Here is a 562917-nt window from a genome sequence, read left to right as displayed (position 1 = left end):
CCCCAGAGCTGATGAGCTCATTGATCGGCTAGGGGCTGCCCGGTTCCTCAGCACGTTTGATTTAACGTCTGGGTACTGGCAGATCGCCTTGACCGATGGGGCAAAGGAGAGGTCAGCATTCTCCACACCAGATGGGCATTTCCAGTTCCGGGTTATGCCATTTGGGATGAAGAATGCCCCTGCCACCTTCCAGAGGTTGGTCAACCAGGTGTTGGTTGGGCTGGATGAGTTCAGTGCCGCCTACCTGGATGACATCGCAGTGTTCAGTGGCACCTGGCCAGAACACCTGCGACACCTCTGGGAAGTGTTGATGGCGCTGCGCAAGGCAGGCCTCACAATCAAGGCAAGCAAGTGCCAGATTGGGCAGGGTTCAGTGGTGTACTTGGGACACCAAGTGGGGAGTGGCAAGGTGGCACCCTTGCAACCCAAAATTGAGACCATCCTGGCTTGGGAACCCCCCAAGACCCAGACTGCAGTGAGAGCCTTCCTGGGGCTCACTGGGTATTACAGGAGGTTTGTCAAGGGCTATGGCACTATTGTGACCCCCTTGACAGAACTGACTTCTAAGAAGCAGCCCAGGAATGTGATTTGGACTGACACCTGTCAGAAGGCTTTTGACACCCTGAAGACTGCCATGTGCACGGCGCCCGTGCTCCTGGCTCCTGATTTCTCCAAGGAATTCATAGTGCAAACAGACGCTTCAGAGCATGGTGTAGGGGCTGTTCTCTCACAGATGACTGAGGAGGGCTGGGACCAACCCGTAGCCTTCATCAGTAGGAGGTTACTTCCACGGGAAAGTAGGTGGAGTGCAATAGAGCGAGAAGCATTTGCTGTGGTCTGGGCGCTGAAGAAGCTAAGACCCTACTTGTTTGGGTCTCACTTCCGGGTTCAGACGGACCACAGGCCCCTCAGATGGTTGATGCAAATGAGGGGTGAGAACCCAAAGCTGTTGAGGTGGTCCATCTCCCTACAGGGTATGGACTTCACGGTGGAACACCGCCCTGGCACAGATCACGCCAACGCTGATGGTCTGTCCAGATTTTTCCGCCTTAGTGATGAGGAACTCCCTGGGGAAGGGTAGTTCTCCCCACATTTCAGCTGGAGGGGACACGTGTTAGACCTGGCACCTTGGCGTGGGTTTCCCTTCCACTTTTTGCTGTTGTGCCTCAAAGGTTTTGCTGGTGTCTGCTACTCAGGGCACTGCGCCACGGCCAACCCGTGCCGCAGTGCAAGTGCTCCCTACTGTAAAGTGTACATGTGATTGATGTCCATGATTGGTTAATTGGATTTACTGTTAGTCCCTAGTAAAGTGCACCAGGAGTGCCAGGGCTTGTGAATGCCAACACTGCTAGTGGGCCTGCAGCGCTGGTTGCGCCACCCACAGAAGCAGCCTTAAAATGTGTCTAAGGGTCTGCCATTGCAGAACCTACGTGCAGTCTGGTACTGTCACCCTGGCTGGGCAAGTGCACACACTTGCCAGCCCCTAAAACCTTCCCTTAACTTCATATTAGTCACCCCTATGGTAGGCCTGAGGGCAGGGTGCATTGTAAGTATAAGGTAGAACATGCCCTGATGTGTGTGGCATGTTCTAATAGTGAATTACTGCCAAATTCGTTTTTCACTATTGTAAGGCTACCAGTTCCCTTCTAGGCCAGATGGGCTGCTGGAATTATTACACTCTATAATCCCCGCAGGCTCAGGGAACATGGTAGAAATTCATGTTTAGTATGCCTGAACTCAGAATAATAAAATACTTCTTTTAGTAAAGTTTATTTTAATATCCTGTGTTTGCAAATGCTACTTTTAGAAAGTTAGCATTTGCTTGCCTAACCATTTCAGCCCGCCTCTGCTTGGATGTGGATCTGACTGTCTGGTGTGTGTGAGTGACAGGGCTGGGAGTTGACAGGTAGTGATTAGCAGGAGGACCCCTTAGTGGGTGGTGGGAGTTTCCCCTGAATGATGCATCAGGCTGTGCCCCTGCCTCCACAATGCTGGCTCCGCCCTCCTGGGGAGCGACTGATGACTCAGCCTGCACCTGGCCCAGGAAGGACCGAAGCTTGTCAACAAAGTGCTCAGGCCACTCCTGTCCTCACAAAGCCGGCTCCGCCCCCCTGGGGAGCGGCTGATGTGCCTGCCCTCACACTGAATACAGAAGTCATAAGTACCCCCAACAAGTGCTCAGAGACTGGAGCAGTTATGCAGAGGCCCCCCTGGCTTGCTAGAACAAAAGAAACTGGGTATAAAAGAAGGAGCCCTGCTCCTTGTAAATTAGATCCTGTTTGTGCTACAGAAGAAACTCTGCCCGAAGAGAAGGACCTGGAAGGACAAGGAGGAGTGCTGTCTCTGGCCTGTGTCTGGTGCCTTGCTGCCAAAGGAGAGGAAAGAAAAGACTACCAAAGACTTTTGCTTATTGGAACTTTGTGCCAAACTCTGCTGAAAGATCTCCAAGGGCTTGCCTGTGAACTTGCCCCCTGACCAGCGCCCCAGGAACAGTGGGCGCTACCCTTCTGAAGAAAAGCTGCTGCTGGCGTGTGCTGTGTGTCGCTACCGCGCCAAGGAAAGGAGAGTTGAGAGCGCTGTGCCTGCCGCCACGCTCTCTGACAATTTGTGCAGCTGTGCCCCTTTCCCGACCACCGTGACTGTGGCCTGTTCGTGTGCCAGCCGCAAAGTAAGGATCAGCCCCGCGCTGGTTCGAGCGCCGTGACTGTCCGCGCTGAGCCGCCCTTGCAACGGAAAGGGAGGACCTGCCCGGTCCAAGCATCGCCGCCTGTGTGACCCCCGAGGTACAGGCTGCTCCGCAAAGACCGGCACTGCCAAGATTGTGCCCCTCGTGACTTGGGCGCTGAGACCCCCTGGCCCCCGCAGCTGGGAGTGACTCGCTGCTGAGCCGTGCCTGAATTGTGCCCCGCGCTCCGTGGAGTGCACCCCCCTCAGCCCCGCCTGCCTGCAGCTTCCCCCTTCAGTGCGAGTGAACCGGACTCCGGAGAATCCTGCCACGCATCTGCACCGTCAGCCCGGGTGCCCTGTGACCTGCGCTGAGACTCGCAGGCCGCCGCACCCTCCAGGAAGACAACGCGACGTGGGACAGATCCACGGACAGCCGTCCGCTCCAAGACCTACAAGAAAACCAAGGTACTGTGTTCTTTGTCCTTGCGGTGCGAGCGTCCTACGTCCTGAGCTCGCACCGCGCTACCTGCTTCCCAGCGTGAGCCGCCCCTGAAACCGAGGCTCGCACTGTGCCGGGTCCGCGAGGCCCACGCGGGAAGCGTGAGCTTTAGCCGGCCGGGCCCGTTCTCCTCTCTGAAGCGAGCGGAGACAGCGGAACGCGCATTGAGGCGCTACAAGACACTGAACCTTGCTGGAACCTGGGCAGAAGGCCCAAAAGATTGCTTATTGCTAAGAAAGAACTGTGGCAACTTGAAACTAAGTAAACTGGAACCGCTATTGAAAGTTTGACAACTGTATTTACAAGCCTGCTTGAGATTTATATAAAGAACATATATTTTTACAAATACAGTTTGGTGTCATTGTGTGGTGGGTTGGTGGTGATGGTGTAATATTGCAAATGTTTAACCCTACATGCCCCAGAGATTAGCCAAAGACTGCTTAAGCCACACTACCTAGAGGGTAAGCAGAGGTTGTCTTGAAGGTAACCCTCAGCCCTGACGAGGAAGAGAGAGGCCCTGATTGTCGCCAGTGTTGCACTGCGCCAACCAGAGACTCCCCCTTCCTACAGTGATACCTTGCGTTTAAATCAATTTTTGAAAACCATTTGGATCCGTTGACAACCGCAATGATGTCATCCATTGTTGGCGTTATATGGCCTTCCCATTTGATTGCTTTATTGAGCAGCCGCATGTCGATACATAGGCGGATGGCTCCTGGCTGCTTGGGTTTTTCCGCGATGACCATCGGGGTTACCCATGGTTGAGGATTACCTTCTACCATCCTATCTGACCCCAGGAACCTGATAGGAACTTCGAGTTTGTTATGTTTATTCTCAGGACATTGAGAGACACCTTTTAGTAAGGACCGTTTATATATCCTCTGTTTGGAAATGCCTCTTCTGAAAATGTGGTAGTTTGTTGCCTAAGCTTTGCTGTAGGCTTCGCTAGTGTGTGTATTGGCCGCCTGGTTTTGGAGCAGCTGGGTCAGATATGGCTGCAGTATTCAGAGCATGGGGAGGGGTGACTCTTTGATCTGAGCAAGGCCGTGCCTGGCAAGGTGAATGATGGCTCCACCTCCCACGGGGCGTATGATAGCAGACCCCCTCATTCTGAACGGGCAGAATGTCACTTCGTAAACCAAGTGCTCCCCGACCCCGCCGAACTTACCGAATAAACTACCAGAGTGCCTGAATTGAGAGCACCTCCTGCAGAAGTCTCAGGGACATTAGAATACACCCCGTCAGCTGTCGGAATTCCTGTGCGAGGAATTCTGCTTGCAGGTGATGCCCTCGTCGAGTAATCCGGAGCCTCTAGTTCTACTGTAAGGACTGTGGACTGAACCTTTGACACTTGTGCTGAATCTGTGTCTCGGCCGTTTCAGCTAAGAGAGAGCTGCTGCACTGAGAGCCCGCCCGAATCAGAACCTTTGAAACTGGAGCTCAATCTGTGTGGGCTGCTACAGCTAAGAGAGAGCTGCCGCAGCTGAGAGCCCGCTTAAATTTGAACCTGTGAAACCTCTGCTGAATCTGTATGGGCCGCTGCAGCTAAGAGAGAGCTGCGGCCGCTGAGAGCCCACCTGAATCTGCAGTTTTGAAGCCTTTGCTGAAGCTGTGTGGGCCGCTGCAGCTAAGAGAGCTGCCTCCGCTGGGTGCCCGCACCTTTGCCAACTTTGCATCACCCTTCGTCCTGTGGGTCGGTGCAACTCAGAGAGAGCTGCTGCCGCTGAGCGCCCACACCTTTGCCAACTTGGCATCATCCTTTGTCCCATGGGTCGTCACAGCTAAGAGAGAGCTGCTGCCGCTGAGTGTCCACACCTTTGCTAACCGTGCCTCATTGTGATTTGTTCCATGGGCCATCGCAGCTAAGAGAGAGAGCTGCTGCCGCCGAGTGCCTGCACCTTTGCTAACTTTGCCTCATTGTGATTTGTCCCGTGGGCTGTCGCAGCTAAAAGAGAGCAGCTGCCGCTGAGTGCCCACACCTTTGCTATTTTTGCCTCATTGTGATTTGTCCCGTGGGCCGTCGCAGCTAAGGGAGAGATGCTGCTGCTGCTGAGTGCCCGCACCTTTGCTAACTTTGCCTCATTGTGATTTGTCCTGTGGGCCGTCGCAGCTAAGGGAGAGCTGCTGCCGCTGAGTGCCCACACCTTTGCTAACTTTGCCTCATTGTGATTTGAGGCACATCTGTTTAAAAGGCTCCCTTGACCCAGCAAGCTGACAAGCTTTGGAGATGCACCTGTGTGCATGTGAGTGGTACTGTGACCTGAGAGGAACTTGGCAGCATTTCCAGCAACCCCAGATGATTTTTCTTTGCTCTCTAATACTGCTGCTCTCTACTGATGACGGGCTCAACCCAGAAACACGTGTCTAGAGATATACAGCAATGTCTGCACCAACTTTGGTGAAAACCTCCAGCTAATTTTGAAGTAAGTTTGAACTGTGTACTGCATTTGCCAGGTTGCAAAGGGGCGAACTGTGCTGGGACTGTGAGGCAGTGTGCTCCCAACCCCCTTTCTATTTAAAAGGCTCCCTTGAGCCAGCAAGCCGACGAGCTTTGGAGATGCACCTGTGTGTCTGTGAGTGGTACTGTGACTTGAGAGGAACTTGGCAGCATTTCCGGCAACCCCAGATGATTTTTCTTTGCTCTCTAATACTGCTGCTCTCTACTGATGATGGGCTCAACCCAGGAACACGTGTCTAGAGATATAGAGCAATGTCTGCACCAACTTTGGTGAAAAACTCCAGCTAATTTTGAAGAAAGTTTGAACTGTGTACTGCATTTACCAGGATGCAGAGGGGTGAACTGTGCTGGGACTGTGAGGCAGTGTGCTCCCAACCCCCTATCAGAAACTTTTGAGCAGTTGTATAGTTTGTTTGCGTGGGAGCATTTTTCTAGTAACTGTTTTCCAGAGCTATGCCAGGACATGAGTGATAGCAAGTTGACTAACCCTAGGAAGCTTGCTGAGGAGGTGGACCGCTGGGTGAGCACCTGGGTCTGCAAAGGTTTTGTGGGAGACTTCGCCATACGTGGCCAGGGTCCCCAGCAGAGAGGTGAGGGGGACAAGTGTAAGCAGAGGGAGTTCCAGAGGGCCCCAGAGTAATTCCCCAAGGAACCAAGCAGTGGTGTCCCAGCCTCCCCCGGATAAGAAGCCAGTGCCCCCGACAGGTAGGCCTGTTCAGAGGGGGCCACTCACTTGTTTCAAGTGTGGTCCAGTGGGCCACCGGTATTATGATCCCCAGTGTCCCCAGAGGGACCCCAATGCATCTCTGCGTGCACCACCCCGTGCACCAGGCCCTCAGATTGCCAGTGTAGCCCTGGGGGGAGGAGATGGAGGTCCAAGGGGGGGTGGGATCCTGTAGAGTTAACCCTTGTCTCGCTAGGAGACTTTGAGAAGGTCCCTAACCCCACACTGCCTAATAACACCAAGAAGTACCGGCAGTGGGTGACCATCAATGGCCATAGGGTGGAGGCTCTCAGGGACACGTGAGCTAGTGTGACTGCTGTCAGCTCCAGGTTGGTGTCCAAAGAGCAGGTTGTCCCCCATGCATTCAGCCCCATAGTGTCAGCAGACAACTCAGAGCCAGTGTGAGGTGGCTCAGGTTCCCTTTGAGTGGGGGGGGGATCTCAGGAACTCTTCAAGTCGCTGTTAGGCCCGCCATGCCTGTAGTCTGTCTGTTGTGCAATGATCTAGAGAACTCCCCATGGGCTACGGTGGAGAGAAAGTCTCATTTGGAGATGTTGGGCCTGCCTGACTGGGCGTGCGCAACCACTCTGTCCATGACAGCTCAGAAGAATGTTCAGGAGGGCCTTGAGCCTGAAATTATGGCCCAGACCCCTGCCTTAAAGAGAAGGGGTATGGGACGTGGGAAACCGTCCACCGCGGTTCCCATGGTCCTGGAGGAAGCAGACCCTGAGGGGAATGCCCTGGAACCTACAGGGGAACAAGTGGCTGAACTGGGGGACCTACCAGAGCTGACCCATTGGCAGCAGGAAGGGGGACCCTACAAGGAGGAATTTTATGAACAACAAAGAACCTGCCCTTCTCTTGAGGGGGTGCGGTGACAGGCCCGCCGCCCAGGCAGCAGGTGACCACACAGGGTCACATTGGATCTATTGGGAGAATGACCTCCTTTAGAGCGAGCCTAAGGTTGCTGAGCCTGGGTCAGCCCGTGTGCTGGTGGTACCCTAGCGCATCAGGACCAAGATCTTTGAGAGGCTGGTCAACCACTTCTATTGGCCCCAGATGCGCAGGAGCTCAGCTGATCACTGCAGGACATGTGAGACTTTCCAGGCAAGTGGGAAAAGTGGGGGGAAGCTTAAGGCCCCACTACAGCCCTTTCCGGGTGTGAGTATCCCATTCAAGTGAGTGGGTATTGATATTGTGGGGCCTCTGCATCCCAAGACAGCCATGGGCAACAGGTTCATCCTGGTCTTGGTGGACCATGCCACCAGGTACCCTGAGGCCATCCCACTCAGAACAGTGACGGCCCCCATGGTGGGACGGGCACTGATGGGGATTTTCTCCCGCGTGGGATTCCCCAGAGAGGTGGTGTCCGATAGGGGAACTAATTTAATCTCAAAGTACATGAAGTCTCTGTGGGAGGAGTGTGGAGTAACATAAGTTCACCACTCCTTACCACCCCCAGGGCAATGGGCTGGTTGAGATATTCAAACGGATCCTGAAGGGCATGATTATGGGCCTAGGTGAGCCCATGAGGCATAGGTGGGATGTCCTCTTGCTATGCCTGTTGTTTGCTTACCGTGTGGTGCCACAGAAGTCCATAGGGTTCAGTCCCTTTGAGCTGCTCTATGGTCACCCGGTACGAGGGCCTCTGAGTCTGGTCAACGAAGGCTGGGAGCAATCTCCCAGGAAACCTCCCCAGGAACTGTTTAGTTACATGCTGGCCTTCAGAAACCAAACTCAGCATTTCAGGAAACTTTCTGAGGCAAACCTGGAAGCCATCCAGGAAGAGATGAAACGCCGGCACGATCAGAATGCCACTCTGATCGAGTTTCAGCCTGGACAAAAATGTTTGGGTCATGGCCTCAGTGGAGCCATGTGCGCTCCAGGATAAGTGGACTGGCCCCTCTGAGGTGGTAGAGCTCAAGAGTCCAGTTACCTACATGGAGGACTTGCAGTCTCCCAGGAACCCCCTGAGGGTCCTGCATGTTAACCACCTAAAGCCCCACTTTGAGAGGTCTGAAGTGGGCATGCTTATAGCCACAGATGTTGGGATGGAGGAGGAGAGCGAACCCCTTCCTGACCTCCTGTGTGCGGGGAAGCGAGAGGGGTCAGTAGAGGGTGTGGTCCTCTCCACCACCCTGACTCCTGAACAGCAGAGTGATTGTCACCAACTGTTGGTACAAAATTCAGTGACATGTTCTCCGTGGTGCCCAGTGTCACTGACTGGTGTGTCTATGACGTGGTCACCTGGGACAGTCCTGCCATTAAGCACAAGGCTTACCAAGTTGACCCTAACACACATCTAGACAATTTGTAATGTCTTGATTGCCTCTGACTACTTTTTAATATTGGCATAGTGGGGAACAACAGAATAGTTATCAGTGCCCACTAATCCAATTTTAATGCACATTTTTCTCTTTTTTTACACACTTTTTTGCACTGCAACATGAGTCCCGGTCACTTCTACATTCTCACAATGAGTTATAAGACCACATAAAATCTGTCTGAACAACTGCAGACTTGTTCTAACATCTGGGCCCTCGTCGTGCAAGACGAGTGGTACCCGTGGTGGTGGTCTTAAAAGAAACCCAAATGATGAAGGGCGGTTTCGTGTGGTGACTGATGGGCATCCTTTCCTGACCACCATGAGGGTCGTGGTGAAGAGTGACTGTGGGTGGACCGTACACGAGGGATGATAAGTTGATTTCCTGTTCTTTACTGTCTTGCATTCATTTAGACCCTCAAGTACCTTTGTAGTTTATTACCAAGGGACTGACCGGGTAAGGGCCTACATTAAGGATGAGGTTACCAAAATATTTGCCCTTGAGGTGATTGAGTCCTCCAGCAGCCCGTGGGCCAGCCCAGTGGTCCTAGTCCTGAAAGCTGCAGCACCTGGTGCCACCCCAGAACTTCGGTTCTGCGTGGACTATCGGGGCATCAATTCAGTCACAAAGACTGATGTGCACCCCATCCCCAGAGCGGATGAGCTCATAGATCGGTTGGGGGCTTCCAAATACCTCAGCACATTTGATTTGACATCTGGGTATTGGCAAATCGCCTTGACCGAGGGAGCAAAAGAGAGGTCAGCATTTTCCACCCCGATGGGCACTACCAGTTCCGGGTAATGCCCTTTGGAATGAAGAATGCCCCTGTCACCTTTCAGAGGTTGGTCAACAGGGTGTTGGTAGGGCTAGAAGACTTCAGTGCAGCCTACCTGGATGACATTGCAGTGTTTAGCTCCTCTTGGGAGGACCACCTGCGCCACCTCTGGGAGGTATTGATGGCATTGCGGAGGGCAGGTCTCACAATCAAAGCCAGTAAGTTCCAGATTGGGCAGGGTTCTGTAGTATATTTGGGTTACCAGGTGGGGAGCAGCCAGGTGGCACCCCTTCAGCCCAAAATTGAAACTATCCTGGCATGGAACCCCCCAAGACTCAGACGCAGGTGAGGGCCTTCTTAGGACTCACGGGGTACTACAGGAGCTTCTGAAAACGCAGCAGTTGCTTGCCTAAGCTTTGCTGTAAGCTTCGCTAGTGTGTGTATAGGCAATCTGGTTTTGGAGCTGCTGGGTCAGACCTGGCTGGAGAGAGAGATCGGTATTCAGAGCATGGGGAGGAGTGACTCTTTGATCTGAGCAAGGCCGTGTCTGGCAAGGTGAATGATGGCTCCACCTCCCACGGGGCGTCTGATAGCACACACCCTCATTCTGAAAGGGCAGGATGTGGCCTTGTAAACCAAGTGCTCCCCGACCCCACCAAACTGGTTCTGACTGGATTGAGTGATTTGTGACTTCAGAGAACAAAGACTTTTTAGGTATAAAACGCTGCGCTGGAACTTTGTCCAAGTGTGTTCCTTCTGGATTTTAAGACGAAACTCTGTCCGAGTGAACAGAGGAAAGGACTTTGAAAGTTTCACCAAGCTTGCCGAATAAACTACCCGAGGGCCTGAAACGAGAGCGCCTCCTGCAGAAGTCTCAGGGACATTAGACTTCACCCCGTCAGCCATCAAAATTCCTGTGCGAGGAATTCTGCTTGCAGGTGAGGTCCCCGTCGATTAATCCAGAGCCTCTAATTCTACTGTAAGTACTGCAGACTGAACCTTTGAAACTTGCGCTGAATCTGTGTGGGCAGCTGCTGCTAAGACAGAGCTGCCGCCGCTGAGAGCCCGCCTGAATTCGAACCTTTGAAACTTGCGCTGAATCTGTGTGGGCCGTTGTAGCTAAGAGAGCTGCCTCCGCTGAGAGCCCACCCGAATCGGAACCTTTGAAACTTGCGCTGAATCTGTGTGGGCTGCTGCAGCTAAGAGAGCTGCCGCCGCTGAGAGCCCGCCTGAATTTGAACCTGTGAAACCTGTGCTGAATCTGTATGGGCCGCTGCAGCTAAGAGAGCTGCTGCCGCTGAGAGCCCGCCTGAATCTGTACTTTTGAAGCCTTTGCTGAACCTGTGTGGGCCGCTGCAGCTAAGAGAGAGCTGCCGCCGCTGAGTGCCCGCACCTTTGCCAACTTTGCATCACCCTTTTTTCCTGTGGGTCGCTGCAACTCAGAGAGAGCTAATGCCACTGAGTACCTGCACCTTTGCCAACTTTGCAGCACCCTTCATCCTGTGGGCTGCCGCAGCTAAGAGAAAGCTGCTGCCGCTGAGCGCCCGCACCTTTGCCAACTTGGCATTATCCTTTATCCCATGGGCCGTCGCAGATAAGAGAGCTGCTGTCGCTGAGTGCCCGCACCTTTGCTAACTTTACCTCACTGTGCTTTGTCCCGTGGGCCTTCGCAGCTAAGATAGAGCTGCTGCCGCTGAGTGCCCGCACCTTTGCTAACTTTGCCTCATTGTGATTTGTCCCGTGGGCCGTCGCAGCTAAGAGAGAGCTGCTGCCGCTGAGTGCCCGCACCTTTGTTAACTTTGCCTCATTGTGATTTGTTCCGTGGGCCGTCGCAGCTAAGAGAGAGCTGCTGCCGCGGAGTGCCCCCACCTTTGCTAACTTTGCCTCATTGTGATTTGTCCCGTGGGCCGTCGCAGCTAAGGGAGAGCTGCTGCCGCTGAGTGCCCGCACCTTTGCTAACTTTGCCTCATTGTGATTTGTCCCGTGGGCTGTCGCTGCTAAGGGAGAGCTGCTGCCACTGAGTGCCTGCACCTTTGCTAACTTTGCCACATTGTGATTTGTCCTGTGGGCTGTCGCAGCTAAGGGAGAGCTGCTGCCGCTGAGTGCCCGCATCTTGTTCACCATTGTCGAGGATTGATGCTATTGTCTCGTGGGCCACCGCAGCTAAGAGAGCTGCTGCCACTGTAAGCCAACCACGGAGCTGCAAGATGAGTCATCGCCACCACCAGCCCTAGCCGCCGCAGCCGCGTGCTTCTGCCGCTGAGAGCCCGCCTGTCCCCAAGTGCCCAAATCAGTGTGGGTGCACGCTGCGGACCTCTGCAGCCCAGTCTTGTGATCGCTGAGAGCCTGTCATCGTCTCCGCTTCTTCGAGAAGCTGCGTGCTGTGTCCTCTCTCAACGGCAGGTATCTGCTTCGCAACGGGTCGCGTATGCCCCGGCCCTGAACTCATTGTCACGTTCTGGTGAATACGTTATTGCCTTGTTTGAGTCCCTACTAGTTTACGTGCATTGTAGCTTGTTGAAACGCTTTGAGAGTTTTGAGTTAAACTGTTAAATAAAGATATTATTTTTCTATACCTACCTGAGTTGTGTCCTTTTGTGGGGTCGTTACTGCCTTATTGTACATGGTCATAAGTGCTTCACAAACTGCCTCTAAGATAGGCCTAACTGCTCGTGCTACGTTACCACAGGGTTGAGCAGGGGTTGTCAAAAAGGGTAGCCCACTTGCCCTGACGTAGGAAGAAGGGTCCCTGTTTGGACATTGGCGCCAGCCATTGCCAAGTAGAGACCCCCATTTCTAACACAGGTAATCTGGAAAAAAACATAAATTAAAGCAATAACATATTTCTGATTCTCTCCAATGGGGCCTGTGATATCTATGGCCACAGTTTCCCAAGGACCATACGGAACACCAGGCTTGCACATGCTTGGTTTTAATGTCCTTAATGAAATGACTCGTCTGAATTGGCACAAGCAACACAATCTGTCATACATCTTTCCAGTATAAATCTAATCCTAGCCATCATTGTTTCACCTTCTGTTTGGTTTTGACAATTCCAGTCCTTCATGACATAGTGTGACCAGTTTTTTTTTTAAGGTTCTTCGGGGGAATTACTCTCTCGCCCCTTTTGGTTATATTATCCTCAACCTTCAATTAATTTCTTCTCTCCCAAAACTGCTTTAAACCTTCAGTAAGGTTAGATTTACTTGGCCAACCAGATCTAATGTACTCCCTTAGTTTCACTAACACAGGGTCGCAAGTACGTTCCTCAATCCATTCTTCTTTCTTAACACAAGCTATTCCTTGATCAAAAATATACGCTATTCTAAAATCATCCCATTCAGATTCCTCACTTTCCTTTATCTCCAAAGGCATTCTGGAAAGGAAATCTGCAGTAACATTGCTCCTACCTGGAACATACTCCACAGAATAAATGAAGTCCTGAAGTATCATGGACATCCTAGCAATTCTAGCTGATGCCCTGATCATACCTTCATTGGTCAACAATTTGACAAGAGGTTTGTGATCTGTCCTCACCACACATGCTTTACCCCATACAAATGGTCTAAAATGTTCTAGGGCCCAAGTGCACGCCAAAGTTTCTTTTTCTGTTACAGAAAAGTTTTCTTCAATGGGTGACCCTGCACAGAATCAACAACTTGGAATAAATCAGAAGCAGCAGAGTCTATGTTTTCTGAAATATTAACTAATATTTGTAGTCTTGTCAGAGCATAGTTCCATGAGTCTGCAAGGATTACCGTATCAGAATATGAGTCAATGGGAGCCCTCTGACAACCAACCGGCAAGGCTTGTTCAGAAAGATATTCCTTTAACGTTTTATTCAGGTAGTCAACCTAGGGTGACCAGATGTCCCGAATTTACCCGAACAGTACTGGCTTTCAGAGGACTGTCCCGGCGTTTTTCTGAATTTTAAATACATGTCCCAGGATTTGGGACAAGAGTCGAGTAACTCTGCAAAGCAGAATTCATGTTTGTGCTATAAGTTCCAACGGTACCTATATTTTCCAAATAAGTAAAACTTGATTGCCTGTATTTCAGTGTACTTTCATTCAATTTGTATTTTTTTAGCAAAACATATTCTGGGAAATAGACATTTATATGAAGAAAAAGACCGTTTTTTTTACACACAGTCCTTCAGTATTACTCAATAACTCTGTGTTAAAAAGCAAACTTTGTCTTTTCCAGAATATGTTTTTGGCAGAATATGTTTTGAATACAAAGATACGAATTGAATGCAAATACACTGGAATACAAGGATATAGACTTTTTTTGTTAAGATATTATAGAGAGCAAAATTTACAAGGGATGTCATTAAAAATTGCCTTGCACTTGAACACCATGATAGGATTCCTTGGCTGATGTATATTGTACTAATGTGTAGAATGTTTTATATGTCATCTACAGAACACTGCCTGTTGCTTAGTGCTGCAGAATGCTTATATTGGCTGTTGGTCTTGGGCTGCTGAGCCTGGTGGAGCCTCTGCCTACTGGCTCCAAGACCATGAAGTTACCATTAAACTCAACTTATCCTGTTCCTCTGTCCAGCTCAATCACTACAGGAATTTGTCGACGAGCTTGAAAACGACATGGTCACAACCTGCGTGCAACAACCTTCACCTTATTTTGTGATGAACTTCCTGTTCTTTAGAGCAGCAAGAAGTTTCTGCTTATTCAAGGAAGGAAACTGCTACACCAACAAATTCATTGTGTGGATCGGCCTCTCCTTGTGTGGACTCTACGAAAGCTGTTACATTCCACACCAACGATCCCATCCTGTGGAGCGGTGTCTCCCCTTGTGTGGTCTCTACTGATTGATCGTGTGGATCTGTGTCTCCCTTTGCGTGGACTCAACATTTTATGGTCGGGCACTAGCGTTCCTATTTTAGCCACAGAGTGACTTTCTCTTTCCTTCACTCCAGCACGCCTCTGCCTTGTTTGGCTCAGCTTATATTGTCCCATAAATTTGCCGCCTTCTAAACTTTGTCTCACGCTCGCTCCTCAATCCCAACGCTTCACCAAGTCCTTGCGCTTACCCTGCCAGATGCTCACGTCTTTCAAACTCTCTCCTGCTAGCAACCGAGGCATTCCATGGCATTTCTCCTCCTTGGCAGCTGCGGACTCAGCAACATGTATCTCTCCGTCACTCAGGTTCTTCGCTTCTCTGCCACACTGTGTTACGCTACGCCACGCAATGCCACGCCACACCACGTCATCACGCCACGTCACGCTTTGGCGGCCATCTTTGTTTTGGGAATTTCTATCTCCAAACCCACAGCATCTCCCGATGTTCGTGGGATTGATTTCTTCTAAAAAAAAAAACTAAAAAAAAAAAATTGTGTTGTGTCACCCGGTGATACACACCCCCCGTTTCTTGTTTTTTCAACGACACACTCGTCATTTCTCCACCACGCCAAGCTCAATTTTGAAGGTACTTATTTTCCTCATTTCTGTGTGCCACACGGTGATATACACACATCATTGTCATATTCCGCTACCTTGTATCTTACTTTACAATAGCATTAGACATTTGTAATTTTATACACCTTGAGTCTATTGTTTTTTGTGTGTCACACAGTGGTACACATACCACCCTTCTCTTCTTTTGCATTGTGTAGGTCTTTTTTTTTCTCCCTTTTTAGGTCTCGCTGATCCAGCGCGAATGCGCTGTCAGCGAGACATTTAGTAAGTGGCTTTTGGAAGTGCTTCCAAAGCAGTGACCAGCTTACTCTCACGCGCACAAGCTTGCACGATCTCTTTCACTTTCGCGCGCGCTCACAACTCCCGTTCGCATTCGTGTCTTAAAAGCGTCGCCCACTCTTGTTGCTTCATATCCTCTGTGAGCGATCTCTTTCACTTGTTGTTATCACCTTTTCATTAAAATCTATCTAAATGACATGGCGGCCATTTAACTATTTTCTCTTTATTTTCCATCAATCTGAAGACTCCCTATTTTAAATAATCGCCCGGAATAAGAAAATGCTACTTTTCTACTTCTAATCACCAAAAACCCCTGCTTTTAAACTCCGTTTAATAGGCATGGCACGCAGCTCTGCTGCCTGCATGCGCGCGAGCACACTATTAGATCACACGGACAGCTTTACCTCATTAAATACCTGCGCGGGGCACTGCCTCCATGACAAGTGAAGCATTCCTTGAGCCATTCCTCACAACTGGCCAGGCCTCTATGAGCAACAGCAGTGCTATCCCTGGCTTCTGGGCACAGTACTGTTGTGCTGCACGTGTGCCCTGATTAACTCATTCTGCATTTTCTCGACCGGTCGCATTACTAATTCTGCTGCTGTATAGAGTCGGTGGGTCTGAAGCTGAGCCCTTCTTAATATTTACTGTCTGAAGAAGAGAATTTCTTAAGTATGAATGAGAACTTCGTTTCCACAGTAGGAGGATGGCGCACCCTGGTGGATGGTGTTAGTTACGTGCTATTCTGGCTCAAGCTGGGCTTTAAACCCCCACCTGTTCCACACTTGAACATAAATACTCAGTTATTGAAAAGGAGCTTTTGGCTTGTTGTTGGGCCATAGAGAAGTTCCGCCCCGATGTTTGGGGTTGGTGTTTTTCACTCCTCACTGACCACAAACCTCTTGTGAATATTCTGGATGACAACATGAGTAAGTGCTGTACCCCCAGGATTCTAAGAATGGTTACTAGACTGTTAAAATATCAGTTTGACGTCAAGCACATTTCTGGGGGAAGGAATTTCATGGCAGATTTTCTGTCTCGATTACCAGTTGGTAGCAATGAACAAGAGGAAATTAAACTTAAATACCTTGTTGATGAGGACTGTGAAGATTGTTTTATCGCCACTTTGGATGTTCCTGAACTCAGGGTCGGTTCTGAAGAAGAATGGAGGTCTGCTTTCCTTGCCGATTCTGTTCTCCAAGATGTTTGTAAATTGGTAATTAAAGGTTGGTCACGCGAAAAGGCTCTCTCTCCTTTGTTGCAACCCTTTTGCAAGGTTGGAAGCAAAATATCCTTAGAGGATGGTTTATTGTTGAGAGGGGAGAAGCTCATACCTCCGTCTTCCCTCAGGTTGAACATTATGAGTAAGGCTCAAGAAGGACATCTGGGTGCCACACTTACCAAACATCACATTTGTGACGCCTTTTGGTGGCCACATATGGACGCTGATGTGGCGAACATGGTCTTTGAGTGTTGCGTCTGCAGTGCCTCTGACAAGAGTATGAAAGTGTTTACCCCTCCTTTACTTCCTATTGAATGCCCTGATGATCCATGGGTTAAGGTGGGGATTGACGTCCAGGGACCATATGCTGTTTTAAGTGGACAGAATAAGTACGTCCTAGTTCTTATGGATTACGCTTCCAATTGGCCTGAGAGAAGACTTGTCAAGGAGGTCGATACTAAAGTCATCATTAACTTTCTCACTGATGTGTTCTTGAGGGAAGGGTTTCCAGAAGTCATTGTGTCTGATAATGGCAAGCAATTTGTGAGCAGTGAATTTCAGTTTTTTCTGCAGTCTTCAGGTGTCAAACATGTGAGAAGCTCATTCTATCCTCCCCAAACAAATGGTCTTGTAGAGAGAATGAATCATGTCTTTGGGGAGTGTGTCAAATGGGCTAGAGCTGACAATCACGATGTAGAGCGTGCCCTCAACAACATGATTTGGTTCTATAGGACCATGCCTCACTCCTCCACTAAGGGTGCACCTTTTGTGCTCATAAGGGGAAGTAAGGCAAACACCACCTTTAGACCTGGGTGGATGACTAAAGTGTTGAGATCTGACTCTAGTATTGATAGACTGATGCCTCTAGTTAAAGAAAATGTTTTTGAGACCCAGTCTAAACAAAAGGAATGGTTTGACACTAAGAAAGGTGTTAAGTTGTTATATCTTAACTTTGGTGATTTTGTCAAAATTAAGTCTCCAGTCTATGCAAAGAAAGGGGAAAGCAAATTTTGCAAGCCACTCTGTGTTATTAACATTCATGAGAATGCTGTTCAAGTGAAGGGCGGACATTGGTGGAATTTGTCCACGGTGTCCAAAGTTGTTCATGGTTCTAATGTTTCTCGTAATCGTGACGACTTGTCAAATGTGGTTCCAAATTCTAATGTTTCAAGTTCATGTGTTCAACAAAATTCGTTGCCTCATGTTATTATTCGGAGTGCCAGATCTTGTGCAAAAACTGCTCGTTTCAGGTAAATGTTTTTTTATTATTGTGTTTATTTTTGTTTTGGGAAGAAGGGAAGGTGTGTAGTAATGTGTAGAATGTTTTTTATGTCATCTACATACATCTGCCTGTTGCTTAGTGCTATAGAATGTTTATATTGTCTGTTGGTCTTGGCTGCTGAGCCTGGTGGAGTCTCTGCCTACTGGCTCCACAACCATGTCGTTACCAGTAAACTGAACTTATCCTGTTCCTGTGTCCAACTCAATTACTACATATATAGATAAAAGAAACTATAAAAATCAAGAGCCCTGCCAGTTTTGGTTCAGTAAGTAGGAACTGAGAAAGACATTCCTCAAAACAGAAAGATATGATAGAGAAAGAAGCGAAAGTAAAAACAAATTTATGTGACAAGATATATAGCAGGCCCGGTAAGGACTACGAGGGTATTTAATAAGGGTAACACATGTCCAAATGCTATTTTATCTGACCAGACTGCGGTGGGCATTTTGCATCATTCACTCGTATTTCCCCTAAAATAGGCAAGGACAAAAAACATTTCTAAGTGTCCTTGCGATGGAAAGGCTACCCAATCAAATGTACATTTTATCTTGTTTTGTAAGTTTTATACTGTCATTAGAAGATTCCTTATACGTCCACTTTTGTTAGATGAAAGATTTTTAGTTTATCAGGATAGAATGCTTTGAATTTTTTATGTAAACTTGCGAGTGATATTATTTGTCGATCTGTTTCTGTTTTTGTCTCCCGAGCACTGAATAGAAGAAAGTCACTTCATCACTTTGATGAGATCCATTATGAAAAAGACTAACCAGTAAAGTTCTGTTACGGATGCCAACCCTGTTTGTTGTCAAAATATGTATTTGGTTCCCTTTCTTGTGTGTGTATATATATATATATATATATATATATATATATATATATATATATATATATATCGCGTTAAGCTCCAAACTGCTTCTCAGACAACCACGGAGAAAACAGACACTTCAATGCGCTCAAAGTTGCAGGTGATATTTATTTTATTTGTTTCAATGAATTGCTATGTGCAAAGTGGAAAGACGTGTTTCGGGGATCCCAGTCACCTTGTTCACAAAAAATATCAGTTTAAAAAATGTCTATGATGTTCTTGAGATCCTTTGCACCTTAAGTTTGTACCATAGGTATTGAATATGTAGTCTTGGGACGCAAGAATTTCTGAAGAAGTTTGCATATACCTTGTTTGATATAATTTAAATTACGTTTTCATGCAAAAAATGAATACATTAATTACTGTAGGATTTTATATATTTGTATTGCTTTATGTACTTAATGGATTCAAATGTAATCAGAATAAATTTTGATTTGATAAATATGTATATCTGTGTGTGTGTGTATATTACATACTGGCGGTCGCCAGTAGGTAGTTATAGTTAGGACCTATTTTCCATAGGAAATCCGCAACATTCTATTTGGAATAACTTTAGCACCGATTGACGAATCTTTGCGAAATTTTCAAAACTTATGGCCGCTCCGGTCTGCTCCTATCCTGAAAGTCTCGGGGTGATTCGTCAAGCGGGGGCCGAGAAAAAAGGGGGGTCCCAAAACATGTTATCTCCATGCAATTTTCTATAGGGACCGTTAATCGCAGCTACAGCCCGAACTGCTGAACGGAATTACACCAAATTTGGCAAAGAGGTAGTCCTTGGTTCACACTCGTGCCTTTTGGTTAAATGGTGTATATCTGTTCAGTAGTTTTTTAGATATTAAAGGAAAAAAATACATGAATATCTGGCCCGAGCCTAATGACACATCTCATTGTGGGATCTGATTGGCTGTCAGCACTTCATCCAAGAAGTGTTGGCAGCCATCTTGGGACCAATATACATGACAGCACCTCGTTAAAAAGCATTGCAGTTAATAGAAGATTTTAAGACTTTAGTTACATTATAAATCATTTGTTGATGGTACCATACTCATTTTAGGAATTGTGGTGTGTTCTAAGGTTATTTTTACCATGTGAAAAAGTCTTCTGCTGGGATATCACGAATCATGTTTGAGAGAACTATTTTCTCATGCTTCCCACAGAGGTTTGGAAGGTGATCTATAAGCCTAACTGAGAGCATATTTTCTGTAAATTCACATTATGTTTCTCAGCCATGTGAGAATGAAGTCTGACAGTCTCAGTAAACCATGTATATCCAACAAGGGCAGAGACTGTCAGTTGATTCCTTTGTGTTTTACTGCAGCTTCCCAGAGTGTTCTAAAGAACAACTAAAGTGCTAACAGCCTTATGACTTAAGACAAAAGTACAGCACACCTGAAGCCATCTTGATTGAAATAAAGTGGTAACTCTTAAAATATTTAATTTTAAAAAGGAACGCAATGAGGGGGTTCATTTTGTCATAAAAAGTATGATTAGTGCTGCATAAAGAAAAATTAGAGCACATTTTGAGTGACTTCTCAAATCCTCTTCTATTTCATTAGAAAAAATTCTGACATGCAGACTGAAACATGTACTTTCAATACCAGCAGCAGACTTCCCTGGTGAGCAGTAGCTTTACTACAGTGATCTAATGAGCAACTAGAGTACTAACATTCAGAATTTATGGCAAATGTGTGACACATCTGAATGTCTTCTTGATGGAACCAAAGTAAAACACTGAAAGTATTTCCTACTGAGGAGACTGTAGTAAATGAGGAAATTAGGAAACTTCATAACAAAATAAGTCTTCCAAGATGGCCTCCAGAGACAAAAGGGCCCAAATGTAGCACAGCTATCACCCAGATGTAGCCCAAGTACAGCCCAATGACAGAATGTCCCAGAGTGTTCTAAAGAACAACTAGAGCGCTAAGTCTTACTTATGACAAAAGTATGGAACACCTGAAGCCATCTTGATTGGAATAAAGAGGTAACACTAAAAACATTTAATTTGCGAAGGAACAAAATGAGGGGCTTCATTTTGCCATAGAAATTATGATTAGTGCTGCAGAAAGAAAAATTAGGGCACATTTTGACTTCTCAAATCCTCTTCTATTTCATTAAAAAATTCTAACATGCAGACTGAAACAAGCACTTTGAATACCAGCAGCAGAATTCCCTGGTGAGCAGTATCTTTACTACAGTGATCTAATGAGCAACTAGAGTGCCTACATTCAGAATTTATGACAAATGTGTGACACATCTGAATGCCCTCTTGATGGAACCAAAGTAAACAAGCATTGAAAATGCAATAGGTCTCGCCCTCATTTAAGTTAAAGCAATTCTGTTTGTAATTAGGTGGCTTTTTAGCTTTGCTTTTATTCATGTTTTTCAAACTTTCATGTACTTAACATGCATATGTATATATGTATGCATGCATTTATATTTATATAGATATGCAGATTATATATATGTGTATATTTATATATACACATACATAGATATAAATGCATATATATGCATATATATATATATATATATATATTTACATATGTGTGCGTGTAGAGCGAGGTAGAGAGAGGTAGAGAGGCTAAAGGTGTAGAGGTAGAGTCTAGAGAGGTAGAGAGTAGTAGAGAGAGAGGTAGAGAGTAGAGAGTGAGTAGTAGAGAGTGAGTAGTAGAGAGTGAGTAGTAGAGAGTGAGTAGTAGAGAGTAGCAGAGAGTGAGTAGCAGAGAGTGAGTAGCAGAGAGTGAGTAGCAGAGAGTGAGTAGTAGAGTGAGAAGTAGAGTAGTAGAGTGGGTAGTAGAGAGTGAGTAGTGGAGAGTGAGTAGTGGAGAGTGAGTAGTGGAGAGTGAGTAGTGGAGAGTGAGTAGCGGAGAGTGAGTAGCAGAGAGTGAGTAGCAGAGAGTGAGTAGTAGAGTGAGAAGTAGAGTAGTAGAGTGGGTAGTGGAGAGTGAGTAGTGGAGAGTGAGTAGTGGGGAGTGAGTAGTGGAGAGTGAGTAGTGGAGAGTGAGTACTAGAGAAGTAGAGAGTAGTCAGTGTCAGCCAGTGTCAGCTAGAGCAGCTCTGCTGACCTGGTTCTCTGGCTCTAAAGCAGATCTGCTGACCTGGTTCTCTGGCTCTAAAGCAGCTCTGCTGACCTGGTTCTCTGGCTCTAAAGCAGCTCTGCTGACCTGGTTCTCTGGCTCTAGAGCAGCTCTGCTGACCTGGTTCTCTGGCTCTAGAGCAGCTCTGCTGACCTGGATCTCTGGCTCTAAAGCAGCTCTGCTGACCTGGTTCTATGGCTCTATATCAGCTCTGCTGGCCTGGTTTCTGTGGCTCTAGAGCAGCTCTGCTGACCTGGTCCTCTGGCTCTAAAGCAGCTCTGCTGACTTGGTTCTCTCCCTCTGAAGCAGCCCTGCAGACCTGGTTCTCTCCCTCTGAAGCAGATGTGCTGACCTGGTTCTCTGCCTCTAGAGCAGCTCTGCTGACCTGGTTCTCTGCCTCTAGAGCAGCTCTGCTGACCTGGTTCTCTTGCTCTAAAGCAGCTCTGCTGACCTGGTTTTCTGGCTCTAAAGCAGCTCTGCTGTCCTGGTTCTCTGGCTCTAGAGCACCTCTGCTGACCTGGTTCTCTGGCTCTGAAGCAGCTCTGCTGACCTGGTTCTCTCCCTCTAAAGATCTCTCCTGACCTGGTTCTCTCCCTCTAAAGCAGTTCTGCTGACCTGGTCCTCTCCCTCTAAAGAAGCTCTGCTGGCCTGGTTTCTCTGGCTCTACAGCAGCTCTGCTGGCCTGGGTCTCTGGTTCTAGAGCAGCTCTGTTGACCTGCTTCTTAGGCTCTAGAGCAGCTCTGCTGACCTGGTTCTCTGGCTCCAAAGAGGGTCTGTTGACCTGGTTTCTCTGGCTTTACAGCAGCTCTGCTGACCTGGTTTCTCCGGCATTACAACAGCTCTGCTGACCTGGTTTCTCTGCCTTTACAGCAGCTCTGCTGACCTGGTTCTATGACTGTAAAGCAGCTCTGCTGACCTGGTCCTCTGGCTCGACAGCAGCTCTGCTGACCCGGGTCTCTGGCTCTACAACGGCTCTGCTGACCTGGTTCTCTGGCTCTACAACGGCTCTGCTGACCTGGTTCTCTGGCTCTACAACGGCTCTGCTGACCTGGTTCTCTGGCTCTACAACGGCTCTGCTGACCTGGTTCTCTGGCTCTACAACGGCTCTGCTGACCTGGTTCTACAACGGCTCTGCTGACCTGGTTCTCTGGCTCTAAAGCAGCTCTGTCAACTCCTACAATCATCGTGACAGAAGCATGTCCTTATCTAATCACTCTGCTGAAACATAAGTGCTTATAAACGTATCCTACTGTCAACTACTAGCACTCTAGGAACCCAGTCACTATCTATGCACTTGCAGAATGACTCAGGCATTGAGACAAGCAGTGGTACAGTCAAATGTGCACAATATATGCGGTCCCTTAACCCCTTGCTGACTACTGAGTCAGTCCTGCAAAAGTCCAGGTAATAGTCATGCGTGTCTGGAATCACACTGTGAGTCTGTGTCCACTCCTACAATTATCCTGACAGAAGTATGTCCTTATCTAATCGCTCTGCTGAAACATAAGTGCCTATAAACTTATCCTGCTGTCAACTACTAGCCCTCTAGGAACCCAGTCAATGTCTATGCACTTGCACAACGACTTGGGCATTGAGACAAGCAGTGGCACAGTCAAATGTGCACAATATATGCGGTCCCTTAACCCCTTGCAGACTACAGAGTCAGTCTTGCAAAAGTCCAGGTAATAGTTATGCTTGTCTTCACTATATCAAACGAAAGGAGAAAATAGGAATTAAAGGGGTCATAAGTCCTGATGAAAGCTTTAAGTCCTGTGTAGGGCTTAAAAGAATCAGCTGAAACATGTTGACAAACATGCAGAGTGGGGGGGTGTGGAGTCATTAATATTCCCCGACAATACCATCCTGCAGTTATATTTTTTAATCCTGATCAGGTAGTCCAGGAATAAAAGTGCAATAGGACACTCCTGAGCCAGTTTAACATTTTTCATTTGTGCACCATGACTTTTTCAGATCCCTATTATTGTTTTATGTTTGTATTATCTTCCCCCTCACCTATTGCTCTAATACAAGGTGTTGGTCTGCACAGGGGTGTTGCAGCAGGCCCTATGATAAAGAATGCCACAATTGTGAGTGAGCGCAGTTTTCACAAATTAAGTGTGTGCCACAAATCAGACTGGTTGCAGGTTTCCTGGCACTCCTATCCCTTTTGTCTGTTGTTGGATGTTTACTGGGGAGGGTGCAGTAGGAGTGTAACCTCTCCCTCCTCTTTTATGTGTGATTCATTGCCCTGCAAACATTAACTGAAGGACTGTGGCTCCAGCTGAAGCTAGTTCTATAATAGGTCTCTCCTGGGCGAGTGGCACTGGCCTCTTATGCCCCCTGAGGAACAGTTGAGGGAAATGGACCAGCTGGGAGACCCTGGATGGTTCCGCTGGATCCTTTGTGGATTAGCCCTTGGCCCCTCTGACATACAGTTGTTTCAAAAAGCTGAGTGCATGGGTTCTGAGGAGGGACGGAGGGTGTTTTGGAGCTTGTTTGTAGAGTGGCTGCTATTGAAGCCCCCACCTGCAGGCAGTGGTGGTTGGTGACAAAACAAAACAGTAGGGCGGTATATACATTAAAGCATACATACATAAAAAAGTCTGCATTAAAACATACATTAAAATAAACATCTAAGATAGAAAAATAAAAGTTACTTACCTTATCCTGCAGCACTTCCTTGTTGCTCTACTGTCCCTGGCTCCAGACTCCTCTGAGCGCGAGGTGACATCGCACAGCTAGCTACTTTATCTAATCCAGATGCTGCTCTCATGTTGTTAAGCAGTATGAGTGAAGCGTCTGGAGACCTCATCTGGGACAGCTCTCGCCACCAGGTAGCCATAAAAAGCTTTACCTATCTACAGACCGAGGAGATCTAGTGGCACCAAACATGGAACAATATTATCTAGCGGCACAGCTGCAATGGGTGGCCAGATCTGCAACATGGCAACCACACAACCACCCTTGTCTCTAGCTACCCTAATCCACCTATTTGACCCAGGACAAAGACCAAAGTGCCAGAGCCTCTGCTACTCAATGTATGGTACAGATGCTATCACAGGTGCTTGTATATCACCTGGAACACGACGCACACGCACCCACAGTACCACTCCAGGGTATGCCTAGGGAGCACGCTGTAACCACAACAGCTGGACCACGCGGTTGGTGGGAGGTGGGGATCCAGGAAATGGGAGACTAGTATCGAGACGGCGTACTAAAACCATATGCCACATTAGTCGAGGAGGACATGTTACACCCAGGCCAGTTCCTGCTACACTGTTCGCTGCTGGCAGCTCTGCCCACTGAATGGGAAGACATAACTAACGAACCACCAACACACCTTCCGATCCAGTACCTGCATGTGATGGGATGCAGTGGGCACCTCATACAGTGTTTTGTCTCTTCCCTTAGGCAACACACCGCAATCACACTGGCCCTATTGAGGCACCACTGGGAGGGAGACCTGAACCGCCCATTCACAGACCCCGAATGGGCTGCTGTATTAAAGGGTCTCCCACGCTTCCTGAGAAATATGCGCTGCCGCCAGATACAATACTACATCACACCGCGAGCATATCTCACCCCAGCCAAGATTAACAGATATTTCCATTGTTTTGATGCCGCCTGCCCTCGCTGTCGCCTTGTTGACACGGCACTACTACACATGTTGTGAGAATGCCCCTGCAGACGCCCTCTTCTGCTGCACGGAGCGTGACATTCCTTTTGAAAGGGAGACTTACCTCCTACACCTCTTTAGTAGAAGTAAAAAGCATAAAAGACCTCTAGCTTCCAAGATGTAGCACTGGCAGTAGCTATGAAGCTGGTCACTAGGAGCTGGAAAGACCCTGAGCAACCACATGTGTTGGCCTGGAGGCGCTCCCTATTAACATGGGCTAAAGAAGAGCGCTGCACCGGGAGGACATACTGGGCGTCCGTCAGACCCCAATCTCTACAAGCTGGGTGTTTCAATACTGGCTGAGCTACAAAACACTCGAGTTAGACATACCCGCCTCGACCGACAACACCACCTCTGAACGTGTTTTGGGGGAGGAATATGGGGTCTGAAACGATTGTAGCCAAGGGTTCCTGGCTGGTGGGCGCGCTCACGCAACGCTTGAAGTGGATCTCAGAGCAAGCCCCAAAATAATCTAACACACAAAAAGCAGAGGGGAAGCGTGGACATGGGGGAATCAAAAAGAGCTCTAGTTTGACACACAATCCCGGTATGTTTTACTTTGTCCTGGTTCATTACTACCCGTCTCCTCTGTTAAAAGACCACCACACAGTAGACACTCACTAAAATTAACAAAAAGATGTACTTGGTCGCTCAGAGACTGCAGATAGCACCTGAAGTCAGCCTGTGATACGTTATTAAGTTAGGCATGAATACATGATTATTGAAAACGCAGACATGTCTTCGTTGTATTTGTAACAATTTATATTGTCTACCAAAGTAACTAACCTATACTGGCTGGTGCAGAACTTGAGTTACACTGTATAGCTATGATGTTATTCGAAAAATTAATAAAAACAAAAAATGAGTGAAGCATCTGGATTGGCTAGAGCAGGCTACCTCAGTGCTCCGAAAGGCACTGGAGGCCTGTGCCTGCACTCCATCCCAGCTCAGGCCTCGAAAAACTCTTAGGCTGGAAAGGAACAGGTTTTCTGTTCATTCAGAAAGTGAATGAGCAAAACAAAGATGCCATTAAATCTTGTTTTTATCTTGACACATTTGCTGTCTGTTCAAGGAAAGAGGTCAAATGTCAGTTTGTCTTTTAACTATTTGCTGCTTGGAAAATGAGGTTTATTCTTCTCTCTCTTACAAGAGTTAGAGGTTTTTGTCAAGTGAGCTGTCTATAGATGTCAGTTATTTTTGCTATGTGTGCATATAGGCCAAACCTATATGCACACATATCATTTACATAAATAGGCTGTAAATTAACATTACAAATATTTCAAAATATATCAAGAATTACAAAAGCTAATTTTTTGTAATTAAGAAGTGTGATGCAACAGCTTGCTGCCCACCTCATGCGTTTGGGTCAGATTGTCACACCTGCCTCCTTCCTTCCTGCTCATGCACCTCATGGGCAGGGGAATTGACATTGCTAACTTCCGGGTGGGAGCCAAGAAGAAAGGCTTCTCACACCCGGCGAGAGCAGTGAAAAATGGTGCATCCCTGGAAGGCATAGGGAGTCGGCAAGCCTCAGGGGCTCCCTCTGGGGCCCCCAAGACCCCTGCTACTCATGGGTGCACCTAATAAAAAGAAACAAGAAAGAAAAAGGATTGCAGCTTCCTGCCTAAGGCATCAGGAAGCCGTTCATTAGAAATTCATAATGCCGAGCTGGAGCACCCATAATTCTCTGTGAGGGGTCTAAAATGTGCCTAGTGTTGCATCTGTGGTGCCCCAAAATGTGCATGGACACGACTCATGTATGGTAAATACATTGTTGTAGGCTGCAGGTGCAGCAAGCAGCACCCCAAGAATGCTTTTCTGCATAACTCATGATCCCTTTCCCAAGGAATTTAATCCCTGGCCCGGGAGAGATGTATACCCATATTTTTTAGCAATCCCAGAGCTGGAGCTTTTGCTTTTGGGTCTGGAGTCCGACCAACCCTATTGGTTGGTCCTATGACTGCAGTCAATCCATCAATCAAATAAGATTTGTAAAGCGCTACTTATCACCCCTGAGGGTATCGAGTAGCAGAGGGAAGGTGCTGCTGCTGTGCTTAAGTAGTCGTAGAGCCAGGTCTTCAGGTATTTCTTGAACTCCTGCAGGGTGGGTGATGTGCAGAGGGGGGAGATGCTGCTGCTGTACCGAAGAAGTCGAAGAGCCAGGTCCTTAGGTCGTTCTTGAACTCTTGCAAGGTGGAGGATTTCATGATTTGGCTGCCTGGTGTGAGAAGACATGGCCACCGTTACTGCTACTGTTGATGCGGGGGGTGAACATGGGGCCAGTAAGAGAGGTGAGGAGTGCTGTTTCCAGGTGGGTTGGTTGAAGCTCACCCTGAGGTTGAGGTAAACCAGGCCCTTGTTATGAAGAGCTTTGTAGACGTGGGTGAGCATTTTTAACTGGCAACATTTGCCGACGGGGAGCCAGTGTAGGACTTTGAGATGTGGGCCCTCCTCGGGAGCTCGTCGATGAGCATGGATGGCGCATTCTTGATGAGGGCCTGGGTGATGGTGCGTGTGAGGTCGAAAGGTAGCCATTTGAAGATTTTTCTAAGCAGGCGCGATGGCAGTCAAAGTATAGTAAAAGAAAGACTCTAAGACACATGTTTTGTATAGAAATGCTTTATTGATAATGTTGGTGATGAGTAACACCATGTTTACCATTATAACAAATGAATTTGAATATGGTTACTGTCCTCATTTATTTTTATGCTGATACAATGGTGAATTATCACATGTGGCTACTTTTACTAAGGCTGTGATACTCTGACAAAACTAGTAGGCCTGCCTTATTAAAAAATGCCACCCCCTTATATTGTGATGTTGCATATGGTATAGGTGGGGGTATTGTAGTTATATGGTTTAGGACCCATTTGGTGTGTAATGTGACATGGGGGTGTGTGAGCGTGGCGCTGGCCTGCGGCTCCGCAGTAAAGGGCAAGAGGCGGGTCTTTGTGATAGAGGGCTTTATTGTGGTTAACAAAAAGTCAGAACAGGTCTTTCTTGGTACTGGATTACGCCTGGGGGACCGGCTTCTGGACCGTCGTTTCCTCCGTGAGTCTAGGCGTGACGTCCTCCGGTCGTCCGCCAGGCTCCGTCGGGCGGCGGGGTCTCCCGGTTCCGTCGTGACCCTTTTCGCCTCTCGGGCTCAGTGAATATGTAAAAGAAAATAAACACAAGAGACTCTCTTGAGAGTGTATCCGGCAATGCAGCGGCCGTTTTACAGGGAAAAGGAGTGAGGGATTTAACACCAACCACGCGTGCTCCCCTTCTTCCCTCTTGAGCTATTGCTTCGGTTGTCAGGGTGTAGGCGGACTCGTGTGAGGGGTAGGGCTCGTGAGCAGAGTACGGGAAGTCAGGGTGACCTGTCATACATTCGGTGCACCTCCCCGGTGTCCCATCAAACCCCGTAGACGGTTACGCACCTGCGTGAGCCACGCACCTCCCCTGGGTGAGTGGCTGGGCGATACGTGGAGTCGTTGGCCACCTGGCGTTTGTCCTCCTGGTCCGGTCGTTCTTCCTCCTGCCGAGTCTCCGAACTCCTCCGTCTCTCCGTCTCTCGCGTCGGATCCGCCCTGGGTGTACAAGCACACCGGGTTGTTGTGGTCGGCCTCTTTTGACGTGGTCCAGTCGCTCCAGGACTCCGCCCAGTCTTCCTCCTCTCGTGATTTAAAGGGCCAGTACTGCTCTGCCTCCTGAACACCGGCACAGTCATCCCCAATGCCGTGAATGTCAGTCTGTTGAGGGATAGAAGAGCGGTTACTAGGGACAGAGTGAGGGGGCACAAGGGCAGGTGGGGGAACGGAGTCCAGGACAGGCACCCCGGACCGGGACGCCCCGCTACAGGGTGTCACCAGCGTTATCTCCATCTACCTGATAAACATATTTGTAATTTAATGCATAGTATTTAGCAGTGTGTTAATAAAAGCACTCTTCATTTTAACAGAAAAGCACTGCCTGGACAATGATTTATTAAGTGTTGTTTTGTAACAGTGAACCTAGGTTACTTGCCCCTTCACCTCCCCAGAGTAGATCTTGGACTACTCTACTTTGCAACCCTGAGAGAGTCAAGTGTTACAATGGGATACTCGGTTCCCAGTAAAAATACAAATGCAGACTTTTTAGCTGTGAAAGGACTCCCATCTTTCGCAACAAATAACCCAATTTCTAACCCACTGCGGGTAGCTGTGCACCTTATGAGTTTAAAATAAATAAATAAATAAATAACACTGTCTTCCAACTTTAGAGCCACAGAATCTTTCTTAATTGCTTGTTGTCATTCAGGGGCAGATGTATCAAGGGATTTTTTAGTCGCAAACACTGCGATTCGCAAAAAAGCAGCGCTTGCAACTAAAAATGTGCATAATGGTATGTATGATGCAAAAATTAAGGAATCGCAAAATTTGCGATTCCTTAATTTTGCGTTAGCATTTAAGGAATCGCAAATTGCGATTCCTTAAATGCTATGCATCAAGCATTCTATTTATGCGATTTCTCATAAAGAAATCGCAAATTACCACCAACTTGAAGGTGGTGGTAATTTGCGATTTCTTTCACAAATGCACTTTTTTGCATTTGTGAAGGTGCAATGTGGCGCACATACATGCCCTTAGGGCATGAATGGGCGCCATATGCGCACACATGTGAATTTCAGGGGTGCAGCAGGGAGTCCTTATGACACCCTTGCACCCTTGAAATTATTCTCAATTTGCGATTCTCAAATTGCGAATCGCAAATTGAGAATAACTTCCCATTCATTCCTATGGGCCTCCTGGCCCATAGAAATGAATGTGAAATTATTCTCAATTTGCGAATTCCCAATTTGCTATTCGCAAATAAGGAATAATAAGAAATCGTTATATTGAGATTTTTTTAGATACATATCATTTTGCAATTCTTAAATAGCGATTCTCAAAAAATCGCTATTTGAGAATTGCAAATAGGTATTTTGATACATCTGCCCCTCAGTCTCTTATTTCTTCCGTTTGCAGTTTTTAGGTCGAGGACCGTAGGCTGCGCTTGCGCAGTCTCGGGGAGAGATTTAATGTTTTGGAGTATGGGGGCTTGAACCCGCCTCTCTCCTCCATTGGCTGGCTTCCTAAACGGAGGCCAGCCATTGGAGGAGAGGGGCATCATGCCATTCAAGCCCCGTCTCTTTCGGATTCGGGGGGGTGTTTTTGGCGTTCTTTCGCCCTGTGATATCATCCATCACTCAGAACGCCAAAAACACGCCCCCGAATCCGAAATTTTCGGAGCTTTGCGGCCGCCATTTTGGTTAAATCCCGGTTACTAAATGCTGCGTGTCTGCTGTTGCGCGTCCCTTGTTATTCCTTCTGGAGCCGGAAGCAGGCAACCTTCAACTGTTGGGAAACGGTCATCTCTTCTGCTGAGGGACTTCGGCACAGCGGAGGAGCAAGTAGCTGGACCGGCACGGGATTGGTGATCGGCGTTTGCAAGCGGTGTGCACGACCAGTGCTGGTGGGTGGATCAAGATCGGAGAGGGGGATACCGGAGTTGGGAGCACACCGCTGACCTCTTCCGCAGTATCGCCCCACTGCATCGTGGTCTGTGCAGTTCAAGTAATTTCGAGAACAGTTCAATGTTCAAATTTCAAAGTATTTCACCTCAATCGGTGCAAGCAAGTACTTGTATTGTGGTCATCTCTAGACAGGAGCCTAGCTCGTGTTTCGGGATTGATTCCCTCATCAGTAAAGATATATTCGGGGTTGCAGAACAGGTCGCCAAACATCCGTCACAGGCCTCGTTGCCCCTCTGGCGCGCAGGTGCATCTCCAACAAGCTCGTCAGCTTACATGGCTACCGGGAGCCAAGAAAAAGTGGATACCGGAGTTGGGAGCACACCGCTGACCTCTTCCGCAGTATCGCCCCACTGCATCGTGGTCTGTGCAGTTCAAGTAATTTCAAGAACAGTTCAATGTTCAAATGTCAAAGTATTTCACCTCAATCGGTGCAAGCAAGTACTTGTATTGTGGTCATCTCTAGACACGAGCCTAGCTCGTGTTTCGGGATTGATTCCCTCATCAGTAGAGATATATTCGGGGTTGCAGAACAGGTCGCCAAACATCCGTCACGGGCCTCGTTGCCCCTCTGGCGCGCAGGTGCATCTCCAACAAGCTCGTCAGCTTACATGGCTACCGGGAGCCAAGAAAAAGTGGATACCGGAGTTGGGAGCACACCGCTGACCTCTTCCGCAGTATCGCCCCACTGCATCGTGGTCTGTGCAGTTCAAGTAATTTCAAGAACAGTTCAATGTTCAAATTTCAAAGTATTTCACCTCAATCGGTTCAAGCAAGTACTTGTATTGTGGTCATCTCTAGACACGAGCCTAGCTCGTGTTTCGGGATTGATTCCCTCATCAGTAGAGATATATTCGGGGTTGCAGAACAGGTCGCCAAACATCCGTCACGGGCCTCGTTGCCCCTCTGGCGCGCAGGTGCATCTCCAACAAGCTCGTCAGCTTACATGCCTGCCGGGAGCCAAGAAAAAGTGGATACCGGAGTTGGGAGCACACCGCTGACCTCTTCCGCAGTATCACCCCACTGCATCGTGGTCTGTGCAGTTCAAGTAATTTCAAGAACAGTTCAATGTTCAAATTTCAAAGTATTTCACCTCAATCGGTGCAAGCAAGTACTTGTATTGTGGTCATCTCTAGACACGAGCCTAGCTCGTGTTTCGGGATTGATTCCCTCATCAGTAGAGATATATTCAGGGTTGCAGAACAGGTCGCCAAACATCAGTCACGGGCCTCGTTGCCCCTCTGGCGCGCAGGTGCATCTCCAACAAGCTCTTCAGCTTACATGGCTACCGGGAGCCAAGAAAAAGTGGATACCGGAGTTGGGAGCACACCGCTAACCTCTTCCACAGTATCGCCCCACTGCATCGTGGTCTGTGCAGTTCAAGTAATTTCAAGAACAGTTCAATGTTCAAATTTCAAAGTATTTCACCTCAATCGGTGCAAGCAAGTACTTGTATTGTGGTCATCTCTAGACACGAGCCTAGCTCGTGTTTCGGGATTGATTCCCTCATCAGTAGAGATATATTCGGGGTTGCAGAACAGGTCGCCAAACATCCGTCACGGGCCTCGTTGCCCCTCTGGCGCGCAGGTGCATCTCCAACAAGCTCGTCAGCTTACATGCCTGCCGGGAGCCAAGAAAAAGTGGATACCGGAGTTGGGAGCACACCGCTGACCTCTTCCGCAGTATCGCCCCACTGCATCGTGGTCTGTGCAGTTCAAGTAATTTCAAGAACAGTTCAATGTTCAAATTTCAAAGTATTTCACCTCAATCGGTGCAAGCAAGTACTTGTATTGTGGTCATCTCTAGACACGAGCCTAGCTCGTGTTTCGGGATTGATTCCCTCATCAGTAGAGATATATTCAGGGTTGCAGAACAGGTCGCCAAACATCAGTCACGGGCCTCGTTGCCCCTCTGGCGCGCAGGTGCATCTCCAACAAGCTCGTCAGCTTACATGGCTACCGGGAGCCAAGAAAAAGTGGATACCGGAGTTGGGAGCACACCGCTAACCTCTTCCACAGTATCGCCCCACTGCATCGTGGTCTGTGCAGTTCAAGTAATTTCAAGAACAGTTCAATGTTCAAATTTCAAAGTATTTCACCTCAATCGGTGCAAGCAAGTACTTGTATTGTGGTCATCTCTAGACACGAGCCTAGCTCGTGTTTCGGGATTGATTCCCTCATCAGTAGAGATATATTCGGGGTTGCAGAACAGGTCGCCAAACATCCGTCATGGGCCTCGTTGCCCCTCTGGCGCGCAGGTGCATCTCCAACAAGCTCGTCAGCTTACATGGCTACCGGGAGCCAAGAAAAAGTGGATACCGGAGTTGGGAGCACACCGCTGACCTCTTCCGCAGTATCGCCCCACTGCATCGTGGTCTGTGCAGTTCAAGTAATTTCAAGAACAGTTCAATGTTCAAATTTCAAAGTATTTCACCTCAATCGGTGCAAGCAAGTACTTGTATTGTGGTCATCTCTAGACACAAGCCTAGCTCGTGTTTCGGGACTGATTCCCTCATCAGTAGAGATATATTCGGGGTTGCAGAACAGGTCGCCAAACATCCGTCACGGGCCTCGTTGCCCCTCTGGCGCGCAGGTGCATCTCCAACAAGCTCGTCAGCTTACATGGCTTTCGGGAGCCAAGAAAAAGTGGATACCGGAGATGGGAGCACACCGCTGACCTCTTCTGCAGTATCGCCCCACTGCATCGTGGTCTGTGCAGTTCAAGTAATTTCAAAAACAGTTCAATGTTCAAATTTCAAAGTATTTCACCTCAATCGATGCAAGCAAGTACTTGTATTGTGGTCATCTCTAGACACGAGCCTAGCTCGTGTTTCGGGATTGATTCCCTCATCAGTAGAGATATATTCGGGGTTGCAGAACAGGTCGCCAAACATCCGTCACGGGCCTCGTTGCCCCTCTGGCACGCAGGTGCATCTCCAACAAGCTCGTCAGCTTACATGGCTACCGGGAGCCAAGAAAAAGTGGATACCGGAGTTGGGAGCACACCGCTGACCTCTTCCGCAGTATCGCCCCACTGCATCGTGGTCTGTGCAGTTCAAGTAATTTCAAGAAAAGTTCAATGTTCAAATTTCAAAGTATTTCACCTCAATCGGTGCAAGCAAGTACTTGTATTGTGGTCATCTCTAGACACGAGCCTAGCTCGTGTTTCGGGATTGATTCCCTCATCAGTAGAGATATATTCGGGGTTGCAGAACAGGTTGCCAAACATCCGTCACGGGCCTCGTTGCCCCTCTGGCGCGCAGGTGCATCTCCAACAAGCTCGTCAGCTTACATGGCTACCGGGAGCCAAGAAAAAGTGGATACCGGAGTTGGGAGCACATCGCTGACCTCTTCCGCAGTATCGCCCCACTGCATCGTGGTCTGTGCAGTTCAAGTAATTTCAAGAACAGTTCAATGTTCAAATTTCAAAGTATTTCACCTCAATCGGTGCAAGCAAGTACTTGTATTGTGGTCATCTCTAGACACGAGCCTAGCTCATGTTTCGGGATTGATTCCCTCATCAGTAGAGATATATTCGGGGTTGCAGAACAGGTCGCCAAACATCCGTCACGGGCCTCGTTGCCCCTCTGGCGCGCAGGTGCATCTCCAACAAGCTCGTCAGCTTACATGGCTTTCGGGAGCCAAGAAAAAGTGGATACCGGAGATGGGAGCACACCGCTGACCTCTTCTGCAGTATCGCCCCACTGCATCGTGGTCTGTGCAGTTCAAGTAATTTCAAGAACAGTTCAATGTTCAAATTTCAAAGTATTTCACCTCAATCGGTGCAAGCAAGTACTTGTATTGTGGTCATCTCTAGACACGAGCCTAGCTCGTGTTTCGGGATTGATTCCCTCATCAGTAGAGATATATTCAGGGTTGCAGAACAGGTCGCCAAACATCAGTCACGGGCCTCGTTGCCCCTCTGGCGCGCAGGTGCATCTCCAAGAAGCTCGTCAGCTTACATGGCTACCGGGAGCCAAGAAAAAGTGGATACCGGAGTTGGGAGCACACCGCTAACCTCTTCCACAGTATCGCCCCACTGCATCGTGGTCTGTGCAGTTCAAGTAATTTCAAGAACAGTTCAATGTTCAAATTTCAAAGTATTTCACCTCAATCGGTGCAAGCAAGTACTTGTATTGTGGTCATCTCTAGACACGAGCCTAGCTCGTGTTTCGGGATTGATTCCCTCATCAGTAGAGATATATTCGGGGTTGCAGAACAGGTCGCCAAACATCCGTCACGGGCCTCGTTGCCCCTCTGGCGCGCAGGTGCATCTCCCACAAGCTCGTCAGCTTACATGGCTACCGGGAGCCAAGAAAAAGTGGATACCGGAGTTGGGAGCCCACCGCTGACCTCTTCCGCAGTATCGCCCCACTACATCGTGGTCTGTGCAGTTCAAGTAATTTCAAGAACAGTTCAATGTTCAAATTTCAAAGTATTTCACTTCAATCGGTACAAGCAAATACTTGTATTGTGGTCATCTCTAGACACGAGCCTAGCTCGTGCTTCGGGATTGATTCCCTCATCAGTAGAGATATATTCGGGGTTGCAGAACAGGTCGCCAAACATCCGTCACGGGCCTCGTTGCCCCTCTGGCGCGCAGGTGCATCTCCAACAAGCACGGCAGCTTACATGGCTACCGGGAGCCAAGAAAAAGTGGATACCGGAGTTGGGAGCACATCGCTGACCTCTTCCGCAGTATCGCCCCACTGAATCGTGGTCTGTGCAGTTCAAGTAATTTCAAGAACAGTTCAATGTTCAAATTTCAAAGTATTTCACCTCAATCGGTGCAAGCAAGTACTTGTATTGTGGTCATCTCTAGACACGAGCCTAGCTCGTGTTTCGGGATTGATTCCCTCATCAGTAGAGATATATTCGGGGTTGCAGAACAGGTCGCCAAACATCCGTCATGGGCCTCGTTGCCCCTCTGGCGCGCAGGTGCATCTCCAACAAGCTCGTCAGCTTACATGGCTACCGGGAGCCAAGAAAAAGTGGATACCGGAGTTGGGAGCACACCGCTGACCTCTTCTGCAGTATCGCCCCACTGCATCGTGGTCTGTGCAGTTCAAGTAATTTCAAAAACAGTTCAATGTTCAAATTTCAAAGTATTTCACCTCAATCGGTGCAAGCAAGTACTTGTATTGTGGTCATCTCTAGACACGAGCCTAGCTCGTGTTTCGGGATTGATTCCCTCATCAGTAGAGATATATTCGGGGTTGCAGAACAGGTCGCCAAACATCCGTCACGGGCCTCGTTGCCCCTCTGGCGCGCAGGTGCATCTCCAACAAGCTCGTCAGCTTACATGGCTACCGGGAGCCAAGAAAAAGTGGATACCGGAGTTGGGAGCACACCGCTGACCTCTTCCGTAGTATCGCCCCACTGCATCGTGGTCTGTGCAGTTCAAGTAATTTCAAGAACAGTTCAATGTTCAAATTTCAAAGTATTTCACCTCAATCGGTGCAAGCAAGTACTTGTATTGTGGTCATCTCTAGACACAAGCCTAGCTCGTGTTTCGGGACTGATTCCCTCATCAGTAGAGATATATTCGGGGTTGCAGAACAGGTCGCCAAACATCCGTCACGGGCCTCGTTGCCCCTCTGGCGCGCAGGTGCATCTCCAACAAGCTCGTCAGCTTACATGGCTTTCGGGAGCCAAGAAAAAGTGGATACCGGAGATGGGAGCACACCGCTGACCTCTTCTGCAGTATCGCCCCACTGCATCGTGGTCTGTGCAGTTAAAGTAATTTCAAGAACAGTTCAATGTTCAAATTTCAAAGTATTTCACCTCAATCGGTGCAAGCAAGTACTTGTATTGTGGTCATCTCTAGACACGAGCCTAGCTCGTGTTTCGGGATTGATTCCCTCATCAGTAGAGATATATTCGGGGTTGCAGAACAGGTCGCCAAACATCCGTCACGGGCCTCGTTGCCCCTCTGGCGCGCAGGTGCATCTCCAACAAGCTCGTCAGCTTACATGGCTACCGGGAGCCAAGAAAAAGTGGATACCGGAGTTGGGAGCACACCGCTGACCTCTTCCGCAGTATCGCCCCACTACATCGTGGTCTGTGCAGTTCAAGTAATTTCAAGAACAGTTCAATGTTCAAATTTCAAAGTATTTCACCTCAATCGGTGCAAGCAAGTACTTGTATTGTGGTCATCTCTAGACACGAGCCTAGCTCGTGTTTCGGGATTGATTCCCTCATCAGTAGAGATATATTCGGGGTTGCAGAACAGGTCGCCAAACATCCGTCATGGGCCTCGTTGCCCCTCTGGCGCGCAGGTGCATCTCCAACAAGCTCGTCAGCTTACATGGCTACCGGGAGCCAAGAAAAAGTGGATACCGGAGTTGGGAGCACACCGCTGACCTCTTCCGCAGTATCGCCCCACTGCATCGTGGTCTGTGCAGTTCAAGTAATTTCAAGAACAGTTCAATGTTCAAATTTCAAAGTATTTCACCTCAATCGGTGCAAGCAAGTACTTGTATTGTGGTCATCTCTAGACACAAGCCTAGCTCGTGTTTCGGGACTGATTCCCTCATCAGTAGAGATATATTCGGGGTTGCAGAACAGGTCGCCAAACATCCGTCACGGGCCTCGTTGCCCCTCTGGCGCGCAGGTGCATCTCCAACAAGCTCGTCAGCTTACATGGCTTTCGGGAGCCAAGAAAAAGTGGATACCGGAGATGGGAGCACACCGCTGACCTCTTCTGCAGTATCGCCCCACTGCATCGTGGTCTGTGCAGTTCAAGTAATTTCAAAAACAGTTCAATGTTCAAATTTCAAAGTATTTCACCTCAATTGGTGCAAGCAAGTACTTGTATTGTGGTCATCTCTAGACACGAGCCTAGCTCGTGTTTCGGGATTGATTCCCTCATCAGTAGAGATATATTCGGGGTTGCAGAACAGGTCGCCAAACATCCGTCACGGGCCTCGTTGCCCCTCTGGCACGCAGGTGCATCTCCAACAAGCTCGTCAGCTTACATGGCTACCGGGAGCCAAGAAAAAGTGGATACCGGAGTTGGGAGCACACCGCTGACCTCTTCCGCAGTATCGCCCCACTGCATCGTGGTCTGTGCAGTTCAAGTAATTTCAAGAACAGTTCAATGTTCAAATTTCAAAGTATTTCACCTCAATCGGTGCAAGCAAGTACTTGTATTGTGGTCATCTCTAGACACAAGCCTAGCTCGTGTTTCGGGACTGATTCCCTCATCAGTAGAGATATATTCGGGGTTGCAGAACAGGTCGCCAAACATCCGTCACGGGCCTCGTTGCCCCTCTGGCGCGCAGGTGCATCTCCAACAAGCTCGTCAGCTTACATGGCTTTCGGGAGCCAAGAAAAAGTGGATACCGGAGATGGGAGCACACCGCTGACCTCTTCTGCAGTATCGCCCCACTGCATCGTGGTCTGTGCAGTTCAAGTAATTTCAAAAACAGTTCAATGTTCAAATTTCAAAGTATTTCACCTCAATCGGTGCAAGCAAGTACTTGTATTGTGGTCATCTCTAGACACGAGCCTAGCTCGTGTTTCGGGATTGATTCCCTCATCAGTAGAGATATATTCGGGGTTGCAGAACAGGTCGCCAAACATCCGTCACGGGCCTCGTTGCCCCTCTGGCACGCAGGTGCATCTCCAACAAGCTCGTCAGCTTACATGGCTACCGGGAGCCAAGAAAAAGTGGATACCGGAGTTGGGAGCACACCGCTGACCTCTTCCGCAGTATCGCCCCACTGCATCGTGGTCTGTGCAGTTTAAGTAATTTCAAGAACAGTTCAATGTTCAAATTTCAAAGTATTTCACCTCAATCGGTGCAAGCAAGTACTTGTATAGTGGTCATCTCTAGACACGAGCCTAGCTCGTGTTTCGGGATTGATTCCCTCATCAGTAGAGATATATTCGGGGTTGCAGAACAGGTCGCCAAACATCCGTCACGGGCCTCGTTGCCCCTCTGGCGCGCAGGTGCATCTCCAACAAGCTCGTCAGCTTACATGGCTACCGGGAGCCAAGAAAAAGTGGATACCGGAGTTGGGAGCACACCGCTGACCTCTTCCGCAGTATCGCCCCACTGCTTCGTGGTCTGTGCAGTTCAAGTAATTTCAAGAACAGTTCAATGTTCAAATTTCAAAGTATTTCACCTCAATCGGTGCAAGCAAGTACTTGTATTGTGGTCATCTCTAGACACAAGCCTAGCTCGTGTTTCGGGATTGATTCCCTCATCAGTAGAGATATATTCGGGGTTGCAGAACAGGTCGCCAAACATCCGTCACGGGCCTCGTTGCCCCTCTGGCGCGCAGGTGCATCTCCAACAAGCTCGTCAGCTTACATGTCTACCGGGAGCCAAGAAAAAGTGGATACCGGAGTTGGGAGCACACCGCTGACCTCTTCCGCAGTATCGCCCCACTGCATCGTGGTCTGTGCAGTTCAAGTAATTTCAAGAACAGTTCAATGTTCAAATTTCAAAGTATTTCACCTCAATCGGTGCAAGCAAGTACTTGTATTGTGGTCATCTCTAGACACGAGCCTAGCTCGTGTTTCGGGATTGATTCCCTCATCAGTAGAGATATATTCGGGGTTGCAGAACAGGTCGCCAAACATCCGTCACGGGCCTCGTTGCCCCTCTGGCGCGCAGGTGCATCTCCAACAAGCTCGTCAGCTTACATGGCTACCGGGAGCCAAGAAAAAGTGGATACCGGAGTTGGGAGCACACCGCTGACCTCTTCCGTAGTATCGCCCCACTGCATCGTGGTCTGTGCAGTTCAAGTAATTTCAAGAACAGTTCAATGTTCAAATTTCAAAGTATTTCACCTCAATCGGTGCAAGCAAGTACTTGTATTGTGGTCATCTCTAGACACAAGCCTAGCTCGTGTTTCGGGACTGATTCCCTCATCAGTAGAGATATATTCGGGGTTGCAGAACAGGTCGCCAAACATCCGTCACGGGCCTCGTTGCCCCTCTGGCACGCAGGTGCATCTCCAACAAGCTCGTCAGCTTACATGGCTACCGGGAGCCAAGAAAAAGTGGATACCGGAGTTGGGAGCACACCGCTGACCTCTTCCGCAGTATCGCCCCACTGCATCGTGGTCTGTGCAGTTTAAGTAATTTCAAGAACAGTTCAATGTTCAAATTTCAAAGTATTTCACCTCAATCGGTGCAAGCAAGTACTTGTATAGTGGTCATCTCTAGACACGAGCCTAGCTCGTGTTTCGGGATTGATTCCCTCATCAGTAGAGATATATTCGGGGTTGCAGAACAGGTCGCCAAACATCCGTCACGGGCCTCGTTGCCCCTCTGGCGCGCAGGTGCATCTCCAACAAGCTCGTCAGCTTACATGGCTACCGGGAGCCAAGAAAAAGTGGATACCGGAGTTGGGAGCACACCGCTGACCTCTTCCGCAGTATCGCCCCACTGCTTCGTGGTCTGTGCAGTTCAAGTAATTTCAAGAACAGTTCAATGTTCAAATTTCAAAGTATTTCACCTCAATCGGTGCAAGCAAGTACTTGTATTGTGGTCATCTCTAGACACAAGCCTAGCTCGTGTTTCGGGATTGATTCCCTCATCAGTAGAGATATATTCGGGGTTGCAGAACAGGTCGCCAAACATCCGTCACGGGCCTCGTTGCCCCTCTGGCGCGCAGGTGCATCTCCAACAAGCTCGTCAGCTTACATGTCTACCGGGAGCCAAGAAAAAGTGGATACCGGAGTTGGGAGCACACCGCTGACCTCTTCCGCAGTATCGCCCCACTGCATCGTGGTCTGTGCAGTTCAAGTAATTTCAAGAACAGTTCAATGTTCAAATTTCAAAGTATTTCACCTCAATCGGTGCAAGCAAGTACTTGTATTGTGGTCATCTCTAGACACGAGCCTAGCTCGTGTTTCGGGATTGATTCCCTCATCAGTAGAGATATATTCGGGGTTGCAGAACAGGTCGCCAAACATCCGTCACGGGCCTCGTTGCCCCTCTGGCGCGCAGGTGCATCTCCAACAAGCTCGTCAGCTTACATGGCTACCGGGAGCCAAGAAAAAGTGGATACCGGAGTTGGGAGCACACCGCTGACCTCTTCCGTAGTATCGCCCCACTGCATCGTGGTCTGTGCAGTTCAAGTAATTTCAAGAACAGTTCAATGTTCAAATTTCAAAGTATTTCACCTCAATCGGTGCAAGCAAGTACTTGTATTGTGGTCATCTCTAGACACAAGCCTAGCTCGTGTTTCGGGACTGATTCCCTCATCAGTAGAGATATATTCGGGGTTGCAGAACAGGTCGCCAAACATCCGTCACGGGCCTCGTTGCCCCTCTGGCGCGCAGGTGCATCTCCAACAAGCTCGTCAGCTTACATGGCTTTCGGGAGCCAAGAAAAAGTGGATACCGGAGATGGGAGCACACCGCTGACCTCTTCTGCAGTATCGCCCCACTGCATCGTGGTCTGTGCAGTTAAAGTAATTTCAAGAACAGTTCAATGTTCAAATTTCAAAGTATTTCACCTCAATCGGTGCAAGCAAGTACTTGTATTGTGGTCATCTCTAGACACGAGCCTAGCTCGTGTTTCGGGATTGATTCCCTCATCAGTAGAGATATATTCGGGGTTGCAGAACAGGTCGCCAAACATCCGTCACGGGCCTCGTTGCCCCTCTGGCGCGCAGGTGCATCTCCAACAAGCTCGTCAGCTTACATGGCTACCGGGAGCCAAGAAAAAGTGGATACCGGAGTTGGGAGCACACCGCTGACCTCTTCCGCAGTATCGCCCCACTACATCGTGGTCTGTGCAGTTCAAGTAATTTCAAGAACAGTTCAATGTTCAAATTTCAAAGTATTTCACCTCAATCGGTGCAAGCAAGTACTTGTATTGTGGTCATCTCTAGACACGAGCCTAGCTCGTGTTTCGGGATTGATTCCCTCATCAGTAGAGATATATTCGGGGTTGCAGAACAGGTCGCCAAACATCCGTCATGGGCCTCGTTGCCCCTCTGGCGCGCAGGTGCATCTCCAACAAGCTCGTCAGCTTACATGGCTACCGGGAGCCAAGAAAAAGTGGATACCGGAGTTGGGAGCACACCGCTGACCTCTTCCGCAGTATCGCCCCACTGCATCGTGGTCTGTGCAGTTCAAGTAATTTCAAGAACAGTTCAATGTTCAAATTTCAAAGTATTTCACCTCAATCGGTGCAAGCAAGTACTTGTATTGTGGTCATCTCTAGACACAAGCCTAGCTCGTGTTTCGGGACTGATTCCCTCATCAGTAGAGATATATTCGGGGTTGCAGAACAGGTCGCCAAACATCCGTCACGGGCCTCGTTGCCCCTCTGGCGCGCAGGTGCATCTCCAACAAGCTCGTCAGCTTACATGGCTTTCGGGAGCCAAGAAAAAGTGGATACCGGAGATGGGAGCACACCGCTGACCTCTTCTGCAGTATCGCCCCACTGCATCGTGGTCTGTGCAGTTCAAGTAATTTCAAAAACAGTTCAATGTTCAAATTTCAAAGTATTTCACCTCAATTGGTGCAAGCAAGTACTTGTATTGTGGTCATCTCTAGACACGAGCCTAGCTCGTGTTTCGGGATTGATTCCCTCATCAGTAGAGATATATTCGGGGTTGCAGAACAGGTCGCCAAACATCCGTCACGGGCCTCGTTGCCCCTCTGGCACGCAGGTGCATCTCCAACAAGCTCGTCAGCTTACATGGCTACCGGGAGCCAAGAAAAAGTGGATACCGGAGTTGGGAGCACACCGCTGACCTCTTCCGCAGTATCGCCCCACTGCATCGTGGTCTGTGCAGTTCAAGTAATTTCAAGAACAGTTCAATGTTCAAATTTCAAAGTATTTCACCTCAATCGGTGCAAGCAAGTACTTGTATTGTGGTCATCTCTAGACACAAGCCTAGCTCGTGTTTCGGGACTGATTCCCTCATCAGTAGAGATATATTCGGGGTTGCAGAACAGGTCGCCAAACATCCGTCACGGGCCTCGTTGCCCCTCTGGCGCGCAGGTGCATCTCCAACAAGCTCGTCAGCTTACATGGCTTTCGGGAGCCAAGAAAAAGTGGATACCGGAGATGGGAGCACACCGCTGACCTCTTCTGCAGTATCGCCCCACTGCATCGTGGTCTGTGCAGTTCAAGTAATTTCAAAAACAGTTCAATGTTCAAATTTCAAAGTATTTCACCTCAATCGGTGCAAGCAAGTACTTGTATTGTGGTCATCTCTAGACACGAGCCTAGCTCGTGTTTCGGGATTGATTCCCTCATCAGTAGAGATATATTCGGGGTTGCAGAACAGGTCGCCAAACATCCGTCACGGGCCTCGTTGCCCCTCTGGCACGCAGGTGCATCTCCAACAAGCTCGTCAGCTTACATGGCTACCGGGAGCCAAGAAAAAGTGGATACCGGAGTTGGGAGCACACCGCTGACCTCTTCCGCAGTATCGCCCCACTGCATCGTGGTCTGTGCAGTTTAAGTAATTTCAAGAACAGTTCAATGTTCAAATTTCAAAGTATTTCACCTCAATCGGTGCAAGCAAGTACTTGTATAGTGGTCATCTCTAGACACGAGCCTAGCTCGTGTTTCGGGATTGATTCCCTCATCAGTAGAGATATATTCGGGGTTGCAGAACAGGTCGCCAAACATCCGTCACGGGCCTCGTTGCCCCTCTGGCGCGCAGGTGCATCTCCAACAAGCTCGTCAGCTTACATGGCTACCGGGAGCCAAGAAAAAGTGGATACCGGAGTTGGGAGCACACCGCTGACCTCTTCCGCAGTATCGCCCCACTGCTTCGTGGTCTGTGCAGTTCAAGTAATTTCAAGAACAGTTCAATGTTCAAATTTCAAAGTATTTCACCTCAATCGGTGCAAGCAAGTACTTGTATTGTGGTCATCTCTAGACACAAGCCTAGCTCGTGTTTCGGGATTGATTCCCTCATCAGTAGAGATATATTCGGGGTTGCAGAACAGGTCGCCAAACATCCGTCACGGGCCTCGTTGCCCCTCTGGCGCGCAGGTGCATCTCCAACAAGCTCGTCAGCTTACATGTCTACCGGGAGCCAAGAAAAAGTGGATACCGGAGTTGGGAGCACACCGCTGACCTCTTCCGCAGTATCGCCCCACTGCATCGTGGTCTGTGCAGTTCAAGTAATTTCAAGAACAGTTCAATGTTCAAATTTCAAAGTATTTCACCTCAATCTGTGCAAGCAAGTACTTGTATTGTGGTCATCTATAGACACGAGCCTAGCTCGTGTTTCGGGATTGATTCCCTCATCAGTAGAGATATATTTGGGGGTTGCAGAACAGGTCGCCAAACATCCGTCACGGGCCTCGTTGCCCCTCTGGCGCGCAGGTGCATCTCCAACAAGCTCGTCAGCTTACATGGCTACCGGGAGCCAAGAAAAAGTGGATACCGGAGTTGGGAGCACACCGCTGACCTCTTCCGCAGTATCGCCCCACTGCATCGTGGTCTGTGCAGTTCAAGTAATTTCAAGAACAGTTCAATGTTCAAATTTCAAAGTATTTCACCTCAATCGGTGCAAGCAAGTACTTGTATAGTGGTCATCTCTAGACACGAGCATTAGCTCGTGTTTCGGGATTGATTCCCTCATCAGTAGAGATATATTCCGGGTTGCAGAACAGGTCGCCAAACATCCGTCACGGGCCTCGTTGCCCCTCTGGCGCGCAGGTGCATCTCCAACAAGCTCGTCAGCTTACATGGCTACCGGGAGCCAAGAAAAAGTGGATACCGGAGTTGGGAGCACACAGCTGACCTCTTCCGCAGTATCGCCCCACTACATCGTGGTCTGTGCAGTTCAAGTAATTTCAAGAGCAGTTCAATGTTCAAATTTCAAAGTATTTCACCTCAATCGGTACAAGCAAGTACTTGTATTGTGGTCATCTCTAGACACGAGCCTAGCTCGTGTTTCGGGATAGATTCCCTCATCAGTAGAGATATATTCGGGGTTGCAGAACAGGTCGCCAAACATCCGTCACGGGCATCGTTGCCCCTCTGGCGCGCAGGTGCATCTCCAACAAGCTCGTCAGCTTACATGGCTACCGGGAGCCAAGAAAAAGTGGATACCGGAGTTGGGAGCACACCGCTGACCTCTTCCGCAGTATCGCCCCACTGCATCGTGGTCTGTGCAGTTCAAGTAATTTCAAGAACAGTTCAATGTTCAAATTTCAAAGTATTTCACCTCAATCGGTGCAAGCAAGTACTTGTATTGTGGTCATCTCTAGACACGAGCCTAGCTCGTGTTTCGGGATTGATTCCCTCATCAGTAGAGATATATTCGGGGTTGCAGAACAGGTTGCCAAACATCCGTCACGGGCCTCGTTGCCCCTCTGGCGAGCAGGTGCATCTCCAACAAGCTCGTCAGCTTATATGGCTACCGGGAGCCAAGAAAAAGTGGATACCGGAGTTGGGAGCACATCGCTGACCTCTTCCGCAGTATCGCCCCACTGCATCGTGGTCTGTGCAGTTCAAGTAATTTCAAGAACAGTTCAATGTTCAAATTTCAAAGTATTTCACCTCAATCGATGCAAGCAAGTACTTGTATTGTGGTCATCTCTAGACACGAGCCTAGCTCATGTTTCGGGATTGATTCCCTCATCAGTAGAGATATATTCGGGGTTGCAGAACAGGTCGCCAAACATCCGTCACGGGCCTCGTTGCCCCTCTGGCGCGCAGGTGCATCTCCAACAAGCTCGTCAGCTTACATGGCTACCGGGAGCCAAGAAAAAGTGGATACCGGAGTTGGGAGCACACCGCTGACCTCTTCCGCAGTATCGCCCCACTGCTTCGTGGTCTGTGCAGTTCAAGTAATTTCAAGAACAGTTCAATGTTCAAATTTCAAAGTATTTCACCTCAATCGGTGCAAGCAAGTACTTGTATTGTGGTCATCTCTAGACACGAGCCTAGCTCGTGTTTCGGGATTGATTCCCTCATCAGTAGAGATATATTCGGGGTTGCAGAACAGGTCGCCAAACATCCGTCACGGGCCTCGTTGCCCCTCTGGCGCGCAGGTGCATCTCCAACAAGCTCGTCAGCTTACATGTCTACCGGGAGCCAAGAAAAAGTGGATACCGGAGTTGGGAGCACACCGCTGACCTCTTCCGCAGTATCGCCCCACTGCATCGTGGTCTGTGCAGTTCAAGTAATTTCAAGAACAGTTCAATGTTCAAATTTCAAAGTATTTCACCTCAATCTGTGCAAGCAAGTACTTGTATTGTGGTCATCTATAGACACGAGCCTAGCTCGTGTTTCGGGATTGATTCCCTCATCAGTAGAGATATTTTCGGGGGTTGCAGAACAGGTCGCCAAACATCCGTCACGGGCTTCGTTGCCCCTCTGGCGCGCAGGTGCATCTCCAACAAGCTCGTCAGCTTACATGGCTACCGGGAGCCAAGAAAAAGTGGATACCGGAGTTGGGAGCACACCGCTGACCTCTTCCGCAGTATCGCCCCACTACATCGTGGTCTGTGCAGTTCAAGTAATTTCAAGAGCAGTTCAATGTTCAAATTTCAAAGTATTTCACCTCAATCGGTACAAGCAAGTACTTGTATTGTGGTCATCTCTAGACACGAGCCTAGCTCGTGTTTCGGGATTGATTCCCTCATCAGTAGAGATATATTCGGGGTTGCAGAACAGGTCGCCAAACATCCGTCACGGGCCTCGTGGCCCCTCTGGCGCGCAGGTGCATCTCCAACAAGCTCGTCAGCTTACATGGCTACCGGGAGCCAAGAAAAAGTGGATACCGGAGTTGGGAGCACACCGCTGACCTCTTCCGCAGTATCGCCCCACTGCATCGTGGGCTGTGCAGTTCAAGTAATTTCAAGAACAGTTCAATGTTCAAATTTTAAAGTATTTTACCTCAATCGGTGCAAGCAAGTACTTGTATTGTGGTCATCTCTAGACACGAGCCTAGCTCGTGTTTCGGGATTGATTCCCTCATCAGTAGAGATATATTCGGGGTTGCAGAACAGGTCGCCAAACATCCGTCACGGGCATCGTTGCCCCTCTGGCGCGCAGGTGCATCTCCAACAAGCTCGTCAGCTTACATGGCTACAGGGAGCCAAGAAAAAGTGGATACCGGAGTTGGGAGCACACCGCTGACCTCTTCCGCAGTATCGCCCCAGTGCATCGTGGTCTGTGCAGTTCAAGTAATTTCAAGAACAGTTCAATGTTCAAATTTCAAAGTATTTCACCTCAATCGGTGCAAGCAAGTACTTGTATTGTGGTCATCTCTAGACACGAGCCTAGCTCGTGTTTCGGGATTGATTCCCTCATCAGTAGAGATATATTCGGGGTTGCAGAACAGGTCGCCAAACATCTGTCACGGGCCTCGTTGCCCCTCTGGCGCGCAGGTGCATCTCCAACAAGCTCGTCAGCTTACATGGCTACCGGGAGCCAAGAAAAAGTGGATGCCGGAGTTGGGAGCACACCGCTGACCTCTTCCGCAGTATCGCCCCACTGCATCGTGGTCTGTGCAGTTCAAGTAATTTCAAGAACAGTTCAATGTTCAAATTTCAAAGTATTTCACCTCAATCGGTGCAAGCAAGTACTTGTATTGTGGTCATCTCTAGACCCGAGCATTAGCTCGTGTTTCGGGATTGATTCCCTCATCAGTAGAGATATATTCGGGGTTGCAGAACAGGTCGCCAAACATCCGTCACGGGCCTCGTTGCCCCTCTGGCGCGCAGGTGCATCTCCAACAAGCTCGTCAGCTTACATGGCTATCCTAGTAGCATGGATACGAGCAGTCTAAGGGTAAGACTCTAGAGGGCGTGTTAAGCCAGCTGTTTTACCATCACATTACCCCTTGAACACCCAGTGAAAGGACACCACACAAGTGTTATGAAAATAAACAGTGTATTTATTAGAATCACAACAACCCTGTACTCTTTATGAGGACAGGGTGCTAGGCACACAACAAAACTCTTACGAAAATACTTAAGTTAGCACGTTATACACAAATGCCCGAGGGGCACGAAAAACCATATACTTTAAAAGTGGAATGCGAAATTACTAGCAGGTAAGTACAGTACTAATAGGCTTTGGACTCGCTAGGACTTGACTATAGAATCATTAGATTACTTCTAGGAGGCCTAGGGGACTCGGGTGCAGAGTGTGCACTCTCACGCGGGATGCGGGACAAAGTCTATGGGAGCTAGTAAAGGCAAAGTTAGTGTTCACGGGCGAACCCGACCTGGTAGGAAGAAAACGACAGTGGATCCTGACCCTAGGGTAGTGAGGCTATGCTGGGACACCGAAGTGCCGAAGTTACCTAGCCCAGGGGCTGCAGCTGCATAGGTCTGAAAAGACGTCGGGGATCTCGTTGCCGGACCAGGAGCCTGGAAGAAGGAAGTTGCTGGCAGGCGACCAGTGAAGGAAAGTTCGTTGGATCCAAGCCTGGATCGAGGAAGAAGAAACCTGAAAGCAGAGGGGACCAAGTTCTTGAATCACTAGCCAGTGATTAAGTGGGCACCAGGATGGCACCGGGCGAAGTCACCTCGACTAGGTGAGTGGGCGACGCTGGCTCTGCAGATCTCACGGACCAGGAGGCGTTGTCGGCGACCAGGATGGAGAGGCGAGCTGTCCCACGATGGATGAAGCTGTCCGCGTCGAAGTTACCCAGGATTGGGCAACAAGCCTTGGCTAATTCAAGCCCACGCGGTGGACTCAAAATGGCGTCTTGAGTGGACCAGGAGGGTCCGGGGTGCTCCTCTTTTGGAAGGGAGCAAGGGCCAGCCTGGAGCAACCAGACCAGCAGCAGAAATGTCGTCGGGCGTCGTTCAGAAGGCCACAAGCCAGCGGGCTAGTAGCCAAACAACGCGGTGAGCAGCAAAAAGCAGAAGGGCCCCACGCAGATCGGGGAGATGCTGGGAGGCTGCACTTCGGTGCTGGAGCTGCTCAGGGTCGGGGCTTCTCGGACCCCAAAGCACTCACCAGGAAATTACTCGGCGGGCTTGCTGGAAAGAAGTCGTGCAGTCTTGAAGATGGCCGGTCCCTCGAGGTCTCGTCACACCCACGAATCTCAGCGTGACTGATGATGCAGGTAGAGGTCAGAGGTGCCAGGGAAGCCGGTTCTCGTCGAGCTGGGCAGTCTTGATCCGGAGGAGAGACTTGCAGCAGACCGCAGTGTTCTTAAGATGGTGCCTGCGGATGCAGGGTGACTACTCCTTAGTCACAAGGGAGAAATCTTAGGAAGAAGTCTTGAGTTCCTTTCGTGGAAAGTAGTTTCAGGATTCAAAGATGATCTGATTTGGAAGGGGGCCAGTTCCTACCTTTATCCTGTAAAAAGGGGCTGGCACGCGACTAAGTCCTGCCCTAGGGGTGGGACTAGGAGGGGGGTGGTTACACCCACTTCCTTGGCGGGCTTTTCCCCAGCACAGGGTCTGGAGTGACCCTGGAACTGGTTCCAGCCAGCCTATGCACAGTGAGCACCGGGGTGCCACGTGCAGTCACCTTCCTCTAAAGCCCTGCCTACCTACAATACACAAAACCCTGTCTGGGACGGTGCTGGCACCGCCCCTGGCAGGAAACCCTTTGTCCTTATCTCCTGCTCTGGGAGGACTCCCAGCAGCAGGAGGGCAGACTTGTGTCTCGGTGGCAGCATCCATTTTGTGGAGCTGAGGCCCTGTTTGACTTTAACCGGGGTTAGGGGTTACATACATGTCGTGTCCCTCTGGAAGGGTGGAATGCTAACCCCGTCGCCAGAATTGGCGAGGGGTTAGTATTCCAATTCGTATGACACCTTACTCGACATGTTTTGATAAAGCGATACCAGAGTTGGCATATAACCGCGAGGATTATAATGCACTTAAGAGTATATGGTATGCGATATCATGGAAACGGCTAAGGGATGGATCCCGAAAGCCGCAGACAGGCTCAGCTCATGCCAGAGCACCATCTCACACGATTCCAAGCACTCTGCCTTCAGGATTGTTAAGGCCTGCCATAGGAGTGACTGATAGGAGATCTGTGTGTCCATTTAGGGTTAGATATAGGTATACTATATCTAAAGCAAAGGGTGAGTACACCACCTTGCCCCAGCTGTCGTGCAGCCAGTTGTGTCAGATTTGGATGGCCAGCCAGGGGTGGCATAATACATGCTGCAGCCCCTGGTAGGCCCTGGGTACACCTATGCCCTGGGTACCTAAGGTACACTGTACAGGGACTGATAAGGTGACTCAGTATCCAATTTAGATATGTACCTAAGGTACATGGAATCCATTTTACAGAGAGAGCAGTAGGCCTGGGGTCCTGAATAGCAGGGCCCCAGGTCAACTAAGTCAGAAAACCAGCAAAACACCAGGCAAAAAGTTGGGGGCAACCATAGTCAGGGATCTACCTTCCTACATAACCCCCCCCAAACGAAAGGAGATAAGGCTAGCCTTGCCAGGTAAGCCTATATTGCCTGAGTGGCCATTTAAGGAAGTACCAGCACTGGCATGGTTACCCCCTATCTCATGGTCCACTAAGCAATCCCTCACCCTAAGGGTGTCTGAGGGTCTCCACCATAGGGAATCTCTACCTGTGGTGTGTTTTGGCAAAGTAAAAGGCTGGTGCTGAAATGGAGTACTGAAGTGAGGCTCCACTAATTTTGGGCTCAGCTTCCTCCAATCATTTTCCACCATAGAGGCCTTTCTTTCCAAGACTGAGTTGTTTTGGGCTCTCATGGTCAACCTCTGGCTACCTACAGCTGGGGGTTGGGTCCCTCTGTTTTGCTTACTGGAGGGACAGGTCAGGTCTGGGGCCCTCAGGTCCCAAGTTTGGCTGTGCCCAACAGTGTCCATCTGTGGGAGGTCCCTACCTAATTTTAAGGGGGATCCCTCAGGAGTATGTTTTATTTTCACTTGGCTAGGACTACTAGCTTCAGTGCCCTTAATCTGCTGATTGGGGAATTCTTTTGGACAGGGGGCCCTTTGGGGTCCAACACTGGCCTCCCTGACCTCTACAGCCCTGGGCTGACTGAGGCAGGGTAGAGAGGGGCAGGTTACCTGCTCCAGACTGGGTCCCACCTTGGAAGGGTCCACTGACATCAGGGGTTCTGCCAGGCTAGGCCTGACTACCTCTGTGGCAGTTTCTTCACAAGGGGTCAGATCAGTTCCCTGAGGAGGCTGATCCTTTCCTAAAGTCTGGTGGGAGGGAGATTTCTCTTCCTCCTCAATACTCTCTGTCTGAGTGGAGTGATCCATAGTTTCAGGCTTCACAACACTGTCATCTGTCTGAGTTTGAGCTGTGGCCATCACAACTCTCCCAACCTTTTCAGGAGGGGGCTCAGTTTGGGTGTGGGCTGTTACCATTACAGCCTTGACAACCTGTTCTGGGAAGGAAGTTGCCTGAGATTGGGTTGTGACTGGCACAACCCTCCTGACCTGTTCAGGGAGGATATCTTGGACTGGGGCTGTGGCTATCACTGCCCCACTAACCTTACCATGGATGTTTACCATTCTAGAATGGGTTTCTTGCTCTACTTCAGCCCAGGCTGAGAGCTCTAAATCATTCCCCAGTAGGCAATCTACAGGCAAGTTTGGTGACACTGCCACTCTCTTGTGGCCAGTGACACCTCCCCAGCTGAGATTGACCACTGCCATGGGATGATCTCTCTGTACTCCATCAATATTGGTCACCTGGTATGTGGCACCAGGTAAAAGTTGCCTTGAGGGGACTAGACTCTCAGTCACCATAGTGATGCTAGCCCCTGTATCTCTATAGGCCTCAACTTTTATACCATTGATGAGGGGCTCCTGTCTGTACTTGCCCAAAGTGTTGGGACAAGTTGTGAAGTTGGCAAACCCCATGCCAGTCTCACAGACAAGAGTATCTAAGTTTGGGGACCTGGTTAGGCCAGAGTCCCCAGGAACTCCCAAAGTAAATGCACCCAAATTCTTGGGGGCACTCCCACCACCTGGGGGATTACTACTAGTAGTAACAGGAGGTTTGGGAATGTTACTTGGGGGTATGTTTTCCTTATTGTTATTCTTTGGGCAACTGCTGTCAGTTTTTAAATGACCCACCTGTTTACAGGGATAACAATAAGGTTTCTTCTGGTTATTGGAAGGATTCTGGGACCCACCCCCCTCAGAGGATTTTTGGGGCCCTGATGTGGTTTGATCTGGAGATTTATTCCCACCCTTCTCTTGAGGCTTGGTTGATTCCTTTTTCTGGTCACCACCTTGGTTCTTGGGCCTAATCCTGGTTCTGACCCATTTGTCTGCCCTCTTACCCAATTCTTGTGGAGAGGTCAGATCAGAGTCTACCAGGTGCTGGTGTAATAACTGGTTCTGACAATTATTTAAGACTTGCTCTCTCATAATAAGATTATACAATCCTGTGAAGTCAGTAACCTTGCTACCCAGTAGCCAGCCTTCCAAAGCCTTAGTGGCACAATCAACAAAGTCAGACCAGTCCTGAGACTGAGTTTTCTGGGTGTCTCTGAACAGCAACCTGTACTGCTCAGTGGTTAAGCCAAACCCATCAACCAGTGCATTTTTCAGGACCTGGTAATTGTTAGCATCCTCTACTCTTGTAGTGAGGAGCTTATCTCTACCTTTACCATCAAAGGAGAGCCACAGTATAGCTGCCCACTGACTCTGGGGAATGCACTGCACAGTGCAGGCCCTCTCCAGAGCAGCCATCCATTTCTGGATATCATCCCCTTGCTTAAAGGGGGGCACTATCTTAGTCAGGTGTTTAGTATCTAAACCCTTCTCTCTATCTCTTGGGAGATTGCTGCCACCAGTGGGAGCTAACCCACTCATCTGCTGCTCTCTTGCCAGGGCAAGCTTCTCTTTGGCCAGGGCAATTTCTTCCCTTTCAATCCTCAGTTCAGCTTGTCTCATCCTAGCTTCATGCTCCCTTCTCTGAGGGGAAGTAAATCTCCTCTGTGGAGGATTCCTTCTCCCCTGAGAAGAGGCATTAGAGTGCAGAGATCTATTGGAGTCCCTAGAAAGAGATCTATCTCTCCTAACTCCAAGGTTAGGCCCACTTCGGGTTAGTACTGGGGGTCCCCCAGATCCTAGCCCAAGTAAGTCTAAGTTGGCCCTGGTTAGCCTTCTGACTACCTCAAGACCTTTGTCTACCTCATCCCCAGAGAGTTCCTCTTGATCCTCCTCCTCAACTGCAGTAGCAATGTTGGGGAGATCTGGATCCCCAGAGGTTCCCTCTAAGGCTGGCATGTTCTCATGTAACTGAGAAAGCTTTCTGGCATCATATGTCTCTAAGAGACCTATCAGAAAGGGAATGGTGGGGTTAGACCCCTGCTTCAGTTTTCTGGAGACACAGATCTGTCTCATCTCCTGGAAACTGAGAGCTGCATATCTTGAAGTGACCTGTGGAGGGTCAACACTGACCAGGGGAGTCTCAGTAGAATCTCCCTGGGTAGACATGCTTTTCTAGTGAGGTGTAAGTGGTGCACTTACCTACACTATATGTTTGCCTACTGATCCCTTGCTAGAGTTGTAGTTTAGGGTGTGCTAGGCCCTAGGAGCTACAACAGCTGGTTCAGTAGAACTCAGAGTATTCTAAGCTAAGTTATATGTACCTTTAGTACTTATGTGATCTTTCACAAGATATTCTTAGGGCATGTGTGGCAAAACAACAGCAAGCTCAAATCCCAACCGCTGCTCACCAATGTGAGAAGTTGGCCTGATGTGCAGTGTTCACTATTCTAGTGATCACTATATATCAGTCCAAACAACCCTTATTGATGATTGGTTGTAAGTCAACCTTATAGACCAGCTATCCTAGTAGCATGGATACGAGCAGTCTAAGGCTAAGACTCTAGAGGGCGTGTTAAGCCAGCTGTTTTACCATCACATTACCCCTTGAACACCCAGTGAAAGGACACCACACAAGTGTTATGAAAATAAACAGTGTATTTATTAGAATCACAACAACCCTGTACTCTTTATGAGGACAGGGTGCTAGGCACACAACAAAACTCTTACGAAAATACTTAAGTTAGCACGTTATACACAAATGCCCGAGGGGCACGAAAAACCATATACTTTAAAAGTGGAATGCGAAATTACTAGCAGGTAAGTACAGTACTAATAGGCTTTGGACTCGCTAGGACTTGACTATAGAATCGTTAGATTACTTCTAGGAGGCCTAGGGGACTCGGGTGCAGAGTGTGCACTCTCACGCGGGATGCGGGACAAAGTCTATGGGAGCTAGTAAAGGCAAAGTTAGTGTTCACGGGCGAACCCGACCTGGTAGGAAGAAAACGACAGTGGATCCTGACCCTAGGGTAGTGAGGCTATGCTGGGACACCGAAGTGCCGAAGTTACCTAGCCCAGGGGCTGCAGCTGCATAGGTCTGAAAAGACGTCGGGGATCTCGTTGCCGGACCAGGAGCCTGGAAGAAGGAAGTTGCTGGCAGGCGACCAGTGAAGGAAAGTTCGTTGGATCCAAGCCTGGATCGAGGAAGAAGAAACCTGAAAGCAGAGGGGACCAAGTTCTTGAATCACTAGCCAGTGATTAAGTGGGCACCAGGATGGCACCGGGCGAAGTCACCTCGACTAGGTGAGTGGGCGACGCTGGCTCTGCAGATCTCACGGACCAGGAGGCGTTGTCGGCGACCAGGATGGAGAGGCGAGCTGTCCCACGATGGATGAAGCTGTCGGCGTCGAAGTTACCCAGGATTGGGCAACAAGCCTTGGCTAATTCAAGCCCACGCGGTGGACTCAAAATGGCGTCTTGAGTGGACCAGGAGGGTCCGGGGTGCTCCTCTTTTGGAAGGGAGCAAGGGCCAGCCTGGAGCAACCAGACCAGCAGCAGAAATGTCGTCGGGCGTCGTTCAGAAGGCCACAAGCCAGCGGGCTAGTAGCCAAACAACGTGGTGAGCAGCAAAAAGCAGAAGGGCCCCACGCAGATCGGGGAGATGCTGGGAGGCTGCACTTCGGTGCTGGAGCTGCTCAGGGTCGGGGCTTCTCGGACCCCAAAGCACTCACCAGGAAATTACTCGGCGGGCTTGCTGGAAAGAAGTCGTGCAGTCTTGAAGATGGCCGGTCCCTCGAGGTCTCGTCACACCCACGAATCTCAGCGTGACTGATGATGCAGGTAGAGGTCAGAGGTGCCAGGGAAGCCGGTTCTCGTCGAGCTGGGCAGTCTTGATCCGGAGGAGAGACTTGCAGCAGACCGCAGTGTTCTTAAGATGGTGCCTGCGGATGCAGGGTGACTACTCCTTAGTCACAAGGGAGAAATCTTAGGAAGAAGTCTTGAGTTCCTTTCGTGGAAAGTAGTTTCAGGATTCAAAGATGATCTGATTTGGAAGGGGGCCAGTTCCTACCTTTATCCTGTAAAAAGGGGCTGGCACGCGACTAAGTCCTGCCCTAGGGGTGGGACTAGGAGGGGGGTGGTTACACCCACTTCCTTGGCGGGCTTTTCCCCAGCACAGGGTCTGGAGTGACCCTGGAACTGGTTCCAGCCAGCCTATGCACAGTGAGCACCGAGGTGCCACGTGCAGTCACCTTCCTCTAAAGCCCTGCCTACCTACAATACACAAAACCCTGTCTGGGACGGTGCTGGCACCGCCCCTGGCAGGAAACCCTTTGTCCTTATCTCCTGCTCTGGGAGGACTCCCAGCAGCAGGAGGGCAGACTTGTGTCTCGGTGGCAGCATCCATTTTGTGGAGCTGAGGCCCTGTTTGACTTTAACCGGGGTTAGGGGTTACATACATGTCGTGTCCCTCTGGAAGGGTGGAATGCTAACCCCGTCGCCAGAATTGGCGAGGGGTTAGTATTCCAATTCGTATGACACCTTACTCGACATGTTTTGATAAAGCGATACCAGAGTTGGCATATAACCGCGAGGATTATAATGCACTTAAGAGTATATGGTATGCGATATCATGGAAACGGCTAAGGGATGGATCCCGAAAGCCGCAGACAGGCTCAGCTCATGCCAGAGCACCATCTCACACGATTCCAAGCACTCTGCCTTCAGGATTGTTAAGGCCTGCCATAGGAGTGACTGATAGGAGATCTGTGTGTCCATTTAGGGTTAGATATAGGTATACTATATCTAAAGCAAAGGGTGAGTACACCACCTTGCCCCAGCTGTCGTGCAGCCAGCTGTGTCAGATTTGGATGGCCAGCCAGGGGTGGCATAATACATGCTGCAGCCCCTGGTAGGCCCTGGGTACACCTATGCCCTGGGTACCTAAGGTACACTGTACAGGGACTGATAAGGTGACTCAGTATCCAATTTAGATATGTACCTAAGGTACATGGAATCCATTTTACAGAGAGAGCAGTAGGCCTGGGGTCCTGAATAGCAGGGCCCCAGGTCAACTAAGTCAGAAAACCAGCAAAACACCAGGCAAAAAGTTGGGGGCAACCATAGTCAGGGATCTACCTTCCTACACTCGTGTTTCGGGATTGATTCCCTCATCAGTAGAGATATATTCGGGGGTTGCAGAACAGGTCGCCAAACATCCGTCACGGGCCTCGTTGCCCCTCTGGCGCGCAGGTGCATCTCCAACAAGCTCGTCAGCTTACATGGCTACCGGGAGCCAAGAAAAAGTGGATACCGGAGTTGGGAGCACACCGCTGACCTCTTCCGCAGTATCGCCCCACTGCATCGTGGTCTGTGCAGTTCAAGTAATTTCAAGAACAGTTCAATGTTCAAATTTCAAAGTATTTCACCTCAATCGGTGCAAGCAAGTACTTGTATAGTGGTCATCTCTAGACACGAGCATTAGCTCGTGTTTCGGGATTGATTCCCTCATCAGTAGAGATATATTCGGGGTTGCAGAACAGGTCGCCAAACATCCGTCACGGGCCTCGTTGCCCCTCTGGCGCGCAGGTGCATCTCCAACAAGCTCGTCAGCTTACATGGCTACCGGGAGCCAAGAAAAAGTGGATACCGGAGTTGAGAGCACACCGCTGACCTCTTCCGCAGTATCGCCCCACTACATCGTGGTCTGTGCAGTTCAAGTAATTTCAAGAGCAGTTCAATGTTCAAATTTCAAAGTATTTCACCTCAATCGGTACAAGCAAGTACTTGTATTGTGGTCATCTCTAGACACGAGCCTAGCTCGTGTTTCGGGATTGATTCCCTCATCAGTAGAGATATATTCGGGGTTGCAGAACAGGTCGCCAAACATCCGTCACGGGCCTCGTTGCCCCTCTGGCGCGCAGGTGCATCTCCAACAAGCTCGTCAGCTTACATGGCTACCGGAAGCCAAGAAAAAGTGGATACCGGAGTTGGGAGCACACCGCTGACCTCTTCCGCAGTATCGCCCCACTGCATCGTGGTCTGTGCAGTTCAAGTAATTTCAAGAATAGTTCAATGTTCAAATTTCAAAGTATTTTACCTCAATCGGTGCAAGCAAGTACTTGTATTGTGGTCATCTCTAGACACGAACCTAGCTCGTGTTTCGGGATTGATTCCCTCATCAGTAGAGATATATTCGGGGTTGCAGAACAGGTCGCCAAACATCCGTCACGGGCATCGTTGCCCCTCTGGCGCGCAGGTGCATCTCCAACAAGCTCGTCAGCTTACATGGCTACCGGGAGCCAAGAAAAAGTGGATACCGGAGTTGGGAGCACACCGCTGACCTCTTCGGCAGTATCGCCCCACTGCATCGTGGTCTGTGCAGTTCAAGTAATTTCAAGAACAGTTCAATGTTCAAATTTCAAAGTATTTCACCTCAATCGGTGCAAGCAAGTACTTGTATTGTGGTCATCTCTAGACACGAGCCTAGCTCGTGTTTCGGGATTGATTCCCTCATCAGTAGAGATATATTCGGGGTTGCAGAACAGGTCGCCAAACATCCGTCACGGGCCTCGTTGCCCCTCTGGCGCGCAGGTGCATCTCCAACAAGCTCGTCAGCTTACATGGCTACCGGGAGCCAAGAAAAAGTGGATGCCGGAGTTGGGAGCACACCGCTGACCTCTTCCGCAGTATCGCCCCACTGCATCGTGGTCTGTGCAGTTCAAGTAATTTCAAGAACAGTTCAATGTTCAAATTTCAAAGTATTTCACCTCAATCGGTACAAGCAAGTACTTGTATTGTGGTCATCTCTAGACACGAGCCTAGCTCGTGTTTCGGGATTGATTCCCTCATCAGTAGAGATATATTCGGGGTTGCAGAACAGGTCGCCAAACATCCGTCACGGGCCTCGTTGCCCCTCTGGCGCGCAGGTGCATCTCCAACAAGCTCGTCAGCTTACATGGCTACCGGGAGCCAAGAAAAAGTGGATACCGGAGTTGGGAGCACACCGCTGACCTCTTCCGCAGTATCGCCCCACTGCATCGTGGTCTGTGCAGTTCAAGTAATTTCAAGAACAGTTCAATGTTCAAATTTCAAAGTATTTTACCTCAATCGGTGCAAGCAAGTACTTGTATTGTGGTCATCTCTAGACACGAGCCTAGCTCGTGTTTCGGGATTGATTCCCTCATCAGTAGAGATATATTCGGGGTTGCAGAACAGGTCGCCAAACATCCGTCACAGGCCTCGTTGCCCCTCTGGCGCGCAGGTGCATCTCCAACAAGCTCGTCAGCTTACATGGCTACCGGGAGCCAAGAAAAAGTGGATGCCGGAGTTGGGAGCACACCGCTGACCTCTTCCGCAGTATCTCCCCACTGCATCGTGGTCTTTGCAGTTCAAGTAATTTCAAGAACAGTTCAATGTTCAAATTTCAAAGTATTTCACCTCAATCGGTGCAAGCAAGTACTTGTATTGTGGTCATCTCTAGACACGAGCCTAGCTCGTGTTTCGGGATTGATTCCCTCATCAGTAGAGATATATTCGGGGTTGCAGAACAGGTCGCCAAACATCCGTCACGGGCCTCGTTGCCCCTCTGGCGCGCAATTGCATCTCCAACAAGCTTGTCAGCTTACATGGCTACCGGGAGCCAAGAAAAAGTGGATACCGGAGTTGGGAGCACACCGCTGACCTCTTCCGCAGTATCGCCCCACTGCATCGTGGTCTGTGCAGTTCAAGTAATTTCAAGAACAGTTCAATGTTCAAATTTCAAAGTATTTCACCTCAATCGGTGCAAGCAAGTACTTGTATTGTGGTCATCTCTAGACACGAGCCTAGCTCGTGTTTCGGGATTGATTCCCTTATCAGTAGAGATATATTCGGGGTTGCAGAACAGGTCGCCAAACATCCGTCACGGGCCTCGTTGCCCCTCTGGCGCGCAGGTGCATCTCCAACAAGCTCGTCAGCTTACATGGCAACCGGGAGCCAAGAAAAAGTGGATACCGGAGTTGGGAGCACACCGCTGACCTCTTCCGCAGTATCGCCCCACTGCATTGTGGTCTGTGCAGTTCAAGTAATTTCAAGAACAGTTCAATGTTCAAATTTCAAAGTATTTCACCTCAATCGGTGCAAGCAAGTACTTGTATTGTGGTCATCTCTAGACACGAGCCTAGCTCGTGTTTCGGGATTGATTCCCTCATCAGTAGAGATATATTCGGGGTTGCAGAACAGGTCGCCAAACATCCGTCACGGGCCTCGTTGCCCCTCTGGCGCGCAATTGCATCTCCAACAAGCTTGTCAGCTTACATGGCTACCGGGAGCCAAGAAAAAGTGGATACCGGAGTTGGGAGCACACCGCTGACCTCTTCCGCAGTATCGCCCCACTGCATCGTGGTCTGTGCAGTTCAAGTAATTTCAAGAACAGTTCAATGTTCAAATTTCAAAGTATTTCACCTCAATCGGTGCAAGCAAGTACTTGTATTGTGGTCATCTCTAGACACGAGCCTAGCTCGTGTTTCGGGATTGATTCCCTTATCAGTAGAGATATATTCGGGGTTGCAGAACAGGTCGCCAAACATCCGTCACGGGCCTCGTTGCCCCTCTGGCGCGCAGGTGCATCTCCAACAAGCTCGTCAGCTTACATGGCAACCGGGAGCCAAGAAAAAGTGGATACCGGAGTTGGGAGCACACCGCTGACCTCTTCCGCAGTATCGCCCCACTGCATTGTGGTCTGTGCAGTTCAAGTAATTTCAAGAACAGTTCAATGTTCAAATTTCAAAGTATTTCACCTCAATCGGTGCAAGCAAGTACTTGTATTGTGGTCATCTCTAGACACGAGCCTAGCTCGTGTTTCGGGATTGATTCCCTCATCAGTAGAGATATATTCGGGGTTGCAGAACAGGTCGCCAAACATCCGTCACGGGCCTCGTTGCCCCTCTGGCGCGCAGGTGCATCTCCAACAAGCTCGTCAGCTTACATGGCTACCGGGAGCCAAGAAAAAGTGGATACCGGAGTTGGGAGCACACCGCTGACCTCTTCCGCAGTATCGCCCCACTGCATCGTGGTCTGTGCAGTTCAAGTAATTTCAAGAACAGTTCAATGTTCAAATTTCAAAGTATTTCACCTCAATCGGTGCAAGCAAGTACTTGTATTGTGGTCATCTCTAGACACGAGCCTAGCTCGTGTTTCGGGATTGATTCCCTCATCAGTAGAGATATATTCGGGGTTGCAGAACAGGTCGCCAAACATCCATCACGGGCCTCGTTGCCCCTCTGGCGCGCAGGTGCATCTCCAACAAGCTCGTCAGCTTACATGGCTACCGGGAGCCAAGAAAAAGTGGATACCGGAGTTGGGAGCACACCGCTGACCTCTTCCGCAGTATCGCCCCACTGCATCGTGGTCTGTGCAGTTGAAGTAATTTCAAGAACAGTTCAATGTTCAAATTTCAAAGTATTTCACCTCAATCGGTGCAAGCAAGTACTTGTATTGTGGTCATCTCTAGACACGAGCCTAGCTCGTGTTTCGGGATTGATTCCCTCATCAGTAGAGATATATTCGGGGTTGCAGAACAGGTTGCCAAACATCCGTCACGGGCCTCGTTGCCCCTCTGGCGCGCAGGTGCATCTCCAACAAGCTCGTCAGCTTACATGGCTACCGGGAGCCAAGAAAAAGTGGATACCGGAGTTGGGAGCACACCGCTGACCTCTTCCGCAGTATCGCCCCACTGCATCGTGGTCTGTGCAGTGCAAGTAATTTCAAGAACAGTTCAATGTTCAAATTTCAAAGTAATTCACCTCAATCGGTGCAAGCAAGTACTTGTATTGTGCTCATCTCTAGACACGAGCCTAGCTGGTGTTTCGGGATTGATTCTCTCATCAGTAGAGATATATTCGGGGTTGCAGAACAGGTCGCCAAACATCCGTCACGGGCCTCGTTGCCCCTCTGGCGCGCAGGTGCATCTCCAACAAGCTCGTCAGCTTACATGGCTACCGGGAGCCATGAAAAAGTGGATACCGGAGTTGGGAGCACACCGCTGACCTCTTCCGCAGTATCGCCCCACTGCATCGTGGTCTGTGCAGTTCAAGTAATTTCAAGAACAGTTCAATGTTCAAATTTCAAAGTATTTCACCTCAATCGGTGCAAGCAAGTACTTGTATTGTGGTCATCTCTAGACACGAGCCTAGCTCGTGTACCGGGAGCCAAGAAAAAGTGGATACCGGAGTTGGGAGCACACCGCTGACCTCTTCCGCAGTATCGCCCCACTGCATCGTGGTCTGTGCAGTTCAAGTAATTTCAAGAACAGTTCAATGTTCAAATTTCAAAGTATTTCACCTCAATCGGTGCAAGCAAGTACTTGTATTGTTGTCATCTCTAGACACGAGCCTAGCTCGTGTTTCGGGATTGATTCCCTCATCAGTAGAGATATATTCAGGGTTGCAGAACAGGTCGCCAAACATCAGTCACGGGCCTCGTTGCCCCTCTGGCGCGCAGGTGCATCTCCAACAAGCTCGTCAGCTTACATGGCTACCGGGAGCCAAGAAAAAGTGGATACCGGAGTTGGGAGCACACCGCTAACCTCTTCCACAGTATCGCCCCACTGCATCGTGGTCTGTGCAGTTCAAGTAATTTCAAGAACAGTTCAATGTTCAAATTTCAAAGTATTTCACCTCAATCGGTGCAAGCAAGTACTTGTATTGTGGTCATCTCTAGACACGAGCCTATCTCGTGTTTCGGGATTGATTCCCTCATCAGTAGAGATATATTCGGGGTTGCAGAACAGGTCGCCAAACATCCGTCACGGGCCTCGTTGCCCCTCTGGCGCGCAGGTGCATCTCCAACAAGCTCGTCAGCTTACATGCCTGCCGGCAGCCAAGAAAAAGTGGATACCGGAGTTGGGAGCACACCGCTGACCTCTTCCGCAGTATCGCCCCACTGCATCGTGGTCTGTGCAGTTCAAGTAATTTCAAGAACAGTTCAATGTTCAAATTTCAAAGTATTTCACCTCAATCGGTGCAAGCAAGTACTTGTATTGTGGTCATCTCTAGACACGAGCCTAGCTCGTGTTTCGGGATTGATTCCCTCATCAGTAGAGATATATTCAGGGTTGCAGAACAGGTCGCCAAACATCAGTCACGGGCCTCGTTGCCCCTCTGGCGCGCAGGTGCATCTCCAACAAGCTCGTCAGCTTACATGGCTACCGGGAGCCAAGAAAAAGTGGATACCGGAGTTGGGAGCACACAGCTAACCTCTTCCACAGTATCGCCCCACTGCATCGTGGTCTGTGCAGTTCAAGTAATTTCAAGAACAGTTCAATGTTCAAATTTCAAAGTATTTCACCTCAATCGGTGCAAGCAAGTACTTGTATTGTGGTCATCTCTAGACACGAGCCTAGCTCGTGTTTCGGGATTGATTCCCTCATCAGTAGAGATATATTCGGGGTTGCAGAACAGGTCGCCAAACATCCGTCATGGGCCTCGTTGCCCCTCTGGCGCGCAGGTGCATCTCCAACAAGCTCGTCAGCTTACATGGCTACCGGGAGCCAAGAAAAAGTGGATAACGGAGTTGGGAGCACACCGCTGACCTCTTCCGTAGTATCGCCCCACTGCATCGTGGTCTGTGCAGTTCAAGTAATTTCAAGAACAGTTCAATGTTCAAATTTCAAAGTATTTCACCTCAATCGGTGCAAGCAAGTACTTGTATTGTGGTCATCTCTAGACACAAGCCTAGCTCGTGTTTCGGGACTGATTCCCTCATCAGTAGAGATATATTCGGGGTTGCAGAACAGGTCGCCAAACATCCGTCACGGGCCTCGTTGCCCCTCTGGCGCGCAGGTGCATCTCCAACAAGCTCGTCAGCTTACATGGCTTTCGGGAGCCAAGAAATAGTGGATACCGGAGATGGGAGCACACCGCTGACCTCTTCTGCAGTATCGCCCCACTGCATCGTGGTCTGTGCAGTTCAAGTAATTTCAAAAACAGTTCAATGTTCAAATTTCAAAGTATTTCACCTCAATCGGTGCAAGCAAGTACTTGTATTGTGGTCATCTCTAGACACGAGCCTAGCTCGTGTTTCGGGATTGATTCCCTCATCAGTAGAGATATATTCGGGGTTGCAGAACAGGTCGCCAAACATCCGTCACGGGCCTCGTTGCCCCTCTGGCACGCAGGTGCATCTCCAACAAGCTCGTCAGCTTACATGGCTACCGGGAGCCAAGAAAAAGTGGATACCGGAGTTGGGAGCACACCGCTGACCTCTTCCGCAGTATCGCCCCACTGCATCGTGGTCTGTGCAGTTCAAGTAATTTCAAGAACAGTTCAATGTTCAAATTTCAAAGTATTTCACCTCAATCGGTGCAAGCAAGTACTTGTATTGTGGTCATCTCTAGACACGAGCCTAGCTCGTGTTTCGGGATTGATTCCCTCATCAGTAGAGATATATTCGGGGTTGCAGAACAGGTTGCCAAACATCCGTCACGGGCCTCGTTGCCCCTCTGGCGCGCAGGTGCATCTCCAACAAGCTCGTCAGCTTACATGGCTACCGGGAGCCAAGAAAAAGTGGATACCGGAGTTGGGAGCACATCGCTGACCTCTTCCGCAGTATCGCCCCACTGCATCGTGGTCTGTGCAGTTCAAGTAATTTCAAGAACAGTTCAATGTTCAAATTTCAAAGTATTTCACCTCAATCGGTGCAAGCAAGTACTTGTATTGTGGTCATCTCTAGACACGAGCCTAGCTCGTGTTTCGGGATTGATTCCCTCATCAGTAGAGATATATTCTGGGTTGCAGAACAGGTCGCCAAACATCCGTCACGGGCCTCGTTGCCCCTCTGGCGCGCAGGTGCATCTCCAACAAGCTCGTCAGCTTACATGGCTACCGGGAGCCAAGAAAAAGTGGATACCGGAGTTGGGAGCACACCGCTGACCTCTTCCGCAGTATCGCCCCACTACATCGTGGTCTGTGCAGTTCAAGTAATTTCAAGAACAGTTCAATGTTCAAATTTCAAAGTATTTCACTTCAATCGGTACAAGCAAGTACTTGTATTGTGGTCATCTCTAGACACGAGCCTAGCTCGTGCTTCGGGATTGATTCCCTCATCAGTAGAGATATATTCGGAGTTGCAGAACAGGTCGCCAAACATCCGTCACGGGCCTCGTTGCCCCTCTGGCGCGCAGGTGCATCTCCAACAAGCTCGGCAGCTTACATGGCTACCGGGAGCCAAGAAAAAGTGGATGCCGGAGTTGGGAGCACACCGCTGACCTCTTCCGCAGTATCGCCCCACTGCATCGTGGTCTGTGCAGTTCAAGTAATTTCAAGAACAGTTCAATGTTCAAATTTCAAAGTATTTCACCTCAATCGGTGCAAGCAAGTACTTGTAATGTGGTCATCTCTAGACCCGAGCATTAGCTCGTGTTTCGGGATTGATTCCCTCATCAGTAGAGATATATTCGGGGTTGCAGAACAGGTCGCCAAACATCCGTCACGGGCCTCGTTGCCCCTCTGGCGCGCAGGTGCATCTCCAACAAGCTCGTCAGCTTACATGGCTACCGGGAGCCAAGAAAAAGTGGATGCCGGAGTTGGGAGCACACCGCTGACCTCTTACGCAGTATCTCCCCACTGCATCGTGGTCTTTGCAGTTCAAGTAATTTCAAGAACAGTTCAATGTTCAAATTTCAAAGTATTTCACCTCAATCGGTGCAAGCAAGTACTTGTATTGTGGTCATCTCTAGACACGAGCCTAGCTCGTGTTTCGGGATTGATTCCCTCATCAGTAGAGATATATTCGGGGTTGCAGAACAGGTCGCCAAACATCCGTCACGGGCCTCGTTGCCCCTCTGGCGCGCAATTGCATCTCCAACAAGCTTGTCAGCTTACATGGCTACCGGGAGCCAAGAAAAAGTGGATACCGGAGTTGGGAGCACACCGCTGACCTCTTCCGCAGTATCGCCCCACTGCATCGTGGTCTGTGCAGTTCAAGTAATTTCAAGAACAGTTCAATGTTCAAATTTCAAAGTATTTCACCTCAATCGGTGCAAGCAAGTACTTGTATTGTGGTCATCTCTAGACACGAGCCTAGCTCGTGTTTCGGGATTGATTCCCTTATCAGTAGAGATATATTCGGGGTTGCAGAACAGGTCGCCAAACATCCGTCACGGGCCTCGTTGCCCCTCTGGCGCGCAGGTGCATCTCCAACAAGCTCGTCAGCTTACATGGCAACCGGGAGCCAAGAAAAAGTGGATACCGGAGTTGGGAGCACACCGCTGACCTCTTCCGCAGTATCGCCCCACTGCATTGTGGTCTGTGCAGTTCAAGTAATTTCAAGAACAGTTCAATGTTCAAATTTCAAAGTATTTCACCTCAATCGGTGCAAGCAAGTACTTGTATTGTGGTCATCTCTAGACACGAGCCTAGCTCGTGTTTCGGGATTGATTCCCTCATCAGTAGAGATATATTCGGGGTTGCAGAACAGGTCGCCAAACATCCGTCACGGGCCTCGTTGCCCCTCTGGCGCGCAATTGCATCTCCAACAAGCTTGTCAGCTTACATGGCTACCGGGAGCCAAGAAAAAGTGGATACCGGAGTTGGGAGCACACCGCTGACCTCTTCCGCAGTATCGCCCCACTGCATCGTGGTCTGTGCAGTTCAAGTAATTTCAAGAACAGTTCAATGTTCAAATTTCAAAGTATTTCACCTCAATCGGTGCAAGCAAGTACTTGTATTGTGGTCATCTCTAGACACGAGCCTAGCTCGTGTTTCGGGATTGATTCCCTTATCAGTAGAGATATATTCGGGGTTGCAGAACAGGTCGCCAAACATCCGTCACGGGCCTCGTTGCCCCTCTGGCGCGCAGGTGCATCTCCAACAAGCTCGTCAGCTTACATGGCAACCGGGAGCCAAGAAAAAGTGGATACCGGAGTTGGGAGCACACCGCTGACCTCTTCCGCAGTATCGCCCCACTGCATTGTGGTCTGTGCAGTTCAAGTAATTTCAAGAACAGTTCAATGTTCAAATTTCAAAGTATTTCACCTCAATCGGTGCAAGCAAGTACTTGTATTGTGGTCATCTCTAGACACGAGCCTAGCTCGTGTTTCGGGATTGATTCCCTCATCAGTAGAGATATATTCGGGGTTGCAGAACAGGTCGCCAAACATCCGTCACGGGCCTCGTTGCCCCTCTGGCGCGCAGGTGCATCTCCAACAAGCTCGTCAGCTTACATGGCTACCGGGAGCCAAGAAAAAGTGGATACCGGAGTTGGGAGCACACCGCTGACCTCTTCCGCAGTATCGCCCCACTGCATCGTGGTCTGTGCAGTTCAAGTAATTTCAAGAACAGTTCAATGTTCAAATTTCAAAGTATTTCACCTCAATCGGTGCAAGCAAGTACTTGTATTGTGGTCATCTCTAGACACGAGCCTAGCTCGTGTTTCGGGATTGATTCCCTCATCAGTAGAGATATATTCGGGGTTGCAGAACAGGTCGCCAAACATCCATCACGGGCCTCGTTGCCCCTCTGGCGCGCAGGTGCATCTCCAACAAGCTCGTCAGCTTACATGGCTACCGGGAGCCAAGAAAAAGTGGATACCGGAGTTGGGAGCACACCGCTGACCTCTTCCGCAGTATCGCCCCACTGCATCGTGGTCTGTGCAGTTCAAGTAATTTCAAGAACAGTTCAATGTTCAAATTTCAAAGTATTTCACCTCAATCGGTGCAAGCAAGTACTTGTATTGTGGTCATCTCTAGACACGAGCCTAGCTCGTGTTTCGGGACTGATTCCCTCATCAGTAGAGATATATTCGGGGTTGCAGAACAGGTTGCCAAACATCCGTCACGGGCCTCGTTGCCCCTCTGGCGCGCAGGTGCATCTCCAACAAGCTCGTCAGCTTACATGGCTACCGGGAGCCAAGAAAAAGTGGATACCGGAGTTGGGAGCACACCGCTGACCTCTTCCGCAGTATCGCCCCACTGCATCGTGGTCTGTGCAGTGCAAGTAATTTCAAGAACAGTTCAATGTTCAAATTTCAAAGTAATTCACCTCAATCGGTGCAAGCAAGTACTTGTATTGTGCTCATCTCTAGACACGAGCCTAGCTGGTGTTTCGGGATTGATTCTCTCATCAGTAGAGATATATTCGGGGTTGCATAACAGGTCGCCAAACATCCGTCACGGGCCTCGTTGCCCCTCTGGCGCGCAGGTGCATCTCCAACAAGCTCGTCAGCTTACATGGCTACCGGGAGCCATGAAAAAGTGGATACCGGAGTTGGGAGCACACCGCTGACCTCTTCCGCAGTATCGCCCCACTGCATCGTGGTCTGTGCAGTTCAAGTAATTTCAAGAACAGTTCAATGTTCAAATTTCAAAGTATTTCACCTCAATCGGTGCAAGCAAGTACTTGTATTGTGGTCATCTCTAGACACGAGCCTAGCTCGTGTACCGGGAGCCAAGAAAAAGTGGATACCGGAGTTGGGAGCACACCGCTGACCTCTTCCGCAGTATCGCCCCACTGCATCGTGGTCTGTGCAGTTCAAGTAATTTCAAGAACAGTTCAATGTTCAAATTTCAAAGTATTTCACCTCAATCGGTGCAAGCAAGTACTTGTATTGTTGTCATCTCTAGACACGAGCCTAGCTCGTGTTTCGGGATTGATTCCCTCATCAGTAGAGATATATTCAGGGTTGCAGAACAGGTCGCCAAACATCAGTCACGGGCCTCGTTGCCCCTCTGGCGCGCAGGTGCATCTCCAACAAGCTCGTCAGCTTACATGGCTACCGGGAGCCAAGAAAAAGTGGATACTGGAGTTGGGAGCACACCGCTAACCTCTTCCACAGTATCGCCCCACTGCATCGTGGTCTGTGCAGTTCAAGTAATTTCAAGAACAGTTCAATGTTCAAATTTCAAAGTATTTCACCTCAATCGGTGCAAGCAAGTACTTGTATTGTGGTCATCTCTAGACACGAGCCTATCTCGTGTTTCGGGATTGATTCCCTCATCAGTAGAGATATATTCGGGGTTGCAGAACAGGTCGCCAAACATCCGTCACGGGCCTCGTTGCCCCTCTGGCGCGCAGGTGCATCTCCAACAAGCTCGTCAGCTTACATGCCTGCCGGCAGCCAAGAAAAAGTGGATACCGGAGTTGGGAGCACACCGCTGACCTCTTCCGCAGTATCGCCCCACTGCATCGTGGTCTGTGCAGTTCAAGTAATTTCAAGAACAGTTCAATGTTCAAATTTCAAAGTATTTCACCTCAATCGGTGCAAGCAAGTACTTGTATTGTGGTCATCTCTAGACACGAGCCTAGCTCGTGTTTCGGGATTGATTCCCTCATCAGTAGAGATATATTCAGGGTTGCAGAACAGGTCGCCAAACATCAGTCACGGGCCTCGTTGCCCCTCTGGCGCGCAGGTGCATCTCCAACAAGCTCGTCAGCTTACATGGCTACCGGGAGCCAAGAAAAAGTGGATACCGGAGTTGGGAGCACACAGCTAACCTCTTCCACAGTATCGCCCCACTGCATCGTGGTCTGTGCAGTTCAAGTAATTTCAAGAACAGTTCAATGTTCAAATTTCAAAGTATTTCACCTCAATCGGTGCAAGCAAGTACTTGTATTGTGGTCATCTCTAGACACGAGCCTAGCTCGTGTTTCGGGATTGATTCCCTCATCAGTAGAGATATATTCGGGGTTGCAGAACAGGTCGCCAAACATCCGTCATGGGCCTCGTTGCCCCTCTGGCGCGCAGGTGCATCTCCAACAAGCTCGTCAGCTTACATGGCTACCGGGAGCCAAGAAAAAGTGGATAACGGAGTTGGGAGCACACCGCTGACCTCTTCCGTAGTATCGCCCCACTGCATCGTGGTCTGTGCAGTTCAAGTAATTTCAAGAACAGTTCAATGTTCAAATTTCAAAGTATTTCACCTCAATCGGTGCAAGCAAGTACTTGTATTGTGGTCATCTCTAGACACAAGCCTAGCTCGTGTTTCGGGACTGATTCCCTCATCAGTAGAGATATATTCGGGGTTGCAGAACAGGTCGCCAAACATCCGTCACGGGCCTCGTTGCCCCTCTGGCGCGCAGGTGCATCTCCAACAAGCTCGTCAGCTTACATGGCTTTCGGGAGCCAAGAAATAGTGGATACCGGAGATGGGAGCACACCGCTGACCTCTTCTGCAGTATCGCCCCACTGCATCGTGGTCTGTGCAGTTCAAGTAATTTCAAAAACAGTTCAATGTTCAAATTTCAAAGTATTTCACCTCAATCGGTGCAAGCAAGTACTTGTATTGTGGTCATCTCTAGACACGAGCCTAGCTCGTGTTTCGGGATTGATTCCCTCATCAGTAGAGATATATTCGGGGTTGCAGAACAGGTCGCCAAACATCCGTCACGGGCCTCGTTGCCCCTCTGGCACGCAGGTGCATCTCCAACAAGCTCGTCAGCTTACATGGCTACCGGGAGCCAAGAAAAAGTGGATACCGGAGTTGGGAGCACACCGCTGACCTCTTCCGCAGTATCGCCCCACTGCATCGTGGTCTGTGCAGTTCAAGTAATTTCAAGAACAGTTCAATGTTCAAATTTCAAAGTATTTCACCTCAATCGGTGCAAGCAAGTACTTGTATTGTGGTCATCTCTAGACACGAGCCTAGCTCGTGTTTCGGGATTGATTCCCTCATCAGTAGAGATATATTCGGGGTTGCAGAACAGGTTGCCAAACATCCGTCACGGGCCTCGTTGCCCCTCTGGCGCGCAGGTGCATCTCCAACAAGCTCGTCAGCTTACATGGCTACCGGGAGCCAAGAAAAAGTGGATACCGGAGTTGGGAGCACATCGCTGACCTCTTCCGCAGTATCGCCCCACTGCATCGTGGTCTGTGCAGTTCAAGTAATTTCAAGAACAGTTCAATGTTCAAATTTCAAAGTATTTCACCTCAATCGGTGCAAGCAAGTACTTGTATTGTGGTCATCTCTAGACACGAGCCTAGCTCGTGTTTCGGGATTGATTCCCTCATCAGTAGAGATATATTCTGGGTTGCAGAACAGGTCGCCAAACATCCGTCACGGGCCTCATTGCCCCTCTGGCGCGCAGGTGCATCTCCAACAAGCTCGTCAGCTTACATGGCTACCGGGAGCCAAGAAAAAGTGGATACCGGAGTTGGGAGCACACCGCTGACCTCTTCCGCAGTATCGCCCCACTACATCGTGGTCTGTGCAGTTCAAGTAATTTCAAGAACAGTTCAATGTTCAAATTTCAAAGTATTTCACCTCAATCGGTGCAAGCAAGTACTTGTATTGTGGTCATCTCTAGACACGAGCCTAGCTCGTGTTTCGGGATTGATTCCCTCATCAGTAGAGATATATTCGGGGTTGCAGAACAGGTTGCCAAACATCCGTCACGGGCCTCGTTGCCCCTCTGGCGCGCAGGTGCATCTCCAACAAGCTCGGCAGCTTACATGGCTACCGGGAGCCAAGAAAAAGTGGATACCGGAGTTGGGAGCACATCGCTGACCTCTTCCGCAGTATCGCCCCACTGCATCGTGGTCTGTGCAGTTCAAGTAATTTCAAGAACAGTTCAATGTTCAAATTTCAAAGTATTTCACCTCAATCGGTGCAAGCAAGTACTTGTATTGTGGTCATCTCTAGGCACGAGCCTAGCTCGTGTTTCGGGATTGATTCCCTCATCAGTAGAGATATATTCGGGGTTGCAGAACAGGTCGCCAAACATCCGTCATGGGCCTCGTTGCCCCTCTGGCGCGCAGGTGCATCTCCAACAAGCTCGTCAGCTTACATGGCTACCGGGAGCCAAGAAAAAGTGGATACCGGAGTTGGGAGCACACCGCTGACCTCTTCCGCAGTATCGCCCCACTGCATCGTGGTCTGTGCAGTTCAAGGAATTTCAAGAACAGTTCAATGTTCAAATTTCAAAGTATTTCACCTCAATCGGTGCAAGCAAGTACTTATATTGTGGTCATCTCTAGACACAAGCCTAGCTCGTGTTTCGGGACTGATTCCCTCATCAGTAGAGATATATTCGGGGTTGCAGAACAGGTCGCCAAACATCCGTCACGGGCCTCGTTGCCCCTCTGGCGCGCAGGTGCATCTCCAACAAGCTCGTCAGCTTACATGGCTTTCGGGAGCCAAGAAATAGTGGATACCGGAGATGGGAGCACACCGCTGACCTCTTCTGCAGTATCGCCCCACTGCATCGTGGTCTGTGCAGTTCAAGTAATTTCAAAAACAGTTCAATGTTCAAATTTCAAAGTATTTCACCTCAATCGGTGCAAGCAAGTACTTGTATTGTGGTCATCTCTAGACACGAGCCTAGCTCGTGTTTCGGGATTGATTCCCTCATCAGTAGAGATATATTCGGGGTTGCAGAACAGGTCGCCAAACATCCGTCACGGGCCTCGTTGCCCCTCTGGCACGCAGGTGCATCTCCAACAAGCTCGTCAGCTTACATGGCTACCGGGAGCCAAGAAAAAGTGGATACCGGAGTTGGGAGCACACCGCTGACCTCTTCCGCAGTATCGCCCCACTGCATCGTGGTCTGTGCAGTTCAAGTAATTTCAAGAACAGTTCAATGTTCAAATTTCAAAGTATTTCACCTCAATCGGTGCAAGCAAGTACTTGTATTGTGGTCATCTCTAGACACGAGCCTAGCTCGTGTTTCGGGATTGATTCCCTCATCAGTAGAGATATATTCGGGGTTGCAGAACAGGTTGCCAAACATCCGTCACGGGCCTCGTTGCCCCTCTGGCGCGCAGGTGCATCTCCAACAAGCTCGTCAGCTTACATGGCTACCGGGAGCCAAGAAAAAGTGGATACCGGAGTTGGGAGCACATCGCTGACCTCTTCCGCAGTATCGCCCCACTGCATCGTGGTCTGTGCAGTTCAAGTAATTTCAAGAACAGTTCAATGTTCAAATTTCAAAGTATTTCACCTCAATCGGTGCAAGCAAGTACTTGTATTGTGGTCATCTCTAGACACGAGCCTAGCTCGTGTTTCGGGATTGATTCCCTCATCAGTAGAGATATATTCTGGGTTGCAGAACAGGTCGCCAAACATCCGTCACGGGCCTCGTTGCCCCTCTGGCGCGCAGGTGCATCTCCAACAAGCTCGTCAGCTTACATGGCTACCGGGAGCCAAGAAAAAGTGGATACCGGAGTTGGGAGCACACCGCTGACCTCTTCCGCAGTATCGCCCCACTACATCGTGGTCTGTGCAGTTCAAGTAATTTCAAGAACAGTTCAATGTTCAAATTTCAAAGTATTTCACCTCAATCGGTGCAAGCAAGTACTTGTATTGTGGTCATCTCTAGACACGAGCCTAGCTCGTGTTTCGGGATTGATTCCCTCATCAGTAGAGATATATTCGGGGTTGCAGAACAGGTTGCCAAACATCCGTCACGGGCCTCGTTGCCCCTCTGGCGCGCAGGTGCATCTCCAACAAGCTCGGCAGCTTACATGGCTACCGGGAGCCAAGAAAAAGTGGATACCGGAGTTGGGAGCACATCGCTGACCTCTTCCGCAGTATCGCCCCACTGCATCGTGGTCTGTGCAGTTCAAGTAATTTCAAGAACAGTTCAATGTTCAAATTTCAAAGTATTTCACCTCAATCGGTGCAAGCAAGTACTTGTATTGTGGTCATCTCTAGGCACGAGCCTAGCTCGTGTTTCGGGATTGATTCCCTCATCAGTAGAGATATATTCGGGGTTGCAGAACAGGTCGCCAAACATCCGTCATGGGCCTCGTTGCCCCTCTGGCGCGCAGGTGCATCTCCAACAAGCTCGTCAGCTTACATGGCTACCGGGAGCCAAGAAAAAGTGGATACCGGAGTTGGGAGCACACCGCTGACCTCTTCCGCAGTATCGCCCCACTGCATCGTGGTCTGTGCAGTTCAAGGAATTTCAAGAACAGTTCAATGTTCAAATTTCAAAGTATTTCACCTCAATCGGTGCAAGCAAGTACTTATATTGTGGTCATCTCTAGACACAAGCCTAGCTCGTGTTTCGGGACTGATTCCCTCATCAGTAGAGATATATTCGGGGTTGCAGAACAGGTCGCCAAACATCCGTCACGGGCCTCGTTGCCCCTCTGGCGCGCAGGTGCATCTCCAACAAGCTCGTCAGCTTACATGGCTTTCGGGAGCCAAGAAAAAGTGGATACCGGAGATGGGAGCACACCGCTGACCTCTTCTGCAGTATCGCCCCACTGCATCGTGGTCTGTGCAGTTCAAGTAATTTCAAAAACAGTTCAATGTTCAAATTTCAAAGTATTTCACCTCAATCGGTGCAAGCAAGTACTTGTATTGTGGTCATCTCTAGACACGAGCCTAGCTCGTGTTTCGGGATTGATTCCCTCATCAGTAGAGATATATTCGGGGTTGCAGAACAGGTCGCCAAACATCCGTCACGGGCCTCGTTGCCCCTCTGGCACGCAGGTGTATCTCCAACAAGCTCGTCAGCTTACATGGCTACAGGGAGCCAAGAAAAAGTGGATACCGGAGTTGGGAGCACACCGCTGACCTCTTCCGCAGTATCGCCCCACTGCATCGTGGTCTGTGCAGTTCAAGTAATTTCAAGAACAGTTCAATGTTCAAATTTCAAAGTATTTCACTTCAATCGGTACAAGCAAGTACTTGTATTGTGGTCATCTCTAGACACGAGCCTAGCTCGTGCTTCGGGATTGATTCCCTCATCAGTAGAGATATATTCGGAGTTGCAGAACAGGTCGCCAAACATCCGTCACGGGCCTCGTTGCCCCTCTGGCGCGCAGGTGCATCTCCAACAAGCTCGGCAGCTTACATGGCTACCGGGAGCCAAGAAAAAGTGGATGCCGGAGTTGGGAGCACACCGCTGACCTCTTCCGCAGTATCGCCCCACTGCATCGTGGTCTGTGCAGTTCAAGTAATTTCAAGAACAGTTCAATGTTCAAATTTCAAAGTATTTCACCTCAATCGGTGCAAGCAAGTACTTGTAATGTGGTCATCTCTAGACCCGAGCATTAGCTCGTGTTTCGGGATTGATTCCCTCATCAGTAGAGATATATTCGGGGTTGCAGAACAGGTCGCCAAACATCCGTCACGGGCCTCGTTGCCCCTCTGGCGCGCAGGTGCATCTCCAACAAGCTCGTCAGCTTACATGGCTACCGGGAGCCAAGAAAAAGTGGATACCGGAGTTGGGAGCACACCGCTGACCTCTTCCGCAGTATCGCCCCACTGCATCGTGGTCTGTGCAGTTCAAGTAATTTCAAGAACAGTTCAATGTTCAAATTTCAAAGTATTTCACCTCAATCGGTGCAAGCAAGTACTTGTAATGTGGTCATCTCTAGACCCGAGCATTAGCTCGTGTTTCGGGATTGATTCCCTCATCAGTAGAGATATATTCGGGGTTGCAGAACAGGTCGCCAAACATCCGTCACGGGCCTCGTTGCCCCTCTGGCGCGCAGGTGCATCTCCAACAAGCTCGTCAGCTTACATGGCTACCGGGAGCCAAGAAAAAGTGGATGCCGGAGTTGGGAGCACACCGCTGACCTCTTCCGCAGTATCTCCCCACTGCATCGTGGTCTTTGCAGTTCAAGTAATTTCAAGAACAGTTCAATGTTCAAATTTCAAAGTATTTCACCTCAATCGGTGCAAGCAAGTACTTGTATTGTGGTCATCTCTAGACACGAGCCTAGCTCGTGTTTCGGGATTGATTCCCTCATCAGTAGAGATATATTCGGGGTTGCAGAACAGGTCGCCAAACATCCGTCACGGGCCTCGTTGCCCCTCTGGCGCGCAATTGCATCTCCAACAAGCTTGTCAGCTTACATGGCTACCGGGAGCCAAGAAAAAGTGGATACCGGAGTTGGGAGCACACCGCTGACCTCTTCCGCAGTATCGCCCCACTGCATCGTGGTCTGTGCAGTTCAAGTAATTTCAAGAACAGTTCAATGTTCAAATTTCAAAGTATTTCACCTCAATCGGTGCAAGCAAGTACTTGTATTGTGGTCATCTCTAGACACGAGCCTAGCTCGTGTTTCGGGATTGATTCCCTTATCAGTAGAGATATATTCGGGGTTGCAGAACAGGTCGCCAAACATCCGTCACGGGCCTCGTTGCCCCTCTGGCGCGCAGGTGCATCTCCAACAAGCTCGTCAGCTTACATGGCAACCGGGAGCCAAGAAAAAGTGGATACCGGAGTTGGGAGCACACCGCTGACCTCTTCCGCAGTATCGCCCCACTGCATTGTGGTCTGTGCAGTTCAAGTAATTTCAAGAACAGTTCAATGTTCAAATTTCAAAGTATTTCACCTCAATCGGTGCAAGCAAGTACTTGTATTGTGGTCATCTCTAGACACGAGCCTAGCTCGTGTTTCGGGATTGATTCCCTCATCAGTAGAGATATATTCGGGGTTGCAGAACAGGTCGCCAAACATCCGTCACGGGCCTCGTTGCCCCTCTGGCGCGCAATTGCATCTCCAACAAGCTTGTCAGCTTACATGGCTACCGGGAGCCAAGAAAAAGTGGATACCGGAGTTGGGAGCACACCGCTGACCTCTTCCGCAGTATCGCCCCACTGCATCGTGGTCTGTGCAGTTCAAGTAATTTCAAGAACAGTTCAATGTTCAAATTTCAAAGTATTTCACCTCAATCGGTGCAAGCAAGTACTTGTATTGTGGTCATCTCTAGACACGAGCCTAGCTCGTGTTTCGGGATTGATTCCCTTATCAGTAGAGATATATTCGGGGTTGCAGAACAGGTCGCCAAACATCCGTCACGGGCCTCGTTGCCCCTCTGGCGCGCAGGTGCATCTCCAACAAGCTCGTCAGCTTACATGGCAACCGGGAGCCAAGAAAAAGTGGATACCGGAGTTGGGAGCACACCGCTGACCTCTTCCGCAGTATCGCCCCACTGCATTGTGGTCTGTGCAGTTCAAGTAATTTCAAGAACAGTTCAATGTTCAAATTTCAAAGTATTTCACCTCAATCGGTGCAAGCAAGTACTTGTATTGTGGTCATCTCTAGACACGAGCCTAGCTCGTGTTTCGGGATTGATTCCCTCATCAGTAGAGATATATTCGGGGTTGCAGAACAGGTCGCCAAACATCCGTCACGGGCCTCGTTGCCCCTCTGGCGCGCAGGTGCATCTCCAACAAGCTCGTCAGCTTACATGGCTACCGGGAGCCAAGAAAAAGTGGATACCGGAGTTGGGAGCACACCGCTGACCTCTTCCGCAGTATCGCCCCACTGCATCGTGGTCTGTGCAGTTCAAGTAATTTCAAGAACAGTTCAATGTTCAAATTTCAAAGTATTTCACCTCAATCGGTGCAAGCAAGTACTTGTATTGTGGTCATCTCTAGACACGAGCCTAGCTCGTGTTTCGGGATTGATTCCCTCATCAGTAGAGATATATTCGGGGTTGCAGAACAGGTCGCCAAACATCCATCACGGGCCTCGTTGCCCCTCTGGCGCGCAGGTGCATCTCCAACAAGCTCGTCAGCTTACATGGCTACCGGGAGCCAAGAAAAAGTGGATACCGGAGTTGGGAGCACACCGCTGACCTCTTCCGCAGTATCGCCCCACTGCATCGTGGTCTGTGCAGTTCAAGTAATTTCAAGAACAGTTCAATGTTCAAATTTCAAAGTATTTCACCTCAATCGGTGCAAGCAAGTACTTGTATTGTGGTCATCTCTAGACACGAGCCTAGCTCGTGTTTCGGGACTGATTCCCTCATCAGTAGAGATATATTCGGGGTTGCAGAACAGGTTGCCAAACATCCGTCACGGGCCTCGTTGCCCCTCTGGCGCGCAGGTGCATCTCCAACAAGCTCGTCAGCTTACATGGCTACCGGGAGCCAAGAAAAAGTGGATACCGGAGTTGGGAGCACACCGCTGACCTCTTCCGCAGTATCGCCCCACTGCATCGTGGTCTGTGCAGTGCAAGTAATTTCAAGAACAGTTCAATGTTCAAATTTCAAAGTAATTCACCTCAATCGGTGCAAGCAAGTACTTGTATTGTGCTCATCTCTAGACACGAGCCTAGCTGGTGTTTCGGGATTGATTCTCTCATCAGTAGAGATATATTCGGGGTTGCATAACAGGTCGCCAAACATCCGTCACGGGCCTCGTTGCCCCTCTGGCGCGCAGGTGCATCTCCAACAAGCTCGTCAGCTTACATGGCTACCGGGAGCCATGAAAAAGTGGATACCGGAGTTGGGAGCACACCGCTGACCTCTTCCGCAGTATCGCCCCACTGCATCGTGGTCTGTGCAGTTCAAGTAATTTCAAGAACAGTTCAATGTTCAAATTTCAAAGTATTTCACCTCAATCGGTGCAAGCAAGTACTTGTATTGTGGTCATCTCTAGACACGAGCCTAGCTCGTGTACCGGGAGCCAAGAAAAAGTGGATACCGGAGTTGGGAGCACACCGCTGACCTCTTCCGCAGTATCGCCCCACTGCATCGTGGTCTGTGCAGTTCAAGTAATTTCAAGAACAGTTCAATGTTCAAATTTCAAAGTATTTCACCTCAATCGGTGCAAGCAAGTACTTGTATTGTTGTCATCTCTAGACACGAGCCTAGCTCGTGTTTCGGGATTGATTCCCTCATCAGTAGAGATATATTCAGGGTTGCAGAACAGGTCGCCAAACATCAGTCACGGGCCTCGTTGCCCCTCTGGCGCGCAGGTGCATCTCCAACAAGCTCGTCAGCTTACATGGCTACCGGGAGCCAAGAAAAAGTGGATACTGGAGTTGGGAGCACACCGCTAACCTCTTCCACAGTATCGCCCCACTGCATCGTGGTCTGTGCAGTTCAAGTAATTTCAAGAACAGTTCAATGTTCAAATTTCAAAGTATTTCACCTCAATCGGTGCAAGCAAGTACTTGTATTGTGGTCATCTCTAGACACGAGCCTATCTCGTGTTTCGGGATTGATTCCCTCATCAGTAGAGATATATTCGGGGTTGCAGAACAGGTCGCCAAACATCCGTCACGGGCCTCGTTGCCCCTCTGGCGCGCAGGTGCATCTCCAACAAGCTCGTCAGCTTACATGCCTGCCGGCAGCCAAGAAAAAGTGGATACCGGAGTTGGGAGCACACCGCTGACCTCTTCCGCAGTATCGCCCCACTGCATCGTGGTCTGTGCAGTTCAAGTAATTTCAAGAACAGTTCAATGTTCAAATTTCAAAGTATTTCACCTCAATCGGTGCAAGCAAGTACTTGTATTGTGGTCATCTCTAGACACGAGCCTAGCTCGTGTTTCGGGATTGATTCCCTCATCAGTAGAGATATATTCAGGGTTGCAGAACAGGTCGCCAAACATCAGTCACGGGCCTCGTTGCCCCTCTGGCGCGCAGGTGCATCTCCAACAAGCTCGTCAGCTTACATGGCTACCGGGAGCCAAGAAAAAGTGGATACCGGAGTTGGGAGCACACAGCTAACCTCTTCCACAGTATCGCCCCACTGCATCGTGGTCTGTGCAGTTCAAGTAATTTCAAGAACAGTTCAATGTTCAAATTTCAAAGTATTTCACCTCAATCGGTGCAAGCAAGTACTTGTATTGTGGTCATCTCTAGACACGAGCCTAGCTCGTGTTTCGGGATTGATTCCCTCATCAGTAGAGATATATTCGGGGTTGCAGAACAGGTCGCCAAACATCCGTCATGGGCCTCGTTGCCCCTCTGGCGCGCAGGTGCATCTCCAACAAGCTCGTCAGCTTACATGGCTACCGGGAGCCAAGAAAAAGTGGATAACGGAGTTGGGAGCACACCGCTGACCTCTTCCGTAGTATCGCCCCACTGCATCGTGGTCTGTGCAGTTCAAGTAATTTCAAGAACAGTTCAATGTTCAAATTTCAAAGTATTTCACCTCAATCGGTGCAAGCAAGTACTTGTATTGTGGTCATCTCTAGACACAAGCCTAGCTCGTGTTTCGGGACTGATTCCCTCATCAGTAGAGATATATTCGGGGTTGCAGAACAGGTCGCCAAACATCCGTCACGGGCCTCGTTGCCCCTCTGGCGCGCAGGTGCATCTCCAACAAGCTCGTCAGCTTACATGGCTTTCGGGAGCCAAGAAATAGTGGATACCGGAGATGGGAGCACACCGCTGACCTCTTCTGCAGTATCGCCCCACTGCATCGTGGTCTGTGCAGTTCAAGTAATTTCAAAAACAGTTCAATGTTCAAATTTCAAAGTATTTCACCTCAATCGGTGCAAGCAAGTACTTGTATTGTGGTCATCTCTAGACACGAGCCTAGCTCGTGTTTCGGGATTGATTCCCTCATCAGTAGAGATATATTCGGGGTTGCAGAACAGGTCGCCAAACATCCGTCACGGGCCTCGTTGCCCCTCTGGCACGCAGGTGCATCTCCAACAAGCTCGTCAGCTTACATGGCTACCGGGAGCCAAGAAAAAGTGGATACCGGAGTTGGGAGCACACCGCTGACCTCTTCCGCAGTATCGCCCCACTGCATCGTGGTCTGTGCAGTTCAAGTAATTTCAAGAACAGTTCAATGTTCAAATTTCAAAGTATTTCACCTCAATCGGTGCAAGCAAGTACTTGTATTGTGGTCATCTCTAGACACGAGCCTAGCTCGTGTTTCGGGATTGATTCCCTCATCAGTAGAGATATATTCGGGGTTGCAGAACAGGTTGCCAAACATCCGTCACGGGCCTCGTTGCCCCTCTGGCGCGCAGGTGCATCTCCAACAAGCTCGTCAGCTTACATGGCTACCGGGAGCCAAGAAAAAGTGGATACCGGAGTTGGGAGCACATCGCTGACCTCTTCCGCAGTATCGCCCCACTGCATCGTGGTCTGTGCAGTTCAAGTAATTTCAAGAACAGTTCAATGTTCAAATTTCAAAGTATTTCACCTCAATCGGTGCAAGCAAGTACTTGTATTGTGGTCATCTCTAGACACGAGCCTAGCTCGTGTTTCGGGATTGATTCCCTCATCAGTAGAGATATATTCTGGGTTGCAGAACAGGTCGCCAAACATCCGTCACGGGCCTCGTTGCCCCTCTGGCGCGCAGGTGCATCTCCAACAAGCTCGTCAGCTTACATGGCTACCGGGAGCCAAGAAAAAGTGGATACCGGAGTTGGGAGCACACCGCTGACCTCTTCCGCAGTATCGCCCCACTACATCGTGGTCTGTGCAGTTCAAGTAATTTCAAGAACAGTTCAATGTTCAAATTTCAAAGTATTTCACCTCAATCGGTGCAAGCAAGTACTTGTATTGTGGTCATCTCTAGACACGAGCCTAGCTCGTGTTTCGGGATTGATTCCCTCATCAGTAGAGATATATTCGGGGTTGCAGAACAGGTTGCCAAACATCCGTCACGGGCCTCGTTGCCCCTCTGGCGCGCAGGTGCATCTCCAACAAGCTCGGCAGCTTACATGGCTACCGGGAGCCAAGAAAAAGTGGATACCGGAGTTGGGAGCACATCGCTGACCTCTTCCGCAGTATCGCCCCACTGCATCGTGGTCTGTGCAGTTCAAGTAATTTCAAGAACAGTTCAATGTTCAAATTTCAAAGTATTTCACCTCAATCGGTGCAAGCAAGTACTTGTATTGTGGTCATCTCTAGGCACGAGCCTAGCTCGTGTTTCGGGATTGATTCCCTCATCAGTAGAGATATATTCGGGGTTGCAGAACAGGTCGCCAAACATCCGTCATGGGCCTCGTTGCCCCTCTGGCGCGCAGGTGCATCTCCAACAAGCTCGTCAGCTTACATGGCTACCGGGAGCCAAGAAAAAGTGGATACCGGAGTTGGGAGCACACCGCTGACCTCTTCCGCAGTATCGCCCCACTGCATCGTGGTCTGTGCAGTTCAAGGAATTTCAAGAACAGTTCAATGTTCAAATTTCAAAGTATTTCACCTCAATCGGTGCAAGCAAGTACTTATATTGTGGTCATCTCTAGACACAAGCCTAGCTCGTGTTTCGGGACTGATTCCCTCATCAGTAGAGATATATTCGGGGTTGCAGAACAGGTCGCCAAACATCCGTCACGGGCCTCGTTGCCCCTCTGGCGCGCAGGTGCATCTCCAACAAGCTCGTCAGCTTACATGGCTTTCGGGAGCCAAGAAAAAGTGGATACCGGAGATGGGAGCACACCGCTGACCTCTTCTGCAGTATCGCCCCACTGCATCGTGGTCTGTGCAGTTCAAGTAATTTCAAAAACAGTTCAATGTTCAAATTTCAAAGTATTTCACCTCAATCGGTGCAAGCAAGTACTTGTATTGTGGTCATCTCTAGACACGAGCCTAGCTCGTGTTTCGGGATTGATTCCCTCATCAGTAGAGATATATTCGGGGTTGCAGAACAGGTCGCCAAACATCCGTCACGGGCCTCGTTGCCCCTCTGGCACGCAGGTGTATCTCCAACAAGCTCGTCAGCTTACATGGCTACAGGGAGCCAAGAAAAAGTGGATATCGGAGTTGGGAGCACACCGCTGACCTCTTCCGCAGTATCGCCCCACTGCATCGTGGTCTGTGCAGTTCAAGTAATTTCAAGAACAGTTCAATGTTCAAATTTCAAAGTATTTCACTTCAATCGGTACAAGCAAGTACTTGTATTGTGGTCATCTCTAGACACGAGCCTATCTCGTGTTTCGGGATTGATTCCCTCATCAGTAGAGATATATTCGGGGTTGCAGAACAGGTCGCCAAACATCCGTCACGGGCCTCGTTGCCCCTCTGGCGCGCAGGTGCATCTCCAACAAGCTCGTCAGCTTACATGCCTGCCGGCAGCCAAGAAAAAGTGGATACCGGAGTTGGGAGCACACCGCTGACCTCTTCCGCAGTATCGCCCCACTGCATCGTGGTCTGTGCAGTTCAAGTAATTTCAAGAACAGTTCAATGTTCAAATTTCAAAGTATTTCACCTCAATCGGTGCAAGCAAGTACTTGTATTGTGGTCATCTCTAGACACGAGCCTAGCTCGTGTTTCGGGATTGATTCCCTCATCAGTAGAGATATATTCAGGGTTGCAGAACAGGTCGCCAAACATCAGTCACGGGCCTCGTTGCCCCTCTGGCGCGCAGGTGCATCTCCAACAAGCTCGTCAGCTTACATGGCTACCGGGAGCCAAGAAAAAGTGGATACCGGAGTTGGGAGCACACAGCTAACCTCTTCCACAGTATCGCCCCACTGCATCGTGGTCTGTGCAGTTCAAGTAATTTCAAGAACAGTTCAATGTTCAAATTTCAAAGTATTTCACCTCAATCGGTGCAAGCAAGTACTTGTATTGTGGTCATCTCTAGACACGAGCCTAGCTCGTGTTTCGGGATTGATTCCCTCATCAGTAGAGATATATTCGGGGTTGCAGAACAGGTCGCCAAACATCCGTCATGGGCCTCGTTGCCCCTCTGGCGCGCAGGTGCATCTCCAACAAGCTCGTCAGCTTACATGGCTACCGGGAGCCAAGAAAAAGTGGATAACGGAGTTGGGAGCACACCGCTGACCTCTTCCGTAGTATCGCCCCACTGCATCGTGGTCTGTGCAGTTCAAGTAATTTCAAGAACAGTTCAATGTTCAAATTTCAAAGTATTTCACCTCAATCGGTGCAAGCAAGTACTTGTATTGTGGTCATCTCTAGACACAAGCCTAGCTCGTGTTTCGGGACTGATTCCCTCATCAGTAGAGATATATTCGGGGTTGCAGAACAGGTCGCCAAACATCCGTCACGGGCCTCGTTGCCCCTCTGGCGCGCAGGTGCATCTCCAACAAGCTCGTCAGCTTACATGGCTTTCGGGAGCCAAGAAATAGTGGATACCGGAGATGGGAGCACACCGCTGACCTCTTCTGCAGTATCGCCCCACTGCATCGTGGTCTGTGCAGTTCAAGTAATTTCAAAAACAGTTCAATGTTCAAATTTCAAAGTATTTCACCTCAATCGGTGCAAGCAAGTACTTGTATTGTGGTCATCTCTAGACACGAGCCTAGCTCGTGTTTCGGGATTGATTCCCTCATCAGTAGAGATATATTCGGGGTTGCAGAACAGGTCGCCAAACATCCGTCACGGGCCTCGTTGCCCCTCTGGCACGCAGGTGCATCTCCAACAAGCTCGTCAGCTTACATGGCTACCGGGAGCCAAGAAAAAGTGGATACCGGAGTTGGGAGCACACCGCTGACCTCTTCCGCAGTATCGCCCCACTGCATCGTGGTCTGTGCAGTTCAAGTAATTTCAAGAACAGTTCAATGTTCAAATTTCAAAGTATTTCACCTCAATCGGTGCAAGCAAGTACTTGTATTGTGGTCATCTCTAGACACGAGCCTAGCTCGTGTTTCGGGATTGATTCCCTCATCAGTAGAGATATATTCGGGGTTGCAGAACAGGTTGCCAAACATCCGTCACGGGCCTCGTTGCCCCTCTGGCGCGCAGGTGCATCTCCAACAAGCTCGTCAGCTTACATGGCTACCGGGAGCCAAGAAAAAGTGGATACCGGAGTTGGGAGCACATCGCTGACCTCTTCCGCAGTATCGCCCCACTGCATCGTGGTCTGTGCAGTTCAAGTAATTTCAAGAACAGTTCAATGTTCAAATTTCAAAGTATTTCACCTCAATCGGTGCAAGCAAGTACTTGTATTGTGGTCATCTCTAGACACGAGCCTAGCTCGTGTTTCGGGATTGATTCCCTCATCAGTAGAGATATATTCTGGGTTGCAGAACAGGTCGCCAAACATCCGTCACGGGCCTCGTTGCCCCTCTGGCGCGCAGGTGCATCTCCAACAAGCTCGTCAGCTTACATGGCTACCGGGAGCCAAGAAAAAGTGGATACCGGAGTTGGGAGCACACCGCTGACCTCTTCCGCAGTATCGCCCCACTACATCGTGGTCTGTGCAGTTCAAGTAATTTCAAGAACAGTTCAATGTTCAAATTTCAAAGTATTTCACCTCAATCGGTGCAAGCAAGTACTTGTATTGTGGTCATCTCTAGACACGAGCCTAGCTCGTGTTTCGGGATTGATTCCCTCATCAGTAGAGATATATTCGGGGTTGCAGAACAGGTTGCCAAACATCCGTCACGGGCCTCGTTGCCCCTCTGGCGCGCAGGTGCATCTCCAACAAGCTCGGCAGCTTACATGGCTACCGGGAGCCAAGAAAAAGTGGATACCGGAGTTGGGAGCACATCGCTGACCTCTTCCGCAGTATCGCCCCACTGCATCGTGGTCTGTGCAGTTCAAGTAATTTCAAGAACAGTTCAATGTTCAAATTTCAAAGTATTTCACCTCAATCGGTGCAAGCAAGTACTTGTATTGTGGTCATCTCTAGGCACGAGCCTAGCTCGTGTTTCGGGATTGATTCCCTCATCAGTAGAGATATATTCGGGGTTGCAGAACAGGTCGCCAAACATCCGTCATGGGCCTCGTTGCCCCTCTGGCGCGCAGGTGCATCTCCAACAAGCTCGTCAGCTTACATGGCTACCGGGAGCCAAGAAAAAGTGGATACCGGAGTTGGGAGCACACCGCTGACCTCTTCCGCAGTATCGCCCCACTGCATCGTGGTCTGTGCAGTTCAAGGAATTTCAAGAACAGTTCAATGTTCAAATTTCAAAGTATTTCACCTCAATCGGTGCAAGCAAGTACTTATATTGTGGTCATCTCTAGACACAAGCCTAGCTCGTGTTTCGGGACTGATTCCCTCATCAGTAGAGATATATTCGGGGTTGCAGAACAGGTCGCCAAACATCCGTCACGGGCCTCGTTGCCCCTCTGGCGCGCAGGTGCATCTCCAACAAGCTCGTCAGCTTACATGGCTTTCGGGAGCCAAGAAAAAGTGGATACCGGAGATGGGAGCACACCGCTGACCTCTTCTGCAGTATCGCCCCACTGCATCGTGGTCTGTGCAGTTCAAGTAATTTCAAAAACAGTTCAATGTTCAAATTTCAAAGTATTTCACCTCAATCGGTGCAAGCAAGTACTTGTATTGTGGTCATCTCTAGACACGAGCCTAGCTCGTGTTTCGGGATTGATTCCCTCATCAGTAGAGATATATTCGGGGTTGCAGAACAGGTCGCCAAACATCCGTCACGGGCCTCGTTGCCCCTCTGGCACGCAGGTGTATCTCCAACAAGCTCGTCAGCTTACATGGCTACAGGGAGCCAAGAAAAAGTGGATACCGGAGTTGGGAGCACACCGCTGACCTCTTCCGCAGTATCGCCCCACTGCATCGTGGTCTGTGCAGTTCAAGTAATTTCAAGAACAGTTCAATGTTCAAATTTCAAAGTATTTCACTTCAATCGGTACAAGCAAGTACTTGTATTGTGGTCATCTCTAGACACGAGCCTAGCTCGTGCTTCGGGATTGATTCCCTCATCAGTAGAGATATATTCGGAGTTGCAGAACAGGTCGCCAAACATCCGTCACGGGCCTCGTTGCCCCTCTGGCGCGCAGGTGCATCTCCAACAAGCTCGGCAGCTTACATGGCTACCGGGAGCCAAGAAAAAGTGGATGCCGGAGTTGGGAGCACACCGCTGACCTCTTCCGCAGTATCGCCCCACTGCATCGTGGTCTGTGCAGTTCAAGTAATTTCAAGAACAGTTCAATGTTCAAATTTCAAAGTATTTCACCTCAATCGGTGCAAGCAAGTACTTGTAATGTGGTCATCTCTAGACCCGAGCATTAGCTCGTGTTTCGGGATTGATTCCCTCATCAGTAGAGATATATTCGGGGTTGCAGAACAGGTCGCCAAACATCCGTCACGGGCCTCGTTGCCCCTCTGGCGCGCAGGTGCATCTCCAACAAGCTCGTCAGCTTACATGGCTACCGGGAGCCAAGAAAAAGTGGATACCGGAGTTGGGAGCACACCGCTGACCTCTTCCGCAGTATCGCCCCACTGCATCGTGGTCTGTGCAGTTCAAGTAATTTCAAGAACAGTTCAATGTTCAAATTTCAAAGTATTTTACCTCAATCGGTGCAAGCAAGTACTTGTATTGTGGTCATCTCTAGACACGAGCCTAGCTCGTGTTTCGGGATTGATTCCCTCATCAGTAGAGATATATTCGGGGTTGCAGAACAGGTCGCCAAACATCCGTCACAGGCCTCGTTGCCCCTCTGGCGCGCAGGTGCATCTCCAACAAGCTCGTCAGCTTACATGGCTACCGGGAGCCAAGAAAAAGTGGATGCCGGAGTTGGGAGCACACCGCTGACCTCTTCCGCAGTATCTCCCCACTGCATCGTGGTCTTTGCAGTTCAAGTAATTTCAAGAACAGTTCAATGTTCAAATTTCAAAGTATTTCACCTCAATCGGTGCAAGCAAGTACTTGTATTGTGGTCATCTCTAGACACGAGCCTAGCTCGTGTTTCGGGATTGATTCCCTCATCAGTAGAGATATATTCGGGGTTGCAGAACAGGTCGCCAAACATCCGTCACGGGCCTCGTTGCCCCTCTGGCGCGCAATTGCATCTCCAACAAGCTTGTCAGCTTACATGGCTACCGGGAGCCAAGAAAAAGTGGATACCGGAGTTGGGAGCACACCGCTGACCTCTTCCGCAGTATCGCCCCACTGCATCGTGGTCTGTGCAGTTCAAGTAATTTCAAGAACAGTTCAATGTTCAAATTTCTAAGTATTTCACCTCAATCGGTGCAAGCAAGTACTTGTATTGTGGTCATCTCTAGACACGAGCCTAGCTCGTGTTTCGGGATTGATTCCCTTATCAGTAGAGATATATTCGGGGTTGCAGAACAGGTCGCCAAACATCCGTCACGGGCCTCGTTGCCCCTCTGGCGCGCAGGTGCATCTCCAACAAGCTCGTCAGCTTACATGGCAACCGGGAGCCAAGAAAAAGTGGATACCGGAGTTGGGAGCACACCGCTGACCTCTTCCGCAGTATCGCCCCACTGCATTGTGGTCTGTGCAGTTCAAGTAATTTCAAGAACAGTTCAATGTTCAAATTTCAAAGTATTTCACCTCAATCGGTGCAAGCAAGTACTTGTATTGTGGTCATCTCTAGACACGAGCCTAGCTCGTGTTTCGGGATTGATTCCCTCATCAGTAGAGATATATTCGGGGTTGCAGAACAGGTCGCCAAACATCCGTCACGGGCCTCGTTGCCCCTCTGGCGCGCAATTGCATCTCCAACAAGCTTGTCAGCTTACATGGCTACCGGGAGCCAAGAAAAAGTGGATACCGGAGTTGGGAGCACACCGCTGACCTCTTCCGCAGTATCGCCCCACTGCATCGTGGTCTGTGCAGTTCAAGTAATTTCAAGAACAGTTCAATGTTCAAATTTCAAAGTATTTCACCTCAATCGGTGCAAGCAAGTACTTGTATTGTGGTCATCTCTAGACACGAGCCTAGCTCGTGTTTCGGGATTGATTCCCTCATCAGTAGAGATATATTCGGGGTTGCAGAACAGGTCGCCAAACATCCGTCACGGGCCTCGTTGCCCCTCTGGCACGCAGGTGCATCTCCAACAAGCTCGTCAGCTTACATGGCTACCGGGAGCCAAGAAAAAGTGGATACCGGAGTTGGGAGCACACCGCTGACCTCTTCCGCAGTATCGCCCCACTGCATCGTGGTCTGTGCAGTTTAAGTAATTTCAAGAACAGTTCAATGTTCAAATTTCAAAGTATTTCACCTCAATCGGAGCAAGCAAGTACTTGTATTGTGGCCATCTCTAGACACGAGCCTAGCTCGTGTTTCGGGATTGATTCCCTCATCAGTAGAGATATATTCAGGGTTGCAGAACAGGTCGCCAAACATCAGTCACGGGCCTCGTTGCCCCTCTGGCGCGCAGGTGCATCTCCAACAAGCTCGTCAGCTTACATGGCTACCGGGAGCCAAGAAAAAGTGGATACCGGAGTTGGGAGCACACCGCTAACCTCTTCCACAGTATCGCCCCACTGCATCGTGGTCTGTGCAGTTCAAGTAATTTCAAGAACAGTTCAATGTTCAAATTTCAAAGTATTTCACCTCAATCGGTGCAAGCAAGTACTTGTATTGTGGTCATCTCTAGACACGAGCCTAGCTCGTGTTTCGGGATTGATTCCCTCATCAGTAGAGATATATTCGGGGTTGCAGAACAGGTCGCCAAACATCCGTCATAGGCCTCGTTGCCCCTCTGGCGCGCAGGTGCATCTCCAACAAGCTCGTCAGCTTACATGGCTACCGGGAGCCAAGAAAAAGTGGATACCGGAGTTGGGAGCACACCGCTGACCTCTTCCGTAGTATCGCCCCACTGCATCGTGGTCTGTGCAGTTCAAGTAATTTCAAGAACAGTTCAATGTTCAAATTTCAAAGTATTTCACCTCAATCGGTGCAAGCAAGTACTTGTATTGTGGTCATCTCTAGACACAAGCCTAGCTCGTGTTTCGGGACTGATTCCCTCATCAGTAGAGATATATTCGGGGTTGCAGAACAGGTCGCCAAACATCCGTCACGGGCCTCGTTGCCCCTCTGGCGCGCAGGTGCATCTCCAACAAGCTCGTCAGCTTACATGGCTACCGGGAGCCAAGAAAAAGCGGATACCGGAGTTGGGAGCACATCGCTGACCTCTTCCGCAGTATCGCCCCACTGCATCGTGGTCTGTGCAGTTCAAGTAATTTCAAGAACAGTTCAATGTTCAAATTTCAAAGTATTTCACCTCAATCGGTGCAAGCAAGTACTTGTATTGTGGTCATCTCTAGACACGAGCCTAGCTCATGTTTCGGGATTGATTCCCTCATCAGTAGAGATATATTCGGGGTTGCAGAACAGGTCGCCAAACATCCGTCACGGGCCTCGTTGCCCCTCTGGCGCGCAGGTGCATCTCCAACAAGCTCGTCAGCTTACATGGCTTTCGGGAGCCAAGAAAAAGTGGATACCGGAGATGGGAGCACACCGCTGACCTCTTCTGCAGTATCGCCCCACTGCATCGTGGTCTGTGCAGTTCAAGTAATTTCAAGAACAGTTCAATGTTCAAATTTCAAAGTATTTCACCTCAATCGGTGCATGCAAGTACTTGTATTGTGGTCATCTCTAGACACGAGCCTAGCTCGTGTTTCGGGATTGATTCCCTCATCAGTAGAGATATATTCGGGGTTGCAGAACAGGTCGCCAAACATCCGTCACGGGCCTCGTTGCCCCTCTGGCACGCAGGTGCATCTCCAACAAGCTCGTCAGCTTACATGGCTACCGGGAGCCAAGAAAAAGTGGATACCGGAGTTGGGAGCACACCGCTGACCTCTTCCGCAGTATCGCCCCACTGCATCGTGGTCTGTGCAGTTCAAGTAATTTCAAGAACAGTTCAATGTTCAAATTTCAAAGTATTTCACCTCAATCGGTGCAAGCAAGTACTTGTATTGTGGTCATCTCTAGACACAAGCCTAGCTCGTGTTTCGGGACTGATTCCCTCATCAGTAGAGATATATTCTGGGTTGCAGAACAGGTCGCCAAACATCCGTCACGGGCCTCGTTGCCCCTCTGGCGCGCAGGTGCATCTCCAACAAGCTCGTCAGCTTACATGGCTTTCGGGAGCCAAGAAAAAGTGGATACCGGAGATGAGAGCACACCGCTGACCTCTTCTGCAGTATCGCCCCACTGCATCGTGGTCTGTGCAGTTCAAGTAATTTCAAAAACAGTTCAATGTTCAAATTTCAAAGTATTTCACCTCAATCGGTGCAAGCAAGTACTTGTATTGTGGTCATCTCTAGACACGAGCCTAGCTCGTGTTTCGGGATTGATTCCCTCATCAGTAGAGATATATTCGGGGTTGCAGAACAGGTCGCCAAACATCCGTCACGGGCCTCGTTGCCCCTCTGGCACGCAGGTGCATCTCCAACAAGCTCGTCAGCTTACATGGCCACCGGGAGCCAAGAAAAAGTGGATACCGGAGTTGGGAGCACACCGCTGACCTCTTCCGCAGTATCGCCCCACTGCATCGTGGTCTGTGCAGTTTAAGTAATTTCAAGAACAGTTCAATGTTCAAATTTCAAAGTATTTCACCTCAATCGGTGCAAGCAAGTACTTGTATTGTGGTCATCTCTAGACACGAGCCTAGCTCGTGTTTCGGGATTGATTCCCTCATCAGTAGAGATATATTCAGGGTTGCAGAACAGGTCGCCAAACATCAGTCACGGGCCTCGTTGCCCCTCTGGCGCGCAGGTGCATCTCCAACAAGCTCGTCAGCTTACATGGCTACCGGGAGCCAAGAAAAAGTGGATACCGGAGTTGGGAGCACACCGCTAACCTCTTCCACAGTATCGCCCCACTGCATCGTGGTCTGTGCAGTTCAAGTAATTTCAAGAACAGTTCAATGTTCAAATTTCAAAGTATTTCACCTCAATCGGTGCAAGCAAGTACTTGTATTGTGGTCATCTCTAGACACGAGCCTAGCTCGTGTTTCGGGATTGATTCCCTCATCAGTAGAGATATATTCGGGGTTGCAGAACAGGTCGCCAAACATCCGTCATGGGCCTCGTTGCCCCTCTGGCGCGCAGGTGCATCTCCAACAAGCTCGTCAGCTTACATGGCTACCGGGAGCCAAGAAAAAGTGGATACCGGAGTTGGGAGCACACCGCTGACCTCTTCCGTAGTATCGCCCCACTGCATCGTGGTCTGTGCAGTTCAAGTAATTTCAAGAACAGTTCAATGTTCAAATTTCAAAGTATTTCACCTCAATCGGTGCAAGCAAGTACTTGTATTGTGGTCATCTCTAGACACGAGCCTAGCTCGTGTTTCGGGATTGATTCCCTCATCAGTAGAGATATATTCAGGGTTGCAGAACAGGTCGCCAAACATCAGTCACGGGCCTCGTTGCCCCTCTGGCGCGCAGGTGCATCTCCAACAAGCTCGTCAGCTTACATGGCTACCGGGAGCCAACAAAAAGTGGATACCGGAGTTGGGAGCACACCGCTAACCTCTTCCACAGTATCGCCCCACTGCATCGTGGTCTGTGCAGTTCAAGTAATTTCAAGAACAGTTCAATGTTCAAATTTCAAAGTATTTCACCTCAATCGGTGCAAGCAAGTACTTGTATTGTGGTCATCTCTAGACACGAGCCTAGCTCGTGTTTCGGGATTGATTCCCTCATCAGTAGAGATATATTCGGGGTTGCAGAACAGGTCGCCAAACATCCGTCATGGGCCTCGTTGCCCCTCTGGCGCGCAGGTGCATCTCCAACAAGCTCGTCAGCTTACATGGCTACCGGGAGCCAAGAAAAAGTGGATACCGGAGTTGGGAGCACACCGCTGACCTCTTCCGTAGTATCGCCCCACTGCATCGTGGTCTGTGCAGTTCAAGTAATTTCAAGAACAGTTCAATGTTCAAATTTCAAAGTATTTCACCTCAATCGGTGCAAGCAAGTACTTGTATTGTGGTCATCTCTAGACACAAGCCTAGCTCGTGTTTCGGGACTGATTCCCTCATCAGTAGAGATATATTCGGGGTTGCAGAACAGGTCGCCAAACATCCGTCACGGGCCTCGTTGCCCCTCTGGCGCGCAGGTGCATCTCCAACAAGCTCGTCAGCTTACATGGCTACCGGGAGCCAAGAAAAAGCGGATACCGGAGTTGGGAGCACATCGCTGACCTCTTCCGCAGTGTCGCCCCACTGCATCGTGGTCTGTGCAGTTCAAGTAATTTCAAGAACAGTTCAATGTTCAAATTTCAAAGTATTTCACCTCAATCGGTGCAAGCAAGTACTTGTATTGTGGTCATCTCTAGACACGAGCCTAGCTCATGTTTCGGGATTGATTCCCTCATCAGTAGAGATATATTCGGGGTTGCAGAACAGGTCGCCAAACATCCGTCACGGGCCTCGTTGCCCCTCTGGCGCGCAGGTGCATCTCCAACAAGCTCGTCAGCTTACATGGCTTTCGGGAGCCAAGAAAAAGTGGATACCGGAGATGGGAGCACACCGCTGACCTCTTCTGCAGTATCGCCCCACTGCATCGTGGTCTGTGCAGTTCAAGTAATTTCAAGAACAGTTCAATGTTCAAATTTCAAAGTATTTCACCTCAATCGGTGCATGCAAGTACTTGTATTGTGGTCATCTCTAGACACGAGCCTAGCTCGTGTTTCGGGATTGATTCCCTCATCAGTAGAGATATATTCGGGGTTGCAGAACAGGTCGCCAAACATCCGTCACGGGCCTCGTTGCCCCTCTGGCACGCAGGTGCATCTCCAACAAGCTCGTCAGCTTACATGGCTACCGGGAGCCAAGAAAAAGTGGATACCGGAGTTGGGAGCACACCGCTGACCTCTTCCGCAGTATCGCCCCACTGCATCGTGGTCTGTGCAGTTCAAGTAATTTCAAGAACAGTTCAATGTTCAAATTTTAAAGTATTTCACCTCAATCGGTGCAAGCAAGTACTTGTATTGTGGTCATCTCTAGACACAAGCCTAGCTCGTGTTTCGGGACTGATTCCCTCATCAGTAGAGATATATTCGGGGTTGCAGAACAGGTCGCCAAACATCCGTCACGGGCCTCGTTGCCCCTCTGGCGCGCAGTTGCATCTCCAACAAGCTCGTCAGCTTACATGGCTTTCGGGAGCCAAGAAAAAGTGGATACCGGAGATGGGAGCACACCGCTGACCTCTTCTGCAGTATCGCCCCACTGCATCGTGGTCTGTGCAGTTCAAGTAATTTCAAAAACAGTTCAATGTTCAAATTTCAAAGTATTTCACCTCAATCGGTGCAAGCAAGTACTTGTATTGTGGTCATCTCTAGACACGAGCCTAGCTCGTGTTTCGGGATTGATTCCCTCATCAGTAGAGATATATTCGGGGTTGCAGAACAGGTCGCCAAACATCCGTCACGGGCCTCGTTGCCCCTCTGGCACGCAGGTGCATCTCCAACAAGCTCGTCAGCTTACATGGCCACCGGGAGCCAAGAAAAAGTGGATACCGGAGTTGGGAGCACACCGCTGACCTCTTCCGCAGTATCGCCCCACTGCATCGTGGTCTGTGCAGTTTAAGTAATTTCAAGAACAGTTCAATGTTCAAATTTCAAAGTATTTCACCTCAATCGGTGCAAGCAAGTACTTGTATTGTGGTCATCTCTAGACACGAGCCTAGCTCGTGTTTCGGGATTGATTCCCTCATCAGTAGAGATATATTCGGGGTTGCAGAACAGGTCGCCAAACATCCGTCATGGGCCTCGTTGCCCCTCTGGCGCGCAGGTGCATCTCCAACAAGCTCGTCAGCTTACATGGCTACCGGGAGCCAAGAAAAAGTGGATACCGGAGTTGGGAGCACACCGCTGACCTCTTCCGTAGTATCGCCCCACTGCATCGTGGTCTGTGCAGTTCAAGTAATTTCAAGAACAGTTCAATGTTCAAATTTCAAAGTATTTCACCTCAATCGGTGCAAGCAAGTACTTGTATTGTGGTCATCTCTAGACACAAGCCTAGCTCGTGTTTCGGGACTGATTCCCTCATCAGTAGAGATATATTCGGGGTTGCAGAACAGGTCGCCAAACATCCGTCACGGGCCTCGTTGCCCCTCTGGCGCGCAGGTGCATCTCCAACAAGCTCGTCAGCTTACATGGCTTTCGGGAGCCAAGAAAAAGTGGATACCGGAGATGGGAGCACACCGCTGACCTCTTCTGCAGTATCGCCCCACTGCATCGTGGTCTGTGCAGTTCAAGTAATTTCAAAAACAGTTCAATGTTCAAATTTCAAAGTATTTCACCTCAATCGGTGCAAGCAAGTACTTGTATTGTGGTCATCTCTAGACACGAGCCTAGCTCGTGTTTCGGGATTGATTCCCTCATCAGTAGAGATATATTCGGGGTTGCAGAACAGGTCGCCAAACATCCGTCACGGGCCTCGTTGCCCCTCTGGCACGCAGGTGCATCTCCAACAAGCTCGTCAGCTTACATGGCTATCGGGAGCCAAGAAAAAGTGGATACCGGAGTTGGGAGCACACCGCTGACCTCTTCCGCAGTATCGCCCCACTGCATCGTGGTCTGTGCAGTTCAAGTAATTTCAAGAACAGTTCAATGTTCAAATTTCAAAGTATTTCACCTCAATCGGTGCAAGCAAGTACTTGTATTGTGGTCATCTCTAGACACGAGCCTAACTCGTGTTTCGGGATTGATTCCCTCATCAGTAGAGATATATTCGGGGTTGCAGAACAGGTCGCCAAACATCCGTCACGGGCCTCGTTGCCCCTCTGGCACGCAGGTGCATCTCCAACAAGCTCGTCAGCTTACATGGCTTTCGGGAGCCAAGAAAAAGTGGATACCGGAGATGGGAGCACACCGCTGACCTCTTCTGCAGTATCGCCCCACTGCATCGTGGTCTGTGCAGTTCAAGTAATTTCAAGAACAGTTCAATGTTCAAATTTCAAAGTATTTCACCTCAATCGGTGCAAGCAAGTACTTGTATTGTGGTCATCTCTAGACACGAGCCTAGCTCGTGTTTCGGGATTGATTCCCTCATCAGTAGAGATATATTCTGGGTTGCAGAACAGGTCGCCAAACATCCGTCACGGGCCTCGTTGCCCCTCTGGCGCGCAGGTGCATCTCCAACAAGCTCGTCAGCTTACATGGCTACCGGGAGCCAAGAAAAAGTGGATACCGGAGTTGGGAGCACACCGCTGACCTCTTCCGCAGTATCGCCCCACTACATCGTGGTCTGTGCAGTTCAAGTAATTTCAAGAACAGTTCAATGTTCAAATTTCAAAGTATTTCACTTCAATCGGTACAAGCAAGTACTTGTATTGTGGTCATCTCTAGACACGAGCCTAGCTCGTGCTTCGGGATTGATTCCCTCATCAGTAGAGATATATTCGGGGTTGCAGAACAGGTCGCCAAACATCCGTCACGGGCCTCGTTGCCCCTCTGGAGCGCAGGTGCATCTCCAACAAGCTCGTCAGCTTACATGGCTACCGGGAGCCAAGAAAAAGTGGATACCGGAGTTGGGAGCACATCGCTGACCTCTTCCGCAGTATCGCCCCACTGCATCGTGGTCTGTGCAGTTCAAGTAATTTCAAGAACAGTTCAATGTTCAAATTTCAAAGTATTTCACCTCAATCGGTGCAAGCAAGTACTTGTATTGTGGTCATCTCTAGACACGAGCCTAGCTCGTGTTTCGGGATTGATTCCCTCATCAGTAGAGATATATTCTGGGTTGCAGAACAGGTCGCCAAACATCCGTCACGGGCCTCGTTGCCCCTCTGGCGCGCAGGTGCATCTCCAACAAGCTCGTCAGCTTACATGGCTACCGGGAGCCAAGAAAAAGTGGATACCGGAGTTGGGAGCACACCGCTGACCTCTTCCGCAGTATCGCCCCACTACATCGTGGTCTGTGCAGTTCAAGTAATTTCAAGAACAGTTCAATGTTCAAATTTCAAAGTATTTCACTTCAATCGGTACAAGCAAGTACTTGTATTGTGGTCATCTCTAGACACGAGCCTAGCTCGTGCTTCGGGATTGATTCCCTCATCAGTAGAGATATATTCGGGGTTGCAGAACAGGTCGCCAAACATCCGTCACGGGCCTCGTTGCCCCTCTGGCGCGCAGGTGCATCTCCAACAAGCTCGGCAGCTTACATGGCTACCGGGAGCCAAGAAAAAGTGGATACCGGAGTTGGGAGCACATCGCTGACCTCTTCCGCAGTATCGCCCCACTGCATCGTGGTCTGTGCAGTTCAAGTAATTTCAAGAACAGTTCAATGTTCAAATTTCAAAGTATTTCACCTCAATCGGTGCAAGCAAGTACTTGTATTGTGGTCATCTCTAGACACGAGCCTAGCTCGTGTTTCGGGATTGATTCCCTCATCAGTAGAGATATATTCGGGGTTGCAGAACAGGTCGCCAAACATCCGTCATGGGCCTCGTTGCCCCTCTGGCGCGCAGGTGCATCTCCAATAAGCTCGTCAGCTTACATGGCTACCGGGAGCCAAGAAAAAGTGGATACCGGAGTTGGGAGCACACCGCTGACCTCTTCCGCAGTATCGCCCCACTGCATCGTGGTCTGTGCAGTTCAAGGAATTTCAAGAACAGTTCAATGTTCAAATTTCAAAGTATTTCACCTCAATCGGTGCAAGCAAGTACTTGTATTGTGGTCATCTCTAGACACAAGCCTAGCTCGTGTTTCGGGACTGATTCCCTCATCAGTAGAGATATATTCGGGGTTGCAGAACAGGTCGCCAAACATCCGTCACGGGCCTCGTTGCCCCTCTGGCGCGCAGGTGCATCTCCAACAAGCTCGTCAGCTTACATGGCTTTCGGGAGCCAAGAAAAAGTGGATACCGGAGATGGGAGCACACCGCTGACCTCTTCTGCAGTATCGCCCCACTGCATCGTGGTCTGTGCAGTTCAAGTAATTTCAAAAACAGTTCAATGTTCAAATTTCAAAGTATTTCACCTCAATCGGTGCAAGCAAGTACTTGTATTGTGGTCATCTCTAGACACGAGCCTAGCTCGTGTTTCGGGATTGATTCCCTCATCAGTAGAGATATATTCGGGGTTGCAGAACAGGTCGCCAAACATCCGTCACGGGCCTCGTTGCCCCTCTGGCACGCAGGTGCATCTCCAACAAGCTCGTCAGCTTACATGGCTACCGGGAGCCAAGAAAAAGTGGATACCGGAGTTGGGAGCACACCGCTGACCTCTTCCGCAGTATCGCCCCACTGCATCGTGGTCTGTGCAGTTCAAGTAATTTCAAGAACAGTTCAATGTTCAAATTTCAAAGTATTTCACCTCAATCGGTGCAAGCAAGTACTTGTATTGTGGTCATCTCTAGACACAAGCCTAGCTCGTGTTTCAGGACTGATTCCCTCATCAGTAGAGATATATTCGGGGTTGCAGAACAGGTCGCCAAACATCCGTCACGGGCCTCGTTGCCCCTCTGGCGCGCAGGTGCATCTCCAACAAGCTCGTCAGCTTACATGGCTTTCGGGAGCCAAGAAAAAGTGGATACCGGAGATGGGAGCACACCGCTGACCTCTTCTGCAGTATCGCCCCACTGCATCGTGGTCTGTGCAGTTCAAGTAATTTCAAAAACAGTTCAATGTTCAAATTTCAAAGTATTTCACCTCAATCGGTGCAAGCAAGTACTTGTATTGTGGTCATCTCTAGACACGAGCCTAGCTCGTGTTTCGGGATTGATTCCCTCATCAGTAGAGATATATTCGGGGTTGCAGAACAGGTCGCCAAACATCCGTCACGGGCCTCGTTGCCCCTCTGGCACGCAGGTGCATCTCCAACAAGCTTGTCAGCTTACATGGCTACCGGGAGCCAAGAAAAAGTGGATACCGGAGTTGGGAGCACACCGCTGACCTCTTCCGCAGTATCGCCCCACTGCATCGTGGTCTGTGCAGTTTAAGTAATTTCAAGAACAGTTCAATGTTCAAATTTCAAAGTATTTCACCTCAATCGGTGCAAGCAAGTACTTGTATTGTGGTCATCTCTAGACACGAGCCTAGCTCGTGTTTCGGGATTGATTCCCTCATCAGTAGAGGTATATTCGGGGTTGCAGAACAGGTTGCCAAACATCCGTCACGGGCCTCGTTGCCCCTCTGGCGCGCAGGTGCATCTCCAACAAGCTCGTCAGCTTACATGGCTACCGGGAGCCAAGAAAAAGTGGATACCGGAGTTGGGAGCACATCGCTGACCTCTTCCGCAGTATCGCCCCACTGCATCGTGGTCTGTGCAGTTCAAGTAATTTCAAGAACAGTTCAATGTTCAAATTTCAAAGTATTTCACCTCAATCGGTGCAAGCAAGTACTTGTATTGTGGTCATCTCTAGACACGAGCCTAGCTCGTGTTTCGGGATTGATTCTCTCATCAGTAGAGATATATTCGGGGTTGCAGAACAGGTCGCCAAACATCCATCACGGGCCTCGTTGCCCCTCTGGCGCGCAGGTGCATCTCCAACAAGCTCGTCAGCTTACATGGCTACCGGGAGCCATGAAAAAGTGGATACCGGAGTTGGGAGCACACCGCTGACCTCTTCCGCAGTATCGCCCCACTGCATCGTGGTCTGTGCAGTTCAAGTAATTTCAAGAACAGTTCAATGTTCAAATTTCAAAGTATTTCACCTCAATCGGTGCAAGCAAGTACTTGTATTGTGGTCATCTCTAGACACGAGCCTAGCTCGTGTACCGGGAGCCAAGAAAAAGTGGATACCGGAGTTGGGAGCACACCGCTGACCTCTTCCGCAGTATCGCCCCACTGCATCGTGGTCTGTGCAGTTCAAGTAATTTCAAGAACAGTTCAATGTTCAAATTTCAAAGTATTTCACCTCAATACAAGTACTTGCTTGCACCGATTGAGGTGAAATACTTTGAAATTTGAACATTGAACTGTGATTCTGCCGCCTTTGGGGGTTGGGCTAAAGTTCAAAGCATCTGTTCCTATTCTTTCGGTCATTACGGCAGACGCCGCCCCTCACTGGTGCAGCTTTCTTTTCGCACATCCTTCCTATCACTTACTTGAGGTTTCGTTCGTGCGACAAAGTGTGATTCCGGCTAGGAGGGAATGTAAGGGTGTTTTTCTTGTTACAAACGGGTTTTTATGGGCGGTGTCATTTTAAGGGACACACATGGGTGAAAGGTACAATACGACAGCATGTTACGAAAATATATAGTAGAGGGTGCCTGTGGGGAAAAATAGGTTTACATTCCTCTAGTCCCACACTTGCAGCAGTTTTTCAGTGATTTATGGTCCGGCAATTTTGTCCGTTAATGCAGATGTTCCCTTAGTAAGAATGTGGCAGAAAACAGGTATTGCTAATATGTTAAGTATAGGCTCAGGGAGAACCAATTTTTAAAATGTCTGTTAACTGATACAAAGGTAATCTGCGCATCAGCGCTGAGCATGGGAAAGGGCTTGTGATGAGGGGCATACATCACGTACATGCACCAGCAGAAAACTAATGTGTTGCAGGCTCGTATTGTTCATGATAGAACCTTAGTTGCTCTCTTTCCCCCGCTCATATCTCTTTCACAGACACATACAATGCTTTGAAGCCATCATTAGGTACAGGAGGAGCGGCAATGATCTGAGATGCAACATGTGTGGGTATGACAGTCAGCAGTTAGACACATGCTAGGCTGGTGAATAAGGGTGGAATTCAACTGTCTTCAGATAAAGTAGTCAGCAGCCTGCACACTGTAAACAGGTACAGGTACTCTCCGTGCTTGCCCAGAGGTCCCCGGCCCCTCCTTTACAGCTCTGCTCTTTTCTCTGTACCGGGCCTGCATAAGGAGCCTGGACTGCCTCTGAAGTTTAACTCCACAAACATCAAGAAGGCTTGGGAAATATAAGGTGCATTACAAATTTAGAAGTACCTAAATATGTTCATATGTGGATGCACACAGAACCGTCACTGAACCACAGCCACACACAACCACACGCAACCACACACACAACTACACACCCATCACACATACCACACACACACACAACCACACACACAACCACACACATAACCACACATATAACCGCACACACAACCACACACATAACAGCACACACAACCACACACCCAATCACACACACAACCACAAGCACACACACAACCACACACACAAGCACAAACACACACAACCACACACACACATACACACACAACCACATACACACACACAACCACACACACACACACAACCACGCTGTCAGTGCACACTTTCACCAGACACAGACACGTGTGTGTGGGGCTCTGTGTTTGTGTGGGGCTCTGTGTGTGTGTGTGTGTGGGGGGGGTTCCGTGTGGGTGGCTCTCTATGTGTGTGTGGGTGGCTTTGTGTGTGTGGCTCTGTGTGGGTGTAAATGCAATCGGTCATGCATTTGCGAGCGATTAAGCTATTGGCATTGTAAATGACAATGCCATTTAGTTAACGATTAAGCGATTGGCAATGTAAATGACAATGCCATTTATTTATGATTTAAAAAAATAAAAAAATGTCATGAGCAATGCCAATAGCTCTACCTTTAATAATGCCGAGACCATTGCATTGTAAATGTTTGTTCATATTCTTACCAATCATATTAGCTGCTCCTTATTCTGATATGGTCACTAAATTAAAAAACATCAGGCAGGTGTCTTGCTAAGCAGCACTCACCTGCCTATACTTCAGCTCCGCAGGAGTGATGAGTGCCCACCCGCTTCCTTCATGGACAGCTACCAACATGTATTGGCCACTCAGTACTGGACTTCTGCCCTACAAGGGAAGGGGGAATTGGAAAGGAAAAGAAAAAGCCAGGCTTCTTTGTCTACTCTCGAGCTGTAGAGTTTTAGATGTAGCCCTCTCTGATCCTCAGGGCGTACTTTGATTAAGCAAACTCAGTAACCTTGTAAATTCTAACAGCAGTGTCAAAACAATAACATATCTTAATACAATTCATTGCAATGTCACTCACCGTGGGATTGTTTTAGGCATTCATGCAGGATTAAGAACATGAGTCTCTTTGCAATAGATTCCTAATTTCACAATTTAGTCCCTTGCGAGGCCTTTCCAAAATCCTTGAATTAGAAATTAGGAGATTAATATTAGCAAAATTGATGGTATCGGTTTCGAGGCAATGCGTAGTCTTACATTTCTTGGTAAAGTGCACTAACCTGATGCAGTGCTGTTAATCTTGTCTTTGTTTCTCATTTCCAAAGGTGTCCAGGTGGCCAAAGATGAGATCACAGAGGAAGGCGGGTCCCGAAGGATGCAGGTTTTCAGAGGGAGCCACATCTTGAGCCGGGTTCTAGCAGGTAAGTCCCAGTGCTTTAAGTGGAAGGCTCCTCCACTCACAGCCAACTGAAGACAAGAATCAACCTTGTAGTTGGGGCATGGTATTTATACCCACTTGAGTTAAAATGGTTGCCGATCATGTGATTCTGCTGAATCCTCGCAAACTCTTGTGAGAATTCTCTGGATTTCCTCTTGAAGGAAACGCACACTGGAAGGGCTTCAGAGGGAAGGAACAATGGGTTTGTTCTTTTCTCTGACTTCGTGGCCTTAGAGGCCTTTAACTTCTCGGCCTGAGGTGCTGGACTAGTCTGGGCTCATGGAATAAATTGTACTTTTGGTGGAGATATGTTAAATTACAGTGACATAGTTAAAATACTCAGTGTGACACAGGACGCATGGTGACATGGTTAAAATATTCAGAGTGACGCAGAGTGCAGGGAATACATGTAGAAACAGTTGCACCCTCCCCCTGCCAAAAGGGCAATGTAGGGAATGTGACTTGGTAGGATGTTGCATGTAAAAGTTGCAAACAAGGCTAGGGGCAGAAACAGCTGTCGCTGGTTCCCAGGATTGAGCAGATAGTAGAGCACACCATGGACTCGTTTTGGCATCCAATACCTTTCATACTTCACATTCACAGTGATTCTGAATTTTAATAGGGGGCAGGGTTTTTTTTGGTGTGGTTTGCAGGCGATACGGTTGTAATAAGGATACATAGAATACTGGGAGTACTATGTATTAATTTGGCATGGAGAATTTCTTAGCTACTGGAGTAAGTATTTATGAGACTGGAAAATGGCCCATATATCTTGGATGAAAGTGTTAAGGCCTTTGAACTTCAGGGTTTTTGGGAACAACCATACCAAATCTCCTACTTCATAGTCAGGTTGAACAGTGCAGTGTTTGTTTGCTTTTTGTTTCATGTGATCTTGATAATTGGAGAGGTTTTGTTCAGGGGCGGCTCCTACGTAATGGCGGAGGAGTGCTGCCCCCCTGCTAAAAGTGGAAAAATAAAATAATAAAATGCTTTGAAAATCATTTTAATGAAGACTCGCATCATCAGCTGCCAGACACAGAAAAATAAAATGATATTAAAATGCTTTTATTATCTTTTTTTTTTTAACTGCTTGGCAGTACACGATGCGAGTCTTCAGCAGGCCAGGCAATCCTGTGTGACAAGCATGGCAGGGGGAGGAGTGGCGGGCACCTTTGAGATCACATGTCTGTTTGGCCTGCCGTTTTAGCCTGGCCAAACAGATATGTGCACTTGGGTTCCTCCAACCCAGCTGTGTGGCACAGCTGGGTTGGAGAACCGCCACAAGCTCTCAGGTGCTTTCTGAGTGGCAACCAAAGCCGCTCAGACCAATCCCAGTGCTTCTCCCATGCTGGGAACAGTATTTCCCAACATGAGAGAAGCAATGGGATTGTCATCTGGGATCCTGCGCAGTGTGCAGCTGGAGTCCAGAATCAGAGGAGAGAAGCAAAGTGGCGGCTGTCAGAGCAGCAGGTAAATGTATTTTTAATAATTGTTATTATGCGTTTAGTTTTGATTGTTTTTCCTCCGCCCCACCCCTAAGCAATGATAGCAGCGACCACTGGATTGGTTGCAATTCCTTCAAAGATTACGCTAATCGTGAATGATGTTCACATACTGATGGGGGCGCAGTAAGACAGCATGACACTTCTAAAGGAAAAATTCTGGGATGATATCCAGTTATGCAAAAGAAAGGCAAATAACCAGTTCCTACTAGAGTGTGCTATTGTGATATACACATTCTGCCAAGGGAATGGCTTTATTACACTTGCTAGTTAGGGTGGTCAGGAGACCTCATACAATTTGTTCCAAAGACTGGTTGACAGGCTTCATTTTTCCAACTGTCTGCTGGTGGTAAGCAGAAGACAAACAGAGATCCATATCCAAAGATGCACACAAATCTTCGCCAGACACATATTATGCTTCTCAATCTGAACTTATGGATGTGGGTAAACCGTAAAGTCTCTGGGTATGTTGTATGAACAGGTCAGCCAAGACGTTTGCATATGGTATTTTTTTAAGAGTCTGAAATATGCCATTTTGCTCAATAAATCTACTACCACCCAGAAGGTTGTGAAACCTTTGGATTTGGGTTGGTCAGTGATAAAATCCATACTGATGTTATGGCAGGGAAATGGGGTTATGGGTAAGGACTGTATCAGACCTACAGCACCTTGTCTTGAAACTTTATTTTTAGCACATATTGGACACGTTTGTACGTAGGCTTTGGCATCTTTCGACAGGGCTGGCTACCAAAACCAACATTTACAAGTGTATATGGTTTTATCTTCAGGATACCTGGCAATTTTTGAACTGTGCCCCCAATGCAGTGCCTTTTGGACTAATTCCTGAGTGGGTACAAAATTTTTCGTTTGTGGTAAAATAAACTATTGGAAATGGTATGGGTTTCACCTTTTAACCATTTTTTTGATTATGTATCTCATAAGTTTTTTTCAATTTGTGTTGGAGTTTATCAATGAAACAAGTGGCTATAATTTTATACCCTGGGATTTTTTCAGGTGGTGCCTTGGCTGCTATTGACCTAGAGGGACTGCCTCAGGGCTCGAAAACTCCCAAAAATTGTACTAGTCCTGCAGGACTAGTACCTTAATATATGTCCTCGACCTAACTGCAACCTACTTGACCTCCGTCTCTGAAAGCGGAGCAAATGTGACAAGATAACAAGATTTAAAGGCATCTTTATTGCTCATTAACTTTGTGAGCAATAAAAATGCCTTTAAATCTTGTTATCTTGTTCCGTTTTCACAGATAGAGGACAAAAGATGGTTTGTTTTGGCGAGTAGGACCTAAAACAGCTCGACCTTGTTAAATCTAGCTCGACTATGCGAGCGGTTGAGTGCAATTTTCGAGCCCTGTGCCTATTCGAGAAAGGCTGCCAGCTGTCACTTGCTTGGTGCCTGGTCTATAAGTAATCACAAAATCAAATTTTATAAGGAATAATAACCAACGCATTTGTCTGGGTGTCAGTGCTATAGCAGAGAAAAAAAACTGCACATTTTTGTGATCAGTATAAATGGTCATGGTGTGCCTGGCCCCTAGAAAGTATTGCCTACACTTTTGAAAGGAGCTTTTAATAGGCAACAACTCGTGCTCTGCAATTGTATAATTTTGCTCTGCCTGTTGTAACTTTTTAGCCAGGAGCTCTATGGGATGTCATGGTGTCCCATTGATGGAGAATTCCCCCTATAGCCACATGTGAGGCATCAGCCTCCACAAAACATTGTTGCAATAGAACTGGGTGCAGTAATGCAGGTGCAGAGGTACATTTTTCTTTTAGGGCTCGAAGGCCTTTTGTGTGTCCTAGAACTTGAAAGAAATGTTCTTCCTCAACAACTTAGTGATAGGTGTGACTAGGTCTGAGAAGTGTGTAATGAAGTGCCTGTACAAAATTGGCAAAACCTAGGAAGGTCTGCACTTGTTTTACAGAGGTCGGGGAAGGCCATTCCAGAATTGCTTAGACTTATTTTTTGTCCATCATAATTCACACAGATGACACGTTATATCAAATAAGCTCTATGCTAGAACCATGGGAGGTACACTTTCCACCTTAGCATAGAGTTTGTGTTCCTGAAGGCATTGAAAAACAGTTCGTACATAGTGCACATGTTCACCTAGGCTTTAAGAATAAATAAGAATATTGTGAATATAGATGATAACTGTTGCATCTAGGAGATCTTAGAGCACATCATTTATAAAGAATTGAAAAGCCGCCAGGGCAGTACAGAGCCTAAAAGGCATAATGGTGTATTCGAACACACCAAACTTGGTTCTTCGACTTGTCACCCTCTCGGACACTGATCAGATGGAATGCTCCTCACAGATCAATTTTAGTGTACACAGTGCACTGGCATATGTGGTATAAAAGTACTGAGATCAAAGTAAGAGGGTAATTGTTTCTGATGGTCGCCTTGGTAAACACAGGATAGACCATACATGCCTGCAATTCCCCATTTTGTTGGGGGGGAAATAGATAATGTAGAGGATGTGGGCTAGGTTAAATAATGGATGAACCCTTTTGCTACTAAATCATATAAGTACTGACGAAGGTGTTTGTTCTCAGGTTCTGTCAGAGCATAAACCCTACTATTGGGTAAGGAGGTCCCGGGATTCAAATTTATATGACAGTCATACGGCCTGTGGGGGAGGTTATTGTGTTGCTACTTGTTCATTGTAAATGGGCTGAAAATCCTTACATCATTCTAGTAAGGACGGTAAACGATTCATGATTCAGGTTACAAAGTAAGGGAGTTGTGAGGTCAGGGGCTTCTCAGTAGCAATTGTGGATGCAGTGATCGGAATCAAATGTTACCATTCCCAAGAGACCATACATTTTTGGGTTATGCTGCTGTAGCCATGGAACCCTAATTTCCCCCCGAAGACAGGTGTATTGATTAGATTAAATGGCACAGTCTCGGTATGCCCATTAGCACAGACAACAGCTAAGGGCTCAGTTTGGAACGTAATGTGCCCAGAAGAAAAGGTCGACTCATGGGCTGCTCATATAGGTTTGGTTACTGGTTTCTGCATTCTGCGGATTCCCCTCTCAGATGCCAGGGAGAGGTCTAAAAAGTTCCAGATGGCTCCAGAATCAAGCAATATAAAAAAATTCTTATTTTGGGGACCTATGATTACTGTTACACTGATGGTTAGATGTCTGGGTGCACTTGCTACGGAATTTAGTAGGTGTTGTGAGATAGGTAGGTGTGAGCGCTCTTTTGAGTCGATCTCTTTACTCTTAGAGCTGGTTAGATTTTTATGGTAGGGTCCCAAGTGCTTCAAATGTTAATCCTTTCTTGGGCCCCTTTGGTTTTGCTAGGCAGTCTTTTGCTAAATGTCCTGATTTTCTACAATTAATTTGCACCTCTGCTCTTTCTCTGAATGGGTTGGCAGAGGTCTTAACTCCCAATTTGCATGTGTTCTGGACCCTTAGTTTTGTTTACAATCCCCTTTTTTCTGGTTTTGAGAAAATGACTTTGGGAATCCCTCGGGGGAGGGGTTCCACCTTAAGTTCTCCTGAATGATAGTCAACCTTTACTATAAATCAATAAACTCAAAACATTCTTCTGGGTAGTCGACATTCTGGGTGAAAACATCCTTCAAGTCATCCCTGAATCCTCAGTAAAAGAGAGAGGTTTTCTATTCCTCCAGCCATTTAGTCTCAGATACTAGACCATTAAACGTAAGATATATCAGGAGGTCTTTGTTCCCTTGATGCAAACTTAGGAGCCCATAGTCACTAGCCTGTACAAGCACATGCTTAGCAAACAACTTTCTCATTGCTTCTAAATTTATGAAAGTTGTGCAGTACTGGGTCAGCAGCAGTTCCCCCAAAGGTACAAGATAGTGAAGGCCACCTGCCTGCATCTTTTGGGAATGCACAGGATTTACATAAAAATTGGAGCTGGCATTGGTACATAAAAACATACTTATTTGGTTCACTGATGAAGCATTCTGATGGGGCTAACATAACAGGGTTTAGTGTTGTCATGGTTACTTTTACCGGAAGGGACATTGGGGGGCGGCTTTCCTGGATAATCACCCAATTTGAGCAGTTGAATAAATCCGCGGGATTCTCCTCTGAAGACCAAGGATTTTTACATGGTTTATACCATTGCAACTCTCCTTTCAAATCAGTATTCTCCTGTCTCAATGCCTGCACTTCTTCTTGAAGTGCTACTAGTGTCCTGGCTAAATCAAAACCTTTGGGGAACCATCGCCAGGGCCTAGGCCAGGCACTGGGTGTTAATGCGATCAGGATTTATCACTCAGGTGGGATTAGATATGTGGCTTGGCTTTCTGTCAGGCTGAGCACCCACCTACCTATTCTTTACCTTTGCAGAAGCAATGAATCCCCACCCGCTACCTTCGTGGATAGCTGTCAGTACGTATTGACCTTAAGGTACTGGCACTGCCTTCAAGGTAAGAGGGGTTGGAAAGGAAAAGAGAAAACCAGGCGTCTTCATCTTCTCTCGGGGTGTAGACTTTTCAGTAACACACTCTTATCCTCAGGGCATCATTTGGTTCTACAGTGCAAGGCATTCGCATTCATTAAAGCAAACTCAGCAATCTTGTAAGTTCTAAGAGCATTGACAAAACATTAAAATTTGGTAATACAGTTAATCGTTAGCTCACTGTAGGAAAGTGGGTTTCTGTTGCAGTAAAACCCCCACACTTTCTGCCAGGTTTCTGGGGCACTTTGACTTGATTTGCCCTCGGTCCCTGCCAATCAGGTTCCCAGGGCCTATGTTCTTTCCCAAAACTGTACCTTTGTACCCACAATTGTCACATCTCTGGCCACAGGTAAGTCCCTTGTACAGGTACAAAAAGGCGCTATGACCAAGGAAGGCCTCTAAGGGCTGCAGCACCTATTGTGCCACGGTTAGAAATCCTGCCCCTTAAAACCCACCCACTGCTATTGCAGGCTGCTTGTTTTGGTGCAGAGAAAAGTGAAGAGTTGATGTGTGCCATGCCTGCAACCCATGGCCTGGGGCCTAGGTAAGTCACTTCTCTAACACGATAAACTAAACCACAGGTGAGGGTAGAGTTGCATGAAAGCTGTACTCTTACAGTATCTAAGTCAATTCTTAGACATTGGAAGTGCAGTAAAGCCATAAAGAGTATATGATCTGGGAGTTGGTCATTACGAACTCCACAGATCCATAGTAGCTTTACTTAAATCTGGGAAGTTTGTTAGCAAACGTCTCAGAACATGAAACCCACACTGATGCCAATGTGGGTTTTAATGTAAAAAGCACCAGTGGGCACTTTAGAGATGCCCCCAGAAAAATGACCATCCCTGGTGTGATTCCTGAATGGCTAACCGCCATTTACCACAACCAGACAGGTTTCTGGACCTTTGAGTAAAGGGCTTCTGCTCACCGGGTCCAGAGGAGTCATGTCTCTTTCCCCAGGATGGGCTGGGTCCAAGAAAGGGAAGCTTCAAAGGTCTGCTGCTTTTGTTAACTGACCCTGCCTTTTGCTGTCCCCAGCAACTGGCTCCCACTTTGGGCGATAGAATCAGCGTGAAAACCAAGTTAGGAAGAGAAGTGTGCCCACCTTTGCCAACCCCACCCCTCAGGTGGGGGAGGCAAGGTGAAGCAACTTTTCAGTCTCCTCCATCTTGAAGATGAGGGAACATACCCAATCATAGAGAGGCTCATGCCCCCCACCCACTGGAGGGTGGCATAAAAGAGGGTGTACTCACCCCAAGGAAGGGACCTATTGGTCCCAACCTGCACACCCCGGTAACACCCCTAAATATAGCATGAAGGGGCGGCCCTGAAACTTGCCTCCACAGATTCCTGCAACCTATGAAGAAGAAGGAAGGAAGACGTCGTACAGCAGAGGATACTGTAGAGAAGACTTGGCCCCATCCCTACCGGCCCGTCTGCAGTTTTCAACAATCTTGCACGAAAAGTCGTCTTTTCTACAGCCAGTGACCTCCAGAACCCCTGGGAGGGCTGACTGCCTTCAATAAAGACCCTATCTCATGCGAACAGCAGCTCTGTTCAAAAGAAACTCCAAAGAAAGCTCTGAGCCTGCTGAGGATAAAGTAACTCAACGCCTGGAACCACCACTGCACCCGTCGCCTACGGCCTGAGTTCAAGTGGCCGACCGGTCCCAGTGAGGTCCCCCAGCACTCTAGAGTCGGAGTCCACAGTGGGTTGACCCCTCCATCACTCCCCAACATTGCCTCCAGCCTCTGCATAGAGACCACCCTAACCGCGAATGGCCCGGTAAAGTGAAATCTGAGCTCAAAAGGCACCCGTGCATCTGGCCGCCCTGGAGAAGAGGACTGGAGGTGCACCTATGTCCCTGAGCCCTTCAACTTATCTGCCCTGCTGTTGGTTGCTCCCGGAAGACTGGACAAGCCTGTAGCCTGCAGAAAAAATCCCAAGCCGGCAACCTCCATTAGGATTGCACTGGGCTCCCGACACCTCCTAAGCACCCAGTTCTGCTGGTGGTGTGGACTTGGTGCTGACCTGGAACCCCCTTTGCCCTGACCTTATCCTTAGGAGCTTGGCTACCACAACCGAGTGGCCTGCCCGTTACAGCTCCCAAATGAGGTGCCCCCTAGCCTCATTGGCTAACATTGCCACCATGCACTCAGCACCCGGCCGCCCTTGTGCCGCTGGTTGTGTACTTTGTGTGCCAACTTGAACCTTGAGGAACCTTGCTTCTAACCCCCAACACCCAACATTGTAAGTCGTTTACTTACCTGCAGATCGATAACATTCTTTTTCTCTATAGGAACCCGTGTTGTGGTTTTTCCTCTGAAAATGTTCTAAGTTTATACCTGCTTTTTGTATGGAACAAATTTAATTGTGTTTTGAAAATTAAATTGTCTTACTTACTTTTATATTGTAGGACCCACAGTGTGATATCTAGTCATATCACCCTGAGTAGTCGATGTAACTAAACAGTAATCCAAAAGTAATCCCAAGGTATTTTGAACTGTTCTAAACGCAAATACAAACCTGTAACCCTTCCAATTTCACCTACAATTGTGTTTTCTTGTAAAGTTTGGCATTAGAAGCATATTCTTACCTGTGCCAAGTCCTGCTTGGTTCTAGAAATAAAACATAAGTATACCTTTTTTATATTTACCTAATTGGTCTAGATTCAGTGTCTGAGTGTGTGCCATCAGTTCTTGCCTGAATCATACAATAAATGCTTAAAACGCTCTGCTGATAGACCTAACTGGTCGCCCACACTACCACAAAGTGAGCTGTTAGTACCTACCTAATTTAGCCTCTGTTATACCTCTTGGGACTCCCTGGACTCTGTGCACACTATGCCTTACTTTGGTATAGTATATACAGAGCCAGCTTCCTACATTCACTAACTGTAAGATTCTTTCAGGCATTCATGCAGGATTAAGAACATAAGTCTCTGTGCAATAGATTGTTGATTTCACAACGTAGTCCCACGCGCAATCTTTCCAAAATCCTTGAATTAGAAATTCGGGGATTCTTCCCCTGCGGAAGTTGTTTAATATGAGCTCAACTCTGGAGCTAGGTGACCCGGCAAGGTGTACTCCCAAAGTTCTTGGTAAAGTGCACTAAAACTTGTTGCAGTGCTGTTACTCATGGTTTTGTTTCTCATTTCCAGAGGGGCTCAGGTGGCTGAAGACGAGATTACCGAGAATGGCAGGTCCAGGCGGACGCAGCTTTAAAGAGGCAGCAGCCTCCTGAGCCGATTCCTAGCAGGTAAGTCCCAGCACTGCATGGGAGACTCCTCTGCTCAAAGCCAACTGAAGCCAAGCATCAGCCTCGTGTCTGGGGGGGGGTGATATTTATACCAGCCCCATTGAATTGCCACTGCAGGCCTGGTGGGCCCATGCATGGCCATTGTAGCGGATTACTACACCATGATGAGAGGGTCAGGGAACTGATGCATGCTAAGGGTGAAACCTGCACCCGTGACCATCCTCTTTTGTATTGGAGGCAGGTGAGGCACAAGAGGGAGTCGGTGCCTCAAGGGGAAGTGCTGAAGAGCATGCCAGGTGTATCCTGCCTTCTTGTTCCCCAAACTGCTATGATTGAATGCCATAAAATCCACTGTTTTAGGACTGTCTTTAACAGAGACATTATTGCACCGAAGGATTAGAGATTGAGGCAGGGGATACATTTTTGAATGGTAGAAGCCAATATGATGCATTTATAGAAACCCTAAACTCTTTGACTAAGTCACAAGGGGGGGAGGGAGCACACTACCTCTCATGACAGCACAGTTTACTCCATTGCATTCTGGTAAATGCAGTGTGCTTACTTCAAAGTTGCTGTAGGTTTTCACCAAAGTTGGTGGAACTAGTGCTGTTATCTCTAGAAACGTTTCTGGGTTTAGCCCTTCGTCATTGAAGAGCAGAAGTAGTAGAGAGCAGAGAAAAGTAATCTGGGGTTGCTGAAATACTTCCCAAGTCTTCACAGGTCACAGTACCACTCCACAGGCAGACAGGTGCATCCATGGTGAGTGTTAGCTCGATGGCTCAAGGGAACCTTTTATACACAAGGGGGAGGTAGGACACTGCCTCTCATCTCAGCACAGTTCACCCCATTGCATGCTGGTAAATGCAATGTGCTTACTTCAAAGTTGCTGTAGTTTTTCAGCAAAGTTGGTGGAAGTAGTGCTGTTATTTCTAGACACATTTCTGGGTTTAGCTCTTAGTCAGTAGAGAGCACAAATAGCTACACAGTGTTGAAGGCTGCCGAGAGGTTGAGCAAGAGTAGAGCGGCAGTTTCACCTCTGTCCATGATGGACTGGATTTTGTCTGTTGGTGCCAGGAGGGCAGTTTCTGTGCTGTTTGTTTCTGTGCTGTTTGTTGCGTAAACCGGAATAGGTGAGTTAAGGACCGGGTGCTGTTCTAGATGGGCGGAGAGTAGCTTATTGATCACTTTCTCCATGACTTTGGAAAGGAGAGGAAGGAGTGAGATGGGTCTGCAGTTGTTGAGTTCTTGTGGGTTTGCTGAGGGTTTCTTCAGAAGAGCTGTGACTTCTGCATGTTTCCCGCTATCTGGGATGGTTCCTCTAAGAAAGGAGGAGTTGATGATGGTAGTTAGGTTTGCTCTGATCAGTGTTCTTCCCAGATTGTACATATGGTAAGGGCAGGGGTCAGTGGGGGACCCCCAATAGATGGTCTGCATGATTTTGGCAGTATTTTCTGTAGTGAGTGGTCTCTAGTTTGTAAGATGGGTGTTCCTGGTGGTGGTGGGAGGATGCCTGATATCTTCTACGGTGGGTTGGGGTCCAAAGTTGGTGTAGATATTGAGTGCTTTATTGTGGTGGAAGTCAGAGAGATCGTTGCAAAGGCCCTGTAAGGGGGTGATGTGTTGGTGGCTGCAGTTGGATTGGTGAAATCTCTGATGATGTTCAAAAGTTCTTTGCTGAAGCTGGAGCAGGATTCTAGTCCTAGCACAAGGGAGGAGTTCATGGCTTCTTTGATCTGGTATGGTGTGGTACCTTCTGAGTGCGGATTGTATGAGTCACTATAGTTGTTAATGTGGCTGGCTTCTCATCTTCTTTCTTGTTCTTTGCAATAGCGTTTGGAGTCTCTTAGGTTTTCCATGAACCAGCATTCTTTAGCGTGAGTTACTGTTTGCCTGATTTTTTCTTGGGAGCTAAGGTGTTGGTGTAGTATGAGATCCAGTTGTTGAAAGTGGTTAGGTCGTTCTATAGGTCGCCTGTGAGGATAGGCTGGTTGGATCTCAGGATGTGGGTCCAGTCTGTCTCTGCTTTGTGGTGCCATTAGTGACTGATGTTAATGGCTGGCTTTATTTTGCTGCAGTGGGGCACGTTGAAGAAGTGTACTGTTTTTTTCCATGTGAGGGGGGTGTGTTGGCTGAAGGTGATCTTGTTGCTGGTTGTAAAAACCTAGTTGAATAAGCAAATTCAGCAATCAAACCAGACTTTGGTAAAACATTCTTCCTATCTGACCCCTCTCTAAGCTTTCTTAGCACCATAATGTCTATCTAAGTTTCTTTGATGGATTGTAGCCCGGATACCTTAGCTTAACAACAGAATTGTTTTCAGTTAGATTGTGTACTTTTAGAAACTGCTCTTGTCTCAGTATGTGTTCTCGAGCTACTACACGCCGATGGCCTCCACCAGGGATGTTTGCAACATAACCCACATGTATCTCCCAGGATCAGCTGAAGATGCTTCTGAACCAAATGTATGTCAATACCAGGACTAAATACACTTAATGATAGTTACAAAAAGATCAGACCTCGTGATAAATTATGTAAAATGTGAGAATTAGAATAAAAATTCATATCAATTCTATTGCGGATTTACTAAAACACATTACTCATTATAAAAGACATTTGCATATTTATTTGAATAATTGATGCACTATTAATCTATATGTCAGCTGTTGAGATGCTGAGACGCCTAAAAAACGCTATAAGGGTTGTTAAAGTCCTTTGTTTCTTTATTTCACCAACAAAATAAATTCCTTCTTTTAGGATTCAACAGTGTCAATAGGAGGAGGTCCACAACACAAGTTAAAGTAGTCTTCTTTCTTTGCAGGGTCCGGGAGTGAACATAAGAGAGAAGAGGCTTCTTTGGGTCTGAGAAGTAAAGCAAAGGAGGATTGTGTCTTGTTTTTCTTTTTAAAACAAAAGAGAGTCCCAAAACAAGGGTTGAGGTATATGAACTCTCGCATATGCTTCGTCTTGTTTAATTTCAACTTTCTTATTTTCCTATCTGCCAGGTTTTGGTTTTCCCATTTTATTATCATCCCTTTTCTACCCCTTTCACCCAGAACTGCCCTCCAGCCTTTAAACATGAATTTTTCATCCACCTGCTGCAGCCACGTCCCTCCAGGGGTGTGGTGGGATTGGTGTGACTCCAAGCGGACAGGAGGCTCCTCTCTTCTTCTAGGGTCTCGAGCCGCAGTCTCCCACATCACGGCTGTGCAGGTCCTTCTCCCGGGTGACTCCTCTTCCTCCTCACTGGATAGGCGTCGGCAGCTTCGTTCTTCTTCACCTGCCATACTGGGACTTTCCCCTCTTCCGTCTTTTCTTCTTTGCGCGTCCCAGACGACGCTGGTAGAGTGTCCTCTTCCGGTTTTACGGGCTCACGCAAGGTTCCTTGACTCCTCCCTTCCGCCGGGTCAGTTCCTGTCTTCTGAGCGTCGGGCATATCAGGTAGGTGACACTATAATAAAGCAAAATGTTATATGTCGTACTGAAAAATATGTGCTGAGATATATAAATTTATAAATTGCAATGGATGTACATATGTAAAAAAACACAAAGTACTCGCCAAACCTGAAATGATAGAGCAACCGTTATAGTGATCATATGTGTGCATGTATTTATGTACATTGATAAATAAAAAAAAATCCAGGGATAGCCTTCTGCCTAATACAGCTGTGTGTCATGATAGAAAAACCAAAAATGAATTTAAAAGGGATTACAAATTAAAACTTGGCTTATAATGGCTGTAAGAAATTGGGGTTATTGGTTGAGGATGGTGTCAACTTTTCTCAAACAATAGCCACAATCCTTGTGAGGGTCAATCACTAAAGTCTTTAAATTAACCTGTGCTAAACCCTCTGGTAGCTTGGCACAAATGCAATAGGGTGAACTTAGAGCCAATGTGTAAAGTATTTATGCAGCACCCAAACAGTAATAAAGTGAAAATAAAACACAAGAAAAATCCCACACCAATTTAGATAATTAGAGAAAATTTCAATGAAATAATACCAGAATAGCAAAAATCCAATCAGTGGAACCAGAGATATTCAATTGTAAAGATTTAGGTAGCTATAGCACAAAAGCACAAAACACCACTTGCGGTCATCTCATCATGCTAGACTGTGGGAAGTCTCTCAAGTTCAGGCTGACCACGATTTCAGCTTGGGCCCTATTCAGGGATCAAGTTGGTCGGAGTGAAAAAGTTACTTTCTCAAAGTCCAGCGTGAAGAGTTCCATTCACGCTGGTGGAGTCCGCGGGAAGCAGTTAGAGCATTGAGGATTGTCATCATTGTAGCGGGAAGAGCACACCAGGCATCGTGGATGGTTGTATCTTTAGTGAGAGGTTCTGGTCATTGCTGCGTCCTTGCGGTGGCAGTCACTATTAGCTATTGGCTATATAAAGTGCAGATCGCATGTTGTTGGTCGTCGCTGGCAGTTGCTGTAGCACAAAGAATCTGGTACACCTGAGCTTTGCATTGGCAATGGTGACCTACCTATACTCCTCTATGCGGATCATTCAGTCCTCCTGGCAAGGACACCAGTGACGCTACAAAAGCTAATGGAGGACTATACAAGATTTATGGCTGGTCTAGACCTATGTGTGAATGTGTCCAAATCTTTGTTTTAATTGGAGGAACGCATCCAAAGAAACGTTTTTAGCTTCCATATAGGGGAGAGAATGATGGAAATGGTGGACCGTTTCTCTTATTTGGGGGTATTATTCGACAATAATTTATCCTGGAAAAATGTGGTACTAAGCAGAAAGAGCCTCTTGGAAAATGATATCATGGCCCTTGCAAAGCTCTCAAAAAACTGGGATCCAAACCGATCCCAGAAATTTTAAATATCTACCACACAAAAGCAACGGCAAACATAATTTATGGAGCAGCAATATGGGGCATGATTGATTTAAAGACACTTCAGTATGTGAAGGATGACTTTTGTAAGAACATCCTGTCGCTACCTCGATCTTGTGCAAACTATTCTGCACACATGGAGATGGACTTAACAATATCTTTAGAATGAAATTAGATTAGCCCCGCTAATATTATGGCTATCAATATGGAAAAGAGAGTGTCTACCGCATAATTAGGTAATCCTGAGGAACTGTTTAAAACTGGATCATGCCCAGAGGAGTCCGTGGATAAAGTATGTGAAGGATGCTTTCTCTGCATTGGGACTTTGTGCTTTATTTGATACTCTGAACGTCTGTGCTAATTTCCCTAAAACAAAAATAACATGTATCTTTTTTGCAAAAGCCATAGGGGCCAGATGGGAAAGGAATAAAACAAAACCTTCAGTACTTCCCTATGGCTTGCTCCCACCAGTCATAGACATACTAAAATCATATTTGTCTTTTGTACAGAATGCTCAGCACCGGTATATTTTTTTTTTCAGAACAAAATTTTATTTTTTCAAGTACTGACATTGCACAGAGTATAAGGACATCGTCCCGCATCACAACGCAGGACCAATGAGCATAAGCATATAGAAAAAAGGATATGCATTCAGTACAAGCATTATTGCATTAAACACCCAACCCCCCAACTCCCCTGACCCAACCCCGCCCTCCACCCAGTGTCTGCTAATCTCAAGGCATAGAAAATAATAATAGCCAGTGTGCGTACTCCCTGTCGCCCCGGGTACAGTAGTTAAAGGTCTTCCCCAGTGTCCTGGGCCATCGGTGGTTCCAGCCACAGTCCCCTGTATTCCGCCCATCTTTTCCATATCTTAAAATGTTTCCGGGGGCATCCCCTGGCCTCAAAGATCGGGCGCTCAAGTCCCATGCAAAAGTCCAATCCTCGTCTCCAAACCTCCAACAAAGGGGCCCTGGGGTCCTTCCAGGCCCTGGCTATGTCCCGCTTGGCTACAGTAAGGCCCAGGACCAGTAAGTGACGCTTGTAAATGTTGCCCCCCACCTGTTCCATAACATGAAGCAAGCCAAGCTGCGGTGTTCGGGGAAGGTCCCAGCCCAGAACCTCAGCCAAACAGTCCCAGACCCCCACCCAGTACCTGGCCAGGTTCGCACATGACCACACAGTATGGACAAACGTTCCAACCGCCCGGCCACATCTCAAGCATTCGGGGGAGGCAATCAAACCTGCTTTCCACAACCGCTCTCTGGTAAAGTAGGCCCTATGTAAGTATTTAAACTGAATAAAGCGGAGGCGCATCGCAATGGCTGCCCCCTTAGGGGCCTCCAGGGCCTCTCTCCAGTCCTCTTCCTCGAACGCACCAAGATCTCTCTCCCATGCAGTACGTAACCCATCAAGAGAGGAGGAACAGTGCGTGACCAGAGTTCGGTATATATTGGAAATCTTTTTCTCCTCTAGTTCCCCCATGAACACCTTGGCCTCCAGGGGGCTGAACTCGGGCAGAGATTCCAAGCCCACCAGGGAGGGAGATAGTGCATGGCGTAGTTGCAAATATTTAAAGAATTGAGTTTTGGGCATGTCGTATTCCTCCCGCAACATCTGGAAAGACTTAAGGGTGGTGCCCCTCAGGACGCTGCCGAGCGTGGAGATACCGATATCATCCCAGCCCCTGAATCCCCGTAGGGACGCCAGTTCCGGGAGACGGCCGTTCTGCCACAGCGGGGTCTCCCCCGTCAATCTATTCCACCATCCCATGCGGCGCAAGGCAGCGCGCCACACCCGGAAGACCACCTGAGTGACCATGGGGAGTCGTTTCCTGATAGCTGCCGAATAAAGAATGGTGTGGACCGTATCTGGATCCATCAGGTACCGCTCCAGGGCATAAGTCGGGTCGCCCCGATCCCCATACCACCAGTCGTTGAGCACCAGCAGGTGCGCCGCCTGATAGTATGATAAAATGTCTGAGGTGGCCAGGCCCCCGCAGTACGTAGAAAGAAAGCAGGTGCGGAGAGCCACTCTCGCCACTCCCCCAGCCCAAAGGAACTGACTTAGGGCGGCGTTCACTTGGCGAAACCACTGCGGGGCAATGGGGTACGGGTGGTTCTGCAAGTGGTATAGAAGGCGCGGCAGGGCCACCATTTTAAAGATCGCCGACCGGCCATATATGTTCAGCGGCATTCTGGACCAGGTTTTTATGTCCGAACGCACCCTGTCCCACACAGGCACCACATTGCGCTCCCATGCCAAGTCTGGAACATCTGTAAGAAAGATACCCAGGTACTTGAGGCCCCCCACCGCGCTATGCAGTGTCAAGGCCCAATCACCCGGCCCGTCCCCGCCGCCCAGAGCCCACAGCTTGGACTTCTGCACATTCAGATACAATCCCGAAACCTCCCCGAAGATTTTCATTATCTCCAGGACCCTGGGTCCGGACCTATTAAGGTCCGTGAGGAAGAACAGGACATCGTCGGCGTAGAGCGCAATGCGGTCGGAGGGGCCCATGTCCCATTCCAGTCCCCGGAGTTGCGCATCCATCCTCACCCACGCCGCCAGAGGCTCCATGGCCAGGGCGAATAGGTAGGGGGAGAAAGGGCATCCCTGCCTGGTGCCCCGTCCGATGGGGAAGGACTCGGACGCCGCTCCCGCCACCCGCACCGACGCGGTCAGGTCCGTATAGAGCAAGCTCAAGTACGAGAGGAAGACCGGCCCGAGATTGAGGCGGGACAGCAGTGCCCTAAGGTACACCCAGCTGAGCGAGTCAAAGGCTCGGTCGATATCTGCCAGGAGGAGCGCCGTTGGGATCCCGGCGGCCCGGGCTGTCTCTACCACCACCTGCGCCCGGCGAATGTTGTGCCGAGTTGCTCTATGGGGCATGAACCCCGCCTGGTCAGGGTGTACTAAGTCAGTGATGTACGGGAGAAGGCGGTTGGCCAAGGCCTTGGCCAATATTTTCGCCTCGAAATTTAAGAGGGAAATCGGTCTGTACGAAGAATGCTGTTCCGGGGGCCTCCCTGGCTTACAGAAAACAACAATTTCTGCGTGTCGCCAATCCGCTGGTAGGAGTCCACTCTCCCTGGCCGCCTCCAGTGCCAACTGGTAGCGCCCCTCCAGCTGGATGTGAAAGGTCTTCATAAACTCGCACGGAAATCCGTTCGGTCCCGGGGCTTTGCCGGTGTTCAATTCCCCAAGCGCCGTGCCCAGTTCCTCCAAAGAGAGGGGAAGGTCCAGCCGATCGCTGGCCTCCTCTGGGAGGGCGCGCGGCGGGAGATCTGCCAAAAATTTGTCTATATCCTCCGCAGAGAGGACCTCGCGGGGGGCATAAAGATCGGCATAATACCTCGCGAAGCTGGCAGCTATGGCCTCAGGGGCCGCCAACTGGACACCTTGGACATCCCTAATGCCCGGCAGAGCCTGGGGCCGGAAGGTGTGTGCACCGGTATATTTTGATTAGATTTCTTTATAATTATATCCCTCTAACGTTTGGTTTCCTAGCTAATATTTACTCGGCAAATGACCTACCACCTTATCCGTGTGATGGGAGAGCAGCACAACTTTACATATTTTATTATTCTGTACATTTTATTGTCCTTAAAGGAAAACCTTTTTAGTCCCTTTGCTTCGCAAACACAAATTTGTCCAATATAGACCTGCACTGCACTTTATTCAACAGCTACCAGATCCCTTTGTATGTTATGCAGTTGCATCCTTTTTATGGGTGGGGGGAAAGTACAGACGTTTATTGCCTTAGATGTTTTCATACTTGTGTTACTTTGGTTATCATTTTAAACATATGAATGTAAAATTAACTTCTTTTAAAATGATGTATGTTTTTAGAGGGATTTTAATGGAATAACATATTTTAATTCATGACTGTTTGTACTTTTATGCATTGAAATATTGTGAAAAAAAGTAAAGGACTGCAGCGTTTCATCGCAAACAGTTACGTTTGTTGCAAAGAGTCCAAAACATCAGCATTTCATCTTACTCTACAGGTGGAGATCAACTGATGCTAGCCAATGGTCCAGGACCTAGGGAGGCACCTCTTGGGGAGTAGGAGCGTACTCCAGCAGAGGCCAGCAGGGCTCAGGCAGGCCTAGTTGTAGGTGCAGGCAGGTCCAGTTCAACAGGTTAGCTGGCCATTTCCAGGGAGATTTCTGCAGCTCGTTTTGTCCCTGTAGCTCAGTCAGTAGGTCAGCCAACTGACCCTTTGAGTCACTCAGGTTAGCCTGGGATGAAGGTAGCAGGTCTTGTCTCTGTTCTCAGAGAACATGGCAGTCCTCAAGCAGCAGGACAGTCCCCCAAGGGGGAAGGCAATTCTTCTGTAATGTCCACAGGTTCAGGAGTGCTCTGAAGAGTGATGTGAAGGTCCAATATTTATACCTGGTGGCAGCCTTTGAAGTGGTGAGATTCTTTATGCTCCTCCCACAACTTGTTCTGAAACATTCTTCCCTACCCCTGTCAACGCTCCTAGAAGTCTGGAGTGACAAATGACTAGTGTCAGGTTCCTTTGGTTGTGTTGGAGGCAAGCCCTTTGAGATGTAAATGGGGCAAGGCACAGTTCCAATCCAAGCCATCCTGGCTGAATGGCCCATCCTGTCCACTCTGGTCACTTTTTGAGTCACTATCTGGAAGGAATACACAAACCCTAACAGCAGAGGCATTCACAATTATGTAACCCAGAACACTGCCAAAAGAGACAAATGGTTGAGACAGGAAATGCTAACTTTCTAAAAGACTTTACCATTAAAGAGAATTTTAAATTACTATTCGTGTGAACACCGTATATTTATTGACTCCCAATCAAACGTTATCGCTTATTAAATGTAATAAGATAACCCAGTGTTAGTCAATGGGAGAGATAGGCCTTAGAAAAGTGACAAATGAGTTCAAGAGGTTTTGTAAAACTTAAACCCACATGTATGTCCAACTTTTTAAATACAATGTACTTTGCCCTATGAGCCTTTATGGCCAACTTTAGGGGTGACTTTTATGTAAAAGAAGTTAGGTTTAGGAGTGGCAAAAGGTTTATTTTGCCAAGTCGAAATGGCAGTTTAAAAATCCACTACAGACTGCAGTGACAGGTCTGAGACATCTTTAAACCGGTACTTCAGTGGTTGGCAAAATGACTAATGCAGGTTCACTATTAGCATTTACTTTACAGGCCCTGGGTACATATAGTTTGATTTACTAGGGACTTACTGATAAATTAAATGTGCCAATTAATTGTAGGCCAATTTCACCACGTGTAAAGGAGAGAGCATAAGCACTTCAGCATTGATTAGCAGTGGTAAAGTGCGCAAAGTATTAAACTCAACAAAAAAATTCAGCAAAACAGGAGGGGTGAAGCCAAAAAGTGTGCAAATACCAGGTCTAACAATGGCTGTATATGCAAAGAGCATTAGCTACTTATCATCCTTCTCTTATTTTACTGAGGGAATTTCATTAGGAAATGGATAGAAAATTTCAAATCTGCAGCGATGAAGAGCGAATGCATAGGTGGAAACAATGGTATTCAACATGTCTCGCATGTATAAGGAAGGTTGAGGATGTTGGACCTAGTTACGTTGTGGAAATCACAAATAATCTCTGTTAGCATAAGCTGAAACCATCTTGTTTGTGGCATCCATTGTGTCAGCTATGTAATTCTCCTATCCTAAGCTGCTCGTCTTTTTCCCTGCCTATGCTGTCTATTTTAGTTGACTTTCTGACTCAGCTAAAAGCAATATGCATGCGAAAGAGTTTGTAGCTGCCATAACACCTGGTTTAAGAGGATCACTGACATAATATAGAATGACAAAATATAGACTTACCAAAATAGTCACCAAAATATAGAATGCCAAAATATCGAATTCCTATCTACAAACAGGTAAGTACAAAAATATCGAATCCAAAATATAGTCTGTAAAAAATATAGTCAGTCAAAATATCGAATTTTTTTAAATGTCTTAAAAGTAATTTAAAATTAATGAAATAATAAATATAATTAACTAAAACATACTTAAAAATACTCAGCCTTAAAATTAAGATATAAATAATTTAAGTTATTAATAAAAAATGTACAATATTTTACCGTAGGATAGCAGGAGGGTAACATTTAATATTACCACTCCAGTGAGTGCAACAGTAGGGAAAGCGTTGGATAGCGTTGGATAGCGTAGGGGTAAAAAATACTATTCCCACTCCAGTGAGTGCAACTGTAGGGAAAGCGTTGGATAGCGTAGGGGTAAAAAATACTATTCCCACTCCAGAGGGTGCAACAGTAGGGAAAGCTTTGGATAGCGTAGGGGTAAAAATTACTATTCCCACTCCAGAGAGTGCAACAGTAGGGAAAGCATTGGATAGCGTAGGGGTAAAAAATACTATTCCCACTCCAGTGAGTGCAACAGTAGGGAAAGCGTTGGATAGCGTAGGGGTAAAAAATACTATTCCCACTCCAGAGAGTGCAACAGTAGGGAAAGCTTTGGATAGCGTAGGGGTAAAAATTACTATTCCCACTCCAGAGAGTGCAACAGTAGGGAAAGCGTTGGATAGCGTAGGGGTAAAAAATACTATTCCCACTCCAGTGAGTGCAGCAGTAGGGAAAGCGTTGGATAGCGTAAGGGTAAAAATTACTATTCCCACTCCAGAGTGCAACAGTAGGGAAAGCGTTGGCTAGCGGGAGGGTAAAAAATACTATTCCCACTCCAGAGAGTGCAACAGTAGGGAAAGTGTTGGATAGCGTAGGGGTAAAAAATACTATTCCCACTCCAGTGGGTGCAACAGTAGGGAAAGCGTTGGATAGCATAAGGGTAAAAATTACTATTCACACTCCAGAGAGTGCAACAGTCCATTCGATATTTTGTCCATTCTATATTTTTACTTCGATATTATGTCCATTCTATATTTTGGAATCGATATTATGACTGTTTACCGGTTTCAGACTCAACTGTCAATCTTAGTGCTGCCATAAGCACTCCTGCTTCCCCTCCCACTTTGCTGACTAAGTGATTTCCTATCTGCCCATGTCTGTCGGAAACAATTCCTGTGCTTGTACCTTCTATTTGTAACTACATGCTTACCAGTGCAGAACACTCTGTATATAAGCACCATGGTCTGTGTATTCAAGCCACTACCTCCTGAAACACTTGAGGTGTTGTACGAACATGGTCTCACTCATGAGTAAATAAACTTGTTATTTTGAATTTCAGCTTTAGTGTCAATCTCTATTTTGTAAGTCTTATGACCCGTGGACAGAGAAGGGTGAACTTTGCACGGGTGTGCCTCTTAAAAAGGCACATTTCCAAAGTTTGGCGCCCGACGAGGGTCCTTATCGGAGACACCGCCGCCCAAAGGAGTGGTCTTGACAGAATATTGGAATTCTACTGAGGAGAGGTCCTGCTTGAGCAGGCCCTTGTCTCTGCAGCCAAAGTGATTTTTCCGGTTTTCTTGATCTGACCCTCCAGGTGGTGGCCGGTCCCAACTGAGCTTTCCTTTGGTACAAGTATTTGAAGTGACCATTAGGTCGACCAAGAGATTGGCAGTTGGAGGTTGGAGACTTTTGTTTGGTAAGGTCGCTGAAGCGGCACTCTTGATTTGCTTGGCCAAGATGCTGGTTTTGTTTGTTTGTTTTATTTTTTGCAAAAAAAATAAAGGCAGGTAATGTGGAAATTTTTCTCTACTTTTGAATATATTTGATAGGTAATATTTTACCCAAAATTGGTAACATGCCTGTTCCCAGCACACTCCATAGGCTGTGTTGCTGTCTTGGAGGTACCAAAATGAATTTAGAAAGAAGTCAACCGGCTCCCCCAGAGGGGACACCTAATAGGCATATGTACATGAAATACGCTATTTCTTCCATAATGTATAGTACACTGTGGAGCAAATATACACGAAAAAGGATCCTGATTTACGATGGCCTGTGAATGGGTCATTTGATTTTAAAGAGATTCAGTATGTAGAGCAGTGTTTGTTTAAACGTAAAAGTCAGCAAGATATGTTTGTGTACGAATGTGGAAGAAAGCAGTGCAAGAGAGAGTGAGGAAAGAAGAAGCTGTAGCAGAAAAAGAACAGCGAAAACGATATATCAAAAAGCATTGGAATTGAAAAATAAGGAAATGAAGGTAATAAAAGAAAAAGAGGAAAGGGAGCGTTGTTTAGAGGTAACTGGTCAGTACCCTATTAGGCGCCCTTGTTAGATAGACCTCCACCCCGTATAAATTCCCTAGTGCCCCTGAGAATGAGGTTTCTGATGAGGAGCATTTGTCCTCAGATGAGAAAGATCACTGCGCCCTCGGCCTGGTCGCCCCCACGCTCCTCACCTCTCCTTCTGCCTCCTGCTGCCTGTCTCCTCTGCCGCATAGCGCCGACGCCGATCCGCGCCCCAGCCGCCGCAGGGCCGCCCGCCCAGCCTGCCTGCTCCCGCTTTCCCGCCGCTGCCTGCCTGTGGCCCCGCCCCCACGCCTGCCGATTGGTCAGCAAGCTCCCGCCTCCCAGCGGACCCTCCCTCCCGGCTCCCTTCTTATGACGCCCCCAGAGCGACCGCGCGCAGCGGGAGCACCGAATGAGCGCCGAAGGTGCGCCAAAGGTAAGCCCGTCTGCGCAGGTCCGCGCCTGGTCCGCGCCCAGTGCCAGGACCCCTGCCTCCCGCAGACACCAGCCCACCCGCCGGACCTACGACGCCACCAAACTCAACGCACTCAACACCGGCCGATCGCCCGGATGCTACCGAGCCACTCCGAGACGCACCCACGGACCCTTCGACTGCCACTCCTGCAAGTTCACCTGCATCCGGACCTGCACCTCTCCAGCACCGACCAAGACCAAGACGAGCAACAGCAGCAGCCACCTGAAATGCTTCCTGCTCAACACCAGCTCCGTCCACAGACACGCCGTCGAGCTCTGGAACCTGCTCGACACAACTTCACCAGACGTCGCCTTCCTCACGGAAACCTGGATGAACGCCTCTTCAGCGCCCGACATCGCCATCGCCATCCCAAAGGGCTACAAGATCATCCGTAGGGACCGTATCAACCAGACCGGAGGAGGCATCGCCATCATCCACAAGAACACGATCCGCATCACGACCGACACCGACGACTCCCTCGCACCCGCCGAACACCTGCACTTCCAGGTCCACATCAACCCTAAGACCACCCTCAGAGGCACCCTCATCTACAGACCCCCGGGACCACGCACACAATTCAGCGAGGACATTGCCGACTTCGTCAGCCCTCACGCCCTCCTCTCCGCTGACTACATCCTCCTCGGGGACCTCAACTTCCACCTGGAGAACAACAACGACCACAACACCGCCACCCTGCTGGACAACCTCGCTAACCTCGGACTCAAGCAACTGGTGACCACCCCCACCCACTACGCCGGACACACACTCGACCCCGTCTTCTCATCCAGCAAGGACATCACCTTCAGCCACGCCACTGGACTCCACTGGACAGACCACAGCTGCGTCCACTTCAGCTTCAAAAGGACCATGATCCACCACCACCAACAACAGGTCCCAAGCAGAAGCTGGAACAAGATCACAGCCGACCAGCTCACGTCTTCCCTGAGCAAGAACCGACCCACCAGCGCAACGAACCCCAGCCAAGCGGCCACCAACCTCACCAAGTGGATCAGCAACTGCGCAGACGACCTCGCCCCCCTGAGGACCCCGCCCAGCAGACCCGGCAGCAAGAAAGCTCCATGGTTCACCGACGGACTCAAGAGCTCCAAGAAGAACTGCCGAGAGCTCGAGAGAACCTGGCGCAGAGACCCAACGCCGGACAACATGACTGCCCTCAAGCTCGCCACCCGAAAACACCACCAACTCATCCGTGCCACCAAGAAAACTGCCTTCAAGGAACGACTGGACTACAACGCACACAACAGCAAGGAACTCTTCAACATCGTCAAAGAGCTCTCCAACCCCAACGCCGGAAACAACGACATCACCCCTTCGCAAGACCTCCACTCCCTCGCCACCTACTTCCACAACAAGATCGCGGACATACACAACAGCTTCAGCACTCAACCAACGCACGCCATGACCGAACCACCACACCCCACCACCACCCTTCGCGCCTGGACCCCGATCAGCACCGAAGACACCGTCCGCACGATGAACTCCATCCACTCCGGATCTCCGACCGACCCCTGCCCCCACCACATCTTCAACAAGGCGGACACTGTCATCACACCCCACCTGCGGGACATCATCAACACCTCCTTCGACACCGCTACCTTCCCGGAGAGCTGGAAGCACGCCGAACTCAGCGCTCTTCTCAAGAAGCCATCAGCCGACCCCACCGACCTCAAAAACTACCGCCCCATCTCGCTGCTCCCGTTCCCTGCAAAAGTAATTGAGAAGACCGTCAACAAGCAGCTGGCCGCCTTCCTCGAGACGAACGGATCCCTCGACCTCTCGCAGTCTGGCTTCCGGGCCAACCACAGCACCGAGACCGCCCTGATCGCAGCCACCGATGACATCCGAGCACTGCTCGATAACGGAGAAACTGCAGCCCTCATCCTCCTAGACCTCTCCGCGGCCTTCGACACTGTCTGCCACCGTACACTAGTACAGCGTCTCAGCAACGTCGGAATCCAGGAGAAGGCACTGGAGTGGATCACCTCCTTCCTCGCCGGAAGGACACAGAGAGTCCGCCTCCCACCGTTCAGATCTGAAGCCACCGAAGTCATCTGCGGTGTTCCCCAAGGCTCCTCGCTCAGCCCTACCCTCTTCAACGTCTACATGAGCCCCCTCGCAACCATCGCACGCCAGCACAACCTCAACATCATGTCCTACGCCGATGACACCCAGCTGATCCTCTCCCTCACCAACGACCCCGCCACCGCCAGAGCCAACCTTCACGAAGGGATGAAAGAGGTAGCCGAATGGATGAAGAACAGTCGCCTGAAACTGAACTCGGACAAGACGGAAGTCCTCATCCTGGGATCCTCACCCTCCGCCTGGGACGACTCCTGGTGGCCCCCCGCCCTGGACAGCGCACCCAAACCAACAGACCACGCACGCAACCTGGGATTCATCCTGGACTCCTCCCTCTCCATGACCAGACAAGTCAACGCCGTCTCCTCGTCGTGCTTCAACACCCTGCGCATGCTACGTAAGATCTTCCGGTGGATCCCCACCGAGACCAGGAAGACGGTCACCCAGGCCCTCGTCACCAGCCGCCTGGACTACGGCAACTCCCTCTACGCCGGAACCACTGCCAAACTCCAGAAGAGAAACCAGCGGATCCAGAACGCCTCAGCACGACTCATCCTGGACATCCCCCGTCGCAGCCACATATCCGGACACCTGAGAGACCTGCACTGGCTCCCGGTCAACAAGAGAATCACCTTCCGTCTCCTCACCCACGCACACAAAGCCCTACACAACCAAGGCCCAGGTTACCTCAACAGTCGCCTCAACTTCTACGCTCCCAATCGCCTGCTCCGATCGACCGGCCACGCCCTCGCTGCCTTCCCCGCATTCGAAGAGCCACCACAGGGGGACGGTCCTTCTCCTACCTCGCCGCCAAGACATGGAACTCCCTCCCGACCAACCTCCGCCAGACCCAGGACCACCTCGCCTTCAGGAAGCAACTCAAAACCTGGCTGTTCGAGCAGTAGCGGACCCCCCTCCCCCAGCGCCTTGAGACCCTCTGGGTGAGTAGTGCGCCATATAAAAAATGCTTTGATTGATCTAGATAAGCAAGATGGGCTGCACACTCGCTCTTCTTTGACTATTAACGAAAAAGCCGATATCAGATCCATTGCTCGCAAAAAAACTTGTGGGACTACTTCTGCTTCAGATCTTGTAGCGGTGGTACAGCAGTGGAAGGATTTAGAGCAGTTATATTTTGCAGAGAAGTTTACCTGGGAAGTAATACTTGGTTTTAAACACGTTTCTAACAACTTAGAACCCAAGGATATTAATTCTGATTATAAACAACTAAATGATGGAACTTTCCTTTTGCCAATATATCTGATCTAATTAGGCGAGAAGTTAAATTAAGACATGATACACTATGTTTAAAAGCGAAGCAAAATTCAGCTAGTAAAGTTAAACCTCCGCAAACAGTTCAGGCCCCAGCGCAACACGAAGGAGCTACGGGGACAGATAAAGACCCTAGTGATACTGTAGTTACTATGAAACCAAGGCACTAAGCTGCGCCTCTGAACGGTCCTCCGAAGGGTACAGGCACAAAAGACGATAAAACCTCAGATAATGCAAAGGGATATTTTATTTATAATTGGATCTATACCCCTTGGAGTAGAGCCGATGTTATGGCTCTTAAAGCTGCTTTGCCTGATCCGTGGAAAAATCCGGCCGCTTTTTATGAAGAACTGGAAGGAGATGTTAGCTCCTGCACTATTACCCTACCAGATATCAATATGTTTTTTGGACTTATTTTGCCTCCTGATATGTGGAGAACAATTTGGAAGGTAGACGATATTGCAGCTTATGGTGATACTTGGGTGCATATAGAGGAAATAGATGTGGCTAGAGAGCCTACGCAGAAACAGCAACAGGTTATATTAGATCTTCCCAAAGCTATTGTAACTAAGTTGAAAACTCTTATACCCCCTAAGAAAATAGATTTGACAAAGTTAGCGTCTTGTAAACAGAAAGCAGATGAGTCAGTTTCTGATTTCTTTACATGATTTGAAGGGACATTCCATGACTTTAGTGGGCAGTCATTGATAGATGACACGGGTAAGCATCTGTTCGTCGTTATTGCTAACATATTGCCAGAAATAGCTAGTGGCCTAAAGGCCAGTATCCCTTTTGACTATGACCCAGTATTATGAGCGTCAGGAATTGGAAGCAAAAGGCAAAGAGGATAAGAAGGTTAAGGATTTAAAGACAAATGTTATGTTGGCTCAAGTATATGGTCCACCATTCAGAGGTAGTGTTAGAGGCGGACGTGCAGTATATATTCCTAGTGTACCCCCTTTCTCTTCAGCAAATTTGTCTTCTGATCAGTGTGCTTATTTTAAAGAGATTGGACATTGGCTTTCTGAGTGCCCCCTTTTGCGAAGTCAGCAATATCAAGGGGTAGAGGAAGCATGAGAGGACGCCCAGGGAATTCAGGACAAATGGGAGGAATAGGAAATTGTACTAGATTTGAGGCAGTTGAACATGACTAAACTATTCTAATACTTTTGACAGACGAAATCAATATCAAATGACACGTTATTCGACTGATGGTCTTGGGGATTCTAATTATGCATAGGAATTCCTAGGATGGGGTAACGAACCGGTTGAGGTGCCAGTAGATCAGAAAGGCCCTTATGTTGACGCAAATGTCTTGGGCTCTACTGATCAGTTTCTGGTTGATAAGGAGCTACTCGTAGTGCTCTGTCTAAAGAATTGGTTCCTAGGGCTTCCCTGTCTGGCGCAATGATAACATTGATAGGATTCGATGGGACACCCACACTTAGCCCACTGTCACAGCCACTTGCATTTAGTCTTGATACATTCACTGCAGCATGTCCATTTTTGCTCTCCCCTAATACGCCGGTTAACATTGTGGGTATCGATATGCTTAAACATTTCCGTGCTACAATACGTTGTTCCCCAGAAGGTGTGCGTGTTATTTGAAATGATAACTATCCCATGGTTGAGAGGTCTTGTCTCATTGAAGAGGATGTTGCTCTTGCATCATTACCTAGTACTTTGTGGGCTACATCAGATACTGATGTGGGACAAATGGTTGTCCCACCAGTACATATTCAAGTAAAGGAAGGTGCTTTGTTGCCTCAACTGCCCCAATAAAAATTATCTTGGGAAGGCAAAGAAGCATTAATTCACATTGTTCAGGATTTGATCAGAGTGGGGGTTGTGGAATAAGTCCCTTATAACATTTGTAATAGCCCTAAAAAAATGGTAGTGCCCCAATACCCGGTAGTCTCTGACATCACAACACTTCTTACTATGGTTCATCCTACTGCCACTACATTTAGTGCCATTGATTTGAAGAATGCATGTTTCTCAATACCTATTCACCCTGACAGCCGTTATTAGTTCGGCTTTACTTTGAATAATCGATCCCTCAGATTCTGTAGCGCTCCACAAGCGTATATAGAAAGTCCTAGCATTTATAGCCAGGCATTGAACAGGCAGCTTGATTCTTTTCAAGGGGTGGCTCTTATTCAGTATGTCGATGACATCTTGTTGGCTGCCGATACCCCTGAACAGTGTGAAGAAGGAACACTGTCCCCCTTATTATTCCTGGTGTCTCATCATCACAAAGTCTCTCAGAATAAATTGCAATATTGTAGACAGCAGGTTACCTACTTAGGTCACCTCTTGTCTAAGGAGGGACGTGCACTCACACCAGATCGCATTCAAGCTATTTTGGACACGCCTGTCCCCCGTACTCAGAAGGATGTTCGTGCATTGATTGGCCTTATTTCTTTCTGTAGGCAGTGAATCCCTAGTTTTTCTCACATTATTAAACCTTTGTTGGCCCTTTTGACTAAAGACACTCCGATGCCTCTCTCATGAACCACTGAATGCCAAATGCCTTTCAACAGTTACGTCACGGCCTTTGTTCAAACTACACTAAGGCCTTCACACTCTATGTACACGAGATGGACGGTTGCGTTCTCTCAGTTTTAACACAGACACACGGTGATAAGCAACGTCCTTGTGCATATTTCTCAGCTGTCCTTGATCCAGTTGCTCGTGCGTTGCCTGGGTGTTTTTGAACGGTGGCAGCGACGGCTGTGTCCATACGTCAGAGTAAGGGAATAGTCTTGTCACATAGATTGCTTGTGCTAGTACCCCATTCAATTGATGCTTTTTAAACCAAGCAAAAACACAACATTTGTCTAGTGCTTGTTTGCCAGGCTCTAAATTGACACTTTTGGCTCTTCATATCACACTGAAAAGATGTTTGGCTTTGAATCCTGCTACATTATTGCCATTCCCAGCTACTCAGTCTCAGTCACAAGAGCTACATGACTGTATATCCCTTACTGAAGAACAAACAAAGGGTTGTGTTGACCTACAAGATACACCTCTTTCTAGTGTTGATGGGGACTTGTGGGTTGATGGGTCTTGCCTGAAGTTGCCGGATAGTACTACATCTGCTGCTTATGCAATTACAACGCTTCAGACAGTATTTGAGACAGCTCGCATCCCACAGAAGTCAGCTCAAGCTGCTGAGTTGAAAGCACTGACAAGAATATGTGAGCTTAGTACAGATTTTCTTGTTAACATTTACACTGATAGCCAATACACCTTTGGCGTGGTACATAGCTTTGCCTAACTCTGGAAAGAAAGAGGCTTTCTCACTTTACATGGGACACAAATAGTGCTTGGGGAATCAGTACATAATCTCTTTACTGCCTTTACTTATCCTAAGAAAGTGGCAATTGTTAAGTGTTGCGAACACAAGAAAGTGACCGACAAAATAGGAACAGGAAATGCCTTTGCAGACTACACAGCTTGTGAGACTGCAATGCAACGAAGTACCACATCTATGTATGTAGTTAAATCACAAGCGGAAAGATGGCATGATGCCAGGCATTAAGTGCTGGACAAGCAACAATTTGCCTCTGTCGATGAATTAGACCAATGGTCCAAGGAGGGAGCATTGGACAATGAGGGCTGTTGGAGGAATAAAGAAATGACCAAATGAAAGTTACCCTCAGCTTATTTATACCCTATGATTCACATGGCACATGGGCCGGCACATGGAGCATCTTCAATAGCAATAGCAAAGCAACTTATGCAAGTTTGGGATCATCCAGAGAAACTAGTCCAGAGCGGTCTGATTTGTCTTCAGTATAATCCTGGAAAGGAAACACAAACTCCTATGGGAGGGTTTGCAATACCTACTGCACCTTTTGAGGTTCTGCAAATCGATTATATCCAGCTTGAATGCTGTAATATTACGAAGTATGTTCTGGTAGTGGTTTGTGCTTTTAGTAAATGGGTGGAGGCATACGCCACAAAAGATAATACAGCTCTTACTACAGCAAAGGTGCTCTTAAAGGAGTTTTTCCCTAGATTTGGAATTTGTCGAGTTTTGTGGAGTGACAACGGACCCCATATCATTGGGCAAGTTGTTGAGTATCGCATGAAAGGGTTAGGAATTAAGAAGAAGTTTCATGCTGCTTTTTACCCACAATCAGCAGGACTAGTGGAACGTTACAACTCTACCCTCAAATTAAAACTGGCCAAAATACCAGCTTCCACATCTTTGAAATGGCCTGATGCACTGCCCTTGGCATTGCTATCTATTAGATCGATACCACATACACGATCTGGCCTCACAACGTATGAGGTGGTTTTTGGAAGGCCAATGAATATTTGGGGGAATCCCTAAGCCACGCCCTATACGTGATGTACCCTATGTATTGATGAATCACTATTTGTCTCAGTTGACTGACAGTTTGTCTTCTATTTATCAACAGGTTCAGGAGACTCTTCCAGACAGGTCGCAAGGTGAGGGCCACTGCTTGCGCCTTGGTGACTTTGTCATCACAAAGACCTTCCAGAGAGCCGGCTCCCTAGCACCGAAATGGCGAGCCTCTGAGCAAGTGCTGCTGGCTACCAGGACTGCAGTTCGAGTGACGAATCGGAAGAACTGGGTCCATGCAACACATTGCCGGAAAGTGTTGCAAGACCTAGTGAGCCCAGCTGCATTGGCAGATCACCTCGACATCCTGTCTGCAGAGAAAGGACAGGCTAAGTCACCTGAAGGACCTGAGGAAGTCTTCCCGGACCACATAATCCCTGGTAAATCTCGATATCAGCTGCAACCCCGGAAGAAAGACACTTTGTTGCTGAAAATGACTGTTTGAGTCACTGTCCTGGGTGGAAACTAGAGAAGAAATGGCACAGTGAACAAACTCCGGACAGCCACGCAGCACACAAGGACGCCATCCGCAACCACCACCACCTCATCAGGGCAGTCAAGAGGACCTCCTTCAAAGACTGCCTCGACAACAATGCACACAATAGCAAGGAGCTCTTCAACATCGTGAAGGAACTCTCCAACCCCAGCTCCAACGGCAGCCCGCCGTTGCAAGCCCTGTGCGACTCCCTCGCCACCTTCTTCCACCGCAAGATAGCAGACATCCACGACAGCTTCACACCCAGACAGCCCCAACAGACAGCAACACAACAGACTCTCCGTACACCATCGAACATGACCCCATGCTAGCCTGGGCCAGCGTGAGCATCGATGACACAATTAAGACCATGCACTCAATCCACTCCAGCTCTCCGTCGGACCCATTCCCGCACCACGTCTTCAACAGAGCAAGCAGCACCATCACATCCCACCTGCGCAACATCATTATTCTCTCCCTCGAGACCGTGACCTTCCCAGAGATCTGGAAACTCGCCGAGATAAACGCCCTACTCAAAAAACCTAAGGCAGACCCAAGAGACCTCAAGAACTTCCAGCCCATCTCTCTGCTCCCCTTCCCGGCCAAGGTCATCGAGAAAACCGTCAACAAACAGCTAACCCAATACCTCGAAGAAAACAGAATCCTGGACCATTCCCAGTCAGGGTTCCGCAGCAACCACAGCACTGAGACTGCCCTCATCGCCGCCACCGACGACATCAGGATCTTGCTGGACAACGGCAAGACCGCAGCACTCATCCTCTTAGACCTCTCTGCCGCCTTCGACACCGTCTGCCAACGCACACTACATGCATGCCTCGACGCCGCAGGGATCCGAGACAAGGCTCTGGATTGGACCACCTCCTTCCTCTCAAAAACCCAGAGCATCCGCCTCCACATTCCGTTCCAAAGCCCCCGAGATCATCTGCGGCGTACCCCAGGGATCCTCCCTCTGCCCGACGCTGTTCAACAATTACATGGGCCCGCTCGCACACGTAGCCCAATAGCACGACCTCAACAGAATCTCCTACGCTGATGACACTCAGCTGATCCTCTCCCTCACCAAGGACCCCATCACAGCCAAAGCCAACCTCCACAAAGGAATGAAGTCCGTCGCCGACTGGATGCAGACTAGTCGTCTGAAGCTGAACTCGGACAAGACGGAGGTCCTCATCCTCGGCTCCAACCCTTCAGCCTGGGACGACTCCTGGTGGCCCAGCCTACCTCAACAGACGGCTCTCCTTCTACATCCCCAACCGCCAGCTACGCTCCACCGACCTCTCTCTCCCCACCGTCCCGCGTATCGGAAGAACAAACACCAGTGGGAGATCCTTCTCCCACCTCGCCGCCAAGACATGGAACACCCTCCCACTGAGCCTACGACAGACCCAAGACCTGCTGACCTTCAGGAGGATACTCAAGACCTGGCTGTTCAATCAGTAGGGCCCCCCCCCAGCGCCTTGAGACCCTCGCGGGGATGTAGTGCACTTTACAAATGATTGATTGAAGAAACCAATGTCTGCCCAGAACCTTAGGGCACCATCTGTTTTATTGTTCAATGACGAGATGAACATTCCTAAGGAGAAGAAGCAAACTGCTACAAGAGTCTGTGATCGAAAGAGTATGTTCATTATTGGACTCACTTTGATTGTTGTTATTATTGCTACAATAACATGGGTTGTAGAGGGAGTAGCTCCTGCTCGAAATCTGCTGTCTGCTACTACTCCTGTCTCTATTGAATACCATTACTTTACTCTTCCTTATCATGAACAGAAGCACAGAATGTCCTACCTCAATAACACTTTTATTCAGATATTGCACCATACACACAATGCTATAAATGTTACCAACTGCCGGGTATGTGGAATGATGCCAGCACATCAGAAAAAGGGTGGCACGCCTTTTATTCCCTTGCCGTTTTCACATAATGGCTCATGCAAAGCCTAGTTTGCATTGTTGTGGGCTTCTGAAGTCTGAAGTTGCTAACATTACTTATGCTGATGTAGGAAGAATAAACATTCAATTGAATAGTGTTACTCTGATGAGGAAGCAGATCCACAAGCTAAAGGAACTGTATGGGAAATGGAATTACTCTGCGCGCTGTGTTTTCCCTAACATTCGAACAATCAAGGGAAAGGGGCCCTGTTATTGCTGTTACTAGAGCTCGAAAGGATCTCTGTGTGAGCAGTATTGGCAGTGTTCCTGTGGGAAAAAGTGACTGCACTTTAGTATTGAACATTACTGGAATAAACAATAGAAGTTGTTGGTCCTCACACAACACCTATTTTATTTGTGGAAGTAAAGGTTATTACCACCTACCTATTGGGTGGCCTGGAAGCTGCTATGTGTCCTTTTTGCTTCCACCTTCATCCTGCCATAAAGAAAATAAACTGTATAATGACATTTCTAAGAGCCGATTCAAGAGGACAATAAACAATGATGAGATAGATCAAACTAATACTGCACTGCAGCAGTATATTGACTTTAACTTGGGACTGGGACTATTCTTCTTTGTTGGTGCAGCTTTAAACAGAAAGATCAGGCGCTTGACACGTGTTGTAGAGGCTGTAACCAATCAGACAGCCATGGCACTTGGAAATATCACAGAAGAAGTACAAATTGTGAGAACTGTGGCGCCTCAAAACAGGATGGTCCTCGATGTCATCCTGGCTGACCGTGGTGGAGCATGTCGCATCATTGGGAGCAGTTGCTGTGTATACATCCCTGACCACGCCCCTTCAGTTTTTGAAGCGATTTCCAAGATGCACAAAATAGCCACTGAAATCCACCAGGATTCAGGGACATGGACTTTGATTGGATGGCTATGGAATATGTTTACTGTATGGGGCTGGAAATTACTGTCAGCTCTATGTATATTTGCTGCTATACTTTTCATTTCTTGCCTATGTATTCAATGTGGCCCAATGCTCTGTTCCCTATGTATTTCTACTTGTACGTCATGTATACCGACTAAACGAAACGTTACAAATGTAAATCCTCGCTTGGCACGGACCAAAAAATTACTGAATTAATGCAGATAGATGTGCACAATATTTTCCGTACCCCCTCAAAAGTATAGGATAATGTCTTCAGCTTATGCTAAAAGGGCTGTCTGTGGAAATCGCAAATATTCTCTGTTAGCATAAGCTGAAACCATCTTGTTTGTGGCATCCATTTTGTCAGCTATGTAATTCTCCCATCCTCTGCTGCTCGTCTTTTTCCCTGCCTGTGCTGTCTATTTTAGTTGACTTCCTGACTCAGCTAAAAGCAATATACATGCTACAGAGTTTGTAGCTGCCAGGACATCTGGTCTCAGACTCAACTGTCAATCTCTCCTGGCACTCCTGCTGCCCCTCCCACTTTGCTGACTAAGTGATTTCCCATCTGCCATGTCTTTCGGTAACTATTCCTGTGTATGCATGTACCCTCTATTTGTAACTACAGGCTTCCCAGTGCAGAAAACTCTGTATGTAAGCACCATGGTCTGTGTATTCAAGCCACTACTTCCTGGAACACTTGAGGGTGTTGTATAGACATGGTCTCACTCATGAGTGAATAAACTTGTTATTTTGAATATCAGCTTCAGTGTCAATCTCTATTTTGTTAGTCTAGGAACCCGTGGACAGAGAAGGGTGAGCCCTGCATCGGCGTGCCTCTTAAATAAACACATTTCCACAACGTGGATACTGCTACTTGTCAATTTTAGATGATGATCATTAGGGGTGTGCAGAATTTTTAATTGCACTGGTGGAATTTGAAGAATTTAGTAATTCTGCATTACTCTTATAATGTGGAATTACTAATAAATTCCGCTCCTCTGCATGGCGGAATTAATCAGCACTAGTTTTCTTTTTATTCATGTAGTAATATGGTGCCCTTCGATGCCGCCTCTCTTTCACCCTTTCTTTAAAAGTGGACAGTTAGCTCTTTAGTTGCATCAACTCTGTGGCTTTGCTACGGCTAACTTTCATTTTGAGAATGGTGGGAGGGAGGTTGTGCTTCGAATAGACACCACCCACTACTTTTGAATGAAGTAAACAGTCCAGCCTCCAGCTTTGTTAATGTGGTAGAGAGATTCACTGCGCTGGACGCTTGGCAGCTATGAGGTCAGGCTGTCTCGAGCCTTTGTTCGTGGTTGGTTGGCAGGGACTGGGGGCTCGAGCCCTTCTACATGCAGCAGCGGTTGAGGTGAGAGGCATTGGCGTTGGTGGATATGCAACATAAAAGGGAGAGGGGACCTAGGGAAGGGGGATGGATTGTTAGCATGGCTGGGCCAAACCGACTCTGGTGCAAGGGCACAGAGGGGAGTACACAGATATATTAGCTCAAAGCAAGGGTGAGGGGACAAGGTGCGGGCGAGAGAACATGCACGGGAGGGTAATGAAAGAAATGAGCAATGAAGTACCATGGAGTAACTTCAGTTGGTGAAGGAAGCAGACAGCGCGAGGTGCTGAAAAGCAGGAGTGTATGTCATTTTTCATGGTCCACCCAACCTCCATTCATCGTGGGTTAGGCTGGCAGGGGCATAGATGGGCTCAATATACCTTGACTATTGCAGTCTTTTATAGCTGAAACTGAAATCAAGGGGTCCATTTCCTTCCTTTCACAAGGCCCATGACACACTGGCTACTTTACTGGGGTTAGACCCGTTTTCTGCAGAGCCCATTTGGAGCCAGCATTTCGCGCACGGAAGGTCGTCCGCCTTGTTCTTTTAAACATCGATGGGAAATATTACCCAAGTAGACCATCGTGGCAGCCTCCATCTGCAACATACAATATTCGGTGGCCATCATTAATCGGTCACGTTAGATACATCCACAATTTAGACTATGAAGTTCGACCTCTCACAAATCTCCCGTTCTCTCTTCTCGTGATACACCACGGAATCTGGCTCCTCCATCCAATTAAAGCTCTTACCAGAAGAGTGCCTTATATTTTCATCTATACCGCGGACACACATGGGCCTGCTGTTTGTTCTTTAAAAACGAATAGAAACAGAGCCAATTTGATATCGATCTTACGAATAATTTCTTCATGCATCTCTACAGAGCTCTATCACATTTATCTTGAATTGTTACCTGAGTAGAAACCACAGTATATCTGAGTTCTTCATAGCTACTGTGAATAGTGGACGGCTACCTGATGAAGGCATGTATGCCGAAACGCGCGTTGTAAGACATCTGCCGCACTGCCTAAGTCAACGTTTTCGTCTATCGCATGAATTACACATATCTTTTGATGGTGTATGAATTTATTCACATGTTATGTATTCTCTGTTCTTCAAATGCACTATTATGTCATTGTTCTATTTATCTATATATAAATTTTGTATGAACCAAAAAAAGTAAAAATAATCTAAATAAACTAATCAAAATAAGTATAAAAAATATTTTTTTTGTATATTGGGATGTTATAGAGTGTCTATCTCACACATGTCTATATTTGAGACATAAAAAGGTATTCTCTCTGTGAATCATCGTTCAGTACCTGTTCTAGCTTTAACTTCCTTCCACTTGTTAGGCCTGGTCTGCCCAGATCATGATTTTGTTCAGCTTCCGTATCCTCTCCTCCAACAATAAAAAGCTCTGCCACTTCAGCCCCGACCACTCAAAGCAGCCAAGAGGCCCACCGCAGATTTGGATGTTAGTCTGCCTTTGTAGTGACACCATATCTTGCTGATGAGGGTGGGGAGCAACAGTAAGGCCAGGCTCAGAGTTGAGAATTGATGAGGAAGATCAATGTGGAGTGCACAGACTACAGAGAAGATGCAGTTAGTTTGCTACTTCCTCAAGTGCACCAGCCCAGGGGACATCAGGAGCACGAATGGGCTCCTAAAGGGCCCGGCCCTTCACAGCCCCATCCTATGATTAAAACAAGTGCTAGTTAGCTATCTCCTGCAATAGAAATTGGATCCTCTTATATGTTACATGCTTACATCTTCTGGAACTGTGTATCAGTACTCCACTATGCCCTACTCACTTGGCGCATTTATGCCTCTTACAACAGCAGTGACATGTGGCTGTTCCCTGCCAAGGACAGCAGAGATGCGGAGAGTGGCGGAATCGTGTTTACTGAATTATATTTTAAAGAACTACACACAGGTCCCTTCCAGTGACTGCCTTATTGCACGGTATTTAGACTCCCTTTAACAGCCAAGACCGAGCTATGCACTTCTCACAGACCTCACTAGGGGTGGGTGGAACTTCGGGGAATCTGAGAATATAGATGAGAGGTACCCCTTAAGTAACTGAAGGGAAATGAGGTTATCTAACCTGAGAAAAGGTAAATCTCCTTGAGAGTATCATAGGAATTAGTTAACACATAGCCTAAAAAAATCACAATGACATGAAATCTATTATAAACACCAATGTAAATTGTACAAATTATTTATTGTACATAAATAGTTAAAAACAATTCATAATACTATTGAACAAATTTCAATTCTAAAAGAAAAGGACTCAACATAACACACAATCAACTATGACCTGCATAATTGGCAAGACAGACATAAACTGTAAAACATAAAATACAATTTGTACATTTGTTGCTCACAGATATTATCTCCTATGTTTTATCATTACAGCATTCATATATAAACATAAGTGATAGAGACACGAATTGTACTCCAAGTGCGTTGACGCGTTTCGGTGGTGTTAACTGATTTATTCCACCTTTTTCAAGACTGTTCTTAGTTGTCTGTCGTGGCTGGGGGGTCTGATACAACACCCTGTTGGTAGTCGCAAAGGTGACCTGGGGTTAATTACAATAATATTCGTCTTGTCTCTGAAGATTCAGCTTCCTATTTATCTGTATAAAGGAGTCTTGAGCCCTGCATAACTGAGGCTAGACTACAAAATCCTCAGCGTATTAGTCCCCGGCGGGAATAGATAGGTCTTGAATATATTTTGTGTAATCTAAAGGGAGAGAAACCCAAATATCTCCTCGCCAGGTGTACAGATTGTGTTTTGGGGGATGGATTGTAGAAGGTTCCAGGTCAATAGATGGCCTCCACTGAGAGTTGTATATAACGTCTTGGTACGGGGAAGTTCAGGAGATTCAGGTATGAATTCATCCAGGTCAATAATATGGCCTTCAAGTACGGATCGTGTCTCGCATCTGCAATGGTAGATTGAATACAGAACCTTAGCAGATGCGAGACACGATCCGTACTTGAAGGCCATATTATTGACCTGATCTGCAATCCATTTTAAGAGGCTTCTAAGCATATCTCAGGCCTGGCACTGCCGCTTGGGTGTGCAGCTTTAAAAAGCCATTTCAACCTGGCAAAATAAACCTTTTGTCTGCCACCCTAGTGCACCAAACAATAGTACACATAATTTTTTTGCAAAAACAGTTTCTTCTTATCGCAAAACACTTTGTACCAACACTGGTCAATGCTCGGTATACACTGATATTTTATCACATTACATTGAGAATTTTAACCCCTTTGCCGCGGAGTGAATTCGGCCTCAGCGGGGAGGGGGGCGGGGGTGCGAGGGCAGCGGTCCCTTACTCATGGTGGCTAAACGTCGTCATAAGTCACGGGCAGCGTGTGCTCATTACGGCGTGGAGCCGTCATGACCCCCCCCACTCACTAATTCACCCTCACAGGAGGAGAATTAGTGCCGCGTTGGCAGAGCGACAGTTGGATGATGGCTCCAAGCCGTCCTGAGCACACCCCAACCGTGGCCCAGGACGACGTGGAGCTGTCATGAGCACGGAAGCGGTTAAATGCATTCTCACTACATTCTTTATTTTAAAATCTGTTTATCACAATGGCAAAACACAGCTTATATCTAAATCCCAATGCATTTTGGATGATTCCACCGTTGCTCAGGGGAGTCTGGAAATCAAATAATTTTAAATTTCCAATATTTATTTTGGAACGTGACTCTTTTTTTATACCACATGAAAAGGAAAATGAGAATGAAACCTATTGCTGAGTCCCCAAGAGTAAGTAGGAAACCTGTTTTCTAATCATATGCTGTAAATGTGCGATACCACACAAGTACTTGTGCCTAATTTCCAAACCGTGGCCAAAATCTTCATGCACCAGCTCGAAATTGAAGCAAATCAACAAACGTCTTCATTAATACAACTCTATTGTGCATAGGAAAACAAGTGCAGTTCCACTATAAAAAGATGCCATTCGAAAACTACCCGATCCATCATGCATCTGCAAACTTACTTGTGCAATACCTTTTTCAAACATGAGTCTCAATTAAAAATTTGACGTATCCTAAGCAACTAAAAATTAAATAAAATAACATACAAAAATTCCCTATTCAGTATTACACAATAATCCCTAATGTGTCAACTTCCATGTAATTTTCACAAGAAAGTACTTACAAATTCCAGTGATACCGTAAAGATTCCTACAGCTCCATTGATTTTACGTCAATGCTCAAGCTCAAAATCTGTGAATAAAAGGACAGCATGAGTCGACGTCCAGTGTAATCAACCCGAATCCACCACCACACACTTGTGCTACTGTTACCTCCATGAGGATACTTCAAAACAGCAACCACGCTCCACGTCCCACCGTGTCAAAATGCCTGTTGGAATATGTATTACCCATCTCGCACTGATCTCTCATGCTAAGCTGCTCGGGAAATCACCTTCTCGCTGCTTTAATTAACATTATTCATGTCCTGCTGCTGTGCCATGTTACGCGTTGCCCTTGTATTTAAATGGGCAAATCACATGTTATGTTTCCCCGCTAGATACTAAAAACAAACTGCCCGACTCAAATCCGACTTCTTTAATCCTAAAACGATCTTTACTCTAAAAACAGTTTGTGTGTGCTATCAAAATTCCAGGAAAAATCAATCATAACTATAAAATAAACAAAGGAAAATATATAAAAGAGTGCAAAGATCAAATGGGCAAATCACATGTTATGTTTCCCCGCTAGATACTAAAAACAAACTGCCCGACTCAAATCCGACTTCTTTAATCCTAAAACGATCTTTACTCTAAAAACAGTTTGTGTGTGCTATCAAAATTCCAGGAAAAATCAATCATAACTATAAAATAAACAAAGGAAAATATATAAAAGAGTGCAAAGATCAAAGCCCCATCACCAAGTGCTATAGTGTGTTTACACATTTCATTGTTATTGGTATTTTTGCAGCGTTCTGGTTACTTGAGAATTAATCTGCGATAACTTTGACATGACCCTGGTTTCAAAAGGACATCATACTCAGCTATTAAGACTCCTGGACGCTTTGTCAGGTTTAAATTGGCCTACTTATAATATTTTAAATCATGATTGTAAAGTTGTGATCATAGGAAACATGACATTTCAGTTTTATCATTTAACCCTTTGGGGACCAAACTGTCCAAAAATTTAATCCAAAAGGTCTCGCTTTGTGCCTATGTTTTTTTAATGTTGGTGTCAGGGTGAATAATGATCCTCTCAGTAACCATGAATCGTAGTTGTGGTATATTGTGATTGTGGTCTGGACAGTGTGTTACTAAACTAGAATTGTGATTTTTCGTTCTTATCTTGCTCTTATGTTCTGTGATTCTGAGTTAAATTTTTCGTTCTTTCTTACCCACATATAGTTGGCCACAAGGGCATTTAATGGCATAAATGAGTGTGTCTTAATTGCAATCTATGTATGATGCAGTTTAATCTTGTGCCCTGTTTGTGGGTGAGATAATGATTTCCCAGTGATCACGTTACTACAATGAATGCAGTTAAAACATTTGTGCATTCCACTGTGTTTGATTGATTGTGCTGAAAGAGGCTTTTTTAAACATTTCTTTCAAATACATGAAATCGGCATGCGCACAAAGGGATATCTCTTAAAATAGTCCCTGGAAATCTGACTCGGTTTGAATCTAGTTCCAACGTTTGTTAATGATACGTTTGATTTCTTCACACTTTGTTGAAAATTTTACTACGAAAACCTTTCTGGATGAATTTGATTTCTTGAATTGGTGCAATGTGGTCTTCAGTTTCATTGATTGAACTTTGTGTAAAGCCTTGTCCAATACTTTGGTTGGGTATCCCTGGTTTTTGATATTGTGCATAAAACTCCTGAATTGAAGAGTTGGAATTTTCTTCTTGAGACGTAATTCTTTTAGTGCTGATAAATTGAGATAAAGGTAAATATTGTTTTAAAGAAAGCAGATAAAAGCTTTGGTAATGTAAAGTGTTATTTCTGTCTGTTAGCTCCTTAAATACCCTGGTCATTAAACCTGTTGATGTCACCTCCATTAAAATGTCCAAAAAAGGAATGTTCTTTTGACTCATATTATTCTATTGTAATTGTATTGTAAATGCATTTATATAGCGCTTACTACCCCATACGAGATGTCAACACGCTTTTTTCAGCAAGTAGCACGCTACTCCTGAACCCATAAAGGATTAGTCGTGAATTAGTATAGTGAAATATGAAAGTAATTTGAGTGGTGGATCTGTTAGTCAGTTATTTTGATTGAGAAGGATAGTGGAGGGATAGAAGAGGGGAAAAGGTTTGCATTTATATAGCGCTTGCTCTCCCAAATGGGGTGTTGAATCGCTTTTTCCGCGAGTAGCGCACTACTCCGGAACCCATAAAGGTTTAGTGGTGTATTAGTATAGTGAAATATGAAAGTAATTTGAGTGGTGGATATGTTAGTCAGCTATTTGGATTGAGAAGGATAGTGGAGGGACACAAGTGGGAAAAAGGTGTGCATTTAGATAGCTCTTGCTACCCCGATGGGTGTTGAAGCTCTTTTTTTCGGAGAGCAGCACGCTACTCAGGAACCCAAAAAGGATTAGTGGTGAATAAGTACAGTGAAATATGAAATTAATTTAAGCTATCGACATGTTAGTCTGTTTTTTGGATTGAAAAGGGTAGTGGAGGGATAGAAGAGGGAAGGATTTAGAATGTATTTATTTTTGTTTCTTTTGGAGCTCATAGCAGTAGGAGGAGGCTTGGGATAAGTAAAAGGGAGGGGGAGGGGGAAGAGTCAGAGGGAAGGGTTTAGAAAGTACTTGTTTTGGGGATCGGAATAGTAAAAGAGGTATGAGATGATGCATGGAGGGGTAGACTAGGGAAGAGTCTAGAAAGGGTTATTTTGGGGATCATAGTAGTGAAATGGGGTTTGGGATGAATGTGAGATCAGAGGTAAAGGATATATTGATAGAGGTATGGGGTGATAAAAAAGGTTTGAGATGAGTCAGAGAGTTGAGGTAGAGGCTATATTGAGAGCGGTATAGGGGGTGAAATTGGGTAGTGCATTGGATATACTGAATTAGAAGAAAAGTAATGAATATATAGATCCATAAGTACATGGAAGGTATGTAGATGCATAAAGGTAGGTAGTATACATAGATTAAAGATGCATTAAATAAACTCTGGCTTTCAAATGTTGTTTTATTTATATATATATATATATATATATATATATATATATATTTGTAATTCACTAGTAAAGGAATTGTAGATAAGTAGTTATGATACAAGATTTACTTATTTTTGCAGTCACTGATGTTGAAAACATAGAATAATGTAACTAACAGTAATATGTACATTTGTTAAGCAGAACAAATGAATATCTATCTATCTATCTATCTATCTATCTATCTATCTATCTATCTATCTATCCCTTTCCACATTTGTCCAAAAAAATATATATATATATTTTTAACATAATGATTCTACACATTTATACAACGCAATACACATATACAGGTACATTTCTATAGTACAAATAAATGCTTATATACAGAGGGACAAGCTATATATTTCTGTTTGCTATTGTGGTTATGTAGGAAAGAGTCAACGCTTGAGTAGTTTTCGGAAGATAAGGTGTTTATCAGTGGATCTTATGTTGGAGGGTAAAGAGTTCCATAGTTTGGCTGCTTGATCAGAGAAGGATATGCCCCCCCCCATGGTTTTTTTCTTGTACGTTGGGATTTTGAGGCGAGGTTCCACTGTAGAGCAGAAGTTCCTTTGTTAAATGTGTTTGGTGATTTTATTCCTGATGAAGAGCGGTCCCATTCCCTGTATTGCTTTCTGGGTTATACAAAGCAGCTTGAAAGTGGATCTTCTGGAAACAGGTAACCAATGCAGGGCTTTTAAGGCAGATGAGATATGGTCTTGCGGTTTAATATGTAAGAGTAGTCTGGCAGCCAAGTTCTGAATCAGTTGCAGTCTTTTCATGGTCGTTAAAGGTGATCTGTGGTAGAGGTTATTAACTTAATCGAGTTTGGACAGAACAAGGGAGATGGTTCCCTGGACCTTGTGTGGAAATCCCAAATGTGGGAAGCTTTGTCACAGAGTTTTTATAGTAACAAAGCTTGATCTTGCTAGTTTGTCCACTTGGGCATTCATTGATAGCTTGGAGTTCATGGGCATTCCGAGGTTTCTTACTTCCTTCGATACTTTAGGCAGTGTTTCCAGATCATCAGGCCACTCGACGAGCGGTTTATAATGAGTGAACTGAATTCGCGGATTCTGCTGGTTCAACTCCATGGTGTTTTGCTCCAATTGTTCCCGAGTGCTTTTCCAACCTACAAAAATGTAATCAATGTACCTCATGTATATTAATATGTTATCCAACCATTTGTGTTTTCATACATGTACTGTTGCTCATATTTTGCAATGAATATATTGGCATATGACGGTGCCCTCGAAAAAAAGATGGATGTCCCAGTATTTGCAAAAAAAAGAATCGTTCCATTAAAATAACAGTGAAATAGTAGAAATATCTTATTGGCTTTGATCCCTTCATTTTGCAGTAACATCCATTGCACAGTCTCTAACCCCTCTACATGGGGAATCGATGTATAAAGCAATACAACGTGAATGGTGCACAGCTAAAACTTTTTGCCTGTTCTCCATTTCCCTGAGCCAGTTTAAGCAATCTGTAGTATCTCGGATGTACATTTCCATGTTTGTACCAGTGGTTGAAAGAAATAATCCAAATATTTTCCAATGGGTTCTGTCAAGAATTCCAAACTGGTTCCAATACAGACTGTTTGCCGGACAACTAAAAGACTTCTCATCAAGAGAAGTTCGCAATAACCCATCAGTTACCTTATTTATAAAAACGGAGTCTGGATCCTTGAAAGAATTGATCTATTTATAAAAACTGAGTCTGGATCCTTGAAAGAATTGATCTCACAATAAAGTAACCACCAATGCAAAGTTTTTTTTGTATGGCGGCAGCCATGTTTTAAACATTTAGGTTAACATTCTAGTTTTGTTCAACACAAACACGTTGAAGCTTCCAATGCACTCGCGCATTGCAGAAACAGCGCACTTCGACTATTTTCTTGACGGGAGCACTGTCTCCGCTTCGCGCTCCCTCTCACAGGAATTTTCTGAAGGGAAATTCCTTTTCTTAGTATACACCCACAGTTTTATTTGGTGTGCACGCCTGGGCATGCTCATTATAGCTGTGTTCTAATAGGAGCATCTAGTTTAAAAAGAAACATATGCCACAATTTCAAATGCCTTGAATTTCTGAGAAAACTTGCTGTCACAGAAAGAAGAAATTCAACTATGACAAGGAGAAATACTCAAGTAAGGTGTCAATGGCACATGTTAACGACTATTGGCATGACAAGTGTATGAAGAAAACATTTTAAACATTCAGTTCATAAAGAGAGAAACTAGCAAAACATAGAGACTGTCCAGTGTACCAAGGAAACAATACACACTATCCTATCACTGAGAGAAGTCCAATGGAGAGAAGCAAAATCCCTAGGAGTTATAGGTAAAAGGAATATTAAAGATCTAGGAATAATCGGGTATTACAGAGAGAGAGAGTAAATAGTAATAGAGTGTTGAGTGTTGTTTTAAAGTGTGAGAAGGAAGATAACTAAATCAGTATATTGCTATTTACAAATTTATGTCAGCAGAATACCCAGCCCTACCAAAAACATAATAGAAGGTGTGGACAGATGATGTTTTGAAGGCAACATAGTTGACGACGAGGCAGTCTTCGCTTATATCTCAATCCTTACCCCTGTGGCGACTTGGCACAGTGAATGACATTATTCCTTTGCTGGTTGACATAGAGGGATATTGTGGACCGTTCATCTGCTCCTGTGGTTTTCTGGCACAAGGTTAGTGAAGTTTTTGACAGGATCCTGCAACTATGGGCCTAAAAGGTGGATCTTGTGCTTTTTTGTGCATTTAGGCAGCAAATAAAGATATGGGGCCCGATTCACAGAACTAACTTAAGACTCAATCCTAAACTTACTACTATTTTGGTATTCACAAAATGCACTTACTACTTTTGGTATTCACAGAAGTTAGGATTTTGTCTTAAGTCTGTCTTAAGTCTGTCTTAAGACAAACTTAAAACAAAATCCTAACTTCTGTGAATACCAAAAGTAGTAAGTTCATTCTGTGAATACCAAAATAGTAGTAAGTGTAGGATTGAGTCTTAAGTTCATTCTGTGAATCGGGCCACTGAACTCTTTGGGTAATCCGCCATTAAAAAATCTCTGTGTGTTCTCCGTGATCCAACCCTGTTCTTGTGCCTTATCCAAAGTGGTAGCCGATGTTTTGACCAATGCCATAGTAGGATAATTCTCCAACTTTATGTATGTATCTTCATTCATTACGTGAGCTTGTACCTTTTATTCATAGTATGACTAAATCCCTGCATTTATCTGTTTACTGGAATACAATACTCTGGTTTCTCCGCAGTTGGTTCAACTCCCTTCGTTCCACTTGTGTCATGTTGCTTTGTCGAATGGATTGAAAATGTAGTTGTTGTAAATCATGTTGAACTAATGTCTCAAATGCATCTATAGCTTTTAGGCTCAAACATTGATGTATAATCAATGGAACCATAGGAATCTTTATGGTATCACTGGCATTTGTAAGTACTTTCTTGTAAGAATTACGTGGAGGTTAACACATTTGGGGTTATTGTGTAATACTGAATAGGGTATTTTTGTATTTAATTTAATTTCTAGTTGATTAGGACACAGTGAGTTTTTAATTGAGACTCAGGTTTGAAAACGGCATCACACAAGTACATTTTCAGATGCATGCTGGGTTGAGTATTGTATTCAAATAGCATCTTTTTCTAGTGGAACAGCACTTTTTTCACTATGCACAATAGCGGTTGTATTAATGAAGAAGTTCATTGATTAGCTTCAATTTCGAGCTGGTGCATCAAGATTTTGGAAACGGTTTGGGAATTAAGCACACGTATTGGTGTGGTGTCGCACATTTACAGTGTATGATTACGGTGACTGGGGCATCAGGTTTCCTACTTACTCTTGGGGACTCAGTTATAGGATTTTTCTTATTTTCCTTTTCCTTTTAATTTTGTAGTCACGCGACTAAATATATAATAGTGATTGAGATATTTAATTTCCAGCTTCCTCTGAAGTAGGGTGGAATCACCCCAATTGTGTTGAGAATTAGTTATCAGCTGTGTTTTGCCATTGTGTTAAACAGTTTTTGTAAAAAAAGAATGTATTGAGAATACATTAAAAATTCTCAATGTAATGTGATAAAAGATCATTGTATAGTGAGCATTGACCAATCTATGTACAAACATTTATGTGTATTATTGTTTGAATTTGTAATAACAACATTAAGTACTAAAGTACCCGCAGGCTTTGGGAGTAGTGAGCTTTGTGTCTAGTACACCTTCAGCTGCACTAGGGTGGCAGACAGACAGTTACGGGACAAGCAGGCTTCATCAGCAAGCAGCACAGACATCAAAGATTTTTTTTTAGAATAACTTTTAAATAAACTAGATTACTTTGGAGTGCAGGATAGCTCTTGAAAGTAAAAATAAACATTTTGCCAAACTTAAACCTTCCTACACATAAGTCACCCCCTTTTGTAGGCCCTAAAAAGCCCATACGGCAGGGTGCCGTGTATTTAAAAAATTGGACATGTACTTTTAACTTGTACATGTCCAGGTAGAGGCCTACCTCTCCCGTAGGATACCATTGCGTTACCTTATTACATTTAATAAGTGATGATTTTCAATTGGGAGCACAAAAGGACATGATCAAGTCATTACAACAACAATAAAATGTGGGACAAGAAGGGAACTTGCAGACCAGCAGAGATTCAGGATGCTTGTTCCTGGTATGTCTATAGCACAAATCTAGCCAAAGGAAGCCGAGTGCTGCACAGGGTCAAAGACAAGCATCAAGTCAACCAGTGTATGAGAGATAGCTGAGTTATTCATAGTGCATTGTGATGTAGTGTTCTTTACAGAGGTGAGTTTTCAACTCTTTCCTAAATCGGAGTAGCATTTCGGGTGGCCCTGGGTGATACGGGGATGTAATAACAGCTCTTGGGTGCTTAGATGAAAATGGACTGCTGTGTTGTTTTGTTTCAGTTTTTATACTTCTTAGTCTGCAGTTTGACGGTGTTCTCGCTGTGGATGTACCAAGATCCATACGAGATGGTGAGCTTGTGAGCAAGATAAGTGTGGGTGTATTTCATGTGTTTTTGTAAATTTTGCAGTTTGTTTTGAAAATGGTCCAAGCTGGCAAGGGGAGACCATAAAGTTCCAGCAGGCTATGGGTGGTATTTATTCAAGCTGTGGATAAAAGTGCTGTGGCATGTAGGATGCCCATAAGTGGTGTCAGTGTGGGCACCATATACAGAGGTTTTCAGCTGTGTTTCTTGCAGTACTCTTGCCGATGACCCCTGCTTGCTCATCACATGAAGACCATCTGCAGAAGCCTCAGAGCCACGCAGGGTAAGAAGATGAGAATGTAATTAGGCAGCATGAGAGGCAAGCAATAAACACTCAACAATGTCAAAAAGAGAAGAGTTCTTGTGATGCAATCTCTCACCTGACTTGACATATGGAGACCACAGCAGCAGGGCAAAGTGGCGAAATCCATAGAGGAAAGGCCGAAGGAATGTAATAAGTTACTTCCTAAATGCCCAATAGGTGCTTGATGGGCACAGTTAATACAGTGGAATATCCTCAGAGCACAAACAGTGGACTCCAGTGGCATCAGGAAAGGTAATCTTATTGGGGCCCAACACCATGAAAACACTACAGGCTGGCAAGGGGCTGGAAGGGGAGCCAATGAAGTTCCATCAGGCTATGGGTGGTCTTTCTACAGGCTGTGGATGAGAAGTGCAGTGGCATGTGGGATGCCCTTAAGTTGTGTCAGTGCGGAGTCTGGGAGACCATGGATTAGGTCATTACTGTCATCCAGATACAAGAGTACAATGGCTTGAAGAGCAGTTCTAAAGTGGCTTTGAAGAAGAAACTGGTTGACTTTCTTTAGAACAGAGATCTTGTAACAGGTTGTATTTGTTTTTTTCCAATATGTTCCTTCATGGTAAGGTTTGTGTCCAGAGTGAATGCAAGTGAGTTGGTATTCAGTGAGCATTGGGATTCGAAGCCATCAAAGTTCATGTCATTGAATCAGATTATTTTTTATTTTTTGGTTGTAAGATCTTTATTGATGATTTCCAGCTTTAAACGGCGTTAAGCCTACAACCCTGCGGGCCGGCTGCGATGATTCTTATCCATGCTAATTTCCAGTCCTGTTTACACAGCCTTAAAGCTGACAGCCACAGGCCCAGCGGCGTACTTCAGGATGTATACGGAAATCATACCATTACTGCTGAGGATATGACATTGACTTACAGTTTCCTGTGTAATTTCGGTTAGTCCTGTTTTCCCCTCCCCACCCTTTTGTCCCAAAAGACCTATATTACATCTTTAGAGCACTGTATGTCAATGCCATGAGCTCAAGCAACTGTGTGTCAGATAGAATACAAATAACTTGCATATTCCCATGCTGCGTTTACCACATAAATCGGTGAGGTCTTGTAAAGGACAATGAACATTAAACAATTTCCCCAATAAAACATTTAATCCATGAATTCAATTGTAGAATGTAGTCCTGAGACAAGTGACACATCAATATTGTAGTGCACAGTTGTAAAGTGATCTCAATCGAGATTGGTGAAATCAGGTCGACCCAGCAGTATGTACCATCTGGAATTACATGCGCCATGTGAGGCTGGTGTGCAAGCGCTAAACAGTTTCAAACATATGTTATGTTATGTTATGTTATTCAGTTTTTGTATAGCGTACAGCTACTCACAGGGAGTGTCCCGACGCTTTCCACCCTCAACTCATAGGAAATAACACAACACAGCTAAAAACCAACAACAAACAACGCAGAAACAGTGAAAAATTAAAAACCAGACTAAGAGTTAAAAAGCCAGGTCTTCAGGCCCCTCCTAAACTGGAGCAGATTGACAGTACTCCGAAGAGAAAAAGGAAGCAGATTCCAGAGCTGGGGGGCTCTGCAGCCAAAAGACCGCCCTCCCGCACGGGCCTTTCTCACCCGTGGGACCACCGCTTTAAAAAGAGCTTCCGAGCGGAGGGAACGAGCTGGACGATAGAAAGATAATCTCTGCTGCAGATAGCCCGCTCCTGAACCATGCAGAGCTTTATGCATCAGGGTCAAGGATTTAAACTGGATCCTCTTCCTGATGGGGAGCCAGTGAAGCGTCTGGAGCAGGCCAGAAGCTCGTGCTCGTCTCCCTAAGCCAAAGATCGCCCGGGCAGCAGAGTTCTGCACCACCTGTAGGCGCTGGACCAGATAGTCAGGGAGGCCGAGAAAGAGAGCGTTGGCATAATCTAGCCTCGAGCCGACCAGAGCCTGCACAGTAATCCTCCTGTGCTCCTCAGATAACAAAGGCAAAAATTTGCGGAGCATTTTCAGTAATCCGTAGCAAGTGCCGGCCAGGCCAAGAATGTGAGTTCGGAGCGACAGCTGATTGTCTAGCTTGACGCCCAAATTTTTGGCCACCACGGAGGACTGTGCCGGAGGACTCATGTCGGGCGGCCACCAATGCTGCCACTCTGGATCGGCAACGCAACCAAAAAATAAAATCTCGGATTTGCCTGAGTTGGCCCTCAGACCGTTCCGTTGGAACCAGTCGAAGACCAGCGCCAGGCAGTCCCGGATTCTCTCTCCCACAAACTCTTGATCTTTCCCGCATGTGAAGAGGAGTTGCGTGTCGTCGGCATAGGAGACGATCTGGGCCCCATACGCCTCCACCAAGGCGGCCAAAGGGGACATAAAGATGTTGAATAATGTGGGGCTCAACACAGAACCCTGTGGAACCCCAACTCCCAATGGCGGCATCTCGGCGGAGCTCTGGGAAACCCAGACCGTCTGGCGGCGGCCTTCCAGGAAAGAAGTAAACCACCTGAACACCGTCCCCCTCAGGCCGATGTCATAAAGCCTGGCTAGAAGCGCCTTATGGGGAACGGTGTCGAAAGCCGCCGAAAGGTCTAGCATGACCAACATGGCCCTTCCGCCGACATCCAGAGTCTCCCTAATGGTCTCAGTCACCTCTAACAAGGCTGTTTCCGTACTAAAATTAGGACGGAAGCCCGACTGAGATGGATGGAGCAGATTATTAGCTTCCAAAAAACTAGAGAGAACCCCATGGGCATGCTTTTCCGTCAGCTTCGCCAGTGCAGGTAGCAACGAGATTGGCCTGTAGTTCGCCAAAACTTCGGTGTCAAGGCCCGGTTTTTTTAGGAGGGGGATCACCATCGCTCTTTTCCAAGAGCTGGGGACCCGTCCCTCCCTCAGGGAGGCATTGAGGATGAAGTTGACCAGAGGGTTCACCACTGCCGCCATCCCGGCCAAAAATTTAGCAGGGCAGGGGTCAAGTGGCGAACCAGATTTAAGGTTGGCCAACAACGTAAAAGAGGCCTCACTGGAAACAGTGGGGAAGTCGGACAGCACCGCCACCGAAATCTGCGGCAGTCCACAATCCAGCCTCACACCACTACCTCCATCCGGTTCCTCCGCAAAGGTGGCCTGAATGGCCTTGATCTTATTTGTGAAGAAACCAGCGAGATCGCATGCCCAAGCATCCGCCGAAGCTGGTGGGGGCGGATGGGAGCTGGGGATCGTAAACTCCCTCACAATATTAAAGATCTCTTTGCAGGAGTTCGCAGATGCCTCTATCCTCCTAGCCAGATAATCCCTCTCGGCACCGAGAATGTCCCGACATATAGGCCCGGCGTGTATTCTGGGGGGGGGGGGGGGCAGTGGGGCCCCGAATCCCACCCAATGGGACGATGTAGCGGTCAGACACGGGGGGGGGTCGGCCAGGAAATGCGAACCCAGCGCAAGTGACTTCTCAGATCAGGAGACTCAAGGTACACCGGCATTATCTGTAGGAGTTGCATCTTGTGCGTCCTCCCCCTCCGACTGCCGGCTAAGTAGGAAGGACACAAAGGGAGCCCAGATGTCTTTGGGTTTAGATCGCACAGGCATTAGTTCGGCATAGTCATCTAAGCGTTCCTGCCATGTGGACATTATCCGAAGCCAGCATTTAAACTTAGGAGCACGTCCTCTCCCCCAGCGACATGCCACCAGTCTTTTTGCCAGCAGAAGTCCGATCGGCAGGAGTTTTTTGTGTACAGTAGTCACCTGTTGCGTCAGGCCAAGCAGGGCGATCAGGGGGCAAGGGACTAGTGGAACGCCCAGCATCGTAGAGAGTCCCTCAAACACCTGAGTCCAGTATGTGGCTACCTGGCGGAAAGACCAAGCCAAATGAAAGAAGTCCGCACCAGCGGAACCACAACGCAGGCAACGATCAGAGTCTCTGAGCCGGAACCTGTGCAGCCTCACAGGCGTGTGGTATAAGCGATGCAGGAATTTATAGTGGAGGAGACGCAGCCTATTGTTGCCAGTGATGACTTTCGTTTGTGTGCAGCTGGTTTCCCACTGTTCGTCTGTCAGTGGTTCTGTGAGGTCTCTATCCCATTCCAACCAGGCTCTTGCAGGGGGGGGGGGGCTGTGGTGTGTCTTGGACGTGCTTATAAAGCAGGGAAACAACATGTCGTGGAGCGCCTGCGTGAACTATGGCATGGAGAGGTGCAAAGGTGTCCGGTTCTGTGGGGAAATCGGGAGTGATAGCGCAAACGTTTTGACGCAGGCGGGTGAATATAAATGTGTCCATAATCGAGGGCGTCCTATCTTTAAAAAACTGCTCAGTAGTAAGGAAGGTCCCATTCAGATAAAGGTCGCCCCAGTGAACATATCCCAGTTCTGAAAGGAGTTTGCGGCCTATCGCTTCGCACGTAATCTGGAGTCTGGAGTCATTTACAAGAGGCAGTTTGGGTGAATAAAGGAACGCACAGTCGAGGAGCTGCGCCATCCGGCGCCATGCAGCCACCGCGCAGTCTACTGTGGAGGGGTCACGCTCTCTGGGCCCCAGTTTGGCATGAATATAGCTCGTACTAGCCATGGGAGCCATGTAACCATCTTCCACGGCGAGGTGCTCCATGAACGGAGGTGGGAAATACCAGTAAGCAGCGAAGTGCGCCTGAGCACAGTCATAGTATCTTTCAAAGTTGGGGACATCGAAGTCGCCTGTTAGAAGCGGCTGTCTCTAGTTGGCAGAGGTATACACTTCTGACAAATAGGGACACACCTTTTCTAGTCAGGGCAAGGGGATCACACACTTAGATAACCCCTGCTCACCCCCTTGGTAGCTTGGCAAAGCAGACAGGCTTATCTCAGAGGCAGTGCGTTAAGCATTTATGACCACATAGAGTAATAAAGTGAATACACTACAAATGGACACGACACAGTAGTATTATAAAAATAAGTATGTTTATATAAGGCTTAGCACAAGACCAAATAACGACAAAAATATACCACAATCTTAATAAATATTCTTGGAAGGAAAAATAACAGTTCAAATGTAGTTTCTTCTTAGCACAAAGTCTTTAGTAACGAAAGCAACTCTTCTTCTTTAAAACACAGTTCTTGGCAACATTGTAACCCACACGGGAGTCACACGACGTCGAGGCAAAATTAATCCAAAGGTTCGACGTCGACCACGAGGAGCGCTACGTCGAGCCCGGAGTCGCACAGACCCCCACAACACAGTACCTTGGAAAAGTGAAGCACACGATGATCAGCGGCGTCGAGATGTCCGGCGTCGCGTCTTCGGCATCGGTCGAGCCTCGGAGACGGGGCGATCTGCAGCGGCGTCGACAGATGTCAGGCAGGAGCAGCGCTCACGAGGCGAAGCAGGATACGGCGTCGTCGTCGTCGATGTCGATGGTGATGTTGCAAGAGTGAGCAGCACTCACGGCGTCGAGAGGGCTCAGTGTCGATGCGATCAGCGGCGGCGCCGACACGGGGTCACTTGGAGCTGGAGCCGAACTCGCTACTCACTGGCGTCGATCGGGCCCGGCGGCCGGCGTCGAAGGTGCGGGACACGGGAGCTGCACTCACGATGTCGAGCTGTTTTCGGCGGCGTCCGTCGGGATTGCTGGATTCTTCGGAGGTGCTGGATTTTCAGGTTCCAGCAACAAGCACTTTCAGCAAATAAATGTAGTCCTTTGACCCTGTGACTTCAACAGGAGACTGGCACTCTTCCAGTCCTTGGAGATTTTCCTTGGCAAAGCTTGAGAGTACACACTCAGTTCCTCTCTCCTGGTTCCTTGGCAAAAATAAAGAAGCACTGCAGGATTCCCCCAACAAACAGCACACTGGCAGAAGGGGTAGGCAAGTCCTTGGATCACCAGGCTCCTTGTCCTTGGTACAGCTTTCCTTGTCAGAAGTGATCTAAATTCTTGGTTCAGGGGTCCTTCTCTTATACCCCTTTTTGGCTTTGATCCCTTTGTCCATGCAGGGGAATTTCCCCCCATCCTGGGTTTGTTGTGGGTGTTGCCAGGCCGAGGCACCTGGCCTATTCACTGTGCAGGGCAGAGTCTTCAGCCGCCCAGCAGGAGTGGAGCCAGCATTGTCACTGGCAGGGGCAGGGCCATCAGTCGCCCGGTAGGAGGTGGGGCCAGGATCGTCCCTGGCAGGCACAGAGCCATCAGTCGCCTGGCAGGAGGTGGAACCAGCATTGTGTCAGGCAGGGCAGGCTATCAAGAGCTACTCTTCCCCTACTCTCAATGCAAATGCCCCACTCACCCCACACTGACTCATTCAGACCTCTGGAGCCACCCAGCTCCTGTCACACGCACACCAAACCAGCAGAGACCAGTAGACAGTCAGACAAGAAAATAGCCACTTTCTAAAAGTGCTATTTTCAAACACAGAGTCCAAAAACCATCCACACAAACGGATGCGTTATTAAACCCTGAGTTCAGGGATACCAAACTCGACTTTGCACCATGCTCCCCGAGCCCGCTAGGATTATAGCATTAATAATCCTGGCAGCCCATTCTAACTGATGGAGAGCAGGTTACCTTACAATAGTGAAAAACGAATATGGCTGTAATTCACTATTAAGACATGCCAACCTTGTCAGACTTGTCCTACCTTATGCTTACAATGCACCCTGCCCGTGGGCCTACCATAGGGGTGACTAACATGAAGTTAAGGGAAGGTTTAGGGACTGGCAAGTAGGTGTACTTGCGCACGTAGGTCTAGCAATGGCTTACCTTTAGACATAATTTACCAGGCCGCTCTTGTGGGTGGCACAACACGTGCTGCAGGCCCACTAGCAGCATTTGCATTTACAAGCCCTGGCACTCCTGGTGCACGCTACTAGGGACTGACAGTAAACCAAATAAGCCAAACATGGAATCCAATCAATACATCAATTTCACATAGGGAGCACTTGCACTGTGGCACTGATTAGCAGTGGCACAGTGCCCAAAGCAATATACCAGCAAAAACATCGTAAACAGCGGAGGCAAACAGAAAAAAATGGAGGAGAGACTCATGCCAATGATGCCAGGTCTAACACGTGTCCCCTCCAGCTGAAATGTGGGGAGAACTACCCTTACCCTAGGGAGTCCTCATCACTAAGGCGGAAAAATCTGGACAGACCATCAGCATTGGCGTGATCTGTACCAGGGCGGTGTTCCACTGTGAAGTCCATCCCCTGTAGGGAAATGGACCACCTCAATAGCTTTGGATTCTCACCCCTCATCTGCATCAACCATCTGACGGGCCGGTGGTCTGTCTGAACCCGGAAGTGAGTCCCAAACAGGTAGGGTCTTAGCTTTTTCAGCGCCCAGACCACAGCAAATGCTTCTCGCTCTATCGCACTCCACCTCTGTTCCCTGGGAAGTAGCCTCCTACTGATGAAGGCTACAGGTAAGTCTCGGCCCTCTTCATTCACCTGAGCTAGAACAGCCCCCACGCCATGCTCTGAAGCGTCCGTCTGGACAACAAATTCTTTAGAAAAGTCGGGTGCCTGGAGTATGGGTGCTGTGCACATTGCAGTTTTCAGGGTGTCAAAGGCCGTCTGACAGGCGTCAGTCCAGATCACAAGTCTTGGCTGCTTCCTGGAAGTCAGCGAAGTCAAGGGGTGCACAATGTTACCATAATCCTTGACAAACCTCCTGTAGTAACCCGTGAGACCTAAGAAGGCTCTCACCTGAGTCTGGGTTTTGGGCGGTGCCCAAGCCAGGATGGTATCAATCTTAGGTTGTAGGGGGGCCTCCATGCCGCTCCCTACTTGGTGCCCCAAGTACACCACTGAACCCTGCCCAATCTGGCACTTACTGGCTTTGATTGTGAAACCTGCTCTGCGCAGGACAAACAACACTTCCTGGAGGTGGCGCAAGTGTTCCTCCCAGCTGGCGCTGAACACTGCTATGTCGTCCAGGTAGGCGGCACTGAAATCCTCCAGTCCAGCCAAGACCTGGTTGACCAACCTCTGGAAGGTGGCAGGGGCATTCTTCATCCCAAAGGGCATATCCAGGAACTGGTGGTGCCCATCTGGTGTGGAGAATGCTGACCTCTCCTTTGCCCCATCAGTCAAGGCGATCTGCCAGTACCCAGACGTTAGATCAAACGTACTAAGGTACCGAGCAGCCCCTAACCGATCTATGAGCTCATCAGCTCTGGGGATGGGGTGCGCGTCAGTCTTGGTGACTGAATTGAGTCCTCGGTAATCCACACAGAACCGAAGTTCTGGTGAAGCACCAGGCGCTGCAGCCTTCGGGACCAAGACCACTGGGCTGGCCCAAGGACTGCTAGAGGACTCAACCACCCCTAAGGCAAACATTTTGGGGATCTCCTCCTTGATGTATGCTCTGACCTTGTCAGTCGCTCTGTAGGCCTTGTGCTTCACAGGAGTGCTGTCCCCGGTGTCCACATCATGGACACACCACTGAGTGACACCAGGAATCAAGGAGAACAGATCAGGGAATTGTCCCAACAGTTGGGGACAATCTTGCTGCTGCTCAGGGGTCAGTGTGTCAGAGAGGACAACACCATCCACTGACCCATCTTGCTCTTTTGCGTACAGGAGGTCAGGAAGAGGCTCACTCTCCTCCTCCATTCCAGCATCTGTAGCTAGGAGCATGCCCACTTCGGACCTTTCTAAGTGGGGCTTTAAACGGTTGACATGCAGGACCCGCAAGGGGTTCCTGGGAGACTTCAAGTCCACCATGTAGGTGACATCGCTCTTTTTCTCCACAACCTCAAATGGTCCAGTCCACCTGTCCTTGAGCGCACAAGGTTCAACAGGGGACATGACCCACACTTTCTGACCAGGCTGAAGCTCCACCAGAGTGGCCTTCTGGTCGTACCACCGCTTCATCTCTTCCTGGCTGGCCTCCAGATTTGCCTGAGCAAGATCTCTGAAGCGCCTAGTCTGGTTCCTAAAGGCCAGCATGTAACTGTATACATCCTGGGGAGGTTTCCTGGGAGATTGCTCCCAGCCTTCTTTGACCAGACTCAAAGGTCCTCTTACCGGGTGTCCATACAAAAGCTCAAAGGGGCTGAACCCTAGAGACTTCTGTGGCACCTCACGGTAAGCAAACAGCAGGCATGGCAAGAGGACGTCCCATTTACGCCTCATTGGTTCTTCAAGACCCATAATCATGCCTTTAAGGCTACGGTTGAATCTCTCAACCAACCCATTACCTGGAGGGTGGTAAGGAGTGGTGAACTTGTAGGTTACCCCACACTCCTTCCACAGAGACTTCATATAATTGGAAATGAAGCTGGTGCCCCGGTCTGACACCACCTCTCTGGGGAACCCCATTCGGGAGAAAACACCCATCAGTGCCCGTCCCACCACGGGGCCGTCACTGTTCTGAGAGGGATGGCTTCCGGGTACCGTGTGGCATGGTCCACCAAGACCAGGATGAACCTGTTGCCCATGGCTGTCTTGGGGTCCAGGGGCCCAACAATGTCAATCCCCACCCGGTCAAAGGGGGTACTGACGACGGGAAAAGGTTGGAGGGGAGCCTTCTGCTTCCGCCCGCTTTTCCCACTTGCCTGGCAAGTTTGACAGGTTTTGCAATGGATATCTGTATCCCTTCTCATCTGAGGCCAATAAAAATGGGCGACAAGCCTGTCATAGGTCTTGTCCTGCCCCAGATGTCCAGCTAAAGGAACGTCATGAGCCAAACCCAGTAGGAAGGCTCTGAAGCGCTGGGGTACCACCAGCACACGGGCTGACCCAGGCCCAGCAGCCTTAGGCTTGCTATACAGGAGATCGTTCTCCCAGTAGACCAAATGTGACCCTGACTGATCACCTGTTGTCTGGGCTGAGGCCTGCTGCCTCATACCCACAAGAGAAGGGCACACTTTCTGTTCAGCACACAATTCTTCCCTGGAGGGACCACCATCCTGCTGCCAGTGGGTCAGCTCGGGCAGGTCTCCCAGTTCAGCTACTTGTTCACCGGTAGGTTCCAGGGCATCCCCCTCAGGGTCTGCCTCCTCCTGGACCACGGGAACTATGGGGGACGGTTTCCCGCGCCCCCTGCCTCTTCTCTTCACAGCTGGGTCCTGGGCCCTACTTTCAGGCTCCAGAACCCCATCAACACCCTTACTTGCTGTCATCGATCGAGTGGTTGCACACACCCACTCTGGCACACCCAACATTTTCAAATGGGTCTCTCGCTCCACCTTAGCCCAAGGGGAGTCTTCCAAATCATTGCCCAGGAGACAATCAACAGGCATGGCGGGCCTCACAGCAACCTGAAGAGTACCTGAAACTCCCCCCCATTCAAAGGGAACCTGAGCTACCTCACACTCTCTCTGGGAGTTGTCAGCAGCTATCACAGGGTAGAATGCGTGGGGAACCACCTGCTCTCTGGACACCAAGTGACACTTGACAGCTGTCACACTTGCTCCGGTGTCTCTGAGAGCTTCCACTCTATGGCCATTAATGGTCATCCACTGTCTATATTTCTTAGTGTTACTAGGCAGAGGGGGTGGAGGGACCATTTCCATGTCTCCTAAAGAGACCAGGGACATCTCTGCGGGACCCTCCCGACCAGGGGCAACCATCTCCTCCCCTCCCAGAGCTACACTCGCCAACTGACGGGGGGGTGCACGTGGTGGTGCATTAGAGTTCTTCAGGGGACACTGGGGATCATAAAAACGGTGTCCCACCTGCTTACAAGCGTAGCAGGTTATTGGGCCCCTATGAACAGGTTTACCTGTCGGGGCCTCTGACTTCTTTACAGGGGGAGGCTGGGAACCCTTCCCTTGGTTCCCTTGGGGATTACTTTGGGGCCCTTTCTGGAACTCCCTCTGTTTACCCTTGTCCCCCCACTCTTCTGCTGGGGACCCTGCCCACCTTTGGCTGAGTCACCCACTGGACCTTTGAGGACCCTGGTACTGACCCAGCGGTCCGCCTCCTCAGCAAGTTTTCTAGGGTTAGATATCTTGCTTTCAATAAGGTGCCGGCGCAGCTCTGGAAAACAGTTATTAGACAAGTGCTCCCAAGCAAACAAATCATAAAGAGCATCATAACTTTCCACTTTGCTGCCCTTTACCCAACCATCCATGGCTCTGCAAAACAATGACACATATTCAACCCACGTAGGACCAGGCAACTTCTTACATTCTCTAAAGGTTTGTCTGTACTTTTCTGGGGTTAGGCCATACCTTAACATTAAAGCATCTTTCATATGAGTATAAGACATCCTATCCTCCACAGGAATGTCCAACAGGGTATCTCTTCCCCTCATTCACAAAGCGACCCCACAACCCCGCTCCCCAATCCTTTTCAGGGACCCGGTGGGCCAACAATGCTAACTCATATGCTTTAAACCATTGACCAATATCCTCATGCTTCTGAAAATCTTTGATCATATCTTTGGGAAAATAAAACCTACTTTCTGCAGGCACAGATGGGATGCTGCCACCAGAGGGATTCAATTCTAAATTCTTAGCCTTGAGCTCCATGTCCCTCACCATTTTCTCACGCTCAAAAGCTAACTTTTCTCTTTCAAACTCCAACCTTTTGATCTCCATATCAGCTTCTCTCCTGCCTCTTGCATTTTCTAACTCCAACTGCCCATCTATCTTAAGTTTTGCCATTTCCATGTTGTATGCTCGCTCCTTCGCCCTTTCTTCTCTTTCTTCAGGAGAAAGACCTTTGGAGGAAACACTGCTGCCGGGAGGGGATAAAGGCCCATTCACGGGCACTTCCTCTTCCCCTGTCGGTACCACCACCGGATCAGAGGGATCTCTGGCTTCTAACCAGGCCTCCAAAGCTTTAAGAAATTCCCCTTTATTCTTAGGCCTGTTGTGGGAACTTTCAACTGCTCGCAAAAGTGCTCCAGTTGCTTTCTGTTGTATTTCTTTATCTTCTTCCTATCAAACTCCTCCACAACAACAGGGGTAGTGACTCCGGCATCACTCATGGTCAAAACTGGCATTTTCAAAAATCACGTTCCAGGAAAGCGGAGAATCAAAAATAGAATATTCAACCAAAACAGATTGTGGCTGCGCTATGGTCTGCTTTCACTATGTAGCGCACACTAATCACTGCACATGGGTCATAAATGCAAAGTTCAAATCCTCACCGCTGACCCACCAATGTTAGAAGAGGCTGTCTCTAGTTGGCAGAGGTATACACTTCTGACAAATAGGGACACACCTTTTCTAGTCAGGGCAAGGAGATCACACACTTAGATAACCCCTGCTCACCCCCTTGGTAGCTTGGCAAAGCAGACAGGCTTATCTCAGAGGCAGTGCGTTAAGCATTTATGACCACATACAGTAATAAAGTGAATACACTACAAATGGACACGACACAGTAGTATTATAAAAATAAGTATGTTTATATAAGGCTTAGCACAAGACCAAATAACGACAAAAATATACCACAATCTTAATAAATACTCTTGGAAGGAAAAATAACAGTTCAAATGTAGTTTCTTCTTAGCACAAAGTCTTTAGTAACAAAAGCAACTCTTCTTCTTTAAAACACAGTTCTTGGCAACAATGTAACCCACACGGGAGTCACACGACGTCGAGGCAAAATTAATCCAAAGGTTCGGCGTCGACCACGAGGAGCGCTACATCGAGCCCGGAGTCGCACAGACCCCCACAACACAGTACCTTGGAAAAGTGAAGCACGCGATGATCAGCGGCGTCGAGATGTCCGGCGTCGCGTCTTCGGCGTCGGTCGAGCCTCGGAGTCGGGGCGATCTGCAGCGGCGTCGACAGATGTCAGGCAGGAGCAGCGCTCACGAGGCGAAGCAGGATACGGCGTCGTCGTCGATGGTGATGTTGCAAGAGTGAGCAGCGCTCACGGCGTCGAGAGGGCTCAGTGTCGATGCGATCAGCGGCGGCGCCGACACGGGGTCACTTGGAGCTGGAGCCGAACTCGCTACTCACTGGCGTCGCTACTGGCGTCGATCGGACCCGGCGGCCGGCGTCGAAGGTGCGGGACACGGGAGCTGCACTCACGATGTCGAGCTGGATTCGTCGGCGTCCGTCGGCGTCGGGATTGCTGGATTCTTCAGAGGTGCTGGATTTTCAGGTTCCAGCAACAAGCACTTTCAGCAAATAAATGAAGTCCTTTGACCCTGTGACTTCAACAGGAGACTGGCACTCTTCCAGTCCTTGGAGATTTTCCTTGGCAAAGCTTGAGAGTACACACTCAGTTCCTCTCTCCTGGTTCCTTGGCAAAAATAAAGAAGCACTGCAGGATTCCCCCAACAAACAGCACACTGGCAGAAGGGGTAGGCAAGTCCTTGGATCAGCAGGCTTCTTGTCCTTGGTTCAGGTTTCCTTGTCAGAAGTGATCTAAATTCTTGGTTCAGGGGTCCTTCTCTTATACCCCTTTTTGGCTTTGATCCCTTTGTCCATGCAGGGGAATTTCCCCCCATCCTGGGTTTGTTGTGGGTGTTGCCAGGCCGAGGCACCTGGCCTATTCACTGTGCAGGGCAGAGTCTTCAGCCGCCTAGCAGGAGTGGAGCCAGCATTGTCACTGGTAGGGGCAGGGCCATCAGTCGCCCGGTAGGAGGTGGGGCCAGGATCGTCCCTGGCAGGCACAGAGCCATCAGTCGCCTGGCAGGAGGTGGAACCAGCATTGTGTCAGGCAGGGCAGGCTATCAAGAGCTACTCTTCCCCTACTCTCAATGCAAATGCCCCACTCACCCCACACTGACTCATTCAGACCTCTGGAGCCACCCAGCTCCTGTCACACGCACACCAAACCAGCAGAGACCAGTAGACAGTCAGACAAGAAAATAGCCACTTTCTAAAAGTGCTACTTTCAAACACAGAGTCTAAAAACCATCCACCCAAACGGATGCGTTATTAAACCCTGAGTTCAGGGATACCAAACTCGACTTTGCACCATGCTCCTCGAGCCCGCTAGGATTATAGCATTAATAATCCTGGCAGCCCATTCTAACTGATGGAGAGCAGGTTACCTTACAATAGTGAAAAACGAATATGGCAGTAATTCACTATTAGGACATGCCAACCTTGTCAGGCTTGTCCTACCTTATGCTTACAATGCACCCTGCCCGTGGGCCTACCATAGGGGTGACTAACATGAAGTTAAGGGAAGGTTTAGGGACTGGCAAGTAGGTGTACTTGCTCACGTAGGTCTAGCAATGGCAGACCTTTAGACATAATTTACCAGGCCGCTCTTGTGGGTGGCACAACACGTGCTGCAGGCCCACTAGCAGCATTTGCATTTACAAGCCCTGGCACTCCTGGTGCACGCTACTAGGGACTGACCGTAAACCAAATAAGCCAAACATGGAATCCAATCAATACATCAATTTCACATAGGGAGCACTTGCACTGTGGCACTGATCAGCAGTGGCACAGTGCCCAAAGCAATATACCAGCAAAAACATCGTAAACAGCGGAGGCAAACAGAAACAAGCACTGGCGTTGCCAATAGGTTTCGCATTTGGAAAGTTGGAGTACGATGGATTTAGGCCCAGATCTCTGTACTGGGGTGAATGTATGACATTGTTCTGCATTCTGTCCATCAACTGTTGTTTTTGCATTTGTAAACATAATGTGAGCAGGCCAGGATTGGTCTAGGGAGTTTGCTGGGGCCTGCACTGCAGTCTCAGCAGAAGAGGTCTGGAGTGCGGTGGATGCCGTCTTGTCACGATCGTAAGTGTTTTCTTTTTTATGTATTTTTTTTTATTTTATTTACCCGAGCGTACACGCACCCATTTGTCTGCCCTACTCCTCTCCCCCCCCCCCATCCCCCACCCCTAAGTAGATGCCAGCCTCTACTGGGCTTTAGAGTCCGAATGCATAGGGAAGCACTTTCCGGGATCCTTCAGCCACACCAGTTCCTGAAAGAAGCTCAGCTGCATGCAGAATTGAAGAGCCCACTTTTCAGCAGTTTTCTAAAATAGATTAATTTGGTTCAGCTCACAGCATTGGGCTTAATGTGTTCCAAAGATGAAGGACCTGCTTCCATACTTTAGCCATTTTAAAGTGTGTTGAGCTGTGAAGTATGTGGTCGTAGAGCATAGGACATTGAGCATAGATACATACAGCGAGTCTTTCCCCGAGCAGGCTTTGTGAGCAATGGAGAAGACCATTAACTTAATCCTCACACCCGCTGACAGCCAATGGGGAGTTTTAAGGGTTGGGCCAATATGGTCACACTTGTAGAGGATCATGAAGAACCTGGTTTCTATTCTGTGAAAGGGGCTGCCCTATGGTAAGCCCAGCCTAGGGAACTTATCATATCCTACACCATTTGGTTTTCTTGTAATAGGGCTAAAACCTCGTCCTTTTAACAAGCAGTCAAGTGTGACAATGCCCAGTAACACTTAAAACTGAAGAGAGGGGACACAAAAAGGACCTTGTTCAGTGACATAAAAATAAAGTATACAGATGCCTAAAAGCTGGGTAAGATGCTCTCAAGATCCGTCCCTCATATGCAGATCCCCAAGACCCTTTTCCTATCTGCTCCTCTGATACTTTGTGTTGTGCCAGCCCCCCATCCTACCCCACTCCCAACACCCTTCACCACCCAAAAAAGGGTTCAAGCCGAAGACCGAGTTCTCAAGCTTCTCAGCTTCATGCTTTAGTAACTGACAAAACTCAGGGTTCTTTTTTTCATTCAGGTACCTGTTGTGTTACGTTTATTATGAGAGAAACAGGACGACAGGCATAAGAATGCAAAGAAAAAAACGTAACTGGTTGAGTTTCTCATACCTGGAGCTGGGAAGCTTGAAAGCGCTGCTCAGCGACTAACTAACTACATCGGGTGACCAGATCAACGCTTGGCAGCACTAAAGGTGTTATTTTGCATCTCTAGCCAAGAAATATCACCACAGCGAATCACACTGTGTCAAAAAGCGAAATGGCCCGTTATCTGGTGTCATCATGCATGTGCGTGTTGTTTCTGCCGCAGTCTTCAGCACCATCACCTGCCCGGCTTGTTTGCAAAAGCAGGCTCTCCGCTGAAGTCGACTGCAGTGGTGAAAAAGCTCTAAAACCACAAACACACAATGACATCAAAACGAGGCTGGCCAGGTATTCAAACAGCTGCGACGGTACCTGCTAATAGACGGTTTACTGTTCGTCAACATCATGCTCGGCTTCACAGCAGCCCGCCCGTGGGCGCGCGCGCGCTTATGACTCCGCCATTTGTTTCCAATTGACCCGAGACACTTTGGTATGACTGACGGACAAAGTATATAATCAGCGCGCGCTTGATGTTTTTCGATAACATGCCATCCGTGGAGGTTTAATGAAAGATATGAGCGTCGACTGCAGGCGGCTCTCGCTGGGAGGTCTGCGGCGGGGCCCGCCCCACCCCCTCCCACGCATCACTCACTCCATGAACACGGGATGGCAAGACGCAGATGAGAACATATGACTGTCCGTGTCTTTTGAAGAAAAATTATACCCCAAGGACCCGGCTGTCATACACCGGAGCTAAGGAGCAGAGAGAGAAATACACCCCGGCTATCCTGTTGCCTGCACACGACTGTGAAATGTGTGTTCACGTGGGTGCTACCGAGGACCTGGGTAAGAAGGTCTGGGAAATACTGCACCTCAGACCCCACTAGCATTGTCTGAGCCTGATCAGTGAGGTGCAGCTTGACTTCAGGGCACAAGTATTTTTTAAATGTATGTATTTATTGAGCAATAATAACTGCCCATTTCCAATACCCTGATAATATTATGCGCATCGTGTCCCTAGCGTAGCGACCCCCACCATAACGCTATCACTTAAAAGATAAAGTAAAAGAAGGGCTGCCTTACAAGGGGGGAAGGGTAGGGAGCAAACTGGAACAAGTCAGGTCCCGGGCCGTGCTGTGATTGGCTGACGTCACGGGGGTGTCCCGGGCCGGCAGCCAATCACAGCGCGGCCCGGGAATGACGTCACGGGGGTGTCTCGGGCCGGCAGCCAATCGCAGCGCGGCCCGGGACAAAGGGGCGGGGCTTAAAAAAAGCACCAGAAACGCCCCCGAATCGCGTTTTCAAGAGAAAGCGCGATTGACAGCCTCTGTCTCCCAATGGCTAATCTCCATTTATGGAGCTAGCCAATTGGAAACAGAGGCGGTCCAAACATCCCTACTGAAAACAAAAGTTTTCGATCTGGGAGGGGCTTTGCCCCTCGCCAGGTCGAAACCTAAAAAATGGAGGAGAGACTTATGCCAATGATGCCAGGTCTAACACCGCCCAAATGAAAAGGGAGCATAAGAGTATCCAGGTTAAGGCGCGCTTGTTTCCCGCCCCATATCAGCCTTGTGAGTTGAGATCTCAGGGTGCTAAAAAAAACTCTCCCTGGATTATATGGGATATTAACAAAAAGGCAAATTAATGTGGTTAACAATGCAGAAAGTCGGGATGCACTCCGTTTTTTCATTTTTTCAAACTTGTCCAATACTATATGTAAATGCGTGCAACTTGGTAAAGTGCCTTGCCCTGGTGGCACTTGAATTCATGACAAAATCGAGAGATGAGGCTTAAGTTTGCCCCAAACCAGTGCACTGCAATGTAACGCCAACATGGCTGATATGTTCAACTATTCATCCATCATCTCATCCATCTTTTCCGGTTACTCCAATTTTTATGCTCATGTTTGTTCATTTACTTAATCAATGCTCCACATACGGGGTTCAGTAAAGGCTCAAGAAGGTGTGGTCAAAAACAGATTACACTCATTATTAAGCAAGAAAGCTGTACAGCACAGTGGGAGGTATATTACGAATAATAAATCATTACCCATTGAATTAATCTAGTTGCTGCTTGTATAAATTCAATAGCATAACATTGACAATGGATTCCATGAGCATAGATTTCTCTTAAACGTTATATTGTATTCTATGAGCGTAACCATAATATTCAGTTGTGTAACGCTGTTATGTTTTTATTGCTATTTTATAGTGTCCCCTGACGAAGGGCGTATCCCGCCCGAAATGCATTGGGTGATAAATAAACACTGCTTGGAACGAACCTTTGGCATCTGTCGTGTTTAAACAAGAGGCTCGGATGGGCACAGTTTCTACATGAGAAACATGGGAAAACGTCAATGTGGAGCATTGATTAAGTAAACGAACAAACATGAGCATAAAAATTGGAGTAACCGGAAAAGATGGATGAGATGATGGATGAATAGTTGAACATATCAGCCATGTTGGCGTTACATTGCAGTGCACTGGTTTGGGGCAAACTTAAGCCTCATCTCTCGATTTTGTCATATTAACAAAAAGGTACAGTAGTTTGGGAAGAAGCACCATCTTGATCATGGCTATCCTGCCTGCCATTGATAATGGGAGGTGGATCCATTTGGTGACATTGTCAGTAATTTTATCAATAGCAGTGCCATAGTTAGCTCGCATCATTTCTTCCTTCCGTCTAGAAATGTGTATTCCCAGGTATTTCAGGTCGTCCTGCTCCCACACCAGAGGGTAGTCGAGTGGGTGCGGATGGGTGTTATCAGTTAGTGGGAAAATGGCAGACTTCCCCCAATTGATTTGCACTCCGGCAATTCCTCCAAATTTAGTGATTTCGCGCAGGGTAATGTCGTCCGCGTATAGGGATACTAGTAGCGGACGGGAGGGGTAGTTGAAGGCACGGTGATTGTGATGTTGGCGAAGTTTAGCGGCTAGGGGTTCACCAGCGATGGTGAAAAGGATAGGGGAAAGGGGGCATCCTTGACGCGTCCCCCGCTGAACATTAAAGGGGTCAGATCTAGCGCCATTGAGTAGCACAGTGGCAGTCGGCTGGTTATATAGTAAGCGGACCCAATCAATGAAGCGGAATCGCAATCCCATGTGACGTAGTGTGCCAAGAAGGTAGTCCCATTCAAGTGAATCGAAAGCCTTGGTGGCATCAAGGAATACCGCCACGGCCTCGCATTTAGGGGTGATATCCTGCAGGACAGCGTGCGAAGATTGTGCGCGGTGGCACGGTTGGGGACAAAACCAGCCTGGTCCGGTAGGACCAAGCGTTCCATAAGGAGATTGAGTCGAGTCGCCAGTGTTTTAGCCAGGATTTTTGTGTCGCAGTTTAAAAGCGAAAGGGGCCTGTATGAGTCGCAAAGTGTGGGGGGTTTGCCCGGTTTCAATAGGGAGGTAATAAGTGCTTCGCGCATGGTGCGGGGGAGGGTGCCTTCCTCAAGTGCTGCGTAATATACCTTTTTTAGAATTGGGGCTAGGATAGGAGCAAACAATTTGTAAAAGTCGATGGGTAGGCCATCCGACCCAGGCGCCTTACCGGACTGCATACTCATGATGGCGTCGGTTATCTCATCAAGCTCCAATTTGTGATGTAGGAATTTCTGCTGGGCTTCGCCCAACCATGCCAGAGCTGTGTCAGCAAAGTAAGTAGTGAGGTCTAGGGGGTCAGATCTCTGAGAAGAGTATAGTGCCCGATAGTGTTCCTGAAAGGTGTGGAGTTGCTCAGGGAGGGTTCTGTGTATGGTTCCGACTGGGTCCTGTATTTCAGAGACTTAGGGCCAGATGTAGGTAAATGTCATTTACCGATTCTTAAATACCGAATTTTACCGATTCGGTATTCAAAAATCGGTAAATGAGATGTAGGAAAAAAATCGGTATTTTTTTACCGAATCGGTAAAATTCGGTATCTGACTTTCGGAAATTACCGAATCAGTATTTACCGAATCGGTATTTACCGATTCGGTATTTACCATTCATCCCTATGGGCCAAAAGGCCCATAGGAATGCATTGGAAATACCGAATCGGTAAATACCGAATCAGTAAATACCGAATCGGAAAGCAAGCAAAAGTGAAACTTAAGAAAACAGCCAATCAGGTGCTACCACCCTCCCCCTCCCTACCAGGAAGTGGCTACCCAGGCAGCTGCAACTAATTAGAAGGTTCTGGAGAGGCAGTCAGAGCTGAGCAGAGACACAGAGCTGCAGGGAGACTTGTTTTTGAAGATTTAAAACCAGAAAACATGGCAAGCAGCAGTGAAAGTCAGAAGGCAGAAAGAAAGAGGAAAATAAAGTTCAGCAGGATGGAGCTGCAGGTACTAGTGGAGGAGGTAGTGCGAGTGCACAACCAACTTTTTGGCAGGCACTCCCTCACTGTTCCTGAGTCTGCCAAACGAAAAATGTGGCTGGCAATAGCAGAAAAAGTTAATGCAGTAGGAGTCACACCCAGGAATATTGAGGATCTTAAAAAAAGATTTTACGACATCAGGAGCCTCACCAAGAAGAAGATGTCTGAGATACACAAGCAGGCTGGCGTCACCGGTGGAGGCAGGAACCCTGCGCCCCCCCTGACAGACCTGGAGGAGTTAGTGGCCTGAACCATTGAGGGAGACAGCGTCCTGGGACTTGGAGATGTCGACAGCTCAGCCAGAGCAACAAAAAAAGGTAAGACGCAAGCGTAGCATGACACCCCATACCAACATGCTTCCCTTCACCCTTTGTGCACAAGCCAACCCCAGTCCAGTACTGCCAGCACTATACAGGAGCAATGCATTATGGGAAATGTAGTCAGCCAATGTAAGACCATGTGTAACTGCGCAGACATCAGCAAGTCACTGAAAGTAATGCAGATAAATGAAAGTGAAATGTGTAAAGCATTTATTGTAGTGACTGTGACACAGTATCACTCAGTTGATATACGCTTATTTATACCTAGGGGCAACATCAGGCAGTCAACCCACAGACACAGAAGGGACTGCACCAGCGAGGGAGGCGAGTGATAAAGCAGGGCCAAGCCAAGTACAAGCCTCGCAGGAGGAGGGTGACACCACTGGCAGCGCCAATGAAGATGACACAGTACAGACCCAGAGTTGCCGCACTCCCCACACCTTTCACAATCCCCTCCATTGGTATTCTCACCAGAAACCTCCCCATCACTGTTCCTGTTCGCTCCTGCAACCCCACCAGCCAGGAGGCGTGTCGCGGCCCCACTACCAGTAATGGAGGCAGCAGAGGGTGAGGCTCAAGTCACTGTAGATGTGAGTCCTGCTGCACTGCAGTCCACCAATGAGCCAGTCACCTCGCGCAGAAGGCAACGCAGACCCAGCAGTGCAGGTGGACGTGGAGATGGCACTGTGTTCCGTGGGCTGGAGGGGAGCATGGTGCGCATACAACGGATGCAGGGAAAATCCATTCAAGCCTGCCATCGCCAATTCCGAGTCCTGAATGACCAAATAGGAGACATGGGGAAGGGCATCAGAGACATCGTTGAGTCTAATAAGGAGGTTGCAAAAACAAATGCGGACATTGCAGCAGGGATGCAGCAGATGAGCAACTCCATTACCCAGCTCTGCTCAAAACTAGACAGCCTGGAACACACAAGGCGCAGGGAGGCCCGTGTCCACAATACGGCCATAAATCGTCTGGCCACTGCCACATCCCAGCTATGCCGTAGAGGCATTAATATGCAGGAGAGCCTGGCACAGAACACGGCCGAGGTCACCAGGGGCATGGCCAGAATCACAAGTGCACTAGAGGCTATGCTGATTTCACACACTGCACAGAATCCTGCCCTGGATGTGGCAGAGGCAGAAGACAGTAGTAGCCGCAGCAGCAATGCAAGCGCTGTAGTGGAGCCACGGAGGAGTAGAAGGCGCCCAGCTGAGGCTGCAGGGCATGCTGAAAGCAGCGACCAACATCCCAGTGGCTCAGGGAAGCGCGGGCGCAAGTGACATTGCCAGTCATGGGTGAAGTAATCCGGGACATATCCCACGTTTATAATGTTTATTCTGTTGCACTTCAGTGCTTGAACGTTGTGGCAACATTAAATTACGTTGTTCTCATACATAACCTGTCTGTGTCTCATTACTTACTCAGAAATAGTTGCGTGTAATGTCCTCACGTCTGTATCTGCCATCACTTGGTGTTGACACTCCAGCAGGTTGTGTTTCTGGCACAGCAATGTTATCGTCATGATCCTCATAGTCTGACAACTCCACCTCAGTACCCTTCTTCACAGCAAGGTTGTGCAACATAGCACACGCAGCAATGATCTTACAGCAGGTGATGGGGGTATACTGCCTTGCACCTCCGCTCTTGTGCAAGCATCTGAACCTGCGTTTCCAGATACCAAAACGTACGCTCCATGACATTCCTTGTGCTCTTGTGGGCCCGGTTATATCTCCTTTGGCTGGGTGTTGAGGAGTTGAGGTAGGGGGTGAGTATGAAAGAGCAGAGGGCATATGCACTGTCTCCTAAAATGAAATGGGAATACATTATTCACATGCATACTTGTACTTCTTACTGCAATAGGTGTTATGGGGGTCGCACACTGTGTCTCACTTAGGAGGTATCCTTCTCCAAATTCCCCTGCAGTCAGCCGTGCATAGATGCTGCTGTTTTGAAATATATAGGAGTCGTGGGTACTCCCTGGGAATTTTGCCACAAGGTCAGTGATGGCGCATTTTGCTTTGCAAATCACTTGCACATTGATGGTGTGCGTTGACTTCCTATTCCTGTATATATATTCTGTGGCAGCAGGGGGACAAATGGGAATGTGCGTGCCATCAATGCAGCCAATTATATTGGGGAATCGTGCCATCTGGTAAAAGTCAGATTTTGTTTGGACCAGTTCAGCATGGGTTGCAGGAAAAGATATATAATGCTCCATCCTCTGTAACATGGCGTCAAGGAATTTGTGGAAAAACCTTGACAGGCTGCTCTGGGTCACCCCACCTACCGCAGCAACCACACTCTGGTAGCTCCCAGACGCAAGCAGGTGTAGGCTGCACAGCACCTGCACGTGGGGTGGAATAGCGTGTGCCCTTGGGGTAGTATGCTCCAACAGTGGGTGGAGGTCCCTGATGAGTTCCGTGATGGTGTCTGGGGCCAACCTGTACCTCTGGAGTATCTCTGCATCTGTGAGCATGAACAGGGTGATCCTCTGTCTGTAGACCTGCTCCTCTCTCTGCCATTCCCTCTCTCCTTCCTCCTGTAGCCGTAGCCGTCTTGCAATGACATAAAATGCCGCCATTGTGCAAGTAGAATTGCATTTTGGGTCAATTTTTATAGTTTGCTCCTGGTTACCACCTGATGTCAATCCATGGTAAATACCGACTCTTAAATACCGAATTTCAAGCAAATTCGGTATTTAAGAGCTTCCCTACATCTCAATATTCATTTTTACCACTTCTTTTTTACCGAATCGGTATTTTACCGATTCGGTAATTTTTCCGATTCGGTATTTTACCGATTCGGTAACTTTACCGATTCGGTAAATTTACCAAATCTGACGATTTTCGCTTTCCTACATCCCAATTGCTCAATACCGGTCGGTAACGGCCGAAAATACCAATTTTCGGTCATTACCGACCGGTATTGGGCTACCTACATCTGGCCCATAGTTCTGGAATCTTGGGGGCTTAATTGAATTCGCAAGTGCCTTACCGGGTCTATCCCCTTCTCCATATATGCGGGCCATATGCGGTCGCCCCAGAAATTTGCACACTCTATCCGCCGTCAATGTGTATTCAGTTAGTTTGTCCCGCATCTGGGCTTGTCGAGCATTGTCGTCAGGGCGTTGTGTGAAGGCCCGCTCTAGCTGGCGTAAATCTAGTTCTAGAGAATGGAGTTCAGTGCGCAATGATTTGAGTATGCCCCCGCCTTTGGCGATACACCAGCCCCTGACGGTCACCTTAAAGGCCTCCCAGACGGTCGTGATGCTATCCACCGAGGTCATGTTACGCTCCAAAAATTCGCGAATATCCTGTTCCAACTCAGCCTTGAAGACTGTGTCCCTGAGGTGTGCCGAATTGAGGCGCCAGTTTAAGTAGGGCGAGCAAGCCAGTGGGATCCGGAGTACCAGAAGCACCGGCGAGTGGTCCGAGTGGGTGTGGGCTAAGTGTTGCGTCCGAGCAATCCATGGTGCCAGTCCGGCCGATACAAAGATATAGTCTAAGCACGCCCAGGAGGAGTGTCCTGAGGAGTGGTGTGTGCCTTCCTTAATAGAGGGGTGAGCAAGTCTCCAGGCATCCAATAGGCCATTTTCTTGGACTATGTCATTAAGGGTCCTTTGCGTGTTCGTGTAGTGTGAGGGGAGTACTCTCGACCTGTCCATCAGAGGGTGGAGTGCAGTGTTAAAATCACCCCCCCAGACAACGTGAATGATGCCCAAGGTGAGGATCTTACCCCATAATGTGAGAATGATAGAGGGGTCATCCACATTGGGACCGTAATAGTTTGCAAACAGGACATCATGAGCGTGTAAGCGACCCCACACCAAGCAGAATCTGCCTCCCGAGTCCAGGTCCACCCCCCCCCCGGTTGAAAAGCCACCCCTCTCTTAACAAGAATAGTGACCCCTCTGGAATAGCTGGAGTAGGAAGAGAAGGTGGGACTAGCGGCCCATTTGGAAGCGAAGTGAGTGGAGCCGTTTGGGGCCAAGTGTGTTTCCCGTAGAAGGGCGATTTGTATTCTATGTCGGTCTAAATAACCCAGCACTTGTCTACGTTTTCTGGGGTCATTAAGCCCTCGCACGTTCCAGGTGGCAATAGTGATGTTCTGGTATGTGCTGTCTTCGCTAGGGGTGACCATATCTACTGCCAATCCGTATCATTGATGGTGTGGGTGTGGTGTGTGCACGTAAGGGCAATAAAAGGTGCCTTAAATCTGCCATGGAGTGTAAAATGGGTGCAGGACATGCATATATTCGCAGTGTGGTAAATTCTTCTAACATTCCCTCCCCCCTCCCACACCGGCTTCCCCAACTCGCCGGGTAGATTGCCCCTTCCCATGAAACCTGTAACTTAGACAAGGAACAAAGAATTCACAAACCAAATTGTAGTGGAGGAATAAAACGGGGGTTCGCCCTGAGTAGGGGGAAAAATCACCAGGGGCACCGGGCCCGCCCATACCTCTCCCTACTTGCACCCACCGGTCTCTCAGCAGTTAGCCGAGGACACGAGCGTGGGACGGAGAGGTAAGTCCGAGCATCAGATTGAGTGCGGTTAAAGAAAAAGAACAAGGAGTACAAACAATACGCTCTAGGCATACATCACCAGATAGTGCAGGACCCAGTCTCAGTATGTAGACGAGAGAGATTCCGTCTGCCCTAGCCCAGGTCTCTGGGTTCAGCTCGGTTGGGAAAGAGGGGAGGGCGATCTGGAGCGCCCTCCCGAAGCCGCCGCCTCGTGAGTTGACCTTTTCTGCCTCCTGAGGTAGTCCTCTGCCTGTTGGGGGGAGCCAAAGATGTGTTGCTTTCCATTGTGCATAACCTTGAGTTTGGCAGTGTACAACATTGCGTAGGGGACTTCCAGCTTCTGAAGCTTTTTCTTCACATCTGTGAATTTGTGGCGCGCCTCCTGCACGGCGTTAGTAAAGTCTGAATAAAAGGATAGTGAAGTGTTCTCGTATGGGACATGTTGTTTCTCTCTGGCTAGCCTAATGACCGTGTCCCTGTCACGATAATTAAGAAACCTTGCTATAATAGGACGTGGTGAGGCTCCGGGTGGAGGGCGGGCGGCAAGGGATCGATGCGCTCTCTCCACTATGAAGTGAGCGGAGAAGGAGTCCCTGCCAAACAGGTCGACCATGAGTTTTTCAATGAAGTCCTCCATGCGCCCAGTGTTGGTCGTCTCCGCAAGGCCCAAAATTCGGACATTGTTTCGTCGCGATCTGGCTTCGAGGTCCTCATTTTTGTCCGCAATGATTTTTAGCAGTTTGTCCATTTGGGTGAGTTGGCGGCCAGCTCCGGTGGAGGCGTCCTCGAGATTAGAAATACGACTCTCCGCCTCCTTCAGGCGAGTGTCATGTTGGTCCATTTTCGCCACCACCGAGTCCATATGAGAGTTTAGTGCGTCAATTTTGGAATCAATTGAGGTTAGGCTGTTTTTCATGCCACGGAGGAGGCACTTCCAGTCTTCATCATCTGGAGCCGTGGCGCCAGGAGTGTGCTGCTCCGTTGGTTGAGTGTCAGGGGCCTTCCGGGCCTCATACGGTAATTTGGACTGTCTTGCATTGTTTCGCCCCATAGTTACGGGCCAGGAGGGAGGGGGATGTCAAATGACCCCGGCTAGGAGAATACCAGGAGACGATGATACCCACAGGGCAGAGCGAGCCGTCCGGGGGGGGAGCCGCTTTCCAGCGTTTATTTGGACCAGGCGTGCGCACCTCGATAATTCGGGCCTCGATGGTGTGAGGGGCACAGTGCCACCGGAGCCAGAGACCAAGGTGCAGTTTGGACCAAGGGAGGGGGGAACGGGTTGACGGGCAGCCTGCAGCATGTTAGAGCAATCTACACCAGCCTCTTCGCTGCGTGTTAAAGATGGGCGTCTAGGAGAGGCGGGCGCGCAGGTCAGTGCTGATTCCGGGACCAATGCACGAGGGTCTGCGACTCCGTGCGTGAAAGCAGGGCAACAAGGCGCGCAGAGGGACCCATCCGCTTCTGGCGGGCAGCACAATCTGTAGGGGGATATGGGCTAGGCAGTTGTAAGCGGAGGCAGTCCGTGAGTATCACGACCCCACAGGGCGGCTCGCCCACGTGGTTGGGAACCGGAGGGGTAGGCCCAAATCCCTGGTCAAAATTGGCAGGTGCAGCCGGATCGCGCCTCCACGCGAGACCCCGCCGGGCAGTGCGGCAATTCCCAACGCAGTAGTAGAGTGGTGTCTTGATTGAGGTCGATCCCGCCTCTTGTGAGGACTAAGAATGGCAGAAGCAGGCCGGCGCGTGAATAGAGGGGTGCAGTCTTGGAGTCCGGCAGCTCACTTGGCAGAATATATATGCAGGAAGCGCCTCCGACCGTGTGATGGCTGGTGGCAGAGTGTCACACCTGGCTGCGGAGGGGAGGCCCAGGGCGCCGGTGGAGTGACGCACCCTACGGCCTAGTGCAGGCCCAGGCGCGGCCGGAGCCTCAGGTGAGTGCAGCGTGGTTCGGGGGGGTGCATCGGCAGCCGCCTCACCTCAGTTCGTCGTCTGCCATGCAATCCCCGGCAGAAAGCGGGCAGTCAGGCGCTGTCACTCTCCCCCAGAGTGGTCCGGCCAGTCGGTTGCGGAGGAAGGGCCCAGGGCACCGGCGGAGTGGCGCGTCTCCAGCCTCGAGCAGGCCCGTGCGCCGCCGGGGCCTCAGCAAGACAGAGCGGGGCTTAGTCGGAGCATCCGCTATCACCGCACTTCTGTGTGTAGCGGCTGTTCGATCTCCGGCAGCAAGCAGGCAGTCAGGCAGGAACGCGTTCCCTCCAGATGGAACGTCCGGCAGGCCCAAAACCCTCGGTCTAGATTTGCAAGCTTGTCCGAGTCTTACATCCAGGTGAAATCCCGCAGGGACCGCAGGGCAGCTCAGGATTCCACCACTCAGCAGGCAGCGCAGCAGGTGTGGCAAGTCCGGTACCGGAGGAATCCTCACGACATCACGAATCTTTCGGTGAAGGTTGCATGCAATTTTGCGCACTCAGGATGGGATGAAGGATCGGATGAAGCTCAGATGGGCTAGAGCCTCACTAGAACGCGGCCATCTTTGTCCGGCGCCACCTAGCGCCCCCGGCATTGAACAAGATTTGTCCTCTATCTTGTCTGGTGTGTGATTGTGTGTAAAGTTCAGATATAAAACAGACCCCCATGTATTACAATGGAAGCAGTGCACAAAAGATGGCGTAAAACAACAAATAGTCAATAGCTTGTGTCGAGAGGGTAATACTCCTTATTAGGTGGAGCCAAAGCCCACTCTACATATATTTTAAAGAGCTGGAAACACTACATCTTGCAGATCAACAAATTTCTACATAGAACTCTGCGGACAGCAGGCCCGTCTACCTTCTTTTTTTATTTTTCTCACTTGTCATGTAGTTTTCTCCTAGTGGCTTCCACATCTTCAAATCCAGTGCAGGTGCTGCATATGGTTTTACTTGGTCCCAGCTGCACTTTCTCACCAGGCTATTGGAAGACTGGCAGGTGGGGATAGCTATTGTAAGGTTTAGGGTACAGGCCTTTTTGACTGAACCTGGGATTTTCACTTACCAAGAATGTTCTGGTGTATTCTGAGCCCTTGTGCTCTTATAAGACCCACTGTAAGTAACACAAGCTGGATGCCTCAACCGTTTGCAAAACCCATAAGGTTGGGCCTTAACAAGATGTTTGCAACCTGAGGGAGTGCCATGACTGGGTCACAAAAATAAGATGAATCCCCAAACATGGCAGGATTCCACGCCTAACACCAACCTTTCAGTGATAGAACAGGTGGTGCTATAGGAGACTGGGGCTTTGGAGGTCACTTACAGACAGGAGGTCACCTGGGGAGAACAGTTGTGGACATAACCTCACCTGCTTTCAAAGTCAACTTTCAACAAGCCCCATGCATTGCCAACGCACTCAGACCTGACCGTAAAGGACCTGCTGAGGCCCTCAGCAGCACAGAAGGAGGGCTCTCATTGCTGAATAAAGGGTGGGCACCATATACAGAGGCTTTCAGCTGTGGGTCTTGCAGTACTCTTGACAATGACCCCTGCTTGCTCCTCACATGGCCATCTGCAGGCGCCTCAGAGCCACACAGGGTAAGAAGATGAGAATTTAATCAGGCAGCATGAGAGGCAAGCAATAAACACTCAACAATGTCAAAAAGAGAAGAGGTCTTGTGATGCAGTCTCTCACCTGACCTGACATTTGGAGACCACAGCAGCAGGGCAAAGTGGAGGAATCCATAAAGGAAAGGCCGAAGGACTGTAATAACAGTTACTTCCTAAATACCCAATAGGTGCTTGATCACAAACTGTGGAATCCTGTGGCATCAGGACAGGTAATCTTATTGGGGCCCAATACCACATAGACACTATATATATGGAGTGATACAAGGGTGGAAATCAGTCCCCCTAATCAAGCCAATATCACCACCACCCCATTATGAATGACCACAGCAGTACTGATTATCAAGGTATTATTTTGTAATAGAGGAGAGACCTGATTACCCCAAAAAACACAAAAGTCGCTGGAAACCTACTTGCATTATAGTCCACCAGCACTAGCCCAGTTTTTTGCTGCTGATTTCCAGCTTCCAATGGTGGTGGCCATACTTCAGTTTCATTTGACTCTACATGTATGATACAACCCATATGTTCATGCATGACTATTATATGATGAATGTGAACTTGCCTACTTTGCTCTCTTCTCTCCTTCTGGGGTCAACACCTAGGCGGCATAAAAGCCACAAGTGAATGTGGGCTTGATCCTGTACCGCATTACCACTGCCCCCCTGCATAAGTAACGAAACAGAGTGGGATTAGAAGTATAACCAGCACAGATTTTGTGAACCAAGCAGAGACCAACTAGCGTATGGGAAACTGAGGTCCACGCTCAGCCCAACCTTTTGCTCTTGACATTTCTGCCTTGTTCAGGCAAAACAACAGCTCTACAAGTCTGACTCCAACTCTGACCTGACTCACAAACTGAATTTCCCTTGAGTGAATCCACGTGGAATCTGAAGCTTACATGTCATATTCTAAACCAGTGCAACTGTACCAGTACCTTCTTCATCACAGCATTCTTTCACCATGACAAATCAGGCAACCGACCCACTTCAATGACTGTCATTTTAGAGACAGTGTAATGGCTGAATGTTGGTGCATCAATTGAGGAATTGGATGCTACAATGACGCAAGTCTTGGATGAAGTAAAGTTAGTGCAAACAGACTTAGGGTCTGAGTTAGAGGTTTGTGGACGAAGCAGTGTCCACCAGGATGACGGAGGGCATTACCCCAACACCATCCCAAGGGTGCTTTGCCTGCCAAATTTAGAGATGACCGCTGGTCCTGTGTGTTCTCTGTAAATTGAAAGGAACTTGCGTGGCGCAACCTACCTTCTGATTGGCTGACACTAGAGTTTGGCACCTGAAGCAATTCTAGACAAAACCACACCTATGGACAGGAGGCATGAAAATCATGGTAGGGCAGTCTTCCGTCTGATACCTGGAGACTAACTCATCCAACTGACCGTGAATACACTTTTATGTAGGGTGAGCACAAAACCTCATCATGCACAGATTACTATCTGCTCCACTCCTCGCAGAAAATGTTATTGTGTGCCATACTGGAGGCCGACATCTCTAGCTACACACCCATTAGGTTAAAGCTAGATCTTGGCCGTGTTCCATCACACCCCAGTGGAGAAAGACAGCAAACATATCCAAATTTCCAGAAAACTAAAAAACTCTCCAGTCTCAAATTCACACTCTTGAAGCGTTGGTCTTCTCTGTGAAGATGCTCTGGGCAGCTTTGGGAACTTGGGAATTACCCAGAATGACTTGCTTCCTGTTTTGCATAATTATGCAACACTATAAGCCTGAAAAGGTATTGTCTTGACTCATACTGAGTGCTCCCTGGTGTCTGGAGAAAGCTGCATCTCTATAAAGAGCTCTAATTAGAGTGAAACACATTTCAGGGGTTGCTTTTATTTATGAGTTGCTTTTAGTCATTCCAGGGGCCGTATTAGAGAAAATGCCCGGGGCTCACCAAGCTGGTGCGCCCACTTGGTGCACACCTGGGGCCCTTTGGGGCATGTGCGGTCGATTCTGTAATACAGATGGCACTGGCACCACATGTACGCCATTGCTATCTCAAGAGTGTGTTCTCTCATTTGCATGGGTGCGTGGCTCCCTGCAAATGAGGAAATCTCTATAACTCTACGTCTGTGTCGTTTATAGAGGCGGACGTAAAAGCAAAGAAGCTATCAGGAGGCACATTGAAAGTGTGCCACAAAAGGTGGTACATTGTCAGGGCGCCCCTGATGGCAGCACTCTAGAGGAGGGAAGGAGGTCCTATGGATCCCCCAGTCATCCCCTTGCTGGCAACTGCAGTCACTCACTGCAGCTGCCGGCAAAGAGACCGCTAATCCCTCTTTAAAATGTAGGTAGGTTGCCAACTGCACTCAACTCTACGCCACTTCCTTCTATCTACTCAGTGCCACTCCACTGTATGCTATTCCACTCTGCCCCACTCCACTGTATGTCACTCCAGTCTATGCCACTTCACTGTACACCACTTGTTTCTGAAAGACATAGAGGAATCTCTACAGATTCAGCATCTTATATAGGACTTTGCGGTCCATCACGATCAAAGGGAGGGACTACGATTTGCCAAGGTTTTCTTTGGCCCTTCACATCAGGGGGTCGTGGGTGAAGGACCAGGTAAGTTTTGGGTGAAGTTCCACACAGATGACCAGATAGTGGAGCTGAGATGGCATATAGCTATGTTGTCCCGCCAATCAAAACAGTACTGGGTCAAAGCCAAAGGAACTAACACCGACTTATACAGGTTCTCCCGGAGGCCCAAAACTACTACAGAATGCTGAAGGATGTGAAGGCACCGGGGTCTGCTCAGGGTAGGGCCTGAAAGGTAAAGGAAGGCGTTGTCTGCGTACAGTGCTACACGGTCTTAATGTCCCTCACTACGTCTCCATCCACGCAACTGTGCATCGCTATGGAGAAAGTGCACCAGTGGTTCAATTGCCCACGTGAAGAGGAGAAGTCAGGGGCCAGCCCCGTCGAGTCCTCCGTCCAATCGAGAATACATCGGAGAGAGTATGCCATTCACCCTAACCTGCGCGGTAGGGTTAGTATAAAGTGCTCGGACTAGTCTACGGAAACAGGACCCAATTCCAACTTAGTGTAGTATGTACCCCAGGTAGACCCAATTCACAGTCTCAAATGACTTCTCAAAATCAATAAGAAGCAAGGCCAGATCATGTGGGAGGAGATGGCGGTGAGCTAGGGCTATGTGGAGGCATCGGAGGCAGTGCTTTGTAGTACGGGCCAGCATAAGTCCCTGACCTGCAATATTAAGAGGTATGAGAGCTCTCAAAACTTTCTTGTTCTCCCAGGCGTTTCCCTGCTAGTCCCCCTGGGTCCCCTCTGTGAGTCTGGTCAAGTCCCCAGCGCCAGGAAGCCTCTTGGCCGCAGTGCGCTTAATCAAGTACTTTTTTCATTTCATTTCATTTATGTACTGAAATGCACCACTTCTGATACTTATCAGGTAATGTGATTATTATAAGGAAGAATGGATGCAAAAACCCCTACAGTGGGCTGTAGATACAGGAAAATAAGTCCTGTACAAATAACAGATGAAGAGTACATAATGGATGTAAATGCTAAGCGCACTATCCCCCCATGGGTAACGTAGTACCACTGACTGGGTTACTGGTAAATAGTTCATCACTAAAAGGTGCTGTTCTATTTTAACTCCCTCAAACAAGGTTAGTTAACCTATTGGATTTCAGATTTGCGGCCATGAAGTCCACTTAGTCAGCAGACCCTGCTATCACCCGAATGACAAATCATGAGAATGCTGAGTTTCCAAAAAATGCTTCGTTGTACAACAAATGTGTCAGGTGATCAATGGTCCAAGGTCTACTTCAGGCTGTTCGAAGAATACGCATAGCTGCTTCACCTCTTTATTACACGACCCAGGTATACATTCTGTTTCAGTATTGTTGGGAATCTGGCTCTCTGACACCTGGATCTGAATCTCCGATGTCTATATCTGGATGTCATGCATCTATAGCTGGACCTCTGATGTCTGGATCTGGATTTCAGTTTGCATCTGGATCTCTGACATTTGGATCTCTAACATCTGGATCTCTAATGTCTGGATCTAGACCTCTGAAGTCTGCATCTCTGATGTCTGGATCTCTGACGTCTGGATCTCTGACATCAGGATTTGTATCTCTCGATGTCTGCTTAGAGAATGTTGTTTCAAGTCTCGTGTGTACTTCTGGATTTAAAAGAGAGATCTCCCATTTGCCACCAATGTCTGTGTGAAGAACACATTAGGGTTTGCAAAGAATATCTTAGGTTGCAAAAAGAATCAATCTGGTTGCATCATATGTCCTTTCACGGTGTGGTTGCAGGCTCTTGGTTCTGTAATCTGATATATGCAGCTTGGGGTGTATCAGCATGCCTCATGCACTGTTTTTTAGGTTTCGCCTGAGACAGCACTTGCGCTGTCTCTTCGAGACATTTAGTAAGTGGCTTTTTGAAAGTGCCACCAGAGGCTTTTGCTGGCCTACAGCTTGCGTTCACGAGCTTGTGCACATGCAGAGCTGCCATCTGTGTTTTATTGCTGTAATCAGGCTCCTCTGCTTGCACTACCCCCTCTCTTTTCCCCTCCCTCCTGGTCAGATTCATTTGTCTCTTCTAGTTGTGAATCATGCTCCTCTGCTCGCACTCCCTTCTCCCCCTCCTCCCCTTCCTCTTCATCAGTTTCATTTGTGTCTTCTATCACTGTGAATGCTCCTGCTTCCACCCGGCACACACACCATCAGTCGTCAGTGCACGCTTTCACCAGGCACACACACCAACAGCCATCAGTGCACGCTTCTACCAGGCACACACACCACCAGCCGTCAGTGCACGCTTCCATCAGGCATACACACCACCAGCCGTCAGTGCCTGCTACCACCAGGCACACACACCACCAGCCGTCAGTGCACGCTTCCACCAGGCACACACACCACCAGCCGTCAGTGCACGCTTCCACCAGGCACACACACCACCAGCCGTCAGTGCATGCTTCCACCGGGCACACACACCACCAGCCGTCAGTGCACGCTTTCACCACCAGCCATCAGTGCACGCTTTCACCGGGCACACACAACAAGTTCATTTGATGCTAAGAACTGTTAAAAAACCATGTCCAGCTATTGTAGATCTGGCAACTTAAACAAAACAGCAACAAAAAACAAACAAGCATTGGCATAGCCAACAGGTCTTCCTTTGTGGACCCTATAAGTATTTAGTTATGCAGCAGAATATCCTTGGTGCAACAAAACCAACTGTTGCATGGCTAAACATTTATAAGGTCCCAAATGCGAGACCTATTGGATATGCCAATGCTTGTTATTACATGGGCTAAAGTACTCCTGTTGGGACCGAAAAGTCCTCTGCATGTAAATGGACCCCTGCCCTGAGTGCCCAAGTGTACTGATGACTGGATCCATAATGCCGATTTTTGTTGTTATCGGCAAACACAGATCGTACGTTTTCAATCTTTTTGGACTGAAAGGGACACCCAAAGTGCTACCCTCATAGTGGTGAAAGGCTACTGCATGAGAACATGTTTTCCCTTATAAAGAATGAGAAAAACGATTTCAATATATCTTCTCTCTAAAAAAGTGAATCCTTCTGTTGCCACTTAAGGTGCTTTCTACCAGATGGCGAGGTTCTAAACAGCACGCTCTAAGTCCACCAAAATGAGGGCTGGGCTCGATGACCATAGCTGAATTTGGAACTGTTGAAGTGAATAAACTAATGGATTATTAAGTAAACAATTAGCCAGACTCATCACCATAGCAACAAGTCTCCTCTCTTTGGCCTGCCTCCATGTCATCATAATTGGTGCCTGGGCAGCAGCATACAGCAACTATCTGCTTTACTTACCGTACCATAAATGCCTACCTACAGCACCTCATCACGCATATAGGAGCAAGAAATTCGTGATATTAGCATTTTAATGCAGTGCGGGCACCAGCACTGAAATGTGTTATTGCAACCCCTGATGCATGGTACTTGGTTGCAACGGATTTTTGAAGATCAGGCTGCTCATCACCATGATGCTCGTTGAGGAGGCAGAATTCTGCTTTGAATAATGTAGTTGCCAATGATGCTGCTTCATAGGCTCATTTTTTGTGTTAAGTAAAGGTTTCAAGGGATTAAAGGAAGTGATAATACTCCTCCTGGACTTCATCACTGGGGTCTCCAGGGCATCTCTCTAGTGTCTTTGTGCCACTGCTGTGTTCCTTGATCTTGAGACACCCTCTCATTTTGAATTGGTCAAATGCCTCCACCTTCACGGCTTTGCTGTTCATTAGAGCACTGAAGTGCCACACCTACAGGGAGGGAGCTGTCAATATGATTTCATGACAAGTTAAGAAGAAAATTGAGATGTTAATCTAATCCTGCCACATCTAATCTAACCATACATAGGGGCATATTATCAAGGGATTTATCTCAGCTTTTTTGGCTTTAAAAGCCAAGAAAGCGGAGGTAAAATGATCTCCCTATCAGCAACAGGGTGCTAACACGTAAATTCGCATGTTAGCACCGTTTTTCTCTACGCTTCCCCTTGCATCTCTAATGAGATGCAAAGGGGGCGTTCCAGAGAAACATAATAGGAGAAATGTTGTTAAGTGACATTTCTCCTATTATCAAGGATTTCTCTAACCCTGTTAGTGATAAAAAAAAAAGCAGCTCTAACCGCGGTTAGCGCTACACCTGGTATTTTCCTGACTTAGCCATGATATCCTATGGAAGGTGGATAACAAGAAATAGGTACAGTTAAATACAGACTGACACATAACCTTACAATTAGTTCATCTATCAATATTAACACAAAACTGTACATTTAAAAACCTTAGACCAAAATAAAGTGCATTGCTTATTCTGCTCTGACCAGTTCCTGATCCGAAAAAGGAATACAGTTCATTCATCTGTAAATGAACATGGTCCCAAATACAAGGCAATATACAATAAAAATTGGGACAATAAAACCAAGATAAAGTGATAAAACGAAAGTTAAAAATGATACAATCATAGATATTATCTTAAGAAAGTCCGTCGTGCGTGCCAATTGAACCTAAAAAACGAGATACAGCAAAGACAATGGGTGGATGGGTGTCATGCTTTAATACTCTAAATGCCTCAGCGCAATGCACAAAACCTAAGTTCCTGCATAATTAAATAAGCCTGCGCTGCCGGGGTATTGTATAGGCGGGGAAGAAGAAAAGAATATGTAGTTCTGTCTCTTCCTTGCAGTTGCAAGCAGGGCATCCATGTGAGCGGTTATTGGACCAATTGTTTGTAAAAACATGGAGTGGTAAGGTCCCTTGTCTAAACTGCATTTACAGTTTCCTGGCCAAGTTTGGTTGGATGTCATCCAGGAAAGGTTCCAGGCTATACTTGTCTTTAATCTGCATAAAGTCGGCTACCAAGCGGCAGCAAGACAAGCTTTCCTGGGTGACAGAAAGTTTGTATATTCTGTAGGATCTTACCAATTCCACCTGTGAAATCAGGGGACATGATTCCTCAGGTGTGATCCATAAATCAATTTTGCCCAGTTTGGTACAAAGGTCCCTTATGTGCTGGAGCCAGGGTATTTTCGTAGTGCCAGGTAGCCTCAAGAGATCTCTGAGTTCTGTTCAGTAGGTAGTCAGCTCCAGGGTTGCCCACAACCGCCGCCAAAAGGTTACAGGTCTGAGGGCGATCTCTTCACTAATTGGCCTCATGCCCAAATCCAAATGTAATGGAGTGAGGGGGATGCTAGGGGGAGGCCTAACAACTGCCTCATGAAATTATTCTCTACCTTGCTCAGAAAGAAAATAATCCAAATATTTTCCAATGGGTTCTGTCAAGAATCCAAAACTGGTCTCAATACAGACTGTTTGCCGGACAACTAAAAGATTTCTCATCAAGAGAAGTTCGCAATAACCCATCAGTTACCTTATTTATAAAAACCGAGTCTGAATCCTTGAAAGAACTGATCTCACGATAAAGTAACCAACAATCAAAGTTTTTTCTGTATGGCGGCCGCCATGTTTGAAAACATTTAGGTTATCATTCTAGTTTTATTCAACACCAACACGTTGAAGCCTCCAATGCACTCGCACATTGCGGAAACAGAGCACTTCAACTATTTTCTTCACTGGAGCAGTGTCTCGGCTTCGCGCTCCCTGTCACAGGAATTTCCTGAAGCGAAATTCCTTTTCTTAGTATACGCCCACAGTTTTATTTGGTGTGCATGCCTGGGCATGCTCATTATAGTTGTGTTCCAAGGGGTGCATCTAGTTCAAAAAGAAACATATGACACAATCTCAAATGCCTTGAATTTCTGGGAAAACTTGCTGTCACAGAAAGAAGAAATTCAACTAGGACAAGGAGAAATACTCCGGTAAGGTGTCAGTTACACATGTTAAAGACTATTGGTATGAAAAGTGTATGAAGAAGGGCGTGGCCAAGGTAGCCAACATGGCGGACGCAGCTTAGAAGAGCTCCGTCCCGCCGTTACAATATCCGGTGAAATATCCTGCCTCTCCCTCACCCCAGGGCGTCCCGACGAGGTGCCGTGCAGCGGAGGGTGGCTGGCGGGCCTGGAGCGAAGCTGGGCCGAATCGGAGGTGCGGAAGGCTGGGAAATCACGTCCGGAGGCGGAGCGGCCTTTATTGAGACGAGGCACCGGGGACCTCGAGTTTCGCGGCTCCCGGCCACTGCAGAAGGCCAGCGGCGTGCAGTGGTGGGCCAGCGGCGCGGAGGTGGAGTCGATGACAGTGGCCGATGACTGGACGGCGCAGACTGCCCCTCGACACAGTGAGGCACCGGAGCACGCACGACAACAGGGACCGGCTGGTGGACCTGGGGACGCAGCGGTGGAGAGGCCTGGGAGGCGCCGCGCAGGCGGGCCCTGAATTTTGAAGATAGGCTGGCCGGAAGCGGTAGCAGCATCACCGAGGTGCGGCTGGGGCATGACGGAGCTTTGCAAACGGTGAGCCGACCCGGGGGGTGCAGAGTGGTGACCCAGTGGAGTGGTGGGAGCAGAGGGGCAACTGGCAGGGCCCCGGCGGTCGTGTCGGACCGCGGCGAGAGGGGTCCGTGGCGGCTGGCGCTGCGGTGACCACCCCCCTCTTCATTCCCCCCCCCTCCTAGCTACAAGGGGGTGAGTGGGCCTCTACTGGAAGGGCGGTGTGCTGGGCCACTGGGGCTGCCACATTGGGCCGGGGGCGCCCCCCGTTCGGCGGTTGGGTTGGACCCCGGTGCAAATCTGGGAGAACGCCCTGCTCGTAGCGAAGTGGCCTGCACGGAACATAGCAGTGGCGCAATAGACTGGACCGGGCGTGCCGGGGCAGATGCAGGGCCCGGGGGCAGTGAGTACGGGTCCCGGGTCCAGGGGACTGGAGATGCTTCATTGAAGGAACCAGAGGAGGGGTTGCGTGGCATCGCGAGTGGGCAGAGCAGCCTACTGAGACAGACATTTGCGTCCGTGGGTCGCTGGGTGAGGCCTGAGTCAGCGGCCGACTGACCGGCTGGGTCCTGTAGTCTGCTGAAGGGGTGGCTGGCAGGCCCGGCTGGGCCTTGGAGGATGAGCGAAATACTGGAGAGGAGCCCCCCCCCCCCCCGGTGGAGCGGTACTGGGAGTCAGGAGATACACACGGCGGGATCCGGAGGAGCGACCCCAACAGTCCTTGACCATGACCAGAGGCGGGAGTGGCAGCGGCGCTTCGAAATAGGGGACAATTGACAAGTTCACAGGCCCGAGTGGCAGCGCGGGAGCCTCGGGAAGTCACCAGGCGCCGGGGCCGGACAACGCAGCACTTATGGCGGCGATTACACAATCTAGAGACATGCTGGATGCAAAGATAGGGGCCGTGGGGGCAGACGTTGCTCTATTACGCCAAGATCTGCGGAATGCTGTGGCCCGTATAACGGAAGCTGAGTCCAGAATAACGGGAGTAGAGGATGATGTGGTGGTCTTGAAGAGGAAGGTGGCCAGCATGGAAGGGATTCAGAAGGGCCTGGCGCTCCGGGCAGAAGACGCGAAAGGGCGGGCTCGGCGCAACAACTTCAGGTTTGTTGGATTTCCGGAAGGATGCGAAAAGGGCAACATGGAGGCCTTCCTAACCCGGTGGCTCGAGGGCTGGCTCCCGCCGGAGTCCCTCTCTCGTTGCTTCATAATTGAACGAGCACATAGAGCGCTTACCCAGAAGCCGCCGGTTGGCGAGCGCCCTCGGCCGGTAATAGCCTTGATCAAGACACTATCCTGAGGCAAGCGCGACTGAAGTAGAAGCAACTGGAGATCCCGAACATTGAAACGATCTCCCTCAAAGGAAGGGGGAGCTGGGGAGACCGAAGCTCCAGACACTCGGAAGTTGGATCCGTGAGGGATGGAGAAGTACTAATTGATACTTTGGCATGCTGTGCTGCGCGAGAACCTTGAGCGGCTGTAAGAGGCCCGGCTGAAGATGGCAGAAGACATTGAAAATCACGGACAGAGTGGTGTAGAGGTTTATGACTTTGCAGACATGGCATGCGGGTATGGGTGGGGGGGAGCGAGAGGGAGGGCGGGCGCATTCCCCAGGTTCAGAGGAGTTCATATCTTAGGGGGGTAAGTTGGGGATTGGGGGGGCTGTTTATGGGGTTCCATTGGGATATATGGTCTCCAGCCTGCCGTTGGGGGTTGGTGATATCCTATGCCGCGACAGGTACTTCAACGTTGCTGAGGTTTGGGGGGGAGAGGCCGGGGGGGCTGAGGAGGAGTTGGAGGGGAGGTCACCGGGTCGGGAGTTTTGGGGTGGGGGCGGGGGGAGGGGGGTGGAAGGGGAGGTTGAGGGAAGGTGGGGGGTGGGTTGAACTGCACACGGTTGTCTCGTTTGTTGCTCAGGATGTGTTCACGCCTACTATGCCCATTGCTGAACCCAATGCTATGCTTGCGATTAGATGGCGGTTGAGGATCCCGAACTGAGGTTGCCTAGAGCCTCACTGAGAGTGATGAGTTGGAATGTGCGGGGGATGCTAGATAAGAGGTGCAGTACTAAGAGAGTAAGAGCAGACATTCTCCTGCTACAGGAGATGCATCTGTTGGGCAATAAAGCGCTAAGCCTGAAGAGATACGCCTATGACCAGGTCTACCATGCCGAGTTTGTAAGGGGGTCTAGAGGAGTGGCGATCCTGGTGCATTGTAAATTATCCTATGTCCATTCAACGCAATGGATTGATCTACAGGGCCGGTATGTGTTTATAAAGGGGACGATAGGTACGGAGTCGCTTGTAATTGGGAGTGTATACGCCCGCCTCCACTACAGTGGGCATTGATTGAGAAATTGTATACCATATGGGTGGAAATTCCAGAGGGTTTGGCAATAATAGGAGGCGATTGGAATGATGTTATGCAATGCCGACTGGACCGCTGTAGACCTGGAGGTGAGCAACTTGCAGACACACCCACCAAGCTGGGAAACTTGGTGCAGGGAATGGGATGGGTGGACACATGGCGTTATTTTCATACACATGATCGGGAGTATACATACGTTTCTGCGGTACATAAATCTTTTTCTAGACTCGATTACATCTTTGTCCCTAGCGCCGCGATAGGGAGGGTTGACTCGGCGTCCATCTTACCGCACGGGCTGTCAGACCACTCTCCCGTCACAATAGATGTAACATTAGATAAGGAGAGACAGCCATTTCGGTGGCGCCTCTCAACTTGGAATCTGCAACAGGAAGCTTACCAACATCATATGGGGAAGGCCATAGCCCACTATTGGGAGGAGAATGTAGGCACGGTGACCGACGTGCGGACGATATGGGAGGCCCTGAAGCCCACGCTTCGTGGAGTAGATATTGCCTGGTGCGCGTCGGAAACGGAAGGAGGAGCTGGTGAAGACCTCAGCGACGGTGGAATTGTTAGAGACTCGGTGCGGAGTTGCGCGGGACGGAGGGGAGGTGGGACAGCTACTCCTGGCGCAGCAGTCATATGCGTCCCTGCTACTGGACGAGGCTCGACAAGTATGGCTGGCGACAAGGAGCAGAATTTATCAATGGGGGGACAAATCGAGTACGATGCTGCATAGACTCTGCCAAAATACGTTTCAGGCGCAGGTACTGCCAGGTCTCAGAGATGATGCTGGGGCCTCAATCTTGGCCCCGAAGAAGCTGGCGGACAGCTTTGCCCAATATTTCGCGGCCCAATATGCTCCACAGGAATGTCTCCCGGCGCTGGACGCTGACAAATTCATAACTGACCTTCCACCCAGCACGCTCCCACAGGACGTGCGGGAACGCCTTGAGATTCCGTTGTCGGCCGAGGAACTGGGCACGGCCCTGGGGGAGCTCAATACCGGTAAGGCCCCTGGGCTCAATGGGTTTCCGAGCAAGTTCTTTGAGAAATATCACCTCCAGTTAGGGACACATTATAAGGCAGCCCTGGAAGCGGCGAGGGAGCATGGCCTCTTGCCGGCGGACTGGCGACACGCAGCAATTGTGGTGTTCTCCAAACCTGGACGACCCCCAGACAGGCATGAGTCCTATCGGCCAATTTCCCTTTTAAACATCGAGGCCAAGATACTGGCCAAGGCGCTTGCAAACCGACTCCTCCCCTATATCACGGAACTGATCCACCCGGATCAGGCCGGGTTTATGCCTCGTAGGGCGACGAGACATAACATCAGACGCACACATGTAGCGGTAGAGGCGATGGAGAGAACTGGGGCCCAGGCAGCGTTGTTGCTAGCCGACATTGACAGGGCCTTCGACTCTCTGACCTGGGTCTATCTGTTTACGCTCCTCCCACGTCTCAATCTAAGGCCGCATTTTATGTCATATCTAAAGTTGCTGTATACCAATTTGACGGCCTTGGTGTGGGTGGCAGGAGCGATATCGTAGGCCTTCCAGATAGGGCGAGGCACCCAACAGGGGTGCCCCCTCTCGCCATACCTGTTTGCTCTGGCTATGGAGCCGCTGGCCGCGTGGGTTCGGATGGACGCGCAGTTACGGGGATTCGAATGGGAGGCAGGACCGTCGGACAGAATCGCGTTGTATGCAGATGACATCCTGTTTTTCCTTACGGATGTGAATCGGTCGGGGCCTAGAGTCCTGGAAATAATGAGAATATTTGGTGAGGTATCGGGACTGTACCTGAACCTGCGGAAATCCACCCTTTGGGTGCTGGGCGACTGCACAGGGATTGGGACATGGGCGCCGACACTGCAAGTGGCAGCGGGGGGCCTCAAATACCTGGGAGTGTTCTTGACGGTCTCGCCGGCGATTGCTTGGGAACGTAACATAATGCCAGTCTGGGACAAGGTTCAGAATGAGATGAAGTCCTGGTCCCGCATGCCCCTCAACCTTTATGGCAGGTCGGCTATTTTCAAGATGGTCGCCCTTCTGCGCCTTCTATACCAGCTGCAAAATCACCCATACACGATCTCGTCGCACTGGTTCCGGCAGGTTAATTTGGCTATGGGCCAGTTCCTGTGGGCAGGGGGGGGGGCGGCGCGAGTGGCCCTGCGCACCTGCTTTTTGTCCACGTACTGCGGAGGACTGGCGACATCCGATATGTTGTCCTATTATCAAGCATCCCATCTTCTGGTCTTGAATGACTGATGGTACGGAGACAGAGGGGACCCGGCATATGCCCTTGAGAGATACTTGATGGACCCGGATACGGTACACACTATTTTATACTCCGCAAGGCTGAGGAAGGGGCTGCCCAGGGCAACCCAGGTGGTCTTTCAGATCTAGCGACAGTCGCTGCGTCGTATGGGATGGTGGGGGAGACTGACGGAGGAGACCCCGCTCTGACACAATGGGCAGCTGCCGGCGCTGGCATCGCTGCGGGGCTTCCGTGGCTGGGATTTTATAGGAATCTCCACATTAGGGCAGGTCCTGAAGGGCACGACGCTTAAATCCTTTCAAGAACTTAGTAAAGAATACTGTATGCCCCGAACGCAGTTCTTTAAGTACTTACAATTTAGGCATGCCCTCACGCCTGCACTGGAGGGACTGGACTCCGTGCCTGAATTCAGCCCGATAGAGGCGAAGATATTCATGGGAGACCTAGAGGACAAGAAAATATCCCGCATTTACCAAACACTAGTCACACATTGCTCTTCCAATTTACAGACATTACGGGACCGCTGGGTGGGGGAGCTAGAGGAGGAGGATTGGCGAGAAGCCCTTGAGGCCCCTAGAGGAGCGGCCATTGCCATGCGCCTGCGCTTTATACAGTTCAAGTACCTATACAGGGCTTACTACACCAGGGAGAGATTGTGGCGGGCTGGTTTGATTGAGTATCCAATTTACCTGAGATGTGGACATGAAGTGGGTACTTTCCTACATACTGTGTGGAGCTGTGTTGGTTTAGCTGGATTTTGGAGTGGGGTGTGGGACTGTTTATCGGAGGTGCTGGGCTGGGACCTCCCTCGTAGCCCCAAATTAGGACTTCTCAATGTTCTCGAAGGGGTGGGTGGTAACATTTACAAGAGACATTTACTTTTGCTGGGTCTTACAGTAGCTAAGAGGGATGTGGCTCAGGCTTGGAAGGACCCCAGGGCTCCCAAAGTGGTTGTATGGAAAAAAGGCCTGGATTTCTGTATGGGGTTGGAGCGGCCAATATTTGAAGCCAGGGGCTGCCCTAGGAAACATCAAAAAATATGGAAAAAGTGGGCGGACTACAGGGGTCTATGGTTGGAACCCCCAGCGTTGGAAGACGAAGAGGGGTTGATGTGATGGTGACATGGAGGCGATATCATACACACTGTTTTATGTATGGACAACAAAATTTCTATAGGAATGAAGAGACATTGTGCAGGGGGGAGGGGAGAGGGAGTGGGCCAAAGGGGAGGGGGGCAGGGGTTACGTAATAAGATGTATTATGGATCGCTGATTATGCTATGATGTACTTGTTGCAGCTCCTCCGGGGTACGGAGTGCTGTGTCTTATTTACGATCTGTCAATAAAAAGAGTTGTTAAAAAAAAAAGGTTATGAAGAAAACATTTTAAACATTCAGTTTATAAAGAGAGAAACTAGCTAAACATAGAGACTGTGCAGTGTATCAAGGAAAAAATACATACTATCCTATCACTGAGAGAAGTCCAATGGAGAGAAGCAAAATCCCCAGTAGTTATAGGTGAAAGGAAGATTAGAGATCTAGGAATATTCGGGCATTACAGAGAGAGAGAGTGAACAGTAATAGAGTGTTAAGTGTTGTTTTAAAGTGTGAGAAGTAAGATAACTAAATCAGTATATTGCTATTTACAAATTTATGTCAGCAGAATACCCAGCCCTACCAAAAACATAATAGAAGGTGGTGACAGATGATGTTTTGAGGGCAACATAGTTGACGACGAGGCAGTCTCGCTTATATCCCAATCCCCCTCTCCCCCCTCTGGCGACTTGGCACAGTGAATGACATTATTCCTTTGCTAGTTGCCATAGAGGCATATTGTGGACCATTCATCTGCTCCTGTGGTTTTCTGACGCAAGGTTAGTGAAGTCTTTAACAGGATCCTCAACTATGGGCCTGAAAGGTGGATTTTGTGCTTTTTTACTAATTTTAGGCAGCAAATAAAGATATGATCTCTTTGGGTAATCCGCCAATAAAAAATCTCTGTGTTCTCCGTGATCCAACCCTGTTCTTGTACCTTATCCAAAGTAGTAGCTGATGTTTTGACCAATGCAGAAGTAGGATAATTCTTCAACTTTATGTATGTATCTTCATTCATTACATGAGCTTGTACCTTTTGTTCATAGTATAACTAAATCCCTGCCTTTATCTGCTTACAGGAATACCATACCCTGGTTTCCCCGCAGTTGGGTCAACGCCCTTTGTTCCACTTGTGTCATGTTGCTTTGTCGATTGGATTGAAAATGTAGTTGTTGTAAATCATGTTTAACTAATGTCTCAAATGCATCTATAGCTTTTAAGCTCAAACATTGATGTATATTCAATGGAACCATAGGAATCGTTATGGTATCACTGGCATTTGTAAGTACTTTCTTGTAAGAATTACGTGGAGGTTAACACATTTGGGGTTATTGTGTAATACTGAATAGGGTATTTTAGTATTTTATTTAATTTCTAGTTGATTAGGACACAGTGAGTTTTTAATTGAGACAGGTTTGAAAAACGGCATCACACAAGTACATTTTCAGATGCATGCTGGGTGGAGTAGTTTTCTATTCAAATAGCATATTTTTCTAGTAGAACAGCACTTTTTTCACTATGCACAATAGCGGTTGTATTTATGAAGAAGTTCATTGATTAGCTTTAATTTTGAGCTGGTGCAAGAAGTTTTTGGACACCGTTTAGAAATTAAGCACACGTATTGGTGTGGTGTCGCACATTTACAGTGTATGATTAGGGTGACTGGGGCAGCAGGATTCCTACTTACTCTTGGGGATTTAGTTATAGGTTTATTTCTTATTTTCCTTTTCCTTTTCATGTTGTTTAAAAAAAGGAGTCACACTCCTAAATATATAAATGTGATTGAAATATTATTTAATTTCCAGCTTCCTCTGAAGAAGGGTGGAATCACTCGAATTGCGTTGAGAATTAGATATCAGTTGTGTTTTGCCATTGTGTTAAACAGTTTTTGTAAAAAAAGAATGTATTGAAAATGCATTCAAAATTCTCAATGTAATGTGATAAAAGATCATTGTATACTGAGCATTGACCAATCTATGTACAAAGTGTTTTGTGATAAGACGAAAATAGTTTTTTCCAAAAATGTATGTGTACTATTGTTTGAATTTGTAATAACATGAAGTACTATAGCACCCACGGGCTTTGGCAATAGAGCGCTTTGTGTCCAGTACACCTTCAGCTGCACTCGGAGTGCAGGATAGCTCTTGAAAGTAAAAATAAACATTTTGCCAAACCTAAACCTTCCTACACATAAGTCACCCCCTTTTGTAGACCCTAAAAAGTCTATACGGCAGGATGCCGTGTATTTAAAAACTTGGACATGTACTTTTAACTTGTACATGTCCAGGTAGAGGCCTACCTCTCCCATAGGATACCATTGCGTTACCTTATTACATTTAATAAGTGATAATTTTCAATTGGGAGCAGGTTGGAATCTCAAGGTTGATGTCTAGAGAACTTTAATTTAAATTCAAAACTCTCTTTAATGTTAAAGTCGGATTTTAAGTCACGATTCTGAAAATGCCACTTTTAGACATTTGGCATTTTCTTGTCCCAACCATTATAGGTGCCAAAACCTGTTTCCTTGGTCAGATGACTAGGTGTAGCTGGCAGTTGGTCTTTTGTGTTTTACTCCCTGACAGTGAGACAAAGTAGGATTAGTTATTGACAGGATGGACCATCTCTGACTTGAAAGGGATGTGGAGCTATCAACTACCATACTTGTATATCGCAAAGGCTCTGCCTGAGCCTTCTCACAAAGTGTCTCACGCTAGTCTTTTCTGACCACCGGGCAAGCTAGAACCAAGGCCCTCAGAAGCAACTCTTCAGAAATCATCTGGACCTGTGGAAGTACCAGAAGAAGGAATGCTTGCTGCTCTGCTGCAAGATGGGCTGCTACTTTGCTGTCCTGCCACTCTGCTGCCTGAGTAAAATGGGCTGCACCTGCATCTTGAATGAAGGACCACCAGAGTGACTCCCAAGGCTAGTTAGTTGGCCTCCTGATTAGAGCCTCAGGGACAGAAAAGGATCCAACCATCTTGAAACCTTCACCTAGACTATGGCTGCTGTTGTCCTGACTCTCCAAGTGGTGTCACCCAAATCCTGGACCCTTGGAGTGGGCCTGAAGATTATCTGCCAGCCCAGCTGTAGTCCTGGCAGAACTAATGCATTGCCTCGCAGCAGCGGCATCAGGAATACTGCTTTGCAACACATCCCTTGCGCAGGATCTCACATCGCAGCCTGCAGCTCCTTGGAACCGTCGATGTGTGATGCATCCTCAACGCAGGACTTTGCATCGCAGCTCCTCAGAAATGGTGCTGCACGACGCATCCTTGACATGGGACAATTAAATGCTCTGCAACCAGGAATTTAGTTGCTTTGTTCATTGGACCTAACTTGGTCCCTGTGTTTGGCCCATGTTCCATTGCGGTCTGCTTAAACTTTTGACTTTGTCCTGGAACGACACGACCAGATAACCACTGTTGGCGAGTTGTGCTTTTGAACACTAGTCATACCTCAGTCTTAAAAATTGCATATCTCTGGTGATTCACACCCCCTCCAACCAGCAACCTAATTTCTCACAGTACAGATGCTAAAAAATGTGCTTTCTATAAATGAGCACAATCCAAATTCTGAAACAGTACTTGTATTCTTAAATTAATGCAATGAAATAAGTTGATGTTTTCAATAGATTCTTACCTCTCCCATTCTTGGGGATGTAACAGGTATATACTTCCACTATGGTCCTACCTTGCAAAAGCCACTGAGCAGAAGTTACCAGCTTGTCCGCACCACACCTCTCATTAAGTAAGCATGGAGCTTAATTCACTCTGATTGGTTGCCCCGCTGACCAATCGTGTCTGAGTTATGCCGCAGAATAACACAATGAGGTTTCAAATAAATGAGCGCAAATTCAAACAGTGCATTAAAATCAGCTTTCCTTTGTAATAAGGAATATTTGCATATGTCCAGCTAAGGGCCTAGTGGCCATAGCAAATTCAGGGGAGATGGAACTCAGAAAAGGGGTGTAGACTGTTGCCAAGCCCATTACTGAAATGGTGTGGGAGCCCAAAGCCAAAAGGCCCATGTGGAGTCCACCAAGTGGCATCCTTGGCACAAAAGGACATGGTCAAGTCATTACAACAACAATAAAATGTGGGACAGGAAGGGAACTTGCAGACCAGCAGAGATTCAGGATGCTGCTCAAGCTTGTTCCTGGGTGTGAGAAAACGGGCAGTACTTCTACATTCTGGAATACCAGAGCTGGATCTACAGAAGTCTGTTAAACGTTATTGTTCAACAGGCTGGAGTACAGCTCTATCTTGTGTGTCCAGTGTCCAGTTCCAGGCAATTGGGCATCAGCCCCAAAAAGATTAGTGCTACTGCAGCCCCAAGTAGGTCATTCCTTTTTCTAAAATGCACTATGGAGGCTTACTCCTGTGTGACACCAGGCAGATCCAATCCTTACCAGCCTTGTATGTTCCCCACAGACAGGAACTGGGGAGGAAGCAAGAAACGAAGAAGGCATGGGACACTGTTCTTGTTTTTTCTCTGTAGCAGTAGCCATCCACCATCTATTGCAATCATATGAGGGGCAAGCTATTGACAGATGTACCAATGGTATGATTGTATGTATAAGGTATGTCTATGGCACAAATTTAGCCAAAGGAAGCAGAGTGCTGCACAGGGTCAAAGACAAGCATCAAGTCAACCAGTGTATGAGAGATAGCTGAGTTATTCATAGTGCATTGTGATGTAGTGTTCTTTAAAGAGGTGAGTTTTCAACTCTTTCCTAAATCGGAGTAGCATTTCGGGTGGCCCTGGGTGATACGGGGATGTAATAACAGATCTTTGGTGCTTAGATGAAAATGGACTTCTGTGTTGTTTTGTTTCAGTTTTTACACTTCTTAGTCTGCAGTTTGACGGTGTTCTCGCTGTGGAAGTACCAAGATCCATCCGAGATGGTGAGCTTGTGAGCAAGATAAGTGTGGGAGTATTTCATGTGTTTTTCTAAATTATGCAGTTTGTTTTGAAAATAGCCCAAGCTGGCAAGGGGAGACCATGGAGTTCCATCAGGCTAGGGGTGGTATTTCTTCAAGCTGTGGGTGAGAAGTGCTGTGGCATGTAGGATGCCCTTAAGTGGTGTCAGTGTGGGGACCGTATACAGAGATTTTTAGCTGTGTGTCTTGCAGTACTCTTGCCGATGACCCCTGCTTGCTCATCACATGAAGACCATCTGCAGAAGCCTCAGAGCCACGCAGGGTAAGAAGATGAGAATGTAATTAGGCAGCATGAGAGGCAAGCAATAAACACTCAACAATGTCAAAAAGAGAAGAGTTCTTGTGATGCAATCTCTCACCTGACCTGACATATGGAGACCACAGCAGCAGGACAAAGTGGCGAAATCCATAGGGGAAAGGCTGAAGGAAAGTAATAACAGTTACTTCCTAGATGCCCAATAGGTGCTTGATGGGCACAATTAATACAGTGGAATATACTCAAAGCACAAGCAGTGGACTCCAGTGGCATCAGGAAAGGTAATCGTATTGGGGCCCAACACCATGAAGACACTATAGGCTGGCAAGGGGAGCCAATGGAGTTCCATCAGGCTATGGGTGATCTTTCTACAGGCTGTGGATGAGAAGTGCAGTGGCATGTGGGATGCCCTTAAGTGGTGTCAGTGCAGAGTCTGGGAGACCATGGATTAGGTCATTACTGTCATCCAGATACAAGAGTACAATGGCTTGAAGAACAGTTCTAAAGTAGCTTTGAAGAAGAAACGGCTTGACGTTCTTTAGTACAGAGATCTGTTACCAGGTTGTATTTGTTTTTTGCCAATATGTTCCTTCAGGGTATGTGGAAAATTAGTGCGTTTTGGTGAACATTATCTGCGCCATCTTGCCTCTTCCCTGATGCCACACTTTTGTCGTGCGCGCCCGCCATTTTAAGATGCCCCGATCAGAACAAACCCTTTTTGCATGCCGCTGGCCCCTGACATAGCCCTTTGCCTTCGCTAAACCTGCACGCTGACCACCCCCTGCTTGCACCTGCCTTGAGTCATAAACCCCTCTTCGGCGCTGCTCTGCCCCAGGCCCTCATCCTGTTCCCAGCGCGACACCTCCCTGCTTTCCTTTCATGATCTCCGGCCCTTAGATGCAAACCCCCTTTTTCCCCATGTGCCCGTTTTTTCCTCCCCGTTCCCAAGCCGACACCCAGCTCTGCCGATACCATCCTTGCCCCTCCCCGTACAATAGAAAGCTTCCCCCATCAAAGAATCCCCGGGTTGATCAAAGCCCCCCACCCCATGAGATCCGATCAAACTCCCCACATTCCGTGAATCGGCGGATTATCCAGCTGCGCGATGCTCATCACCTGTTGTGACTAGGGTGGGGACTTCAACTGTAAATGTGTGTGGGAACGGGCCCAAAGGGGAGTTCCGAGAATGTCTTTTCCTTACATCAAAGCTTTAAACATGTATGTGTAATCTGCAATAAAGTCATAAATGTGGATATAAGAGGCCAGGCCTCAGAAATACAGTTAGAGCACCTCAGAACGATACCTTCTGTCCGTTTCGTTGTGTTCTCCTCCGGAGAGAATAAAAAAACCTTGTTTCCTGCTTTCCAGTCTCCAGCGCCTGCCTCTTCATTGATTTAAATAACTAGAGGGTCACAGAGGCAATACCGCCGGGCAAATATCGATTGTCCCCGACCCGATTGAACTTTTTACAATTGGCGTCCCTGGGTGGGCCCATCAGCGACTCGTGGATCCAGTGGGAGAGGTCCCGACGACAGAGTGAACGACTGCAACGATCGGGAGAGCTCTTGCCCAATAGACCCTCGTCTGGCAGCCGATCATCCGAACTTCACTAGTTCCGAACAGACCTCTCTCGAGTGATCTACGGTCCTGACTGGGAACCATCAGGAGTGCCGTGAGAAATACGAGAAAAAGAGGACGATCGGGCGCTGGATTCGGAAGACAAGAAACTGTCCACATGGTCCGGGTAAGGTCGTGTTGCCACGACAAGTTGCGAAATTTGTTTTGATTGCTTGATTGTTCAAAATACTAGTATTGCTCTGTTTTTTTTTTATTTAGAGATTCACTGTCTGCAAACGGAGAAGCAACAGGCTCTCTCTCCCTTTGCAAGCAGTGGAGGATAGGTAGGGTAGCAGCCGTGCTTGTTCTTTTTCTCCCCCACTCAATAATTGCTTGAAACTGAACTGTTGTTCACAAACTATTGTTTCCTGGAGATTCCCTGTCTGCAAGCAGGGAAGAGACCATCCTTTTTGCAGATAGTGAAAAGGGTAGGTAACGCAGATCTTTGCGGTCCTACTCATTCTCCCCATTGTTATTTTGTTGGTCTTTTGGTTTTTTTGGTCCATGAGGTATTCACTACCTGCAAACAACGTAGAATAGAAATATTCTGTCTAGTCTTTGCACCTAGTGATAAGATAGGCAGTGCTGACTTTTTAGTCCCTCGTTACGAGCCGTCATGTCTGTCTTCTCCCCATTGATAAATAGCCTGTTTAGCCCGGACCGGGTGTTAGAGGTGGACCATATAGCTCCACTAGAAGGCACCCCTAATAAGGACATGTTCATAAACTATGGGTTAGTCACCATAGCTTATAATAAATTATGGCACAGGTATACCGAAGATAGCCAAGACAAACAGTGGCCACTGGCAGGATCCTTTGACCTTGATAAAATAGAAACGTTAGAAATAGCCCTTCGAAATAATAAGACGACGCCAATTATGCTCGACAGTCTCGGTATGTGGCGCAGAGAGGCTACGAAACGACAGAGAAAAGACGAGGATAAACCAAGTAGGGAAATATACCGACAGGACAACCCCAGGACACCGCTACCCACAACTTATCCCCCGACACTATGCAAAGGACGACCAGACTTAGGGTCAGACCAATGCGCTTTTTGTAGGTATGTCGGACACTGGAAAGCCCAATGCCCGACTCTACTGAGCGTGAGTAAAGGCAAAGGGCCGACAAGAACGACAGACCGACAGTACGAGAACAGGCGCGAGACAGAGAAGAACCCGACTTACTTAGACAGACCAGACAGAACCACCACGTTTGATTATGCCCGATGGCACAGATTTCGCCAGGAAAATCTCAGCGGCGTGATCAAGTTCTCCTAGGTCGGGCAATGTCAAGACGGGAACCCAGCCTCGTTTAAAATTCACAGACGGAAAGAGATAATTATGACCAATAACTGTTTTTATATTTGTCTTGGGTCTTTGTATGTCGTACTTGTACTGCCCCCCGTCTGAGTTCGTGTGTATGTAATGTACAAATCTGCGTCATCCCTCTACACGTGTTTCCGTGTTATTCGACCCCTGTTAGCAGAAACTTAGCATAAAAGCAACCTGGAAAGAAAGAAATGATAAAACAAAATCCGTAGACCATTAATAAACTTGAACTTTTAATTTAACACAACAAACAAGGAATAATAACGATAAACTGTAGAAAATGAAAGTCAAACAGAACATTCGCCCCCCCCCCATTCTGGAACCTTCCAAAGTAGGGCAGGGTTACGGCTACGCCCAACCAACGGCAACCCATATAAGGCGAGCCCCGCCGCCAACTCTTGGTCAGGAAATCTTAACGTATGGGGGAGCCGGAGGAGAGGCAGGAGCCCGCAGCCTGGGCATTTGCAGGTAGTCCCGCCACATGTCTCCTTGGCCGGCCGCAACGGGCCTGGAAAGACTAAGGTAGTCCCGCCACATGTCAAGAGGAGAGCGAGGCACCTCTTCCTTTTCTCTTCCGTCACAGCCGCAGCAGTCCTGGACGGCGGGATGTCCTGCACGTACCTCCACAACAATTTGTCCAAGTTGGGCTGGGAGGGAGAGGCGACGCGGACGAGCCTCTCCCACCTCCACCGGTAGGAGGTTTCCCAGCCCCCAGCCCGACGCCGAACACCCCCAGTCAGGCGATGGTGCCCATACTTCCACAGCACCGAACGTACAATGGTGGCACCCCAGTATTTACGCAGCACCGAACGTACAATGGTGGCACTTGGGGAACACCGGACGTGGAGAGGCCTTCATGCGGGGCGATGAAAAGGAGCGGCATGGAGTGCACCGGGAGAAGGAGACGATGTGAACGAGTCTCCCTCGCCCCCCCAGGTGGGGGCATCACAGCTGCACCCCAGCTGGACGTCCCGCTCTCACAAAACAGGGACCTCTTCCTTTCACTCCGAAGGGTCTCTTCCATTCTTGCAAACTCGACGAGAGTGGCCCCTGTAGGGCCTCAAAATGGCGTCTGGATCCGCTGGAAGGCGGGCCCCGGCCACTAGAGTAACTTTGGCCAGCCGTATAACTCGAACATTTGTCCCATGGAGCACGAGCCCCCATCTCCGACAGCATCTCCGCAGCCTTGAAGATCATACAAAGGTCCCCGGCGGAGCCTTCGGCCTTTGCAGGTTTCCGGTAAGGGACGGCTGCCTCGATCGCCAACGAAACAAACATGACATTGCCACACCTTCTGTTAGCGTGAATTCTAGAACTGCCGAAAAGGACTCTGGTCCAAACTGCCAGTAATGGAAACATTTCCCCCTGATGCTGCTTCCGGACTGTGCCGGCCCCGCCCAAAATGGCGCTGGTATCAATCGGAACTTACGAACACCTCGTGGTGTTCCTTCGCACTAATATAAACTTGATGTTCTGAGATTTTTGTGATCCTTTGTACACTTGGCTAGAAAAGACAAGGAGAGCTCACTCGACGAACAGTATGAAAGAATCCCCATTACAAATGTTGATTACAAATGTACACTGTATTATATTTTTATAACTGATGTAAACCTCATTTACGACGCACACGTACGGTATGCATATAGGAAATCTGATTACAACTGTTATGATTATGCTTCTAAATTATGAAAATATATGCCCCCGAACCCCCAGCCAATTAATAGACGTTTTAGTCTCTTACAAATGAATGAGTAAAACTTTCCGATGTTTTTATTGTTGCAAACGACACCCCCCACTGTACGCACTTTAGCCATTGCCACGGCCGACCAAATACGACCACACCCTCCTAATCCATATGCTGAAATGAATTTGCAAAATAAAGTCTTTGAAACTATGGACGGGTATTGCATGCTTTATTTTAAAACAATATGGGATGGGTAGGAAAGTTCTTTTTCTGTGCACCCTACTCTGCTCTCTCTTTAAGGTTAATGGAAGATGGTTGCCCAGCCCTGGAGGACGGATCGGATCGACAACACGACACTCCGCCTTAAAAGTACGCGACTGACTCATGAACTCTCGCGTAGAGGAAGACCGTGACTTCCAAGGATGGGTAAAACGAATGGTGTAAATGAGGGAATGTAAAAGGAGGGTGAAATGAAATAATGTAAATATTGTAAAGTACAACGTTCCAAAGTAGCAGGGACCCAAGAACCGAAGAACTTTAGAACGCCACGGCGTTGAAAGAGGTTTAAGGATCCCGATAGTGAGATATATCCTTTGACTAGATACCTCGCACTAGGCACCTCTGGTTTCCTTTTTATGTTTCCCCGCACACGCCCTACATGAACACACTACCCCCCCTCGACTCCGAAAACCATATCCCCGGGGACCCTGCCCCAAGGAGGAAAGACGAGTAAGAGGTAAGTAAAGGACTTATGAATCCATGTATTTGAATGCGCGCGAATGCTGTCTCCCCCACCCCCCCCTTTTTCCTTCCTCTGCAGGTTACATCAGAGATTACAGCCAAGGTGTGGCGAAGATCTGAGACCTTGCCATGTCTAAATACACGAAACGGACTAGCGCCGCAGGGTGGTGTCTAAGCACGCCTGCAAACTACTCACGTATCGAACAAACCCGAAAAATTAGCACAACCTGATAAAAAGTGATCACCCTTAAACCAGACCGAACGAATGAACCCATGTCACGTATGATGCGAAACTGTGAGGGAATGTGTGTGTGTGACTGAGGCGTTGACCCAACTGGTCAAAGGACCGAGAATGCGAGAAAGTGCGACAAAATGGTACCCCCTTTTTTCCTTCTTTCCTTTTCTCAAAGCACGTCCCCTCTACCCTGTCTAAATGCTCAAACTGCATGATTGCAAGATTCTAACGCGGACTCGTGAATACCCTTTACTGTGTAATGCACTAAATAGCCTTTCTTGAATGCACTGCCGCCCTCTCTGTTGCACGTGTACTATTTAGCCTGCCGTTGCACTCTCTCTCTCTCTCTCTCTCTCTCTCTCTCTCTCTCTCTCTCTCTCCTCTCTCTCTCTCTCTCTCTCTCTCTCTCTCTCTCTCTCTCTCTCTCTCTCTCTCTCTATTTTTGCACTACCACTCTTCCGAGTGGTTAGCCCCGAAATTGGCAGATTGCCACCCCTAGCACACCACCTAATTGGCTTCAAATACCGTCAGTATTTGCACAAACGCTTGTCTTTAATACAATCACCCTGAGGCCGCGTCATTACCTCTCCTTTTCCGCTAGAAGTCAATGAACCCAGGTTGGGCCGTAAGGGAAAGGACAGGTAAGACGACAGAGGTTCCCTAATCTGGCCCGAAATAAGGGAACTACATGTCAACGGCTCCTATAGTATAAAACAAGGACCTCAGAATACGCGACCCTCCCCTCCCCGAATCGTCGCAATACCCAAACCAGAAAAACGATCACCCCCGTTACCTCCCCTGTCTATGTCCCTGGTTGTTTCTCATAAAAACCCCTGTCCTTCCTAGTTAAGTAACCGGGCTGTAAAAGGTTACGTAGGACCCAGAATGATGTTTTACAAGGTTAACAGACTAGACCAAGGTAAAGAAATCATCAAAATGAACCCCGCAGTAGTTGAAAAACAGGATGCACCGATAGAAAGGAAATGTTTAGCCCTGTTCGTCTCTCAGCAAAATACCTGTGTAGTACCATGTTGACGACTCACTGTACCCTTTTGTAAATATGAAACTCTAGAGAACGGCATATCTTTGCCAGATTTGTCTCCCGAAGGTGGGTTACCATCAGATGAACTGTCATGCCTGTAATAAATGATTATGAAGGAAAGTCGTAGTAAATCCAACAGGTCCGCCACCGGTCATTCATATGCCAATTTTGAACATTAAATATAACGGACATTTTCATTCTTTGCCTGGAGCTGGGAGAGAAATAGACTTTTTGATTATCTTCATCTGCAAATTTTCTAAAGACTGTCTTTTCAAACTTGTTTAAGGGTACTGCTGTTGGAGGAAAGAAGGACCGGATGTGGGAGCACGAGGCCTGACTGCAGACTAAGGAACACCTGCGACATTAGCCAAGGCGAGACCACGACTGAAAAGAGCTGCAGGACGAGGCACTGTTTCTGACAACATGAGAAGAAAGGGTCGACCTGATGCCCCTACTCGATGTCCAGTACTAGTCGACAAGTCCCCGCTCTCTGAATTCGGTCACATGATCGCCTATTTGAAGTCTCTCGTTCTCCTAGTTTGTTCCTAATTTGGCCTTGCTCCATCCCCCTTTTTCCTCTGACCTACCCTATGGACTGTTTTGAACGCTCTTCTTCCATCGGAACTTTCTGACAATCACCTCAAAGGACACAGGGCGAAAAGGACCTTGCCGACCAGAAACGCGAGGAAAGGGTCGTGCCCTGCAACGCAGAACTTAGAACAGAGCTGGACTCGTAGCTCCACCGCCGGTGCTCAACAGCGCCAACGAAAGACCACAAAGAACAATGAGAACTCATAAAACTTCGAACATTCGACATCTTCAACCACCGTTTTGCTACGCCTCATTTCTCTCCCAGCCGCCATTGTATTGATCCTGCTCCAAACCGAATCTGAAATATGTATTAACCGGCCAGTTCACGTTATGATATGTACTTGCTGCTCGCCGTTTTTGTATTTCATTCCTATGACTTTCCTGCAGAACAAATTTATCAAAGTTTATCAAATAGGTGCACCTCCTAAAAACTAGAAACCTCAAAATGTATTGTTTACAACTCTTTTCCATCTAGGGTTCCTACCGTTTTCTTTCTCATGCTCACCACAGTAGAACCGAATAGAAAATGAACCAGCAAGATGTCTTGAATATGTTAAAGGGAGGACTGTGGAAAATTAGTGCGTTTTGGTGAACATTATCTGCGCCATCTTGCCTCTTCCCTGATGCCACACTTTTGTCGTGCGCGCCCGCCATTTTAAGATGCCCCGATCAGAACAAACCCTTTTTGCATGCCGCTGGCCCCTGACATAGCCCTTTGCCTTCGCTAAACCTGCACGCTGACCACCCCCTGCTTGCACCTGCCTTGAGTCATAAACCCCTCTTCGGCGCTGCTCTGCCCCAGGCCCTCATCCTGTTCCCAGCGCGACACCTCCCTGCTTTCCTTTCATGATCTCCGGCCCTTAGATGCAAACCCCCTTTTTCCCCATGTGCCCGTTTTTTCCTCCCCGTTCCCAAGCCGACACCCAGCTCTGCCGATACCATCCTTGCCCCTCCCCGTACAATAGAAAGCTTCCCCCATCAAAGAATCCCCGGGTTGATCAAAGCCCCCCACCCCATGAGATCCGATCAAACTCCCCACATTCCGTGAATCGGCGGATTATCCAGCTGCGCGATGCTCATCACCTGTTGTGACTAGGGTGGGGACTTCAACTGTAAATGTGTGTGGGAACGGGCCCAAAGGGGAGTTCCGAGAATGTCTTTTCCTTACATCAAAGCTTTAAACATGTATGTGTAATCTGCAATAAAGTCATAAATGTGGATATAAGAGGCCAGGCCTCAGAAATACAGTTAGAGCACCTCAGAACGATACCTTCTGTCCGTTTCGTTGTGTTCTCCTCCGGAGAGAATAAAAAAACCTTGTTTCCTGCTTTCCAGTCTCCAGCGCCTGCCTCTTCATTGATTTAAATAACTAGAGGGTCACAGAGGCAATACCGCCGGGCAAATATCGATTGTCCCCGACCCGATTGAACTTTTTACAGGTAAGGTTTGTGTCCAGAGTGAATGCAAGTGAGTTGGTATTCGTTGAGAATTGGGATTCAAAGCCATCAAAGTTCATGTCATTGAACCAGATTTGTCCTCTTTCTTGTCTGGTGTATGATTGGGATGTATGACGGTACAACGCGTGGTATTACCACGCGTACCGTTACAACGCAGGTTTTACAACGCAAGTCGTTACAATGACTTGCGTTGGGGGGCGCTGGTTATTGAATAGTTTAATTTACTATTTCAACTCCAGTCCCCGTGCATAGTAGGGAAGGTGTTGGATAGTAAATTAAACTATTCCCTATCCTAGAGCGCCCTCCAGCGAAAGTCGTTGTAACGACTTTCGTTGTAAAACCTGCATGGTAATGGTACCACATTGTAAAAGTTTCGTGGTAAAGGATGTTCCCCGTATGATTGTGTGTAAATTTCAGATATAAAATAGACCTCATGCATTCCAATGGAAGCAGTGCACAAAAGGTGGCGTAATACAACAAATAGTCAATAGCATGTGGCGAGAGGGTAATACTCTTGATTAGGTGGAGCCAAAGCCCACTCTACGTATATTTTAAAGAGCTGGAAACACTACATCTTGCAGATCTACTAATTTCTACATGGACCTCTGCGGACAGCAGACACGGCTACCTTCTTTTTTTTATTTTTCTCACTTGTCATGTAGTTTTCTCCTAGTGGCGTCCACATCTTCAAATCTTCAGGTGCTGCATATGGTTTTAATTGGTCCTAGCTGCACCTTCTCACTAGGCTATTGGAAGACTCTCAGGTGGGGATAGCAATTGTAAGGTTTAGGGTACAGGCCTTTTTGAGTGAACCTGGGATTTTCACTTACCAAGAATGTTCTGGTGTGTTCTGAGCCCTTGTGCTCTTATAAGACCCACTGTAAGTAACACAAGCTGGATGCCTCAACCGTTTGCAAAACCCATAAGGTTGGCCTTAACAAGATGTTTGCAACCTGAGAGAGTGCCATGACTGGGTCACAAAAATAAGATGAATCCCCAAACATGGCAGGATTCCACGCCTAACACCAACCTTTCAGTGATAGAACAGATGGTGCTATAGGAGACTGGGGCTTTTGAGGCCACTTACAGACAGGACGTCACCTGGGGAGAACAGTTGTGGACATAACCTCACCTTCTTTCAAAGTCAACTTTCAACAAGCCCCATGCATTGCCAACCCACTCAGACCTGACCGTAAAGGACCTGCTGAGGCCCTCAGCAGCACAGAAGGCGGGCTCTCATTGCTGAATAAAGGGTGGGCACCATATATAGAGGCTTTGAGCTGTGGGTCTTGCAGTACTCTTGACAATGACCCCTGCTTGCTCCTCACATGAAGACCATCTGCAGGCGCCTCAGAGCCACACAGGGTAAGAAGATGAGAATTTAATCAGGCAGCATGAGAGGCAAGCAATAAACACTCAACAATGTAAAAAAGAGAAGAGGTCTTGTGATGCAGTCTCTCACCTGACCTGACATTTGGAGACCACAGCAGCAGGGCAAAGTGGAGGAATCCATAAAGGAAAGGCCGAAGGACTGTAATAACAGTTACTTCCTAAATACCCAATAGGTGCTTGATCGCAAACTGTGGAATCCAGTGGCATCAGGACAGGTAATCTTATTGGGGCCCAATACCACATAGACACTATATATATATGGAGTGATACAAGGGGGGAAATCAGTCCCCCTAATCAAGCCAATATCACCACCACCCCATTATGAATGACCACAGCAGTACTGATTATCAAGGTATTATTTTGTAATAGAGGAGAGACCTGATTACCCCAAAAAACACAAAAGTCGCTGGAAACCTACTTGCATTATAGTCCACCAGCACTAGCCCAGTTTTTTGCTGCTGATTTCCAGCTTCCAATGGTGGTGGCCATACTTCAGTTTCATTTGACTCTACATGTATGATACAACCCATATGTTCATGCATGACTATTATTTGATGAATCAGAACTTGCCTACTTTGCTCTCTTCTCTCCTTCTGGGGTCAACACCTAGGCGGCATAAAAGCCACAAGTGAATGTGGGCTTGATCCTGTACCGCATTACCACTGCCCCCCTGCATAAGTAACGAAACAGAGTGGGATTAGAAGTATAACCAGCACAGATGTTGTAAACCAAGCAGAGACCAACTAGCGTATGGGAAACTGAGGTCCACGCTCAGCCCAACATTTTGCTCTTGACATTTCTGCCTTGTTCAGGCAAAACAACAGCTCTACAAGTTTGACTCCAACCCTGACCTGACTCACAAACTGAATTTCCCTTGAGTGAATCCACGTGGAATCTGAAGCTTACATGTCATATTCTAAACCAGTGCAACTGTACCAGTACCTTCTTCATCACAGCATTCTTTCACCATGACAAATCAGGCAACCAACCCACTTCAATGACTGTCATTTTAGAGACAGTGTAATGGCTGAATGTTGGTGCATCAATTGAGGAATTGGATGCTACAATGACGCAAGTCTTGGATGAAGTAAAGTTAGTGCCAACAGACTTAGGGTCTGAGTTAGAGGTTTGTGGACGAAGCAGTGTCCACCAGGATGACGGAGGGCATTACCCCAACACCATCCCAAGGGTGCTTTGCCTGCCAAATTTAGAGATGACCGCTGGTCCTGTGTGTTCTCTGTAAATTGAAAGGAACTGGTGTGGCGCAACCTAACTTCTGATTGGCTGACACTAGAGTTTGGCACCTGAAGCAATTCTAGACAAAACCACACCTATGGACAGGAGGCATGAAAATCATGGTAGGGCAGTCTTCCGTCTGATACCTGGACACTAACTCATCCAACTGACCGTGAATACACTTTTATGTAGGGGCATCACAAAACCTCATCATGCACAGATTACTATCTGCTCCACTCCTCGCGTATAATGGTATTGTGTGCCATACTGGAGGCCGACATCTCTAGCTACACACCCATTAGGTTAAAGCTAGATCTTGGCCGTGTTCCATCACACCCCAGTGGAGAAAGACAGCAAACATATCCAAATTTCCAGAAAACTAAAAAACTCTCCAGTCTCAAATTCACACTCTTGAAGCGTTGGTCTTCTCTGTGAAGATGCTCTGGGCAGCTTTGGGAACTTGGGAATTACCCAGAATGACTTGCTTCCTGTTTTGCATAATTATGCAACACTATAAGCCTGAAAAGGTATTGTCTTGACTCATACTGAGTGCTCCCTGGTGTCTGGAGAAAGCTGCATCTCTATAAAGAGCTCTAATTAGAGTGAAACACATTTCAGGGGTTGCTTTTAGTCATTCCAGGGGCCGTATTAGAGAAAATGCCCGGGGCGCAACAAGCTGGTGCGCCCACTTGGTACACACCTGGGTCGATTCTGTAATACAGATGGCACTGGCACCACATGTACGCCATTGCTATCTCAAGAGTGTGTTCTCTCATTTGCATGGGTGCGTGGCTCCCTGCAAGTGAGGAAATCTCTATAACTCTACGTCTGTGTCGTTTATAGAGGCGGACGTAAAAGCAAAGAAGCTATCAGGAGGCACATTGAAAGTGTGCCACAAAAGGTGGTACATTGTCAGTGCGCCCCTGATGGCAGCACTCTAGGGGAGGGAAGGAGGTCCTATGGATCCCCCAGTCACCCCCTTGCTGGCAACTGCAGTCACTCACTGCAGCTGCCGGCAAAGAGACCGCTAATCCCTCTTTAAAATGTAGGTAGGTTGCCAACTGCACTCAACTCTACGCCACTTCCTTCTATCTACTCAGTGCCACTCCACTGTATGCTATTCCACTCTGCCCCACTCCACTGTATGTCACTCCAGTCTACGCCACTTCACTGTACACCACTTGTTTCTGAAAGACATAGAGGAATCTCTACAGATTCAGCATCTTATATAGGACTTTGCGGTCCATCACGATCAAAGGGAGGGACTACGATTTGCCAAGGTTTTCTTTGGCCATTCACATCAGGGGGTCGTGGGTGAAGGAACAGGTACGTTTTGGGTGAAGTTCCACACAGATGACCAAATAGTGGAGCTGAGATGGCATATAGCTATGTTGTCCCGCCAATCAAAACAGTACTGGGTCAAAGCCAAAGGAACTAACACCGACTTATACGGGTTCTCCCGGAGGCCCAAAACTACTACAGAATGCTGAAGGATGTGAAGGCACCGGGGTCTGCTCAGGGTAGGGCCTGAAAGGTAAAGGAAGGCGTTGTCTGCGTACAGTGCTATACGGTCTTAATGTCCCTCACTACGTCTCCATCCACGCAACTGTGCATCGCTATGGAGAAAGTGCACCAGTGGTTCAATTGCCCACGTGAAGAGGAGAAGTCAGGGGCCAGCCCTGTCGAGTCCTCCGTCCAATTGAGAATACATCGGAGAGAGTATGCCATTCACCCTAACCTGCGCGGTAGGGTTAGTATAAAGTGCTCGGACGAGTCTACCGAAATAGGACCCAATTCCAACTTAGTGTAGTATGTACCCCAGGTAGACCCAATTCACAGTCTCAAATGACTTCTCAAAATCAATAAGAAGCAAGGCCAGATCATGTGGGAGGAGATGGCGGTGAGCTAGGGCTATGTGGAGGCATCGGAGGCAGTGCTTTGTAGTACGGGCCAGCATAAGTCCCTGACCTGCAATATTAAGAGGTATGTACTGAAATGCACCACTTCTGATACTTATCAGGTAATGTGATTATTATAATATGCTTAAAACTAAAAATAAGGAAGAATGGATGCAAAAACCCCTACAGTGGGCTGTAGATACAGGAAAATAAGTCCTGTACAAATAACAGATGAAGAGTACATAATGGATGTAAATGCGAAGCGCACTATCCCCCCATGGGTAACTTAGTACCACTGATGGGTTACTGGTAAATAGTTCATCACTAAAAGGTGCTGTTCTATTTTAACTCCCTCAAACAAGGTTAGTTAACCTATTGGATTTCAGATTTGCGGCCATGAAGTCCACTTAGTCAGCAGACCCTGCTATCACCCGAATGACAAATCATGAGAATGCTGAGTTTCCAAAAAATGCTTCGTTGTACAACAAATGTGTCGGGTGATCAATGGTCCAAGGTCTACTTCAGGCTGTTCGAAGAATACGCAAAGCTGCTTCACCTCTTTATTACACGACCCAGGTATACATTCTGTTTCAGTATTGTTGGGAATCTGGCTCTCTGACACCTGGATCTGAATCTCTGATGTCTATATCTGGATGTCATGCATCTATAGCTGGATCTCTGATGTCTGGATCTGGATTTCAGTTTGCATCTGGATCTCTGACATTTGGATCTCTAACATCTGGATCTCTAATGTCTGGATCTAGACCTCTGAAGTTTGCATCTCTGATGTCTGGATCTCTGACGTCTGGATCTCTGACATCAGGATTTGTATCTCTCGATGTCTGCTTAGAGAATGTTGTTTCAAGTCTCGTGTGTACTTCTGGATTTATAAGAGAGATCTCCCATTTGCCACCAATGTCTGTGTGAAGAACACATTAGGGTTTGCAAAGAATATCTTAGGTTGCAAAAAGAATCAATCTGGTTGCATCATATGTCCTTTCACGGTGTGGTTGCAGGCTCTTGGTTCTGTAATCTGATATATGCAGCTTGGGGTGTATCAGCATGCCTCATGCACTGTTTTTTAGGTTTCGCCTGAGACAGCACTTGCGCTGTCTCTTCGAGACATTTAGTAAGTGGCTTTTAAAAGTGCCACCAGAGGCTTTTGCTGGCCTAAAGCTTGCGTTCACGAGCTTGTGCACATGCACAGCTGCCATCTGTGTTTTATTGCTGTAATCAGGCTCCTCTGCTTGCACTACCCCCTTTTTTTTCCCCCTCCCTCCTGGTCAGCTTCATTTGTGTCTTCTAGTTGTGAATCATGCTCCTCTGCTCGCACTCCCTTCTCCCCCTCCTCCCCTTCCTCTTCATCAGCTTCATTTGTGTCTTTTATCACTGTGAATGCTCCTGCTTCCACCCGGCACACACACCATCAGTCGTCAGTGCACGCTTTCACCAGGCACACACACCACCAGCCATCAGTGCACGCTTCTACCAGGCACACACACCACCAGCCGTCAGTGCACGCTTCCATCAGGCATACACACCACCAGCCGTCGGTGCCTGCTTCCACCAGGCACACACACCACCAGCCGTCAGTGCACGCTTCCACCAGGCACACACACCACCAGCCGTCAGTGCACACTTCCACCAGGCACACACACCACCAGCCGTCAGTGCACGCTTCCACCAGGCACACACCACCAGCCGTCAGTGCACGCTTCCACCAGGCACACACACCACCAGCCGTCAGTGCATGCTTCCACCGGGCACACACACCACCAGCCGTCAGTGCACGCTTTCACCACCAGCCATCAGTGCACGCTTTCACCGGGCACACACAACAAGTTCATTTGATGCTAAGAACTGTTAAAAAACCATGTCCAGCTATTGTAGATCTGGCAACTTAAACAAAACAGCAACAAAAAACAAACAAGCATTTGCTTGCTTTGTGGACCCTATAAGTATTTAGTTATGCAGCAGAATATCCTTGGTGCAACAAAACCAACTGTTGCATGGTTAAACATTTATAAGGTCCCAAATGCGAGACCTATTGGCTATGCCAATGCTTGTTATTACATGGGATAAAGTACTCCTGTTGGGACCGAAAAGTCCTCTGCATGTTAATGGACCCCTGCCCTGAGTGCCCAAGTGTACTGATGACTGGATCCCTAATGCTGATTTTTGTTGTTATCGGCAAACACAGATCGTACGTTTTCAATCTTTTTGGACTGAAAGGGACACCCAAAGTGCTACCCTCATAGTGGTGAAAGGCTACTTCATGAGAACATGTTTTCCCTTATAAAGAATGAGAAAAACGATTTTAATATATCTTCTCTCTAAAGTAGTAAATCCTTCTGTTGGCACTTAAGGTGCTTTCTACCAGATGGCGAGGTTCTAAACAGCACTCTCTAAGTCCACCAAAATGAGGGCTGGGCTCGATGACCATAGCTGAATTTGGAACTGTTGAAGTGAAGAAACTAATGGATTATTAAGTAAACAATTAGTCAGGCTCATCACCATAGCAACAAGTCTCCTCTCTTTGGCCTGCCTCCATGTCATCATAATTGGTGCCTGGGCAGCAGCATACAGCAACTATCTGCTTTACTTACCGAACCATAAATGCCTACCTACAGCCCCACGTCACACATATAGGAGCTAGAAATGCGTAATATTAGCATTTTAATGCAGTGCGGACACCAGCACTGAAATGTGTTAGTGCAACCCCTGATGCACGGTACTTGGTTGCAACGGATTTTTGAACATCAGGCTGCTCATCACCATGATGCTCGTTGAGGAGGCAGAATTCTGCTTTGAATAATGTAGTTGCCAATGATGCTGCTTGATAGGCTCATCTTTTGTGTTAAGTAAAGGTTTCAAGGGATTAAAGGGAGTGATAATACTCCTCCTGGACTTTATCACTGGGGTCTCCAGGGCATCTCTCTAGTGGCTTTCTGCCACTGCTGTGTTCCTTGATCTTGAGACACCCTCTCATTTTGAATTGGTCAAATGTGTCCACCTTCAAGGCTTTGCTGTTCATTAGAGCACTGACGTGCCATACCTACAGGGAAGGAGCTGTCAATATACTTTCATGTAAATGTGGGATACTTGTAAAGCGCACTGTTACTCTACCCGAGTGTCCTGGCGCTGTAGACCGCTGGGGAACCCGTCCTGGTTTTCCCTGTGAGATGGTCCCTTTCTGGATATCTCCAGGGTGAAACCAGGCATCTCCGGCGGGCCGTTGTAGAGATGAGGCAAGCTTAATGCCCAGAGTTACCGAGTGTGTTCCCTGGTTAGAGTAGGCACTGAGGCGAGAATTATCGAGTCCGTTGACCCTGGTCCAAGACCCTGCCGCGTCAGGAATTGAACCCTGGTCCCGGGCCGTTCTCTGCTTACAGGTCTGCTGCCTCTAACCAGTGAGCCACACCTCTCCACACAAGTTGAACAGAAAGTTGAGATGTTCATCTAATCCTGTCACATCTAATCTAACCATACTATAGTCTCTTAGACCCCGAGGGAGGGGGGAACGGAATAAACAATGTAATCCACTGACTTGGTAGTGAGAAATTGACAAAATAAGTAAGCAGGTAAACTGAAGATTAGCTGGTGATCAGGGTCTGAGGCAGAAAAGGGAACAGCCTGTAGGATAAATCCAGCACAGAGCACAAACTGAATATAAGTGTATTTTTTGAAGGGCCAATACTAGGAAGAAGAAATAAGGATTTTGAGCAGGAGTGTCACAATAAGAAAAAATATCCACCTTTTACATTTCTTCTCAGTATCTGTGTCTCCCTATCAGCATCCGTGGGTAGTAGTGGATAGACACTGGTGCGCAAAATTTGTGTAATTTTGTTTCTGGTCATTTTGCTAAAGTTGGGGGAAATTATACTGTCAGAACCCCTTTCAGAGGGCCACGGGGCACGCAGAGGCTAATGTGCCCCGGACCCCCCCCCCCTAGCACCTTGAGACCCCCCGGGTGAGTAGTGCGCTATATAAATGCTTTGATTGATTGATTGATTGATTGTGCCCCACTGTGGTACTTGAGGCCTTTTACTCATGATATTCCGGCCCTGACTTACTACGGATCCTTAGCAACTGGGCCAAGTGCCCCCTCTGCACTTGACTCTCAGTAGTAGCTGTGAACGAGCAGTCAATGTCTCCCTCTGGTGTGGAATGGCGGGGGTAGAGGGAGTGTATATACAGGTAAGTGAATATGACTCCTAACTCAAAGTGCACACAGTCCGAACAATAAATATACAGTGAAATACTTTTGTAAGCAAAAAAAGGTTTTTATTTCTGACTTTACATGTGCAAAGGAATAATGACATTCATGAGCAATAACACTATACTCTTGAGGTTACGGTACAAGTCGTCAGGCAAATCCCTGTCCCACCCTCCTTCTTATAACGTGGTCAGGGTGATTCTCCATTCACTGGTAGCCGCATCCAGAGAATGCTTACTAGTCGGCTGCACTCAAGAATTCCCCTTTGAAGCCTGTTCGGCATAGTTGGTCTGCTCGCGGTACACACAGTAGCACCCGGCAGACACACTGTCTCCTTCGAGCGGGTCTGCCGACTCGTTCCAGCTATCCCAGCTGCTCCTGCTTGGCTAACACAAGGTAATTTACTCTTTCCCTCCCAAGGAGGTGGAATTCTCTAGAAGGAGGGTGTCCCATCTCCAGAGATGTCCTTGCAGCCTATGGGAATCAGTCAGATGCAAGTCTCGGTGTGTGGGCATGACCCGCCAGTCACAGCTGCAATCTCTTCGTCTGAGCAACGACCAGAACCCTTGGTCACAGTTGTACCGCCAGCCCCTCCTGATATATGGTGTTACCGCTGTACTCACAATATCAGCACAGACTCTTTCGGTGCAATCACCCTCACCACAACGGCCCTCCTTGCATGCGGCATGGCCGATAAAGGTAGACACAAGTCTTACTGCTCCTGGCCCAAAAAGTTAAATGGTGGCCCTCTCTGGCATGCATGGTCACTGCAACAAGGACCTTGCACTTCACACATGGTGCTTGTTTCAAGGCTCAGATCACAGTTGTGCTCTCCTGGAACACGGGGGTCGCTGGTCCATTTCTGCACATGAGAAATGACCTGATCGGTGTGCAGCCATTCTTCTCACTCCTCGCTTCAGGAATCTTCTTGGTAGGGCTCCCCAATGGACCTCACTCCCTACAAAGCTCTCCTCTTTCTCACACGGCACACTGTTCTTAGTAAGCAGGCAGGCCCTGATGCTCCAGGCTCCAGGGCAGGTGGTCTTGGTTTTCCTGAGTGATGTCCCCTCACTCAGCAGGGAGACTAGCAGGACTTGGCCCCAATATGGTGACACTTAGAAGTATTGCAGAGCTTTTCCTCCTCACACAGCCCGTCTGGCTGTTTGTCAGATGCCAAATTTTGGTGTCTCAACTGCGCCTTCTTATAGTATTTTTCAGACACCAAACTTGATTTAGGGTCAGACTCTTTAAAGTTTTATGTTGAAGTTCTGCTTCTTTTGAAGTGCAAATTTCTCCTTTTCTATCCATTCATTCCATTCAATAACTATTTCGGTCTCAAGGACCATAAAGTGCATGGTTATAAAAAACACAAGAAATATGTACAGTTAAATACAGACTGATACATAACCTTACAATTAGTTCATCTATCAATATTAACACAAAACTGTACATTCAAAAACCTTAGACCAAAATAAAATGCATTGCTTATTCTGCTCTGACCAGGTCCTGATCCGAAAAAGGGATACAGTACATTCATCTGTAAATGAACATGGTCCCGAATACAAGGCAATATACAATAAAATTTGGGAGAATAAAACCAAGATAAAATGATAAAATTAAAGTTAAAAATGATACAATCATAGATATTATCTTAAGAAAGTCCGTCGTGCGTGCCACATTGAATCTAAAAAACGAGATACAGCAAAGACAATGGGGGGATGGTTGTCATGCTTTAATACTCTAAATGCCTCCGCGCAATGCACAAAACCTAAGTTCCTGCATAATTGAATAAACCTGCGCTGCTGGGGTATTGTATAAGCGGGGCAGAAGAAAAGAATATGTAGTTCTGTCTCTTCCTTGCAGTTGCAAGCAGGGCATCCATGTGAGCGGTTATTGGACCAATTGTTTGTAAAAACATGGAGTGGTAAGGTCCCTAGTCTAAACTGCATTTACAGTTTCCTGGCCAAGTTTGGTTGGATGTCATCCAGGAAAGGTTCCAGGCTATACTTGTTTTTAAGTCGGCTACCAAGCGGCAGCAAGACAAGCTTTCTTGGGTGACAGAAAGTTTGTATATTCTGTAGGATCTTACCGATTCCACCTGTGAAATCAGGGGAGATGGTGTGGTTCATAAATCAATTTTGCCCAGTTTGGTACAAAGGTCCCTTATGTGCTTGAGCTAGGGTATTTTTGTAATGCCAGGTAGCATCAAGAGAGCTCTGAGTTCTGTTCAGTAGGTAGTCAGCAACCGCCGCCAAAAGGTTACAGGTCTGAGGGCGATCTCTTCACTAATTGGCCTCATGCCCCAATTCAAACGTCAAATCAAATCAAATCAAAAATTTCTTTATTTAGATATAGGACATATATCTTTAAAAGAAGATAACAATGAACACATTGAGTATCAACTGTTAAAAGTGAAGCAAAAAGAGAAACAACCAAAGCAACAGTCAATTAACCATAAAGTAGAAGTTGTCTAGAAACCTCCTTGTTCCGTAGTATTTTAAAAGAAAATTAAGAATACAGGATGGTAATCATAAAAACAGGAGATGATTATAAAACATATTGCACATTCGAACTCTTCTCTTCCGCATTGTTATGTTGCCCTTGTTGTCAGTAAAATATACATACAAAAAAGACAACCAACATTCCTGGGCCTACTAATCTTAACATTTCATCCTCCCTTATTCTAGGAATTTAATATAAAATATATTGAATGGTTAAAAAAGGGGGGTAAAGAGGGCGCGTTTAACCAGGCCTCTTAAAGTTATGGTATGCGTGCTGGATAAAATTGGTGAATTTTATATTTAAGGCAGTATTTTCGGGATTCAGGGGGGCTACCATGATGGCTTGCCTACAAGACCTGACACCAAGCCTATTCCATTCGGCTTTAAGTTTACACCTACGCTCAGAATTAAAGGCTGGGCAAAGGCAGACCACATGCAATAGGGTTTCGACTGTATTGCCGCACCCTCTGCAGGTTAAGTCATCCCCCATGCGTCGCCAGGCAGGTAAATCTTGCAGAAATCGCCAGTCACCCAGTCTAATAGCAATAAGGTTACGTTTTAAGTGCAATGAGTATGTACAGGCCAGATAGGAGGCGGGGGCTAGCCGTCTGTACGAGTTTACAAGAGCCCAAGCGTGTCTGCGTTTCGAGAAGTGGGCTTTGTCCATTATAAGTGAACTCATTCTTACGCATTTTTTAATCCCGTTTTTGAATGCTATCCGGCTGGGGTTAAGGGCCCATAACTCACCCGCTGACATTTGCTGGATTGCATCATTAAGAAGGCGACCAAACGTTCCTCCTGGATTTTTCTGGGTGATTTCATGCCAGACTAAAGATTCTAATGTGCCTGGTTCCGCCTGCCTTAGTTTATGACAGAGGTTCAGATATGCCCCAATGTTGGAGGCATCATAATTTAATAACCCCAACTCCAGTCTTATCTGTGCGGCAGATGCGGACTTTGGCAGCTGGAGAACCTTTTTGTAAATTTTTGCCTTATGCTGATTCAGAACGGAGTTCATTTTTCTCCTGAATATCTCTATGCCGTATGATAGAGTAGGGCCAATTTTTGCCCTCATTACTTCTAGGAGGGGCGATAGGGTTGGGCCTGAAAGTTTTTTTGAAAGCTTACCTAGAGACACCGCAAGGGCCATGGCTTTAACTGCAATCTCATTGCGCTGTTTTAATAAGATTGTACTTTGAATCCAAGTGGACACCTAGGTATTTATACGACTGACCCGTGACGAGGCTTATCTTGTTAAATGACCACCTGCCCCCAACGTGTTGTTTTTTACCAAAGGGGACCACTTGCGTTTTCTTCAAGTTGACCTCTAGTTGGTTTGTAGTTGTGTAGCTATGCAGTTTGTCTAGGAGCCTTTGTAGCCCAACCCTTGTGAGGCTAAAGAGAACCAGGTCGTCGGCAAACAAAAGATTACTTAGCGCCGAGCCTCCCACCTTTGGAGGATGGCTGTTCGTGTCGTCCAAAGTCGTCGACAGGTCTGCTATAAACAGGTTAAAGAGAAGGGGGGCCAGCACACATCCCTGCTTGACACCTCTAGTTGTCATAATTTTTCGCGAGAGATGTGTGCCAGACCCCAACTTCACCCGAACCCAGGTACGGGAGTGTAGTTGGATGATTGCCTCTAATAATTTCTCTTGGATCCCCCACTTCCTTAATTTTACCCATAATGCCGCCCTGGGGACTCTATCGAAGGCTGCTTTGAAGTCGACAAAGCAGCAGAACACAGACCTTGTAGTTAAGAGTGCTTTATCGACAATAGTTGATACTGCTAGCAAATTTGTCCTGGTCCCTGAGTTGGCAACAAACCCTGTTTGGTTCATCGGCATCAGACTGTGATCCTTTACCCAGAGCCATAGGTCCTCCAAAAGGAGGCCTGCGTAATGCTTGGCCTCAATATCCAAAAGTGCAATCAGTCTGTAGTTGTTCGGCGAGGCACGTGATCCTGATTTATAAATCGGGTGAATTATGGCACCCCGCCATGAGTCGGGGATTATTGCAGTTCTCAACACATAATTGAAGAGGTTTGCCAATGATCCTGCCCAAAAAGCAGTGTCTGATGCAAACAGGCTCTGTGGCAATCCATTGGGGCCCGGCGCACCGTCGGCTCTTGCTTTTTTCATTACTAAGGCAACCCTTTCTTGTGTCACTTCGTGATCCATGTAAGCCATGGGTGAGCCCTCCGTGGGTATGCTACAGCTGTTACCGGAATCAAAATCAGTCTCATTTGGGGTACCGCTTCCTGTTTGAGTTAAGAGTTCCGGAGACTTGAAGTGGTCCGATTGGAACGTTGCCCAGTCAGATTCTTGAATGTTTGCTGATCCAAGATTCGATACGCTTGAGTTTGTGTGATTAATTAATGCCCAAAATTTTCTGGAATTTATGCTCTTGCTCTCCCACACCAATTTGCACCAGAATTGGTTTTCATGAATCCGTTTATCTTTGGTAATTGCCAGCTTAAGAGATTTTTGAGCAGTTTGGTAAAGCATTAAGCATTCACTGTTCCCCGGGGATTTAGCCAGGGCCCGCAGGGCCTTATTTCTGGCTTTCTTCAGTAGCTTGGTCTTAAGTGAGATTGTAAACTCTCGAGCCTGGGTTGCCCTTTGGACGTGTTGTTTTGCTGGAAAAAGATTGGTTAGGTGGGAACTGAGCATCGTCCATGTTACAACCGGAGGGCATCCTGCTCAGTCCCAACTCTTAAGATGTCCTTGCTTATCTGTAAAATAGCCGGGCTGATGTCTTCACTCCACTTGAGGCGCTTTAAATTTTCCGTATAGATTCCCCGGCTGGCTAGAGGCGCAGGATCATAGTGTGCTGGATTTGTATTAAAAGATATGACCTGGGGCCTATGGTCACTCTCAGTTCGTGGATAGATTTCAAAATTTATTAGACAGTGAAGCAAGGCAGCATTGCAGATGGTGTAGTCCAGATAGGATTGCTTGCTACCATTTGTCCAGGACCAGTTTGGGGGCGTATCGCCCACCGACCTACCATTAATAACCAAATATCCTGCGCTATAAAGTCTCATTACGCAGAGTTCGCCCAGTCCGCTTCGGGCTTGATTGGGAGGTTTGGTTTGTGTCAGGGCTTCAATAATCGGGAATAGAAAAGGGCCATCAGGGTCTGTTAGTTTCCCTTGAAATAGATTGATATTGAAGTCCCCCGTAATGATACGGTCTGAATTGGGATGCTCAGCTGCTAAGTCATTCGTGATTTCCGTTAGGCGTGCCAGGTGATCTTTTTTTGTGCGCGTACTGGGGTTGATGTATACGTTAAGAAGAAAAAGTGACTGGTGTTTCCTCCATGAATTAATTTTTACCCCAAGTACCCAGTCTTCAACGAGTGGTAATTGTGAGATTGGACCCTTTAGGGAGCTTGATATATAGATCGACAGCCCGCCTTTGGGATGACCAAAGCGGCTCTCCCTAAGTGCTGGTTTCCATAACTCAATGAATCCAGTGATTGGACATCCTTCTGTGGCCCAAGTTTCCTGCAGAGCTATTACTGCGTGCTCACACAGAAAGGAAGAAATGTCGGGATTCGTAATTTTTTGATGAATGCCGCTTATATTCCAGGAACACATTAAGAAGGGTGAGTCCACTTGTGGAGTGGTTATAAGTGCAGCTAGTGATTGGTTTGGCTTTGCCGTATGTTTGTGGGAGTAGCCCGCTGGCTCTGATTCTAGCGGTCATTCTGGGCTTTTGTTTGATAGGATAGCTGGGAGCCATCCCCATCCCAGGCTTATGTCAGCATTGGGGACCGCTATTGGCGGGGTTTTGTAATCTTCTTCCGGTCCTGACGCATTTTTTAAGATCGAGTATGGTTTCGGGTAGTCTTCCCGTCTAATGGTTCCCGCTTTTTGAGGTGCTGATGGCTGGTTTAGTAAGGCAGTAGGGTAGCCTGGCGGGGTGTATGAGTACACTCGGATGCCCCATTCCCTCAGTGTGGCCTTATGTTCCAGAAAAACACCTGCCCATCTGGCCGACTTGAGGGTCACCAGAGTTGCCTCCGACGGTTGGGTACACCTTGGCGGGAGGAATTCGATAGATTCTATGTCGTCCGATACCAGGCCTGCAAACCCCGAGATGCCATCTACTAATTTTATGATGTTCGATCTGTTGAGGATATCATGGCGGCCCTTCGATGTATATTCTGGTGCCAATATAATATGGAAGTATGACGATTCGTTTTTTGCCTCGACGGATTTTGTGTTTGAAGCCGTCTTGTTAGGTTTGTTAAGTACCAGAACTTTAGCCGGTTCCTGCTCAAGTTGCGTAGGGCCTTGATCTGCCTTCCCCGAGGCCTGACGGTTTGAGGAGAAGGTTGTTTTTTGATTAAGGATAGTTTTTTTTATGTTCATTCCTGTTATTGAAGTGCCCACCCGAGATGATAAGAGGGCTCGCCCTGATTTTGATTTCACTTGGGTCTCTGTGGGCCCCAATGCACTTGGTTCCTCGGTTTCCGTAGTTAGCTTTACCGTGACAGGGCTTGGCTTGTCTGTTGGTGTTCTCACTGCTGACTCGCTTGCCTCTTGCGAACTCCCCGCAATGAGTTGAGTGTCGTTTGCTGTTGGCTCCCCTTTTGATTTGTTCACACTGGGGTTTGCTAGTGGTGGGGATGCATTTGTCTCCCCTAGAGCCCGTTTATTGGCTACCGTTGCGAAGAGGGGGTAGTATTCCGACTGGGCTACTGTTATTTTTGCCCTTGCTTTATTTCTCTGTTTGCGCTGGCGTTTCCGTTCTCTCTTACTGAAATGGGGTTCAAAGGCCGACAACATTTCTGAATCGGGAAGGGCCGGGATCGCTGGACTGGACGCTGACCCTGTCGCAGTGTGATCCGTACCGGTGAGACATGCGTTTAGGGTCCCGGCATTTTCTGTTACTGCCTGGGCCGGATCAGAGTGTTGTTGGTGGCCGGGTTTTTGCTGCTCGCTCTGTTGGTTTGGACAGAGGACTATTCCCCCGCTTGACTTGCTGCCGTTATTTGTAAAGGTCCCCGGTTTGGCTGGATTGTGGGACATATCTGACGGCTTTTGCCGTAGCAGGCCGGGGGGTATGTGTGCGCTACCTCCTTTCAGCATCTTGACCTCATTTAAGACACTTGTTAAGAAGTCTGGAAGCGAAGAGAGAGAGTCAATAATTGGGGAACAACAGCAAACCGACTGTATGAGCTTTGCCGAAGCTTGCGCTCCCAGTATTAGATTGTTCAGTTTGTCGAGTTTGTTGTCTATCCCTGCCGTGAAGAGCGCTAGGGTGTTAAGGAGATCAACCTGCACATCCAGTTTGTCTGAGTGATAGTTTAGTGCGTTGAATGTTTGTTGGAATGTTTGGAGGAGCTGGGGCCAGACGCTAGTTGATACGGGCCCTTCTTGGGTGGGCTTGGTGTTTAGTGAGTCATTGACAAGGTTCTGAGTGTTTTTGAAGAAAAATGACAGATCCTCCAACAGCTGGTCGTTTGAATCGACTTTTTTGGGCGACTTATAAAGCGATGTCATAGTTGTTGCTGGTGGTGGAGATGTAGTGTCCTTAGGACTTGATGCTGACAATGACTCCTTATGTGAACCCGCAGTTTGGGATGGGTCGGACATTTCCAAAGAGTTATTGCAGAGATTTGAGCTTTACACATGTATTTGGGCAAGAGTTGACTGACCGTGCTCGGCCATTGTAGTTTCCTTTCCCACGCCGGAATCTTGTCGGAAAGGTATTACTGATGTGTCCAATTTTTGATTTTGAGCTGTGGATGCGCTCGGAGTGTCCCGTGAGCTCACTGGAAGAATTTGCGGCAGGAGTACTCCTTGCTTGTTTGTTGCAATAGGGGAGAGTCGCAGTTTGAGTTGCGGGTCCAATTCACACTTGAGTTGGCGATTCGAGGGGTATAGTTTGAGACTTGCATCCCCCTTCCGCGCTGGCGTGGCGTCATCGGCTACTGATCCAAAGATGTATACTCCCGCTGATTGGGCCATTTTTTTGGGTCCGGTTGGCCACTGTTGTGGGGATATTGGTTGAGGCAGCAGCCTAATTGTATCAGGCCGCTGGGCTTCGGCTCCGCACTTGATTACTTCCAGGGGTTGGGACTGGGTATGGGACTGCGGGAAAACATCAGTCATTGCTGGGATTTTTTTAAAGTAGTCCAACAAATTTGATGGTTTTGAGGGCGGTTGGCATACCCGTGCCCGTTCTCTTGCCCTTTGAGGTAGAATGACCGAGGCCGTTTGATGAAGGGTTGCCCGAAGTCAGTATTCCCTGGCTATCCCGGGTAGGGTTCTGGTCATCCAGGTGGGGCTCCTCATCTAAAGCCTCTTCTGGAGCCTCTTCAGGAGCCAGATTTTTTCGTTTCCTCCGTTTTAATGCCACTGCTGACTTCATGACTTTCCCAGATCTCGGCTGGTCGACTGGTTAGCTGGTGGGCTGAGCCGGTGCTGCTGGGCTGGCTGGGATGACTGGGGTAACTCTGTCAGAGGCCAGGAGTGGATTACGATGTCTTGTAAGGACTAGAGACTCTGAGAGGTCTGGTGGGTCGGATAGTACTGGATATTCTACCAATCCGAGCCACCGCTGGGTGTCCAACTGATCAGTGTGCTGCCAATTTATGTTCTGCGATCGGCGGCTTTAATTTGCCATGTCTTCAGCAGGCCCCGAACAATTAATGGCTGACTGGGATGGAATTGTTGCGCAGCTGCGACGTACGCCCTTGATTACTAAGCCTGTGGTATCTTGGCTCTTCGTGCCTAGGTGGTGGCACCCCCCCGCTCTTTTACTTACCCCACCCCGGCCTGCACAGCTGCCTGCGCCTCGCACCCCTCGAGCCTAGACTGTGCGTGGAATGCCACCTCTATATTGACCCTCCGCCTGCCTGGGCTACGCTGGGGAGGGGAAAAACGTAATTGAGTGAGGGGGATGCTGGGGGCAGGCCTAACAACTGGCTCATGAAATTATTCTCTACCTTGCTCAGACTAATGTTTGAGCATGCCCCCACAATTCTGCCCCATACAATATAGCATCCCTTACTTGTATTTTATAAATTTCAGTTATTGGCCCTGCTGGTTTGAATGTGGACATTCTATATAATTCCCTGAGCCCTCCCACTGTCTGAGCTAACTTGAGGCTTGCCTTGGTAATCTGCGTGCCCCATTCGAGATGTTCTGACAATGTGACGCCCAGGTAATCAAAGACGAACACTCTTTCAAGCAGAATGCCATTCAGAGATGGATTGGTGCAAGACTTATTAGCAGGATTGAAGACCATGTATTTGGTCTTCATTGTGTTGATCTCCAACCCCCTATTCTTGCAAAAAGCTTCAAAGCTATCAAAGATGCGTTAAATTGCCATTGGCGTCTTTGAAAATAAAAGGGTATTATCAACGAACATCATCGCAGGAACCCTACCAGAGGCAAGCTTAGGGGCATCGTTGTCCTTCACCTTTCTAAGTTGATCTATGAGTCCGTTTATGAATAGACAAAATAAAGTGGGTGCGAGAACGCAACCCTGTTGTACCCCTTTATTGACAGGAAAGGGGTCGTTAATTCACCGTATTTCCCATTTCTCACTTGGGGGACATTTTTTGCATGAAGCCTCCCTAGGATACTATGGAGATAAGATGGGATTCCCAGATCGCTAAAGAAGCACATGCATCATTGCTTTTTGCAGTCACAAAGGGGCAGATTTGCAGAATCTGACCCTTTGCGACCGCATCATCCCAAATGCAAAAATCGCTATTTAAGTAATCGCAAAATTTGCGATTACTTAATTGTGATTGCATTTAGGGAATCGCAAATTGCGATTCCCTAAATGAATTGCAACACTTTTATTTTTTGGGATTTTGCTATTAAGAAACGCAAATTACCGTCAACTTAATGTTGATGGTAATTTGCGAAAACTTTGAAAAATGCACAAAAGTGCATTTTTCAAAGCTCTGTGTTGCACACAAACATGCCCCTGAAGCATATGTGTGTCCAACATGTTTTTTAATTGCACTTTCAGGGGTGCATCAGGGTGTCCTTTTGGCACCCTCGCGCCCCTTGAAATTGCATGCGCAATTTGCAAGTACCTATTTGGTACTCGCAAATTGCGAATGCAATTCCCTTTGAATCCTATGGCATAGGGCCCATAGGAATGAATGGGCAGCCATTCCTTAATTGCAACTCGTAATTTGTGAGTCGCAATTAAGGAATGTTAAGGAATCACATTTTTTTTACGATTCCTACATGCATAGCATTTTGCGATTCTCCAAATAGCAAATCGGTAAAATTCGCTATTGGGATTCGCAAAAATGCGGGCTTGATGCATATGCCCCTAAGTACCTCCCGGGGTTTGTCCCTTGGTACAAGATCAAAAGCCGACTTCAGATCTACAAATATTAAATAGAGACTGCCACCCTCAATTGTAACCGTTTTCCAGAAGAGAAGTTGGAGTCTAAAAATCTGGTTGACGGTAGAAGTGTTTTTTCTGAAGCCGGCTTGGTAGGGACTCAGGATCTTTTCTTCATCGATCCATTTTTGCAGGTGATTAAGAAGTACCCGAGCAAAGAGTTTTTGGCTGACATCGATTAAGCTAATTGGCCTGTAGTTCGTAGGCAGAAGACGATTTCTGCCCCAAGCCAAGAATCAGAGGGGTCCATGCCACTCAAAATGGCATTGAATAGTGCCCACAAATATGGCCCCCAGATTTTTGGCTCCTCCTGAAAAAGGTCCCCAGGTAATTTATCCAGGTCCGGTGCTTTATTAGTGGTGTGCTTGTTAATAGCATTTAACACCTCAGACAAGGTAATCCCTGTAACTAATTTCTGGGGAAACTCAGGATATATTGTTAAGATTTCGACATTTGCAGTTGAAGCTTCCTTGTATCAGTATAGAGACTGGAAATGGTTCTCCCAGGCTTCGGATGCTATATTTGCCTCAATGGCTGGTTTCCCTTCCTTGTCGCCTGAGGCGACTATTGCCCAAAAGGTCTTTGTTGGCTAGTGCAGTTTTAAGGGTTTCCCATCTATCCAGTTCCCAGTCTTTTTTTGGTTCTTGGATGGTCTCCTTGTACACCACCCGATTTTGTTTGTCCTTGATTTTAACAGCATCCAGTAGGGCCTGCTTCGCCTTCCGACATTTTGTATTGAACCATGTACTTTTGAACCCTGCCTTTTCCCTGCAAACCATAACTGGGTATGAATAAATCTGTGAGTTTTGAGGTTAGCTCAGAGTGGGTTGTAAAGAGCTAGAGCGGGCATGGATACGGGAGTACTGCTCCATAGCTAAGGCGAAATAACGCAAGGCTCAATGTGAGTACTATGCTGCCATTAAGTTGGCAAAGGGCGATTTCTTTGCCGAGAGAATTTCTAGAGCTAAGAACAATGGCAGAGAAATCTTTGCTATTGTTCGGAGCTTTACTTCTCCAGTAGCAGAGGCCTCTTCCACGCCCACTTCTCCCAGTTGGTGTGAAAAGCTGTCCACTTTCTTTATTGATAAAATTCAAAAGATACAGGCCAGCCTTAAGCTTCCCGCCCCTGCCAACCTATCTACTACCTGGATATTTCAGGATAACATCGAGCCTACCCAGTTTCTTTCTGGCTTTGATAGAGTGGAAGTGAAGGATGTGGCAGCCATACTTGAATCCCTTAAGTCAGGATCCCCGACAGATCCCTGTCCAGCTAGGGTCCTCAGTGGGGTGGCTGATGTAATCGCTCCTATAGTAGCGACCTTGATTAATGAATCTCTGCAATCAGGTGCGATGCCCTCTCAGTGGAAACACGCTAAACTTCTCCCCCTGATTAAAAAGCCTACGGCTGATCCACTGCTCCCTTCAAACTATGGCCCCATCTCCCTTCTCTTACTAAGGTCTGCGAGAAGGTGGCGTTTAGGCAACTGGAGAAATTTGTGGAAGCCTCAGGGGCTCTGCACCCAGCTCAATCTGGCTTCAGATCATCCTTTAGCACCGAGACAGCGCTTGTAGAGGTCTCAGAGGCTATCAAAGAATGCCTTGATGGGGGCGGCAGAGCGGCTCTAATTTTATTGGACCTCTCTGCCGCGTTCGATACTGTTCCCCATCTCAAGCTCCTCTCCAGGTTGTCGGACATCGGGATTGCAGACGTGGCACTAAGTTGGGTGGAATAATTTCTTAAAGATCGTTTCCAACAAGTATGGTTGCCTCCATTCCATTCGTCTGATAACAAAGTGGAAACTGGGGTCCCACAGGGCTCTACACTCAGCCCTCTACTCTTCAACGTTTATATGACCCCCCTGATTTATCTGGCAGAAAGTTTGGGTGCAAAAATTATGGCCTACGCCGACGACACCCAACTTCTCTTCACCTGGAAACGAAATGATTTACAGACTGAGAAAGCCCAGCACAGTCTGTCATCAGTATTTGCCTGGCTGGCCCAGGCCAGTCTGAAATGTAATGAGGAGAAATCCGAAATACTCCTCTACGGACAATTCCCTATAGGTTTCAAAACATCATTGTGGCCCACAGGATCACCCTGCCCAAAGGGTGAATGTGGGATAGCAAAAAACTTAGGGATTTGGTTTGGGGCAGATATGTGCTTCCGAGAACAGATCACAAGATTGGTGGGAACCTGTTTTGGCACCCTTACAACCCTAAGGAAATTCTTTCCCCTCCTCCCTAGAGCTGCCAGAGAGGCTGTGGCCAGGGCTCTCATACTCTCGCACCTGGACTATGCCAATGCTCTGTATATTGGCTCTCCTGAGTTTCTTTTAGGGAAACTGCAGGTGGTACAAAACGCGGCGGTTAGACTCCTCTTTGACATCCCTAGGAGACTAAGTGTCCGCAAACAACTGTGCGACCTTCATTGGCTCCCGGTGTCCCAAAGAGTATGTTACAAGGCCCTGGTCTTGGCCCATAAAGCCCTCCATGGCCCCTGTCCAGCCTACTTGAGGGCTAGGTTTATGTTCTATCAGCCGGCGCGTCAACTACGCTCGGCATCACTTAGAAGCCTGGTTGTCCCTAGGTTTCGGAAAACTTGCCTAGGGGGCAAATCCTTGGCGGTTAGAGCGCAAATATGTGGAACGCCCTGCCAAACCAACTACGACACACTACGGATCTGACCAGTTTTAAAAAACTATTAAAAACACATCTGTTTAAACAAGCCTTTTAGATTTCCGGTATATGCTGTCTTTGTTTCCTCTACGTGCCAGGACAGTCTCGACTAACAGTGCGTGATACAAATCAGCCTATAACATAACATAACATAACTCTACTGCACTCTTTGCCACTCCACCCTACCCTGCACCACTCCACTCCATGTTACTCTACTCTGAAATAATCTAATCTGTACCACTTCGCTCTTCACCATTGCACTCTATGCCACTGCAATTTACTCTGCACAACTCTACTCAATGTCACTGCACTCTACGCCAATGACTCCACATCACTTTATTTAAAACCAATGCACTCTATGCGAATCAACTCGACACCTGTACTTTACGCCACTTCACTCTAGTCCACTCTACAACACTCCACTTGATGACGCTCTACTCCATTAAACTGTACTCAACTCTATGACACTCTACTTCATTCTATGCCACTCCACTCTACAATACTCTACTCCACTCTATGATGCTCTATGCAACTCCCTCTACGTCACTCCATTCCAGTTTACTCTATTCTATTCTACAACACACTACTCCACTTCTCCAACCTATGCCACTCCACTCCACGCCACTCCACACTACTCTATGCAACTTGATTCTACAACATTCTATTCTACTCTGTCATTCCACTCTCCTACACTACTCCAATCTATGCCACTCCACGCTACGACAATCTACTCTGCCTTCCAACACTCTGCTCTACATTACTCTACACCGCAAGACCCACTCTGCTCTATCACACTCTTGACACTCTACTCCACACTAAGCCACTCAGCTCTACTCCTCTCCACCCTTCCATTGTATGACTCTCTACTTCCACCACCCCACTGTATCCCACTCTATAACACTCCATTTCACTCTACTCCATGCCACTCAACTCTACTTTACACCACTCTATGCCACTATACGCCACTTCACGACTCTCTATGCCACTCCATAACAATCCATTCTATGACACTCCACTCATTCTCCTTTAGCCAACTAACTTTTAGCCATGCTAAACAGCTGCCACCCTGGTGTGCAACATGGCTAAACATATTGGCAAAGCCAGCAGCTCTTGCATAGGCCAGACCTATTGGCTTTGCCAATGCTTGTTTCATATATGTATTTTTTTACATTCTGACCCAGGAAGGGGACCCTCGCTACTCTGCTTACTATTGCATCTTTTTGGAGAGCAGCAGTCTGTTGAAGCATTGCTTGGTGCCTTTAATATTGAATGCAGAGGTACTGACATCTAGTTTACTAGAAGATGTTGGTGCCTCATGTTGTGCTTTTAGATTATCCTTTGCAGTACATTGCAGTATACCTTGTGACACTGACATTGCTTTGAAAAAACATGTACTAGCTGTAATCCCTGAGTGTTCTGGCACCTTCTTTCACCCGTAGTCATTGCAAACAATGCTGTCCTCACCTGACATGCTTCTTCAGTGCACACCCTAAATGTGATCTTTGAGTCGACTGGAAATAACTTTATTTGCCTTCTGTTAACATAATTATCCATTGTGATATGGACTGCTTGGACGTGGCTAGACCTTTACAGACCGGCACTAATGTTACAAACAATTGGTTTGACTTTCGGGTATCTTTTGTATTGTCCAGATAAAACTTTAAGACTCGCCTGACGTCTAGAGAATGGAGAGTCCTTTCAGAAGGTGTAGAATGGCTTTAGGTAGGAATTATGGATGAGTCCTGGAGCAGCATAATTTTGTCTCCTTCGCTACACATCACAGAAGTGCATTATTTACACGTACTTGACACTTATATACATTAAGTATGAGTACCTTAACATACCTAATGAGTAATGTAATATGTAGGCCGTATTAAAACCATTCTTACACTCGAAATGTATTAGCTGTAGAAGCCAGAGATCCATCCATAAACGTATGCACTATCTATATATATAAAAACGAAAGTATGTCTGTCTGTCTGTCTGTCCTTTATGCATTACTACACCATTCATCCGATCGCCATGAAACTTTGGGAAGTTGTTGAGTACACTCCCGCGAAGGTTTCAGATGTAAAAAAATTTAAATATCGGCCCCCAGGGCCCTCATAATCTTTCGAATACTGATGTACGCACCAGACGGAAAAACAAAAAATCATGTATCCACAAGCACTCGAATAAATAAATAGAATTAAAAGACACTTTGAAATGTTTTCCATATTAAAATGAATAAGTTTCAATAAAAATGACACAATGTAAATTGAATGTTATCATAACGAGTTTCCTGGAATTTCCTTTCTTCGGAGATCGCAGCAACTCGCTACGGGTAAGCTAGTTGTTTTATAAAGTATAACATGTACTTATTGTTCCCTTTCACATTTGCATATTCTGAATTTAATCGCATCTTTAGAAAGTATGATAAGAATATAATCCTGGCTTATTGATAACATTTGCATTTAATAGTAATTGTGAGTGCACTTATAGCTACATAAAATGTGCACAATATGGGTACATTTTAACGCTAGCCTAACTAGGCCTGTATTTCTTTAATGTGAAGTTCCCTTTTCTCAATTTGCGTGCAATAATGTTTTCCCTTGGATGGACCTTCTCATGGATTCATTAGCAAGAGTTATGAGAAAAAGTTATGAGAACAATGTACTAGTGATAGCAAGGCCGGGAAGAAAATCTTTGCAAGAACATGATGATTAACATGTTAAATGAATGCCTACTGCTCATCTCGTACCAGGAGTGGCAAGTTGTTCAAGGCTGAAAACTGCTTATTAGTTGAGACAGTGGGACTGAAGAGACATGTTGCAAAGCACCTGAACACTGTTTTCTCAGTGGTTAATGGTGGTGTGATTAAGGTCACGCCATCTGAATCTTACATTTTTCCTATATACTGGTGTTCACAGAGTCCATGGTAGAGCAGATTCCCTTGGCCTTATAGAGGTACAGACCTCTCTGCATCTCATTCCTTTTGGAGTTTGGCTTAATGCTAACACTTGTTCTCTTTTTGGAATACTTCGACAAACGTTGACACAATGCTCCCACCTTTCCTTCATGCTCCTGACTCTTTAGAGTCTCAGGGCCAGATGTACGACCATGTCATTTTGCGAGTCGCAAATTGCGCTCAATTGAGAGTCGCAATTTGTGACTCACAAAACGACATGTACAACATTGTCAGAGACACTGTTAGCGATTCTCAATGGGGTGTCAAATTTCACGTCTCATCAATATTCATGAGGCACTTGCAATTAGCGACCCCATTGAGAATGGCTGGCCCTTCCAGGTATGGTGGCCTGCTGGGCTCAGCAGACCTCCATGTCTGAGCCTGCTTTTAAATAAAGCAGTTGTTTTTAAATGCAGCCCGTTTTCCTTAAAGAAAAACGGGCTGCATTTAAAAAAAAAAAAAAAGTTTTTGTTTCATTTTTCAAGGGCAGGCAGTGGTCCCTGAGACCACAGCCTGCCCCTAAAACATATTTTCCACTGCTTTTTCAAAGGGGAAGGGATCTTCTCAGGACCCCTTCCCATTTGCGAGTGCATTACCACCCTCTTGAAGAGGGCGGTAAATTACGAGTGATTTGCGAGCGCAATTGCAATCACAAAACATTCTTACATAGGGTAGTGAGTCGCAATTAGGAAGGGACGCCCTTGGAACGCCCTTTCCTAATTGCGAGTCGCAAATCCTATTTAGCTAGTTGCAAATAAATTGTGACTCGCTAAATAGGGTTTGTACATGGCCCTGTAGGTTTTTGCATGTGCAAATGGGTCGCAAACCCATTTGAACATGCAAAAACGGGCCGTACATCTGGCCCTCAATACTTAGAATTGTCCTTATACTAATTTAGAGACCAGAGTAGATGATCTCAACTGTCCTGAACTGAATTTGGACTTTAACCTGATGAATTTGAAGCTTATTAATGTTTAATGAGTAGAATTGGAGTTTCCATAAGGGACTTCAAATTTTATTTGTAACCATATGTATCTTTGTTTTGGCTTTTGTTTCCTTCCTTCTACTTCAAAGGCTGAACTTATTACTATTGTAATTCTGTATGTCATTGATATACTCATGATTTGCTTAAATTCTGGACTAATTGCAAATTTGTAATAAACCTACTAAACCTTATTCTCTGATTCCTAGCCTTCCTTGTGTAGTCAAATTGATTGCGCAAATGTTAATTGACTCTATTGAATGTTGATTCCTTTTTGCGTCAATCACGCCAATATGATTAAACTGGAAAGAGAAGCGGGAGCTGCCCAAATCCGCTCCAGCAGTCCTCATAACCACCTTGCTGGGATGAAAAACATTGAATGGTTAGTAAGAACATAATGCTTGGATTTCGCAACCCTACGTGCTGATGCGATCGCTATTAGGAAAGAAGTTTTCCAAGAAAGATAATGCAAGGATGGTTTGTGAATGGGCTCAAAAGAAGCCTGCATGAGCCTTGAGAGGAATATATTGAGCTCCCAAGGAGGAGATGGATGTCTTATGGGAAGAAAAACCTTTCTCAACCCCTCTAAAAAAATCTGTGATAATGGGTATTTTGAAAAAAGAGGTTTGTAAAAGACATTTTCCATATGCAGTAATTGTTGAGAAATGAACTTTTATGGGAGAGAATTGTAACTCAGATTTTGCCAGATGAAGTAAATATAAAATAATCCAATCTTATTAGCTGGTTGTTGGATTCACGTTATTGTCGGAACACCAAATACAAAATCTCTTCAGTTTAAATGAATATGCTAACGTGTTGAAGGTTGTTTAGCCTCCTTGAGAATGTTCATGCATTGTTGTGGAAGGTTCGAATGCCCATACTGAACTAGCTCAGAAGCCATGCTGCCAAACTCAAAGAGGAGAGATTGGAGTGAACCATTTGGCCTTTGAGTTTCATGAGATCTGGGCTGCATGACAGCTTCAGATGTGGACCCTCCAGCATGTGGAGAAGGTCCTGCGAACTGCCATTGCTGGGGCCACTCCTGAGCAAGCAAGATTATTCTCGCTCTTGAGTAAGACAGCTTGATGAGAACTGATGGAATCAAGGGGATCAGAGGAAAGGCATATAGAAATTTTCCAGATCAGTTGATCCATAGACCATTCCCCTGTGTCCCTGTTTGGAAGTACAAAGGCGAAGCTTGGGCATTTTTTGTTTTCAGTGGTGGCCAATAAATAGATGTGCGGAGCGCCCCACATTCTGAAAATGTTTTGCACGACGTCGTCATGAAGTATCCATTTGTGGTATTCCTGAAGGACTCGGCTAGGCGAGTCTGCTTGAACATTTTGAACACCTGAGAGATGAGTTGCAGTGATCTGCAGGTCTCTAGCTATCAGCAAATTCCAAGTGCTTTGCTTAAGGATTAGAACCAGGAAGCACAACGCATAAAACTGGAGAATTACTCCATCGGAACACCAAGAAGTGAGGAAGACTTCAAACTGACCTTCCGATGGCATCAGCTTGACAGTAAACACACAAAGCAACTGCCGGTTCACCCGCTATGAAGCCACTGTGTTAACCCACACAAAAAGGCAACCACAGTGTAACATCAAAAGATGGGCATTTGGACTTTTCATAAGATCCAACAAGCAACATCAATGTGTCGTAATAAAGTATACACCCAGCCGTGAGGAAGACCTTCATGACAAACAGCAGACCCAATGTGAAGGCCACTTTGTGTGGGCGTACTGCAAAAGTGACTGGGGGGCATATATCCCTACAACAAGTTAAAGTCTCACAGAGGAGAACCAGAGTGAATATTGATATCATCTAAGATTATTGTGTTAGAAAATTCTTTACTTCAACCATGATACCTATGGGATCGAGTTGTTTAAGGGAGCATAATATATCCCCAAATGTATTTTATGAGAAATGTTCAGCTTGACACGTATGTTTAAGTGTTATATCTGCACAGGCACTATAAATTTGTATTTGATATGTTGAAATATTTGTATGTCTAAATTGTACTTTGTGTGTAATGTATACATGTTATATGTCTTCACATTTGCATTTAAATGAAGAGTAATCAGACATAAAAATAAGACTCAATGACGAATTAATATTTGTTTTATGCCAGAGTATGTTTATTGTTTGTGTTTACATAGGTGCCTATTTAGTATAAGGGGTATACATATATATATGACATCAACAATTCAAGAAAAAGCACAAGAGAGGAGTGGCAGTTAGCACACTAAGAAAGAGATCAGTGGCTTTAATTGCCCAATGGTACGTGTGAAGGCTACACATTTACTGAAGTAAAATACCTATTTATGGTGTGGGGGGTACTTATGTTGCATATTTGCCTTCCAGATCAACGCATTGCCCTTAATTTATTTTCAATTAACTTTTTTACCTCCGTATTACAATGAAATATCACCACGTCCTTCTTCCACAGTACAGTCATTTTGTGGCCGTTAGATGAGCCTCCTATGAGAATTTTTTGCTTCACTGGAATTCTTTTGCTGCTAAATACGGGGCTTGGCTGGGTGCTGACACATAGCTTTGATATCTGGTTGTTAAAAAGCAAGTACTTACCTGTACGCTATGGTTCGCCAGTATTAATATCTTTTATGGATATGGTAACAGTAAAATAACAGTACTAAGCTTTAAACTTAATTCCTCCTGAATTTCATTAGTATTATGTAACCAGTTATCATTGTTTTACAACATAAAAACTTCAGCCAATCAGAGCATAGACCCAGAGTTGCCATCCCCTGCAGGGACACCATACCTCAGATTTCGAGCACAAGTGCAATTAGAAGCATAATAGAGGTATGGATTGGTGTACCTGAAAGGGGAGGACAAAGGGCCGCATGTGAATCTATAAAAGATATCAATACTGTAGAACCACAGTGTACAGGTAAGTAACTTGTTTTTAGGTCTCACCTATGCAGCGCACATGTGCTCCATTGTAGGACCTTTAGCCGTCGCTCTGCTCTTTTTGGAAGCATATACTCGTGCTTGTGGTGGCATCCACCTTGCGGGAGCGAGCAGCGGCGCGCATGCTAATTGGCTGTAGATTGCTCCCGCAAGGCGGATGGTGCCACAAGCACCAGTGTGCTTGAAAACAGCTGCTGTTACTCCTTATCTCTCTCACAACCCTCGCTCATTCCTTTCTTTGATGCTTTTAAAAAAAAATTTAATCGCGAGACGCGCGTGCTAGTTTTTCTTGCTCTCTTCCATGAGCGAGTAAGGACAGTTGCAGCAAGTACTCTTTAGAACACGGCTGCTGTGTTGCCTCAGGCTACTTCAGATTTGCCTTTTTGAACCGTCTAACAGGTCAGAGAGATAGCGACTTGTCTCCTTCTCAGACAGCGCTAAGAGGTCTTGGAAATGTCAGACTCTGTTATATTATGTTGTTATATTTTGTAAAGCTATTACCATTTGTACAGCGCCTTTAACCAAAAGAAGAGTCCTGAAGCGCTTTCTTAATTTGACCGCCATTTTTATACAGTTCTGGGATTTCCATCCATCGGTTTGCACAATTGTCTGTGTTGCGCTTTCTATATGTTGTATGCCATACAATATTTTGTCTTTTTTCTACCAGTACTCTAACTCATTGTCGACACATAGCAGCTCACGAGGCCCCGGCCTAAAGCACTTTGAATCCAGCCTCCTTCGGGAACTGTAATCCACCTGTAACGAAACTGGTGCTCATGTAAAACGCTCTGATACTGGTCTAGTTCGCGCTATATAAAAATCTTAAAAAAACAAAAAACGGACCGTGAATAAACAGTGCTTCCTGTAGCTGCACATTTGGGAAACATCTCTCTGCTGTCTGAATTCGCCTCCCTTTTAATCTTTTTTTCTTCTCTTTTCTTTTCTTGTCCGATTGCTTTATTAGCCATGAATTCTAGCGGTAAGAAGGGTGTGCTTTTGTTTTGTGGGTGCTGTGGTTAAATACTACTACAGAGAAAACTGAAACTTGTATTTCAAGTGTCTTCACATAAATGACAGAAAGAAGATCGGCATACAAGCAGATCCAGTATTAAACAGAGATGAACTCATGGCAAGCCACGTACAAGGCTTAGCCACGTACAAGGCTTGAGGCTTCCACAAAGAACATTACTCTGATGCCCCAGTGATCCAAGCGCACAAAGTTCAATCCTTGTGACCTATGATGGTGTCTACAGTAGCTTTGGGTCACAGAGCAAACCAAGCAAAGGAAGGGACAACCTACCCTGTTGTATGGAAGGATGCATTGTTAAAGCACTTACTTCATTTAGAGTGAATTAGGAATTAAAAAGCACACAAATATGCGCTCAAGCAGCGCTTTTACGAGCTTTGTTACTTGTTCATTGGTTACATTCAAGCAGCGAAGCTGCGCCCTGCTTGCGAAATACACAAACTCAGGATGGAACTTCTCTCCATCAAAATTTTCATGGCAGCAACTCAAAACAAGTAATTAAGACTTTAAAAAAAAACAATACACACGCTGACACTATTGTAATTGTTATTGCTTGTTATTGAATTTTTTTTTGTTTTAATTCGAACCTCCAGCCATACAGAGATGCTTTAACAAAATTATACCGTTCTGCCCCTACCTACATTTAGTGCTGTGAATGCATTTAATATTTACGAAAAATAATAATTCCAGAAATGATCTTTATGTCCAGACCAGACCCCTAATGATATCAAGCAAAGGCTAGCCTATTGGATGTAGCGAGTTAATTGGTGTCTCCCTCAAGGTTTCCTTCCAGATTGCGTGAAGGATGGTTTTGGCACTTTCTTGCAAAGGCATCACATAAACTAAACATCTATACTTAAACCCTCAATTATATGAGCAGACAGGAAGCATTACGGAGGCTGCTTTATTCCACATTGCTAATGACCATTACATAGCCTGAACACTACTCATTGTCGGATTACAGTTCTCAACTTATTTGCGACTTATCTGCTGCATTATTATTTTTGAATATTTCTTTAAGAAGTATTTTAATTTAAGTGCATAAAAAATGCAAAGGCTACAAAACGGAATTTCGTGAATAAGCCACATCACAAGATACTATAACATGCAAGGAACCTCACAGCGGCACACATCGACATGCATAATTATTATTTTTGCTATTATCCTCCCAATGTTGGTCGGAGCAGATTAAATAACAAGCATTTGCAATGCTATAGGTCTCGCATTTGTGAGAGTCAGAGCTATCGGTGGTGAACAACAATGTTTTTAACTTATATTTTCTTGTTGGCAGTGGAGTGATTTAAAGAAACAAGCATTGGCATAGCCAATAGGTCTTGCCTTTGGGACCTTATAGTGTTAAGCCATGCAACAGTTGGTGCTATTGCACCAAGGATATTGTGCTGTATAACTAAATACTTATAAGGCCCCAAAGGCGAGACCTATTGGCTATGCCACTGCTTGTTTCTCCAGTATTGTATCTTTTATAGATTCACATGCTTGAATCAGAATAGTAAGCAGTTTCTAAGTAACAAAGGACGCAGGAAAAGGTAAACCATCCCACCATGCAACCCAAAACTGAGTATAATAATCAAAGGCAGACAAAGTAACAAAAGGGACAACCACAAACCAGTACTATAGGAAAAAGAATCGATCATAGCAAAAAAAGGCAAAACTTATGCGAATAGACGTCGCAGGGCCGCTTGTCCAAACGGTATATATCTGCCTTCTGCCATGTATCCAGATAATAATGCCTTGTGAAGGTATGGACCTTTGCCCATGTCGCCACCCTGCAGATGTCGGGTAGAGACACTCCGGCAAACAGGTCTGAGCATGCTGCCACCTTCCAGGTGGAATGAGCTGTGATCTTGGCCACAAGCTGGCGTCCTGCTTTCTCATGGCAGAAAACTATAATCGAGGAGACCCAGCATGCAATAGATTCTTGTGTCAAGGACATGGGGCAGAGAAAACGATAAGCAGCTGGGTAGATTTACGGAAAACCTTTGTTCTTTGGAAGTAAAATTTTAAACAACGTTTAATGTCCAGAGAATTGAGGGCCCTTTCTACAGGCGAAGATGGAGAGGGGAAAAAAGAAGGTAGAACCACTGGCTCATTGAGAGGAAACGTGGAAGGCACTTTGGGATTAAAAGAAAGATTGGTGCGAAGTACTACTCTGTCCCAAAGAAACTGTAGGAAAGGTTCCGTCGCGGTGAAGGCTTGCATCTCACTAATGCGTTCTACAGACGTAATGGCCAAAAGAAAAGCCACCTTTCATGACAGGTATTTCAAATTGCATGTGTGAATTGGCTCAAAAGGAGACCTCATAAGTTGTAACAAGACAATATTCAGGTGCCAGAGAACTGGAAGAGGTCTTATCGGTGGGTAGGCCCTAAAGAGACCCTCATAAACGCCTTCACTAGCCTGTTGGACCACAAGGACAAGTGGCCAGAACATCACCTGTATCTGGAAATTGGTGTACCCTAATTTACGAATGGGAAAGGCCAGCCTTGGTGAGATACAAAAGATACGGTAAAATATCCTCTGGAGGAGAAGAGAGAGGCTGACAAGAGTGTTGACACACCATGAGAAGAACCGCTTCCATTTAGCAGAGTAGCACTTGAGTGTAGAAGGAGCTCGGGCTCTGTGAAGTATAGATTGGCCTTCATCAGAGAGTGCCAACACTCCAAATTCCGTGTGGTGAGGGGCAAAGCTGACAATTGAAGTGTGTGAATCAGTGGATGAACAACTTGGTCTTGGTTCATGGAAATCAGATTCTCCGTTGGTTAGAAATGGATTGGCGAAGCCTCTGATAAGCGATTCAGTTCAGTGTACCAGTACTTCCTTGACCACGCTGGGGCGATGAGGATAATGCTGCAGGAATCCCGCTCGAGTTGCTGCAGAACACTTGGAATGAGCGGAAATGGAGGGAATGCGTAAAGGTGTTCCCCAGAGAGCCAGGTTGAGGAAATCTGTTGGTGTAAAACTTGCATTTTTTTGTTGAGTAATGTAACGAATAAATCTAGGATTGTCAACCCCCCAACACTGAAATAATCTTCGTAGCTGAGTCACGTTTAGCTCATACTCATGACATTGCTTGGTGCCCCTGCTGAGGGAATCGGCCAATTCGTTTTGGATTCCTGGTACGTGTTTTACTTGCATCGATATGTTGCGGGCTATTAGCCATCCCCAGATCTGCTTTGCAAGGATTGACAGAGCATGAGACCTGGACCCACCTTGCTTCTGTAGGTAGAACATGTAGAACATGGTGGTGTTGTCTGTGCGGATGGGTATCGATGATCCCCTAATCCTTGGCAGAAAAGATTGGGGGCCCAGAAAGACTGCTTTCAATTCCAACAGATTTATGTGACACAATGCTTCTTGATCGGACCACTTCCCCTGGGGCTGTATTTCCTGAAGGGGAGCTCCCCATCCCGCCATGGAAGCATTCAATGTCACCACTGCATCTGGCTATGCTGAGAGGAAGGACAGACCTTGAGACAGATTGTCCCTGATCGCCCACCAGAACATTGCCAAGGTCATTTCCAGTGTGACTAAAACGATGTTGTCGAAGGAGCCTCGAGATTGAATCCATTGAGCTTCCAGTTGCTCCTGGAGAGGTCTCGTTCATTAGCGGTATTGTGGTATCAATGAAATGCAGGATGACATCGTCCCCAGCATTGATTTGTAAGTCCTTACAGAAATACACTTTTTTGAGGAGAGGTACTTCGCTATCCTTTGTAGATGTGAAAACCTGTCTTCTGTGGGAAAGGCCTTTGAACGGTTGATATCCAGGATCGCTTCCAGGAATACCAGTGACCTGGGAGGGATGAGAGAGGACTTTTCCCTGTTGAGATTCAGGCCTAGGGAGCAAAAAAGCTGAAGACAGGCCTTCATAGATTTTCTGGCATCCTGGAAGGATGGGACCGTGATCAACCAATCGTCCAGGTAGGGAAATACCTGGTGACCGGATCGCAGGAGGAAAGCCGCCACTGGCACCAAGCACTTGGTGAAAACTCTGGGTGCTGACTTTTGCCCGAAAGGTAGCACCTTAAACTGCCAAAGGCACCCTGCCACCTCGAACCTGAGAAAGAGTTGATGCTTCGGGTGTATGGGAATGTAAAAGTATGCATCCAGAAGATCGAGTGAAGTCATACAATCTCCCGTATCCATGAGTAGTAAAATCTCCTGATCGAGAACATCCTGAAAGATTGACTTTTGATGAACTTGTTCAACAACCTGAGGTCCATATTTTCCCTCATTTTTCCTGTCTTTTTCTTGATTAAAAAGAAATGAGAGTGGAAGCCTAGTTGCATTTACTGGTTGGCACCTCCTCAATTGCTTGTTTGGAGAGGAGCAATCTGATTTCTTTTTTGAGAACTGCAAGATGCGGCTTTGCCTGCATCTACCGCTCCAACCTTCTTATCACTGAACTTCTGGCCGAACCGACTGGCTCCTGCGAATATCTTGCCCTATCTGTCTGCAACAACACCTCCCTTCAATGCAGACTGCACATCTTTTACCACCCTCCTGGCAAGAAGGACACCTTCATTGACTACCTCATGGAAATTATCACAGCCAAGGCTTCTCAGAACGCCAATGACATCTTTCTTGGTGACTTAAATTTGCACTGGAATGACCCCACGGACCCGCAGGTCAACGCCATCAGAGACTTTCTGGCCAACCAAGCCCTTACCCTAGCCTGCTCCCCTCCTGACTCACTCAAAAGGGGCCACTTTAGACTGGATCATCGCCAAGGAATCTGCGGTCAAACTCATTTCCATTGATCACTGCGACTGGTCCGACCACCACGCTATAACTATACTTTAATGAATCTGCGGTCAAACTCATTTCCATTGATCCCTGCGACTGGTCCGACCACCACGCTATAACTATACTATAAGCAATGGACACCGCAACCGGTGATCCCCAAAAGATGGATCAGGGATACCAAGAACCTGGATCACGAGAAATTGGCTGCCCGCTGTACAACTGACCTCCCTCCCCCCCCATATCACCTCGGTCGACAACCTCACTGAACACTATTCCTCAGCGATAGCCAATATAATTGATGACCTTGCCACGCTAAAACTGAAACGAACACAGGTCAAAGACAGGAACCCTAGGTTCAATAGATCCCTTAACAATGAGAGGAGGTCTCTCCGACAAACAGAACGGAGCTGGAGAAAGCACCCTACCGCCGTCCATCTTAAACTTCTCCGTCGGGCCAGAAATGCCTACAACAAAAAAGTCATTAATTCTAAAAAATAATTCTTCAGAGCTGAACTGGATAACGCTAAGAATAGACCTTGCAAATTATTCGAGCTGGTCAAACACCAATCAAACAAACTTGCTAAATCATCCAAAGAAACCCCTATTTCTACAATCTCATGCGAACAATTCTCCTCCTTCTTCTGTGATAAAATCTCTGCCCTAGGAAAGGAACTCATATCTGCTACCAATTCCCAAACCCCGCCTGTTCCACATCCCCACTCAGCGCTGCCCCCGCAATCTTCCCCAAAAAACCAAGCTTCATGGTCTAACTTCAAAGTCTATGATGAACACTCGATCTCTAAAACTCTTTCCTCCCTAAGCCCCCACAATCACTTTAACGACCCCCTCCCTTCAAATTCTCTTGCCTCTGTCTCTCAGGCTATCATCCCATCCTGGACGACCATAATCAACTCCTCTCTCCTACAGGGATCTATTCCTGACTCTCTCAAAGCCGGCCAGGTGGTCCCCATTCTTAAAAAACCCACTTTAGATCCTGCCTCTCCTGACAATTACAGACCCATCTCTAACATCCCTCTTCTAGCTAAAGTGCTGGAAAATGTGTTCAGAAACAGTTAAGCCCACACATCTCTAACTTCCTGAAAGGAAAGGGTGGTCCAAAGGAGAATCCAAGACTATACCAGTCTTCACGTGGTTTTTGTAAGGGAAACACACTCAAAAAAACTCTGGACCTCTTGAGTTTTAAACAATAAAGTCTTTAGGGGGATAGTGGGTGTGTTTACAGCAATTCTTTATATCATTAGGCTGAATCCTGGCTCATATGGATTAAGTCAAAAGTCCATTTTTATGTAGAAAAATGCTTTTTTATTAATTTTAGTAAAAACATGAACAGCCGACACGTGTTTCGCCCCCTATGGCGATTCGCGCCAGGGCTTTTTCAAGGCTATTTACATTACAGTTTGCTCATCGTAATTCTTCATCGTTATTTGTACTGTTTTCCAAGCAAATATCCAGTTTTTCAAGATATAGATTTGTGAGGGAAAATCCCTAGGTTTTGTAGTCGGTAGCCTGCAGGTTATTCCTTCCGCTTTCGCGTATATATCATAGGGGGCGAAACACGTGTCGGCTGGTGCTGGCCTGGTTCCGATCCTTCCGCCAGAACTGCTCGCAGAGAATCCTGATCAACAGCAACCTATCCGCTCCATCTCCTATCACAGTTGGAGTCCCCAAGGATCAACCTTATCCCCTACCCTTTTCAATCTGTTCCTCGAACCGCTCTCCGAGGTGCTGTGCACTGCCAATATCTCCTACCACATGTATGCCGATGACACACAGCTCTACATCAATATCTCTTCTCCAGAGGATATCCGCTACCTGAATGAGGCCCTACAACTAACTGTCCACTGGCTCACATCCAATCAGCTCAAACTCAACGCCAAAAAAACACAGTTTCTCTTAATCTCGCCACCTAACGCCAATACAGACATTCAAGCTTGGACCAAGGCTATCACAGCGCTAAACTGTTCTCCCACCATCGTGGACTCTGCTAAATCCCTGGGAATTACCTTAGACGGCAACCTGAACATGCTGGGCCGTTTCAACGCGATGGCCAAAACCGCCAGATTTCACCTAAACTACCTACGAAACTTGAAACCTTTCCTCAACCCTCCTGATCTAAAAGAAGCTATCCAGGCCTTAGTCATCTCTCGACTAGAATATGGTTGCTCCACTCTCGCAGGCCTACCCAAGACCTCTCTGGCACCCTTGAAAGCCTGCCTCCTAACTGGCTCTAAGAAGTTTGACCACATCTCGCCCCACCTTAAAGCTCTAAACTGGCTTCCTGCCGAGGCCAGAATCCAATTCAAACTGGCTTGCATCACCCACAAGGCCCTCTACTCCAAGTCCCCTGCTTTTCTCGCACAGAAACTTGTATTATCTGGAGGAAGCAGAAACTCCCAATCCGCCAGTACCCTTTTGCTCCAACCCGCATGCTTCAAGAAAAAATGAACATACATTCGGGATTTCTCTGGGGCCGCTCCAAGAATATGGAACTCACTGCCACTCGCCATAAGAAGGATACCGTCTGTAGCCCACTTCAAAATAGAGACCAAATCTTTCCTGATGGGCAAATTCCTCTCCTAAAGCTCACACTACAATCATCTCCTCAACCTGACTTTACCTATCATCATTGCACTTTACTGTGGCTGCCTTCTTTATGTTACCCTCCCTGCACTTGGAACTACCCCTCTGGGTGATGAGACTGCTTTTCTAGTTTATCGCATTGTTTTTGCTCCTATCCAGTATAGTAGTCGATTATTATGATTGTTTTGTTTTACCATATACTGTTTCTATTTGTTCCTTTATCCCTGGACTCCCCTTGTTATATATTCCCCGGATTCTACTGTAAAGCGCTCTGATTCCCTCACGGGTCTGGTTCGCGCTCTATAAAACATATAACAAATAAATAAGATGTGCAGTCTTTTGTCAAGGAAAATTGTGAGACTGTTGAAGAAATTCCAGGGTGTGACTGTGATGGAATACGTCCCATTTGTCGGATATTCCATTGAGCAAAGAATTTGGAGCAAATTGGGGCCAACTAAAGTGGGACTACATTGACAGGGGCCTGTGAATCCTCATTGTCTTCTGTTGGTGTCATGAGATTTCCCTCCCGACGCGGGGCGTCTACGTGCTGGTGCTCTAGTATACGCTTTTGTCAAAGTTTGAAGGAAAGACTGCATAGAATATTGTAGCTAAAATCCCTGCTAGTAGCAGGGTTGAAAACGCTGCTGGAGTTGAGGCCGAGAGAGAAACTGACCTCTACATCTTCCCTGTAAAGAAGAAAATTTGTTTTGTTGTAAATTAGTTAAGGATTTGGCCGTGTCTGACTTTATCAACTGCAACGCTTCATCTACGTGCTTCCACAGAGGTATTCACTGTTGAACGGCATATCCAGCACCTTAGCCTGAAACTCAGGGCGGAATGTTGTTGCTCTAAGCCATCCCTGCCATCTCAACACCTCTGCCCCCGCCATTTGTCTAGAGGCAGTAGATGAAATGTCAAGCGCCACATCAATAATCTCCAAAGAGGCTCTAATTGAAAGTCCTTTGCCTCTTTCCTCTTATTCTTTGGAAGATATTCCAACAGGGGGAGATGTCGGACCACATTTGCCGGTCATATCTCCCGAGGATAGCCATGGCATTGGAAGCCCTGATGGCGGTTGCTGCCAGCGTGGAGAATCTAACCTGCACCCTTCCTTGTACGGTGGGTCTTCAAATGGCGAGGCAGGATTTTCTGATCTTCTTTGAGCGGCCTGCATAATAATGGAGTACGGCTGGGAATGACCAATAAGGCATGCAGGAGAATCTTCAGGTGCCCAGTATCCAATTTCGAGATAACAGCAGGTACGTTGGTTGGCATTTTCATTAGCTTCAGGCCCTCCCGCCACAGGTAATCCACTATGGGAATGGCTTGGATGGAGCGCTGTGTAGTAGCCTTAAAATCATATAAAAAATACTCAATCTGCTTGGCGGGCTTAGGAAGATCAAAACGCTTTGACGCACGTTCTAAGAGATCATGAAAACTGCCGATATCCACAGGTGGAGAATCAGCCATCGGCAGAATGGGAGAAGGTGGTGTGCGCGCCACATAATCGTCCCATTCATACTGGACAATCGGGTCCAACTGCAGCTCTCCCGCTTCTAGCTACTGGTCACCACTGTCATGTGCCTGGGCAGGTATTTCCAAAGGTGGTAGATTTCTGTTTTGGTGGCGTAGGTTGGGCCTGTGGATCCGCAATGATGGCAGGTACTTCCTGTGTAGGAGTTGGCTGCTGAGTAGCGTTAGGCTCAGGAAAACCCTTGTAATAATCAGTGAGCATCAAACGTAGGTCAGTGACCAACGAAATAGGGATGCTATTGGAAGGCTCCTGCTGGTGCTTATCCTCCCGTTCCTCATGTGGGTAATGTTCTTGAAATGTGTCAAAGCATTGAACGCCGGGAATGTCCTGTGTCATAGAAGGAATATTCACCCTCTAGATATGTAGAAGGGCCATCCAGCGCTTTGTTGCCCTCAGATTCCTGAGCTGCGAGGGGCTATATGCAGGGCTATAAGGACCCTCATCCTCTGATTCCTGGAAATACAAGAGATGAGTATGGGGAAATGGAGAGATCTTAGAGAAATCATGTAAAAGAGAGGTATCACCTTTGGAATAGCAATGTCTTTTTCCTTCGCCGACAGGGCCGTTGACGGGACTGTAGACGCTACCGTCGACGGTAGTACTGACTGCGTCGTCTGAGTGTAAATGCTCGTCGACGGTGCAGCGCCAAGCAGGACCGTCAATGGTGAAGCTCTAGTCAACGGAGATGGCCTTCCATCTCCCGCCAACAATGACACCACCACTTCCGTCTTCAATGACAATGCAGCTGTCATCATCCTGACCTTCGACGTTGTAGAAGTTGCTGACGTGACCGTTGGCGGCATGTCTGATACGGTGGAGACGAAGGTCGTAGACTGTGAGTGTCTCGTCGACTATGCCGTTGGCGGGTGGATTTTACCCGAAGAAGCCTTTTTGAATGGAGTATGCGACGCAGATGTAGGTGCAGAGCCAGCTCTTTGCTGTGTATAAGAGGGACCAGGCTGATCGTTCTTATCCCTCTTTTCTTCAGATCTTTCCTTACTCTGAGATCTAGATGTTTTAGGATCTCTCTGGGAAAAAGAAGATCCTTCTTCCTTTCTTTTCTTGGAGGAAGTATGTGGTTTCTCCTCACTTTCAGAGTCTGATTCCTTAGCAGACTTCCTCGTTCGTAGCCAGAGAAGCAGTCTTCCCTCATGGTCTTTGAGGGTTTTTGTGAAGAACAAACAACAGTACTTACATTTTCTGGGCTTATGGTCTAGATACAGACAATACAGGCATCATTATGTGGGTCCTAAGAGTAAAGTTTGGACTTTCCACAAGTCTTGCAGACCCTAAACAACTCTTTTTCAGACTCAGACATTGTGAAGACAAACAAAAGGTACTGTACCCCAGCTGAAGAGATGAATGTAGAAATGAACTGCAAGCTGGAAGTTCAAAAGGGTAAAAGTAGAAACACTGTGACTGAGCAGAGCTCACTAAGACTCCCTAACACACAATGTGCGGTAAGAAATCTGAGGTATGGGGCCCTTCAGGGGATGGATACGCTCGGTCTATGCTCTGATTGGCTCAAGTTTGGATGTTTTAACACGATAACTGGTTACTCAATTTGTATTGAATTTCAGGGGGAATTAAGTTTAAATCTTTGTACTGCTATATTACTGTTACAGTGGGACTCCCACCATGATGAGGGGAAAGATTCAAGCATGTGAATCTATAAAAGACACAATACTGGGTAACTTCTATTAGGTTAGGGTCTTGAGGAGTGAATATTTTATACATTCACCTCGCACAGTCTTTGTAAAACCTAGACTGAATCAAGATGGAGCAGCAAATTGGACTGCCTTTTTGGGTCTGAATGATAAGCTCTAGTCTTTTGCCCTCAATTGTTTGGTAATAAACCTCACCGGACTTTGGTCATGTGTTTTAGATGAACTCTGACATGAAACAATGTGCTCCCAGAGTTGGTCCGTGCAGTGTGCTTCATGGGAGTCAACCATCTCTAAGTAGATTGCAAATAATGTACTCCTTTAGCCTCCTCAGCATAGCTGTTGCTTCGACTTTAATACTTTCTTATTGACTCATGGTGCTTTGCCCATGCTTTCTGCTAGAGTAGGGGAGGGAAATGACTACCCTGAGGAAAGCACCTCAAATATGCTCCCCATTTGGCCAGCCTTCTTATTTTTGTTGGGGCCTATGCTCGGGCTGATCGAAGGTCCTCTTCGTCTTGGCATATTTAACTTGTATTCTTACAACCAATCAGTCAGCAGTTGTAGAGCGCAGCACTATCAGCCTTGGGGTATATGGGCTCTGTGGTGCAAGGTCTCCATCGAAAAGCCAGGTCTTGAGGAAATGGTGGGAAGAAGGAAGAAACGAGCAGAAAAGGGCAAATCAGAGGGCAGAAAAACGAGTGAGTAGAAAAGTCATAACAGAGGACAGAAAAAAGGAGCAGAGAAGGGAAAACAGAGGGCAGAAAAAGGATCAGGAAAAAGCAAAAATGGTCAGAAGAGGGCAAAACAGAGCAGATAAGTCCAAACAAAGGGCAGACAAAAGAGCAGAAACAGCAAAACGAAGGCAGAAAAAAACGCCCAGAAAAGGCTAAAGAGGGCACAAAAACTAGCAGAAAATGCAAAACAGAGGGCAAAAAAACAAGCAGAAAAAGGCAAAACAAAGGACACAGGAGGTACAAACAGATGGCAGCAGGTAGAGAGGCTGCAGAGGGTAGCGGACTGCGGGCAAGCTGGACAGGAGAACTAACGCAGGGGGGGCTGGCACAAGGACCTGCTCATATTCTCTCTTCATTAGTTGTGTTTCAGAACCAGAAGCTGGAGAAAGCAGTGGCTATTTTGAAAGGGAACACCGTAGTATTTTTGGGCCTTGTACATTTCCTGGGAATATATCTTGTGTGTTCTTGAGGTTATCTGGCACTGTGAGCTTTTTAGGTTTGAGGCAAGCATGTATTCCTGAGTCAGACTGCATGACCCAGTGTATAGTAATTGTAAAGCTTTTCAATCTCTGGCGGCTCAGCACCCAGGACAATGTGCTCCAAGGCTACATACTTATAAGGTCCGAAAGGTGAGACCTACTGGGGATGTATGACGTTACAACGCAGGCTATTACAACGCCTGCCTTTACAACGCGGTTTTTACATCGCATACCATTACAACGCATAGCGCTTTTGGGTGTTGGATAGTGAATAGTTTAATTTACTATTCCAACTCCAGTCCCCGTGGACACTAGGGAAGGTTATTGGATAGTAAATTAACCTATTCCCTATCCTAGAGCGCCCCCAGCGCAATGCGTTGTAATAGTTTGCGTTGTAATGACCGCGTTGTAATGGTAGTGCGTTGTAAAAGTTTCGTTGTAAGTGATGTTTACCACCTACTGGCTATGCCAATGCTTGTTTCGCTATTGGAAGACCTACCTCTTCCATAGGATAACATTGGGTTAACTTATTACATATAAGTGATAACTTCTGTTTAGAAGTAGTTAGGAATGTCTAATTTGGTTTCTCGGGAATTGTAATTTAAAATCTTCTTTAGTGGTAAAGTTGGATTTTAAATCACAATTCTGAAAATGCCACTTTTAGAAAGTGGGGATTTTGTTGTCCTAACCATTTGGTACCTTCCTGGGTCACATGATTAGGTGTACGTAGCAGGAGGCCTTTGTGTATTTCTCCCACACAGCTACACAGGAGAGGGGGTAGGTGCTGGCAGGATTGGCTATCCAATGTGTATATACGGACTTCCTGCTACTTATAACTATTCCCAGGGCAGGGAAAATACAATTCTACATAACAAATCCCTAGGAAACTATTATTCTACTTGCCATTATGTAACATAATTGCTGAATGATAATGAAAAAGGCCAAGTGATCACATAAATATATCTTAGAAAAAACCTTTACTAATACAAATTGTCAAAAAATCTACAATGCATAATGCCTGTACTGTTACATGGCAAGTTTAAAAACAGCATACTTCACAATATAAATTTCTCTCAATGCAAAACAATGACAAAAACCTGATTTAATGTATATAATTCCAACATATAAATTGATGCAAGAATAATACTTAAAAATTGATAATCAGATTATAGAAGCACCTTCAATTCAAGTCATAACAGTGTCACCAATGAGCATCTGAATATTTATCAAAAATAGTTTGTATATGATCAAAAACAAAGAAAATTGTTTAGTAATACATATATCCAACTTGAGAGACAATGAAGTGGCCTACTCAGACAGTCAGTAGTGTCCAGACTTTGTTGTGTCCTGGCCACCCTGAATGAGGCATGTGAAGGTGGCCCTTGTCTCTTCTAGGATGGTTGGCAAGATGTTCACCACCCTGTACCATACCGCATGTGCGTATCTCCCCAGGAGATGGCCAGGCTAACGAAGAGAACGTACGTTTTGTGAATGCCTCCATGCGTTTCAACTCAGACAGGGCGGTCGGGAATGTATATGTCTTTTGCATGCTGGTGGAGGCCCATACTACTAAGGTGTCTGGCGTAGGATATTGCAGGAACAAAGAAGAGTCCCCTGGCTCCAGGTTATGCAGCCTTGCAATCTGCCTATTAACTGGGGGCCAGAATCTGGCTTATCCCAGGTGGCTACTAGTGTGTTTGTGGGGGCCTCATTAAATAGAATGTGATGCCTGTCCTAGATGTAGGACTCCCGTGAGGACACTGGTCTTGACCTCAGTGGTTGATAATACAAGATCCAGTACTTCTGCGGCCCTCCTTATGACTGTGCAAAAGGAGGCGGATCCCTACTATAGGTGGTGTGTCTGCATGAAAGCCATTGTCAGGGGATGTGTTAACTGTCATCCTGAAGGACAGAACATAAGTTATTGTTATCATATAGTTGTCAAGGTAAGAGATATACATTTTTTTCAAAAAAATCTTTTTATTTAAAGTAAAGCAGAAACATAGAATAATAATCAGAACATTAAAGCACATTCCGGTATTCTTGAATGCATACAAAGTCATGTAATTCTACCTGTCTCGCCACCTCGCCCACCCACAGGTCACTGGAGCCCATTGTCCGCGTGCGGTCCCAAACAGAGGATATTAGAATTAGGAGAGACAGGAATAGTGCATATGCCACCTCTAAAATTGTTCCACTTCCCCTCAAATCTTGACCCATTTCTTAGGTCAACCTCTCCCTTCATAGATGGCCTTCTCCGCCAACATACACCAATCCATGCCCCTTTTTCGAGCTCCTGTACGGGGCCCTTGGGTGGGTCTCCATTCAAGCGCAATGTACATTTCGCTACCTTCAACCCCATGGTCATAAATATTTGGTCCACGTCGGTGAGATCCGTGGCCTCCCATACATTGAGTAAACACCACTTAGCAGAGGCCCTCTCGTCACCCCCACATACCTCCTTCAAACAAGCTATCACGGTGCACCAATAATTCTGGATGGGTGGGCATTCCCAGATCATGTGGAAAAAAGTCCCTTTCTGATTGCAGCCTCGATGACACAGTGGTGATGTCGCCTTGCCCATCTGTGCCAAGGTGGTGCAGGCGTAATAGCTCCAACGTAACATTTTTAGGTGTTCAAGGTGGAATCTTGCCCTGATGGACACCTCCCGTGGTGACGCCAGTGCCACCTGCCACTCCTTGTCCTCCATCCCCCCCTAAATCCCTCTCCCACTGCTCTCGGAGTCAAACTAGAGTATTGGGTCGGTTATGGAGGAGTTTCTTATATCCAGGAGATATTGCTTTCCTGGGCATGTGCTCGTCATGGAGAAGATATTATTCATTGTATAATATTTGTGTTTGCTGGTTCTTTACTCCCTGCTGTACAGAGTACAATTCTACCTTCGATTTTAATGACCTCGCCCAAGCATATTTTGCCTCGTTCCTTTAGCTGTCATGATAATAATTCTGCTTTTCTAAATTCTTTTTAAAATTTTAAATGCTGTTATAGATTTTTGAATAGACATGTGGCACGTTTAAATAAAATTACTGAAGGATCGTTGTCACCTTTCCAGCAAATTGTTTGTTTTGAGCTCATTTTCGAAGTGCAGCATTCTATAGCAAAATTTGGTGTTCATCCTAGTCCATGATGTTTTCGTTTTATGACAATGTTAATTTACAACTATTCTAAAAGTGGAAAGTGATTCGCGGTCATCCCCACAGGTCACTGCTGGCAAATCATTTGGTAGGTGTGGCAAGACTGGGTAGGTGTGGAGTTCATCCAGTTGGATTATCAAGATTTTTTTTTTACACAAAGGAGTTAGAACTCTGGATCAGTACATTAGACTATTTATAATTGTCTTGAATGTTGTCTTATTACGTATATCAAGACTGTATTGAACCTATATTGAGCTGAAAACAGCATTTAATTTTATGATTTGGGCGATATAGTGAAATGCAATGGTAACTGAAGGAGTGTCTTTGGTTTAGATCACTTTTTAAATCTTATGCACATAGCTAATACAGCAGGTGGCCAAATACGAAGGAACCTATTCTAGTAACAGCAGGGCCAGACAAGGGCATATACTGTCCTAAATCTAATATTAGTCTGTCCCAAACAGAAAATGCCAATATACCTATTGTGTTGTTTGCACATAAAGCGGTTTTGCTTACCCGGGAGATAGCGGTGCACAAGTTCATTGAGGGTTTACTAACTATTCCACAGAAAAGTATTTAGGGGCTTAATAGGATGGTGGGGAGACTTTTGTCCGCCCGCCACCCTAGCGGTGCTGGGACCGCCCGCCAGTGGTGCGGTGGTCCCGCATGGGCGATTAGGAGGCTACCACCACCGTGGCGGTGGCATCCTCTATTCCCAGCATTGAGGTGGGCGGTGCTCACAGCACCGCCCGCCACAATGCTGGGAATGCACTGTGTGCATTGTCATGCACAAGGTGACAGGCACCACACGGTGCCTGCCACCTCAATCCACCCCCCACACCCTCCCCAATACCCTAGGGGACCCGCAACGGGCCCCCGAAATCAGACTCCGCATGGCTTTCCATGGCGGGGTCTCCGTCAAGGAAAGCCATGCACCGCTGCCCAAGCTAATATGGATGGCGGAGTCTAGCGGACAACGCCACCATATCTAACCTCTTTTCCGCCCGGTTGACTGGTCAACCAGCAGAAAACCAGCGGGTGGTCTTTCCGTCCGCCGGGGTCCCCTCGCCATACTAATATGGCGGGAGGAAATGGGTGGCGGGCGGGTATGATGTAGGGTGAATCTCCACTGCAAAAACAATAGGTGATGGACAGAATGCAGAACAATGTCATACATTCACCCCAGTACAGAGATCTGGGCCTAAACCCATCGTTTTGTTGCTCACCATGCCATTCCAGTTTGAACCCAGCCATATGCAAATCAGTCTTGACCCTGTGCCCCATGGGAACAGTCCAGCCCGAACTACCAAGCCAGGTCCTCCCTGGACTGGAAACAAGCATCCAAGGACCGGTTTCGGGCTTTCAGCCCTCATCAGCCTGGATAGTTTGACTCCAGTGGCATGGAGAGCACGGGACTCACGTCTGAGCATACCCGTCCCACTCGGGGTGACAAATGCAAAAACAACAGGTGATGGACAGAATGCAGAACAATATCATACATTCACCCCAGTACAGAGATCTGGGTCTAAATCCATCGTTTTTTTGCTCACTATGCCATTCCAGTTTGAACCCAGCCATATGCAAATCAGTCTTGACCCTGTGCCCCATGGGAACAGTCCAGCCCGAACTGCCAAGCCAGGTTCTCCCTGGACTGGAAACAAGCATCCAAGGACCGGTATCGGGCTTTCAGCCCTCATCAGCCTGGATATGATTCCAGTGGCATGGAGAGCATGGGACTCACGTCTGAGCATACCCATTCCACTCTGGGTGACAAATGCAAAAACAACAGGTGATGGACAGAATGCAGAACAATGTCATACATTCACCCCAGTACAGAGATCTGGGCCTAAATCCATCGTTTTTTTGCTCACCATGCCATTCCAGTTTGAACCCAGCCATATGCAAATCAGTCTTGACCCTGTGCCCCATGGTAACAGTCCAGCCAGAACTGCCAAGCCAGGTCCTCCCTGGACTGGAAACAAGCATCCAAGGACCGGTTTCGGGCTTTCAGCCCTCATCAGCCTGGATAGCTTGATTCCAGTGGCATGGAGAGCACGGGACTCACGTCTGAGCATACCCGCCACTCGGGGTGAACCGAGTGGGATGGGTATGCTCAGACGTGAGTCCCATGCTCTCCACACCACTGGAGTCAAGCTATCCTGGCTGAAGACCGCTGATAGCCAGAAACCGGTCCTAGGATGCTTGATTCCGGTCCAGGAAAGACATGGCTTGGCAGTTCGGGCTGGACTGTTCCCATGAGGCACAGGGTCAAGGCTGATTTGCATATGGCCATGTCTGAACTGGGGTGGTGTGGAGTGCAAAAAAACGATGGATTTAGGCCCAGATCTCTGTACTGGGGTGAATGTATGACATTGTTCTGCATACTGTCCATCAACTGTTGTTTTGCATGGGTGAATATCCACTGCCATGCGTGCAGTGGCGATCCTCCCTACATCAGACCGCTTAGTTACAACATAAAACCAAAACAAAAAATAATGATTTTAGGTACAAGGTGTAAACCAAGGAGGTAATATAGAGTTCATTCATCTGTGGCCCGTAGAACAGGTAACAAAGTTTGATTTTGGGGGATTTTTAAGTTTGCAAATTCAATTACATGGATGTTGCAAATCGAGAACTCCACATTGGCTTTTAATGCAAGTTGCTAGCCTTCTAATCAGCTTATGAACCCACGTGAGTGTTTCTCAATGAGAATTGTAAAAGATGTATATAAGGAGAAGAAAATTGTTGTAAGGGGGCTCTGCGTTTGTGCAAAAGGATTCACTTAAGCAAGTGAGGGTGGAATTGGGTATTCAGGTATTGCAGCCAGTATTAGACTGAAGCAAGTTTTGTTCTGATTAATGCTATGGCTAAAAGAGACATCCTCTTTGTATAAGTTACCAATGTTGGAAATGATGGACCTAAGACGGACTGCAATATGACCATGACTAGTGCATATCAGGGGACAGTTATTGGTTAATAGCTCAGCTTAAGAAATTTAGTAGTGGATTTCATCCCAGATCCATGGATTGAAAAGGCAGAATCACTAATGAACATGGCAGCTCAACCTGTAGAGAATGCTACGCCATTAGGTTACCAATCTAGACCCATGACTGTGTAATATATGGTTACTGCACCTGACCACCTAGTTCCAACTGTACCTTAGTGTATTTGGAAGAAGTGAAAATCTCACAGTGCTAAATATGTGAAACTATGTCCTGATCAATGAAATCTTGTGCAAATAGGAGAAGCTATTTAGAAACAGATTAAAAATAACAAGGGTTTAGAAGCAGAAAAAAGGATGAGGTGTGAACTCCAAGGTATATTGGACCTAACACCTACAAACCACGGAAAGATACAGACTCAAGCCAGAAAGTAATGTTTTCGTTTTTTTTATTTTCTGGGGATGGATGATGTTGCTGCGCAGTGACAGAATAGTATGCATGTCCCTCCTTTGGCAACATCGTCCACTCTCGGCTTGTGAGTGTCGAGATGTCATGTTTCTGGTCTCCCTTGAAGGATTGCAAGTGAGCATTCTTGGCTGCCATCTGAAATAAAGAAGACCCAAAAAAGAGCTGGATGAATGTCATAGCATGATATTTCAGAGGTCCACCCAGGACCTAATCAAAAGTTTATTTACTGCAATGCCGAAAGGGAGATATGTTATTACAACTACAGGAGCTAACCTCAGACCAAAGATGGATGGGATACGCAATACAATGAAGCAACAAATATCCTTCTAGGATTCATTCATCAAAGGAAATCAATAGCATTAATTGATCCAATCACAAACCAATAAATGTATACATTAATGTATACATTTGTTGCTCGATTGAAAGGAAGATGTGGGCATTGGTCAAATGACAAAGATAATTAGAAATAACGTCTCTTGTTATAGAAAACATCGTTCCTAATTTGTTTTAGGTTGCAAGACTTTTTTATTGGCATTTTGACAATATTTTTACAGTTCCCAACTAAATTATATTCAGCATTCCCCATTCCCCCATCGACTTACTTTCCAACCTCAGATCCAATCCTTTCCCCTTTCCTAGCCCACTCCTTATAATCAAGGACTTACTCAGCTTCCTTCCTGCTACATTAATTCTTTTCAAGTTGCCAATGTGTTTCCCTTCTTTTCTATAATGAAGCTGCATCACCATTTGTCACATAATATAGTTTTTTAATAGATTTATCAAGGATCTTCAAGACCCATAGACTCTTATGACAGTGTATTTCTGTATCCTACCTTCTGTGGTTCAGTACCTAGAAGTGCCACCCTGCTAAAATAGATTATTTGCTTCTAGGAGCATATGTGATATGATTTGAATTGTTTGGGCATTAAGAGGTTAGATAGTTTCACACAAGCTCCCTTTTCAGTATGACCCCCGGGTATTCTGCAGTATGACCCCCGGGTAGTCTGCTAATGGTGATCCTTTGGCTCCCTCGGTTTCCTTTAGTACCTCCTTACAGAAGATTGTCAGGCGAGGGCAGGACCACAACAGGCCCGTCGTATATCCAGAGTGTTTGATGTAAGCTAGCTGGCCCAGTATCTACTGCCATCAATATAGAATCTTAAAAATTGGTCTTTCTTCACCCTGCATGCCCTGCAAAGTTATTTGTCCTAATGAAAATATCCATCCATTAGTCAAGGACCAGCCATCCTAGTTCTCTTTCCCATGCATTTCTGAAAAGGAAGTATCCTTTTGTTATAAAGGTTGCAGAGACAGAATATCAAGTAAAAAATATCGAATTGCACAAATATTGTTTAAAAAATTTCGTGGGTCAGGAATATCGACAGACAAATTCTTGTTGTCAATAATATCGGTTTTAGGTAAGTAATATCGATATAAAAAAATCTCGAAGTGTTTAATATTGTTTGCAAAAATATAGTTGTTAAAAATATCGATTTTTTATTAATGTTTTGTATTTTAGTTTATATTTTATATGTGTGTGTTGTATGTTTTTTTGAATAAGGATTGTTTGTATGTTTATTATATGTGTTAAAACGGGGGGCTGTTTTCAGTATCTTTTGCACTGAGCACAGAGGCACTTTACGGGGGAGAGCAGGGGACTTCAGCCCCTGTCGACCATTGCACCAGGAGGCGCTGTGACCACACCAACGCGCCCGTGGCGCAGAAAAGGATTCCTGGACTCCCGCAGCGCGGGATCCCATTTTCAGCATCTTTTGCACTGAGCACAGAGTCACTTTCCAGGGGAGAGCAGGGGACTTCAGCCCCCGCCGACCATTACGCCAGGAGGCGCTGTGACCACACCAACGCGCCCGCGGCGCATAAAAGGATTCGCGGACTCCTGCATCGTGGGGCGCGCGGCCGTGCCCGGGCCGCGCCTGTCAGGGGCCAGAAGAGGCAGGGCTGGGCCTGCCCTCTTGGCTTCCCGTTGGAGAACGCTGGACCACAAGGAAGTGATTACTGTACCCTGAAGGCAAAGGTAGGGAGGCATTGGACCTCGCTTGTTCTTACAATTTGCAGATTTTAAGACATTCATTGCACTGTTGGGGAAATTGCACACCGAACCCGAAACAGGGTTACTAGTATCACCAAGGGCAAAATGAGGTGTGGACATGTCGGAACCCTGGATGCCTTTTTAACAAGGGCTGAATCTGTCCTAGCTCATGAAATCAAACTTACTGAGAGAAGGCTTTCTCTGGATACCCTGATTATGCAAAAACGTTCTACTCTGGGTGGAGGGACTCTAACCATTGACTGACTGATTCCTGGCCAATTAGTAGATGATATGAGCTCTGCCACAGCTTCAGCAGTGATCCATCTTTACCTACCACCCAAATAGATCAGGACTGCAACATAACTCAGAAGCAATTAATGTCCAACCAAGTGGAAAATGACTATTCTGATGCAAAATCTAAAAAAAGAAAGGGAGGCGGCCCCTTAAGACAAAAAACACTAAATTGGGTTTGTAAGGAGAAAGATACCGGGTGCAAGAGATTGGACACAGGACCATCATCACAATTAAGAACTACTAGATCTACCAGAACTTCTAGACAAAATGAAATTATTAACTAACCAGCTGTGGGGACTGATCATTCTTGTAACATTGGTTTAATGGAAAGATTAGAACTATGGGGCCCATTACGATGTCGGGCGGATTGCCCCCGCCAGGCTGGCGGTAGCCACCGCCGGCCTGGCGGCGGCAATCCGCCCGACATCCACTCCCGAATGCCCCCCGCCATATTAGTATGGCCAGGGGACAGCGGCGGACGGAAAGACTGTCCGCCACTTTTCCGTCCCAGTCGCCTTGCGGCCGGGGCGGAAAAGGATTAATATGGTGGCAGTGTCTCATAGACACCGCCAGCCATATTAGTATGGGCCAAATCGGATGCCTTTCGCCGCCACGGAAAAGCATGCGGTCTTCACTTTGGGGGCCCCCTGTGGGCCCCCAGAGTGAAGGAGGGGTGGGGGGTGCACACGGGGGGGTACCTGTGGTACCCCCCAGCATTTGCATGAACAAAGCAGCAGGCACTGCGCGTTGCCTGCCCCTTTGTTTATGCAAATGCGCGCATTCCTTTTTAACATTGTGGCGGGCGGTGCAGTGAGCACCGCCCGCCACAATGTTAAAAATGGGGGAATGCGCCCGCCACTGTGGCGGGCGCATCCTAATGCAAAAATTGGGACCCCCGCCCTTAAGGCGGGCGGTCTCGTTTTCTGCAAGGGTGGCGGGCAGACAAAACCCACCCGCCATCCTAATGGGGCTCTATGTTGTCTGCATTACTAGACTCTATATTGTATAAAGTGTCTAAAATAGAGGAAAAACTATATTCTCTTGAGGCTTCTCATCTCTCAAGTCAGCCCCTTCTGACACTGCTATGCTAACTAATGTAGCTAGACCCAATCCCCAATTGGACAAGGTCTCCTCTATGCTGCCTGATAGGCCAAATGTTACCACTGATAGCCTGGGAACCAATGCCCTACGACAAACAACAGGGCTTCCTCCAGTCTTTCCCGGCTCTGTCCGCGATTCTACCAAAATGTTGAGAGCCAATGTAGACAAAAACAACAGTAGGACACAGATACAGGCACAAGGTAATCATGAAAATACTGGTTGCTTAACGCTACATGGTGAACCACAAACACATATCAGTCCGAAAGCCCCTTGCCCACATACAATTCCATCTGTACCTATAACTTGTTTGGAGGGAAGGTCAGATTCATTGTGCTTAGGAACCAGAGCCTCTCAGCACTAAGATGAAAGTGGGAAGCCTAAGTCAAGATTAGATCTCCCCCCAGCTGCTTGTCCATATGTTATGGTCCTGGTTAATACCCCAGAACTGAAATCAAATATGATAGAAAATACGGAGCAGCTAATAAATAAATCTAAGCATTGGCTATCTAAGTGCCTAGCCAAAAATGTCAATGCCTTCCATAATATTATTATGGCTAGGAGGGTTTCTTGGGTAGGAAGAGCTCCCTAAAGTATCAAAGGAGACTGTATCATAGTGAACTTTGATAACCATCATATAGTGGGTGAACTATTATCTGTTTTACCAAATATGCCATCATTTCACTCTGAAATGTTTGCTCTACCTTTAGGTTTCTTTTATAAACCCCATTCTTCACCACTGCTATCTACTGTTAGTTCAAATGTTTCTTGGAGGCCATCCTGTTTCATCAACCTCCTCCCCTCCTAGTCTCGTTGTTTCCTTTAAGGAATAGATTTGCTGCTCTAGAAGGTCTGTCCGCTTGTGATTGACTGGACTCTCAGATTATATTACCTAGTGTGGACAGTGTTTTAGATCCACAAAAGCTGTCTCCCTCGTGTACTTCTCATATAAATTCTAGTGTGACATCAGCCAGCCATCAAGACACCTTAATTTTGTCCAAGAGTTCACAACCCTGAGAGAATCTCTCGGGATCTAAAGCGGCTATTTCTTGGAATATTGCAGGTTATGTTATAATCAAAAGAGGTCTAATATGGACTGGCTGACTTTGTTGACATCTACTGATATAGTGTGTCTTCAAGTGCGTTGGGAAATAGATCCAATATTCTTGAATGGGTACCGCACCTTTCATACTTCTGCTGTACCGTCACCTGCTGGTCGGGCTAAGGATGGTTTGTTGACGCTACTCTCCAATGCTTTTTCTTTCAAAGTGAAGTCTTTTTCGAATATGTCATCTTCGGTATACAGACATAATATCGATTCAAAAATATAGAATGGCACAAATATCGAAGTAAAAATATAGAATGGACAAAATATCGAATGGACAGAATATAGTGGTGAAAATATCGTTTTGAAGGTAAGTAATTTAATATCGATTTTTAAAATATAGAAAGTTAAAATATCGAAGTATTTAGTATTTAGTAATTAAGATATATCGAATTTTTATTAATATCACATTTTTTTAGGTTTATTTTTTATGTTATTTAATTTTCGTGTAATTTAATTCTGTAGCGGTTTGTGGGTTTATAGGGGAATAGGGTGGGAAGTAATTTCATTGTAATTAATTAAATGTGTTAATTTATTTATTGGTATTTATTTTGAATTAATTGTTAATTAATTATTAATGTGTAATTAATTAATTATTAATTGGTCATTCATTTTCAATTGTTAATCAATTTTTCTTAATTGATAATTATGTTAATTTTATTAATTTATTTTCCGTAGCGGGTTGTGAAATTATAGAGGAATAGGGTCGAAAGTAATTTGATTGTAATTAATTAAATGTGTTAATTTATTTATTGGTATTCTTTTAGAATTAATTGTTAATTAATGTTTATTTGGTAATTAATGAATCTTTAATTTGTAATGAATTTTTATTAATTGGTTAATTGATAATTATGTTAATTTAATTAATTTATTTTATGTAGTGGGTTGTGGGTTTATAGGGGAATAGGGTGGGAAGTAATTTATTTGTAATTCATTAAGTATGTTTATTTATTTATTGGTATTTATTTTGCATTCATTGTTTTTTTTTTTTTTTTTTAAATTTGTTTTTATTGACATGAAGGCATGTGAATCACATTCAAAATAACATGTGAACCGTAGTCCAACAATCAATTATCTGTTCACATAAAATGTGTCATATCCATAGTACATTCGGTTCATATAGTGAATATTACTTAAACAGTAAGCTACATGGTTTTAACTATGCATCCATATGTCAATGTTTGCAGCACAATGTATATGTCTTCTACATCCTGTGTTACAGTAGTCTAATTTTCATAACATTAACATTTAACACTAACATGAGTCATCACAAGTTGATATTCTGCACTTTTGTCCATCAAGTTGACAGCTATACCATCAGTCCCTCATCCTCCCCGCCAGTAAATCAGGTACAGAATGGTAATTAACTCGTTCTCGGAAGCCGAGCGATCCAACACCCATTGGTCTATTCATCCTCCCCTTCTGAGTCCAGGTCTTCTCCTTCTGGCAGGGGTTCACAGAGCTCTCCCCTATACACATTCCATGCTGCCCACACCTTGTTCCATTTGCGGGGGCATGCTCTGAGCACATATACCGCCCTTTCCGTTACCATCAGCACGTCCATATTTTTAGCCCACCTGCTTGCTGTTGGAAGTTCCGGTGCCCCCCACTTCTGTGCAATATCCCGTTTCGCTACAGTAATGGCTAGAGTGGCCCATAGCAGCCCGTATCTATCCAGATCATTGGGGTCCCAGATGTTTAACAAGCATTTGCGAGGTTCAGGTAGTACTGAGAGCTTAAGCGATTGCGAGACAGTGCATATACCTGCCTCCAGAATTCCTGTATCTTGGGGCAGTCCCACAATGTATGAAACAGTGTCCCCTCCTCCCCACAACCTCTAAGACAAAAGGGGTGGGGTGCTCTATGTATTTTGTGAAGTAGCGTCCTAGTGTAATAAATGCGTAGTAAAATTTTCAGTTGCACTAACCTAAATTTAGCTGAGATGCCAACTTCTCTCGGGGAGGCCAGGGCCTCATTCCACTCTGACTCATCAACTCCGCCCAATTCTCCAACCCATTTCTCTTCAAGTTTCAACGTGGGATCTTCTAGGTTATTGACCAGTTTTTATATGTGAGGGAAGTTGCGCTCTGTTGCATAAAGTCAGTCAGTAGTCTATCCTCTAGCGGCGAGGATTCCGGTATGTCAGTGCCCGCTGGGATAGCCTGCAGCAGTGCGTGCCGAATTTGTACATATCGAAATGTTTCGGTGGGGCTCAGGCCATACTGTTGCTGGAGCTGTGGAAAGGAAATCACCGTTCCTTTGTCCCACAGGTCCCCAACCGTGGAGATTTCTATGTAGTCCCATTGTGTAAATCCTTTACATGATCTGAGGTTCCCCAGAGACCTCGTGTCCCACAGCGGTGTCATTTTGGTGATCTTCCCCCTCCAGCCCAACCGTGCTAGTGCGACATGCCACAGGGCCGCCGTGTGCTGCGACGGTCCCACCAGTCTCCTGACGTGCGGCTTGTCATATAGTACCGTAAGCATGCCTTCTGTCCCCAGCTGTGACCAGTCCGCCTTGTATGCCGGGTCGGTTCTCGGGGCGTGGATCCACTGATTAACGATTTTAAGCTGGGCTGCCCAGTAGTACAGTTGAACGTTAGGTAGAGCAATGCCTCCCTCATACCAACTTTTCACCAACTTGTCATAAGCTATACGTGCCGGGCCATTATTCCACAGCAGGTTCGAGACTAAAGCCGCTACTTGTTTGAAGTATCGTGGCGCGACAAGATACGGGGTGTTTTCTAGCACGTAGAGGAACCGGGGGAGCGCCATCATTTTATATAAAGCTGCTCTCCCGAGGAGGGTTAGCGGCAGGGTTGCCCAGTGTTTTACGTCTGCACGTAGGCGCTCTAAAGGCGGTTTTAAGTTTGCGTCAAAGAAGTCTGTGGCATTATTTGTAATGTTGATGCCCAGATATTTGAAGGAGTGCGACGTCAGTGCCAGGGGGCAGTCCGCCTGCAACCTCGGTTCCGGACCCTTCAGTATGTATATCACCGATTTGGACCAGTTCAGGGTATAACCTGACGACCTCCCGTGTGTGTTGCAGAGATTCAGCAGGGCTGGGATTCCGTTGTCGGGGTCAACCATGTAAATAAGCATATCATCCACATATAAGGAGAGTCTGTCTTCCCATCCATCCTCCCACGCGATGCCCTTAAGCAATGGCGTTGTTCTAATCAAAATTGCCAGGGGCTCCAGCACTAGCGCAAAAAGCAATGGCGACAGTGGGCACCCCTGCCTAGTCCCCTGTCCCAGCGGGAATGTGTGTGAGATGTGGCCGTTCACTACCACTTGCGCCACTGGCTTTGTGTAGAGTAGTCGTATCCATGCGACATACTTCGGTCCAAACCCCATACGTGTCAGGACCGCAAAAAGGTACTCCCATTCTACTAGATCGAAAGCCATTTTGGCATCAAGGGAGAGAATCACTGCCCTTTCGGAGAGAAGGTGTGCACGTGCCAGGACCCCATGGACCCGCCTGAGATTCAGTGCCGTACTCCTGTGAGGCATAAAGCCCGACTGGTCAGGGTGGATCAGTGCCTGCAGGTGTTGCGTCAGACGGCAAGCTAGTAACTTTGCCAGAACCTTGGCCTCCACGTTCAGGAGGGAAATTGGACGGTATGAGGCGCATTCGGTCGGGGCTTACCCGGCTTTGGTATGGCTACAATTGAGGCTGTACGCTGGTCTAGTGGTAACTCCGCCTTATCCCGGCTCTCCATATACATGTCTAGGAGTGGTTTACTGAGGACGGATGCCATCGATTTATACCATTCCACGGGTAATCCGTTAGGGCCCAGCGCTCTACCTGACCGCAACGCCTGTATCGCCAACTGAATTTCATCTTCAGTCGGGTCAACCTCCAGCTCTCGCGTTGCTTCCTGTGTGAGCTTGGGGATATCAATGTGTTCGAGTGAGATGGATGCTGCCGAGGCGGTAATGTTGTGTTCCGGGGTATATATCGCTTGAAAATGTCGCGCCAGGGTGCGCACTATTTCTTCCGGATGTGTCTGCAGCTGTCCGTCCTGCGTGTGTAGCCTTTGTATTCCTCTATTGCTCCCTCCTCTCTTATCTAACCATGCCAGCATTTTTCCGGCTTTATCGCCTACATCATAAATTCTGTGTGCTGTGTGTGCGATGTAGCCTTGAACTGTCGTTTTTAGGTGAGCCTGGTATTGCTGCTGTCGCAGCTGTAGTAAGTGCGCTGTGTCCTGTGTGGGGTTCGTCATGTGAGTGGTGTTCGCGTTGTGAAGTATCAGCTCGAGCTCTGTGAGTTCCCGTCGGGATTCTCGTTTGTGTCCTGTGACTGCTGCAATTGCTACACCCCTTAGGACCGTTTTGTACGCCTCCCACAGGACTGCGGGAGAGGAAACCGTACCAATGTTTTCTGTGAAGTAGTGTGTGGTTGCTGACTTAAGTTTCTTCCTAATCTGAGGGATTTTTAAATAGTTTGGGTATAGTGGGTAGAGCCTGGCACATTTTTTTTCCTTGGTGGTGAGTGAGAGCGATATGGGTGAATGGTCAGAGATGCCCCTTGGCAGGATCTCTATTTTGTCTACTGTCCCCAGTCCAACCCCTAGGAACAGAAAATAGTCTATACGTGACATGCTATTGTGCGCAGCGGAGTAAAACGTGTACTGTGTCGCTGCGGGGTGCAATTGCCGCCACACGTCTGCAATGCCCATTGCGTCTAGAAAGCCAGGGAGCGTTGCCGTTCCTCGGGGGCGGTCCCTGACGGGGTAGGTATCTAACGTGGGATCGATAATTGCATTGAGGTCCCCTCCTATGATTGTGTCCCCTTCTGGGAGGTCCAGGAGGAATTTACCTAGGGCAGGCAATGTAATAGAATGGAGCGCTGGGGGGATGTATACGGACACCACACTGAGGGGCCTCCCTTCCCATTGGCCGATTAATGCTGCGAATCGACCGTGGTCATCCGTCTTGCGGTGTTCTACCATAAAGGGTGACGACTTTTTCATAAGTATCCCCACCCCCCTGGAGCCTGTCGTGAATTCTGCATGCACTGCCATTACATATCCGCGTCTATCAAGCGCTTTACAGGTTGTTCCAGAGAGGTGCGTTTCTTGGAGCATTACTAGGTCAGGGCTCTGGCGCTTAATGGCTTGCAGGACTAATCCCCTCTTTATTTTATCCCCCAGCCCCCGGACATTCCAAGTGAGCAGGCGCAGTGGGGGCACGTCTATCGTCGTAGGGGCGCCCTCAGTGGGTGCAGTGTGTAACCGTTGGGCCATTGGATCGCCCGGTTAGTATACTGGATGGGATGTTACCAGAGTCAACGTGTGTGTGGCGGTTCAGGACAGTGCAAAGGCATAGCTTTGTATCAGATGTATTCGTGTACCTTGTGGCATGTGTGATGACTATGAACATTAACATTAACTGTAAAACTCCCCTCCCTTCCCCCCTCCCTGCTCCCCTGCTCCACGGACATATCCCCGCCCGCATCCCAAACTTCGCAGAGTGCTTTAACCCATTCCCAACTATCTTACTTGCTCGTGGGGTTGGTGAGGCCCCTACAGGCACCGGCTCTGCCCACCCTACTCCGCTTCACCAGGCCCAGGGTCCAATGCAACGCCTACAGTCCTTCCCGCCCTTATTCTGTCTTCAGACTGGGGCCGGTTGTCCAGAGTCAATTGGATTCCGGTCCACGTCAGATTCTACTTCCGTTGTGTCGTCTCTTTGTTCCAGGTGGTCGGTCCGTCTTCCAGTGTGGTTGCCGCTGTCACGGTTCGGTCGATCCCTGCGTGGACGGTGAGGTTGTCCCACCTGCCTCCAGCCGTCAAGCCATTCCTGAGCCACTTCTGGCTTGTCAAAAAACCACATCTTACCCTCGGCTACAATCCGCAATTTGGCTGGGAATAACATTGAGTACGGCAAGTCCCTGTCTCGCAGCGCCTTCTTCACCTCAATGAATGACTTCCGGCGTCTGGCCACTTCCGCCGTATAATCCGGAAAGAAAGCTAAGGTTGAGTTCTGGGTGGGGAGACTCTTGCCGCTTGAAGAATTGCATCCCTGTCTCTAAAATTGAACAGTCTAGCCAACACAGGTCGAGGTGCCGCTTCTGGCTTGGGTGTGCCGCCAGGCACCCTATGTGCCCTTTCTACTGAAAAGAAGTGCGATAGTCCTTTAGGTTGCAATTTATCTTTGATGAGATCTTCGACGTAGAGGTCCATCGCTCTTTTACCTTCCGTCTCCGGAAGGCCAAGGATGCGTACATTATTTCTCCGCGAACGCCCTTCTTGGTCGTCCAGCTTGTCCTGCAGCTGCCTGGTGACCTTCTCCATACGCTCCATAGCCACTTGCAGTTCCGAGGTGTCCTCCACGAGAGACTTCGTAACAACCTCCACCTGGGACACCCTTTCAGTCATTTTTTGGAAGTCTGCTCGCAGTAGTCACCTCAGAGGAAATGGAGCCCACTGTCGTTTGCACTTCAGAGATGGTTTTCATAATGTCCTCCAGTGTCACCCTCTTGGTCCCCTCTGTTTCTTGGTTAGCGCCCGTTGAGGTGCGCCCAGTGACCTGCGATTGTCCATGTTGGCTATAGGCGAATTTATCCAGCCTGGCCTGTGTTGACCCACTCCTGGTTCCTTTGCCCGCCATGGCTCGAGGGGCTTGGTTATTGTTCCCAGTTTCAGGTAGGATGGTGGGCACTGTAAGGCTAGCTGCTTGTCGTGCTCATTGGAGGCCAGGGAGGGGCAGCGTATCGCGGTCTCAGTCCCCCTGTGAGTTCAGTCGTTAATTGCACTACGGAAATCTGTATTACCCTGCAGCTGGTGAGGTCAACTGAACGTAGCCGCTGCGCACTTCGGAGGGCTACTTATGACAGAGCTGCCCGTGTGACTCAGCCCCGGGTACTGCGCGTTGCTTCAGGGCTTGCACCGGTTCGCAATTCGAGTGCCTGTGTGAGGTGCCTGCGACCTACAATGCCGCTCCTCGCATACGGTTATCTCGCAGTGTCGCAACAGGGCCAGGAACGTGCTTCAGCGGTGATAACCTCGGTGTGCACCGAACCGTTGAGTGTGTTGCAGCCCCCCACAGGCCCAGCAGATCCTGAGGGTGCGCCGCGCCTGCCAGTGCCGGCTCCACAGTGTGGTCACTCACGTTGTTAGGCGGGCTCGCTCGGGTAGGAACTCACAGGGGCTCAGCCCGTCATGGGTACTTCTCGCTTGTCTCCCTGCAGACTGGGATCGCTGTTGCTCCTGTGACCCCCTCGGTGTCGCCGGCCCTTTCGGTAAAACTCCTGTGCCCCCTAATGTGTCTGCGGGACCCCGGGGGCACCAATACGTGTCATCAGCCGCCGGCTCTCCGCGTGGTTCTTTTTTATTCGTTTTTTATTTTTATTTATTATTTTTTTTTTATTATCGCCGCTGAAAGGGGGGGGGGGGGTTCCGGTGGTTCCTGGCACCCAAGCGCTGCCCCTGTCCTGTATTCGCCCCCACCGGGTCAGTTCATGCACACGTGGGGCGCCGCCGGCAGTCCGGTCAGGGCCTAAGATACTGTTTAATTCCAGTCGAATAACCAAGTCATCCTCTTCACACGTAACTCTCCAAAGATACCAGTAGCGAGTGGTCAAAGTGCTGCTTACTTTTAAGCTGAAGTATTCACATTTTTTATTATTCACAGCCCAGGTCAGGGGTGCTCTGTAAACTTTTTAATATCTGTTTGCAGTCTGAATTTGGTTATTCTTTATCGAGTGAACCTTCATTAATGCCATTTATAATAGGCAAATGGCATTAATGTTCTTTTGCTTCTAAAAATGAAGTGTATATTGACTGATTTTAATTAAGTATCAATACATGTGTGGGATTTGATTGATTGGCATCATTGGGTTTGGGTATCAGCTCAGTATTCTGTCACTTTGGTGCTTTTCAAATGCTAAATGCCCAACATGGAAGTGACTTCTCGAGATGGTTTTACTATTAACTTCCTAACAACAAATCTACCGGAGGTCACACATTAAGCACAAAACGTTATAATTTTTAAACACACAGATTTAGATGTTTCCTCTTCAGCATCGATGGAAAATATCCTCCAGGCCAACTCGGAAGGAGTTGTCCGACACAGTTTCACCAGCACGTGCCTTGCTGTGACCCATCTCTACAATGGGTTACCATGTTGTGGATTTTTTTCAACACAAGCCTGCATCAGACCTGGAAAAGCCAGGAGGCAGGGGTAGCAAAATAAAAGTACTAGACTAGCTGTCTCTCCCCCCACGAACCCTGTTGTACGCAAGGAAATAGCCCTGCACAGAGGGCAGCAGTGAGCCTCTCCCGACTCTAGGCGCCTGCGCCACTGCACGGCCATTTCATGCCAGCGGGCTGGGGCCCACGTGGAAAAGTGAAGCCAGGGATGGGATGGAGTTGATGAAGATGTCGACGTTTCGGTCTCAGTGGCTTCAGTCCATTAGACCATCTTCAGGACATACAATTTATTTATGCGTGTCTTGTATGCAATATTGTTGCGCTTCTCGGCTGACCGCATCACCTAAACTATTTTGGAAGTGGTTATCACCCTTATACCAGAAGATCCATCGCTGGTTTTCCTGTCGAGACAACTTTTTGTGTCTACCAACACAAGCGATTTGTAACGCTGCATAGTAATTATCGAATGTTGATTCAAGGCCAACATCTGTCTTTCCTTGCAACTATTATAGAAGGTTTTGTTTCTGGCAATAAATTGTATGTCCTGAAGATGGTCTAATGGACTGAAGCCACTGAGACCGAAACATCGACATCTTTGTCAACTCCAAGAATTGTTTTTTCTAAACCATATTTATCGATAATAGGATAATATTGGCTGTGTTATTTTTAGGAGCTGACATCTGGTTATGAACTGTGTGTTCAAATTTATTTGTACATCTTTTTGCATAACTTTTTTTGCCTACATTGATTGATGTGTGCCCTTTCATGTTTTATCAGATAAATCTCTCTTTTTTTGACTAGGACCTTCCGTGTGTTTTGTGCTTTTTTCTCTTCTTTTGTACTTTGTAAATAATTATATTCATTGTTTCTGGTTGTCCTGTTGGACACTGTGGAGTCTGACTATATTGCATTGACTCATAAATTACGTCTAAATTGCAAGCACTGTGTGAATTAAGTGAAATCCCTTGTAGATATCTTTCTCACTAGAAAATGAGCAGAGCAATGGCTTAAGGCCCTCCTATGCAGCGCATACGTGCTGCGTAGGCGAGTCCTAAAAAGGGTCAGTTTTCAATGGAAAAATGTGATGTGTCCTCATGGTGTTTTTTGCCCGTTTCCTATCGCAGGCGCTAGGCCTACCCACACAAGTGAGGTACTATTTTTATCAGCAGACTAGGGGAATGCTGGGTGGGTGGACGTTTGTGGCTCCCTGCAGATTCCAGCTACGCAGCTTGCAAAAAAAGGGGCAGTTTTCACTGGAAAAATGTGATGTCAACTTTGCATTTTGGGCTATTTCCTGTTGTGGGCACTAAGCCTAACCATACAAGTGAGGTACCAATTTTATTGGGAGACTTGGGGGAAAGCTGGGTGGGTGGAAGTTTGTGCCTCCCTGCAGATTCCAGAACTTTTCATCACAGAAATGTGAGGAAAATGTTTTTTTTTTGTTTTACAAAGTTTGAGGTTTGCAAGGGTTTCTGGGTAACGGAACCTGGTGAGAGCCACACAAATCACCCCCTCCTAGAAATTACCCAGGATGTCTAGTTTTCAAAAATTCACAGGTTTGCTAGGTTTCTCTAGGAGCTGGCTGAGCTAGGGGCCAAAATCCGCAGCTAGACATATTGCAAAAAAAAATCTGTTTTCACTGGAAAAATGTGATGTTCCCACGTAGCGTTTAGGGCCGTTTCCTGTCACGGGCACTGGGCCTACTCACCCAAGCGAGGTACCATTTTTATTGGGAGACTTGGGGAAATGCTAGGGGGATAGAAGGTTGTGGCTCCCTACAGATTCTAGAACTTTCCATCACAGAAATGTGAGGAAAATGTGTTTTTTCTTTTTACAATGTTTGAGGTTTGCCAGGGATTATGGGTAACAGAATCTGGAGAGAGCCACACAAGTCGCCCAATCCTGGATTCCCAGGATGTCTAGTATTTTAATAAATTACAGGTTTGCTAGGTTTCCCCAGGTGCTGGCTGAGCTAAGGTCCAAAATACACAGGTAGTCCATTGCGAAAAAAAGGATCAGTTTTCAGAGGAAAAATGTAATGTACCCCCGTTGCGTTTAGGGCCGATTCCTGTTGCCGGCACTAGGCCTACCCATACAAGTGAGGTACCATTTATATCGGGAGACATTGGGGAACACAGAATTGTAGAACAAGCATTATTACTAATTGACTTACTATGCATTTCTGCCTTTCAAATTTAAGACAATGTGTAAAATTTAAGTCACTTTGAAAAATGTCCTCAAATTCACATGCTAGTATGGGTATCCACAATTTTGGAGATGTTCAAATAGCTACTGCTTCTGAACTCTATATTTCGTTCCTATTTTGGAAATACATAGATGTCATTGAGACTTATTTTCCACTCTTTATATTTCACCAAATGAATTGCTATGTAGCCGGCACCCAATGAAAACCCATTGCAAGGCACAGCTCAATTATTGGTGAACCTACAAGTTCTAAATATTACCACAACCAGAAGCATCCAGCAGATGTAATAGTATATTGCTTTAAAAAATCTGCCATACTTGAAAGAAGTTACAGGCGAAAACGTTGGAATAAGATGGCAGTTTTTTCAACTCAATTTCTATATATTTTTATTTTAACTGTTACTTTCTATAGGAAAACCTTAAGGGATCTACACAAATGACCTCTTCCTAAATTCATAATTTTGCCTACCTTTCAGAAATGTATAGCTTTCCAAAATGCATTATTGCTTTCACACCCATTTCTACCACTAACTGGAAGGCGGTTGAAAGCACAAAAATAGTAAAAATAGACTATGTCCCAGTAAAATGCCAAAACTGTGAAGAAATTGTTGATTTTCTGAGACCTACTGCAGTGTGCCAAGCCCCCTTCCATTTGAGGACTGGTGATATGCGTCAGTGAGTTGGTGGGGCAGTATACTGCGGCGCATGTTTAAGTGCCACAGCCGGCGAGTACTACTTCAGTTCGCTACGGAAGTATGCCATAGTGCAATTAAGCAGAGCTACTACTGCTATAATTTTACTTACAGTATAGGCTGAGATCGATTATGATGCGCTCCTAGGTGAATTAAATTTGGAAGAACTTAAAAGATCAGTAGGAGTAACACTTACTCTTTGTCGGGCCAGCCGGGACGTCCCTAGGCAGCGCGGCAGCGGTCCAGGAGATTACTCGACTTGAGGCGCATATTCATGGCTCCAGGCTGATGGGGGTCGCATGAGGGTCCAAAGATAATTACGCCCTCACTGGGAGCCAGCCCGGGCTGTCGCGTTGCACAACATGATGCGAGCTGCTGCTTTGAGCTCCCGGCTACGCTGGCTCAGGCAAGACTTTTACCACTCCGCTGCTGCCGGTGGGGCGTACCTATAGCTGTGTGTGTTACACACTGTCCAGCAGTCTCAGCAGTAGTGATTGGGCAAATTAGTGATCACGAAATGGCTCCCCTGACGTGCTCAGTCAGTAAATCTATTGAACAAGTTACTTACCTTCGGTAACAATATATCTGTAAGAGTCATATATTAGTTATAGACTCCTTACCTTAGAATTACCCTCAGGTGTCAGACTGGATCCGTAGAATTTTTTCTTAGCAGTACCTCTGTGCATCTCTAGGTGACGTCGGTCAGCTCGGCACTCGTCATCGGTGTTGTAATTGCCGGGATGACATCGCGGTATCTACGTAGATGCCACCCTTGTGCGCTGACCGCAATTCTTTATACGACATTCTGCGCCAGAAGTGCAGAGCCATGCAAGACACTGACCACTGGTGCACAAAACTAGGGCCCTGAAAGTGAGTCCCTTACTCTAGAGGTCAGTTCGCAGAACGGGGAGGATGAGTGGGGCGGTGAGGAATCTATAACTAATATAGGTCTCTTACAGATATATTGTTACCGAAGGTAAGTAACTTGTTCATCTGAAAGAGACCATTAGTTATAGATTCCTTAGCTTACAATAGATATCCCAGCAATACCAACCCCGGAGGTGGGTCTGCGAACCAAGTTCACACCTGAAATTCCTGGAGAACTGCATGGCCAAAGAAGCTGTCTCTCCGGACTTGACTATCCAGGCAATAATGTTTAGTGAACGTGTGCAGTGATGCCCATGTGGCTGCCTGGCAGATGTCACCAAGGAGACTCCACGTCCCAAAGCAGTAGTGGCTGCCATCGCCCTGAAGGTTCCTTTTTCACCAAGGTTCCTTTTTCACCAAGGAGTAGCAGATCTTAATGCAAAGGACGACCCATTGAGAGATGGTCAGTTTTTTGCACAGCCCGACCTTTCTTGACGCCCACATAGCTAACATAGCTTCTGTTCATGGTGAGACATTGATGCACTTTTAGCGCCGAGACGTCAAGGGTAATTGTTTGCGCTCTATAAATGCCATTAATAAATAAATAAATAAATAAACAAAGTGTTGATTGTTCACCTGGAATTGTTTTGTGCAATCCAAATAAAAAGATAATGCACGTTTTGGATCCAGACGGTGGAGTCTCTCCTCCTTGGAAGGATGCGTGGGCGAGAAGAAGGTGGGCAAAGTGATGGTCTGTCCTATGTGGAAAGAGGTCGATTTAGAAGGACAATCTTGTCCGGATGAACAGCAATGAAAGGAGGCTTAGAAGAAAGAGCCTGAAGCTCACTCACCCTGCGAGCAGAGGAGATTGCAACCAGAAAAACAGTCTTTAAGGTCAAGAGTCGGAGAGGACATTTATGTAATGGCGCAAAAGGAGCACACATAAGACAAGTTAAGACCAGATTCAAGTCCCACTGGGGCATTACAAAAGCAATAGGAGGAAAGAGGTAAGTAATGCCCTTAAGAAATCTATGTACAATAGGGGACTTGAAAAGTGAAGGCTGATCAAGAAGGCGCAGAAAGGCCGAAATGGCCGAAAAATAGCCTTTAAGAGTGCCCAGAGCAGAGCCCTGTTGGGCTAAAGAAAGGATGAATAGGAGAACCTCAGAAAGAGGGACAGAAAGGGGATCCACAGCCTTTGCTGTGCACCATGCCACAAATGTGTTCCGTCTACAGGCATATACCGTTTTAGTGGGGGACGCCTGGCTGCCAAGATGAAATTACAGACTTCGGGAGGAAGGTCAAAAGCTGTCAACTGTCGCCACTCAATCTCAACGCAAGGAGGTGGAGGCTGGACAGGTACGGGTGGAGGACCATCTCCTGTTGCTGCAACAGGAGATCCTCCCAAAGAGGCAGTCTGATCGGAGGATCGATGGCCATGCTCAAGAGCTCGGGATTTCAGACTCTTAGTGCCCAATCTGGAGCCACAAGAATGACTTGGGCCCGGTCGCGCTTGATCTTCTTCAGCACTCTGGGCAGAAGTGGTATAGGCTGAAAGGCATATAGAAGACTGCAATTCCACTCACGATGAAAAGCATCGACGAGCGAGTGCCGCCTTCGAAATTCCAACTCGCAGAACTGCTGACATTGCGTATTCTATTCGGTGGCAAACATTCTAACCAAGGCTCTCCCCACTGCTGATAAAAGACCTTGCATCACCTCCGGGTAAAGACACTATTCGTGATCCATCACGCATTGACAGCTGAGTTCGTCTGCCCTGGCATTCAGGGAACCTGCCAGGTGTTGAACCACCACAGACATGCCCTGATGTTCCAGCCATGTCCAGAGGTGAAGAGCCTCTTGACAGAGAGTCCACGACCCCACCCCGCCCTGTTTGTTGCAGTACCACATGGCGGTGTTGTTGTCCGTGAACACCAGCACTACTCTTCCTTTGACAGAAGGAAGGAATGCTTTCAGTGCAAGACGAATTGCGCGAGGCACCAGGAGGTTGATGTGGAACCCGAACTCCGCCGGAGATCAGTGGCCTTTGATCTCCGCCTCTCCCACGTGGCCACCCCATTCCAGGAGAGATGCATCTGTTGCTACTGTGAAGTCTAGTTGGGGATGGGAGAAGGATCTGCCGTTGACCCAATCCTAGTTCGTTAGCCACCACTGCAATCCGAGATCTGGATGACATCGGAAAGATTCCCCATATGCTGCACACACTGGAACTTCAGGTCCCACTGCAGGGCCCTCATAAGCCACCTGGCATGGTCCAACAGCAGGATGCCGGAGGTTATGAGGCCAGCAGCCTCAAGTTCAATCTCACTGAAATCTGGGATAGGGGCTGAAACATCGGTATCATAGCCCAAATACCCAGACTCGCTGCTCGGGTGGATAAGCCCGAATCTGCGCTGTAACCAGAACTGCTCCGATGAAGAGGAGCTTTTGAGAGGGAATCAGGTGCGACTTCGGCAAGTGGATAGTGAACCCCAGCAAATGCAGGAGGTCCGGCGTAGTCTGGAGGTTGGAGACGACAGCCTGGGGTGAGGCCGGGGTGAACCTGCCTTCAACAGCCAATCGTTGAGATAGAGGAAGACTGGAACCCCTGATCTGCCCAGATGAGCTGCGACCACCGCCATCACGTTCGTGAACACCCGAAGGGCGCTGGTAAGGCCAAAGGGGAGCACGGTAAACTGAAAATGTGCGAGGCCTACCGTGGACCGTAGGTAACAACTGTGGGCTAGCAGGACAGGAATGTGGAAGTAAGTGTCCTGCAAGTCCAATGCTACCATCCAGTCTCCATGGTCGAGGGCAGACTGGACCTGAGCTAATGTCAATATTTTGAACTTCTCCTTCTGAAGGAAGCGGTTGACGTCCCTGCGATCCACGATAGGATGCATGCCTTTGTCCTTCTTGGGCACCAGGAAATAGTGGGAGTAACAACCACGACCTACTTCTGGGACAGGGACTTGCTCGATAGCTCCATTGGCCAAGAGAGCCGTAACTTCCTGACAGAGAAGAGCCAAGTGATCTCCCGACATGCGATGGAGTGTTGGTGGCATGGAGGGAAGGGTAGTCTTGAAGGGGAGGGCGTAGCCCCTGTGGACTATCTGCAAAACCCACCTGTCCAACCTGATGTTGTGCTAGTGGGGGAGGTGATGGTGGATCCTGCCGCCCACTGGCAACTGGTGGCCCTGAAAGGTCGGACTCGGAAGGCTTGGAGGCTGCTGCAGGGGGGGCACTGGTGGACTGGCCTGCCTGCTGTCCCCCCGACGCATGGCGGTGGGTCTCACATCAATGGCCGCGCAGAGGCTAGGTAGCTTGCACCAGCCTGTGGCCCTGGGTGGAACGTGGTGGGGTACCCCTTTCATAGCCACGAAAGGGGTGAAAGGCAGACTACACAGGACGAGAGGAGGCAGCGAGGTCCAAGGATCTGTCCGTAGCTCTAAAATCCTTGAAGCGCTCGAGTGCTCTGTCCGCCTTGTTGCCAAACAGGCAACGGCCATCAAAGGGCATCTCCAAAAGAGTCCATTGGACATCCCCCGAAAAGCCAGTAGATCTCGGCCCTTAGGGCTACTGACGTAGAAATTGTTCTACCCAGTGATCCGGAAGTGTCCAGGCCACAGCGGATGGCGAACTTTGCTGCGTCTCTCCCTTCTGCGACCGCATGGGAGAGTGTGACCTGCGCCTCCTCCGGACACTGTGGCAGCACTTGCACAACCGTGTCCCACACAGAGTGGGTGTAATGGCCAAGAGACATGCGGTGTTCACCGACCGAAGTCCTAAGCTGCTGGAAGAAAACATCGTCTTCCCAAGATGGTCAAGCTTCTTGGATTCCATATCTGGGGGAGGAGAAGGGAACTCACCTTTGGAAGTTGAGGCTTGGACCACCAAGCTCTCAGGGGTAGGGTGTTGGGAGAGGAGAATGTGGTTGCCAGGGGTTGAGCGGTGGCGTTGGGCAATCATCCTATCCACAGGAGCCCCTGTGCTGGGCTTGGACCAAGTGCCCAGAAGGGTGTCCGTGAGGGCCTCATTGAACTGCAGCAGGGCCACCGAAGAGACTGCTGCTGGCTAAAGCCCCTCAATCAGGAGATTAGTCCTGACTGCCACCATAGAAAGCTCAAGGCCCAAAGCCTCAGCTGCCCTGAGCAACACCACAGCGTAGGAGGCTCCCTCCTCCGTGGCCACGCTAGGGGGAGAAAGCATGCCAAGGTCTGGGGAGATATCCAGCCCACTGGCCTCACCCAACTCCTCTCTCCAGTCCGACTCATCAAACTGGTCTGCAAAAGGGTCAACAGACCCCTACCAGGCCTCCTCACCTTCCTCTGGCTGCCACTCAGGGCGATAGGGAATGCCAGGGTAGAACAGTGGTACAAACGTACCGGTCGATGCCGGTACAGTTTCATGTCCAGGTAGAAGGGGAGGCCGGGGTTGACGCTGGCTGGGGACACAACCGGCGAAGGAAGTGGCAGAGGCGTCATCACAGGGAACGGTGCCATAGGACGTGTCATGAGGTCGACCGGCACTGATCCGGATCCAGGCCTGGATCCCTGGGGATCCTGTGGCACTGGGGCTGGAGCCGCCTTCATTGAAGGCCTAGAGCCCCCTGCCGAGCCTGCGGGACCCGAAGGCACGCCGGCGGAATCGGGCTTCCCAAAGATGGAGTGGAGAGCTTCATAAAATGCATCAAGCTAGACAGGGGATGCTCCGGCTCGAGGGAAGGGAGGAGCCATCCCAGTAGGCTCCGCTGGACAGGGAGAAGGCGAAGAGTGATGGTGCTTCTTCGCCTTCTTCTTGTGCTTCGCCTTACCCGAAGACTTCAAAGAGGAGTGATGGTGGTGACTCCGCCACAGGTCCCACGACCTTTCTCTTGACTGGGACCTCGAGCGGCCCGGAGCTGACTGCCGGGCCTTCAGAAGCTTCCGAGACTGCTCCCCCAAAGACCTTGGGTTCCTGGCCCGACAGTCGGAGCACGATTTTGGGTCATGATCGCGCTCCAGGCACCAAAGGTACACAAGGTGCGAGTCGGTGACTGACATCAACTTGTGACACGAGTCACAAGGCTTGAAGCCGGTCTGACGATGGGACATCCCTCATGCTAATCGGAGTCGAATGGGTACTGCTCTCTCCGGATCTACGCTGGCTGGTGTGGAAAAAGAAAGAACTGATGTCGGCGCGCAGGGGCAGCTTCTATGTAGATACCGCGACATCATCCCGGCGATCACGAGCCCGACGACGAATTAGGACAAACCACTTACTACGCGCAGGGGTGCTGCTAAGAAAAAATTCTGCGGATCTAGACTGACGCCTGGGGGTCATTCTAAGGTAAGGGATCTATAACTAATAGTCTCTTTCAGATTGATTGTTACATTTTAGCCAGGTCAGAGCCAGCTGAGTGAGTCAGCCCCCAAGACAATTGAAAGCAGCGTACTGACGCTCTGGCTGCCAGCTAAGAGCTTTGCTCTCAGTGAGGTGTTAATTTAGAAGTGCTCCGGCTAGCTGAGGAGGCACTATAAATGCGTGACAATGCATTTCAGTGCGGTGATGCGAACCACAACGCTGAAATGCGTTAGTCAGATGCTCAATGCTTGGTACTTGGCAGGGCTGTGCAAATGGATTAAAAAACTCTCTCATTCCTCCACATGACTGTTTTTGTTTACATCACCTTCCTGAATGGCACGTTTGAAAAGTCCTTTTCCCTCCATCTTTTCCCAAAGTCAATATAGACCTGACATTTCAATCTGTAAGGATGATACCTTCCCAGGCATCCGACTAAAGCAAAAGGTGTCACCTCATCGAAGTGACGGAACATTTAACTACCAAAGTCAAGCCGTGAACAAGTCCTCCCTTATACCACCTAAACATATACACAGCACAAGCTTTTAAAAGCTCCACTGCTATGCAAGTGTATGAAAAGAGGCACAAGAGCCTTCTGATGGACAATTACAACAAGGTAACCAACTGTGTCTAAGCCATTAATTAAGGCACACAGATCCAGAAGCCGATAAAGCATCCTAGGCAGTCTCATATTTTATCACTCATAATTTTGGCTGCATGCCTGCATGTTTTCTCCCTGCTATATTTTGGAACAAAATGTACACAAAACCCTGTGCAAAGGGTTGGAAAACAGCTGGTCCACGGCCTTTTCAATCACTGCATTGTAGATGTGGTTCATAACAAGATAATGGGGATTTTAGTAGTTGTTTAAAAAAGCATTCATTTCAGAAACTTACCCATTCTAGGACATGCAAACACGGCAGGGGCTCCATTACCACTCGGTAGGACTTCGGAGGAGTGAAAAAATAGAATACGTTGTTCATCAGATAGCTTCCCTTGTATGAAAGCGATTCAAACCACTATTTCCCATTTATCGAGAAAGCCTAATTCTTACATGATTCAGAATATTCATACTTTTCTCAACCCCTCAAGTCCAAAACAAAGTAGTCTGGAGAGTGTAACAAATGGCAGGTGGAGTAGTAGTTAGCAAAACTATTGATGGGGAAGCTGAAGATTGCTGTGCAACCGCAGCTGCCAACGCTGTTTCAACACAGCCAGCTCAGACAAAAGAGCGCAAGCGCTGCCAGCTTCTGAATGAAAAACAAGCACAATCTCTCTTTAAAAGAAAGAGTAAGCTCAACCTACAACAAGTACTGAAGTGGTTGCCTGCTTGGGCACCAGGGGGCCGGGGTACGGTGGAGTGCACACGATGAGGAACACACTAGAGTGTGTCCCTACTTGAGCCCCGGGGGCGCTAGGCAGTGCATGTTTTGTCTGGAGTGTCGGAGAAAGAAAAGGGGGGGCCAACCGGACCCCACGCACACATAGCTGGGCCCGGCCCCCCCCCCTCGGGCCGATCCTTTGTTGGTCGCACGCCCCGCCCTTGCCCCGGAAGCAGCTTTGCACTTCCGCGTCAAGGGGGCGGGGCCGCAGCCTGGAAGGGGTTAAGAGCCTGGGGAGCGAGGGAAGTGGCCTCTTTGTGCACGCGCTTCCCGGGCTCGCTCCGTCCCACAGTGGGGCCGTTTAATTCTGTTATGGTTAAATGGAGTTCACGGAGCACACGAGGGTAAACGGGCCCTCGACGCGCATGCGCATCTCGGACGTGAGAGCGTAGCTGGGTAAAAGGATCTGACACCGGTTAGCGACCTTGCCGTAGGACCAGAAATTATTAAAAATGCAAATTTAATTTCAGGATGTTAGATTCGGTTAGGAACCATGCTGTATTAGCTACTTGTTAAGGTTAGCCCATCATATCATGTCAAAATGGATGGAAATCTAATGTTCTGAAGTTTGCATTTAATAATTGCGTAAATGTTTATTTTATTAACATTTTTATTTTTGTTTCATATTTTAATAAATACGGCCAGGGGGTCTCCTACCCCCTGCCTTCCAAAGAATTATGTGTTGACTTGTTAACTAGGTAACGTAGTCTGTGTGTTGAGGCGGGGGGTGGCCGGCAGTCCCAGACCATGAGAATTAAAGGCACGCCGGAGGATCTCCACTTAGATAATAACAGCACGCTGAGCCCACCGCACTTGGGCAGCACTGTTACTTTTAAGAAAGGGTGTAACTTTTGTTAGATTTTATTTTGTTTTCCCGATCGTTGCTTGAGATGCTTAAAAGAAGTTCCACCAAAGCGAATGAACACAGTACTTTGCGGATAGGAAACTGATAAGAGAAACACACATGGAAGAACATGAAATAGAACGCCTACAACCAATAGAAATGAGGAAAAGTAAAGTGAGGAGCACAATGACCAATAAGAAGGGAAGGATGGATGTAAGTCCCTTTTAAGGTATATTTAATACAATAGATTTCATAAGCACGGCGCACACGCTTTGCAGGAGAAACCTAAGAATTCTTATAATGAAGCACTGCTGCAGCAAGGTAGTAAACAGTAATTATAGCCTCCATACCCTCAGCATTCATGATAAAACGAGTAGGAGCAATTTCAAAGATATTTATGAGAATTACCTCATGTACTCATGCATGCCTTTGTGAACTGCTGCTGAAATGTCCAACTTCCTCTTGGTAAAAGAGCAAGGAGAGCACAGTCCTTTCAATTAGTACTAATTGCATATGAATCTCTGAATATTCTCATTTTAGATATTTTAGATCCAATTCACAAACGCATTTAAGTGTGCATGAAGTAGTACTAGAGAAATACTAAAGAAGTAGTTTGTGAATTGGTTCTATAGTTTCTGACTTGGCCCTGTAGTGTTGTTTATATAATATGAATGAAGTCAGAGCATATGCACTTCCACTGACATGTTTTCTACTCCGGAACATGTCCATAATAGTTTTGTAGCCACAACAAAGGGCTAACATACCAAACTTGTAACTAAACAGCAACACCTCAGAGTAGAAGCATTTGACAAAAGTTAGAGTAAGAGGATGTACAATTCGAAATGGAGACAGACACAGCATGCCTTCAACATAACATTATCCAAATTATTAATAACCAGGGGCGGTGCGTCCATTGGGACGTTGGGGCGTTGCCCGCCCGCGCCCACAGCTCCCTCGGCATCGCTGAACTTAAGTAAACTGATTCAGTTTACTGAAGTTCAGAGACGCCGAAGGAGAACTGACAATCATGTCAGTCAGCATGACGTCGAACCGCCCACCACCTTCAGAGTCTGAAGGGGGTGGGCGATCCGGCATCATGTTGACTGACATGCATTGTCAGACCAGCCAAGGACAGGCAGCAGCACAAGTGCTCATGAGTGGGGAAGGTCGGCTAATTTTTCCGCTGTGCTCAGTAATGCGCACCTGTGTTTACACTGGCTTGTGCATGCCCATTAGATGAGCGAGGGTTGAGCAAAGGCTCAAACCTCGGTCTCCTAATGGGCAGGCGGGCAAAGAGTAACCTTGCCCTAAGCCACACCAGTATTGGCCCAGGGGTTGCCACTGCAGTGCTGTTCCTGTTTGAAGAGGCGCCAACTCGGACCTGGCCGAGAAGCAGGGTGGACCCCTGACCGGTCAGGTAAGTTTAATTTTTTATTTTAAATTCCCCCGGCCTCCACACCCGTGCCATCCCCCCCCCACCTGCGAGTATTGCGAGCCGCCGCAGAGATACAGTAGGTTGTCTGTGGGCGGAGTAACAGCGTGAGCTGTGTGAACAACTGTGAAATGAACTGGGCTGCTGTAATCTTCGGGTTGTGGGTGGGCATTAAGGTGAGGTGCGAGGTAATCGAGAGCAGACTGAAACAGGAAGAAAGATTGAGAGACGGCGGAAGGTCAATAAGAAAGGAAAGGGATAATGGGCAGTTGTAAAAAAGGGAGGTGAAAGGCTAAAAGGTAAAAAGAAAAGGGTTTTAGAAAGAAAATGAACGCATCAAAAAATAATGGAAAAGGATTTATGGAAAAAGTACGAATAAAAAAAACATGGAAATCTTAAAATTGGAAAACTGAGTATGCATGTAACTGTTGCAGTGACTAATGTGAGTTTGAGTGATTGTGAGATATCCGTAATATTGTCAGAGTGAAGTGTATCTATCGTTGGTGTGGGTGTCATGGGAGTTATGGTGCCATGTTAGATATTGTGTCTTTTAGATGGTATGCCGTATTTCTGGCTATATTTTGCATAAAGGTTTCCTTGGGACACTGATGCATAATGCTAATGAAAATTCCTGCAATATAAGGGGGATCCCTGGTATTTGATGATGATACTAAAAGAACATGAAAAAAGTCGACCATGTATGACAGTAGTACATACAAGTGCTTGGGAAAGATGTTCTCAAAGAACAAACTCTGTAAAAGCTGTTGTTTTGGTTAAAAGAATATGCTTCTGTATGGGAAAATTGAACTTATTTGTGCAAAAAAAAGGAAACTGGTTATGTCATGGTAAAATGTCTGTATTTTTGGAATTGACAATAAGATGTTTCAGACAAAATTATTGCATTTATGTAAAATACTTTACGTTGTTATTGAGAGATCCTTTCTGCTGAAATCTGGAGGCCTACAGCTGATTTGTGTTGCTTGGTACCAAAGTAAAGTTAATGTTGTGGCTATTTTATGACCTGTGTTGTGTGGAGGTATTTCATCAGGAATATGGATAAACCTTTTTAACTAATGCTCTCGAAGGCTTGACCATGTTCAATTGGTCTATCTTATCTGATCCAGTAAGATTTATTGATGGATTTGAACAGTAGCATTTTATTTTAAGCCAGTAAGACTTGTTGAGCTGGTGTCTTTTGACCTGTGGTTGTGAAATTGGTATTACTTGATTTTTCCAAAGTGCCCCTTCTAAGTAGAAACTCAGTCATAACTTAAGATTGAACATCTACACATGAGAAGCAAAGTGGGAAGAATTACTAAAGTAAAATGCAACACTATAAGCCACCTGAAATTGAAATCCTAGATTGCTTTAGACTACGTCTAGTAGATATAGCTCTTCGGGAAATTTTAGGGTAATTCTGCTGAAATATCCATCATTTGCCACTTTCTCTGGCAGAATTTGTCCTACTACCCTTGCCTTACACACAACAGTAATGGAATATTTCATTCAGGGTCTCTAAATTATTTAGCCAGTTTATTTAAATTTGCACTGTAAAATGCTCCATTTTAGCACTTTTTCTTTTTGTTTTATTTGCTTGGAAGAACTCCCCCATTCACTAGAAGAAGCTGGGATTGTTCTCTTTGCTCAGAGGCTCCATCCTATCTGATAGGTGTTTACGCCCCACTAGTTTTAAAGATCACCAGCCAGGACTGATAATAGCCCCAGAATTCAAAAGAACAAAAATGGTCACCAACTTACTCAAAGATGAGCAGTGAGATTGATTTTCAAAGATCAATAAAAGGAATTAATTATATGGTTAACTCAGCATAACAGGAAAGCAACTAGGTTGGAGTTTATTTCTTATTGAGTAGCAGGGCTAATCCTATCACATTATCATGGGCTCAGTCGTATGTCTTAAGTTACCTTTGCTGGCCATGTCGCTTTCCATCTTCGGTTTTTAGGGGGCCAAACAACTGCCTACCGATCACATTTCTGCCCTGGTAGGATACCCTTTCTAAGGTTTGTTTGGATGTCCTTGAAGTCCCCTGTGTTGTTGTCATCTTGGTATGTCCTCTGTCATATCAGAACAGCTGAAACAACAGTCACATGTAAAACATTATCACATGCACAATAAGTGAGACTACAAACACCTAATATAGCACATCCTAAGTTCACGCCATGAGTAAAGACAGACATGAGCACTGTTTTTTTTAAAATTTAGTACATTTAGAGTCTTGTGAACAGTAATATTAACGAAATATAGCCACAACTCCTTTTTGCTTCTAAAATGTGCCAACACCTGTTTGATCTTTTACAGACTTCTTTAGGTTTAGAAATCATACAATATATTCAAGCAACTCAAGATAGTAATTAAGATTTCAACATTTTGTTCAAAATTATTTCCATAGCTTCAAATCCTGTAGAGGGTACAGTGTCCAGGGGCATAAAGATAAAAACCAATGGTATTGCAATGCCCAATGTGAATTAATAGTGTAAATAAATAAAGGAGGAACACAGGTCATGAATATCAATATTCAAATGACGTAGAGAAAAGAAAAAATGAAAAACCATTCAAAAACAGTGTTTGTAATTTTATTTATAATAATTATAATTATTCTTTGTTATTAATGTTTAAATAATATTTTTACTTTTTAAATATTATTTACTAGTTTTGCCATTTTAAAGTATATATGTTTACCGCATGTATTTTATTATAGATTTTTTATATATTTATATTTTTGATATTAGAAATGTATTTTAAAAGGTAATACATATTTTAAAGGTAATAATGCACGAGTCAAAATTGTATATAAGTACCTATTTTATGACAATATTATTATTTTAGTAGTCAATATTTTTAACTTTAAAATAGCATTCTCAATATTTGTTGGTGATATTTTTGTAGCATATAGTGTTCTTTTTACCTTCGTGAAAATGAGATGCAAAATCTTTTTTCTCTAAAGAACAATGAATTATTTGAATGACTAATACCTAAATGCCCACCAGAAAATCTCAAATTATGCTTAGAATAGGCAAAGGTTTTCCTGCTAGCCTAAGATTAGGACATTAGCAGAGAAATGCCCTTACTTCATGAAAATGCACTTTGAGGGACACATATCATGACAAAATGCAATGTAACCAATTGACTACAAATACATCTAATATAAAAATACATCTCTTACATATTGTATCACAGTTTCTTAAAATACTTTTGATCACAAGATCCCTACATTCCGAGAAATGTAATTATCTGCTTGGACTGCTATATTTTACTATACTACTCTCATTGGTAGATTTATAAACAATTAATTGATTTAGAACTGAATTTATTAAAAGGTACTCATATGAAAAGATGCATGGAAGAGTCTGGAGTAAAAAAAAGACCTGTGGAAGCACTATTACCTTCAAAACTTCAATTGGAAAAAAACTGTCCATCTGACAATAATTCCAAAGCCTGAATAAAATTAGCCCTAGTCTCTATGAGCGGCTAGACGAACAGCAATGCATCTGTGATCAGCGACTATTTGCACTTCCAGATTGCACTAGTCAATCACAAATAAGACTAGAATTCAAATTGTCAAAGCAGGTCTTCATCCCACGTGTCAAATTAGTCTCATTAGTCTCATATTGTCAAACATATTGTCAAACATTACAAATGTTCCCAACTAGCTCAATGAAACACCTGCTCTGCTACTCAGAGTTTCCTGTTCCTGTGGATGCAGCCCTGGTTTTCCGTGCAACCCGCCTCACATCCGCACAGTCAGCCGCAGTTCAGATCGGCTCAGCGAGGCGAGGCTATGACCAGCTGGAAGGAACCGAGCGAGCAAGGCCAGCGGCCAGTGTGGGGTGAGACAGTGTGGGGGTGAGATACCCGCCGCCCGCCTGCAGCCCGCATTTTACCGGCATTTTGTAGCTGCAGCTCTGCACTTGACTCCCGAGGGATGTACGGTCGTAACCCAGTCAAAAAGACACCGTTGCTGCCCATATTTTCAAGATTTTTTGCCCAGCTCAGCATCAGAAAGTCAGCAGACCCTACCAGCAGACCCCTCCCGGGACCCCTCCTGGGAGGTACAGAGCAAGGTAGGCTGGGCGAGTGCGGCCGTGATTAGCAGGCGGCCGGTAAGTGAGTGCCCTTGCCAAAAACAGCTGAGGCGGCCCGACTACGTCGGGAGTAGCTTGCAGTTTTGCAGTGTGTGCCCCACTGGCCTGTATTTAAAACCCAGATTTACTGGCTCATTGATTTATAGCTTCTGCTTTTTTTTACCTAAAAAAGGAAAGAAAAAAAATCTAAACGTCTTCTTGTCGACGCTAGCTCAGACCAGCACAGGGAAACAGGAAACAAGCGAGTCCCTAAGTGGATACAGAGGCCATAGAAGCTACTGAGAGAAGAAAGAAGCAGAAAGCAAGAAGTGGGAATCAAGAAGAAAACAAGCATAGCACAGTCATATGCTCGTAACAGGAGGCCAACCTGTGCCAAACCGTGCAGGCAAGAAAACTGCACAAAGGGTGGGGGTGAGCGTCTAGTAGTCGGTATTACCAATCAACATCATTATCAAATTTCTACTAAGAGCTAACAAAAGGCCCCCAGGCCATCAGTATAAATAAGTGACATTCACCATATACATCACAAGATCAAAATAAAACAAATAGTGAAGACACGAACGGATCACTGCTGGAAGTTCCTGCTTGAGTACAGCTTGAGTACAGTTTACGGAGTATTTATCGATACTTAAATCCAAGACCGAATACCGGAGGCGCTAACGAGCAAAACAGCAAAAGAGTAAAATCGAAACTAAAAGTCAGGGGTCATTTTAACATCCAGCAACGGGAAAGGTAATGGCAAGAAGTGCAATAAAGGCGCAGTAAGGAAATTAGAAATGCGCTCAGGAACAAATAGAGGAGCCCAGGTCCAGGATCAGGACCAGGACCAGGTCTAGGACCTGGGGGAAGGTCATTCACCAGGGAATCAGAGACGTCCACAGAGGCTAAGGAAAGATTCACCCAGACAGGAGCAACAACAAGATTCAAAAACACCCTGGAATGACATAAATGAAAAGAACGAAAATGAAAAGAAATCTCCCAGTAAAGCTTCTGCTATGAAGAAAGCAAGGTTGGCCCATAGCAAAAGGATAGAGGGATACAAGATAACAGACTTCCTAAACGCAAAAGGGCCAACAAAAAAGGGACGTTTAACAGTGCATCAGCATTGATGGAAAACAAAACTAAAGGTGTATCTTTAATAAAACAGCAGTCTGATCAAGAAAATGGAATGGATTTACATTTTATAAGCGATGAAGTAGCCACAAATGACGTACAAAGCCAAGAAATAGTAGCAGACATCTTAATTCAGAAGTGCTCAGTAAGCACGCATACAGCAATAAACTCAGCCAGGAAAATAACAACAAATGCAGTAATTCACAATCACAACCCAAGTGAAACACTCTTTTCCTTCGACCTCAGTAATTGGGAGGAACAGGGGGAGGGACTCAGTTATATTCAGCAACAGGAGCCATTGAAAAAACGCTTGACTCCAAACTATTGGAACTGTCGGAAACAACTTCTCCTTTACGCATAAGAAGGAAACAAAACTGCAACAATCAACGGACCTCATCGGTTATAGGAGAGGTTGTGTCATCTCCACCTCTCCAAGTAGAAGGGATAGACATGTGCAAGGCAGAAAGCCCTCTAGCTTTAGACATAGAGTAACAATTAAGCTTGCTTCCGTTAATAACGGAAAAATTACAGGTCTCAGACATCTTACAACAGCTAGGGGCCCATCATCTAGAACCAAGCAATCATCCCTCCCCAATCAAATGTATTCATTCAAAAATATGGAAGATCAAGCCCCTCCCAGTACCAGGGCGTCCTATTGTCAACATTGGAGACAATCTCTACAGCAATTTCCCACCAAGCGGAGAAACACGATCTGCAAGTAGAACTACTAAAGATAATGGCAATATACATAGTAGGTATTGACAAGAAGCTACAGACACTCAACAATCTGATTACGAGAGCTCAACAGTATAATTACATGCAGAAAGTCAATTGCAAGTGCACATCGACATGCGGAAATCCGCTAACAGTAACAACTATTCGGACTGACATATTGACGGAAGTGAGAGTCCAATCTATCAGCTCATCCAAAAAAGACAGGGCAGTTGAGGTTTTGCCAAAGAAAACAAAAGGACTATCACAAAAAGATTCGAACAACACACAAATTACACAAACGTCTACTTTGGAAATATCCGTCTTAACTGAAACAAGTGAAAGAACACTACGGTAAAAGACATCAACCCCGATTCAAGTGGAACAAAGGATAACAAAAATACAGAAATAGCGGAGGTTAAGCCCGTACTCTCAAAGAAAGAAAAAAAGAGGCAAAGAAAAGCACGGAACAAAGGGAAAGCAGCTCAACTAAATAAAATATGGCCGTTATTCTTGCAACATAAGAATGTCAGGTCAGGCACTTTAAATAATGATACAAAATAAGATTCGGAATATATAATCCCACAAACAATCACCCAAGAACTCAATCCTACAGGATTACCTGTGAGATATAATACTGAAAATGGATCATCGGCACTAGCAGCCGAACAAGAGACATCACCAAACAGGCAAAACCCTATGGCCCATAATTGTTTGGAATACTCTACCACCAGAAAGGAAGGTAACACTAAGGATGGCAGATGGACCTGCATCCGTCCGCCACCCCAGAGTAGGAGGGACCGTCCACAGGGGCAGCAGCGGTCCCTCCGTGCAAATTAGGATGTGACCGCCACCCTGGCGGTCACATCCTGTATTTTTTACATTGCGGCAGGTGCTGTTTGAAGCAGCACCGGCGGCAATGTAAAAAATAAAAGCAGTGCATTTGCATGCACAAAGCGTCAGACACCGCGCGGTGCCTGCCGCTTCGTGCACACAAAGGCAGGGGGTACCATAGGTACGCCCCATGTGCAACCACCACCCCCCCTTCACCCCTGGGGGCCCGCAATGGGCCCCCAAACAAAAGTCTTTATGCCTTTCCACTGCGGAAATGCCGCCGTGGAAAGGCATAGAACTGCATACATCCTAATATGCCTGGCGGTGTCTTATAGACACCGCCAGACATGTTAGAGCTTTTCCGCCGTGGTCGGAATGCGACCGCGTCGGAAAAGCAGCGGACGGTCTTCCTGACCCCCAGCCATCCTAATCTGGCGGGGGGTCTTTGAAGGCTCCGCAGCGGTTTTTCCGCATCCTCCAGGCTGGCGGATACTTCCGCCGGCCCGGAGGATGCGGAAAAACCGCTATCATAATCGGCCCCTATGTTAGAGGGACAGGGCCAAAGGAGATCAGGGCTTCGGGTAATTACCAAAGAAGCAGTTAGAACAAGAAGTCCTCGCAGGGCGGAAGGTGAGGACATACTATTGCTGCAGCAGCAAAGTTCAAACACACGAAGGGTAAATTAATTGAACAAAATAGTGTTACTTCCAAACTATATTTCAAGAGGTAACTTTGACACCTTAAACAAAGGTACAATCTTAAAACTGGTAAAGGAAGTACGGGAAATAGCCAATATTAATTCATCCAACTTGTTATCGATTGAATTTAAACCACATCCATCCATGATTAAGAGAGAGGTAACAGTAACAACTTGGTCTTCACGGAAATTGTGGAGCATATAATGACTCATCAGCAAAGGTTTAAGGCTTGGGGCATTGAACTACAAAGGATAGAGGCCCCATGCTACCCCGGTCCGCTTCTCCCCAAAAAAGAAAGTGAGGAATCCCTACTGAGAGGAGCCATAGGAGCAGCAACAAATCATAAAGCCCTTGAAAAGTTGATAATTAAAATGCCTGGGCATCAGCCCAACTTGAAAGGAGTTAGATGAGTTTAACACAATCAAACAAGTGATTAAAGACAATAGGATGGGTCCTCAGAAACTTCGTTTTAACTCGCAATCCTGGCAATCCTGAGGAACCAAAGCACCACAAGAAATTCAAAAAGTCACCAACATTTGCCCTTGGAATACCCACGGACTAGAAAATCTCATAGGAAATCCCGGTGCAGTGGAATTCCTGCAAGCGCACAACATTGTCTTAGCCCAAGAAACGTGGAGCGTAACTCCGAACAATATCATAGGCTTTGCTGACCATCATGAGCCAGCAATAAAATCAGCAAAATATGGACACCCAAAGGGCGGTTTGTCCTCTTATTTCTCGACCAAATTGGATTAGACTCTAGAAAAACTAACTATAGGGACGAATTGGGTTCTTGTATCCAAGCTGAAACAGCACAAAAGCGATGGGTCTGTAACAATATTAATACTACTTAATGTCTACATCCATCCAAGCGAGGAGACAAAAGACAAGCACATGAACATGTTGTTAGGAATGTATTGCCAGGCACAGTTCATCATTTCCGGTGACTTTAATATCAATTTATGTATTTCCCCAGGGAATATGAATAAAAAGGGAAACAACTTCAGACGACAACTTGAATCATTGGGATTGATTCACCTCAACGGAAATACAAAAGAAGATTCACCGGCGGCAATTACCTTTTTAAGTGGGTCTAAAAGCTCAACCATCGATCATACTGTAGTGAGTGAATCTGTAGCACGACAAACATAAAAATTCCTAATTGTACCACGCATAGAGAGTGATCATATGCCACAATTATTGCAATTGGAGCAATTTACAGCCAGGCTGACAGCAACAAAAAATCTATTCTCCACGCTACGAGCCTATAATTTAAAAAGCCTGAAATGGCGTAGAATAGGGATTGAAAAGGTGATGGCAGAAGTATACCGCCAAGCGGGCATAAGTGAAGTAAGTTCAGAGGAATCCGCAAGCCCAGATACACCACAAGGCAGGGAGGGTGAAAGATTAAGAGCCTGGGACAACCTAACAGGAACCTTAATGGAATGCTTTGCGGATAACAAGAGTCAACATCCCACTAGGCACCACAGGAAGCACACGTGGACAAGCAGTCACCATCCCTGGTTCAATCATGAACTACGCAAGCAAAAAAAGCCAAAGAGTGCGCAGAATAAGAGCAGTCTCTAACCAGTTAAAAATAGGGGGAAAACCTGACAGGTCGCAATAGGGAACAAACTCCTTTTGGCTAGTAAACAACGGAACGGAAAACACTTCTGGTATCAGATAAATTCACTGACACTGGGAAAAAACAGACTTAAAAATGCAGGGATAAACGAGGAAGCCTGGGTAGCTCACATAATGAGTATATACAAAGACCAAAGCTCAAATCAACCCCAGGTAGTCAATCATCAAAAAAGGACAGCAGGATGCGCATAGAACAAAATATGCAGAGTCTCCCTGTGTGCATAAATGTGAATAACAAACCAATCTCCCCAAAATTTAAAAGTTCTGAGAAATTAAGAGAAGTAAGGGGCAGATGTATCAACCAATTTTTTAGTCGCAAACACTGCGAATCGCAAAAAAATAGAGAAAAGGTATGTATGAAAGAATTCGCATCGCAATATAAGGAATCGCAAAAATTTTGATTCCTTATGTTGCGAGAACATCTTTTCTGCTAATATAATAGTGATTTCTTATTTTGCGATGTTTCATGTTTGTGAAATTTGCAACCTAGAAATCGCAAATTAAGAATTCGCTATGAAATGTATGAATAAATCACAAATTGCGAATTGATGAAATTCGCAATTTTAGAAAACGCAATTACCACCAAGTGCATGCAGGTGGCCCGTAGTTCCTCAGGACAGAATGTCCTGTCCCCTCTCTGGACTGAAAGGTAGCTCAAACCCCAGAATTGGAACCCAGGAGGGCAACCTTTTTAGCAAAATGTATTAAAGATCCGAAGAAGGGGATTGACAGGTCCTGGCGGGTATGCCATGACAAACTCTTGAACATCCTTTGCCCTGTCACTATGACCCTAGACATGGCAGAAGATGCCAAAGCATCAGTTGCCCTTATTTCCCCAGAGGTCCTCTCTAGTTGGGCTCAGCGCGCAGTGGGGATCCTAGGTAACGCCAATTGCGTGCTCTCTACTGAGCAGAGATGCTCGTTTGTTATCAAAGTCGACCCCAAATTGGGGGATTTGGCAGACTCTGAAGCTGGGGGGGAGGCCCAGGGAGGACTTTTAGGGAAGCCTTTTATCAAACAGCTTGGAAAGTTTGTGAACACTTTCATATCATTATATAAAGCCCGGTCTTCTATTAAGCGGGTGTTCTCCTCCCGGGTTTTCCATCGGGCGTTCAAGGTAGGGGCCGCTCGAATGGCCAGTCCTTCCAAAACTCCGGAGGGCAACTCTCCAGCCACAGGCAGTTCCAAGATCAAACCCGATATGGCAGTGGGTTCAGAGGTGCCGACGCTGCTTCAAATTTGAGTATGTCTACCTCTTCCCTCTTAAGAGTGGGGTGTTGTCTGGCTAATTTTGTACATGTGTGGGGAACACTCATAAACAATTATTGGGTTTTGTAGACTGTAAAGGGTTATCAAATAGAGTTCTGTGGGCTTCCATGGCAAGAGACGCGTCCCAGGCAAACCCAGTTTTCAAGGCAAGAAGCAGACTTGGTGGACGCAGAGGTTACCTTCCTCCTAGAGAAAGGAGCTATATGTTCTACATCCCCTCACACGCAAGGTTTCTTCAGTAATATGTCCATATTCAACAAGGCAGACCAGGGTCAGCGTCCAGTGTTGAACCTATATGAGTTCAACGAATGGCTGGTGTACTGCCATTTCAAAATGGAGGCAATTCATCTCCTGAGGGATGTCCTGCAATCAGTGGATTGGATGGTCCGTTCGGGTTTGAAGGATGCGTATCTCTGTATCCCAATCTTTCCACCACAAAGGAGGTTTCTGCAGTTTGTCTGGCTTCAGCAAATCTTCCATTTCCATCTCTTCCTTTTGGTGCTTCCTCCGATCCTTGCTGCTTCACGAAGGTGCTCTAGCTCGTTGAGGAGTACCTTCAAGTGCAGGGAATTCGCCTTTTTTTGTATCTCAACTATATACTTCTTTTGGCACAACACACTGAACAGTTGATGAGGCAATTACAGTGGCTGTTCGACCTCTTGGAAAGCCTAGTTTTGTGATCAAAATCAAAAAGTCACTTCTGGTACCTTCTCGGAGGGCAACCATCTTAGGTGTCATTATAGACTCTACTGAAGCCACTCCCAGCCTTCCTTCTCAGAAAATATCCAAGCTCTGACATGAGCTGCGCAGAACGTTAGCCAAACAGAGTTTGTCCCTCCTACAGATTGCCATCTGGTGGGGCTTATGTCAGCAGCCCTCCAGGCCATCTTCCCAGGCCCATTGCATTATTGGGCATAGCAGAGATTGAAGACAGTTCACCTGCAGAGAGGCCTCCCTTATTCTCATTCTGTGGTCCTGTCTGCTGAAGAGCAGGAGCACATTTGCTGGTAGCTCTCCCACATGGAGGCGTGGAATGGACAAGCTATATTTGCTTCAGCTCATGGCCTGGTTATAGAACCCAATGCCAGCAGGTCTGGTTGGGGCGCTTGTGTAGAGATTTTTCCACAGGAGGGTTGTGCTCTCCGAAGGACCAAGCACTGAAAATCAACTGTCTAGAGCTTCTGGCCGGATCCTTTGCTGTCCGGTGTTGGACCAGGTACAGAATTCAGACATGTGTCCTTCAAAAAATGGACAATATTTTGGCTGTCAGGTACATAAATCACCTGGGCAAGACCAGGTGAAACGTTCTTTCAGATCTGGCAACACATTTTTTGCAGTTCTGCCTTGACCACCAGATATCATGACAGTAGAGTACATCCCTGGTTGTGAGATCCAGGTGGCGGACTGGCACTCTCGCCATTCTCGTAATTCCAGCCTGTGGAGGTTACACCCAGAGGTTTTTGCAATGCTCCATACCCAGTGGGGCTCTTTTTCAGTGGACCTTTTTGCTCCAGGCTGGATCATCAGTTACCCTGGTTCTTCATTTAGAGGCCGGACCTTCTGGCAGCTGCCAAGGATGAGTTCCTGCAGGCTTAAAAACAGGAGCGAGCATATGCGTTCCTGCCATTTGCGATGATCATGAGAACTTCCACTCAGATCAGGCAGCAACATGTGGAGGTGGTTCTCATCACCCCACCCAATTTGGAAGTCGCAATTTTGATTTCCAGTTCTTCTGGAACTTTCTTGGGATTCTTGGGATTTTCCAATCTGTCTTCCCCAGTTTCCAGAGCTTTTTTTTCAACACGGATTGGTGTCAGGATCAGATGGTGCTAGACGGGTCCCTACGCCTGATGGCAAGGATGATTACCAGAGAAGATGGTCAATCTGAGGACTTTCGGCAAACGATGAGAACCTCTTGTCCAAGGCCTGGTCTGACAGTACGGTCAAGAGATACTGATCAGCTTGGACAAAATGGTGTTGTAGGTGTGTGCGATGGGGTTGGGATCCCATGCAGGCTGACATAGTATGTCTGGCTGGCTAGTTTGGCCCAACAAGGTTTGGCCTATCATTCCATAAATACCTTCTGTTCTGCAATGTTGGCGGAACATGTCCCTGTGGAGGGTTCCTCCGTGGGGGAGCATCCTTTTGTTTGCCGTTTGCTGCAAGGTTTCAGGCTATCTCTTCTGCCAGAATTGCGATATACAGAGCAGTGGGATGTTAATAAGGTACTCAACCATTTCTTATCCTGGCAACCAAATACGTTTTGGTCATGTAAGGAGCTTTCGGTGAAGATGGCAATGCTTCTCTATTTGATATTGTGTACAAGGGGTTCGGATGTTAGAGCCCTGGATCTCACAGGAAGAGGTTTTTCTCCTACGGGGGTATCTTTTACAATTATTCGGCGGGCTCAATCTCACACCAGGGCTATCGAGTACCCAGCATTTTCATGAGTTGCCTAAGCTATACGTGGTGCAGTGTTTAAAAGTCTATAAGGAGATGTCAGTGGATTTTAGGCTTCCAGGAGAAAGAAAGCTGCTGATTGCTTTCCGGAAACCTCATTAGGTGGTTTCGTCCCCCACTATTGCACATTGGGTGCGGTGGGACATGCACGGGTCATTGATCTCAAGATTTTTGGAGCCCATTCCGCCAGGGGGGCAGTTGCTTCCAAGGCTTTCAGTGTAGGTGCACGACTAGAGGACATTATAAATGCAGCTGACTGGTCCTCAAATTTTACCTTCAAGGGTTTATATTTTGAGCCTATCTTAGATATGGCTCATTTGGTGGTAAGTAAGCTTAAACTAGCATTATCCAAGCATCCGGTCCTGACATAGAATGAAAAATGTCTTAGCTAACGTAACAGAAAGTTTCAATCCAATTAAGGACTCAGAGGCGAGGATTATCTCCCCCGCGGATAAATGCTCCAACATACCCTTCCCATAACTACTAAATAATGTGCTTCTGTTTGGTTTTTTACACAATGTGCTCCTAATTTCCTGAAGGTAGATGAATAAAAGCTTTCCTCTGTTCATAGATGTTTTGGCATCCTTGACTGATTAATCAATTCTATAGAGTTGAGTTCTTGTGCTGATTTCACTTCTTTTGTTCCAGGAGGGGAAACTGGAAAGCAAAAAAACTGGGAGTGACGGGCAGGGCCTTGTCCTGGTTGGAATCTTTCCTCGAAGGAAGGTACTTCCAGGTGTTTGAAGGTAATACCCACTCAGGACCACTGCTACTTCAGTGTGGCGTTCCTCAGGGTTCTTCCCAGAGCCACACACTCTTTAACGTATATATGTCCCCATTAGCAGAGATAGTTGCACCCTTCGGAATTCAACTGATCAGCTATGCGGACGATACTCAGCTTATTGTGGCACTGAACCAGGCCGAGCACACTCCCATGAACCTGAGCTCCTGTCTTAAAGAAGGCGCCAGCTGGATGAGTTTGTCCCATCTTAAACTCAATGGTGACAAGACGGAGCTCATGTTGATGGGCAACCAAGCAATTTTTAATCCACATACTCTGGTGCCGTCCTGTATGGGGCACGCTCCAATTCCAAAAAAGGAAATAAAGAGCCTGGGCTTTTGGCTCGACCACAAGCTCACTTTTAGAGCCCAAGCCAGAAAAATTGCTGCCATCTGCTTCGGCCTGCTCCTGTCTACATGCAAAATACTGCCCCTTCTACCTGGTAGTTCAAAACAAATCCTAATTCAAGCACTTATCCTATCGAGGCTGGACTATGGAAATGCCCATTATTTAGGAGCACCCACCTCAGTTATCCACAAACTTCAGGTGGTCCAGAACTCAGCAGCAAGACTCCTCACAGGCACAAACAACCGCTGCTCAGCTAAGCCGGCCCTAAAAACACTCCACTGGCTCCCGATACAAGAGCGAATACACTTTAAAGTTCTTTGCATTGTACATAAACATTTTCAGGGCAAAGGTCCTCCCATTTTCAAGAATCTTATCAACCCTACAAAGCTACCAGGAGTCTCCGGTCTAATGAACTGCATCTGGCCGATGTCCCCAGAATCAGGAAGGCCTGCACAGGAGAACTCCTTTTCTCCTATAACGCTTCCAGGCTCTGGAACTTCCTGCCTCTTCCCATCCGTCGGGAAACCAACCACTTATCATTTCGCAGACAACTGAAGACATGGCTTTTCCCATAAATCCCACCTGCTCCTCACTGCGTGTCCGCAGCGCTGGGATGCCTCCAGGTAGCCATGCGCTATATAAAAACATACTCATTCATTCATTCAAAATGCGTATGAAAAGACTAAGGGTGTGACTTGTGCGATGAAAAAGGATTACCAGGACATAGACGAGGGGCTGCATGGTGGATCCTGGCTCTATAATTATGTAGGGGTCCAAGCCCCAGGGACAGTACCCACCTTGGAGAAATACAAAATTAAGGGTAGATTATGCTACCTAATAGCGTGTCCCCTGAATGCAGAACTGCCAGAAACAGTACAACGCACAGGCAAACCTACCCTGGGATCTTACACGTGGTGTCCAAACATACAATGCAGGCATCACAGCCTATACAGACCCTCATAAACAAGGGTGTCACTCTCCGGGGGAAGGCAGAGGCACTAGCAATCGGTAAACAATTCTGGATCCTGTTAGGAATTCCAAATCCCACGTTGCAAACCATACAGGAATCATGGTACAACAGCGTCGCCTAGCGGCCTAAGCGCAACACCACACTCACAAAAATAGATCATATTACCTAGGCCAGTGGTTCTTAACATTTTTACTTCTGTGGACCCCCACTTAATCATTACTGGAATCTGGGGACCCCCAATAAATAATTATTAGAATCCGGAAACCCCCACAGGTCATAACTAGAAGCTGGGGACCCTGGTCTAAGCAATTTCAAACACAAAACAATGCACATATTATGTATTTACAAACAAATATAAAAAAATCATAATTTTAATGTTAATGGAAAGATTGGAGCTTTCTAAATTCAATTAAGGCAATCCATCATCCATAAGATATTCTGTTTTATGCTTTTGCACTGGCCCACAAATCAATCTGAGGACACCAACGTAATATTTAGCCTCAAATTGATATCCCTTCACATTTTGAGAACATTTTAAAATGTTCAAGTTTGCTTACTTATACACTTTATTAATCTGTTAACATTATTTAATTTTCTAAGCAGTTGCCGACCCCCTGAGTAGGCTTTGCGGATCCCCAGCCCCCCAGGACCAGAAGTTAAGAACGGCTGACCTAGACCAATCATGCTAGGAATCAATGCAACCTCCACATTTCTATACCTATAATAAAGTCCGTCTCCACAAACCCAATGTTAGAAATGGAGGTCTCTTGTTGGCAGTGGTATGCACCTTGTCCAAGTAGGGATCCTTCCTTCTAGTCAGGATAAGGGGATGACAAACCTAAGAAAATCCCACCGCACCCCCTTAGTAGCTTGGCACAATCAGTTAAGCCTATCATAGAGGCATGTGTAAAGTATTTGTACATCACACACACAGCAACATCACACCATTTTAGAAAAAATAAAGTATCTTTATCTCAACCAAACAAGACCAAAACGATAAATATCCAACATACATAACTCAAAATATGACATTTAAAAGGTTTAAGCAATTTTATCTATGGAACACTATGGGTGTCATGATTTTACACAAAATACCTTCAGATGCATCAAAATTAACAAGGAAAACGTCTGCAGAGGAGGGAAGCGTTGGAAAGCACAGGATGTGGTGGTTCCTGAGTCTTGGGGAGGCGGTGTGTCAGTTTTGCTGCACGCAGGAGAAGTGTTGCAACAAATCCAGACTTTAATGGGAAGCAATGTGTCAAATTCCAAGATTGTCTGCGAGTGATGCATTGGAAAAACTTGGTGCACAGGTGCGATGCGTGGCTATCTGGACGCGCTGGAGGCTGACCCGGCAAACAGTTGAGGCGTCGATTACTTCAGTCGCGGTAGTATGGTGGTCTCAAACTTCGGAGACACTGTGCGCTGAACTCGGGCTGCAGCAGTTTCTTCAGCCGTGGACAGGCACTGCACCGATTTCTTCGTCAACACAGAAGCGGTGCATGGAAATGTTTACTACATGGCGGGGCTGAGTTGAAAAAACAGGTGCTGGAAGGGCAATGCTTAGATTTTGATGTCTTTAAGCTGCAAAAGGACCTCCAAGGGCCCAGAACTGGAATTGGCACCACAAGGCAGGTCAGAACTCCCAGCAGTGAAGTCCAGGGATGCTGCAGATGAAATCTTTGATGCCCCTAGACGTCTTAACAAGTCCTTGGAGAAACTTCACAAGCAGGATACACAGCAAACTCCAGTCCTTTTCCTGTTCAAATCAGAAGCAGCAACTGCAGGCCAATTCAGCAAAGCAACACACAACAAAGGGGCTGTACTCTTCCTCACAGATCTTCAGCTCTTCTTCTTGACAGAGGTTCCTTTTGATCCAGAAGTGTTCTACAAGTCTGGGGTTTTAGGTCTAATACTTATACCCTTTTTGGTCTTTGAAGTAGGCATACTTCAAAGAAAGTCTTTGTGGTTCACAAGACCTTGCCTTGCTGAGCCTTGGCTCCAGACTCACTCCAGGGGGTGGAGACAGCATTGTAAAAGGACAGGAAGAGCCCTATTTAGGTGTTAGTGAAAACTCCTCCCACCACTCTAGCTCAGGAAGACCCATCAGCCTAGTGATGGGTCATCAGGATATGCGGGCACACGTCAGCTCCCTTTGTGTGACTATCTAGAGTGAATGCACAAACAGGCCTATGTCAGTTAAAACCAGACCTTGATTTCACAGGCAGGCAAAGGCACAGGATGAACAAGAAAATTACCACTTTCTAAAAGTATCATTTTCAAACACACAATATAAAAACCACCTTTACTACAAGATGTAATTTTAAATTCTGTGCTCAGAGAGCCCAATCTCCAAATCTCTATCTCTTGTCAATTGAAAGTTACACTTGTAAGACGTTACAAGGCAGCTCCAATGATCACATATGGGAGAGAGAGGCCTTGCAATAGGACATGTAAAACACACCAGCGTATGTCCTACCTTTCACATACATTTCACCCTGCCCATGGGGGTACCTTGGACCTACCTTAGGGTTGCTTTACATGTAGAAAAAGGGATGGCTAGGGCCTGGCAAGTGGGTGCATTTGGCAGGTTGACATGGCAGTTTAAACTGCACTCACATACACTGCATTGGCGGGCCTTAAACAAGTTTACAGGGCTACTCATGTGGGTGGCACAGCCCGTGCTGCAGGCCCACTAGTGGTAGCATTTGATTTACATGCCATGGGCACACAGTGCACTTTAATAGGGACATACCAGTAAATCAAATATTTTCATGGATAACCAATCAGAATCACAATTTACACGAAGAGCATATGCACTTTAGCACTGATTAGCACTGGAAAAGTGCCTAGAGTCCTAAAGCCAACAAAAACAGGGAAAGAAAATAGGACGCGAAAGGCAAAAAGTTTGGGGATAGACCTGCAAAAAGGGCCAGGTTCAACACTCCACAACTGTTAGAGCCTGAGAAAACTGGATCTCCCCACCTTGTACTGCCATTAACCCCTCCCTTATCTAGCAGTTCCAGTTCGGTACTTCCACAATTGAGTGACAACTACACTTGACAACATCATCCCCCTCAAGACCTCAAAAACAGCAAGTCAATGTTGAAAAACATGACAGCAGAGCTTATATTTTTCAATTGAGACAAAAGACCTTAGAAAGACAATGGGAAAGAGCAATAAGAATAGCAGGCTAGCCTTTAACATCACTACAGAATCAACATAGCCACAGACACATAGGCAAACACAGTACTGGCACATCTATGAAGTTACTTCCCCAGTTAAGGCATTACAAAGGAAAATTGCTGAATTCCAGAATCCGGAGCATTCTACTTCCATTCTTGCACTCACAATATCTAAGCAAACCTCTGGTTGATCATCCAATCACTAAACCAACATTTTTGGAAAAGCAGCTTGACACAAAACCAAAGAGGACAAAGGACTCAACTCCTGATCAATTGAGACTAGTCTCTTTCAACCCCTACATTTGCAAATGATATTTCGAACCTTATTGTTAAGATCTTCCATAATGTTATAATGTATTAGATATTTATTATATTTTATTATGCACATATTGGAATGTGATATATTTACAGTTGGGTCAATCCTTTTGTTCCCCACCCCTCTTTGCCCTACATATTTGGTTTGTTCCTTAGAATGTTGAGAGCTCTGTCAGATCTGTGCTTGACAGAACAAGAGCTAGCTGTGAATAGGTTTTAGTAAGGTACTGAATATATAATAAACTTCACATCTTCTACTCACTGCTTCATAGCATCATTTTATACTCTTTTCAATGGTGACGAGGACTGGATAGCTGTGGCGTCTTCTTTACTCTGCCTCAGCAGCTCTGGAAGGGCTTCCTCTCACTTCGTGGATAGGTCACTTGTGTTGTGCCTCCTAACAAGTGCCTGTATTCTTAACCTGCCAGTTTCAGCTTTGATATAGTAGACGTTGTACTTACACGCGGGTATGTTACTGTGTGTGCCTCCCAGTAACTGGCCAGTGCTGATGAAATGTATTAATTCTGTGCCTGCTTGCGGTACGCTCACTAGTCCAGGTGGCAGCGTATACACTATCTTAACCCCTTGCTTGCTTGGGACGAAATGGTTCCGTCCTGAGCTGAGGTGGTGTGTGCTGAGGACGGAACTGTTCTGTCCGTGCACCTGCCCATGGGAGAAGCACCAGCGCTCCCCATGAGCCACTCATGTATGTATGGCGCGTGCCGCCATCAAGTGCTGCCGGACACGCTGGAAGCCATTTGGTTTCCAGCTGTCAGCATGCACAGAGGCATGTCTCTTTGCTGCATTATCGTACATGGGGTCACAATCGTGTTGCAGAAATGCCACCACTAGCTCAAGGGATTTATTGTTTGGGATATAGAAGCAACCCTTTGGGCAAAGGTACAGAAAACCCACTAGCCCCTTTAAGTAGAAGTCATGTTCCGCACTGCATCTGCCTGATCTTGTCCATATGGTGTTGTCTCATTGTCTAAGCGTTGGTGGGAAATATTAAGTGGTTCCAGTGACAAGCCTCTGTAAGCTGCCCATCTTTGCCAACTTTTGTTGTGTTTTTGCCCCCCCCCCTGTGCTGTAAATACTGGGAGTTCCAGTCCCCTGTTGAAATTCAAGCCCCGTTTATAATAATAATAATCCACATTTGTAAAGCGCACAATCACCCGTTAAAGTCTCTAGGCGCTGGGGGCCGTCGGGAAGATTAAGCAAGCTATTGCCCAGAGTCACATGGTGCTGGACTAATCTGCCGCCGGCGCCGGGGATTGAACCGTGATCCCCAGCTTTCCAGGTTCCAATACGGGGCAGTGTATTGGCTTTCCATTGTCTGCGAATGTCTCACTTAGCTAGGGTGAGCCCTAAGAATAACAAATGTTGTTTATATCTGTTCCCTCCTTTCCCTCTAGGCAGTGTAGTAAGTAGTATATGCTTTGGGGATCTAGGAAGGTCCCATGGCAATACCTCTGTTAGGCAATCCAGCATTCCACACCAGAAGAAGTCTAGTGTAGCACAAGACCACGTCGTATGTAGGAATGTGCCTTCATCCCGTTTGCAGCGGCGGCATTGTGGGGATGCAATTAACCCCCTCTTCCATAATTTGCATCTAGTATAGTATGCCCTATGAAGATATTTGAATTGTATGAGTCGTAGGCATGTAGGATATCTCTGCCCCTCTGTCCAATCGTCTTCATCAATGGAGCCTACGTCATTCGTCCACATGGCCTGTAGGGTGTCTAGGGTGCTAGGGTTATTAGTAATGATGGATTCGTATACATTCTAGAAATCCCTGCTGTGCATCCAGGTAGGTACAATGGTGACCCCATTCGTTAAAAGGTATGGTGAAAATACATATATCTTTTAAGGACAGAAACACAATAAGAAAAATTTATGTTACCCAAAAAAAAAAATGTGTAACCTGTTGGAATGAAAACATGAAAGTGATCTAGGTGTAACTTTAGATCCCAATAATGAGGAGCACGTTCTACTGGTAGATAGATCTTTAGTGGGCAGTGATATTTGTGAAACATTTACAGAAGTGTTCACCGAAAGATTAAGATTATTTAAAGATTACCTACTAAAATCAAATTAAAGTCAGATGCTACTCCTGTGGTACATGAAGTCAGATCTATTCCACTTTTGATAAATTAACCTTTAAAGGAAGAATTAAAAAGGTGGAAGTACAAGGGGTTATATAAACTACAGAAAGATCATAGTTGTTGGCTCCCATTATTATAAATTCTAAGAAAGAAGTGAAGAATATTCGCCTTTGTGTGGCTCTGAAAAGTTTAAATGCTAATATATGGATAGACAGACATCCTCTCCTTACAATTCATGAAATGCTAAGTGGGATAAATGATGCCAAATATTTCACTGATAGACCTCTCCTCAGCATACCACCAGGTGGCACTCCATCCCAATTCCCAAATATTCAAAGATTTTACCACGCCTTTCGATACTTATAAATTCTTAAGAATGCCATTTGAGCTAGCATCTGTAGCCGCAGCATTCCAGAGAATAATGCAATATGTGCTGGAAGGGCTATATTTGACTATAGGGCACATGCATCAAGCATTTTACCGGTCGCAAATGGGCCGATTCGCAGAATAGGCCTGTTTACGAGCGGTACAATGCAATTTGTGATGCATCAAACAAAATGCATTTGCAAAATACGTAATCGCAAAAAATTGTGTTTACCTAAATTGCAAATGCATTTAGGGAATCGCAAATTGCGATCCCCTAAATGCAATTCATTATGCATTTGGAATCACAAATTACCATCAACTTCAAGTTGATGGTAATTTTCAATTCCTTTGAAAAATGCAAATAAATTAATTTATTAAAGTGCATTGTGGTGCACACACATGCCCTTACGGCATGAGTGTGCACCACAAGTGCATACTTACCTTTTTTGGGGGTGCATCAGGGTGGCCTTTTGACCCCCTTGTACCCTTGAAATTGCATGCGCAATTTGCGAGTACCTATTTGGTACCTGCAAATTGCGAATGCCCATTCCTATGGGCCTAGAGGCCCCTAGGAATGAATGGGAAGCCATTCCTTAATTGCGAATCGAAATTTGCGTTTCACAATTAAGGAATATGTAGGAATCGCTAATATTTTAGAGAAATCTACACGCATAGGCAATTGAGATTCCTTGATAGCGATTCCTTAATAATCACTATTAAGGAATCACAAAATTGCCTAGCTTGATGCATGTGCCCCTTTATGTTTTGAGAATGATATTCTGATCTATGGATCCAATGAAGAAGAACACATTCTAAATGTTAGAAGAGTTTTAGAAAAACTCAAGAGTGCTGGTCTTACTATCAAGAAGAGCAAATGCAAAATAGGAGTTGCTTCTGCGGAACGTTTGGGTCACACTTTATCTAGTGAAGGTATTAAACCAAAAATGGACTTGATTGAATAATTCATTAAGGCCACTACACCCACCAACGGAAGAGGAGGTTAAATCGTTTCTGGGTTTAGCAGAGTACATGTCTAAGTTCCTAAAACACATCTCAGATTTAGTTCAGCCCATCAGACCTCTACTCAAAAATGGGATATCCTTTGAGTGAGTACCGGAACATACCATCACATTTAATGAGATTAAGGAAGCCATTATTTCAGCCGCAGGCATAGGAAATCTGCATAGCAAACTGGACATGATACTTACCACTGTCGCAAGTAATACAGGTTTAGGTGTCACTCTTTCCCAAATGGTTGAAGGCAAAGAAAGAATATTCGCCTTTGCATCTAGAACTCTTAGAGAGGCAGAATTTAAGTATTCAACTAATAAAAAAAGGAAGCATTAGAGGCGTGGCTGGGGCGTCAAGATGGTGGTCACACTCTGAGAGGGCTCTGGACCCCTCCTTCATCCGCTACATCAGCTGTGGTGCCTGGCCTTGTCTGTGAGGGTCAGGAGTCTGGACCCTTTCTATCCCTGGCAAATGATACTACGGGAGGTATTGATCAATGTGTAAATCACCGAAGTGGGGCACACAATCGGAGTCAATCCAACACCCAAGATGGCGGCTTCGGACCATGCCTAGCCTTCCAACCCACACTAGGGATCAGGGAGATGGAGTGAGGCACACAGGTCCCTGAGGTTGAAAGCCTGCCATGAGTGGTGAGCTTGGCGCGGCAGTGCTGCACGGAGACCAAGGTGAAGGACCCAGCTCCAGCCAGGAAGCGGACCCAGGATCTGGGCTCCGCTGGGAGTTTGCTTTGCACGGGAACACACACAAGGTGCTGCTCCTTCTGATGTCAGCGCTAACCAGGCAGAGAGTCTGGTGGTTTGGCCGGCATCCCCCCTCGTATTCCCCGCAACCTGAACTGCAGCTCCTAGATATCCACCGGCGACCTGACAGAAGAGGGGCCCAGCCTCCATCGGACATTTTGGGCTACTCGGCCAGGGCTTTCCTCAATGCTGAGTGGGAGTGTCTCGCTTCAGAGTTGCGGCCACACCTACCAAGGTGAGGCAGCCCCCCCCCGCTTTTGCTTGCATAATTACTTTGCGTGGCTAGTCTTGAGAAGGTCACTGATCCTGCAACCTTTCTTATTAGATTACATTGAGGCTGATTCACTGAGCCAAAGTGTACCTCAGATTTAACACGCAGTTTAGGTAAGTTGTGCTCAGTTTGGAAATGTAAATTACTTTCAAGTCCATTTATTAAGGCCATGATTGTAATTATCATTTTCGATATGGACTGAGAACATTACACTATGTTTGGAATTAAGTAACAAATGGACCGATATATTCCTATGTGTGGACTCCATCCAGGTCTGGAGGAGTACCTTTTTGCGATTTCACTCGCTCTGGTACGTCATATTCTAACATTTGATCTTGCTAGGTACACGTTTACCAAGCAATTTTTACCCTTTTATACACCCTTATGCCCCACCATATATCATTTTAGAATCTAACACAGAGAATCCCTTCTCTAAGAATTGATACGTACGCCTGCAATTCATTCCTGCTCCCTCACTCCATCCGGACTAGAAGGAGTGGTTCTTTGCGAATACATTCAATGTGGTCAGTCGCCTTTTCGGTTCACCTACCTGTGCTATAAGCACTGTCTATTGATGCACACCATACTCATTGTAGATTACTTCTACTTTACATAGGTTGACCAAAGATAGGGGAGGCATGGGAGGATGTAGCGCTCCTCTGCCAAGATCTTCGCAATTCTACTGGCCGTCCTACCGAGGTTGAGGGGCGCTTCTCCACTGTGGAGGATGAAGTGCTGACATCAAGACCAAGGTGGCTCGTCTCCTTACCCACACAAATGAGCTTCATCACCGTGCTGAAGATGTGGAAAAGTTTTGTGGGTTTTCTAGAAGATGTGAAACATTCACAACGTGCTAATTTCCTTGAAGGATGGCTTAAATCTTGGATGGCAAAGAACAAACTTTCCCCTAGTTTGTAGTAGAGCGAGCACAAAGGAAGTTTACCCCTAAGCCTTCTCTGGGTGCACAACGCAGGCCCGTGATAGCAAGATTTTTTAACTTCAAGGATAGAGACTGTATCCTGAGAGTCTTGAGTGCACTCAGACTTCCAATATCAAAATTCCAAAATTGTTATTTTTCCAGATGACACCTTCGAGGTCCAAGCATAACGTTGCTCCTATTCAGGCTTCAAACTGAAACTCAAGGCTCTCCAACTATCCTACATGCTCCTGTTCCCAGCACTTCTCAAAGTCATATATGGAGGCAAATCCTATTTCTTCCATACCCATGAGTCCACCTGGGAATGCTGTACAGAGGAGAAACATGTCTCTTCTTGCCCTTGTCCACTCGACTATCATCGGCCTGTGGGCCATAGTCGGTCCAGCGCTGGAATTGGGTCCTCACACTTTCTTGACCAAGGCGGCAAAACACTCGGGATGTGTCACCCTTCCCCAGGTAAGGGTCCTCAGCGGCACGCCACCACAAGGGACAGGAGTCACTCTTGGTCAACAGAGAACATTATCTGGCACTGATCTGAACAAAAGAACAACTGAGTAGGACTCCGTCACTTATCTGACTGTGTTACATTTAACTCAGATTGGGGCACAGGCAAGCGCACATCCCTGCTGGTCCTGATTGAGCACTTTGAGATCGCCCATGCAGACACAGATACTGCATTCCATTGATTCTACCACCTGGAGGGGTCCCCCACCCCACACCTATCCAAGACATTTTGATTTTAAATTGGAGTTACAGAGTGACAGATGCTTCTCGGGGGAATTATGTGATGGGGTAGTTAGAGGGTTCGCAGACAAGATGCATATATAGTATTGTTCCGTTGTTTGCTTATGTTTCTTTTTTCTCTTTGGTCATCACATTGAACTGACATTGTGCAAGTGGCAGCGGGTCTCATACACTCACATATCCTTGCCCAGGGTCTTAAACTCAGCCATCCACATGAAGGCTAATTACCTTTTATTCCTGCTCATACTGATATCCCATGCCGCACCATGTTTTGATGCATTGATGTATATGGTGTAATGTTGTAAGGTATGGGTGGGGGCGGGTTCATGAAAAATTTAGGGGCGGGACAGTGTTAAAGGTCAGTAGATGGTTATTTAGTGAGGTCTAGTTTTGTAAGGCGTTTGCAGAGGAATCTTAATGTGATACGCACCTGTTTCAATAAAGCGGCCTTTTACACACAGCACAGAGTGTGTGGTCTGCTCCCTCCCCCACCCCTCTCTCCCAATGCTAAGCATGCATATTTTTTAGGCTCAGATGGGAGTATGTATGTGTGCGGTTGAGGCGACCGAGGATGTTTCTTCCGAGGGCAGCTGCTGGCAGCGCGGGCTGCCCTTGCAGGGGAGGCAGCTTGAGAAGGGGCACGCGACAGAGGGAGCCGAGACAGGCAGCCATTAGGGTCGCATGCTACACAGGGCCACGAGGACATGGTTGGGGTCACTTGAGCTGGCTGTAGAGAGGACGCGATGCCTGCCTGGTACTGGCCTCGGCTCTTCGGGACTCCGATTGCCCTGTACCTGGTCTGCATGTTGTTCTACCGGCAGGCGACTTCTTTTCTGGGGCAAAGGCATGGGTGAGAACAGCAGCCACAAGTCGGCTACCAGCCGCTCTGCACCTTCAGATTCAGATACAAAGTAACGCTATGTTAAATGTCTCCTGTATGACGTGCTTGGCTACGTCACTTCTATTCTGGGGCCTAGTTGATGCAGTCCAACTGCCACCCCACCCTGATTGTAGGCAGGTCATGTAGCAACACTCGAGGGGAGGGGTGGTACTGTGTCTCAAGCCAATAGAGGTGCAGGAGAATATTCCACGGAACCGAGATCTCAGCAACGGCTCTCACAACGACAGTTACATCACAGGAGTGTTAGGGGTGGGCAAATGGAGCAACTCCGCCTGCTCGCGGAACCTCGTGGAATCGTGCAACTCCTCAAGCTCTGCACAACCCTAATTACAACCCCAAAATGGCAACATAATGCTATACATGTTACCCGTTATATATTTTTTATATTACATGTTTATTCTAGGGTATTATGGTTGAACAAGTTGTATTCATCGAAATAAACCTAACGATGGGCAAAGATTTCTATTAGAGTGTTTAGTTTTGGATTTCATGAATAAATTGTTGATAACACAGGGCCAGTGGATGTATCTAATTCTGTGACTGCAGCATTTACCACATAGTTATGGATTTACTACATTTGCCACATTCCCAATTTCTACATTTTACCGATAATGTTGTTTCTAGCTCAGGTGGATACAAATAATTATACCAGATACTATGCCTCATAATTTGTCTGTTTTGCTGCATCATTTACCGCGTCCGCCCGTGCTTTAGTTGTATTGGCACACTAGGGCATTGGGTTGATACACGCTTCTTCAGCGTGGAGTGTCTCACCTGCTTCACATTCAAATATCCTTCCACCCTTTCCACTGACCATACATAGCCTTCTTTATCATCTCCTCATAGCGTCACAGCATGTTTTGTTTTTCAACTTACTTGAGCATCTGAGTCTGTTTTTTCATGTGAAACATTGAGAGCTTGCATAGCGCCAAGTTTCCCATGTCATAAATGATGCCTTCAGCCGTAAAAGTAAAAATACAAGTCCCAGAATGCAACCTACTATAAAGCAATGAATGAATCATATCAACCGCCCTTCCAGTCCTCCTTTTACTTATAGGCACTTTGTTATAGGCTGATCTGGGTTCTTCACGCCTCCCTATCTCCCTGTCTCCACTAGGATCCATCTCTTTTTTTCAAAAAGATCAACCCTTCTCCTCCACATCCATGAATTCTCACTCATGCACCCTTCACACACTGGCAATCACACATTACTGACAGCACGCATACTCTTCTAGACTACTGACAGCATGTCACTCTCCTGATACCACTAACAAAACTCTTGCACGCTTCTGATACTACTAACAGCATTCTCAGACTCTTTAAATACTACTGTCAGCCTTCTCCCGCTCTTCTAATACCAATGACAGCATGCCAAACTTCTGATGATACTGACAGCACTCACTCTTCTGATGATACTGACAGGACTCACTCTTCTGATACTGCTGACAACTCTCACTCTTCTGATACTACTGACAGCACTCATCATTCTAATACTAACAGCATTCTCACACTCTTATGATACTACAGACAGCACTCAGCATTCTAATACTAACAGCATTCCCACACTCTTATGATACATTGTAATACTACTATCAACACTCTTCTGATACTACTGACAGCATTCTCATACTCTTCTGATACTACTGACAGTGTTGTGAACGTATCTAGGACCCTATTTAAATATTCCCGATTTATGCCCTCATGTGGTTATAACAAATCATATCCTTATAAAGGCATAAGAATCATATCCATATTTAGTCATAGCCAATGCAGTCCAAATACGGCAAGGCTGCTCCTATAGACTCCTAGAAAGTACAACGCGTTCTTTAAACAAACCAAGCCTCCAGCAGCCCGGGAATTCCCCCTGATTCTGTTTTGATTTGTCCAAGAACTCCTGGAGTCCTAAAAGAACTGCGATTTCTTAGTGACGTCTTATGTCCAACCTTACGTCAAACTCGGCACCTTCCAGGTATAAATATACCAAAAGCTGCCCTAGCAAACACACGGTGGTTTGGAGCAGATCAGCTATCTACTTACCCGATGCCCTGCTGAAACAAGTGCTGGAGGAAGCCGACTCTCCCATTGAGGCACTGAGAGAGATGCTGTCTTTTCTCCTGTCGAGAAATCCAGCTCCAGTGTTTCCAGTCACCCTTGCGGGTTGCTGGGAGATCGAGTCCTGAGAAAGAGATACAAGACCTCCTTCGTTCTATAATCAAGGTACAGGGCTGATTAGATCCTTAGAGAATTCTTGATTCAGATTCTTGGCAAAAACTATCTTAACTCAAACTATATCTCACTTACTCCTTCCCACGTACTAGGCTTAGGTTAGGTACACCTGGGTAGGCGTATTTTAGAAACACCAGTTGAGGACGTTTAGTCAACTTTTATCATTGTATGTATTTTATCTGTTTTAAGGATCTTATGGCTTAGAAACCATATAAATGCTTTTACAGTATTATTTCATAATACTCCTTTTACTGTACGCACTTTATTTTATGACAAGTATTGCAATTGTGGCAATTCACTTCTCTTGCATGAGAAAGAAGACTGTTCAATAAATAACCACTTTTATTGAAAACGCATGGCTCTCTATTTCTCTGCACTCCTGGTGAAACTAAGCATGCACGATTGACTGAGTGAAATAGCCATCTATTGATTGCGCTAGAATAGCAACTCAACTTTTAGCGGAAGACACAAGTCTCCGGCAAGATGACACGGAGGCTATAATAATACCAGTCAATGTAAGGAAGAGTGTAACTTACAAACTTATAAATAATGGAGTATCATCAGGAGGTGGTACAGTCATATTTGTGGCAGAGGCCCATGAATATCGGCAGACAGAGGTATTCTATTCCTGGATACATTTTCCGGCAGCAAATGCCATGACACGCGAGTTTCACTACTACAAAATAGATGAATCTCCAGAGGAATACGCCCCTTTCGAAGACGTTGAAATTCTACTAACTTACCAAGAGCATCAGCTCTGGTTTAATGGCGCCCTAAAACATCAAAATCACATTACCAGGCTCGGTCCACTAGGTAGACCAGGAGCCACATGGCCGGTTCTAGCCAGCTACACACCACATCCCGACATTGAAAATATGTCAGACAGAGAACTTTTAGCTCAGATAAAACAACTAATTAAAATACATAGAAAATTGGTCCAATGTGTAATGCGGACTTTAACAATCCAACCAGCAATTAGAATTCCACAGCACACCCCTAACCAGGGGAACACAAATAAAATTACACCACAGACTATACAATCAGTCATTGGCAAATAACCCGCAAAACGGGAACACATTCCATTCTGGTTAGCTCAAAAAATTACTCAGATAGAGGCAGTATTTCCTGATACTACACCTCATGACAAACAATGGGGATCGCACCACATGTGGAGGACTGTGACACTTGGAGCACAGTCTTTGCTTCGATATACACAAAAACACATGGTGTTCCATCTATGGCGGTTATACCAGACGTACTAAGACAGATTCAAAATGAATACGGTCCAGAACCTGCTTTAACTCTAGGTATGAAATTAGTGAAAGACTTTAAGCAAGTCTCGGCTATACTACTAGCAAACATAAAAGGAGAAGCAGCATCTGTGGCGATCCGCCAAAAATTGATAGAAACAGATATAGCAGAACAACCTTTTGAACTTGCCAGAATAATTGAAAAATCCTATGAAGAATTAGGTAGAGATAGTTTGGGTGGGAAACCACTAAAACCACAACTAACTGAAAATCCTGAAAAAACCCTTTATTAAGAATAATCTCAATACTTCAAAAAAGAGGGTAATAAACAAACCACTCCCAGAGAAAAACAGTTTCAGTCCTTAGGAAGGTCTCCTCAACGAAGAGATAAATCTCCAGAACCAGGAGGCAAGTCTCCCCACAGGGAGCCCTCTGAAAAAAGATATAACCTTAGAAATATGCAAAATTTGAGAAAACCTGACAGATATCAAGTTATTGATACACGTCCCTTTCGATCTTTTCAGACTTCCTCACAGAAATCGGAAAGAAGAGGACGGTCAGAACACAAAGAAGAGCGCGTCAAGTCCAAAGACAAGGAACCTGCTCATCAAAGTAAAAAATTACAATTTCCAAAAAAAAGGTAGCTAGTATTAAAATAAAACATGCCGAGGATTCTCAGGACACAACTGAAAAACGGAGAATGGGCCCCGACAATGCTAGACAGCGCAGCAGAAGTGACCATAGCTCGCAAGATCCTGATGAATCTTCTGGAGACAGTGGACACAAATGAATACATTCAAGTGGAAACTGCAGACACCAGAGTTAGCGTGCCCCATAAATTATATGAATTAACATTGCGTTTAGAGGGGGACAAGACTAGGAAAATAAGGGGTCTCTTTTGGGATATCCTATCCAAAGGCTATGATATCCTGCTAGCAGAGAAAGACTGGCCACCAGAGTTTGTCAGGGAGTGCCCACATGGCGAAGAAATGATTATGCCTGCCTTGTCAAATCATTCCAATACATAAACAATACACATATGCTAGAAAATGGGCAGTGGCCCAAGCTCCTGCATTATATAAAAATCATGTAGGATGGGATGAGGATTCTCCTCACCATAAAATTCAGTTAAAAAATCAACCTACTGCACAAAGGCAGTATCCAGTTAAGCAAGAAGCTAAAAAACAAGTCAAAGAGATGTTAGATCAACATGAATATCATGGGGTGATTGAAACATGCACCTCACCAATGAACAATCCTTTGTTTCCTGTCTCCAATCCAGACGATTCATATAGTCTAGTTTTGGATTACAGACACCTAAACTCTTGTTGCAAAACATTTGCAGTACAAAACACACACAGTGCAGCCCTAATGAATAACATTGTGCGCAAAAAATATAAAACGACATTAGATATCTCAAATGGTTTCTTTTGTCAAAACATTGCACCAGAAAGCAGGTATTTGACCGCTTTCTCCAGTATGGGGGCGCAAAAACAATTTCGTCGTCTCCCACAGGGATTCAAGAATAGCTCAGGATTATTCTCAGCCAGGGTAACAGAGTTACTACAAATGTATGATGATGAGGCATTATCTTATGTCGATGACATCTATCTTACAGACGATGACCTGGAGACACACTTGAAAAGAGTGAACACCATTATACTGGGGTTCACATCTGAAGGGTACAAATTCAACTTTAAAAAGTCACGAATTGCCCACCTCACAGTCCTATTTTTAGGAATTATCAAGTGAAGGCAAAAGCCTAGCAGACAACTTCTTAGAGAAGTGTGCTGTACTCCAAGCTCCAGAAACGCTGAAAAACTTACAATCAATTCTAGGTTTCCTGAATTTCGGAAGAACTTATATTCTAAATTATGCAGAGAGGGTTAAACCTCTCTACAAATTTTTACGATCATTACAAACAGACATGTTAACTAAAACAAAACTGCAAACACGCGCAAATGAACGCAACCTTGTAATCCGAGTCATCCCAGGAAGATGCGGATTCACGTACCTGACCTCTAATGAGGGAGAAACGGTACCAATAGCTTATAAATCACACTTGTACACACAAGCTGAAATGAAATTCAGTTCTACTGAAAAAATTCTGACTGCGGTTCAAACTGCTGTAGCAAAAGAAAGAGCCCTAGCCCAAGGGAAGAGCATATCTGTTTTATCGGCAGTATCAGCCCTTGAGGCAGTAACAAGACCGAGCATTCCAAATGCTGTGGCATTAGATCCAAAATGGATACAATGGGAAAATTCTCTTGCTGCAACAGACGTGAAACACGCATTTGATCCCAAAATGAAAAAGCTAGAAGATCTAGAATACGAAAATGAATATCCTCTGCCGATCGAAATTCTGCCTCTCGAACAGTACACCTGTGTAATCTACACAGACAGATTTGCACAACACTACGTTGTGGAAAAACAAATTTACAATGCAGCGTGCGCGATTGTCAAAGGTCGCTGGCGCTTAGGTAAATTCAGGACGATGGTCACTAAAACTGAATCACTCAGAAACTGTACAGCTCAGCGCTTGAAAATGCTGATCGCGAATTCCCCACACTAATAGTGTGCGATTCGCATTACTTCGTCCAGTCTTACAATAATTGCATGCAGACCTGGATTAAAAATGGTTACAAAGATGAGACAGGTGCCACAATAAAGCATAAAAAGCTCTGGGAACAAGTAGTTCTTTTACAAAAAGAACTACAAAAGACTCACGTGATACATACACTGAGTCATCGACGTGATGGCGTCACGTTGCAAGGAATTCATTGGCTACCAGAGCCACAGCGGCAGCTGTTCAACTGGCTTCCGTGGCCACAAAAAAGCGTTCTAAAAACAAATAGATGGAGAAACCATGCTGGCAGTAAAAGCGTCTTTAAAAGGTGACTATGCGCCATTACCTCTAAATTATCCACTCAATAATACATACATAATTGATGCGAACTCCGTTCCTTTTGCTCAAATCCCTGGAGTGGGGGACAGAGTAATTCCAAACACGAACCGGAGGGCTTACTTGATTCAAGAAGCACACATGGGAATGGGTCTGAGGTACCAAGAGATCTTGAAATCTCTAAAGAATTGCAATCACAATACTGGTGGCCGGGGATGAGCGTGCAAATTTATAACTTTGCAATGGATTGTCAAGACTGCAATAGAGATCGCAGTTGTGAACCGGACCAGACACCTGCCCGGACACCTCTATTAGACAGCATTAGGCTATCTATACGCAGCCATCCAGACGGAAAAATGCGATCCCATAATTATTAAGACGAGATTCATTTAGATGAGGCCCCAGCGCTCGGCTGACGCCAAAACTGTTATAAAAGATTTGCGAGTCTTTATCGGCACATACGCAATTGGCATGCTACATTATGACCAGGGTCCTGCATTTTGCTCTCGAGCTTACAAGGAGGCCATGGCCAGCATGGGCATTGCATTGTGGTACTCTAGTCCATTCCATCCCAAGGGAAATGTGGTAGTGGAGAGAAAAAAACGTGACATAAAGCAATCTATAACAGCGAGGGTATTAGGTTCGGGAGACGGGTGGGTCAAACATCTAATAAGTGTCCAACGTAGTCTTAATAATCTGCCAAGAAATTCTCTAGGAGGTATCACTCCGTACGAACTTTTGTTTGGTACTAGAATGATCATTCATGATCTCGATTGTCAGACTTCAGAGGTGAAACAAAAAACTTTTGATATCAAAGATCGTTTGGCTGTTTTACAGGACTTAAATGAAACAAGAAGAAGTCTAAGTAAAACAAAGCTAAAGCCAACGGCCACTGAAGAAAAACCACCTGTCCCAGCAAGACCTGTCTGGATTCCAAAGATTGGGGATCTGGTCAGAGAAAAGATCGCGGTGAAGAAGGAATTTGGGCCTTCTTACAGAAAAGCAGTACCTGTCTTAGCTATCAGCGGAACAAGATCAGTAGTACTACCGCCCCTTGCTGGTAAAAAGGAGAACCGAGTTGTATCAATCGACCTGGTAAAACCACAATCATGTGGCCAATAATAAGTAGTAGGCCCAGTGGACTCCCAAGAAGTAGCAGAAGACCAAACCTTGTTACAATCCGAGAGGTTCAAACTGAAAGACTAATCACTTTTGATAAACCTGCAGTGAATAAAGAAGGGCTATGCAACAAAGCCATGGAACTTGTGCCTCTTGAAACCCAAATTGCAACAGTTCGTCAAGAAACACCTGTCTACAATGATGTAGCCTCTGAACATACATATCCGAAGATTAAGGAAAATCCGGAAGCAATTCCAACAATTGACAGAACTGCATCTGGCTACTTCATCAATTTCGATGACTTTTCTGATGATCCAAGTGAACATGAAGAAACGCCAGCAACTAAAACTTTCAAAGAAAAAATGACTGAACTCTTTCATCAACTCAACAAAACATATCTGATTTCACCATGGATTGAATTATGGATTGTGTTAGGTGTACTTTTCCTCCATCTGTGGCTCATCTTGATTTTAAGTTTGGGTAGATTTATTGATGGAAAATATAGTACAATGGAGACAGCAAGTCAGAACATCAACTTGGTCTTAAAGCCTCACAGATCTTCTCACATCGAAAAAAGAGAACTGCCATCAGTGAACATCACAGCCAATCCTATACTTGGTGGTGTAGCATGGGACACAACGGATTATGAAATCTATGGCCCGATTGAGCTCTTGAAATATCCACACCAGTTCAAGGTTTCCTTAAGTGACTTTGTATCACCTAGTACTTTCTCTGATGATTGGGACTTTGAGAATATTAATAATATGATGTCAGATTTAGAAATGTCAGCAAAATTTACAGAACATGATTACTTATAGGGTTCATCAAATTGTGAAGAAATTTATTGTTTTAATCATTATGGTCATCACTATTTGCATAAATCTGCTAATCCTAGAAATGTTTTTACTTATAATCAATGGGAACATTGTCCAACACCGCCAAAAGGCAGTTCAAAAACATTTTATGAGAAATACCCATACTTCTCAGGGTTTAACATCACTGATCCAGAAACGTTTTATTTTAGAATGTTAAATAAGACAGGAATGAAAAACATGTTGACAAATACTAAATTGATTTATTCTGAAAAATTTTATGAAAAAATGTCTACATTTGGTTTTGAATTTTGGAAAAACAACATTGAGACAAAAACCATCTGGGGTACAAAAGACTGGAAGGTACAAGGTCTAGAATCATTATTCAGAGCCTGCATGATCCCAGAACAGATAATATTCCTGAATGACACTATTCAACAAACAACCTGTCTTGGCCTAGCCAAGATAAAAGACTTAAACAAACCGTCTATTCCAAAGCCCATACCTGATAGTAATAGCACTACAGATGTGGAGATAGACGTATCCCATGTTTTACACCAAAACAGAACAAATCCTGGTTGGAAAAAATGGTTGATCTGGCCCACAGACACTAATAACTGTCAAGATAGATTCCTGAACAAAATACAGGGGTTCAAACAGAACAGGCCAGACCCAAGATATTCAGGGAAAATAACAACATACAGTGTAGGAAAACTATGCCTCGAGTGGCTACAGAAATCCACACTACCTGAAATTAAGCAACTCTTGACTTTACTTAAAGAAGGTGCTGACTTGCGAGATTTCATATTGGGACCTCGCAAACAGCATCAAAAACGTTTCATATACGCCGGTAAATACGCTGCTTACAACGAAGCTTGGAAAGTAACGCAGATTGAAACTGCTGAAACAATACGAGAAATTGATCGTATTCATTTGGAAAAATCACTGTCTGTAGTGGACAATGGGTTAACGACTCTGTCCTCCAGAATTTATTCACTGGACAGCATTGTATCATCTGCTATTGCGTTATAATAAGTGACCACAGCTGTTGTGGCATGGTGCCAGGAATAGCCTATCTCGTGAGCGTTACTTCCAGGGTTATTTGCTGTATGCAAGTATTGTATCCAAACAGCAAACCAGACAAGGAGGCAGCAATGTGGCCTTCTCTGAATATCTCTTCTATTCGAATTGATACTTTAAGCAGAATGAAGTCTATTCTTTTACAGACAACTGTGCCTTTAACCTCGTCCAAAGAGACGTATGATCTGCAAGTTGCAAGGACAGCGGCAGAGATACATACACTATTATTGACAAATTGCCCCGTGCATTTCGTAGAAATGTTAGGTCAAATCTTAAACATGTCTGATACCAGTGGCATCGCACATGTATTTATCTTTTTTTAAAAAAAAATTTTGGTAATCCTCATATATCACAAATGGAACTCTTGATGGGACACTGGCTCCTCCTTGCACTACTGGCCGTTCTGCACCGACCCTCGTTAGTTTTGGCCTGATGCAAGTTGGTTTGCCCGTACCCTCAAGCAGCCATTACCTTCCCCTCCAAACTCCTTTTTTTCGCCGATCTGTGTGCGCCCCTTGCTACTTAGGAGTACGGGGAACCAGCAGGGCTCCAGACAAATCATTGGAAAACCAATCATCGAGATTGCCATGCCACCAAGGCTGCCCAAACATTCATCTCACTTCTGGGATCACATGCCACATCTGATTTGCAAGTTAACATAATCTGCCTCAGGCAATTAGCAAAGGTAGGGGGGGTTGGGTCTTTCCATGCCCTACAAATCTCGCGCCTTGCTAAGAGGATGATAAAGAATACGAATTTAGTGGGAAGGTCATTCACCTGATAGTTCGTAACAAGCCCAAACATAACTGTAAACCTTGGAAGTGCTATAGGCATTGAGAGTACTTCTTCCAAAAATTCATTTATCTTCCCCCAATAGTCCGCCAATTCAGGACAATCCATAAACATATGAACATCGTCTGCCCTCAAGAGGCCACACCTTGGGCAATTATAGTCAATATTTGAGAATTTTGCCAGTTTCTTCGGAGTTATATAGACCCTATACATGGTGTATATGTGATTTCTTTTCAGCGCAGCCGGCTTGATTACAGCATTTAACACCCTGAAGGAGTCTTGCCAGAAATCCATAAAAGGCCCGTTGGCCGGGGTAAGAGCGTTGCACCACAATTTACTGATTTCAACCTCCGTCACATCCTCCCCCTCCAACATTGCCGAATACCAAAAAGATATTTGGCATTTCCACTTACCCCTTCTGGCTACCGCTTCAAATTTAGGGTTAGGGGGGTTATTATCATTGGGTATCCCAGATCTCGTTATCCACCAGCCTGACAATTGGTAGTATTTAAACCGCGTCAGGGCCCCCCTAGTTAGATTGAACAATGTGTCCCAGCTTAAGAGTTGGCCATCTCCCTGCAGGTCTCCCCACCTCTCCAGCCCTGCCTGCTTCAAAGGTAGTGATAGTTGATCATTAAGGCAGGCTGGGAGGCCTGGTGAGTCCCATATGGGTGCCTGCGGCGCATAATAAGAAATGTTTAGTTTAGTCCTTACAAATACCCAATTTTTCAAAGCTGACCTTAAAATCTTCAACCTTACTTTTTTAAAGAATTTTGGGTCCCCAAACTTGTAAAGAAAGAAACTAGAACCCTGAGGAACGTCCTTTAATAAAACAGAGAATAGCAACCCCATTGATGATTGGTCCATATGGCCCGCCATAATTCTGAAATGCTTAAAATGAAAAGCATGGCAATACAACATTAAGTCTGGAAAGGCAAGCCCTCCTGTCTTGAGACCCCTTCTTAATTTCTTCCATGCTATACGAGGGCCTTTGGCATTCCAAATGAATGAGCCCAATTTTCCTTGTAGTTTTTTAATTAAGGGTGCTGGAAAAGATAATGGGATAGCATTAAATAGAAAAGTGACCTTAGGAAGCACTATCATTTTCAGGAGATTCACTCTCCCATATATATTTAAAGGCAGAGAGGACCAACGTTGCAATAAAACAATTGTATCTTTAATGACCCTTTCTAAATTAATTTTGGGGATTTCATCTATCTCATTGACCAAATGGATTCCCAGATACCTCATTTTATTCTTCTTCCCCGTCGAACTAGACTGCTGATTCCATTCCATTATTTCCGTCTTTTCGGCATTAATTGAGTACCCCGAAATATTACCAAACCCCTTTGCAACATCTAATAGTCTGGGAATCGCTACATCCGGATTTATCGTATACATTAACAGGTCGTCCGCATACAATGCCAGCTTAAGCTCCATATCCGCAATCTTAAAGGGTTTAATTATTGGATCAGCTCTTAATAAACAAACGAAAGGCTCTATATATAAGTCAAACAAAAGGGGGGATAGGGGACATCCCTGTCGAGTACCTCGGGAGATATGAAACTGCTCAGTCAATGAACCATTTACTAGGACCTTTGCTATCGGGTCTGAGTATAGAAGCTTAATAGCTGTTATGTAGTTCATCGGAAAGCCAAATTTTTCCATCGCCAACCACATGTAGTTCCAGTCTACCTGGTCAAATGCCTTCGCGGCGTCTACTGCTACTATGGTCAGAGGCAGCTTCTTTTCTTGAGCCAGATCGATCGCTGCCACCACTTGAAAGGTCAACTCATTGAGCTGCCTGTCCGGAATGAAGCCCCTTTGGTCACAATGTACTACCGATTTTACTACCTTTGCTAGTCTCGTAGCCAGTACCCCCGCGAATATTTTATAGTCCACATTTAGTAATGAAATGGACCTGTAGGACTCTATCCTACTCGGGTCCTTGTTTGGCTTCAACAGTAATGTGACCGTTGCCTCCGCCCATGACCTAGGGACCTGTCCTCCCCTGAGTAAAACTTCGTTGAATAATAGGGTCAGAACCCCTATGATCTGCTCTAAAACGATCTTAAACAGCTCCACTGGAAGCCCATCTGGGCCTGCGGCTTTGCCCTTAGCCATTTTCGCCAACTGAGCCCTGACTTCCCCTTCTTTGATTTCTGAACTAAGGTAAGAAGTGTCTGACTCAGATAACTTAGGGAGCTGAACATTTGCAAACCAGGATTCTGCTTGTTGCTTACCCATAGAGGAGTTAGGTCCATATAGGGACTGCATGTATCTCTTTGCTTCTTCTCTTATACAGTCATCCTCGTTAGTTTTTCCCCTGTACTTGATAAAACCAAACTATCTATCTGATTTCTTGTTCTGTCCGCTCGGGCCTTCCAGGCCAGGAGACGCCCACACTTCTCACCGTAAGCAAACTGCTGTAAATTACTAATGTCCCACTTTTCCTTCAGATCCTTGTCCAACCCTGCTTGAAATTCTGCTCGCAGACAATCGAGCTCTCTCTGATGGATTTGCCTGTTATCCGACTCCTCTGCCGATGCCCTCTGTAACTCTCCTTAAGCTTAATTCTTGAAATCCATGCTTCCCTTTTCTCTTTCCTCAGTCTATTCCTCCTGATCATCAGGGTTGTTAACAAACCTCGGGAAAAAGCTTTATACGATTCCCAGACGATTTGTTTATTTGCTGACCCTGTATTGACCGTAAAGAATTCTTCAGACTGGGTCACTAAATCCTGTCTGACCCCTTCATTTAGCAGCAGCGTCAGATCCAGTGTCCATCTCCTGTAATGTTTTTTCTGTTTCATATTGACTACCATTTTCACCATTGAGTGGTCTGATAGAATTGCAGGGACATATGATATAGAGTCGACTGCCGATGAGAGATTCTTATCTACCAGGAAGAAATCTATCCTAGAGTGATGCCCATATCTTCTACTATAAAAAGAATAATCTCTTCCCCCTGGATTTTTGAATCTCCAAATGTCCATCAAATTGAAATCCCTCATAATATTCTTAAGTTCTAAACTGGTTTTTTTTGGGGGGGAAAATCTCACTCTTGATGTTCTATCTAGATCTCTATCAAAAATAAGATTAAAGTCTCCCCCTACAATTATTGGGCCTGTTGTCTCTATTAAGTTGGTTTTAAGTTTCATCAGAGCCCCCGGGGCGTCTAGATTCGGGCCATAGTAGACTGCCCAGACAAGAGGGCGCTTCCTACCATCAGAGAAGCTATCAACCATCTGCCTGAAATGTCTGTTTCGTGTTTTATCAACCTAATCCCCATGCCTGCTCTAATAATCACGGCCACCCCCCGTGTGCTGCCGCTTTGTCCCGAGGAAATAATATCCTGGATCCATCTACATCTCCCAAATATTTGACTGCATTCTTCCCTCTCCACATGTGTCTCCTCTAATAGACAAATATGTGCCCCTGATCTAAACAAAAAATCTATGATCCTTCTTGCTTTGGTCCTGTCTCTTAACCCATTAACATTCCAGCTTATAAATTTTATGCTATATGTCGTATCGGCCATAATTCTCTAAGATCACATTAAGCATTTTGAGCCAGCTCCCTACCTGAGCATGAATTATTTTCAAACCAATATGAGGATTTATTTTACTTTTTCCCCCTGCTCCCCTCCCTCCTCCCCCCCTCCCCTGAGGAACCCCCCCCTTTACTCCTACGGCGATCTTGTCGCCAGTCGGGAACTCTCCAGACCCCCGGGTGGAAACCCTTGTGGTTTATTATACTATATGTGTACGACAAAAGCTAGATAGATTAATCCATTCTTCCCCTCTTCCCTACTTTTCCAAATTAAACACCCTTTGTCTTGTAAGAGATATTTTTTTTTTTTTATTGTTTCCCTCTTTTTTCCCTTCTTTTTCCACCTCCTGATTTTCATTACCATTTCTTTCCTTGCTCTTGAAAACTACTAGCACCCGAGACCCCCACACACACCATTAATCACCTTAATACACGTGTTACTTAGATTCTAAGCTAATTATCTGAGTAATTTTGCTCTCAACCCCCCCGGGGCTTTTCAGAGTCCTATATATCTTACTCAGACGTTTTCTCACGCATCAAAATAAGGAAGGAGTCGACATCTTGTACTGAATTAAAGTTATGAGTTTTGTTTTTCCAAACCACTCTCAAAAAGGCAGGGAACTTCATCTGCACCTGTGCCCCTAAGCTCCTCAGCTCAGGCATTCGACTCCCCAACTCCCACTGTCTTTGTGCTGTTATTTTTCCTACATCAGAACGGATCATATAGTTTAATGCACCTAATTGTAGGGATTTTTCCTTCAGAGCTTTACTCAAGATTGATTCTTTAACCGAAAAAGATAGAAAATTCACCAGGATCTTTCGTGGCTCTGACCTCCCGGAGCGCTGCCTGAAAGGATCTCTGTGGGCTCTTTGTATCTCTCTCTCAAGATCTATTTCTGGACTGTCTTTTAGGACGCCCTCTCTGAGGATTTTGCAGATAAAGGCTTTAACATCCCCATTTTCCAACCCTTCAGGTATTTTCAAAAATTTCAGATTGTTCCTTCTTGAGTGGATTTCCAATCTTTCCACGTCCATCTGAAGGTCCCTGTTTCGCGCTCTTAATGTCTCAATATCTCTTTCATGTCTTTGTGAGGCTCCTTTTAGGAGACTAACATCTTCCTCAAGCACCTCTGTGCGTTTACTGACATCCACCAATTTTTGCTCCAAACTGGCGCACTGATCATGAATGATTTTTTGGTTGGCCTCGGATGTGTCAAACTTCTGATCAAGTTTTGTCAGCAAGTCCTCTCTAAGACTTAAGAGGAGAGCTCCCACCTGTGACAGACCTGCGTCCGGGATTGTCTCCAACGATCTTGCAGGGGGTAGGGGGCTAGCCTGGGCGGCCTGTGCTGGCCTCTGACCTGAAGGTCCTCCCTCTATTCTAGTTCTGGTTTCATCATCTTGCACTAGCTCTTCCTCTGATCTCTCCTGACTCTCTTGACTTATTGCATCCTCTAACTGTCCCAATACCGTATAGCTATTTTTTAGAGTCACTGCGAAGGAAACGCCTGGTATATCAGGAGAAGTATGATCTGATAAATTTCTGACACTTTGTGGGTCCTTTGATGTAGGGTGGCTAGATGGACCAGGGGACCCTGAAGAGCTGGGACAGGGGATACTCCCTCCCCCTGTTGGGGTGTCAACTACCTTCTCCATTATTTTAAAATAGGCCTTTAAGGAAGGGGTGGGCTTTGGGACTGTCCCGCAGGTCTTCAGCGACTTCTGCCTTTGCTTTTGCTTTTGCTTTTGTTTAATCACTTCCCCCACTTCCCCCACGATATTACTCCTACCCCTCCTTCTTCCTATCGGGGAGATTGGGATGACACCTGTAGAGACGGTGACGGGAACCTCAGCTCCTGACTTCTGTAACGCGAATCTTGACCTCAACTGATACCTATTCCTGACTAGTGGTTTGGATGTAAGGGAGGGTGTGGGGGAAGGGGGAAATACGTTAGAGGGTATGTTGGAGGGTATGTTAGAGGGTATGTTTGAGGGCACCTTGATCTTTCCCTTGTCTTTAATGGCAGTCTTGTTCTTATACTCCTCCCCTACCAGGTTCTCTGAGAGCACGATTATCTCCTCATCTTGCCTGGGGTGTGTAAGCAGATTCACAGGTATTGAACTTACTCCTAAGTCCATGCCCTTATCCTGTAGCAAACGCTGTAGCTTACATAATACCTCTCCACTGCTCAGTTTCAGAACAAGAGAGCGCCTCTGGTGCCTAGATGTTTGGGCCCCCTTCTCCTCACCCTCCTTTAGTGAGCACGATAAGCAAAATTATTGATTAGTGGCGAGCTGAGGCTTACTCTTGCCAACAGCCGCCTAGCTTGCCTCCACGCATAAGCCCAGTCCCTCGACCCCCGCACTATTCTGTCGAGATACCTCCTCTCCTCATGTGCCGTGGAAGGTATACAAGTTCCTTTAACTTCACCATCCGTAGGACCAGAATTGAATTCTGGAAGAAGCCTGATCGAGCTCATAACACACCGCCGATGCGCGTTAGATGACTGTCTCCCCGCCGGCTGCTTTCACTTCCTGACTCCGTCTCCGTCTTCGTCTTCGTTCTCTCCACCCCTCCGCTCCTCCAGGGTCCTAGGTCCTAGTGCCGGGTGCGCTCCTAGACTGGTGTAAACGCCGCCGCCTCCTCTCGCTCGTTATTTTTTCCGATTTATGAGGAAAAACAGAGATAAACGCATCAGAATACCGCTCGTATTAGTCTAGAAATCATCCGCTCTGCTCTCACCGCTTTCGTGCCTTTGTCGCTGCCTTTTCTTCGGGGGAAACCACCTCCCGGTCTGGAGCTCCCTCGGCAGACGTCAGCCTGCCGCCATGTTCCTCCGGTCCGTCCCCCTCGCACATGTATTTATGACAATTTTTTCGGGACTATTAACACCCTTTGAAGCAGTCCTGAACATCTTCCCGAATTTCGTGCACTCTGTGTTCGGTGGTCTGCCTCTTCTCTTGGGACTCGTAGCAGGAATTTTATTTTTGTTCCTTCTGCTCCGATATGGCAAGTCAAGTCACAGACAAAAGCCAGGCAACAATGGAAGACACGATCCTAGCGATGAGATACCGAGAAAGAATAACTAAAGTACTCGGCTTGGCTCGGCTAAGAGATCTGAATACTACCTGGTTTCTTTCATTCAGACCAATCTGGCAAGATTGCATCTTACCTGTTCTACGATGCCTGCTATGCGGAGAAGAATGCGTGTTGGACGTCTGTCTTACACTACCATCAGCAGTACCTATGGATATCGATACTTTGCTTGGTTCGGTAACGGCTCATGCAACGTGTTGTCCCCAGAGGCTACCTATTCTGATGACGGCATTCGTTGAGACCTCACCATTACGATTAGGTGGCGGTGAGGTACGAGATGAAAGCGGCACACAGGTACAACCTTCTGTGAACATTGCTGATCCAGACATCGATGATGGCAATGAATCTCACATCTGCACTATTATTACTTTTTCGGACTTGGTCCAACTTTCACCTACTGTTGTAGACGAATTCTTTGCCAGCCTATCTGAACTTATGTTCTCCCCTAACAATGAGAATAACTTTTGAAACAAAACATGAGCACACAGCGTTCCCTGAACTCTGAATTCGGCCTTCAGTTTTTGATAAACAACACTTCTGAAAACATTGGAACTATTTTTTTTCTTCCCCTGAAAGCGAAACTATTTTCCGTTTCCAAAATATTTACTTTTTTTGGCACATGATACTCTGCTTAAAGTAGAACTATTCTTAGAGAACAGACTTAGCCTCTAGCACATGTACAGTCTTGTATAAATATGTGATGAAATGGTCTCGACCTTCTCTTCTGTATTAAGAGCCATTTCATAAATGTAATTTTCGCAAATCATTCAGCCAACGTACCATATATGCATTAACTGAATGTTACCTCTGCTTGAAAACGTACAGTATAATACTCATCTTTCGTGTATATACCATTTCAAATGCATTTTTTTGTATTTTGGGGTGGGTTGGAAACACGTGCATCGTTATATGTTTAGTATTGCTTAGTATTTAGTAATGATGGACATTATACGTGGAGTGGGTGTTGTGAACGTATCTAGGACCCTATTTAAATATTCCCGGTTTATGCCCTCATGTGGTTATAACAAATCATATCCTTATAAAGGCATAAGAATCATATCCATAGCCAATGCAGTCCAAATACGGCAAGGCTACTCCAATAGACTCCTAGAAAGTACAACGCATTCTTTAAACAAACCAAGCCTCCAGCAGCCCGGCAATTCCCCCTGTTTCTGTTTTGATTTGTCCAAGAACTCCTGGAGTCCTAAAAGAACTGCGAGTTCTTAGTGACGTCTTATGTCCAACCTTCGTCAAACTCGGCACCTTCCAGGTATAAATATATACCAACAGCTGCCCTAGCAAACACACGGTGGTTTGGAGCAGATCGGCTATCTACTTACCCGACGCCCTGCTGAAACAAGTGCTGAAGGAAGCCGACCCTCCCATTGACGCACTGAGAGAGACGCTGTCTTTTCTCCTGCCGAGAAATCCAGCTCCAGTGTTTCCAGTCACCCTTGCGGGTTGCTGGGAGATCGAGTCCTGAGAAAGAGATACAAGACCTCCTTCATTCTGTAACCAAGGTACGGAGCTGATTAGATCCTTAGAGAATTCTTGATTCAGATTCTTGGCAAAAACTATCTTAACTCAAACTTATCTCACTTACTCCTTCCCACGTACTAGGCTTAGGTTAGGTACACCGGGGTAGGCGTATTTTAGAAACACCAGTTGAGTACGTTTAGTCAACTTTTATCATTGTATGTATTTTATCCGTTTTAAGTATCTTATGGCTTAGAAACCATATAAATGCTTTTACAGTATTATTTCATAATACTCCTTTTATTGTACGCACTTTATTTTATGACAAGTATTGCAATTGTGGCAATTCACTCTCTAGTTTTGCCATAAAACATATTAAAACACCTCTCTATTGTCCTGGAGCTAATGGTCCAGTACAATGTACCGATAGAATGTTAAAAGAATGTTTGCAATTGGCCATTGCTTCATCCAAACCCATTATACAATCTATAAAAAGGCACAACATTTCTGAACAACCAAATTAAATTCAAAGAAACGTATGGGTACTAAGCAACAAAGGTAGAAAGAAGGACAATGGTCCTGGTAAATAAACCTAACAGCTATAACAAATTTAACAAGTTCTACAAACATGAAAAACTAAACGAAGTCAAGAAAAATGTAGTGATAATGGAAGATGGAAGCATGTTGAGCATGTATAGACTCTCCCCGTGCAACCATCAACATGCCTAATGGGGATGTTCATTCTAATGGTAGTGGTAAAGTTAATGCAGCATTAGGAGACCTCAGTGTAGGAGTAAAAAGAAATGTTTACCCTCCTATATGTCAACGTGATTATGTAATGAAGTAATATTTTAGTTGTTGATATAGTTTGGTTTCTGTATTTGTGTATATAATGCTGAGAAGCTCTATCTTTTCAATCTTTTCTTCCCCTCTTTTAAGTTTCTTATTTCCTCAGGTTGGTAGTATATTAAGGAGATGTGTTATAATTTCCCATAATGCTATCATTTATTATATATATATGTATATATATATAGCCGCTCGTTGTTCAAGGAACACACCACACTCGCGGGGATAGCAGAACAGCAGCTTTATTCTGCAGCAGCACACTGATTCGCTCAGGGTCAAGGAGGGAACCCCCGTTGCAGAGGTCAAAAAGTTCAACTTGTGTTATCCGACGCGTTTCGAAGGACTGGCCTTCTTCCTCAGGGAAAGGTGAACTTGTGAGTGGCTGGTACAAGTAACTCCTTTATGTTTAAAGTCTATGACACGCCCGGTATCGGGCAGGGCAGATGCCGCGATGTCTTCTGGTACTTGTATGCCTTCCCGGTGTGACAGCATATAGCGTCCCTTGTCTTGAGCCTGTATTGCTGCCAAAAACCACCAGTAGTGTACCCCCTCGCCTGCCATGCGTCATCCCGGTCATAGGAGTGAGGGCGGAATATTCCGTATATTCAACAATCTGGATGAATGTCCATTTACGGCTCTTTTCCCGGTTTGGCATCATGGCGGTGCTGGGCGCATGCAGGTTCACTGCCAGGCTCCGTTTTCCATCAAAGCGCCCGTGCACTCCTAAGGGCGGGTGCAGTAAAACGGTGATGGATCCGTTGTATAGATAGCCGCTCGTTGTTCAAGGAACACACCACACTCGCGGGGATAGCAGAACAGCAGCTTTATTCTGCAGCAGCACACTGATTCGCTCAGGGTCAAGGAGGGAACCCCCGTTGCAGAGGTCAAAAAGTTCAACTTGTGTTATCCGACGCGTTTCGAAGGACTGGCCTTCTTCCTCAGGGAAAGGTGAACTTGTGAGTGGCTGGTACAAGTAACTCCTTTATGTTTAAAGTCTATGACACGCCCGGTATCGGGCAGGGCAGATGCCGCGATGTCTTCTGGTACTTGTATGCCTTCCCGGTGTGACAGCATATAGCGTCCCTTGTCTTGAGCCTGTATTGCTGCCAAAAACCACCAGTAGTGTACCCCCTCGCCTGCCATGCGTCATCCCGGTCATAGGAGTGAGGGCGGAATATTCCGTATATTCAACAATCTGGATGAATGTCCATTTACGGCTCTTTTCCCGGTTTGGCATCATGGCGGTGCTGGGCGCATGCAGGTTCACTGCCAGGCTCCGTTTTCCATCAAAGCGCCCGTGCACTCCTAAGGGCGGGTGCAGTAAAACGGTGATGGATCCGTTGTATAGATAGCCGCTCGTTGTTCAAGGAACACACCACACTCGCGGGGATAGCAGAACAGCAGCTTTATTCTGCAGCAGCACACTGATTCGCTCAGGGTCAAGGAGGGAACCCCCGTTGCAGAGGTCAAAAAGTTCAACTTGTGTTATCCGACGCGTTTCGAAGGACTGGCCTTCTTCCTCAGGGAAAGGTGAACTTGTGAGTGGCTGGTACAAGTAACTCCTTTATGTTTAAAGTCTATGACACGCCCGGTATCGGGCAGGGCAGATGCCGCGATGTCTTCTGGTACTTGTATGCCTTCCCGGTGTGACAGCATATAGCGTCCCTTGTCTTGAGCCTGTATTGCTGCCAAAAACCACCAGTAGTGTACCCCCTCGCCTGCCATGCGTCATCCCGGTCATAGGAGTGAGGGCGGAATATTCCGTATATTCAACAATCTGGATGAATGTCCATTTACGGCTCTTTTCCCGGTTTGGCATCATGGCGGTGCTGGGCGCATGCAGGTTCACTGCCAGGCTCCGTTTTCCATCAAAGCGCCCGTGCACTCCTAAGGGCGGGTGCAGTAAAACGGTGATGGATCCGTTGTATAGATAGCCGCTCGTTGTTCAAGGAACACACCACACTCGCGGGGATAGCAGAACAGCAGCTTTATTCTGCAGCAGCACACTGATTCGCTCAGGGTCAAGGAGGGAACCCCCGTTGCAGAGGTCAAAAAGTTCAACTTGTGTTATCCGACGCGTTTCGAAGGACTGGCCTTCTTCCTCAGGGAAAGGTGAACTTGTGAGTGGCTGGTACAAGTAACTCCTTTATGTTTAAAGTCTATGACACGCCCGGTATCGGGCAGGGCAGATGCCGCGATGTCTTCTGGTACTTGTATGCCTTCCCGGTGTGACAGCATATAGCGTCCCTTGTCTTGAGCCTGTATTGCTGCCAAAAACCACCAGTAGTGTACCCCCTCGCCTGCCATGCGTCATCCCGGTCATAGGAGTGAGGGCGGAATATTCCGTATATTCAACAATCTGGATGAATGTCCATTTACGGCTCTTTTCCCGGTTTGGCATCATGGCGGTGCTGGGCGCATGCAGGTTCACTGCCAGGCTCCGTTTTCCATCAAAGCGCCCGTGCACTCCTAAGGGCGGGTGCAGTAAAACGGTGATGGATCCGTTGTATAGATAGCCGCTCGTTGTTCAAGGAACACACCACACTCGCGGGGATAGCAGAACAGCAGCTTTATTCTGCAGCAGCACACTGATTCGCTCAGGGTCAAGGAGGGAACCCCCGTTGCAGAGGTCAAAAAGTTCAACTTGTGTTATCCGACGCGTTTCGAAGGACTGGCCTTCTTCCTCAGGGAAAGGTGAACTTGTGAGTGGCTGGTACAAGTAACTCCTTTATGTTTAAAGTCTATGACACGCCCGGTATCGGGCAGGGCAGATGCCGCGATGTCTTCTGGTACTTGTATGCCTTCCCGGTGTGACAGCATATAGCGTCCCTTGTCTTGAGCCTGTATTGCTGCCAAAAACCACCAGTAGTGTACCCCCTCGCCTGCCATGCGTCATCCCGGTCATAGGAGTGAGGGCGGAATATTCCGTATATTCAACAATCTGGATGAATGTCCATTTACGGCTCTTTTCCCGGTTTGGCATCATGGCGGTGCTGGGCGCATGCAGGTTCACTGCCAGGCTCCGTTTTCCATCAAAGCGCCCGTGCACTCCTAAGGGCGGGTGCAGTAAAACGGTGATGGATCCGTTGTATAGATAGCCGCTCGTTGTTCAAGGAACACACCACACTCGCGGGGATAGCAGAACAGCAGCTTTATTCTGCAGCAGCACACTGATTCGCTCAGGGTCAAGGAGGGAACCCCCGTTGCAGAGGTCAAAAAGTTCAACTTGTGTTATCCGACGCGTTTCGAAGGACTGGCCTTCTTCCTCAGGGAAAGGTGAACTTGTGAGTGGCTGGTACAAGTAACTCCTTTATGTTTAAAGTCTATGACACGCCCGGTATCGGGCAGGGCAGATGCCGCGATGTCTTCTGGTACTTGTATGCCTTCCCGGTGTGACAGCATATAGCGTCCCTTGTCTTGAGCCTGTATTGCTGCCAAAAACCACCAGTAGTGTACCCCCTCGCCTGCCATGCGTCATCCCGGTCATAGGAGTGAGGGCGGAATATTCCGTATATTCAACAATCTGGATGAATGTCCATTTACGGCTCTTTTCCCGGTTTGGCATCATGGCGGTGCTGGGCGCATGCAGGTTCACTGCCAGGCTCCGTTTTCCATCAAAGCGCCCGTGCACTCCTAAGGGCGGGTGCAGTAAAACGGTGATGGATCCGTTGTATAGATAGCCGCTCGTTGTTCAAGGAACACACCACACTCGCGGGGATAGCAGAACAGCAGCTTTATTCTGCAGCAGCACACTGATTCGCTCAGGGTCAAGGAGGGAACCCCCGTTGCAGAGGTCAAAAAGTTCAACTTGTGTTATCCGACGCGTTTCGAAGGACTGGCCTTCTTCCTCAGGGAAAGGTGAACTTGTGAGTGGCTGGTACAAGTAACTCCTTTATGTTTAAAGTCTATGACACGCCCGGTATCGGGCAGGGCAGATGCCGCGATGTCTTCTGGTACTTGTATGCCTTCCCGGTGTGACAGCATATAGCGTCCCTTGTCTTGAGCCTGTATTGCTGCCAAAAACCACCAGTAGTGTACCCCCTCGCCTGCCATGCGTCATCCCGGTCATAGGAGTGAGGGCGGAATATTCCGTATATTCAACAATCTGGATGAATGTCCATTTACGGCTCTTTTCCCGGTTTGGCATCATGGCGGTGCTGGGCGCATGCAGGTTCACTGCCAGGCTCCGTTTTCCATCAAAGCGCCCGTGCACTCCTAAGGGCGGGTGCAGTAAAACGGTGATGGATCCGTTGTATAGATAGCCGCTCGTTGTTCAAGGAACACACCACACTCGCGGGGATAGCAGAACAGCAGCTTTATTCTGCAGCAGCACACTGATTCGCTCAGGGTCATATATTCACTGAAAAAACCATAGGTTATAGACCATATATAGTTAGGAATTAGCATTTACAAAACCTTGAAAATTCACTGAAAAAACCATAGGTTATAGACCATATATAGTTAGGAATTAGCATTTAAAAAACCTTATTTTACTCACACAAAACCATTGAAATTCCATATATAGTTAGTTGCACTAACTATATATCGCGCACCCGCAATCCACTGCTGATGATGTCACATATTACATCATTCATGACATGGTCAGTGACATCACTGATGACATCACTGATGACATCTCAAATGACATCACTGATGACATCATCCAGTGACTGTGTGTTTCTGAAAAGTTTAAATATGTTTTACATATTGAAGAATGAGTAGATGTAGAAGTGTCTGGATGAAGGATTTAGTAGGTGCGTGACTGACTGTATGAGTGAGTGATTAAATGTGTCTCACTGAGTGCATGGGTTAGTGACTAAACTGTCTTAATTTGTGCATCATTATGTCTGTTGTTCTGTAAACTGCTGCATGTGTTGGTCAGTAGCTATATGAGTAACTATATGTTTTATTGATTGATTGCCCAAGTATTTGTATGGGAGACTGAGTGTGTGTGTGGCTGGCTGGGAGGTGTGTGACTCTGTGCAGATCAATGTGTACTTGTATCAATGATTGTATAAGAGAGTAAGTATGTGTTAGTATATGTTTCAAAATGTAAGGTGCTCTATGTTTAACTGTATAGATTAGAAAATGGAAGTGTGATTGATTATTTACAGGACTGACTAGGTGTGTGAGTAACTCCATGGATGAGTGACAGAGTGTGAGAGTCTGTATAGGTGTATGAGTGCATATGATAGTGTTGTAAAGATGAGTGATTGTATGTATGAATGATTGTATGGGTAAATGAGTGAATGTGTGTGTAAACATAGGAATCACTGAGTGCGTATGTAGTAACTAGTATTGGTGTGTCAATGGTTTCAAAAAGTATACTCTGTATTTAACACTGGGTGTAACAGAGGTTATATTAAAGTGTGAGGAGATGCATTGTATTGTCACATGAATGATATCATCAGTGATGTGGTCATTGATGTCAAATGAGATGTCATCAGTGATGTCATCAGTGATGTCATTTGAGATGTCATCAGTGATGTCATTTGAGATGTCATCAGTTATGTCATTTGAGATGTCATCAGTGATGTCATCAGTGATGTCACTGACCATGTCATGAATGATGTAATATGTGACATCATCAGCAGTGGATTGCGGGTGCGCGATATATAGTTAGTGCAACTAACTATATATGGAATTTCAATGGTTTTGTGTGAGTAAAATAAGTTTTTTTAAATGCTAATTCCTAACTATGTATATTTCTATAACCTATGGTTTTTTCAGTGAATTTTCAAGGTTTTGTAAATGCTAATTCCTAACTATATATGGTCTATAACCTATGGTTTTTTCAGTGAATTTCAATGGTTTTTTAATAGCAAATATCATAAGCTGTCGAATGTCAAGTACGTGGTAAGTGAAAACATTTTCGTGTTTATGCACACTGATCTGCTTTGAATGGTGCCCCCCCCCCTCATTTCTATTAGGAGTACTCTCTCTTTGCAGATAGTGAAAGGTAGTTAACGCAGGCCTTTGCCCCCGTTGTAATCCGTCGTGCCTGCTTCTCTCTCCATTTGATTGATTGTTATCCAAGTATTTACTGTCTTAGAATTAGTTCTCTTTGGTTCATTCTCTATTTACAAACAAACACAGAGTCGCAATACTCTGTTTAGTCTTTGCAGATAACGAAAAATCGTGTAAAAAAAAAGAAAAGGAATCGAGCAAAATCAGTAGGCCACTAATGGGATCTCTTTTTGACCTCGCTAAAATAGAAACATTAGGAACAACCCCTCATGACAAATACAAAACTAGTGAGATGAACTGAACTCCACACAATGATGGCTGCAAAACAGCTCGGCTCCGCCACCCACCCCGCCCAAAATAACGATAAAGAGCGGCTGCCATGATTGGTTGCGGAATGGCCACAACGGAGCTACGAAATGGTGCTGCTCTCATGCTAACCCCAGCTTCGGTCTGAAACATCCAGAAACACTGTAGACTACCAATTCGATCAGTTCCGGTAGCGCCCCAATGTAACCCGGTAGAGAAGAACTAGCCCTCCCCTCTTTGACTGATGGTTCTTGTTGCCTGTCCTTTCTGTTGTCATTTAACAGAACTATTTAGCCTGCTGAAAGGGGTTGTGTTTCGACCGCTGGTTGGTGGAGACATTTTGACTATATTCTGGACCTGCGTTGTCGCGTAATGCGTCATATGACGCGCCGCGTTAGCGCATCCGGAAGTCATCCGGGGCGCGCAGCGCGTAACGTAAGCATAACAAGTCATGTGACTTGTTAATAAAACTTTTCATTGGTTCATTTTACTTTTCTTATTCTAATGATGAAAGCCTTGGTCATATCACCTAAAAATTACGCTTTTAATTACTTCCGAACATTATTTTCTCTTAAATATATGTTATAATGTTCCAGGCTAATGTACTTTCCCGGAAATTTTACAACTGTCCTGCAAGTAAAATATATTCTTTTTTCGAGAAAAAGAGCGTTTCTTCGTCCCATGACGGAGCCGTTGAGCAAAAGAGGGTCGACCTGCTGTCTTAGTCGCCGATACGCCTGAATATGAGATTCTTATCGATCACTTTATGTTGCAGGAATAGAAAACACAACAGCCCTTGACCATTTATCTTTACTGCGTTCCTTCGTATTATACCTTTTACCCTTCATGTAATTGGTCTGCTTTATTTCACTTGCCTTTTAATGATTCTAAAACAGTGACTATTATTAAAAACTTTACCAATGTATACACTACTACCATGTTTTCTTTTAAAAACCTTTATTGTGAAAATTTCATTATACAAATACGAGCCTATAACCACGTGGGCCTGCCACGGAGCAAACTGTAATCGTATATGATGAATAGACATTTACACTGTAGAGGAACGTAACGGGCGGGCCATTAGGTTGCAAAAACTAAGGTGTCTAACAGTTACGGAATCGGTGGACGTACATTTTATAATTAAAATACGACAGGGCCAGTTACAATAAAATTATCTAGATATACATTTGCGGGCAAGTACCATGGGTGACGTTAATTCGAATTTTCAACAGTACAGTAATCAATAACACATCAGAACTTAATATCAATAGGGATGTCGAAATATTCAATCAATTCTCGTCCCCGCCCGCCATGTGCTTCAAAACTGCATACGTATCTCGTGATTTCAAGGTTCTGCAACCAGTACACAACAAGGAGTTACGAGTCCCATTTATTCCGGCGCCATTTTGGGCGAGGACGGGCAGGTCCAGGATATAGTCAAAATGTCTCTACCAACCATCGACTATGATGATGTTCATATGCTGTATTTATTAGAGTAACACTCATCTGCCCACATGAAATTAATTTACCACAATCTAAACATGTCATTTTAATCTTTCCAAAGTTCTTCTAAATATTTGGGACCGTTTCCCTTGCCTCTGAAGCTCTCAGTGCCACTTCTTTGATGAATGTACTAGCAGGTCAGGGGTTCTCCTCCAAATCTCTCTTTTATGCAGCACTATAATTAATTGGTGCCACCTCTCCATATAACGATGCATGGTATAGTTACCACAACTATATTTTTTTTCGGTTCCTCTGGAGAGTTCATCGTGGCAGATGAAGCGTGTAACATACCGGGCATTTACCTTTTTTTGCATGTACAGGAAAGGAAAAAAAAATCGAGCGTCCGAGTTCTAAGGTGTCCCAGGGCCATTTTAGTGGACCAGGCCCAAATCCAAAGAACAGCCATCTCACAGGCTAATGGGGCGACCCACGCCGAGTTTCAGCATTGTAGGATGACCACACAAGTACAGCAACTTGCTAGACATCACCTCGGTGCCATCCGGATCTCGGCGCCCCACTGCAGATGAAGTGCCTCTCAACTATGAAACCACCACGGTGACATCTGGATCTTGGCGCGTTGTGCTGCCTTCGGCCTATTCGCACATCGGTCCGCTACTGACGCCATCTCACAGGCTAATGGGGTGACCCACGCCGAGTTTCAGCATTGTAGGATGACCACACCAACTTGCTAGACATCACCTCGGTGCCATCCGAATCTTGGCATCTCAACGCCTAGTGGTATCTTCCATACAGAAAATATTGTTACGCTGCCTTTGGCCCCATTCGCACATCAGTCCGCAACTTAGACATCACCTCGATGCCATCCGGATCTTGGCATCTCAGCGCCTTGTGGTGTCAGTCAGAAAATATTGTTGCGCTGCCTTTGGCCCCATTCGCACATCAGTCCGCTACTGACACCATCTCACAGGCCAATAGGGCGCCCCACGCCGACTTTTACCATTGTACGATGGCCACACCAGTGGCACAACTTGCTAGACATCACCTCGGTGCCATCCGAATCTTGGCATCTCAACGCCTAGTGGTATCTTCCATACAGAAAATCTTGTTACGCTACCTTTGGCCCCATTCGCACATCGGTCCGCAACTTAGACATCACCTCGGTGCCATCCGGATCTTGGCATCTCAGCGCCTTGTGGTGTATTCTCTTCAGAAAATATTGTTGAGCTGCCTTTGGCCCCATTCGCACATCCGTCCGCAACTTACACATCACCTCGGTGCCATCCGGATCTTGGCATCTCAGCTCCTTGTGGTGTCTTCTACTCCGAAAATATAGTAGAAAATATTGTTGCGCTGCCTTTGGCCCCATTCACACATCAGTCCGCTACTGACACCATCTCACAGGCCAACAGGGCGCCCCACGCCGACTTTTACCATTGTACGATGGCCACACCAGTGCCACAACTTGCTAGACACCACCTCGGTGCCATCCGGATCTTGGCATCTCAGCGCCTTGTGGTGTCTTCAAATCAGAAAATATTGTTGCGCTGCCTTTGGCCCCATTCGCACATCGGTCCGCTACTGACGCCATCTCACAGGCCAACGGGGCGCCCCACGCCGACTTTCAGCATTGTAGGATGGCCACACCAGTGCGGCAACTTACTAGACACCACCTCGGTGCCATCCGGATCTTGGCGCGTTGTGCTGCCTTCGACCTATTCGCACATCGGTCCGCTACTGACGCAAACTCACAGGCCAACGGGGCGCCCCACGCCGACTTTCAGCATTGTAGGATGGCCACACCAGTGCGGCAACTTACTAGACACCACCTCGGTGCCATCCGGATCTTGGCGCGTTGTGCTGCCTTCGGCCTATTCGCACATCGGTCCGCTACTGACGCAAACTCACAGGCCAACGGGGCGCCCCACGCCGACTTTCAGCATTGTTGGATGGCCACACCAGTGCGGCAACTTACTAGACACCACCTCGGTGCCATCCGGATCTTGGCGCGTTGTGCTGCCTTCGGCCTATTCGCACATCGGTCCGCTACTGACGCAAACTCACAGGCCAACGGGGCGCCCCACGCCGACTTTCAGCATTGTTGGATAGCCACACCAGTGCGGCAACTTACTAGACACCACCTCGGTGCCATCCGGATCTTGGCGCGTTGTGCTGCCTTCGGCCTATTCGCACATCGGTCCGCTACTGACGCAAACTCACAGGCCAACGGGGCGCCCCACGCCGACTTTCAGCATTGTAGGATGGCCACACCAGTGCTGCAACTTGCTGGACACCACCTCGGTGCCATCCGGATCTTGGCGCGTTGTGTTGCCTTCGGCCTATTCGCACATCGGTCCGCTACTGACGCCGCCTCACGTGCCAACGTATTTTCTCCTAATTTTACACCCTATGCCGCATAACAGGTCATGTGACTTGTTTATAAAACTTTTCATTGGTTCATTTTACTTTTGGTTTCCTAATGATGGAAGGCTTGATCATGTGACCTAAAAACAACACTTTTCATAGGATGAAAACTTTTTTTTTTCCCCAAACGATGAAAGCCCCACCTTGTTTCTGGATGTTTCAGACTGAAGCTGGCGTCAGCATGAAAGCACCACCATCTCGTAGCTCAGTCGTGGTCATTCCGCGAGCAATCATGGCAGCCGCTCCCCACCAGAAGCCTGCAGGAGTCGGAGCCCCCAAAACTTTTGATGAATTCTCAAGGCGGAGGGGACGCTTTCGAGAATGAGGTCCAAGACCTAGCAGACAAGCGTCCGATTTCCAAGGTGTCCCAGGGCCATTTCAGTGGACCAGGCCCAAAAAGGAAACAGCCTGCCGCCATTTTGAGAGTCCTGTGACAGCCGCCTATCGCTGCACCGCAAGAGTGGGCGCAACTCAGCTGAATTGCGGCTTTTGACACAGTGGACCAAAAACGGACGGAATGGCAACTGAAACGGTAAAGGGGCGCCCCACTACAACAGACGAGACTCCACCTGGAGAGGCCCGTTCACGCCGCCTCCCCCGGGGCGCTCCACGCCGTTATTCGGAGCAGCATTGTAGGATACCAAAACCAGTGCGGCAACTTACTGGACATCACCTTGGTGCCATCGTTCTGCTGCCTTGGAACTATTCGCGCAACAGTTTGCTACTGATGACCCACCCCCCGCGACGCCCCATGCCGTTATTTGCTGGGTGGCAACTTACTAGACATCACTTTCGTGTCATCTAGATTTCGGCGCGTTCTGCTGCCTTGGAACTATTCGCACAACAGTTTGCTACTGATGACCCACCCCCCGCGACGCCCCACGCCGGAAATCTGGACGTTGTGCTGCGTTGGGACTATTCGCACAGCCGACCGCTACTTCGTTGTTTTTCCCTAAAAATGTTTATATGTTATTACTATTTTTGTTTTCTTGTATATATTTATAAATTATTAAAGTTTTATAATCTTACTACTTTGTCGGAGTGCTATATATTTTTAATGTGACACATAATTGTAAAAACTTTGATGTACAAACAGTCATCCCTGGAATCTTCCGCTTCAGGCTCGGTCCCCTCCCCAATCACAATACAGGATGGTTTTCAGATAATAGCAACGCTTCTGCTGTGACGGATCTCATCGAGTGTGGGCCTTGATCTACTATAACTCCTTTGAAGAGGGGTGATTCTTTACAGCTGTGGCCATAAACTACATCTGCAGGGCTAGCTGATACCCTAGGACCAGCCTGGACAATCGGACACAGAGGAAAAGGAGTGTCAGAGGGTGCGGTAGTGAATAGGGCGAAAGGGAGGTGTCGGGCGGGCACAGGGTGTGATTCTCAGGGAACAGCAGCGCAGATGGGGGAGGTTTATTACCCATGCATAAGACAGAGAGCGGGGGTGACCACTGCCTGGGGGAGATGTTTGCGAGGGTGGGGAGCCATGCTAAGGATCGACAGCGTGCACAGAGTGGGTCTGGTCAAGGCATCTAAAATGGCTGCCGTGCACGACAAAAGTGTGGCATTTGAAAAAAGACAAGATGGCGCAGACAATGTTTTTCAACACTTCCTGATTTCCTTCGAATCGAACGTTAACAGACGTTGGGGCATATTACCAAAGTTAAGCGATATTTATCCCTAACGATGCTTAGCAACGATTTTTTTACCGTCAGAAATTATCGCAGATAAACCTTGCTATTATCAAGGTTTATCGGAAATACGATAAAAAACGACCGCAATGCATTAATATCGCTGAAAACTCAGCGATATTCATGCATTACCGAGCTAATGCTCTTAGCCATGTTATCCACCTCCCATTGGATAACATGGCTAAGAACTGCTCAGGGCAGGTGGTAGCTTTTAGAGATATTCGCCCTTATCTCGAATATTTCCAAAAGTTGATAATAGGAGATAGCGATGTTAGCGACTGTTTCCAGTCGCTAACATCTTGGCATGCCCACTTTGCATGTCATTAGTGATAAATATCACTCACATGCAAAGTGGGGCCCAAGATGGTCGCTATCTTCTACTAGCCGTCGCTAACTGGTGTTAGCAACAGCTAGGTAATACACATATAATTTTATCTCCGCGAAGCGGAGCGCTGTTACAGATATATATCTTGTTTCTGAACGTTAATTTCTCAAAATGCACTGAAGCACATATATTGAGACCTAGCAAAGGCACATCGGGCTACCAGTCCCTACAATTTTGCCAAGTTTCGTGCAAATCCATTCAGCTGTTCGATCCTACCGAGAGACAAGATGGCGGCCGCTACGGACTGTTTGGAATGTTTACAGACACCGGAGAGCCAATCAGCTTCGCTTCGCAAAGCTCCGTAACGCGAAAAGTACGCGAAGCGGTGCGCTGTTACAGATATATACCTTTTTTTGAACGTTAATTTCTCAAAATCCACTGGAGCACATATATTGAGATCTAGCAAAGGCACATCGGGCTACCAGTCCCTACAATTTTGCCAAGTTTCGTGCAAATCCATTCAGCTGTTCGATTATTATTATTTTTATTTTTTTTTTGCCCCGCGGGGCCCTTTTAAAACCTCCACATCAAACCTAGGGGGTGAGCGACAATGTACTATGCCCCCTTATGGTCATTTGCCCCTTCGCTTTGGCCTCCTCTTGTCTCTCGATCCTACCGAGAGACAAGATGGCGGCCGCTACGGACTGTTTGGAATGTTGACAGACGCCGGAGAACCAATCAGCTTCGCTTCACAAAGCTCCGTTGCGCGAAAAGTCCGCGAACCAGAGCGCTGCCCGGTCCGCTGTTACAGATATATATCTTTTTTTAAACGTTAATTTCTCAAAATCCACTGGAGCACATATATTGAGACCTACAAAAGGCACATCGGGCTACCAGTCCCTACAATTTTGCCAAGTTTCGTGCAAATCCATTCAGCCGTTCGGGCTAAAAGTGAGGCCAACCGCCCTATGGAAATTAACATGGGAAAAACGCGTTTTGGGACCCCCCTTTTTTCTCGGCCCCCCCTTGACGAACCCCCCCCAAATTTTCAAGGGCTGCTCAGAAACAAAATGTGCCATTTTCCTGAAAATTTCAGCCAATTCCGTCCACAAACGCCAAAGTTATTAGACATAGAATTTTCAAAAAACCCATAGAGAAAAAATCCTAACTATATATACCTACTGGCGACCGCCAGTAGGTAATATATATATATATATATATATATATATTGTTGCTGTTTGTTATTAAAATATTTAAACAGCAGTGTTGCGAGTGTGACCTCATCTGTCCGAGAGGGGAGGAGTTTGAAAATATGCAGCGGCTTGGTTCCGCCGCAAAGTAGCGCACCGCCAGTAAGAGCGCCACCACCACCCTACCTTGAACCATCGCTGTGTGCCTCGGTAAAACGATTATGGGTGGCGGCACTGCCGCATACTGAATGCTGCATGGTTCCTGTGCAGCCTCGAAAATAGGACTGTTCTTTGAGCAACACTGAAGGTAAAATGGGACCTGCCCTTAACACAGCAACAGACTTTGACACAACCCAATGCAAGGATATATTTTGATAAATCACGAACCACGAGTCCCAGCATGCAATAACAACGCACCCATCCGGGTGCCCACCAGGGGGCTAGAAATTACATAAAAGGCAATCGATGCTCTGTGGTCAGTGATTGATTTTTGATGTCAAGGCTCACCTTTGAAAAAGTTAATGGTTGAATGAAACGCGTCAGGACTGCCTTGTTGCTGTTTGTTATTAAAATATTTAACCCCTCCCATGCTCGTGACGGAACCGTTTCCTTCATGAGCCTCGAGTGGGCTGTGCTGGTGACGGAACGGTTCCGTCACGGCCCGCTCGCCGCGCCTGCGCTGACATTCTAAAGAGCGGGCGGGGCCGTGACGGAACCGTTCCGTCACAAGCACAGCTCACCCGAGGGCTGTGGCGGAGCGGTCCCGTCACGAGTAAGGGAGCGCGCGCGGCCCCGCCTCCCCCTTAGCGCTGCGACGGAATAGCCGCCGCAGCAAAGGGGTTAAACAGCAGTGTTGCGAGTGCGGCTTTGTATGTCCGAGAGGGGAGAAGTTTGGAAATAATATCGGCTATTAATAGTGTTTGTGAAAATGTGGGACAGTATATTGATTATTTTTTACAGGACATGGTAAAGAGCCTTCCTAGTTACGTCCGAGATACAAGTGACTTTCTGCAGAAAATCAATGAATTGGAATGGCAGGAAGACATGTTACTGATTACATTGGACCTTGAGTCACTATACACAAGCATCAGGCACACGGATGGCCTGAGGGCAACTAAGCACTTTTTGGACAAAAGACCTGTAGAACTTTACCAGCACAACAAAGTTATTTTAAGCTTGATGGAGTGGTGTCTTAACAATAACTTTTTCATCTTTGGGAAGGATGGGTGGAAACAGTTAAGAGGAGTGCTTGCACGTGGGCTGGTGGGAGGAGCAGGTTCTTAATACCACACATGCTGTATGGGTACATGAAAAAATTGTGAGGTTGTTAAGATATATAGATGATGTCTTCATTTTATGGCAGGGTGATGAAGAGGAGGCCCTGCTTTTTATTGAGGAGATCAATGACAACTCCTTAAACCTCAACTTTACGTCGCATATTAGCGTAGAAGAGATTGAATTCCTTGATGTTAAGGTCTATGTCAAAGCCAACAGACTAGAATCCACTCTTTTTAGAAAACCCACATCAGGGAATACCACTCTGCATGCGTCCAGTTTACACCCTAGGCATACTATTTCCAGCATCCCATACGGGGAGATTTTGAGGATCAAAAGAATCTGTAGCTCTCCCAATGATCTGGAGACTTGCATCATCAGCCTCAGAGCTCGACTGAAAGAACAAGGCTATTCTGATAGGATTTTCAATCAAGCTTTGGCTAAAGCTAGATTGAGAACTCTGGAGAGTCTGTTACCATCAGAAACTCTAGCTGCAGATACATTGGAGTCCAGCTCCAATTCGGGTGAAGAATCCAAGAGTTGCCCAAGGTTTATTACTTCATTCAGCAATGAGGAACATAAGATTAGAAAGATCGTTCAAAGAAATTGGCCAATTGTTCTTACTGATAATATACTGAACTCTGTTTTACCCAGTAAACCTTTGGTCACATTTTGAAGAGCCAAACGCTTGGGTGCCACTCTAGACACTAGCAGTCCGGAACTTAAGCAAAAAAATATATGGCTGCAGCCTAAGGCTGGTTTCCGAAAATGCTCCCATTGTAGGGCATGTAAATTTGGTGTGAATAAAACACACTATCGCATACCATTTGACCCTAAAGAAGTTCCTATCAAAGGCAATCATTCATGTAAGACAGACTTTTCAGTTTATGTCCTGAGGTGCACCTGTGGATTAAATTACATTGGAAGTACAAAAGCACAGGTGCACGTCAGGATTCTCCAAAACCTCAGAGATATATTACATAATGATACCACATATCCGGTAGCACAGCACTTTGCATTAAAACATAATAAGGATCTAAGTTGCCTGTCTTATTATGTGGTAGGAGCAGTCCCGAAACCTCGGAGAGGGGGGAATAGGGAGTTGCTACTGAGGCAGTTGGAGACGCGTTTAATTTTGGAGTTCGATAGTAAGTTGCCTAATGGCCTTAACACTACTGAGGACATCCATAACTTTTTGTGAAAAACTCAAATGAATATCAATCTTTTAAGTCTGCCCTGATAGCTAGTTGATGAAGAATATGAGTTTTGCAACTAACAACTGAGTTATTATCATACAGAGTCTCCGAATAACTTGTAGTATATTCGATGATGCCGCATCCACCCTACCAGATGAGTAGTCAGGTTTCCTGTTGCTTATCAGGCTTGCCTGTTTTCATGGGGTTTGGAATTCATTTATTGATGGTTCTTGATTCCAATAGATAGTCAGGTTCCCTGTTAGCTATGGCTTTATGACATTTTTCCAATCATTTAAATTGTCAAACTATCAACTTTTCACGATTGCCAGGTTGATTATAAATTTTCCCCTCCTATATAGAGAATTTCCACTTGATTCTTTGCACATTGTATATAACAATAATGAATTACTGTTTTAAAAAGTGTTTTAGATTTACCTTTTATGAGAAGAATAAGGCTTTAGGTAATATTCTGATACATTTTTTACTCAGAGAATTATTTATTATACATTTCAGCACTTTTATAGATGTGTGTGCACTGTATTGAAAGCTTCTTTGCACACTTTGGCAGAGGTGCTTAGCCACTTTTTTTGTACATATTTATTAGCACTTTTTGCACTTTACAGCCTACGTATGTCCCAGCGAAGAATTTTGGATTGTTTTTAAAGGAAACAATTGACATGGTAATTTGGTATTTTCTGCTGTACAAGTAGGGGCTTGCTCAGCATAGTGGATTTATCCAGTGAGTTTTTTTGCATTTGTGGTTTATTTATATACACATTGTCATGCCTTGAGAATCCAATGAATTAATGGGTTGGTCTTCGCATTTATGCAATTTAAACATGTTTTCAGTGTCAAAACATTTTAAAACAAATTGGGCATGTTTTTGTATTCAGCCTCGATAACAACAGTCTTTTTACCATGTCTAACATGTCACATGACTAAGCTGGAGGCGGGTTGTAGGCGGGGTGTATTGCATAATAAAAATAATTACATTCTGCTACCCTCTGCATGTGAACAAGGGCCGCTTGGCTCGAAACGCGTCATTGCTGGTTTTATCATCTGACCCATCTCTGCAGTAAAGAATTGTAACCCTCAATTGTGGTCCGTCTCCTGCTTCGCCGGTCTTGTGGGATTGGAGGTAGCGGTGTGGAGTTCATTTGGAGGGAGATACATACCGAACAAATTTGCGCTTGCCAGTAGCGCAATTGAGGATCCCCTGCCACGCAAGTTGGGTACAGACTACTATTGGCATGCCCCTTGGCTACTTTCTTTGGTCCAGTTATGGACAGAATCTGTTTCCCGCTTTGGAGTCAGGAGGAAGGACGCAGTATGAGGTATTTACCTCTCCTGGGCTAATTGCTGCCTGCATTCCGCCCCTGCTAAATCGGAAGCCTGACTCTGAGGTTAGTGGCAGTATGGGGACGCAAGGGGAGACCTGATGTGCGGACAACCGGCACTTCGTGTCATCAAACCTGCTGATATCGGGGACCGTAATTACCAAGCATTTCCCTACCCCCGCTATTCTCCACCTACCTGCAGTGCTGCAACACGGCATTATGGGTGCTGCAGTCCAAGGATCACGACGGACTACAACAGGTGCATGCATTCGCCAGCGCGGGAGGAGCGGTCCAGCCTGTACTACTCTTAAGGCAGCGAGAAAGGACTATGTTGATGTCACAATGTAACGGTGCTGGGCGCTGAGGAAGGCAAAGGACCGAAATGCATTCGCCGCCACCGGAACAGTTGTTTGCCAAATAAAGTCTCTCCAAGCCGTCCCTTGGGTTCCTGCTCTTTTCTTTGGAGGGAGATACATACCGAATATATATCTATATATATATATATATATATATATATATATATATATATATATATATATATATATATATATATATATATATATATATATATATATATATATATATATAACCTACTGGCGATAGCCAGTAGATATATATAGTTAGGACCTAGCTACCATAGGAAATCCGCAACATTCTATTGCAAATAACTTTGGCGCTGGTGGAGGAATTTGCGTGTGATTTTCCAAAATTAAGGCCAGCTCCGCTCCGCTTCTTCCCTGGAGGTTTCGGCGGGATTCGTCATGCGGGGGCCGAGAGAAAAGGGGGGTCCCAAAACGTGTTTTCCCCATGTTAATTTCCATAGGACGAATAGACAAGGCTACAGCCCGAACCGCTGAATGGACTTACACCAAACTTTGCAAAATTGTAGGGGCTGGTACGCAGAAGTGCCTTTTCTATATTTGGTGAAAATTGCTCCAGTGGTTTTTACGAAAATGAACTTCAAAAAAATATATATATCTGGGCGGAGCCTAACCACACATCTCATCGTGAGATCTGATTGGCTGTCAGCACTTCATCCAAGAAGTGTTGGCAGCCATCTTGGGACCAATATACATGATAGCACCTCATTAAAAAGCATTGCAGTTAATAGAAGGTTTTAGGACTTTAGTTACATTATAAATCATTTGTTGATGGTACCATACTCATTTTAGGAATTGTGGTGTGTTCTAAGGTGATTTTACCATGTGAAAAAGCCTTCTGCTGGGATATCATGAATCATGTTTGAAAGAAAACTATTATCTCATGCTTTTCCCACAGTGTTTTGGAAGGGGATCTATAAGCTAAACTGAAAGCATATTTTCTGTAAATTCACATTATCTTTCTCAGTCATGTGAGAATGAAGTCTGACATTCTCAGTAAAACATGTACAGCCAACAAGGACAGAGACTGTCAGTTGATTCCTTTGTGCTCTACTGCAGCTTCCCAGACAGAGTGTTCTAAAGAATAACTAGAGCGCTAACAGTCCTACTTATTACAAAGGTATGGCACACCTGAAGCCATCAAGAAAGAAAAATTAGGGCACATTTTGAGTGACTTCTCAAATCCTCTTCTATTTCATTAAAAAATTCTGACATGCAGTCTCCCAAGATGGCCACCAGAGACAGAAGAGCCCAAATGTAGCCAAAATAGCACTCAGATGTAGCCCAAGTATAGCCCAATGACAGAATGTCCCAGAGTGTTCTAAAGAACAGCTAGAGCGCTAACAGTCTTACTTATGACAAAAGTATGGCACAACAGAAGCCATCTTGATTGGAATGAAGTGGTAAGTCTGAAAACATTTAATTTAAAAAGGAACAAAATGAGGGGGTTAATTTTGCCATAGAAAGTATGATTAGTGCTTCAGAAAGAAAAATTAGGGCACATTTTGAGTGACTTCTCAAATCCTCTTCTATTTCATAAAAAAATTCTGACATGCAGTCTCCCAAGATGGCTATCAGAGAAAAAAGAACCCAAATGTAGCCCAAATAGCACCCAGGTGTAGCCCAAGTATAGCCCAATGACAGAATGTCCCAGAGTGTTCTAAAGAACAACTAGAGCGCTAACAGTCTTACTTATGACAAACGTATGGCACACCAGAAGCCATCTTGATTGGAATTAAGTGGTAACTCTTAAAACATTTAATTTAAAAAGGAACAAAATGAGGGGGTATATTTTGCCATAGAAAGTATGATTAGTGCTGCGGAAAGAAAAATTAGAGCACATTTTGAGTGACTTCTCAAATCCTCTTCTATTTCATTAAAAAATTCTGACATGCAGTCTCCCAAGATGGCCACCAGAGACAAAAGAGCCCAAATGTAGTCCAAATATCACCCAGATGTAGCCCCAAGTATAGCCCAATGACAGAATGTCCCAGAGTGTTCTAAAGAACAACTAGAGCGCTAACAGTCTTACTTATGACAAAAGTATGGCACACCAGAAGCCATCTTGATTGGAATGAAGTGGTAAGTCTGAAAACATTTAATGTAAAAAGGAACAAAATGAGGGGGTTCATTTTGCCATAGAAAGTATGATTAGTGCTTCAGATAGAAAAATTAGGGCACATTTTGAGTGACTACTCAAATCCTCTTCTATTTCATTAAAAAATTCTGACATGCAGTCTCCCAAGATGGCCACCAGAGACAAAAGAGCCCAAATGTAGCCCAAATAGCACCCAGATGTAGCCCAAGTATAGCCCAATGACAGAATGTCCCAGAGTGTTCTAAAGAACAACTAGAGCGCTAACAGTCTTACTTATGACAAAAGTATGGCAGACCAGAAGCTATCTTGATTGGAATGAAGTGGTAAGTCTGAAAACATTTAATTTAAAAAGGAACAAAATGAGGGGGTTCATTTTGCCATAGAAAGTATGATTAGTGCTTCAGAAAGAAAAATTAGGGCACATTTTGAGTGACTTCTCAAATCCTCTTTTATTTCATTAAAAAAATTCTGACATGCAGACTAACACATGCACTTTGAATACCAGCAGCAGACTTCCCTGGTGAGCAGTAGCTTTACTACAGTGATATAATGAGCAACTAGAGTGCTAACATTCAGAATGTATGGCAAATGTGTGACACATCTGAATGCCTTCTTGATGGAACCAAAGTAAACAAGCATTGAAAATGCAATAGATCTCTCCCTCGTTTAAGTTAAAGCCATTCTGTTTGTAATGAGGTGGCTTTTTAGCTTTGCTTTTAATAGTGTTTTTCAAACTTTCATGTAAATAACATGCATATGTATGCATATATGTATATGTATGCATGCATTTATATTTGTATTTGTATAGATATGCAGATTATATATGTTTATATATGTATGTATATATATATACACATACATATATATAAATGCATATATATGCATATATATATCATATATCATATCATATCATATCATGATTTTATTGTTTGATTAATCAAAATCTTTACAATGTTTACAGATAATAAAAAACAATACCGCAAAAAGTTTTAAAATACGAAAAAAATGTCGTAGAGGCTGCAAATTGTCTATAAATAGTCTTTACGGTTGTCATGGTCCCCGGACACCGCGTGTTAAGTCTGTTGGTTTCAGTTTAGTCATTATATATTACTCAAGTCTGTTCCTTTTCTAATATCTGTTTTGTTGCCATGGACATGAATTTTATTCCCCGACATGATAGTATGGGGAGGCACCGCTTAACCATCGTATGACCGCCTGTCTGCATGTGCGGATTTTCAGTGTGTTGAAGATTTCCCGCAGATATCTTCTTCTTAAGGCTTGCAGCGCAGGACATACACATAGTATGTGTTGCACTGTTTCGTTCTTGTATCCGCATAGTCTGCAGTTTGCACTTTCTTTTTTTCGTTTCCAGGAAGGCATTAGGTCTTTTGTGAAATGCATGCCCAGACGGTACGCTATTAGAGTTTTATTTAAGTGCTGACAGTAGTGTTGGGCTAAGTAAACTTGCGGTTTTTGGATGGAATAAGAGTTTACTACTGTCCAGGCGTGTCTCCGTTTGCTTAGAATTATTTTGTCTTTGACCAAGGAGATCTTTTTTGCCGAACCATTTGCTATTTTGCAAAACTGCTTGTGGTCGATGTTTTTTTCCCACACTTCGTGGAGTCTCAGGGTTAACAAACTCTGGTTAAGGAATTCTCCCCAATGTGTGGTGTTAGGCTTTTTTACTAAAAGGTTTATTTCCTCCCAGCACAAGTTGTCCAAGGAGTCACTGGGTGCGGATCGGATCTTGTGGCAAAATTTTACAAATGTGGAGTTTGGCAACCCAAACACCACTTTGTATATTTTGTTTTGAAGGCTGTTTAAGATTACCGATTCGCTCCCAAGCCATCCGATTAGTCCGTAAGACAAGGTAGGGATTATTTGGTAAGTGGGTATAGTTTGGACCACCCACTGTCTTTTGCAGTTGTCTGTATGCGTATATTAAAGATTGCGCTTTCCCTCTTAGTACCTGAATGTGCTTCTTTTTTGTATTACCCCGCTCGATGGTCATCCCCAGGTATTTGTACGAGTCCTCTTCTTCAAGGAGAGAATTATTAATTGTCCATGTGTATTTCAGTTTCTTGCGCTCCGTAATTCGAAGCACTTTGGTTTTGTTTTTGTTCAGCTCCAGGTTTTCCTCAGTTAAGTACGTAACCAGCGTATTCACTAGGCGTTGCAGCCCGACCGGTGTTTTGCTTAGTAAGACTATGTCGTCGGCGTACTGCATAATAGGTACCGGAACGTTGCCTAGTTTCGGTGCATGACTTTCTATTCCATCTATTTTTCTTCCGATGTCGGCAAGGTATAGGTTAAAAAGACTAGGTGCGAGGACGCAGCCTTGTTTTAGTCCGTCTTGTGTTTCAATTTTGTAGGTAAGGCAGCTACCATTACCTAGTTTGACCTTGGCCCATGTCTCTCTGTATAGTCTTGAAATTGCATTTATTAGATATTCCGGCATCCCCCAACCTCTTAATTTGCTCCACAACCTGGGCCTGCTTACGTGGTCGAATGCTGATTTTATGTGGACGAAACACGCATATAGGTGGTGTTTTCTTTTTTTGGCGTTGTCGGTTAGTAGGCACAGGGTAACCAGGTTGGTTGTTGTCCCCATCCCCATTGTGAATCCGATTTGAAACCTAGGTATTATTTTTGTTGAGGTTTCCCAATCCTGCAGTTCTTTCAACAGGCATGAGGCATACAGCTTTGCTTCTACGTCAATTAATGAAATTAAATGATAGTTTCCAGGCTCCTTCCGATCCCCTTTCTTGTGAATTGGGTGGATGATGTTACCTCTCCATGTTTCTGGAAGGATTCCTTTTTTTAAAATGTCATTGAATAGTGTAGTTAATAGGTCCGCCCAGAAATCCGTGTCTGTTTTGTAGACTGCGGTTGGGATGCCATTTGGCCCCAGGGCCCCTTCTGATTTTAATTTCTGTAGTAGCCTTCTTATTTGGGCTTGGGTTATCGTTGGTTCTTCCTAGTTAAAATTTGGTTCTGTGGTGACACTGACGAGTGGGTTTGTACTATAATCCTCGCTCTCCCTTGGGCTCCTTTGTTCTTTTTTTTTGGTTCTTTTGGGATCCTTTATTAGGTAGAGATTCTTTACGTAGTTCTCCCATTCCATGTTGCTGATCCCGGGATCCTGTTGTAGTGTCTGTCCCAGATTTAGTTCATTAATGATTACCCAGAACTCTCTGGAGGAGGGTTTTTTGGTGGAAATCAGTAGCCTTGTCCATACCTGTTCTTTATATAGGCCTTTTGCTGCCCATAGTTTTCGCCGGTATTCCTTTATCATATTTCTGAGATCTACTATGTTTGTATATTGGCTCTTTACTGCTGTTCGCTGGACCCTTGCTAGTTTCTTTTTTTCTTGTTTTAGATCCTTGTTAAACCAGGGCGCTGGTGCTCTTGTTTGATTTCTATTACCTCTCGGATGCGCTGAGTGGTTTTCAATTAAAACCTCCAACAAATTGTCCCAAATTTGTATTGGATCACCGTTGTCGAGGCTCCCGTGTTGCAGCATGAAGTTGGTAGCCGTAGTCATGATTTTTTGTGTGTCCTCGCCCCTCCATTTTATTTTTCGTAGGTTGAATTTTTCTGTTTCTTGGTTTAATGACCTCGTTCTCTCGGCTCTGGGTGCAATGATGTTCAACCTGAGAATTTGCGGATAATGATCATTTTCCAGGCGCTGGACTATTGTGTATTCCACGATTAAGTTTGTCAGGTACGTTGTTACTAGTGTAAAGTCCAGTGCTGATTTAACGTTACCGCTCACATAGGTGATGCACGGTTGAGTCAGACCTTCCTTTTTTTTACTTTTTAATATTGATAGGCCCATTTTTTCTATTTTCCTCTGGTTAATTTGAGTGGTCGCTTCTGCTGCCCCTTTATCTCTGTTCGTTCTAGTCGTTTTGGTGTTGTGTAAATTTTGGTTGAAGTCTCCTGAAATTATCATGGAGCATTGTTTGTTAGTTTTTTGTAAGGTTTTGATCAGGGTTAACAGTGTTTCCATTTTTTCCTTTTTTGTTTTCTGATCTGGATGTATGTAAATGTTTAGTATTAGCAGTTGTTGCCGGGGCTGTATTGTGATTTTTATGGCTTGAACCCAGTTTAGTCCAACATCCATTGTTTCTTGGGTCCAGTTGTATTTCTGTGAGATGAGGATTGATAAGCCTCCCCGGGGAGGTCCATATTTCGCATGTTTTTCTGCTAGTATATGATGGTCCGTGAAACCTGGGATTCCTATTTGTGATAAGTTCCATGTTTCTTGTAAAAGTATTATGTCCGACTTGTCGAAAAATGTTAGAGTTTCATGGTCCTGCTCCATGGAATTGAAGCCATGCACGTTCCAGGAGCATAGTTTAATTTGGTCTCCACTTGTTTTATACTTTTGTCTGCCAGTTACTTGTTTTCTGAGTATATTTGTTTTGTCAGTTCTAGGAGCCCTTTTCGCTTAGTACAGATGGGATCCAAGACCAGTCTTGGTTACCGCCTTGGTGCCGGTAAATGAGTGTCTGATTTTTTAAACCGGTTTTTGTTTCTTCCTTTTTCTGGGGAGGTTGCTCTAGCTGCTTGTAAACATGATTTCATTTGGGGCCTTTGGTGCTCCTTGTCCTTTTGATAATCCGAGCTGTTTTGTAAAGGATAAGGGTATTTCGGTTGCTTGTGTTGAAGTATTTTAATTCCCCAGTTCTCAATTGTTTCTTTGTGTGCGTAGATTTGTGCTGCTAACTCCTTTGATTTCCAAGTGGTAACTGAGTTTTCTATTCCTGGCCTTGCTCTATTTTGCTGGAACTCTACAGTTTCCATGTCTTGGGAAACAATTCCCTTTAGGGCTGGAATTTCCTTGAACAATTTTAAGATATTTCCTCTGTTGAGGATGTCGTGTTTTCCCTTTGTTTCAAATTCTGGCATGAATGTTATTACTGGTTCAATTTCCTCTGATGTTAATCTCATGTTGTTCGGTTGAGAATCTGTGGGATTTTTTGCACTTGGGGTCCCTAATTTTGGATCGCTTTCTGTTTCGTGGACGAATAATGTCTCCCTACTGGTTTTTGTTTCCTTCATTAATCTGATTCCTGTACATTGAGCTGGTTCCACAGGTTCGCGAAGATCTTGTTTTGTTGTGACATACCTGCCTATTGCGTTAGTCGTAATCTTTAAAGCTCTCAGATCATGATCGTGTTGTAAGGTTTTTTGTTGTCTTACGGCCATGCTTTCATTTTTGATCTGGTGCTTTTTGTCCGGTTTACTTGTTTCCTCCTCCTCTTTTGATTCGGATACTGAAAAAGTGGGGTGTAAGTTGCCAATGATGGTATGGATGACCTTATCTTTGTCCCCGGCAATTAGGCCGTGGTCAGCATAAGATACTATTCCTGGAGATTCTTTAGTATTGCGTCTGGGTTTGGTTTTGTCTTCGATTGGTTGTTTGGGTCTTGTTGGCCCGTTAGGGGTTTTTGGTTCTGTTTTTTGTGTTTCTTTCGTCTTTGCGGAATTTTCAAAGGAAAAGCTTACCCATTCCTGGTTTCGTTGATATTGAGTACTTTCCGGGTTTTTGTGCCTGTCTTTTTGTTCTTCAGGATCTTGGCTTGGTCTCTTTCTAAACATTGGAAAGATGTGGTCCAGGACACCGGTGGATTTTTTGTTTTGTTTGGGCCGAGCCTTCCTTGCTCTTTTTCGTTGACGTTTTGTTAATTTGTCCTGATGTTCGGTCAAAAGGGTTGGCAAGCCTTCGTTAATTTGCTCTTCTTGGCTTTCCAACAACCCTTTGTCTTGTCCATTAGCTATTTTCTTCTCTACCCTATTGGGGGGTTGTTCCTGGGTTTGTCTTCCGGGTTGACCGTTTGGAGTTCTTTCCTTGTGTGTACCGTTCGTTTGTTCCCTGTTTCTGTTTAGTTCGCCGGTTGATTTGACTACACCCAGGATATGAGTTAGTATCTCTGGTAGGGTGGCCAGTTTTTCAATTATGCTGCCACAATTACAGCGACTAAATTTTGTCTGATTTTTTGTTTGGGGTCCGTTTCCTGAGTTTGTACGATTTCTGCTTTTATTTGCGTTGCGACCCCCATTTTCTTTTTTGGGTAATGAGGTTAGTATTGTGTCGACTTTAGAGCTTATTTTGGAAATGTGCTCGGCAATGATGTTTATCAGATCTATTTGTACTTCCATTTTGTCAGATTGGAAGTTTAGTGCCTTTATTGCCTGGTCCAATGTACTAATTAGGGATTTCCCCCAATTTTGGTTGTATTGAGGATCGGCTCTGTTACCTGTTATCGCGCTAGGCTGTTCGATCATGCTTGTCGATGAGATTAGAATGTGGTCCGTCTGGACTTGGTTTGTAGCTTCGTTACTAGTAGTGCTGGTATCGTCAATTAAAATTATTCGGCTACTGTCGTGGTCTTTTATGTTTTGTGGTGTGGAGGCCTTCAGCTCGCGTGTACGCCCCTTTGTAGAAGGAGATACGGTTGTCGATTGGTTGAAGTCTAGTGATCTTTTTGTTTTTTTCTTGATTGTATTAGCCAGCTTTGGTGTGTATTTGATTGAAGTGGGCTTTTCAGACTCAATCTCCCTGACGAATTCCTGGCTTGGTATTCCTCCCGTGTCCGCTCCTTCTGCTAGTTTCTTGTTATTGGTATATTCTTTATGACTTGTGTTTTGTAGATTTGATTTGGCAAAGAGACTTTCTAGCGATTCTTGGTCTTGCGTTGATGACAAATACATTTTAGAGTTCTTTTGGGCCTTTGTTTCTTGAACATGTGAGCTAGTTGAGAGTTTATTGTCGCCTTCCTGAATGGTATCTGTTATCTCAGAGGGACTGAAAACGTTGTGTACTTGGACCTGTACTGTTTCTGTCTGTTTATTCATGTTGTTGGTTTTCCCTATGTTTTCGGGATTGCCTTGTAAATTTTCCTGTGTGCTTCGCTTTTTTAGCGCACTTTCCTTGTTTGCAGCCCTTGTTGCATTGAACGATTTAGTTGTCTCTGAAAGTATTGGGCTCGGGAAATTTTGTGACTCTGCTGTGACGGAGAAAATCGCTGAAACCGGGTCCTTCAAAAAGAAAAATGTGTTAATTTTTTTGTTGACCTTGAATGCGTGTCGGTAAACAAGGATTCTCCGGTATTGCCACCAACTTTCCCGGTATCGTCACTGACTTTTCGGGTCTTGCCTCTCCATTGTTCTCTCATTCTCTTCGTCTGATGGCGAAGTTAAGGACTCTTTAGGGATTGATTTCACGTTCGTTTTTTTTTGCTTTTTGCAGGGATTAGTTTGCCTTTTAGTGCCAGATCTCATCTTGTGTCCTAGCTATCGTGGTCCTGGCCTGTTGGACACACTGTTGCAGGGCTTGGTTCTTAGAATTGGAGTCCTTGCCTTCCCCTTGTCGGCTGTGTGTTTGAAGAGAACTGTTACAACGGCGGTGTGGTTGTCACAGAGCACCTCCAGCGCTCACACCTGCCCGCCCAACCGCTTGAGCGTGCTTGGCTAGTCCTGGTCTCAGTTCCTTGCTTCTCTTTGCCGGTTTTGTTGATTTTTGTCGGTATCAACTTTGTGAGGGGTCTGATGTGCTCTTAAATGCTCAGACTACTACTCTGGGCTGTGGCTCGTCCTCAGTCAGGGCGTCTGTGATACATCGCAAATTGTTTCTGCCTAAGGCTATACTAGCGTTGAGGTTGAGGTTGTTTTCGGCCCCTTCGCGACTCCTTGGAACTTGGGGGCTCTCCCTCTTCCTTAATGACAGGATGTGTTGGTGATAGATGGGAAGGTGGGAGGGTGTGTGCGATGTGGGAGGCCCTGTTGTAGCTGTTGTAGCTAGTGCTACTGGTGCTCAGCACACACACCCCTTCCTCTCCTCTCCTCTACTCCTTCCCTCAATCCTCTGCTACCTGCCCCCCTCTGTCTGTCGTCGTTGGTGGACAGAAGTGGCAAGGTTTTGGAAAAAGTGGCTTAGACAATTTATTCAGTCTTTTTCTCTTTTTTCTTCAAATAAAAAAATAAAAAATAAAAAGTTGCCAGGTGTTTTTGTTTTATTATGGCATTGACGATCCCGGGGCCAAGAATGGCATTGACGGTCCCGGGGGCGGCAAGACAGCAAGGTGGCAGGGCGGCGCTATTTTCACAGTGCTACTCCGCCCGCCTGCTCACGTTTCCTTGCAGTCTGCTTTTCAGCCAGTCCCACCCTGTGTCTCCTTACCGGCTGAGTCCCCGCGATCCGATTTGGTTTACGCCTCCAGTTCGCGGCACAGGGGAAGGGTCTCGTGCAGTCTCCTACGGTCTCTCTACGATGTCCTTAGTCCTCGGTGTGGTCCTCAAAGTGGCCGCGCTCCCGCGCCTCTACCGAAAACTTCTTTGCGGCTCCCGCCGCCGCCGGGGCATTCCCGCTTTTTCCACGTCTTCCCGCGGCCGCAAGGGAGACTGCTGTGGGACTCGAGAGTGAGCACACCAGCACACAAAGCGTCCCTCCTTGCTCCCTTTCTGCTCCCGGCTCAAAAACGGCCAAGGACGTCTTCCAGGCCCGGCGCAGACCACAGGAGCAGACCACAGACCACAGGAGCTTCTCGCGTCCCTCGTAGGTTGTTCCTGTATCTGTAGCTCACGACTATCGACTGACGTCTGACTGATATGCATATATATATGTGTATATGTGTGCGTGTAGATAGACCGAGGCACAAGAAAGCAGAAAAACAAACGTGAAGAACACTAAAAGGGGGCAGGGTAGATACACCCTGACCCCCTATGCCTGCCCAGGTGGTCCCACAAGGACAAAAAAGGCCCACATATTTTTTTTTTTAAACCTGGTCTGTTTTTTTTTTAATTACCCCCCCGGGGGGACCAAATCGCGGCGGCATAGTGATAAAGAAGTGTGGGGGGCCCACTGCAGGTTCCAGGTGGGCTAGTTGGCCCCCAGGGACCCGCACTATGCAAGGGGAATTAGTTCCCCCCTGCAAACACGCCCAGGGGCTGCGTTGCAGAGAGGTCTAAAAAAGGGTGTGGCCTCATTACACCTCTCTGTAATGCAGCTCCCTGGCGTATACTGGAGGCTCCTGGTGGGCTAGTTGCCCCCCAGGGACCCTCAGTATGCAAGGGGAATTAGTTCCTCCTCTGCAAGCGCGCCAGGGGTTGCGCTGCAGAACGTTGTAAAAAGGGGGCGTGCCCTCTGAACACCTGCCTGCAAAAATGTAGTAAATCAGTATAAAAAAAATAACAATTAATACATTTAAAATTGTCATTTAAAAAACCTTCGAAATTCAATGAAAAAACCATAGGTTTCAGGACTTATATAGTTAGGAATTAGCATTTAAAAAACCTTGCAAATTCACTTAAAAAACCATAGGTTTCAGGCCTTATTTTGGGGCGGATTAGGATGGCGGTTAATCCGCATCCCCCGGGCCGGCGAATGCCACCGTCGGCCTGGAGGATGCGGATTAACCGCCGCGGCCACAGACAACACCCACCGCCAGATTAGGATGGCGGTGGGATTGCGGTAGGACCAGCGGCAGACGGCTGGTCCGTCCGCCGCTGATCCGCGGGGTGTGTAGGGCTATTTGGTGACGGTGTCTGCAAGACACAGTCAGCCAAATTTGGATGTGCACGGACACATGCTTTTCCGCGGCGGCTTTTCCGCTGTGGAAAAGCATGTGGACATTGGTGTTTGGGGGCCCGTTGCGGGCCCCCAGGGTGTCGGGGGGAGGGGGGTGCACATGGGGGGTACCTATGGTACCCCCCAACATTTACATGCACAAAGCGGCAGGCACCGCGCGGTGCCTGCCGCTTTGTACGTGTAAAACATGCAGTTTTAACATTGCGGCGGGTGCTGCTTCAAGCAGCACCCGCCGCAATGTTAAACATACAGGATGTGACCGCCAGGGTGGCGGTCGCATCCTAATTTGCACGGAGGGACCGCCGCTGCCCCTGCGGACGGTCTCTCCACCTCTGCGGTGGCGGACGGACGCAGGCCCGTCCACCATCCTAATCGGCCCCATAGTTAGGAATTAGCATTTAAAAAACCTTGCAAATTCACTGAAAAAAACATAGATTTCAGGCCTTATATAGTTAGGAATTAGCATTTAAAAAACCTTGCAAATTCACTGAAAAAACCATAGGTCTCAGACCTTATATAGTTAGGAATTAGCATTTAAAAAACCTTGCAAATTCACTGAAAAAACCATTGGTTTCAGGCCTTATATAGTTAGGAATTAGCTTTTAAAAAACCTTTGAAATTCACTCAAAAAACTATAAGTTTTAGGGGTGTTATAGTTAGCTGGACATTTCACTCATACAAAACCATTGAAATTGCTCCTATATAGTTAGTTGTACTAACTATATTTCGCGCACCCGCAATCCACTGCTGATGATGTCACATATTAGATCATTCATGACATGGTCAGTGACATCACTGATGACATCTCAAATGAATTGTCGCTACTTAGTAAGGGCCTTTCTTTTGTCCCGACTGTACGTCCGAATTATTTGGATGTCCAAACTGAACTACTACGGTTCTTCAGAAAACTGAGATTACACGCTTTTTTTCTACTCCATCCTAAGCCTTTACCAGTATCTAATACTCCGTTTCGACCACCTTCCACTTTTTCACCCATTGGCAGTATGGTGCCTCCAGAAATTTTAACATTTGAAAAACTTGTCCTGCAGGACCTCTCCATTTTGGAGAAACGCCATTCTTTCATCCCCTATAACATATCGTTGGATGAGAAAAGAGCGTTACTTAGCCTTAAATCAAACTCTGAACTTATTATTAAGTCTGCAGACAAAGGCGGGGGAATTGTTTTGCAAAATCTTGACATATATAAAACAGAAATTCTCCGACAATTAAATAACCCTGCACACTATGTTAAACTTCCAAAAAATCCAATTATTGAGATACAGAACCTGATAAAGTTGGTCACTAAGGAAGGGCTAGATTCTGGCTTTCTCAGTAAAAAAGAAATTATTTTTCTCAATGCCAGATCCCCACGCACCCCGGTTATTTACACGCTACCGAAGGTGCACAAGAACACTGAACATCCCCCTGGCCGGCTCATCGTGTCAGGGTGTGGATCAATTTTAGAACCTTTAGGTCTCTTTGTGGATTATTTCATTAGGGATTTTGTGCCTGCTACCCAATGTTACATACGGGATAGTATGCACATGATCAACCTGATAGAGGAGTGCCCTTTTGACTCCACGTCCAGTGTACTTTGTACCCTGGACGTGGAGTCTTTGTATACCAATATACCACAGAATGATTCAATGTTGGTTATTCCAGATACTTTGAACAGTCGTCCCAGACCCCACCGCATACCTACAATGTTTATTTTACAACTCCTGGAAATGTGTTTATCTAAGAATTATTTTTTGTTTGATGGTCAATACTACGGCCAAATCAAAGGTACTTCCATGGGGGCTGTCTTTGCCCCCAACTTAGCGGTATTATACATGGACAGCCTTGAATGCGGACGCATTCTGACTTCGTCTAATCCCTTCCATAGTGGCATAGGACTATGGAAGCGGTATATTGACGATATTTTTATGATCTGGAATGACTCTGATGACCTGTTACCCCAATTTTTACATTGGCTTAATTGCAATTGTAGTGGTCTCACCTATACTCAAACTACAAGCCACTCTAGCATTCCCTTCTTAGACCTTAATATACAGGATAAAGAGGGCGTACTAATCACCAGCCTCTATAGGAAGCCCACAGAGCGCAATACTTTGTTAAGCTACAAGAGCAACCATCCCAGAGCGCTCCGTGATTCCCTCCCTTATTCACAATTTCTACGGTTGAGAAGAAATTGCTACCTTAGAGATGATTACTTTAAGGAAGCACAATTACTTAGCGTCAAACTTGGCGCTAGAGGCCATCCACGTAGACTGGTAAGAACTTCACTTAAAAGAGCGTGGTTTTGCCCCAGGGAAGTGTTGTTGGAACCTAAACCCAAAAAAGCACAGAACCGGCTGGTCTGTGTGACTACTTTTTCGCCAGCATCCAATTCTCTTACTAAAAGTATCAAGAAACACTGGCCAGTGTTGAATGCAGGCCAACTCCAACTAGACAAACCCTTGTTTGCCTTCAAGAAGTCTAAGAATTTGAGAGACCATTTGGTGCGCGCAGCATTACCTGCTCCCGAAAAAATGGCCACAATTGACACACTCTGGGGTCTCCCCAGACTTACTGGGCATGTGAGGTGCGGCAACTGTTCTATGTGTGATAGTACTATAGAAGGCAAGGAATTCACGCACAATTATATCAAGTATGCACATAAGGAATTTTCTAATTGTAACAGTACAAATGCCATCTATGCCATTGTTTGTCCTTGTTCTATGATCTATATAGGGCAGACAACCCAGAAGGCACGCACAAGAATGTGCCAACATAGGAGCAGAATACGCTGCAGGACTCCCAATGCTCCCCTTTGGCATCATTTTACCGAACTGTCTCACACTGAAATGGACTTCAAATGGACGATTATTTCTGTGATTAGACTCCCCAGCCGTGGAGGTAACTTGCAGCAGTTACTAAACAAGGAGGAACTACGTTGGATACTGAAGACACAGAGTCTGCACACTGGCCTGAATCGCACCGAGGATTGGACCTCCTTGATCTAGGCCTCAGCGATGCCCTGTTTAATGGAACTTTCTCACGTCCTTTGGTGTTACTGAATTACTGACTTTTGTATAGTAGTACATGACTCTGACTGGTTTATTTCGAATTAATTTAACTCTCCACTACCAATTTCGCCTCTCTGCGTTCACTGTTAAAAAAGTTTTTTTCATGTCCAAATTATTATTTTTTTTAATTATTATTACAGTGTCTGAACGTTGCTTGACCTTGTAAATATGTCATTTTATGTCTGTACATTGTTGGTATTACGAAAATGCACTTGTTGATTCTTAGAGTGATTATGCAATTGCATTCTACATTGCTTTCTACAGTACACTCAAGATGGCCGCCACTTTCTCCCCCACTACATTAGCTTCTCACAAACTGTGCCCAACCCAAAAGGGCCGACACTTTCGGCCCTGTTCCCATTGGTCCCTAGCTTCCACGTGACCGCGAATGACATCCTTATTGTGATTACACATTGCTGAGTGCAAGTCGTGAAGAATCCTCACGCTCGCAAGGACCCCCATTGAGGACCTGCTTTGCATACCGTCAGGTAAGCCCAGGCTGATCCGCGGTAGGATCGAGACTATTGACACGATCCTGCCGAAAACCTCGGCATTAATGCTCCATATTTCCTTCCCCACAGAATTTTGAACGAGGGCATTTTCCCGCTGGTAAGCCCAATTGATATAGCACTTGCCTTTCATTTTGTACGTGATTATCGACACCCTCGCTTACCCTCTTATTTTCCTCACAGATTAATTCAATAATAGCCTTGGACTCACCCATTGGTAAGGTTTCCTCCCCATTAATACGGCAAATCACTCAATGGCCAGTTGCTCGTTTTCACTGATCTAATTTCATTTTCCCCTTCCTCAGATTATTGCTCTATATTGAGTTTTGTGCTGAACTCTTTTCAGCCTCACCCCACCGGTAAGCCACTTCTTGCCACGGTGCATCTAGACCTATCCCGCACCGTCTCTTATCGGCACACTCCTTTAGAGTCCTTCACCTTGGTCACAATTCTTGACATAGATCACCTGTATATTCGCACTTTGGCGATCCGCTTCACCTCCTTCTCCCTTTTTAAATTAAACCCGTCGGTCTTAGTCACCATTGGGGCACCGCGCCACACACCTCACTCCTACCACTTCCAGCTCACTGCTCGTATCTAGCATGCATCACACTTTGTTGCCGCTGACACCTTGGCATGGCTTATGTCTTGCACTGTATTAGCAGTTGTGTTAAGGGTCTGATTTACTGACATGTTTTATCCTTTTATGTCTTCCTTTTTCTCTTTATTTTTCCTGTTATTGTATGGCATATTGATTCCCACGCAGTGGGTGCAACTGTGATTGTTAACTCTTTAGGCAACTATTTTCTGTCCTGAGGATGAACCGATATTGTGTAAGGTTCGAAACGTCGTCGACCTAAATGCACTAAATGCATAGCTGACACAAATCTTTCATGCATATGTGTATATTGTGGATTATCTGTTTTATGATTTATGATACTCAGATGACCCGATATTGCCTACTACTTTTCCCTTCTGTTTGTGTCCCCCTAGTGTGTTAGTCGGACATCGGCTGGTGTCCCACTTTTATCACACTCTGTGTTTTATTGCTCTTTGATTATTTTCATCAAGATAATAAATTGTCCGGCTGGACATTTCTTAAAAATATAGTTCCATTTGGTCTATATTCATTTCCTTAAAAATCTCCTTCTTGTCTAAGGACCACTGTCTTTAAAAAATCCTGCACGCGCAGAGGCACCCCTACAAATCCCAGACTCCATTCTCTTGGCTTTGTAAGTACGGGGAAGCCATTTAAAGGTATGTAGTGGACACTGGTCAACCCAAGATGTCCAGCTACATAATGGCTTCACCAAACCTAGTGATGTTTGGAATCAAACATGTTGGAAACATGCAACTACACTGATTCCTGTGTTAGTTGCCTGATACAATTTACTGGAGGGCTCCTTAGAAGAGACCCCCATTTCTACCTGAGTAGCCTGCAGGGCCTGCTTACAAGCCAGTGCTGCCGCCAACCACAGACACTGTTCTGCTCTCCTACTGCTGAGCCTGACTCGAGCAGGAGAAGGCAGAATAAAGGATGTCCTGTAGAGGCGAGGTGTTACCACCTCCCCTTTAGAACTAGGTGTCTCTGGGTTAGGTTGGGATGCTTTTGAGCACCACTGGACTGCTTTGAAAGGCACATTTGGGGCCCCCTTGTATAAACCAGTTTTCCCAGTGTAGAGCCCTTGGCTTCTGCTCTGGTGAGAAACCACACAAAGGACAGGGAGGTGACCACCCCCCACCCCCTGTCCAGCTCCTCTTCCTGGGAGGTGCCCAAAGCTTTTCCAGGTGGCCACTTGATTCTGACATCTTGAAAATAAGATAAGCAGAGGCTCCATCGAGCATCTGACTGGTCATTCCATCTGGGTAGCATCCCTGACACCCCCTGATAGGTGGGTCACTGCAGAAGCTGACCAACCCCATTCTTGGGTTACTTGAGAGCTCCCTGGAGGGTGGGACCCTAGATTTGTCTTGACAAATATTCCTCCGCAAGATTCATATACAAGATTCTTCCACAAGACTCTTCTGCAACAGGACACTGGATTCTCCTGCTGGACTTCGCCAGGACCCAAGTCAAGACTGCATCTAGTAGGAGGGCTACTACTGCGATTTGTCCCCGTACTTTGCAAAGACCCTGCAACCTCTGTGGCCATGCATCCTCCAGAGTCACAAGGACTCTGTGCATCAGGGACAGCAAGATGAAATCTCCCTTGGAGTGAAGGAGTCACTCCCCTGCAACCGCAGGCATCGCAATGATGACAACCGGCTTGTGAATCCTGCTGTCCCACAGACACTCCAAGGCTCTGCAACACAGGTGATGCTTTTGTGGCTCTCCAGAGGTCTGACCTGTCCCGTCTGCTGTGCTACTTAAAAGACTGTGATTCCTCCTTGGAGCTGCTAGGACCGAGCCCCTGTGCACTGCATCTGTTCGCTGTTGCCGAGGTGTGTTGGCTCTCCAGTCCAGAGATCTTCGAGCTCCAAGAAGCCCCAGGCTCAAGTATCACACCGTTGTAAAAGAGTCGTCCTCACTGCATCCCCTACGATGTGGGCCTCCACCTTTGGTGTGCTTCTGAGGCTTCCCTGCGACTCCCTGTGCCTGTTGCCAGAGGGTCCCTCTGGGGTCTTCGATTCCTGCTGGGTTTTCTGCTTGCTGAGGGCCAGCCCTAACTTATCTGTAGTGGATGAGTACCTTGGACCTTGCTGATTCCCATTTCGCATTTTCATCCAGCAAAACCTCTGTGCATTTGCCATGGTTTGTTGGTGGTTCTGCTGGCCACTGACCCTCGCGCCATTCGTCAACCAGCGTGAGACAACTTGTGGATGGCTCCTGAGATCCTACAGCATTGCCCAGACTCCACAGCTGCAACTTCAAGGCTTTCGTCCTACAGTGAAGGACCCCCCGAGAAGGGTTGGCATTTTGCCCCTGCACCTCCAGGGCAACGCCGGACTCTGCCTCCTCTCTCTCCCTAGGTACCCCTCATGCAGAATCAATGCCTGGGTTCTACTGACCTGGTCCATGAGTCACTATAGCAGTTGGATAGAGAAGGTCCCCCATTGACTCCAACAGGCAGTTCCGACACCACTCCACACTTCACACCTATGCTGCCGGTTTTTCTGGTGTAGCTTTCATGCTTATCTGGGTATCCACGGGTGGGGGTGTTCTCCAACCTCCCTTGTTCCAACGGGTTTCCTCTGGTCCTGAATCCTCAAAAACCTAACTGTGACTTTCCCATGTTCTCCTACGGGAACTGACCAGGGGTATCACCTCTGCACTCAGGCCCCTAGGAAAATCTAGCAACTTAACTTTGGTGGTTCCATGCTTCCCCTGTACAATAGATCCTTGGGTGGTAGTCTCGACCAGGCACCCTTTTCGCATTCGCTTTTTTTAGTATATTGGTAGCCCCCCCAATAGGCGACCTATGTGTTTTATGTGCTTAATCACCAGTTTTCAGGTCATATTTGTTGTGTATTCATATCTCCGGGTAGGAGATATACCAAAGTAGTTTAGTGATGGGTGTTATAATAAATATCACATTATTTTTCCAACACTGGTGTGGTTCTTTCATGTGTGAGCATCACTGCCTGACTTTTGTGGTAATTGCATCTGCTTTACACCCTTCTAGATAACCCTTAGCTGCTCTCCCCAGCTACCTCTTAAGAGCTTTGGTTATGAGGGACCACTTTCACTACCACTAAGGATTGCCTAGACTCTTACAGGGTGCATCACCAATAGGTGTACACCATATACCAGCCTCCTACACCCATCTACTATAGTCAGTTGCCACTGACTGTTAGAAGAGCCAGGCTCTGGTCAGGGGTAATATATACACTCAGGATAAAAGAATTACTATTATGGATGGCCCACAAACATCCAGCCGAGTCTAACACAGTACTGGTGAGGAATAAACAATTCTATTTAAAACGGATAGAGAATATGATATGGGTCGCTTGCACAAGAAAACCTACTGGGTCTGCTAGAATATCAAAATGGGGAACAGGTTGTTCCACATTGGGGTAAGGGACTTTAAATCCTACACCACTTTCCAAACTTTTTTACTCTTGATTTTAACAGTATTTTGCCTTTTGAAATTGGTTTGGACCTCTGCGCTCTTTATTTGTAACTTTTATTCTTTGGTTGTGCATTTACACATAGTACCTCAAAGTTATGCTTGCTGCTGTCACCTATATACCAATAATTAGGATATTCTCTTTGGTCTAAACAGATTGCTGCGACATTTTCACACAGGTACATTTTAGAGGAACATTCTAATGTCTAAATATGCAGATGTTTGATTACAGATTCAGAGAGTATTTTGACATCACCCAACAGATTAGGAGAGATCGCCAGATCTCTTCTCTAATGTCAAAACTATGATGCTAGTTGAACCTTGGTTCTCTACAATACAGACCTCTGTTTACACAGGATTCAATACCCAGCCTGGTAACATTTCTCTTGTGGAACATGTGAACTCCCCCACTTTTTCCTCAATATGAACAATTTTCCCTCTTATTTTCATACCTTGGAACTTCTGGCTATTCATTCCAAAAGGATATGTGCCATCACGAGTATTGCCATATAATAAGGGTAGATGTGGTCTGATCAAGAGGACGTGTCATCATCCCATCTAAAAATGTTAGCAAACAATTTAGAATTGGCAGTTTCTTGGTCTGAACCTAACACATTCATTTACATGGCACTCAAGAAAAAAGGATTAATTTGCAAATCTGATAAGGAGCATCCCAGGAAACAATAGTTAATATCACATGCATTTTGAGAAAACTGTATCATTTTTTAGAAAACTGCTCTCCCTTGACACATGGAAAATGATATTGAACTCACATCCATGACACACTTCAAGCTTGCTTCATGTCTAGGTTTGAATGACTCACTGACCCATTGTCCTAATGTTAATATTTTTGTAGGAACCCATTTTCCCCTTTGACAACAACCTACCGAACTTATTCCGAATGTGGACACTGTTATTCCGAATGTGGACACTGATAATTCGGCTTCCTACTCTTTTCCATCCTGTTTACTGGCATTGGTTTTCTGAACTTTAATGTTGCTGGGATTATCCAGGTTGCTTTTTTGTCTGCCTGCAGACAGGCAGGAAAGTGTCAGCATTATGTGTGAAAATGACTACACCCTTTTGCTTCCAGGAACATGAACGTTCACATGATAGTACTGCCATCAATTGTGACTGGGGGGCAACCAAAGAGATGGGCAAATGGCAAGGAGCCCATGAAAAAATCAGGACCCATTCCTATAAAGCCCTCTTGATGCCCTCCAAATGTGTGAATGGTCTTGATCTTTGCCAGAGGTATGAACAGTTGAGCACAGCAGGTAATACCCAAAGATCTAGCATTTTAGGTAACATGATGAAGATGAGCCGGAAGCCTAAGAGGAAAGGTGGGGCAGACAATAGATGAGAAGAAAGGGTGGGACCAACAAATGCAAACGGTTGATCCAGGAAGTCAAAGCAAGGGAGGTCAAGAGTGAGAATGAAAATGGTCAGTGCAAATCTTTGTGTAAGGGGGAAACGTGTGGGCAGCTGGAAAGCAAAAGAAGAGCAATTGAACCTTTGTGAGTGATCCTCAATAACAGCTTTAGCAAGAATTGGAAGAGGTAGAACGCAAAGTTGGGGGGCAGGAATTTGAGCAATGCGAGGGGTGCCCGGATGGGGGATGTGAGTTGAAGGTGTCATTAATGGGATGACAATCAGAGATAAATCTGCAAATGATTAAAGGACATGGGGCAATGGGCTTTTCCTTAATGTGAATCCGAGGGCTGTATGGCTTGATGCAGTTTATTGGATGGACAGCACGCGGCGGTACAATGAACCGGGGGCAGCAACGAGGCAGACAGGAATTTCTGAAGCATATGGGAGGAGGGCAAGAGTTCTTAGGAGAGAGAGGGGGTGGGTAATTAACCCCACAGCAGTACGTGCGAGGACAGCAAGACTTAGACATTATTATTTTTTCAGATACTGCAATATAAAGCACAGGTCTGGCTCACGGGCAGAGTAAAGTATGTCATATAAAAGAACAGGAAAAGGCACAAAATTATAAGGGATGTGAGAGAGAATAAAGTAAAACCCGAGGTGGTATCGGACATACCCTGATGAAAGAAATGTGGACTCTTAAACAAATAGAAGAATATGCCCACACATGACTAACTGCGAGCTTATGAGTGGTAAATAGCGAACTAAAAAAGCAGTGGACAGCATGAGTGCCACTGCCATAACATAAACATAGTGCACAGAAGCAAAATTCAATCTATGGGCGCAGATGGAATATTAGAACACCAGCAGCACACCTGCTGGATTAGAAAGGTAGAGAATTAAATTAAACAATAACAAAAGCAATCCATGCTGCCAGTTAAATGAAAATAGCAAAACGCATGCAGAATGAAAGATACACGAACGGAAGCAGAAAAGCTCCAGTCAGGGGTTTCAGGCCGTCTGAAGCATCTTGTGTGGATGGAGGGGAGAACGATGCACGCCAGACAGAAGGGAGCACGTGCGCTAGTCCAGGGGGCGGCTCGAGGAAACTCGCTCGCGGAGGAGAGGAGGGCGCGCCCACAGCTAAGGGAAAGGGCCATGGAATGGCGGGACGTTTCAATCGGCTGTGGTTTGCGCGGAGGGCACGTGACGCGCACGAGGCCCTTTGTCTTCGTCACAGACAACGCCTGCGGGCGGGACAGCGCGCGGCAGGCGGCCACATGAGACTTACGCTGGAACGTCACTCGTTTCCTCGACGTGGAAGGCGCCAGGCGTTGAGCAACGGTTCCCACGTGATTGGCTTTGTTGACTTAATTTTATTTAGCTCCAAAAACCGATTTGTATCAAAGATAGACTACTGCACAGCACTGTTGCTATTCTAAAGGCCTCCACGCTTACCATTGTTTTGTTACCGAAGAGAGGTAGGCTTGTTCATGTTTTGAAATTGCTAATTAATATGAACACTACTTTGAATGGGCATGTGCTCACAGGAGCTGAGAGCGTGTGTTTCTTATATTATTAGCACCTCTCTATATCCAAGAACAGTGGGGGTGATGTGGAAGATGTGATTTAGGACTAGACGTGGGTGAGCCGGCAAAATAACTGTGAGGGCGGGGCCGAGGCCCGCATGCTATTCAATGATGACTCAGACACGCCATGTGTGATAACTAGAAATAGCCTCGAGCACTCAGGCTCTTTTATTGGCAGGGTTATCTGACCGGTGACGCCTGTGTTGGATGGGTGTGGGTGGGGTTGTGGGACAACCCTCACGGTAGTGGATGGCAAAACAGTAGACTGTGTCCAGCAGGACACAACATTCCTGCCAAATTTTATTTAAAAAAAACAACAACAAAAAAGAGTCCCAACCTGTGGGAAGGACTGAGAAGACAACTAAAAATAACTGAAGTCTCACAGTTCTGAGATGCAGTCCGCAGGACAGCGGTGGACAGGTGCAGCTGGGAGCACCTGGGCATCTTGGCACGTATCCATACTTTAACCAGGTACATCTGGACACAAACACAGTGCTTATGAAGTTCGGACCTTTCAGCTTTGCATCAGTTGAGTGACAGTCCACCTATGTGATGTTAGTCCGTCCAGCGTACTCTTGCTTTGAGGCAATTGGTGTCTTATAGTTCAAACATAGGTGCTTCAGGAGCGTAGGGGGAGTCGATTGTACACCTGAAAATGATGTTGCTAGATCCCTTGAAGACAGTCTTGGCATTCTGTGACCTGTTGCAAAGTAGAGTCGATCTCTCACACGTGGGAAAGGCCCATTGGATGAGTTGCCACTGGGCTGCCTATGGGCTGCACTGGGTCTGCATCAGGACAGCCGCAAGATCACTTTGAAGCCAACGCCTAGTCACTCGTGCAACGTCACTGGTGGATGTGTCCTGGTCAGAACATGCTCTCGCTACCGGGAGCAGGATGTACGCCAGTTAAACAAATGGTTACTGGTTCTCCAGATTGTCACTCTGAATGGTAACGGTGCAGGACTCCAGTCGTGTTACTTGATGCTGCTGGGATGATGTTGATGCACATGGCAAATGATGGAGTGGCTGCCATGAGACAAATTGTATGACAGGTGGTGCTGAGTTGCATGGAGTAAGGGTTACTGGAGGATCCTTGCAGTCATGTAGCTCGTTTAACACTTGGTGCAGCTCTTCTTATTCGGCATGTATGTAAGCAAACAGGGATGCCACTTACTTTAAGCAGCCGGCGACAGGTGGCTGGACGGTCACACTTTGAAGCGCGGGGCAGATACACAGTTTGCGCATGTATGCGGCTTACGTTTGGTACTCCTGCTGACCTATATCCCGTGACGTCCCTGTACCCCGATGGCTGGCTTGTATTAGTAGGTGCACTCAGGTAATGGTAAAAGTACTTGTTCTTGTCCCCTTCTTGACTTCTCCTGCACACCTGTGGTCGCCTGTTCTTCTGTGACAGGATTGTCACACTCCTTTCTCTCCACTCCTTTCCTTCTTTGCGGATGTGGCAACCTGCCACGCTCTCTTCTTCCTTGGTTCTTGCTTTCTGTGTGATGTGGTGTCCGGCCACATGTCTTCTTTGTAAATGTTGCAAAGTGGCGACAGGCCACGTATTGCATGTCTTTTCTGCACATGCACTGAAGTGGTGACAGGCCACGTGTTCTCACACGAACATCCTGCTCACTCTGTCGTGTCCTTTTGACTATGCATCTTTTCCCACCACGGACCACTCTCAGGTCCGCTCCTGTCTATAGGACGGGGCATCTTCTTAGGTTCATCAGCCATTTCATGGACTGCAGTGGAGGCAGGCGTACTTTGATGGATCTGTTTTGCAACCTCTTCCATACCTTTGTTCTCCTCTACAAGGTATTTCAGCTGCACCGCAGTATGGCTGTGGGAGGTGAAACTCTCCTCTCTTTTTGCGTTGGTGGCTGCTTGCCACTAGGCGAGGTGCAACTCTCCTCTTGCCTGCAATGGGACAATGTGTGACACAGTCTTAAGGCAGTGTTGTCAGCACTCCCTGAATAGTCTCTGGCCGCTTGCAGGGCAGCGGTGCTATTGCAGTTGAGGTGTGTAGATGATCCTCTTTCTGCATTCAGGCCACACAGGACCCCTCTCTGGTATCTCCTTAGTGCTTAGCTTCATTGATGGCTGGTAACCTCCCTTCCGCCTCCTCTTCGCTCGAGGGCACAGCACTTTTTCCTTGATGCTGCTCAGTCATGGTGTTAGGTCCTGCCTTGGTTTAAGTGCACTTGGCAGGGTTGGTTAATCCATGTGACATTCTCCTTGATGGGACAACAGTGGCCATTCGATGCTGGGGCAGCTGGCTGGCACAGATTCCTTCATCTAGCCATTAACTCTCAATGCGTACCAGTGAGTAGACGCTCAGACTGTCTTGTGCGTTGAACGTGGTGGCTGCTCCTCTCTTGTGCTTCCTGCAACTGATGACTAGGAGGTGCTCCTCCACCACTCTCCTTTTAATGTAGTGGCGCCAGTCTGTGGCAGAATTTGAGCAGTGGGTGTTAATTGCAGCTTCAGGCACCCACTCTAGTTAGTCCCTTAATTTACCTTTGTAACTTCCAAATCATTCGCTGTGAATATGCCATCACTACTTTTTCTCTGCTCCCTTTCATGCAGTCTTGCATTGTTTATGTGTTCTCTTGGCATTGTCGTTGGGCACCATGGAAGGTGATGAGCCTCATTCAAGTCTCTCTTTCTAGTACTGAAAGAGGGGCACCGGTGGTGCTGCTGGGCATAGTGTTCCTCCTGCTCCACGCTGGTGCAGCTGTGCATTGTCTCTGTGCCCCCAAGTCAGATTTATACAAAAGGGGATGATGGACGGAGCGTTTGAATAAATCAAATACTCACCCCCAGTCAACTGATCTGGGTTTAATCCATCACCATTCTTTAGTTCACTCAGCCACCCCAGTTCAGACATGGCTATATGCAAATCAGTCTGACCCTGTGCCTCGTGGGAACAGTCCAGCCCGAACTGCCAAGCCATGTCTTCCCTGGACTGGAAACAAGCATCCTGGGACCGGTTTCGGATTCATAATCCTCATCAGCCAGGCTATCTTGAATCCAGTGGCCAAGTGAACAAGGGACTCACGTCTGAGCATACCCTGCCACACTTAGGGCGAACAAAGCAATACAAAAGGGGATGATGGACGGAGCGTTTGAACAAATCAAATACTCACCCCCAGTCAACTGAGCTGGGTTTAATCCATCACCATTCTTTAGTTCACTCAGCCACCCCAGTTCAGACATGGCTATATGCAAATCAGTCTGACCCTGTGCCTCGTGGGAACAGCCCAGCCTGAACTGCCAAGCCATGTCTTCCCTGGACTGGAAACAAGCATCCTGGGAACGGTTTCGGATTCATAATCCTCATCAGCCAGGCTATCTTGAATCCAGTGGCCAAGTGAACAAGGGACTCACGTCTGAGCATACCCTGCCACACTTAGGGCGAACAAAGCAATACAAAAGGGGATGATGGACGGAGCGTTTGAACAAATCAAATACTCACCCCCAGTCAACTGATCTGGGTTTAATCCATCACCATTCTTTAGTTCACTCAGCCACCCCAGTTCAGACATGGCTATATGCAAATCAGTCTGACCCTGTGCCTCGTGGGAACAGTCCAGCCCGAACTGCCAAGCCATGTCTTCCCTGGACGGGAAACAAGCATCCTGGGACCGGTTTCGGATTCATAATCCTCATCAGCCAGGCTATCTTGAATCCAGTGGCCAAGTGAACAAGGGACTCACGTCTGAGCATACCCTGCCACACTTAGGGCGAACAAAGCAATACAAAAGGGGATGATGGACGGAGCGTTTGAACAAATCAAATACTCACCCCCAGTCAACTGATCTGGGTTTAATCCATCACCATTCTTTAGTTCACTCAGCCACCCCAGTTCAGACATGGCTATATGCAAATCAGTCTGACCCTGTGCCTCGTGGGAACAGTCCAGCCCGAACTGCCAAGCCATGTCTTCCCTGGACTGGAAACAAGCATCCTGGGACCGGTTTCATGGCTTGGCAGTTCGGGCTGGACTGTTCCCATAAGGCACAGGGTCAGACTGATTTGCATATAGCCATGTCTGAACTGGGGTGGCTGAGTGAACTAAAGAATGGTGATGGATTAAACCCAGATCAGTTGACTGGGGGTGAGTGTTTGATTTGTTCAAACGCTCCGTCCATCATCCCCTTTTGTATCGCTTTGTTCGCCCTAAGTGTGGCAGGGTATGCTCAGACGTGAGTCCCTTGTTCACTTGGCCACTGGATTCAAGATAGCCTGGCTGATGAGGATTATGAATCCGAAACCGGTCCCAGGATGCTTGTTTCCGGTCCAGGGAAGACATGGCTTGGCAGTTCGGGCTGGACTGTTCCCATAAGGCACAGGGTCAGACTGATTTGCATATAGCCATGTCTGAACTGGGGTGGCTGAGTGAACTAAAGAATGGTGATGGATTAAACCCAGATCAGTTGACTGGGGGTGAGTGTTTGATTTGTTCAAACGCTCCGTCCATCATCCCCTTTTGTATTGCTTTGTTCGCCCTAAGTGTGGCAGGGTATGCTCAGACGTGAGTCCCTTGTTCACTTGGCCACTGGATTCAAGATAGCCTGGCTGATGAGGATTATGAATCCGAAACCGGTCCCAGGATGCTTGTTTCCGGTCCAGGGAAGACATGGCTTGGCAGTTCGGGCTGGACTGTTCCCATAAGGCACAGGGTCAGACTGATTTGCATATAGCCATGTCTGAACTGGGGTGGCTGAGTGAACTAAAGAATGGTGATGGATTAAACCCAGATCAGTTGACTGGGGGTGAGTGTTTGATTTGTTCAAACGCTCCGTCCATCATCCCCTTTTGTATCGCTTTGTTCGCCCTAAGTGTGGCAGGGTATGCTCAGACGTGAGTCCCTTGTTCACTTGGCCACTGGATTCAAGATAGCCTGGCTGATGAGGATTATGAATCCGAAACCGGTCCCAGGATGCTTGTTTCCGGTCCAGGGAAGACATGGCTTGGCAGTTCGGGCTGGACTGTTCCCATAAGGCACAGGGTCAGACTGATTTGCATATAGCCATGTCTGAACTGGGGTGGCTGAGTGAACTAAAGAATGGTGATGGATTAAACCCAGATCAGTTGACTGGGGGTGAGTGTTTGATTTGTTCAAACGCTCCGTCCATCATCCCCTTTTGTATCGCTTTGTTCGCCCTAAGTGTGGCAGGGTATGCTCAGACGTGAGTCCCTTGTTCACTTGGCCACTGGATTCAAGATAGCCTGGCTGATGAGGATTATGAATCCGAAACCGGTCCCAGGATGCTTGTTTCCGGTCCAGGGAAGACATGGCTTGGCAGTTCGGGCTGGACTGTTCCCATAAGGCACAGGGTCAGACTGATTTGCATATAGCCATGTCTGAACTGGGGTGGCTGAGTGAACTAAAGAATGGTGATGGATTAAACCCAGATCAGTTGACTGGGGGTGAGTGTTTGATTTGTTCAAACGCTCCGTCCATCATCCCCTTTTGTATCGCTTTGTTCGCCCTAAGTGTGGCAGGGTATGCTCAGACGTGAGTCCCTTGTTCACTTGGCCACTGGATTCAAGATAGCCTGGCTGATGAGGATTATGAATCCGAAACCGGTCCCAGGATGCTTGTTTCCGGTCCAGGGAAGACATGGCTTGGCAGTTCGGGCTGGACTGTTCCCATAAGGCACAGGGTCAGACTGATTTGCATATAGCCATGTCTGAACTGGGGTGGCTGAGTGAACTAAAGAATGGTGATGGATTAAACCCAGATCAGTTGACTGGGGGTGAGTGTTTGATTTGTTCAAACGCTCCGTCCATCATCCCCTTTTGTATCGCTTTGTTCGCCCTAAGTGTGGCAGGGTATGCTCAGACGTGAGTCCCTTGTTCACTTGGCCACTGGATTCAAGATAGCCTGGCTGATGAGGATTATGAATCCGAAACCGGTCCCAGGATGCTTGTTTCCGGTCCAGGGAAGACATGGCTTGGCAGTTCGGGCTGGACTGTTCCCATAAGGCACAGGGTCAGACTGATTTGCATATAGCCATGTCTGAACTGGGGTGGCTGAGTGAACTAAAGAATGGTGATGGATTAAACCCAGATCAGTTGACTGGGGGTGAGTGTTTGATTTGTTCAAACGCTCCGTCCATCATCCCCTTTTGTATCGCTTTGTTCGCCCTAAGTGTGGCAGGGTATGCTCAGACGTGAGTCCCTTGTTCACTTGGCCACTGGATTCAAGATAGCCTGGCTGATGAGGATTATGAATCCGAAACCGGTCCCAGGATGCTTGTTTCCGGTCCAGGGAAGACATGGCTTGGCAGTTCGGGCTGGACTGTTCCCATAAGGCACAGGGTCAGACTGATTTGCATATAGCCATGTCTGAACTGGGGTGGCTGAGTGAACTAAAGAATGGTGATGGATTAAACCCAGATCAGTTGACTGGGGGTGAGTGTTTGATTTGTTCAAACGCTCCGTCCATCATCCCCTTTTGTATCGCTTTGTTCGCCCTAAGTGTGGCAGGGTATGCTCAGACGTGAGTCCCTTGTTCACTTGGCCACTGGATTCAAGATAGCCTGGCTGATGAGGATTATGAATCCGAAACCGGTCCCAGGATGCTTGTTTCCGGTCCAGGGAAGACATGGCTTGGCAGTTCGGGCTGGACTGTTCCCATAAGGCACAGGGTCAGACTGATTTGCATATAGCCATGTCTGAACTGGGGTGGCTGAGTGAACTAAAGAATGGTGATGGATTAAACCCAGATCAGTTGACTGGGGGTGAGTGTTTGATTTGTTCAAACGCTCCGTCCATCATCCCCTTTTGTATCGCTTTGTTCGCCCTAAGTGTGGCAGGGTATGCTCAGACGTGAGTCCCTTGTTCACTTGGCCACTGGATTCAAGATAGCCTGGCTGATGAGGATTATGAATCCGAAACCGGTCCCAGGATGCTTGTTTCCGGTCCAGGGAAGACATGGCTTGGCAGTTCGGGCTGGACTGTTCCCATAAGGCACAGGGTCAGACTGATTTGCATATAGCCATGTCTGAACTGGGGTGGCTGAGTGAACTAAAGAATGGTGATGGATTAAACCCAGATCAGTTGACTGGGGGTGAGTGTTTGATTTGTTCAAACGCTCCGTCCATCATCCCCTTTTGTATCGCTTTGTTCGCCCTAAGTGTGGCAGGGTATGCTCAGACGTGAGTCCCTTGTTCACTTGGCCACTGGATTCAAGATAGCCTGGCTGATGAGGATTATGAATCCGAAACCGGTCCCAGGATGCTTGTTTCCGGTCCAGGGAAGACACGGCTTGGCAGTTCGGGCTGGACTGTTCCCATAAGGCACAGGGTCAGACTGATTTGCATATAGCCATGTCTGAACTGGGGTGGCTGAGTGAACTAAAGAATGGTGATGGATTAAACCCAGATCAGTTGACTGGGGGTGAGTGTTTGATTTGTTCAAACGCTCCGTCCATCATCCCCTTTTGTATCGCCAAGTCAGATTTGGCCGTGGAAATACATTTCCTCTTACTAGCATTACAGCTCTGGTTCAGGTCTGTCTGCAGGGTAGCTGGCTTTTCCGGAGCATGTTAATAATGGGCATAGTTATGCCGCGAGTCTTTATTTATGTTATATCTGCAGTACTACCATTGACCAGTAGATGGCACTGATGGCACATGCACCAGGCGAGTTGCCTCAGGAAACCTCGGGATGTTGTGAGCAGAAACAGGGCCTCAGTCAGAGCGTTGACGGCCGAAGATCTTGCAGTATGAGAGGAGGAAAAAACTCACAGGGACCCGCACTGCTGGATTGATTTTAAAATTGCTTTGTGATGGGCAGTGTGTGCTTTCACTTGTGAGGCTACTCATTTGCCTCCTCCTCTGTCCTGCATGTATTTTGATGCGGTGGGGCTTTGGAGGAATCAAATGGATCTCTGTACCGCAGTGCTGCTGGTCCTTGAACTTTTCTTAGTGCTGTAGGGCACTTGTGGCCTCTTGCCGGTGCTTAGGAGATACTGCTGGGGCAGGTACGGTGCATCCATTGGGGCGTAGGGGCTTAGCCCCCCGCCCGCAGCTCCTGTAAGACTGTGCGATGCAGTCTAGTGTTTGGGGGCGGAGTTCAGACAGGAACAGGAGGGGTCAGGGACAAGGGAAAAGTTAGTTAGAGTAGGGACGAGGAATGAGTCAGAGGTAAGGAATAAAGCTCTTACCTGATAATGTAGTGTCCGTGTCGTTTGTAGCAGTAAGACACTACTGCTGGCGACGACGTGGATGGGATGGCGTGCTATGCCACTGCCCGGACCCCTGGAGATGAGTAACCCCGTCCCGTGGAGCACGTGGAAGAAGTCGCCGTCGCGACACGTGTGTCCCGAGTCACGCCGCCGCCGAGATTGCAGAGGCTAGTGGTGAGTGTGTGCAGCTCCGTGGCTGGTCCACTGCGTGGAGCAGAATTGTGGTAGCGCTGTGAGCGCTAAAATTTGAGTGACCAAGAAAACGAAACTGCCGCCGAAGCTTGCAGGGCCAGCAGTGAAGAATTATAGGTCCGCCGCTGAGCGGAGAAAGCTGCGTGAGCGCTGAAAGTGGGAGCCTACCTCAGACGCGGGCCCGTGTGCAGGACCGCTGTTGAGCCCACCCTAGACTCACCGTCCATCTGGGACCACCGGCTGCCTTCGGTGAGTGTTGGCCGACAATGCCGGGGCTGGGAGAGTGAATGAAACCAAATCTCGTCAGAAACGAGATTTCAACAGCGGCGGCCATCTTGAAGTCAGGCGGCCATAGACATTCCCTATCTAAAGACAGTGAGCGGCCATCTTAGAGTCAGGCAGACCGACTTGTTGGCATCAAGCACTAGCAAAGACAGCGTGAAACACAACAAGCACTGGCAAGTGCATGAACTACAGCACAACAAGCCCAAGCAAATACCAGAAACAAGCGAAGACTACGCTGAATACAAACAAGCACAAATACAAACAACGTGAGGTGAAGGGAACAAAAGTGACAATAGACACAACAAGCACTGGCAAGAGATACACCGGAAACGAGCACACGCAAATACAAGCTTCAAGTATAAACAAGCCCGAGCAAATGCAAGTCTTGACGTAAACCAGCATAAGCAAATGTAAGCTCCAAGCACAAACAAGCACAGACAAATGCAAACCCCAAATGCAAACAAGCCCGGACGAATACAAGTCCCGAAGTCAGCGAGCACAAGCAAGTGCAAGTCCTGAATGCGTCAAGCAAATGCAGATTCTGAACGTAACAAGCATGAGCAAAGGCAAGTACCAAAGTAAACTTTCAGCACCACGTGAAGATAAATAGTTAAAGGAAAAAGAAGCTAAGAAAATAAACAATCCAGAAGCATGAATAAATGAATCCCAAGGAAGCCTTTCCCATCAACTAAGTGACTGGATAACTTGCACTAGTCCAAAAGAAACGCAAAAACAAGATGTCAACGTTACCACGTATCATATAGGAAGAGTCCCAAACCACCTGCAGCTAGCATGCAACTTTAAAGAATTCGGGAATTCGCCGAGCCACGAGTCACACATGGTGCAGCTGAGTGGTGGCCATTTCGAACTCAGGAGATCCAAGCTTCACTCACTAAAGTCTGCGGAGACAGTCGTGCTAAGGGCGGACCAAACACGGTAGCCACCCGGAGTGGCGAATCTTCCCAAATCAAAGGAAACGACCCGACACAAGACCCTGGCCGAAGAGGGTCAGCAAAGAAGACGGGAAGCAAAGTGAACAGTCCTGTGATAGTAGCAGACTAAAACCTTCCTCCCTCATGGCGGTGGGAAAAGCAAGACAACGGTCCAATCCCTGCATTGAAGTACCACCCCCAGTGACGCAGACCGACAGTCAGAGTTTGGGTCCCCAATGGAACTGGTGGCTGGAGTCACTGGATGATTTTCTTGAAACAACCGGTGAGCGAAGAGATGGAAAACATCTCCTACTACTACTTCAGCTGGTGGGTCATGAAGGCCGATGCTTAATCAGAACATTTTCACCAAAGGACACCGAGACATATGGAAAACTCAAAGAGACGCTACGCGCTCATTTCAACGCAAAGGAAGATGTAGATCATGAACGCATCGTCGTCAATGCAGCACGGCAGGAACTAGGAGAATCATTACCAAACTTCATCACAAGGCTGCAAAGTCTGGTACAAGTGGATCATGAACGCATCGTCTACAACCCTCGCACCCACCGAACACCTGCACTTCCAGATCCACGTCAACCCCAAGACCACCCTCAGAGGCACCCTTATCTACAGACCCCCGGGACCACGCACACAATTCAGCGAAGACATCGCCGACTTCATCAGCCCACACGCCCTCCCCTCCGCCGACTACATCCTCCTCGGGGACCTCAACTTCCACCTGGAGAACAACAACGACCGCAACACCACCACCCTGCTGGACAACCTCGACAACCTCGGACTCAAGCAACTGGTGACCACCCCCACCCACTGCGCCGGACACACACTCGACCCGATCTTCTCTTCCAGCAAAGACATCGCCTTCAGCCACGCCACGGGACTCCACTGGACGGACCACAGCTGCGTCCACTTCAGCTACAGAAAGAACACAATCCACCACCACCAGCTACAGGTTCCGCGCAGAAGCTGGAACAAGATCACTGCAGACCAGCTCGCCTCTTCCCTGAGCAAGAACCCTCCCACCAGCACAACGAACCCCAGCCAAGCGGCCACCAACCTCACGAAATGGATCAGCGACTGCGCAGACGACCTCGCCCCTCTGAAGACCCCGCCGAGCAGACCCGGCAGCAAGAAAGCCCCATGGTTTAACGACGAACTCAAGAGCTCCAAGAAGAACTGCAGAGCACTCGAGAAAACCTGGCGCAGAGACCCAACACCGGACAACATGACTGCCCTCAAGCTCGCCACCCGAAAACACCACCAACTGATCCACGCCACCAAGAAAACCGCATTCAAGGAACGACTGGACAACAACGCACACAACAGCAAGGAACTCTTCAACATTGTGAAAGAGCTCTCCAACCCCAACGCCGGAAACAACGACATCACCCCTTCGCAAGACCTCTGCAACTCCCTCGCCTCCTACTTCCACAACAAGATCGCGGACATACACAACAGCTTCAGCACTCAACCGTCGCACGCCACGACCGAACCACCGCCTCCCACAACCACCCTCCGCGCCTGGACCCCGATCAGCACCAAAGACACCGTCCGCACGATGAACTCCATCCACTCCGGATCTCCGACAGACCCCTGCCCTCACCACGTCTTCAACAAGGCCGACGCTGTCATCGCACCCCACCTGCGGGACATCATCAACACCTCCTTCGACACCGCCACCTTCCCGGGGAGCTGGAAGCACGCCGAACTCAGCGCTCTACTTAAGAAACCTTCAGCCGACCCCACCGACCTCAAGAACTACCGCCCCATCTCGCTGCTCCCGTTTCCGGCAAAAGTCATCGAGAAGACCGTCAACAAGCAACTGGCCGCCTTCCTCGAGACGAACGGTTCCCTCGACCTCTCGCAGTCTGGCTTCCGGGCCAACCACAGCACTGAGACCGCCCTGATCGCAGCCACCGACGACATCCGAGCCCTGCTCGACAACGGAGAAACAGCGGCCCTCATCCTCCTGGACCTCTCCGCGGCCTTCGACACTGTCTGCCACCGTACCTTAGTACAGCGCTTGAGCAACGTCGGAATCCAGGAGAAGGCACTGGAGTGGATCATCTCCTTCCTCGCCGGAAGGACAAAGAGAGTCCGCCTCCCCCCGTTCAGATCGGAGGCCACCGAAGTAATCTGCGGCGTTCCTCAAGGCTCCTCGCTCAGCCCAACACTCTTCAACGTCTACATGAGCCCCCTCGCAGCCATCGCACGCCAGCACAACCTCAACATCATCTCCTACGCCGACGACACCCAGCTGATCCTCTCCCTCACCAACGACCCCGCCACCGCCAGAGCCAACCTGCACGAAGGGATGACAGACGTAGCCAAATGGATGTCGAACAGCCGCCTGAAACTGAACTCGGACAAGACGGAAGTCCTCATCCTGGGATCATCACCCTCCGCCTGGGACAACTCCTGGTGGCCCCCCGCCCTGGGCAGTGCACCCAAACCCATGGACCACGCACGCAACCATGGGCTTCATCCTGGACTCCTCCCTCTCCATGACCAGACAAGTCAACGCCGTCTCCTCGTCGTGCTTCAACATCCTGCGCATGCTACGTAAGATCTTCCGATGGATCCCCACCGAGACCAGGAAGACGGTCACCCAGGCCCTCGTCACCAGCCGTCTGGACTACGGCAACTCCCTCTACGCCGGAACCACCGCCAAACTCCAGAAGAGACTCCAGCGGATCCAGAACACCTCAGCACGACTCATCCTGGACATCCCCCGCCGCAGCCACATCTCCGGACACCTGAAAGGCCTGCACTGGCTCCCGGTCAACAAGAGAATCACCTTCCGGCTCCTCACCCATGCACACAAAGCCCTACACAACCAAGGCCCAGGATACCTCAACAGCCGCCTCAACTTCTACGCTTCCAATCGCCAGCTTCGATCGACCAGCCACGCCCTCGCCGCCGTCCCCCGCATCCGAAGAGCCACCACGGGAGGAAGGTCCTTCTCCTACCTGGCAGCCAAGACTTGGAACTCCCTTCCGACCCACCTCCGCCTGACCCAAGACCACCTCGCCTTCAGGAAGCAGCTCAAGACCTGGCTGTTCGAGCACTAGCGGACCCCCTCCCCCCAGCGCCTTGAGACCCTCCGGGTGAGTAGTGCGCTATATAAATGCTTTGATTGATTGATTGATTGAACACAGCATGGCAGGAACCAGGAGAATCATTACCAAACTTCATCACAAGGTTGCAAAGGATGGTACAATGCTGCCATTTCACACAAATGAGGAAGCAATTCGACTCCGGATAATCGAGGGCTGTTCAAGTCCTAACACAAAGCGCAAGATCATTCGAGGGCAGTTCTCGCTAAATGAAATCATCAGAATGGCCGAAGTTGGAGAGCGGGTCAAAGCAAGAGAAATATCAAAGGAATTGCACTTGAATGCAAGAAACAAAGATAAAAGGAAAGAGGTATCTCTCATGTCTGTGAATAAAGCCCAAGAATCAAACAAAACCAGAAAGAGGGAGGGCAAAGGCAAGCCAGAGACAAGACATCATGAGAGACAAAGTGACATGAAACACTCTGATTTAACCATACACAAGACAAGGGAAGATGGCAAACAAAAGACTGAGACGATCCAGGATTATGTCAGCCTCACTGATATAACCTTAAGGAGTTGTTCAAATTCAAGGAGTCATTCAACAAGCACCACAAACTACTATTCTGAGGAAGCATCAAGTGGGACAGACCACACAACTGGAACAGATGACAGCCTGCTCAACAAGTGTGAACGAAAGACAACCTATAGAAGATTGGACCAGTCATGTCGACCGTGGACACCGATACACAAACACACACGAGCAACCCACTGTCCATTAAACTTCGTGGACGAGTCAGAAGTATCAAGCCATGGGACACATCACGCCCATGGCACAGACATCAGTGTACCCAACAAGCGAGGAAAAGAAACAAACCGCATAGGACGGGGTGACTCACTCAGACGCCAGAGAGGGATAGGCAAACACACTCCGGACACCCGTGACAATGAGGGAACTGAGAGGAGACAAGTAACAGACGAGTGGGGCCGCAACAAAAGGCCTTGGGATCGAGCAAAAGAAATAAACGCTTGGCTGTCAGACAATCTTTCCACTGCAGTAGCACGGAATACATGTCAAGAGACATACCCCAAGAAATGTCCCAAGGATAGCTCTGACTCTAAGAGCCATCCGTCATGGCCTATCAGTTCAAGAAATGTATCAGTCCAAACACACTTGAAAGAATGGTCCCGAAGGAAATCAGCAAGAGACTCCCCTGATTCAGAAAGCATGTCGGTACGATCACTCGTGTCAACAGAATCAAGTTCACAACAACGCCCATGGTATCAATCACCTGAACGCCCATTGGACTCAGAGAATGTTTTACCTGTCCAAAGCAACATATCTCACGCCGATGGCTCAGAACATTTGATCACCTCATCACGCAACTTGTCCTGTCAGTTGCAGCCATATCCAGATCTGAGTAGGGTACCGTCACCCCTGACGGGGTCTGCGAGGTTGACTCCAAGGGTTCTCAGGAGAAAAACAAACATATGGGACGCTACACACTGGTTTGGGAAAGGACTGTCTCATCGCTCCGTCAAGAAGGCAAAGTATGTTGACAAAGATGGACCCTCATCAAGCAGACAAGAGGGGACGAGAGCGGAACTTGCACATACCCGGGTGGCCAAAGAGTTCAATAATCCCGAACGGGAGTGGGAGTGGGTAAGACAGATAGAGCCAGCAAATGAGTCTCAGAACCGAACCAGGACAATCAGTTCAGATAACGTCTTGCTGTCTGATACCCCGGAATGTGAACATGAGGACATTGTTGCTCCTGACCGAAAAGACAAAAGAAGCAAAACTGCAAGCGCAGGCTCGAAAAAACAAGTGCCACAAAGGGAGACAGACTGTTACTACCGAGCTGAGTAATTAGCAGTCACACTGCAAGAAGGAACCGGGACCACTGCGGAATCGGAGAATAAGAAGTTCACACGCAACATCTCGCACTCTCAAAGGCTTGCTCCCGCGGGCAAGGACATTCGTGTTAAGACAACCAAAAGATCAATCAAAGACAGGCCCATCACTGACTCTACACTGTTGATGCTCGAAGAACAAACTGAATCTGAGCTCATACCTGGAGACGTATCTCTGTGGCCTGAACAGACTGTCCGCCACCTTGTGCGGCTAATTGAAGAATTACGAACACAGTGGAAATTAAATTCATTTTGTCAGGAAAGGGGGAGATGTAAGACTGTGCGATGCAGTCTAGTGTTTGGGGGCAGAGTTCAGACAGGAACAGGAGGGGTCAGGGACAAGGGAAAAGTTAGTTAGAGTAGGGACGAGGAATGAGTCAGAGGTAAGGAATAAAGCTCTTACCTGATAATGTAGTGTCCGTGTCGTTTGTAGCAGTAAGACACTACAGCTCCCTCGGCGTTTTTGAACTTAAGTAAACTGAATCAGTTTACTTAAGTTCAAAGACGCCAAGGGAGAACTCACTGACAATCATGTCAGTCAGCATGACGTCGGACTGCCCATCCCTTCATTGACTGAAAGGGGTGGGAGGTCTGGCGTCATGTTGACTGACATGATTGTCAGACCAGTGGGGGCAACAGGCAGCAGCAAAACACAAGTGCGCATGAGTGGGGACGGAAGGCGAATTTTCGCACCGTGCCCACTCATGCGCACTTGTGTTTTGACTTATTTACGCATGCCCATTAGGAGCCCTTTTAATGGGCGTGCGGCGGGCGAAGAGTAGCCGTGCCCTAAGCCAGTCCTGGCGCTGCTGGCAGCGCCAATGGCTGAGAGGGGCTGTAGGCGCCAACGGACCCGGAGCGGTGCGGACCTGCTCAGGACCTCAGGTAGAATTTTTAAAATGTACTATAATACCCCCGCCTCCCCCCCACACCCCGCGAGCCTCGACGGCGAGGATCCCGTAAATGGTTGAGATGACATTTCCAGGGTCCCGGACACCCTTGCCACGCTTCTGAATGAGACGTGCAGTTAGCAGCAAAACATCGCAGTCGCTGGCTAGTCCACACCTTGTTGAAGCAATCCCTGCAAGCTTTCGTCGCAGAGCGCTTTATACCACAATTACGACAAACAGGTGTCACTTTGTTGCACTAAGTGCACATTACACAGCCTGTTAATGAAATTTCCTTCAAAAAGCTACACTTAAGTGACTTAGGCCACCAGGCAAATTCTGACCTGATTAGAGTGTGCAGGTGCTGTGGCTGCGTATTATTGCAGCGTGTCGGCTTACAAGGTCTGTCTGTGCACTTTCTGTTTTTAAATAATACACTGTGGCTTTCACTGCAAACTTATTTGCAGAGCAGCTGAGACTATGATAGAATTGCTTTGCTATTCTGGTGCAATGCTGACGTCTGTGCTCCGACCATTACAGGTCCCTATTAGAACCGTCCACGACTAATTGTGAGTATTTTGCCACCAGACAGTTGCCGTAGATTGAAAAACTAGAGAATGATTGCATAACGCATCATTATGTAAGTCTGGTTCCTCCTGCCTGCAGCATATGGATCCCTTTGGGGGTGACAGTCCTAGTGGGTGGGTCTGGGTGACCCTAACCTGCACAAGAGTGGGCTCACAGCTGTATCTGCTTGTCTTACAGTGTATACTAGGACACACTCTACCTTATGAAAAACAATCCTACTACCTAGGCTGAGCATGATGAGTGTGAGACAGGGAGGTCTGAGCCTGATTTGAATTCCACGCTCTCTGGGTACACACACTGACATTAGGCCTATAATGGATGCATTTCTTCAGTGAGCCCCATTTTCCACGGTGGACGATGCTCCGTTTTCAGTAATGTGTTTAATCAGTGGAGTGTATTTTTGTAAGTGCTTGTTTGGGCTCTGTGTGTCATCTCCAGACAGCATGATCCGTTCACCTCACACAGAAGTGAGCTCCGAATGTTAATTGCTGGGGGCAATTTTAATAGTACCACTTCAGTCAGTCAGTCTGTAACAGCCGGGCAACTAGAGGCAAATTTCGGGGGGGGGGGGGGGGGGGGGGGGGGCTGGGCTGGAAAATATTTCAGGGGGGGCTAATTCTTCCAACCACGGACTGCGTGGGGTGAACACACAACAAAACCCTAATTCACACGTAAATGGTCTTTTAAAGACCTGTTAAGTACTCGGGTGCGGCTGCAATTAGACCGTCGCCAGCCCGTGAAGCTGTCTCCGCCGGGCTGACACACACGACAGGGGGGGCTGAAGCCCCGTGGGCCCAATGGGTGTTGCGCGCCTGGTCTGTAATACAACTGGTGCTCAACTCATGTAAGTAAAGCGCCCTGATACTTTTGGGTCGAGTTTGCGCTATTAATTAAAATTGCAAAAAAAAACTCAAGAGAGGTAGGGTAGGGTCAGCCCCAGGCATGTCCAGGCGGGACTTCACAAAAGGGCATGCGGGGAGGAGGGAGGTTTACAAACAGCATGGACCTCGCAGGCAAGGGGTTGGTAACTAAAGTGCAGCAACAGGAAAGCACTGAAGTAAGGCCCTATAGTGTTACTGTTTTCAAAGCTTGCCGGGTGCATCAAGGGGTATCGGTATACACGTGCTGTCAAAGAACGGTGGTTTAAAAAGAAGCATTATCATTTTGTTTTCACGTAGCACCCATATTGTTTCTGGGCGCCATGTATAAGAGAAGTTGCTATTTCTGTAGGTTTGTGTGTGTCCTGATACATTTGTGACAGGAGGACCCCCTTCTGTCCTAGGTTGAAGTATTGCTAATTTTTTATACATTAATTTATTTACGTCACTGACACCTCAATGCATGTGTGGAAGATGAAGACATGAAATTGTATGTAGCTTCTTGATTCTCAAATTTGCTTGAAGATGCACGATTTGCCCACTCATTTTTCAGAATTTTCTCGGGGTAGAACCCCTCCCTCCTTTAATTATTCGGGCTTGTGATCATACACGGAAACTTTACGCCTCACCACTTTCAAATCTCACCAGAAGAATCTTTTCTTCAAATTCTTGGTACCAGCCATGCTGCGTTGTACCTGTCTGGAGGTTATTGCTTTCCAGTGACCGTGGGTGGCTCGTAGCGTTCCTCCTTGCAGGCCGTATGCAGGACGAGGGGTCTTCTGGTGCCTAGTCGATAGCGCCGCCTAGCTTAGGACTCCGGTCGCACCAGCTCCTCGTACTGGCAAAGCTTTCTTCTCGTGTGAAGATTGGACATGGAGCCTTTCCTTCCTATGTTGCTGTGGGTGCTATGGTGGCAGCTCACTTTCACCATGGCTCATCGGTTTGAGGAGAGTTGAGGGGGGACACCCCATGCAGATACAGCAGGGCTACTTGACCCCCACAAGAGTAGCCCCGGTCGGATCCGCCGTATTCGAGTTACTCACTTAGTGCTGTGTGAAGACTCACCGCTAGGAGGCGCTGCAACCACTGCTCGTCTCTGCCTGTGGAAGCCTTTCCAATGCTACTGATGAAGCAAAGCTTCGCATTTGCGACTTGCTTTTGTCATGAACCTCGTCCATGTGTAACCGAATAATAAACTGTACGTCTTACTAACGTTTATTTTATGTTTAAACGAAGTCTATGAAGCTTGCCTATGTGTATTTCTAATTCTATTAATTTGAGTCCTAAAAATGGCCGCTGCTTTGAAATAGTGTCTGCGCATGCGTCAGTCACACTCACGTGTCCTGACGTGTTTGCCGGTTTGGAGGGAAATAGTTGCGCATGCGTAATGCATAGCTTTGCCAATAACGTGGTACTGCTCGTGCCACTGCTCTTGTGCTCGTATATATGTAGCTAACATTTAGACTGCATAAGTATATTTTATAGTGATAAGTTGAAAGTACAAAACCAATGATGTGTTTTTCATAACGCTATTTCTATGTATTAATTTGTTCTCGCTTATTTTTCATGTACCGCGGGAAATGGGGGTTTGACTGAGCCAAAAGCCATCTTGGAGGTCCTTACTGCGCATGACCGTCCGCCTGGGGAGAAGTCAACCTTGGCTGGTGGAACTCAGCCAGCTGGCAGGGATGGGCAAGATGCTCCTGAGAACTGACCTGCGAACTCAGCAGGACGGAGGCATGTGTCCCCATTTTTGAAACAATGTACAATTGTCATTGTATTTCCCTGAATTTTCTCATGAGAACCCCAATCTCGCTAGGCGGTACCCAGAGATGCAAAGTAGGCATCGAAATAGTGTGTTCTGATTGGTGTGTTACCCAAATCCTATCTTAGGACCAATCCAAATTGAGGGATTCTGACACTTTGCAACATTGGGGGGTGGTACACCGTCCCCAAACTGTTTATCTACCCTGGGTTCACCTAGGGAAATTGTCCGACTTGTCTGGTTTAGCTGACCTGTCACTGACCTCTCGCACTCAATAGGCGACTGAAGATACAGAGGGCTGCGGAGCACTCTGTCCGAAATTGACCATAGACTAAGGTTTTACTGAACCTTAAAGTGCTGGCGAAGCACTTTGCTGGGAGTTCGCTGACCCAATCGGGGTCTTGATCGATAGCTGCAGAGAGGGTGGAGCGCAGGCGTTGCTTCCAAACTGCGGGTGCGGTCCTGTCCTGATTCCTAATCTGAGGGTTTCCTGTCCTGTCCTGGGTGTCCATTCTGCACCTGCTGTCCACTGAGGGGTATCCTTCCTTGAGGGTTTCCTGTCCTTAACTGACCCGTGGCCAGGGTTTGGTTTCCACACCAGTCTAGGTAAATATCGCTCAAAGTTCTTTGAAACTTGCACCTTTCTATTTTTCTGTCTTTGCTTCAATAAAGAGACACCTTTGCATATGTTGATTTTTCCATGCTTTTGCTGCAATTATTGAAACGTAAAGACATTGCATATTTTCATAACGTGTTCCCATGTTACCCTACCTGTTAGAAATCATATTTTGCATTACAGTTTGTCATTTCCTGATATGGTCAAGAACGGCCTTACTTAAATTTTTCCAAAGAACTTTTACCCTGAATGCATAGCATTTCCTGTTGCATCCCATACTTAGTATTTCCATGATTACCCTGACTTTATTTCTCTATAGTTATGTACTTTTCGTTATCTTGATTATTGATTGCCTTATTCTTGTAAATCTAATGCTTACCGAGAACGAACTTTAGATAAAGATTTTAAAACTTCCAGTTGTCCGTGGTCATTTACAACAGTATTGAATGTCATTTTGAGTTTGAATTTTGTTGCCTTTCCTTTACAGCTAGCTCCCTGATCCGTTGTGGTCATAGGTACCCGTGTCGGTGGAGGGTAAGTCGGGTACGCTGAATAATATCAGTAGGGAATTCACACAAATTGGTAGCAGCCTGTGAAGTCACCCGGTCAATGTATATTGTGAATTGAAATATATGGGCCCGAAGCCGGAAACGGCGAAATTATTGGTTGGGTGACCTTGCGCGCTCTATCAGTTTTTCTGGCTAGCAGAGGATGGTTAGGGACTAGTTAAAGGTTAGGCAGGATTAGTTAGACTAGTTAAGTCGGTAGCTGCTAGTATATTGATGCTGCTATAAGAGTGGCCGTTCCGAGGGACCTGATCATTCTCTTGTGAATACGCTGCTTTGAAATTCATGAATTGTTTTATCATTGTTATTCTTGTCCTTATATTGTTATATGTATTAATCCATGCGTTTGTAAACCGTCTCGTTCATTGTTGTCCGAACTCCCCGGGGAATTGAATGGCAAAGTGGTGAATAGAATCCATTTGCCTTGAGGTCGCAGGCTCAAGGAAAGTTAGGTGCAGGTTAGGTACAACCGGGAAGCACTAACTAGGGTTTTTCTGAATACGTGTGTGAATAAATGTCAGTAACGAGGTTCATTGGCAAAATTCCCATAGTGGCGTAACCTAGTAAGGGTCACATCGGAAGAGTAGCAGGTTCATCGGAGCTTGGGTGAAAGCAGAGGGGTCCGCTGGGAAACCTTAGACTCGGATATATCCCGGAAGAGTGGATGAGTTTAGGGGAATAACAGGTTCACCGATGCTAGAGTGAAGGGTAGGCGGAAGAGATCTACCCGCAGCGTGTGAAAAGTAAATGGAAGTAGTTTACTTGCAGTAAAATAACACTTTCTCTGTCTAGACACTTGAGCACTGTGGCGAATGTGTATTCGTTGTAAAATAACCAAGCACTAGCACTTTAGAAAGAAAGAAAGTTTCCGTTACCTTGTGAAGGGAGGGAGTCAGCCGCGAAGCGTCTCTGACGTCACTCCGTGCCGCGCTGGGATTGGTAGAAGCAGCGGGCGGGTAGCGGGGCTGGAATTATAAAGGAGGGGTGAAGCGCCGGAGCGTGAGGACAGTCTCACGAAGGGGCCGCGCTCCCATTGGCCGAAATTATTTGAACGCGTGCACCCCATTGGTCGCACGGAATTGCAAGACGCGTTCTGATTGGAGGTGACTTTGTAAACAGAGTTAAGCGTAGAAATCGTATGTGGCACTCGTATTGTCCAGAGACTAGACCCGATCCAAGAAGCCAAGGGTTTGAAAGGGATCAGTGGAAAGCCAAGAGATACGATATTATGTACGGAACTAAGAGAAAAATGTCCCTTGTAAATAGGGTAAATAATTATTTCAAAACGGACAAACCAATTAAGTCCAGAGAGGGCGTTATTGTCCCGCCACCGAATACTCCCGCCTCTTTCATGATGTTTGATCGAGGGTACAATACCTGTGTGTGGTTGGAAAATTGGGTAAAGTACACAAAAGATGACGGAATATTGGCTTTTCCGTTAGACGGTACTTTCAATGGTAGGATTTTATTTAATTTGAGAACCCGAATGAATGAATTGCATCCCAGACCGAGACTAACGCAGTATGAGGCATTAGAGGAATGGGAGATTGAGGCTTTTGAAAGAGAGAAACCCCGGTTGGACAAAGGTCTGACCAAGTGGTACCCAAGGCTAAAACAAGAGACCAGGGACAAAAGGATGAAACAGTGGAGACAGAGCATGATTGTGGAGGGTCTGTTTCCCATGATGCCAGCGGGTACCCCTTCTGCAGGAGAGAAAAGGACAGAAAAGAGTAAACATTGGGGGGCCCTGGGGGAGTCAGACGATGAATTATTAGATGACATTTTTACGCGAAGCCCGCCCCCTTATAATGAGGGAGCCCGACCTTCTAGTACAGGCGAGAATCCCCAGCGTCCATCTATTAAGGAGGAGGACAGATCCCTAAGTAGGGGGGGAGGTGGCCAGGTACTGCCCTATTTTGAGAATCCCGGACCCGCGGAGGTACGCGATATATATCCTAGAGTGCCCGTGAGCCCGGAGGAAAAATATTCCCGTGAAAGAGCCTTTTTTCCCGGACCTCTTTATGAAAACGAAGAGAAGCCATTAAGTTCAGGAATGCCCTTTTTGCAGCCTCCATATGGGGAGGAGCGCAGGTCGTTTGGCACAGGAACTTTTTCCCAAAACCAAATTATGGTGGAGGACCAAGTGAAACGCATCCTACTGCCCCGAGTTTTACCCCTCACCTGACCCCACAGATAATACCTGACCGAACCTTAGGAAGAGAACTAGATGAAAGGGAGCAAGAGGCCATAGCTAGACAGAGGACAGAAATAATTCAGAAGATCTCCCAGTTAAATGCCAGTCCTGAGGCTTTGACTATTCCGGTAACAATCGGACCAGTGGTTCCGTTGTATGGGAATAGTCAAGGAAGTCCAAACCCTCCAGTTATGAACCCAATCATGGCCCCGCCGAGGCAGGAGCCCCTACTGATAGACGATCAGTCCAGTAAGTGCGATTCCGAAGTTGTGTTTTTGGACCTGCCAAACAAACAGACCGGGAAGGGAGTGCAGAAGAGGCATAATCCTTTTAATGCGAAAGAAATTAAATTAGAATCAACGTCAGGTACTAGGAGTGTTTCTCTGGTAACTCCGGAGGAAATTGAAAATTGGAGTCGTGAATTAGAAAAACAGACTCCGCAAACGAAACCTTTAGACCTCTACAAACTGAGGGTAGAAATAGAGGAATTAATGGCAGGAAATGTGGGATTAGACAGATTAAATACCTACTCTGAAGAAGAATTGCTGTTTATGTGTAAAAGCCTTACCAGAAGTACCAGGGTGCTCCACGAAAAGTTGACAGACACTGCAGCTAGTATGGGGGTAGATATTTCAAGATCCAAGCCCTTGCAAAAACCTTACAGAGCTGAATTCTCAGACAAAGATATAGAGAACTTGAATGTGTCAGGGAAAAAGTTGCAGATTAAGGAGTTGCTAGCAATTTTGCAAAAATGGGGAGACGTGGAAAAATGGAAAAGCAGGTGGGCACGAAAGAAAGATGAGGCTCGATCCAGACAAGCGACCCCTGAGTTCCCTTTGAGAGAAGTAGACAAGCCTGAACAGTTATGCCCCATGCGTGAAGTGCCAGGTGGAAGGTATGTGCATGTTCCATGGTCCAGACAGGATATTGTGTCCTTTACTAACGATTTCCCGAAATTGCGCGAAAAGCCAGTTGACTGGTACCGGCAAGTGGAAAGGTTCGTAAAGGTGCAAAAATGCCTGTGGAAAGACCTCGATGGATTTTTCGACATTGTGGTCCCGGTAGATCTATGGACCGAGTGTAAAATAGCCATAGCCTGGCCTAGTGAGGAGTACCCGAGGGACTCTAACACAGGGGAGCCGTCGATTGAAGTGATGAAAAAATATGAACAAGTAATTCTGCATTTGAAAAATAAGGTGCCCGCAAAGGAAACTGATTGGACCAGGATAGATAGAACAACGCAGGAAAGAGACGAGACAGTGCACTCCTATTATGAAAGGCTGTTGCAGGTGTTTAAAACATACAGTGGTATAGATAACATCGAGATGAAGGATATGACGCATTTCATTTACAGGTTTGTAAACGGTTTAAGACCCGAAATTTGTCAGTGGATAAAGGATAATAAAATCTGTTGGCATACCAAAAAGGTAGACGAGGTCCTGCGGTACGCGAAGTACTGCGAGGACGAGATGGCAGAAAAGAAAAAGGCCCTCAAAGAGAAGGTAATGTGGGCTCAAGTGAAGCTCGCAGAACAGCAGGAAAAGCAGTTGAGTAATATGGTTAAAAGCACTCAGAACCAAGGTCCTGGGGGTGGGGGAGGAGGTAAGCCCCGGCCCAAAATGAGCAGGGAAGAGGCTATGAAGAAATTTCCCTGTCACCAGTGCGGAGAAATTGGACACTGGCGTAACGAGTGTCCTTATTTGCCTGACGATAACCCCAAAACACCTGATTTAACTCCACAGACGCAGAAAGAAAGACCAAGAAAGACTCAGCCACAGGTAAAAACAATTCAGGTGCCCCGAGCTCCAAAGCAAGTACCTAGGGGAAAAGCGACAGAGGGTGATGAAATAGAAGTCTGGGAAAGCAATGAGAACAGAAATGCAGCAACTTCGCAGTATTTGTTAAACGATACCTTCCTTTGTGATGACCAGTACTGACGGGGCCTGAGAGGGGAGGACGAGGAGTGCGTACTTGGTGCCTCCTTGCCGGTAGACCAGTCCGGACCATACATTGAAGGAAAGGTTGACGGAAACGATGTCACTTTTCTGTTGGACACTGGTGCTACCCGTTCTACTGTAAGAACAGTGGACATTCCAAACCTACCCCTCTCGGGAGAAGCCATCCAAGTAGTAGGTGTATCTAATCAATTGATTAGTACTCCTGTTACCAAGCCCATGGAGATCTCAATTGGAAACTTTAAGGAAATGCATAGATTTGTCGTTTCCGACACCAGTCCAGTGAACTTACTGGGACGTGATTTGCTGTGCAAAATGAACTGTACCATCTTTTGCACACCAAAGGGTGTTGAAATTCAGACTCCAGATGAAGATGGCATTTATAAATTAATGTTAATTAGACCTGACTCAGAAATTAAACGAATGACCATGCAGGATTTGCCCAAGGAACTCCAAGAAGCAGTGAAGCCAGAGGTATGGGAATTTACTGGGAAAGATGTAGGGTTAATGAAAAACGTGGACCCCATACAGATAGCCATCAAGGACAATGCAGTATACCCCAATACTAAACCCTACAGGATGAATGCAGAAGTGAGAGCAGGTGTCACTCTGGAAATACAGAAATTGCTAGAAGGAAACATCATACAGGAAGTAATGAGTAGCCCATGTAACTCACCGATTATGGGCATCAAGAAGCCTAGTGGCAAGTACAGAGTAGTGCAGGACCTACGAAAAGTCAACAAGATAGTAGTCCCCTGCTGCCCTATTGTCCCGAACCCAGCAGTGATTCTGTATCAGATTCCCTGGGATGCTGAGTGGTTCACTGTGATAGACCTGTGTCATGCATTCTTTACCATTCCCTTGCATCCAGATAGCAAATTTATTTTCTCATTTGCCTTCAATGGTCACGTGTATGTCTGGAACAGGGTCCCTCAAGGGTACACAGAGAGCCCCTCTATCTTTAATCAGATCTTGAAAAAATGTTTGGAAACTTTGGTCTTACCTGGGAACTCTGTCCTAGTGCAATACATAGACGACCTCTTGGTGGCGTCTAAAAGTCATAGGGATTGCGTGATTGACACCATTGCCCTACTGAATCACCTGAGTGAAAAGGGACATAAAGTGGCCCCTGACAAATTACAGTTCTGTGCAAAATCAGTGAAATATCTGGGGCACCAGATAGAGAAAGGTGTCAGGAAAGTAACATCAGAAAGGGTGAGAATAATTCAAAAGATGCAGTTACCCCGTACTCAGAAAGAGATCAGAATGTTCCTGGGAGTGATAGGATACTGCAGGCAATGGATTCTGGGATTTGCAGTTCTAGCTAGGCCTTTGATAAAAATGACCAAGAGAGGAACACCCGATATTGTAGAATGGGATGATGAAAGCTTAACAGCCTTCACAAAACTACGGGATTGTCTGTGTACAGCCCCTGCGTTGGGAATGCCAGACTATTCCAAAGAATTTGCCCTATTCTGTGACACTCGCGATAATTGCGCGTTGTCAGTCCTGACACAAGATCATGGCACAACGAGAAGGCCTGTGGCATATTTCTCTGCCACCCTGGATCCAGTGGCTGCTGGATTACCGGGATGTCTGAAAGCAGTAGCTGCTACCTGCGCAAGTTTAGAGCAGAGTGAGTCCATTGTCATGGGACATCCTGTAACTGTGTATGTTCCACATGGAGTGGTAATTTTACTGACCAGAACGAAGACTCAGTATCTCACCCCTAGTCGGCTGACTAAATACGAGAGGATTCTTGTGGGTGCTGCAAATGTAAACATTGTTAGGTGCAGTATTCTGAACCCCGCCACTTTGCTCCCCGACCCAATGGATATGGAAGGTGGGGTGGATGATGAGCATGATTGCCTTGATTTAACAGAATTCAATACCAAACCTCGCCCAGACATTAAAGAAACACCATTGCCTGTGCATGACAAGGAATTATTTGTGGATGGTTCATGTCTAAGACATGAACAAGGAGGCCTGAGTGCTGCCTATGCGGTAGTCTCCTTAACTAAAATTGAAGAAGCAGGTTATCTATTTGACGTAAAGTCTGCACATGTAGCCGAATTGATAGCTATGATAAAGGCTTGCAAAATTGGGAAAAACCTACGCATAACAGTGTATACTGACAGTCAGTACTGTTATGGGGTTGTGCATGACTTTGGCCAGCTGTGGCTGCAGAGGGAGTTCCTGACTTCATCAGGTACCCCTATTCGAAATGGGAAAGTGGTTCAAGACCTTTTAGAGGCAATCCAGTTACCAAAGGAACTGGCAGTGGTAAAGTGTGTCGCCCATAAGAAGGACATGGACACTGTATCACTGGGAAATGATTTTGCTGATCGAGTGGCCCAATGGTGTGCCAGGGATCGGTATATCATAAATCCAAAACGAGGGGGGCCAGGAACCAGCTGCCAACTTCAAGTGTTTGAAGAAGTGCCTACATGGGATGAAGTGAAAGAGTGGCAGCAGGCGGCACCTTGGCAAGAGAGAGAGAAGTGGAAGGAAGATGGGTGTAGGCCAAGACGTGTGGATGGTGTCATCTTGGGCCCAACTGGTATGCCTGTGTTACCTAGACACTTACTTAGCACAATGGCGAGATTGATACATGAAGGATCACACATTGGTAGGGACGCCATGATTCTAGTGTTCCAACAGACTTGGTACAGTAAAAAGTTCAGGAAAGTAGCAGAGTCCCTCTGCCAGAGGTGCCTGCCATGTCAAAGGATGAACGCAGGCAAGAAAACTGCGGTGGAATTGGGGAAAATTGGGAGGTCAGGGGGTCCCTTTGTGAGAATACAGGTTGATTTCATCACCATGCCACGTTGTGAAGGGAAACGATATGTCCTTGTCATGGTCTGTTTATTTTCGAAGTGGGTGGAAGCTTTCCCTACTCCCCAAAATGACGCAATGACAGTAGCCAAGTGTTTACTAAAAGAACTGATACCTAGGTTCGGGGTTCCAGTCACTATTGAATCAGATAGAGGCCGACATTTTCAGAATGAGGTGATCGACGAACTCTGTAAGGCCTTTGGAATCTCACAAAAGCTTCACTGTGCATACCGTCCAGAGGCTTCTGGAATAGTGGAACAAGTAAATGGAACTATCAAAAACAGACTAGCAAAACTGTGTGATGCATCTGGTATGACCTGGGTGAAGGCCCTGCCCTTGGTCCTGATGGGACTCCGAAGTGTTCCTGACCGCAAGACAGGCCTAAGTCCCCATGAAATATTGATGGGAAGAGTGATGAGACAAGCATGGGTACCAGGAAGCAAACTGTTGAGTATTACTGATGATTTGGTGCTTGAATACTGCAAGAGATTAGGTGACCAAGTGCGTTCTATCTCTCGCCAGATCGGAGAAGACGCCATCCTCAATCCAACGACTCCTCTCCACAAACTGGTTCCCGGAGACTGGGTAAAAATAAAGAAGCATACTCGGAAGAACTGTCTGGAGCCAAGGTGGGGAGAGAAGCGTCAGGTGATCTTGGTAACAACTACAGCAGTAAAGTGTGCAGGGGTTCCACATTGGGTACACGCCAGCCACACCCAGAAGGTATTACCAGACGGAGAGCCTGAAGAAGAGGGGCGTCCCGCAGAGGACTCTGCAGGAGCCAGACCAGAAGTAGCTGACGACGTACAGCCCAGTACCAGTCGAGCTACAGAATCAGCAGACGTTGGCCCAGGAGTAGTTGATGACAAACTGCCAAGAGTCCAGCCTGCTGGAGGGGTCCAATAAGCTGAGCCAGAAGTAGCTGAAGACGAGCTGCCGAGCATATGGCCAGAGGAGTGGATACCATTGATTGATCTCACTGAAGACCCCATTCGAACAAGTGAGCGACTTTGGGAAGGTAGAGAGTGGACTAGAGAGGAAAAGCAAGGCACAGGCGAAGAACCTCAGGATCTTGAGATTCACATCAAAACTGAGGAAGGAGAAGGTCAGACAGGGACAGAACAAGTGATTGATACAGAGCAAGTGATTGATACTCCTCCACTGACTCCTGATGTCGGGAAGGGACAGACTAGACATAGCGTAATAGTTCGAGCAGAAGAAAGTCCAGAGATCGAAGTGCTTGAACAGGATCAGATAGGATTAGGAGAACGTGTTCAGGAAACAGAAACAGAGACAATTGAAAAGCAAAAACAAAATTCTCCTGAACAAGGCCAGATTAGTAACCAGGCAGAAGAAATAGATGCTAGCCCTGGAAATAGTCAGATAGAAGAGGAAGAAACTGAAACAGAATTGCCACAGACTAATGAAAACAAGAGGGCAAGAGAAGAGAACGAGGTCTTAGTACCAACAAAAAGACTTAAGAAAAGAAAGCACATTGAGCCTGGATACATAAAGAAATTGAGACTGAGAATAAAAACAGTAGAAGAAAAACGTGCAGAAGAAAGGAGAAGTGCTCGCATAGCAGAACAACCCGAAGATACTTCCAAGAGTAGGAGTGTCGAATAAAAAGACAAAACAAAAAGTACAAGTCTCCTGAATGGACGCTCGTTTTGGAGGAATTTGAAGATCTTGATCTAACTGACGAAAGCGACGGAGAACCCGTCCCTGAGTACTCTGCTGAAGAAGAAGACGAGCCACCGTGAATTTGCACAAAGTAAGCTACTGGTGTAAAGACACAAAGAGGGGTCGAGAAACTTCTTCTGAGCCAAAATGTCTGATTCAAATGTGAATGGTAGACCTAGTTGCAGTCGTTGCAAAACATGCTGCAAGGTATGTGTATGTAGTATAGTTATACTGATATTACTCTGGATAGGACTAACAGTTTTCATTCCTTTTGCGGTGAGCAAAAATACTAATATTGTCCCTACTGAAATTGTAAATACTGACAGTGAGGAGCTGACAACACAGAGTGTAGCAAGACATGAGAGAGCGCTTAGACAAACAAATCGAGACTTAGAAGCATCAGATGAGGGAGAACTACATTATCATGGAATTAAGAATAAGACGCATTTAAACGTTTTCGCAAACCTGTTAATACACTATGTAGAGACTATGGAAATTGAAGATTGCTATGTCTGCATGAAGCTACCTACCTCTGTAGCTGAAGGCGTGACATACCATCACCTGCCCTTGACCTATGGAATTTCCTGTAGCATTTTAGCTAGTTTATTTTACAAAAGAGGACCGTTACAGTACTATTACTCAAACAGTGACGTGATCTTTTCTGAACTTCCTATACGTGGGAACTTGAATCCTGTACATACCAAAAGTGACGTTACTCGCTATATGGGCGAATACTTTCTGACTATAGGTAATATAGACCTAGGTGACGCACACAGAGATAACTTGACCTGTTCTTTGCGTGAGCAGGAAAAGATGTTCCTGAACATGGCAGAGAAAAGGAGGATAAAAATAAAAAGAAAGGCAGATGACGAAACACAGAAAAGGCCAAAATGGGCTGAGAACATGGAAGGCACCTCTAATGGTGGAGCGGGTCCTGCTCTGTTGCTGGATTTTGAAAAGAAAGGCAAGCTATGTCTTCACCGCGAGAAGACTAGCTATTATAATAACATTTTCATTGGTTCCAGTGAATGCGAACATAATTACAAGGTAATTGGAGGTTGGGGTTTCAAAAATGGGTCAGAGCCTGTGTTTCCTGGAATTTATTATATTTGTGGGGACAAGGCTTATTTCAAATTGCCGGATTACTGGTATGGAAGCTGCTACTTTGGCATTGTCTTCCCGAAAATATACCATGTGAACAAAGTTGCTGGAAGCAGTGAAAATACTAATGGCTTAGTGCGTAGTAAAAGAGAAAGCATAGGTGAAATAATGGGTAGTATTTTCAGTGCACTGATACCTGGAGTGGGAGTGGTTCTGAATACTCACCGAATTTGCAAATTGTCCACTATAGTGGATGCGTTGTCTACTGACACAGCTCATGGATTTCTGCTGGTCAATACCGAAATGGTTGCGATCAGATCAATGGTTTTGCAGAACAGACTTGCTCTTGATACCTTATTAGCAAAGGAGGGCGGAGTCTGCCGGATGTTGAAGGCGCAACATTGTTGCACTTATATTCCGGACAAAAGTGTGCAGCTCAAAAGATATGTGAAAAACATTACTAATTTGGAAAGGGAACTCAAACCACTCGAGGTTGACAGTGCCTGGAAGAGACTGAAAGATGGTCTCTCAAATGTAGGTCATTGGTTTGCTAGCTTAGGTAAAAGCTTATTGTTTAAGATACTGATGCCAATTGGAATTATAGGTCTTATGTGTAACCGAATAATAAATTGTACGTCTTACTAACGTTTATTTTATGTTTAAACGAAGTCTATGAAGCTTGCCTATGTGTATTTCTAATTCTATTAATTTGAGTCCTAAAAATGGCCGCTGCTTTGAAATAGTGTCTGCGCATGCGTCAGTCACACTCACGTGTCCTGACGTGTTTGCCGGTTTGGAGGGAAATAGTTGCGCATGCGTAATGCATAGCTTTGCCAATAACGTGGTACTGCTCATGCCACTGCTCTTGTGCTCGTATATATGTAGCTAACATTTAGACTGCATAAGTATATTTTATAGTGATAAGTTGAAAGTACAAAACCAATGATGTGTTTTTCATAACGTTATTTCTATGTATTAATTTGTTCTCGCTTATTTTTCATGTACCGCGGGAAATGGGGGTTTGACTGAGCCAAAAGCCATCTTGGAGGTCCTTACTGCGCATGACCGTCCGCCTGGGGAGAAGTCAACCTTGGCTGGTGGAACTCAGCCAGCTGGCAGGGATGGGCAAGATGCTCCTGAGAACTGACCTGCGAACTCAGCAGGACGGAGTCATGTGTCCCCATTTTTGAAACAATGTACAATTGTCATTGTATTTCCCTGAATTTTCTCATGCGAACCCCAATCTCGCTAGGCGGTACCCAGAGATGCAAAGTATGCATCGAAATAGTGTGTTCTGATTGGTGTGTTACCCAAATCCTATCTTAGGACCAATCCAAATTGAGGGATTCTGACACTTTGCAACATTGGGGGGTGGTACACCGTCCCCAAACTGTATATCTACCCTGGGTTCACCTAGGGAAATTGTCCGACTTGTCTGGTTTAGCTGACCTGTCACTGACCCATCGCACTCAATAGGTGACTGAAGATACAGAGGGCTGCGGAGCACTCTGTCCGAAATTGACCATAGACTAAGGTTTTACTGAACCTTAAAGTGCTGGCGAAGCACTTTGCTGGGAGTTCGCTGACCCAATCGGGGTCTTGATCGATAGCTGCAGAGAGGGTGGAGCGCAGGCGTTGCTTCCAAACTGCGGGTGCGGTCCTGTCCTGATTCCTAATCTGAGGGTTTCCTGTCCTGTCCTGGGTGTCCATTCTGCACCTGCTGTCCACTGAGGGGTATCCTTCCTTGAGGGTTTCCTGTCCTTAACTGACCCGTGGCCAGGGTTTGGTTTCCACACCAGTCTAGGTAAATATCGCTCAAAGTTCTTTGAAACTTGCACCTTTCTATTTTTCTGTCTTTGCTTCAATAAAGAGACACCTTTGCATATGTTGATTTTTCCATGCTTTTGCTGCAATTATTGAAACGTAAAGACATTGCATATTTTCATAACGTGTTCCCATGTTACCCTACCTGTTAGAAATCATATTTTGCATTACAGTTTGTCATTTCCTGATATGGTCAAGAACGGCCTTACTTAAATTTTTCCAAAGAACTTTTACCCTGAATGCATAGCATTTCCTGTTGCATCCCATACTTAGTATTTCCATGATTACCCTGACTTTATTTCTCTATAGTTATGTACTTTTCGTTATCTTGATTATTGATTGCCTTATTCTTGTAAATCTAATGCTTACCGAGAACGAACTTTAGATAAAGATTTTAAAACTTCCAGTTGTCCGTGGTCATTTACAACAGTATTGAATGTCATTTTGAGTTTGAATTTTGTTGCCTTTCCTTTACAGCTAGCTCCCTGATCCGTTGTGGTCATAGGTACCCGTGTCGGTGGAGGGTAAGTCGGGTACGCTGAATAATATCAGTAGGGAATTCACACAAATTGGTAGCAGCCCGTGAAGTCACCCGGTCAATGTATATTGTGAATTGAAATATATGGGCCCGAAGCCGGAAACGGCGAAATTATTGGTTGGGTGACCTTGCGCGCTCTATCACTACACCAGTGCTGGGGACTCAGGCGTGGGGATAACAGCATTGGTACGGGTCTCGGAGACGATACAGGCAGTGATAGTGGGTGGGCCACAATGCTTTCACGCTGCTTGCTTTGTGGACTTGCCGCTCTGATCCTGCCGTGGATGTTGCCGGAAGACGTCCCTTTTCTTTGCCCTGATGGCAGGCAGGTAAGGGGCATTTAGTGCAGGGGGCGGCCTCTGTCCGCCCCGTGCCACACTTAATTACCGGTAACAGTCTTTTATCTGCCAGCGTCTCTTGCCCTCCTTTGCATTGCATACCAGCCTCACTAGTGTTTTGCGCGCGCACTTTAGGTGAGCCACTTCCCTCCTCACGCCGGAATAGACGGTAGCATGTCGGCGTTTCTCACATAGGGCATGACATGGTGTAAGTCCGGTTTTACCTGGAGGTATCAGGGCGCCTGCTTCATCAGCGTCCTGCTGACAGAGCTTTATGAGCTTCCTGTGCTTCTCACTAGCTCACTCACCATCGCTGTAGAATGACGGCCACTGGGCACCAGACTGTTGGCGGCGAACAGTCTCTCCCATCTCAGGTTTGGCCAGGACGCAGGTTAGACCAACGGAGCCCGTTATGTGAATGCTATGTGGCCTTCTTGCCCTGTTGTGCCGTGGGTGCTGGCAGCAGGTGCAGCGGTCATTATTATATGGCCCTCCTTTCTCCCACAAGGAGGGGAAAAACGGTGTCCAGCAAACACGCGGGGTCAGACCCGCTCGTCGCCATTGTTGAGTTGTGGGCCAGAGGCCCACATGCTATTCAATGGTGACACAGACACGGCATGTGTGGTAACTAGAAATGACATTGAGCACGTGCACTCGGGCTCTTTTATTGGCAGGGTCCACCTGACCAGCGACTCCTGTGTTGGATGGGTGTGGGGTTATGGGCCAACCCTCACGGGAGTGGATGGCAAAACACTAGACTGTGTCCAGCAGGACACAACTAAGCCAAGCCATACCTTGGCTCCAAGAGCCCTTGCACTAACCGAGTCCTGGAAGTGTTTCCCTTCTTAATCATGCAACAAATAGTATGTAAAATAGGAAAATGACAGCAGAACATTGCTTTAACATGCCGCAATTTTGACTTTTAATAAGGCACACTATATGTTCATTGAGAGGTAATTAAGAAAATGGAGATGGGTGAAATTAAATATTTGCCTATAATTACTCAGTGTAGTTAAGCAGGAAAGCTGGGATTAATCCAAGATTTTCTGATTTTACTTTGTACAAGTCAGACTTTAAATAGGTATCTATTTATCTGTTGTTAACATAAATATGAATGCTTCATTTTTAACTTTGTGTAGGAATGTAAAGAGAGGCAGGCAGACATAAGCCACATGAAAGCTCAGTTTGTTCTGGGCTCGAGGTACCCAGAAACCCTTGAGCTGAGCTAGATCCTGGCATCCGGCTCGAGTGTCAGGTTGCTCTCCCACCTATACTTTGGCCTTGTGACACTCCAAAAAGGTTGAACCACCACAAGCTGGGACCGTTTCCTGGTTTCAGGGACTGGATTTATTGATTTCAGCTCGCTCTCCATACATAAGAGTGGCATAACCTTGGGAATAAAAGGACTTATGTCTTAGTAGTTAGACTCCTATAACTTTCAAAGGCCCATCATCACACCACCAATGAGCTTGCCCCACTTTGAGAAAATACAGAGCAAATGTCCCCAAAAGTGAGCTCTGTTACCGGCACAGTTTTAACCCCTTGCATGCTTGTGACGGCCCCAGGCCATCACGCGTCTTGGTGGGTGTGTGCAGAGGACGGCCGGGGGCCGTCTGAATCCCACCCACTTATTAAAATCCCCACACAGCACGAAAATTTGCGCCACATGCATGGGGGTAAACCTGACAGCATTTCCCCTAAACTAAAGTGCAGATTTCAAAAAAGCAGTGTAGCAGTTAGCAGCACCCCGGGACATTATCTCATGCAACCACCAATAAAAACCACATGGTGTTTCCTGTAGGACTGGCCACCAAATTAAATTACCCCCAACACCTGCCAAGCACTCACCTGAGGCCACTGCTCTGTTCAAGAGCCGCAGCGGTCACGACCAAACTATTTCTCCCTTGGGACTCTGCTTTTTCATGAGTAGCTGTAAATGCATTCTTGTCACCCTATCCTTTGTCCCACCGGGTGCCTCCACTCATGTCCTCTCGGGTTTTGCACGATTCTGGAAAAATCCTTCTGCTCCTGCCACCATTTCTCGCACATGCCACGCCTTGTCTCCTGTTAGTCCTTCCACGCTGTTCTCCTCCGGGTCTATACTTCCTTTGAAATTGTCTCCACCCCCTTTAACAGGATTGGCCAGCTCATGTTGAACGACTAGATTAGAACATTAACCATATGACACGCCTGGGGTCCTGGTGGCCTCGCAGTTCAGGCTGGGGCCCGGGAGACACACCACATGCTAATACTGCTATTGCTGGATGGGCTTGGATGCATTCAAGGATTAAAAGTTTCCTTTGTTTCTGTTTTAGGACCTCTTCACTCCAGGTCTTTACACATATAGCTAATGATAAAAGCCTTTCTCCATGTCGCTTTGTAAAGGGAAGCAGGTCCATTCACAGTTTCAAGGTCATTCAAAAATCCAGTCTGGGGCATCCATGCATTTTGTTTCACCCATGCTGTGGGTGCTATGAAATTTAGCAACCTCAGAAACGGTAATGAGCTTTCAGTTAATTTAGTGAACTAACACAGTATTATGCCAGTTGCAGTGTATCTTCATAATAATCATTGATAAAATCAATAAATCTGGTTAATTGTTGAAAAGTTTTCACCTATGAGGATTCACTGCCTCCTCATTTGGTGCAATTGCATGGAAAATGTGTACAGACATTAACTACTGTAAGAAATTGTGAACTTCCATTGGTCTTTGGTCATAAATTATATCGATTAATGGCAAGAAACTCTTTATTTTTCTGTGCTAAAAATGTATATATTTTAGCCACTTCAATGTAAGTTATAGGGGAAAATAAAATTCACTGATTTTTTTTTTTTAATATCTCTGTTGCCAGCCTCTCTCATTAAGAGTTAATTGTACACTTCCCATTAGGGCTGTTAAACATTTAACGAGATGTACAATCAGTACTTTATATTAGTGCAATGTATTATATATTTATAGTGGTGGCCCAGTCCATCTAACTATGCAGTGCCTGCCAAGATCACACAGAGTTGTGTCAATGCCACATAATGCAGGCCTAGGTTTACAGAGCGCAGACTCAATATGAGACACCCCCCTCCAATACATAGCAGCGTCCCAGCTTCACATGTCATCGAATCTCAATGTCACACAATGCTGGGGTCACATGATGGTGTCCTAGAACATTGTGCAGGTGTAACTTTTTAAACAGTTATGCCCAATGCCCACAGGTCTTAATCTGTCAAAGGTGTTCTGAGGATCATTTGCCATGATGCAATCCGGCTAGTCCATATAAATGCAACAGATTGCATGAATAGGCCCATTGCAAGTAGCATACAATGATGATTTAGCCATTCATTTGAAAACTTTGGTGGAGCAATCATGAACCCTTGCATCACGGACCCCATCCCATATGTGTCTACATATTAGGTGCACCTAAGAGTAGGGTGAACAGACGTTCCGGTTTTCCCTGGACTGTCCCGGTTTTTGCAGCAGTGTACCGACACTTTGCTCCTAATGGTCCAGTAGAACGAACCAATAGAATGTTAAAAGAATCTTTGCAATTGGCCATTGCTTCATCCAAACCCATTATACAATCTATGAAAGACACAACATTTCTGAACAACCAAATTAAATTCAAAGAAACTTATGGGTACTAAGCAACAAAGGTAGAAAGAAGGACAATGGGTCCTGGTAAATAAACCTAACAACAGCTATAAGAAATTTAACAAATTCTACAAACATGAAAAACTAAAAGAAGTCAAGAAAAATGAAGTGATAATGGAAGATGGAAGCATGTTGAGCATGTATAGACTCTCCCCGTGCAACCATCAATATGCCTAATGGGGACGTTCAATCTGATGGTAGTGGTAACGGTAATGCAGCATTAGGAGACCTCAGTGTAGGAGTAAAAAGAAACGTTTGCCCTCCTATATTGCAAAGTGATTATGTAATGAAGTAATATTTTAGCTGTTGATATAGTTTGGTTTTTGGATTTGTATATATAATGCTGAGCAGCTCTATCTTTTCAATCTTTACTTCCCCTTTTTTAAGTTTCTTATTTTCTCAGGTTGGTAGTATATTAAGGAGATGTGTTATAATCTCCCATAATGTTATCAGAAAAGTTTGTCTTGAATCTAATTTATTGTTAGAATTTGTAAATATGATGAATTATTTATTTTGCAAGCATTTAAGCTGTTACTGTACAAAATAATAATTCCTGATTGAAAATCATTGCAAGACATTTCATATGTATTTATACGGAAAGTATTTTTTCTATGTCTCCTGATATTCTGATACATTGGCACTTCAAATTTGGAGCTTGTCATCACGCATGGTCAGGTGATCAAGGCCGCTTGGACGGCCGAAACGCGTCTTGAGAAAATAAAATAATGCTGGCAAAAAGTTGGTCTGCGCCCGTGATTCCACGTCTAAGCGGAGAGTATTGCGAGCTATTGCTGATATATATATCGGCAACTCGGCAACTTATGAGGCAGTGTTGGAGTGATTGTACCCCACGCCGGGCAAGCTGGATTTCCGGACCTGCCCCTGCCAACTGAAATACCGGGACTTCATGGTTGGTGCGGTTTGGGGAGATGAGGAGGCACCAGCTGTGCTATATTCAGGTGACATTGGCCCGCTAAATTTCACTTACCCCCGTCGCCTCATTAGATCAGCCCACAGCATTCTGGGACATGCAGTACTGACGCATTGGGCGTCCTACATGTTTAAAACTCACAGCAAATACGATCTTGCGCTGTTCGGGGGGCGGAGCCTGTTTTTCACCTGGCAGGAGGGGAATTGGTATTTATACCGGTGAAAACGCCCGCATCCTGCTGCAACCATCTGGCGCTGAAGAGGCTAAACAACAAGCTGAAATGCATTCGCCCTGTTTTTGGTTTTGCTGGCATTGAAGGAACCTCCTCTCTCTCCCCTACTGTGGCCTCTTCTTCTTGCCCTTGGAGAAGTTTACTGACATTTAAATAGCGTGAGTACCAGTAGCGAGGTGCAAGAGGCTCCCGCACTACAAGCTGGCCCTGGTCACGCTGGTGTTTCTGCTTTGGTGGAAGTGTCTGTACTTAGGTGACTGGGAGGACTGGGGCCCAGCTTTGGACTCGGCAAGTTATGTGGCAGTGTAGGAGTGATTGTACCCCACGCCGGGCAAGCTGGATTTCCGGACCTGCCCCTGCCAACTGAAATACCGGGACTTCATGGTTGGTGCGGTTTGGGGAGATGAGGAGGCACCAGCTGTGCTATATTCAGGTGACATTGGCCCGCTAAATTCCACTTACCCCTGTCGCTGCATTAGATAAGCCCACAGCATTCTGGGACATGCAGTACTGACGCATTGGGCGTCCTACATGTTTAAAACTCACAGCAAATACGATCTTGCACTGTTCGGGGGGCGGAGCCTGTTTTTCACCTGGCAGGAGGGGAATTGGTATTTATACCGGTGAAAACGCCCGCATCCTGCTGCAACCATCTGGCGCTGAAGAGGCTAAACAACAAGCCGAAATGCATCCGCCCTGTTTTTGGTTTTGCTTGCATTAAAGGAACCTCCTCTCTCTCCCCTACTGTGGCCTCTTCTTCTTGCCCTTGGAGACGTTTACTGACATTTAATTAGCGTGAGTACCAGTAGCGCGCTGCAAGAGGCTCCCGCACTACAAGCTGGCCCTGGTCACGCTGGTGTTTCTGCTTTGGTGGAAGTTTCTGTACCTAGGTGACTGGGAGGACTGGGGCCCACCTTTGGACTCGGCAAGTTATGAGGCAGTGTTGGAGTGATTGTACCCCATGCCGGGCAAGCTGGATTACCGGACCTGCCCCTGCCAACTGAAATACCTGGACTTCATGGTTGGTGCGGTTTGGGGAGATGAGGAGGCACCAGCTGTGCTATAGTCAGGTGACATTGGCCCGCTAAATTCCACTTACCCCCGTCGCTGCATTAGATCAGCCCACAGCATTCTGGGACATGCAGTACTGACGCATTGGGCGTCCTACATGTTTAAAAATCACAGCAACTGCGATCTTGCGCTGTTCGGGGGGCGGAGCCTGTTTTTCACCTGGCAGGAGGGGAATTGGTATTTATACCGGTGAAAACGCCCGCATCCTGCTGCAACCATCTAGCGCTGAAGAGGCTAAACAACAAGCCGAAATGCAGCCGCCCTGTTTTTGGTTTTGCTGGCATTAAAGGAACCTCCTCTTTCTCCCCTACTGTGGCCTCTTCTTCTTGCCCTTGGAGAAGTTTACTGACATTTAATTAGCGTGAGTACCAGTAGCGCGCTGCAAGAGGCTCCCGCACTACAAGCTGGCCCTGGTCACGCTGGTGTTTCTGCTTTGGTGGAAATTTCTGTACCTAGGTGACTGGGAGGACTGGGGCCCACCTTTGGACTCGGCAAGTTATGAGGCAGTGTTGGAGTGATTGTACCCCACGCCGGGCAAGCTGGATTTCCGGACCTGCCCCTGCCAACTGAAATACCGGACCTTCATGGTTGGTGCGGTTTGGGGAGATGAGGAGGCACCAGCTGTGCTATAGTCAGGTGACATTGGCCCGCTAAATTCCACTTACCACCGTCGCTGCATTAGATCAGCCCACAGCATTCTGGGACATACAGTACTGACGCATTGGGCGTCCTACATGTTTAAAAATCACAGCAAATACGATCTTGCTCTGTTCGGGGGCGGAGCCTATTTTTCACCTGGCAGGAGGGGAATTGGTATTTATACCGGTGAAAACGCCTACATCCTGTTGCAACCATCTGGCGCTGAAGAGGCTAAACAACAAGCCGAAATGCATCCGCCCTGTTTTTGGTTTTGCTGGCATTAAAGGAACCTCCTCTCTCTCCCCTACTGTGGCCTCTTCTTCTTGCCCTTGGAGAAGTTTACTGACATTTAATTAGCGTGAGTACCAGTAGCGCGCTGCAAGAGGCTCCCGCACTACAAGCTGGCCCTAGTCACGCTGGTGTTTCTGCTTTGGTGGAAGTTTCTGTACATAGGTGACTGGGAGGACTGGGGCCCACCTTTGGACTCGGCAAGTTATGAGGCAGTGTTGGAGTGATTGTACCCCACGCCAGGCAAGCTGGATTTCCGGACCTGCCCCTGCCAACTGAAATACCGGGACTTCATGGTTGGTGCGGTTTGGGAGATGAGGAGGCACCAGCTGTGCTATATTCGGGTGACATTGGCCCGCTAAATTTCACTTACCCCCGTCGCCTCATTAGATCAGCCCACAGCATTCTGGGACATGCAGTACTGACGCATTGGGCGTCCTACATGTTTAAAACTCACAGCAAATACGATCTTGCGCTGTTCGGGGGGCAGAGCCTGTTTTTCACCTGGCAGGAGGGGAATTGGTATTTATACCGGTGAAAACGCCCGCATCCTGCTGCAACCATCTGGCACTGAAGAGGCTAAACAACAAGCCGAAATGCATCCGCCCTGTTTTTGGTTTTGCTGGCATTAAAGAAACCTCCTCTCTCTCCCCTACTGTGGCCTCTTCTTCTTGCCCTTGGAGAAGTTTACTGACATTCAATTAGCGTGAGTACCAGTAGCGCGCTGCAAGAGGCTCCCGCACTACATGCTGGCCCTGGTCACGCTGGTGTTTCTGCTTTGGTGGAAGTTTCTGTACCTAGGTGACTGGGAGAACTGGGGCTCACCTTTGGACTCGGCAAGTTATGAGGCAGTGTTGGAGTGATTGTACCCCAGGCCGGGCAAGCTGGATTTCCGGACCTGCACCTGCCAACTGAAATACCGGGACTTCATGGTTGGTGCGCTTTGGGGAGATGAGGAGGCACCAGCTGTGCTATATTCAGGTGACATTGGCCCGCTAAATTTCACTTACCCCCGTTGCTGCATTAGATCAACCCACAGCATTCTGGGACATGCAGTACTGACGCCTTGGGCGTCCTACATGTTTAAAACTCACAGCAAATACGATCTTGCGCTGTTCAGGGGCGGAGCCTGTTTTTCACCTGGCAGGAGGGGAATTGGTATTTATACCGGTGAAAACGCCTGCATCCTGCTGCAACCATCTGGCGCTGAAGAGGCTAAACAACAAGCCGAAATGCATCCGCCCTGTTTTTGGTTTTGCTGGCATTAAAGAAACCTCCTCTCTCTCCCCTACTGTGGCCTCTTCTTCTTGCCCTTTGAGAAGTTTACTGACATTTAATTAGCGTGAGTACCGGTAGCGCGCTGCAAGAGGCTCCTGCACTACAAGCTGGCCCTGGTCATGCCGGTGTTTCTGCTTTGGTGGAAGTTTCTGTACCTAGGTGACTGGGAGGACTGGGGCCCACCTTTGGACTCGGTAAGTTATGAGGCAGTGTTGGAGTGATTGTACCCCACGCCGGGCAAGCTGGATTTCCGGACCTGCCCCTGCCAACTGAAATACCGGGACTTCATGGTTGGTGCGGTTTGGGGAGATGAGGAGGCACCAGCTGTGCTATAGTCAGGTGACATTGGCCCGCTAAATTCCACTTACCCCCGTCGCTGCATTAGATCAGCCCACAGCATTCTGGGACATGCAGAACTGACGCATTGGGCGTCCTACATGTTTAAAAATCACAGCAAATACGATCTTGCGCTGTTCGGGGGGCGGAGCCTGTTTTTCACCTGGCAGGAGGGGAATTGGTATTTATACCGGTGAAAACGCCCGCACCCTGCTGCAACCATCTGGCGCTGAAGAGGCTAAACATCAAGCCGAAATGCAGCCGCCCTGTTTTTGGTTTTGCTGGCATTAAAGGAACCTCCTCTCTCTCCCCTACTGTGGCCTCTTCTTCTTGCCCTTGGAGAAGTTTACTGACATTTAATTAGCGTGAGTACCAGTAGCGCGCTGCAAGAGGCTCCCGCACTACAAGCTGGCCCTGGTCACGCTGGTGTTTCTGCTTTGGTGGAAGTTTCTGTACATAGGTGACTGGGAGGACTGGGGCCCACCTTTGGACTCGGCAAGTTATGAGGCAGTGTTGGAGGCATTGTACCCCACGCCAGGCAAGCTGGATTTCCGGACCTGCCCCTGCCAACTGAAATACCGGGACTTGTTATTGTTATTGTTAATTTAGATTTGTATCGCGCCAATCACCTACAGGTCTCTAGGCGCTAGACTTCATGGTTGGTGCGGTTTGGGGAGATGAGGAGGCACCAGCTGTGCTATATTCAGGTGGCATTGGCCCGCTAAATTCCACTTACCCCCGTCGCTGCATTAGATCAGCCCACAGCATTCTGGGACATGCAGTACTGACGCATTGGGCGTCCTACATGTTTAAAACTCACAGCAAATACGATCTTGCGCTGTTCGGGGGCGGAGCCTGTTTTTCACCCGGCAGGAGGGGAATTGGTATTTATACCGGTGAAAACCCCCGCATCCTGCTGCAACCATCTGGCGCTGAAGAGGCTAAACAACAAGCCGAAATGCATCCGCCCTGTTTTTGGTTTTGCTGGTATTAAAGGAACCTCCTCTCTCTCCCCTACTGTGGCCTCTTCTTCTTGCCCTTGGAGAACTTTACTGACATTTAATTAGTGTGAATACCAGTAGCGCGCTGCAAGAGGCTCCCGCACTACAAGCTGGCCCTGGTCACGCTGGTGTTTCTGCTTTGGTGGAAGTTTCTGTACCTAGGTGACTGGGAGGACTTGGGCCCACCTTTGGACTCGGCAAGTTATGAGGCAGTGTTGGAGTGATTGTACCCCACGCCGGGCAAGCTGGATTTCCGGACCTGCCCCTGCCAACTGAAATACTGGGACTTCATGGTTGGTGCGAATTGGGGAGATGAGGAGGCACCAGCTGTGCTATAGTCAGGTGACATTGGCCCGCTAAATTTCACTTACCCTTGTTGCTGCATTAGATCAGCCCACAGCATTCTAGGACATGCAGTACTGAGGCATTGGGCGTCCTACATGTTTAAAAATCACAGCAAATACGATCTTGCACTGTTCGGGGGGCGGAGCCTGTTTTTCACCTGGCAGGAGGGGAATTGGTATTTATACCGGTGAAAACGCCCGCATCCTGCTGCAACCATCTGGCGCTGAAGAGGCTAAACAACAAGCCGAAATGCAGCCGCCCTGTTTTTGGTTTTGCTGGCATTAAAGAGACCTCCTCTCTCTCCCCTACTGTGGCCTCTTCTTCTTGCCCTTGGAGAAGTTTACTGACATTTAAATAGCGTGAGTACCAATAGCGAGCTGCAAGAGTCTCCCGCACTACAAGCTGGCCCTGGTCACGCTGGTGTTTCTGCTTTGGTGGAAGTTTCTGTACTTAGGTGACTGGGAGGACTGGGGCCCAGCTTTGGACTCGGCAAGTTATGTGGCAGTGTAGGAGTGATTGTACCCCACGCCGGGCAAGCTGGATTTCTGGACCTGCCCCTGCCAACTGAAATACCGGGACTTCATGGTTGGTGCGGTTTGGGGAGATGAGGAGGCACCAGCTGTGCTGTATTCAGGTGACATTGGCCCGCTAAATTCCACTTACCCCCGTCGCTGCATTAGATAAGCCCACAGCATTCTGGGACATGCAGTACTGACGCATTGGGCGTCCTACATGTTTAAAACTCACAGCAAATGCGATCTTGCACTGTTCGGGGGGCGGAGTCTGTTTTTCACCTGGCAGGAGGGGAATTGGTATTTATAACGGTGAAAACGCCCGCATCCTGCTGCAACCATCTGGCGCTGAAGAGGCTAAACAACTAGCCGAAATGCATCCGCCCTGTTTTTGGTTTTGCTTGCATTAAAGGAACCTCCTCTCTCCCCCCTACTGTGGCCTCTTCTTCTTGCCCTTGGAGAAGTTTACTGACATTCAATTAGCGTGAGTGTTGGAGTGATTGTACCCCATGCCGGGCAAGCTGGATTACCGGACCTGCCCCTGCCAACTGAAATACCTGGACTTCATGGTTGGTGCGGTTTGGGGAGATGAGGAGGCACCAGCTGTGCTATAGTCAGGTGACATTGGCCCGCTAAATTCCACTTACCCCCGTCGCTGCATTAGATCAGCCCACAGCATTCTGGGACATGCAGTACTGACGCATTGGGCGTCCTACATGTTTAAAAATCACAGCAACTGCGATCTTGCGCTGTTCGGGGGGCGGAGCCTGTTTTTCACCTGGCAGGAGGGGAATTGGTATTTATACCGGTGAAAACGCCCGCATCCTGCTGCAACCATCTAGCGCTGAAGAGGCTAAACAACAAGCCGAAATGCAGCCGCCCTGTTTTTGGTTTTGCTGGCATTAAAGGAACCTCCTCTTTCTCCCCTACTGTGGCCTCTTCTTCTTGCCCTTGGAGAAGTTTACTGACATTTAATTAGCGTGAGTACCAGTAGCGCGCTGCAAGAGGCTCCCGCACTACAAGCTGGCCCTGGTCACGCTGGTGTTTCTGCTTTGGTGGAAATTTCTGTACCTAGGTGACTGGGAGGACTGGGGCCCACCTTTGGACTCGGCAAGTTATGAGGCAGTGTTGGAGTGATTGTACCCCACGCCGGGCAAGCTGGATTTCCGGACCTGCCCCTGCCAACTGAAATACCGGACCTTCATGGTTGGTGCGGTTTGGGGAGATGAGGAGGCACCAGCTGTGCTATAGTCAGGTGACATTGGCCCGCTAAATTCCACTTACCACCGTCGCTGCATTAGATCAGCCCACAGCATTCTGGGACATACAGTACTGACGCATTGGGCGTCCTACATGTTTAAAAATCACAGCAAATACGATCTTGCTCTGTTCGGGGGCGGAGCCTATTTTTCACCTGGCAGGAGGGGAATTGGTATTTATACCGGTGAAAACGCCTACATCCTGTTGCAACCATCTGGCGCTGAAGAGGCTAAACAACAAGCCGAAATGCATCCGCCCTGTTTTTGGTTTTGCTGGCATTAAAGGAACCTCCTCTCTCTCCCCTACTGTGGCCTCTTCTTCTTGCCCTTGGAGAAGTTTACTGACATTTAATTAGCGTGAGTACCAGTAGCGCGCTGCAAGAGGCTCCCGCACTACAAGCTGGCCCTAGTCACGCTGGTGTTTCTGCTTTGGTGGAAGTTTCTGTACATAGGTGACTGGGAGGACTGGGGCCCACCTTTGGACTCGGCAAGTTATGAGGCAGTGTTGGAGTGATTGTACCCCACGCCAGGCAAGCTGGATTTCCGGACCTGCCCCTGCCAACTGAAATACCGGGACTTCATGGTTGGTGCGGTTTGGGAGATGAGGAGGCACCAGCTGTGCTATATTCGGGTGACATTGGCCCGCTAAATTTCACTTACCCCCGTCGCCTCATTAGATCAGCCCACAGCATTCTGGGACATGCAGTACTGACGCATTGGGCGTCCTACATGTTTAAAACTCACAGCAAATACGATCTTGCGCTGTTCGGGGGGCAGAGCCTGTTTTTCACCTGGCAGGAGGGGAATTGGTATTTATACCGGTGAAAACGCCCGCATCCTGCTGCAACCATCTGGCACTGAAGAGGCTAAACAACAAGCCGAAATGCATCCGCCCTGTTTTTGGTTTTGCTGGCATTAAAGAAACCTCCTCTCTCTCCCCTACTGTGGCCTCTTCTTCTTGCCCTTGGAGAAGTTTACTGACATTCAATTAGCGTGAGTACCAGTAGCGCGCTGCAAGAGGCTCCCGCACTACATGCTGGCCCTGGTCACGCTGGTGTTTCTGCTTTGGTGGAAGTTTCTGTACCTAGGTGACTGGGAGAACTGGGGCTCACCTTTGGACTCGGCAAGTTATGAGGCAGTGTTGGAGTGATTGTACCCCAGGCCGGGCAAGCTGGATTTCCGGACCTGCACCTGCCAACTGAAATACCGGGACTTCATGGTTGGTGCGCTTTGGGGAGATGAGGAGGCACCAGCTGTGCTATATTCAGGTGACATTGGCCCGCTAAATTTCACTTACCCCCGTTGCTGCATTAGATCAACCCACAGCATTCTGGGACATGCAGTACTGACGCCTTGGGCGTCCTACATGTTTAAAACTCACAGCAAATACGATCTTGCGCTGTTCAGGGGCGGAGCCTGTTTTTCACCTGGCAGGAGGGGAATTGGTATTTATACCGGTGAAAACGCCTGCATCCTGCTGCAACCATCTGGCGCTGAAGAGGCTAAACAACAAGCCGAAATGCATCCGCCCTGTTTTTGGTTTTGCTGGCATTAAAGAAACCTCCTCTCTCTCCCCTACTGTGGCCTCTTCTTCTTGCCCTTTGAGAAGTTTACTGACATTTAATTAGCGTGAGTACCGGTAGCGCGCTGCAAGAGGCTCCTGCACTACAAGCTGGCCCTGGTCATGCCGGTGTTTCTGCTTTGGTGGAAGTTTCTGTACCTAGGTGACTGGGAGGACTGGGGCCCACCTTTGGACTCGGTAAGTTATGAGGCAGTGTTGGAGTGATTGTACCCCACGCCGGGCAAGCTGGATTTCCGGACCTGCCCCTGCCAACTGAAATACCGGGACTTCATGGTTGGTGCGGTTTGGGGAGATGAGGAGGCACCAGCTGTGCTATAGTCAGGTGACATTGGCCCGCTAAATTCCACTTACCCCCGTCGCTGCATTAGATCAGCCCACAGCATTCTGGGACATGCAGAACTGACGCATTGGGCGTCCTACATGTTTAAAAATCACAGCAAATACGATCTTGCGCTGTTCGGGGGGCGGAGCCTGTTTTTCACCTGGCAGGAGGGGAATTGGTATTTATACCGGTGAAAACGCCCGCACCCTGCTGCAACCATCTGGCGCTGAAGAGGCTAAACATCAAGCCGAAATGCAGCCGCCCTGTTTTTGGTTTTGCTGGCATTAAAGGAACCTCCTCTCTCTCCCCTACTGTGGCCTCTTCTTCTTGCCCTTGGAGAAGTTTACTGACATTTAATTAGCGTGAGTACCAGTAGCGCGCTGCAAGAGGCTCCCGCACTACAAGCTGGCCCTGGTCACGCTGGTGTTTCTGCTTTGGTGGAAGTTTCTGTACCTAGGTGACTGGGAGGACTGGGGCCCACCTTTGGACTCGGTAAGTTATGAGGCAGTGTTGGAGTGATTGTACCCCACGCCGGGCAAGCTGGATTTCCGGACCTGCCCCTGCCAACTGAAATACCGGGACTTCATGGTTGGTGCGGTTTGGGGAGATGAGGAGGCACCAGCTGTGCTATAGTCAGGTGACATTGGCCCGCTAAATTCCACTTACCCCCGTCGCTGCATTAGATCAGCCCACAGCATTCTGGGACATGCAGAACTGACGCATTGGGCGTCCTACATGTTTAAAAATCACAGCAAATACGATCTTGCGCTGTTCGGGGGGCGGAGCCTGTTTTTCACCTGGCAGGAGGGGAATTGGTATTTATACCGGTGAAAACGCCCGCACCCTGCTGCAACCATCTGGCGCTGAAGAGGCTAAACATCAAGCCGAAATGCAGCCGCCCTGTTTTTGGTTTTGCTGGCATTAAAGGAACCTCCTCTCTCTCCCCTACTGTGGCCTCTTCTTCTTGCCCTTGGAGAAGTTTACTGACATTTAATTAGCGTGAGTACCAGTAGCGCGCTGCAAGAGGCTCCCGCACTACAAGCTGGCCCTGGTCACGCTGGTGTTTCTGCTTTGGTGGAAGTTTCTGTACATAGGTGACTGGGAGGACTGGGGCCCACCTTTGGACTCGGCAAGTTATGAGGCAGTGTTGGAGGCATTGTACCCCACGCCAGGCAAGCTGGATTTCCGGACCTGCCCCTGCCAACTGAAATACCGGGACTTGTTATTGTTATTGTTAATTTAGATTTGTATCGCGCCAATCACCTACAGGTCTCTAGGCGCTAGACTTCATGGTTGGTGCGGTTTGGGGAGATGAGGAGGCACCAGCTGTGCTATATTCAGGTGGCATTGGCCCGCTAAATTCCACTTACCCCCGTCGCTGCATTAGATCAGCCCACAGCATTCTGGGACATGCAGTACTGACTCATTGGGCGTCCTACATGTTTAAAACTCACAGCAAATACGATCTTGCGCTGTTCGGGGGCGGAGCCTGTTTTTCACCCGGCAGGAGGGGAATTGGTATTTATACCGGTGAAAACCCCCGCATCCTGCTGCAACCATCTGGCGCTGAAGAGGCTAAACAACAAGCCGAAATGCATCCGCCCTGTTTTTGGTTTTGCTGGTATTAAAGGAACCTCCTCTCTCTCCCCTACTGTGGCCTCTTCTTCTTGCCCTTGGAGAACTTTACTGACATTTAATTAGTGTGAATACCAGTAGCGCGCTGCAAGAGGCTCCCGCACTACAAGCTGGCCCTGGTCACGCTGGTGTTTCTGCTTTGGTGGAAGTTTCTGTACCTAGGTGACTGGGAGGACTGGGGCCCACCTTTGGACTCGGCAAGTTATGAGGCAGTGTTGGAGTGATTGTACCCCACGCCGGGCAAGCTGGATTTCCGGACCTGCCCCTGCCAACTGAAATACTGGGACTTCATGGTTGGTGCGAATTGGGGAGATGAGGAGGCACCAGCTGTGCTATAGTCAGGTGACATTGGCCCGCTAAATTTCACTTACCCTTGTTGCTGCATTAGATCAGCCCACAGCATTCTAGGACATGCAGTACTGAGGCATTGGGCGTCCTACATGTTTAAAAATCACAGCAAATACGATCTTGCACTGTTCGGGGGGCGGAGCCTGTTTTTCACCTGGCAGGAGGGGAATTGGTATTTATACCGGTGAAAACGCCTGCATCCTGCTGCAACCATCTGGCGCTGAAGAGGCTAAACAACAAGCCGAAATGCAGCCGCCCTGTTTTTGGTTTTGCTGGCATTAAAGAGACCTCCTCTCTCTCCCCTACTGTGGCCTCTTCTTCTTGCCCTTGGAGAAGTTTACTGACATTTAAATAGCGTGAGTACCAATAGCGAGCTGCAAGAGTCTCCCGCACTACAAGCTGGCCCTGGTCACGCTGGTGTTTCTGCTTTGGTGGAAGTTTCTGTACTTAGGTGACTGGGAGGACTGGGGCCCAGCTTTGGACTCGGCAAGTTATGTGGCAGTGTAGGAGTGATTGTACCCCACGCCGGGCAAGCTGGATTTCCGGACCTGCCCCTGCCAACTGAAATACCGGGACTTCATGGTTGGTGCGGTTTGGGGAGATGAGGAGGCACCAGCTGTGCTGTATTCAGGTGACATTGGCCCGCTAAATTCCACTTACCCCCGTCGCTGCATTAGATAAGCCCACAGCATTCTGGGACATGCAGTACTGACGCATTGGGCGTCCTACATGTTTAAAACTCACAGCAAATGCGATCTTGCACTGTTCGGGGGGCGGAGTCTGTTTTTCACCTGGCAGGAGGGGAATTGGTATTTATAACGGTGAAAACGCCCGCATCCTGCTGCAACCATCTGGCGCTGAAGAGGCTAAACAACTAGCCGAAATGCATCCGCCCTGTTTTTGGTTTTGCTTGCATTAAAGGAACCTCCTCTCTCCCCCCTACTGTGGCCTCTTCTTCTTGCCCTTGGAGAAGTTTACTGACATTCAATTAGCGTGAGTACCAGTAGCGCGCTGCAAGAGGCTCCCGCACTACAAGCTGGCCCTGGTCACGCTGGTGTTTCTGCTTTGGTGGAAGTTTCTGTACATAGGTGACTGGGAGGACTGGGGCCCACCTTTGGACTCGGCAAGTTATGAGGCAGTGTTGGAGTGATTGTACCCCACGCCAGGCAAGCTGGATTTCCGGACCTGCCCCTGCCAACTGAAATACCGGGACTTCATGGTTGGTGCGGTTTGGGGAGATGAGGAGGCACCAGCTGTGCTATATTCAGGTGACTTTGGCCCGCTAAATTCCACTTACCCCCGTCGCTGCATTAGATCAGCCCACAGCATTCTGGTACATGCAGTACTGACGGATTGGGGGTCCTACATGTTTAAAACTCACAGCAAATACGATCTTGCGCTGTTCGGGGGGCGCAGCCTGTTTTTCACCTGGCAGGAGGGGAATTGGTATTTATACCGGTGAAAACGCCAGCATCCTGCTGCAACCATCTGGCGCTGAAGAGGCTAAACAACAAGCCGAAATGCATCCGCCCTGTTTTTGGTTTTGCTGGCATTAAAGGAACCTCCTCTCTCTCCCCTACTGTGGCCTCTTCTTCTTGCCCTTGGAGAACTTTGCTGACATTTAATTAGTGTGAATACCAGTAGCGCGCTGCAAGAGGCTCCCGTATTACAAGCTGGCCCTGGTCTCGCTGGTGTTTCTGCTTTGGTGGAAGTTTCTGTACCTAGGTGACTGGGAGGACTGGGGCCCACCTTTGGATTCGGCAAGTTATGAGGCAGTGTTGGAGTGATTGTACCCCACGCCGGGCAAGCTGGATTTCCGGACCTGCCACTGCCAACTGAAATACCGGGACTTCATGGTTGGTGCGGTTTGGGGAGATGAGGAGGCACCAGCTGTGCTATATTCAGGTGACATTGGCCCGCTAAATTCCACTTACCCCCGTCGCTGCATTAGATCAGCCCACAGCATTCTGGGACATGCAGTACTGACGCATTGGGCGTCCTACATGTTTAAAAATCACAGCAAATACGATCTTGCGCTGTTTGGGGGCGGAGCCTGTTTTTCACCTGGCAGGAGGGGAAATGGTATTTATACCGGTGAAAACGCCCGCATCCTGCTGCAACCATCTGGCGCTGAAGAGGCTAAACAACAAGCCGAAATGCAGCCGCCCTGTTTTTGGTTTTGCTGGCATTAAAGGGACCTCCTCTCTCTCCCCTACTGCGGCCTCTTCTTCTTGCCCTTGGAGAAGTTTACTGACATTTAATTAGCGTGAGTACCAGTAGCGCGCTGCAAGAGGCTCCCGCACTACAAGCTGGCCGTGGTCACGCTGGTGTTTCTGCTTTGGTGGAAGTTTCTGTACCTAGGTGACTGGGAGGACCTTTGGACTCGGCAAGTTATGAGGCAGTGTTGGAGTGATTGTACCCCACGCCGGGCAAGCTGGATTTCCGGACCTGCCCCTGTCAACTGAAATACCGGGACTTCATGGTTGGTGCGGTTTGGGGAGATGAGGAGGCACCAGCTGTGCTATATTCAGGTGACATTGGCCCGCTAAATTCCACTTACCCCCGTCGCTGCATTAGATCAACCCACAGCATTCTGGGACATGCAGTACTGACGCATTGGGCGTCCTACATGTTTAAAACTCACAGCAAATACGATCCTGCGCTGTTCGGGGGGAGGAGCCTGTTTTTCACCTGGCAGGAGGGGAATTGGTATTTTTACCGGTGAAAACGCCCGCATCCTGCTGCAACCATCTGGCGCTGAAGAGGCTAAACAACAAGCGGAAATGCATCCGCCCTGTTTTTGGTTTTGCTAACATTAAAGGAACCTCCTCTCTCTCCCCTACTGTGGCCTCTTCTTCTTGCCCTTGGAGAAGTTTACTGACATTTAATTAGCGTGAGTACCAGTAGCGCGCTGCAAGAGGCTCCCGCACTACAACTGGCCCTGGTCACACTGGTGTTTCTGCTTTGGTGGAAGTTTCTGTACCTAAGTGACTGGGAGGACCTTTGGACTCGGCAAGTTATGAGGCAGTGTTGGAGTGATTGTACCCCACGCCAGGCAAGCTGGATTTCCGGACCTGCCCCTGCCAACTGAAATACCGGGACTTCATGGTTGGTGCGGTTTGGGGAGATGAGGAGTCACCAGCTGTGCTATATTCAGGTGACATTGGCCCGCTAAATTCCACTTACCCCCGTCGCTGCATTAGATCAACCCACAGCATTCTGGGACATGCAGTACTGACGCATTGGGCGTCCTACATGTTTAAAACTCACAGCAAATACGATCCTGCGCTGTTCAGGGGGCGGAGCCTGTTTTTCACCTGGCAGGAGGGGAATTGGTATTTATACCGGTGAAAACGCCCGCATCCTGCTGCAACCATCTGGCGCTGAAGAGGCTAAACAACAAGCCGAAATGCATCCGCCCTGTTTTTGGTTTTGCTGGTATTAAAGGAACCTCCTCTCTCTCCCCTACTGTGGCCTCTTCTTCTTGCCCTTGGAGAAGTTTACTGACAATCAATTAGCGTGAGTACCAGTAGCGCGCTGCAAGAGGCTCCCGCACTACAAGCTGGCCCTGGTCACGCTGGTGTTTCTGCTTTGGTGGAAGTTCCTGTACCTAGGTGACTGGGAGGACTGGGGCCCACCTTTGGACTCGGCAAGTTATGAGGCACTGTTGGAGTGATTGTACCCCACGCCGGGCAAGCTGGATTTCCGGACCTGCCCCTGCCGACTGAAATACCGGGACTTCATGGTTGGTGCGGTTTTGGGAGATGAGGAGGCACCAGCTGTGCTATATTCAGGTGACATTGGCCCGCTAAATTCCACTTACCCCCATCGCTGCATTAGATCAGCCCACAGCATTCTGGGACATGCAGTACTGACGCATTGGGCGTCCTACATGTTTAAAACTCACAGCAAATACGATCTTGCTCTGTTCGGGGGCGGAGCCTATTTTTCAACTGGCAGGAGGGGAATTGGTATTTATACCGGTGAAAACGCCTACATCCTGTTGCAACCATCTGGCGCTGAAGAGGCTAAACAACAAGCCGAAATGCATCCGCCCTGTTTTTGGTTTTGCTGGCATTAAAGGAACCTCCTCTCTCTCCCCTACTGTGGCCTCTTCTTCTTGCCCTTGGAGAAGTTTACTGACATTTAATTAGCGTGAGTACCAGTAGCGCGCTGCAAGAGGCTCCCGCACTACAAGCTGGCCCTAGTCACGCTGGTGTTTCTGCTTTGGTGGAAGTTTCTGTACATAGGTGACTGGGAGGACTGGGGCCCACCTTTGGACTCGGCAAGTTATGAGGCAGTGTTGGAGTGATTGTACCCCACGCCAGGCAAGCTGGATTTCCGGACCTGCCCCTGCCAACTGAAATACCGGGACTTCATGGTTGGTGCGGTTTGGGGAGATGAGGAGGCACCAGCTGTGCTATATTCGAGTGACATTGGCCCGCTAAATTTCACTTACCCCCGTCGCCTCATTAGATCAGCCCACAGCATTCTGGGACATGCAGTACTGACGCATTGGGCGTCCTACATGTTTAAAACTCACAGCAAATACGATCATGCGCTGTTCGGGGGGCGGAGCCTGTTTTTCACCTGGCAGGAGGGGAATTGGTATTTATACCGGTGAAAACCCCCGCATCCTGCTGCAACCATCTGGCGCTGAAGAGGCTAAACAACAAGCCGAAATGCAGCCGCCCTGTTTTTGGTTTTGCTGGTATTAAAGGAACCTCCTCTCTCTCCCCTACTGTGGCCTCTTCTTCTTGCCCTTGGAGAACTTTACTGACATTTAATTAGTGTGAATACCAGTAGCGCGCTGCAAGAGGCTCCCGCACTACAAGCTGGCCCTGGTCACGCTGGTGCTTCTGCTTTGGTGGAAGTTTCTGTACCTAGGTGACTGGGAGGACTGGGGCCCACCTTTGGACTCGGCAAGTTATGAGGCAGTGTTGGAGTGATTGTACCCCACGCCGGGCAAGCTGGATTTCCGGACCTGCCCCTGCCAACTGAAATACTGGGACTTCATGGTTGGTGCGAATTGGGGAGATGAGGAGGCACCAGCTGTGCTATAGTCAGGTGACATTGGCCCGCTAAATTTCACTTACCCCTGTTGCTGCATTAGATCAGCCCACAGCATTCTGGGACATGCAGTACTGAGGCATTGGGCGTCCTACATGTTTAAAAATCACAGCAAATACGATCTTGCACTGTTCGGGGGGCGGAGCCTGTTTTTCACCTGGCAGGAGGGGAATTGGTATTTATACCGGTGAAAACGCCCGCATCCTGCTGCAACCATCTGGCGCTGAAGAGGCTAAACAACAAGCCGAAATGCAGCCGCCCTGTTTTTGGTTTTGCTGGCATTAAAGAGACCTCCTCTCTCTCCCCTACTGTGGCCTCTTCTTCTTGCCCTTGGAGAAGTTTACTGACATTTAAATAGCGTGAGTACCAATAGCGAGCTGCAAGAGTCTCCCGCACTACAAGCTGGCCCTGGTCACGCTGGTGTTTCTGCTTTGGTGGAAGTTTCTGTACTTAGGTGACTGGGAGGACTGGGGCCCAGCTTTGGACTCGGCAAGTTATGTGGCAGTGTAGGAGTGATTGTACCCCACGCCGGGCAAGCTGGATTTCCGGACCTGCCCCTGCCAACTGAAATACCGGAACTTCATGGTTGGTGCGGTTTGGGGAGATGAGGAGGCACCAGCTGTGCTATAGTCAGGTGACATTGGCCCGCTAAATTCCACTTACCACCGTCGCTGCATTAGATCAGCCCACAGCATTCTGGGACATACAGTACTGACGCATTGGGCGTCCTACATGTTTAAAAATCACAGCAAATACGATCTTGCTCTGTTCGGGGGCGGAGCCTATTTTTCACCTGGCAGGAGGGGAATTGGTATTTATACCGGTGAAAACGCCTACATCCTGTTGCAACCATCTGGCGCTGAAGAGGCTAAACAACAAGCCGAAATGCATCCGCCCTGTTTTTGGTTTTGCTGGCATTAAAGGAACCTCCTCTCTCTCCCCTACTGTGGCCTCTTCTTCTTGCCCTTGGAGAAGTTTACTGACATTTAATTAGCGTGAGTACCAGTAGCGCGCTGCAAGAGGCTCCCGCACTACAAGCTGGCCCTAGTCACGCTGGTGTTTCTGCTTTGGTGGAAGTTTCTGTACATAGGTGACTGGGAGGACTGGGGCCCACCTTTGGACTCGGCAAGTTATGAGGCAGTGTTGGAGTGATTGTACCCCACGCCAGGCAAGCTGGATTTCCGGACCTGCCCCTGCCAACTGAAATACCGGGACTTCATGGTTGGTGCGGTTTGGGAGATGAGGAGGCACCAGCTGTGCTATATTCGGGTGACATTGGCCCGCTAAATTTCACTTACCCCCGTCGCCTCATTAGATCAGCCCACAGCATTCTGGGACATGCAGTACTGACGCATTGGGCGTCCTACATGTTTAAAACTCACAGCAAATACGATCTTGCGCTGTTCGGGAGGCGGAGCCTGTTTTTCACCTGGCAGGAGGGGAATTGGTATTTATACCGGTGAAAACGCCCGCATCCTGCTGCAACCATCTGGCACTGAAGAGGCTAAACAACAAGCCGAAATGCATCCGCCCTGTTTTTGGTTTTGCTTGCATTAAAGGAACCTCCTCTCTCTCCCCTACTGTGGCCTCTTCTTCTTGCCCTTGGAGAAGTTTACTGACATTCAATTAGCGTGAGTACCAGTAGCGCGCTGCAAGAGGCTCCCGCACTACATGCTGGCCCTGGTCACGCTGGTGTTTCTGCTTTGGTGGAAGTTTCTGTACCTAGGTGACTGGGAGAACTGGGGCTCACCTTTGGACTCGGCAAGTTATGAGGCAGTGTTGGAGTGATTGTACCCCAGGCCGGGCAAGCTGGATTTCCGGACCTGCACCTGCCAACTGAAATACCGGGACTTCATGGTTGGTGCGCTTTGGGGAGATGAGGAGGCACCAGCTGTGCTATATTCAGGTGACATTGGCCCGCTAAATTTCACTTACCCCCGTTGCTGCATTAGATCAACCCACAGCATTCTGGGACATGCAGTACTGACGCCTTGGGCGTCCTACATGTTTAAAACTCACAGCAAATACGATCTTGCGCTGTTCAGGGGCGGAGCCTGTTTTTCACCTGGCAGGAGGGGAATTGGTATTTATACCGGTGAAAACGCCTGCATCCTGCTGCAACCATCTGGCGCTGAAGAGGCTAAACAACAAGCCGAAATGCATCCGCCCTGTTTTTGGTTTTGCTGGCATTAAAGAAACCTCCTCTCTCTCCCCTACTGTGGCCTCTTCTTCTTGCCCTTTGAGAAGTTTACTGACATTTAATTAGCGTGAGTACCGGTAGCGCGCTGCAAGAGGCTCCTGCACTACAAGCTGGCCCTGGTCACGCCGGTGTTTCTGCTTTGGTGGAAGTTTCTGTACCTAGGTGACTGGGAGGACTGGGGCCCACCTTTGGACTCGGCAAGTTATGAGGCAGTGTTGGGAGTGATTGTACCCCACGCCGGGCAAGCTGGATTTCCGGACCTGCCCCTGCCAACTGAAATACCGGGACTTCATGGTTGGTGCGGTTTGGGGAGATGAGGAGGCACCAGCTGTGCTATAGTCAGGTGACATTGGCCCGCTAAATTCCACTTACCCCCGTCGCTGCATTAGATCAGCCCACAGCATTCTGGGACATGCAGAACTGACGCATTGGGCGTCCTACATGTTTAAAAATCACAGCAAATACGATCTTGCGCTGTTCGGGGGCGGAGCCTGTTTTTCACCTGGCAGGAGGGGAATTGGTATTTATACCAGTGAAAACGCCCGCACCCTGCTGCAACCATCTGGCGCTGAAGAGTCTAAACATCAAGCCGAAATGCAGCCGCCCTGTTTTTGGTTTTGCTGGCATTAAAGGAACCTCCTCTCTCTCCCCTACTGTGGCCTCTTCTTCTTGCCCTTGGAGAAGTTTACTGACATTTAATTAGCGTGAGTACCAGTAGCGCGCTGCAAGAGGCTCCCGCACTACAAGCTGGCCCTGGTCACGCTGGTGTTTCTGCTTTGGTGGAAGTTTCTGTACATAGGTGACTGGGAGGACTGGGGCCCACCTTTGGACTCGGCAAGTTATGAGGCAGTGTTGGAGGCATTGTACCCCACGCCAGGCAAGCTGGATTTCCGGACCTGCCCCTGCCAACTGAAATACCGGGACTTGTTATTGTTATTGTTAATTTAGATTTGTATCGCGCCAATCACCTACAGGTCTCTAGGCGCTAGACTTCATGGTTGGTGCGGTTTGGGGAGATGAGGAGGCACCAGCTGTGCTATATTCAGGTGACATTGGCCCGCTAAATTCCACTTACCCCCGTCGCTGCATTAGATCAGCCCACAGCATTCTGGGACATGCAGTACTGACGCATTGGGCGTCCTACATGTTTAAAACTCACAGCAAATACGATCTTGCGCTGTTCGGGGGCGGAGCCTGTTTTTCACCCGGCAGGAGGGGAATTGGTATTTATACCGGTGAAAACCCCCGCATCCTGCTGCAACCATCTCGCGCTGAAGAGGCTAAACAACAAGCCGAAATGCATCCGCCCTGTTTTTGGTTTTGCTGGTATTAAAGGAACCTCCTCTCTCTCCCCTACTGTGGCCTCTTCTTCTTGCCCTTGGAGAACTTTACTGACATTTAATTAGTGTGAATACCAGTAGCGCGCTGCAAGAGGCTCCCGCACTACAAGCTGGCCCTGGTCACGCTGGTGTTTCTGCTTTGGTGGAAGTTTCTGTACCTAGGTGACTGGGAGGACTGGGGCCCACCTTTGGACTCGGCAAGTTATGAGGCAGTGTTGGAGTGATTGTACCCCACGCCGGGCAAGCTGGATTTCCGGACCTGCCCCTGCCAACTGAAATACTGGGACTTCATGGTTGGTGCGAATTGGGGAGATGAGGAGGCACCAGCTGTGCTATAGTCAGGTGACATTGGCCCGCTAAATTTCACTTACCCCTGTTGCTGCATTAGATCAGCCCACAGCATTCTAGGACATGCAGTACTGAGGCATTGGGCGTCCTACATGTTTAAAAATCACAGCAAATACGATCTTGCACTGTTCGGGGGGCGGAGCCTGTTTTTCACCTGGCAGGAGGGGAATTGGTATTTATACCGGTGAAAACGCCCGCATCCTGCTGCAACCATCTGGCGCTGAAGAGGCTAAACAACAAGCCGAAATGCAGCCGCCCTGTTTTTGGTTTTGCTGGCATTAAAGAGACCTCCTCTCTCTCCCCTACTGTGGCCTCTTCTTCCTGCCCTTGGAGAAGTTTACTGACATTTAAATAGCGTGAGTACCAATAGCGAGCTGCAAGAGTCTCCCGCACTACAAGCTGGCCCTGGTCACGCTGGTGTTTCTGCTTTGGTGGAAGTTTCTGTACTTAGGTGACTGGGAGGACTGGGGCCCAGCTTTGGACTCGGCAAGTTATGTGGCAGTGTAGGAGTGATTGTACCCCACGCCGGGCAAGCTGGATTTCCGGACCTGCCCCTGTCAACTGAAATACCGGGACTTCATGGTTGGTGCGGTTTGGGGAGATGAGGAGGCACCAGCTGTGCTGTATTCAGGTGACATTGGCCCGCTAAATTCCACTTACCCCCGTCGCTGCATTAGATAAGCCCACAGCATTCTGGGACATGCAGTACTGACGCATTGGGCGTCCTACATGTTTAAAACTCACAGCAAATGCGATCTTGCACTGTTCGGGGGGCGGAGTCTGTTTTTCACCTGGCAGGAGGGGAATTGGTATTTATAACGGTGAAAACGCCCGCATCCTGCTGCAACCATCTGGCGCTGAAGAGGCTAAACAACTAGCCGAAATGCATCCGCCCTGTTTTTGGTTTTGCTTGCATTAAAGGAACCTCCTCTCTCCCCCCTACTGTGGCCTCTTCTTCTTGCCCTTGGAGAAGTTTACTGACATTCAATTAGCGTGAGTACCAGTAGCGCGCTGCAAGAGGCTCCCGCACTACAAGCTGGCCCTGGTCACGCTGGTGTTTCTGCTTTGGTGGAAGTTTCTGTACATAGGTGACTGGGAGGACTGGGGCCCACCTTTGGACTCGGCAAGTTATGAGGCAGTGTTGGAGTGATTGTACCCCACGCCAGGCAAGCTGGATTTCCGGACCTGCCCCTGCCAACTGAAATACCGGGACTTCATGGTTGGTGCGGTTTGGGGAGATGAGGAGGCACCAGCTGTGCTATATTCAGGTGACTTTGGCCCGCTAAATTCCACTTACCCCCGTCGCTGCATTAGATCAGCCCACAGCCTTCTGGTACATGCAGTACTGACGGATTGGGGGTCCTACATGTTTAAAACTCACAGCAAATACGATCTTGCGCTGTTCGGGGGGCGCAGCCTGTTTTTCACCTGGCAGGAGGGGAATTGGTATTTATACCCGTGAAAACGCCAGCATCCTGCTGCAACCATCTGGCGCTGAAGAGGCTAAACAACAAGCCGAAATGCATCCGCCCTGTTTTTGGTTTTGCTGGCATTAAAGGAACCTCCTCTCTCTCCCCTACTGTGGCCTCTTCTTCTTGCCCTTGGAGAACTTTGCTGACATTTAATTAGTGTGAATACCAGTAGCGCGCTGCAAGAGGCTCCCGTATTACAAGCTGGCCCTGGTCTCGCTGGTGTTTCTGCTTTGGTGGAAGTTTCTGTACCTAGGTGACTGGGAGGACTGGGGCCCACCTTTGGATTCGGCAAGTTATGAGGCAGTGTTGGAGTGATTGTACCCCACGCCGGGCAAGCTGGATTTCCGGACCTGCCACTGCCAACTGAAATACCGGGACTTCATGGTTGGTGCGGTTTGGGGAGATGAGGAGGCACCAGCTGTGCTATATTCAGGTGACATTGGCCCGCTAAATTCCACTTACCCCCGTCGCTGCATTAGATCAGCCCACAGCATTCTGGGACATGCAGTACTGACGCATTGGGCGTCCTACATGTTTAAAAATCACAGCAAATACGATCTTGCGCTGTTTGGGGGCGGAGCCTGTTTTTCACCTGGCAGGAGGGGAAATGGTATTTATACCGGTGAAAACGCCCGCATCCTGCTGCAACCATCTGGCGCTGAAGAGGCTAAACAACAAGCCGAAATGCAGCCGCCCTGTTTTTGGTTTTGCTGGCATTAAAGGGACCTCCTCTCTCTCCCCTACTGTGGCCTCTTCTTCTTGCCCTTGGAGAAGTTTACTGACATTTAATTAGCGTGAGTACCAGTAGCGCGCTGCAAGAGGGTCCCGCACTACAAGCTGGCCGTGGTCACGCTGGTGTTTCTGCTTTGGTGGAAGTTTCTGTACCTAGGTGACTGGGAGGACCTTTGGACTCGGCAAGTTATGAGGCAGTGTTGGAGTGATTGTACCCCACGCCGGGCAAGCTGGATTTCCGGACCTGCCCCTGTCAACTGAAATACCGGGACTTCATGGTTGGTGCGGTTTGGGGAGATGAGGAGGCACCAGCTGTGCTATATTCAGGTGACATTGGCCCGCTAAATTCCACTTACCCCCGTCGCTGCATTAGATCAACCCACAGCATTCTGGGACATGCAGTACTGACGCATTGGGCGTCCTACATGTTTAAAACTCACAGCAAATACGATCCTGCGCTGTTCGGGGGGAGGAGCCTGTTTTTCACCTGGCAGGAGGGGAATTGGTATTTTTACCGGTGAAAACGCCCGCATCCTGCTGCAACCATCTGGCGCTGAAGAGGCTAAACAACAAGCGGAAATGCATCCGCCCTGTTTTTGGTTTTGCTAACATTAAAGGAACCTCCTCTCTCTCCCCTACTGTGGCCTCTTCTTCTTGCCCTTGGAGAAGTTTACTGACATTTAATTAGCGTGAGTACCAGTAGCGCGCTGCAAGAGGCTCCCGCACTACAAGCTGGCCCTGGTCACACTGGTGTTTCTGCTTTGGTGGAAGTTTCTGTACCTAAGTGACTGGGAGGACCTTTGGACTCGGCAAGTTATGAGGCAGTGTTGGAGTGATTGTACCCCACGCCAGGCAAGCTGGATTTCCGGACCTGCCCCTGCCAACTGAAATACCGGGACTTCATGGTTGGTGCGGTTTGGGGAGATGAGGAGTCACCAGCTGTGCTATATTCAGGTGACATTGGCCCGCTAAATTCCACTTACCCCCGTCGCTGCATTAGATCTACCCACAGCATTCTGGGACATGCAGTACTGATGCATTGGGCGTCCTACATGTTTAAAACTCACAGCAAATACGATCCTGCGCTGTTCGGGGGGCGGAGCCTGTTTTTCACCTGGCAGGAGGGGAATTGGTATTTATACCGGTGAAAACGCCCGCATCCTGCTGCAACCATCTGGCGCTGAAGAGGCTAAACAACAAGCCGAAATGCATCCGCCCTGTTTTTGGTTTTGCTGGTATTAAAGGAACCTCCTCTCTCTCCCCTACTGTGGCCTCTTCTTCTTGCCCTTGGAGAAGTTTACTGACAATCAATTAGCGTGAGTACCAGTAGCGCGCTGCAAGAGGCTCCCGCACTACAAGCTGGCCCTGGTCACGCTGGTGTTTCTGCTTTGGTGGAAGTTCCTGTACCTAGGTGACTGGGAGGACTGGGGCCCACCTTTGGATTCGGCAAGTTATGAGGCACTGTTGGAGTGATTGTACCCCACGCCGGGCAAGCTGGATTTCCGGACCTGCCCCTGCCGACTGAAATACCGGGACTTCATGGTTGGTGCGGTTTTGGGAGATGAGGAGGCACCAGCTGTGCTATATTCAGGTGACATTGGCCCGCTAAATTCCACTTACCCCCATCGCTGCATTAGATCAGCCCACAGCATTCTGGGACATGCAGTACTGACACATTGGGCGTCCTACATGTTTAAAACTCACAGCAAATACGATCTTGCTCTGTTCGGGGGCGGAGCCTATTTTTCAACTGGCAGGAGGGGAATTGGTATTTATACCGGTGAAAACGCCTACATCCTGTTGCAACCATCTGGCGCTGAAGAGGCTAAACAACAAGCCGAAATGCATCCGCCCTGTTTTTGGTTTTGCTGGCATTAAAGGAACCTCCTCTCTCTCCCCTACTGTGGCCTCTTCTTCTTGCCCTTGGAGAAGTTTACTGACATTTAATTAGCGTGAGTACCAGTAGCGCGCTGCAAGAGGCTCCCGCACTACAAGCTGGCCCTAGTCACGCTGGTGTTTCTGCTTTGGTGGAAGTTTCTGTACATAGGTGACTGGGAGGACTGGGGCCCACCTTTGGACTCGGCAAGTTATGAGGCAGTGTTGGAGTGATTGTACCCCACGCCAGGCAAGCTGGAATTCCGGACCTGCCCCTGCCCCTGCCAACTGAAATACCGGGACTTCATGGTTGGTGCGGTTTGGGGAGATGAGGAGGCACCAGCTGTGCTATATTCGGGTGACATTGGCCCGCTAAATTTCACTTACCCCCGTCGCCTCATTAGATCAGCCCACAGCATTCTGGGACATGCAGTACTGACGCATTGGGCGTCCTACATGTTTAAAACTCACAGCAAATACGATCTTGCGCTGTTCGGGGGGCGGAGCCTGTTTTTCACCTGGCAGGAGGGGAATTGGTATTTATACCGGTGAAAACCCCCGCATCCTGCTGCAACCATCTGGCGCTGAAGAGGCTAAACAACAAGCCGAAATGCAGCCGCCCTGTTTTTGGTTTTGCTGGTATTAAAGGAACCTCCTCTCTCTCCCCTACTGTGGCCTCTTCTTCTTGCCCTTGGAGAACTTTACTGACATTTAATTAGTGTGAATACCAGTAGCGCGCTGCAAGAGGCTCCCGCACTACAATCTGGCCCTGGTCACGCTGGTGCTTCTGCTTTGGTGGAAGTTTCTGTACCTAGGTGACTGGGAGGACTGGGGCCCACCTTTGGACTCGGCAAGTTATGAGGCAGTGTTGGAGTGATTGTACCCCACGCCGGGCAAGCTGGATTTCCGGACCTGCCCCTGCCAACTGAAATACTGGGACTTCATGGTTGGTGCGAATTGGGGAGATGAGGAGGCACCAGCTGTGCTATAGTCAGGTGACATTGGCCCGCTAAATTTCACTTACCCCTGTTGCTGCATTAGATCAGCCCACAGCATTCTGGGACATGCAGTACTGAGGCATTGGGCGTCCTACATGTTTAAAAATCACAGCAAATACGATCTTGCACTGTTCGGGGGGCGGAGCCTGTTTTTCACCTGGCAGGAGGGGAATTGGTATTTATACCGGTGAAAACGCCCGCATCCTGCTGCAACCATCTGGCGCTGAAGAGGCTAAACAACAAGCCGAAATGCAGCCGCCCTGTTTTTGGTTTTGCTGGCATTAAAGAGACCTCCTCTCTCTCCCCTACTGTGGCCTCTTCTTCTTGCCCTTGGAGAAGTTTACTGACATTTAAATAGCGTGAGTACCAATAGCGAGCTGCAAGAGTCTCCCGCACTACAAGCTGGCCCTGGTCACGCTGGTGTTTCTGCTTTGGTGGAAGTTTCTGTACTTAGGTGACTGGGAGGACTGGGGCCCAGCTTTGGACTCGGCAAGTTATGTGGCAGTGTAGGAGTGATTGTACCCCACGCCGGGCAAGCTGGATTTCCGGACCTGCCCCTGCCAACTGAAATACCGGGACTTCATGGTTGGTGCGGTTTGGGGAGATGAGGAGGCACCAGCTGTGCTATATTCAGGTGACATTGGCCCGCTAGATTCCACTTACCCCCGTCGCTGCATTAGATAAGCCCACAGCATTCTGGGACATGCAGTACTGACGCATTGGGCGTCCTACATGTTTAAAACTCACAGCAAATGCGATCTTGCACTGTTCGGGGGGCGGAGTCTGTTTTTCACCTGGCAGGAGGGGAATTGGTATTTATAACGGTGAAAACGCCCGCATCCTGCTGCAACCATCTGGCGCTGAAGAGGCTAAACAACTAGCCGAAATGCATCCGCCCTGTTTTTGGTTTTGCTTGCATTAAAGGAACCTCCTCTCTCCCCCCTACTGTGGCCTCTTCTTCTTGCCCTTGGAGAAGTTTACTGACATTCAATTAGCGTGAGTACCAGTAGCGCGCTGCAAGAGGCTCCCGCACTACAAGCTGGCCCTGGTCACGCTGGTGTTTCTGCTTTGGTGGAAGTTTCTGTACATAGGTGACTGGGAGGACTGGGGCCCACCTTTGGACTCGGCAAGTTATGAGGCAGTGTTGGAGTGATTGTACCCCACGCCAGGCAAGCTGGATTTCCGGACCTGGCCCTGCCAACTGAAATACCGGGACTTCATGGTTGGTGCGGTTTGGGGAGATGAGGAGGCACCAGCTGTGCTATATTCAGGTGACTTTGGCCCGCTAAATTCCACTTACCCCCGTCGCTGCATTAGATCAGCCCACAGCATTCTGGTACATGCAGTGCTGACGGATTGGGGGTCCTACATGTTTAAAACTCACAGCAAATACGATCTTGCGCTGTTCGGGGGGCGCAGCCTGTTTTTCACCTGGCAGGAGGGGAATTGGTATTTATACCGATGAAAACGCCAGTATCCAGCTGCAACCATCTTTCGTTGAAGAGGCTAAACAACAAGCCAAAATGCATCCGCCCTGTTTTTGGTTTTGCTGGCATTAAAGGAACCTCCTCTCTCTCCCCTACTGTGGCCTCTTCTTCTTGCCCTTGGAGAACTTTGCTGACATTTAATTAGTGTGAATACCAGTAGCGCGCTGCAAGAGGCTCCCGTATTACAAGCTGGCCCTGGTCTCGCTGGTGTTTCTGCTTTGGTGGAAGTTTCTGTACCTAGGTGACTGGGAGGACTGGGGCCCACCTTTGGATTCGGCAAGTTATGAGGCAGTGTTGGAGTGATTGTACCCCACGCCGGGCAAGCTGGATTTCCGGACCTGCCACTGCCAACTGAAATACCGGGACTTCATGGTTGGTGCGGTTTGGGGAGATGAGGAGGCACCAGCTGTGCTATATTCAGGTGACATTGGCCCGCTAAATTCCACTTACCCCCGTCGCTGCATTAGATCAGCCCACAGCATTCTGGGACATGCAGTACTGACGCATTGGGCGTCCTACATGTTTAAAAATCACAGCAAATACGATCTTGCGCTGTTTGGGGGCGGAGCCTGTTTTTCACCTGGCAGGAGGGGAAATGGTATTTATACCGGTGAAAACGCCCGCATCCTGCTGCAACCATCTGGCGCTGAAGAGGCTAAACAACAAGCCGAAATGCAGCCGCCCTGTTTTTGGTTTTGCTGGCATTAAAGGGACCTCCTCTCTCTCCCCTACTGTGGCCTCTTCTTCTTGCCCTTGGAGAAGTTTACTGACATTTAATTAGCGTGAGTACCAGTAGCGCGCTGCAAGAGGCTCCCGCACTACAAGCTGGCCGTGGTCACGCTGGTGTTTCTGCTTTGGTGGAAGTTTCTGTACCTAGGTGACTGGGAGGACCTTTGGACTCGGCAAGTTATGAGGCAGTGTTGGAGTGATTGTACCCCACGCCGGGCAAGCTGGATTTCCGGACCTGCCCCTGTCAACTGAAATACCGGGACTTCATGGTTGGTGCGGTTTGGGGAGATGAGGAGGCACCAGCTGTGCTATATTCAGGTGACATTGGCCCGCTAAATTCCACTTACCCCCGTCGCTGCATTAGATCAACCCACAGCATTCTGGGACATGCAGTACTGACGCATTGGGCGTCCTACATGTTTAAAACTCACAGCAAATACGATCCTGCGCTGTTCGGGGGGAGGAGCCTGTTTTTCACCTGGCAGGAGGGGAATTGGTATTTATACCAGTGAAAACGCCCGCATCCTGCTGCAACCATCTGGCGCTGAAGAGGCTAAACAACAAGCGGAAATGCATCCGCCCTGTTTTTGGTTTTGCTAACATTAAAGGAACCTCCTCTCTCTCCCCTACTGTGGCCTCTTCTTCTTGCCCTTTGAGAAGTTTACTGACATTTAATTAGCGTGAGTACCAGTAGCGCGCTGCAAGAGGCTCCCGCACTACAAGCTGGCCCTGGTCACACTGGTGTTTCTGCTTTGGTGGAAGTTTCTGTACCTAAGTGACTGGGAGGACCTTTGGACTCGGCAAGTTATGAGGCAGTGTTGTAGTGATTGTACCCCACGCCAGGCAAGCTGGATTTCCGGACCTGCCCCTGCCAACTGAAATACCGGGACTTCATGGTTGGTGCGGTTTGGGGAGATGAGGAGGCACCAGCTGTGCTATATTCAGGTGACATTGGCCCGCTAAATTCCACTTACCCCCGTCGCTGCATTAGATCAACCCACAGCATTCTGGGACATGCAGTACTGACGCATTGGGCGTCCTACATGTTTAAAACTCACAGCAAATACGATCCTGCGCTGTTCGGGTGGCGGAGCCTGTTTTTCACCTGTCAGGAGCGGAATTGGTATTTATACCGGTGAAAACGCCCGCATCCTGCTGCAACCATCTGGCGCTGAAGAGGCTAAACAACAAGCCGAAATGCATCCGCCCTGTTTTTGGTTTTGCTTGTATTAAAGGAACCTCCTCTCTCTCCCCTACTGTGGCCTCTTCTTCTTGCCCTTGGAGAAGTTTACTGACAATCAATTAGCGTGAGTACCAGTAGCGCGCTGCAAGAGGCTCCCGCACTACAAGCTGGCCCTGGTCACGCTGGTGTTTCTGCTTTGGTGGAAGTTCCTGTACCTAGGTGACTGGGAGGACTGGGGCCCACCTTTGGACTCGGCAAGTTATGAGGCAGTGTTGGAGTGATTGTACCCCACGCCGGGCAAGCTGGATTTCCGGACCTGCCCCTGCCGACTGAAATACCAGGACTTCATGGTTGGTGCGGTTTTGGGAGATGAGGAGGCACCAGCTGTGCTATATTCAGGTGACATTGGCCCGCTAAATTCCACTTACCCCCATCGCTGCATTAGATCAGCCCACAGCATTCTGGGACATGCAGTACTGACGCATTGGGCGTCCTACATGTTTAAAACTCACAGCAAATACGATCTTGCTCTGTTCGGGGGCGGAGCCTATTTTTCAACTGGCAGGAGGGGAATTGGTATTTATACCGGTGAAAACGCCTACATCCTGTTGCAACCATCTGGCGCTGAAGAGGCTAATCAACAAGCCGAAATGCATCCGCCCTGTTTTTGGTTTTGCTGGCATTAAAGGAACCTCCTCTCTCTCCCCTACTGTGGCCTCTTCTTCTTGCCCTTGGAGAAGTTTACTGACATTTAATTAGCGTGAGTACCAGTAGCGCGCTGCAAGTGGCTCCCGCACTACAAGCTGGCCCTAGTCACGCTGGTGTTTCTGCTTTGGTGGAAGTTTCTGTACATAGGTGACTGGGAGGACTGGGGCCCACCTTTGGACTCGGCAAGTTATGAGGCAGTGTTGGAGTGATTGTACCCCACGCCAGGCAAGCTGGATTTCCGGACCTGCCCCTGCCAACTGAAATACCGGGACTTCATGGTTGGTGCGGTTTGGGGAGATGAGGAGGCACCAGCTGTGCTATATTCGGGTGACATTGGCCCGCTAAATTTCACTTACCCCCGTCGCCTCATTAGATCAGCCCACAGCATTCTGGGACATGCAGTACTGACGCATTGGGCGTCCTACATGTTTAAAACTCACAGCAAATACGATCTTGCGCTGTTCGGGGGGCGGAGCCTGTTTTTCACCTGGCAGGAGGGGAATTGGTATTTATACCAGTGAAAACGCCCGCATCCTGCTGCAACCATCTGGCGCTGAAGAGGCTAAACAACAAGCCGAAATGCATCCGCCCTGTTTTTGGTTTTGCTTGCATTAAAGGAACCTCCTCTCTCTCCCCTACTGTGGCCTCTTCTTCTTGCCCTTGGAGAAGTTTACTGACATTCAATTAGCGTGAGTACCAGTAGCGCGCTGCAAGAGGCTCCCGCACTACAAGCTGGCCCTGGTCACGCTGGTGTTTCTGCTTTGGTGGAAGTTTCTGTACCTAGGTGACTGGGAGAACTGGGGCTCACCTTTGGACTCGGCAAGTTATGAGGCAGTGTTGGAGTGATTGTACCCCAGGCCGGGCAAGCTGGATTTCCGGACCTGCACCTGCCAACTGAAATACCGGGACTTCATGGTTGGTGCGGTTTGGGGAGATGAGGAGGCACCAGCTGTGCTATATTCAGGTGACATTGGCCCGCTAAATTCCACTTACCCCCGTCGCTGCATTAGATCAGCCCACAGCATTCTGGGACATGCAGTACTGACGCATTGGGCGTCCTACATGTTTAAAAATCACAGCAAATACGATCTTGCGCTGTTCGGGGGGTGGAGCCTGTTTTTCACCTGGCAGGAGGGGAATTGGTATTTATACTGGTGAAAACGCCCGCATCCTGCTGCAACCATCTGGCGCTGAAGAGGCTAAACAACAAGCCGAAATGCAGCCGCCCTGTTTTTGGTTTTGCTGGCATTAAAGGAACCTCCTCTCTCTCCCCTACTGTGGCCTCTTCTTCTTGCCCTTGGAGAAGTTTACTGACATTTAATTAGCGTGAGTACCAGTAGTGCGCTGCAAGAGGCTCCCGCACTACAAGCTGGCCCTGGTCACGCTGGTGTTTCTGCTTTGGTGGAAGTTTCTGTACATAGGTGACTGGGAGGACTGGGGCCCACCTTTGGACTCGGCAAGTTATGAGGCAGTGTTGGAGGCATTGTACCCCACGCCAGGCAAGCTGGATTTCCGGACCTGCCCCTGCCAACTGAAATACCGGGACTTGTTATTGTTATTGTTATTGTTAATTTAGATTTGTATCGCGCCAATCACCTACAGGTCACTAGGCGCTAGACTTCATGGTTGGTGCGGTTTGGGGGGATGAGGAGGCACCAGCTGTGCTATATTCAGGTGACATTGGCCCGCTAAATTCCACTTACCCCCGTCGCTGCATTAGATCAGCCCACAGCATTCTGGGACATGTAGTACTGACACATTGGGCGTCCTACATGTTTAAAACTCACAGCAAATACGATCTTGCGCTGTTCGGGGGGCGGAGCCTGTTTTTCACCTGGCAGGAGGGGAATTGGTATTTATACCGGTGAAAACGACCGCATCCTGCTGCAACCATCTGGCGCTGAAGAGGCTAAACAACAAGCCGAAATGCATCCGCCCTGTTTTTGGTTTTGCTGGTATTAAAGGAACCTCCTCTCTCTCCCCTACTGTGGCCTCTTCTTCTTGCACTTGGAGAACTTTACTGACATTTAATTAGCGTGAATACCAGTAGCGCGCTGCAAGAGGCTCCCGCACTACAAGCCTGGCCCTGGTCACGCTGGTGTTTCTGCTTTGGTGGAAGTTTCTGTACATAGGTGACTGGGAGGACTGGGGCCCACCTTTGGACTCGGCAAGTTATGAGGCAGTGTTGGAGTGATTGTACCCCACGCCAGGCAAGCTGGATTTCCGGACCTGCCCCTGCCAACTGAAATACCGGGACTTCATGGTTGGTGCGGTTTGGGGAGATGAGGAGGCACCAGCTGTGCTATATTCAGGTGACATTGGCCCGCTAAATTCCACTTACCCCCGTCGCTGCATTAGATCAGCCCACAGCATTCTGGGACATGCAGTACTGACGGATTGGGCGTCCTACATGTTTAAAACTCACAGCAAATACGATCTTGCGCTGTTCGGGGGGCGCAGCCTGTTTTTCACCTGGCAGGAGGGGAATTGGTATTTATACCGGTGAAAACGCCCGCATCCTGCTGCAACCATCTGGCGCTGAAGAGGCTAAACAACAAGCCGAAATGCATCGGCCCTGTTTTTGGTTTTGCTGGCATTAAAGGAACGTCCTCTCTCTCCCCAACTGTGGCCTCTTCTTCTTGCCCTTGGAGAACTTTACTGACATTTAATTAGAGTGAATACCAGTAGCGCGCTGCAAGAGGGTCCCGTACTACAAGCTGGCCCTGGTCACGCTGGTGTTTCTGCTTTGGTGGAAGTTTCTGTACCTAGGTGACTGGGAGGACTGGGGCCCACCTTTGGATTCGGCAAGTTATGAGGCAGTGTTGGAGTGATTGTACCCCACGCCGGGCAAGCTGGATTTCCGGACCTGCCCCTGCCAACTGAAATACCGGGACTTCATGGTTGGTGCGGTTTGGGGAGATGAGGAGGCACCAGCTGTGCTATATTCAGGTGACATTGGCCCGCTAAATTCCACTTACCCCCGTCGCTGCATTAGATCAGCCCACAGCATTCTGGGACATGCAGTACTGACGCATTGGGCGTCCTACATGTTTAAAAATCACAGCAAATACGATCTTGCGCTGTTTGGGGGGCGGAGACTGTTTTTCACCTGGCAGGAGGGGAAATGGTATTTATACTGGTGAAAACGCCCGCATCCTGCTGCAACCATCTGGCGCTGAAGAGGCTAAACAACAAGCCGAAATGCAGCCGCCCTGTTTTTGGTTTTGCTGGCATTAAAGGGACCTCCTCTCTCTCCCCTACTGTGGCCTCTTCTTCTTGCCCTTGGAGAAGTTTTTTTTTTCTTTTCACAACAGATTTTATTGAATAAAGCAAGCAAGGCAATCAATGTGGCACCCCACAATCAGGAGAAACCACCAAGCATGTGGATACATTATATATTGCAGGATCTAAGTCCGATCTAGAATCATTGCCAAACATATATATTAGAAACTACCCCCCACCCCATCCCCACCCCAAACTCCCACCACCCACAGCCCATCCCACCCCGTTACCCCTCCCTAACCCTGTGCACGTGTGAAGAGGAAACCACGTTGTGTGAGCATAATGTGGCAGGCATGGCGCAAGTCACAGGCCCATGCAAAGGAGGAAGTCTAGGGCTCCTCCTCAGGTTCGACTGGGGGATCCAGTGGCAAGTCCCTATATTCAGCCCACTTTTTCCATATCTTAAAGTGCTTGCGGGGGCATCCTCGCGCTTCAAATATTGGTCGCTCCAGACCCATACAAAAATCTAATCCTGCTTTCCATGCACACAGAGGAGGGGCCTGTTCGTCTTTCCAAGCCCGTGCTAGGTCTCTCTTGGCTAGGACAAGCCCCAGTAGCAGCAGATGGCGCTTATAGATATTCCCCCCCACGCCCTCAAGAATATGAAGCAATCCTAAACGATGGGTGCGGGGCAGGTCCCAGTGCAGCACTTCAGACAGGCAGCTCCACACACCTCTCCAAAAGCCAGCTATCCTTGGACACAGCCATACAGTATGGAGCAGCGAGCCCACCTCCACCCCACAACGCAGGCATTCCGGCGATTCAATCAGTCCAGCTTTCCATAGTCGCTCACGGGTATAATAAGCCTTGTGGAGAATTTTGAATTGGATAAACCTGAGCCTCATTGCGATGGCAGTCCCCCGTGGGGATTCCAGAGCCTCCCGCCAATCATCCTCGTCCATGGGACCAATATCCACCTCCCAGGCCGTTCGCAGGGGAAGAAGGTCGGAAGAGCAGTGAGTGACCATCATTTGGTATATACGGGATACTTTTTTGTCTCCGAGATCGCCCATAAATAATTTCGCCTCGATAGGGCTGAATTCAGGGAGCGAGTCCAAGCCGGCAATGCTAGGTGTTAGTGCATGCCGAAGCTGCAGATAGCGGAAGAACTGGGTCCGTGGCATGTGGAACTCCGTACTGAGTTCCTGAAATGACTTGAGGGCAACTCCAGACATCACATGTCCCAGCAACGAGATTCCGATTGCGTCCCATCCATGAAACCCCGACAGGGAAGCCAGTGCAGGCAGTCGACCGTTACGCCACAGCGGTGTTTCCGCAGTCAGCCTACCCCACCAGCCTATGCGTCGCAACGCTTGACGCCAGACAATGAAGACAGTTTTTGTGACTCTAGGCAACTCCCGCCGTAGCTGAGCAGAGTAGAGGAGCATGTGGAGCGTATTTTCACCCATCAGGGCGCGTTCTAACGCGTAGGCCGGATCACCCCTATCGCTGTACCACCAGTCATTAAGGATGAGCAGGTGAGCAGCTTGATAGTAGGACATGAGGTCCGAGGTGGCGAGTCCTCCACAGTATGTAGATAAGAAGCACGTACGCAACGCCACCCTGGCGGACCCCCCAGCCCATAGGAACCGGCCCAAGACCGAGTTCACCTGCCGAAACCATGATGATGGGACTGGATGGGGATAGTTCTGCAGCTGATATAGGAGGCGTGGAAGCGCCACCATCTTGAAAATGGCGGACCGGCCAAATATATTAAGAGGCATCCGAGACCAGGTTTTCACGTCAGCCTGCACCCGCTCCCATACCGGCAGCACGGAGTGTTCCCACGTGAGGTTTACTGATTCCGACAGGAACACTCCCAGATATTTCAAGCCACCGACCGCAACCCGCAGGTCCAATGTCCAGGGATCCGCCACCGCACCACCCCCGAGGACCCACAGGGTAGATTTACCTAAGTTTAGGTATAGGCCCGAGACCTCTCCAAAGACCCGCATTATTTCCAACACCCGCGGCCCTGAGCGGTGCAGATCAGTGAGGAAGAAAAGGACATCATCTGCGTACAACGCAATTCTATCAGAGAGGCCCCCGGGCCACACAAATCCTCGCATCTGTGCATCTATACGCACCCAGGCTGCCAAAGGCTCCATAGCAAGGGCAAATAGATATGGGGATAAAGGGCATCCCTGTCGGGTTCCTCGACCAATGCGGAACGTCTCCGACACCGCCCCGGCAATACGCACCGCAGCCGTGATATCCGTATAGAGCAGCTTAATGTAGGACAGAAATACTGGGCCCAGGTTGAGACGGGGCAGTAGCGCGAATAGATACGTCCAGCTCACAGAGTCAAATGCTTTATTGATATCAGCAAGCAACAAAGCTGCCTGCTCACCTGTGGCCCCCATAGCATCTATCGCAGCCCATGCACGCCGAATATTGTGGCGCGTAGCTCTGCAAGGCATAAAGCCGGATTGGTCGGGGTGTACCAGATCCGTTATATACGGGAGCAACCGATTCGCCAGAGCTTTGGCCAGTATTTTGGCTTCTATGTTAAGTAACGAGATGGGGCGATATGAGTCATGTCTATCGGGGGGCCGACCCGGTTTCAGGAAAACCAGGACCTCGGCATGACGCCAATCCGGAGGCAGCCTACCCTGTGTACGAGCCGCCTCAAGCGCACGACGATAATGGGGCCCTAATTGCGTATGAAATTTTTAAAAAAATTCACAGGGGTAGCCGCTCGGCCCGGGGGCCTTACCTACGTTGAGTTGTCCCAGAGCCTCCCCCAGTTCCTCTGCCGTAAGAGGAGCATCTAAGGATTTCCTGGCCTCATCTGACACTGCTTTAGGGGGCAAGTCATCAATAAATTTAGCCACCTCCTCCCCTGACAAGCTCTCACACGGAGCATATTGTGTCGCAAAGTAAGTGGCAAAGCTCGCTGCTAGTTTGGTAGGATCAGTGATGACCACCCCATCCTTATCCATAAGACTAGGCAGCGTGTCGGGTTTGATGCTGTATTGGCATAGTCTATGGAGCAGGGAGCTCGATTTATCGCCCCATTGGTATATCCTGCTCCGCGTGGCCAGCCATGCCTGTTTGGCTTCGTCTAGTAAGACCGACGCGTAGGATTGCTGTGCCTGGAGAAGCAGCCGTATGCCAACTTCATCCCCTCCTCCCCGACTCCGCCGCTCCAGCGTCTCCACTAGGGCCGCAGCCGCCGTGATCACCTCGCGACGCCCACGGCGGGCCGCAGTGTTCCACGCAATGTCCACCCCCCGCACAGTGGGCTTCAAGGCCTCCCACGCCACCACCGCGTCAATATCATCCACTAGGTTCTCCCGCCAATAATGATCTATGACCTCCCGGAGATGCTTAACATAGCTAGGCTGTTGGAGATGCCACGAGGACATCCTCCATCTGAAAGATTGACGTTTCCTAAGAAGTTCTACTTCAATGGACACTGGGGAATGATCAGACAGTCCCCGCGGCAAGATCTCCGCTGCTCGCACCCTGCACATACACGCCCTGGGAACAAACACATAGTCTAAGCGTGAAAAGGAACCATGCACAGCAGACACAAACGTATATTGGCGCGCAGTAGGGTGCATATGGCGCCAGGTATCAATCCAGCCCATTCCATCACTCATTGCATGTAGCCTAGTAGGGGGGGGGGGAGGGGTCGTCCCACGCAGCTCCCGGCGCCTCTGGCGGTCCACACACACGTCCATCACCTCATTCCAGTCTCCCCCAACCACCGCCAGGGACTCCGGGATATCCTCCCATATCTGGAACAGTTTCTCAGCCAGGGCCCACTGCAGGGGGGGGGCATAGACACTCCCAAGGACCACGGGCTCTGTACCTACCATGCCCTTGACAAATAAATAACGACCCTGCGGGTCTGCCCACGTCTTTTCATGAATGTAGGCCACCCTACGATGGATTAAAACCGCCACCCCTCTGGATCCCCTGGAAAAGCCAGCATGGAAGACCTGCTGATAGCCAAACCGCTGCAGGCTGAGCACCTTCGACCCCATCATATGAGTCTCTTGAAGCAGGAGCACATCTGCGGCGGCTCTCTTTCCCCAGCGGAGGACCGCCCCACGTTTCACCTTGTCCAGCATCCCCCTGACATTCCACGTAACCACTCGTAAAGACTCCACCGGGAGTCTGTGTACCGTATCAGCCATAGTCAGGCGGAGCCCACCATGAAGACCCTCTGCGCCCACACCACCCATTACGCATCAACATCTGTATTCTCATATAAATCACGTGCAACCCCCCCCTACCCCCCCAAAACTCGAAAACCTCAAGGAAAACAACAGCTAGTACCTCCCACGTCCCCCAAACTCCCCCCACTACAACCAACTCTGAACCCACTACCCGCACCTCCCAACTCCCCCCCCTATACCTCACAAAACTATGAAGCATCTGTCGCGGCATGGGCAATCTCAAGCCCAAAACGGAGGGCCTAAGACCAACCATGCCAATGGATCCCAACTCCCGGAAACCCAGTTGTCGCAACCCCCCCCCCTAACAATTCCCACTAATGTAGGAAAGGGACTGCCCCCAATCTGTGGTCCCCAAGCCATCCCACCACCCCACTCAAGTCCAAGAACACAGTCTCGAGATGACGCTGAGGCATCAAATAGGCATCCAGTTCACCGGGCCATAGCCGCCACTTCTCCAATCCCCGGGAACCGCACCATCAAACAGGGAAACATAGAGTACCTGAGTTCATCAGTGTCACTTCCCAGATTGGGCTGAGTCTTCAGTTCTGCTACTTTCTTGTGCACCAGAGGCAGATGCCGACCGCTTTCGTGATCGGGATTGTCAATTTCTCCTACTCTTGGTCGGTCGATCTCCCCGTTCCTGCGACGACCCCCTCGAGGATTCCGGATTCAGTCCCGGCTGAGCATGTGGCCTGAGCGCCACTGTTTCATCCGTCCATTTAAAGAGATCCTCCGGAGAATCAAAAAACAGCGTTTTGGACTGGAAGATCACCCTCAGGCGAGCCGGTTACAGCAACGAGTATTGGAGTTTCAAACCCCGCAGCTTCGCCTTTGCATCCATGAAGGACTGTCGCCTCTGCTGCACAAGCTTAGTATAGTCTGGGAAGATCATGATCTTTCGATTTTCATAGAGGAGAGCATCCCTGGTCCTTGCTTCCCGTAAGATGGCGTCTCGGTCGTGATAATTCAACAGTCTAGCTATCACTGCCCTGGGCCGTTCACCCTCCGGTGGCCTCTGGGTCAAGGCGCGATGTGCACGTTCGATGATGAAGCAGTTGGACAGGGCCTCCGGAGGCATCCAGCTCTGCAGCCACTGAGTAAGAAACTGCTCCATGTTCCCCTTCTCACAACGTTCCGGAAAACCGACGAAGCGGAGGTTGTTACGACGAGCACGTCCCTCCGCATCCTCGGCCCTAAGCGCCAGATTCTTCTGCACAGATTCCACTACTGCCAGTCGTTTCTTCAAGGAGCCCATATCATCCTCCACCACCGAGATCCTGGATTCTGCCTCGGTAATCCGCTCCACAGCGTTCCGTAGATCTTGGCGGATCAAAGTAACATCGACCCCAACCGCACCTATTTTGGCTTCCAGCATATCCCTGGACTGGGTGATGGCGGCCATAAGAGCTGTATTGTCTGCCCCCCCCCCCGAGGGGGGTTGTTGTTGTCCTCCACCCGAAGGGCCTGGGCCTCCAGTGGGTCCCGTGTATTTATCTATGGTCGGCTGCTTGGTTGGACCACCGCCACCTCCTCGGGTCATGATCACCAATCACCAACGGGCCACCTAGAGTCAACACAGGTATGACAATATGAGGTCTCCTATCTCGTCTGTGCAGCCCCGCCTGGACTCACACAGCCGATCTTTCCCACTGCCGGGTGTGTTCCCCCGTGTTTCTGATCCCGTGGCGCGGCTCAGGTAGATCAAGGCAGGCCTCAGGGTCCGCCCCCACACCGCCAGCGGCCCGCAAGTCTTTTGTTGCACCCCCTGTACGTAGCTAGTCCAACTGCCACCACCATGGATGTCTGGAGGCCCAGGTGCGGGTACTCACGATTCGTCGCCTGCTACAGGGCCCACTGACCGTCGTCCCACTGTGCTTCGGGCCGTCTTCGTGCGGGAGCAGCAGGGGGTTCCCCGCCAATCACAGCGCCGAGGCTTCGTCCGGCCCCGGAGGCGGACGCAATCCACAGCGAGCCCCGGGCGGGAGTCGCGAAACTCGAGACCCCCCGGCTTCGCCGGCTTCACCAGGCCGCAGTATCCAGCAGGACGAGCTCACGCCCCTCCGGATCCTCAATCGTCCCGCTGGGCTCTCGAGGGAAATGCGCCAACCATTTGTGTGTCCCGCTGGGCTACCCCGGGGCCAGGCAAGCAACAGGGCGGTCACGCCACTCTGGTGTGCCCCACTTCGGGTGCGCCAAAATCAAGTCCCCTGCCTCTCAGCCGTGCACCGGGCCGCACCTCCCTCGCCGTCTCCCGGCCGCGTCCAATGCGTCTGGGGCACCGCCGACCACACCGGAGGAATTCAGGCACCCACAACAGTTATCGCCTCACTCTGGGTATGGTGGAGAGGCTCGGGGATCAGGATAAATGAGCAGATATGTCGCGGGCAAGCGGGAGCTCTAAGAAGCTGCGACCGCCATTGCCGCTCGCCAAGCCACGCCCCCGCCTTTGGAGAAGTTTACTGACATTTAATTAGCATGAGTACCTGCAAGAGGCTCCTGCACTACAAGCTGGCCGTGGTTACGCTGGTGTTTCTGCTTTGGTGGAAGTTTCTGTACCTAGGTGACTGGGAGGACCTTTGGACTCGGCAAGTTATGAGGCAGTGTTGGAGTGATTGTACCCCACGCCGGGCAAGCTGGATTTCCGGACCTGCCCCTGTCAACTGAAATACCGGGACTTCATGGTTGGTGCGGTTTGGGGAGATGAGGAGGCACAAGCTGTGCTATATTCAGGTGACATTGGCCCGCTAAATTCCACTTACCCCCGTCGCTGCATTAGATAAGCCCACAGCATTCTGGGACCTGCAGTACTGATGCATTGGGCGTCCTACATGTTTAAAACTCACAGCAAATACGATCTTGCACTGTTCGGGGGCGGAGCCTGTTTTTCACCTGTCAGGAGGGGAATTGGTATTTATACCGGTGAAAACGCCCGCATCCTGCTGCAACCATCTGGCGCTGAAGAGGCTAAACAACAAGCCGAAATGCATCCGCCCTGTTTTTGGTTTTGCTTGCATTAAAGGAACCTCCTCTCTCTCCCCTACTGTGGCCTCTTCTTCTTGCCCTAGGAGAAGTTTACTGACATTCAATTAGCGTGAGTACCAGTAGCGCGCTGCAAGAGGCTCCCGCACTACAAGCTGGCCCTGGTCACGCTGGTGTTTCTGCTTTGGTGGAAGTTTCTGTACCTAGGTGACTGGGAGAACTGGGGCTCACCTTTGGACTCGGCAAGTTATGAGGCAGTGTTGGAGTGATTGTACCCCACGCCGGGCAAGCTGGATTTCCGGACTTGCACCTGCCAACTGAAATACCGGGACTTCATGGTTGGTGCGGTTTGGGGAGATGAGGAGGCACCAGCTGTGCTATATTCAGGTGACATTGGCCCGCTAAATTCCACTTACCCCCGTTGCTGCATTAGATCAACCCACAGCATTCTGGGACATGCAGTACTGACGCATTGGGCCTCCTACATGTTTAAAACTCACAGCAAATACGATCTTGCGCTGTCTGGGGGCGGAGCCTGTTTTTCACCTGGCAGGAGGGGAATTGGTATTTATACCGGTGAAAACTCCTGCATCCTGCTGCAACCATCTGGCGCTGAAGAGGCTAAACAACAAGCCGAAATGCATCCGCCCTGTTTTTGGTTTTGCTGGCATTAAAGAAACCTCCTCTCTCTCCCCTACTGTGGCCTCTTCTTCTTGCCCTTGGAGAAGTTTACTGACATTTAAATAGAGTGAGTACCAGTAGCGAGCTGCAAGAGTCTCCCGCACTACAAGCTGGCCCTGGTCACGCTGGTGTTTCTGCTTTGGTGGAAGTTTCTGTACTTAGGTGACTGGGAGGACTGGGGCCCAGCTTTGGATTCGGCAAGTTATGTGGCAGTGTAGGAGTGATTGTACCCCACACCGGGCAAGCTGGATTTCCGGACCTGCCCCTGCCAACTGAAATACCGGGACTTCATGGTTGGTGCGGTTTGGGGAGATGAGGAGGCACCAGCTGTGCTATATTCAGGTGACATCGGCCCGCTAAATTCCACTTACCCCTGTCGCTGCATTAGATAAGCCCACAGCATTCTGGGACATGCAGTACTGACGCATTGGGCGTCCTACATGTTTACAACTCACAGCAAATGCGATCTTGCACTGTTCGGGGGGGGCGGAGCCTGTTTTTCACCTGGCAGGAGGGGAATTGGTATTTATAACGGTGAAAACGCCCGCATCCTGCTGCAACCATCTGGCGCTGAAGAGGCTAAACAACTAGCCGAAATGCATCCGCCCTGTTTTTGGTTTTGCTTGCATTAAAGGAACCTCCTCTCTCCCCCTACTGTGGCCTCTTCTTCTTGCCCTTGGAGAAGTTTACTGACATTCAATTAGCGTGAGTACCAGTAGCGCGCTGCAAGAGGCTCCCGCACTACAAGCTGGCCCTGGTCACGCTGGTGTTTCTGCTTTGGTGGAAGTTTCTGTACATAGGTGACTGGGAGGACTGGGGCCCACCTTTGGACTCTGCAAGTTATGAGGCAGTGTTGGAGTGATTGTACCCCACGCCAGGCAAGCTGGATTTCCGGACCTGCCCCTGCCAACTGAAATACCGGGACTTCATGGTTGGTGCGGTTTGGGGAGATGAGGAGGCACCAGCTGTGATATATTCAGGTGACATTGGCCCGCTAAATTCCACTTACCCCCTTCGCTGCATTAGATCAGCCCACAGCATTCTGGGACATGCAGTACTGACGGATTGGGCGTCCTACATGTTTAAAACTCACAGCAAATACGATCTTGCGCTGTTCGGGGGGCGCAGCCTGTTTTTCACCTGGCAGGAGGGGAATTGGTATTTATACCGGTGAAAACGCCCGCATCCTGCTGCAACCATCTAGCGCTGAAGAGGCTAAACAACAAGCCGAAATGCATCCGCCCTGTTTTTGGTTTTGCTGGCATTAAAGGAACCTCCTCTCTCTCCCCTACTGTGGCCTCTTCTTCTTGCCCTTGGAGAACTTTACTGACATTTAATTAGCGTGAATACCAGTAGCGCGCTGCAAGAGGCTCCCGTACTACAAGCTGGCCCTGGTCACGCTGGTGTTTCTGCTTTGGTGGAAGTTTCTGTACCTAGGTGACTGGGAGGACTGGGGCCCACCTTTGGATTCGGCAAGTTATGAGGCAGTGTTGGAGTGATTGGACCCCACGCCGGGCAAGCTGGATTTCCGGACCTGCCCCTGCCAACTGAAATACCGGGACTTCATGGTTGGTGCGGTTTGGGGAGATGAGGAGGCACCAGCTGTGCTATATTCAGGTGACATTGGCCCGCTAAATTCCACTTACCCCCGTCGCTGCATTAGATCAGCCCACAGCATTCTGGGACATGCAGTACTGACGCATTGGGCGTCCTACATGTTTAAAAATCACAGCAAATACGATCTTGCGCTGTTTGGGGGGCGGAGCCTGTTTTTCACCTGGCAGGAGGGGAAATGGTATTTATACCGGTGAAAACGCCCGCATCCTGCTGCAACCATCTGGCGCTGAAGAGGCTAAACAACAAGCCGAAATGCAGCCGCCCTGTTTTTGGTTTTGCTGGCATTAAAGGGACCTCCTCTCTCTCCCCTACTGTGGCCTCTTCTTCTTGCCCTTGGAGAAGTTTACTGACATTTAATTAGTGTGAGTACCAGTAGCGCGCTGCAAGAGGCTCCCGCACTACAAGCTGGCCGTGGTCACGCTGGTGTTTCTGCTTTGGTGGAAGTTTCTGTACCTAGGTGACTGGGAGGACCTTTGGACTCGGCAAGTTATGAGGCAGTGTTGGAGTGATTGTACCCCACACCGGGCAAGCTGGATTTCCGGACCTGCCCCTGTCAACTGAAATACCGGGACTTCATGGTTGGTGCGGTTTGGGGAGATGAGGAGGCACCAGCTGTGCTATATTCAGGTGACATTGGCCCGCTAAATTCCACTTACCCCCGTCGCTGCATTAGATCAGCCCACAGCATTCTGGGACATGCAGTACTGACGGATTGGGCGTCCTACATGTTTAAAACTCACAGCAAATACGATCCTGCGCTGTTCGGGGGCGGAGCCTGTTTTTCACCTGGCAGGAGGGGAATTGGTACTTATACCGGTGAAAACGCCCGCATCCTGCTGCAACCATCTGGCTCTGAAGAGGCTAAACAACAAGCGGAAATGCATCCGCCCTGTTTTTGGTTTTGCTAGCATTAAAGGAACCTCTTCTCTCTCCCCTACTGTGGCCTCTTCTTCGTGCCCTTGGAGAAGTTTACTGACATTTAATTAGCGTGAGTACCAGTAGCGCGCTGCAAGAGGCTCCCGCACTACAAGCTGGCCCTGGTCACACTGGTGTTTCTGCTTTGGTGGAAGTTTCTGTACCTAAGTGACTGGGAGGACCTTTGGACTCGGCAAGTTATGAGGCAGTGTTGGAGTGATTGTACCCCACGCCAGGCAAGCTGGATTTCCGGACCTGCCCCTGCCAACTGAAATACCGGGACTTCATGGTTGGTGCGGTTTGGGGAGATGAGGAGGCACCAGCTGTACTATATTCAGGTGACATTGGCCCGCTAAATTCCACTTACCCCCGTCGCTGCATTAGATCAGCCCACAGCATTCTGGGACATGCAGTACTGACGCATTGGGCGTCCTACATGTTTAAAACTCACAGCAAATACGATCTTGCACTGTTCGGGGGCGGAGCCTGTTTTTCACCTGGCAGGAGGGGAATTGGTATTTATACCGGTGAAAACGCCCGCATCCTGCTGCAACCATCTGGCGCTGAGGAGGCTAAACAACAAGCCGAAATGCATCCGCCCTGTTTTTGGTTTTGCTGGTATTAAAGGAACCTCATTTCTCTCCCCTACTGTGGCCTCTTCTTCTTGCCCTTGGAGAACTTTACTGACATTTAATTAGCGTGAATACCAGTAGCGCGCTGCAAGAGGCTCCCGCACTACAAGCTGGCCCTGGTCACGCTGGTGTTTCTGCTTTGGTGGAAGTTTCTGTACCTAGGTGACTGGGAGGACTGGCGCCCACCTTTGGACTCCGCAAGTTATGAGGCAGTGTTGGAGTGATTGTACCCCACGCCCGGCAAGCTGGATTTCCGTACCTGCCCCTGCCAACTGAAATACCGGGACCTCATGGTTGGTGCGGTTTGGGGAGAAGAGGAGGGCCCAGCTGTGCTATATTCAGGTGACATTGGCCCGCTAAATTTCACTTACCCCTGTCGCTGCATTAGATCAGCCCACAGCATTCTGGGACATGCAGTACTGACGCATTGGGCGTCCTACATGTTTAAAACTCACAGCAAATACGATCCTGCGCTGTTCGGAGGGTGGAGCCTGTTTTTCACCTGGCAGGAGGGGAATTGGTATTTATACCGGTGAAAACGCCCGCATCCTGCTGCAACCATCTGGCGCTGAAGAGGCTAAACAACAAGCCGATATGCATCCGCCCTGTTTTTGGTTTTGCTGGTATTAAAGGAACCTCCTCTCTCTCCCCTACTGTGGCCTCTTCTTCTTGCCCTTGGAGAAGTTTACTGACATTTAATTAGCGTGAGTACCAGTAGCGCGCTGCAAGAGACTCCCGCACTACAAGCTGGCCCTGGTCACGCTGGTGTTTCTGCTTTGGTGGAAGTTTCTGTACATAGGTGACTGGGAGGACTGGGGCCCACCTTTGGACTCGGCAAGTTATGAGGCAGTGTTGGAGGCATTGTACCCCACGCCAGGCAAGCTGGATTTCCGGACCTGCCCCTGCCAACTGAAATACCGGGACTTGTTATTGTTATTGTTATTGTTAATTTAGATTTGTATCGCTCCAATCACCTACAGGTCTCTAGGCGCTAGACTTCATGGTTGGTGCGGTTTGGGGGGATGAGGAGGCACCAGCTGTGCTATATTCAGGTGACATTGGCCCGCTAAATTCCACTTACCCCCGTCGCTGCATTAGATCAGCCCACAGCATTCTGGGACATGCAGTACTGACGCATTGGGCGTCCTACATGTTTAAAACTCACAGCAAATACGATCTTGCGCTGTTCGGGGGGCGGAGCCTGTTTTTCACCTGGCAGGAGGGGAATTGGTATTTATACCGGTGAAAACGCCCGCATCCTGCTGCAACCATCTGGCGCTGAAGAGGCTAAACAACAAGCCGAAATGCATCCGCCCTGTTTTTGGTTTTGCTAGTATTAAAGGAACCTCCTCTCTCTCCCCTACTGTGGCCTCTTCTTCTTGCCCTTGGAGAACTTTACTGACATTTAATTAGCGTGAATACCAGTAGCGCGCTGCAAGAGGCTCCCGCACTACAAGCTGGCCCTGGTCACGCTGGTGTTTCTGCTTTGGTGGAAGTTTCTGTACCTAGGTGACTGGGAGGACTGGGGCCCACCTTTGGATTCGGCAAGTTATGAGGCAGTGTTGGAGTGATTGTACCCCACGCCGGGCAAGCTGGATTTCCGGACCTGCCCCTGCCAACTGAAATACTGGGACTTCTTGGTTGGTGCGAATTGGGGAGATGAGGAGGCACCAGCTGTGCTATAGTCAGGTGACATTGGCCCGCTAAATTTAACTTACCCCTGTCGCTGCATTAGATCAGCCCACAGCATTCTGGGACATGCAGTACTGAGGCATTGGGCGTCCTACATGTTTAAAAATCACAGCAAATACGATCTTGCACTGTTTGGGGGGCGGAGCCTGTTTTTCACCTGGCAGGAGGGGAATTGGTATTTATACCGGTGAAAACGCCCGCATCCTGCTGCAACCATCTGGCGCTGAAGAGGCAAAACAACAAGCCGAAATGCAGCCGCCCTGTTTTTGGTTTTGCTGGCATTAAAGGGACCTCCTCTCTCTCCCCTACTGTGGCCTCTTCTTCTTGCCCTTGGAGAAGTTTACTGACATTTAAATAGCGTGAGTACCAGTAGCGAGCTGCAAGAGTCTCCCGCACTACAAGCTGGCCCTGGTCACACTGGTGTTTCTGCTTTGGTGGAAGTTTCTGTACTTAGGTGACTGGGAGGACTGGGGCCCAGCTTTGGACTCGGCAAGTTATGTGGCAGTGTAGGAGTGATTGTACCCCACGCCGGGCAAGCTGGATTTCCGGACCTGCCCCTGCCAACTGAAATACCGGGACTTCATGGTTGGTGCGGTTTGGGGAGATGAGGAGGCACCAGCTGTGCTATATTCAGGTGACATTGGCCGGCTAAATTCCACTTACCCCCGTCGCTGCATTAGATAAGCCCACAGCATTCTGGGACATGCAGTACTGACGCATTGGGCGTCCTACATGTTTAAAACTCACAGCAAATGCGATCTTGCACTGTTCGGGGGGCGGAGCCTGTTTTTCACCTGGCAGGAGGGGAATTGGTATTTATAACGGTGAAAACCCCCGCATCCTGCTGCAACCATCTGGCGCTGAAGAGGCTAAACAACTAGCCGAAATGCATCCGCCCTGTTTTTGGTTTTGCTTGCATTAAAGGAACCTCCTCTCTCCCCCCTACTGTGGCCTCTTCTTCTTGCCCTTGGAGAAGTTTACTGACATTCAATTAGCGTGAGTACCAGTAGCGCGCTGCAAGAGGCTCCCGCACTACAAGCCTGGCCCTGGTCACGCTGGTGTTTCTGCTTTGGTGGAAGTTTCTGTACATAGGTGACTGGGAGGACTGGAGCCCACCTATGGACTAGGCAAGTTATGAGGCAGTGTTGGAGTGATTGTACCCCACGCCAGGCAAGCTGGATTTCCGGACCTGCCCCTGCCAACTGAAATACCGGGACTTCATGGTTGGTGCGGTTTGGGGAGATGAGGAGGCACCAGCTGTGCTATATTCAGGTGACATTGGCCCGCTAAATTCCACTTACCCCCGTCGCTGCATTGGATCAGCCCACAGCATTCTGAGACATGCAGTACTGACGGATTGGGCGTCCTACATGTTTAAAACTCACAGCAAATACGATCTTGCGCTGTTCGGGGGGCGCAGCCTGTTTTTCACCTGGCAGGAGGGGAATTGGTATTTATACCGGTGAAAACGCCCGCATCCTGCTGCAACCATCTGGCGCTGAAGAGGCTAAACAACAAGCCGAAATGCATCCGCCCTGTTTTTGGTTTTGCTGGCATTAAAGGAACCTCCTCTCTCTCCCCTACTGTGGCCTCTTCTTCTTGCCCTTGGAGAACTTTACTGACATTTAATTAGCGTGAATACCAGTAGCGCGCTGCAAGAGGGTCCCGTACTACAAGCTGGCCCTGGTCACGCTGGTGTTTCTGCTTTGGTGGAAGTTTCTGTACCTAGGTGACTGGGAGGACTGGGGCCCACCTTTGGATTCGGCAAGTTATGAGGCAGTGTTGGAGTGATTGTACCCCACGCCGGGCAAGCTGGATTTCCGGACCTGCCCCTGCCAACTGAAATACCGGGACTTCATGGTTGGTGCGGTTTGGGGAGATGAGGAGGCACCAGCTGTGCTATATTCAGGTGACATTGGCCCGCTAAATTCCACTTACCCCCGTCGCTGCATTAGATCAGCCCACTGCATTCTGGGACATGCAGTACTGACGCATTGGGCGTCCTACATGTTTAAAAATCACAGCAAATACGATCTTGCGCTGTTTGGGGGGGAGACTGTTTTTCACCTGGCAGGAGGGGAAATGGTATTTATACCGGTGAAAACGCCCGCATCCTGCTGCAACCATCTGGCGCTGAAGAGGCTAAACAACAAGCCGAAATGCAGCCGCCCTGTTTTTGGTTTTGCTGGCATTAAAGGGACCTCCTCTCTCTCCCCTACTGTGGCCTCTTCTTCTTGCCCTTGGAGAAGTTTACTGACATTTAATTAGCGTGAGTACCAGTAGCGCGCTGCAAGAGGCTCCTGCACTACAAGCTGGCCGTGGTCACGCTGGTGTTTCTGCTTTGGTGGAAGTTTCTGTACCTAGGTGACTGGGAGGACCTTTGGACTCGGCAAGTTATGAGGCAGTGTTGGAGTGATTGTACCCCACGCCGGGCAAGCTGGATTTCCGGACCTGCCCCTGTCAACTGAAATACCGGGACTTCATGGTTGGTGCGGTTTGGGGAGATGAGGAGGCACAAGCTGTGCTATATTCAGGTGACATTGGCCCGCTAAATTCCACTTACCCCCGTCGCTGCATTAGATCAACCCACAGCATTCTGGGACATGCAGTACTGACGCATTGGGCGTCCTACATGTTTAAAACTCACAGCAAATACGATCCTGCGCTGTTCGGGGGGCGGAGCCTGTTTTTCACCTGGCAGGAGGGGAATTGGTATTTATACCGGTGAAAACGCCCGCATCCTGCTGCAACCATCTGGCGCTGAAGAGGCTAAACAACAAGCGGAAATGCATCCGCCCTGTTTTGGTTTTGCTAACATTAAAGGAACCTCCTCTCTCTCCCCTACTGTGGCCTCTTCTTCTTGCCCTTGGAGAAGTTTACTGACATTTAATTAGCGTGAGTACCAGTAGCGCGCTGCAAGAGGCTCCCGCGCTACAAGCTGGCCCTGGTCACACTGGTGTTTCTGCTTTGGTGGAAGTTTCTGTACCTAAGTGACTGGGAGGACCTTTGGACTCGGCAAGTTATGAGGCAGTGTTGGAGTGATTGTACCCCACGCCAGGCAAGCTGGATTTACGGACCTGCCCCTGCCAACTGAAATACCGGGACTTCATGGTTGGTGCGGTTTGGGGAGATGAGGAGGCACCAGCTGTGCTATATTCAGGTGACATTGGCCCGCTAAATTCCACTTACCCCCGTCGCTGCATTAGATCAGCCCACAGCATTCTGGGACATGCAGTACTGACGCATTGGGCGTCCTACATGTTTAAAACTCACAGCAAATACGATCTTGCACTGTTCGGGGGGCGGAGCCTGTTTTTCACCTGGCAGGAGGGGAACTGGTATTTATACCGGTGAAAACGCCCGCATCCTGCTGCAACCATCTGGCGCTGAGGAGGCTAAACAACAAGCCGAAATGCATCCGCCCTGTTTTTGGTTTTGCTGGTATTAAAGGAACCTCCTCTCTCTCCCCTACTGTGGCCTCTTCTTCTTGCCCTTGGAGAACTTTACTTTCATTTAATTAGCGTGAATACTAGTAGCGCGCTGCAAGAGGCTCCCGCACTACAAGCTGGCCCTGGTCACGCTGGTGTTTCTGCTTTGGTGGAAGTTTCTGTACCTAGGTGACTGGGAGGACTGGCGCCCACCTTTGGACTCGGTAAGTTATGAGGCAGTGTTGGAGTGATTGTACCCCACGCCCGGCAAGCTGGATTTCCGGACCTGCCCCTGCCAACTGAAATACCGGGACCTCATGGTTGGTGCGGTTTGGGGAGAAGAGGAGGCACCAGCTGTGCTATATTCAGGTGACATTGGCCCGCTAAATTTCACTTACCCCCGTCGCCTCATTAGATCAGCCCACAGCATTCTGGGACATGCAGTACTGACGCATTGGGCGTCCTACATGTTTAAAACTCACAGCAAATACGATCTTGCGCTGTTCAGGGGCTGAGCCTATTTTTCACCTGGCAGGAGGGGAATTGGTATTTATACCGGTGAAAACGCCTACATCCTGCTGCAACCATCTGGCGCTGAAGAGGCTAAACAACAAGCCGAAATGCATCCGCCCTGTTTTTGGTTTTGCTGGCATTAAAGGAACCTCCTCTCTCTCCCCTACTGTGGCCTCTTCTTCTTGCCCTTGGAGAAGTTTACTGACATTTAAATAGCGTGAGTACCAGTAGCGAGCTGCAAGAGGCTCCCGCACTACAAGCTGGCCCTGGTCACGCTGGTGTTTCTGCTTTGGTGGAAGTTTCTGTACCTAGGTGACTGGGAGGACTGGCGCCCACCTTTGGACTCGGTAAGTTATGAGGCAGTGTTGGAGTGATTGTACCCCACGCCCGGCAAGCTGGATTTCCGGACCTGCCCCTGCCAACTGAAATACCGGGACCTCATGGTTGGTGCGGTTTGGGGAGATGAGGAGGCACCAGCCGTGCTATATTCGGGTGACATTGGCCCGCTAAATTTCACTTACCCCCGTCGCCTCATTAGATCAGCCCACAGCATTCTGGGACATGCAGTACTGACACATTGGGCGTCCTACATGTTTAAAACTCACAGGAAATACGATCTTGTGCTGTTCGAGGGGCGGAGCCTGTTTTTCACCTGGCAGGAGGGGAATTGGTATTTATACCGGTGAAAACGCCCGCATCCTGCTGCAACCATCTGGCGCTGAAGAGGCTAAACAACAAGCCGAAATGCATCCGCCCTGTTTTTGGTTTTGCTGGCATTGAAGGAACCTCCTCTCTCTCCCCTACTGTGGCCTCTTCTTCTTGCCCTTGGAGAAGTTTACTGACATTTAAATAGCGTGAGTACCAGTAGCGAGCTGCAAGAGGCTCCCGCACTACAAGCTGGCCCTGGTCACGCTGGTGTTTCTGCTTTGGTGGAAGTTTCTGTACTTAGGTGACTGGGAGGACTGGGGTCCCGCTTTGGACTCGGCAAGTGATGTGGCAGTGTAGGAGTGATTGTACCCCACGCCGGGCAAGCTGGATTTCCGGACCTGCCCCAGCCAACTGAAATACCGGGACTTCATGGTTGGTGCGGTTTGGGGAGATGAGGAGGCACCAGCTGTGCTATATTCAGGTGACATTGGTCCGCTAAATTCCACTTACCCCCGTCGCTGCATTAGATAAGCCCACAGCATTCTGGGACATGCAGTACTGATGCATTGGGCGTCCTACATGTTTAAAACTCACACCAAATACGATCTTGCACTGTTCGGGGGCGGAGCCTGTTTTTCACCTGGCAGGAGGGGAATTGGTATTTATACCGGTGAAAACGCCTGCATCCTGCTGCAACCATCTGGCGCTAAAGAGGCTAAACAACAAGCCGAAATGCATCCGCCCTGTTTTTGGTTTTGCTTGCATTAAAGGAACCTCCTCTCTCTCCCCTACTGTGGCCTCTTCTTCTTGCCCTAGGAGAAGTTTACTGACATTCAATTAGCGTGAGTACCAGTAGCGCGCTGCAAGAGGCTCCCGCACTACAAGCTGGCCCTGGTCACGCTGGTGTTTCTGCTTTGGTGGAAGTTTCTGTACCTAGGTGACTGGGAGAACTGGGGCTCACCTTTGGACTCGGCAAGTTATGAGGCAGTGTTGGAGTGATTGTACCCCACGCCGGGCAAGCTGGATTTCCGGACCTGCACCTGCCAACTGAAATACCGGGACTTCATGGTTGGTGCGGTTTGGGGAGATGAGGAGGCACCAGCTGTGCTATACTCAGGTGACATTGGCCCGCTAAATTCCACTTACCCCCGTTGCTGCATTAGATCAACCCACAGCATTCTGGGACATGCAGCACTGACGCATTGGGCCTCCTACATGTTTAAAACTCACAGCAAATACGATCTTGCGCTGTCTGGGGGCGGAGCCTGTTTTTCACCTGGCAGGAGGGGAATTGGTATTTATACCGGTGAAAACTCCCGCATCCTGCTGCAACCATCTGGCGCTGAAGAGGCTAAACAACAAGCCGAAATGCATCCGCCCTGTTTTTGGTTTTGCTGGCATTAAAGAAACCTCCTCTCTCCCCCCTACTGTGGCCTCTTCTTCTTGCCCTTGGAGAAGTTTACTGACATTTAAATAGCGTGAGTACCAGTAGCGAGCTGCAAGAGTCTCCCGCACTACAAGCTGGCCCTGGTCACGCTGGTGTTTCTGCTTTGGTGGAAGTTTCTGTACTTAGGTGACTGGGAGGACTGGGGCCCAGCTTTGGACTCGGCAAGTTATGTGGCAGTGTAGGAGTGATTGTACCCCACACCGGGCAAGCTGGATTTCCGGACCTGCCCCTGCCAACTGAAATACCGGGACTTCATGGTTGGTGCGGTTTGGGGAGATGAGGAGGCACCAGCTGTGCTATATTCAGGTGACATTGGCCCGCTAAATTCCACTTACCCCTGTCGCTGCATTAGATAAGCCCACAGCATTCTGGGACATGCAGTACTGACGCATTGGGCGTCCTACATGTTTAAAACTCACAGCAAATGCGATCTTGCACTGTTCGGGGGGGCGGAGCCTGTTTTTCACCTGGCAGGAGGGGAATTGGTATTTATACCGGTGAAAACGCCCGCATCCTGCTGCAACCATCTGGCGCTGAAGAGGCTAAACAACAAGCCGAAATGCAGCCGCCCTGTTTTTGGTTTTGCTGGCATTAAAGGGACCTCCTCTCTCTCCCCTACTGTGGCCTCTTCTTCTTGCCCTTGGAGAAGTTTACTGACATTTAAATAGCGTGAGTACCAGTAGCCAGCTGCAAGAGTCTCCCGCACTACAAGCTGGCCCTGGTCACACTGGTGTTTCTGCTTTGGTGGAAGTTTCTGTACTTAGGTGACTGGGAGGACTGGGGCCCAGCTTTGGACTCGGCAAGTTATGTGGCAGTGTAGGAGTGATTGTACCCCACGCCGGGCAAGCTGGATTTCCGGACCTGCCCCTGCCAACTGAAATACCGGGACTTCATGGTTGGTGCGGTTTGGGGAGATGAGGAGGCACCAGCTGTGCTATATTCAGGTGACATTGGCCTGCTAAATTCCACTTACCCCCGTCGCTGCATTAGATAAGCCCACAGCATTCTGGGACATGCAGTACTGACGCATTGGGCGTCCTACATGTTTAAAACTCACAGCAAATGCGATCTTGCACTGTTCGGGGGGCGGAGCCTGTTTTTCACCTGGCAGGAGGGGAATTGGTATTTATAACGGTGAAAACCCCCGCATCCTGCTGCAACCATCTGGCGCTGAAGAGGCTAAACAACTAGCCGAAATGCATCCGCCCTGTTTTTGGTTTTGCTTGCATTAAAGGAACCTCCTCTCTCCCCCCTACTGTGGCCTCTTCTTCTTGCCCTTGGAGACGTTTACTGACATTCAATTAGCGTGAGTACCAGTAGCGCGCTGCAAGAGGCTCCCGCACTACAAGCCTGGCCCTGGTCACGCTGGTGTTTCTGCTTTGGTGGAAGTTTCTGTACATAGGTGACTGGGAGGACTGGAGCCCACCTATGGACTAGGCAAGTTATGAGGCAGTGTTGGAGTGATTGTACCCCACGCCAGGCAAGCTGGATTTCCGGACCTGCCCCTGCCAACTGAAATACCGGGACTTCATGGTTGGTGCGGTTTGGGGAGATGAGGAGGCACCAGCTGTGCTATATTCAGGTGACATTGGCCCGCTAAATTCCACTTACCCCCGTCGCTGCATTGGATCAGCCCACAGCATTCTGAGACATGCAGTACTGACGGATTGGGCGTCCTACATGTTTAAAACTCACAGCAAATACGATCTTGCGCTGTTCGGGGGGCGCAGCCTGTTTTTCACCTGGCAGGAGGGGAATTGGTATTTATACCGGTGAAAACGCCCGCATCCTGCTGCAACCATCTGGCGCTGAAGAGGCTAAACAACAAGCCGAAATGCATCCGCCCTGTTTTTGGTTTTGCTGGCATTAAAGGAACCTCCTCTCTCTCCCCTACTGTGGCCTCTTCTTCTTGCCCTTGGAGAACTTTACTGACATTTAATTAGCGTGAATACCAGTAGCGCGCTGCAAGAGGGTCCCGTACTACAAGCTTCCCTGGTCACGCTGGTGTTTCTGCTTTGGTGGAAGTTTCTGTACCTAGGTGACTGGGAGGACTGGGGCCCACCTTTGGATTCGGCAAGTTATGAGGCAGTGTTGGAGTGATTGTACCCCACGCCGGGCAAGCTGGATTTCCGGACCTGCCCCTGCCAACTGAAATACCGGGACTTCATGGTTGGTGCGGTTTGGGGAGATGAGGAGGCACCAGCTGTGCTATATTCAGGTGACATTGGCCCGCTAAATTCCACTTACCCCCGTTGCTGCATTAGATCAGCCCACTGCATTCTGGGACATGCAGTACTGACGCATTGGGCGTCCTACATGTTTAAAAATCACAGCAAATACGATCTTGCGCTGTTTGGGGGGGGAGACTCTTTTTCACCTGGCAGGAGGGGAATTGGTATTTATACCGGTGAAAACGCCCGCATCCTGCTGCAACCATCTGGCGCTGAAGAGGCTAAACAACAAGCGGAAATGCATCCGCCCTGTTTTGGTTTTGCTAACATTAAAGGAACCTCCTCTCTCTCCCCTACTGTGGCCTCTTCTTCTTGCCCTTGGAGAAGTTTACTGACATTTAATTAGCGTGAGTACCAGTAGCGCGCTGCAAGAGGCTCCCGCGCTACAAGCTGGCCCTGGTCACACTGGTGTTTCTGCTTTGGTGGAAGTTTCTGTACCTAAGTGACTGGGAGGACCTTTGGACTCGGCAAGTTATGAGGCAGTGTTGGAGTGATTGTACCCCACGCCAGGCAAGTTGGATTTCCGGACCTGCCCCTGCCAACTGAAATACCGGGACTTCATGGTTGGTGCGGTTTGGGGAGATGAGGAGGCACCAGCTGTGCTATATTCAGGTGACATTGGCCCGCTAAATTCCACTTACCCCCGTCGCTGCATTAGATCAGCCCACAGCATTCTGGGACATGCAGTACTGACGCATTGGGCGTCCTACATGTTTAAAATTCACAGCAAATACGATCTTGCACTGTTCGGGGGGCGGAGCCTGTTTTTCACCTGGCAGGAGGGGAACTGGTATTTATACCGGTGAAAACGCCCGCATCCTGCTGCAACCATCTGGCGCTGAGGAGGCTAAACAACAAGCCGAAATGCATCCGCCCTGTTTTTGGTTTTGCTGGTATTAAAGGAACCTCCTCTCTCTCCCCTACTGTGGCCTCTTCTTCTTGCCCTTGGAGAACTTTACTGACATTTAATTAGCGTGAATACCAGTAGCGCGCTGCAAGAGGCTCCCGCACTACAAGCTGGCCCTGGTCACGCTGGTGTTTCTGCTTTGGTGGAAGTTTCTGTACCTAGGTGACTGGGAGGACTGGCGCCCACCTTTGGACTCGGCAAGTTATGAGGCAGTGTTGGAGTGATTGTACCCCACGCCCGGCAAGCTGGATTTCCGGACCTGCCCCTGCCAACTGAAATACCGGGACCTCATGGTTGGTGCGGTTTGGGGAGAAGAGGAGGCACCAGCTGTGCTATATTCAGGTGACATTGGCCCTCTAAATTTCACTTACCCCTGTCGCTGCATTAGATCAGCCCACAGCATTCTGGGACATGCAGTACTGACGCATTGGGCGTCCTACATGTTTAAAACTCACAGCAAATACGATCTTGCGCTGTTCAGGGGCGGAGCCTATTTTTCACCTGGCAGGAGGGGAATTGGTATTTATACCGGTGAAAATTCCCGCATCCTGCTGCAACCATCTGGCGCTGAAGAGGCTAAACAACAAGCCGAAATGCATCCGCCCTGTTTTTGGTTTTGCTGGCATTAAAGGAACCTCCTCTCTCTCCCCTACTGTGGCCTCTTCTTCTTGCCCTTGGAGAAGTTTACTGACATTTAATTAGCGTGAGTACCAGTAGCGCGCTGCAAGAGGCTCCCGCACTACAAGCTGGCCCTAGTCACGCTGGTGTTTCTGCTTTGGTGGAAGTTTCTGTACATAGGTGACTGGGAGGACTGGGGCCCACCTTTGGACTCGGCAAGTTATGAGGCAGTGTTGGAGTGATTGTACCCCACGCCAGGCAAGCTGGATTTCCGGACCTGCCCCTGCCAACTGAAATACCGGGACTTCATGGTTGGTGCGGTTTGGGGAGATGAGGAGGCACCAGCTGTGCTATATTCGGGTGACATTGGCCCGCTAAATTTCACTTACCCCCGTCGCCTCATTAGATCAGCCCACAGCATTCTGGGACATGCAGTACTGACACATTGGGCGTCCTACATGTTTAAAACTCACAGGAAATACGATCTTGTGCTGTTCGAGGGGCGGAGCCTGTTTTTCACCTGGCAGGAGGGGAATTGGTATTTATACCGGTGAAAACGCCCGCATCCTGCTGCAACCATCTGGCGCTGAAGAGGCTAAACAACAAGCCGAAATGCATCCGCCCTGTTTTTGGTTTTGCTGGCATTGAAGGAACCTCCTCTCTCTCCCCTACTGTGGCCTCTTCTTCTTGCCCTTGGAGAAGTTTACTGACATGTAAATAGCGTGAGTACCAGTAGCGAGCTGCAAGAGGCTCCCGCACTACAAGCTGGCCCTGGTCACGCTGGTGTTTCTGCTTTGGTGGAAGTTTCTGTACTTAGGTGACTGGGAGGACTGGGGTCCAGCTTTGGACTCGGCAAGTGATGTGGCAGTGTAGGAGTGATTGTACCCCACGCCGGGCAAGCTGGATTTCCGGACCTGCCCCAGCCAACTGAAATACCGGGACTTCATGGTTGGTGCGGTTTGGGGAGATGAGGGGGCACCAGCTGTGCTATATTCAGGTGACATTGGTCCGCTAAATTCCACTTACCCCCGTCGCTGCATTAGATAAGCCCACAGCATTCTGGGACATGCAGTACTGATGCATTGGGCGTCCTACATGTTTAAAACTCACAGCAAATACGATCTTGCACTGTTCGGGGGTGGAGCCTGTTTTTCACCTGGCAGGAGGGGAATTGGTATTTATACCGGTGAAAACGCCTGCATCCTGCTGCAACCATCTGGCGCTAAAGAGGCTAAACAACAAGCCGAAATGCATCCGCCCTGTTTTTGGTTTTGCTTGCATTAAAGGAACCTCCTCTCTCTCCCCTACTGTGGCCTCTTCCTCTTGCCCTAGGAGAACTTTACTGACATTCAATTAGCGTGAGTACCAGTAACGCGCTGCAAGAGGCTCCCGCACTACAAGCTGGCCCTGGTCACGCTGGTGTTTCTGCTTTGGTGGAAGTTTCTGTACCTAGGTGACTGGGAGAACTGGGGCTCACCTTTGGACTCGGCAAGTTATGAGGCAGTGTTGGAGTGATTGTACCCCACGCCGGACAAGCTGGATTTCCGGACCTGCACCTGCCAACTGAAATACCGGGACTTCATGGTTGGTGCGGTTTGGGGAGATGAGGAGGCACCAGCTGTGCTATATTCAGGTGACATTGGCCCGCTAAATTCCACTTACCCCCGTTGCTGCATTAGATCAACCCACAGCATTCTGGGACATGCAGTACTGACGCATTGGGCCTCCTACATGTTTAAAACTCACAGCAAATACGATCTTGCGCTGTCTGGGGCGGAGCCTGTTTTTCACCTGGCAGGAGGGGAATTGGTATTTATACCGGTGAAAACTCCAGCATCCTGCTGCAACCATCTGGCGCTGAAGAGGCTAAACAACAAGCCGAAATGCATCCGCCCTGTTTTTGGTTTTGCTGGCATTAAAGAAACCTCCTCTCTCCCCCCTACTGGGGCCTCTTCTTCTTGCCCTTGGAGAAGTTTACTGACATTTAAATAGCGTGAGTACCAGTAGCGAGCTGCAAGAGTCTCCCGCACTACAAGCTGGCCCTGGTCACGCTGGTGTTTCTGCTTTGGTGGAAGTTTCTGTACTTAGGTGACTGGGAGGACTGGGGCCCAGCTTTGGACTCGGCAAGTTATGTGGCAGTGTAGGAGTGATTGTACCCCACACCGGGCAAGCTGGATTTCCGGACCTGCCCCTGCCAACTGAAATACCGGGACTTCATGGTTGGTGCGGTTTGGGGAGATGAGGAGGCACCAGCTGTGCTATATTCAGGTGACATTGGCCCGCTAAATTCCACTTACCCCTGTCGCTGCATTAGATAAGCCCACAGCATTCTGGGACATGCAGTACTGACGCATTGGGCGTCCTACATGTTTAAAACTCACAGCAAATGCGATCTTGCACTGTTCGGGGGGGCGGAGCCTGTTTTTCACCTGGCAGGAGGGGAATTGGTATTTATAACGGTGAAAACGCCCGCATCCTGCTGCAACCATCTGGCGCTGAAGAGGCTAAACAACTAGCCGAAATGCATCCGCCCTGTTTTTGGTTTTGCTTGCATTAAAGGAACCTCCTCTCTCCCCCCTACTGTGGCCTCTTCTTCTTGCCCTTGGAGAAGTTTACTGACATTCAATTAGCGTGAGTACCAGTAGCGCGCTGCAAGAGGCTCCCGCACTACAAGCTGGCCCTGGTCACGCTGGTGTTTCTGCTTTGGTGGAAGTTTCTGTACATAGGTGACTGGGAGGACTGGGGCCCACCTTTGGACTCGGCAAGTTATGAGGCAGTGTTGGAGTGATTGTACCCCACGCCAGGCAAGCTGGATTTCCGGACCTGCCCCTGCCAACTGAAATACCGGGACTTCATGGTTGGTGCGGTTTGGGGAGATGAGGAGGCACCAGCTGTGCTATATTCAGGTGACATTGGCCCGCTAAATTCCACTTACCCCCGTCGCTGCATTGGATCAGCCCACAGCATTCTGAGACATGCAGTACTGACGGATTGGGCGTCCTACATGTTTAAAACTCACAGCAAATACGATCTTGCGCTGTTCGGGGGGCGCAGCCTGTTTTTCACCTGGCAGGAGGGGAATTGGTATTTATACCGGTGAAAACGCCCGCATCCTGCTGCAACCATCTGGCGCTGAAGAGGCTAAACAACAAGCCGAAATGCATCCGCCCTGTTTTTGGTTTTGCTGGCATTAAAGGAACCTCCTCTCTCTCCCCTACTGTGGCCTCTTCTTCTTGCCCTTGGAGAACTTTACTGACATTTAATTAGCGTGAATACCAGTAGCGCGCTGCAAGAGGGTCCCGTACTACAAGCTGGCCCTGGTCACGCTGGTGTTTCTGCTTTGGTGGAAGTTTCTGTACCTAGGTGACTGGGAGGACTGGGGCCCACCTTTGGATTCGGCAAGTTATGAGGCAGTGTTGGAGTGATTGTACCCCACGCCGGGCAAGCTGGATTTCCGGACCTGCCCCTGCCAACTGAAATACCGGGACTTCATGGTTGGTGCGGTTTGGGGAGATGAGGAGGCACCAGCTGTGCTATATTCAGGTGACATTGGCCCGCTAAATTCCACTTATCCCCGTTGCTGCATTAGATCAACCCACAGCATTCTGGGACATGCAGTACTGACGCATTGGGCCTCCTACATGTTTAAAACTCACAGCAAATACGATCTTGCGCTGTCTGGGGGCGGAGCCTGTTTTTCACCTGGCAGGAGGGGAATTAATATTTATACCGGTGAAAACTCCCGCATCCTGCTGCAACCATCTGGCGCTGAGGAGGCTAAACAACAAGCCGAAATGCATCCGCCCTGTTTTTGGTTTTGCTGGTATTAAAGGAACCTCCTCTCTCTCCCCTACTGTGGCCTCTTCTTCTTGCCCTTGGAGAACTTTACTGACATTTAATTAGCGTGAATACCAGTAGCGCGCTGCAAGAGGCTCCCGCACTACAAGCTGGCCCTGGTCACGCTGGTGTTTCTGCTTTGGTGGAAGTTTCTGTACCTAGGTGACTGGGAGGACTGGCGCCCACCTTTGGACTCGGCAAGTTATGAGGCAGTGTTGGAGTGATTGTACCCCACGCCCGGCAAGCTGGATTTCCGGACCTGCCCCTGCCAACTGAAATACCGGGACCTCATGGTTGGTGCGGTTTGGGGAGAAGAGGAGGCACCAGCTGTGCTATATTCAGGTGACATTGGCCCGCTAAATTTCACTTACCCCTGTCGCTGCATTAGATCAGCCCACAGCATTCTGGGACATGCAGTACTGACGCATTGGGCGTCCTACATGTTTAAAACTCACAGCAAATACGATCTTGCGCTGTTCAGGGGCGGAGCCTATTTTTCACCTGGCAGGAGGGGAATTGGTATTTATACCGGTGAAAATTCCCGCATCCTGCTGCAACCATCTGGCGCTGAAGAGGCTAAACAACAAGCCGAAATGCATCCGCCCTGTTTTTGGTTTTGCTGGCATTAAAGGAACCTCCTCTCTCTCCCCTACTGTGGCCTCTTCTTCTTGCCCTTGGAGAAGTTTACTGACATTTAATTAGCGTGAGTACCAGTAGCGCGCTGCAAGAGGCTCCCGCACTACAAGCTGGCCCTAGTCACGCTGGTGTTTCTGCTTTGGTGGAAGTTTCTGTACATAGGTGACTGGGAGGACTGGGGCCCACCTTTGGACTCGGCAAGTTATGAGGCAGTGTTGGAGTGATTGTACCCCACGCCAGGCAAGCTGGATTTCCGGACCTGCCCCTGCCAACTGAAATACCGGGACTTCATGGTTGGTGCGGTTTGGGGAGATGAGGAGGCACCAGCTGTGCTATATTCGGGTGACATTGGCCCGCTAAATTTCACTTACCCCCGTCGCCTCATTAGATCAGCCCACAGCATTCTGGGACATGCAGTACTGACGCATTGGGCGTCCTACATGTTTAAAACTCACAGCAAATGCGATCTTGCACTGTTCGGGGGGGCGGAGCCTGTTTTTCACCTGGCAGGAGGGGAATTGGTATTTATAACGGTGAAAACGCCCGCATCCTGCTGCAACCATCTGGCGCTGAAGAGGCTAAACAACTAGCCGAAATGCATCCGCCCTGTTTTTGGTTTTGCTTGCATTAAAGGAACCTCCTCTCTCCCCCCTACTGTGGCCTCTTCTTCTTGCCCTTGGAGAAGTTTACTGACATTCAATTAGCGTGAGTACCAGTAGCGCGCTGCAAGAGGCTCCCGCACTACAAGCTGGCCCTGGTCACGCTGGTGTTTCTGCTTTGGTGGAAGTTTCTGTACATAGGTGACTGGGAGGACTGGGGCCCACCTTTGGACTCGGCAAGTTATGAGGCAGTGTTGGAGTGATTGTACCCCACGCCAGGCAAGCTGGATTTCCGGACCTGCCCCTGCCAACTGAAATACCGGGACTTCATGGTTGGTGCGGTTTGGGGAGATGAGGAGGCACCAGCTGTGCTATATTCAGGTGACATTGGCCCGCTAAATTCCACTTACCCCCGTCGCTGCATTGGATCAGCCCACAGCATTCTGAGACATGCAGTACTGACGGATTGGGCGTCCTACATGTTTAAAACTCACAGCAAATACGATCTTGCGCTGTTCGGGGGGCGCAGCCTGTTTTTCACCTGGCAGGAGGGGAATTGGTATTTATACCGGTGAAAACGCCCGCATCCTGCTGCAACCATCTGGCGCTGAAGAGGCTAAACAACAAGCCGAAATGCATCCGCCCTGTTTTTGGTTTTGCTGGCATTAAAGGAACCTCCTCTCTCTCCCCTACTGTGGCCTCTTCTTCTTGCCCTTGGAGAACTTTACTGACATTTAATTAGCGTGAATACCAGTAGCGCGCTGCAAGAGGGTCCCGTACTACAAGCTGGCCCTGGTCACGCTGGTGTTTCTGCTTTGGTGGAAGTTTCTGTACCTAGGTGACTGGGAGGACTGGGGCCCACCTTTGGATTCGGCAAGTTATGAGGCAGTGTTGGAGTGATTGTACCCCACGCCGGGCAAGCTGGATTTCCGGACCTGCCCCTGCCAACTGAAATACCGGGACTTCATGGTTGGTGCGGTTTGGGGAGATGAGGAGGCACCAGCTGTGCTATATTCAGGTGACATTGGCCCGCTAAATTCCACTTACCCCCGTTGCTGCATTAGATCAACCCACAGCATTCTGGGACATGCAGTACTGACGCATTGGGCCTCCTACATGTTTAAAACTCACAGCAAATACGATCTTGCGCTGTCTGGGGGCGGAGCCTGTTTTTCACCTGGCAGGAGGGGAATTAATATTTATACCGGTGAAAACTCCCGCATCCTGCTGCAACCATCTGGCGCTGAGGAGGCTAAACAACAAGCCGAAATGCATCCGCCCTGTTTTTGGTTTTGCTGGTATTAAAGGAACCTCCTCTCTCTCCCCTACTGTGGCCTCTTCTTCTTGCCCTTGGAGAACTTTACTGACATTTAATTAGCGTGAATACCAGTAGCGCGCTGCAAGAGGCTCCCGCACTACAAGCTGGCCCTGGTCACGCTGGTGTTTCTGCTTTGGTGGAAGTTTCTGTACCTAGGTGACTGGGAGGACTGGCGCCCACCTTTGGACTCGGCAAGTTATGAGGCAGTGTTGGAGTGATTGTACCCCACGCCCGGCAAGCTGGATTTCCGGACCTGCCCCTGCCAACTGAAATACCGGGACCTCATGGTTGGTGCGGTTTGGGGAGAAGAGGAGGCACCAGCTGTGCTATATTCAGGTGACATTGGCCCGCTAAATTTCACTTACCCCTGTCGCTGCATTAGATCAGCCCACAGCATTCTGGGACATGCAGTACTGACGCATTGGGCGTCCTACATGTTTAAAACTCACAGCAAATACGATCTTGCGCTGTTCAGGGGCGGAGCCTATTTTTCACCTGGCAGGAGGGGAATTGGTATTTATACCGGTGAAAATTCCCGCATCCTGCTGCAACCATCTGGCGCTGAAGAGGCTAAACAACAAGCCGAAATGCATCCGCCCTGTTTTTGGTTTTGCTGGCATTAAAGGAACCTCCTCTCTCTCCCCTACTGTGGCCTCTTCTTCTTGCCCTTGGAGAAGTTTACTGACATTTAATTAGCGTGAGTACCAGTAGCGCGCTGCAAGAGGCTCCCGCACTACAAGCTGGCCCTAGTCACGCTGGTGTTTCTGCTTTGGTGGAAGTTTCTGTACATAGGTGACTGGGAGGACTGGGGCCCACCTTTGGACTCGGCAAGTTATGAGGCAGTGTTGGAGTGATTGTACCCCACGCCAGGCAAGCTGGATTTCCGGACCTGCCCCTGCCAACTGAAATACCGGGACTTCATGGTTGGTGCGGTTTGGGGAGATGAGGAGGCACCAGCTGTGCTATATTCGGGTGACATTGGCCCGCTAAATTTCACTTACCCCCGTCGCCTCATTAGATCAGCCCACAGCATTCTGGGACATGCAGTACTGACACATTGGGCGTCCTACATGTTTAAAACTCACAGGAAATACGATCTTGTGCTGTTCGAGGGGCGGAGCCTGTTTTTCACCTGGCAGGAGGGGAATTGGTATTTATACCGGTGAAAACGCCCGCATCCTGCTGCAACCATCTGGCGCTGAAGAGGCTAAACAACAAGCCGAAATGCATCCGCCCTGTTTTTGGTTTTGCTGGCATTAAAGGAACCTCCTCTCTCTCCCCTACTGTGGCCTCTTCTTCTTGCCCTTGGAGAAGTTTACTGACATTTAATTAGCGTGAGTACCAGTAGCGCGCTGCAAGAGGCTCCCGCACTACAAGCTGGCCCTAGTCACGCTGGTGTTTCTGCTTTGGTGGAAGTTTCTGTACATAGGTGACTGGGAGGACTGGGGCCCACCTTTGGACTCGGCAAGTTATGAGGCAGTGTTGGAGTGATTGTACCCCACGCCAGGCAAGCTGGATTTCCGGACCTGCCCCTGCCAACTGAAATACCGGGACTTCATGGTTGGTGCGGTTTGGGGAGATGAGGAGGCACCAGCTGTGCTATATTCGGGTGACATTGGCCCGCTAAATTTCACTTACCCCCGTCGCCTCATTAGATCAGCCCACAGCATTCTGGGACATGCAGTACTGACACATTGGGCGTCCTACATGTTTAAAACTCACAGGAAATACGATCTTGTGCTGTTCGAGGGGCGGAGCCTGTTTTTCACCTGGCAGGAGGGGAATTGGTATTTATACCGGTGAAAACGCCCGCATCCTGCTGCAACCATCTGGCGCTGAAGAGGCTAAACAACAAGCCGAAATGCATCCGCCCTGTTTTTGGTTTTGCTGGCATTGAAGGAACCTCCTCTCTCTCCCCTACTGTGGCCTCTTCTTCTTGCCCTTGGAGAAGTTTACTGACATGTAAATAGCGTGAGTACCAGTAGCGAGCTGCAAGAGGCTCCCGCACTACAAGCTGGCCCTGGTCACGCTGGTGTTTCTGCTTTGGTGGAAGTTTCTGTACTTAGGTGACTGGGAGGACTGGGGTCCAGCTTTGGACTCGGCAAGTGATGTGGCAGTGTAGGAGTGATTGTACCCCACGCCGGGCAAGCTGGATTTCCGGACCTGCCCCAGCCAACTGAAATACCGGGACTTCATGGTTGGTGCGGTTTGGGGAGATGAGGGGGCACCAGCTGTGCTATATTCAGGTGACATTGGTCCGCTAAATTCCACTTACCCCCGTCGCTGCATTAGATAAGCCCACAGCATTCTGGGACATGCAGTACTGATGCATTGGGCGTCCTACATGTTTAAAACTCACAGCAAATACGATCTTGCACTGTTCGGGGGTGGAGCCTGTTTTTCACCTGGCAGGAGGGGAATTGGTATTTATACCGGTGAAAACGCCTGCATCCTGCTGCAACCATCTGGCGCTAAAGAGGCTAAACAACAAGCCGAAATGCATCCGCCCTGTTTTTGGTTTTGCTTGCATTAAAGGAACCTCCTCTCTCTCCCCTACTGTGGCCTCTTCCTCTTGCCCTAGGAGAAGTTTACTGACATTCAATTAGCGTGAGTACCAGTAGCGCGCTGCAAGAGGCTCCCGCACTACAAGCTGGCCCTGGTCACGCTGGTGTTTCTGCTTTGGTGGAAGTTTCTGTACCTAGGTGACTGGGAGAACTGGGGCTCACCTTTGGACTCGGCAAGTTATGAGGCAGTGTTGGAGTGATTGTACCCCACGCCGGGCAAGCTGGATTTCCGGACCTGCACCTGCCAACTGAAATACCGGGACTTCATGGTTGGTGCGGTTTGGGGAGATGAGGAGGCACCAGCTGTGCTATATTCAGGTGACATTGGCCCGCTAAATTCCACTTACCCCCGTTGCTGCATTAGATCAACCCACAGCATTCTGGGACATGCAGTACTGACGCATTGGGCCTCCTACATGTTTAAAACTCACAGCAAATACGATCTTGCGCTGTCTGGGGCGGAGCCTGTTTTTCACCTGGCAGGAGGGGAATTGGTATTTATACCGGTGAAAACTCCAGCATCCTGCTGCAACCATCTGGCGCTGAAGAGGCTAAACAACAAGCCGAAATGCATCCGCCCTGTTTTTGGTTTTGCTGGCATTAAAGAAACCTCCTCTCTCCCCCCTACTGTGGCCTCTTCTTCTTGCCCTTGGAGAAGTTTACTGACATTTAAATAGCGTGAGTACCAGTAGCGAGCTGCAAGAGTCTCCCGCACTACAAGCTGGCCCTGGTCACGCTGGTGTTTCTGCTTTGGTGGAAGTTTCTGTACTTAGGTGACTGGGAGGACTGGGGCCCAGCTTTGGACTCGGCAAGTTATGTGGCAGTGTAGGAGTGATTGTACCCCACACCGGGCAAGCTGGATTTCCGGACCTGCCCCTGCCAACTGAAATACCGGGACTTCATGGTTGGTGCGGTTTGGGGAGATGAGGAGGCACCAGCTGTGCTATATTCAGGTGACATTGGCCCGCTAAATTCCACTTACCCCTGTCGCTGCATTAGATAAGCCCACAGCATTCTGGGACATGCAGTACTGACGCATTGGGCGTCCTACATGTTTAAAACTCACAGCAAATGCGATCTTGCACTGTTCGGGGGGGCGGAGCCTGTTTTTCACCTGGCAGGAGGGGAATTGGTATTTATAACGGTGAAAACGCCCGCATCCTGCTGCAACCATCTGGCGCTGAAGAGGCTAAACAACTAGCCGAAATGCATCCGCCCTGTTTTTGGTTTTGCTTGCATTAAAGGAACCTCCTCTCTCCCCCCTACTGTGGCCTCTTCTTCTTGCCCTTGGAGAAGTTTACTGACATTCAATTAGCGTGAGTACCAGTAGCGCGCTGCAAGAGGCTCCCGCACTACAAGCTGGCCCTGGTCACGCTGGTGTTTCTGCTTTGGTGGAAGTTTCTGTACATAGGTGACTGGGAGGACTGGGGCCCACCTTTGGACTCGGCAAGTTATGAGGCAGTGTTGGAGTGATTGTACCCCACGCCAGGCAAGCTGGATTTCCGGACCTGCCCCTGCCAACTGAAATACCGGGACTTCATGGTTGGTGCGGTTTGGGGAGATGAGGAGGCACCAGCTGTGCTATATTCGGGTGACATTGGCCCGCTAAATTTCACTTACCCCCGTCGCCTCATTAGATCAGCCCACAGCATTCTGGGACATGCAGTACTGACACATTGGGCGTCCTACATGTTTAAAACTCACAGGAAATACGATCTTGTGCTGTTCGAGGGGCGGAGCCTGTTTTTCACCTGGCAGGAGGGGAATTGGTATTTATACCGGTGAAAACGCCCGCATCCTGCTGCAACCATCTGGCGCTGAAGAGGCTAAACAACAAGCCGAAATGCATCCGCCCTGTTTTTGGTTTTGCTGGCATTGAAGGAACCTCCTCTCTCTCCCCTACTGTGGCCTCTTCTTCTTGCCCTTGGAGAAGTTTACTGACATGTAAATAGCGTGAGTACCAGTAGCGAGCTGCAAGAGGCTCCCGCACTACAAGCTGGCCCTGGTCACGCTGGTGTTTCTGCTTTGGTGGAAGTTTCTGTACTTAGGTGACTGGGAGGACTGGGGTCCAGCTTTGGACTCGGCAAGTGATGTGGCAGTGTAGGAGTGATTGTACCCCACGCCGGGCAAGCTGGATTTCCGGACCTGCCCCAGCCAACTGAAATACCGGGACTTCATGGTTGGTGCGGTTTGGGGAGATGAGGGGGCACCAGCTGTGCTATATTCAGGTGACATTGGTCCGCTAAATTCCACTTACCCCCGTCGCTGCATTAGATAAGCCCACAGCATTCTGGGACATGCAGTACTGATGCATTGGGCGTCCTACATGTTTAAAACTCACAGCAAATACGATCTTGCACTGTTCGGGGGTGGAGCCTGTTTTTCACCTGGCAGGAGGGGAATTGGTATTTATACCGGTGAAAACGCCTGCATCCTGCTGCAACCATCTGGCGCTAAAGAGGCTAAACAACAAGCCGAAATGCATCCGCCCTGTTTTTGGTTTTGCTTGCATTAAAGGAACCTCCTCTCTCTCCCCTACTGTGGCCTCTTCCTCTTGCCCTAGGAGAAGTTTACTGACATTCAATTAGCGTGAGTACCAGTAGCGCGCTGCAAGAGGCTCCCGCACTACAAGCTGGCCCTGGTCACGCTGGTGTTTCTGCTTTGGTGGAAGTTTCTGTACCTAGGTGACTGGGAGAACTGGGGCTCACCTTTGGACTCGGCAAGTTATGAGGCAGTGTTGGAGTGATTGTACCCCACGCCGGGCAAGCTGGATTTCCGGACCTGCACCTGCCAACTGAAATACCGGGACTTCATGGTTGGTGCGGTTTGGGGAGATGAGGAGGCACCAGCTGTGCTATATTCAGGTGACATTGGCCCGCTAAATTCCACTTACCCCTGTCGCTGCATTAGATAAGCCCACAGCATTCTGGGACATGCAGTACTGACGCATTGGGCGTCCTACATGTTTAAAACTCACAGCAAATGCGATCTTGCACTGTTCGGGGGGGCGGAGCCTGTTTTTCACCTGGCAGGAGGGGAATTGGTATTTATAACGGTGAAAACGCCCGCATCCTGCTGCAACCATCTGGCGCTGAAGAGGCTAAACAACTAGCCGAAATGCATCCGCCCTGTTTTTGGTTTTGCTTGCATTAAAGGAACCTCCTCTCTCCCCCCTACTGTGGCCTCTTCTTCTTGCCCTTGGAGAAGTTTACTGACATTCAATTAGCGTGAGTACCAGTAGCGCGCTGCAAGAGGCTCCCGCACTACAAGCTGGCCCTGGTCACGCTGGTGTTTCTGCTTTGGTGGAAGTTTCTGTACATAGGTGACTGGGAGGACTGGGGCCCACCTTTGGACTCGGCAAGTTATGAGGCAGTGTTGGAGTGATTGTACCCCACGCCAGGCAAGCTGGATTTCCGGACCTGCCCCTGCCAACTGAAATACCGGGACTTCATGGTTGGTGCGGTTTGGGGAGATGAGGAGGCACCAGCTGTGCTATATTCGGGTGACATTGGCCCGCTAAATTTCACTTACCCCCGTCGCCTCATTAGATCAGCCCACAGCATTCTGGGACATGCAGTACTGACACATTGGGCGTCCTACATGTTTAAAACTCACAGGAAATACGATCTTGTGCTGTTCGAGGGGCGGAGCCTGTTTTTCACCTGGCAGGAGGGGAATTGGTATTTATACCGGTGAAAACGCCCGCATCCTGCTGCAACCATCTGGCGCTGAAGAGGCTAAACAACAAGCCGAAATGCATCCGCCGTGTTTTTGGTTTTGCTGGCATTGAAGGAACCTCCTCTCTCTCCCCTACTGTGGCCTCTTCTTCTTGCCCTTGGAGAAGTTTACTGACATGTAAATAGCGTGAGTACCAGTAGCGAGCTGCAAGAGGCTCCCGCACTACAAGCTGGCCCTGGTCACGCTGGTGTTTCTGCTTTGGTGGAAGTTTCTGTACTTAGGTGACTGGGAGGACTGGGGACCAGCTTTGGACTCGGCAAGTGATGTGGCAGTGTAGGAGTGATTGTACCCCACGCCGGGCAAGCTGGATTTCCGGACCTGCCCCAGCCAACTGAAATACCGGGACTTCATGGTTGGTGCGGTTTGGGGAGATGAGGGGGCACCAGCTGTGCTATATTCAGGTGACATTGGTCCGCTAAATTCCACTTACCCCCGTCGCTGCATTAGATAAGCCCACAGCATTCTGGGACATGCAATACTGATGCATTGGGCGTCCTACATGTTTAAAACTCACAGCAAATACGATCTTGCACTGTTCGGGGGTGGAGCCTGTTTTTCACCTGGCAGGAGGGGAATTGGTATTTATACCGGTGAAAACGCCTGCATCCTGCTGCAACCATCTGGCGCTAAAGAGGCTAAACAACAAGCCGAAATGCATCCGCCCTGTTTTTGGTTTTGCTTGCATTAAAGGAACCTCCTCTCTCTCCCCTACTGTGGCCTCTTCCTCTTGCCCTAGGAGAAGTTTACTGACATTCAATTAGCGTGAGTACCAGTAGCGCGCTGCAAGAGGCTCCCGCACTACAAGCTGGCCCTGGTCACGCTGGTGTTTCTGCTTTGGTGGAAGTTTCTGTACCTAGGTGACTGGGAGAACTGGGGCTCACCTTTGGACTCGGCAAGTTATGAGGCAGTGTTGGAGTGATTGTACCCCACGCCGGGCAAGCTGGATTTCCGGACCTGCACCTGCCAACTGAAATACCGGGACTTCATGGTTGGTGCGGTTTGGGGAGATGAGGAGGCACCAGCTGTGCTATATTCAGGTGACATTGGCCCGCTAAATTCCACTTACCCCCGTTGCTGCATTAGATCAACCCACAGCATTCTGGGACATGCAGTACTGACGCATTGGGCCTCCTACATGTTTAAAACTCACAGCAAATACGATCTTGCGCTGTCTGGGGCGGAGCCTGTTTTTCACCTGGCAGGAGGGGAATTGGTATTTATACCGGTGAAAACTCCAGCATCCTGCTGCAACCATCTGGCGCTGAAGAGGCTAAACAACAAGCCGAAATGCATCCGCCCTGTTTTTGGTTTTGCTGGCATTAAAGAAACCTCCTCTCTCCCCCCTACTGTGGCCTCTTCTTCTTGCCCTTGGAGAAGTTTACTGACATTTAAATAGCGTGAGTACCAGTAGCGAGCTGCAAGAGTCTCCCGCACTACAAGCTGGCCCTGGTCACGCTGGTGTTTCTGCTTTGGTGGAAGTTTCTGTACTTAGGTGACTGGGAGGACTGGGGCCCAGCTTTGGACTCGGCAAGTTATGTGGCAGTGTAGGAGTGATTGTACCCCACACCGGGCAAGCTGGATTTCCGGACCTGCCCCTGCCAACTGAAATACCGGGACTTCATGGTTGGTGCGGTTTGGGGAGATGAGGAGGCACCAGCTGTGCTATATTCAGGTGACATTGGCCCGCTAAATTCCACTTACCCCTGTCGCTGCATTAGATAAGCCCACAGCATTCTGGGACATGCAGTACTGACGCATTGGGCGTCCTACATGTTTAAAACTCACAGCAAATGCGATCTTGCACTGTTCGGGGGGGCGGAGCCTGTTTTTCACCTGGCAGGAGGGGAATTGGTATTTATAACGGTGAAAACGCCCGCATCCTGCTGCAACCATCTGGCGCTGAAGAGGCTAAACAACTAGCCGAAATGCATCCGCCCTGTTTTTGGTTTTGCTTGCATTAAAGGAACCTCCTCTCTCCCCCCTACTGTGGCCTCTTCTTCTTGCCCTTGGAGAAGTTTACTGACATTCAATTAGCGTGAGTACCAGTAGCGCGCTGCAAGAGGCTCCCGCACTACAAGCTGGCCCTGGTCACGCTGGTGTTTCTGCTTTGGTGGAAGTTTCTGTACATAGGTGACTGGGAGGACTGGGGCCCACCTTTGGACTCGGCAAGTTATGAGGCAGTGTTGGAGTGATTGTACCCCACGCCAGGCAAGCTGGATTTCCGGACCTGCCCCTGCCAACTGAAATACCGGGACTTCATGGTTGGTGCGGTTTGGGGAGATGAGGAGGCACCAGCTGTGCTATATTCAGGTGACATTGGCCCGCTAAATTCCACTTACCCCCGTCGCTGCATTGGATCAGCCCACAGCATTCTGAGACATGCAGTACTGACGGATTGGGCGTCCTACATGTTTAAAACTCACAGCAAATACGATCTTGCGCTGTTCGGGGGGCGCAGCCTGTTTTTCACCTGGCAGGAGGGGAATTGGTATTTATACCGGTGAAAACGCCCGCATCCTGCTGCAACCATCTGGCGCTGAAGAGGCTAAACAACAAGCCGAAATGCATCCGCCCTGTTTTTGGTTTTGCTGGCATTAAAGGAACCTCCTCTCTCTCCCCTACTGTGGCCTCTTCTTCTTGCCCTTGGAGAACTTTACTGACATTTAATTAGCGTGAATACCAATAGCGCGCTGCAAGAGGGTCCCGTACTACAAGCTGGCCCTGGTCACGCTGGTGTTTCTGCTTTGGTGGAAGTTTCTGTACCTAGGTGACTGGGAGGACTGGGGCCCACCTTTGGATTCGGCAAGTTATGAGGCAGTGTTGGAGTGATTGTACCCCACGCCGGGCAAGCTGGATTTCCGGACCTGCCCCTGCCAACTGAAATACCGGGACTTCATGGTTGGTGCGGTTTGGGGAGATGAGGAGGCACCAGCTGTGCTATATTCAGGTGACATTGGCCCGCTAAATTCCACTTACCCCCGTTGCTGCATTAGATCAACCCACAGCATTCTGGGACATGCAGTACTGACGCATTGGGGCTCCTACATGTTTAAAACTCACAGCAAATACGATCTTGCGCTGTCTGGGGGCGGAGCCTGTTTTTCACCTGGCAGGAGGGGAATTAATATTTATACCGGTGAAAACTCCCGCATCCTGCTGCAACCATCTGGCGCTGAAGAGGCTAAACAACAAGCCGAAATGCATCCGCCCTGTTTTTAGGTTTCGGCTACCGCCCCACTGCGTAAGCAGTGGGTGGGCGGAGCCGAAATCTTTTGTTGTTAGTAGGGGGCCTGAACACGCCCCTCTTCTCCATTGGCTGGCCTCGTAAATGCTGGCCAGCCATTGGAGGAGAGGAGCGTCACTGAGTTCAGTGCCCGCCTTGACGCGATTCGGGGGCGTTTCTGTGTGTTTTTTTAAGTCCCGCCCCTTTCTCGTCATGCCTTCCTTGTTTTCGTTTCTTTCTACATTCTTCAAACACGCCCCCTAGTCTAAAGGACTCGGCTTACAGACAAAAGGCACGGAGTGTCTTGCTCACGCTGTCTGCTCTGATTGGTTGCAAAAACCAAATAAGCTTTCTGATTAGTGGACCTCTCAACCAATCAGAGAGCCTACTGGCGCGCGAGGGCTGCGTGAGCAAGACATGCAGTAAACTGGCTGTCCCAATCGCAGCAACTGCGCCTATTCCTTCCATCCGGTCACAAAGGTACAGGGCTGAAGCAAATACTTCTAAAGAGGACCCCCCGGAGGCCGGCGGAACTGGTAGAGGCTGTAAACAGTTGCTAAAGTTTCAGTGCGATGACTGTGAAAGCGGGGGGGGGGATTTCTGTTTTTAATAGTTTTTGAGCGTCTTACTCGTGAGAGAGTTGCCCGACATGTTCCACGCTCCTTTCGTTTTCCCCTACGTTAATAGAAACATCCAGGGCGACTGTTTACAGCCTCTACCATGTCTGCCTTTTTGGATTCTGGTCTCTCTGTTTAACGAGGTCCTGGAAGGACGCAGGCGGACAGGGCAGTCTTCATCTCGGGATCCCAGGTGTGAGGGGCCACCCCCAATCCCGCCTGCCCGGGAGCCATTTTACGCGGGAGCTCCGGCTGCAGGCTGCCCCTGGATCCTTCCAGTCCCCTTCATTTTACCCAGAGAATGCTTCCCCCACCCCCGGGGCTGGCGTGCAGACCCCCGGGGCTGGCGTGCAGACCCCCGGGGCTGGCGTGCAGACCCCCGGGGCTGGCGTGCAGACCCCCGGGGCTGGCGTGCAGTGATGGCAGCGGTGTTGGCCCTTTTGTTCAGGGTTTGACAGGCTGGCCGGAGACGGGGTATGAAAACAGGTTTTCTTTTGTTCCAGGATACAGATACTGTTCAATAGCTGTCGGTACGGATTTGGGGGAGGGGACTGAATTACCTCGGGGGGTTTGTTTCACTGCCAGGGACTTTTGAGAAGGTTTGAGGTAGGGTGTGGTGGTGACACCGCAGCATGTCTTGTGTTTGAGTCAGGGGGTTCTGCCTGAGCTCCGGTTTCCTTCATGCTGGCTCACTTTCCGTAGCCGAAGGGGGCTAGGGAGAGAACATATGTGGCAAGTGCGGTGTCCAGCTGCAAGAACATATGAAACCCCCAGTTTTTGACTGAGGTCATTTCATTTATACTCCGCAGTTGGTGCCGTTACTTTTGGTATAATTGCTGCACCCGCGATTTACTTTTAATGTTAGCACAACCCCTTACCAAAGCTCTTAAAAGGCAGAGGAAGGAACCACTGTGTGCGTGCGAGGAAAGTGAGAAATAACAGCAAAACAAATTATATTTATTTTAGAGGTTTTGATATAGCGCTGCTAGACCTTGAAGAGTGAAAACAGCGCTTTACACCAAAGAGTTCATAAAAACGTGTACTTCGAGCAACAACAATAGTAATATGAAAGCAAATGCCCAGCACTGTCCGCACCAGCGTGGCTTTGACAAAGCCGTTAATAAGTTAAATATTTTAACGTCTCTTTCCGTCATGCTATTTTAGCGATACAAAAGCGTGAAAGAAATCTTTTTTGATGGTCTTTTTACTGCCTGATCATTAGATCTGTAAACATAAAAAACGGTCTTTGTTTAAAATAAACAACAGCGTTGTGGTAACAGAAAATGTAGCTAGTATATATGAGCCCGGGAAATTGGGAAAAACCGGACTCCGTTGCCTCTCTGTGGATGCGCGCCATTTGGCTCGCTGGACAGTTACCTTCATGCTCAATCGAGAGCCGCCATTTGAACACCTGGTAAAGTGTGCAGAAGCGGCGGCGACTCCTTCCTGGGTTCATAAATGTAAATAGCTTACTGCAGGTTGTGCGGTAATATAGATGAATGCATTACACCTAGTTTCCTCTTCTCTGACTTCAGAGGACCAGCGCAGTCCCACACTTGTTTCTAGTTGGCCTTACTTTGCTCGCTATGTGCTTTTTTCTAACGACGGTGTTGTCAGATGTATTTGTTGTAAAAGCACTTTGAATAGGTACTTCGAATAATACAGTATTGTGTTTTGTGATGTTGCCGAAGTTTTAAGGTGTACATGATCGATCCTCTCCTCACTAGTTTACAAGAACGGAGTTCGAAACACATTTTCCAAATTGATAATCTCATACGAAATGGCGATGAGTGTGGTCTCTGAAAGATTTTCTCTGTAACCCAGAACATCGAGTGAGGATGGTGCAGTCATTAAAGAATTGTTGATGAATCCAAAGTGTCACAGGGAGTTTTGAGGGCAGCTTGCTGTTTGAGAAGATATTTTCTGGTTCATAAAGGTGTGTACGTTGGAATTTACTGTAAGACTATTTTTTGGTGACTGAGCAGCTAAGGATATTGTCTCATTCCTGCCCTGCATTCCCTCAACGTTAGTGATTGAAAATGTTGAGGTTTGGTCAGTGGTGAGATAGACTGTTTGACACACATAAATGTGTTTTCTCAATATATCACATGCTTGGAACAGTTACGAGTGTTGAAGAGTCTGTCTCCTAGGATTAAACAGGAGACTAAAAAAGGTAGGGTACTCGCAGTGTGTGGGGGGGCTCGCAGTGTGTGTGTGGGGGCTCGCAGTGTGTGTGTGGGGGCTCGCAGTGTGTGGGGGGCTCGCAGTGTGTGGGGGCTCTGTGTGGGTGTTTGTGGGGGGCTCTGTGAGGGTGTGTGGGGGGTTCTGTGTTTTTTTGGGGGGCTCTGTGTGGGTGTGTTTGTGGGGGGCTCTGTTTTTGTGGGGGGGCTCTCTGTGGGGGGCTCTGTGGGTGTGTGTGTGTGGCATTTGCGAGAGATTAAGCTATTGACATTGTAAATGACAATGCCATTTATTTATCTGTTTTCAAAACCAACACATAATAAAAATTTTGTCATTTACAATACCAATAGCTCTAACGTTTGCAAAGGCGAAACCGTTGCATTGTAAATGCTTGTTGGTTTTGCTGGCATTAAAGAAACCTCCTCTCTCTCCCCTACTGTGGCCTCTTCTTCTTGCCCTTGGAGAAGTTTACTGACATTTAAATAGCGTGAGTACCAGTAGCGAGCTGCAAGAGTCTCCCGCACTACAAGCTGGCCCTGGTCACGATGGTGTTTCTGCTTTGGTGGAAGTTTCTGTACTTAGGTGACTGGGAGGACTGGGGCCCAGCTTTGGACTCGGCAAGTTATGTGGCAGTGTAGGAGTGATTGTACCCCACACCGGGCAAGCTGGATTTCCGGACCTGCCCCTGCCAACTGAAATACCGGGACTTCATGGTTGGTGCGGTTTGGGGAGATGAGGAGGCACCAGCTGTGCTATATTCAGGTGACATTGGCCCGCTAAATTCCACTTACCCCTGTCGCTGCATTAGATAAGCCCACAGCATTCTGGGACATGCAGTACTGACGCATTGGGCGTCCTACATGTTTAAAACTCACAGCAAATGCGATCTTGCACTGTTCGAGGGGGCGGAGCCTGTTTTTCACCTGGCAGGAAGGGAATTGGTATTTATAACGGTGAAAACGCCCGCATCCTGCTGCAACCATCTGGCGCTGAAGAGGCTAAACAACTAGCCGAAATGCATCCGCCCTGTTTTTGGTTTTGCTTGCATTAAAGGAACCTCCTCTCTCCCCCCTACTGTGGCCTCTTCTTCTTGCCCTTGGAGAAGTTTACTGACATTCAATTAGCGTGAGTACCAGTAGCGCGCTGCAAGAGGCTCCCGCACTACAAGCTGGCCCTGGTCAAGCTGGTGTTTCTGCTTTGGTGGAAGTTTCTGTACATAGGTGACTGGGAGGACTGGGGCCCACCTTTGGACTCGGCAAGTTATGAGGCAGTGTTGGAGTGATTGTACCCCACGCCAGGCAAGCTGGATTTCCGGACCTGCCCCTGCCAACTGAAATACCAGGACTTCATGGTTGGTGCGGTTTGGGGAGATGAGGAGGCACCAGCTGTGCTATATTCAGGTGACATTGGCCCGCTAAATTCCACTTACCCCCGTCGCTGCATTAGATCAGCCCACAGTATTCTGGGACATGCAGTACTGACAAATTGGGCGTCCTACATGTTTAAAACTCACAGCAAATACGACCTTGCGCTGTTCGGGGGGCGCAGCCTGTTTTTCACCTGGCAGGAGGGGAATTGGTATTTATACCGGTGAAAACGCCCGCATCCTGCTGCAACCATCTGGCGCTGAAGAGGCTAAACAACAAGCGGAAATGCATCCGCCCTGTTTTGGTTTTGCTAACATTAAAGGAACCTCCTCTCTCTCCCCTACTGTGGCCTCTTCTTCTTGCCCTTGGAGAAGTTTACTGACATTTAATTAGCGTGAGTACCAGTAGCGCGCTGCAAGAGGCTCCCGCGCTACAAGCTGGCCCTGGTCACACTGGTGTTTCTGCTTTGGTGGAAGTTTCTGTACCTAAGTGACTGGGAGGACCTTTGGACTCGGCAAGTTATGAGGCAGTGTTGGAGTGATTGTACCCCACGCCAGGCAAGTTGGATTTCCGGACCTGCCCCTGCCAACTGAAATACCGGGACTTCATGGTTGGTGCGGTTTGGGGAGATGAGGAGGCACCAGCTGTGCTATATTCAGGTGACATTGGCCCGCTAAATTCCACTTACCCCCGTCGCTGCATTAGATCAGCCCACAGCATTCTGGGACATGCAGTACTGACGCATTGGGCGTCCTACATGTTTAAAACTCACAGCAAATACGATCTTGCACTGTTCGGGGGGCGGAGCCTGTTTTTCACCTGGCAGGAGGGGAACTGGTATTTATACCGGTGAAAACGCCCGCATCCTGCTGCAACCATCTGGCGCTGAGGAGGCTAAACAACAAGCCGAAATGCATCCGCCCTGTTTTTGGTTTTGCTGGTATTAAAGGAACCTCCTCTCTCTCCCCTACTGTGGCCTCTTCTTCTTGCCCTTGGAGAACTTTACTGACATTTAATTAGCGTGAATACCAGTAGCGCGCTGCAAGAGGCTCCCGCACTACAAGCTGGCCCTGGTCACGCTGGTGTTTCTGCTTTGGTGGAAGTTTCTGTACCTAGGTGACTGGGAGGACTGGCGCCCACCTTTGGACTCGGCAAGTTATGAGGCAGTGTTGGAGTGATTGTACCCCACGCCCGGCAAGCTGGATTTCCGGACCTGCCCCTGCCAACTGAAATACCGGGACCTCATGGTTGGTGCGGTTTGGGGAGAAGAGGAGGCACCAGCTGTGCTATATTCAGGTGACATTGGCCCGCTAAATTTCACTTACCCCTGTCGCTGCATTAGATCAGCCCACAGCATTCTGGGACATGCAGTACTGACGCATTGGGCGTCCTACATGTTTAAAACTCACAGCAAATACGATCTTGCGCTGTTCAGGGGCGGAGCCTATTTTTCACCTGGCAGGAGGGGAATTGGTATTTATACCGGTGAAAATTCCCGCATCCTGCTGCAACCATCTGGCGCTGAAGAGGCTAAACAACAAGCCGAAATGCATCCGCCCTGTTTTTGGTTTTGCTGGCATTAAAGGAACCTCCTCTCTCTCCCCTACTGTGGCCTCTTCTTCTTGCCCTTGGAGAAGTTTACTGACATTTAATTAGCGTGAGTACCAGTAGCGCGCTGCAAGAGGCTCCCGCACTACAAGCTGCCCCTAGTCACGCTGGTGTTTCTGCTTTGGTGGAAGTTTCTGTACATAGGTGACTGGGAGGACTGGGGCCCACCTTTGGACTCGGCAAGTTATGAGGCAGTGTTGGAGTGATTGTACCCCACGCCAGGCAAGCTGGATTTCCGGACCTGCCCCTGCCAACTGAAATACCGGGACTTCATGGTTGGTGCGGTTTGGGGAGATGAGGAGGCACCAGCTGTGCTATATTCGGGTGACATTGGCCCGCTAAATTTCACTTACCCCCGTCGCCTCATTAGATCAGCCCACAGCATTCTGGGACATGCAGTACTGACACATTGGGCGTCCTACATGTTTAAAACTCACAGGAAATACGATCTTGTGCTGTTCGAGGGGCGGAGCCTGTTTTTCACCTGGCAGGAGGGGAATTGGTATTTATACCGGTGAAAACGCCCGCATCCTGCTGCAACCATCTGGCGCTGAAGAGGCTAAACAACAAGCCGAAATGCATCCGCCCTGTTTTTGGTTTTGCTGGCATTGAAGGAACCTCCTCTCTCTCCCCTACTGTGGCCTCTTCTTCTTGCCCTTGGAGAAGTTTACTGACATGTAAATAGCGTGAGTACCAGTAGCGAGCTGCAAGAGGCTCCCGCACTACAAGCTGGCCCTGGTCACGCTGGTGTTTCTGCTTTGGTTGAAGTTTCTGTACTTAGGTGACTGGGAGGACTGGGGTCCAGCTTTGGACTCGGCAAGTGATGTGGCAGTGTAGGAGTGATTGTACCCCACGCCGGGCAAGCTGGATTTCCGGACCTGCCCCAGCCAACTGAAATACCGGGACTTCATGGTTGGTGCGGTTTGGGGAGATGAGGGGGCACCAGCTGTGCTATATTCAGGTGACATTGGTCCGCTAAATTCCACTTACCCCCGTCGCTGCATTAGATAAGCCCACAGCATTCTGGGACATGCAGTACTGATGCATTGGGCGTCCTACATGTTTAAAACTCACAGCAAATACGATCTTGCACTGTTCGGGGGTGGAGCCTGTTTTTCACCTGGCAGGAGGGGAATTGGTATTTATACCGGTGAAAACGCCTGCATCCTGCTGCAACCATCTGGCGCTAAAGAGGCTAAACAACAAGCCGAAATGCATCCGCCCTGTTTTTGGTTTTGCTTGCATTAAAGGAACCTCCTCTCTCTCCCCTACTGTGGCCTCTTCCTCTTGCCCTAGGAGAAGTTTACTGACATTCAATTAGCGTGAGTACCAGTAGCGCGCTGCAAGAGGCTCCCGCACTACAAGCTGGCCCTGGTCACGCTGGTGTTTCTGCTTTGGTGGAAGTTTCTGTACCTAGGTGACTGGGAGAACTGGGGCTCACCTTTGGACTCGGCAAGTTATGAGGCAGTGTTGGAGTGATTGTACCCCACGCCGGGCAAGCTGGATTTCCGGACCTGCACCTGCCAACTGAAATACCGGGACTTCATGGTTGGTGCGGTTTGGGGAGATGAGGAGGCACCAGCTGTGCTATATTCAGGTGACATTGGCCCGCTAAATTCCACTTACCCCCGTTGCTGCATTAGATCAACCCACAGCATTCTGGGACATGCAGTACTGACGCATTGGGCCTCCTACATGTTTAAAACTCACAGCAAATACGATCTTGCGCTGTCTGGGGCGGAGCCTGTTTTTCACCTGGCAGGAGGGGAATTGGTATTTATACCGGTGAAAACTCCCGCATCCTGCTGCAACCATCTGGCGCTGAAGAGGCTAAACAACAAGCCGAAATGCATCCGCCCTGTTTTTGGTTTTGCTGGCATTAAAGAAACCTCCTCTCTCCCCCCTACTGTGGCCTCTTCTTCTTGCCCTTGGAGAAGTTTACTGACATTTAAATAGCGTGAGTACCAGTAGCGAGCTGCAAGAGTCTCCCGCACTACAAGCTGGCCCTGGACACGCTGGTGTTTCTGCTTTGGTGGAAGTTTCTGTACTTAGGTGACTGGGAGGACTGGGGCCCAGCTTTGGACTCGGCAAGTTATGTGGCAGTGTAGGAGTGATTGTACCCCACGCCGGGCAAGCTGGATTTCCGGACCTGCCCCTGCCAACTGAAATACCGGGATTTCATGGTTGGTGCGGTTTGGGGAGATGAGGAGGCACCAGCTGTGCTATATTCAGGTGACATTGGCCCGCTAAATTCCACTTACCCCTGTCGCTGCATTAGATAAGCCCACAGCATTCTGGGACATGCAGTACTGACGCATTGGGCGTCCTACATGTTTAAAACTCACAGCAAATGCGATCTTGCACTGTTCGGGGGGGCGGAGCCTGTTTTTCACCTGGCAGGAGGGGAATTGGTATTTATAACGGTGAAAACGCCCGCATCCTGCTGCAACCATCTGGCGCTGAAGAGGCTAAACAACTAGCCGAAATGCATCCGCCCTGTTTTTGGTTTTGCTTGCATTAAAGGAACCTCCTCTCTCCCCCCTACTGTGGCCTCTTCTTCTTGCCCTTGGAGAAGTTTACTGACATTCAATTAGCGTGAGTACCAGTAGCGCGCTGCAAGAGGCTCCCGCACTACAAGCTGGCCCTGGTCACGCTGGTGTTTCTGCTTTGGTGGAAGTTTCTGTACATAGGTGACTGGGAGGACTGGGGCCCACCTTTGGACTCGGCAAGTTATGAGGCAGTGTTGGAGTGATTGTACCCCACGCCAGGCAAGCTGGATTTCCGGACCTGCCCCTGCCAACTGAAATACCGGGACTTCATGGTTGGTGCGGTTTGGGGAGATGAGGAGGCACCAGCTGTGCTATATTCAGGTGACATTGGCCCGCTAAATTCCACTTACCCCCGTCGCTGCATTGGATCAGCCTACAGCATTCTGAGACATGCAGTACTGACGGATTGGGCGTCCTACATGTTTAAAACTCACAGCAAATACGATCTTGCGCTGTTCGGGGGGCGCAGCCTGTTTTTCACCTGGCAGGAGGGGAATTGGTATTTATACCGGTGAAAACGCCCGCATCCTGCTGCAACCATCTGGCGCTGAAGAGGCTAAACAACAAGCCGAAATGCATCCGCCCTGTTTTTGGTTTTGCTGGCATTAAAGGAACCTCCTCTCTCTCCCCTACTGTGGCCTCTTCTTCTTGCCCTTGGAGAACTTTACTGACATTTAATTAGCGTGAATACCAGTAGCGCGCTGCAAGAGGGTCCCGTACTACAAGCTGGCCCTGGTCACGCTGGTGTTTCTGCTTTGGTGGAAGTTTCTGTACCTTTGGTGACTGGGAGGACTGGGGCCCACCTTTGGATTCGGCAAGTTATGAGGCAGTGTTGGAGTGATTGTACCCCACGCCGGGCAAGCTGGATTTCCGGACCTGCCCCTGCCAACTGAAATACCGGGACTTCATGGTTGGTGCGGTTTGGGGAGATGAGGAGGCACCAGCTGTGCTATATTCAGGTGACATTGGCCCGCTAAATTCCACTTACCCCCGTTGCTGCATTAGATCAACCCACAGCATTCTGGGACATGCAGTACTGACGCATTGGGCCTCCTACATGTTTAAAACTCACAGCAAATACGATCTTGCGCTGTCTGGGGGCGGAGCCTGTTTTTCACCTGGCAGGAGGGGAATTAATATTTATACCGGTGAAAACTCCCGCATCCTGCTGCAACCATCTGGCGCTGAAGAGGCTAAACAACAAGCCAAAATGCATCCGCCCTGTTTTTGGTTTTGCTGGCATTAAAGAAACCTCCTCTCTCTCCCCTACTGTGGCCTCTTCTTCTTGCCCTTGGAGAAGTTTACTGACATTTAAATAGCGTGAGTACCAGTAGCGAGCTGCAAGAGTCTCCCGCACTACAAGCTGGCCCTGGTCACGCTGGTGTTTCTGCTTTGGTGGAAGTTTCTGTACTTAGGTGACTGGGAGAACTGGGGCTCACCTTTGGACTCGGCAAGTTATGAGGCAGTGTTGGAGTGATTGTACCCCACGCCGGGCAAGCTGGATTTCCGGACCTGCACCTGCCAACTGAAATACCGGGACTTCATGGTTGGTGCGGTTTGGGGAGATGAGGAGGCACCAGCTGTGCTATATTCAGGTGACATTGGCCCGCTAAATTCCACTTACCCCCGTTGCTGCATTAGATCAACCCACAGCATTCTGGGACATGCAGTACTGACGCATTGGGCCTCCTACATGTTTAAAACTCACAGCAAATACGATCTTGCGCTGTCTGGGGCGGAGCCTGTTTTTCACCTGGCAGGAGGGGAATTGGTATTTATACCGGTGAAAACTCCCGCATCCTGCTGCAACCATCTGGCGCTGAAGAGGCTAAACAACAAGCCGAAATGCATCCGCCCTGTTTTTGGTTTTGCTGGCATTAAAGAAACCTCCTCTCTCCCCCCTACTGTGGCCTCTTCTTCTTGCCCTTGGAGAAGTTTACTGACATTTAAATAGCGTGAGTACCAGTAGCGAGCTGCAAGAGTCTCCCGCACTACAAGCTGGCCCTGGACACGCTGGTGTTTCTGCTTTGGTGGAAGTTTCTGTACTTAGGTGACTGGGAGGACTGGGGCCCAGCTTTGGACTCGGCAAGTTATGTGGCAGTGTAGGAGTGATTGTACCCCACGCCGGGCAAGCTGGATTTCCGGACCTGCCCCTGCCAACTGAAATACCGGGATTTCATGGTTGGTGCGGTTTGGGGAGATGAGGAGGCACCAGCTGTGCTATATTCAGGTGACATTGGCCCGCTAAATTCCACTTACCCCTGTCGCTGCATTAGATAAGCCCACAGCATTCTGGGACATGCAGTACTGACGCATTGGGCGTCCTACATGTTTAAAACTCACAGCAAATGCGATCTTGCACTGTTCGGGGGGGCGGAGCCTGTTTTTCACCTGGCAGGAGGGGAATTGGTATTTATAACGGTGAAAACGCCCGCATCCTGCTGCAACCATCTGGCGCTGAAGAGGCTAAACAACTAGCCGAAATGCATCCGCCCTGTTTTTGGTTTTGCTTGCATTAAAGGAACCTCCTCTCTCCCCCCTACTGTGGCCTCTTCTTCTTGCCCTTGGAGAAGTTTACTGACATTCAATTAGCGTGAGTACCAGTAGCGCGCTGCAAGAGGCTCCCGCACTACAAGCTGGCCCTGGTCACGCTGGTGTTTCTGCTTTGGTGGAAGTTTCTGTACATAGGTGACTGGGAGGACTGGGGCCCACCTTTGGACTCGGCAAGTTATGAGGCAGTGTTGGAGTGATTGTACCCCACGCCAGGCAAGCTGGATTTCCGGACCTGCCCCTGCCAACTGAAATACCGGGACTTCATGGTTGGTGCGGTTTGGGGAGATGAGGAGGCACCAGCTGTGCTATATTCAGGTGACATTGGCCCGCTAAATTCCACTTACCCCCGTCGCTGCATTGGATCAGCCTACAGCATTCTGAGACATGCAGTACTGACGGATTGGGCGTCCTACATGTTTAAAACTCACAGCAAATACGATCTTGCGCTGTTCGGGGGGCGCAGCCTGTTTTTCACCTGGCAGGAGGGGAATTGGTATTTATACCGGTGAAAACGCCCGCATCCTGCTGCAACCATCTGGCGCTGAAGAGGCTAAACAACAAGCCGAAATGCATCCGCCCTGTTTTTGGTTTTGCTGGCATTAAAGGAACCTCCTCTCTCTCCCCTACTGTGGCCTCTTCTTCTTGCCCTTGGAGAACTTTACTGACATTTAATTAGCGTGAATACCAGTAGCGCGCTGCAAGAGGGTCCCGTACTACAAGCTGGCCCTGGTCACGCTGGTGTTTCTGCTTTGGTGGAAGTTTCTGTACCTTTGGTGACTGGGAGGACTGGGGCCCACCTTTGGATTCGGCAAGTTATGAGGCAGTGTTGGAGTGATTGTACCCCACGCCGGGCAAGCTGGATTTCCGGACCTGCCCCTGCCAACTGAAATACCGGGACTTCATGGTTGGTGCGGTTTGGGGAGATGAGGAGGCACCAGCTGTGCTATATTCAGGTGACATTGGCCCGCTAAATTCCACTTACCCCCGTTGCTGCATTAGATCAACCCACAGCATTCTGGGACATGCAGTACTGACGCATTGGGCCTCCTACATGTTTAAAACTCACAGCAAATACGATCTTGCGCTGTCTGGGGGCGGAGCCTGTTTTTCACCTGGCAGGAGGGGAATTAATATTTATACCGGTGAAAACTCCCGCATCCTGCTGCAACCATCTGGCGCTGAAGAGGCTAAACAACAAGCCAAAATGCATCCGCCCTGTTTTTGGTTTTGCTGGCATTAAAGAAACCTCCTCTCTCTCCCCTACTGTGGCCTCTTCTTCTTGCCCTTGGAGAAGTTTACTGACATTTAAATAGCGTGAGTACCAGTAGCGAGCTGCAAGAGTCTCCCGCACTACAAGCTGGCCCTGGTCACGCTGGTGTTTCTGCTTTGGTGGAAGTTTCTGTACTTAGGTGACTGGGAGGACTGGGGCCCAGCTTTGGACTCGGCAAGTTATGTGGCAGTGTAGGAGTGATTGTACCCCACACCGGGCAAGCTGGATTTCCGGACCTGCCCCTGCCAACTGAAATACCGGGACTTCATGGTTGGTGCGGTTTGGGGAGATGAGGAGGCACCAGCTGTGCTATATTCAGGTGACATTGGCCCGCTAAATTCCACTTACCCCTGTCGCTGCATCAGATAAGCCCACAGCATTCTGGGACATGCAGTACTGACGCATTGGGCGTCCTACATGTTTAAAACTCACAGCAAATGCGATCTTGCACTGTTCGGGGGGGCGGAGCCTGTTTTTCACCTGGCAGGAAGGGAATTGGTATTTATAACGGTGAAAACGCCCGCATCCTGCTGCAACCATCTGGCGCTGAAGAGGCTAAACAACTAGCCGAAATGCATCCGCCCTGTTTTTGGTTTTGCTTGCATTAAAGGAACCTCCTCTCTCCCCCCTACTGTGGCCTCTTCTTCTTGCCCTTGGAGAAGTTTACTGACATTCAATTAGCGTGAGTACCAGTAGCGCGCTGCAAGAGGCTCCCGCACTACAAGCTGGCCCTGGTCACGCTGGTGTTTCTGCTTTGGTGGAAGTTTCTGTACATAGGTGACTGGGAGGACTGGGGCCCACCTTTGGACTCGGCAAGTTATGAGGCAGTGTTGGAGTGATTGTACCCCACGCCAGGCAAGCTGGATTTCTGGACCTGCCCCTGCCAACTGAAATACCGGGACTTCATGGTTGGTGCGGTTTGGGGAGATGAGGAGGCACCAGCTGTGCTATATTCAGGTGACATTGGCCCGCTAAATTCCACTTACCCCCGTCGCTGCATTAGATCAGCCCACAGTATTCTGGGACATGCAGTACTGACAAATTGGGCGTCCTACATGTTTAAAACTCACAGCAAATACGACCTTGCGCTGTTCGGGGGGCGCAGCCTGTTTTTCACCTGGCAGGAGGGGAATTGGTATTTATACCGGTGAAAACGCCCGCATCCTGCTGCAACCATCTGGCGCTGAAGAGGCTAAACAACAAGCCGAAATGCATCCGCCCTGTTTTTGGTTTTGCTGGCATTAAAGGAACCTCCTCTCTCTCCCCTACTGTGGCCTCTTCTTCTTGCCCTTGGAGAACTTTACTGACATTTAATTAGCGTGAATACCAGTAGCGCGCTGCAAGAGGCTCCCGTACTACAAGCTGGCCCAGGTCACGCTGGTGTTTCTGCTTTGGTGGAAGTTTCTGTACCTAGGTGACTGGGAGGACTGGGGCCCACCTTTGGATTCGGCAAGTTATGAGGCAGTGTTGGAGTGATTGTACCCCACGCCGGGCAAGCTGGATTTCCGGACCTGCCCCTGCCAACTGAAATACCGGGACTTCATGGTTGGTGCGGTTTGGGGAGATGAGGAGGCACCAGCTGTGCTATATTCAGGTGACATTGGCCCGCTAAATTCCACTTACCCCCGTCGCTGCATTAGATCAGCCCACAGCATTCTGGGACATGCAGTACTGACGCATTGGGCGTCCTACATGTTTAAAAATCACAGCAAATACGATCTTGCGCTGTTTGGGGGGCGGAGCCTGTTTTTCACCTGGCAGGAGGGGAAATGGTATTTATACCGGTGAAAACGCCTGCATCCTGCTGCAACCATCTGGCGCTGAAGAGGCTAAACAACAAGCCGAAATGCAGCCGCCCTGTTTTTGGTTTTGCTGGCATTAAAGGGACATCCTCTCTCTCCCCTACTGTGGCCTCTTCTTCTTGCCCTTGGAGAAGTTTACTGACATTTAATTAGCGTGAGTACCAGTAGCGCGCTGCAAGAGGCTCCCGCCCTACAAGCTGGCCGTGGTCACGCTGGTGTTTCTGCTTTGGTGGAAGTTTCTGTACCTAGGTGACTGGGAGGACCTTTGGACTCGGCAAGTTATGAGGCAGTGTTGGAGTGATTGTACCCCACGCCGGGCAAGCTGGATTTCCGGACCTGCCCCTGTCAACTGAAATACCGGGACTTCATGGTTGGTGCGCTTTGGGGAGATGAGGAGGCACCAGCTGTGCTATATTCAGGTGACATTGGCCCGCTAAATTCCACTTACCCCCGTCGCTGCATTAGATCAACCCACAGCATTCTGGGACATGCAGTACTGACGCATTGGGCGTCCTACATGTTTAAAACTCACAGCAAATACGATCTTGCACTGTTCGGGGGGCGGAGCCTGTTTTTCACCTGGCAGGAGGGGAATTGGTATTTATACCGGTGAAAACGCCCGCATCCTGCTGCAACCATCTGGCGCTGAAGAGGCTAAACAACAAGCCGAAATGCATCCGCCCTGTTTTTGGTTTTGCTGGCATTAAAGGAACCTCCTCTCTCTCCCCTACTGTGGCCTCTTCTTCTTGCCCTTGGAGAACTTTACTGACATTTAATTAGCGTGAATACCAGTAGCGCGCTGCAAGTGGCTCCCGTACTACAAGCTGGCCCTGGTCACGCTGGTGTTTCTGCTTTGGTGGAAGTTTCTGTACCTAGGTGACTGGGAGGACTGGGGCCCACCTTTGGATTCGGCAAGTTATGAGGCAGTGTTGGAGTGATTGTACCCCACGCCGGGCAAGCTGGATTTCCGGACCTGCCCCTGCCAACTGAAATACCGGGACTTCATGGTTGGTGCGGTTTGGGGAGATGAGGAGGCACCAGCTGTGCTATATTCAGGTGACATTGGCCCGCTAAATTCCACTTACCCCCGTCGCTGCATTAGATCAGCCCACAGCATTCTGGGACATGCAGTACTGACGCATTGGGCGTCCTACATGTTTAAAAATCACAGCAAATACGATCTTGCGCTGTTTGGGGGGCGGAGCCTGTTTTTCACCTGGCAGGAGGGGAAATGGTATTTATACCGGTGAAAACGCCCGCATCCTGCTGCAACCATCTGGCGCTGAAGAGGCTAAACAACAAGCCGAAATGCAGCCGCCCTGTTTTTGGTTTTGCTGGCATTAAAGGGACATCCTCTCTCTCCCCTACTGTGGCCTCTTCTTCTTGCCCTTGGAGAAGTTTACTGACATTTAATTAGCGTGAGTACCAGTAGCGCGCTGCAAGAGGCTCCCGCACTACAAGCTGGCCGTGGTCACGCTGGTGTTTCTGCTTTGGTGGAAGTTTCTGTACCTAGGTGACTGGGAGGACCTTTGGACTCGGCAAGTTATGAGGCAGTGTTGGAGTGATTGTACCCCACGCCGGGCAAGCTGGATTTCCGGACCTGCCCCTGTCAACTGAAATACCGGGACTTCATGGTTGGTGCGGTTTGGGGAGATGAGGAGGCACCAGCTGTGCTATATTCAGGTGACATTGGCCCGCTAAATTCCACTTACCCCGTCGCTGCATTAGATCAACCCACAGCATTCTGGGACATGCAGTACTGACGCATTGGGCGTCCTACATGTTTAAAACTCACAGCAAATACGATCTTGCACTGTTCGGGGGGCGGAGCCTGTTTTTCACCTGGCAGGAGGGGAATTGGTATTTATACCGGTGAAAACGCCCGCATCCTGCTGCAACCATCTGGCGCTGAGGAGGCTAAACAACAAGCTGAAATGCATCCGCCCTGTTTTTGGTTTTGCTGGTATTAAAGGAACCTCCTCTCTCTCCCCTACTGTGGCCTCTTCTTCTTGCCCTTGGAGAACTTTACTGACATTTAATTAGCGTGAATACCAGTAGCGCGCTGCAAGAGGCTCCCGCACTACAAGCTGGCCCTGGTCACGCTGGTGTTTCTGCTTTGGTGGAAGTTTCTGTACCTAGGTGACTGGGAGGACTGGCGCCCACCTTTGGACTCGGCAAGTTATGAGGCAGTGTTGGAGTGATTGTACCCCACGCCCGGCAAGCTGGATTTCCGTTCCTGCCCCTGCCAACTGAAATACCGGGACCTCATGGTTGGTGCGGTTTGGGGAGAAGAGGAGGCACCAGCTGTGCTATATTCAGGTGACATTGGCCCGCTAAATTTCACTTACCCCTGTCGCTGCATTAGATCAGCCCACAGCATTCTGGGACATGCAGTAATGACGCATTGGGCGTCCTACATGTTTAAAACTCACAGCAAATACGATCTTGCGCTGTTCAGGGGCGGAGCCTATTTTTCACCTAGCAGGAGGGGAATTGGTATTTATACCGGTAAAAACGCCTACATCCTGCTGCAACCATCTGGCGCTGAAGAGGCTAAACAACAAGCCGAAATGCATCCGCCCTGTTTTTGGTTTTGCTGGCATTAAAGGAACCTCCTCTCTCTCCCCTACTGTGGCCTCTTCTTCTTGCCCTTGGAGAAGTTTACTGACATTTAATTAGCGTGAGTACCAGTAGCGCGCTGCAAGAGGCTCCCGAACTACAAGCTGGCCCTAGTCACGCTGGTGTTTCTGCTTTGGTGGAAGTTTCTGTACATAGGTGACTGGGAGGACTGGGACCCACCTTTGGACTCGGCAAGTTATGAGGCAGTGTTGGAGTGATTGTACCCCACGCCAGGCAAGCTGGATTTCCGGACCTGCCCTTGCCAACTGAAATACCAGGACTTCATGGTTGGTGCGGTTTGGGGAGATGAGGAGGCACCAGCTGTGCTATATTCAGGTGACATTGGCCCGCTAAATTCCACTTACCCCTGTCGCTGCATCAGATAAGCCCACAGCATTCTGGGACATGCAGTACTGACGCATTGGGCGTCCTACATGTTTAAAACTCACAGCAAATGCGATCTTGCACTGTTCGGGGGGGCGGAGCCTGTTTTTCACCTGGCAGGAAGGGAATTGGTATTTATAACGGTGAAAACGCCCGCATCCTGCTGCAACCATCTGGCGCTGAGGAGGCTAAACAACAAGCCGAAATGCATCCGCCCTGTTTTTGGTTTTGCTGGTATTAAAGGAACCTCCTCTCTCTCCCCTACTGTGGCCTCTTCTTCTTGCCCTTGGAGAACTTTACTGACATTTAATTAGCGTGAATACCAGTAGCGCGCTGCAAGAGGCTCCCGCACTACAAGCTGGCCCTGGTCACGCTGGTGTTTCTGCTTTGGTGGAAGTTTCTGTACCTAGGTGACTGGGAGGACTGGCGCCCACCTTTGGACTCGGCAAGTTATGAGGCAGTGTTGGAGTGATTGTACCCCACGCCCGGCAAGCTGGATTTCCGGACCTGCCCCTGCCAACTGAAATACCGGGACCTCATGGTTGGTGCGGTTTGGGGAGAAGAGGAGGCACCAGCTGTGCTATATTCAGGTGACATTGGCCCGCTAAATTTCACTTACCCCTGTCGCTGCATTAGATCAGCCCACAGCATTCTGGGACATGCAGTACTGACGCATTGGGCGTCCTACATGTTTAAAACTCACAGCAAATACGATCTTGCGCTGTTCAGGGGCGGAGCCTATTTTTCACCTGGCAGGAGGGGAATTGGTATTTATACCGGTGAAAATTCCCGCATCCTGCTGCAACCATCTGGCGCTGAAGAGGCTAAACAACAAGCCGAAATGCATCCGCCCTGTTTTTGGTTTTGCTGGCATTAAAGGAACCTCCTCTCTCTCCCCTACTGTGGCCTCTTCTTCTTGCCCTTGGAGAAGTTTACTGACATTTAATTAGCGTGAGTACCAGTAGCGCGCTGCAAGAGGCTCCCGCACTACAAGCTGCCCCTAGTCACGCTGGTGTTTCTGCTTTGGTGGAAGTTTCTGTACATAGGTGACTGGGAGGACTGGGGCCCACCTTTGGACTCGGCAAGTTATGAGGCAGTGTTGGAGTGATTGTACCCCACGCCAGGCAAGCTGGATTTCCGGACCTGCCCCTGCCAACTGAAATACCGGGACTTCATGGTTGGTGCGGTTTGGGGAGATGAGGAGGCACCAGCTGTGCTATATTCGGGTGACATTGGCCCGCTAAATTTCACTTACCCCCGTCGCCTCATTAGATCAGCCCACAGCATTCTGGGACATGCAGTACTGACACATTGGGCGTCCTACATGTTTAAAACTCACAGGAAATACGATCTTGTGCTGTTCGAGGGGCGGAGCCTGTTTTTCACCTGGCAGGAGGGGAATTGGTATTTATACCGGTGAAAACGCCCGCATCCTGCTGCAACCATCTGGCGCTGAAGAGGCTAAACAACAAGCCGAAATGCATCCGCCCTGTTTTTGGTTTTGCTGGCATTGAAGGAACCTCCTCTCTCTCCCCTACTGTGGCCTCTTCTTCTTGCCCTTGGAGAAGTTTACTGACATGTAAATAGCGTGAGTACCAGTAGCGAGCTGCAAGAGGCTCCCGCACTACAAGCTGGCCCTGGTCACGCTGGTGTTTCTGCTTTGGTGGAAGTTTCTGTACTTAGGTGACTGGGAGGACTGGGGTCCAGCTTTGGACTCGGCAAGTGATGTGGCAGTGTAGGAGTGATTGTACCCCACGCCGGGCAAGCTGGATTTCCGGACCTGCCCCAGCCAACTGAAATACCGGGACTTCATGGTTGGTGCGGTTTGGGGAGATGAGGGGGCACCAGCTGTGCTATATTCAGGTGACATTGGTCCGCTAAATTCCACTTACCCCCGTCGCTGCATTAGATAAGCCCACAGCATTCTGGGACATGCAGTACTGATGCATTGGGCGTCCTACATGTTTAAAACTCACAGCAAATACGATCTTGCACTGTTCGGGGGTGGAGCCTGTTTTTCACCTGGCAGGAGGGGAATTGGTATTTATACCGGTGAAAACGCCTGCATCCTGCTGCAACCATCTGGCGCTAAAGAGGCTAAACAACAAGCCGAAATGCATCCGCCCTGTTTTTGGTTTTGCTTGCATTAAAGGAACCTCCTCTCTCTCCCCTACTGTGGCCTCTTCCTCTTGCCCTAGGAGAAGTTTACTGACATTCAATTAGCGTGAGTACCAGTAGCGCGCTGCAAGAGGCTCCCGCACTACAAGCTGGCCCTGGTCACGCTGGTGTTTCTGCTTTGGTGGAAGTTTCTGTACCTAGGTGACTGGGAGAACTGGGGCTCACCTTTGGACTCGGCAAGTTATGAGGCAGTGTTGGAGTGATTGTACCCCACGCCGGGCAAGCTGGATTTCCGGACCTGCACCTGCCAACTGAAATACCGGGACTTCATGGTTGGTGCGGTTTGGGGAGATGAGGAGGCACCAGCTGTGCTATATTCAGGTGACATTGGCCCGCTAAATTCCACTTACCCCCGTTGCTGCATTAGATCAACCCACAGCATTCTGGGACATGCAGTACTGACGCATTGGGCCTCCTACATGTTTAAAACTCACAGCAAATACGATCTTGCGCTGTCTGGGGCGGAGCCTGTTTTTCACCTGGCAGGAGGGGAATTGGTATTTATACCGGTGAAAACTCCCGCATCCTGCTGCAACCATCTGGCGCTGAAGAGGCTAAACAACAAGCCGAAATGCATCCGCCCTGTTTTTGGTTTTGCTGGCATTAAAGAAACCTCCTCTCTCCCCCCTACTGTGGCCTCTTCTTCTTGCCCTTGGAGAAGTTTACTGACATTTAAATAGCGTGAGTACCAGTAGCGAGCTGCAAGAGTCTCCCGCACTACAAGCTGGCCCTGGACACGCTGGTGTTTCTGCTTTGGTGGAAGTTTCTGTACTTAGGTGACTGGGAGGACTGGGGCCCAGCTTTGGACTCGGCAAGTTATGTGGCAGTGTAGGAGTGATTGTACCCCACGCCGGGCAAGCTGGATTTCCGGACCTGCCCCTGCCAACTGAAATACCGGGATTTCATGGTTGGTGCGGTTTGGGGAGATGAGGAGGCACCAGCTGTGCTATATTCAGGTGACATTGGCCCGCTAAATTCCACTTACCCCTGTCGCTGCATTAGATAAGCCCACAGCATTCTGGGACATGCAGTACTGACGCATTGGGCGTCCTACATGTTTAAAACTCACAGCAAATGCGATCTTGCACTGTTCGGGGGGGCGGAGCCTGTTTTTCACCTGGCAGGAGGGGAATTGGTATTTATAACGGTGAAAACGCCCGCATCCTGCTGCAACCATCTGGCGCTGAAGAGGCTAAACAACTAGCCGAAATGCATCCGCCCTGTTTTTGGTTTTGCTTGCATTAAAGGAACCTCCTCTCTCCCCCCTACTGTGGCCTCTTCTTCTTGCCCTTGGAGAAGTTTACTGACATTCAATTAGCGTGAGTACCAGTAGCGCGCTGCAAGAGGCTCCCGCACTACAAGCTGGCCCTGGTCACGCTGGTGTTTCTGCTTTGGTGGAAGTTTCTGTACATAGGTGACTGGGAGGACTGGGGCCCACCTTTGGACTCGGCAAGTTATGAGGCAGTGTTGGAGTGATTGTACCCCACGCCAGGCAAGCTGGATTTCCGGACCTGCCCCTGCCAACTGAAATACCGGGACTTCATGGTTGGTGCGGTTTGGGGAGATGAGGAGGCACCAGCTGTGCTATATTCAGGTGACATTGGCCCGCTAAATTCCACTTACCCCCGTCGCTGCATTGGATCAGCCTACAGCATTCTGAGACATGCAGTACTGACGGATTGGGCGTCCTACATGTTTAAAACTCACAGCAAATACGATCTTGCGCTGTTCGGGGGGCGCAGCCTGTTTTTCACCTGGCAGGAGGGGAATTGGTATTTATACCGGTGAAAACGCCCGCATCCTGCTGCAACCATCTGGCGCTGAAGAGGCTAAACAACAAGCCGAAATGCATCCGCCCTGTTTTTGGTTTTGCTGGCATTAAAGGAACCTCCTCTCTCTCCCCTACTGTGGCCTCTTCTTCTTGCCCTTGGAGAACTTTACTGACATTTAATTAGCGTGAATACCAGTAGCGCGCTGCAAGAGGGTCCCGTACTACAAGCTGGCCCTGGTCACGCTGGTGTTTCTGCTTTGGTGGAAGTTTCTGTACCTAGGTGACTGGGAGGACTGGGGCCCACCTTTGGATTCGGCAAGTTATGAGGCAGTGTTGGAGTGATTGTACCCCACGCCGGGCAAGCTGGATTTCCGGACCTGCCCCTGCCAACTGAAATACCGGGACTTCATGGTTGGTGCGGTTTGGGGAGATGAGGAGGCACCAGCTGTGCTATATTCAGGTGACATTGGCCCGCTAAATTCCACTTACCCCCGTTGCTGCATTAGATCAACCCACAGCATTCTGGGACATGCAGTACTGACGCATTGGGCCTCCTACATGTTTAAAACTCACAGCAAATACGATCTTGCGCTGTCTGGGGGCGGAGCCTGTTTTTCACCTGGCAGGAGGGGAATTAATATTTATACCGGTGAAAACTCCCGCATCCTGCTGCAACCATCTGGCGCTGAAGAGGCTAAACAACAAGCCAAAATGCATCCGCCCTGTTTTTGGTTTTGCTGGCATTAAAGAAACCTCCTCTCTCTCCCCTACTGTGGCCTCTTCTTCTTGCCCTTGGAGAAGTTTACTGACATTTAAATAGCGTGAGTACCAGTAGCGAGCTGCAAGAGTCTCCCGCACTACAAGCTGGCCCTGGTCACGCTGGTGTTTCTGCTTTGGTGGAAGTTTCTGTACTTAGGTGACTGGGAGGACTGGGGCCCAGCTTTGGACTCGGCAAGTTATGTGGCAGTGTAGGAGTGATTGTACCCCACACCGGGCAAGCTGGATTTCCGGACCTGCCCCTGCCAACTGAAATACCGGGACTTCATGGTTGGTGCGGTTTGGGGAGATGAGGAGGCACCAGCTGTGCTATATTCAGGTGACATTGGCCCGCTAAATTCCACTTACCCCTGTCGCTGCATCAGATAAGCCCACAGCATTCTGGGACATGCAGTACTGACGCATTGGGCGTCCTACATGTTTAAAACTCACAGCAAATGCGATCTTGCACTGTTCGGGGGGGCGGAGCCTGTTTTTCACCTGGCAGGAAGGGAATTGGTATTTATAACGGTGAAAACGCCCGCATCCTGCTGCAACCATCTGGCGCTGAAGAGGCTAAACAACTAGCCGAAATGCATCCGCCCTGTTTTTGGTTTTGCTTGCATTAAAGGAACCTCCTCTCTCCCCCCTACTGTGGCCTCTTCTTCTTGCCCTTGGAGAAGTTTACTGACATTCAATTAGCGTGAGTACCAGTAGCGCGCTGCAAGAGGCTCCCGCACTACAAGCTGGCCCTGGTCACGCTGGTGTTTCTGCTTTGGTGGAAGTTTCTGTACATAGGTGACTGGGAGGACTGGGGCCCACCTTTGGACTCGGCAAGTTATGAGGCAGTGTTGGAGTGATTGTACCCCACGCCAGGCAAGCTGGATTTCCGGACCTGCCCCTGCCAACTGAAATACCGGGACTTCATGGTTGGTGCGGTTTGGGGAGATGAGGAGGCACCAGCTGTGCTATATTCAGGTGACATTGGCCCGCTAAATTCCACTTACCCCCGTCGCTGCATTAGATCAGCCCACAGTATTCTGGGACATGCAGTACTGACAAATTGGGCGTCCTACATGTTTAAAACTCACAGCAAATACGACCTTGCGCTGTTCGGGGGGCGCAGCCTGTTTTTCACCTGGCAGGAGGGGAATTGGTATTTATACCGGTGAAAACGCCCGCATCCTGCTGCAACCATCTGGCGCTGAAGAGGCTAAACAACAAGCCGAAATGCATCCGCCCTGTTTTTGGTTTTGCTGGCATTAAAGGAACCTCCTCTCTCTCCCCTACTGTGGCCTCTTCTTCTTGCCCTTGGAGAACTTTACTGACATTTAATTAGCGTGAATACCAGTAGCGCGCTGCAAGAGGCTCCCGTACTACAAGCTGGCCCAGGTCACGCTGGTGTTTCTGCTTTGGTGGAAGTTTCTGTACCTAGGTGACTGGGAGGACTGGGGCCCACCTTTGGATTCGGCAAGTTATGAGGCAGTGTTGGAGTGATTGTACCCCACGCCGGGCAAGCTGGATTTCCGGACCTGCCCCTGCCAACTGAAATACCGGGACTTCATGGTTGGTGCGGTTTGGGGAGATGAGGAGGCACCAGCTGTGCTATATTCAGGTGACATTGGCCCGCTAAATTCCACTTACCCCCGTCGCTGCATTAGATCAGCCCACAGCATTCTGGGACATGCAGTACTGACGCATTGGGCGTCCTACATGTTTAAAAATCACAGCAAATACGATCTTGCGCTGTTTGGGGGGCGGAGCCTGTTTTTCACCTGGCAGGAGGGGAAATGGTATTTATACCGGTGAAAACGCCTGCATCCTGCTGCAACCATCTGGCGCTGAAGAGGCTAAACAACAAGCCGAAATGCAGCCGCCCTGTTTTTGGTTTTGCTGGCATTAAAGGGACATCCTCTCTCTCCCCTACTGTGGCCTCTTCTTCTTGCCCTTGGAGAAGTTTACTGACATTTAATTAGCGTGAGTACCAGTAGCGCGCTGCAAGAGGCTCCCGCCCTACAAGCTGGCCGTGGTCACGCTGGTGTTTCTGCTTTGGTGGAAGTTTCTGTACCTAGGTGACTGGGAGGACCTTTGGACTCGGCAAGTTATGAGGCAGTGTTGGAGTGATTGTACCCCACGCCGGGCAAGCTGGATTTCCGGACCTGCCCCTGTCAACTGAAATACCGGGACTTCATGGTTGGTGCGCTTTGGGGAGATGAGGAGGCACCAGCTGTGCTATATTCAGGTGACATTGGCCCGCTAAATTCCACTTACCCCCGTCGCTGCATTAGATCAACCCACAGCATTCTGGGACATGCAGTACTGACGCATTGGGCGTCCTACATGTTTAAAACTCACAGCAAATACGATCTTGCACTGTTCGGGGGGCGGAGCCTGTTTTTCACCTGGCAGGAGGGGAATTGGTATTTATACCGGTGAAAACGCCCGCATCCTGCTGCAACCATCTGGCGCTGAAGAGGCTAAACAACAAGCCGAAATGCATCCGCCCTGTTTTTGGTTTTGCTGGCATTAAAGGAACCTCCTCTCTCTCCCCTACTGTGGCCTCTTCTTCTTGCCCTTGGAGAACTTTACTGACATTTAATTAGCGTGAATACCAGTAGCGCGCTGCAAGTGGCTCCCGTACTACAAGCTGGCCCTGGTCACGCTGGTGTTTCTGCTTTGGTGGAAGTTTCTGTACCTAGGTGACTGGGAGGACTGGGGCCCACCTTTGGATTCGGCAAGTTATGAGGCAGTGTTGGAGTGATTGTACCCCACGCCGGGCAAGCTGGATTTCCGGACCTGCCCCTGCCAACTGAAATACCGGGACTTCATGGTTGGTGCGGTTTGGGGAGATGAGGAGGCACCAGCTGTGCTATATTCAGGTGACATTGGCCCGCTAAATTCCACTTACCCCCGTCGCTGCATTAGATCAGCCCACAGCATTCTGGGACATGCAGTACTGACGCATTGGGCGTCCTACATGTTTAAAAATCACAGCAAATACGATCTTGCGCTGTTTGGGGGGCGGAGCCTGTTTTTCACCTGGCAGGAGGGGAAATGGTATTTATACCGGTGAAAACGCCCGCATCCTGCTGCAACCATCTGGCGCTGAAGAGGCTAAACAACAAGCCGAAATGCAGCCGCCCTGTTTTTGGTTTTGCTGGCATTAAAGGGACATCCTCTCTCTCCCCTACTGTGGCCTCTTCTTCTTGCCCTTGGAGAAGTTTACTGACATTTAATTAGCGTGAGTACCAGTAGCGCGCTGCAAGAGGCTCCCGCACTACAAGCTGGCCGTGGTCACGCTGGTGTTTCTGCTTTGGTGGAAGTTTCTGTACCTAGGTGACTGGGAGGACCTTTGGACTCGGCAAGTTATGAGGCAGTGTTGGAGTGATTGTACCCCACGCCGGGCAAGCTGGATTTCCGGACCTGCCCCTGTCAACTGAAATACCGGGACTTCATGGTTGGTGCGGTTTGGGGAGATGAGGAGGCACCAGCTGTGCTATATTCAGGTGACATTGGCCCGCTAAATTCCACTTACCCCGTCGCTGCATTAGATCAACCCACAGCATTCTGGGACATGCAGTACTGACGCATTGGGCGTCCTACATGTTTAAAACTCACAGCAAATACGATCTTGCACTGTTCGGGGGGCGGAGCCTGTTTTTCACCTGGCAGGAGGGGAATTGGTATTTATACCGGTGAAAACGCCCGCATCCTGCTGCAACCATCTGGCGCTGAGGAGGCTAAACAACAAGCTGAAATGCATCCGCCCTGTTTTTGGTTTTGCTGGTATTAAAGGAACCTCCTCTCTCTCCCCTACTGTGGCCTCTTCTTCTTGCCCTTGGAGAACTTTACTGACATTTAATTAGCGTGAATACCAGTAGCGCGCTGCAAGAGGCTCCCGCACTACAAGCTGGCCCTGGTCACGCTGGTGTTTCTGCTTTGGTGGAAGTTTCTGTACCTAGGTGACTGGGAGGACTGGCGCCCACCTTTGGACTCGGCAAGTTATGAGGCAGTGTTGGAGTGATTGTACCCCACGCCCGGCAAGCTGGATTTCCGTTCCTGCCCCTGCCAACTGAAATACCGGGACCTCATGGTTGGTGCGGTTTGGGGAGAAGAGGAGGCACCAGCTGTGCTATATTCAGGTGACATTGGCCCGCTAAATTTCACTTACCCCTGTCGCTGCATTAGATCAGCCCACAGCATTCTGGGACATGCAGTAATGACGCATTGGGCGTCCTACATGTTTAAAACTCACAGCAAATACGATCTTGCGCTGTTCAGGGGCGGAGCCTATTTTTCACCTAGCAGGAGGGGAATTGGTATTTATACCGGTAAAAACGCCTACATCCTGCTGCAACCATCTGGCGCTGAAGAGGCTAAACAACAAGCCGAAATGCATCCGCCCTGTTTTTGGTTTTGCTGGCATTAAAGGAACCTCCTCTCTCTCCCCTACTGTGGCCTCTTCTTCTTGCCCTTGGAGAAGTTTACTGACATTTAATTAGCGTGAGTACCAGTAGCGCGCTGCAAGAGGCTCCCGAACTACAAGCTGGCCCTAGTCACGCTGGTGTTTCTGCTTTGGTGCAAGTTTCTGTACATAGGTGACTGGGAGGACTGGGACCCACCTTTGGACTCGGCAAGTTATGAGGCAGTGTTGGAGTGATTGTACCCCACGCCAGGCAAGCTGGATTTCCGGACCTGCCCTTGCCAACTGAAATACCAGGACTTCATGGTTGGTGCGGTTTGGGGAGATGAGGAGGCACCAGCTGTGCTATATTAGGGTGATATTGGCCCGCTAAATTTCACTTACCCCGTCGCCTCATTAGATCAGCCCACAGCATTCTGGGACATGCAGTACTGACGCATTGGGCATCCTACATGTTTAAAACTCACAGCAAATACAATCTTGTGCTGTTCGGGGGGGCGGAGCCTGTTTTTTACCTGGCAGGAGGGGAATTGGTATTTATACCGGTGAAAACGCCCGCATCCTGCTGCAACCATCTGGCGCTGAAGAGGCTAAACAACAAGCCGAAATGCATCCGCCCTGTTTTTGGTTTTGCTGGCATTGAAGGAACCTCCTCTCTCTCCCCTACTGTGGCCTCTTCTTCTTGCCCTTGGAGAAGTTTACTGACATTTAAATAGCGTGAGTACCAGTAGCGAGCTGCAAGAGTCTCCCGCACTACAAGCTGGCCCTGGTCACGCTGGTGTTTCTGCTTTGGTGGAAGTTTCTGTACTTAGGTGACTGGGAGGACTGGGGTCTAGCTTTGGACTCGGCAAGTTATGTGGCAGTGTAGGAGTGATTGTACCCCACGCCGGGCAAGCTGGATTTCCGGACCTGCCCCAGCCAACTGAAATACTGGGACTTCATGGTTGGTGCGGTTTGGGGAGATGAGGAGGCACCAGCTGTGCTATATTCAGGTGACATTGGCCCGCTAAATTCCACTTACCCCCGTCGCTGCATTAGATAAGCCCACAGCATTCTGGGACATGCAGTACTGATGCATTGGGCGTCCTACATGTTTAAAACTCACAGCAAATACGATCTTGCACTGTTCGGGGGGCGGAGCCTGTTTTTCACCTGGCAGGAGGGGAATTGGTATTTATACCGGTGAAAACGTCCGCATCCTGCTGCAACCATCTGGCGCTGAAGAGGCTAAACAACAAGCCGAAATGCATCCGCCCTGTTTTTGGTTTTGCTTGCATTAAAGGAACCTCCTCTCTCTCCCCTACTGTGGCCTCTTCTTCTTGCCCTTGGAGAAGTTTACTGACATTCAATTAGCGTGAGTACCAGTAGCGCGCTGCAAGAGGCTCCCGCACTACAAGCTGGCCCTGGTCACGCTGGTGTTTCTGCTTTGGTGGAAGTTTCTGTACCTAGGTGACTGGGAGAACTGGGGCTCACCTTTGGACTCGGCAAGTTATGAGGCAGTGTTGGAGTGATTGTACCCCACGCCGGGCAAGCTGGATTTCCGGACCTGCACCTGCCAACTGAAATACCGGGACTTCATGGTTGGTGCGGTTTGGGGAGATGAGGAGGCACCAGCTGTGCTATATTCAGGTGACATTGGCCCGCTAAATTCCACTTACCCCCGTCACTGCATTAGATAAGCCCACAGCATTCTGGGACATGCAGTACTGATGCATTGGGCGTCCTACATGTTTAAAACTCACAGCAAATACGATCTTGCACTGTTCGGGGGGCGGAGCCTGTTTTTCACCTGGCAGGAGGGGAATTGGTATTTATACCGTTGAAAACGTCCGCATCCTGCTGCAACCATCTGGCGCTGAAGAGGCTAAACAACAAGCCGAAATGCATCCGCCCTGTTTTTGGTTTTGCTTGCATTAAAGGAACCTCCTCTCTCTCCCCTACTGTGGCCTCTTCTTCTTGCCCTTGGAGAAGTTTACTGACATTCAATTAGCGTGAGTACCAGTAGCGCGCTGCAAGAGGCTCCCGCACTACAAGCTGGCCCTGGTCACGCTGGTGTTTCTGCTTTGGTGGAAGTTTCTGTACCTAGGTGACTGGGAGAACTGGGGCTCACCTTTGGACTCGGCAAGTTATGAGGCAGTGTTGGAGTGATTGTACCCCACGCCGGGCAAGCTGGATTTCCGGACCTGCACCTGCCAAATGAAATACCGGGACTTCATGGTTGGTGCGGTTTGGGGAGATGAGGAGGCACCAGCTGTGCTATATTCAGGTGACATTGGCCCGCTAAATTCCACTTACCCCCGTCGCTGCATTAGATCAGCCCACAGCATTCTGGGACATGCTGTACTGACGCATTGGGCGTCCTACATGTTTAAAAATCACAGCAACTACGATCTTGCGCTGTTCGGGGGGCGGAGCCTGTTTTTCACCTGGCAGGAGGGGAATTGGTATTTATACCGGTGAAAACGCCCGCATCCTGCTGCAACCATCTGGCGCTGAAGAGGCTAAACAACAAGCCGAAATGCAGCCGCCCTGTTTTTGGTTTTGCTGGCATTAAAGGAACCTCCTCTCTCTCCCCTACTGTGGCCTCTTCTTCTTGCCCTTGGAGAAGTTTACTGACATTTAATTAGCGTGAGTACCAGTAGCGCGCTGTAAGAAGCTCCAGCACTACAAGCTGGCCCTGGTCACGCTGGTGTTTCTGCTTTGGTGGAAGTTTCTGTACATAGGTGACTGGGAGGACTGGGGGCCCACCTTTGGACTCGGCAAGTTATGAGGCAGTGTTGGAGTGATTGTACCCCACGCCGGGCAAGCTGGATTTCCAGACCTGCCCCTGCCAACTGAAATACCGGGACTTCATGGTTGGTGCGGTTTGGGGAGATGAGGAGGCACCAGCTGTGCTATAGTCAGGTGACATTGGCCCGCTAAATTCCACTTACCCCCGTCGCTGCATTATATCAGCCCACAGCATTCTGGGACATGCAGTACTGACGTATTGGGCGTCCTACATGTTTAAAAATCACAGCAAATACGATCTTGCGCTGTTCGTGGGCGGAGCCTGTTTTTCACCTGGCAGAAGGGGAATTGGTATTTATACCGGTGAAAACGCCTGCATCCTGCTGCAACCATCTGGCGCTGAAGAGGCTAAACAACAAGCCGAAATGCATCCGCCCTGTTTTTGGTTTTGCTGGCATTAAAGAAACCTCCTCTCTCTCCCCTACTGTGGCCTCTTCTTCTTGCCCTTGGAGAAGTTTACTGACATTTAATTAGCGTGAGTACCAGTAGCGCGCTGCAAGAGGCTCCCGCACTACAAGCTGGCCCTGGTCACGCTGGTGTTTCTGCTTTGGTGGAAGTTTCTGTACATAGGTGACTGGGAGGACTGGGGCCCACCTTTGGACTCGGCAAGTTATGAGGCAGTGTTGGAGAGATTGTACCCCACGCCAGGCAAGCTGGATTTCCGGACCTGCCCCTGCCAACTGAAATACCGGGACTTCATGGTTGGTGCGGTTTGGGGAGATGAGGAGGCACCAGCTGTGCTATATTCAGGTGACATTGGCCCGCTAAATTCCACTTACCCCCGTCGCTGCATTAGATCAGCCCACTGCATTCTGGGACATGCAGTACTGACGCATTGGGCGTCCTACATGTTTAAAACTCACAGCAAATACGATCTTGCGCTGTTCGGGGGGCGGAGCCTGTTTTTCACCTGGCAGGAGAGGAATTGGTATTTATACCGGTGAAAACGCCCGCATCCTGCTGCAACCATCTGGCGCTGAAGAGGCTAAACAACAAGCCGAAATGCATCCGCCCTGTTTTTGGTTTTGCTGGTATTAAAGGAACCTCCTCTCTCTCCCCTACTGTGGCCTCTTCTTCTTGCCCTTGGAGTACTTTACTGACATTTAATTAGCGTGAATACCAGTAGCGCGCTGCAAGGGGCTCCCGCACTACAAGCTGGCCCTGGTCACGCTGGTGTTTCTGCTTTGGTGGAAGTTTCTGTACCTAGGTGACTGGGAGGACTGGGGCCCACCTTTGGACTCGGCAAGTTATGAGGCAGTGTTGGAGTGATTGTACCCCACGCCGGGCAAGCTGGATTTCCGGACCTGCCCCTGCCAACTGAAATACCGGGACTTCATGGTTGGTGCGGTTTGGGGAGATGAGGAGGCACCAGCTGTGCTATAGTCAGGTGACATTGGCCCGCTAAATGTAACTTACCCCTGTCGCTGCATTAGATCAGCCCACAGCATTCTGGGACATGCAGTACTGACGCATTGGGCGTCCTACATGTTTAAAAATCACAGCAAATACGTTCTTGCGCTGTTTGGGGGCGGAGCCTGTTTTTCACCTGGCAGGAGGGGAATTGGTATTTATACCGGTGAAAACGCCCGCATCCTGCTGCAACCATCTGGCGCTGAAGAGGCTAAACAACAAGCCAAAATGCAGCCGCCCTGTTTTTGATTTTGCTGGCATTAAAGGGACCTCCTCTCTCTCCTCTACTGTGGCCTCTTCTTCTTGCCCTTGGAGAAGTTTACTGACATTTAAATAGCGTGAGTACCAGTAGCGAGCTGCAAGAGTCTCCCGCACTACAAGCTGGCCCTGGTCACGCTGGTGTTTCTGCTTTGGTGGAAGTTTCTGTACTTAGGTGACTGGGAGGACTGGGGCCCAGCTTTGGACTCGGCAAGTTATGTGGCAGTGTAGGAGTGATTGTACCCCACGCCGGGCAAGCTGGATTTCCGGACCTGCCCCTGCCAACAGAAATACTGGGACTTCATGGTTGGTGCGGTTTGGGGAGATGAGGAGGCACCAGCGGTGCTATATTCAGGTGATATTGGCCCGCTAAATTCCACTTACCCCCGTCGCTGCATTAGATAAGCCCTCAGCATTCTGGGACACGCAGTACTGACGCATTGGGCGTCCTACATGTTTAAAACTCACAGCAAATGCGATCTTGCACTGTTCGGGGGGCGGAGCCTGTTTTTCACCTGGCAGGAGGGGAATTGGTATTTATAACGGTGAAAACGCCCGCATCCTGCTGCAACCATCTGGCGCTGAAGAGGCTAAACAACAAGCCGAAATGCATCCGCCCTGTTTTTGGTTTTGCTTGCATTAAAGGAACCTCCTCTCTCCCCCCTACTGTGGCCTCTTCTTCTTGCCCTTGGAGAAGTTTACTGACATTCAATTAGCGTGAGTACCAGTAGCGCGCTGCAAGAGGCTCCCGCACTACAAGCTGGCCCTGGTCACGCTGGTGTTTCTGCTTTGGTGGAAGTTTCTGTACATAGGTGACTGGGAGGACTGGGGCCCACCTTTGGACTCGGCAAGTTATGAGGCAGTGTTGGAGTGATTGTACCCCACGCCAGGCAAGCTGGATTTCCGGACCTGCCCCTGCCAACTGAAATACCGGGACTTCATGGTTGGTGCGGTTTGGGGAGATGAGGAGGCACCAGCTGTGCTATATTCAGGTGACATTGGCCCGCTAAATTCCACTTACCCCGTCGCTGCATTAGATCAGCCCACAGCATTCTGGGACATGCAGTACTGACGCATTGGGCGTCCTACATGTTTAAAACTCACAGCAAATACGATCTTGCGCTGTTCGGGGGGTGCAGCCTGTTTTTCACCTGGCAGGAGAAGAATTGGTATTTATACCGGTGAAAACGCCCACATCCTGCTGCAACCATCTGGCGCTGAAGAGGCTAAACAACAAGCCGAAATGCATCCGCCCTGTTTTTGGTTTTGCTAGCATTAAAGGAACCTCCTCTCTCTCCCCTACTGTGGCCTCTTCTTCTTGCCCTTGGAGAAGTTAACTGACATTTAATTAGCGTGAGTACCAGTAGCGCGCTGCAAGAGGCTCCTGCACAACAAGCTGGCCCTGGTCACACTGGTGTTTCTGCTTTGGTGGAAGTTTCTGTACCTAAGTGACTGGGAGGACCTTTGGACTCGGCAAGTTATGAGGCAGTGTTGGAGTGATTGTACCCCACGCCAGGGAAGCTGGATTTCCGGACCTGCCCCTGCCCCTGCCAACAGAAATACCGGGACTTCATGGTTGGTGCGGTTTGGGGAGATGAGGAGGCACCAGCTGTGCTATATTCAGGTGACATTGGCCCGCTAAATTCCACTTACCCCCGTCGCTGCATTAGATCAGCCCACATCATTCTGGGACATGCAGTACTGACGTATTGGGCGTCCTACATGTTTAAAACTCACAGCAAATACGATCTTGCGCTGTTCGGGGGGCGGAGCCTGTTTTTCACCTGGCAGGAGGGGAATTGGTATTTATACCGGTGAAAACGCCTGCATCCTGCTGCAACCATCTGGCACTGAAGAGGCTAAACAACAAGCCGAAATGCATCCGCCCTGTTTTTGGTTTTGCTGGCATTAAAGGAACCTCCTCTCTCTTCTCTACAGTGGCCTCTTCTTCTTACCCTTGGAGAAGTTTACTGATATATATATATATATATATATATATATATATATATATATATATATATATCTGAAAGCTGAGCGTGCAAAGCAACGCAGTCGCCTTACCCCTGCCGCTTATGACGGCGTTCCACGGCGGGATGGCGAGTCCCAATGTAACAGTTCCAACGCTGATATCTCCATCCAAAAAGCAACATTGTTGCAAAGTGGTAGTTTATTTCAGAAAAGGCTTTGACAAAATCAACGTGTTGCGGGGAAAAGACCCATTGTTCACGAGTGGCCATGTCAGTGTCGTGATTGCTTAAATAAACAAATCATATGGTGCAATAAACATAGTGAAAAGACTTTGTGAGTTACTTCACTCGAAACACAGGTAAATGACACTTTCTGTTACTGCAACTCATTAAACAATCACAATATTTACAAATAAATGTCGGCAAATGCGATGTTATTGTTTCTGTGTTTTAGTATGGCGGTGCGCGAAGGGGTGATCCTCAATTATTCATATGAAACTTTATTGTTCACATTGCCCTGTGTACAACTCACACACAATATAAACAATGGTTCTGTTGGGCAAAGGATTTCTTCCAATTTTCATATAATATTTCATCAGTTTTTTACAAAAACATTTTCGACTCATTTACAATTAATAAACTTAAACATAAAAATGCAAATCCAAAACAACCAATAGGGTATGAAAAGATTATTTTATGAATTCAATGTTATTCATAGTCACCCTGCATTCAATGTATACTTTTATGAATTCTACAAAACGGCGCATCAGAACAAGTGATAGTGATATATTAGTGCAGTGATTCAGCGTGCAGTGAAAAATATAAACAGTGAGTCATATACAAGTGAAAGGACAATTGGGATTTAAAAGGTTGGCCAAAGCAGTATTCAATTGGAAATATTCCTATGTGCCACTACTGTTGGCAATTACTGTGGAATATTCCGTATTGGTCCACGGGCTTCTATATCTGTCGACGTTTCGACCCTAATGACGCCTGATTCATGGGTCACAGCGGGTCTTCATCAGGACTGGGGGGATTGTGGTTGGGCAGGACTGATGTCGCCTGTCAAATTAATTAAAAATGGGGTCAGGATTTGCACTTGATTTATTTTATGAGTCAAGGGGCTTGGCTAGTCTTAATACTTGACTCACCTCTGGGGTGCCTGTGTGTGATATGTAATTGCAAACACAACAGTGATGGACAGAATGTGGATCAATGTCACACATTCACCCCAGTCCAAATATCTGGGCCCAATTCCATCGTTTTTCCACTCCACACCACCCTGGGTTAGACAATGGCGATATGCAAATCAGCGCTGACCCTGTGCCCCATGGGAACAGTCCAGTCCGAACTACAAAAGCCATGTCCTTCCCAGAACGGAATCAAGCATCCGAGGACCGGCCCGGTTTCGAGGTAACACCTCTCATCAGCCCGGCTAGCTTGACTCCAGTGGTGTGGAGTGCCTGGGACTCACGTCTGAGCATCCCCAGTACACTTAGAGCGGTAATTGCAAACACAACAGTGATGGACAGAATGTGGATCAATGTCACACATTCACCCCAGTCCAAAGATCTGGGCCCAATTCCATCGTTTTTCCACTCCACACCACCCTGGGTTAGACAATGGCGATATGCAAATCAGCGCTGACCCTGTGCCCCATGGGAACAGTCCAGTCCGAACTACAAAAGCCATGTCCTTCCCAGAACGGAATCAAGCATCCGAGGACCGGCCCGGTTTCGAGGTAACACCTCTCATCAGCCCGGCTAGCTTGACTCCAGTGGTGTGGAGTGCCTGGGACTCACGTCTGAGCATCCCCAGTACACTTAGAGCGGTAATTGCAAACACAACAGTGATGGACAGAATGTGGATCAATGTCACACATTCACCCCAGTCCAAAGATCTGGGCCCAATTCCATCGTTTTTCCACTCCACACCACCCTGGGTTAGACAATGGCGATATGCAAATCAGCGCTGACCCTGTGCCCCATGGGAACAGTCCAGTCCGAACTACAAAAGCCATGTCCTTCCCAGAACGGAATCAAGCATCCGAGGACCGGCCCGGTTTCGAGGTAACACCTCTCATCAGCCCGGCTAGCTTGACTCCAGTGGTGTGGAGTGCCTGGGACTCACGTCTGAGCATCCCCAGTACACTTAGAGCGGTAATTGCAAACACAACAGTGATGGACAGAATGTGGATCAATGTCACACATTCACCCCAGTCCAAAGATCTGGGCCCAATTCCATCGTTTTTCCACTCCACACCACCCTGGGTTAGACAATGGCGATATGCAAATCAGCGCTGACCCTGTGCCCCATGGGAACAGTCCAGTCCGAACTACAAAAGCCATGTCCTTCCCAGAACGGAATCAAGCATCCGAGGACCGGCCTGGTTTCGAGGTAACACCTCTCATCAGCCCGGCTAGCTTGACTCCAGTGGTGTGGAGTGCCTGGGACTCACGTCTGAGCATCCCCAGTACACTTAGAGCGGTAATTGCAAACACAACAGTGATGGACAGAATGTGGATCAATGTCACACATTCACCCCAGTCCAAAGATCTGGGCCCAATTCCATCGTTTTTCCACTCCACACCACCCTGGGTTAGACAATGGCGATATGCAAATCAGCGCTGACCCTGTGCCCCATGGGAACAGTCCAGTCCGAACTACAAAAGCCATGTCCTTCCCAGAACGGAATCAAGCATCCGAGGACCGGCCCGGTTTCGAGGTAACACCTCTCATCAGCCCGGCTAGCTTGACTCCAGTGGTGTGGAGTGCCTGGGACTCACGTCTGAGCATCCCCAGTACACTTAGAGCGGTAATTGCAAACACAATAGTGATGGACAGAATGTGGATCAATGTCACACATTCACCCCAGTCCAAAGATCTGGGCCCAATTCCATCGTTTTTCCACTCCACACCACCCAGGGTTAGACAATGGCGATATGCAAATCAGCGCTGACCCTGTGCCCCATGGGAACAGTCCAGTCCGAACTACAAAAGCCATGTCCTTCCCTGGACTGGGGTGAATGTGTGACATTGATCCACATTCTGTCCATCACTGTTGTGTTTGCAATTGCCGCTGTGTGTGATATGTGGCACAGTCCCAGACTTCACCGGTTCAAATGGCAGTGTACTCTTGTTCCGGTGGGCATCTATGGAGACACATGGACCTAATTACCACATGTCCCCTAACCACTTAATAGTTGGTCCTAGATATCAAACCGGAGTAAAACTTACCCCAGATCGTGATTCAATAATGCAGACTTTATCTTGCGTATGTCTTCTGTACCTCAAAGGAAATTAGGGGGACCATTAGTTACATCCACCCCGCGCATTATTTGCATCATGCATACCATGTCAAGGCGCCTTATTCAAATATCGTGCATATATGGTATATGTCTATTGAGAGTTGCAGTAATATTCGAGTCATTCTCTCAACCGTGTTTAAAACAGCTAATGCCATCCATCATTCAACATGACGGCCGAGCTAGCCAAGCGCAAGTCAAGCGATTATCCCAAGTTAAGATTTAGTAGACCACGAGGGCACTACACTACCTTATGCGATACACCTGCTTGGAGTGGCGTTGCAGCGTTCTGTTTCCTTCTCGCTCACAGCGCCATCACTCCGTCATTCAGTTCTTGCGTTGTAGAACCAGTCAGTTCTGGTAACACCAGCCTCGAGGACGTTTCTACGTAACTGATGCAGACGGTCGCGTGGCAACCGTACACAACCTGGGTTCGTCATGAAACTGAGTACGTCAAGACGTCTTTCTGTGGGGCCGGAATCTACCACTAAAGTATTACCGGTTTCACGAAATTGAATTGCTTTGCCAGTTCGGGACAGATCTTTTAAACAGGTCATAAATCGCATTCAGCCACTCTACTACCACAGTGTTCTAACTCTCCGGTTTCACGGAATTGAGATGCTTTGCCCATTTGGGGCAAATCTTTTGAATAGTCCCCAAATTTAAAACATTCCATGCACTAAGCCATCCACATATTGCATCTAATGTCATATTGCTTTGAGATGAATCTTTTCAACAGTTAACAAATTAACCATTACATGCATTGAGCCATTAACACATTGCTTCTCATGCCATATAGCTTAATAAATGTTGCCAGATGGTTGAGTAATCCCGTTTAGTCATACACAAAATGCATTATCTCACATGTACTTTGATAGAAGAGAGAAGGGACATATTTACAACCATATATACAATTAACCATAAATATTTTGATGTAAAAAACATGATGCTCTACGATTGATAATTGATAATTATGATAGACATCAGTTGATCTATTGTTATGTGTCAGGGGGGGCATTTGGGCGTAGTTAGCGAAATTGTGTTCATGAATCCATACCGAAGAGGTATGTTACGTGTATGTCTTTAGAGTTCACCCATTTGCCTAGCTATCTCCTCTCTCTCGTTAAGGCCCTCCTGCACTGAGTTAAGGCAATGTATCCATCTGCAATCCTTCAACTTCAGAGACCTAGTCAGTGAACCACCCCTACTGCTCGGGATTACTTTCTCAATATCCCTCCATCTGATGTCCTCAGGTTGATGGTTTTGTGCAATATAGTGTTCAACTAGGGGTGCCCCCAAAGTTTTACACTTTATGCGACTCATATGCTGCAGTATCCTTGTTTTCACCTTTTGGGTTGTCTGTCCAACATAGGTCTTTGCGCAGGGGCAAGTGATTGCGTAGATTACGTCTGTGCTGTTACAGTTCGTGAAGTCACAGATATATACATATATATAGATATAAAATGAAATGTAATTGCTCCTTACAGGGGGCCCATCACAGCAGCAGCAATACGCGTTCAGGCGAATCAGCCCGCAAGTATAAACTCACAGTGCCACTGTCTCTATCAGCAGAAAGAACACGCACACTCCAACAGCGTGTTGCGGGTTTAGTTTTGTATTGGCCATACCCATAACCCATAACCCATACCCATAACCAGCCGTGTGGAACAAAACAAACACCCAACGCATTTCAGCGAACCTGTCACCTTGCTCACGGGTGAGAAACCATTCTCTCCGTGGGTAAAGGTGAGACGTGAGAATACAATGAAAATAAATGTAGAGCTTGCAGGTTATATACATATAACATTTTACAAGGCGGACATTTAAAGATGGTGATTCTAACATACAGAGTGTGTCTTAATCTAAATAGTAATCCTGGTAAAAAAATAATAAAGCAATGCACCCAGCTTACGATGTTTGTAATAACATAAAACATATGATTCAAACTATAGAGTATATAACATAAAGTCCATATCACCACATTGTCAAATTGAGCCCCAGTGGACGATGTTGCCAGATTGTATCTTCACACCAAATCTTTAAGGAGAGCGAATTACAATACAGTGCATTTTCTTTTTAGTTCACCTCAACTTCGTGGCAACCATCTGAGGGTAAAACTGATACCTTTCCATTTGTGTATCCCACGCTCCAACTCAGCTAACTCTACCTGCCATTGCCGGGAGGGAAACGGCCACAAACAGCTACTGTACCGGCTCTCCCTACCTTGCACAGCTCACCGCCGTGAGGGGAGCTCCACCAGCTTCCTGACACCTCTAAACTCACATGAGGACTACGCCTCCTAGGGGGCCTAGCAGGTCGCCAGTAACACGCGTCACCAGAGGGCGCCGGAGGCCCTCAAAGGAAGCACGGCTCTCCCACAGCTCGGGACACGTACAGGCGAAGCCCTGCCAAGGGTGGGCCAGTCCCGTGCCAGAAAGAGCCAGGGCAGGGCCACCCCCCCTAAAATCTCCTGTCTTCTAGTTCCAGGCGCTTCCAATCAACCTGCCGACCGATTCAGAGAACTGAGGAAGGTACTGTTCGCCTGTTACTGTTATTGTTTCCCTAGCTGAAAGTTTCCCTGTCATTCACCATAGACTATCCGAGGACTATTTGTGCTAATTGTTATTGTATGAAGCCTTTTAGCTCCAGTAAGTGAGGAGTTCACTGGTATGGGGAAGCGTAAGTCAATGGAAGGGGGAGGGGGACCTGAGACCGATAATCCCTCTAAACGGGGGAAAGGGAAGAAGGCTAAAAAGATGATTAGACATGCCGCTTTTAATTGTATCCTTGACCGTATTGATGACCTTGTTGAACAATGCGAGGCGATCCTGACTACTGGAAATAGTGTACACAAGGGTGGGCCTACTATTCATCAGAATAAAGGTGGTTTGGGAGTAGAATGTGAGGATAATGTATCCCCTGTTATCCCTGCTATGTTCCTCTCAAAACAAAAAGGGTCAAATGGAAGTGCTTTTGATGTAAGGGGGTCTTTATCCCCAATGAGACAGACCATTGGTCCTAAGGGCACTGATAAGTCTATTGTAGTTAACAGTAGCCAGCCATCTGTGTGTGATCTATCAGTACCATTCACCAATAGATTATCTGTCCTGGCGAACATACACAATGAGAGTCCTGATTTACAAACATCACAATCCACCAGATTAGGAGTGGCCCCAGTTCTAAACTCTCTATCAAGCCATGCTCCAGATCTCCAAATTTCATATAGTAACAAGGATAGAAGTGATTCACAAGATATTTGTGATTTGATGAATTTAGTATCACTTTTAAGGGATGAGGTTGAGTCCATGAAAACTTTGATTGTAAATTTAACTGCCATGGTTGGACCTACACTTGACGGTGGGTCATGCACCTTGTTTAACATTAGTACAACTAACACTAATTCTTTCCCTCTGAAACCTGGATTAGCAAATCTGATGGCTACGGAAAAAATAGTGGCCGGCGGGCAAAAAATCATCCCTATGCCCACTGAGGTGGCTAGGGAAAGTAGACCCACGCCATCCCTGAAAGTCCAAAACAAGCCACCGTTAACACCAATTATTAGGTCAATGCACCAGAAGAAGATACCGGATTGGGAGCATTTGCCTGTTGACACTAGGGAGACCGTCAACGATAGGATGTCATGTAAAGACAAGATTTATAGTAGAAAGGAGAGTCACACATGAGTGGAGTACACAGTGCAAACAAAATTTATATGACTAATGTTCCTAAGTTAAATCCGTGTAGAAATAATAACGAGAGTGCCGATTCCCTAACTAATAAAGCGATTCATTGGTTACGATATGTCAGAGTCTGTCGCTCGGTAATTAGGGATGACATTACTAAGGCGAGAAGGTTACGTATCCCCTCTGAGCAATATGATTCCATTGAGCTAACGTTACGGACAGAGCTACTGGCTGAAAATTTGTTTGCCCTTGAATTTAGAACTAGTCCGCCAGCATATTCACGCATCCAGTTAAGGAAGATTTGCCCCTTACTCCAGGCTCACTCCCTCTCTAGGCAAAGTCAATGGGGTAGGTCTGGAGGCTCTGGGTTGGAGAACATCGACTGACTCCCTGTTGAATCTGCTTTAAGTTCCCCTAGTGGTACAGTGGGGGACTATGGTAGGGGAGAAACTGCCACCCATATAATCGATAAAAGGTACAGATGTAGCCATAGTGTCAAGGATCAATCTGACAGTGCCAGTATCCCTAGTAACACTTCGGGGGTGGCCTCCAACATAACTCAGTCAAATAACTGCCCTAACTTAGGATCAAAGAGACATCCCAGTGTAAATCCATCAAGTGAAGGAAACACTCCACCATCCACAGCTTGCAATTTTAAGGGGGTACGTTAATTTCATAGAACGTAGCAGGCCTGGGTCCCAGAGCACAATTTCCGGAATGGCTCACATTCATCAATGATTTTGATGTTTGTGTTTTCCAAGGGACCTGGTTGTGTGAACCACACTTTTGCCAGGGCTATTTAAACTTTTTTGTTCCCGCAATTAAAGGGGCTAAAAAGGGCGCCCGATGGGTGGTCTAACCATTTGGGTCCGCCAACAATTATCTCTTACTATTAAAGAGTTATCCTCCAAGAGCAATGATATCCAGCTCATTAGATTAGATTTGGGCCACTTGGTTATTTGGACATCTATAATGTGTACGTGAGTGGGTTCCGGGGGGGGGAAGTCCCAGGTCATATCGGCCCTGAATTCCCTCCTAGAACTCCGCTCAGTAGAGAGTAGTTTAGGTATTGCGGGAGATCTAAACTCAACTTTTGAGCCTTTGGCTGATCCCGACTGGTATCTTGTTGATGATGAGGACAGCCAATGGGGGGTACCGAAATTGTATCTTAACCTTGTAAAAAAGTGGACAGAGGCTGTCATCCAGATGAATGCTATTTGTTATGAAAGGGGACTGAGGGCATTAAATGGCAGAACTTTGAATGATAGGTCTGGGGCCAATAAATTTGACAACGGGCGTAGTAAAAGCAGGACTGATTACGTCCTTTGCAGTATGAAGTTCTGGCACACGATAGTGGACATGATGGTCAAGGTGCGTATAGAAAGTGATCATAACCCCTTGTGTGTCATGCACCTATGGTGGAAGTCAGAACAACTAGGGGGAGATAGGGCTGAGCTCTGTGCCCCTGAAATCATCCCTACTAATGATATGCGCCGGCTCAACTGGTCGCATGTCATGACTAACCAAAAGGCCCTGGAGAACATTAGCAAGGAAGTTGACAAAGCCATATTGGACCTAGATCAAGTAAATAGCTCAGGAGACGATCTGAGATGTGTAACTAAACTGCACAACAGTCTTTTCATGGGTATTAGGGCCCACTTTCTTATGCCGATTAAAAACAAAAAGGTTCATGCCTGCAAACAATTCAGGTGGTACAATGATGACCGTAGGCATGCTAGAACTGCTTTAGGCATCACTATCAGGGTGGGGGGTGGGTGGGGGGATTGAATGCTGTCCGTTTAGCCAGACAGGAGTACAAAAGAGCTATATATAAGGCCAAGAAATTGTGGGATGAGCTCCGATGGCAGGATCTCAAAGAGGCAAGTGATAACAAGGATACTAGGTTATTTTGGAATATTGTTAAGTGGGGGACGGGGGGCCAGTCTGATCCGCCCCAAAATCATGTCACACAGGAAGGCTGGGTAAACTACTTTAGACCGCAATATGCGTGTAACCCTCTATTAAATGAAATGGAAGATTTTAGATTTGTTTTTTATACAGACAAAGCTTTTAATAACAATGAAGTGCTAGTGGCTCTTAACGCAGTGGCTGGTGGAAGAGCGCCGGGACCAGATGGGGTCCCTGCGGACGTCTTTCACTATGATAAGGTACGCGGGGGCAGGTACATCTTGCTGTTGGCTAACGCTGTGGCCCAGGGTGCACCGATCCCGGTATCCTGGAAAGGGGCAGTGATAATCCCAGTGTACAAACAAAATTACAAAACGCAGCTGGGAAACTATAGGTCTATCAGTTTGATAGACACCATCCAAAAGGTAATTGGGAGGATGACCTTGAATAAGATTTTAGACTGGGTCGAGGAAAATAGTATACTGTCCCCTTTTCAGCGGGTTTTCGTAAATACACAAGTACTATCGATCAAGTCTTTTGCTTTACTCTACTTCATTGGAAGATCGTGGCATTGGGCAAAGGCAGCCTTTATGCTGCCTTTGTTGACCTACGTGCAGCCTTTGACCTTGTTCCCCGTTCACAGCTATGGGTAGTTTTAAAAAAAACTAGGTCTATCTGAAGACATTTTAACTTTGGTGCTGAGGCTTCACAAAGCTAACTATGCCAAGATCCAATGGGGTGGACAGGGAAATGTCACTTCCCAATTCCCGGTTGAGCGTGGTGTGCGCCAAGGCTGCGCAATGGCCCCTACGCTCTTTTCTCTGTACATTAATGGAGTAGTCAACCACATGTTACTAGCAAATACAGTGCCCCCACTTTAGCCGGCGCTAAGATTCCGATTTTAATGTTTGCGGACGATACGCTAATTTTATCTAAAACTCCGAGTGGCTTACAGCGTGCCCTAGTAATTTTTGAAGAGTTTTGTACTGACCGTGGTTTGGAAGTTAACGGGACAAAAACTAAACTTATGGTTTTCAATCCGCATCATAGTTTTAAAGGGAAGTTTTTTATGAATGGTCAACCGCTTGAAATGGTCAAGGCTTTTACTTATTTGGGTATCCATCTGGCAAAAGATCTTAAATGGGACCAACACGTAGACATAGCTGCCCTAAAACACCGGCAATATGCGGGAGCTTTAAACTTGGAGCACAAAAAATCATTAACAAAACCAATCAAGTCTGTTCTCCAAGTTTATGAAGCTAAATCTCTCAGTTCTGGGCTTTATGGCGCAGAATTATGGGGGTTTGAGAAAGTGATGCCACTAACTCACGTTTCTTCGTGGCATCACCGGTCTTCCCCAGAGTACCCCATTAAAGCCACTCAGATACGATTTGGGTAGGAAAGCAATCGCAGATGTAGCAAAGCTTCGCCCTATTTTATATTGGCGTAGGCTTTGGACTACACCGGAGCTCTCCCCTTATGCTGTAGGGTTCATTGATGTTATACAATCCGATGGCTTCCACAAGATCAGCTGGCTAAGGGACCTCAGAAATAGTCTGGTTGTATTGGGCATGCAAATGTTGTGGGAAAATCCTGCGGTAGCTTCGATCCCATCTAACAGTGTTTTAAAGGAGAAGTATTGGGAGCTGGTGGCATATCGCATCTGGAGTGGCACGGATTCTTCCACTTTGGCTGGGGACTTTTTAGGGGCAAAGCTTATCCCCAGGTTAGAATCATACTGGGACATTATTACCAAACCGGGAGATAGGAAGCTCTATTTTCAGCATAGAGCTGGATCTTTACCCCTCAAGTCATTGACCGCTAGGTGGGCTAGCGCAAGTAGTAATATCTGCCCTGTTTGTGGGAGCCAAAAGGAAACTATTACTCATCTTCTGTTTGTTTGTCCTGTATATGTTATACCAAGGAGTGTAAATCACTGGGCACAAACAGAAGCGCTAAGACTCATATGCACCAGCACTTTGCCACTCATCTCAATAGCAGTTGCTAAATATTTGGGATGGGTGTGGGTGTTAAGGCAGAACCAAAGTTGTGATAACTGACTATCTGTCTGTCTCATTTATTTATGAAAATTGGGATTCGCCTAGTCTGACCATGTAGCAAGTCTGACCAGAATCTGTTTTAATAGTTTTCTATTTCATATGTAATGAGTTTAATCTTATCCTAGTTGTCGAGATGAATTTTTACTTCTTCCATTTGCTTAGATGCTGTTTTTAATATAAATCACTGTATGTATGTAAATACCAAACTAGTATTTTGTAAATTTGTATACAATGTGGAGGTTTTACTCTTCTGCTTTTATGAGTACATCTCGAATTAAGCTAATTTGAACTGAAGTATCCCACGTACTTTCAGCTAACAGCATAAAGTATAGGAGGAGAGTGAGCTGAATTTGTTCTATAAGAATTGTGACTAGGGCCATACTTTTAGACCACAGACATTACCCAAATGTTTCTATCAGGAAAGGTCATACCTTGACCTACAGGAACTGGTCTAGTTTCAGGTAATTGCATCTAAATGTTATTCCGCTGGCTGATGATTCAAAGGCAGACAATGCATGGATTTGCAATGAATTCAAGGTGAGTGGAGAGGAATCTAAGGAGCAACACAGGGATATACAAAGAAGGAGGGGAAACAGCTAACTCAGGCTACCACTAATTGGGCCTACATAAGCACAAGTGAACCACCGCCGTGGGTACACCATATTACATGTGAGGCAATCAGTTTCTCCATACATTTTAGGGGAATAAGAGGGTTCAGATATTTTCTATGCTGGTTTAGCAGGAAATGCCAGCAGGTCAAAAGGCCATTGTAGGAAAGTAGGTTCGTTCTGGCACTGTTGCCCCCACTTTTTGCCTGGTGTCAGTATGTTTAAACTGTAGTACACTGGGATCCTGCTAACCAGGACCACAGAGTATGTGCTCTCTCCCATAAACTGACTTGCTAAGTATTTTGTACACCCCACAAGTAGCATACTGGTGTACCCCTGTACCCTTAGTATATGGTAGTAAGGTATGCAGAGTATTGGTACACCAGGGGTCTCCCACGGGCTGAAGCCATGTAATATGTCACCCATGGGAACCCATGGGAACTATGTCTACAGGCCTGTCATTGCAGCCTGTGCAAAATGGTGCATACACCTTTCACTGCAGGTATATAGTTTACCTTATATCCCAGTCACTGCACTTGGACCCTATAAGTCACCCCTAAATTAGGCCCTAAAGCCCAAAGGCAGGGTTGCATGGCTCGAAGTGTGAGGGTGTCCTGCACAAGCAGAGGCACCCCTACAAATCCCAGACTCCATTCTCTGGGCTTTGTAAGTACGGGGAAGCCATTTAAAGGTATGTAGTGGACACTGGTCAACACAAGATGTCCAGCTACATAATGGCTTCACCGAACCTAGTGATGTTTGGTATCAAACATGTTGGAAACATGCAACTACACCGATTCCTGTGTTAGTTGCCTGATACCATGTACTGGAGACCCCATTTCTACCTGTGTAGCCTGCAGGGCCTGCTTACAAGTCAGTGCTGCCGCCGACCACAGACAGCGTCGGATTGGTAACGCGGGCATTCGGGCAATGCCCGAAGGGCCGGTGTCTGAGTTCTGCTGTGGGCTGCTTTTTTGAGCAGTCGGGGGGCTGATGTGGGCGCTGTCTCTATTGTTGGAGCACAGCCAGCGGCCCAGTGGGTGTCTGAGTGGCCTTTCTAGGGGCAGAAGGGCGCTCATTACCTCCGTTTTGCAACAGGCAGAGGTGTCACTCCCTTTGTCTCGCTGGCCGGCCCATTAATGTGTGCACATACTGTGCGGGGGCAGGGGGCCTGAGTAGAAGTGGCCTCACTTGTTTCACCACTGTAAACTAACGCATGCTTTTTTTACCCCCCTCCCTAAAGTTTTTTTTATAAGATTACGCCAAAGCAGTGATTTGAGGAGTGATTATGCAAATGTGGGCCGATTTTTTGGGGGGCGTGCCCGGGCCAATTTTCAATCCCAATCCACCCTGGCCTGACTACAGACACTGTTCTGCTTTTCTACTGTTAAGCCTGACTTGGGCAGGAGAAGGCAGAACAAAGGATGTCCTTTAGAGGCGAGGCATTACCACCTCTCCTTTAGAATTAGGTGTCTCTGGGTTAGGTTGGGGTGCTTCTGAGAGCCACCAGACTGCTTTGAAGGGCACATTTGGTGCCCTCCTTGCATAAACCAGTTTACTCCAGTGTAGAGCCCTTGGCTTCTGCTCTGGTGCGAAACCACACAAAGGACAGGGAGGTGACCACCCCCTGTCCAGCTCCTCTTCCCGGGAGGTGCCCCAAAGCTCTTCCAGGTGGCCACTTGATTCTGACATCTTGAAAATAAGATAAGCAGAGGCCCCATCGAGCATCTGATTGGTCATTCCATCTGGGTAGCATCCCGGACACCCCCTGATAGGTGGGTCACTAACCCCATTCCTGGGTTACTTGAGGGCTCCCTGGAGGGTGGGACCCTAGATTTGTCTGGACAAATATTCCTCTGCAAGATTCATATACAAGATTCTTCCACAAGACTCTTCTGCAGCTGCACACTGGATTCTCCTGCTGGACTTCGCCAGGACCCAAGACAAGACTGCATCTAGTAAGAGGACTCCTACTGCGATTTGTACCCATACTTTGCAAAGACCCTGCAACCTATGTGGTCATGCATCCTCCAGGGTCACAAGGACTCTGTGTGCATCAAGGATAGCAAGAAGAAATCTCCCATGGAGTGAAGGAGTCATTCCCATGCAACCGCAGGCTTCGCAATGATGACAACCGGCTTGTGAATCCTGCTGTCCCACAGACACTCCAAGGCTCTGCAACACAGGTGCTGCTTTTGTGGCTCTCCAGAGGTCTGGCCTGTCTGCTGTGTTACTTGGAAGACTGTAATTCCTCCTTGTAGCTACTAGAACCGAGCCCCTATGCTCTGCATCTGTTCGCTGTTGCCAAGGCTTGTTGGCTCCCCAGTACAGCGATCTTCGAGCTCCAAGAAGCCTCAGCCTCAAGCATCACACAGTTGTAAAAACGACGTCCTCACTGCATCCCCTACGATGTGGGCCTCCACCTTTGGTGTGCTTCTGAGGCTTCCCTGCAACTCCCTGCGCCTGTTGCCAGAGGGTCCCTCTGGGGTCTTTTATTCCTGCTGGATCTCCTGCTTGCTGAGGGCCAGCCCTATCTTACCTGTAGTGGGTGAGTACCTTAGACCTTCCTGGTCCCCATTTTCGCATTTTTCATCCGGCAAAACATCTGTGCATTTGCCATGATTTGTTGGTGGTTCTGCTGGCCACTGACCCTTGTGCCATTCGTCAACCAGCGTGAGACAACTTGTGGATGGCTCCTGAGATCCTACAACATTGCCCAGACTCCACAGCTGCAACTTCCAGGCTTTCGTCCTACAGTGAAGGACCCCCGAGAAGGGTTGGCATTGTGCCCCTGCACCTCCTGGGCAACGCCGGACTCTGTCTCCTCTCTCTCCCTAGGTACCCCTCGTCCAGAACCCATGCCTGGTTTCCACTGACCTGGAGTGTCCACGGGTCACTATAGCAGCTGGATAGAGAAGGTCCCCCATTGACTCCAACAGGCAGTTCCGACACCACTTCACACTTCACACCTATGCTGCCGTTTTTTCTGGTGCAGCTTTCCTGCTTCTCTAGGTATCCATGGGCGGGGGTGTTCTCCAACCTCCCTAGTTCCAACGGGTTTCCTCGGGGTCCTGAATCCTCAAAACCCTAACTGCAACTTTCCCATGTTCTCCTACGGGAACTGACCCAGGGTATCACCTCTGCACTCGGGCACCTAGGAAAACCTAGCAACTTACCTTTGGTGGTTCTGTGCTTCCCCTGTCCAATAGGTCCTTGGGTGGTAGTCTCGATCAGGCACCCTTTTCACATTCCATTCTTTTAGTATATTGTTAGCCCCCTTCCCCCCCCCAATAGGCGACCCAAGTGTTTTATGTGCTTAATCACCAGTTTTCATGTATATTTGTTGTGTATTCATATCTCCGGGTAGGAGATATACCAAAGTAGTTTAGTGATGGGTGTTATAATAAATATCACATTATTTTTCTAACACTGGTGTGGTTCTTTCATGTGTGAGCATCACTGACTGACGTATGTGGTAATTGCATCTGCTTTACACCCTCCTGGATAACTCTTAGCTGCTCTCCACAGCTACCCCTTAAGAGCTTTAGTTATGAGGGACCACTTTCACTACCACTAAGGATTGCCTGGACTCTTACAGGGTGCATCACCAATAGGTTTACACCATATGCCAGCCTCCTACACCCATCTACTATAGTCAGTTGCCACTGACTGTTAGAAGAGCCAGGCTCTGGTCAGGGGTAATATATACACTCAGGATAAAAGAATTACTATTATGGATGGCCCACAAACATCCAGCCGAGTCTAACACGGTGCTGGTGAGCAATAAACAATTATATTTATAACGGATAGAGAATATGATATGGGTCGCTTGCACAAGAAAACCTACTGGGTCTGCTAGAATATTAAAATGGGGAACAGGTTGTTGTCCACATTGGGGTAAGGGACTTTCAATCCTACACCTCTTTCCAAACTTTTTTACTCTTGATTTTAACAGTATTTTGTCTTTTGAAATTGGTTTGGACCTCTGAGCTCTTTATTTGTAACTATTATTATTTGGTTGTGCATTTACATATAGTACCTCAAAGTTATGCTGAGGAGTACCTTGCTGCTGTCACCTATATTCCAATAATTAGGCTAATCTTTTTGGTCTAAACAGATTGCTGCGACATTTTCACACAGGTACATTTTAGAGGAACATTCTAATGTCTAAATATGCAGATGTTTGATTACAGCTTCGGAGAGTATTTCGACATCACCCAACAGATTAGGAGAGATCGACAGATCTCTTCTCTAAAGCCAAAACTATAATGCTAGTTGAACCTTGGTTCTCTTCAGTACAGACCTCTGTTTACACAGGATTTAATACCCAGCCTCTCTCGTGGTTCCTGTGCCGCTTTGTCCTCAATATGAACAATTTTCCCTCTTATTTTCATACCTTGGAACTTCTGGCTATTCATTCCCCACGGATATGTGCCATCATGTGTATTGCCATATAATAAGGGTAGATGTGGTCTGATCAAGAGGCTGTGTTATCATACCATCTAAAAATGTTAGCATACAATTTAAAATTGGCAGTTTCTTGTTCTGAACCTAACACATTCATGTACATGGCACTCAAGAAAAAAAGTAGCATCCCAGAAAACAATAGTTAATATCACATGCATTTTGAGAAAACTGTATCATTTTTTAGAAAACTGCTCTCCCTTGACACATGGAAAATGATAATGAACTCACATCCATGACACACTTCAAGCTTGCTTCATGTCTAGGTTTGAATGACTCACTGACCCATTGTCTTAATGTTAATATTTTTGTAGGAACCCATTTTCCCCTTTGACAACAACCTACCGAACTTATTCCGAATGTGGACACTGATAATTCGGCTTCCTACTCTTTTCCATCCTGTTTACTGGCATTCGTTTTCTGAACTTTAATGTTGCTGGGATTATCCAGGTTGCTTTGTTGTTGGCCTGCAGACCGGCAGGAAAGTATCAGCATAATGCTTGAAAATGACTACACCCTTTTGCTTCCAGGAACATGAACGTTCACGTGATAGTACTGCCATCAATTGTGACTGGGGGGGAACCAAAGAGATGGGCAAATGGCAAGGAGCCCATGAAAAAACAGGACCCTTGATGCCCTCCAAATGTGTGAATGGTCTTGATGTTTGCCAGAGGTATGAACAGTTGAGCACAGCAGGTAATACCCAAGGATCTAGCATTTTAGGTAACATGATGAAGATGAGCAGGAAGCCTAAGAGGAAAGGTGGTGCAGACAATAGATGAGAAGAAAGGGTGGGACCAACAAATGCAAAAGGATGATCTATTAAGTCAAAGCAAGGGAGGTCAAGAGTGTTAAAGTATGAAAATGGTCAGTGCAAATCTTGCAAGATGGAGGATCATAGACGAGTGCTAAATGAGGTGGAAACATGTAAGTGTTCTTTAACCTGATGGAGGTTAGAACAGAATGACAAATGATAAGTCTTGAAATTAAATTTCCCAGTTGCAAAAACAATATAGGCATTTACGTAAGGGAGAAATTGTGTGGGCAGCTGGAAAGTAAAAGAAGAGCAATTGAACCTTTGTGAGAGATCACAAATAACAGCTTTTGAAAGGATTGGAAGGGGCGCAACACAACTTTTGGGGGCAGATATTTGAGCAACGAAAGGGGCACGTGAATAGGGGAGGAGAATTGCAGGTTTCACAAATGGGATGACAATCAGAGGTGATTTTGCAAGTGATTAAAGGACATGGGGCCATGGGCTTTTCCTTAATGCAAGGCCGAGGGCAGAGTGGCTTGAGGCAGTTTATCGGCTTGAAGACAGGCGGTACAATGAATCGGGGGCAGCAACGAGGCGGACAGGAATTTCTGAAGCATATGGGGGGAGGGCAAGAGTTCTTAGGCGAGAGAGGGGGTGGGTAATTAACCCCACAGCAGTACGTACGAGGACAGCAAGACTTAGACATTATTATTTTTTCAGATACTGCAATATAAAGCACAGGTCTGGCTCACGGGCAGTAAAGTATGTCATATAAAAGAACAGGAAAAGGCAAAAAACTATAAGGGATGTGAGAGAGAGTAAAGTAAAAACAGAGGGGGTTTCGGACATACCCCGGTGAAAGAAATGTGGAGGCTTAAACAAATAGAAGAATATGCCCACACATGACTAACTGCGAGCTTTTGAGTGGTAAATAGCGAACTAAAAAAGCAGTGGACAGCAGGAGTGTCACTGCCATAACATAAACATAGTGCACAGAAGCAAAATTCAATCTATGGGCGCAGATGGAATATTAGAACACCAGCAGCACACCTGCTGGATTAGAAAGGTAGATAATTAAATTAAACAATAACAAAAGCAGTCCCTGCTTTCTGTAAGCTCCCTGCTGAAAAAACAGTGCCAGTTAAATAAAAATAGCAAAACGTATGCAGAATGAAAGATACACGAACGGAAGCAGAAAAGCTACAGTCAGGGGGTTTCAGGCCGTCTTGTGTGGATGGAGGGGAGAACGATGCACGCCAGGTAGAAGGGAACACGTGCGTTAGGCCAGGGGCGGCTCGAGGAAGCTCGCTCGCGGAGGAGAGGAGGGCGCGCCCACAGCTAAGGGAAAGGACCATGGAATGGCGGGACGTTTCAAATCAGCTGCGGTTTGCGCGGGGGGCGCGTGACGCGCACAAGGCCCTTTGTGTTCGTCACAGACAACGCCTGCGCCTGCAGCCGGGACGCGCGCGCAGGTGGCCACGTGAGACTTAAAGCGGGAACGTCACTCGTTTACTCGACGTGGAAGGCGCCAGGCGTTGAGCAACGGTTACGACGTGATATGCTTTGTTGACTCAATTTTATTTAGTTCCAAAAAACGATATGTATCAAAGATAGACTACTGCACAACACTGTTGCCATTCTAAAGGCCTGCACGCTTGCCATTGTTTTGTTACCGAAGAGAGGTAGGCCTGTTCATGTTTTGAAATTGCTAATTAAGATGAACAGTACTTTGACTGGGCATGTGCTCACAGGAGCTGAGTGCATGCATTTCTTATGTTCTTTCCTCTGAGTATTAGCGCCTCTCTATATCCAAGAACAGAGGGGTGATGTGGAAGATGCGATTTGGGATTAGACATGGGTGAGCCGGCAAAATAACAGGGAGGGCGGGGCCAGAGCTGAGTTGTGGGTCCGAGGCCTACATGCTATTCAGTGATGATACAGACACGGCACATGTGGTAACTAGAAATGGCCTCGAGCACGTGCACTCAGGCTCTTTTATTGGCAGGGTCACCTGACTGGAGACACCTGTGTTGGATGGGTGTGGGGTGGGGTTATGGGCCAACCTTCACAGGAGTGGATAGCAAAAACTAGACTGTGTCCAGCAGGACACACCATTCCTCCCAAATTTTATTAAAACAAACAACAACAAAAAAACGAGTCCAACCTGTGGGAAGGACTGATAAGACAACTAAAAGTAACTTAAGTCTCACAGGTGTGTAGATGATCCTCTTTCTGCATTCAAGCCACACAGGACCCCTCTCTGGGATCTCCTTGGTTCTTAGCTTCATTTATTTTGAAAGTTTTATACAGCGCGGACAAGACCCTTGCGGGTATCAGAGCGCTTTACAGACAGTGTGTTTAGTTATATCCAGGGCTTTAAGTGGGATGAAAAAACTGGGGGGTCTCTCAAAGGGGCGTGGCCAGTGTAATTAGGGGCGTGGCTTTACAAATCTTACGCTAAAAATCTGTGTTTAGCATAGTGTGCAGCCCGACTTGCATTTTGCTGTTTCTGTCATTGCATCCAGATATGTGATACAACAAGTAACATCATACCCACAAGTAAGGACTATTGGCTTTGTCAATGGTTATTATTTGCATAAGATAAATAAGCTGCAACTAATGCTTGCCTTGTTACATATAATATTGAAAAAGCTTCCAATTAAAGCCCTGGTGACCTTACCACAATGTTGCTGCTCTTGCGTTTCAGAAAGAGAAGGGAAATCCAGAAAGAAAATGACTCTTTAAAGGATTTCCCTTCCAACCACAACGCTCACCTGGCATGACGTCATGCCATAACTTCTTCTAGTGAGAAGTGAGCAGTGTGAGCCGAGCACATCGATGTGCCTGCTGTCTCGAAACAGGTCTCTATCGGCTCTGTTTTGTGCCCTGGCGCTTTTTTCCGGACTGCAGTGACATGCTTGTCACTGCAGTCTGGGGAAAAAAAAGGAACCACCTGTGCCAGGGCTCAAAACAGAGCCCGATAGAGACCCGTTTCGAGCCCCCCTTAAAAAAACTGCCGGTGCTCAGACCCCTTGAGACCCGGCCCACTTAAAGCCCTGGTTATATCATACATTAAAGATAAGCAGGACCATAATAAATAGCATCAGAAAGCATAACATACATAAAAGAAAAATCAACATGATGGCGGGCAACCTCCCTTCCACCTCCTCTTTGCTCGAGGGCACAGCGCTTTTGCCTTGATGCTGGTCCGTCATGGTGCTAGGTCCTGCCTTGGTTTAAGTGCACTTGGCAGGGTTGGTTAATCGGTGTGACATTCTTCTTGATGGTACAACAGTGGCCATTCGATGCTGGGGCAGCTGGCTGGCACACATTCCTTTGTGTAGCCATTCATTCTCTATGCGCACCAGTGAGTAGACGCTCAGTCTGTCTTGTGCGTTGAACGTGGTGGCTGCTCCTCTCTTGTGCTTTCCGCAACTGACGACTAGGAGTTGCTCCTCCACCACTCTCCTTTTAATGTAGTGGCTCTAGTCTGTGGCAGGATTTAAGGAGTGGGTGTTAATTGCAGCTTCAGGCACCCACACTAGATAGTCCCTTAATTCTCCTTTGTGACTTCCAAATCATTAGCTGTCAATATGCCATCACTACTTTTTCTCTGCCCCTTTCATGCAGCCTTGCATTGTTTATTTGCCCTCTTGGCATTGTCTTTCGGCACCATGGCAGGTGTTGGGACTCATTCAAGTCTCCCTTTCTCATGCTGAAAGAGGGGAGGGGCACCAGTGGTGCTGCTGGCCATAGTGTACCTCTTCCTCCACTCTGGTACAGCTGTGCAATGTCTCTGTGCCCCCAAGTCAGATTTGGCCGTGGAATTACCATTCCTCTTACTAGCATTACAGCTCTGGTTCAGGTCTGTCTGCAGGGTGGCTGGCTTTGCAGGAGCGTGGTATTACTGGGCATAGTTATGCCCGGAGTCTTTATTTATGTTATGTGTGCAGTACTACCAAAGACCACTAGATGGGACTGCTGCCACACACACCAGGCGAGTTGCCTCAGTAAACCTCGGGATGTTGCGAGCAGAAACAGGGCCTCAGTCAGAGCGTTGACGGCGACAGGACTTGCAGTGTGAGAGGCGGAAAAAACTCACTGGCTGGGAGGTAGGGACGCGCTGCTAGTCACGGGAGCAGCGAGAGGGGCCACGGAGCCGAGGAGGGGCCGCGGGAGCAGCGACAGGGGGCCATGGAGCCGAGGAGGGGGCCCCAACGAGTGACATTCACTGACGGGTGGCACCGTCACCTCTTCTCCCTACCTGAGAGGCCCAGAGGCGAATGGGCACAGAGACCACTGCTAAATTCACCCCTTCAACAGACACTGGCTGCGTACCCAGGGGCATGAACAGGAGTGGCACCTTGGCACGATACACCTGTTCGCGCCCAGCATCTCACATACATTCACGAAGACGGACGCTACTAAATACACACACACCTGTAAACGCACACACAGCTTTTCACATTCATTCACACATGCACACACACACAATTGTGCACACACCTGTAAATACACACTCACAGCTGGAGCCACACACACACTTACAAATATGCGCACACACCTGTACAGAGTCTCTCGCATACCTTCACACCTGCACGCACACACATGAACACGCCTGCATGCACACAGGACTCACCATGCGCCTGATGCCAATCGCAGCGCTGTATGACTTTGTCAGGGCACTGAAGCGCTAGACACATAATTCATGCAGACAGCTAATAATTTCACAACCAAGACAGCGCTTTGGGCCAAGCAGAGGGCAGGGAAGCGCTACACAAACGGCAATGCAATGATGTTTACACACGGTCAGCGCTTCACCAGTGTGTAGACATTGTATTCTATACTGTGTTCTAGCCACGGAAGCATCGAGAGGGGCCACGGAGCCGAGGAGGGGCCGCGGGAGCAGCGACAGGGGGCCATGGAGCCGAGGAGGGGGCCCCAACGAGTGGCATTCACTGACGGGTGGCACCGTCACCTCTTCTCCCTACCTGAGAGGCCCAGAGGCGAATGGGCACAGAGACCACCGCTAAATTCACCCCTTCAACAGACACCGGCTGTGTACCCAGGGGCATGAACAGGGGTGGGTAGGGGGTGTGTGTGAACAAGGGGTCAGGGGCATGCAAGGGCATACGGGGACAGGAGCACCCGGGGTCAGGCACACGAGGGCAGGGGGCACACGGGGGCAGGAACACTCACTCACCTTATCTAGAGATGAGAACTTGAGCCAGAAACGCATCTTGAACATAGTGGGAGGCCCCGCGCCCTGGCACCTTGGCACGATACACCTGTTCGCGCCCAGCATCTCACATACATTCACGAAGACGGACGCTAGTAAATACACGCACACCTGTAAACACACACACAGCTTTTCACATTCATTCACACATGCACACACACACAATTGTGCACACACCTGTAAATACACACTCACAGCTGCAGTCACACACACACTTACAAATATGCGTACACACCTGTACAAAGTCTCTCACATACCTTCACACCTGCACACACACACATGAACACGCGCTGCATGCACACAGGACTCACCATGCGCCCAATGCCAGTCGCAGCGCTGTATGACTTTGTCAGTGCACTGAAGCGCTAGGCACATAATTCATGCAGACAGCTAATAATTTCACAACCAAGACAGCGCTTTGGGCCAAGCAGAGGGCAGGGAAGCGCTACACAAACGGCAATTCCATGATGTTCACACACGGTCAGCGCTTCACCAGGGTGTAGACGTATTCTATACTGTGTTCCAGCCCCGGGAGCAGCGAGAGGGGCCACGGAGCCGAGGAGGGGCCGCGGGAGCAGCGACAGGGGGCCTTGGAGCCGAGGAGGGGGCCCCAATGTGTGGCATTCACTGACGGCTGGCACCGTCACCTCTTCTCCCTACCTGAGAGGCCCAGGGGCGAATGGGCACAGACACCACCGCTAAATTCACCCCTTCAACAGACACCGGCTGCGTACCCAGGGGCATTAACAGGGGTGGGTAGGCGGGTGGGGTGTGAACAAGGGGTCAGGGGCACGCAAGGGCATACGGGGACAGGAGCACCCGGGGTCAGGTCAGTGTCAGTCAGAATGTTTTTCTCTCAGTATCCCCACATCAGTATATAAGGTGATGGAAGAAATCACCAAAGACTCTTGTATCGATTAGAGGGCAAGGCTAAATTCATTTTGAGATACCAGGTTTACGAGCAGGATTAGACAGATTTTGAAAACAACAATGTTCTTAATACTGATATCTCAAGATATATAGCTCTCGGGCGCAGTGGGCCAGACAGCAGGCGGCGCTCCGCTCACACGGGGGCTGGGGGTCGGCGGTCGCGACTAGGACAACGCAGGCGCCTGACCCCATTCTCGTTTGTCTATTCAATTATGTCATGCAGCCTCCGGGTTTCAGATGGAGAACAAGCGTCTCTCGGGTTGATACAGCAAGCCTCTGATGACGGGGTCGACTGAAACGGGGGCGGGCACGGGAAGGGGCTTAAGCACCACCATCTTTCTTGCCTCTGATGACGGGGTCGGCTGAAACGGGGGCGGACACGGGAAGGGGCTGAAGTGAAACAGGGGCCGGCACAGGAAGGGGCTGAAGCACCACCAGTAGAGCCAATGCGCTGCCAAATAATTAAATAAAGAAGCCACGGAAGGCTTAATAAGTACCACCACATTTCTCTGAGGCGAAGCAAGAATGCCTCGGGGAGAAACCAGCGTCATTTTCAGATTCAGGGGCGTGGTTTTTGTTTTCTCCTCTTCCCATTGGCTGGAAGGTAAAATTCCAGCCAATGGGAAGAGGAGAGAACGAAAACAAGAAAGAAGTGAAAAAACACGCCCCCGAATCTGGAAAAGACGGGGCTTGAACCGAGTGACGCCCCTCTCCTCCAATGGATGGCCAGCATTTACGAGGCCAGCCAATGGAGAAGAGGGGCGGGTTCAAGCCCCCTAACTAAAAAACATTAAATCTTCGGACCGAACTGCGCAAGCGCAACCTACGGTCCTCAACCTAAAAACCAGGACACGTAGAACTCGGCGAGGCAGGCGCTGCTGGAGTTCACCATGTGAGAGCAGGCCGAGTTAGAGAGCGTGGGCTGAGACGCCAGAGGGAGGGAAAGTGAAAGCACGCCAGGCGCGCGTTGAGGGAGACGAGTACGTGCACTGGCTGGGGGCGTTTGGTGTGCGTGTGTGGCGTGTGTGTTGTGTGTGTGTGGGGCGTCTGGTGCGCGTGTGTGGCGTAAATGTGTGTACAAAGGTACGTTTATGTGAAGCATACAGGGCGTCAAGGCGCAAGTATAACACATGTTCATCTTTTTTAATCGTGTATGCTTGCGCCTATTTATAAGCGTGTTTGCAACTTAACTTTGTTGATGGAAGAAGCCAGCACCTTGTGGAAAAGTACATTTTGCCATGTTCTGTGTCCCTACGTGTCATCCATCATATGTTATGTGTGCATGATTAAATATGCATATGTATTCCCTATGTTCGATTAATGACGCAATTACAGTTGTGTCCACCTCTAGTATGCCAGGCCTATGTAAAGTTACGTTGCCACGTTTCTCAGTGTACACGTTATTCTATTGAAAAGTCCCCGTTTCTAGGCCTCAAAAGGGCCCGGACACCAGATTCAGCTCCTGTCTCCTGAAGCCTCGCTGAGGAGCGATACAGCCCCCACCTGTATCCTCGACCCTTCACTTACTTCCTGCCTCGCAGTGCCCGGCTCACCCTGGCTCTGCCTCTGAGTCTGCCAAGAATATGTTATGATTCCAGTTATCAGTTCAGTCCTCCTTCTCTGCATTCCTAAAGCTACTGAATCGCATCAATAGTTTCCGTCATTGTCTAGCCTTCACGTCTCCACGTTAGAGAAATACTGCATTTAATGGTCATTTAATATTCTTCATCACGCACTACATGTAGAATAATGCATGGTCCAGTCTTAGAATCAAGTTAGCCTTTCCCCTCCTGACTTCTAGTTTATATCAACATGTTCTCTAAACATCAGATACTGGATACTGTTTAGGTACATGTCGCCCTGACTCTCCAGACTTCAGTCTCTGCTCCTAGCACAGAGTTCATAGCCCCCAGCTTCTCCTAGTAACACGTCATTGCTAGTTTGCGCGCACCATCAGGTTAGAGGTCCCGGCTCCTCAGGTAGCCCCCTCCATGGTTTCCGCCCCATTCATGACCTATTCTGTTACGTTTGCATCACATGTCTATGTATACGCCCTGTTACACCTCTTTTCACCCTTATCTTTCGCGACTGCTACGCGTCACGCCTATTGCTCCACCCACTGCTACGCCTATTGCAATGTAATGCTATGTGTTTGTGTTATGTATATATGCTCATGCACTGTTATTAAAAAGTTACCTTCCCCTTGTCCCGATCCTGACACCAGCAGCGCTGCTGGGCCTTGCCATCCTATTCCTGTAATTGCTGTAATAAACCTGCAAAACTCCTACTACCTCGAATCTTGACTCTTATTTATTGAGCTATCTATTATTCATTTATTCATTCAAAAATAGGGTATTATTTATTTATTTACCACATAATGGCGCCCGAACAGGGACTTGTCCTTTCCCCACGCGTCGGTGAAGCCACGCCGACCCCCTGACCCTCTGCAGTCGTGACGGAACTCTTCTGCGCACCGGCAGATATTTCTGCTTCAAGTATCCCTCAGGCCCACGGAGGAGGCGGTCCAGCATCCAGACGAGACGGTGGAGGAACGCGGCGAGTCCCGACCAGAGCCCAAGCCGAGAGTCCAAGGTCCGAGGTATCCGGAGGCCCACCTGTAACAGAAGTCCGAAGTTCGTCCGTCCGGCGTCCAAGCAGTCCCGTCCAGTCTGAGGCCTTCCGTTCTTGCTGCCCGGTGAGTACCGTTACTGGGGTAGTATCTAGACAGGGTCAATTTAATTGACTCTGGTCCGTGGGTTGGTGGTACACAGACCCACAAACGAAGTGTCCACTTCGGTGGATACGGGTCCTGACGTGTCTCTTTATGAGACCGGTAAGTTTCGTACTGTTTCAGCAGTGCATCTAGTTTCTGTTCCAGTCAGTTCTGTTCTCGAGAAAATTCATGTATTCTGTGTTCTGTATTCCAGGTAGTATTCTGTTCGAACTGTTATTTTTAAATGTTCTTCATGTATTTTAATGTCGTGGTATGAATGGGGAATAAGTATCGTGTTCATTGTGTATTGTATTGTGTCTAGATTACAGTCCAGTCATGCCCTTGTTTTCTAAGTTACGTCAGTTAAAAACTAGAAAGGGTCTGCTGGAAGCAGCAGTTCCAGTTCCGCCTAGGGACAGTCCAGGTCATTTTATGTATCAGAAGCATGGCATAAGTGCCATACTATGTCTAGATTTATGGGTAGAGTATACCAAACAGTTAGAAGAAAAGTATAGATGGCCCGTATCGGGTACATGGGATGCCGAGTGCATCATGCGAGTAGAAGAAGCATTATGGAAAAAGAAAGCCAGACAGTCACAGAAAGATGCCATCGAGTTATGGCGCAAAGAAGCTCATAAAAGAACTGAAAAAGAAATCAGAAAGTCAGAATTAAGTAGAGAATCCTTAGAACGAGCACAAGAAAAAGAACTAATCGAGATAGGTGAACAAGTCAAAGCCGAACAGTCAGACAGACAGAGGCATGCCCTTATTAGGGGTATGTATCCTCTCCTTGCCGAGGGCTTGCCAAAAGCGACCCCAGAGGCATCCAGTAATTTCCCGCCACCATTAGTTCCGACCAAGCTACGTCACAAACCGACCGCAGCTGATATTTTTATTTCGTCCTATTTGGACGACACAGTCCCAGAATATGCAAATCCTGTTCGCGCTCCGCCAGTCCCTGTAAATCAGGCACTTCCCGCTCCTCCAGACACCGGAGTACCTGTTACGGTACCCCCGGTCCAGCCCGCCATACAAGTCCAGCCTACATTTCCATTTCCCACTCTGCCAGGACGAAGAGCCTCAGTAGACGACTCTAGTTTAGGGGCCGCAGGGGGAGGTACTCCTCAAACCCCGCCGCCACACAAGCGTTTAACGACAGCCGAATTACATATACAAGCGTCACAGCGTACGCCCAGACATCAGACTGTAGCAGAAATAAGAAAATCCCTTGCCGAATGCGGCTATGATCCAGTCCCAGGCGAGGATAATATGGTTTTATATTCATTCCGCGTAAGAAAGGTGGCCGAGTATCTCGTCACCCTACCGAATATGAAAGAAGATCTAGACAGAATATATCGTTTCATCCGTACAGGGGATGATCCAGAAAGCATTGGCGAGGCCATGTCTCAAAGGAAAGCTGAGACCCAGCTCATGATATTAAAGTTTCTGATCAATTGTCTAATAAGAGAACAAGATTACCCGTCTAAAGATCCGGCTGAAATGAAAACCCTGACAAGGTGGAGTGATAATATAGCCGAGGGTAAGCACAAGACCGTCGGTGCTATGGAGAGTATGTACAAGAAAATCCGTAAAGAAATAATAAAGTTACACGAACAGCGTAAAGCAGCACAAGTAAGCGAGAAAGAAAGTAACTCTGATCCTGAAGAGTTAGACGACGAGAATCCCGACAGAATAGCGTATGTAGGAAAATCTAGATTTCCAGATCGCCATTTACGCCTAGAACACAAGTCTATTTTTCATCATCCAGCACCAGAACAAGGTTCTCTAGAACAAGTGTTTCAAGCTACCGATCACATTCTGAAATCACGAATCGGTTACAGTGAGTTAAGTACCATGCATGAACAAGAACTAGCCCGATCAGCAGTCCGATGGATTACTGATTCTACCACTTTTCCAGACGAAATAGTGGCACAAATGTTTCTGAAAATGCCCCCAGCCGAGCAACGACTGGCGGGTATGTATATGATTCAGCACCTCATTACATTGTATGAGGGTCAGCACTCTGATCCAGGTCCGTTACACGATGTCCTGAACGAGCTACTCCAGTATAGATGGAAAGGTTTAGGTACCGATTTAATTAGTGTCGTTCTAGAACAGCGTCACAAATATAGAACGTTTCTGAACCCGCATTTTGTTCATGTCTCACCCCCAGAAAGTAAACCATTTTACATAGAGAGACAGAATCCGTTACGAGAAGTCCACCCAGTTAGAGGAACGGGTGGCGAACTAGAACGAGTGTTTGTTTACACTCCGATTACAAAGATGGAACTCCTAGAGATGAAGAAATTAATTCCCTGTCATGATAAAGATCCAGCAGGGTTCCATAGAGAATTAAAAGACATGCTCCGTATGGGAGAATACACGTATCCAGATATAATTAAAATGTTAAAGGTTCTGCTGCCCGCAGGGGTGTATGAAAAGCTCAAGGAAAAAGAATGGGAGGTGGGAGAGAAAAAGATCGATTGGGCAGTTCTAGAAGCTGAAGACAAGGCACGAGTACCAGGTACCGGTCTTGGAGCGAAATGTAAAGAATTACCAGAATTATTAATACAAGTTTTACCCAGATTATTGACAACTAGAAAAGAAGACTGGGATGCAATCTCAGCCTGTAAACAGAAACAAGACGAAGACATTAGTGATTTTTATTCCAGATTTGAGAAATGTTTTAGCATCAACAGTGGCCTCAAGACAAGTAGTGAGTCATACCCTCACCTTTTTGTTACTAAATTAGTCGAGAATTCCAGTCCACAAATTAAAAATCGAGTTTTGAAAGTCGAAAGTACCTGGCAAGCTAATACCCCGTCCCAGATGCTGCAGATGCTCCAATACCACCAGAATAGGATCAGGGAAGAACAAGAACACGAGAGAAAACGTATGAAAGACACGAAAATGAAAGTACTAGTTGCACAATCTGTTCCTCAAGACAGTCAGAAGAGGGGTCCGAATCAAGCCAGTCATCCTGCAGCTCCCGTTAAAGGGAACTGCAATTATTGTAAACAGCCAGGTAATTTTATAAACGAGTGTGCAGTTCTGAAACACAACATAGCTACCGGTAAGACTAAAGAAAGACCACGTCCGTCTAGACATGAACAAGTTTCACAGACTCCTCAGCCACAGAATGCACCACAGACAGTTACCGCACCGCAGCCTATTGCTGCAACACAGCACGTTACACAGCAGATGTACCAGTATGCACAGTCTGAGTATCCAGAGTACCAGCAGTATTCATGAAACAGCCTAGAGAGGGAGGTAGGCTTGCCTCTCATCGAGATACCTGTAGATCAAGAAGGTCCCTATGTTCACAGTCAAGTATTAGGGAAAGACAGAAAGTTTTTGATTGATACAGGGGCAAGTAGGACCACAATTAGTCACGCCGAAGTTCCAGGGGCTCCGCTCTCAGGCTCAAGAAATGTTTCCCTTGGATTTTCAGGAAAACCTATCGTAAATGAGATATCAAAGCCAGTTACTCTAGAAGTAGGTCCATTGTCCCGCACTACTGATCTGTTACTTACTAAGTCATGTCCAGAAAACCTATTAGGCATTAAAACACTGAAAGAGTTAGGTGCAGTTATATGCTGTTCCCCAGAGGGAATACGATTGTTTCTTCGTGACTTCAAGGGTCACTATGTATTACGAGATTTTGATCCCAGATTGTCCAATGTTCCGCAGCATCTATGGGCGCAAGGTCCAACTGATGTTGGTTATATGCAAATCACACCCTATCGTGTGACTCTCAAGCCAGGTGTAGTGTTACCATGAATCAGACAGTACAGATTGCCACCTGAGGCTGTAGCAGCCTTATCCAAAATTATTGACGAGCTCATTGCTCAAGGAGTAGTTGTAGAAACTGACTCCAATGTATGCAATTCCCCGATCATTCCAGTCATGAAACGTACTGATCCAAATGCACCCCCAGTATATCGATTAGTGATTGACCTACGAGAACTTAATAAATGTATTATTCCTCAGTACCCAGTCGTTCCAGATATCTCTTCCCTATTGACAGCCATTGATTCCGAAGCCACGTTCTTTACTGTAATCGACCTCAAGAACGCGTTTTTCAGTGTCCCTATTCATCCAGACAGCCAGTTCCTTTTCGGATTTTGTTTAAATGGAAGGAGCTATATGTTCACACGCGCTCCTCAAGGTTTCACAGAAAGCCCTAGCATTTACAGTCAAGCACTTAAAAGACAACTAGACAACATTCACATGCCAACTGACACTGCCCTGCTCCAGTATGTCGATGATCTCCTGATCACAGCCCGTTCTGAACGTGCTTGCGAGCGAGCATCTCTTACAGTCTTGTATTTCCTAGCCGAGATGGGGCACAAGGTGTCCCCTTCGAAGCTTCAATTCTGTGTCCAGCAAGTGGTCTACTTAGGACACTTACTGTCCAAGAGGGGTAGGCAGTTGACACCAGACCGTATCCAGTTAATAGCGAGTCTTCCTCAGCCCAAGACCCAGAAGGAGGTACGTGCTTTTATCGGCCTTACTTCTTACTGCAGACAATGGATTCCTCAGTATGCATTTCTAGCCAAGCCACTGATACAGTTAACGACACAGGAGGCAGCCGTATCGACTGTCCTCCCTTGGACATCTGAACATACACTTAGTTTCAATGAGTTAAAGAAAGCCCTATGCCAAGCTCCAGTTCTAGCGACACCGAACTACAGTAAGCCTTTTACACTTTTCGTCACTGAACGCGAAGGTACAGCATTATCTGTTCTCACACAAGATCAAGCAGGACAATACAAGCCCTGTGCTTATTTTTCGAGCACATTAGATCCTGTAGCCCAGGCTCTGCCTGCGTGCCTCAAGTCAGTTGCAGCCACAGCCCTAGCTATCAGACAAAGTGATTCCATAGTCTTAGGACACTCCTTGACAGTACAAGTTCCACATTCCGTGGAAGTTCTTTTAAACCGAACACAAACTCAGCACTTGACAATTGCACGTTTAACAGGTTATGAATTGACACTGTTCCAGCCACACATAGAAATCAGGCGCTGCAACATCCTGAACCCTGCTACACTGTTACCATCAGTTACTCCGAATTCTGCCACACATGACTGCGTGGAAGTAGTTAACATTATGACAAAGCCAAGACAAGATCTGACAGATATTCCGTTACCAGACCCCGACCTGACACTTTATGTGGATGGTTCATGTATGAGAACAAGTACAGGAGAACTAGTCGCCGCGTATGCAGTGACTACTGACACTGAAGTTATTGAAACACACCGTATTGACACCCTGTCCGCTCAAGCAGCAGAGCTAGTTGCTCTGACACAAGCCTGCATACACGCCAAGAACTTGAAAGTTAATGTTTACACAGATTCACGCTACGCATTTGGAGTTGTACACGACTTCGGAGTGCTCTGGCAGGAGAGAGGTTTCATGACTTCTCATGGAACCAAGATTCAGCATGGTCTCCTTATTCAAGCTCTGTTAGATGCCATACATTTACCGACATCTATCGCTATCAAGAAGTGCAAAGCACATACGAAAGTTACTGACACCATTTCTCAAGGTAACGATCTAGCAGATCGCACAGCCAAGCTTACAGCACAGACTCTAGACATTCCAGTTAACATGACACACACTCCAGATCCGATTACATGTATGACAGTTAAAGACCCTACACAAGATGTCATAGACATACAGTTACATGCTACTCCTGAAGAAATCAAGAAATGGTCCGAACAAGGAGGGGTCCAGACAGATCAAGGATGGTTAACGAAGGGTAGAGCCACATGGTTTCTCCCCGACTCTATGGTTCAAGTCATTATTAATACCGCACATAGTCCAGCACATTTAGGAGAAAAAGCTATGTTAGACAGTATCCAGAACATCTGGTTCAACAAGCATTTACGAGCTGCAGCCAAGCAGAAAGTCCGTACCTGTATGATATGTTGTCAGTTTAATCCAGGTAAAAGTGTCCCGGTGGAACAAGGTGGATTCCAACCTCCTGACCACCCTTTTGAAGTCCTCCAGATGGATTATATTCAGATGGAGCGATGTCGAGGTTTCAAGTATGTCCTTGTAGTTGTATGCGCTTTGTCCAGGTGGACAGAAGCATATCCAGTCCCAGATTACACAGCCGCGACCACTGCCAAGCAGTTGGTTCGTGAGTTTTTCCCCCGTTATGGACTCCCTAGAGTCGTATATTCTGACAACGGCCAGCCATTCTCATCTGAGTTGATGAAGCATGTTTCCCTTTTGTTGGGGTACCAGTGGAAGTTTCATTGTGTACGCCATCCTGAAGCAGCCGGTCTCGTAGAGAGACATAACCAGACTCTGAAAATCCGAATCGCCAAAGTATGTAAAGAGAAAGGTGTGGACTGGCTAGTAGCTCTGCCAGTCGCTTTATTTTATATGCGCATGGTCGCACATTCCAGATCAGGTCTGTCCCCGTATGAGGTCGTTTTCGGCCGCCCCCCTAACATGTGGGGTACTCCTAGACCCCGAAGTATTACCGATGTTTCAAGTAATATGTTGACAGATTACCTAGCTTCCTTGATGTCTGCCCTCAACTCTTGTCGTTCACAGGTTGCCGCCGCATTTCCAGACAATACCGAGGTGGCACCGCATGAAATCGTTCCAGGATCCATGGTCTTGGTCCGCAATTTTGACCGCTCAAGTCCGCTGGAGCCACGCTGGAAGGAGCCCCGACAGGTCCTCCTCGCCACCCGTACAGCCGTGAAGTTGGAGGGTCGCAAAGGCTGGGTGCACCTTTCACATATAAAAAAGTTTTATGGACTGAAACCCGTCTCAAAGAACATTTCCCAGGATTTGAAGGATTGCCAAAATATTGTTCTCAAGGACTGTCCCGCAAAAGACATTGCTACAAACCCTTCCCTGTTAGAGAAAACTCTGCAACAGGAGTATAAGTTGAAACTCCGGTCTAGTAAAATAAGTCAGCCAGTTTGATTGTCTAAGTCCTCCCCTAGGTGAAACGGTTAGACTGTTTCTGACATGTATAAAATAGACCCCCATAGTGAGAGAGTTAGTCAAAACTCAATTCGATGTATCGTTTTTTTATGTTTCATATTATTTCTCAGCATTATGATTTCCTGCACCAGTTATGCATTTTTCTTGTATTTCCCAGTTCTTCATGTAAATAAGTCTGCTAATGCTACAGTAGAGCACACGTTTAGTGATCTGCCTCCTCATGAACTCTCTTACCGCCTCGCTATGAAAAATAATTCTTTTATCCGCATGTTACATTACTCACATCAGACCAGCAATGCCACTAATTGCTGGGTGTGTGGTCGACTTCCCCCTTTCCAGATACCGAAGGGAGTTCTGCCACTTTTTCCTTATCCTTTTTCACATAATGGTTCGTGTGGAGCATGGTCCACGTTAACGTCATCCTCAACAGATATGTCTTTTCTTAACAGTACATGTTTCCCAGACAAGCAAGGTCTCCCCCACAGAACCGGGTTAGATCTAGAAAATGAAGTGTATAATTTAGGTAACTATTCTTCGAATTTCATGGTCCTGAATGTTCAGTCTGATACTACTCCAGACTTACCTGCTATTTCAGTACTACCAGTTAAAGGCGAATTATGTGTCCGAAATAATGGTTCTGTACACGTAGGACATAGTGATTGTACTACTATTGTCAAGTATAGTGACAGTGGGAAATCCATTTTCAAAGCTTCACGTCATTCTTATTTTATTTGTGGTCAAACTGCATATGTTCGTCTGCCCCTCGATTGGGAGGGAACCTGTTACATTGCCTTCCTACTGCCACCAGTTTTCCTAGCCCCACCTGATTATCATAGAAACACACATCTAGTACACATTAGACATAGAAGGGAGTCCCCAATTGTCGATTATACTGAAACTGCTCTAGAACAGTATACAGATTTCAACAGAGGTTTCTTTTTGTTTATAGGACCTATCCAGAATAGTAAGCTAATCCGTAGGTTAACCAGAACCCTCGAAGCTGTAGTAAATGAGACTGCCTCTGCTCTAGGTAACTTAACTGAAGAGCAATCTGCTATGAGATTTGTCGTTTTACAGAATCGTCTCGTCCTTGACGTCATACTGGCCGATAGGGGCGGGGCCTGTAGAGTCATCGGATCTAGTTGCTGCATTTTCATTCCAAATAACGCGCCGTCTGTTTATTCAGCTATAACCAGACTCCATAAAATTGCCCATCTGTTACACCAAGATCCAGGCACCTGGACATGGTCCGGTTGGTTCTGGAATATAATTTCTGCCTGGGGATGGAAAGTCTTGTCCTTTCTAGGTATTGCAGTAGCGATCATATTCAGCTGCTGCCTCTGTATACAATGTGGCCCTGCGATTTGCGGCATTTGTGCTACCTCTTGTATTCCTAGTCCCAAGCCCCGTTCTAAATCCCGTTCCAGGATAATTCGAGACGAGCAAATGATACTGTATGAAATGATAGATGGTATCATGAATATTGATGTTTCCTGATGGAAACGTAGTGACAAGGAGGGAATGTGGAAAAGTAAATTTTGCCATGTTCTGTGTCCCTACGTGTCATCCATCATATGTTATGTGTGCATGATTAAATATGCATATGTATTCCCTATGTTCGATTAATGACGCAATTACAGTTGTGTCCACCTCTAGTATGCCAGGCCTATGTAAAGTTACGTTGCCACGTTTCTCAGTGTGCACGTTATTCTATTGAAAAGTCCCCGTTTCTAGGCCTCAAAAGGGCCCGGACACCAGATTCAGCTCCTGTCTCCTGAAGCCTCGCTGAGGAGCGATACAGCCCCCACCTGTATCCTCGACCCTTCACTTACTTCCTGCCTCGCAGTGCCCGGCTCACCCTGGCTCTGCCTCTGAGTCTGCCAAGAATATGTTATGATTCCAGTTATCAGTTCAGTCCTCCTTCTCTGCATTCCTAAAGCTACTGAATCGCATCAATAGTTTCCGTCATTGTCTAGCCTTCACGTCTCCACGTTAGAGAAATACTGCATTTAATGGTCATTTAATATTCTTCATCACGCACTACATGTAGAATAATGCATGGTCCAGTCTTAGAATCAAGTTAGCCTTTCCCCTCCTGACTTCTAGTTTATATCAACATGTTCTCTAAACATCAGATACTAGATACTGTTTAGGTACATGTCGCCCTGACTCTCCAGACTTCAGTCTCTGCTCCTAGCACAGAGTTCATAGCCCCCAGCTTCTCCTAGTAACACGTCATTGCTAGTTTGCGCGCACCATCAGGTTAGAGGTCCCGGCTCCTCAGGTAGCCCCCTCCATGGTTTCCGCCCCATTCATGACCTATTCTGTTACGTTTGCATCACATGTCTATGTATACGCCCTGTTACACCTCTTTTCACCCTTATCTTTCGCGACTGCTACGCGTCACGCCTATTGCTCCACCCACTGCTACGCCTATTGCAATGTAATGCTATGTGTTTGTGTTATGTATATATGCTCATGCACTGTTATTAAAAAGTTACCTTCCCCTTGTCCCGATCCTGACACCAGCAGCGCTGCTGGGCCTTGCCATCCTATTCCTGTAATTGCTGTATTAAACCTGCAAAACTCCTACTACCTCGAATCTTGACTCTTATTTATTGAGCTATCTATTATTCATTTATTCATTCAAAAATAGGGTATTATTTATTTATTTACCACAACCTCATGAAAGAAAAATAAATGTTTTACTTGTACGTAAGGTTCAGTAGCTCAATTGCCAAAAACAAACCAGAAAGTCATTAACATGGAGTGGCAGCAGAAGCTACCAGGTTAAAATGCATGCTGGCTTGAAGGAAGTGGGACAGGAGATGTGCAGGGCACGTGGCTGTAAATGCCCGTACACCTGCTGAAATCGCCGAAAGCTCTGTGCTTGCCCATCTCCTGTCCCACTTTCAAGGCAATTCCCTAACAATAGAGCTCGCTGGTGACAGCAGTGTTTCGCACTGCTTACGCCAGACTCGACCTAAAAAGTCCTATGTGTCATTTATGGGGCCATATACATTTACAAAAACAATCAGTCAGTATACACCGCAACTATTATGACTCACCCTAGCGAGTCCCTTGCTCATTTCTGTAGAGGAAAGCTTACAGTTGTCTGGATGAGAGTTACCACCCATCTGGAATATGCAGAGTACGAGGAAAATATCTGACCCAGTATGGAGGCATACGTAGGGTGTGCCTCTGGTGAAATGTGAGTCTCCTGAAGTAAAGCCACATCCATTTTATGACAGTCAAAATAAGAAATTGACGGGCTTTACAGGAATTAATATTCTCACGTTTCAACTGATTATTTTCAGTGTTTTGTCCATCAAGAGATTTTCTTTATATCCACAGAATCAATTAAGCATATAGCATTATGTGTGTGTATATACCCAAACTGAACAATTGGCACTGTCATTCCAGCATAGACGAGCAGTCTTGAAAACCTCATAACAACCCAGACACTCTCCCTTCCCCAACTAACACTGATTGTTAGCTAATGGCCTACTCACCAACCAACCCAGTGACCCACATGGCCACCGTAGTTGCACTCTATCAGGTAGCATTAGCACATAGGAGTGTCTCAAAGTGTGCAACTGGAGCGCACGAACTGCCATGCTTAAATGGGCAACTTTAATTCAGTAGTATTAGTAGTAGTAAAGTTGTAGTAATGAGAAGCTAATTAAACCTCTTTAATTTATTAACAGTTCAACATTATGCACACGCTCTGAAGATTAATTATAGCCCTTTTAAATATTTGGGTGAACAAGATTATATAGTAGCAATAATGTGGTGTACAGTCAATCATTGTCTCTCAAGGGAACAGTTGCATTTTTCCAGTCCCTGCGGGTCACACCTGGGCTGCTAGAGCTGGACCTCGTCTCCTCTCTGGATTGCAGGGACATTTCATTACACTCTGGTGCCAGCTCTGGTTGTGTTTTTTTTGTAGTGTGCTTTGTGGTTGGGTTCAATTCTCTGTTTGGATTGATACATCGTGAATACTTGATGGATTTCTTCTTTAGCAACTTCTTAACCTCTAGGAATGACGATCTGGCTTCCTGCACCAACAGGGTAATGTTAGGATAGAACACGGTGGAGGGGGAGGGGGTTGCGGGCCTTGTATTGGACATCAGGGTTATTCCTATTCATGTATAGAACCACGTCCCTGTCCCTATAATTGAGCAGATGCACAACTATTGGTCTTGGGTGCTAAGGACCTGTGTGCCCTTTCTGCAGTAAATCCTGTGAAAATACCTCTGAACGGAGACTCTAATAGGTGCTCCCCAATTTTTTCCATGTTATTCACACGCAGTTTCGGTGGTCACCATAATTCACACATTCTTGAGGCATTAGTGTCCCTATGAATTTAAATGTTTTCATCTTTACCATTTTTGAACCAACAGTCTAGTGATGTTTAGCCACAGGGAGAATTGACCCCCTCCCCCCGGTTCATCAACGAACTGTCACCTGAAGTTCCATGGCAGCGCACAAGCACAGATTTCAGTAGTCTTCCAGATGGCAAACACCTCTTAGTGGTCATCGATGATTTTTTGAAATCGACTACCTTTGCGGAAGAGACTATTCCGCAGATGGAAAAAATCATAACCTCCCGCGGTCTCCTATAGGAACTCCACCCCGACAACGGACCGCCTTTTAACAGCCAATACTTTGCAGACTACCTGGTGTCCAGAGGAACAAAGCACTGCTGGATTACTCCTTGTTGGTCTCAAGCCAATGTTGTGATTGAAAGGTTCATGAGGATCATCCCAGACTATTTGCATAGCACAGGCTGTTCAGCAGTGTGCAGAATAAGCTATCTACACTTTCTTGAAAAACTACCTATTACCTCCACACACCTCCACCGGAGTGGTTCCTAGCATCCTCTGTTGCAGGCGAAGAGTTGGGGATGTTATCCCGCATCATTCGATATGGGAACAAGCCCCTGTGCCACCTAGTCAAGCTCTATCTCGGAGAGAGGAACTACCAAGTGTCCCAACACAGGCGAGGCAAACCCCAAGACTCTGTTGAAGACTGGGTACTTGTGAGAGACTGACAACCAGGAAGTACATTTCGGCTCCCGTTTGTGCACCACCCGTGAAAGATCACTAGAATCCAGGAGGCAGTGGTATCAGCGTTCAGAGGCCAAGAGACTGTTACTCAAAATATTTCCAATTTCAAACTGTTCCGAGGAAGTCCCAGAGAAAAATCCATTCCAATGTATGAGCATACACAGGGTAGCCTAGATGACCAGGAAATGGCTGATCCTCTGAGCAAGTCGTCACTACAGCCATCCCGAATAATCCCTGAACCAGCCGTGCCGTCGGCCCTGCAGGTGGCGGAGATACCCAATGCTGAATTAGATGTTCATGATCAAGATCTCCCGAGATTCAATTTCTGGAGATCCTACTCTGCCCCAACAATTCTAAGACTGTGTGATGGACTAGATGAATGGCAGACAGCCGGCTGAGGCAATCCGGGCAACTGACTGCTGTATCCTTTAGTCTGCAGAGATTTTATGTGTATTGTGTACTACCCTTATGGGGGTGACTGTGACCGATAGGGCGACCAACCGTCTGTAAATTTTACGGATCGTCCGTCGTTCCGTTCTCTAGTTCATTGTCCGTACTAATACTTTTTACGGACGCCTTTTGTCTGTAATTCTGGGGTATGCAGGAATCTGCGATGCCCCCCTGTGAAAAGCCCCAGGAGTTTTACAGGACTCTCTGTTGGTTGCCAGCTCGTATTTCTTTGAAGTGAAAAAGAGGCTTCAACAGCTCCTCCCGGACCTCGCGTTCTGTCAATTAGCCCCTTTGTCATTCTGTCTGTGGGGATTCTCTCATACAGAATGACAATGGGCCATGCTGCAGTTACAGCATGTGGTGCCTCTGTGCCTGCATCGGCATAGGGCACAGCAGGATTACATAACCTTTCGGAGAAACGCAGACTTGTTATTTAGATTTTTAATTATTAATATTGTTCTTGCTAACCTACCTAATAGTAACATTCTGCCGGTGTTTGGAAGAATGAATGAATAATAAACTAATTTCAACATATGTGCCACTGAAGCAGGAGCCATGCTTTGGGGGTCAAGGTGCGCACTTTACTTTGAAATACAAGTCTAATGTCAAAGACTTCTAAGTTCTTTGCCTGCCTGCAATTATAAGACCATCATAAAAATGTCAATTTAACTCTGGTGATTAATGTAGCTCTTTGAGAGATATCTGAGCTTTGACTATTCCCAGTTTTGACACATCATAAAGTAGAGCAGAGCGATCATGGTCCTCTTGCAAAGCACAAAGTCTAACATGCTGCTCAAATATTTGTTTTTATGTCAATAGTTCAATGGGTTCATTTGTATAATAATAAAGATGTATTAGGGGAGAGGAGTTGGCCTAACGGCTAGGGCGCTCAACCTCGGACCTGGAGATCTGGGTTCGAGTCTCGGTAACGATGCCAAAAACCTCCTGTGATTCTGGGCAAATCACTTAATCTCCCCGTGCCTAAAATGAATGCGTGTCCTCATGTATTGTAACTGGTGCTATGTAAAGTGCTCTGATACCTGATTCGGTTCACGCTATATAAAACTCTGCAAAAAAAATTAGTAAGGACAACCCCAAACCACTATGTTATGTTTTGAACCCTGAGTTTCTGTTTCTCCAGACCAAGCGCTCTTAACATATAATCAGGGCAACTGGAACTCCTACGGCTGCAGTTTTTTCCTCAAAATGATTGATTTGCTGCTTTTGCCACATAACCCATTATCTGTTGAATAAGCTGCATATTTTAGCAGGAAAAAAATTGTTTCTCGCTCAAATGGATCAAAAGTTTCTAAAAAAGTGGAGATGTGTATATGCTCAGTAGGAGGGCCTTCCCAAAGGTTAACTGATCATCTTTCTGTTGCTTATTTATGTATTTAATTGCTAAGCTGGTACTATTGAGGAGAACTCTTTGCTAAAATAGTATTTCCATGTATTAAAATGAAAAAAAAGAATGAAGTAATACTACAAAATATGTGCTGCATTATGCCGCATAATTTGCCTTTACTTGCCGCATAATTCCAGTGGTCCTGCATATAATGCCTACCAGTATGAATGGCATGTCACTCCTACATCTTGAAGCCCTCATTGTCTTAAGTAACATTGACTTTTTTAACTGTTATGTGATATTGTATTATGATGGCTTTCATTTATGTAAATGATCCATTTTTATTTGATCGAATAAAATAATATACACATTGACTTACACACACATACAATTCATTGTCTCTAAATAATATGTGTGTGATGCGAAGCGCTTTTGACACTATATTGGGATGAGGAGTACTATAAAAGAAATAAATACACATGGGAGAGGGTGTATGGAGAAATGGGGATCACTGTTGAATGGTGGTACTGAGGGAATGCTTGGAGAAGGAGGTCTTTGGGGGGGGGGGGCAGCCCCAACAAAGATTGTCACACCAGGTGTAACCAGCAGTAAAGCCTTCCCTGCCAGGGACGTAGTTATTATTCCTGTAGCCTATGCATTGCCCCAGACCCGAAGACAAAAGCCCTTCAGGTGCTGATTGTTGGATGGACTGGTAGCAAGGCATAGTCTATAAATGGAGGGATTCAATTTTATTGTAATCCCTGTTTCTGTACAGTTTTTATTTCAACATTTCTAGTTAATGGAGAACGAAGAGCACAATTAGAAATGCCTAACATAACAGGACTGGTGTGCACTAATCCCAAAATCTTCTAGTGCCACACTCTAACCTACCAGGCAAATGCCTTCTGCTGCAATCTTGGATGGATTTCTCCCTCATTATTTGAAAAATAGCCTTTTCTTAAATAGTGAATTTCTGACTATATGTATATATTATTTCTAAAGCATGACCCTAGTCAAGAGGCAGCAGAAGGGTTTACAAGGTTCAAGACAAGATTTATGTCTGGACGCCTGCACCAAATCATTGAGGAACATATTTACTAACTTTTCATGTAACACAGCGCAGCAAATGAAGCTGCTGCACTCCGTGAAGCATAAAGAGCAGAATGCAAGGCAGTGTCGCTTTTTTTTTTACAAAGCCACGCCAATTAGGGTTGGCAGCAGTGTGTGCTAGAAGAGTTTCCTTAAGCTAGTTATCTGTCACATTCTTGAGACCTGAAAACAATTTTACGATAAAGTGCTTCCATAAACACCAATTGGTGAGGATGGTGGAGATATAGCAAGAGGAATCACAACGGGGCACACCGGGTTTCACTCTCTTTCATAGCTGCCAGGTGTCTCCATGCCATGCTGGGCACATTCTGTCAATCTTTTTTTTAAACTAACAGAGCATTGCAAGGGTGCTTCAGGGCCAAAGAGAATAGGTTAGGTGATCCACCCTTGGGTTACTTTAGGTCGTGCAGAAGCACTCCATGCAATCACCGCCTCCTTGCTTTTCTCTTCTTTTCACTACTTTCTCCTTCCTCTTTCCCTTGATGCTCCCTCTTTATTGCTGTGGTTGGGCATGTCAACACATATTCTCCGAGCTGCTTCGGCCTTGTGGGCATCCATTTTGGGTGACACCAGGGTGGTAGTCCTTCTACCTTTTCAATGAAGTTGGCCGCCTCCAACTTCAGCAGTTCTGCCTCTACTTCTGGTTGAAGTTGGAAGGGTACCTAGCGGTGTCGCAGCGCTACCTGCTGCTCTGAATGGTCGAAGTGTAGGTGGACTACTCAGTCTTTGAGGCATACGATTACCTGGAAGAGATGTTCAAACTAGTCCAACAGAGTTGAGGGCAATGATGTTGACTCAAAATTCCAACTGAAATAGCTGTAGGTGCTCAGCTGTGTGGCAACTGAGTAGCCTTGGCTTTGATAGCCTGCCCTTGGTGGCTGATGGTGGTGGTGAACACGCTTGCTAATGGAAGGTATGTGGAAGTGCAATAGACCTATACCCTGGAGGTGGTGGTACGTAGCGCTGGTGAGAAGGCCATTCCTTTATGCAGCAATAGTGGCAAGATATTAATCAATGCGCCTTTGTGAAGGAGGGCAACCAATGGTTATCCATCACCAGTGTCCTGGTACAAGGGGCACAGCAAATGCGACGTTGTGACGGCTCTATGATGTGGATTACATGAACTGTTCCCTCTGACTCATTGTCATCCATGTCATTGTCGTCCTCTAGCACAGAGTCAGTGTCCACCCGATTGGCCGTCTTCTTTTTGGGTCCTTTTGCCAGGGGTGTTGAGCAACGGACCTTTGCTCAGTGGTTCATCTTACCACATTCAGAACACTTTCACCCTTTTGCTGGGCAGTCTGCAGAATGTGTGTGCGGGGGTCCTCTGCATCATCTCCAGGGTCTGGCAGTTTGTAGCATCTTGGTTTGGTCTCTTATGCTGTGAGGTGATGTGGTGACTCCCACTTGTTTGACTGGTTCAGTCTTGACAGCGTGTTGGAGTGTTGCTTCCATATGGGCGGCCTGTGATTTCGGCAATTCTTTCCACCTGTCTGTGGTGAGGATATCATTTTGTCCAGAAAGAATAAGGGATTCTAATAGCAACCCTCTCCTTTGCGTTATTTGTGACTAATTGTATTACTCACCTGAATAGATAAGTGATTCAACTGGATGTTTAACAGATGTATTTTCTTTGTGCCGGATGAATGACCTTGCTTCCGTCACTGTGTTAAGTAAAAGATGCATTTAAGGAAAGCCTTCACTTTGCTGTAAGAAATAAGCACAGTTTTCATTGACTTGGATCCAGCCTGACACTGTCTGCTGCCAAGTACATATCTGAATGATTAACCCTTTCTGTGCCAATGACATAACAGTTGCGTCCTCCACCACGGTGGCCCTGTGTGGAGGACGTAACCTTATGTCCTCTGCACACGTCCAGGAAATCCCTCTGCTGTTTACAGCAGTGGAATGTCATTTTTATTTCAGCCTCGGGAGCAGGGGAAGAGCTTTTCCTGAAATTTGTATTTGGAGATTTGAGGGAATGCCAGGTGGAAGGAAGTTTGTGCTTCCCTGCAGATTCCATAACTTTCAATCACAGAAATGTGATGACATTTTTTTTATAATAAAAGTTTGAGGTTTGCAAGGGATTCTGGGTAATAAAATGTGGTGACAGCCACAGAAGCCAGCCCATCCTGGATAGCCCTAGGTTGGCTAGATTTCCCTGGGTACTGGCTGAGCTAGGGTCCCTTTCTAAGGCAACAAAATGGTAAAACAAGTGTTATTACCATTTTTCCGGGTCCAGGGAGCCTTCACCTGTGTGACCTAGACCAGGAACTATGACTGGGCCCAAGGGCCCCACCAGGCCCCAGGGGGGTCCTCCCACCCTGGGCCCCATCCTTCATCCTGCCGCACCGCCAAGGGCCCGGGACAGGGTCCATCAGGCAAAGGAGGCTCCTCCTGCTTGGCCTACTTCAGAAGCTCAGACCGGGGCTCTGGTGGGCCCCGGGGTGGCGTCCCCTCATCCTGAGCTCTGTCTTCCGGCCCACCGCATGGCCAAGCTCCTGGGCCAGACTTCTGAAAGCCCAGGGAGGCCTCCTCGGTGTGGCCAGGCCCAAGAGCTCCGCCTGGGGCCCCTTTGGGCCCCAGGGCTGACACTCTTGCCCGGGACTCTGTCCTACGGCCTGCCGCCCGCCAAAGGCCAAGGATGGGGGTTCATTGGGCCTGGAGAAACTTTCCCTTCTTGGCCTGGTTCAGAAGCTCTGATTGGGGCCCTGGTGGGCCCTGGGGTGAGTAGCCCCCATGCTGGGCTATGCCCTCTGGCCCACTGTATGGCAAAGCTCCCGGGATAGGGTCCCGCAGGCCCGGGGAGGCCTTCCCTGCGTGTTCGGGGCCCAGGTGCTCTGACGTGGTCCTGGGGCCCCACCAGGCACCAAGGTGTGCTTTCCCGCCCATGGCTACATCCTCGGGCCTGCCTCATGGCCAAGGTTCCAGGTCGGGGAGACCACCAGGCCCGTGGAGACCTCCCCCGCTTCGCCTGCATGTTAGGGTGTCTTTGGGCCCCGGGTTGGAGGCCTGTCGGTGCCTCCCTTGCAGCCCTGTGCCCTGTCCTGTGGCACAGGTGGGGCTCCAGGCCGCAGAGCCCTCGTTCCTTCCAAGGACAAAAGAAGCCCTGTTCATTAAGCACAGCATGACCGGATGGCTGTCCTTGGAGCCCAGCAATGTGGTGTACTAGGTCTACGTTCCAGAATGGCAGAGTACATGGGCAAGGCAACCAAACACCTAGAGGCCAGCCAAGAGCTTCAAATATTCTACTATGAACAAAAGGCTGCCATTGTGGAGTTCTTACCAGGGCAGAAGGTATGGGTATTGGATCCTGTGGCACCAAGGGCCCCCCTGGACAAACAGATTGGTCCCTACCCTATCCTTGAAAAGAAAGGTGAGTTCACCTATTTGGTTGACCTTGGCACTAGCAGGTACCCCAAGAGGGCCTTAAACCTTTCCATAACAGGGCTGAAGTGGCTATGCTGATTTTCACTGATAAGGATCACGAAGCAGAAACTGAACCTCTCCCTGACTTCCTCTCTAGCAGCCGAATAGAAGGGTCAGTAGATAGAGTGGCCTGTTTGGACACCCTCTGCGCCAACAGCAAGCTGACTGCAGGCAAGTTCTGGAGCAGTATGCTGTGCTCTTCTCCTTAACCCCTGGACACACACACTGGTGTACCCATGATGTGGCTACTGGTGACAACTTGTCTGCCAAAAACATGATCTATCAACAGTCTGACCATGTTAAGGAGAGCATCAAAGCTGAAGCCATCAAGATGTTGGAGTTAGGTGTTTTAGAACTCTTTGACAGCCCCTGGGCTACCCCAGTGGTCTTAGTCCCCAAAACTCACTGCAAGGGTGGGAAACCAGAAATTGAGTTTTGTGGAGACTACAGAGGTCTCAATGCTGTCGCCAAAACAGATGCTCACCACATACCCAGAGCTGATGAGTTGATCGGCAAATTGCGAATAGCCAAATTTCTCAGCACCTTTGATCTGACAGGGTACTGGCAGGTTAGCAGGACCCAAGGAGCAAAAGAAAAGATAGCATTCTCCACTCCAGATGGTCATTATCAGTTCACTGTTATGCCCGTTGGCTTAAAGACTGCACCTGCCACATTCCAACGGTTGGTGAACCGTGTTCCGGCTGGACTGAAAGCTTGTAGGCAGCATATCTTGACGATGTAGCTGTCTATAGCTCCACCTGGCAGGGTCACCTGATCCACCTTGGCAAGGTGTTGCAGGCCCTGCAGTTTGCAGGCGTTACTATCAAAACATCCAAATGGTAGATAGGGCAGGGCACCATTGTATACTTGGGCCACCTTTTAGGTGGAGACCAAGTTCAAATCAAACAACCAAAATCCAGACCATTCTGGATTGGGATGCTACAACCACTCAAACTCAAGTCAGTGGATTCCTTGGTTTGACTGGGTATAATAGGAGGTTCGTGAGAGGGTATGGTACAATAGGGTCCCCCTCACAGAACTCACCTCCAAGAAGATGCCTAAAAGGGTAAACTGGAAAGTTAACTGACAAAAGGCGTTTGACACTCTGAAAGAGGCAATGTTCTCAGCACTCATTCCCAAAGCTCCAGATTACTCTAGAGTTTTTTTCCCATTTTTAAAAAAAACTTTATTTACCATTTTGTCATAGAACAAACAGCATTCTGGTACATGTCTACAATGCATCATTTGTAAAAGACACAGTATAACATATATTAGACCTTCTATTCCCCTTATTAATACACTTTGTCAAGCTTCATATACATCTGGACCACTGCTTTACGCAAGTTGTCTGCCTTACATTTCTTATGCGACCAATCACGAGAAATAGGGGAAAACCCTCAACACACTCCAGTAGGAACTATCCCAGGCGGTGAATGCAAATAGGAGGCCAGTCCACTCTCTAACAAATAATTTTTCAAAGGACCCCATATATCCTTGAGCCTGGATGTCACTGGCAATGTGGTGGCAAATAGGTCACTATTTGTGTTGCAATAAACAAGACTATTTAACCATGACGTAGTAGTAGAAATACACTTGCTCCCCCAAAATAAAGCTTTTTCCCTTTTTGCATTACAGTTCATTGTGCTGATTGATGCGTCTGAGCTAGGGATAGGAGCAATCCTATCCCAAACCAACAGTGATGGTCATGACCAGCCTGTTGCTTTTATCAGCAGAAGGTTACTCCCCAAGGAACAGCGTTGGAGTACCATTAAGAGGGATGCCTTTGCTGTGGGTTGGTCCCTGTAGAAGCTGAAGCCATACCTGTTTGACACTCACTTCCTTGTTTAAACTGAACACAGACATCTCATATGGCTTATGAAGATGAAATATAAAAGCCCAAAACTTTTGAGGTGGTCCATCTCCCTACAGGTAATTGACTTTACAGTGGAACACAGACCTGGCACTAACCAAGCCAATGCAGATTGCCTTTGAAGGTTCTTCCATTTAGACAATGAAGACTCTTTTGGGCAAGGTTAGTCTTAACCTCTTTCATTTGGGGTCTGGGGGTGGTTGTGTAGGAAAGTGCCCCTTTTGACATGTTTACCCACACTTTTTGCCTGGTATCTGGTTCACCTTTGACAGAAAGTGTACTGGATTCCTGCTAAACATGTCCCGAGTACCAGTGTTCTTTCCCTGAACTGTACCATTGTTCCACAATTGCCACCCCTTTAGGATCCCTGTAAGCAGGGGTGGCTGCCCTATTGGGGCATAAGAGCATCACCGCCCCCCTGCATTTGTTGCCCCCTTGGCTCCAGTAGTAAATCTTAGATGTTTTTTTCCTTGCTGCAATGCTTTCATTTCAGTCACAGGCCATGTGGCGACCAGCATGAGTAAGAACGCAGGACAGGCAGGCATGGGTGGGGCTTTGCACCATGCCAGGTTTGAAGTAAAGTGTGCACGTGAGGTTTGATGAGTGCTTGTCTGTGTCCAACCTGATGTGAATTTGAGACTTCTCCACCATGTGGAGGATAAGTGAGTCAAGCAGTCACTGCTGCAACCCCTCAGTCTCCTAAGGAGCATTGGGTTTGCCTGCTCAAGCCAATCCTGGGGCTGCTCTCATGCTGTTTGATAACATAAACAGCAAGGGAGTAGCACCTGGATTCGCTCAGTAGACGCAGGTAGGCTTCTCTGCTAGTCATCTACACATAAGGCAGCGTGGAGGTGGTAGGTTCACAGAGCATGGCCAATCACTGCATGGCTTCATTATGAAGCCATGTAGTGATTGGCCATTTTCTGTCCCATTCTCAGTTCCCTCTATGTGCCCAGCACCAATAACAGCACTGCACATGAGGAAAGGAGTGGAAAACTAGACCAGACAGTTATTTATATTATATAGCTCCACGTCGTGTGCAACGGAAGGATATGTAAGTGCTTAATTTTTGGTAATAGATGTCTCTTTAACTTGCATGAAGACCCTGTATGTTGCTAAACAAGTGTCCATTGGGCAGTTATTTTCAACCCTGCTGTTTCAAACAATTGCAGAGGCGCCCCCACCTCTCTTGCATGTTTATGAAGCTTAGAATGTATTCTAGTTATGTAGGTAAGACGAAATACCAGAGTATGGTCTTTGCCCAGTGCTGTTAGAAATGGACTTTAATGTCACTGCTTACTGTGTCTAGGAGCGCATGTTTCTCAATCAATCAATCAACCAATCAGAGCATTTATAAAGCGCACTACTCCTGAAGGTTAGTAGGTCCTGTGTCTGCTGTAGGAGAATGGGTAGGATGTTCCAGGTCTTGGGGGCAAGGTGGGAGAACGATCTTCCACCGCTGGTGGTCAATCAGTCTTATATAAAAAGTCAGAGTACTCTTGGGATCACCAAAAGGTTCACAACGTTCATTTCTCATTAGAATTATCAAATTCCAATGGGGCAACTTCACACAATCCTTACATACACCATCAGAAGACGGACCCTCTTAGGCAATTATTGTATAAATACTAATTAATACTACGGTGTATTCAAAATATATATGAATTTATTAAAAACAGTGTTAGTTCTTTTGTTTAAAAATTGAAAAAGAAAGAAATCACAACCTCATCAAGGTCATAACAATACATAAAAAACCACAATAACATACATATATAATTATTGAGAGACAAAGAAAATGTGCAATATAATGATCACATCGTATTTAGATTGTTCCACATGGAATTCATTTCATTTGTCCGTTGATACGTCCACCAATGCAATCATCTATTGGGCATGAAGATATTCCTTGGATACAATCAGGTGAATAGAAAAATGCGTTGACGCGTTTCGGTGGTGTTTCTCTGATATGAACCACCTTCTTCAAGACAAACCAGATAATAGTCTCTCTTGTTTATATAAAGCATATTAAAAACCTAATAAAAACAAAACATAAATGTATACATATCAATAACAAAGAACAAGACTTATTTCTCAAATACACATAGTTTCTATATTCCTATTTCGGCACCCCCCAGGGCCTCATCCTCAAAAGACATGAAAACATGTATATTAACATTAATCCAGGAAATTCTTATCACGTTAAGATATACACAATAACATGTAACATAACAGGTGTATTTGTAAAGCGCACGTTCGCCCCAGCAACGAGGCATCTTGACACTGAAATAACAGATATATATTGTTGCCCAACTCAATGGTTACGCAAGAAACTTATTTCTAGGGCAGAAAAATATATATTGTCAAACGGGTGCTTGTTATGTTATTAGTCTAAAAACACTTTTATGTTTCTACCATTGACCAATATCACCAACAGCCAACGTACCTAATAGGTGTTCAAGAGCTGCACCTCAAATATCTCTGTTCCAGCAGCCCGTCCAGTCCTTCTATTATATATGGTTCCCTTGTTGATATAAAACAATAATAGGTGTCTGGTCAGTACCCATTTTTACATGTTTGTTGGTGCCTCGATAATGTATTAAAAGCACACACACTCACCGCAAGATAATACCTATAAGTGGTTATTCTTCCAAAACAACAGGGAAACTTGGCGCCAGTATGCCTGTTAGTCCCAAGCACTCCAATATGGAAGTGGGCATCCTCTTGTTGCGCAGTAGAACTGTCCAAAGGTGATATTATTCTTTTGGGCCTTAGGGTGGAAGCTGGAGTAATGTAATAGTGTGTGTGAAGTTCACATCGGAACAAAGCAGGAATAAGGTTAACTTTTTGGACCTGAGTATTAAGGAGGTCAGTGGTAAGCTGCAGGTTGAACTTCTTTCTATTCTATTAATTCTATTCTATTAAATTATTTGTACCGCGCACTATCACCATAGGTTTCTTGGCGCTCAAAAACAATAAACGGTGACCTAGGAGGGGAGTTAGTCGAAGGCAGCTTGAAAAAGCAAAGTTTTTAAAGATTTTCGAAACAGCTCATATTTAGGGCAGAGACGGAGAGAAGGCGGCAAGGAGTTCCAGGTCGATGGAGCCAGGACCGAGAAACTCAGACCACCATGTTTTTTCCTTTTATATCGGGGGACATCCAGAAGATTGAGTGACGCAGAGCGGAGAGCTCGAGAAGGGATGTGACGAGACAGAGTTGAGGATATGAACAAAGGGGCTGCGTTCGAGAGTGCCTTAAAAGTGGTGCATGCCAGTTTGAAAGTGCAGCGCTTCGAGACGGGGAGCCAGTGAAGAGTACGGAGAAGGGGCGTGACATGTTCATATTTGGGCAGACAGAAAATCAACCGGGCAGCCTGATTCTGCACCAGCTGAAGTCGGTGGAGGTGACAGGCGGGGATTCCAGCGTACAGAATATTGGCATAGTCAAGCCTGGAAGTTATGAGCGCGATGACAACTTGAATTAATGCTTCTTTAGTAAGAAACCGACTGATCTTACGAATTCGCCTAAGGTGAAAAAAGCAGGCAGATGTCACCGCGTTAATGTGCGGCTTCATGGACAGATCATTGTAAACCAACTGATAAAAACACACTATTACATTACTCCAGCTTCCACCCCAAGGCCCAAAAGGATAATATCCCCTTTGGACAGTTCCTACGGCTTCGTAGGAACAGTTCATCCCTGGAGGATTTTTATAAACATTCGGAGACTCTCAAATTAAAACTAAAAGACAGGGGATATCCCAAGAAATTGATCTCAAATTCATTTAAAAGAGCGAGGTTCTACAACAGGGAAAGTATGTTCACTAACAATGAACTATAGACAAAGAAAAAGGATAGAAATGCAGGGCAGAAATTAGTCTTTGTTAGCCAATATTCAAACCTCAGCAATAAGATTAAAAACGTGATTAATTCGAGCTGGAGTGTTCTAACGGATAATCAATTAAGCAAGTTGGAGAAACCATTATTTGCTTTTAAGAGAAATAAAAATCTTAGACAGGACCTGGTGCATACATACAGGGAAGGACCCAAAATAATTCAACGCACTATTACAGGCAATGCAGCGGTAGGCAACTACAAATGCAGTAACTGCCTTATGTGCGATCAGTGCATTACAGGGAAGAAATATACTCATAATGGATATACCCTAAAACCAAGAACTTTAGATAACTGCAGAACAAAAAATGCTGTATATTTGATTGTATGTCCGTGTAATCTAGGTTACGTGGCGAGACAGCACGAAAAGTGGGTGTCCGATTATTGGAGCACAGGTCAGCCATAAAAAAATAATAAACCTAATGCCCCTTTGGTGGACCACTTTCATGAAAAGGCACACACATCCACAGATTTTAAGAGGTTCATTATTGAACGAATTGAGGGCAATAGGAGGGGGGGTGACCTGACCATAAGAAGGAAGAATCGAGAACAGTGATATATCTGTATTTTGAACACGATGAGAAGTGGCTTAAACACTAAGGAGGATTGGATGTGTTTAATGGATAGTTAAATAGCGTCCCCCCTTTCTTTATGTCATGACAGTGAACATTTTTTCCATTTGGGTGGCGCAGTGACGATTGTGTGACGGGTGGATCTTGGTCCAGTTTTGTGTATGTACCGGCCATGCGCACACCAGGTCATGTTCCTCCCTACGACATCAGATACTCCCCCATTAGGTTATCCCCTTCTTTTACCCTACACTGATCGGGACACTGAAAGAGGAATTTCTATACTAGGTGATTGCTCCATTTTCCACATATTGATAGGGACACGATAGTGGGACTACGTATCCAATTACAAATATATTTTTATATATATATATTTTTTTTAAAAAGCACCTTCCGGTGATTTAATGAATACCTCAGTGGAGATATTATCTTATGCTTGGACACGGGTTACATCTGATGCCTTGTCCAGCATTTTTATATATGGGCCCAATACTTAGGGGTTACAGAATTAAATAAACCCACATATAGATTGAAGTTGCCAATAAGAACCATTCGAGTGAATCTCTGCCCGAGTTGAAGCCCTCGAGTAGGACTCCAAAATCTTCAATGGAGGAGGCATTGCCCTTTTAATTTCTGCGGTGGGCCCATTTGGAATCACTTAAACAGTGAGGCCAATTTAAATGTTCCAAATGGAAACGGGCACGTCTGAGATGATGTTTACAGTCACCAACACAGGTGTTCGTCATTCGGAACGATATTTAAACAGAGAACCCGTGCTGTGTTTTTTACCCGATCTTCTGCGAAATACAAGCGCCGTCCAGGACCGAGGTTTTGCCACATGAGCTGGAAGATAAGCCTATCAGATTAATCTATAGGTGGACAACGAGGCGCAAAGGGAGGAGGGCATCACGTGGATCGCAACTCGACCTAGAAGCTAACTGCTAACATTGTTTTTTACACCGCGAGTGCAGTTTTAAATGTTCCTCCGTACATCGGAAGTGCTGCACAATACACGCGACTGTGGTTTTCTTATTTCCTTTGGCTTGTATCTAATACGGTAACCTCCGTTGCAATTCTGCCCATTTATTAATTCTCATGTAAAAAATATCTACATTAGGGTCAATTTAAACATTTGAATATTACCGAGCCTATCTGGAGGAGGAAGTGGTACTCAGCGTAGTGGGGATCTTACCTCGACCGGGAAGCTAACCACTAACATAGTTTTTTACACCGCGAGTGCAGTTGGAAATGTTCCTCCGTATATCGGAAGTGCTGCACAATACACGCGGCTGTGGCCTCTATTTCCTTTGGCTTGTATTTGATACGGTAACCATTACAATGCCGCCCATTTATTAAACCTCATGGTAAAGGAACTGACATTAAGGTTAATTTAAACATTTGAATATTACCGCCTATTAGGAGGAGGAAGAGGGATTCAGCGTAGTTTTTTTTATAGGAACTCACAAGTATGTAGCATATGTTTCACATACCTAATAGATAACAGGGGGCATATTTTATGCATATGTTTTTAGGTTTATTCGTACTACGGCGAAACAAGAGGATCCCCACTTCCATATTGGAGTGGTTAGGACTAACAGTCATACTGGCGCCAAGTTTCCCTGTTGTTTTGGAAGAATAACCACTTATAGGCATTATCTCCCGGTGAGTGTGTGTGCTTTTAATATATTATCGAGGCACCAACAAACATGTAAAAATGGGTTCTGACCAGGCATCTATTAGTGTTTTATATCAACAATAAGGGAACCATATATAATAGAAGGACTGGACGGGCTGCTGGAACATAGATATATATTAGAGGTGCAGTTCTTGAACACACCTATTAGGTACGTTGAGTGTTGGCGATATTGGCCAATGATAGAAACATAAGTGTTTTTAGACTAATAACATAACAAGCACCCGTTTGACAATATATATTTTTTTGCCCTAGAAATAAGTTACTTCCGTACCATGTGGAGCCCTAAGGAGCCCTGTGTAGAGAAAACTAGCAATAATATTACTTACTCACCTCTTGACTTTATGAGGTGGGTGTTTCATATATTTTTTAGAGAACTACATGTTTGTAACATTGGGGTACTAATTCTAGAATGGTTTTCCCAAGAACATAAGTCTATAAGATGTGTAAAAAGTGGGGATTGTTGTTTGTTTAAATGTGGACCGTGCAGGCACTTTTGTACATTAGTTTATTCTTAATTTTTCACTATTAACGTGTTGCACATGTCATTGTGGACAATCTTAATGTGATAAGACTTTTATGGATTAACATTAACATGCATGGTTTTATGTTATTTGAGGATGAGGCCCTTGGGGGGTCCCGAAATAGGAATATATAAACTATGTGTATTTGAGAAATAAGTCTTGTTCTTTGATATTGATATGTATATATTTATGTTTGAATAAAATAGCGCCTTTTTCTAGAGTTAAGATGAAGCATAAAGTGTCGCCCTGGTTTTACACAGAACTCAAAACTCAGAAACTAGCTAACAGGAGGGCTGAGCATCTTTAGAGACAAACGAAAACCGCCAAAGACCGAGCTAATTAAAGAGAAAGTCACCATGTATATCTAAACAATATCAAAGAGGCTAAAAAGATGTATTTAGGTGGGAGGATTAACAACGCAGCAAATTCAAGCAAAGAACTCTATAAAATCATGAAAGAGTTCACCACCCCTGAAGCCATACAACCTTCTGTGGCTCCCTCTCAGGATTGGGTCAACAAACTATCTTCCTTTTTTGATGAGAAAATAAAGGTTATATACCGATCCTTTCCGCAGGAGGACAGGACCGATCCGCAGACAACTAATAGAAGTGACCCACAAATCTCCCTATTGACAAAATTCCAACCAGAAACCACGGAGCAGGTCTCGGAGCCAATTATCGTCCTATTTCGTTGCTGCCCTATTTTGGGAAAGTTCTTGAAGCCTTAGTAAATAGACAATTAACCAGCCACTTAGAAGGGCACTGTCTTCTCGACTCCTCTCAATCGGGGTTCCATGCGGCACACAGCACAGAAACAGCAAATGATCGACAATATCAGACTTGCCCTAGAGAAGAAGGAATCGGCTAATGGTACTATTGAGAGAGAGGGCGCCAGAGAGCTGACCTGCCGTTACTGTGCCTGTTCCTGTTGCTGTTGCGGTCGGGCGAGGCGCGGCTGGTTTCAGCCGTTCTAGCCGTTTTCGGCCGTGGACCGCTGTTACAAGGAGCCGCTCCATGTGCCGTCCACGAGCCTCGAATCCAGCCGCGAGCGCCGCCGCGAGCCCATGAGCCCTCAGTTTGAGCCCGGACCAGGAGTATTCAGCGGTAAGGAGTCACAGGGCAGGGCGGAAAAGGTGGAAAGGCGAGTGGGCGGGCGGGCGGTGTGCTCACAGAGGGGCCCGTGTGGGCTGGCGAATAGGCGAGAGGTGGAAGGGGGGTGTGAGCGCTGAGTCCTGTGCAACAGTAACAACACCACTCCCACCACCGACACAGCCTCCCGTCAAGGAGGTGGGAGAGCCCCCCAAGCACCGAGGGGTCGTGTAGGGGCTGGACAGCCCTAACGTTAGGTTAGCATTGGGTAGCGACAATCCTCGATACAGCAAAGACGCACAGACGCTGCAGCTCAGAAGTAGCAGTTTTAAGTATTTAAGAGCTTACCCAAGTGCTCATAAGCTGACACAGACAAAATTAACACAGAGGAGAAGGAGAAGACTCCCTCTAAGCACTAGAGTTTGTGCTGGGAGTACGCCACAGGTTTTATATAAGGAACCAAGACTGAGACCAGGAACTAGCCACGAACGGTCAAGCGGCTGTGCGGGCAGGTGTGAGCGCTGTGCGAGCGCTGTGAAAACAACACCGCCGCTGCACCAGTCGTCATTTGGGAGAAGTTGGCCTGATGTATGATGTCTCCAGTTCTGGGGGCACCTTATATCAGTCCAAACAATCCCTTATGGTGGTGGTTGTAAGTCAACCTTATAGACAAGCTATCCTAGGGGTAGCATGGACTAAGCAGCCTTAACGGCTTAACTTCAAAGGGTGAGTAAAGCAAGCTGTTTTACCATATACAATCCTGTAATATCCAATGAAAGGACACCACACAAGTTATATATTATCAATATATATGTATTTATTCTTAGAATAATCCCCACTACTCTTTATGAGCAATGAAGCACAAGCGTTTAAATAAAAGCACAGTTAAACATAGACAAGTTGCACGTTTTGAATGAGGCCGGTGGCCACTCAAACCATATATCAATAAAGTGGTATACCATCACTAATCGATCTGGGGTAAGGCCTAGGGCCTTGGGAATCGCTTGGACTACGATGCACTAACAGCAGTTAGGGCGGGAGTAGCCCGCGGGATTCGGGTGCAGTGCAGAAAGCACAGGCATGCACCAATGCAAAGTCAATGGTGCGTAAAAGTTATCGAGTTACAGTTTTAAGAGTCTTCCGCCTGGACTAGAAGGACAAAACTTTAGACTTAGACACTAGAGGTGTAAAACACTACAGGAGCACCGGCGTTCAAGAGTTACCTCACCCACAGGAAGCGGGTGCACAGGTGCAAAGGTGTGTCGGGTTTCGTCACGAAGATCTAGGGTGCCTGGAGATGAAGATGCTGCAGGCGTCCAGAAGAGAAGTGTCCGGTACGATCCAAGGGTGGATCGAAGTTGTAGAGTACCTGAAAGCAGAGGGGACAGAGTCTGGGTCACTAGCCAGTGACCAGGAAGGAACCAGGCAATGTCGGGCGCAATCAGGTCGATGTCGTGTACTTCTCTCCGCTGCCACGTGGCCTCTGGGACACCGAGGATGTCCTGGAGTGGATCACGAGCTGTCCCACGAAGGCTCTCGCTGTCGGCGGTGTCGGCTTCAAAATCGGAGTCAACAGGCCTTGGCAAAGGCAACCCACGCAGGAATCGAAGATGGCTTAACACTCGGACCAGCAAGGTCTGAGCGGGTGCTCCTTTTCAGGGGAGCGAGTGCCAGTCATGTAGCAACCAGACTAGCTGTGTAAATTCAAGGTTTCGTCGGTACTGGGGCCACTAGCCAACAGGCAAGCGACCGGACCAACGTGTCGAGCAGAAAGATGCAAAAGGGCCCCACACAGCACTCGTCGAGTGTGGAGGGGTGAGCTTCGATGCACAAGCTGCTCGGGGCTGGAGCTTCTCAGACTCTAATGCACAGCTTCGAGGGGGCCTCGGATGCTGCACGGTCAGCACTTCGTTGTTTCTCCAAGATGGCCGCTCCCACACTTCAGGTCGCCTCCACGGGTCTCAGCTCTGCAGGGACTGTGGATCGGGCTGTTAGAAGGCAGGCACGCTGGGTCTTGTCGATCTCTGTCGCTCGAGTTCCGGCGGGAACTGCAACAAAGCAAACGTCGAGGTGCTGGATGGTGCCTGTTTGCACAGGGTGGTCACTCCTTGACCACAAGGGAGATTCTTCAGTCTTCCACGAGGAGTGGGATGTCGAAGGGTCCAGAGTTTCGTTTCATAAGTTTCAGTCAGGATAATCTGAGGTGCATTGGCACTGCTCCCACCTATATTCCAAATCTGGGGGCTGGATTACCTGCTAGGTCCCTCCTATGGGTGGGACCTGGGAAGGGGGTGGTTACACCCCTTTCCCTTTGTCCAGTTTCGCGCCAGGACTGGGGCAGGATGGCCCCAGAACCGGTTTGACTGGAATCTGCCCAGGGACACCTTGTGCGCCCCAAGCAGTGTCTAGTTTCATTCAACCCTCCCTGCTACAATCCACTATCTCCTGTCTTGGGTGGTGTGACACCTCCCTGTGACAGGAAACCCTTTGTCTAGGCGTCCTCTGCCGAGTTTCGGTCAGCAGCAGGAGGCCAGACATGTGTCTGTCGCAGCAGCATCCATTTTGTGATGCTGGGGCTCTGGTTAGGATTAACCGCGTTTTAGTAAAGTAACATGCCTGCACCCTCTAGAAGGGTGGGATGCTATCCCCATTACCAGGACTGGCAAGGGGATAGTATTCCAATGTGTATGACACCAAACACGACATGTTTTGATAAAGCCAAACCAGAGTTGCAATAATCGTAAAGATTATAATGCACTTAAGAGTATATGGGATGGCAGTATCACTGGAACAGCATTAAGGAATTGGTCCCAACACTGCAGTCAGGCTCAGCTCATGCTAGAGCACCATCTCACATAAAACCAAGCACTCTGCCTCCAGGACTGTAAAGGCCTGCCATAGGAGTGACTGATAAGTATAGATGTGTCCAGATATAGGTTTAGACATAGGTATACTACATCTAAGCAAGGGGTGAGTACACCACCTTGCCCCAGCTGTGGGAACAGCCAGTTGTGTCGATTTAGGTACCAGCCAGGGGTGGCAAAAGATATGCTGCAGCCCCTGGTAGGCCTTGGATGCACCTATGCCCTTGGCACCTATAGTGCACTGGATAGGAGCTGACAAGGTGTCCAGTACCAAATTGGTTATGTACCTATAGTACATGTCTGTGAATTTAGAGAGAGAGCAGCAGGCTGTGGGTCTGATTAGCAGGCCCACAGCCACATTAAGTCGAAAACCAGTGAAGCAAAAAGCAAAAATTGGGGTGACCATAGGATAGCAGACCCTACTATCCTACAGTCATCAACAACACAGCCGACAAGGAGGGGGAGGGCCCCCGGCATCAGGCATCCAAGCTCTGCTACAGTCGGTCCGGTCAGGCCAGGACCGCGACAGTTAGGACTGCGACAGCCGCGCCCCACACACAATACCCGAAGAAGTGGTTAGAAGCCAGTGGGCAGCCCCCTGAGCCCACGAGCTGTGAGCAACATCTCTACACACAAAACTTTTTTCTTCTGAAGGCACAACCAAAACTCTTCTTAAACAGCGCCCAAGCCAATAAGGTCGTCACTAGGCCAGCCGGAGGCAAACACAAAGCAAGATTCTCCTGATTTTTTGACAAAAAAAAAATTAAAAAATCACAACCAAAACCCAGAATGAGATCCGGTACCAAAAGGCAAACTATTCTCAGCAAAAAGCAAAAAAAACCTAACCTGAAATCAATCCTTAAAGAGCCCTTAACTTCGCCGTTAGACGAAGAGAATGAGAGAATAATGGAGAGGCAAGACACGGGAAAGTTGGTGGCAATACCGGAGAATTCTGGTTCAGCGACACGGAAACACGGGCAACAAAAAATTAACACATTTTTCTTTTTAAAAGATCCGTTTTCAGCGATTTTCTCGGCAACAGCAGAGTCGCAAAACCTCCCGAGCCCAATACTCCCAGAGACATCTAAATCATTCCCAGCACTAAGGGTCCTAAACAAGGAAATAATGCAAAAAATCGAAGTACACTGGTTAACATACAAGGCCACTCCGGTAACACAGGGAAAATCAACATCATGAACAAACAGACAGAAACAGTCCAGGCCCAAGTACATAATGCATTTAGTCCCTCTGAGAAAATGGACACCAACCAAGAAGGTGACAACAAACTCGCAACTTGCTCACGTGCCCAAGAGACAAAGGTCCGGAATAACTCAAAAACGTATCTGTCATCAACACAAGGCCAAGACTCGCTTGAAAAGCTCTTCGCCAAATCAAGTTTACAAAACACAAGTCACAAAGAATACACCAACAACAAGAAACCAGTAGAAGGAGTGGACTCAGGAGGTTCACAAAGCCTGAAATTTGAAGGAGAGATAGTCTGAAAAGCCCGTTTCAATCATAAACACACCAATGCAGATTAATACAACCAAGAAAAAAACAAAAAGAGCACTAGATTTTGAGCAATCGACAACCGTATCCCCCTCCACAAAGGGGCGTACACACGAGCAGAAGGCCTCAACACCGCGAAATACAAAGGAATACGACATTAGCCAAATAATTTTGATTGACGACACCTGTAGTGCCAGCAACAAGGCAATAAACCAAGTCCAGGTGGAACCCATCCTAATTTCATCGACCAGCAGGATCGAACAGCCCAGCGCGATTTTAGGAAAAGGAGCCGGTCATCAACCCAATCCATATTGGGGGAAATCTCTAATTATTTTATTTTATTTATTTATTCAAAGTTTTATATAGCGCGAACAGGATCCTTACAGATATCAGAGCGCTTCACAAAGACAGGGTAGGGGCAGTAGGAGTCAACAGAGATAATGGGAACAGTATAATAGTCAATAACATGGTAATAACAGGGATAGTAATAACATACATAAAACAAATCAATATACAATCAGGTAAAGAAGTAGTATAGGACAGCACAAGTCATTGATCCCACTACAGATGTCTTCAGGTACCCCTTGGGTGTGTGGGTGGCTTATACCAATGTTTTAGTATAGAGAGAATAATGAGTGGGGCATCGGGAGAGTGGATCAGTAAACCAACGTGTATCATATCTTGGTCGGTAGTAAGAGAGTAGCGTAGTAGTGCCCCCATCAAGTAGAAGTATAGTGCCAAAGGACAGGGTGAGCAGTGATACAAGGCAATGCATAGTCTCTGATCCAACACCTATAAGGTTCAGGAGATCATGGCCAGAAGGATGTTTTTCACCTCTTTCTTGAAGAGTGCAGTGGAGGAGATAAGCCTGGTTTCAGGAGGGAGCGCATTCCAGATCCTGGGTGCCATTCCTGAGAAGGAGCGCTTGTATGTTTTCACTTTCCGGAATCTACGAGGTTTCAGGAGTAGATTTTTTGTACTCCTATTGGATCTCGAA

The 562917-nt window shown here is 47.9% G+C and overlaps 1 long non-coding RNA gene across 2 annotated transcripts; it reads right to left on the bottom strand.

The window, feature by feature from the left end:
- Positions 1 to 253633: 253633 nt before the first annotated feature.
- LOC144756316 (uncharacterized) lies at positions 253634 to 509460 on the bottom strand. Of its 2 annotated transcripts, none has more exons than XR_013595123.1 (3): positions 509402 to 509460; positions 281138 to 281304; positions 253634 to 253882 (listed from the first exon to the last, which is right to left on the bottom strand). It is a non-coding gene; the product is annotated as an uncharacterized LOC144756316 (long non-coding RNA). The 2 variants fall into 2 exon arrangements; XR_013595124.1 differs by lacking the exon at positions 509402 to 509460 and adding an exon at positions 361675 to 361778.
- Between the last annotated feature and the right edge of the window lie 53457 nt (positions 509461 to 562917).

The sequence above is a fragment of the Lissotriton helveticus genome, chromosome 5_1 (genome assembly GCF_964261635.1).
Source record: "Lissotriton helveticus chromosome 5_1, aLisHel1.1, whole genome shotgun sequence".
In the NCBI taxonomy this organism is placed as follows: Eukaryota; Metazoa; Chordata; class Amphibia; order Caudata; family Salamandridae; genus Lissotriton; species Lissotriton helveticus.
The sequence above is the reverse complement of the archived record's forward strand: the minus strand, read 5'-3'. Positions and strand labels throughout refer to the sequence as shown.